At 43.5% G+C, this 569,724-nt stretch overlaps 3 protein-coding genes and 1 long non-coding RNA gene across 6 annotated transcripts; all 4 read right to left on the bottom strand.

The window, feature by feature from the left end:
• Positions 1-51,182: 51,182 nt before the first annotated feature.
• Positions 51,183-53,907, bottom strand: LOC140000557 (uncharacterized). Its single transcript, XM_072030572.1, has one exon. The coding sequence runs from the start codon at positions 53,801-53,803 to the stop codon at positions 51,824-51,826; it is 1,980 nt and encodes a 659-aa protein (XP_071886673.1). The 5' UTR covers positions 53,804-53,907; the 3' UTR covers positions 51,183-51,823.
• Positions 53,908-53,967: 60 nt separating this feature from the next.
• LOC140000558 (retrovirus-related Pol polyprotein from transposon opus) lies at positions 53,968-57,675 on the bottom strand. Of its 2 annotated transcripts, XM_072030574.1 has the most exons (3): positions 56,280-57,675; positions 55,309-55,757; positions 53,968-54,179 (listed from the first exon to the last, which is right to left on the bottom strand). In XM_072030574.1, the coding sequence occupies exons 1-3, from the start codon at positions 57,475-57,477 to the stop codon at positions 54,168-54,170; spliced, it is 1,659 nt and encodes a 552-aa protein (XP_071886675.1). In that variant the 5' UTR covers positions 57,478-57,675; the 3' UTR covers positions 53,968-54,167. The 2 variants fall into 2 exon arrangements, with proteins under 2 accessions (XP_071886675.1, XP_071886674.1); XM_072030573.1 differs by having other exon boundaries at positions 54,016-55,757; positions 56,280-57,674.
• A 254,805-nt stretch (positions 57,676-312,480) lies between these two features.
• LOC140000542 (uncharacterized) lies at positions 312,481-544,919 on the bottom strand. The gene is made up of 2 exons (XM_072030534.1): positions 543,852-544,919; positions 312,481-314,890 (listed from the first exon to the last, which is right to left on the bottom strand). Exons 1-2 carry the CDS (start codon positions 543,907-543,909, stop codon positions 312,879-312,881), a joined length of 2,070 nt encoding a protein of 689 aa, XP_071886635.1. The 5' UTR covers positions 543,910-544,919; the 3' UTR covers positions 312,481-312,878.
• A 9,070-nt stretch (positions 544,920-553,989) lies between these two features.
• LOC119714291 (uncharacterized) lies at positions 553,990-568,903 on the bottom strand. 2 transcript variants are annotated; one of them, XR_011805619.1, is made up of 3 exons: positions 568,783-568,903; positions 562,578-564,282; positions 553,990-555,815 (listed from the first exon to the last, which is right to left on the bottom strand). It is a non-coding gene; the product is annotated as an uncharacterized lncRNA (long non-coding RNA). The 2 variants fall into 2 exon arrangements; XR_011805618.1 differs by lacking the exon at positions 568,783-568,903 and adding an exon at positions 564,659-564,758.
• Between the last annotated feature and the right edge of the window lie 821 nt (positions 568,904-569,724).

Genomic DNA, 569,724 nt, shown 5'->3' with positions numbered 1-569,724 from the left:
GTAGAGAACCTGGCTGTGAAAGTACATCACGTAGATGCTCATGTGCCCAAGAATCGGGCTACTGAAGAACATCAAAACAACCAGCAGGTGGATCAGGCTGCTAAGATTGAAGTAGCTCAGGTGGACCTGGATTCCCTCCCAGCTCTTGCTGCACCCCCAGCCTGCCTGCTGGCAGGACAGAGCAAGAAGCTGAGATGTCCTTGGCTTAGTATAAGCACTGCTCTACAACAATTAAAACATCGGGGTGTTATCAGCACTCTTCTCATCCTAAGCCAAAACATAGCATTCTACCAGCTACTAGGAAGAAAATTAACTCTGTTCTAACTGAAACCAGGACAGTTATGGCAGTTAACACTGACGGCAAGTGGACTAAAAATACCCACAGTTATGGCATAAGAACTTTTCTTATGGTCTGTCTTGCAGTTAGTCACTGCAGAATCTTGCTGCAAGAAATAAATTTAGAGAAAAGTGCAAGGAGTAAGGCAAACTGCAAAAACCAAGAGAGCATATGTTATTGGTGAAAGATGCATAAATGGAACTTAATACCCATTTTATAAAATGACAGTTAATGTAATACTCAAACTGAAGTGTGAAATATGCTAAGGGGATAAAAATACATAGTATAACTCGTCAGCTGAATATAATCAGCTTATTGAAAGTTTTTGGGGTAGAAGAGGGGGCTTAAAAGACACTTCTCAGAAAAAAAAAGAAAATATTTTCACTGTGTTTAGATTGCTAGTGCAACTACTGCTCCATCAATACCTTCACATCTGTCTCCTGGTTTGAGGGATGTGAGTCTTCAGTGTTTAGAACTTCAACCTCAGGACAGACCCCCATCAAGGGAGCTGCTGAAACACCCAGTCTTCTGCACTACGTGGTAGCTAATTATGTGTAAGGCTGATATACTGAAGAAGATGCTACTGAATATACAGTAACTGTTTTGCACTGCAGTTAAGCACAGTAACTTTTGTTATTCTGCTGGCCTTAACTACAGGTATATCAAGTACTCAAGGCCAGTGGAGGACCCTACCAAGTATGTGATTTACAAATCAAGATCTTTACCTAACTCAGTATGCAACATTTCACAATTTATACAGAGATTTGTAAACTGTGTCTTTTCAAATATCTGGCCCTATGTCAACACCAAAGCAGTTTTCTTTAAATCTGCATGATTATTTAGCAGATAGGTGATTTTTATTTTATTTGGAGCACTTTTTCAGCAATATTAGCAGCTGAGGCACTCAGGATCTATTTTAATATAGTTCGCTTTCACTGTTCCATTTCACAGCACGTAGATGTAAGTAGAGGGTTCTGTAATTACATTCGGTTTTCAGCAATGATTAAAAGGAAGTTCTGTATCTGTCCCTTTTGATTGTACAAAGTTCTCTGTGTAACAATTCCAAATGTTGATGGATACTTTTAAAAAACATTTTGCCTTCTTTAAAGTAAGAACAGGCAGTTGTGGTTCACTATGCATTTTTTGCTGGCTATATAATTTCTTTTGTAATTAATGTTTTGTATTGTCATTGTATTTTTAACTTTCAGAGAAAGGTGATCTTTTAAAATAGTTTTTAGAAAAAGATGCAAGCTATGTCACTGAGCATCTTACTGACACAAAACGGATTTGCTGAAAATCTGGAATAAAATGCCACCTTCAACAAGTCAGTGTTTCAGGGTCTGATAGTATAATTTATTTAAAAATAAAAAAAGGGAAAAAAATTGTTCTGCATAAAACAACTTAGAAGCTGAATCATGCTAAAAGTTGTTGAGCCTTCCTTTCATATAGCAGTTTCTTCTGGCAAATTATGTCGAAAAATTTCATGTCAAAGTCCCCAAACTCAGTTCCCATTAAAGTATATGGGAGGCTTTGTCCCATACTTCAGTGGGAGCAGGTGCCAACTATGAGTAAATCTCATTCTTTCTGTAACAAAACTGAGGTCACATTCTCCACTGATACCAACTTTTACCTGCTGTTTTCCTTCTGTCATACATAATCTATTTACTATATCCGTTAGCAATAATTTAATTTGAAAACATTAAAAAAAATTTCCATAAGAAAGGTATTTATTTTAACAAGAAATGAACTTGGACTTGAAAAGCAAGATAAAGTAAAATGTGAAGTAAAGGTTCACCTGTAGTGCAAAACTTGTGTTTTCAACAGATGTGTTTTTAAAATAGGTTTTTAAAGTGATTTTAAAGGTATGTTTTTAGGTTCTGAAGCATGTAATTCTGAAGGAAAATGGCAGCTTTTCTTTCTCTTTTTTTTAAGAGGGTAGAGATCTTTTTAAATCAAATACTGATTGTATTTAATCCATTTGAAAAAAATACTGATTGCATTTTAACTCTTCAGAAGACAGTTGAATTGTTGGACTGAAATAGAATTAGCTATTTTCAAAGACTCAGGACAAACTAAATAAGCTATAGTAAATTTAAAAATGTACGCTACAAATTGGAAGTAAAACATCTCGATAGGTTTACAGGAATGATAGTGCTCATACCAATTAAAAAAAAAAAAAGCATTGTCATTAGTCGTGAATGTGTTTCTTTTGAAAATTGTACATGCCTTTGTTTTGGAAGATTGGCAGACTTCAAAGAGTTAAAAATATAATACCAATATGTTAAGTTTGGTAGCTCTGTTTCTCTGTTTTGTATTTGACTTTCTTTTGACCATTTCAGAATTTCTCTTTCTAATAAGATTATTTCCAAGTTTTTCTTATGTGCAAGCTTTAAAGGATGCACTCTTGCCAATTCATGTACTGGAAAATCAGTTGTCAGATTAATATCGTTTCTGGCAGAAATGTAAACTGTATAAACTGATGAACCTCAGCTAATCAGTATTACTTTGTAGATCACCATGCCTACCACATTTCAAACTCAAACTGCCTCTAGATATCCAAATGCATTTTGTTTGAATTTGCTTGTGTTTCCCTCAGCTTGCTGGTAAATGTGGTGTTTTTAAAATGCAGATGTGTTGTAATATTATTTTCTTTGGATCAAAGCTGTACTGAAAATTATATCGTGTAATTATTTTTTCGTGTTCTTAATGTTATTTGGTACTTCAGTTATAAATAACCTCTACTGTTGTTTATTCCAGTTTGTACTACCTCAGGTGCTCTATAGAGTTTCTTCTACCAAAGTTCACATTCACAATGAAATTATATTTGCTATGTGACTGATTCCTAAGACTTCCAGGGCTTAAGGGCTAACTTCCTTTAGCACCTTACTGTACAAGAAAATTTTACAGAAATCTCTGTGTTAAGAAGTTTGGCTTCATTGTATCCTTTGTTATTTTAAATATATCAAAATATTTTAATTAAAAGTTTTTACCCTATTGAACCAATTTTATATAGTATGATTTGTACCTATTTTGGTGTTTTTGTTTTTATGGTAAATAAAAGGTTTTGAACAATTTTGTCCTTTGTTTATTGTAACGTAAACACATTAAATTTACCAATGTGAATAAAATATTTCTGGTACACTTCACTGTTTATACACACATTTCAAATGCAACACTCGATATAGTAAGACTTATGTGTCATTTAATAGTAGAAATTATGAATTATTGTTGGCTGTCGTGTGTACCTTAAGTATATCAATGAAGAACACTGAGATAAAGGGCAACAACAAACTAAATATTTTTAATTAGTAGTAAAGGTAGGAACTGCTCTTATGACAATTTTGTATCTATGAACCTCACCTTGCATATGCCCTTAGATCAAACATTAAATGTCTAAATTTTGCATTACTACAGAAATGTAATTATTAATTGCCAAGTCAGGTGAGTTGATTTGGTTAGATCAGTTCTGAAGCCATTGACGTAATTTATGGTTTTCAGTGAAGTGGTTCTGCTGCTTCTGATTTAAGTAGAAAACATAAGCCTTTCCCTTTTTTAGGCAGTTTGAATATGTATTGCAAAGCTAGGGCTTGTTTCAGTTCTTTGTTTTTCTCTTGTTTTTTGGATATTTTTAAAATTGATTAATTTTTGGATAGTTGAAAAAGTATTCTGTAGTCTCTTTTGTGATTACTAAATTCCACATTTTGAAGGATCAGGCTCTTTATTTTCCCCATTATTTACGTGGTTTTCTGCAAATAGAAATGAACACATCAATTTCGATATTTCAATATTGTCACGTCAATTGTTCAATATATTCATTGATGACTTGGATGAGGGAATGGAGTGCACAGTCAGCAAGTTTGCTGATGACATTGTGAGAAACAAAGTTGTGTTTTTGCAATAGAAGGTGTTTTTGCAGTGGAAAATTCCATTAACCTTGCACATTCAAAAGTGGTTGTGCAGCATAGCAGTGGGGAGTATGTTAAGCAGATAAGGGGAAGGTCCCACTGTCCCAAAATAAGCTAAGGAAAACAGGACGAGCAGTACGAAACCAGTAAAAACAAAAATCACGAGCCCTCTAGTCACAAGAGAAGAAGGAAAAAAAAAAAAGGAAAAGGAGAAATGAACAGTTGGTCAAATAAAATTGTACATATAAGGTATAGAAGTGCGTTGAGTAGGTTGTGAACCTGTAGTACTCAGCCAATGAGGAAACGGGAGGAATCAAGAGTCGGGTAATAGGGAATATAAGGTTATGATAAACTTTTACTGTGTGCTCCTGCTTGCAGGACGCCTGCCACTGCAATCACAAATAAAATAGCTTCACAGAAGATCCTGTCTGAAAAAAATTATTGATTTTTTTCTCACAACATTGAACTGGGAGGAGTGGCTGACATGCCAGAAGGCTGTGCTTCCATCCAGCGGGACATTGACAGGTTGGAGAATTGGGTGGGGAGAAATTTAATGAAATATAATGACAGCAAGTGTAGAGTCCTGCATCTGGGCAAGAAAAAAAAAAACAGACACCAACTGTATAAGCTGGGGACTGCCCTGCTGGAAAGTAGTGAAGGGGAGAGGGACCTGGGGGTCCTGGTGGACAGCCAGATGACCATGAGCCAGCACTGTGCCCTTGTGGCCAATAAGGCCAATGGCATCCTGGGGTGTATCAGAAGGGGTATGGTTAGTAGGTCGAGAGAGGTTCTCTTCCTCCCTCTACTCTGCCCTAGTGAGACCACATCTGGAATATTGTGTCCAGTTCGGGACACCTCAGTTCAAGAAGGACAGGTAACTACTTGAGAGAGTCCAGCGCAGAGCCACAAGGATGATTAAGGGAGTGGAGCATCTCCCTTACAAGGAAAGGCTGAGGGAGCTGGGTCTGTTTAACTTGGAGAGGAGACTGAGGGGTGACCTTATTAATGTTTATAAATATGTAAAGGGCGAGTGTCAGGAGGACGGAGCCAGGCTCTTCTCGGTGACATCCAATGATAGGACAAGGGGCAATGGGTGTAAGCTGGAACATAGGAGGTTCCACTTAAATATGAGACAAAACTTTTTTACGGTGAGGGTGACAGAGCACTGGAACAGGCTGCCCAATGGGGTTGTGGAGTCTCCTTCGCTGGAGACATTCAAAACCCACCTGGACATATTTCTGTGTGACATGATTTGGGTGTTCCTGCTTTGGCAGAGGGATTGGAGTAGATGATCTTTCAAGGTCCCTTCCAATCCCTAATATTCTGTGATTCTGTAATTTACCAGTAAAACTTGGCAGCAGTGCTCTTCGATTAAATTCTAATATCTGTTTTTTAAAAACTGGAAAATACATTTACTGAAATGTCAAGAAGGAAAATACGTGACAAATAAAAGATAAATGGAGTGTAAGATATTTTCCTTCATTTGATTTACTGTAAAACTGAATTTTTTCAATACTGTGTGGTACTTTTAATGTTGTGGTCTCCTTTTTAGAAGCAAGGGTTGACGGAGATCTCCTGTCCCCAGCAGCAGGCAGTAAATGTCAAGACACCTACATAAGGAAATGTCTTCATTTGCAAAAGGCATATTCAGTTCTTCCACAGTCGAATAGTAAGTTATGCTCATCTTGATTTCTTTGGTGGGAATAATGTTAAATTTGGTGTTCTACATGATGCTCTCGTTGTTTAACGTTACTTGCTATGCTGAATAATGAATATAACAATCTTTCTTCTAAGAGCCATGATATACTGTGGCAAAGGTGTATGTTATTTTCTCATTAAGGCACACATGTTTAAACTCAAAATTTCAGTGATGAATTGAGATCTTTTTTTGCAATGTCATTACCAAGAAAGTCTAGAAGATGGCAGGAAAACACTATGACCCAGACAAAGACTGAGGCTTTATCAGGGAAATAAAGGGAAACAGCACAGTATGTCACAAAGTTATTTCAGTTGGCAGTATATCATCACTCAGTTCCTGCTCTAAGAAGAGCTGCGTAAAGCCAACAATAGAATTCACGTGAATATGGAGTAAATCAAGAGGCAATTTTATAAGCAAGGCTCCGAGTTGGGAATTCTCCTGCTTGTGTCATTGTGTTGGTGGACCTGGCTCACAAAATCCTGAAATCTTGGCAAGAGTTCAGATGCGGAATTAGGAGTATAAGCTTTGACTGAATTGGTTTGCTTTCTCTACTCTACCCAAAAGCCATTCCCAAACCCTAGCTGCTTATGATTACTTTTTGAACTAATGTTGTGGTTTAACCCAACAGGCAGCTAAACACCACACAGATATTTGCTCACTCCCCCCACAGTGGAATGGGGAGAATATTAAAAAGAAAAGTGCAAGAACTTACGGGTTGAGATAAGGACAGTTTAATAAGAAACAAAACAAAACACCAAAAAAAAAAAGTGGAAAAAAATAACAAAAAGAATAAATGAAAAAAGTGATGCACAATGGAATTGCTCATCACCAGCTGACCAAGGCCCAGCCTGTCCCTGATCAACAGCATTCCCCCCTAGCCAATTCATCCCAGTTTTATTGTTCAGGATGACATCATATGGTATGGAATATCCCTTTGGTCAGTTTGTCCTGGTTCTGTCCTCTCCCAACTTCTCATGCACCCTCAGCCTCCTTGCTGGCAGGGCAGTATGAGAAGCTGAAAAGTCCGTGACTTAGTGCAAGCACTGCTCTACAACAACTAAAACATCAGCGTGTTATCAGCATTATTCTCATCCTAAATCTAAAACAAAGCACCATACTAGCTACTAAGAAGAAAATTAACTCTACCCTACCTGAAACCAGCACATACTTGGAGGCAGGACAGGATTGGTGCAATGCAGGCTCTGAAAGCCGCTTACAGGCTAGGTATATGTGAGGAATGTTTTAACAATTCATGTCCATAAAGAACAATTCTGTTTGAATCCTGTCTGCCTCTGGGCCCTGCACTGGCAATTTAATTCTTGAACCACAGATGCAGTGTGTCCCAGTCTCCCCCTCATTCTAGTCAATTTATCAAGTCTTCAGAAAATACTCCTTAAATTTATGAACCTGTTTGCTTTTGTTATTCCGGACTTCTATTTCTAACAGTTACAGCCTTTTTTTTTTCCTGTCTTCTTCGAGATTAACTTAACACTGCTATAGATGTGACTGTGAATAGCTGGGAAAGAATGTTTTAATTACTCGTGAGGCATCAATAAGAAAGCTGTTTGTGTTTGATGTCTGGGAGTTTCAGAACAACTGATAATAACTGGTGACTGTTATGAGATACTATGTGGATCTTTGGTATCTGGCCAGGGGGCCAAGAGATTAAGAGGAAGGAAAAAGACACTGAAGGACGGCTGGGAGACAAGACCTGCAGAAAGTGTTCTATAAACTTGGAATGGTGCTGAGTGAGTACAAGGGAAGAGGAAGACTACGAGCCTTCAGCATGAAAGACCCCTAGAGACCCCCAGAGGAGACTGATGCGCATGCTCCAGTAGGAGGAACTGGACCCCGGAAGCTAATTATAATAATCTATTTTTTTTAGAAGTAGTAATGAATATGTATTAGTCTAGGAGCATAAAAATCAGCTGCTTGATGTAGCTGGTGTGCATCCTGGTGGAGCGGAGACTCCCGGTGCACCCAGCGCTGTTTGCTTACCTCTATTCCTTTATATTCTTCTAATAAATCCTAATTTTTTATTCTATCCTAATTCGAATCCTTAGCCATTTATATCAGTATAGTAGGAATTAAACTTCTGTATCTCACATGTATCTCTGCATGAGTCATTTACTCCCCCAAACCTTAAGACCAACATGTATCGTGAGGCAGAAGAAATAAATAGTTCTCCTAATGCCCCACATCTGTCATACTACCAATTCCCTAGATTTTGTGCACTTTTATTTCTTAAGTCTGTCACTGTTCAATTTGGACTATAATATTTTAGAATCTAATGGCACGTCACTTTGTTCATGGTTTTCTCAGATCTGTTGGAACCATACTGGAGATATCAATTTGCAACTCTTTTTGCCACTTCCGTCCAGAAGTCCTTTGCCAGATATTCTACATACCACCTGGGAGAAATCTGGTGGAGTCAATGAGAAAAGCACAAAGATATTTGAAGAGTTGCTGCACTGAAGGAGTCTAACACAGTTCTCACAAAACACTTCAGCAACTGTCCCATAAGTTTTTATCTTGCTTTAAACAGCAGCCATCATCATCATGTTGTCTCACACATGCACACCGCCAGTATCTGATTCTCCATGTCACCCGCAAAATAATTTATATTCTTAAAGAGACACTCAACTCTCAAAAATTTACCTGGCAATTTACCATATGAGCAGAGCAGTTGTTAATGTACTGTCACCTGGCGAGTGGGTTTTGTGGAACAGCCGTGAGCCAGCTCACATCACTCATTTGAAACAGACTAAGCTGATCCTGCTGTAAGACCAGAAATGACCCTGTAGTGTGTTTACGTGGCAAAGTTTGGGTAGAAGGGGGCCATAGGGGTGGCCTTTGTGAGAAGAATCCAGAAGCTGCCCCATGTTAGATAAGGGGCTCACCACTGTCCAGAGCCAAGCCAATAAGTGATATTGGTTGTGCCTCTATGAGAGCATATTTAAGAAAGGGAAAAACAAAACTGCTGCACACAGAAGCTGGGAGACTAAGGAGTGAGGCACAGCCTTGGACCTGTAGCCCCTGGAGAGGAGATCACAAAGGATCAGGTGACCTGGCAGGAGCTGCTGCCCGTGTATAATGGGTATGGATGGGATGGAGTTAACTTTCCCTGCAGCAGCCCATACAGTGCCGTACTCTGTACTTGTAGCTAGAACAGCAGTGGTATCACACCAGTGTTGTGTCTGCTGCTGAGCAGTGCTGGCACAGCATCAGGACTTTCTCTAACCCTCCTAGGGGGTGGGCAAAAAGTGAGAAGAGAAACATCACCAGGGCAGCTGACCTAAACCAACCAAAGGGATATTCCATACCATATGATGTCACACTCAGCAATAAAAGGTGGAAACAGGAAGAAGAGGGGAGGGGTGGGCTTTCGTTGTGAAAACGTCTGTCCTCCCGAACACTGGCTATGTGCATTGAGGCCCTGCTTCAAGGACGTGGTCAAGCATCGCTCATTTGTGGGAAGTAGAGAGTAATTTCTTTCCTCTGCACTTCCACACAGCCTTTGCTTGTTTTTTTTTTTTTTTTTTTTCTCTTTTCCCCTTTCCCATTTTCCCTTTAGTTAAATTATTTAATCAATAATCTTTTTTTCCTTAATAATTATTTTTCCTTTAATTAAATTATCTTTATCTCAACCTCTGAGTTGTAAAGGTACAGTTGCCAGTGTTTGTGTGTGAGAGTGTAACTGAGACTTCTAAAGTTCGCATGGAGGTCTTTTTGTTTTCTCACTGGTTCTAATCTCCTGTCAGGGGGGGGCTGGACTGGTAAGAAGAGGGATACGTGGGTGGTTGATAGGTCCTAAACCCCCTGCAAGACACTCTCACTGTGGCAACCAAGGGCCGTGGGAATTGCCACTAGTAAAATTCCCGGATGGGTCAGACAAAATCAAAGACCAAGGACCAGAAAGGGAGCGAAGTACCAGATATACCACCAGAAAGTCCATTAGGAATAATGATTGGAAACTGGAACAATAGGGGCCCCAGAAAAGGGAAAAATAAATTAAAATTGGTTCAGTACTGTATGATAGAATGGCCAAAAAAAACTTTAAGACCACATGTTTTCTGGCCTGTTTTTGGATCTTTTGATGATTGGATTTGTCAGGCTTTGAATATATACTTTAATTCAAAAGAACCTTTCTGTCAGGAAGAAAGTGAGTATGCAGAACTGTGGATTAGGACTTCACGTCCAGCCTCAATATTTGCACTAAAAACAAAGGAGGATTCTGGAGGAGAGGAAAAGCAAGAAAAAGAAAAGAATGATGAATGGGAGCCGTTGGATAATTTACCACCTCTGGGTCCTAATAACACACTCCCGGCTCCCCCTCCAGTAATCTCTCCGGCAGTGCAGCCATGGCCCCTGCCTCCACTACAAACAGCACCAGAATTAGACCTGCCTCCAGCTGCATGCACAAGAAGTAAGACTGCCATACCTGAAGAAACCTCTCTATATCCATTAAGAGAAGTACCCCTCGGAGGCAATCAGGGAGGCATTGGGTTCGTGGCAGTCCCTTTAAACACCACAGAGGTGAGAACTTTTAGGAAAGAAATGGGGACCCTGTTAAATGACCCCCTCGGAGTAGCCGAAAGACTGGATCAATTCCTGGGTCCTAACACTTATACCTGGGAAGAAATACAATCCATTTTAGGCATCTTATTTACTGCTGAGGAAAGGGGAATGATCAGGCAAGCTGGAATGAGAATTTGGGAAAGACAAAATCAAGCAGGACCCCCAGGAGATCAAAAATGGCCAAATGTGGATCCCCACTGGGATCACTAGCAACCCCAGGGGAGACAAAATATGAGAGATTTGAGAACAATGATTATACAAGGAATAAGAGAAGTGGTTCCACGAGGAAAAAACATTAATAAAGCATTCAATGAACACCAAGGAAAAGAGGAATCTCCAACAGAATGGTTGGAGAGATTAAAGAAAAGCCTGCAAATGTATTCGGGGATCGATCCGAATACAGCAATTGGAACCGCACTCCTTAGAACACAATTTGTAGCCAAATCCTGGGGGGACATAAGAAGGAAATTAGAAAAGCTAGAAAACTGGCAAGAGAGAGGATTAGAAGAGTTGCTTAGAGAAGCGCAAAAACTATATGTCAGGAGAGATGAGGAGAAACAAAAAAGCAAAAGCCAAGATCTTTGTAGCAGCAATAAAAGAGAGTCAGAAAAAGCCCTTGTTAGGAGAGAGGGAGAAGAGAAGAAGTATCGAAGAAGCCCCTAGAGGTCAGCCTTCTCAAGGGAATTCAGCGATCCCCGCTTGTTACTATTGTCAAAAGAAGGGACATTTGCAGAAGAATTGCCGTAAGCGGGAACAAGACGAGAAAATGTTTAAAGAAGAATAGGGGTGTCAGGGGCTATATCTTCTGGGGACTTTGACATCAACAGAGCCCTTGATAAAATTATTAATTGGTCCCCATAAAGAAGAAGTACTATTTTTAGTAGACACAGGAGCTGAAAGATCCACTATTCAAAAGCTCCCAGAGGGAATAAAAGGGAAGAATTACACGTCTGTAATAGGGGCAAAAGGAGAGCCCTTTAAGGTTCCTGTTTTAAAAGATGTGGAAATAGAAATTGATCAAAAGATTTGTCTTAATGATTTACTTTTGCTCCCTGAAGCGGAGTACAATTTACTAGGAAGGGATCTGATTTTAAAATTAAACTTAAGCATTCAAAGTCAAGGGGATAAATTGCAAATTAAATTATACACTTTAACACAAGAAGATGAAGAGGTTATTAACCCTTCAGTGTGGTATAAGGAAGGAGAAATTGGAAAAATGAAAATGGACCCCATAAATGTGCAAATAATGGATCCACATCATCCTATTCGAATTAAACAATACCCTATGCCAATGGAGGGTCGAAGGGGATTAAAACCCATAGTTGATAGACTTTTGGAAGAAGGGACTTTAGAACCATGTATGTCACCTCACAATACACCCATCCTCCCTGTAAAGAAATTGGATGGGTCATACAGAATGGTACAGGATCTGAGAGCTGTAAATCAGCGAACAATCACTAAATTCCCCATGGTAGCAAATCCTTACACTCTGCTGAGTCACGTCTCTCCCAAATATACTTGGTATAGCGTAATAGATCTAAAAGATGCCTTTTGGACCTGTCCTCTAGATGAAAATTCCAGGGATTATTTTGCTTTTGAGTGGGAAGACCCGGAAACGGGACGAAAACAACAATTAAGGTGGGCCGTGCTACCACAAGGTTTTACTGAGTCACCAAATCTATTTGGTCAAACTTTGGAAGAAGTTTTACAAGATTTTACATTACCTGGGGAGGTAAAGTTGTTGCAATATGTGGATGATCTATTAATAGCTGGAGAGACTGAAGAAGGAACCCGAAAAGCTACTATTAATTTGTTAAATTTCCTGGGGGAAAAGGGATTAAAGGTGTCTCGATCAAAGTTACAATTTGTGGAACAGGAGGTAAAATACTTAGGACACTGGTTAAGCAGGGGAGAAAAGAAATTGGATCCTGACAGGGTATCAGGGATCCTCTCCTTAAGACCCCCACGAACTAAAAAGGAAATTTGGCAAACATTGGGATTATTAGGATATTGTAGACCGTGGCTTGAAAGCTACAGTGAAAAAGTTAAATTTTTATATGAGAAATTAATTGATGATCGATTTAAGTGGTCCACAGAAGATGACCAAAAATTTGAAGAAATAAAAAAAGCATTAATACAAGCACCTTTACTAAGTCTCCCAGATCTAGAGAAACCCTTTTATCTCTTTGTGAACACATCAAACCAGACAGCATATGGAGTCCTTACTCAAGATTGGGCAGGAATTAAAAAACCCGTGGGGTATTGTTCTAAGTTACTCGATCCAGTAAGTAGAGGGTGGCCTGCTTGTCTTCAAGCTTTGGTCGCTACAGCATTATTAATAGAAGAAGTGAGAAAGATTACTTTCAGTGCTCCCTTAAAAGTGTACACTCCACACAATGTCAGAAGCATCTTACAACAGAGAGCGGAGAAATGGTTAACAGACAGCCGGATCCTAAAGTATGAAGCTATACTAATTGACTCCCCTGATTTAGAACTGAAGGTAACTTCTGCTCAGAGCCCAGCACAATTTTTATTTGGAAAACCATCAGAGGAACTACAACATAATTGTTCGGAGGTAATCGAGACCCAGACTAAAGTAAGACCTGATTTGAGAGATACTGAATTAGAGAAGGGGGAGATACTATTCATAGATGGTTCCTCTAGAGTAGTGGAGGGAAAAAGAAAATCAGGGTATGCCATAATTAATAAACACCTGGAATCTGTGGAATCAGGCCCCCTGAGTCCATCATGGTCAGCTCAGGCTTGCGAGCTGTATGCCCTACACAGGGCTCTGGAACTATTGAAGGGAAAAAGTGGAACTATATATACAGATTCTAAATATGCATATGGAGTGGTTCACACCTTTGGAAAGATTTGGGAGGAAAGAGGTTTAATTAATACTCAAGGGAAGAATCTTATACATCAAGAATTAATAAGGAAAATTTTAAAAGCATTAAGGGAACCTAAAGAAATAGCAGTAGTACATGTAAGAGGGCACCAGAAAGGATTAGAATACCACACTAGGGGAAATAATCTAGCAGATAAAGAAGCTCAGGAAGCAGCTTTAAGAATTCAGGCTGCTAAAATTAATATAGTACAGGAAGAAGAAAGACAAGAAGAAGAAAAAGAAGAAGAAGAAAAGAAGTTCACTCCTGAAGAACAAACAAAACTGGAGAAAATAGGTGCTAAATTAGAGCAAGGAAAATGGACATTGCCAGACGGGCGAGAGATGTTACCGAAGGCTTATGCAAGACAAATATTGGAACGTTTGCATACACAAACACACTGGGGTACAAGAGCATTAAGTAATCATTTACTTAAACAATTTGGTTGCATAGGGGTTTTTAAAATAGCAAAGCAAGTCACACAAGGTTGTTTAACTTGTCAGAAAATAAATAAGAAAATATTCCGACAGGCGGCAGCGGGAGGAAGAAAAACAGCATATCGGCCTTTTGAGAGAGTACAAGTTGATTTTACCGAATTGCCTAAAGTAGGGAGGATCAAGTATTTATTGGTAATTGTGGATCATTTAACACAATGGGTAGAAGCTTATCCTGTGGCACGAGCTATGGCACAAGTGGTGACAAAAATTTTATTGGAACACCTGATACCTAGATATGGGATAATCCAGTACATTGATTCTGATCTTTTTTTTTTTTTTTTCTGATCTTGACACTTTACTTCTAAAATAATAAAATTATTATGTCAATCATTAGATATTCAGTGGGAATATCATACTCCGTGGCACCCACAAAGCTCAGGGAAAGTAGAGAGAATGAATCAAACAATAAAACAGCAATTGGCTAAATTAATGGTTGAGACACAAATGCCCTGGACTCAATGTTTACCATTGGCACTTTTAAACATAAGAACTAAATCACACAGTGAGACTGGATTATCACCATATGAAATGTTATATGGTATGCCTTATTCACAGGGAATGCCTCTGGGAGACAATGTAGTTGAGGATCGTAGTATCCAGAAATATATAATTACTATTGGGAAAAGGTTGCAAGAACTAAGAGAAATTGGAATACTGGTTCGAACACCACCTTTAGGATTTGCCATCCATAAAATACAACCAGGGGATGAGGTCTTAATAAAAACTTGGAAAGAAGAATCTTTACAGCCCCAGTGGGAGGGACCGTACCTTGTTTTACTTACCACTGAAACAGCTGTGAGAACAGCAGAAAGGGGTTGGACCCATGCATCCAGAGTAAAAGGACCAATAAATACCAAAACTTGGAGGGTTGAGTCTGCTCCTGGGGAACTGAAGTTAAAACTAAAAAGAACTAATGTTCCAGAAATAGGGCACGCTCTGCATGAAATACCAGAAGAAGGGGACAAGCCTGCAATGAAGAAAGGGGAGAAGGCAAGACCGGGGCAGGACTCTCCACTGCGGTGTGTATAGTCTACCGAGGGAGGCAACCCCTACAGGTATTGACTGCCGAGTGTGAGGGCCTCTACCGGACTTCTCCCGCACTGAAATCAAGCTGTCCCAGAAAAAGAAACAAATGAGCAAACGGAAAATGTATGTATATAGTAAGAATTTTGTTTTTTTGAGCTGAACCACCCTCGAAGGCTGAACAGTGACACGAGTTTAAATAGATTCTGGAAGTGGATCTAACCCCTTGATTGAAGGCATTTCTTACACCTTTACGATACTCTCTGGACGACGCAGAAGGATGTTATACTTCCTGGTACTATTCTTACAAGGGCAATTGAGCCATGGAAATAATTTTTTCATTTTGGGGGAGGAAGTGGCTAAGGCTTTTAATCTTAGCAATTGCTGGGTTTGTGGGGGACCAGGAGGAGCTGAAAGTTGGCCTTGGGTAGCTGGCCCAGTCGAACCTAAGTGGTGGGTTAGTAATTTGAGTGAAGTTCATAATGGAACACAATTCTGGAAAGAGGAGGAGGACCCGTGGCAATTGCATTAATCAGAAAAAAGGTATATATTGTTTAAACAGAACAGGAACAGTAAAGGTAGGAGAAAGCATTTGTAAATGGACTCTGTCCCCTGGATATGAATGTACTGATCCTGAATGTAGATCTATAAACTGTACAGCAAGTAAAGGGAAATGGAATGCCACACATGTCCAGCTGAAAAATGGGACTTGGCTGAGATGCTCATCTAAGAAATTTTTTGGGCTTGGGTGTAAAGCCATGGCAAGAGCACAATCAAAAGGACAATTCAACGTTCAAATCTTGAGTTGTCAGCGTGATAACACCACTAGTGAACAGCATGTGGTAAAAGTCTACCGCTGGAGGTGGCAAAATGAGAACGGGACATTTCTGGTCAGCTCGTAATATGACAAATTGTGAAGGAGAAATTAGTTGTAATTGTGAGTGGGAATCTAGTGTGGGGGCTTGGAAGCGTATATATACAAGTATTAATGAAGCAAACACTGTAATGGGACCACTTGGTAATGAGAACACCTTGTATTTTCATGCCCCAAGGAATAAAAAGGAATGGGATGGTCCTTTTCCAAATGGGGCGTGGGCTTTAAAAGGACATTATTGGATATGTGGCAAACGGGCCTATAAAAGGCTACCAAAAGATTGGTCAGGAGTATGCTACGTGGGATACATAAGACCTTTATTCTTTTTATTATCTCAAATACAAGGGAATCACTTGGGAATAAAATTATATGATGATATTGATAGGGAGAAACGATATATTGATACCTCTTTAGCTGGAGGTAGTGCTCAAAAATGGAGAGAAAATGAATGGCCTCCTGAAAGAATCATACAGTATTATGGACCAGCTACATGGAATCTGAATGAAGTAATATCTGGAGCTCGAGAATCTATTTATAATTTGAATCGCATAATTAGGTTACAAGCAGTTCTCGAAATAATAACTAATCAAACAGCAACAGCTCTGGATCTCTTAGCTGACCAATCTACCCAGATGAGGAATGCTATTTTCCAACATAGAATGGTCTTAGACTATTTACTAGCAGAAGAAGGGGGTGTATGTGGTAAACTAAATTATTCTAATTGTTGCTTACGAATTGACGATAATGGGAAAGTAGTTAAAAAGATAACCAAGGAAATTAGAAAATTAGCCCACGTTCCAACACAAACCTGGAAGGATATGGAATGGGATTTATTTTCATGGCTGCCTGGTGGACCATGGGTTAGAAGAGTGTTATTTTTATTGTTATGTGGTGTAATGACGTTATTATTTGTACCTTGTATGATACCTTGTTTTACATTATTAATACGCCGGGTGATAAATAGTACATTGGTAATAACTTCATTAAAGAAGGAAGGGAATATGTCAATTATGATGCTTAAGAATTGGACCCTCCAAGAACAAACTGATGAAATCCAATTATTAATAACAGAAGAGACACGAATTGGGGATATTAAAAAGAAGATAAGGGATTGTGAGGAATGTTTTAACAATTCGTGTCCATAAAGAACAATTCTGTTTGAATCCTGTCTGCCTCTGGGCCCTGCACTGACGATTTAATTCTTGAACCACAGATGCAGTGTGTCCCAGTCTCCCCCTCATTCTAGTCAATTTATCAAGTTTTCAGAAAATACTCCTTAAATTTATGAACCTGTTTGCTTTTGTTATTCTGGACTTCTATTTCTAACAGTTACAGCCTTTTTTTTTTCCTGTCTTCTTCGAGATTAACTTAACACTGCTATAGATGTGACTGTGAATAGCTGGGAAAGAATGTTTTAATTACTCGTGAGGCGTCAATAAGAAAGCTGTTTGTGTTTGATGTCTGGGAGTTTCAGAACAACTGATAATAACTGGTGACTGTTATGAGATACTATGTGGATCTTTGGTATCTGGCCAGGGGGCCAAGAGATTAAGAGGAAGGAAAAAGACGCTGAAGGACGGCTGGGAGACAAGACCTGCAGAAAGTGTTCTATAAACTCAACCTCTGAGTTGTTATTTTACTTTACTTCTTCCCCTCCTCTTCTACGGAGGGGGAGTGAGAGAGCAGTTGTGGTGGAGTTCAGCTGCCTAGCAAGTTAAAACCACCAAAGTCCTTTTGGGAGCCCAACGTGGGGCCAGAAGGGTTGATATAACAATAGAATTGATTAAAACTCTTACAACTAACACACTTACTTCCTAGTCACCATGTTCAATGTCCTATTAATATTTGCCTGTTTGATCATATGTCATGCAATCCGTGTCATGTTCTCCTTTCTCCTCTATATCCGATCCGAGAATGTGCTACAATCTGTGTTTGTTTTTTTTAATTCGCTGTGCTGCCAAGCACTGGCCTTGAATTTAATCTGTCATTCAGGCTCTGCACTGTTCTCCTTTGGGTCTCATGGAAATTATCTTTTAGAGAATATTCAGAATTACACTGCCTTTTTTTCCTCATCTGGAAGTCAGTTTATGAATAATATCAGCAATGGTACCTCCTCCTTCTTTCACACTGGGCTAATTACAACAGTTTTTGAGTATTTTGAATATCCTTGTGTAACCCATATATTGCTATTTCTAATTCTGAATAACGGGTTTCCTCTTCTCTCTAAGGTTAATCAATTGTTTAGAAATCTTACCTGGGAATTTGCCCCAAAATGGTCTGGTGGTGGGTGGCAAGGTGTGTGGGAGGATACAGGCAGGCACCTATTGTGAGAAACACTCTGTAGCCAATAACTTAGTCTCAGGTGAGGATCTCAGTGAAGTAGTAATTTAATTGTGATTGCAGTGGCAGGTGTCCCACAAGCAGGAGAGAGTCCCTACTAATTCCATAACAATTTAGATACTTTTTTTTTTTTTCTCAAGGACCGGGACCCTCCCCTGTTTCCCCATTGACTGCGTAATCCAGGTTCACAATCTATCCGGTGCTTCACAGACAATACGTGGTTTTCAGTTGCTGGCCTGTTATAAGTCAAATTTATTTCAGCTTTTATACTCTTTGAGGTGGTAATGTTTCTTACACAGTGATTTCTGCCTAATTGCTCTAAGGATTCTGGTTGTCTGCATTTTACAAGGTAGTCTGCTGTTATAAATGAAGATACAACTCAATCTGAATTTAGTAATATTTATAAAAGGCAAGTAAACAGCTCTGGGTGCATGGGGAGTCTACGCTCTACCAACACCTGCACACAACCGTTAATCTTTATAAATATATAGAACATTACTTTTACATATTAAACCCAAGTACACCTATACATATGTACAATCAAAAAAGGTATCAATTGAAACATAAACATGGCAAAATTTTCCAAATTCTGGCAAGTGTTTAACAAACAATCCTTTAATTCTATTACTATTAATGTCCATAACTGGGAGAGCATAGTTGGAGTTGGTAATCCTGGTTGAAGTGCTCCCCTATCTTCCATGACTTCATTAATTTTTCTCAGATCATATAACAGTCTATATTTTCCATTCCTTTTTTTGATTACAAACACCAGAGAATTCCAGGGCTAGTCGTGGGAACAATATGCCTTGCTTTATGTTGTTAAGCAACTCGGCCTTCAGGCCTTATGTATTCTATTCTTCCCGGACCGAAGGGAAACATATCCATCTCCTTTTCAAGGCCAATAGGGCCTGGATCAAAAGGCACTTCCAGGTCACCAGGGGGCGTAACAACAAAGGCCTGTGATGGCAGTAGCAGTGGGGGGGCCGATGGTGTAACAGAAGGATGGGACGAGCCCGCAGCTCCCTCAATGTCTGGCAAACCACACGTTTCTGACTGTGGCCCCACAGGGCTCTTTAAGGCCTCAGAGACTGCTCACCAGGTGCCGAGCAATCCCACTGCAACTTTGTCATTTTTAGTTGCAGAGTCCCACACCTTGACCTCAATTTGGTTCCATATTTCAGGATCATAAGCTGTCTGACTGTTAATAAAGGGAATAAGCTGTAAGCTTACCAGGACAGTCTTTGTTCCTAAGGACGTATGATTCCCCATAATGCACAACTGCTTACCAGCGAGGGGCAGTTGTGTGCGTGGGTCTGCTTCTCTCAGCTTGAGCTTCTTACCAGCTCCGGTGCGCCTATTTCCAGTGACTTTCTGTGTTGCGAAGCACGGATGAAAGCACAACAGACACCAGCAGAGTCAGATCATGCTTCACCATTTTATTGCCCGAATAGCCCAACTTTTATAGTGAATTTTACAGGGGTGGACAGTGTTTCACACAAGATTATTGGTCAAAAGCACCCAGACAAACCGTTAAGAAAATAACACCACCTGCAAGAAAAGAACCCCCCCTTTTGATTAGAAGTTAGAAAAACAACCCCCTTTGTGCTTAACGGTCACGTAGGCCTAGTCCTTGAGGCCAGCTGCTGATAACAATATTTTCTGAGTTCCTTAATTGGGTGATGTGGGAGTCATTGCCGTGGGAGCTTCTCACAGTTACTCTGGCAGCTTGGTTTGCTCAGCTACAGCAGGCCCTGAGATTTCTAAGGCCTACCCCTGGTTGCTTATGTCCACGTCCTGTATGCCAATTCCCAACAATTCCCCCGTTTTCTTTTTGTACAAGCAGTACTTGGTTTTGCATCAGATGTCGAATACATAACATAACACAACTATACAACTTAACCCTAATAACACCACAATTACTGTAAGCACTTAATGGTAACACAATTTAATAGTAAGCAACACAACTTAATAGTAACACACTTAAACCTAATTACTTGATGGTGATCAAAAGGCTGTTCTTGACAGTCCTTGAGGTGTCACAGCCCACGTCATTGTCAGAATGATTATCAGGAACCTCTTCATGGTCGTCTTCAGCGTGTGCAGATTCTAAAACTGCTTCAGTCCACTTTACAGTGATCCACTGGGTACCTGTTCCCGGCACCACTTCAAAATCCCTATAACATTTTGCAAGTAACCCTTTAACCACATTTATCACAATACTACGTGTAATGATGATTGACACCACAATGAACAGAATCCTTAATGCCCCTTTGACTAATCCCAGTAACCATCTATGCATTGTTTCAAACAAATCAGTGAACCATTGATTGAAAGGATTGATATCATATTGAATCTTTCTAATAAATCCATTTTTCTATGATTTTTGCCGGCACCAATTACCTATGCTTTTAGCCTGCACTGTGGTTATATCCCGGGATCCTACACTATGGCAACAATAACCTGTACTGGGGCTATATTCCGGAATCCTGCACTATGGCAACAATAACCTGTACTATGGCTATATCCCGGGATCCTGCACCATGGCAACAATAACCTGGACTATGGCTATATGCGCTCTCACTCACACAGTACACAGTACAATCACACATACAGAGCACAATCGTACACCCAGAGGCCTCTGGCACATCTCACTCTCAATCATACCACAACCTCAATCATACCACAGGAATATAATTTAGAATGATAACCAACCAAACAAGTATTGTCTCTGACTGTGTTCCTCGTGAAGTGACTTGTAACACTTTGTTTTAAACCCTTACACTTACACAAATACTTTCAACACAAAATACCTGGACATTTAAGAATAACACATACAATTATTAACACTCCAGTTAGTATCCCTCCAGCAGCTGAAAACATACCGTTTGTCTGCAGTTTCAGGAGATATTTGTCTGCTCCTGCGGTGAGCAGCTGAGAGTGGAGTCCCCTCCGAGCAAAACGCTCAGGGTGCACCTAGGGGCGTCCGTGCCACAGCCGATCCCGCAGCCGAGCAGAGTGTCTCCTGCCTGGCTCACCAAAATGACTCACAGAAAGCTGACTCCACAATCAGTAAGATTGTAAAGTAGGTATGTTTACTCAGTTCCATGCAGCACGGGGCGGGTAGTCCCACCAAAGTCGTGCACGGCTAACGTGGTAACTTGCTTTAGTTGTTTAGAGTTACATATACATGAACATTCCTATACATATGCATAACCTGTCCCTTTGTGAACAGTCCTCCTTATCTCAGACCCCTTGATTAAAGTCTGAACCATAAAGTTGGTTTTGATCTGGTTCTCGGGGTCCTAGAGGCTCCAGTTATCTGGAGGTATAAGTGCAACACAGGCACAAATGTAGCCCATATTCATTCTTAATCAATTGCTCTCTAATTTCTAATTCCAATGTTTCAGCTTGCTCTTTTCCGGATCCACGGGTATTCTACTATTAATGTTCAAAGCCTGACAGACCCCGTCCTCCATGGATCAAAATACAGGGGGTCTTAAGGGTTCTTTTGGTCATTCTATCATATAATACTGGATCATTTTTAATTTACTCTTTAATTTTCTGGGGCCCCTATTGTTCCAATTTCTAATCATTATTCATAATGGACTTTTTGGTCATATATCTGGTAATTTGCTCCCTTCCTGGTCCTCGGTCTTCGATTTTATCTGACCCATCTGGGAATTTTACTTGTGGCAATTCCCACAGCCCTTGGTTGCCCCCAGTGAGAGTGTCTTGCAGGGGGTTTAGGACCTATCACCCACCCACGTATCCCTGAATTCTATAGGAACCACTTCTATAGAATCACTCCCTTCACCGGCCAAGCCCCCCCACAGGAGATTAGAACTGGTGAGAAAACAAAAAGACCTCCACGCTGACTTTAGAAGTCTCAGTTACACTCTCACACACACAAACATTGGCAACCGCACCTTTACCCAACCAAACGGTATCCACAAACACTTACGACTCTCGTCTTCGTCCGGATCTTCACGCGCAGAATTACGGGCAAAAAAAAACAACAGCCAGCAAGGGAGCTCAAAAAAATCAAATTCTTTGCTTACCTTTATTCAGGTTCAGGATGGCATTAGTCCCGACCCGACTCAAACAGGAGCCACCAAATGGTGGGGCGCCTCTCCTAGATCAAATCAGAATTCAGGAACCATAGCCATCCCAGATGAGCCCCCAAATTGTTAGATGTTGAGGGATTTCTTGAAACAGCAAAAATCCCATGGCTTGCTGTAGCTGAGCAAACCAAGCTACCAGGGCAACTATGAGAAGTTCCCATGACAGTGTTCCCACATCGCCCAATTGAGGAATTCAGAAAAATATTGTTACCAGTAGCTGGCTTCAAGGACAAGGTCTATGTGACTGCTAAACACAAGGGGTTGTTTTCTTGCAGGTGGGGTTGTTTTCTTATAGTTGTTTGTCTGAGTGCTTTTGACCAATAACCTTGTGTGAAACACTGTCCACCCCTGTTAAGTTCTCTATAAAAGTTAGGCTATTCGGGCAATAAAATGGAGGAGCATGATCTGACTCTACTGTGTGTCTGTCGTGCTTTCGGCCGTGCTTCCTGCAACATATGGCGCCCGAACAGGCTGAGACCTGAACAGGGCCTGAACAGGACATCGCAGCGGGAGACCTGAACAGGACCTGAACAGACATCGCACAGGAGCAGGACATCGCAGCACCGGAGCAGACATCGCAGCCGAGCACGGACATCGCAGCGGCGCCGGGGCAAACATCGCAGCGCAGCGGGACACCAGCGGCACCGGCACATCCGAACGCAGGTAGACCAGGAGACCAGCGGCGCCGGGACCGGCGGCGCCGGGACCAGCGGCGCCGCGATCTCGCCGCGCCGTCGGGACTTCGGAGCGCCCATCCGACCGGCGCTTGAGCAGACCGGACACCGGCCCGGAAACACGGTACACAGGCCTCACGGTGAGACGCGGTACTCCCGCTGAGAGACGCGTGAAAACGGTGGGAAACGGGGTTTTTGCGGCGGGACGTGGAATTGCGGAGGGCCGCGGGTAAACGGAGTCGCGGCGGGACGTGGAATTGCGGAGGGCCGCGGGAAATAGAGTTGCGGTGAGACGTGGAATTGCGGAGGGCCGCGGGAAAAAGAGTTGCGGCGAGACGTGGAATTGCGGAGGGCCGCGGGAAATAGAGTTGCGGCGGGACGTGGAATTGCGGAGGGCCGCGGGAAAAAGAGTTGCGGCGAGACGTGGAATTGCGGAGGGCCGCGGGAAAAAGAGTTGCGGCGAGACGTGGAATTGCGGAGGGCCGCGGGAAAAAGAGTTGCGGCGAGACGTGGAATTGCGGAGGGCCGCGGGAAACGGAGTTGCGGTGAGACGTGGAATTGCGGAGGGCCGCGGGAAAAAGAGTTGCGGCGAGACGTGGAATTGCGGAGGGCCGCGGGAAACGGAGTTGCGGTGAGACGTGGAATTGCGGAGGGCCGCGGGAAAAAGAGTTGCGGCGGGACGTGGAATTGCGGAGGGCCGCGGGAAATTGACGTGATCACGGTGCGATGCGGGACATCCGAGATCGAGTTGCTATGGGAGACCAGAGGCATCAGTGGACAACGGCAGCCGACTCTCACCGTGTGGCGAGTCGGCACAGAGCAGAGGGGCGGACATCAGGACCCTGCAGCCTGTCTGACGTAACCATGGAGGCAGCGGCGGCTGTGCTGCTTCTCTTTGGCATTCTTTTTATAAGAGGTTTATCTTGCAACGCAAAAAAGACTATTTGTCCCCAGATCGGTGTTATAACTATGTTTCTGGATAACATTCCGTGGGGTTGCCTCAGTCTACGGACTATTAATGACGATTTAGCTCTATTGCGGGGCAGGAGTGCAGAGACGCAGATTACACTGCCAAATGACCACCAGCAGGCTCGTTCACAAACAGCTTCTAGGATTGCAGCTGGCACTGCCTGCAGCCGTATAGCAGACCTTACACTCTCTTTCCTAACTAGTAATCATGTGTCTCATCCATTTGTGGTGAATGGTCAGTGGCAAAAAGAAAAGGGGGAGAGTAAGGGGCGGCAAAGACAGAAACGGTACCAGGAGGATGCCACTGACACTACTAGCACGGGTAATAGGAGTAGTATAAGTGACATAGGCGCAGGGCGGCGGCAGGCACTGCCGCGCTGTGGGGCATTCTGCCTGCTGCTCGCCCTCACCTGCCTGTGCACTGCTGCCGACAGTGCTAGAGCAAAATGTGAAGACTGCTCAGACGGCAGTGATGAGAGTGCTTGTGTGAAGAAGACGTGTGCTGAATCTGACTTTGTGTGTAACAGTGGTCAGTGTGTGCCAAACAGATGGCAGTGTGATGGGGATCCGGACTGTGAGAATGGGTCTGATGAGATTGCTGATCTGTGTTATATGAGAACATGCCAGGTAAATGAAATCAGCTGTGGTCCTCAGTCAACCCAGTGTATCCTGGTGTCATGGAAGTGTGATGGTGAAAAAGACTGTAACAGAGATCCTGATTACAAGGATGGAAGTGATGAAATTAACTGCCCTTCTCAGACCTGCAGGCCAGACCAGTTCAGATGTGAAGATGGGAACTGTGTCCATGGGAGTAGGCAGTGCAGTGGTGTGAGAGACTGTCTGGATGGCACTGATGAAGCAAACTGTAACGATGTTATTCAGTGCTCAGGACCTGGCAAATTCAAGTGCAGAAGTGGAGAATGCATAGATACCAATAAAGTGTGTAACCAGCAGAGAGACTGCAAGGACTGGGGTGATGAGCCCCTGAAGGAATGCAACATACATGAATGTGACTGTCCAGCTGGGTTTGAGTTTGTAGACAAGAGAAACTGTGGAGATATTGATGAATGTCAAAACCCTGGTATCTGTAGTCAAATCTGTATCAACCTGAAAGGTGGCTACAAATGTGAACGTAGCCGTGGGTATCAGATGAATCCTGCTACAGGAACCGGGAAAGGGCCATACTGGTACAAAAACACAAATAACACCTGTGATTACAATGACGCTGCTAAGCAGGGTTTAGGGGTTTGTAGCATGGAGACAAGGGGTAACAACTACAGTGTTTGGAACAATTGTGCAGCTTTGGCCTTACCTCCTGATGTGCTTCTGATTTGTGGGGATGGGGCCTGGCAAGGTATCCCTGCAAATGCTATCAGATGTCCATGTTACTTAGATAAACTCATTGTATTTGCTCCTAGCTTGTTACAGTTGCGTGAGATCACCAGACATAAATGGGCATTGCTTGCATCGGATTGCAATGATAATGTTGAATTGTGTGGGGTTGCAGCTAGAGCGGCATTAGCAATTTCAGTGCCTGGAGTGGCATCTGCGGCCGCACGTAACAACTTAGAAAAATTGGTATGCTGGGCCAAGAGGCAAGCCTATGCCACGACAGAGATACTTGAGGAGATGTTACCAGATCAAAATAGTCTGCGACATCTGCTTTTACAGGATCAAGCTGCTATTGACATCTTGCTTTTGGCTCAAAGGAATGGGTGTGAGGACTTTAAGGGAATGTACTGTTTAAACCTTTCTGATCATAATGAGTCAATTCACAAATCCATTACTTTCCTGAAAGAGCATATGAGAAAGATTCAGTATGGTATCAATCCTTTCAATCAATGGTTCACTGACTTGTTTGAAACAAGGTGTAGATGGTTGCTGGGTTTAGTCACAAGGGGATTAAGGATGTGGTTTAGGGTGGTGGTAATCATCGTTGTGTGTTGTAAGTATAGCAAAAGAGTCACTTGTAAAACTGCTGTGTCGGGCTTGGTTTGCTCAAAAGAAGAAGGGGGAATTGTTGAGGGATTTCTTGAAACAGCAAAAATCCCATGGCTTGCTGTAGCTGAGCAAACCAAGCTACCAGGGCAACTATGAGAAGTTCCCATGACAGTGTTCCCACATCGCCCAATTGAGGAATTCAGAAAAATATTGTTACCAGTAGCTGGCTTCAAGGACAAGGTCTATGTGACTGCTAAACACAAGGGGTTGTTTTCTTGCAGGTGGGGTTGTTTTCTTATAGTTGTTTGTCTGAGTGCTTTTGACCAATAACCTTGTGTGAAACACTGTCCACCCCTGTTAAGTTCTCTATAAAAGTTAGGCTATTCGGGCAATAAAATGGAGGAGCATGATCTGACTCTACTGTGTGTCTGTCGTGCTTTCGGCCGTGCTTCCTGCAACAGTTAGAAATGGCTCATTCTTCAAAATAGGATTAAATAAAAAAAATAGGATTTATTAAAAGAATAGAGGTAAGCAAACAGAGCTGGGTGCACCGGTGTTGCGAGGACATTTGTTGTTGACGGAAGGAAGACAAGAGCACTCAATATGAGTGATCAGCAAGCTCCATTTTATTGCCCGAATAGCCTAACTTTTATAGTGAACTTAACAGGGGCGGACAGTGTCTCACACAAGATCATTGGTCAAAAGCACTCAGACAAACAACTGCAAGAGAACAACCCCACCAGCAAGACAACAACCCCTTGTGATTAGCGGTCACGTAAACCTTGTCCTTGAAGCCAGCTGCTGGTAACAGTATTTTTCTGAGTTCCTTAATTGGGCGATGTGGGAGTCATTGCCGTGGGAGCTTCTCACAGTTACTCTGGTAGCTTGGTTTGCTCAGCTACAGCAGGCCATGAGATTTTCTAAGGCCTACCCCTGGTTGCTTAAAGCAAGATCAGATTGAACAATTGTTCTATGGGCACATGTCCACGTCCTGTATGCCAATTCCCAACACACCGGGAGTCTCCGCTCCACCAGGATGCACACCAGTTACATCAAGTAGCTGATTTTTATGCTCCTAGACTAATACATATTCATTACTACTTCTAAAAAAAATAGGTTATTATAATTAGCTTCCGGGGTCCAGTCCCTCCTACTGGAGTAGTATCCCATAACAGTTACTAGTTGTTATCAGTTGTTCTGAAACCCCCAGACATCAAAGACTTCATACAAACACAAATAGCTTTCTTATTGACACTTCATTAGTAATTAAAACATTCCTCACCAGCCATTCACAGGGACAGTCACACCTATAGCAGTATTAAGTTAATCTCGAAGAAGACAAAAAAAAGGCTGTAACTGTTAGAAATAGAAGTCCAGAATAACAAAGGCAAACAGGTTCATAAATTTGAGGAGTATTTTCTGAAGTCTTGATAAATTAACTAGAATGAGGGGGAGACTGGGACACACTGCATCTGTGGTTCAAGAATTAAATTGCCAGTGCAGGACCCAGAGGCAGACAGGACTGTTCTTTATGGACACGAATTGTTAAAACATTCCTCACAGACTCTTAACGATGAGGCCATCAGGAATATAAAAGAGTTTATAGGGAACAAAGAAGGGTGATTCAGGAGACTCCATGCAGTCTGGGGTTTCTTGTTCTCCAGCTGGTTCTCTTGTTCTCCAGCCATTAAGGCATGGATGTTTCTGGGGGTTTGCTGTTGTTGTTACATTCAAAGTTGTTTGACCAATGAAAAGTTGTTTTGAAAAGAACTGCTGTGGAGAGAAGGGTATGAGAGGGGAGCCTGCCCTCAAGACGAAAAAAAATAAAGATAAAAAAAGGCAACACGATGAAGTTACGTCATCAATAAAGAAGCAGGAAAAAGAAGTGAAGAGGAACAGGCTGGCAGAATGGAGACCAGGACGGGAACAGGCACATTGATTGCCTCATGAAGATAGGTTCAGCCAAACTCAGCAAACTGCTCAGAGAAGCTTGTACAGAAAGTCACTGGAAACAGGCGCACTGGAGCTGGAGAGAAGCTCGAGCTGAGAGAAGCAGACCCGCGCACACAACTGCCTCTCGCTGGTAAGCAGTTGCGCATTATGGGGAATCATACGTCCTTAGAAACAAAGACTGTCCTGGTAAGCTTACAGCTTATTCCCTTTATTAACAGTCAGACAGCTTATGACTGCTAAAAGATACTAACAGCATATGAGAGTGTTCGAGCTGCTTCAGAAATTGTGGGTACAGAAGCACAATTCCTCTTGGCATCATGGCTACCTGTGTTACATTGGATCTTCAAAGGGAAAATTCCCACTACACACCATGCAACCGATGCTACATGGAATAAGTGGATAGCGTTAATTACACAGCGGGATCGAATGGGGAAACTCAACTGCCCAGGAGTCCTGGAAGAGATTATGGACGGGCCGTAAGTCAAAGATTTCGGCGTACTGACAAAAGAGGTAACTCGTACTGAAGAGGTACCACCATACAATGAGTTGCCAGAAGACAGAAAGCAGTCTGTGTTGCTCACTGATGGATCCTGCCGTGTGGTAGGGAGCTATTGGAAAGGGAAAGCTTCTGTGTGAAGTCCCACACAGCAATTTGTGGAGGCCATGGAAGGGGAAGGTGAGTCGAGTCAGTATGCAGAAGTGAAAGCCGTACAACTGGCCCTAGTGATTGCTGAAATATTGTTGAAAAATAACAATTTTGGTTTAACACACTCTGGTGAGATTTCCAAATCACTGGAAGTGCCCACTGCTCTAGATGACTGCTGTGAGAAACATCTCAAATAATTTTCTTCAGACAGGATCTTCTGTGAAGCTATTTTTTTCACGATTGCAGTGGTGGGCGTCCTGTCAATCAGGAGCACATTTTAGTAAACAAATCATAACATTTTATTCCCTATTACTCGACGCCTGATCACCTCCCGTTTCCTCATGCCTGTAGGCTGAGTACTACAGGTTCACAAGCTACTCGATGCTCCTCTATACCTTATATGTACAATTTTTCTTTTTTTTAACCCTTTAATTTCTCCTTTCTTAAGTTTTCACAGAATCAGAGAATCACAGAATCACAGAACTGTAGGGGTTGGAAGGGACCTCGAAAGATCATTGCGTCCAAGCCCCCTGCCAAAGCAGGTTCCTCAGAGCAGGCTGCACAGGTAGGCATCCAGACAGGCCTTGAATATCTCCAGAGAAGGAGATTCCACAACCTCCCTAGGCAGCCTGTTCCAATGCTCCGTCACCCTCACCGTGAAGAAGTTCTTTCGCATGTTGGTGCGGAACTTCCTGTGCTCTAACTTGCAGCCATTGCCCCTTGTCCTATCCCCACAAACCACTGAGAAGAGGTTGGCTACATCCTCCTGTCCCCCATCCCTCAGATATTTATATACACTGAGGAGATCCCCTCTCAGTCTTCTCTTCTCCAGGCTGAACAGACCCAGGTCTCTCAGCTTTTCTTCATAGGGAAGATGCTCCAGGCCCTGTATCATCTTTGTGGCCCTCCGCTGGACTCTTTCCAGGAGATCCCTGTCTTTCTTGTACCGGGGAGCCCAGAACTGGACACAGTACTCCAGGTGAGGCCTGACCAGGGCAGAGTAGAGGGGGAGGATCACCTCCCTTGACCTGCTGGCCACACTCCTTTTAATGCATGCCAGGATCCCATTAGCCCTCTTGGCCACAAGGGCACAGTACTGGCTCATGGTCAACCTGTTGTCCACCAGGACCCCCAGGTCCTTCTCAGAACTCCTCTCCAGCAGGTCATTCCCCAAGCCTGTACTGATAGTTTGGGTTGTTCCTTCCCAGGTGCAGGAGAACTTGGGATCTTTGTTTGACTGTTCTCACACTGCTCACCCTGTTTTTCTCAAGTTTCTACCTTATTTTGGAACAGTGAGGCCTTCTACTGTCCACTTATCTATTTAGCATTTCTCATTGTTATGACTACCTTTGAATACAAAAAAATTAGTTCTCTACTGCAAAAACACAACTTTGTTTCTCACTGCTCTAGAAACCTGCCCATATCCTCCCACACTCCCTGCCACTCATAACCATCCTGCCTCAGGACAGATCTCTGGATGGCATTCCTAAGTAGTTGTTTAACCTTCAACAAAATTTGAAGCGCATTAAGGAGATATAACAATAATAACATGGTGGTCTGAACATCCCAAAGATATTCAAAATCTCGAAGAGCTATCGTAAGTAGCCCAGAGGATAAGAGGGTGGTGAAGGAGAAAGGGAGATTGAACAAGCAGGAAAAAATATCTTCCCCTGTCCCCTCCACAGATTGGCTCCCTGACGAAAAAAGGCAATAAGTGTAATTGTTAATAGTTTCCGAGATATGGTTTCCAAAGTATAGAATCGATGACATTGCTGAGTACAAATACCAGGTTAGTTTCACGACCAAATTATATGATTTTATCATATCATAAGCCAGTGTAACACTGTACAGTAAAATAATGTTATAAATTAGCTCAGTCCCAAAATAGGATTATCATCAAAGTTTATAATTTATTAAAAGAATAGAGGTAAGAAAACAGCGCTGGGTGCATTGGGAGTCTCTGCTCCACCTAGACGCACACCAGTTACATCAAGTAGCTGATTTTTATGCTCCTAGACTAATACATATTCATTACTACTTCTAAAAAAAACAGGTTATTATAATTAGCTTCCGGGGTCCAGTCCCTCCTACTGGAGCATGCGCATCAGTCTCCGGTGGTCCCCCTGGGGGTCTCTGGGGGTCTTTCATGCTGAAGGCTCGTAGTCTTCCTCTCAGTTTTTTTTTCTTGTCCTTCCCCTTTGTACTCCTTGGCAGCATGTCAAAAGTTTACACAGTGTCCCCTGCAAGTTTTGTCTTCTAGCTGTCCTTCAGCTTCTTTCTTTCTTCTCCTTAATCTCCTGGCCACCTGGACAGATATCAGGGGCTTGCATAGTGTCCCATTCAGAAGCCATAACAGTTACTAGTTGTTAGCAGTTGTTCTGAAACCCCCAGACATCAGAGACTTCAAAGAAAGAACATACAAATACAAATAGCTCTCTATTGACACTTCACGAGTTGTTAAAACATTCCTCACAGGCCATTCACAGGGACACTCCAGTCACATCTATAGCAGTGCTAAATCAACCACAAAGAAGGCAAAAAGGCTGTAACTGTTAGGAATAAGATTTCGGAATAACAAAAGCAAATAGGCTCATGGATTTGAGGAATATTTCTGAAGATTTGATAAATTGACTATAATGAGGGGGAGACTGGGACACTGGGAGGAAAGGGGAGAAACCACATCTGTGGAAGAATTAAATTGCCAGTGCAGGACCCAGAGACAGACAGAACTGCTCTCTAGTGACACGAATTCCTTTGCAAGGTACAAGAACTATATACATTAACCATTCTGTTTTTCTTAGACTTGTGTTTATACAAGGGTATGTAAGACAGAAGGTCACATTCATCATACCATGCGGCCCTAGCACTGTTCCATACTGACACGAATCAGATGAACATATATCACAATAATGATCTTAAACCAGTCCCCAGAAAAGATAAATAGCACGACAGAGAACACATACAGTAAGTAGCGTGCTATATATCTCAATTTCGAAAACAGGCACAGCAGACCTGATATTAAAGCAATCAACACTGTGACTAGAAACTATTAAGCAGGTCTAATACTTATACCAATTTTGGTTTAACACACTCTGGTCAGATCTGTCATTATCTCAACCATTCGTGCCCCAGGTTGGGCGCCAAAACAACTGTTATGATTTAACCCAGCTGGCAGCTAAGCACCACACAGCCGCTCGCTTCCCCTCCCTCTCTGGGATGAGGGAGAGAGTCAGGAAAATGAAGCCTGTGAGTTGAGAAAGAGACAGTTTATTAAGACAGAAAATAAAATAATAATAATAATAATAATAATATAATGCGTACAAAACAAGTGATGTACAATGCAATTGCTTGCCACCCTCTGACCGATGCCCAGCCCAACCCCAAGCAGCTGCCCCCCACCCCCACCCTGGCTAGCCACCCCTATATATTGTTTAGCATGATGTCAGATGGTATGGAATAACCCTTTGGCCAGTTTGGGTCACCTGTCCTGGGTCTGTCCCCTCCCAGCTCCTGCTGCACCCCTAGCCTGCCCGCTGGCAGGACAGAGCGAGAAGCTGAGATGTCCTTGGCTTGGTATAAGCACTGCTCTGCAACAATTAAAACACCTGTGTGTTATCAACATTATTCTCATCCTAAATCCCAAACATAGCACTCTACCAGCTACTAGGAGGAAAATTAACTCTATCCTAGCTGAAACCAGGACATCTTTCAAAGCGATTAATGTAAAAACTTTGTTCTTTTTCTCAGATTTTTTTCTTTCTAATTGGAGGGCTTAGATACCCAGAAGTTCTCTGTTCTTAGTTTTGTCATAGGAGCAATATTTTGATTTATGCATATATAAAGAAACTGCTTCTACTTTGAAATTGAGAACTTGAAGCTCTGTACTGTATGATTCTAGAATCTAGAATCCTTCTATGATGATACTGTATATAATATTATGTCAGATTTCTTTCATTCTGGATCAGTTCAAGCAGTGCCTGGCTGATGCGCTGAGAATATTTGTCAGTGCTACCTGCCGCCAAAGAGCTATAAGCATAGTTACCTTATGTAGTATGTGTGAAGGTAAATAATGTGTTATTCAGGATGAGGTGATTACACATCTATGAGTGGTTTAAAAAAAATATATATTTTTTTAAAAAGTGATCTTGAAGGGTTACTCAGAGATGAAAAAGACATCAACAAAAAACAACAGTGCCACTGTGCAATGCTTGTAAGACTAACTTTTCTGACCCTGTTTCTATTTCAGGAAAAATAAAATTTGCTGTAATGGTGTCGTGGTTCCGCTCGAGTGGGCAGCCGAGCTCCACCACAGCCGCTCTCTCACTCCCCCTCCTCAAAGAGGAATGGGGAGAAAATATGTGAAAAGGGCTCAAGGACTGACATAAGGACGAGAAAATCACGCAATAATTATTGTAACGGGCAAAACAGACTCAGCATAAGAAGATAGATAGTAAGATTTGTTGCTCATTACTAACAAGCTAGAGAAGTGAGAAACAAAGGAAAGAAACCAAAAGCACCTTCCCCCCCCATCCACCCTCTTCCACCTCCTCCCCCCGAGCAGCGTAGGGGAATGGGGGAATGGGGGTTATGGTCAGTCTACAGCACTTCTTCTCTGCTGCTCCTTCTCGGTCACTCTCGTCCCCTGTGCTGTGGAGTCCCACCCACGGGATGCAGTCCTTGATGAACTGATCCGGCGTGGGCTTCCCACAGGCAGCAGCTCTTCCGGAGCTGCTCCAGATATGGGTCCGTACCATGGGGTCCATCCCTCTGGAGAAAACTGCTCCAACCTGGGTCCCCCATGGGCAGCAGCTCCTGCCAGGTCACCTGCTCCTGCGTGGGCTCCTCTCCACGGGCTACAGGTCTGGCCCAGAATCTGCTCCGGCAGGGGTCTTCCACAGGCGGCAGCCTCCGTCGGTGCAGGGCCACCTGCTCCACCGTGGTCTCCTCCACGGGCTGCAGCGTGGAACCCTGCTCCACTGTGGTACTCCATGGGCTGCAGGGGGACATCCTGCTTCACCATGGTCCTCACCACAGGCCGCAGGGGACTTCTGCTCCGGCGCCTGGAGCACCTCTCCCCCTCCTTCTACACTGACCTTGGCACCTGCAAGGCTGTTTCTCACTCCCTTGACTCTCCCGGCTGCTGTGTGGCACAATGTTTTTTTTTTCCTGTCTTAAATATGCTCTCACAGAGGCGCAAAACAACATCGCTTATTGGCTCAGCTCTGGAAAACAATGGGGCCCTTCCCAAACATGGGGTAGCTTCTAGATCTTTCTCACAGAAACCACCCCTATGGCCCCCTGCTACCAAAACCTTGCCACGTAAACCCACTACAAATGGGACTGTACAACTTAACTGTATGTGTGTGTTGCGTTTACGTGGCAAGGACTTGATATCGTGGATCTGCAGCAGTGGCCTCTGTGAGAAGAGTCCAGAAGCTGCCCCATATTAGAGAAGAGACAGTTCCAGCCAGCTCCAAAAAGGACCAGCCGCTGGCCAGAGCCAAGCCAATAAATGATGTTGGTTGTACCTCTGTAAGAACATATTTAAGAAAAGGGAGGGGGGGAAATCCTGCTGTGCAACAGCAGCTGGGAGAGCAAGGAGTGAGAAACAGCCCTGCAAACACCAAGGTCAGTGAAGAAAGAGAGGGAGAAGGTGCTCCAGGCACTGGAGCAGAAGTTCCCCTATGGCCTGTTGTCCTGGTTTCAGTTAGAACAGTATCAACTTAGTGACAGACCCTGCGGCCACTCCAAGCCCTGTGACAGATCCAACGGCCACTGTGACCCCTACGGTGGACTCTGCAGCTGCTCCAGTCCCAGCTCCTGCAGCTGCTCCAGTTCCAGCTCCTGCAGCCACTTCTGTCCCAGCTCCTGCAGCCGCTCCAGTCCCAGCTCCTGCAGCTGCTCCAGATCCGGTTCCTGCAGCCACTCCAGTTCCAGCTCCTGCAGCTGCTCCAGTTCCAGCTCCTGCAGCCACTTCAGTCCCAGCTCCTGCAGTTGCTCCAGTTCCAGCTCCTGCAACTGCTCCAGCTCCGGTTCCTGCAGCCGCTCCAGTTCCAGCTCCTGCCGCTACTCCAGTCCCAGCTCCTGCAACTGCTCCAACTCCAGTTCCTGCAGCCGCTCCAGCTCCGGTTCCTGCAGCCACTCCAGCTCCTGCAGCCACTCCAGCTCCTGTGGCTTTGTCAGAGAAACGAGCTATAGCAGTGCAAGTTGATCCTGCAGAGGGTATTCCAACCCCTGTGGCAGACCCTGTAACGGGGTCAGAGAAACGAGCTGTAGCAGTGCAAGTTGACCCTGCAGAGGGTATTCCAACCTCTGTGGCAGACCCTGTAACAAGGTCAGAGAAACGAGCTGTAGCAGTGCAAGCTGCCCCTGTAGAGAAGGTGAAAAAATGGTATAGAGATTCAGGTCGTTTAGAACGCAGAGAGTCTTCTGCCAAATCTAGGTATAGAGATGACGGAGACGATGACGATGCTGGGCCATCAAGGATTCAGGAGGAGGAAGATGAGGATGCTGAAAAATCAACAGTAACTACCCGAAGCCTAAACGAGCGTGAGCTACGAGACGTGCGAAAAGATTTTGGTCGCTGTATAGGTGAGCAGCTTGTCACCTGGCTGCTCCGGTGCTGGGACACTGGAGCCAATTGTGTGGAATTAGACGGCAGGGAATCCAAGCGGCTGGGATCCCTTGCTAGAGACGCAGGCATTGACAAAGCAATTGGAGATGGAGCACAATCTCACAGCCTCTGGAGGCGTCTCCTCTCAGCTGTGAGGGAAAGGTATCCCTTCAAGGAAGAACTTTTATGTCTACCAGGCAAGTGGACCACTATGGAGAAGGGAATCCAGTACCTGAGGGAATTAGCCGTACGGGAAGTGATTTATGAGGATCCAGACCTCAGACAAACATCCAAAGATCCAGATGAAGTCAGGTGTACACGACCCATGTGGCGGAAGTTTGTACGGAGTGCACCATCATCATATGCCAGCTCATTGGCAATAATGGCCTGGAAAGAGGATGAGGAACCCACAGTGGATGAAGCGGCTAAACAACTCCGGCAGTACGAAGAAAGTCTCTCCTCTTCCTTACAGGCCTGCGTCTCAGCTGTGGAGAAACTTTCTGAAAAGGTTCACCAACTTGAAGAGAGATTATTCTCCTCCGCACCTGTACAAAGCAGTGTCTCAGCTATCAGGGGTAGGCGTTCATCCACGCAAGGAAGACGATATGGTGGGTACTCACCCCGTGCCACCCTGTGGTTTTACTTACGAGACCATGGAGAGGACATGAGAAAATGGGATGGAAAATCTACCGCGACCCTAGAGGCACGGGTACGTGAGTTGCAAAAGAAAACAATCAGGAAAAAGGGATTCTCTGAAAAGTTTGCTGCTCCAACTTCCAGCAGACAGTCCTTCAAACACAGAAACAAAGAAGATTCTGACCAGGATTAGGGGGGCCCTGCCTCCAGCCAGGGGGAGGAAAGGGACAATCGAGTTTATTGGACTGTGTGGATTCGATGGCCTGGCAAGTCAGATGCACAGAGGTATAAGGCTTTAGTAGACACCGGTGCACAATGTACTGTAATGCCATCGAGCTATAAAGGACCAGAGCCCATCTATATTTGTGGAGTGACAGGGGGATCTCAGCAGTTGACTGTATTGGAGGCTGAAGTGAGTCTGACTGGGAATGAGTGGGAAAAGCACCGCATTGTGACTGGCCCGGATGCTCCATGTATCCTTGGCATAGACTATCTTAGAAGACGATATTTCAAGGACCCAAAAGGGTTCCGGTGGGCTTTTGGTATAGCTGCCTTAGAGACAGAGGGCATTAAACAATTATCTACCTTGCCTGGTCTCTCAGAGGACCCCTCTGTTGTGGGGTTGCTGAGGGTCGAAGAACAGCAAGTGCCAATCGCTACCACAACTGTGCACCGGCGGCAATATCGCACTAACCGAGACTCCCTGATTCCCATCCATAAGCTAATTTGTCAAGTGGAGAGCCAAGGAGTGATCAGCAAGACTCATTCACCTTTTAACAGTCCCATATGGCCAGTGCAAAAGTCTAATGGCGAGTGGAGACTAACAGTGGACTATCGTGGCCTGAACGAAGTGACGCCACCACTGAGTGCTGCAGTGCCGGACATGCTGGAACTTCAGTACAAACTTGAATCGAAGGCAGCCAAGTGGTACGCCACAATTGATATCGCTAATGCATTTTTCTCCATCCCTCTAGCAGCAGAGTGCAGGCCACAATTTGCCTTCACTTGGAGGGGAGTCCAATATACTTGGAATCGGCTGCCCCAGGGGTGGAAACACAGCCCTACCATTTGCCATGGACTGATCCAGTCTGCGCTGGAGCAGGGGGAAGCTCCTGAACACCTGCAGTACATCGATGACATTATTGTGTGGGGTGACACAGCAGAGGAAGTTTTCGAGAAAGGGAAGAAAATAGTCCAAATCCTTCTGAAAGCCGGTTTTGCCATAAAACAAAATATAGTCAAATGACCTGCACGAGAGATCCAGTTTTTAGGAATAAAATGGCAAGATGGATGTCGTCAAATCCCAATGGATGTGATCAACAAAATAACAGCTATGTCTCCACCAACTAACAAAAAAGAAACACAGACTTTCCTAGGTGTTGTGGGGTTTTGGAGAATGCACATCCCAAATTACAGTCTGATTGTAAACCCGCTCTACCAAGTAACCCGTAAGAAGAATGAGTTTGAATGGGGCCCCGAACAACGACAAGCCTTTGAAGAAATCAAGCAGGAAATAGTCCATGCAGTAGCCCTTGGGCCAGTTCGAACAGGACCAGATGTAAAGAATGTGCTCTACACTGCAGCCGGGGAGAACGGCCCCACCTGGAGCCTCTGGCAGAAAGAACCTGGGGAAACTCGAGGTCGGCCCCTGGGGTTTTGGAGTCGGGGATACAGAGGATCTGAGGCCCGCTATGCTCCAACTGAAAAGGAGATATTGGCAGCATATGAAGGAGTTCAATCTGCTTTGGAGGTGGTCGGTACTGAAGCGCAGCTCCTCCTAGCACCCCGATTGCCAGTACTAGGCTGGATGTTCAAGGGAAGGGTCTCTTCTACGCATCATGCAACTGATGTTACATGGAGCAAGTGGGTTGCACTGATTACTTAGTGGGCTCGAATAGGAAACCCCAGTCGCCCAGGAATATTGGAAGTGATTATGGACTGGCCAGAAGGCAAATACTTTGGGATATCATCAGAGGAGGAGGTGGTCTGTGCTGAAGAAGTCCCACTGTACAACCAGTTGCCAGAGAATGAAAAGAAATATGCCCTGTTCACTGATGGGTCCTGTCGTATTGTGGGGAAGCATCGGAGATGGAAGGCTGCTGTATGGAGTCCTACGCGACGAGTTGCAGAAGCTGCTGAGGGAGAAGGTGAATCGAGTCAGTTTGCAGAAGTGAAAGCCATTCAGCTGGCTTTAGACATTGCTGAACGAGAAAAATGGCCAGTTCTCTATCTCTACACTGATTCATGGATGGTAGCAAATGCCCTGTGGGGATGGTTACAGCAATGGAAGCAAAACAACTGGCAGCGCAGGGGCAAACCCACCTGGGCTGCTGCATTGTGGCAAGATATCGCTGCTCGGTAGAGAACCTGGCTGTGAAAGTACATCACGTAGATGCTCATGTGCCCAAGAATCGGGCTACTGAAGAACATCAAAACAACCAGCAGGTGGATCAGGCTGCTAAGATTGAAGTAGCTCAGGTGGACCTGATTTGGCAGCATAAAGGTGAATTATTTATAGCCCGATGGGCCCATGACACCTCAGGCCATCAAGGTAGAGACGCAACATACAGATGGGCTCGTGATCGAGGGGTGGACCTGACCATGGATGCTATAGCACAGGTTATTCATGACTGTGAAATATGTGCTGCAATCAAGCAAGCCAAACGGTCAAAGCCTCTTTGGTATGGAGGACGATGGCTGAAATATAAATATGGAGAGGCCTGGCAGATTGATTACATCACACTCCCTCAAACTCGCAATGGCAAGCGCCACGTACTTACAATGGTGGAAGCAACCACCGGATGGCTGGAAACATATCCTGTGCCTCATGCCACCACCCGGAACACCATCCTGGGCCTTGAAAAGCAAGTCCTATGGTGACATGGCACCCCAGAAAGAATAGAGTCAGACAATGGAACTCATTTCCGAAACAACCTTATAGACACTTGGGCCAAAGAACATGGTATTGAGTGGGTGTATCACATCCCCTATCATGCACCAGCCTGCGGGAAAGTTGAACGATACAATGGACGGTTAAAGACTACCTTGAAAGCAATGGGCGCTGGGACATTCAAAAATTGGGATACGCATTTGGCAAAGGCCACCTGGTTAGTCAATACTAGGGGATCTGCCAACCGAGCTGGACCTGCCCAATCCAACCTGTTACGTACTGTAGATGGGGATAAAGTTCCTATAGTGCATGTAAGAAATATGCTGGGTAAAACAGTCTGGGCTACTCCTGCCTCAGGAAAAGGCAAACCTATTCGTGGAATTGTTTTCGCTCAGGGACCTGGATACACTTGGTGGGTGATGCAAAAGAACGGAGAGGACTGGTGTGTACCTCAAGGAGATTTAATACTGGGTGAGAATAGCCCATGAACTGAATTGTACCATGTTAATTAATATATTATACTGTATGTTATCACTACCATGATTACTATAGGTGACTAATTAGAATGTATGGAAAAGAGTGTAACCTGAGCATGACATAAATGGTATGGAATAAGGGGTGGATAGCTGTCCTGGTTTCAGTTAGAACAGAATTAATTTTCTTCCTAGTAGCTGGTGGAATGCTGTGTTTTGGCCTGGGATGAGAAGAGTGCTGATAACACCCCGATGTTTTAATTGTTGCAGAGCAGTGCTTATACCAAGCCAAGGACATCTCAGCCTTTTGCTCTGTCCTGCCAACAGGCAGGCTGGGGGTGCAGTAAGAGCTGGGAGGGGACAGACCCAGGACAGGTGACCCAAACTAGCCAAAGGGGTATTCCATACCATCTGACGTCATGCTAAGCAATATATAGGGGTGGCTAGCCGGGGGGAGGGGGCCGGACTGCTCGGGGTTAGGCTGGGCATCGGTCAGCGGGTGGTGAGCAATTGCATTGTGCATCACTTGTTTGTACATATTATTATTATTTTCCTATTATCACCATTGTATTATTATTATTATTATTATTATTATTATTATTATTATTATTATTATTATTATTATTATTATTATTATTATTATTATTTTCCTGTCTTATTAAACTGTCTTTATCTCAACTCACGGGCTTCACTTTCCATTTCTCTCCCCCGTCCCAGAGAGGGAGGGGGGAGGGTGAGCGAACGGCTGCGTGGTGTTTAGCTGCCGGCCGGGTTAAACCATGACACCTGTGGAGAGGCCCATGGTGAAGCAGGTTGTCCCCCTGCAGCCCATGGTGAATGACGACGGAGCAGATCTCCACGCTGCAGCCTGTGGAAGGAGCCCATTGTGGAGCAGGTGGACCTGACCTGAAGGAGGCCCATGGAGATCCCCTCAGGAGCAGGCTCCAGGCCAGACCTGTAGCTCTTGGAGAGGAGCCCGTGCAGGAGCGGGTGATCTGGTGGGAGCTTCCACCTGTGGAGGACCCATGTTGGAGCAGTTTGCTCCTGAAGGGTGGATCCTGTGATACAAACCCATATTGGAGCAGTTCTTGAAGAGCTGCTGCCTGCGGGAAGCCCATATAGGATCAGTTTGGGAAGGACTACATCCCATGGGAGGGACCCCATGTTGGGGCAGGGGAAGAGTGACCATGAAGGAGTGACAGAGGTGAAGCGTTATGGACTGACCACAACCTCCATTCCCCATGTTGCTGCTTGGGGGAAGGACACAGAAGAGGGTTTTAGTTTGCTTTTAGTTTCTCTCTGTTCTGGCCTGCTAGTGATAGGCGATAAATTATATCAGTCTCCCTATGCTGAGTCTGTTTTGCCTGTGATGATAATTGCTGAATGATCTCCCTGTCCTTATCTCAACCCTTGCACCCTTTTCATCATATTTTCTCCCCTTTTTCCTTTGAGGAGTGGAGCGAGAGAACAGTTGTGGTGGAGTTCAGCTGCATAGCAGAGTAAAACTTGCACAGTGAGTGAGTTAGGAAACGTCTGCATTTTTTTATTTGGTATTGTATTGCTGAATACACCCTGAGGTGGGTGTTGGGTGCAGTGTTGTTTAAGAAATGCACAAAGATTTTGATTGAAGATTAAAAAGTTCTTGGTTAACAGTGTTTTGAGCTTCAGAATTCTGAAAATATTATGTGAACATGATTGGAGTTTCTGTTCCTGAAATTGTCTTGAACTCTTAATATCTTCATGGTATTTATGTCAAATGCATTTGGTTGTCTCGCTGTACACAGCTGATTTTCAGATGCAGTGTATTTTGGAGCGAAAAAAAAGGTCATAATATCGTTGGACAGATGTATGTAACACATAACAAATACTCTAAGCTTTTAATTGCATGTATTTAGTTCCCTGCCATTGCTGTTTCACTAACTGGTATCAAAAGATGTTCAGGTGTAACAAATCATGTAACTGTAATAGTTGTCCAGCTTCCAACATTAATTTAAATGATTATCAGTAGAAGATGCACTGTGTAACTGAGTGGTTAAGTAGATAACTTCACATCAGTCTTTTATAATGTGATGATGTTGGTAATTTTTAAGGCCTGCAGTGACAGGCTTCACCTCTGAAATAATGATGCAAATTGTGATCAGCTTCTGAATCATGCTTGGAGGAAGGTTTTTTGCCCTAATACACTAAAATTCTTTAATATTTTGATGAATTTTCTTTGAGAATCTAAGATGTATTTTCCAGGTTAATAATTTAACAGCTGAACATATGTTTACTGGGATACCTCTTAAGAATTTCTTGCTAAGCATTCTAAAATTTCTGGAAGCAGATAGCACTGAATGGAAGGGGAATGATAATGATGGTCTCAATCCTGGACTCAAAAATATTTCTTACAAGTGCAGAACTGGCTGAGTGATTGCCTCCTGCTATGGGTAATGCTGTTATATGCCAAGCCTCGGGCTTTTGTTGTCAAAAGAGTGCTAGCTAGATAATCATACTCTTCTTTGTTTTTTCAGTTGCTAAGACTTCTGAGGTAGTTTGGCTAATTACTGAATAAAAATTACAAGTTGACGAATGAGTAGAATAAACATTTTATATTTGTGGGATTAAAGAACTTTTAATATTTGAGTGAGCCTGGACAGTCTGCTTTCTAAATAAGCTTTCTTCCTAGTTCTTATATCATGGCTAGTAAGTTACAATTGCTGTTACAACAGCCTGGGAATTTTGCAGCATTTGTAGAGGTTTACTTGAGTGGAATTTACTTTTAAACTCTGTAATGTATAATTGCTTTAACAGGATGACTCCTTTAACTTGCATAACAGCAACAGTCCTCGTCATGAGAGATATATAAATCAAAACTTTGAAAATGAAATTCCGCAAGAGAATGGCAATGCTTCAGTTACATCTCAACTAGTCATTAGATCTTCAACTTTTCCTCAGGCAGATGTTCTTTCAAGCTCACTTGAGGCAGAGCATAGGTATGTATTTATTATATAAAATGTTTCTTCATGGTAAGCGAGTGTCTTCAGTTCTTACAAGCTTAGAAGTCAGAATCTGGAAGCTGAGAAGACGATACTTAATAAGAGTTTAAGTTTTAGACATACTAATTTAACATCGAATATACTTTGCTTCTATTAGGCTTGTGTACTGGCATCTTTAACTTGCTTTACTAAAAATTTGATATTTCCTTAATGAAATAAAGCAAACTACATAGAGACTTTCATCCCTCTGATTTTGGGCTGTATATCTAGGAGGAACAACGTGTGTAATTGCTATCTGTATTAATAATACTTCAAATGTTGCATCTTATGTAAAACTCAGTGAACTTTTCCTTGTTAAAGAAATGGATCGTTTTTATAGCTATTTGACATGGTCAGTGATATCACAAGACAATGCAACAGAAAGGGAGAAAGCAACTTCAAAAAAGGATTGAAATATAATTCTAGTATCTCCTAGGTATAACTGCAGTAGCAGGTGATACAGATGAGAATGGTGCTGCTAGGAAATCATAACTCAGTCTGCAAGCGAGCTTGTCATGAGTGCTGTTAATTTCTTACTGTTAACTAAGGAAATAGTCTTTTTTTCAGTGATATTCTATGTATACATTGGACTAGAGAAATTTTCCTTCTGTAGTACCCGCAGAGACTTTCATGACTTCTTCTCCATTAAGAGTATAGAAGGTGAAACGTACCCTGTTCTGTTTGTGGTTTTTCCCTGTTTGTGTGTGTGGACTTCTGCATGCATGAAGACGTTATGGTAGGCCTTTTTGTGGAAAAGTGGACTCGAAGTGTCCAGCTTAACTCACAGGATGCTTGTGCATGCCTAATAACTATTGGCACATTGTACAAAATAAATCTTGGACTTTCCTTCTGCTGGGGGAGTTTCCAGCATGCAGTGATTATATATTCATCCTGTAGGTGTTGAGTTTGCTAATCTGAAATTTTTAGTGTAGTTTACATTCTTAACTGTCCTAGAAGCCTAACGCTGCTTTAAAGAGACAACGTTGCTTAAGTTATTTAGCTATTGCCCTAAATTTTACTTAAATTAACAGCTATATAACTGTTCAATTATACATAATACTATTAAAATCCTAGCTTGCCTGCAGTAAAACTTTGACTCAAATTACTGTTGCTAAAAATATAACTATCACTGAAATGCTTTTGGCATTACATAGTAGCAAGTCTTTTTTTTTTTTTTTTCTCATAAAAGAGAAGCTTTGGACGATTTGTGCATTATTTCTGCTGATTTCACTGCTCTGGCAATCACATTGTCCAGTTAAGTCTAAGCAATACAGAGGGATATAACTTTCGTTTCTGTTGCTGTCCTGTTAACTTTTTTTAAGCAGACTAAGTAGTGCAGTCCCATCCCTCTACAATTTGGGGCTTTTAGTATGGTTTTAATAACGGTTAATGCTGTCATTGGTTGCATGCAGGGTTGTCCAGTGCACATCTGTTGTATTGGGACCTAGGATTTTTTGTAGGGAGAGTTATGTTGAAGAGTGTTTCTTGCTGACATCTGGCTAAATGGAGTATCAGGTACACAACATCAACTTGAATTCATCTAACTAATTCTGTTTTAATATATTCACTGTTCTTCATCTGTGTCAGTACCCTGTGCCAGTTCTGGCATATACTTTTAGAAACATCTTTAATTTTTGTGAGATAGCGGTGTGTTTTGCTTTTGCTTTTTAACCTCTGAAGATTTAAGGTCAATAGACCTTAAGGTTTGCCTGAAGAAGGTGCTAATCCTGTTGGAAAAAACTTTGCAGCAAGAGAATGTACTATCTTTGTTAAATGCCAGTCTTCACCCTCAGATTAAACCCCTGTTTTCGGTGTCTTAATGCTTAAAACCACTTTCTTCATGCTCAGATACTGCTGTACCACTTTTGGTACTAGCTAAAATACTTTGATTATTTCATCTTTTGAGATATCTCAAGTTTAATCACCAGAGGAATGTCTCCATTTCTCTTCCTCCCTGCATCCCAAAACTCGCTCCTAGTTATAGTCTGTACATGCTGCGATATCAGCATTTGCTGTCAGGTGAGACTTGAAAAATTACAAAGAAGCCTGTCCGGGCTCTGACACTAGCATGTGCTAGAAAAATAGAAACTATATGAGGCCATTGCATCCTGAATTGTGCCTGAAGAGCAATGCAGATTTTCTCAGGATTTGATGCAGAAGGTGGTGTAGGTTGAAGTGAGTGATAGCTCCCATGGAGGAAACTCCACCAGCATTCCTTCTGGTTGCTGCTATCCAGGAAAAAATGCAGATTGCCTCAGTGTGAATATTTGCCTCTTTACACTATTTTTGAGGAGGTACACTGTTGTTCCACCAAAGCAGTTATGCAAAGGAAATGCATTCTTTTCCACCTTATATAGTCTTCTTCTAGTCTTTACTATGGCCAAGGTGGCCACCTATCGCCACCTCACTCACCAGACCCTCCCTGTTTACAAGCAACAGGTCTAGGAGGGCACCTTTCCTAGTTGGCTCTCTTTGTACCTGTACCAAAAAGTTATCATCAAGGTGCTTCAGGAATCTCCCGGACCTCTTTGTCTCAGCTATGTGATATTCCCAGTTGATATCTGGCAGGTTGAAGTCCCCCATAAGGACAAGGGCAGCTGATCTAGAGGTATCTCTCAGTTCCTTAAAGAATAGTTCATCAGTGTTGTCATCCTGGCCGGTTGGTCTATAGTAGACTCCTGTAACAACATCCCCTTTATTTGCTTGTCCCTTAATCCTTACCTAGAGGTTCTCAACCGTGTCATTGCTTACTGCAAGCTCTGTACAGTTCAGTCCCTCCATTACATACAGTGCCACCCCCCTGCCTCACCTGCCCTGCCTATCCCTTCTGAAGAGCCTGTAACCGTCCATCGTAACACAACAGTCACAGGTTTCTTCCCACCAGGTTTTGCTTATGCCAGTAATGTCATAGCTCTAGGACTGGGCCAAGGCTTCTAGCTCCTCTTGCTTGTTCCTCATGCTGCATGTGTTTCTGTAGAAACATTTCAGGTGTGCTTCACTGTACCCAATGCTTTAGAGCAGACAGAAGGATCTCACTAGCATGCAGTCCTTCCAATTTTGGCATGCCATCCTATAGCTTATTGCTGACGGGCCCGTTTTTGTCCCTTTCCCCCCTCAAATCTAGTTTAAAGCCCTATCAATCAGCCCTGCTAACTCCTGGGCAAAAATCATTTTTCACCATCTGAGAAAGGTGCTTCCCATCAGGAGTCATTAGATCCAGTGTCATGTAGACCTTCCCATGATCAAGAAACCAAAATTATGTTGGCATGTCCTGTTTTCAGCTAGGATAGTGTTCCATTAGGGCCCATGGATTTGTGGATGTCAAGTTTGCTTAAATGATCTCTGACCTGATCCTCCTTGGCCAAGGGAAAGTCCTCCTTTCTCTGGACTTCCTCTCTTGTCTCCAGGGGTCTGAGATTGCTGAGGGCTGATATCAGCAATGAAGACTGAAGCAAAAAACGGCATTCAGCAACTCTGCCTTCTCCCTATCCTTTGTCACCAGAGCACCCACCCCATTCAGCAGTGAGCCAACATTTTCTCCGGTCTTCCTTTTTCTACTGATGTATTTGAAGAAGCCCTTCTTGATGCCCTTGATATCCCTTGCCAGATCTAATTCAAAATGGGCCTTGTCACATCCCTGCATACTCTGACAGTGTCCCTATATTCCTCCCAAGTGGCCCGTCCATTTTTCCACATGCTATAAATTTCCTCCTTCTGTTTGAGTTTTGCCAGGAGCTTCCTGCTCATCCATGCAGGTCTCCTGCCCTTTTTGCTTGCCTTCTTACTCATAGGGATGCACCAACCTTGAGTTTGGAGGATGTGTGGGAATATAAATGTTGTTTTTGCAGAGTTACATTGTTTAGAAGGAAGGAATGTGGCAGACGACCTTGTAAAATGCAGACAACCAGACTCCTTAGGAAAATTAGTCTGGACAAAAGAACCAAGTAAAGGAACTGCAGTATTTTGGCCAAAATACGGGTCTGACAAAGATTGGGTATGTCAGGCCTTAAACTTGTATGTTAATAACTAATTTCCATTTTCGGAAGAAGAATCTGAGTATGCGGCTTGTTGGATACAAGGATCTAATTTGGTTTTAAGCAAAAATCAGAATAAAGAAGAAAAGAAAGGGGAAGAGACGAGTGATAAATGGGACCTTTTGGATAACTTGCCTCCTCCTTATAACCCCCAGGCTGCAGCAACAGCAGCAGTCACTGTAACACCTTCTCTGAGAGAAGAAACAGGAACTGTAAATAACATTAACTCTGGGAACAGGGGGTACCCCAGACTTGTAAAAGAATTGGAACAATGCAGAAAAGACCTTGAGAATTTTCCGCTCCCTGGTGCTAATACTACTAACACTAATGAAGCTGCTACATATCCTCTCCGTGAAGTGCCGCTGGGACCTAGGCAGATAGGATATGCAAATGCCCCCCTTTCTAGCGGAGAAGTGCAAAATTTTAAAAAGGAAATGAAATCTCTGATTGAGGATCCCATTGGATTAGCAGAACAGTTAGATCAGTTTTTGGGACCCAATCTATATTGCTGGGGAGAAATGATGGCAATTCTGAATCTGCTATTCTCAGGGGAAGAACGAGGAATGATCAGAAGGGCAGCAATGCGGGAATGGGAAAAGGATCATCCTCCAGGAGATGGAGTGATTCCAGCAGAACAAAAGTTTCCAAATGTGGACCCCAATTGGGACAACAATAATGTGCAGGATAGGGTTAATATGAGAGACTTTGAGAAATGGTAATTAGAGGAATTAGAGAAGCAGTACCTAAGTCTCAGAATTTTATTAAAGCCTTTGAGGTTCAGCAGAATAAAGATGAAACCCCAAGTGATTTCTTGGAAAGGCTCAGGGATAGGATGCGAAGGTATTCAGGAATGAATCCTGATGACCCTGTAGCGCAGGGTCTTTTGAATATTAATTTTGTAATGAAAGCGTGGCCAGACATACAAAGGAAACTTCAGAAATTGGAGGGATGGAATGAACAGCCGTTAGAAAGACTTTTGAGGGAAGACTTTTGAGCCTAAGTTATTGGCTACGGAGTGTTTCTCACATGTACCAAACACTGTGGTATATTGTGGGAATAGAAATGTTGTTTTTTCAGAGTTACATTGTTTAGAGGAAAGGAATGTGGTACTGAGATATGCTTACAGTGATAAGAAAGCTTAAGCAGGTGACCTTGTAAAATGCAGACAACCAGACTCCTTAGGACAATGAGGTGAAAATCACGGTGTCAAGTCAAGTCAGATAAGTGAAGAAACATTACCACTTCAAGCAGTAAAAAAGTCAAAAGAAATTTGAAATTTAACAGGCGGGCAACTGAAGGCCATGCATTGTCTATGAAGCATCAGCTAGATTGTGAACCTGGATTACTCACTCAGTGGGGAAACAGGGGAGGGTCCTGTCATCAAAAGGTATATAAGCTGTGTTTTGGAACTAGTAGGCACGCTCTCCTGCTTGTGTGGCGCCCGCCATTGCAATCGCGAATAAATAACTACTTCACTGAGATCCTCGCCTGAGCCTAAGTTATTGGCTACGGAGTGTTTCTCACAGAAGTGCTGCTTGAACACTGAACAGCTGTCTTGGACATCCTTCAGTTAAAATTGTTGTCTTGAAGGTATTAAGGACTTAAGAGACTCATTTTAATCTGTTAACTGTTCATCTTTTTCACCCCCCAAAATGGACATTGCTATGCAAAGTCAGCTTCTTGGAGAAAAACCTGTTACATCTGCCTATATTCTTATAAAATATACCAATTTTTGGATGCAGAAAACATTTCAAATCATCATCAGCCCACAGTTCCCGTTTAAGTTTCACTATATACGAGAATATAAAACTCCATCCTGATATAGTATGTCAGTAAACTATACTTGAGCTTGATCAAACTTACAGAAGCATCAGAGGCAAATCCAGCGTAACAGCAAAAGGTGTAACAGCAAAAGCCTTCAGTGGCTGTAACAGCAGAGGGGCCGATGGCATAGCAGTCCGATCAGTAAAGGAGCCCGTAGCTCCCTCACTGTCTGGCAAACCACACGTTTGTGATTGTGGCTCCACATGGCTCTTTAAGGCCTCAGAGATTGCTAGCCAGGTGCTGAGCAATCCCACTGCAATCTTGTCATTTTTAGTTGCAGAGTCCCACACCTTGAAATCAATTTGGTCCCAGATCATAAACTGTCCGATTGTTAATAAGGAGAATGAGCTGTAAGATTACCAGGACAGTCCTTGTTTCTAAAGATGTATGTTTCCCCATAATGCCCAATGGCTTACCAGAGAGGGGCAGCTGTGTGCACGGATATCGTACATGTTTTGGATGATAGTCGCGGTCGGGTCACTGCGCCAAACTGGCGCCAGCGCCCGATCCACCGTGATCTGGCAGATAGTAGGCGAGTTGATCATTCCTTGAGGCAGCATTTTCCACTGGAATTTGGGGCATTGGCTGTTTGGAGCTTCTCTGGCCGCATGAGTAGTTGCCATAACTTCATGGGCCCACAGGCCCTGGGCTTGCGCCTGGGGGGTGATCATTGTTGGGTCCGTACCCATTAGCCGCTGCAGGCTAGAGCCATATAGTGGGTGATCCGCCCCCGTTACTTGGGCCAGTTGTCTCATACAGTTGTCCTCCCATTCTTGTTTAAAAATGATCATCCCCCCCCCGTCAAAGATCAGTCTACAAGTTTGTTTTATATCAAACGGGAGCATGTCGTCTCCCCCGAAAACGCCATCTATGAGGGTGGAGACCACTGCAGAATTAAGCCCTTTATCCGCAATGGCTTTAACAATCGCTTGTACATCCTTAGGGTTTATTGGTGCGTGGACCCTCTGTCCCCCGTCCGTCACCCGGACCGGGAACACTAGTGTGGCCGATGGGGCCTAGTCGGCACACGCAATCTTAATTTTCCTCCAATCTGTGAGAGGAATTTCTCCCCCTCGCGGTGCTGCTTTATTTCGGATGGAGATATTTTTGCTATCTGTCCCCATTTCCTCCTCCTCCTCCGAATTTGAATCGGTATCTGATCCGGAGTCGGAGCTCGACTGACTAGTCACCTCCGAGTTCCGGTACCCTCCCATCGAGTTCCGGCCTCACCCACCACCCTTGCGGGCGGGCCACTCCCCGCTCCGGCCCCGCCCACTACCCCTGCGGGCGGGCCGTTCTGTCCCTCGTGGCTCACCCCGCCTTCTGCTCAGCGAGGTGTTTGCCCCACAAGAGCATTTCTTTGGATGGACGTTCCGATTGGCTCTCTGCCCCTCTCTTGCACTTCTACCTCCTCCCCGGTCGCCCCCACAGCCGTTCTCTTTCTCGTTCTCCTCCTCCCATTTGCACGTGTTAGTTAAACCTAGCACTTCTTCCCCGCTCCCGCCGGAGGCATCTTCGCCCCACCCTTCGTCTTCTAGTTTGGCGCCGTATTGGGGTGCAGATGGCAGTGGTCTCCCAGATTTCCTCAGACTCTGGTTCCCCACCGGCGCCCCTGGCTCCCTCAGCTGACCCACCCCATATCTTCCATAATTTTGATACGACCTTCACAAGGATTTCCGTCTTCCTTGTTGGTCCAGGAGCGTCCTCCCCGCTGGGCTGGTCCCGCCGCTCAGGCCACCATTCACCCGAATCCAGGAGTTTTCCTGGGTTTCGGCACCACTTGTTGCCTTAAGGGGGCAGTGGCGACCTGGTTCAGGAACGGCATGGCGACCAACCCCAGGCCGCTCGGTCCATCGGCTCACAGACACCAATGTGGTGGATGGAAAATGGCGTTTATTGTCGAGTCACGTGGTGTTATATAGCCAAGGCCCACAACGTCACTTCCGCTTGCTTACGTGACAGACCACGCACTACTGTCCATCAAGGGAGGGGCTCCACCTTTCCGTACAGCGCGACATCTTCTGGCCGCCAGACCCTAACTACCCACACTTTATTGATGTAACTTCATCATGCTGCCCTTTTTTTTTATCTTGAGGGCAGGCTCCCCTCTTATACCCTACTCTCCACAGCAGTTCTTTTCAAAACAACTTTTCATTGGTCAAACAACTTTGAATATAAAAACAACAGCAAACACCCAGAAACATCCATGCCTCAATGGCTGGAGAACAAGAGACCAGCTGGAGAAAAAGAAACCTGAGACTGCATGGAGTCTCCTGAATCATCCTTCTTTGTTCCCTCTAAACTCTTTTATATTCCTGGTGGCCTCATCATTAAGAGTCAAATGTTATCTCAACCATGGGGCTTTCCAACCCCCATGGCCGCATTCCCAAATCTCCCCCTTCTTTATTAATATCAACCATTTTCTCGACATGAATTACCACTCCATATATAACAGTAATAACCCTTGCTAGTTTAGACAGGAACATACCAGGCAGGGGAGAAAACGAATATATGTCCATATGCACCACCTAGTATCCGAAGTCTCAGCTAATGCTTTGCAGTACAGCGATGAGGAAGCACCTGTCGTTAAATTTCTCCGTGCACTAAATCTTGACTAGCTGATACTTTCCATATACAAGTGACGTCGGTTTATGTTGGGTCCCAGGACTCTCCCCATATTTTCTGACGTTTTACCTACTTGGATAAAAACGACTGGATTTCTTAGACAAATTCTAGTCCAAAAGTCTAGGACTTTCAGCTTCTCACTCTGTCCTGCCAGCGGGCAGGCTAGGGGTGCAGCAGGAGCTGGGAGGGGGCAAACCCAGGACAGCTGACCCAAACTAGCCAAAGGTGTATTCCATACCATCTGATGTCATGCTAAACAATATATAGGGGTGGCTAGCTGGGGTGGGGGTGGGGGCAGCTGCTTGGGGTTGGGCTGGGCATCAGTCAGCAGTTGCATTGTACATTACTTGTTTTGTACACATTATTAGTAGTAGTACTATTATCATTATTATTATTATTCTTTTCCTGTCTTAATAAACTGTCTCTATCTCAATCCACAGGCTTCATTTTCCCGTTTTTCTCCCTTTCTGGGAGGGGGGAGATTGAGCAAACAGCTGTGTAGTGCTTAGCTGCTGGCCAGGTTAAAGCACAACATGGTGGCACCAGCCACATATTGATATGCCTGTTCCTTTCAGTACTGATCCCTGCTACTGGAAGGAAGGTCAGAGCAAAACACTACCAATGCTGATTTAAAGATCAAAGCCGAAATTTCCTTAAGTGGTATATTCTTTATTGCAGCGCTGGATGCACGGGGGATCCTTCCGCCTATCGTGCATGTTTGAAGTGACAAACTATCTCATATTTATACAGCAAAACAATGAATATTCAATTAGCACCTATACATATTCATTACCTAACCCCGCCCACCCTCGCTTCGTATGCTAATTAGCTTATCAGTCCTTGCGCTTGCGCAAAGCCTTCCAAGAATTGTGGGCCGGGGTCTTCAGGATGTGAGCAGTGGTCGTTGGGAGGAAGGCCGTAGGTCTTCCTCGTAATGCACTTTTCACCTTTGCTTAATCAGTTGTTTTCCAATCTGTAAAAATGCTGAGTTGGCTTTCAATTTAACTGAGGGTCGGCCGATAACAGGAAGTCTCAGTTAACAAGACAAAACAATTGACTCAAGTTATCTCAAGTCTCAGCCTGACTAACGGTTAACAGATACTGGGATGTTTTCAAATAACAAGATGCTTAAACATAACAAAAGGTCTACAGATAACAAGATGTCGTTTACTTTGTCCTTGCTAACTTTTAACCACAAGCTTTATTCTATCCTAAAGTGAGTTTATACTATATCATTCCCCCCTTTTCTGGAAAATCTAGTAAATTCTTTTACTTAATACGGAAATTTTCTTCCCAGTCTTTATGATATGTACCCCTCAATACCTTACCATGCACATTTGTCAAGGAGGCTAACATGGACATTCGTTGTAACAATTTCCAATTCCAAACAAGTAATACAAAAGACAATATTAAACTTATACCAACTAATATCAATAAAACAATAATTGGGTGACTCAATGTGTTCAAAATCCCAGTTGCAGTTGGCGACCATCCAAAAAGTGTATCCCACCAGTTGTGACTTGTGTCTCGTTTCACTCTTTGCAAAACTCTGCTTATTTCCTTTGTATCATGATGGACAGTAATTAGAGTCTTCTCTCCATTTTCCTGAATGCCTTTTAAAATTCTAATCAGGTCTTGGTGTTTAACTAGTTGCTTTACTAGTGTGAGGTTCATCCCAATAGGTGTAGGTAGTAACTTATGATACATTGTGTTGTTAGACTTGATCAGCTGGTGGGATACCACTGGTGCCAAATATAGAAAATCACACCCGACGATTCTAACAAAGTTACAAATACAAAAATTAGAATGATTTTTGCTATGGAGAGTTATATTCTCCTTGTCTATTTCTACAAAATCACAAGCAGTTCTTAAACAAACGCACCCTTTACCAACATATACAAGCACAGTCTTTTGACTAGTATTTGGATGAATTTCAAAGTGGCAGATACCTTGCTCCGTGTCAAAACATACATCCTGAGCCTCAATTGTATTACTTTCACAAATAAATCCTTGTTGTTCCCGGGTAACACATGATTCTAGATTTACGGACTGCCATTTTCCATTCTCCATTCGTGCCCATGTTCTATGCTCTGAAGGATAAAGCACTGTCTTCTCATGGTTTAATCCTAGTGCAAGGATCGGGTGAATAACATAAACTGTAGCATTACGTATAGTAAGCACAAAGGCAGTAGCCATGTTAACAACGGGATCATAAGTAAAATTCACCAGGGTCCACCAAGACTGGAACTTCTCAAAATCATTGGCATTGTCCCAAACTGCCTTTCGGATTTCAGCTGGAAAAATGCCTTCACTTCCTTCCCTAATAATCAGGGCAGCCGTTGCCTGCAACCATAACTGTGCTTGCATACAACTAAGAGCTAAGGATACATTATCTTGAATCATACTAAGTGCATCTATTATTAGTTTGTGGTCTTGGTCTTCTGCATTTTCCCATTTCGGTAACACCTTTGAAACTTGCCATTGGCTAGTTCCCAATGCCAATAAGGATGATTGTAAGGGTTGTTTTAATTTTGTCAAATCACTTGTTGCTGTGGCTAGCTTATTCATTAATATTTCTGAATCAATTCCATTTAAAATTCCTAACCCTGTTCCTAGCATTCCAGTTAAGTCTCTTCGTGTCCTGCCCCTGAAGTGCACTTGCTTCTGTGACCATATTGTCCAGTCTTCAAATGATGTTCTTAAGAAAGGAGAACAGGCTGGTTGAACTGCCGAGATGTTGATTTGTATTAGCAACTCAACACGCTTGAGTGACCATTCTGGATTAAATAACAATTGCTGTTGGCCCGTGTTCCTTACTACATATGGGCCAGTTTCATAAATTTTGGGTTCCAGTTTGATTAGAGGTGGGGCGTGGGTTGTAGAGGGTCTCACTGTTGTAGGAAGTGCCGCATATATTGTAAAATTTAACATGAGGCCCTCACCATTATTGACTTTGGACTGTTGGCCATTATTATTATTCCAAAAACAGCTGATTTCTACATTCTCTGTTAGTATAAAATTATACCAGCAATCCAATTTACCTGGGCGAATACAACCCTCTTGTTGTCCATTTTTGGAAATTGGTTTAACCAGAATCCCCGTTGCTTTCTCGTCAGTCGTTCCATTAAACATTTGACACCCTATTTTAATTTCATCTCCTATGGTTCTTTGGTGTGTCCACCCTTCCCCTAATTTTCGCCATTCTGATGGTTTATATAAATAGTTAACATTTGTTCGCCAGATGACCATGACTGATAACCTTCCATTAAGATTCTTGTCCTCTGTTGTTACGGCTTCAGTCCAAGGCCACCCACCATTCTCTATTATCACAGAGGCACCTTCTTGAATCACAATTACAACTATAAGCCATAAAAACAAAACAATTCTATGAACAACTCTTCTGCCAACCATATTATCAAATACTCCCAACCTTAATGTCCTCATTTTGTTCGACTAAGCTTTAGTTTCAGTTCGTCGTCACCTGGTGTTACTTTCCAAGGAGCTCGTGGAGCCTTCTTCACTCGGGAATAGTGGATCCAAGCAGCTTGTTCTCTAATCTTGATAGCAGTGTGAGTTGTCAGCAACACTTGATACGGTCCATTCCATTTTTCCTCTAGGGGTTGTCCTGAAAAAGTCTTTATATATACATAGTCCCCAGGCTTAAAGGGGTGGATTGGTTGATCCAACCCTCTAGCTCTGGTCCCTAACACAAATTTATGTACTTTATTTAATTGTTTTTGAAGTTCAGTTATATAAGTATATAAATATTCTGATCCCAGCTGCGTTAGATCCTCCCCACCAAATAGAAATTGATATGGCCTTCCATATAAAATTTCAAAGGGGCTCAAATTCTCTTTTACTCTAGGTTTAACTCTAATTCTGAGTAATGCTAAAGGGAGGGATTGAGGCCATGACAAATTAGCCTCTTGTCCGATTTTAGCTATTTGTTGTTTAATTAAATGGTTCATTTTTTCTACCTGTCCACTTGCCTGTGGTCTATAAGGGGTATGTAGTTGCCAATCTATCTTTAAGATCTTACTTATCTGTTGTACCACCTGTGCACAAAAATGTGAACCTCTATCAGAAGACATTGCTGCTGGAATCCCGTAGCGTGGTATTATTTCATTTAACAAGACTTTAACCACTTCTCTTGCTTTGTTTGTTCGACAGGGAAAAGCTTCGGGCCAACCAGAAAACGTGTCAGTCAAAACCAGTAAATAACGAAACCCCCCTTTTCTAGGGAGTTCTGAAAAATCAATTTGCCACTGTTGTCCTGGATAATTTCCTTTACCAATTATTCCAAATTTTATTCTATTCTTAGTATTGGGGTTGTTACGTAAACAGATGCTACATTGTTGAGTTACTTGTTTTATTGTTGTGTATAAATTTCATCCTACTAATGTCTGACTCATGCTCTTATGCAACGTGTCAGCTCCCCAATGTGTTTTATTATGTTCTGTGAGAACTATGGGCCATGTCAAATTAGAGGGTATTATCACGTGGTTATCTTTTAAATATACCCATCCATCTGGTTTCCTTTTACCTTTCAAATCTTCTATTAATTTTAAGTCTTCTTTTGTATAATTTGTTTTTTGGTTCCTGTACATAGTTTGGATTTTACCGTCTGGTATCAAAGACAATGCCTTCACCTCAATTATTTCAGCTGCCCGTTTAGCCTCCTGATCTGCCAATCGATTTCCAATTTCAAAATCAGCATTCCCTTTTTGGTGTCCCCGACCATGCATGATAGCTACCTTTTCTGGTTGTTTTACTGCCTCTAACAACCTTAAAATTTCTTCAGCATGTTTTATCTGTTTTCCCTGGGCAGTCAACAATCCACGTTCTTTCCAAATTGCTCCATGAGCATGTACCACGCCGAATGCATATTTAGAATCTGTCCAAATGTTTATTTTCCTTCCTGCTGCTAGTTCCAGTGCTCGTGTAAGAGCAATTATCTCTGCTTTCTGGGCGGATGTCCCAGGGGGTAATGGTTTAGACTCGATCACCTGTTGAGCAGTTGTAACAGCGTATCCTGCCTTATGTTGTCCTTGTTTTACAAAGCTGCTTCCATTAGTATACCAAGATTCATCAGCATCTTCTAAAGGTTCTTCCTTAAGATCGGGTCGACTAGAATACACAGTCTCCATTGTTTCCATACAATCATGAGTTATAGGTTCATCCAGAGTTCCGCTAAGGAAAGAAGCTGGATTTACGACGTTAGTGACCACAATTTCCACATCATCTTGTTCTACTAATATTGCTTGATATTTTAAAAATCTTTGTGGTGAAAGCCAATGATTTTCTTTTTGTTCCAAAACTGTTGAGACCGTATGGGAGACTAACACTGTCATTTTCTGTCCCATTGTAAACTTCCGAGCTTCTTGTATATTGATAACAACAGCTGCAACGGCTCGAAGGCATCCGGGCCATCCTTTACTTACTTCATCTAATTGTTTAGAGAAGTAAGCTACTGCTCGTTTATAGGGACCCAATCTTTGTGCTAGTACTCCCAAAGCTATCCCTTGTCTCTCATGAGAAAACAACCAAAAGGGTTTCGAGAGATCCGGTAATCCCAAAGCTGGAGCTTGCATCAATTCTCGTTTAAGTTGTTTAAAGGCATTTCGTGCTTCTCTAGTCCAGACTAACTTTGACTGATTACTCTTTATCAATTCATATAGAGGCTTTACCATTAGTCCATAATTATAAATCCAAAGGCGACACCAACCTGTCATTCCTAGAAAGGTTCGTAGTTCCTTTACCGTTTGAGGTTCTGGAGTCCGGCAAATGACTTCCTTACGTTCAGTTCCTAGTTCTCGCTGACCTCCCGAAATTCCAAATCCCAAGTAGGTCGCGTGTTGTTGAACCAGCTGGACTTTCTGTTGAGAGACTCGATATCCATTTAAACCCAGAAAATTAAGGAGACTTATAGTCCATTGAATACAACTCTCTTTAGTCTCGGTAGCTATTAAGAGATCATCTACGTATTGTAACAAAGCCCCTTCAGTGTCCGGAGGTGTCCAAGTTTCAAGTTCCTTTGCTAATTGGTTTCCAAAAATAGTGGGGCTATTCTTGAATCCTTGTGGTAGCACTGTCCACGTTAACTGTGTCTTTCTGCCTGAGTCAGGGTTTTCCCATTCAAAGGCAAATAGGTTTTGGCTTTCAGTGGCTAAAGGTAGGCAGAAGAAGGCATCTTTTAAATCCAGTACGGTAAACCAGACTTGACTATTCCTTAATTTAGTCAGCAAAGTATAAGGGTTTGCCACTACTGGATGTATATCCTCAGTGATCTTATTTATGGCCCTCAGATCCTGAACTAGCCTATATCTTTTTCCATCTGCCTTTTTAATAGGCAATATGGGTGTATTGTATTCTGATTCACATTCAATCAATAATCCATGCTGTATAAATCTATCAATTATCTCTTTAATTCCTTTCCTATCTTCTATCCTCAAAGGATATTGCTTAACCTTAACGGGTTTCTCTCCTGGCTTTAATTTAATAATTATTGGGGTCACATTTTTAGCTCTTCCAGAGACTTCAGTGGCCCAAACTCCTGGATATACTTGATTTATGATTTCTAAGGGTATTTCACTTTTAGGGTCTGTTTGTATTAGTGCCAAGCTTAACACATTTATTAGTTGTTCTTCTCCTATCCTTAATTCAATTTTCCCCTTTTCAAAGATAATTTCTGCTTCTAATTGTTCTAACAAATCTCGACCTAATAGAGATTTTGGAGATCCAGGCAGGTATAAAAATCTATGTATCCCCATTTGTTTTCCCAATTTATATTTCAATGGTTTTAAGAAAAAGGCTTTTTCTTGTTGGCCAGTGGCTCCTATCACAGTCACAAAGTCTTTATCTTCTGGTGTTAGTTTCTGGTTCAGCACTGAATAAGAAGCTCCCGTGTCTATTAAAAATTCCATCTCCTGTTCCAATTTCCCTAGCTTAAGTTTAACCAGTGGATCTGCTAGGGTAGAGTCCCCCGGTCCCCCTCATTGGTTCGTAACCATTACTAGCTTGTTTCCCTCTTGCAGCTTCGGGCATTCATTTTTCCAATGTCCTACCCCTTTACAATAGGCACACTGCTCAGCCCGCAAAGAGGATCGCATCATCCTTCCCCCCCTTCCCCTGCCTCTAAGAGGCTCTTCCTGTTTTTGCAGGGCTGCCACAGTGGCAGTTGCAATTGTTTCACCTAACTTTCGTCTTTCATTCCCCTCGCGATTTCTGAACACCCTCCAGGCTTCTTCTATTAATCTTTCTAGATCCCTTACATCTGGTTCTTTCATTTTCTGAAGCTTTCTTCTAATATCTTCTGCCGATTGACCTAAAAATAGAGATACTAACTGAAGTCTACCCCCCTCTGAGGAAGGGTCTATAGTAGTAAACTTCCGCATTGCCGCTCTCAGCCTTTCAAGAAATTCTGACGGGGTTTCTGAGGTCCCCTGTTTTATTGTATATAGTCTTGACCAATTCACAGATTTTGGTATCGCATTTTCTAAAGCAATCCTAATCCATTCTTGATATCGTTTTAGCATCCTATAATCATTCTCATCATTATAATCCCAATTAGGATCCGCCCTAGGCACATGTACTTCCACTGTGCCAGGCAGGACTCCCGAGGCTACCTGGGTTTGTACCAGCGTTCTAGCAGCTTTAATTATTAACTGTTTTTCAGTTTCTGATAATGCAGCCAGCATTATCTCTATATCCCTCCAATCCGGGTCTAAGTTTTTCACAATCAATTCAAACCTTTTAGCCACCGCCTCTGGATCATCTCGATACCCTGTCACTACCTCTTTCCAAGAGTCTAGTTCATTAGTTGTGAAGGGTACTTTAATTCTAGCAGGTCCATTAGCTCCCATAGCCTGCCGCAGAGGGGCTTGGATTATCGGTCCTAATTTACTCCGTGTACGAGCAGTTATCGGAGTAAATCCCTTAGATTCTATGTCTTTTTCAACTTTTTCAACTTCTATTCCAGTACCTACATCACCAGTCATAGGTGGCAAAACATAATCTTCCATCCTTTCCTCTGGCTCATTTAATTTTAAACATCTCTGCCCAATGCTACATGCCGAACAACACCTCCTTATCTTCCCCGCTCCATTACTCCTCATATCCTTTTCTATTGATAAGATTAAAGGGTCTTGTGGAGCCAGATTAATGCCACACTCTTTCTGCCATTCTGTGTTTTTTCTCAGAGTAAAAAACATATCTGCATATGAGACTTCATCCCACTTTCCTTCCCTCCTTAAAAATAACATTAATTGCAATAGAGTGTTATAATTCAAAGTCCCATTTCTAGGCCATTTTTCTCCATCTTCTAATTTGTAAAGAGGCCACCACTGATTACAATATTTTATCAGAGTTTTCTTATTTTCACCTCCACCTGGGACCCCTCCTATATCCTTCCAATGACTCAAAATACAGCCCAAAGTACTTTTCTTAGGAATTTCACTGCTTTCTTGCCCCCCCATTTTCTAATTCACAATTTCAGAATATATGTATCACTTACAAAAATCTGGGCACACAGGTATCTTTCAATAGCAATGTCACAAAACTACTATTATAACCAGGAGATATTGCTAAAGTCACAATAACAATAATCAGAGTCAAATTCCACATGCGATAGGTCAGAAAACCAAAATATGTAACACTTGTAATGATATCTTTCTTATAACAACGCCATGAAACTACTATTATCACCAAGAAAATAGCCAAAATCGGAGTAACAATAACCAGAGTTAAACATCACACTCCATGAGTCAGAAAACCAAAGTAGGCAACACAATTCCAGATGGACCTTAAAGCGAGCTCTTTCCTTAAGGTCCCCAAATATACTTATGGTGCTTACCACAAAGTATATACCAAACACTGCCTTGCAGAAGATCACCTTCCGACTTACAGACAGTTCCAGATACAGATGGACCTCAAGGTCCCCAAATATACTTGTGGTACTAACCGCAAAGTATATACCAAATACTGTCCTGCAGAAGATCACCTTCCGACTTAACGGACAGTTCCAAATGACCGGTCTACCAGAAAACCAAACCAGAATAAAGAATATACTCACTTACAATGATGGGGTCCTTGTCTGCCTCCGCAGTGATCCGGTGAGTCGAGGAGTCCCTCCGGGAAATCCCGGGGGTACCCTAGGGAGTCCTGTCCCCAGCAGGTCCTGCGGACCGGCAGAGAGGTTGTCCCATCTGGGGTGCCAAATTGATTTAAAGATCAAAGCCGAAATTTCCTTAAGTGGTATATTCTTTATTGCAGCGCTGGATGCACGGGGGATCCTTCCGCCTATCGTGCATGTTTGAAGTGACAAACTATCTCATATTTATACAGCAAAACAATGAATATTCAATTAGCACCTATACATATTCATTACCTAACCCCGCCCACCCTCGCTTCGTATGCTAATTAGCTTATCAGTCCTTGCGCTTGCGCAAAGCCTTCCAAGAATTGTGGGCCGGGGTCTTCAGGATGTGAGCAGTGGTCGTTGGGAGGAAGGCCGTAGGTCTTCCTCGTAATGCACTTTTCACCTTTGCTTAATCAGTTGTTTTCCAATCTGTAAAAATGCTGAGTTGGCTTTCAATTTAACTGAGGGTCGGCCGATAACAGGAAGTCTCAGTTAACAAGACAAAACAATTGACTCAAGTTATCTCAAGTCTCAGCCTGACTAACGGTTAACAGATACTGGGATGTTTTCAAATAACAAGATGCTTAAACATAACAAAAGGTCTACAGATAACAAGATGTCGTTTACTTTGTCCTTGCTAACTTTTAACCACAAGCTTTATTCTATCCTAAAGTGAGTTTATACTATATCAATGCACCCGATCCCTCGACCAATCGCCCCAGAGACGTAAAGTTCCTCTTAATCTCTCTTGAACTTCTCTTTTCTACCTCATTACTGCCAACGTTAAAAACAATAAAAGGTAAAAATCAGAAGGCCATACTAGGCGAGTGACTTTCCAAGTGATGTCTCTTATCCGGACTCCAGGGTGTGATATATGGAGTAATAATTTGTGTCAAGAAGATGGCTGATATTAGCAAAGAAGTGGGAGATGTGGGAGTGTGGCCATGGCGGCCAGCAAGCCCCATGGTTGACAATAACATCAGGCTCTTAACGACGAGGCCATCAGGAATGTAAAAGAGTTTAGAGGGAACAAAGAAGGGTGATTCAGGAGACTCCATGCAGTCTCAGGTTTCTTTTTCTCCAGCTGGTTTCTTGTTCTCCAGTCGTTAAAGTATGGAAGTTTCTGGGTGTTTGCTGTTGCTGTTATATTCAAAGTTGTTTGACCAATGAAAAGTTGGTTTGAAAGGAACTGCTGTGGAGAGAAGGGTATAAGAGGGGAGCCTGCCCTCCTGCCCTCAAGATAAAAGAAGGCAACACGATGAAGTTATGTCATCAATAAAGAAGAAGGAAAAAGGAGTGAAAAGGAACAGGCAAGCGGAATGGAGACCAGGACGGGAACAGGCACATTGATTGCCTCATGAAGACAGGTTCGGCCAAACTCAGCAAAACGCTCAAAGAAGCTCGTACAGAAAGTCGCTGGAAATAGGCGCGCTGGAGCTGGAGAGAAGCTCAAGCTGACAGAAGCGGACCTGAGCACACAACTGCCCCACGCTGGTAAGCAGCTTTGCATTATGGGGAATCATACGTCCTTAGAAACAAAGACTGTCCTGGTAACCTTACAGCTTATTCTCCTTATTGGAGATAAGTAGGATGGACAAGTAGGTATGTTTATTCAGCACTGGGCAGCACGGGGGGGTATTCCCGCCAAAGTCGTGCACACCTTACACGGCAACTTGGGATGCAGCGGTAACCTCGGATTTGCTCAATCTACTCCCAAGATCGCTAGCGGCCACTCTATCGGTCAGCAAATCCCGCTTGATTCTATCGGTCACCAAATCTCCCTTGACCACTCTATCGGTCAGCCTGTAGGGTACCCTCCTCCCATATGGGGACTATGCTGCACACCAGATGTCTCTGCACGATTTACCAGCTGCCCTGGCCATGTGTACGATTTACAGGACCTTCCTGTTCTCTAAAACATACCATTTGTCCTCGGCTTCAGTAGGTCCTTGTATGCTCCCGCGATGAGCAGCTGAAAGTGGAGGCTCCTCCGAGGAAAATACTCGGGGTGAACCTAGGGGCGTCCGCTCCACAGTCAATCCTGCAGCCAAGCAGAGAGCCTCCTGCCTGGCTCGCCAAAACTGATGTGCGGAAAACGGACTCCACAATCAGTAAGATTGTAAAGTAGGTATGTTTATTCAGCACTGGGCGGCATGGGGGTGTAGTCCCGCCAAAGTTGTGCGCACCTGACATGGCAACTTGACATGGTTATATGCAGCAAAGAGTTACATATGCATGAAGTTTCACACTATGCCTATACATATTCATAACCTGTCCCTGTGTCATGGTTTAACCCGGCTGGCAGCTAAACACCATGCAGCCGTTCGCTCACCCTCCCCACTCCCTCTCTGGGACGGGGGAGAGAAATGGAAAGTGAAGCCCGTGAGTTGAGATAAAGACAGTTTAATAAGACAGGAAAATAATAATAACAAAATAATAATAACAATAATAATAATAATGATACAATGGTGATAATAGGAAAGTAATAATAATATGTACAAACAAGTGATGCACAATGCAATTGCTCACCACCCACTGACCGATGCCCAGCCTAACCCCGAGCAGTCCGGCCCCCTCCCCCCGGCTAGCCACCCCTATATATTGTTTAGCATGACGTCAGATGGGATGGAATACCCCTTTGGCTAGTTTGGGTCACCTGTCCTGGGTCTGTCCCCTCCCAGCTCTTACTGCACCCCCAGCCTGCCTGTTGGCAGGACAGAGCAGAAGGCTGAGATGTCCTTGGCTTGGTATAAGCACTGCTCTGCAACAATTAAAACATCGGGGTGTTATCAGCACTCTTCTCATCCTAAGCCAAAACACAGCATTCCACCAGCTTTCTTCCACTAGGAAGAAAATTAATTCTGTTCTAACTGAAACCAAGATACCCCGCTTCATATTAAAATTAGTTCCAAGGAGTCATTTCCATAAACTCCTCCCATCTGCGCTTGCTCAGTGGGGGTTGTGGGGATGAAGATTGATGACTCTTCCTCATCACCACTGGCTGACCTCTTGTCTCTGCGCAGAATCAGTTGCTTCTTGGCTCTTGTCCATCTGCAGGACCAATTTCTTAAGATAGGCTCACACTCTTATTAGGAGACTGACCTTGGTAAAGGGGCCCAAGGCTTCTTGCTTTAATTAATTTGAGCATCCTAATTTCATGCTGTCTATCACTCTATCTCTAGTTGATAAGATTCCCCTAACTTCCTCTCTCAGTTCCCCCTTTTCTAAAAGTTAGTAAATTCTTTTCTAAAAGGTTAGTGATTTATTGTATTCTCCTAACTCCCTCTCTCAGCATATACTATTCATAAATTGTTTGCTCCAGTACAATCAGCATTACTATAGTTTCTGTGCCATTTATTGTCCGATACTGCCGAAAGATTGGTTTCTTGTTTCCTACCCCAAATCCATGATGACTTACTGTTTTTTACTCACCCAACGTGGGGCTCAAGGAAACTGAGATAAGGATGATAGTTGAGAGAAGTAACGGGCAAAACATGGACTGGATTTTTTTTATGAATGTATTAGTTGTGAAGAATTTAAGAAAGCAGCAATTGTGAGGAATATGTTTCATATTAGTGTGGTGAAGGGATGAGGTGGTGTGTGTGTAAATTGTCCACCTCGTCAGTGTTGTGATGATGTTATGTTTATTTTGGTGTGGGGAATTCCTTTTCTTTTTGATGGAAGTGAAGTTTATTAACATTGTGATAATTGTAAAGAGTATATTGTCATTTTTCATAAAATATGTTTTTCAGAAAGGCGAGGCTTGGAATGTAGTAGGTTTACATGGGAAGCTTTTGGTAGCAGGGGGCCATAGGTGTGGCTCCTGTGAGAAGAACCTAGAAGCTGCCCCATGTTAGGTAAGGGCCCCGGTACTGACCAGAGCCGAGCCAACAAACGACATTGTTTGAGCCGGAGCAGAAGTCCCCTGCGGCCTGTGGTGAGGACCATGGTGAAGCAGGATTCCATGCTGCAGCCCCGCTGCCACAGTTACCACCGTGGGCACCCTCTCAGCAAGAACCAGAGGGAGTGCCAGAGTGGATGTCTCCACAGTAACAGACGCCACTTTGTGGGGCACTCACGTTCATAAAATTCCATTGAACGTCAAAGGACCAATTGGGAATGACTATAATTTATTGCTGTTAGGATGATCAATTACATCTTTGACCAGATTGTTTGTTTTGCCAAGGATAATTGATGCCGAATATAATGGACAAAAAAAAAACCAAAAACAGGACGCGGAGTAGTGTTGCGGTGAGACGCGGAATAGGGTCACTGAAAGACGCGGAATAGGGTCATGGAGAGACATGGAACAGAGCCATGGAGAGACGCGGGATGTGGCGAGATGCGGGATGCAATATTGTATCAGACTCTACCATTCCTCCACAGACAGTTGATATATCTATGGTGTTACATAATTTGACAGATGTACAAACATTCCTGGGTAATATTCAGTGGGTTCGGCACATTGTAGGGATCACTAATGACGACTTAGCTATATTATTACCTTTATTGTGAGGAAGAAGCGCAGAGCAGGAGATTAAATTAACAAATGGGCAATGGCAGGCTCTTTCAAAAATAGTTTCTAAGGTTGCAGCCAGCACTGCTTGCAGACGTATAGCAGAAGTTGCACTCTACTTAGTAGTTAGCAATCATGTGTCTCATCCATTTCCGGTGATTGGTCAGTGGCAAAAAGAAAAGGGGGAGAGTAAGGGGCGACAAAGACAGAAACGGTACCAGGAGGATGCCACTGACACTAACAGCACTGGGAATAGGGATAGCATATGTGAAACAGGAGATAGCAAGAGTGTAATGATAGGACAGAATTTTCGAGTCCTGCAGTGGATTTTTCTACTGATTCAGCCAAAAACAAGTGTTCAAACACGGGCGGAAGCTATCGCAGAGTTAGTACGTAAGGGTCATTCTCGGAGTATTGAGATCAGCGGACAGGAACCAGGAGATATTAGTCTGCCGATGGCTCGGGATCATCTGGAAAGGTGTTTACAGCAGTCTATACTGCTACAAGAAGCTGTGTTAGGTTACCCGGGATTGGTACATTCCCGAACTCCAAAGGGGCCTCTCTGGCAAGTTATAAGATCATATAAATGGCAGGTAATACCACAGCTTTCATTCCAACCAGTGGTGGGACGCACTGTATACACTGATGCAGGTGCGGCAAATGGGAAGTTGCTGATAGTGATTCTAATACTGCCAACAGTGCTTGCACTTGTGACCAAGATCAAGCCACGACAAAATCTGGGGGTGACATGGGCTAATCAGACTGGTATATCAGAATTTTGTGTGTCCATGGCATCGTCCATGGACCCGTTCAGGACTTGCCTCATAAATATGCCTGTGTATGACCCTTCTGAGTTTGGCCAGTATACTACCAACAATTGCTAGTGCCTCATCTGTAGCTGTGTGCTCAGTGAAAGTGATAAATTTGCTTACTGTCCAGCTGCCCTGGGATCCACAAGAGTTACAGTTACTTGGGTCTCAGAGTATCGGGAACACATCACAGAATTGGACTCAAACATGTTTTGTGTTCGGAAATTTACAGCAAAGATTAAATCCTTCCAAAAAACACAATCCAACAGGGTGGACAAATGTGACTTCAGAAGGGCCATATGGGTACAGAAATACAAATAACAACTGTGGTTACAATGACACTGCTAGGCAGGGTTTAGGGGCTTATGGCACGGAGACAAGGGGTAACAACTATAGCGTTTGGAACAACTGTACAGCTATGGCCTCACCTCCTGATGTTTTTCTGATTTGCAGGGATAGGGCCTGGCAAGGTATCCCTGCAAATGCTATCGGAGGTCCATGTTACTTAGGTAAACTTACTATATTTGCTCCTAGCTTGTCACAGTTGTGTAAGATCACCAGACATCAACGGGCATTGCTCACACCGGATTGCAATGATAATGTTGAGTCACTTGGTGTTGCAGGTAGAGCGGCACTGGCAATTTTCGTGCCAGGAGTGGCATCTGCGGCCGCACTTAATAATTTAGAAAAATTGGCATGCTAGGCCAAGAAACAAGCCAATGCCACGACAGAAATACTTGAGGAGATGTTACCAGATCAAGATAGTCTGCGACATGCGCTTTTACAGGATCGAGCTGCTATTGACTTCTTGCTTTTGGCTCAGGGGCATGGGTGCGAGGACGTTGAGGGAATGTGCTATTTGAACCTTTCTGATCATAGTGAGTCAATTCACAAATCCATTACTTTCCTGAAAGAGCACATGAGAAAGATTCAATATGATAGATATTAATCCCTTCTATCAGTGGCTCACTGATTTGTTTGGGACGATGCATAGATGGTTACTGGGATTAGTCAAAGAGGGATTAGTCAAAGAGGGATTAAGGATTCTGTTTGTTGTGGTGTTAATCATCATTGCGTGTTGTATTGTAATAAACATGGTTAAAAGGTTACTTGCAAAACTGTTACATCGGGCTTGGTTTGCTCAAAAAGAAAAAGGGGGAATTGTTGAGGGATTTTTGAAACAGCAAGGACTTGCTGCAACTGAGCAAACCAAGCTACCAGGACGACTATGAGAAGTTCCCATGACGATGTTCCCTTATCGCCCGATTGAGGAATTAAAAATATTGTTGCCAGCAGCTGGCTTCAAGGACAAGATCTACATGACTGCTAATCACAAGGAGGTTGTTTTCTTGCAGGTGGGGTTGTTCTCTTGCAGTTGTTTGTCTGAGTGCTTTTGACCAATAATCTTGTGTGAGACACTATCCGCCCCTGCTAAATTTGCTATAAAAGTCAGGCTATTCGGGTAATAAAGGTGAGCATGATCTGACCATACTGCTGTCTGTTGTGCTTTCGGCCGTTATTCCTGCAACACTGATTTGATCTAGGAGAGGCACCCCACCAGTTGGTGGCTCTTGTTTGAATCAGGTCGGGACTAACACCATCTTGAACCTGAATAAAGGCAAGCAAAGATCTTAATTTTTTTATGAGCTCCCTTATCGGCTGCAGCACTATATTTTGCCCATAATTCGGCATGCCAAGATCCGAACGAAGACAATGGAGTCTTTAAGTATTTAAGGCGTATACCGTTCGGTTGGGTGGGATTCGGTTGCCTGTGTGTGTAAGAGTGTGACTGAGACGGAACTCAGTTCCAAAGCAAGTGTGAAGGTCTTCTAACCGCAGTTCCAATCTCCCTCGAGGGAGTTGGCTGTGGAAGGACCGAAACGATTCCTATAGGATTCATGGGTGGGTGATAGGTCCTAAATCCCCTGAAAGACACTCTTCTAAGGTAATCAAGGGCTGTGGGAATTGTCACAGTAAAATTCCTAGATGGGTTAGACAAAATTGAAGACCAAGGACCATAAGAAAGGAAGCAAATTACCAGACATACCACCAGAAAGTCCATTAGGAATAATGATTGGAAATTGGAACGATAGGGGCCCCAGAAAAGGAAAGAGTAAATTAAAAACAGTCCAGTATTGTATGATAGAATGGCCAAAGGAGCCTTTAAGACCACATGCCATTTGGCCTGTTTTTGGATCCATTGAAGACTGGATCTGCCAGGCCTTAAATATACATGTTAATTCAAAGGAACCTTTTAGCCAGGAGGAAAGTGATTATGCAGGATTATGGATCAGGACTTCACGTCTTTTTCCAGCCTCAATATTTACACTAAAAGCAAATGAGAAATATGAAGAAGAAGAAAAACAGGAAAAAGAAAAAGATGATGAATGGGAGCCATTGGATAACCTATCACCTCCATATCCTAACAATCCACCCCTGGTAGCGGCTCCCCCTCGGGTGGCCATAATATCTCCAGCAGTTGCTTCTGCCTCCACCACCAACAGCACCAGAATCAGACCGACCTCCAGCTGAATGTACGAGAAGTAGGACTGCTGTATCTGAGGGAGCTTCTCTATATCCCCTAAGAGAGGTAAACCTCGGAGGCAATCAGGGAGGCATCGGGTTTGTAGCAGTCCCATTAAATACCATAGATGTAAGGAATGTCAAGAAAGAAATGGGGACCCTATTAGATGACCCCCTCGGAGTAGCTGAAAAACTGGACCAATTCGGAGGAACGGGCTAAAGTTGTGCCAGGGGTGTTTGAGGCTGGATATTAGGAAGAACTTCTTTACTGAGAGGGTTGTGAGGCATTGGAACGGGCTGCCCAGGGAAGTGGTGGAGTCACCATCCTCTTAACAGATAAGAAGTGGAAATAAATTCAACATGCAATTCAGATAAATGAGCATAGTTCTGGGGTACTCAGTCTGCTGGGGTACTTGCCTGCTTTAATGCTCAGCTGTAAGAGATTTAATACCTATTCTAAGTAGAACTATTCTATAGGAGAACCAAAGAAAACAGAGGTCTGATACTTGATGGGGAAGGTCTCCTCACAGACATTGACACAGGCAAAGCAGAGATGTTTAATGCCTTCTTCACCTCTGTCTTCAATGCTGGTGATGGGCTTCAGGACCCTGGGTGCCCTGAGCGGGAAGACCATGACGCTGGGAAAGACAAACTCCCAACCGACCCTGAACGTGTGCAGGATTTGCTGCTCCGCCTGGATCCATACAAGTCCATGGGTCAGATGGGATCCATCCCAGGGTGCTTAAAGGGCTGGCTGATGTCATCGCGGAACCTCTCTCAATTATTTTTCAATGATCTTGGGAAATTGGAGAGGTCCCAGTAGACTGGAAGCTGGCAAATGTTGTGCCAATTTTCAAGAACGGTAAGAAAGCTGTAGCGAGGTGGGGGTCGGTCTGTTCTCCCACATGCCTGGTGACAGGACGAGGGGGAACGGGCTAAAGTTGTGCCAGGGGTGTTTGAGGCTGGATATTAGGAAGAACTTCTTTACTGAGAGGGTTGTGAGGCATTGGAACGGGCTGCCCAGGGAAGTGGTGGAGTCACCATCCCTGGGGGTCTTTAAAAGACATTTAGATGTTGAACTTAGTGATATGGTTTAGTGGAGGACTTCTTAGTGTTAGGTCAGAGGTTTGACTCGATGATCTTGAGGTCTCTTCCAACCTAGATGATTCTGTGATTCTGTGATTCTGTGAAAGAAGACCCTAGCAATTACAGGCCTGTCAGTCTCACGTCAGTGCCTGGTAAAATTATGGAGAAGATGATTCTTGAAGTTATTGAGGCATACCTGGGGGACAATGCGGTCATTGGTCCCAGCCAACACGGGTTCACGAGGCATAGGTCCTGCCTAACAAATTTGATTTCCTTTTATGATAAGATCACCCATCTAGATGACCAAGGGAAACCAGCTGATGTGATCTTTTTGGACTTCAGCAAGGCTTTTGACACAGTTTCTTTTTTGACACAGTAGCTGAAAAACTGGACCAATTCCTAGGCCCCAATACTTATACCTGGGAAGAAATACAGTCCATTTTAAGAATCTTATTTACTGCTGAGGAAAGGGGAATGATTAGGCAAGCCGGAATGAGGATTTGGGAAAGACAGAATCAAGCAGGACCCCCGGGAGACCAAAAATGGCCAAATGGGGATCCCCACTGGGATCATCAACAACCCCAAGGAAGACAGAATATGAGGGATTTGAGAACATTAATCATACAGGGAATAAGGGAAGTGGTTCCCTGAGGGCAAAACATTAATAAAGCATTTAATGAACAGCAAGGGAAAGATGAGTCTTCAACGGAATGGTTGGAGAGATTAAGGAAAAGCCTACAAATGTATTCAGGAATTAATCCGAATACAGTGGTTGGAACCGCACTCCTTAGAAGACAATTTGTAGCTAAATCCTGGGGGGGCATAAGAAGAAAATTAGAAAAGCTGGAAGACTGGCAAGAGAGAGGAGTAGAAGAATTATTTAGGGAAGCACAGAAAGTATATGTTAGAAGAGATGAGGAAAAACAAAAAGCAGAAGCCAAGATCTTTGTAGCAGCAGTAAGAGAAAGTCAGAAAAAAGACCTATTCTGGAGAGAGGAGGGAAAAAGGAATAGAAAAAAACCCTAGGGGGCAGCCTTGTCGAGAGAGATTCACAATTCCCGTCTGTTACTATTGCAACAAGAAGAAACTGTCATAAGCAGGAACAAGATGAGAAAATATTCAAAGAATAGGGGTGTCAGGGGCTATATCTTCTGGGGACTTCAACATCAACAGAGCCCTTGATAAAACTATTAATTGGTCCCCATAAAGAGGAAGTTTTATTTTTAATGGACACAGGGGCTAAAAAATCCACTATTCAAAAACTTCCAAAAGGAATAGAAGAAGGGAAGACTTATATGTCAGTAGTAGGGGCAAAAGGAGAGCCTTTTAAGGTAAATGTCTTGAAAGATGTCCTGGTTTCAGTTAGAACAGAGTTAATTTTCTTCCTAGTAGTTGGTAGGGTGCTATGTTTTGGCTTAGGATGAGAAAAGTGCTGATAACACCCCGATGTTTTAATTGTTGCAGAGCAGTGCTTATACTAAGCCAAGGACATCTCAGCTTCTTGCTCTGTCCTGCCAGCGGGCAGGCTGGGGGTGCAGCAGGAGCTGGGAGGGGACAGACCCAGGACAGGTGACCCAAACTAGCCAAAGGGGTATTCCATACCATCTGATGTCATGCTAAACAATATATAGGGGTGGCTAGCCGGGGGAGGGGGGCTGGACTGCTCGGGGTTAGGCTGGGCATCTGTCAGCGCGTGGTGAGCAACTGCATTGTGCATCGCTTGTTTGTACACATTATTAGTAGTAGTACTATTATCATCATTGTTATTATTATTATTGTTGTTATTATTATTATTGTTATTATTATTTTCCTGTCTTAATAAACTGTCTTTATCTCAACTCACGGGCTTCACTTTCCGTTTCTCTCCCCCGTCCCAGAGAGGGAGGGGGGAGGGTGACTGAACGGCTGTGTGGTGTTTAGGTGTCGAGGTTTAACCCGGCCGGCAGCTAAACACCACGCAGCCGTTCGCTCACTCCCTCTCTGGGACGGGGGAGAGAAACGGAAAGTGAAGCCCGTGAGTTGAGATAAAGACAGTTTAATAAGACAGGAAAATAATAATAATAAAAATAATAATAACAATAATAATAATAATGATACAATGGTGATAATAGGAAAGTAATAATAATATGTACAAACAAGTGATGCACAATGCAATTGCTCACCACTCGCTGACCGATGCCCAGCCTAACCCCGAGCAGTCCGGCCCCCTCCCCCCGGCTAGCCACCCCTATATATTGTTTAGCATGACGTCAGATGGGATGGAATACCCCTTTGGCTAGTTTGGGTCACCTGTCCTGGGTCTGTCCCCTCCCAGCTCTTACCGCATCCCCAGCCTGCCCGTTGGCAGGACAGAGCAAAAGGCTGAGATGTCCTTGGCTTAGTATAAGCACTGCTCTGCAACAATTAAAGCATCGGGGTGTTATCAGCACTCTTCTCATCCTAAGCCAAAACACAGCATTCCACCAGCTACTAGGAAGAAAATTAATTCCAACTGAAACCAGGACATCTATCCACCCCTTATTCCATACCATTTATGTCATGCTCAGGTTACACTCTTTTCCATACATTCTAATTAGTCACCTATAGTAATCATGGTAGTGATAACATACAGTATAATATACTAATTAACATGGTACAATTCAGTTCATGGGCTATTCTCACCCAGTATTAAATCTCCTTGAGGTACACACCGGACCTCTCCGTTCTTTTGCATCACCCACCAAGTGTATCCAGGTCCCTGAGCGAAAACAATTCCACGAATAGGTTTGCCTTTTCCTGAGGCAGGAGTAACCCAGACTGTTTTACCCAGCATATTTTTTACATGCACTACAGGAACTTTATCCCCATCTACAGTACGTAACAGGTTTGATTGGGCAGGTCCAGCTCGGTTGGTAGATCCCCTAGTATTGACTAACCAGGTGGCCTTTGCCAAATGCGTATCCCAGTTTTTGAACGTCCCAGCGCCCATTGCTTTCAAGGTAGTCTTTAACAGGCCATTGTATCGTTCAACTTTCCCGGAGGCTGGTGCATGATAGGGGATGTGATACACCCATTCAATACCATGTTCTTTGGCCCAAGTGTCTATAAGGTTGTTTCGGAAGTGAGTCCCATTGTCTGACTCTATTCTTTCTGGGGTGCCATGTCGCCATAGGACTTGCTTTTCAAGGCCCAGGATGGTGTTCCGGGTGGTGGCATGAGGCACAGGATATGTTTCCAGCCATCCGGTGGTTGCTTCCACCATTGTAAGTACGTGGCGCTTGCCATTGCGAGTTTGAGGGAGTGTGATGTAATCAATCTGCCAGGCCTCTCCATATTTATATTTCAGCCATCGTCCTCCATACCAAAGAGGCTTTGACCGTTTGGCTTGCTTGATTGCAGCACATATTTCACAGTCATGAATAACCTGTGCTATAGCGTCCATGGTCAGGTCCACCCCTCGATCACGAGCCCATCTGTATGTTGCATCTCTGCCTTGATGGCCTGAGGTGTCATGGGCCCATCGGGCTATAAATAATTCACCTTTATGCTGCCAATCCAGGTCCACCTGAGCTACTTCAATCTTAGCAGCCTGATCCACCTGCTGGTTGTTTTGATGTTCTTCAGTAGCCCGATTCTTGGGCACATGAGCATCTACGTGGCGTACTTTTACAGCCAGGTTCTCTACCCGAGCAGCAATATCTTGCCACAATGCAGCAGCCCAGGTGGGTTTGCCCCTGTGCTGCCAGTTGTTTTGCTTCCATTGCTATAACCATACCCACAGGGCATATGCTACCATCCATGAATCGGTGTAGAGATAGAGAACTGGCCATTTTTCTCGTTCAGCAATGTCTAAAGCCAGCTGAATGGCTTTCACTTCTGCAAACTGACTCGATTCACCTTCTCCCTCAGCAGCTTCTGCAACTCGTCGCGTAGGACTCCATACAGCAGCCTTCCATCTCCGATGCTTCCCCACAATACGACAGGACCCATCAGTGAACAGGGCATATTTCTTTTCATTCTCTGGCAACTGGTTGTACAGTGGGGCTTCTTCAGCACGACCCACCTCCTCCTCTGATGATATCCCAAAGTATTTGCCTTCTGGCCAGTCCATGATCACTTCCAAGATTCCTGGGCGACTGGGGTTTCCTATTCGAGCCCGCTGAGTAATCAGTGCAACCCACTTGCTCCATGTAGCATCAGTTGCATGATGCGTAGAGGAGACCCTTCCCTTGGACATCCAGCCTAGTACCGGCAATCGGGGTGCTAGGAGGAGCTGCGCTTCAGTACCGACCACCTCCGAAGCAGATCGAACTCCTTCATATGCTGCCAATATCTCCTTTTCAGTTGGAGTATAGCGGGCCTCAGATCCTCTGTATCCCCGACTCCAAAACCCCAGGGGCCGACCTCGAGTTTCCCCAGGTTCTTTCTGCCAGAGGCTCCAGGTGGGGCCGTTCTCCCAGGCTGCAGTGTAGAGCACATTCTTTACATCTGGTCCTGTTCGAACTGGCCCAAGGGCTACTGCATGGACTATTTCCTGCTTGATTTGTTCAAAGGCTTGTCGTTGTTCGGGGCCCCATTCAAACTCATTCTTCTTATGGGTTACTTGGTAGAGCGGGTTTACAATCAGACTGTAATTTGGGATGTGCATTCTCCAAAACCCCACAAAACCTAGGAAAGTCTGTGTTTCTTTTTTGTTAGTTGGTGGAGACATAGCTGTTATTTTGTTGATCACATCCATTGGGATTTGACGACGTCCATCTTGCCATTTTATTCCTAAAAACTGGATCTCTCGTGCAGGTCCTTTGACTTTATTTTGTTTTATGGCAAAACTGGCTTTCAGAAGGATTTGGACTATTTTCTTCCCTTTCTCGAAAACTTCCTCTGCTGTGTCACCCCACACAATAATGTCATCGATGTACTGCAGGTGTTCAGGAGCTTCCCCCTGCTCTAGCGCAGACTGGATCAGTCCATGGCAAATGGTAGGGCTGTGTTTCCACCCCTGGGGCAGCCTATTCCAAGTATATTGGACTCCCCTCCAAGTGAAGGCAAATTGTGGCCTGCACTCTGCTGCTAGAGGGATGGAGAAAAATGCATTAGCGATATCAATTGTGGCGTACCACTTGGCTGCCTTCAATTCAAGTTCGTACTGAAGTTCCAGCATGTCCGGCACTGCAGCACTCAGTGGTGGCGTGACTTCGTTCAGGCCGCGATAGTCCACTGTTAGTCTCCACTCGCCATTAGACTTTCACACTGGCCATATGGGACTATTGAAAGGTGAATGGGTCTTGCTGATCACTCCTTGGTTCTCCAATTGACGAATTAGCTTATGGATGGGGATCAGGGAGTCTCGGTTAGTGCGATATTGCCGCCGGTGCACAGTTGTGGTAGCGATTGGCACTTGCTGTTCTTCGACCCTCAGCAACCCCACAACAGAGGGGTCCTCTGAGAGACCAGGCAAGGTAGATAATTGTTTAATGCCCTCTGTCTCTAAGGCAGCTATACCAAAAGCCCACCGGAACCCTTTTGGGTCCTTGCAATATCCTCTTCTAAGATAGTCTATGCCAAGGATACATGGAGCATCCGGGCCAGTCACAATGCGGTGCTTTTCCCACTCATTCCCAGTCAGACTCACTTCAGCCTCCAATACAGTCAACTGCTGAGATCCCCCTGTCACTCCACAAATATAGATGGACTCTGGTCCTTTATAGCTCGATGGCATTATAGTACATTGTGCACCGGTGTCTACTAAAGCCTTATACTTCTGTGCGCGTGATGTGCCAGGCCATCGAATCCACACAGTCCAATAAACTCGATTGTCCCTTTCCTCCCCCTGGCTGGAGGCAGGGCCCCCCTAATCCTGGTCAGAATCTTCTTCGTTTCTGTGTTTGAAGGACTGTCTGCTGGAAGTTGGAGCAGCAAACTTTTCGGAGAATCCCTTTTTCCTGATTGTTTTCTTTTGCAACTCACGTACCCGTGCCTCTAGGGTCGCGGTAGATTTTCCATCCCATTTTCTCATGTCCTCTCCATGGTCTCGTAAGTAAAACCACAGGGTGGCACGGGGTGAGTACCCACCATATCGTCTTCCTTGTGTGGGTGAACGCCTACCCCTGACAGCTGAGACACTGCTTTGTACAGGTACGGAGGAGAATAATCTCTCTTCAAGTTGGTGAACCTTTTCAGAAAGTTTCTCCCAGGTGTTCTCTTTTGGTCGTTGGACACTGGTTGGTTCAGGTTGGGGGGAAGATAGATTCTCTTTAAGTTGGTGGACCTCTTCAGAAAGTTTCTCCACAGCTGAGACGCAGGCCTGTAAGGAAGAGGAAAGACTTTCTTCGTACTGCCGGAGTTGTTTAGCCGCTTCATCCACTGTGGGTTCCTCATCCTCTTTCCAGGCCATTATTGCCAATGAGCTGGCATATGATGATGGTGCACTCCGTACAAACTTCCGCCACATGGGTCGTGTACACCTGACTTCATCTGGGTCTTTGGATGTTTGTCTGAGGTCTGGATCCTCATAAATCACTTCCCGTACGGCTAATTCCCTCAGGTACTGGATTCCCTTCTCCATAGTGGTCCACTTGCCTGGTAGACATAAAAGTTCTTCCTTGAAGGGATACCTTTCCCTCACAGCTGAGAGGAGACGCCTCCAGAGGCTGGTGGATTGTGCTCCATCTGCAATTGCTTTGTCAATGCCGGCGTCTCGAGCAAGGGATCCCAGCCGCTTGGCTTCCCTGCCATCTAATTCCACACAATTGGCTCCAGAGTCCCAGCACCGGAGCAGCCAGGTGACAAGCTGCTCACCTATACAGCGACCAAAATCTTTTCGCACATCTCGTAGCTCGCGCTCGTTTAGGCTTCGGGTAGTTACTGTTGCTTTTTCGGCATCCTCATCTTCCTCCTCCTGAATCCTTGATGGCCCAGCGTCGTCGTCATCTTCGTCATCTCTATACCTAGTTTTGGCAGAAGCCTTACCTGGATTGGCAGAAGACTCTCTGCGTTCTAAACGACCTGAATCTCTATACCATTTTTTCACCTTCTCTACAGGGGCAGCTTGCACTGCTACTGCTCGTTTCTCTGACTTTGTTACAGGGTCTGCCACAGAGGTTGGAATACCCTCTGCAGGGGCAGCTTGCACTGCCACAGCTCGTTTCTCTGACCCCGTTACAGGGGTTGAAATACCCTCTGCAGGGTCAACTTGCACTGCTACAGCTCGTTTCTCTGACCCCGTTACAGGGGTTGGAATACCCTCTGCAGGGTCAACTTGCACTGCTACAGCTCGTTTCTCTGACACGGCCACAGGATCTGGAGCGGCTGCAGGAGCTGGAGCGGCTGCTGGAGCTGGAGCTGGAGCAGGAGCTGGGACTGGAGTAGCGGCAGGAGCTGGAGCTGGAGCGGCTGCAGGAGCTGGAGCTGGAGCAGTTGCAGGAGCTGGGACTGGAGTAGCGGCAGGAGCTGGAGCAGCTTCAGGAGCTGGAACTGGAGCGACTGCAGGAACTGGGACTGGAGCGGCTGCAGGAGCTGGGACTGGAGCGGCTGCAGGAACCGGATCTGGAGTGGCTGCAGGAGCTGGGACTGGAGCAGCTGCAGGAGCTGGGACTGGAGCGGCTGCAGGAACCGGATCTGGAGTGGCTGCAGGAGCTGGGACTGGAGCAGCTGCAGGAGCTGGGACTGGAGCGGCTGCAGAGTCCACCGTAGGGGTCACAGTGGCCGTTGGATCTGTCACAGGGCTTGGAGTGGCCGCAGGGTCTGTCACTAAGTTGATAGCAGTATCCATGGCAGCTCGATAGGCATGAGCCAGGCCCCAGCACGTTACAATGATTTGTGTTACTTTGGAACTGCCAGAATCATGACACCTTTTTTTCAAGCATTCTGCCAGTTTTTGAGGATTTTGCCATTGTTCAGGGGTGAATTTCCAACACACTGGGGGTGCCAACTGCTCTAGATGCCTGCCCATATCCACCCATACTCCCTGCCACCCACAACTATACTGCCTCCGGGCAGATCTCCGGATGAGCTTCCTAAGTAGTTGTTTAACTTTAAGCAGGATCTGAAGTGCATTCATGAGGCAGAACAACAAGACTATGGTAGTCTGAGTATCCCAAGAATATTCAATATCTTGGAGAGCTATTGTGACAAGCTCAGGGGATAAGAGGGTGGTGAAGGAGGAAGGCAGAGTGATCCAGGAGGATACAGGGGTGGTGAAGGAGAAAGGGAGAGTAATCAAGTAAGAAAAAATATCTTCCCCTTTCCCCTCCACAGATTGACTCTCTAATGGAGAAAAACAATAGATATAATTGCTAATAGTTCCCAAGATACTGTTTCCAAAGTACAGAGTCCACGATGTTACTGAGTATAAATACCAAGTTAGAGTCATGACCAGATATCTTATCGTCTCATAAGCCATTGCTATAACACTCAGTACCATAATGATCTGAAACCAGGGCCCGGAGAGGATAAACAACACTACAGAGAGCAAATACGGAAAATAATGTACTATAATACTCAATTTGGAAAACAGGCGCAGCAGAGTTGAGATTAAAGCAATCAGCATCATGACAAGTGACTATTAAGCAGGTCTAATCCTTACACCAATTTTAGTTTAACACACTCTGATCAGATCTGCCGTTATCTCAACCCTTCGAGCCCCACGTTGGGCGCCAAAAAGACTGTCGTGGTTTAACCCGGCCGGCAGCTAAACACCACGCAGCCGTTCGCTCACCCTCCCCCCTCCCTCTCTGGGACGGGGGAGAGAAATGGAAAGTGAAGCCCGTGAGTTGAGATAAAGACAGTTTAATAAGACAGGAAAATAATAATAATAAAAATAATAATAACAATAATAATAATAATGATACAATGGTGATAATAGGAAAGTAATAATAATATGTACAAACAAGTGATGCACAATGCAATTGCTCACCACTCGCTGACCGATGCCCAGCCTAACCCCGAGCAGTCCGGCCCCCTCCCCCCGGCTAGCCACCCCTATATATTGTTTAGCATGACGTCAGATGGGATGGAATACCCCTTTGGCTAGTTTGGGTCACCTGTCCTGGGTCTGTCCCCTCCCAGCTCTTACTGCATCCCCAGCCTGCCCGTTGGCAGGACAGAGCAAAAGGCTGAGATGTCCTTGGCTTAGTATAAGCACTGCTCTGCAACAATTAAAGCATCGGGGTGTTATCAGCACTCTTCTCATCCTAAGCCAAAACACAGCATTCCACCAGCTACTAGGAAGAAAATTAATTCTAACTGAAACCAGGACACTGGGTTAAACCACGATAGATGTGAAAGTAGAAACAGAGAAGAAAATTTGTTTTAATTATTTACTTTTGCTCGCTGAAGCGGAGTACAATTTACTAGGAAGGGATTTGATTTTGAGATTAAACTTAAGCATTCAAAGCCAAGGGGATAAATTGCAGATCAAATTATACACTTTAACACAGAAGGATGAAGAATTCATTAACCCTTCAGTGTGGTATAAGGAAGGGGAGACTGGAAAGATAGAAATGGATCCCATAAATGATGCCATAAATGATCCCATAAATGTTCAAATCCCATAAATGATCCCATAAATGTTCAAATAGTGGATCCACATCATCCAATTAGAATCAAACAATACCCTATACCAATGGAGGTATAAAATCTGGAAGACTGGCAAGAGAGAGGAATAGAATAGTTATTTAGGGAAGCACAGAAAGTATATGTTAGAAGAGATGAGGAAAAACAAAAAGCAGAAGCCAAGATCTTTGTAGCAGCAGTAAGAGAAAGTCAGAAAAAGACCTATTCTGGAGAGAGGAGAAAAAAAAATAGAAAAAACCCCTAGGGGTCAGCCTTGTCGAGGGAAATCGACAATTCCCGTCTGTTACTATTGCAACAAGAAGGGACATGTTCAGAGGAACTGTCGTAAGCGGGAACAAGACGAGAAAATGTTCAAAGAAGAATAGGGGTGTCAGGGGCTATATCTTCTGGGGACTTCAACATCAACAGAGCCCTTGATAAAACTATTAATTGGTCCCCATAAAGAGGAAGTTTTATTTTTAATGGACACAGGGGCTGAAAAATCCACTATTCAAAAACTCCCAAATGGAATAGAAGAAGGGAAGAGTTACATGTCTGTAATAGGGGCAAAAGGAGAACCCTTTAAGGTTCCTATTTTGAAAGATGTAGAAATAGAAACAGATAAAAAAATCTGTCTTAATGATTTACTTTTTCTCCCTGAAGCGGAGAACAATTTACTAGGAAGGGATTTGATTTTAAAATTAAACTTAAGCATTCAAAGTCAAGGGGATAAATTGCAAATTAAATTATACACTTTAACACAAAAAGATGAAGAATTCATTAACCCTTCAGTGTGATATAAGGAAGGGGAAATTGGGAAAATGGAAATGGACCCCATAAATGTTCAAATAGTGGATCCACATCGTCCAATTAGAATTAAACAATACCCTATACCAATGGAGGGTCGAAAAGGATTAAAACCCATAGTTGATAGACTTCTGGAAAAAGGAACTCTAGAACCATGTATGTCACCTCATAATACACCCATCCTCCCTGTAAAGAAATCGGATGGGTCATACAGAATGGTACAGGACTTGAGAGCTGTAAATCAGCGAACAATCACTAAATTCCCTGTGGTGGCAAATCCTTATACTTTACTAAGTCATGTCTCTCCCAAATATACTTGATATAGCATAATAGATCTGAAAGATGCCTTTTGGGCCTGCCCTCTGGATGAAAAATCCAGAGATTATTTTGCTTTCGAGTGGGAGGACCCTGAAACGGGACGAAAACAACAATTAAGGTGGACTGTGCTACCACAGGGGTTTAGAGAGTCACCAAATCTATTTGGACAAACTTTGGAGAAAGTTTTATGAGATTTCACATTACCCAGGGAGGTAAAATTATTGCAATATGTGGATGATCTATTAGTAGCAGGAGAAACTGAAGAGGGAACCTGAGAAGCTACTATTAAATTGTTAAATTTCCTGGGAGAAAAGGGATTAAAAATGTCTCGATCAAAATTACATTTTGTGGAACAGGAAGTAAAATACTTAGGACATTGGCTGAGTAAGGGAAGAAAGAAGGTAGATCCTGACAGGGTATCTGGGATCCTGTCCTTAAGACACCCAAAAACTAAAGAGGAAATCTGGCAAATATTGGGATTATTAGGATATTGTAGACCATGGCTTGAAAACTACAGTGAAAAAGTTAAATTCTTATATGAGAAATTAACTAATAACCAACTGAAGTGGTTCACAGAAGATGATCAGAAATTCGAGGAAATAAAAAGGGCATTAATACAAGCACCTGTATTGAGCCTTCCGGATCTGGAAAAACCTTTCTATCTCTTTGTGAACACATCAAAACAGACGGCATATGGAGTTCTTACTCAAGACTGGGCAGGAATTCAGAAACCCGTGGGGTATTGTTCTAAGTTACTCGATCCAGTAAGTAGAGGGTGGCCTGCTTGTCTCCAAGCTTTGGTCGCTACGGCATTATTAATAGAGGAAGTTAGGAAGATTACCTTTAGTGCTCCTTTAAAGGTGTATACTCCACACAATGTCAGAAGTGTCTTACAACAGAAAGCAGAGAAATGGTTAATGGATAGCCGGATCCTAAAGTATGAAGCAATACTAATTGACTCCCCTGACTTAGAGCTGAGGGTAACTTCTGCTCAGAGTCCAGCACAATTTTTGTTCAGAAAACCATCAGAGGAATTACAACATAACTGTTTAGAGGTAATTGAGACCCAGACTAAAGTAAGGCCAGATTTAAGGGATACTGAGTTGGAGAAAGGAGAAGCACTGTTTGTAGATGGCTCCTCCCGAGTAGTGGAAGGAAAAAGAAAATCAGGATATGCAATAATTAATAAGGACCTAGAACCTGTGGAATCAGGACCTTTGAGCCCACCATGGTCAGCTCAGGCTTGTGAGCTGCATGCCCTATATAGGGCTCTGGAACTATTAAAGGGGAAAAGTGGAACTATATATACAGATTCTAAATATGCATATGGGGTGGTCCACACTTTTGGGAAAATTTGGGAAGAAAGAGGTTTAATTAATACTCAAGGGAGGAATCTTATACATCAAGAATTAATAATAAAAATTTTAAGGGCATTAAGAGAACCGAAGGAGATAGCAGTGGTACATGTAAAAGGACACCAAAAAGGGTTAGATTACTGAACCAGAGGAAATAATTTAGCAGATAAAGAAGCCCAGGAAGCAGCCTTGAGGACTCAGGTCACTAAAATTAATCTAGTACGGGAGGAAGAAAGGGGAGAGGGAGGAGAAAAGAAGTTTACCCTTGAGGAACAACCAAAACTGGAGAAAATAGGTGCTAAATTAGAACAAGGAAAATGGACACTGCCAGACAGGCGAGAGATATTGCCAAAAGCCTATGTGAGGCAAATATTGGAACATTTGCATGCACAAACACATTGGTGTACAAAGACGTTATATGATCATTTACTAAAACAATTTGGTTGCATTGTTTTTTTTGAAATAGCAAAGCAAATTACACAAGGTTGTTTAACTTGTCATAAAATAAATAAGAAAGTGTTTCAACCAAGCAGCCACGGGAGGGAGAAAAACAGCTTATAGACCTTTCGAGAAAGTACAAGTTGATTTCATTGACTTGCCCAAGGTAGGGAGGATAAAATATCTATTGGTAATAGTAGATCATTTAACACAATGGGTAGAAGCTTATCCCTTAGCATGAGCTACGGCACAAACGGTGGTAAAAATTTTATTAGAACACTTAATACCTAGATATGGGATAATCCAGTACATTGATTCTGATCAGGGCACACACTTTACTTCTAAAATAATACGATTATTATATTAATCATTAGGTATTCTGTGGGAATACCACACTCCTTGGCACCCACAAAGCTCAGGGAAAGTAGAAAGAATGAATCAAACAATAAAACAACAATTGGCTAAATTAATGAACGAGACACAAATGCCCTGGACAAAATGCTTACCATTGGCACTTCTAAACATAAGAACTAAACCCTACAGTGAGACTGGATTATCGCCATATGAAATGTTATATGGTATGCCTTATTCTCAAGGGATGCCTCTAGGGAACAATGTAGTCGAGGATCGTAATATCCAGAAATACATAATTACCACTGGAAGGAGATTCACACAGAATCACAGAATTTCTAGGTTGGAAGAGACCTCAAGATCATCGAGTCCAACCTCTGACCTAACACTAACAAGTCCTCCACTAAACCATATCACTAAGCCCTACATCTAAACGTCTTTTAAAGACCTCCAGGGATGGTGACTCAACCACTTCCCTGGGCAGCCCGTTCCAATGCCTAACAACACTTTCGGTAAAGAAGGGTAAAGAAGTTCTTCCTAAGATCCAACCTAAAACTCTCCTGGCGCAACTTTAGCCCATTCCCCCTCGTCCTGTCACCAGGCACGTGGGAGAACAGACCAACCCCCACCTCGCTACAGCCTCCTTTAAGGTACCTGTAGAGAATGATAAGGTCGCCCCTGAGCCTCCTCTTCTCCAGGCTGAACAAGCCCAGCTCCCTCAGCCGCTCCTCGTAAGACTTGTTCTCCAGACCCCTCACCAGCTTCATCGCCCTTCTCTGGACTCGCTCGAGCACCTCGATGTCCTTCTTGTAGCGGGGGGCCCAAAACTGAACACAGTACTCGAGGTGCGGCCTCACCAGAGCTGAGTACAGGGGGACAATCACCTCCCTAGACCTGCTGGCCACACTGCTTCTTATACAAGCCAGGATGCTCTTGGCCTTCTTGGCCACCTGAGCACACTGCTGGCTCATGTTCAGCCGACTATCAACCAATACTCGCAGGTCCTTCTCTGCCAGGCAGCTTTCTAACCACTCCTCTCCCAGCCTGTAGTTCTTCTTGGGGTTGTTGCGCCCCAGGTGCAGGATCCGGCACTTGGCCTTGTTGAACCTCATACAGTTGACCTCAGCCCATCGGTCCAGCCTATCCAGATCCTCCTGCAGAGCCTTCCTACCCTTGAGCAGATCAACACACGCACTTAACTTGGTGTCATCTGCGAACTTGCTGAGGGTGCACTCGATGCCCTCGTCCAGATCATCGATGAAGATATTAAAGAGGACTGGCTCCCGTACCGAGCCCTGGGGAACGCCACTAGTGACCTGCCTCCAACTGGATTTGACTCCATTCACCACGACTCTTTGGGCCCGGCTATCCAGCCAGTTTCTAACCCAACGATGCGTCATTACAAGAGCTAAGAGAAATTGGGATGCTGGCTCAAACACCACCTTCAGGATTTGCAATTCATCAGTTAAAACCGGGAGATAAGGTTCTAATAAAAACATGGAAAGAAGAAAACCTATCTCCCCTCTGGGAAGGACCCTTTCTTGTTTTATTAACTACAGAAACAGCTGTGAGAACTGCTGAGAAAGGATGGACACATGCATCGCGAGTAAAAGGTCCAGTGAAGGAATGGAAAGTAACACCTGAACCAGGAGAAACTAAACTAACCATCAGACGAACTTGAAGAGATCTTCATCAAAGAGTATAAGATAAATTGCTGTGGGAATTTTATTGTAATTACTCCTGTAAAATTAGTAAACAGAGAAACTCCTGAATAGATACCTATTAAGGGAAAAGATTTATTAATAACAGGGATTGGTTAAGTATTATCCCCCTAGAGATAACAATAGGTTATCCGCAGTATACACTGTATTTTTGGGACATAGCCTGCAAATTGGAAAGAGCAAATTTTAAACTCATTTTGGTGCTCAAAAAAGGACACTCCTTAAGATTAAGGAAGAGGACAAGACCGGATAGGGAACCAGTGATGTGGCTTGGAAGGTCTGCCAAGGGCTGCAACCCCTTCGGGCTGTGACCGCCGATCACTATGGCCCTTACCGGACCTCTTCTAGTCCTACTTGGGGTGAGTTCCTTAACCCAGGCTGTTGCAGGAAGCACAGCCGAAAGCACGACAGACACCAGTAGAGTCAGATCATGCTCCATTTCATTGCCCGAATAGCCTAACTTTTATAGTGAACTTAACAGGGGTGGATAGTGTTTCACACAAGATTATTGGTCAAAGCACTCAGAAAAACAACTAGAAGAAAACAACCCCACCTGCAAGAAAAGAACCCCCCTTGTGATTAGCAGTCACGTAGACCTTGTCCTTGAGGCCAGCTGCTGGTAACAATATTTTTCTGAGTTCCTTAATTGGGCGATGTGGGAGTCATTGCCGTGGGAGCTTCTCACAGTTACTCTGGTAGCTTGGTTTGCTCAGCTACAGCAGGCCATGGGATTTTTGCTGTTTCAAAAATCCCTCAACACCAGGCTACAGCCAACAATGGCAGTCAACGTATAGTAACTACTAGAAGGGGATGGCTAAGCTCCCAAACCTTGGTGTATCATATGGTCTATGACTGTAAAGACCAGGAAATAGGAAGCTGCATTTATAACCAAACGTATGCTATGATCCAAAAGAACTCCCTTTATCAATATTGGGTAGAAATGAAGACAAATTCAGAAGTAGGCAGATTAATTGGAACAAGTGAGGTTATAGCCAATTTGAGCACATCGGTGTCGGTAATCTTTGATGCATGTGATATTATAGATAATGATCTAATTGTGGGAGTTTAGAATGGAGACGGTATTATAGTAATCAGCCAAAATACATCTGCCCTGGTGGACGTCAATGTCAAATAAATCCTGATTATGTACCAAGTCAAAAAGCGAGATATCAATCGGCACACCTATGTGGAAGGAAGGGATGGTCCTGTGTATGTTGGGATACTGCAGGCTGGGGATATGATAATCAATGTAGGAATTTACAAGCTTCAATCGCAAGGGGGCGAACAAACAGTAGTTGTACAACCCGTACCTGCAATCTAGTAAATTTAACTCTTATAAATTTAGAGATTTGAAAACAGAAAAAAATATCCAAAATTGGACTTAAGATATATGGACCTGGAGAAGACCCGGGTGTAGTTATTAATATTGAGATCAAAGAAAGGACAGAAGAATCAGTGCAACATAGACTGTTATTCAACTCATTTTATCATGAAATAGAAACAGGAGTGAAATATGAAATCCCCACAGTTGCTAAAATCTATTTGTAAATCTGGCTGAAAATATTGCTAAGTCATTGAATATAACTAATTGTTATGTTTGTGGTGGAACAAATCAAGGTGAACGATGGCCATAGGAGGCTATGGAGAGCAGCATAAGCAATCCCCAAGTATGGAAAACCATGAAAAAGGGTAATAGGAAACAACAATGGGTACTCCAAACGAGTATAATTGGAAGGAGTTGTTGGCAAAATCTAAAAAACAAAGGAAGACAAGTAGGTAACCTGGAGTGTGAAGAGGGTTACCTATGGAATTGTGAGGAATGTTTTAGCAATTTGTGTCAATAGAGAGCTTGAAGGGAAATGTATTTGTAGGCTTTTCCTTGAAGTCTCTGATATCTGGGGGGGGTTCAGAATTACTGCTAACTATTATGACTATTGTATGGGACACTATGCAACTCTCTGATATCTGGCCAGGAGATTAAGGAGAAGGGGAAAGCTGAAGGACAGCTAAAAGACAAAGCTTGCAGGGGACGCTGCACAAGCCTCTGACATGCAGTCAAGATGGACAAAGGAGAAGGACAAGGAAAAAAAACTGGGAGGAAGACTATGAGCCTTCAGCACGAGAGACCCCCGGAGACCCCCAGAGGGACCACCTAATTATAATAACCCTGTTTTTTCTAGAAGTAGTAATGAATACGTATTAGCCTAGGAGCATAAAAAACAGCTGCCTGATGTAACTGGTGTGCATCTTGGTAGAGCAGAGACTCCCGGCGCACCCAGCGCTGTTTGCTTACCTCTATTCCTTTAATAAATTGTAAACTTTGATTATAATCCTATTTTGTGACTTAGCCATTTATAATAGAATGAAACTCAGAATATCTGGGATAAATGGGGAAACCCACTGGAAATGAATAATCAGTTTAAGAATTGGACCAATGGAACAAGCATACCAAATGGTTGGCCAACTCCTGAAGGACATTATTGGATTTGTGGCAAACTAGCCTATGAATATTTGCCAGAGAATTGGACAGGATCCTGTGTATTAGGAACTACAAGACCCAGTTTTTTCCTGTTACCCATAAGTCGGGGAGATCAATTAGGAGTCCCAGTGTATGTTGAAGCTGATGAGCTAAGAAAAAGGCGCCATAAATGAAGCTTACAAATTGGACAGTGGAAAGATGACGAATGGCCTCCTGAGAGAATCATTGCCTATTATGATCCAGCTATGTGGGCAAAAGATGGATCCTGGGGCTATAGGACCCCAATATATATACTTAATAGAATAATTAGGTTACAAGCTGTGGTAGAAATAGTTGTAAATAGAACCGGAGATGCACTTGGATCAATTGCAAAGCAAATTACCAAGAGTCGCTTCTTTGGTGGTTCGGGCTTGAGCCCTGGGAATTTGGCAAGAAGGGGGAGAGCGATTTTATTTAGGCCTCAGTACCTTTTAAACCGCCATATTGATGGATACACAGGAATGATTCCTTGTTTTGTGTGGGCTTACTAACCAAGTGCACGAGAAAAATTGGCATTCGGCTTGAAATTCGGTCCTGTTGAAATGTAAATTTTGTGGAAAAGGTGGTACTGTTTGTCTAGAAGACAGAAGGCTGAGTGTTTCAGCTGTTTTCCTGAAGTTCTGTGGATTTATGATTGGAACGGGGCTCATTGATAATACGAAATAGTAAAGTTTGTATGTGGAAAGAAGCATTTAATCCCAGCGAATTCGGAAAATTGGGAAGATTAGGAAAAGATAGTAAAAGTCTGCACTAAAAAGTTTTGCATGGAAATTGAAACAAAGGACAGTAACTAGTAAGGAATAGTAATAAATAAATAAATAAATAAATAAATAAATAAATAAATAAAAGGGAATGGGAAATCAAGGAAATGAGTAATATCCAAAACAAAGACGTTTTAAAGAAAGCCTCCTTGGGTGCATATTGGCACATTGGAAGGATATTGTTAGAAATGGGGGGCACAAAAAGCAAGAGGACTTTCACTAAGTATTGCAATCAATGGTGGCCACTATATAAACTAAATGGCCACTTTATGGATCAATCGACTGTAACACTATCTTGCAATTAATGTTGTTTTTGAGGAGAGAAGGAAAATAGGATGAAATGTAGTATACTGATATGTTGTTTCAGCATCTTAGAGGGAAAAGGCCCCTGACTGAGCCTTTGGTGTTGGCATGAGAAAAGTACAGGCTGGAGAAAGATAAAGGAAGGGTTAAAAGGGTTGTTGAAGGTGTTAAAGGTTGTGTGACATGCAGTATTTAACAGAGCTGTTTGAAGTTGAATGAGCAGGGAAAAAGGATGTAGGAATGTTAATAGTTCTGCCTCAATGGAGGCTGTGCTCAAGATCACCGGTGTGAGCCCTCTGGGGCAGAGGGACCAGGATGGGTCCAAGAGAGTTGTCATGGAAACAGAAAAGCAGCTAACTCTTAAAACAACCTGAGTTCATGTGTGAGCTCAGATTGTCAATGGAACCACTCAGGGAACTGTTGATGATTGCATTCCCCTGACCAACCCCACACTGAGACTATAGTCACCCCGGAAATAATGAATGGTAAATACCAAAATCTGGTTAAATTGGGAATTGAGAATCAGTTCCAACAAGGTCCAAAAGAAACCTCTATGGAATTTTTGGACCAACTTTGAAATGCAATGGAAAACAAAACAAAACAAAACTATTTGGACCTGGCTTCAGAAAACAAACAGAGGCAATTGGCTAGCCTTTTTCTAGGGCAATCAGCCCCTGATATTGGAAAGAAATTGTCTTAGGCTGCAGGATAAATTTACAACAGTCAGGAATGATGGGGACCTGGGGCGTCTACCCTAGCAGGTCCACTGGTTGAAATAAAGCTAGGGAACGAAGAGAGAGGCTTGATTTTTTTGTTGGTTAAGGGAGCTTCTTTCTCTGTGTTAATTAGTCTGTAAATGTAATAGCAGCAACTGGCCAACAGGAAAAGGCATTTTTTTGTTGTTTGTGTTTTTTTTTTTTTTGCAATGGTTGAAATTTAAATTGGGAAAAATGATTGGAATTACAAAATGAGAAAAACATCCCAGTTTGGTTCATGGTACTAGATTTAAAGGATGCCTTTTTCTGCCTGCCCGTGGCAACTGAAAACCAGAAACTCTTTGCCTTTGAATGGGAAAATCCTAATAGAGGATGGAAAACTCAGCTTGCGTGGACAGCGTTACCACAGGGGTTCAAGAATAGCCCCACCGTATTCAGGAACTGTGATCTTGAAGCTTGAAAGACCCCTTTGGGAAAAGGGGACATTGTTGCAATACACAAATGATAGCTACTGAAGAAGAAAAGGAATGTGTATAATGGACTATCAGTTTACTAATTATTATTTTTTCGGCACTAATACTCTGAACCCAGCCTCTTTCCTGAGTAACAGAGTTTCCAGATTACCCATTCATGATTGCCTCAAGACCACGGACACGGTATACTCCAGCTGACCAGACTTAAAGGAAACACCCTTAGAAGATGCAGAGAATTGGTATATAGATGGCAGCAGCTTCGTCCGCCAGGGATTTCGCCTCACAGGATATGCGGTAACAAACATCAGCCCAAAAGGTGGAAATCATTTCCTTGATAAGAGCTCTTGAGCTCGCAAACATTTGGACAGATTTGAAATATGCCTTTGGTGTGGTGCATGCACATGGGGCAATTTGGAAGGAGAGAGGACTTTTATCTTCCTCAATTAAACGTGCAGAAGAAGCTGATAGCAGTTATTAGGGAAGTAGGAAAAAGGAGGCCCAGACAGGAACAGCCCCAGCTAGGCAAGGAGCAATGTGCCCTATGTAAGAAATTTGGGCATTGGAAAAACAAATGCCCAGAACGCAAAATAAACGGAAAAGGGAACTGGGGAAGGGAGGTGGTAGTCGCGCATGCAAAAGAAGAATGAAGAGGACCGGGGGAATCTACTCCAGCAGATCCGCTGGTTATAAAAATGAAGCTGGGGAAGGAGGGAAAAGAGGTGGAACTTACAGTAGATGTGGGGGCAACATATTCAGTTTTAAATAAAGCATTGGTATCAGTGGGGAATGATTACATTGTAGTGAAGGGGGCAACTGGCCAATCTGAAATATCATATTTCTGCAAACCATTGAAATGTAAATATGGGAAACAGTGGGGCATTCACAAATCCCTATACATACCCAACTCCCCGGAGTCACTCCTAGGGAGAGATTTATTGGAAAGATTACAAACAACCAATTCATTTAAAAATGGGGAGATTATTCTGGAGGTAAATGATCAAAGATACGTGGAAGTGTTGAGTTTGATATTGACAGCTATTGAGACCAAAGAGGAAATTAGTGAGGAAATCCTAAGTCAAGTGTTTTCCAGAGTATGATCTTCTAATGTACCAGGGAAGGCGAAAAATGCACTTAAACAGTACCTCTTGTCGTGGTTTCGCTCGAGTGGGCAGCTGAGCTCCACCACAGCCGCTCTCTCACTCCCCCTCCTCAAAGAGGAATGGGGAGAAAATATGATGAAAAGGGCTCAAAGCTTGAGATAAGGACAAGAAGATCACGCAGTAATTATTTTAACGGGCAAAACAAACTCGGCATAAGGAGATAGTAAGATTTATTGCTTATTACTAACAAGCTAGAGACATGAGAAACAAAGGAAAGAAACCAAAAGCACCTTCCCCCTCATCCGCCCTCTTCCACCTCCTCCCCCCAAGCGGCGCAGGGGAACGGGGGAATGGGGGTTATGGTCAGTCTACAGCGCTTCTTCTCTGCCGTTCCTTCTCGGTCACTCTCGTCCCCTGTGCTGTGGGGTCCCACCCACGGGATGCAGTCCTTGATGAACTGATCCGGCGTGGGCTTCCCACAGGCAGCAGCTCTTCCGGAGCTGCTCCAGATATGGGTCCGTACCACAGGGTCCATCCCTCAGGAGAAAACTGCTCCAACCTGGGTCCCCCACGGGCAGCAGCTCCTGCCAGGTCACCTGCTCCTGCGTGGTCTCCTCTCCACGGGCTACAGGTCCGGCCCAGAATCTGCTCCGGCAGGGGTCTTCCACAGGCGGCAGCCTCCATCGGTGCAGGGCCACCTGCTCCACCATGGTCTCCTCCACGGGCTGCAGTGTGGAACCCTGCTCCACCGTGGTACTCCATGGGCTGCAGGGGGACATCCTGCTTCACCATGGTCCTCACCACAGGCCGCAGGGGTCTTCTGCTCCGGCGCCTGGAGCACCTCTCCCCCTCCTTCTTCGCTGACCTTGGCGCCTGCAAGGCTGTTCCTCACTCCTCTCACTCTCCCAGCTGCTGTGTGGCACAATGTTTTTTTTCCCTGTCTTAAATATGCTCTCACAGAGGCGCAAAACAACATCACTTATTGGCTCGGCTCAGGTCAACAGTGGGGTCCTTACCAAACATGGGGCAGCTTCTAGATCCTTCTCACAGAAACCACCCCTATGGCCCCCCTGCTACCAAAACCTTGCCACGTAAACCCACTACACCTCTTGAAAAAGGAAGATAGAGAAGGAATTAGCCCGATAATTGATTAACATGCTTAACACCAGAGCTAACTTGGTTTACCGTTTTAGACCTGAAAGATGCCTTCTTTTGCCTCCCTCTCCATGAAACCAGTCAGAAAATCTTTGCATTTGATTGGAAAAGCCCTAAGAGTGGGTGCAAAACACAGCTCACATGGACAAGGTTGCCTCAGGGCTTTAAGAATTCACCCACCTTGTTCGGAGAACAACTTGCAAAGTTGTTCTTTTGTTGTTCTTTGTTCTTGCAAAGTTGGAGACCTGGGAAGCCCCATCAGGAGAAGGAAGGCTGTTGCAGTATGTAGATGACCTCCTAATAGCCACCCAGACAGAAGAAGCCTGTGTGACCTGGACGGTAAGCCTCCTAAACTTTCTGGGACTCCAGGGGTACAGGGTATCAGCTTTCCGTGAATCATCTGAGGGTCTCTAACCAATTGTATGTCTGATTCGGGTGTGTGGACAGCGCATGGGGTTACAGGGAAAGTGTATGTAGTGGAGAAAAAAGGGTAATAAAGGCCTTCTGTTCAAGAGCCATCAGGAGTCCGTGTCTTTCATCCCTTCAACTCCCCTGAAGACAGATATTCAGGAAGGATATGAGCAGAAACATATTTGCCTTCAAGTGGGAAGACCCTGAAACAGGGCATAAGCAGCAATACAGATGGACAGTTTTACCTCAGGGGTTTACAGAGTAACTGAATTTATTTGGGCAAGTTTTACAGCAGATTTTAGAGCAATTCAAGCTTCTGGAGAGGGTGTTACTGTTACAGTATGTGGATGATCTTTTATTGTCAGGACAGGAGAAAACAGGAAGGAAGCCACTAACAAGCTATTCAACTTTCTGGGAAAACAGGGCTTGAGAGTATAGAAAAATAAATTGCATTATGTGGAAAGAGAAGTCAAGTATTTAGGGTATCTATTGTCTGGTGGAAAATGAAGAATAAACCCAGAGACGATTCAGAGAATTGTTGAGCTACCCCTACCCAAAAACTAAGAGAGAACTAAGAAAGTTTTGAGGATTAATGGGATGTTGTTGATTATGGATAGAAGCATAGGCTCAGAAGACAAAACAGCTGTATCTTAAATTATTAGAGGAGGAGCCTAATATACTTGAATGGACAGAAGAGGTAAAGGAGTTCATAGAAAAATTGAAGCAGAGCTTAATCACAGCACCAGTCTTAGTTCTTCCCGCATTAAACATGCCTTTTTATCTCTTCGCTACTGTGGATTGGTGGATCAGCATTGGGAGTATTCATCCAGGAGTGGGGGGATAAATGTCAACCAGTGGCTTATTTGTCTAAACTGCTGGACCCAGTTTCTAGAGGATGGCACCTATTTCCAGCGACTTTCTGTACAAGCTTCTCTGAGCAGTTTGCTGAGTTTGGCCGAACCTACCTTCATGAGGCAATCAAAGTACCTGTTCCCTTCCTGGTCTCCATTTTGCCAGCCTGTTCCCCCTCACTTCTTTTTCCTGCTTCTTTATTGATGACGTAACTTCATCACTTCATCGTGTTGCCTTTTTTTTTTTTTTTTTTTTATCTTTTTCTTCTTCTTTCTTGAGGGCAGGCTCCCCTCTTTTACCCTTCTCTCCACAGCAATTCTTTTCAAAACAACTTTTCATTGGTCAAACAACTTTGAATGTAACAACAACAGCAAACCCCCAGAAACATCCATGCCTTAATGGCTGGAGAACAAGAGACCAGCTGGAGAACAAGAAACCGGAGACTGCATGGAGTCTCCTGAATCACCCTTCTTTGTTCACTCTAGACTCTTATATTCCTGATGGCCTCGTCATTAAGAGTCAAATGTTATCTCAACCATGGGGCTTTCCAACCCCCATGGCCACATTCCCAAATCTCCCCCTTCTTTATTAATATCAACCATTTTCTCAACACGAATTACCACTCCATATATAACACTGAACAACTGCAAAATCCTAAAAAAAATGTTAGAATGCTTGAAAAAAAGTTGTCATGACTCTGGCAGTTCCAAAGAGACACAAATCACTGTAGCGTGCTGGGGTCTGGCTTATGCCTATTGAGCTGCAATCGATGCCACCGTAACCCTAGTGACAGACCCTGTGGCCATTCCAAGTCCTGTGACAGGCCCAACGGCCACTTCAACCCCTACGATGGACCCTGCAGCTGCTCCAGCTCCCTCAGCCGCTCCAGCTCCCTCAGCCACTCCAGCTCCCGCAGCCGTTCCAGCTCCCACAGCCGTTCCAGCTCCTGTGATGGGCCCATTGTGTATTCCAACCCCTGTGGCGGGTCAGAGAAACAAGCTGTCGCAGTGCAAGTTGCCCCTATAGAACAGGTGAAAAAATGGTATAGAGATTCAGGTTGTTTAGAATGCAGAGAGTCTTCTGCTAGGTTTAGGTATAGAGAAGACGAGGCTGGGCCATCAGGGATTCAGGAGGAGGAAGATGAGGATGTCGAAAAATCAACAGTAACTACCCGAAACCTATACCAGCATGAGCTACGAGATGTGCAAAAAGATTTTGGTCGCTGTATAGGTGAGCAGCTTGTCACCTGGCTGCTCCGGTGCTGGGACACTGGAGCCAATTGTGTGGAATTAGAGGGCAAGGAAGACAGGCAGCTGGGATCCCTTGCTAGAGATGCAGGCATTGACAAGGCAATTGGAGATGGAGCACAATCTCACAGCCTCTGGAGGCGTCTCCTCTCAGCTGTGAGGGAAAGGTATCCCTTCAAGGAAGAACTTTTATGTCTACCAGGCAAGTGGACCACTATGGAGAAGGGAATCCAGTACCTGAGGGAATTAGCCGTACGGGAAGTGATTTATGAGGATCCAGACCTCAGACAAACATCCAAAGATCCAGATGAAGTCAGGTGTACACGACCCATGTGGCGGAAGTTTGTACGGAGTGCACCATCATCATATGCCAGCTCATTGGCAATAATGGCCTGGAAAGAGGATGAGGAACCCACAGTGGATGAAGTGGCTAAACAACTTCGGCAGTACGAAGAAAGTCTCTCCTCTTCCTTACAGGCCTGGGTCTCGGCTGTAGAGAAACTCTATGACAAGGTCCACCAACTTGAAGAGAATTTACCTTCCTCCCCACCTGAACAAACCAGTGCCTTAGCTATTGGGGTATGCGTTCATCCATGCAAGGAAGACAATATGGTGGGTACACACCCCGTGCCACCCTGTGGTTTTACCTATGTGACCAATATAGAGGACATGAGAAAATGGGATGGAAAATCTACCACGACCCTAGAGGCACAGGTACGTGAGTTACAAAAGAAAACAATCAGGAAAAAGGGGTTCTCTGAAAAGCTTGCTGCTCCAACTTCCAGCAAGCAGTCCTTTAAACACAGAAACAAAGAAGATTCTGAACAGGATTAGAGAGGTCCTGCCTCCAGCCAGGGGGAGGAAAGGGACAATCAAGTTTATTGGACTGTGTGGATTCGGTGGCCTGGCATGTCAGACGCACAGAAGTATAAGGCTTTAGTAGACACCAGTGCACAATGTACTCTAATGCCATCAAGTTATAAAGGGCCAGAGCCCATCTGTATTTATGGGGTGATGGGGGGATCCCAGCAGTTAACTGTATTGGAGGCTGAAGTGAGTCTCACTATGAATGAGTGGCAAAAGCACCGTATTGTGACTGGCGCGGATGCTCCATGTATCCTTGGCATAGACTACCTTACAAGAGGATATTTCAACGACCCAAAAGGGTTCCGGTGGGATTTTGGCATAGCTGCCTTAGAGACAGATGACATTAAACATTTGTCTACCTTGCCCAGTACAGCAATGGAAGCAAAACAACTGGCAGCGCAGGTCATCTGATAGTACACCAGCTTAAGACGATCTAGACTCAGAGAGTTGGGTGCTTGGCTGACTAATTCTAGGATTTTTAAATGTGAGGCAATACTCATCAATACTGATTGAAAAGGATGATTTAGTGTTAACCACAAAATCTTGCTTGAATCCATCTGCCTTCCTATGGAGAGGAGAAAGGACTGGAAAGGATATAGAACATAACTGCCTGGATTTCATCAAGTATCAGACTCAAGTAAGATTGATTTACAAGATGTTCCCCTTGAGGAAGGAGATATTCTGTTTATCAATGGATCCTCAAGGGTAGTACAGGGAAGGAGGTATAATGGATATGCTGTAGTGGATGGATTTAGTAAAGAAGTAAAAGAGATGGGCCAATTGCCCAATAACTGGTCAGCCCAAACACATGAATTATATGCCTTGAATGAGGCACTCAAACTTCTTGAAGTAAGAGGGAACTGATATAATATAAACTCACTTTAGGATAGAATAAAACTTGTGGTTAAAAGTTAGCAAGGACAAAGTAAACGACATCTTGTTATCTGTAGACCTTTTGTTATGTTTAAGCATCTGGTTATTTGAAAACATCCCAGTATCTGTTAACCATTAGTCAGGCTGAGACTTGAGATAACTTGAGTCAATTGTCTTGTCTTGTTAACTGAGACTTCCTGTTATCTGCCAACCCTCAGTTAAACTGAAAGCCAACTCAGCATTTTTACAGCTTGGAAAACAACTGATTAAGCAAAGGTGAACAGTGCATTACGAGGAAGACCTACAGCCTTCCTCCCAAAGACCGCTGCCCACATCCTGGAGACCCCGGCCCACAATTCTTGGAAGGCTTTGCGCAAGCGCAAGGACTGATAAGCTAATTAGCATACGAAGTGAGGGTAGGCGGGGTTAGGTAATGAATATGTATAGGTGCTAATTGAATATTCATTGTTTCACTGTATAAATATGAGATAGTTTGTCACTTCGAACATGCACGATAGGCGGAAGGATCCCCCGTGCATCCAGCGCTGCAATAAAGAATATACCACTTAAGGAAATTTCGGATTTGATCTTTAAATCAATTTGGCGACCCAGATGGGACAACCTCTCTGCCGGTCCGCAGGACCCGCTGGGGACAGGACTCCCTAGGGTACCCCCGGGATTTCCCGGAGGGACTCCTCGACTCACCGGATCACTGCGGAGGCAGACAAGGACCCCATCATTGTAAGTGAGTATATTCTTTATTCTGGTTTGGTTTTCTGGTAGACCGGTCATTTGGAACTGTCCGTTAAGTCGGAAGGTGATCTTCTGCAGGACAGTATTTGGTATATACTTTGCGGTTAGTACCACAAGTATATTTGGGGACCTTGAGGTCCATCTGTATCTGGAACTGTCTGTAAGTCGGAAGGTGATCTTCTGCAAGGCAGTGTTTGGTATATACTTTGTGGTAAGCACCATAAGTATATTTGGGGACCTTAAGGAAAGAGCTCGCTTTAAGGTCCATTTGGAATTGTGTTGCCTACTTTGGTTTTCTGACTCATGGAGTGTGATATTTAACTCTGGTTATTGTTACTGCGATTTTGGCTATTTTCTTGGTGATAATAGTAGTTTCGTGGCGTTGTTATAAGAAAGATATCGTTACAAGTGTTACATATTTTGGTTTTCTGACCTATCGCATGTGGAATTTGACTCTGATTATTGTTACTGTGATTTTGGCAATATCTCCTGGTAATAATAGTAGTTTTGTGACATCGCTATTGAAAGATACCTGTGTGCCCACAGTTTTGTAAGTGATACATGTATTCTGAAAGTGTGAACTGGAAAATGGGGGGACGAGTAAGCAGTGAAATTCCTAAGAAAAGTACATGGGGCTGTATTTTGAGTTATTGGAAGGATATAGGGGGGGCTCTGGGTGGAAGTGAAAATAAGAAAACTCTGACAAAATATTGTAATCAATGGTGGCTGCTTTATAAGCTGGAATGTTGAAAAAGTGGCCTTTTAATGGAGCTTTAAACTATAATACTTTGCTACAGTCAATGTTGTTTTTGAGAAGGAAAATAGGATGGAATGTTGTATACTGATGTTGTTTCAGCATCTTGGTGGGAAAAGGTACGGAATTAAGTTGGTCCCTGACTGCGCTTTTGATGCTGGCATTAGAAAAGTACAGGCTGGAGAAAGATAAAGGAAGTGTTAAAAGGGTTATTGCAAGTGTTAAAGGTGTTTGAAGTTGAATGAGCAGGGAAAGAGGATGTAGGAATGTTAACGGTTCTGCCTCGGCCTGGGGCTGAGACCTTAAAATCTTGGGTGTTAGCCCTCTGGGGCAAAGGGATCATGATGGGTCCCAGAGAGTTGTCACAGAAACAGAAAAGCAGTTAACTCTGAAAACAACCTGAGTTCATGTGTGAGCTCAGATTGCCGATGGGATCGCTAAGGGAACTGTGGACAATTGCATTTTCCTGACCGACCCCCACTAAGACCCTAATCATCCTGAAAATTATGAACGGTTAAGTAAATACTAGAATCTGGACGAATTGGGAATTGAGAATATGCTTCCAACAAGGTCTAAAAGAAACCCCTGTGGAATTTTTGGACCAACTCTGAAATGTAATGGGGAAGAAAGAGAAAAAAAAAAACAAAAAAAAAACGGTTTGGACCTGGCTTCAGAGGACAAATCGACTAGCCTTTTTCTAGGGTAATCATCGGCCCCTGATTTCAACAGGTCTAATGGGGACCCGGGGAATCTACCCTAGCAGATCCTCCACTGATTATAATGAAGTAAGGAGAGGAACAGAAGTGAAGTTTCTTATTGATATGGGGCAACGTATTCAGTTCTAAATCAAGCATTAATGCCTTTACAGAATGATTATGTTAGGGTAAAAGGGTGCAACCAAAAAGGCTTATTTTTGTGAACCTTTGAAATACAAGTTGGGGAAATGTTATATATGGAGTGGTAATTCGTGTCGAGAAAATGGTTGATATTAACAAAGAAGGGTGATTCAGGAGACTCCATGCAGTCTGGGGTTTCTTGTTCTCCAGGTGGTTTCTTGTTCTCCAGACGTTAAGGCATGGATGTTTCTGAGTGTTTGCTGTTGTTGTTACATTCAAAGTTATTTGACCAATTAGAAAGTTGTTTTGAAAAGAACTGCTGTGGAGAGAAGGGTATTAGAGGGGAGCCTGCCCTCAAGGAAAAAAAAAAAAAAAAAACACTATGAAGTTACATCAGTACAGAAGCAGGAAAAAGAAGTGAAGAGGAACAGGCTGGCAGAATGGGGACTGTTAAGTTATGGAATTTAAAGGATTGTTACCTATCCTGATTGTATGTATGTATAGGCATACTCGGGTTATTATGTAAAGCAATGTTCTCTATACATGTATTTAGAACGTTTGATGTTTGTGTGTGCGTGTTGGTGGAGCGTAGACTCCCTGCACACCCAGCGCTGTTTACTTGCCTTTTATATACCTTTTAGAAATATTTGTTTTATAAATATTACAAAATTCAGACCTCATTTATAGCAGGAAACAAATGGGGATACATAGGTTTTTAAATCTACCTGGATCTCCAAAATCTCTATTAGGTTGAGATTTGTTAGAACAATTAGAAGCAGAAATTATCTTTGAAAAAAGGAAAATGGAATTAAGGATAGGAGAAGAACAACTAATAAATGTGTTAAGCCTGGCACTAATACAAACCGACCCTAAAAGTGAAATACCCTTAGAGATCATAAATCAAGTATATCCAGGAGTTTGGGCCACTGAAGTCTCTGGAAGAGCTAAAAATGTGACCCCAATAATTATTAAATTAAAGCCAGGAGAGAAACCCATTAAGGTTAAGCAATATCCTTTGAGGATAGAAGATAGGAAAGGAATTAAAGAGATAATTGATAGATTTATACAGTATGGATTATTGATTGAATGCGAATCAGAATACAATACAGCCATATTGCCAATTAAAAAGGCAGATGGAAAAAGATATAGGCTAGTTCAGGATCTAAGGGCCATAAATAAGATCACTGAGGATATACATCCAGTAGTGGCAAACCCTTATACTTTGCTGACTAAATTAAGGAATAGTCAAGCCTGGTTTACTGTACTGGATTTAAAAGATGCCTTCTTCTGCCCACCTTTAGCCACTGAAAGCCAAAACCTATTTGCCTTTGAATGGGAAAACCCTGACTCAGGCAGAAAGACACAGTTAACGTGGACAGTGCTACCTCAAGGATTCAAGAATAGCCCCACTATTTTTGGAAACCAATTAGCAAAGGAACTTGAAACTTGGATACCTCCGGACACTGAAGGGGCGTTGTTACAATACGTAGATGATCTCTTAATAGCTACCGAGACTAAAGAGAGTTGTATTCAATGGACTGTAAGTCTCCTTAATTTTCTGGGTTTAAATGGATATCGAGTCTCTCAACAGAAAGTCCAGCTGGTTCAACAACACGTGACCTACTTGGGATTTGGAATTTCGGGAGGTCAGCGAGAACTAGGAACTGAACGTAAAGAAGTCATTTGCCGGACTCCAGAACCTCAAACGGTAAAGGAGCTACGAATCTTTCTAGGAATGACAGCTTCTTTCCTTAGCGGAACTCTGGATGAACCTATAACTCATGATTGTATAGAAACAATGGAGACTGTGTATTCTAGTTGACCCGATCTTAAGGAAGAACCTTTAGAAGATGCTGATGAATCTTGGTATACTGATGGAAGCAGCTTTGTAAAACAAGGACAACGTAAGGCAGGATATGCTGTTACAACTGCTCAACAGGTAATCGAGTCCAAACCATTACTCCCTGGGACGTCCACCCAGAAAGCACAGGTAATTGCACTTACGTGAGCACTGGAACTGGCAGCAGGAAGGAAAATAAATATTTGGACAGACTCTAAATATGCATTTGGCGTGGTACATGCTCATGGAGCAATTTGGAAAGAACGTGGATTGTTGACTGCCCAGGGAAAACAGATAAAACATGCTGAAGAAATTTTAAGGTTGTTAGAGGCAGTAAAACAATCAGAAAAGGTAGCTATCATGCATGGTCGGGGACACCAAAAGGGGAATGCTGATTTTGAAATTGGAAATCGATTGGCAGATCAGGAGGCTAAACAGGCAGCTGAAATAACTGAGGTGAAGGCATTGTCTTTAATACCAGATGGTAAAATCCAAACTATATACATGAACCAAAAAGCCAAATTATACAAAAGAAGACTTAAAATTAATAGAAGATTTGAAAGGTAAAATGAAACCAGATAGATGAGTATATTTAAAAGATAACTGTGTAATAATACCCTCTAATTTGATATGGCCCATAGTTTTTACAGAACACAATAAAACATATCGGGGAGCTGACACATTGCATAAGAGCATGAGTCAGACATTAGTGGGATGAAATTTATACACAACAATAAAACAAGTAACTTAACAATGTAGCATCTGTTTACGTAATAACCCCAATACCAGGAATAGAATAAAATTTGGAATAATTGGTAAAGGAAATTATCTGGGACAACAGTGGTAAATTGATTTTTTCAGAACTCCCTAGAAAAGGGGGGTTTTGTTATTTACTGGTTCTGACTGACATGTTTCCAGGATGGCCCGAAGCTTTTCCTTCTCGAACAAACAAAGCAAGAGAAGTGGTTAAAGTCTTGTTAAATGAAATAATACCATGCTTTGGGATTCCAGTAGCAATGTCTTCTGAGAGAGGTTCACATTTTTGTGTGCAAGTGGTACAACAGATAAGTAAGATTCTAAAGATAGATTGGCAACTGCATACTCCTTATAGACTGCAGGCAAGTGGACAGGTAGAAAAAATGAACCATTTAATTAAACAACAAATAGCTAAAATCGGACAAGAGGCTAATTTGTCATGGCCTCAATCCCTCCCTTTAGCATTACTTAGAATTAGAGTTAAACCTAGAGTAAAGAAGAATTTGAGCCCCTTTGAAATTTTATATTGAAGGCCATATCAATTTATATTTAGTGGAGAGGATCTAATGCAGCTGGGATCAGAATATTTATATACTTATATAACTGAACTTCAAAAACAATTAAATAAAGTACATAAATTTGTGTTAGGGACCAGGGCTAGAGGGTTGGATCAACCAATCCACCCCTTTAAGCCTGCGGAATATATGTATAAAGACTTTTTCAGGACAACCCCTACAGGAAAAATGGAATGGACTGTATCAAGTGTTGCTGACAACTCACACTGCTATCAAGATTAGAGAACAAGCCACTTGGATCCACTATTCCCGAGTGAAGAAGGCTCCAGGAGCTCCCTGAAAAGTAACACTGGGTGACAATGAACTGAAACTAAAGCTTAGTCGATCAAGATGAGGACATTATGGTCGGGAGTATTTGATAATATGGTTGGTAGAAAATTTGTTCATAGAATTGTTTTGTTTTTATGGCTTGTAGTTGTAATTGTGATTCAAGAAGGTGCCTCTGTGATAATAGAGAATGGTGGGTGGCCTTGAACTAAAGCCGTAACAACAGAGGATAAGAACTTTAATGGAAAGTTATCAGTTATGGTCATCTGGCGAACAAATGGTAACTATTTATATAAACCATCAGAATGGTGAAAATTAGGAGAAGAGTGGACACAAGATAATGTATCCTGAGCTCTTAGTTGTATGCAAGCACAGTTATGGTTGCAGGCAACGGCTGCCTTGATCATTAGGGAAGGAAGTAAAGGCATTTTTCCGGCTGAAGTCCAAAAGGCAGTCTGGGACAATGCCAATGATTTTGAGAAGTTCCAGTCCTCGTGGACCCTGGTAAATTGTACTTATGCCCATTATTAACATGGCTACTGCCTTCGTGCTTACTATACGGATGGAGAATGGGAAATGGCAGTCTGTAAATCTAGAATCATGTGTTACCGGGGAACAACGAGGATTTATTTGTGAAAGCAATACAATTGAGGCTCAGGATGTATGTTTTGACACGGAGCAAGGTATCTGCCACTTTGAAATTCATCCAAATACTAGCCAAAAGAATGTGCTTGTATATGTTGGTCAAGGGTGTGTGTGTTTAAGAACTGCTTGTGATTTTGTAGAAGTAGATAAGGAGAACATAACTCTCCATAGCAAACATCATTCTAATTTCTGTATTTGTAACTTTGTTAGAATCGTCGGGTGTGATTTTCTATATTTGGCACCAGTGGTATCCCACCAGCTGATCAAGTCTAACAACACAATGTATCATAAGTTACAACCTACACCTATTGGGATGAACCTCACATTAGTGAAGCAACTAGTTAAACACCAAGACCTGATTAGAATTTTAAAAGGCATTCAGGAAAATGGAGAGAAGACTCTAATTACTGTCCATCATGATACAAAGGAAATAAGCAGAGTTTTGCAAAGAGTGAAACGAGACACAAGTCACAACTGGTGGGATACACTTTTTGGATGGTCGCCAACTGCAACTGGGATTTTGAACACATTGAGTCACCCAATTATTGTTTTATTGATATTAGTTGGTGTAAGTTTAATATTGTCTTTTATATTACTTGTTTGGAATTGGAAATTGTTACAACGAATGTCCATGTTAACCTCCTTGACAAATGTGCATGGTCAGGTATTGAGGGGTACATATCATAAAGACTGGGAAGAAAATTTCCGTATTAAGTAAAAGAATTTACTAGATTTTCCAGAAAAGGGGGGAATGATATAGTATAAACTCACTTTAGGATAGAATAAAACTTGTGGTTAAAAGTTAGCAAGGACAAAGTAAACGACATCTTGTTATCTGTAGACCTTTTGTTATGTTTAAGCATCTTGTTATTTGAAAACATCCCAGTATCTGTTAACCGTTAGTCAGGCTGAGACTTGAGATAACTTGAGTCAATTGTCTTGTCTTGTTAACTGAGACTTCCTGTTATCTGCCGACCCTCAGTTAAACTGAAAGCCAACTCAGCATTTTTACAGCTTGGAAAACAACTGATTAAGCAAAGGTGAACAGTGCATTACGAGGAAGACCTACAGCCTTCCTCCCAAAGACCGCTGCCCACATCCTGGAGACCCCGGCCCACAATTCTTGGAAGGCTTTGCGCAAGCGCAAGGACTGATAAGCTAATTAGCATACGAAGTGAGGGTAGGCGGGGTTAGGTAATGAATATGTATAGGTGCTAATTGAATATTCATTGTTTCACTGTATAAATATGAGATAGTTTGTCACTTCGAACATGCACGATAGGCGGAAGGATCCCCCGTGCATCCAGCGCTGCAATAAAGAACATACCACTTAAGAAAATTTCGGATTTGATCTTTAAATCAGAACCATCTATGTCAATTTGAGATATGCTTATGGGGTGGTTCATACATTTAGAAAAATCTGGGAGGAGCGTGGGTTGATCAATAGTAAGGGGAAGGAACTGGTCCATGAAGAGTTTATAAAGCAAGACCTAGATCATTTATTATTACCTACTGGAATTGCAATAGTGCATATAAAAGGGCACCAGAAAGGGAATTCAGTCACTGCCTGAGGGAACCGTGTGGCAGATGAAAAAGCTCGGGAGGCAGCCTTGCAGTCAGAAATCACTGTAAATTATCTAATATCTGAAGTACCATCCACACCAGAAAAACAGATATTTAACTAAAAAGAGAAAGAGGTGTTTAAGGAATTGGGAACCACAGAGTCCAAAAGAAAATGGATACTCCCAGATGGGAGAGAAATGCCGAATAAAGCACTAATGAGGCAAATATTAACTGTTTTACATCAAGAGAGTCATTAGGGAATTTAAGCAGTGTGTGATGCTGTGCTATGGAAATATGTATGTGTAGGAATTTATATACTCTAGCTGCACATGTATGCAGGAGTTGTGTAGTATGTCAAAAGATAAATAGGAAAGTTGGCAGGTGCCAACTGTTACCACAGCGGTGCAGCGGCGGCAATATCATACCAACGAAGACTCCCTGATTCCCATCCATGAGTTGGTTCATCGTCTGGAGAGCCAAGGCATGATCAGCAAGACTCGCTCACCCTTTAATAGTTCTATATGGCCAGTATGAAAGTCTAATGGAAAGGGGAGGCTAAAGGTGGACTACGGTAGCCTGAATGAAGTCACACCACCACTGAGTGCTACAATGCTGGACATGCTAGAACTCCAGTATGAGCTGGAATCAAAGGCAGCCAAGTGGTATGCCACAAGTGATATTGCTAATGCATTTTTCTCCATCCCTTTAGCAACAGAGTGCAGGCCACAGTTTCCTTTTGCTTGAAAGGGCATCCATTACACCTGGAATCAACTGCCCCAAGGGTGGAAAAACAGCCCTACCATTTAACATGGACTGATCCACTCTGCATTGGAACAGGGGGAAGCTCCTGAACACCTGCAGTGGACCTGACCATGGGCACTATAGCACAGGTTATTCATGACTTTGAAACATGTGCTGCAATCAAGCAAGCCAAACGGTCAAAGCCTCTTGGGTATGGAGGAGGATGTCTGAAATATCAATGTGGGCAGGCTTGGAAGATTGATTACATCACCTTGGCACAGGATATGTTACCAGCCATCCGGTGGTTGCTTCTACTATTTCTGAGTGCGTGGTGCTTGCCATTGCGGGCTTGAGGGAGGGTGATGTAATTAATCTGCCAGGCCTCTCCATATTTATATGTCAGCCATCGTCCTCCATACCAAAGAGGCTTTGACCGTTTGGCTTGCTTGATTGCAGCACGTGTTTCACAGTCATGAATAACCTCTGCTATAGTGTCTGTCCATGGTCAGGTCTACCCCTCGATCACGAGCCCACCTGTAGGTTGCATCTCTACCTTGATGGCCTGAGATGTCATGGGCCCATCGGGCTATAAATAATTCACCTTTATGTTGCCAGTCCAGGTCCACCTGAGCCACTTCAATCTTAGCAGTATGATCCACCTGCTGGTTGTTTTGATGTTCTTCAGTAGCCCGATTCTTGGGCACGTGAGCATCTGCGTGGTGTACCTTTACAACCAGGTTCTCCACCCGGGGAACAATATCTTGCCATACTGCAGCATCCCCTGCGCTGCCAGTTGTTTTGCTTCCATTGCTGTACTGGGCAAGGTAGACAAATGTTTAATGTCATCTGTCTCTAAGGCAGCTATGCCAAAATCCCACCGGAACCCTTTTGGGTCGTTGAAATATCCTCTTGTAAGGTAGTCTATGCCAAGGATACATGGAGCATCCGCGCCAGTCACAATACGGTGCTTTTGCCACTCATTCATAGTGAGACTCACTTCAGCCTCCAATACAGTTAACTGCTGGGATCCCCCCATCACCCCATAAATACAGATGGGCTCTGGCCCTTTATAACTTGATGGCATTAGAGTACATTGTGCACTGGTGTCTACTAAAGCCTTATACTTCTGTGCGTCTGACATGCCAGGCCACCGAATCCACACAGTCCAATAAACTTGATTGTCCCTTTCCTCCCCCTGGCTGGAGGCAGGACCTCTCTAATCCTGTTCAGAATCTTCTTTGTTTCTGTGTTTAAAGGACTGCTTGCTGGAAGTTGGAGCAGCAAGCTTTTCAGAGAACCCCTTTTTCCTGATTGTTTTCTTTTGTAACTCACGTACCTGTGCCTCTAGGGTCGTGGTAGATTTTCCATCCCATTTTCTCATGTCCTCTATATTGGTCACATAGGTAAAACCACAGGGTGGCACGGGGTGTGTACCCACCATATTGTCTTCCTTGCATGGATGAACGCATACCCCAATAGCTAAGGCACTGGTTTGTTCAGGTGGGGAGGAAGGTAAATTCTCTTCAAGTTGGTGGACCTTGTCATAGAGTTTCTCTACAGCCGAGACCCAGGCCTGTAAGGAAGAGGAGAGACTTTCTTCGTACTGCCGAAGTTGTTTAGCCACTTCATCCACTGTGGGTTCCTCATCCTCTTTCCAGGCCATTATTGCCAATGAGCTGGCATATGATGATGGTGCACTCCGTACAAACTTCCGCCACATGGGTCGTGTACACCTGACTTCATCTGGATCTTTGGATGTTTGTCTGAGGTCTGGATCCTCATAAATCACTTCCCGTACGGCTAATTCCCTCAGGTACTGGATTCCCTTCTCCATAGTGGTCCACTTGCCTGGTAGACATAAAAGTTCTTCCTTGAAGGGATACCTTTCCCTCACAGCTGAGAGGAGACGCCTCCAGAGGCTGTGAGATTGTGCTCCATCTCCAATTGCCTTGTCAATGCCTGCATCTCTAGCAAGGGATCCCAGCTGCCTGTCTTCCTTGCCCTCTAATTCCACACAATTGGCTCCAGAGTCCCAGCACCGGAGCAGCCAGGTGACAAGCTGCTCACCTATACAGCGACCAAAATCTTTTTGCACATCTCGTAGCTCATGCTGGTATAGGTTTCGGGTAGTTACTGTTGATTTTTCGACATCCTCATCTTCCTCCTCCTGAATCCCTGATGGCCCAGCCTCGTCTTCTCTATACCTAAACCTAGCAGAAGACTCTCTGCATTCTAAACAACCTGAATCTCTATACCATTTTTTCACCTGTTCTATAGGGGCAACTTGCACTGCGACAGCTTGTTTCTCTGACCCGCCACAGGGGTTGGAATACACAATGGGCCCATCACAGGAGCTGGAACGGCTGTGGGAGCTGGAACGGCTGCGGGAGCTGGAGTGGCTGAGGGAGCTGGAGCGGCTGAGGGAGCTGGAGCAGCTGCAGGGTCCATCGTAGGGGTTGAAGTGGCCGTTGGGCCTGTCACAGGACTTGGAATGGCCACAGGGTCTGTCACTAGGGTTACGGTGGCATCGATTGCAGCTCAATAGGCATAAGCCAGACCCCAGCACGCTACAGTGATTTGTGTCTCTTTGGAACTGCCAGAGTCATGACAACTTTTTTTCAAGCATTCTAACATTTTTTTTAGGATTTTGCAGTTGTTCAGTGTTATATATGGAGTGGTAATTCGTGTTGAGAAAATGGTTGATATTAATAAAGAAGGGGGAGATTTGGGAATGTGGCCATGGGGGTTGGAAAGCCCCATGGTTGAGATAACATTTGACTCTTAATGACGAGGCCATCAGGAATATAAGAGTCTAGAGTGAACAAAGAAGGGTGATTCAGGAGACTCCATGCAGTCTCCGGTTTCTTGTTCTCCAGCTGGTCTCTTGTTCTCCAGCCATTAAGGCATGGATGTTTCTGGGGGTTTGCTGTTGTTGTTACATTCAAAGTTGTTTGACCAATGAAAAGTTGTTTTGAAAAGAATTGCTGTGGAGAGAAGGGTATAAGAGGGGAGCCTGCCCTCAAGAAAGAAGAAGAAAAAGATAAAAAAAAAAAAAAAAAAAAGGCAACACGATGAAGTGATGAAGTTACGTCATCAATAAAGAAGCAGGAAAAAGAAGTGAGGGGGAACAGGCTGGCAAAATGGAGACCAGGAAGGGAACAGGTACTTTGATTGCCTCATGAAGGTAGGTTCGGCCAAACTCAGCAAACTGCTCAGAGAAGCTTGTACAGAAAGTCGCTGGAAATAGGTGCCATCCTCTAGAAACTGGGTCCAGCAGTTTAGACAAATAAGCCACTGGTTGACATTTATCCCCCCACTCCTGGATGAATACTCCCAATGCTGATCCACCAATCCACAGTAGCGAAGAGATAAAAAGGCATGTTTAATGCGGGAAGAACTAAGACTGGTGCTGTGATTAAGCTCTGCTTCAATTTTTCTATGAACTCCTTTACCTCTTCTGTCCATTCAAGTATATTAGGCTCCTCCTCTAATAATTTAAGATACAGCTGTTTTGTCTTCTGAGCCTATGCTTCTATCCATAATCAACAACATCCCATTAATCCTCAAAACTTTCTTAGTTCTCTCTTAGTTTTTGGGTAGGGGTAGCTCAACAATTCTCTGAATCGTCTCTGGGTTTATTCTTCATTTTCCACCAGACAATAGATATCCTAAATACTTGACTTCTCTTTCCACATAATGCAATTTATTTTTCTATACTCTCAAGCCCTGTTTTCCCAGAAAGTTGAATAGCTTGTTAGTGGCTTCCTTCCTGTTTTCTCCTGTCCTGACAATAAAAGATCATCCACATACTGTAACAGTAACACCCTCTCCAGAAGCTTGAATTGCTCTAAAATCTGCTGTAAAACTTGCCCAAATAAATTCAGTTACTCTGTAAACCCCTGAGGTAAAACTGTCCATCTGTATTGCTGCTTATGCCCTGTTTCAGGGTCTTCCCACTTGAAGGCAAATATGTTTCTGCTCATATCCTTCCTGAATATCTGTCTTCAGGGGAGTTGAAGGGATGAAAGACACGGACTCCTGATGGCTCTTGAACAGAAGGCCTTTATTACCCTTTTTTCTCCACTACATACACTTTCCCTGTAACCCCATGCGCTGTCCACACACCCGAATCAGACATACAATTGGTTAGAGACCCTCAGATGATTCACGGAAAGCTGATACCCTGTACCCCTGGAGTCCCAGAAAGTTTAGGAGGCTTACCGTCCAGGTCACACAGGCTTCTTCTGTCTGGGTGGCTATTAGGAGGTCATCTACATACTGCAACAGCCTTCCTTCTCCTGATGGGGCTTCCCAGGTCTCCAACTTTGCAAGAACAAAGAACAACAAAAGAACAACTTTGCAAGTTGTTCTCCGAACAAGGTGGGTGAATTCTTAAAGCCCTGAGGCAACCTTGTCCATGTGAGCTGTGTTTTGCACCCACTCTTAGGGCTTTTCCAATCAAATGCAAAGATTTTCTGACTGGTTTCATGGAGAGGGAGGCAAAAGAAGGCATCTTTCAGGTCTAAAACGGTAAACCAAGTTAGCTCTGGTGTTAAGCATGTTAATCAATTATCGGGCTAATTCCTTCTCTATCTTCCTTTTTCAAGAGGTGTAGTGGGTTTACGTGGCAAGGTTTTGGTAGCAGGGGGGCCATAGGGGTGGTTTCTGTGAGAAGGATCTAGAAGCTGCCCCATGTTTGGTAAGGACCCCACTGTTGACCTGAGCCGAGCCAATAAGTGATGTTGTTTTGCGCCTCTGTGAGAGCATATTTAAGACAGGGAAAAAAAACATTGTGCCACACAGCAGCTGGGAGAGTGAGAGGAGTGAGGAACAGCCTTGCAGGCGCCAAGGTCAGCGAAGAAGGAGGGGGAGAGGTGCTCCAGGCGCCGGAGCAGAAGACCCCTGCGGCCTGTGGTGAGGACCATGGTGAAGCAGGATGTCCCCCTGCAGCCCATGGAGTACCACGGTGGAGCAGGGTTCCACACTGCAGCCCGTGGAGGAGACCATGGTGGAGCAGGTGGCCCTGCACCGATGGAGGCTGCCGCCTGTGGAAGACCCCTGCCGGAGCAGATTCTGGGCCGGACCTGTAGCCCGTGGAGAGGAGACCACGCAGGAGCAGGTGACCTGGCAGGAGCTGCTGCCCGTGGGGGACCCAGGTTGGAGCAGTTTTCTCCTGAGGGATGGACCCTGTGGTACGGACCCATATCTGGAGCAGCTCCGGAAGAGCTGCTGCCTGTGGGAAGCCCACGCCGGATCAGTTCATCAAGGACTGCATCCCGTGGGTGGGACCCCACAGCACAGGGGACGAGAGTGACCGAGAAGGAACGGCAGAGAAGAAGCGCTGTAGACTGACCATAACCCCCATTCCCCCGTTCCCCTGCGCCGCTTGGGGGGAGGAGGTGGAAGAGGGCGGATGAGGGGGAAGGTGCTTTTGGTTTCTTTCCTTTGTTTCTCATGTCTCTAGCTTGTTAGTAATAAGCAATAAATCTTACTATCTCCTTATGCCGAGTTTGTTTTGCCCGTTAAAATAATTACTGCGTGATCTTCTTGTCCTTATCTCAAGCTTTGAGCCCTTTTCATCATATTTTCTCCCCATTCCTCTTTGAGGAGGGGGAGTGAGAGAGCGGCTGTGGTGGAGCTCAGCTGCCCACTCGAGCGAAACCACGACAAGAGGTACTGTTTAAGTGCATTTTTCGCCTTCCCTGGTACATTAGAAGATCATACTCTGGAAAACACTTGACTTAGGATTTCCTCACTAATTTCCTCTTTGGTCTCAATAGCTGTCAATATCAAACTCAACACTTCCACGTATCTTTGATCATTTACCTCCAGAATAATCTCCCCATTTTTAAATGAATTGGTTGTTTGTAATCTTTCCAATAAATCTCTCCCTAGGAGTGACTCCGGGGAGTTGGGTATGTATAGGGATTTGTGAATGCCCCACTGTTTCCCATATTTACATTTCAATGGTTTGCAGAAATATGATATTTCAGATTGGCCAGTTGCCCCCTTCACTACAATGTAATCATTCCCCACTGATACCAATGCTTTATTTAAAACTGAATATGTTGCCCCCACATCTACTGTAAGTTCCACCTCTTTTCCCTCCTTCCCCAGCTTCATTTTTATAACCAGCGGATCTGCTGGAGTAGATTCCCCCGGTCCTCTTCATTCTTCTTTTGCATGCGCGACTACCACCTCCCTTCCCCAGTTCCCTTTTCCGTTTATTTTGCGTTCTGGGCATTTGTTTTTCCAATGCCCAAATTTCTTACATAGGGCACATTGCTCCTTGCCTAGCTGGGGCTGTTCCTGTCTGGGCCTCCTTTTTCCTACTTCCCTAATAACTGCTATCAGCTTCTTCTGCACGTTTAATTGAGGAAGATAAAAGTCCTCTCTCCTTCCAAATTGCCCCATGTGCATGCACCACACCAAAGGCATATTTCAAATCTGTCCAAATGTTTGCGAGCTCAAGAGCTCTTATCAAGGAAATGATTTCCACCTTTTGGGCTGATGTTTGTTACCGCATATCCTGTGAGGCGAAATCCCTGGCGGACGAAGCTGCTGCCATCTATATACCAATTCTCTGCATCTTCTAAGGGTGTTTCCTTTAAGTCTGGTCAGCTGGAGTATACCGTGTCCGTGGTCTTGAGGCAATCATGAATGGGTAATCTGGAAACTCTGTTACTCAGGAAAGAGGCTGGGTTCAGAGTATTAGTGCCGAAAAAATAATAATTAGTAAACTGATAGTCCATTATACACATTCCTTTTCTTCTTCAGTAGCTATCATTTGTGTATTGCAACAATGTCCCCTTTTCCCAAAGGGGTCTTTCAAGCTTCAAGATCACAGTTCCTGAATACGGTGGGGCTATTCTTGAACCCCTGTGGTAACGCTGTCCACGCAAGCTGAGTTTTCCATCCTCTATTAGGATTTTCCCATTCAAAGGCAAAGAGTTTCTGGTTTTCAGTTGCCACGGGCAGGCAGAAAAAGGCATCCTTTAAATCTAGTACCATGAACCAAACTGGGATGTTTTTCTCATTTTGTAATTCCAATCATTTTTCCCAATTTAAATTTCAACCATTGCAAAAAAAAAAAAAACACAAACAACAAAAAAATGCCTTTTCCTGTTGGCCAGTTGCTGCTATTACATTTACAGACTAATTAACACAGAGAAAGAAGCTCCCTTAACCAACAAAAAAATCAAGCCTCTCTCTTCGTTCCCTAGCTTTATTTCAACCAGTGGACCTGCTAGGGTAGACGCCCCAGGTCCCCATCATTCCTGACTGTTGTAAATTTATCCTGCAGCCTAAGACAATTTCTTTCCAATATCAGGGGCTGATTGCCCTAGAAAAAGGCTAGCCAATTGCCTCTGTTTGTTTTCTGAAGCCAGGTCCAAATAGTTTTGTTTTGTTTTGTTTTCCATTGCATTTCAAAGTTGGTCCAAAAATTCCATAGAGGTTTCTTTTGGACCTTGTTGGAACTGATTCTCAATTCCCAATTTAACCAGATTTTGGTATTTACCATTCATTATTTCCGGGGTGACTATAGTCTCAGTGTGGGGTTGGTCAGGGGAATGCAATCATCAACAGTTCCCTGAGTGGTTCCATTGACAATCTGAGCTCACACATGAACTCAGGTTGTTTTAAGAGTTAGCTGCTTTTCTGTTTCCATGACAACTCTCTTGGACCCATCCTGGTCCCTCTGCCCCAGAGGGCTCACACCGGTGATCTTGAGCACAGCCTCCATTGAGGCAGAACTATTAACATTCCTACATCCTTTTTCCCTGCTCATTCAACTTCAAACAGCTCTGTTAAATACTGCATGTCACACAACCTTTAACACCTTCAACAACCCTTTTAACCCTTCCTTTATCTTTCTCCAGCCTGTACTTTTCTCATGCCAACACCAAAGGCTCAGTCAGGGGCCTTTTCCCTCTAAGATGCTGAAACAACATATCAGTATACTACATTTCATCCTATTTTCCTTCTCTCCTCAAAAACAACATTAATTGCAAGATAGTGTTACAGTCGATTGATCCATAAAGTGGCCATTTAGTTTATATAGTGGCCACCATTGATTGCAATACTTAGTGAAAGTCCTCTTGCTTTTTGTGCCCCCCATTTCTAACAATATCCTTCCAATGTGCCAATATGCACCCAAGGAGGCTTTCTTTAAAACGTCTTTGTTTTGGATATTACTCATTTCCTTGATTTCCCATTCCCTTTTATTTATTTATTTATTTATTTATTTATTTATTTATTTATTACTATTCCTTACTAGTTACTGTCCTTTGTTTCAATTTCCATGCAAAACTTTTTAGTGCAGACTTTTACTATCTTTTCCTAATCTTCCCAATTTTCCGAATTCGCTGGGATTAAATGCTTCTTTCCACATACAAACTTTACTATTTCGTATTATCAATGAGCCCCGTTCCAATCATAAATCCACAGAACTTCAGGAAAACAGCTGAAACACTCAGCCTTCTGTCTTCTAGACAAACAGTACCACCTTTTCCACAAAATTTACATTTCAACAGGACCGAATTTCAAGCCGAATGCCAATTTTTCTCGTGCACTTGGTTAGTAAGCCCACACAAAACAAGGAATCATTCCTGTGTATCCATCAATATGGCGGTTTAAAAGGTACTGAGGCCTAAATAAAATCGCTCTCCCCCTTCTTGCCAAATTCCCAGGGCTCAAGCCCGAACCACCAAAGAAGCGACTCTTGGTAATTTGCTTTGCAATTGATCCAAGTGCATCTCCGGTTCTATTTACAACTATTTCTACCACAGCTTGTAACCTAATTATTCTATTAAGTATATATATTGGGGTCCTATAGCCCCAGGATCCATCTTTTGCCCACATAGCTGGATCATAATAGGCAATGATTCTCTCAGGAGGCCATTCGTCATCTTTCCACTGTCCAATTTGTAAGCTTCATTTATGGCGCCTTTTTCTTAGCTCATCAGCTTCAACATACACTGGGACTCCTAATTGATCTCCCCGACTTATGGGTAACAGGAAAAAACTGGGTCTTGTAGTTCCTAATACACAGGATCCTGTCCAATTCTCTGGCAAATATTCATAGGCTAGTTTGCCACAAATCCAATAATGTCCTTCAGGAGTTGGCCAACCATTTGGTATGCTTGTTCCATTGGTCCAATTCTTAAACTGATTATTCATTTCCAGTGGGTTTCCCCATTTATCCCAGATATTCTGAGTTTCATTCTATTATAAATGGCTAAGTCACAAAATAGGATTATAATCAAAGTTTACAATTTATTAAAGGAATAGAGGTAAGCAAACAGCGCTGGGTGCGCCGGGAGTCTCTGCTCTACCAAGATGCACACCAGTTACATCAGGCAGCTGTTTTTTATGCTCCTAGGCTAATACGTATTCATTACTACTTCTAGAAAAAACAGGGTTATTATAATTAGGTGGTCCCTCTGGGGGTCTCCGGGGGTCTCTCGTGCTGAAGGCTCATAGTCTTCCTCCCAGTTTTTTTTCCTTGTCCTTCTCCTTTGTCCATCTTGACTGCATGTCAGAGGCTTGTGCAGCGTCCCCTGCAAGCTTTGTCTTTTAGCTGTCCTTCAGCTTTCCCCTTCTCCTTAATCTCCTGGCCAGATATCAGAGAGTTGCATAGTGTCCCATACAATAGTCATAATAGTTAGCAGTAATTCTGAACCCCCCCCAGATATCAGAGACTTCAAGGAAAAGCCTACAAATACATTTCCCTTCAAGCTCTCTATTGACACAAATTGCTAAAACATTCCTCACAATTCCATAGGTAACCCTCTTCACACTCCAGGTTACCTACTTGTCTTCCTTTGTTTTTTAGATTTTGCCAACAACTCCTTCCAATTATACTCGTTTGGAGTACCCATTGTTGTTTCCTATTACCCTTTTTCATGGTTTTCCATACTTGGGGATTGCTTATGCTGCTCTCCATAGCCTCCTATGGCCATCGTTCACCTTGATTTGTTCCACCACAAACATAACAATTAGTTATATTCAATGACTTAGCAATATTTTCAGCCAGATTTACAAATAGATTTTAGCAACTGTGGGGATTTCATATTTCACTCCTGTTTCTATTTCATGATAAAATGAGTTGAATAACAGTCTATGTTGCACTGATTCTTCTGTCCTTTCTTTGATCTCAATATTAATAACTACACCCGGGTCTTCTCCAGGTCCATATATCTTAAGTCCAATTTTGGATATTTTTTTCTGTTTTCAAATCTCTAAATTTATAAGAGTTAAATTTACTAGATTGCAGGTACGGGTTGTACAACTACTGTTTGTTCGCCCCCTTGCGATTGAAGCTTGTAAATTCCTACATTGATTATCATATCCCCAGCCTGCAGTATCCCAACATACACAGGACCATCCCTTCCTTCCACATAGGTGTGCCGATTGATATCTCGCTTTTTGACTTGGTACATAATCAGGATTTATTTGACATTGACGTCCACCAGGGCAGATGTATTTTGGCTGATTACTATAATACCGTCTCCATTCTAAACTCCCACAATTAGATCATTATCTATAATATCACATGCATCAAAGATTACCGACACCGATGTGCTCAAATTGGCTATAACCTCACTTGTTCCAATTAATCTGCCTACTTCTGAATTTGTCTTCATTTCTACCCAATATTGATAAAGGGAGTTCTTTTGGATCATAGCATACGTTTGGTTATAAATGCAGCTTCCTATTTCCTGGTCTTTACAGTCATAGACCATATGATACACCAAGGTTTGGGAGCTTAGCCATCCCCTTCTAGTAGTTACTATACGTTGACTGCCATTGTTGGCTGTAGCCTGGTGTTGAGGGATTTTTGAAACAGCAAAAATCCCATGGCCTGCTGTAGCTGAGCAAACCAAGCTACCAGAGTAACTGTGAGAAGCTCCCACGGCAATGACTCCCACATCGCCCAATTAAGGAACTCAGAAAAATATTGTTACCAGCAGCTGGCCTCAAGGACAAGGTCTACGTGACTGCTAATCACAAGGGGGGTTCTTTTCTTGCAGGTGGGGTTGTTTTCTTCTAGTTGTTTTTCTGAGTGCTTTGACCAATAATCTTGTGTGAAACACTATCCACCCCTGTTAAGTTCACTATAAAAGTTAGGCTATTCGGGCAATGAAATGGAGCATGATCTGACTCTACTGGTGTCTGTCGTGCTTTCGGCTGTGCTTCCTGCAACAGCCTGGGTTAAGGAACTCACCCCAAGTAGGACTAGAAGAGGTCCGGTAAGGGCCATAGTGATCGGCGGTCACAGCCCGAAGGGGTTGCAGCCCTTGGCAGACCTTCCAAGCCACATCACTGGTTCCCTATCCGGTCTTGTCCTCTTCCTTAATCTTAAGGAGTGTCCTTTTTTGAGCACCAAAATGAGTTTAAAATTTGCTCTTTCCAATTTGCAGGCTATGTCCCAAAAATACAGTGTATACTGCGGATAACCTATTGTTATCTCTAGGGGGATAATACTTAACCAATCCCTGTTATTAATAAATCTTTTCCCTTAATAGGTATCTATTCAGGAGTTTCTCTGTTTACTAATTTTACAGGAGTAATTACAATAAAATTCCCACAGCAATTTATCTTATACTCTTTGATGAAGATCTCTTCAAGTTCGTCTGATGGTTAGTTTAGTTTCTCCTGGTTCAGGTGTTACTTTCCATTCCTTCACTGGACCTTTTACTCGCGATGCATGTGTCCATCCTTTCTCAGCAGTTCTCACAGCTGTTTCTGTAGTTAATAAAACAAGAAAGGGTCCTTCCCAGAGGGGAGATAGGTTTTCTTCTTTCCATGTTTTTATTAGAACCTTATCTCCCGGTTTTAACTGATGAATTGCAAATCCTGAAGGTGGTGTTTGAGCCAGCATCCCAATTTCTCTTAGCTCTTGTAATGACGCATCGTTGGGTTAGAAACTGGCTGGATAGCCGGGCCCAAAGAGTCGTGGTGAATGGAGTCAAATCCAGTTGGAGGCAGGTCACTAGTGGCGTTCCCCAGGGCTCGGTACGGGAGCCAGTCCTCTTTAATATCTTCATCGATGATCTGGACGAGGGCATCGAGTGCACCCTCAGCAAGTTCGCAGATGACACCAAGTTAAGTGCGTGTGTTGATCTGCTCAAGGGTAGGAAGGCTCTGCAGGAGGATCTGGATAGGCTGGACCGATGGGCTGAGGTCAACTGTATGAGGTTCAACAAGGCCAAGTGCCGGATCCTGCACCTGGGGCGCAACAACCCCAAGAAGAACTACAGGCTGGGAGAGGAGTGGTTAGAAAGCTGCCTGGCAGAGAAGGACCTGCGAGTATTGGTTGATAGTCGGCTGAACATGAGCCAGCAGTGTGCTCAGGTGGCCAAGAAGGCCAAGAGCATCCTGGCTTGTATAAGAAGCAGTGTGGCCAGCAGGTCTAGGGAGGTGATTGTCCCCCTGTACTCAGCTCTGGTGAGGCCGCACCTCGAGTACTGTGTTCAGTTTTGGGCCCCCCGCTACAAGAAGGACATCGAGGTGCTCGAGCGAGTCCAGAGAAGGGCGATGAAGCTGGTGAGGGGTCTGGAGAACAAGTCTTACGAGGAGCGGCTGAGGGAGCTGGGCTTGTTCAGCCTGGAGAAGAGGAGGCTCAGGGGCGACCTTATCATTCTCTACAGGTACCTTAAAGGAGGCTGTAGCGAGGTGGGGGTTGGTCTGTTCTCCCACGTGCCTGGTGACAGGACGAGGGGGAATGGGCTAAAGTTGCGCCAGGAGAGTTTTAGGTTGGATCTTAGGAAGAACTTCTTTACCCTTCTTTACCGAAAGTGTTGTTAGGCATTGGAACGGGCTGCCCAGGGAAGTGGTTGAGTCACCATCCCTGGAGGTCTTTAAAAGACGTTTAGATGTAGGGCTTAGTGATATGGTTTAGTGGAGGACTTGTTAGTGTTAGGTCAGAGGTTGGACTCGATGATCTTGAGGTCTCTTCCAACCTAGAAATTCTGTGATTCTGTGTGAATCTCCTTCCAGTGGTAATTATGTATTTCTGGATATTACGATCCTCGACTACATTGTTCCCTAGAGGCATCCCTTGAGAATAAGGCATACCATATAACATTTCATATGGCGATAATCCAGTCTCACTGTAGGGTTTAGTTCTTATGTTTAGAAGTGCCAATGGTAAGCATTTTGTCCAGGGCATTTGTGTCTCGTTCATTAATTTAGCCAATTGTTGTTTTATTGTTTGATTCATTCTTTCTACTTTCCCTGAGCTTTGTGGGTGCCAAGGAGTGTGGTATTCCCACAGAATACCTAATGATTAATATAATAATCGTATTATTTTAGAAGTAAAGTGTGTGCCCTGATCAGAATCAATGTACTGGATTATCCCATATCTAGGTATTAAGTGTTCTAATAAAATTTTTACCACCGTTTGTGCCGTAGCTCATGCTAAGGGATAAGCTTCTACCCATTGTGTTAAATGATCTACTATTACCAATAGATATTTTATCCTCCCTACCTTGGGCAAGTCAATGAAATCAACTTGTACTTTCTCGAAAGGTCTATAAGCTGTTTTTCTCCCTCCCGTGGCTGCTTGGTTGAAACACTTTCTTATTTATTTTATGACAAGTTAAACAACCTTGTGTAATTTGCTTTGCTATTTCAAAAAAAACAATGCAACCAAATTGTTTTAGTAAATGATCATATAACGTCTTTGTACACCAATGTGTTTGTGCATGCAAATGTTCCAATATTTGCCTCACATAGGCTTTTGGCAATATCTCTCGCCTGTCTGGCAGTGTCCATTTTCCTTGTTCTAATTTAGCACCTATTTTCTCCAGTTTTGGTTGTTCCTCAAGGGTAAACTTCTTTTCTCCTCCCTCTCCCCTTTCTTCCTCCCGTACTAGATTAATTTTAGTGACCTGAGTCCTCAAGGCTGCTTCCTGGGCTTCTTTATCTGCTAAATTATTTCCTCTGGTTCAGTAATCTAACCCTTTTTGGTGTCCTTTTACATGTACCACTGCTATCTCCTTCGGTTCTCTTAATGCCCTTAAAATTTTTATTATTAATTCTTGATGTATAAGATTCCTCCCTTGAGTATTAATTAAACCTCTTTCTTCCCAAATTTTCCCAAAAGTGTGGACCACCCCATATGCATATTTAGAATCTGTATATATAGTTCCACTTTTCCCCTTTAATAGTTCCAGAGCCCTATATAGGGCATGCAGCTCACAAGCCTGAGCTGACCATGGTGGGCTCAAAGGTCCTGATTCCACAGGTTCTAGGTCCTTATTAATTATTGCATATCCTGATTTTCTTTTTCCTTCCACTACTCGGGAGGAGCCATCTACAAACAGTGCTTCTCCTTTCTCCAACTCAGTATCCCTTAAATCTGGCCTTACTTTAGTCTGGGTCTCAATTACCTCTAAACAGTTATGTTGTAATTCCTCTGATGGTTTTCTGAACAAAAATTGTGCTGGACTCTGAGCAGAAGTTACCCTCAGCTCTAAGTCAGGGGAGTCAATTAGTATTGCTTCATACTTTAGGATCCGGCTATCCATTAACCATTTCTCTGCTTTCTGTTGTAAGACACTTCTGACATTGTGTGGAGTATACACCTTTAAAGGAGCACTAAAGGTAATCTTCCTAACTTCCTCTATTAATAATGCCGTAGCGACCAAAGCTTGGAGACAAGCAGGCCACCCTCTACTTACTGGATCGAGTAACTTAGAACAATACCCCACGGGTTTCTGAATTCCTGCCCAGTCTTGAGTAAGAACTCCATATGCCGTCTGTTTTGATGTGTTCACAAAGAGATAGAAAGGTTTTTCCAGATCCGGAAGGCTCAATACAGGTGCTTGTATTAATGCCCTTTTTATTTCCTCGAATTTCTGATCATCTTCTGTGAACCACTTCAGTTGGTTATTAGTTAATTTCTCATATAAGAATTTAACTTTTTCACTGTAGTTTTCAAGCCATGGTCTACAATATCCTAATAATCCCAATATTTGCCAGATTTCCTCTTTAGTTTTTGGGTGTCTTAAGGACAGGATCCCAGATACCCTGTCAGGATCTACCTTCTTTCTTCCCTTACTCAGCCAATGTCCTAAGTATTTTACTTCCTGTTCCACAAAATGTAATTTTGATCGAGACATTTTTAATCCCTTTTCTCCCAGGAAATTTAACAATTTAATAGTAGCTTCTCAGGTTCCCTCTTCAGTTTCTCCTGCTACTAATAGATCATCCACATATTGCAATAATTTTACCTCCCTGGGTAATGTGAAATCTCATAAAACTTTCTCCAAAGTTTGTCCAAATAGATTTGGTGACTCTCTAAACCCCTGTGGTAGCACAGTCCACCTTAATTGTTGTTTTCGTCCCGTTTCAGGGTCCTCCCACTCGAAAGCAAAATAATCTCTGGATTTTTCATCCAGAGGGCAGGCCCAAAAGGCATCTTTCAGATCTATTATGCTATATCAAGTATATTTGGGAGAGACATGACTTAGTAAAGTATAAGGATTTGCCACCACAGGGAATTTAGTGATTGTTCGCTGATTTACAGCTCTCAAGTCCTGTACCATTCTGTATGACCCATCCGATTTCTTTACAGGGAGGATGGGTGTATTATGAGGTGACATACATGGTTCTAGAGTTCCTTTTTCCAGAAGTCTATCAACTATGGGTTTTAATCCTTTTCGACCCTCCATTGGTATAGGGTATTGTTTAATTCTAATTGGACGATGTGGATCCACTATTTGAACATTTATGGGGTCCATTTCCATTTTCCCAATTTCCCCTTCCTTATATCACACTGAAGGGTTAATGAATTCTTCATCTTTTTGTGTTAAAGTGTATAATTTAATTTGCAATTTATCCCCTTGACTTTGAATGCTTAAGTTTAATTTTAAAATCAAATCCCTTCCTAGTAAATTGTTCTCCGCTTCAGGGAGAAAAAGTAAATCATTAAGACAGATTTTTTTATCTGTTTCTATTTCTACATCTTTCAAAATAGGAACCTTAAAGGGTTCTCCTTTTGCCCCTATTACAGACATGTAACTCTTCCCTTCTTCTATTCCATTTGGGAGTTTTTGAATAGTGGATTTTTCAGCCCCTGTGTCCATTAAAAATAAAACTTCCTCTTTATGGGGACCAATTAATAGTTTTATCAAGGGCTCTGTTGATGTTGAAGTCCCCAGAAGATATAGCCCCTGACACCCCTATTCTTCTTTGAACATTTTCTCGTCTTGTTCCCGCTTACGACAGTTCCTCTGAACATGTCCCTTCTTGTTGCAATAGTAACAGACGGGAATTGTCGATTTCCCTCGACAAGGCTGACCCCTAGGGGTTTTTTCTATTTTTTTTTCTCCTCTCTCCAGAATAGGTCTTTTTCTGACTTTCTCTTACTGCTGCTACAAAGATCTTGGCTTCTGCTTTTTGTTTTTCCTCATCTCTTCTAACATATACTTTCTGTGCTTCCCTAAATAACTATTCTATTCCTCTCTCTTGCCAGTCTTCCAGATTTTATACCTCCATTGGTATAGGGTATTGTTTGATTCTAATTGGATGATGTGGATCCACTATTTGAACATTTATGGGATCATTTATGGGATTTGAACATTTATGGGATCATTTATGGCATCATTTATGGGATCCATTTCTATCTTTCCAGTCTCCCCTTCCTTATACCACACTGAAGGGTTAATGAATTCTTCATCCTTCTGTGTTAAAGTGTATAATTTGATCTGCAATTTATCCCCTTGGCTTTGAATGCTTAAGTTTAATCTCAAAATCAAATCCCTTCCTAGTAAATTGTACTCCGCTTCAGCGAGCAAAAGTAAATAATTAAAACAAATTTTCTTCTCTGTTTCTACTTTCACATCTATCGTGGTTTAACCCAGTGTCCTGGTTTCAGTTAGAATTAATTTTCTTCCTAGTAGCTGGTGGAATGCTGTGTTTTGGCTTAGGATGAGAAGAGTGCTGATAACACCCCGATGCTTTAATTGTTGCAGAGCAGTGCTTATACTAAGCCAAGGACATCTCAGCCTTTTGCTCTGTCCTGCCAACGGGCAGGCTGGGGATGCGGTAAGAGCTGGGAGGGGACAGACCCAGGACAGGTGACCCAAACTAGCCAAAGGGGTATTCCATCCCATCTGACGTCATGCTAAACAATATATAGGGGTGGCTAGCCGGGGGGAGGGGGCCGGACTGCTCGGGGTTAGGCTGGGCATCGGTCAGCGAGTGGTGAGCAATTGCATTGTGCATCACTTGTTTGTACATATTATTATTACTTTCCTATTATCACCATTGTATCATTATTATTATTATTGTTATTATTATTTTTGTTATTATTATTTTCCTGTCTTATTAAACTGTCTTTATCTCAACTCACGGGCTTCACTTTCCATTTCTCTCCCCCGTCCCAGAGAGGGAGGGGGGAGGGTGAGCGAACGGCTGCGTGGTGTTTAGCTGCCGGCCGGGTTAAACCACGACAGTCTTTTTGGCGCCCAACGTGGGGCTCGAAGGGTTGAGATAACGGCAGATCTGATCAGAGTGTGTTAAACTAAAATTGGTGTAAGGATTAGACCTGCTTAATAGTCACTTGTCATGATGCTGATTGCTTTAATCTCAACTCTGCTGCGCCTGTTTTCCAAATTGAGTATTATAGTACATTATTTTCCGTATTTGCTCTCTGTCGTGTTGTTTATCCTCTCCGGGCCCTGGTTTCAGATCATTATGGTACTGAGTGTTATAGCAATGGCTTATGAGACGATAAGATATCTGGTCATGACTCTAACTTGGTATTTATACTCAGTAACATCGTGGACTCTGTACTTTGGAAACAGTATCTTGGGAACTATTAGCAATTATATCTATTGTTTTTCTCCATTAGAGAGTCAATCTGTGGAGGGGAAAGGGGAAGATATTTTTTCTTACTTGATTACTCTCCCTTTCTCCTTCACCACCCCTGTATCCTCCTGGATCACTCTCCCTTCCTCCTTCACCACCCTCTTATCCCCTGAGCTTGTCACAATAGCTCTCCAAGATATTGAATATTCTTGGGATACTCAGACTACCATAGTCTTGTTGTTCTGCCTCATGAATGCACTTCAGATCCTGCTTAAAGTTAAACAACTACTTAGGAAGCTCATCCGGAGATCTGCCCGGAGGCAGTATAGTTGTGGGTGGCAGGGAGTATGGGTGGATATGGGCAGGCATCTAGAGCAGTTGGCACCCCCAGTGTGTTGGAAATTCACCCCTGAACAATGGCAAAATCCTCAAAAACTGGCAGAATGCTTGAAAAAAAGGTGTCATGATTCTGGCAGTTCCAAAGTAACACAAATCATTGTAACGTGCTGGGGCCTGGCTCATGCCTATCGAGCTGCCATGGATACTGCTATCAACTTAGTGACAGACCCTGCGGCCACTCCAAGCCCTGTGACAATATCCAACGGCCACTGTGACCCCTACGGTGGACTCTGCAGCCGCTCCAGTCCCAGCTCCTGCAGCTGCTCCAGTCCCAGCTCCTGCAGCCACTCCAGATCCGGTTCCTGCAGCCGCTCCAGTCCCAGCTCCTGCAGCTGCTCCAGTCCCAGCTCCTGCAGCCACTCCAGATCCGGTTCCTGCAGCCGCTCCAGTCCCAGCTCCTGCAGCCGCTCCAGTCCCAGTTCCTGCAGTCGCTCCAGTTCCAGCTCCTGAAGCTGCTCCAGCTCCTGCCGCTACTCCAGTCCCAGCTCCTGCAACTGCTCCAGCTCCAGCTCCTGCAGCCGCTCCAGCTCCAGCTCCTGCCGCTACTCCAGTCCCAGCTCCTGCAGCCGCTCCAGCTCCAGCAGCCGCTCCAGCTCCTGCAGCCGCTCCAGATCCTGTGGCCGTGTCAGAGAAACGAGCTGTAGCAGTGCAAGTTGACCCTGCAGAGGGTATTCCAACCCCTGTAACGGGGTCAGAGAAACGAGCTGTAGCAGTGCAAGTTGACCCTGCAGAGGGTATTTCAACCCCTGTAACGGGGTCAGAGAAACGAGCTGTGGCAGTGCAAGCTGCCCCTGCAGAGGGTATTCCAACCTCTGTGGCAGACCCCGTAACAAAGTCAGAGAAACGAGCAGTAGCAGTGCAAGCTGCCCCTGTAGAGAAGGTGAAAAAATGGTATAGAGATTCAGGTCGTTTAGAACGCAGAGAGTCTTCTGCCAATCCAGGTAAGGCTTCTGCCAAAACTAGGTATAGAGATGACGAAGATGACGACGACGCTGGGCCATCAAGGATTCAGGAGGAGGAAGATGAGGATGCCGAAAAAGCAACAGTAACTACCCGAAGCCTAAACGAGCGCGAGCTACGAGATGTGCGAAAAGATTTTGGTCGCTGTATAGGTGAGCAGCTTGTCACCTGGCTGCTCCGGTGCTGGGACTCTGGAGCCAATTGTGTGGAATTAGACGGCAGGGAAGCCAAGCGGCTAGGATCCCTTGCTCGAGACGCCGGCATTGACAAAGCAATTGCAGATGGAGCACAATCCACCAGCCTCTGGAGGCGTCTCCTCTCAGCTGTGAGGGAAAGGTATCCCTTCAAGGAAGAACTTTTATGTCTACCAGGCAAGTGGACCACTATGGAGAAGGGAATCCAGTACCTGAGGGAATTAGCCGTACGGGAAGTGATTTATGAGGATCCAGACCTCAGACAAACATCCAAAGACCCAGATGAAGTCAGGTGTACACGACCCATGTGGCGGAAGTTTGTACGGAGTGCACCATCATCATATGCCAGCTCATTGGCAATAATGGCCTGGAAAGAGGATGAGGAACCCACAGTGGATGAAGCGGCTAAACAACTCCGGCAGTACGAAGAAAGTCTTTCCTCTTCCTTACAGGCCTGCGTCTCAGCTGTGGAGAAACTTTCTGAAGAGGTCCACCAACTTAAAGAGAATCTATCTTCCCCCCAACCTGAACCAACCAGTGTCCAACGACCAAAAGAGAACACCTGGGAGAAACTTTCTGAAAAGGTTCACCAACTTGAAGAGAGATTATTCTCCTCCGTACCTGTACAAAGCAGTGTCTCAGCTGTCAGGGGTAGGCGTTCACCCACACAAGGAAGACGATATGGTGGGTACTCACCCCGTGCCACCCTGTGGTTTTACTTACGAGACCATGGAGAGGACATGAGAAAATGGGATGGAAAATCTACCGCGACCCTAGAGGCACGGGTACGTGAGTTGCAAAAGAAAACAATCAGGAAAAAGGGATTCTCCGAAAAGTTTGCTGCTCCAACTTCCAGCAGACAGTCCTTCAAACACAGAAACGAAGAAGATTCTGACCAGGATTAGGGGGGCCCTGCCTCCAGCCAGGGGGAGGAAAGGGACAATCGAGTTTATTGGACTGTGTGGATTCGATGGCCTGGCACATCACGCGCACAGAAGTATAAGGCTTTAGTAGACACCGGTGCACAATGTACTATAATGCCATCGAGCTATAAAGGACCAGAGTCCATCTATATTTGTGGAGTGACAGGGGGATCTCAGCAGTTGACTGTATTGGAGGCTGAAGTGAGTCTGACTGGGAATGAGTGGGAAAAGCACCGCATTGTGACTGGCCCGGATGCTCCATGTATCCTTGGCATAGACTATCTTAGAAGAGGATATTGCAAGGACCCAAAAGGGTTCCGGTGGGCTTTTGGTATAGCTGCCTTAGAGACAGAGGGCATTAAACAATTATCTACCTTGCCTGGTCTCTCAGAGGACCCCTCTGTTGTGGGGTTGCTGAGGGTCGAAGAACAGCAAGTGCCAATCACTACCACAACTGTGCACCGGCGGCAATATCGCACTAACCGAGACTCCCTGATCCCCATCCATAAGCTAATTCGTCAATTGGAGAACCAAGGAGTGATCAGCAAGACCCATTCACCTTTCAATAGTCCCATATGGCCAGTGTGAAAGTCTAATGGCGAGTGGAGACTAACAGTGGACTATCGCGGCCTGAACGAAGTCACGCCACCACTGAGTGCTGCAGTGCCGGACATGCTGGAACTTCAGTACGAACTTGAATTGAAGGCAGCCAAGTGGTACGCCACAATTGATATCGCTAATGCATTTTTCTCCATCCCTCTAGCAGCAGAGTGCAGGCCACAATTTGCCTTCACTTGGAGGGGAGTCCAATATACTTGGAATCGGCTGCCCCAGGGGTGGAAACACAGCCCTACCATTTGCCATGGACTGATCCAGTCTGAGCTAGAGCAGGGGGAAGCTCCTGAACATCTGCAGTACATCGATGACATTATTGTGTGGGGTGACACAGCAGAGGAAGTTTTCGAGAAAGGGAAGAAAATAGTCCAAATCCTTCTGAAAGCCGGTTTTGCCATAAAACAAAATAAAGTCAAAGGACCTGCACGAGAGATCCAGTTTTTAGGAATAAAATGGCAAGATGGACGTCGTCAAATCCCAATGGATGTGATCAACAAAATAACAGCTATGTCTCCACCAACTAACAAAAAAGAAACACAGACTTTCCTAGGTGTTGTGGGGTTTTGGAGAATGCACATCCCAAATTACAGTCTGATTGTAAACCCGCTCTACCAAGTAACCCATAAGAAGAATGAGTTTGAATGGGGCCCCGAACAACGACAAGCCTTTGAACAAATCAAGCAGGAAATAGTCCATGCAGTAGCCCTTGGGCCAGTTCGAACAGGACCAGATGTAAAGAATGTGCTCTACACTGCAGCCGGGGAGAACGGCCCCACCTGGAGCCTCTGGCAGAAAGAACCTGGGGAAACTCGAGGTCGGCCCCTGGGGTTTTGGAGTCGGGGATACAGAGGATCTGAGGCCCGCTATGCTCCAACTGAAAAGGAGATATTGGCAGCATATGAAGGAGTTCGATCTGCTTCGGAGGTGGTCGGTACTGAAGCGCAGCTCCTCCTAGCACCCCGATTGCCGGTACTAGGCTGGATGTCCAAGGGAAGGGTCCCCTCTACGCATCATGCAACTGATGCTACATGGAGCAAGTGGGTTGCACTGATTACTCAGCGGGCTCGAATAGGAAACCCCAGTCGCCCAGGAATATTGGAAGTGATCATGGACTGGCCAGAAGGCAAATACTTTGGGATATCATCAGAGGAGGAGGTGGGTCGTGCTGAAGAAGCCCCACTGTACAACCAGTTGCCAGAGAATGAAAAGAAATATGCCCTGTTCACTGATGGGTCCTGTCGTATTGTGGGGAAGCATCGGAGATGGAAGGCTGCTGTATGGAGTCCTACGCGACGAGTTGCAGAAGCTGCTGAGGGAGAAGGTGAATCAAGTCAGTTTGCAGAAGTGAAAGCCATTCAGCTGGCTTTAGACATTGCTGAACGAGAAAAATGGCCAGTTCTCTATCTCTACACTGATTCATGGATGGTAGCAAATGCCCTGTGGGGATGGTTATAGCAATGGAAGCAAAACAACTGGCAGCACAGGGGCAAACCCATCTGGGCTGCTGCATTGTGGCAAGATATTGCTGCTCGGGTAGAGAACCTGGCTGTGAAAGTACGCCACGTAGATGCTCATGTGCCCAAGAATCGGGCTACTGAAGAACATCAAAACAACCAGCAGGTGGATCAGGCTGCTAAGATTGAAGTAGCTCAGGTGGACCTGGATTGGCAGCATAAAGGTGAATTATTTATAGCCCGATGGGCCCATGACACCTCAGGCCATCAAGGCAGAGATGCAACATACAGATGGGCTCGTGATCGAGGGGTGGACCTGACCATGGACGCTATAGCACAGGTTATTCATGACTGTGAAATATGTGCTGCAATCAAGCAAGCCAAACGGTCAAAGCCTCTTTGGTATGGAGGACGATGGCTGAAATATAAATATGGAGAGGCCTGGCAGATTGATTACATCACACTCCCTCAAACTCGCAATGGCAAGCGCCACGTACTTACAATGGTGGAAGCAACCACCGGATGGCTGGAAACATATCCCGTGCCCCATGCCACAAGGCCCGAAACACCATCCTGGGCCTTGAAAAGCAAGTCCTATGGCGACATGGCACCCCAGAAAGAATAGAGTCAGACAATGGGACTCACTTCCGAAACAACCTTATAGACACTTGGGCCAAAGAACATGGTATTGAATGGGTGTATCACATCCCCTATCATGCACCAGCCTCCGGGAAAGTTGAACGATACAATGGCCTGTTAAAGACTACCTTGAAAGCAATGGGCGCTGGGACGTTCAAAAACTGGGATACGCATTTGGCAAAGGCCACCTGGTTAGTCAATACTAGGGGATCTACCAACCGAGCTGGACCTGCCCAATCAAACCTGTTACGTACTGTAGATGGGGATAAAGTTCCTGTAGTGCATGTAAAAAATATGCTGGGTAAAACAGTCTGGGCTACTCCTGCCTCAGGAAAAGGCAAACCTATTCGTGGAATTGTTTTCGCTCAGGGACCTGGATACACTTGGTGGGTGATGCAAAAGAACGGAGAGGTCCGGTGTGTACCTCAAGGAGATTTAATACTGGGTGAGAATAGCCCATGAACTGAATTGTACCATGTTAATTAGTATATTATACTGTATGTTATCACTACCATGATTACTATAGGTGACTAATTAGAATGTATGGAAAAGAGTGTAACCTGAGCATGACATAAATGGTATGGAATAAGGGGTGGATAGATGTCCTGGTTTCAGTTGGAATTAATTTTCTTCCTAGTAGCTGGTGGAATGCTGTGTTTTGGCTTAGGATGAGAAGAGTGCTGATAACACCCCGATGCTTTAATTGTTGCAGAGCAGTGCTTATACTAAGCCAAGGACATCTCAGCCTTTTGCTCTGTCCTGCCAACGGGCAGGCTGGGGATGCGGTAAGAGCTGGGAGGGGACAGACCCAGGACAGGTGACCCAAACTAGCCAAAGGGGTATTCCATCCCATCTGACGTCATGCTAAACAATATATAGGGGTGGCTAGCCGGGGGGAGGGGGCCGGACTGCTCGGGGTTAGGCTGGGCATCGGTCAGCGAGTGGTGAGCAATTGCATTGTGCATCACTTGTTTGTACATATTATTATTACTTTCCTATTATCACCATTGTATCATTATTATTATTATTGTTATTATTATTTTTATTATTATTATTTTCCTGTCTTATTAAACTGTCTTTATCTCAACTCACGGGCTTCACTTTCCGTTTCTCTCCCCCGTCCCAGAGAGGGAGGGGGGAGGGTGAGCGAACGGCTGCGTGGTGTTTAGCTGCCGGCCGGGTTAAACCTCGACACCTAAACACCACACAGCCGTTCAGTCACCCTCCCCCCTCCCTCTCTGGGACGGGGGAGAGAAACGGAAAGTGAAGCCCGTGAGTTGAGATAAAGACAGTTTATTAAGACAGGAAAATAATAATAACAATAATAATAATAACAACAATAATAATAATAACAATGATGATAATAGTACTACTACTAATAATGTGTACAAACAAGCGATGCACAATGCAGTTGCTCACCACGCGCTGACCGATGCCCAGCCTAACCCCGAGCAGTCCAGCCCCCCTCCCCCGGCTAGCCACCCCTATATATTGTTTAGCATGACATCAGATGGTATGGAATACCCCTTTGGCTAGTTTGGGTCACCTGTCCTGGGTCTGTCCCCTCCCAGCTCCTGCTGCACCCCCAGCCTGCCCGCTGGCAGGACAGAGCAAGAAGCTGAGATGTCCTTGGCTTAGTATAAGCACTGCTCTGCAACAATTAAAACATCGGGGTGTTATCAGCACTTTTCTCATCCTAAGCCAAAACATAGCACCCTACCAACTACTAGGAAGAAAATTAACTCTGTTCTAACTGAAACCAGGACATCTTTCAAGACATTTACCTTAAAAGGCTCTCCTTTTGCCCCTACTACTGACATATAAGTCTTCCCTTCTTCTATTCCTTTTGGAAGTTTTTGAATAGTGGATTTTTTAGCCCCTGTGTCCATTAAAAATAAAACTTCCTCTTTATGGGGACCAATTAATAGTTTTATCAAGGGCTCTGTTGATGTTGAAGTCCCCAGAAGATATAGCCCCTGACACCCCTATTCTTTGAATATTTTCTCATCTTGTTCCTGCTTATGACAGTTTCTTCTTGTTGCAATAGTAACAGACGGGAATTGTGAATCTCTCTCGACAAGGCTGCCCCCTAGGGTTTTTTTCTATTCCTTTTTCCCTCCTCTCTCCAGAATAGGTCTTTTTTCTGACTTTCTCTTACTGCTGCTACAAAGATCTTGGCTTCTGCTTTTTGTTTTTCCTCATCTCTTCTAACATATACTTTCTGTGCTTCCCTAAATAATTCTTCTACTCCTCTCTCTTGCCAGTCTTCCAGCTTTTCTAATTTTCTTCTTATGCCCCCCCAGGATTTAGCTACAAATTGTCTTCTAAGGAGTGCGGTTCCAACCACTGTATTCGGATTAATTCCTGAATACATTTGTAGGCTTTTCCTTAATCTCTCCAACCATTCCGTTGAAGACTCATCTTTCCCTTGCTGTTCATTAAATGCTTTATTAATGTTTTGCCCTCAGGGAACCACTTCCCTTATTCCCTGTATGATTAATGTTCTCAAATCCCTCATATTCTGTCTTCCTTGGGGTTGTTGATGATCCCAGTGGGGATCCCCATTTGGCCATTTTTGGTCTCCCGGGGGTCCTGCTTGATTCTGTCTTTCCCAAATCCTCATTCCGGCTTGCCTAATCATTCCCCTTTCCTCAGCAGTAAATAAGATTCTTAAAATGGACTGTATTTCTTCCCAGGTATAAGTATTGGGGCCTAGGAATTGGTCCAGTTTTTCAGCTACTGTGTCAAAAAAGAAACTGTGTCAAAAGCCTTGCTGAAGTCCAAAAAGATCACATCAGCTGGTTTCCCTTGGTCATCTAGATGGGTGATCTTATCATAAAAGGAAATCAAATTTGTTAGGCAGGACCTATGCCTCGTGAACCCGTGTTGGCTGGGACCAATGACCGCATTGTCCCCCAGGTATGCCTCAATAACTTCAAGAATCATCTTCTCCATAATTTTACCAGGCACTGACGTGAGACTGACAGGCCTGTAATTGCTAGGGTCTTCTTTCACAGAATCACAGAATCACAGAATCATCTAGGTTGGAAGAGACCTCAAGATCATCGAGTCAAACCTCTGACCTAACACTAAGAAGTCCTCCACTAAACCATATCACTAAGTTCAACATCTAAATGTCTTTTAAAGACCCCCAGGGATGGTGACTCCACCACTTCCCTGGGCAGCCCGTTCCAATGCCTCACAACCCTCTCAGTAAAGAAGTTCTTCCTAATATCCAGCCTCAAACACCCCTGGCACAACTTTAGCCCGTTCCCCCTCGTCCTGTCACCAGGCATGTGGGAGAACAGACCGACCCCCACCTCGCTACAGCTTTCTTACCGTTCTTGAAAATTGGCACAACATTTGCCAGCTTCCAGTCTACTGGGACCTCTCCAATTTCCCAAGATCATTGAAAAATAATTGAGAGAGGTTCCGCGATGACATCAGCCAGCCCTTTAAGCACCCTGGGATGGATCCCATCTGACCCATGGACTTGTATGGATCCAGGCGGAGCAGCAAATCCTGCACACGTTCAGGGTCGGTTGGGAGTTTGTCTTTCCCAGCGTCATGGTCTTCCCGCTCAGGGCACCCAGGGTCCTGAAGCCCATCACCAGCATTGAAGACAGAGGTGAAGAAGGCATTAAACATCTCTGCTTTGCCTGTGTCAATGTCTGTGAGGAGACCTTCCCCATCAAGTATCAGACCTCTGTTTTCTTTGGTTCTCCTATAGAATAGTTCTACTTAGAATAGGTATTAAATCTCTTACAGCTGAGCATTAAAGCAGGCAAGTACCCCAGCAGACTGAGTACCCCAGAACTATGCTCATTTATCTGAATTGCATGTTGAATTTATTTCCACTTCTTATCTGTTAAGAGGCATGAGATACTTCAAGACACCAGAAGGTATCAATCACTATGCCAGAGTGATTCTGTGATTCTGTGAAAGAAGACCCTAGCAATTACATGCCTGTCAGTCTCACGTCAGTGCCTGGTAAAATTATCACACACAGAATCACACACAGAATTTCTAGGTTGGAAGAGACCTCAAGATCATCGAGTCCAACCTCTGACCTAACACTAACAGTCCCCACTAAACCATATCCCTAAGCTCTACATCTAAACGTCTTTTGAAGACTTCCAGGGATGGTGACTCCACCACCTCCTTGGGTAGCCTGTTCCAGTGTCTAACAATCCTTTCAGTAAAGAAGTTCTTCCTAACATCTAACCTAAAACTCCCCTGGCGCAACTTAAGCCCATTCCCCCTCGTCCTGTCACCAGGCACGTGGGAGAACAGACCAACCCCCACCTCACTACAGCCTCCTTTAAGGTATCTGTAGAGAATGATAAGGTCGCCCCTGAGCCTCCTCTTCTCCAGGCTGAACAAGCCCAGCTTCTTCAGCCGCTCCTCGTAGGACTTGTTCTCCAGACCCCTCACCAGCTTCGTCGCCCTTCTCTGGACCCGCTCAAGCACCTCCATGTCCTTCTTGTAGCAAGGGGTCCAAAACTGAACACAGTACTCGAGGTGCGGCCTCACCAGAGCCGAGTAAATTATGGAGAAGATGATTCTTGAAGAAAACAAGGGATATGTTTACACCAGTAACTTAAAGCTTCCAGAACATCCTGTAACTCCTTTGTGCTAGAGGGACTGCCCCTGCGATATTTTATCCAGAGTGTCTGGAGGAATAGAAGCAGCTCCTTTAATCCACCAGACTCCCAGGAACTGAACCTCTTGCACGGACCCCTGATGTTTTAACAGAGGAATGTCTAATCCCAAAGCTATTGATTTCTCTCGTACAACTTCCACGGCATTCCTGACTTCCTCTGCATTTTTCCCTCATATCAATACATTGGCAATATATTGATAGATTACAGTGCCTGGTGGAATAGGATTTCTGTCAAAACCTTTGCCAAGGTGTTGTGAGCAATAGTAGGGGAGTGTTATCCATCATCTATCAGCAGTCATAGTCATCCAGAAAGGTCCCAGATGACTGGAGACTTGCCAATGTGACACCCATCTATAAGAAGGGTCGTAAGGAGGATCCGGGGAACTACAGGTCTGTCAGCCTGACCTCGGTGCCAGGAAAGGTGATGGAACAGGTCATCTTGAGTGCAATCACACAGCATGTGGAAGACAACCAGGAGATCAGGCCCAGCCAGCACGAGTTCATGAAAGGCAAGTCCTGTCTGACCAACCTCATCTCCTATGAAAAGGTGACCTGCCTGGTGAATGAGGGAAAGGCTGTTAACGTAGTCTACCTAGACTTCAGCAAGGCCTTTGACACAATCTCCCACAGTATTCTCCCGGAGAAGCTGTCAGCCTATGGCTTGGACAGGTACACTCTTTGCTGGGTTAAAAACTGGCTGTATGGCTGGGCCCCTTCTTTGTTGATGATTTGGGCAAGGGAATTGCACCTCAGTAAGTTTGCAGATGACACCAAGTTGGGGGGAAATGTTGATCTGACGGAGGGTAGGAAAACCTTGCAGAGGGACCTGTACATGTTGGATCGATGGGCAGAGGCCAATGGGATGAGGTTCAACATGGCTAAGTGCTGGGTCCTGCACTTTGGTCACAACAACCCCATGAAAAGCTACAGGCTTGGGGCAGAGTGGCTGGAAAGCTGTGCAGAGGAAAAGGATCTGGGGGTGCTGACTGATGCATGCCTGTACATGAACCGGCAGTGTGCCCAGTTGTCCCAGAAGGCCAACGGCATCCTGGAATAGTGTAGCTAGCAGGTCTAGGGAAGTGATTGTCCCCCTATACTCTGCTCTGGTGAGGCCATACCTCGAGTACTGTGTTCAGTTTTGGGCCCCTCACTACAAGAAAGACATCGAGGCCCCGGAGTGTGTCCAGAGAAGGGCTACGAAGCTGTGAAGGGTCTGGAAAACAAATCCTATGAGAGGCTGCTGAGGGAACTGGGGTTGTTTATTCTGGAGAAGAGGAGGCTCGGGGGAAACCTTACTGCTCTCAACAGCTACCTGAGAGGAGGTTGTGGGGAGCTGGGGATTGGCCTCTTCTCGCAGATAACTATTGATAGGACAAGAGGGAATTGCCTCAAGTTGTGCCAGGGGAGGTTCAGGTTGGAAATCAGGAGACATTTCTTCTCAGAAAGAGCAGTCAGGCATTGGAACAGGTTGCCCAGGGAGGTGGTGGAGTCACTGTCCCTGGGGGTGTTTAAGGAAAGGCTGGACGGGGTGCTTAGGGACATGGTTTAGTTTGTGATACTGGTGGTAAGGGGATGGTTGGACCAGATGATCTTGGAGGTCTTTTCCAACCTTAATGATTCTATGATTCTACATTAGTAATGCGCACTCTTCATCCTTATATTTCAACGTTAACTGCATAGACTGTTGCTAATTTAGTCACTTTTTTTTTTTTTTTGCATCAGTCTTTACTAATATTTTCTTTCCCTTGCCTCCTGATAATTTTGGAGCAACCAAACATACATCGGTTTGTGAACATCTTGGTTGGGTAATTCCTAAATTTACAATGGTATATTTCTTTTACTTTATGAACAAAGAGAGAATTATTACATGAGCAAATAGGTTTAAAGTGACAGTTGAAACTGCAGATTCCTTTTTAACATACTGTCACACTACCCTAATTTTGCTTAATTTTGTTCTCTGGTAGTTTGCAAAATAATTCTAGTACTCCTTATCAATGGGATATTTGAGTTCTTCTCTGCTATTTTGTGTTTTGTACAAACTTTCTTACTATGACTGGTATCCACAATCTCTGCAGTCGCTATTCCACCTCAGTTATATACCTGTTCACTAAGACCGGACTTCATAGCGTAAGAAACATCTCAAATAATTTTCTTCATACAGGATCTTCTGTGAAGCTATTTTATTCACGATTGCAATGGCAGGCGTCCTGTCAATCAGGAGCATGTTTTAGTAAACAAATCATAACCTTTTATTCCCTATTACCCGACACCTGATCACCTCCCCTGTTTCCTCAATGGCTGAGTACTACAGGTTCACAAGCTACTTGATGCTCCTCTATACCACTGTCCTGGTTTCAGTTAGAACAGAGTTAATTTCCTTCCTAGTAGCTGGTAGAATGCTATGTTTTGGCTTAGGATGAGAAGAGTACTGATAACACACTGATGTTTTAATTGTTGCAGAGCAGTGCTTACACCAAGCCAAGGACATTTCAGCTTCTCACTCTGTCCTGCCAACGGGCAGTCTGGGGGTGCAGTAAGAGCTGGGAGGGGACAGACCCAGGACATCTGACCCAAACTAGCCAAAGGGGTATTCCATCCCATCTGACGTCATGCTAAACAATATATAGGGGTGGCTAGCCGGGGGAGGGGGGGCGGGACTGCTCGGGGTTAGGCTGGGCATCGGTCAGCAGGTGATGTGCAATTGCATTGTGCATCACTTGTTTTGTACACATTATTAGTAGTAGTACTATTATCATAATTATTGTTATTATTATTTCTGTTATTATTATTTTCCTGTCTTAATAAACTGTCTTTATCTCAACTCACAGGCCTCACTTTCCCATTTCTCTCCCCCATCTCCCCCATTAGAGAGGGAGGGGGGAGGGTGAGCGAACGGCTGTGTGGTGTTTAGCTGCCAGCTGGGTTAAACCACAACAACCATATATGTACAATTTTTTTTTTTTTTCAATCCTTTAATTTCTCCTTTCTTAAGTTTTGAGAACTTGTGATCTTTGTTTGACTGTTCTCACACTGCTCATCCTGTTTTTCTCAAGCTTCTACCTTATTTTGGAACAGTGAGGCCTTCTACTGTCCACTTATCTACTTAGCATTTCTCCTTATTATTGTGAAATATGTTCATCTGATTCGTGTCAATGTGGAATAATGCTAGGGCCACTTGATGAAATGTGACCTTCTGTCTTACATACCCTTGTATAACCACAAGTCCAAGAGAAACAGAGTGGTTAGTGTATATAGTTCTTGTATCTTGCAAAAGAATGGTCTAGCAGTTCGTGTCGATAGAAGGTTTGAAGGGTAAACCTTGAGACTTGGGTCTAGGGGATAAGAGACTAGGGGGGAGTTTTTTGAGATAACTGCTGTCTATTGCACGAGACACAAATTTCTGACATCCAGCCCAGAGACTACTAAATAAGGAGAGGGGGGAAGCTGAAGAACAACCAAAGGACAAAGCCTGGGAGGAAGACTATGAGCCTTCAGTACGAGCGACCCCCAGAGGGACCACCGGAGACTGATACGCATGTGTCCGTGGGATGGTTAGGATCCCGGGAAACTAATTATAATAATCCTGCCTTTTCCAAAAGTGGTGATGAATATGTATAGCCTAGGAGCATAAAAACCAGCCACCTGATGTAACTGGTGTGTGTCTTGGTGGAGCGGATACTCACGGTGCACCCAGCGCTGTTTGCTTCCCTCTATTCATTTAATAAATTGTAAACTTTAATTGCAATCCTATTTGGGACTCAGTCATTTATTACATTATGACTACACAACTACCTTGGAATATAGAAAATTAGTTCTCTACTGCAAAAACACAACTTTGTTTCTCACAATAGCAAATAGTCTGGTTGCTTGTCCTTAGAGATTTCTTCTCATAGCTCTCAGATTCAATGGTAAATGCTAATTTTGAAAGAACTTTCATAAGAAAGAAGACATATCCTGCGGCTTAATCTCAGAGAAAACATTGCCTCAAGTAAACATTAAATATTTATTCGTTTTCCCTCAAAACACACTTGGAGGTGTGGTTTGTTGTCGTTGTTTTTGTTTTTATACTCAGAGACATGAACACAGCCCAGGAGCTGTTTACTTTTAGTTACGGTTATGATATCCAACAGTTCTGGAAGCATGGGCTGAAGCTAGGTAGAAAAAGCTCTGGAATTTGTCTGTTTTTATAACGTTACTGATAAAATAGATGAAAGAATGCAGATCTTGTTACTTTTCTCAGGGACGGATTAAATGGTATCACCTGTTTCCCTGCACACTTCACATTTGTTGTCCTTGGGCATTTCTTGGCCATTTCCTCTTCTGCTTTTTCCAACTACATATCAAATGAATGTGTTTCTCTTTATTTTAACTTAGTTGAAATTTCTTCAGACTCTCTTGCTACATAAATCCCAGTGTAATCCCATAAATCTCACTTCATGGTCGGTGAGGGAGCTTTTGCCATGAAGACTGAGGTTCTTTTACTCTTAAAAGAAAAACTTTAAATTTACTCAGCAATTTCAGATTAGGACAGCAGCAGCTTTTTCTTCCTTCATTTATTTTTTAATATATGTAATACAGTGCAAGTCTTCATTTATCCTTCATCTAGTGTACCTTGGTATTTCTCTTTACACCTGAAGTATTTCTCTAATTGTTGTTTCTTTTATTTTCCTTTACTCATTTGGGAATGGGATTTGGACATAGCATTGTACTGTTACCATAAATCATCTTTCTTATAGCATTACTTCTGTAATACTATTTGTGCACCTATCAAATATGGCTGTCCAGACTCTTGTGTACCAAATATTTTTCTAGGAGAAGAAAGAAACAAAGTGTACAGTTGCATTTAATTGGCATATAGGCAACTTTAATTTAAAAAGTCAAACGCCACGTGGTCTATATGATTCTTTTTGTTTTTTGTGATCCAGTGTGAGCTTATGGAACACAAGTAATTATTCCTGCTATGCTGAACAAAAGAAAGTGTGCTTTTCTTTTTTCTTCAGTTCTGTAACCTACCTTGTTACATACATGTATCATGGAAAAGCTTTTTCTGATTTGGTTCAGAACCTGTAAAGTGATGGCTTTTAGGAAGCCTGAAAGCTTTAGTCTATTCATTGGATCAATGGGCAGAGGCTGATTGACTGATGCTTGATTTTCTACATGCAGTGCTGACTGATGCTTGATTTTCTACATCAGCATAGCAGCAGTCTCACTTCCAGGCTAAGTGACCCTGGTCACGTATACAAAGAAAGTACTGCAGCATAGCAATAGCTGGTATTGAAAAAAAAAAATAAATATATATATATTAATACTGAATACTTCAGGTATTTTACTTCATATTAGTTCTGATCTGGTCCTGTGGACTGAAAATATATTAGTTCAGTGTATCTTCCAATCTAGTTTCATCTGAAAAATCTCAAGTTCATGTGATCAGTCTGCAACACAAACCTATATGCAGTAAGTAGGGATGACTACAGCTCATTTCAAGTTCAAATTTGATGCCAACACTAATATAGTTGCATGCACCCTGTATACCACTGTATCTTATACATGTTACTTAACTTTAAAGATGAATAAACCATTTAACTTTGATGTGGATGTTCATGCAAGAAGCGTTATCTTCAGTTCCAGGTTGGAATATACTCTTTATTATCTGCCCAAGGAATTTTTATATATGCAAGATACTACATAGCATTTTTAATATGAAAATTTATCCTTTAAATTAAAAATCTATACTAAGTGTACAAAATTAAGCAGGTAATCAAATCTATCTTAGAAATTCTCAGGGCAAGGTAAAACTTTTTTATTTTCCTTGCAGTCACACCAATTCAAGTTTCTTCACCATCCTGCAAAGTAGCTTTTAAAAGCTCTATACAGATCAGGCTGATGGCTCAGTGCAAGATCATTGTATAGTACAGAGAATGCCACTGAAGGCACATATTGCGAAAGTCTACTCAGCAGCTTAAAATTTGTATGGTAAGTATGACGTGAAAACTGAAGCACTGCCACAGTTTCCCCTCAGATTCTCCAAGCAAATACTGTAAGACTGGTCACAAGCTATGCTTTTCACAAGATGCATCATGCCATAGTTTCTTAAGGACACTAAACCATGTCCCTAAGCACCACATCTACACATCTTTTGAGGACCTCCAGGGATGGTGACTCAAGTACTTCCCTGGGCAGCCTTGTTCCAATGCCTCACAACCCTTTCAGTGAAGAAATTTTTCCTAATATCCAACCTAAACATCCACTGGTGTAATTTGAAGCCATTTCCTCTTGTCCTATTGCTTGTTGCTCTAGGTAGTCACATAGACAAGTACTAGAATACTAGTTCATAAAGACTGGGTTTCTTTACCCAATGCTGTGATTGGCTTCTGGTTAAGATGGAAAAAAAATCACTTGAATCTAGCAATGAGCTGCACTCCCAGCATAAGTGTGGAGACAGATTTCTGTTGATTGAGGTTCAAAAGCTGGGACTCTGTAAAGACATAAGATGTATGAGAGAGGAGGAGTGACTGCACAAATGTTTTCTGATATTTGCTATAGTAGATGTACTCTTCTTATGTGAAGGTAGCAGATATAGGGGGAAAGATACCAATATATGTTGGGGTGGAGGACCCATACCTTAAATAGAAACTTTCTAGTTTTCCCAGAATGTTATGATTTTAGATTTTTATGTAAAAGTTTTCCATATAAATGTATATGGAAGGGTCTTAGCCTTACTAAGGACAATAGCTTATAATAATAATAATAATAATAAAAAATAGCAAAAATTTTGGCAATAGTATTTAAGAGATGTGAGCAGAACGCTAAAGTAGACTTTGTGTAATTGATTTATATTCTTTGTTATGATTAATTCATACTTCTTCAGGGAACAGTGAGAGATCTGCACTTTTATGGCTAGAGCTATGTCCATCAAAATATATTTCTTACAAGCTGTGATTTAAAGATCAAAGCCAAAATTTCTTTAAGTGGTATATTCTTTATTGCAGCGCTGGATGCATGGGGGATCCTTCCGCCTATCGTGCATGTTCGAAGTGACAAAATATCTCATATTTATACAGCGAAACAATGAATATTCAATTAGCATGCATGCATATTCATTACCTAACCCCGCCTACCCTCGCTTCGTATGCTAATTAGCTTATCAGTCCTTGCGCTTGCGCAAAGCCTTCCAAGAATTGTGGGCCGGGGTCTCCAGGATGTGGGCAGTGGTCTTTGGGAGGAAGGCCGTAGGTCTTCCTCGTAATGCACTGTTCACCTTTGCTTAATCAGTTGTTTTCCAAGCTGTAAAAATGCTGAGTTGGCTTTCAGTTTAACTGAGGGTCGGCAGATAACAGGAAGTCTCAGTTAACAAGACAAGACAATTGACTCAAGTTATCTCAAGTCTCAGCCTGACTAACGGTTAACAGATACTGGGATGTTTTCAAATAACAAGATGCTTAAACATAACAAAAGGTCTACAGATAACAAGATGTCATTTACTTTGTCCTTGCTAACTTTTAAGCACAAGTTTTATTCTATCCTAAAGTGAGTTTATACTATATCATTCCCCCCTTTTCTGGAAAATCTAGTAAATTCTTTTACTTAATACGGAAATTTTCTTCCCAGTCTTTATGATATGTACCCCTCAATACCTGACCATGCACATTTGTCAAGGAGGTTAACATGGACATTCGTTGTAACAATTTCCAATTCCAAACAAGTAATACAAAAGACAATATTAAACTTACACCAACTAATATCAATAAAACAGTAATTGGGTGACTCAATGTGTTCAAAATCCCAGTTACAGTTGGCGACCATCCAAAAAGTGTATCCCACCAGTTGTGACTTGTGTCTCGTTTCACTCTTTGCAAAACTCTGCTTATTTCCTTTGTATCATGATGGACAGTAATTAGAGTCTTCTCTCCATTTTCCTGAATGCCTTTTAAAATTCTAATCAGGTCTTGGTGTTTAACTAGTTGCTTCACTAGTGTGAGGTTCATCCCAATAGGTGTAGGTTGTAACTTATGATACATTGTGTTGTTAGACTTGATCAGCTGGTGGGATACCACTGGTGCCAAATATAGAATATCACACCCGACGATTCTAACAAAGTTACAAATACAAAAATTAGAATGATTTTTGCTATGGAGAGTTATGTTCTCCTTATCTACTTCTACAAAATCACAAGCAGTTCTTAAACACACACACCCTTGACCAACATATACAAGCACATTCTTTTGGCTAGTATTTGGATGAATTTCAAAGTGACAGATACCTTGCTCCGTGTCAAAACATACATCCTGAGCCTCAATTGTATTGCTTTCACAAATAAATCCTCGTTGTTCCCCGGTAACACATGATTCTAGATTTACAGACTGCCATTTCCCATTCTCCATCCGTATAGTAAGCACGAAGGCAGTAGCCATGTTAATAATGGGCATAAGTACAATTTACCAGGGTCCACGAGGACTGGAACTTCTCAAAATCATTGGCATTGTCCCAGACTGCCTTTTGGACTTCAGCCGGAAAAATGCCTTTACTTCCTTCCCTAATGATCAAGGCAGCCGTTGCCTGCAACCATAACTGTGCTTGCATACAACTAAGAGCTCAGGATACATTATCTTGTGTCCACTCTTCTCCTAATTTTCACCATTCTGATGGTTTTTATAAATAGTTACCATTTGTTCGCCAGATGACCATAACTGATAACTTTCCATTAAAGTTCTTATCCTCTGTTGTTACGGCTTTAGTTCAAGGCCACCCACCATTCTCTATTATCACAGAGGCACCTTCTTGAATCACAATTACAACTATAAGCCATAAAAACAAAACAATTCTATGAACAAATTTTCTACCAACTATATTACCAAATACTCCCGACCATAATGTCCTCATCTTGATCGACTAAGCTTTAGTTTCAGTTCATTGTCACCTAGTGTTACTTTTCAGGGAGCTCCTGGAGCCTTCTTCACTCGGGAATAGTGGATCCAAGTGGCTTGTTCTCTAATCTTGATAGCAGTGTGAGTTGTCAGCAACACTTGATACAGTCCATTCCATTTTTCCTGTAGGGGTTGTCCTGAAAAAGTCTTTATACATATATTCCGCAGGCTTAAAGGGGTGGATTGGTTGATCCAACCCTCTAGCCCTGGTCCCTAACACAAATTTATGTACTTTATTTAATTGTTTTTGAAGTTCAGTTATATAAGTATATAAATATTCTGATCCCAGCTGCATTAGATCCTCTCCACTAAATATAAATTGATATGGCCTTCCATATAAAATTTCAAAGGGGCTCAAATTCTTCTTTACTCTAGGTTTAACTCTAATTCTAAGTAATGCTAAAGGGAGGGATTGAGGCCATGACAAATTAGCCTCTTGTCCGATTTTAGCTATTTGTTGTTTAATTAAATGGTTCATTTTTCTACCTGTCCACTTGCCTGCAGTCTATAAGGAGTATGCAGTTGCCAATCTATCTTTAGAATCTTACTTATCTGTTGTACCACTTGCACACAAAAATGTGAACCTCTCTCAGAAGACATTGCTACTGGAATCCCAAAGCATGGTATTATTTCATTTAACAAGACTTTAACCACTTCTCTTGCTTTGTTTGTTCGACAAGGAAAAGCTTCGGGCCATCCTGGAAACATGTCAGTCAGAACCAGTAAATAACAAAACCCCCCTTTTCTAGGGAGTTCTGAAAAAATCAATTTACCACTGTTGTCCCAGATAATTTCCTTTACCAATTATTCCAAATTTTATTCTATTCCTGGTATTGGGGTTATTACGTAAACAGATGCTACATTGTTAAGTTACTTGTTTTATTGTTGTGTATAAATTTCATCCCACTAATGTCTGACTCATGCTCTTATGCAATGTGTCAGCTCCCTGATATGTTTTATTGTGTTCTGTAAAAACTATGGGCCATATCAAATTAGAGGGTATTATTACACAGTTATCTTTTAAATATACTCATCTATCTGGTTTCATTTTACCTTTCAAATCTTCTATTAATTTTAAGTCTTCTTTTGTATAATTTGGCTTTTTGGTTCATGTATATAGTTTGGATTTTACCGTCTGGTATTAAAGACAATGCCTTCACCTTAGTTATTTCAGCTGCCTGTTTAGCCTCCTGATCTGCCAATCGATTTCCAATTTCAAAATCAGCGTTTCCCTTTTGGAGTCCTTGACAATGCATGATAGCTACCTTTTCTGATTGTTTTACAGCCTCTAACAATTTTAAAATTTCTTCAGCATGTTTTTTTTTTGTTTTCCCTGAGCAGTCAGCAATCCACGTTCTTTCCAAATCGCTACATGAGCATGTACCACGCCGAATGCATATTTAGAATCTGTCCAAATATTTATTTTCCTTCCTGCTGCCAGTTCCAGTGCTCACGTAAGTGCAATTACCTGTGCTTTCTGGGTGGACGTCCCAGGGAGTAATGGTTTGGACTCGATTACCTGTTGAGCAGTTGTAACAGCATATCCTGCCTTACGTTGTCCTTGTTTTACAAAGCTGCTCCCATCAGTATACCAAGATTCATCAGCATCTTCTAAAGGTTCTTCCTTAAGATCGGGTCGACTAGAATACACAGTCTCCATTGTTTCTATACAATCATGAGTTATAGGTTCATCCAGAGTTCCGCTAAGGAAAGAAGCTGGATTTACGACGTTAGTGACCACAATTTCCACATCATCTTGTTCTACTAATATTGCTTGATATTTTAAAATCTCTGTGGTGAAAGCCGATGGTTTCCTTTTTGTTCCAAAACTGTTGAGACCGTATGGGAGACTAACACTATCATTTTCTGTCCCATTGTAAACTTCCGAGCTTCTTGTATATTGATAACAACAGCTGCAACAGCTCGAAGGCATCCGGGCCATCCTTTACTTACTTCATCTAATTGTTTAGAGAAGTAAGCTACTGCTCATTTATAGGGACCCAATCTTTGTGCTAGTACTCCCAAAGCTATCCCTTGTCTCTCATGAGAAAACAACCAGAAGGGTTTCGAAAGATCCGGTAATCCCAAAGCTGGAGCTTGCATCAATTCTCGTTTTAGTTGTTTAAAGGCGTTTCGTGCTTCTCCAGTCCAGACTAACTTTGACTGATTACTCTTTATCAATTCATATAGAGGCTTTACCATTAGTCCATAATTATAAATCCAAAGGCGACACCAACCTGTCATTCCTAGAAAGGTTCGTAGCTCCTTTACCGTTTGGGGTTCTGGAGTCCGGCAAATGACTTCTTTACGTTCAGTTCCTAGTTCTCGCTGACCTCCCGAAATTCCAAATCCCAAGTAGGTCACGTGTTGTTGAACCAGCTGGACTTTCTGTTGAGAGACTCGTTATCCATTTAAACCCAGAAAATTAAGGAGACTTATAGTCCATTGAATACAACTCTCTTTAGTCTCGGTAGCTATTAAGAGATCATCTACGCATTGTAACAAAGCCCCTTCAGTGTCCGGAGGTATCCAAGTTTCAAGTTCCTTTGCTAATTGGTTTCCAAAAATAGTGGGGCTATTCTTGAATCCTTGAGGTAGCACTGTCCACGTAAGCTGTGTCTTTCTGCCTGAGTCAGGGTTTTCCCATTCAAAGGCAAATAGGTTTTGGCTTTCAGTGGCTAAAGGTAGGCAGAAGAAGGCATCTTTTAAATCCAGTACGGTAAATCAGACTTGACTATTCCTTAATTTAGTCAGCAAAGTATAAGGGTTTGCCACTACTGGATGTATATCCTCAGTGATCTTATTTATGGCCCTTAGATCCTGAACTAGCCTATATCTTTTTCCATCTGCCTTTTTAATTGGCAATATGGGTGTACTGTATTCTGATTCACATTCAATCAATAATCCATACTGTATAAATCTATCAATTATCTCTTTAATTCCTTTCCTATCTTCTATCCTCAAAGGATATTGCTTAACCTTAATGGGTTTCTCTCCTGGCTTTAATTTAATAATTATTGGGGTCACAGTTTTAGCTCTTCCAGAGACTTCAGTGGCCCAAACTCCTGGATATACTTGATTTATGATCTCTAAAGGTATTTCACTTTTAGGGTCGGTTTGTATTAGTGCCAGGCTTAACACATTTATTAGTTGTTCTTCTCCTATCCTTAATTCCATTTTCCTTTTTTCGAAGATAATTTCTGCTTCTAATTGTTCTAACAGATCTCAACCTAATAGAGATTTTGGAGATCCAGGTAGATATAAAAACCTATGTATCCCCATTTGTTTCCTGTTATAAATGAGGTCTGAATTTTGTAATATTTATAAAACAAGTATTTCTAAAAGGTATATAAAAGGCAAGTAAACAGCGCTGGGTGTGCAGGGAGTCTACGCTCCACCAACACGCACACACAAACATCAAACGTTCTAAATACATGTATACAGAACATTGCTTTACATAATAACCCGAGTATGCCTATACATACATACAATCAGGATAGGTAACAAACAATCCTTTGAGTTCCATAACTTAACAGTCCCCATTCTGCCAGCCTGTTCCTCTTCACTTCTTTTTCCTGCTTCTGTACCGATGTAACTTCATAGTGTTGCCTTTTAAGACCAGGCTCCCCTCTAATACCCTTCTCTCCACAGCAGTTCTTTTCAAAACAACTTTCTAATTGGTCAAACAACTTTGAATGTAACAACAACAGCAAACACCCAGCCTTAATGGCTGGAGAACAAGAAACCACCTGGAGAACAAGAAACCCCAGACTGCATGGAGTCTCCTGAATCACCCTTCTTGGTTAATATCAACCATTTTCTCGACACGAATTACCACTCCATATATAACATTTCCCCAACTTGTATTTCAAAGGTTCACAAAAATAAGCCTTTTCGGTTACACCCTTTTACCTTAACATAATCATTCCGTAAAGGCATTAATGCTTGATTTAGAACTGAATACGTTGCCCCATATCAATAAGAAATTTCACTTCTGTTCCTCTCCTAACTTCATTATAATCAGTGGAGGATCTGCTAGGGTAGATTCCCCGGGTCCCCATTAGACCTGTTGAAATCAGGGGCCGATGATTACCCTAGAAAAAGGCTAGTCGATTTGTCCTCTGAAGCCAGGTCCAAACCGTTTTTTTTGTTGTTTTTTTGTTTTGTTTTGTTTTTTTTCTTTCTTCCCCATTACATTTCAGAGTTGGTCCAAAAATTCCACAGGGGTTTCTTTTAGACCTTGTTGGAAGCATATTCTCAATTCCCAATTCGTCCAGATTCTAGTATTTACTTAACCGTTCATAATTTTCAGGATGATTAGGGTCTTAGTGGGGGTCGGTCAGGAAAATGCAATTGTCCACAGTTCCCTGAGCGATCCCATCGGCAATCTGAGCTCACACATGAACTCAGGTTGTTTTCAGAGTTAACTGCTTTTCTGTTTCTGTGACAACTCTCTGGGACCCATCATGATCCCTTTGCCCCAGAGGGCTAACACCCAAGATTTTAAGGTCTCAGCCCCAGGCCGAGGCAGAACCGTTAACATTCCTACATCCTCTTTCCCTGCTCATTCAACTTCAAACACCTTTAACACTTGCAATAACCCTTTTAACACTTCCTTTATCTTTCTCCAGCCTGTACTTTTCTAATGCCAGCATCAAAAGCGCAGTCAGGGACCAACTTAATTCCGTACCTTTTCCCTCCAAGATGCTGAAACAACATCAGTATACAACATTCCATCCTATTTTCCTTCTCAAAAACAACATTGACTGTAGCAAAGTATTATAGTTTAAAGCTCCATTAAAAGGCCACTTTTTTTCAACATTCCAGCTTATAAAGCAGCCACCATTGATTACAATATTTTGTCAGAGTTTTCTTATTTACACTTCCACCCGGAGCCCCCCCCTATATCCTTCCAATAACTCAAAATGCAGCTCAACGTACTTTTCTTAGGAATTTCACTGCTTACTCGTCCCCCCATTTTCCAGTTCACACTTTCAGAATACATGTATCACTTACAAAACTGTGGGCACACAGGTATCTTTCAATAGCGATGTCACAAAACTACTATTATTACCAGGAGATATTGCCAAAATCACAGTAACAATAATCAGAGTCAAATTCCACATGGGATAGGTCAGAAAACCAAAATATGTAACACTGTAACGATATCTTTCTTATAACAACGCCATGAAACTACTATTATCACCAAGAAAATAGCCAAAATCGCAGTAACAATAACCAGAGTTAAATATCACACTCCATGAGTCAGAAAACCAAAGTAGGCAACACAATTCCAAATGGACCTTAAAGCGAGCTCTTTCCTTAAGGTCCCCAAATATACTTATGGTGCTTACCACAAAGTATATACCAAATACTGCCTTGCAGAAGATCACCTTCCGACTTACAGACAGTTCCAGATACAGATGGACCTCAAGGTCCCCAAATATACTTGTGGTACTAACCACAAAGTATATACCAAATACTGTCCTGCAGAAGATCACCTTCCGACTTAACGGACAGTTCCAAATGACCGGTCTACCAGAAAACCAAACTAGAATAAAGAATATACTCACTTACAATGATGGGGTCCTTGTCTGCCTCCGCAGTGATCCGGTGAGTCGAGGAGTCCCTCCGGGAAATCCCGGGGGTACCCTAGGGAGTCCTGTCCCCAGCGGGTCCTGCGGACCGGCAGAGAGGTTGTCCCATCTGGGGTGCCAAATTGATTTAAAGATCAAAGCCAAAATTTCTTTAAGTGGTATATTCTTTATTGCAGTGCTGGATGCATGGGGGATCCTTCCGCCTATCGTGCATGTTCGAAGTGACAAAATATCTCATATTTATACAGCGAAACAATGAATATTCAATTAGCACGCATACATATTCATTACCTAACCCCGCCTACCCTCGCTTCGTATGCTAATTAGCTTATCAGTCCTTGCGCTTGCGCAAAGCCTTCCAAGAATTGTGGGCCGGGGTCTCCAGGATGTGGGCAGTGGTCTTTGGGAGGAAGGCCGTAGGTCTTCCTCGTAATGCACTGTTCACCTTTGCTTAATCAGTTGTTTTCCAAGCTGTAAAAATGCTGAGTTGGCTTTCAGTTTAACTGAGGGTCGGCAGATAACAGGAAGTCTCAGTTAACAAGACAAGACAATTGACTCAAGTTATCTCAAGTCTCAGCCTGACTAACGGTTAACAGATACTGGGATGTTTTCAAATAACAAGATGCTTAAACATAACAAAAGGTCTACAGATAACAAGATGTCGTTTACTTTGTCCTTGCTAACTTTTAACCACAAGTTTTATTCTATCCTAAAGTGAGTTTATACTATATCAGCTGTTGTTGTGGTTTAACCCAGCCGGCAGCTAAACACCACACAGCCGTTCGCTCACCCTCCCCCCTCCCTCTCTAATGGGGGAGATGGGGGAGAGAAATGGGAAAGTGAGGCCTGTGAGTTGAGATAAAGACAGTTTATTAAGACAGGAAAATAATAATAACAAAAATAATAACAATAATTATGATAATAGTACTACTACTAATAATGTGTACAAAACAAGTGATGCACAATGCAATTGCACATCACCTGCTGACCGATGCCCAGCCTAACCCCGAGCAGTCCCGCCCCCCCCTCCCCCGGCTAGCCACCCCTATATATTGTTTAGCATGACGTCAGATGGGATGGAATACCCCTTTGGCTAGTTTGGGTCAGCTGTCCTGGGTCTGTCCCCTCCCAGCTCCTGCTGCACCCCCAGACTGCACGCTGGCAGGACAGAGTGAGAACCTTAAAAGTCCTTGGCTTGGTGTAAGCACTGCTCTGCAACAATTAAAACATCAGTGTGTTATCAGCACTCTTCTCATCCTAATCCCAAACATAGCACCCTACCAGCTACTAGGAGGAAATTAACTCTGTCCTAACTGAAACCAGGACAGCTGTACTCTTTAATAGCTGAAATTGTAGGGTAGGATGAGTGCTCCTTCACACGACAAAGGAATCCCAGAAAGGAAATTGATGGAGCAAAGCTCTCTGAATCTTTCCTGTGACAACAGGGAAAGCCTGGCCAGCAGCTGTTCAGGAGCTGCTTTGATGTTCTCACCAAGTATTTCATTAAGTTAGCACAGAAGTTTTTTTGCCAGTTTTGCTTCTGGAGGCAAATTCATAAATATCCAACTGCAGAGTTGAGTAGAGCACATACCTATCTTACTGTATGTGCACTCTTCATGCTATTCAGGAAATATAATTCACTTTCCTCAATCCAGCTCCATGAGGCTTAGGTAAAAAGTTAAGAGGTATATTTATATTTACTCTATCCCAGCTGAAACCAGGACACATAAATATAGAACCATAAAATTCTATGATTCTATATTTGTGTGTCCTGGTTTCAGCTGGAATATATATATATATATATATATTTTACTAGTAGCTGGAATGTGCTACCCAAACTGGCCAAATGGATATTCCATACCATAGGATGTCATGCTGAACAATAAAACTAGGGGGAGTAGGCTGGGGGTGGGGTGGGGGGTGGCAATGCTTGGGGTCTTGCTGGACATCGGTCAGCAGGTGGTGAGCAATTGCATTGTGCATTACTTGCTTTGTATTTTCTTTTATTATTATTATCATTATTATTATCCCTTCTTTTTCTGTCCTATTAAACTGTCTTTATCTCAGCCCACGAGCTTCTACTTTTTTTTTTTTTTTCCCTGATTCTCTTCCCCCATCCCTCTGTGGGGGTGGGGGAGTAAGTAAACAGCTGTGTGGTGCTTAGCTGCCTGACAGGTTAAACCATAGCATTATGTTCTGTTGTAAAGCTCTTCTAGATTTTAGTTGAGCTGACTTCACTTTATTAACTGCTGATTTTGCCAAAATAGTAAATTGGAATAATATTTTGCTTCTGTCTTTTTTTTTTTTTATTCCTGGCAGTGTTTTAGAGCACTTGTTGCAAGGGGCCACCACCACCAAGACCTGAATATGACTTGGTTTGCATAGGCCTCAGTGGTGCCAGCAAGACAAGTCTTCTGTCACAGCTTTGCAGTAAAATCCCAGAAAATATAGAGTCTACCACAGGTAAGATACTGCCTTTAGAATCATAGAATCATTAAGGTTGGAAAAGACCTCCAAGATCATCTGGTCCAACCATCCCCCTAGCACCAGTATCACAAATTAAACCAAGTACCCCGTCCAGCCTTTCCTTAAACACCCCCAGGGACAGTGACTCCACCACCTCCCTGGGCAACCTGTTCCAATGCCTGACTGCTCTTTCTGAGAAGAAATGTCTCCTGATTTCCAACCTGAACCTCCCCTGGCACAACTTGAGGCAATTCCCTCTTGTCCTATCAATAGTTATCTGCGAGAAGAGGCCAATCCCCAGCTCCCCACAACCTCCTCTCAGGTAGCTGTTGAGAGCAGTAAGGTTTCCCCCGAGCCTCCTCTTCTCCAGAATAAACAACCCCAGTTCCCTCAGCCACTCCTCATAAGACTTGTGCTCCAGACCCTTCACCAGCTTCACAGCCCTTCTTCAGACACGCTTCAGACACACCATTCTATGGTGTGCTTTAATGTTGCCCAAAGATAAATTTTGAAGCACATAGCAAAGGTGGTAGAGAACTCCAGCTTAGTTATCTTGCTTTTGAAGGTCCCTAATGGATAGCTTTGAAGCTAACACAACTTACTTTTTCATTGTTTTTCCAAACACTGGGGAATATCCATGAAAACATACAATTTGGAATATGTCAAAAGTCAGACCATACATTGTGGTGTAATACAGTAGAACCTTATGAAATGGACAATAGCAGTTTACTGCAGACAGACATTAAAAGGATTCTTCTCTTTATTTCTGGCTTTTAAGCATTTTTGTTATACAATAAGAAAAGAGGAGAATGAGATATAAATTGGAATGGGATAGTGAAGCTCTGAAAATTACATCATACTTCATTTCTTTTCATCATGTTCAGTACTACCTTGTGTTATATGCTAACAACCAAAAAAATAAACATAATGGAAATGGACTATGGGGAATGGACTATGGGGAAATGGACTAGGGGAAACCTAGTTACAAAAGATGAGGAAAAGGCTGAGGTGCTTAATGCCTTCTTTGCCTCAGTCTTTAGCAGCAATACCAGTTGTTCTCTGGATACCCAGTACACTGAGCTGGTGTAAGGGGATGGGAAGCAGCATGTGGCCTTCACTATCCATGAGGAAATGGTTGGTGACCTGCTACGGCACTTAGATGTGCACAAGTCGATGGGGCCAGATGGGATCCACCCGAGGATACTGAGGGAAGTGGCGGAGGAGCTGGCCAAGCCGCTTTCCATCATTTTTCGGCAGTCCTGGCTATTGGGGGAAGTCCCAGTTGACTGGCAGCTAGCAAACGTGACGCCCATCTACAAGAAGGGCCGGAGGGCAGACCCAGGGAACTATAGGCCTGTCAGTTTGACCTCAGTGCCAGGGAAGCTCATGGAGCAGATTATCTTGAGTGTCATCATGCAGCACTTACAGGGCAAGCGAGCGATCAGGCCCAGTCAGCATGGGTTTATGAAAGGCAGGTCCTGCTTCATGAACCTGATCTCCTTCTATGACAAAGTGACGCGCTTGGTGGACGAGGGAAAGGCTGTGGATGTGGTCTACCTTGACTTCAGCAAGGCTTTTGACACCGTTTCCCACAGCATTCTCCTCAAGAAACTGGCTGCTCGTGGCATGGACTGGCATGTGCTTCGTTGGGTTAGAAACTGGCTGGATAGCCGGGCCCAAAGAGTCATGGTGAATGGAGTCAAATCCAGCTGGAGGCCGGTCACTAGTGGTGTTCCCCAGGGCTTGGTGCTTGGGCCAGTCCTCTTTAATATCTTCATCGATGATCTGGATGAGGGCATCGAGTGCACCCTCAGTAAGTTTGCAGATGATACCAAGTTAGGTGCGTGTGTCGATCTGCTTGAGGGTAGGAAGGCTCTGCAGGAGGATCTGGATAGGCTGGACCGATGGGCTGAGGTCAACTGCATGAAGTTCAACAAGGCCAAGTGCCGGGTCCTGCACCTGGGGCGCAATAACCCCAAGAAGAACTACAGGCTGGGAGATAAGTGGCTGGAAAGCTGCCAGGCAGAGAAGGACCTGGGAGCATTGGTTGATAGTCGGCTGAATATGAGCCAGCAGTGTGCTCAGGTGGCCAAGAAGGCCAACAGCATCCTGGCTTGCATAAGAAGCAGTGTGGCCAGCAGGGCTAGGGAAGTGATTGTCCCCCTGTACTCGGCTCTGGTGAGGCCACACCTTGAGTACTGTGTTCAGTTTTGGGCCCCTCGCTACAAGAAGGACATCGAGGTGCTCGAGTGAGTCCAGAGAAGGGTGACCAAGCTGGTGAGGGGTCTGGAGAACAAGTCCTCGAGGAGCATCTGAGGGAGCTGGGCTTGTTCAGCCTGGAGAAGAGGAGGCTCAGGGGCGACCTTATCATTCTCTATAGGTACCTTAAAGGAGGCTGTAGTGAGGTGGGGGTTGGTCTGTTCTCCCACGTGCCTGGTGACAGGACGAGGGGGAATAGGCTAAAGTTGTGCCAGGGGAGGTTTAGGTTGGATATTAGGAAAAACTTTACTGAAAGTGTTGTTAGGCATTGGAACTGGCTGCCCAGGGAAGTGGTTGAGTCACCATCCCTGGAGGTTTTTAAAAGACGTTTAGATGTAGGGCTTAGTGGTTTAGTGGAGGACTTGTTAGTGTTAGGTCAGAGGTTGGACTAGGTGATCTTGGAGGTCTCTTCCAACCTAGATGATTCTGTGATTTTCTGATTCTGATTCTGAGTAGCTTGTGAACCTGTAGTACTCAGCCAATGAGGAAACAAGTGAGGTGATCAGGTGTCGGGTAATAGGAATAAAAGGTTATGATATGTTTACTATAATGTGCTCCGAATTGACAGGACGCCTGGCATTGCAATCGCGAATAAAATAGCTTCACAGAAGATCCTGTCTGAAGAAAATTATTGAGATTTTTCTCACATGGTCTTGTTCTTATTCCCGCTTTTTGCCTTCAGTTATTAAAGTATTGTTATCCAAGTTCTCTTTAGTATGAAGGTCTTGTCCAGGAATTTGATCTTGGAAACCTGGAGGACAGTGGAAATGCATCTTTTTTTTAACAATCACTATCCATTGTTGCATGTTATTCAAAGGGTGAAATTTGATATAGTTTTATTTTTTTGATACTCTATTTTAAATTTATATTTTAGATTTAGGTAACTGAAAATTGAAAGCTTCATGTGTCTTCGTACAGCAAAGTAGCAACATAAAATATATAAAGACCTTACATCAAAAGTTATACTGTTTAAGGTTCTTGCATTCAGCCTGCCAAGCAGTTATATGAAACAGATTCTGACTGTAGTATCCTTTTTGTTTGGTTTAAGCGCCATTCTTCCTCGAGGTTGAAGACGGTGCTAGTTTTGAGTATGCTGGTTGTCCGCTGGAGCTGCTAATGAAGCCATGTTTTATTTCTTCATTTCTGTAGGGATTGTAAAACTTCATGCAAAGTGTATAGAAAACAGTTGTCTTCTTTTGTCTGTTCTTGTCTGATTATCTTTTCATCAGTCTTTAGGAATAGGGTCATGAAACAAAGTTTGCTGTGCTATTTTGCTTATATATATTTGAAGTACAAAATATTAGAATATTAAAGCAAAACAACACCAAATAACTATTTCTGCTTTTTTACTGTTTGTTTCTTAAGCCAGACTGCCTTCCTACCAGTAATCAATTTTTTATCCAATTTCATAAATATTAAAAGTTTCATTTTAAAACATTTTATTCCAAATAAGAATATATATATTGTTTTCAAATCAAACAGGCCTGCTTGAATTACTTGAAAAGGAGTTCTTCCTTTATTTACTGACCAAGCTGAACTTCTCATTCTCTAAGTTTCTATTTTGATATACCGATAATCCCTTCCTGCTCCCTGCAAAATTAAAAAAGAAAAAAAAAAACTTCATAAAATGTCTGTAGTTTAGATTCCTGTGAAGGTGTGGCATGCCCCAGACCACATTCTTTCAGAATGCACTCTTACCAGGGTAACTTGAAACATCTCTCTATATTACACAACTTAACTGAGTAACGATATAGAAAAAGTACAGGTTTGATGATTTCCTGTTATGGTGTGTCAATCTCTGGTGGGAACTAAGGATGAAATTGTGTGATGAACATAAAGAAGAATGGGGAAAGACTGGAAAAATAAGGCAGATGCTAATGTGCTGTTTGGAAGTTTCTAACACTGTTTTGCTGAAAGAAGTTTGGGATACTGAATGCCAAGGTTTTTTCTTGAGACAGATAATGAAAGGTGCAAAGGCAATAGGAAGCTTTTCCTTTGGATCTAAAAAGTGTCTTTCCAGCCTGGATACCCAGTACCTGAAACCACCATTTATTCAATCATTCACTTTTGAAATGCTGTCAAAACAGAATGCTAAGTCATGGTGTATGTTATGATGTGGGTACATAATTAGGCCTAAATCAAGATTACAGACCCATTCTGGAGGCCACCTAATAATTTACTTTTTTTTTTTTTCTTTTTCTTTTTGAATAAGTCTATTTTATAATTTAGCTTGCTATCTTGTAAATACAGGCTTAGAAACTACTGGTGAATGCCAACTACTGAGCCCAGTCAAATTTAAATGAATGATTTTGGATGTGAATAGCTCTTTTTCTTCTTACCAAGTTTAAAAATACTAACATGTTACAAGATTTAGTAACTTTCTCTATTTTATGTACTAAAATATATCGTTATATGGTTGTGTTAAGTTTTTGTAATCTACCCAAAGGCCTTTTTTATAAGCATAGAGAATCAATATGTTATGTAATCATCTTTTAAATTTCATTTAAGACATGATGTGTTAACCACTTTGCAAAACTGGAGTGCTTAATATCAGGGATGCTTGAATTTCCATGCAGTTCAGCAAGCCCAGGAAAGGAGAGAGAAAAGAACTCTCCTCCTCACTGCTGTTTCTCATTAAGCTTCATGACCAATGTAATAAATTCACACTCTTAAACCAGCTACTAATGTTACTGTGTTACCATTAGTATGACATACAGCAATCATACCAGTGATGACATACAGTATTATATAGCAATTAACATCATACAATTCAAATCATGGGCTATTCTCACCCAACATTAAATCTCCTTGAGGTACACACTGGACTTTAGCCACTGAGTGCAAGTTGCCATAGCCATCCCCGCAGGGTATTTGCCACCCTCCGTGAGTCAGTATAGAGACAGAGCACTGGCCACTTTTCTTGTTCAGCAATATCTAAAGCCATGGATGGCTTTCATTTCTGCAAATTGGCTTGATTCACCCTCTCCTTCAGCAGTTTCTGCAACTTGTTGTGTAGGACTCCATACAGCAGCCTTCCACCTCCAATGCTTTCAATATGACAGTACCCATCAGTGAACAGGGCATATTGCTTCTCATTTTCTGGTAGCCTGTTGTACAGTGGGGCTTCTTCAGGATGTGTAACCTCCTCGACTGAGGAACCTGCTTTGGAAGGGGGGGTTGGACCTGATGATATCTTGAGGTCCCTTCCAACCGCTACAATTCTGTGATTCTGTGATATTCCAAAATATTTGCCTTCTGGCCAGTCCGTGATCACTTCCAAGATTCCTGGGTGACTGGGATTTCCTATACAAGCCTGTTGAGTAATCAGTGCAACCCACTTGCTCCATGTAGCATCAGTTGCATGATGTGTAGAGGGGACCCTTCCTTTGAATATTCAGCCCAGCAGTGGCAACTGGGGTGCCAGGAGGAGCTGTGCTTCAGTACCGACCACCTCTGAAACAGCTCAAACTCCTTCATATGCTGCCAAGATCTCTTTTCCGGTTGGAGTATAGTGGGCCTCGGATCCTCTGTATCCCCGACTCCAAAACCCCAGGGGTCGACCTCGAGTTTCCCCAAGTTCTTTCTGCCAGAGGCTCTAGGTGGGTCCATTCTCCCCGGCTGTGGTGTAGAGCACAGTCTTTACATCTTGCCCTGTTTGGACTGGCTCTGTTTCCTTTGTTCAAAGGCTTATTGTTCCTTAGGGCCCCATTCTAAATTGTTCTAATGGGTCACTTGATAGAGAGGAATTACAATCAGACTGTAATTTGGAATGTGCATTCTCCAAAATCCCACAACACCTAAGAAAGCTTGTGTTTTCATGTTGCTAGTTGCCTCCTCACTGTCAGGGTAGTACGAGAAGCTGAAAAGTCCTTGACTTAGTGCAAGTACTGCTCTGCAACAATTAAAACGTCAGTGTGTCATCAGCATTATCCTCATCCTAAATCCAAAACCCAGCACCATGCCAGCTACTAGGAAAAAAACTCTATCCCAGACGAAACCAGGACATGTTGAAAAGGTGCCCTAGTCCCAGCTCTTTCACATATTTTCCTCATTTCACAGATAAGAGAGATCTACACCTGTTTACTGATCTCATTAACTTGAGTCCTGATGAAATTCAGACGAGGATTGAGCAGTAGTGATCTTTCTACTGTTCTAGGGAATTGTTCTTTTTCTGAAATTATCTTTTAACAGTGTGAATGGGCAACCCATTTCCTGTTTTACTCAAAGCAAATAGGAACATAGGAATCATGTAAGCATTGCCTATCAAAGCTATGTACAATAGCATGAGTACAAAAAAACCATCAAAAGTTCCTTGTTTCATTTTCTGCAGGGTGGGCGTTTTCTGCATTTTTATGAAAAGTAGAAACTTCTTAGAAACTTCTTGGTTTGCTAAAAAGGATCTGTCTCCTGATGGACTTACAACTCTGTTTTCTTCAGTCTGAATCAAAGGATGTAGTATAGCAGCCTAGTCATCATAAATCATACCTACATTTTATGAACAGCACCCACCCCCCAAATAAAGTTTTGATTTTTGATTCTATAGCCAGAAACAGCTTTGATCCTTTAAAAGGGTAAAACTTATTCAAATTTTTTGTTAGCCAGTCAGCAAAAGGGCTAGACAGACAGAAATAATACAGCTGTGGTAGACTTACTGCATTCTTCATATGCCTGCTGGTGTCAATTTCCATAGAGATAGACGCATAAAGAGCTTTCCACAGGAGATTATCTGTGCTGTAGCCGAAGCTGTGACTCCAGCTAAGATGAGGGTGCATCTGAGCCACTCTGGGTGCTGGTAGCAGACTTCAGCCTGGGGAGTTGTGTTGCTGTTTGAGATCACAGCTGTTATGGAGTCTTCAGCAGAGGATGGGTAGAGAGGAAACTGGTAGATGATTTTCTTGTTGCCGACCATTATTTCCTTGCTCTAGAGGACTTACTGTGCTTTTATGTGTTTAGAAAGAAAGGGGAAGAGGGAAAGAAAAAGGAAAGGATGACTTTGAGAACAGCTGTCATGCTTTAAAATGTGGGGTGCATCAAGCACAACATTTCTAGCCATTCAAGGGAAGTGATTGTCCCACTCTACTCTGCACTGGTGTGGCCTCACCTCAAGTACTGTGTGTAGTTTTGGCTGCCACAATATAAGAAGGCATCCAAAGGAGGGCTATGAAGATGGTGAAGGGTCTGGAGGGGAAGACTTATGAGAAGTGGCTGAGGTCACTTTGTTTGTTTATCCTAGAGAAGAGGAGACTGAGGGGACACAGAATGACAGAATAGCAGAATAGTTGAGGTTAGAAGGGACCTATGGAGGTCATCTGGTCCAACTGCTCAAGCAGGGATACCTAGAGCTGGTTGCCCAGGACCATGTCCAGATGGCTTATGAATATCTCCAAGGAAGGAAATTCCACATTTCCCAGTGCTTGGTTTCCCTCACAATAAAGAAGTGTTTCCAGATGCTCAGAGGGAACCCACTGTGTTTCAGTTTGTGCCCGTGGCTTCTGTCCTCCTTGTACCCTTCCTTCAGGTATTTATAGACATTGATGAGATCTCCACAAGCCTTCTCTTCTCCAGGTTGAACAGTCCCAGCTGTCTCAATTTCTACTCATAGCAGAGATGCTCCAGTTCCTTCATCATCTTTGTGGCCCTTCATTGGACTCTCTCCAGTATGTCCATGTCTCTCTTGTACCAGGAAGCCAAGAACTGGACCCAGTACACCAGGTGTGACCTCACCAGTGCTGCTGAGCAGAGGGGAAATATCACCTCCCTCGATCTGTTGGTGATACTTTGACTAATGCAGCCCTGGATATTGCTAGCCTTCTTTGTAGCAAGGGCACTTTGTTGGCTCATGTATATCAAACTGCACAAATTACAGGACCAGCTCTAGTTTTATCTATTGGAAAAAGACAACAGTTAACATCCCAGAAATATGAGGTGGTATTAACAAAGAGAGAGGTCATGCTAACAAATATGCCTTCTATTGAATATGTAACTTTTAATATCAAATGGAGGTATGAATTTTTGCTTCCATATTCTAATTTTGAAATTATATTGTATGCTTCCTTTCACAATCAGAGTGGAAAGACAGACACAAGAGTAATAATACTGTGAAAGCCTTTCCTCCCACAGCTAGAGAGAACTGAAGTTAATCAAACTCTGAATTCTGTGTTTAATGCCAATGAAGTATGAATCATTTTTCTATCCACTGAATGTTTGCAATTAAAAAATAAACACCTTAGAATTTATATTATTTTGTATATAATTCACCTTTCATGCAGAGCCCAAATTTTATGCTAACACTATTAGCATAGAATCACCTCCTTCCTCATGATGAGGAGTGGAAGGGCAGTTGCTGATCTCTTCTTTCTGGTGACCAGCGATAGGACCTGAGGGCATGGCATAAATCTGTGCTAGGGAGGTTAAGATTGGATATTAGGAAAAGGTTCTTTAACGAGAAGGTGATTGGGCACTGGAACAGGCTCCCTAGGGCAGTGGTCACAACATTAAGCTTGCCAGAGTTCAAAAAGTGCTTGGACAACGCTCTCAGACATATGGTATGATTTTTGGGTGACCCTGTATGGAGACAGGAGTTGGACTTGATGACCCTTGTGGGTCCTGTCCAGCTCAGGATATTCTAAGTCCAGTTTAATGTAGTGTGCCACCTACTGCAAACTATTAAAGTTTCAGAATTCAGGCTTTAATAAATGTTAGAGTAGTGATTTAAAGATCAAAGCCGAAATTCCTTTAAGTGGTATATTCTTTATTGCAGCGCTGGTTGCACACGGGATCCTTCCGCCTATCGTGCATGTCCGAAGTGACAAACTATCTCGTATTTATACAGCAAAACAATGAATATTATATTAGCGCCTATACATATTCATTACATAACCCCGCCTACTCTCGCTTCGTATGCTAATTAGCTTATCAGTCCTTGCACTTGTGCAAGGCCTTCCAAGAATTGTGGGCTGGGGTCTTCGGAATGTGGGCAGTGGTCTTTGGGAGGAAGGCCGTAGGTCTTCCTCATAATGCACTTTTCACCTTTGCTTAATCAGTTGTTTTCCAAGCTGTAAAAATGCTGAGTTGGCTTTCAGTTTAACTGAGGGTCGGCAGATAACAGGAAGTCTCAGTTAACAAGACATAACAGACAGTTGACTCAAGTTATCTCAAGTCTCAGCCTGACTAACGGTTAACAGATACCAGGATGTTTTCAAATAACAAGATGCTTAAACCTAACAGGTCTACAGATAACAAGATGTCATTTACTTTGTCCTTGCTAACTTTTAACCACAAGTTTTATTCTATCCTAAAGTGAGTTTATACAATATCAGTAGATTGCAGGGCATGTATTTTCTTATTTTCCTTTTAAAGTAATCTGTAAGAATCTCCTGACTAGAGCAGGAGATTTTTATTTTAAATTGTGTTTTATTTTAAGATGGCAGTATAATATACATACCTAAATAGATTAAACTGACTTTTCACAGACAAGTATAAATATGGTGTTTTTAAAACTTGCAACCTAAATGTTGTTCTAACAATTTAAAATATCAGAATAGCTGGAGATTCAAAGTTAGACGGCACCTGTGTTAGCTAAGAGGGAAAATACTGAAGGCTTGACTTCCAGGGAAAACTCACTGGGGAAGCATGGAAAGCAGAGAAGAGATGACAGAGATGGTGTTCATAAATTTCAGTTTAATATGAACTTTCATGCACAGGCTAAACTATATTGAGGCAAGGGTTGTGTGACATTGTGCTCTCGATGAAGACTTGCTGCACATTTGACAAATAATATTTGACACCTTCAAGTAGTTAAATTTTTCTGTGATGTTATGCTTTGTTCTCCTGAAAGTACCGAAAAGGAGGGAAATAAAGGTAGCCTCATACCACCGTGAATGAAGCAGTTTTTCTCCTTAGAAGCAGTCAGTACTCTTGCTAAGATAAGACTTGAGGTCTGGCTGTGACATGCAGTTGAAAAGTAGCTGGCTGAAGTTTAGAGTAGGTAAGAGTTGGTATATTGCTGGGAGGGATGACACACTTCAAAGAAACTGATCATGGTGTTGGCCTTTCAGTTAATTGAAAATGATTCTCTAATTTTTTTATTTTTATTTTTTAGTAATGTGATACTTTAGATGCCTGTGGCTGACACTGCTGTGTGCATGTCTATGGGCTATGTAAGTAGTGTCTCTCAGGCTGAAAACTCATGTGACAAATAGCTCTTCTTGGTTCTGATGTAGAGAGCTGTTTGGAAGGACTGGGACCTCAAATAGATGCTATGAAATTCTTTACAAGTTCATTTGATAGATATTACAGCGGTAAGGAAACATACAATTAACTTTCAATGCAGTCCCTCTCCTGTATAAGTAATGCTGATCTTCAGAAGTTGACAATAAAATAAATAAAGCACCTGTCCTGTTTGTACTTCGTTACTTTATGCATCTGGCTAAATTAATAGAGAAATTGATCAATGACATGACTAAATCCTGTGACTGTTTACCTTTAAACAATACTTTAGACCTGTCGCAGAAAAACACTGTTTGGGTCTGACTCCAATATTCTCTGTATGAAAAAGTGTTTATTCACAATGTTCATTAGCCATCTAAATTGTGCTAGATGTAAAATACAGAAACGGAGTGTTTAAAGTTCCAGTGTACAGAGAAGGGGGTGAATCCATGGAGTGAAATTTGAATACTCAGTGTTGAATACCTAAAGGATATGGTGTGAATTCCTTCTTAAATATTAATTTCTTCACCTTTGTTTATTTTATTTATTTATTTATTTATTTCAGTTGCACAGTGCACAAATTCAGTGAATATTGTAAGTATCATGGCAATCTTATAGTAATTATTTTGTATCAAATTCTCATTTTATGACTACATGTTGGTCATAACTTCTGTGGGTGGTTTTGTTTTGCTGGAAAATTGAGTTCTCTTATTATCAGTACTTGGTATCTGTGTCTACATTAAAATACACTTTTCCCTATCTTGAAGTAAGAATAGTGTATGTAAAGGATACCTTCAACACATTTCTGCAAATCATTATCTGTCTTGCAGACATTTCAAGTTTTCTAATTGGAGTATTGCTGTTGCTGTTCACTTTTTAATGTTAGTCCCCATGAGTGTAGTGCCAGATTCAGACATTTAAAGAAGACAAAAAGGAGACAAAAGCTTTCTATAGATAACCTTATTTCTTGGCTTCTGTTGAGTTGGCTGAGTACCACTGAACCGTGTCCTAAAGATTTGTTGTGGCACATAAGCCTGTACAGTCACTCGTGTGTCTCCTGTTGGGCTCTTTCAGAATCTTTTGTATGGTTGACAGAGCAAAAGTAGTTGAAATGAATACCTTTGCAAATTGTCACCGTATTTTCTCGTTCACTATTAAACTCACTATTGTATCACCATTCTCCTCATTAAATGTGCAATTACAGCTTTAATAGGCTTTCCTGACACCTTTTTCCCCAATTATGAAGTATTTGATGGTTTGGAGGTGAACTGAAAGACCTCATCATACTTAATAATGAGCAACTGACATGACAGAAACTACAGGTTACAGCTATAGGGCTAAGGAAAAAAAAAAAGAATGCGCAAAGGACATCTTGTTTATATGTTAATATCAGGATATTTCAGTGAAAGTATAGGATTAGCCTAGGTGGCACTGAAAGAGTAGTAGTTCTGCCAGTATTCATTAATGGAGCAGAAACTTTCAGGGCCTTGAGTTACATTCTTTTCTTCTTTAAATGTTAGTTTGTGTGCACACACACTGGATTTATGGTTGATTTTTCATTTTTATTCTTTCAGCGATGTATATTTACAAGATAAAATTAGTTGATTGCTTTGAGTGTTCAAATTAGAAGGATTATTTTCAGTTACAAGTGTTAAATCTATTTAATTATATTTGCTTTAATTAGTTATTGTTGTCTTGAAAGGGGCTGATAATATCAGGAAATATTGGAGTCGTTACTACCAAGGATCCCAAGGGGTAATATTTGTATTAGAGAGTGCCTTCTCTGAAGATGATCTAAAAACTGCTAGGAATGAACTGCATCCAGCTCTCCAGCACCCACAGTTATGTACTTTGCCGTTTTAAATACTGGCCAATCATCAAGACAAGCTTGCTCTGTACAAGAGGTATATTAAAGTGACAGCATCTTGCCTGTTTGTATTTGTTACTGATTCATGACACTGACCCATTATTACTTATTACCCTGACATCCTGGTTTTTACTTATTTACTTATTACTTATTACCCTGAGAAGGACCTGGGAGTATTGGTTGATAGTCGGCTGAATATGAGCCAGCAGTGTGCTCAGGTGGCCAAGAAGGCCAACAGCATCCTGGCTTGTATAAGAAGCAGTGTGGCCAGCAGGGCTAGGGAAGTGATTGTCCCCCTGTTCTCGGCTCTGGTGAGGCCACACCTTGAGTACTGTGTTCAGTTTTGGGCCCCTCGCTACAAGAAGGACATCGAGGTGCTCGAGTGAGTCCAGAGAAGGGCGACCAAGCTGGTGAGGGGTCTGGAGAACAAGTCTTACGAGGAGCGGCTGAGGGAGCTGGGCTTGTTCAGCCTGGAGAAGAGGAGGCTCAGGGGCGACCTTATCATTCTCTATAGGTATCTTAAAGGAGGCTGTAGTGAGGTGGGGGTTGGTCTGTTCTCCCACGTGCCTGGTGACAGGACGAGGGGAAATGGGTTAAAGTTGCGCTAGGGGAGTTTTAGGTTGGATTTTAGGAAGAACTTCTTTACCGAAAGGGTTGTTAGACATTGGAACTGGCTGCCCAGGGAAGTGGTTGAGTCACCATCCCTGGAGGTCTTTAAAAGACGTTTAGATGTTGATCTTAGTGATATGGTTTAGTGGAAGACTTGTTAGTGGTAGGTCAGAGGTTGGACTCGATGATCTTGAAGTCTCTTCCAACCTAGAAATTCTGTGATTCTGTGATCCTAGTTAAGAACTGGCCTCAGTTACCCTTCATTGTAACTACACAGACCAAGAGCAGTTCATGACCCTAAGAATGTAGTCCAAAGCACTTTATACAGTTGTTGGCTTAGTTGTTCTGGAAAACAGATAAATAATACTTGGATACAAACACAGTTCTCCTGCTTTTTCATCATATTTTACTTAAGGGAGAAAAGACATTTTAACTACTCTTATAAAAAGCTGCTGGGACACTGTTTTTTTTTGTTTGTTTGTTTTTGCTATTAGTTGTAGGAATAGAAATGTTGTTTTTGCAGAGTTACATTGTTTAAAAGGAAGGAATGTGGTACTGAGATATGCTTACAGTGATAAGAAAGCATAAGCAGGTGACCTTGTAAAATGCAGACAACCAGACTCCTTAGGACAATTAGGTGAAAATCATGGTGTTAAGTCAAGTCAGATAAGTGAAGAAACATTACCACTTCAAACAGTAAAAATGGCAAAAGGAAATTGAAATTTAACAGGCCGGCTACTGAAGGCCATGCACTGTTTGTGAAGCATCAGATAGATTGTGAACCTGGATTACCCACTCAGTGGGGAAACAGGGGAGGGTCCTGTTATCAAAAAGTATATAAACTGTGTTTTGGAACTAGTAGATGCGCTCTCTCCTGCTTGTGGGGCGCCCGCCATTGCAATCGCGAATAAATTACTACTTCACTGAGATCCTCGCCTGAGCCTAAGTTATTGGTTACGGAGTGTTTCTCACAATTTGGGGGCTCGTCCGGGATCCAGTCACCTACTGGGGAGCTCCATCGCCGCAGCAGCAGGAAGGCATGCCCCACTGATTTCAGCGGTCCTGTGCATCAATGGTGGCGGTTCTGCGGAAAGCTGACAGAGGGCCTGAGACTGGTTAAAGAGGCAGGATCCGTGAAGTAGTGGGGAAAGGAAGAAGGTAGGTACTCGGGGTTTTTAAGAATCGATCCGGTAACTCTGTGCACAGACCAAGGTAAGAAATATTAAGTATTGCCTTGGGGGTCGGGTGAGACTCTGTGTGAAGAGTCTCGGGAAATTTGGTGTATGGTAAGCCCTCGCACAGGGAAGTGCTGGCACTACACCAGGGAAATTTGGTGTACGATAACCCTTGCACGGGAAAGTGCTGGGTAGTACACCAGGGAAATTTGGTGTACGGTAATCCTTGCACGGGGAAGTGCTTGGAAGTACACCAGGGAATCTGGTAATCTCATAGCTGTGCAGTAACCCTTGCACAGGGAAGTGCTTGGCAGTACACCCTCATTTTCCAGAATTGGAACGTTAGTGTGTGGTACACTGCAGAAGGGAAATTTCTGTAGCAACATACTGACGAGGGCTAGGAAAAATGGGAAATATGAGTTCCAGGGGACAGGGAGATATCCCTGGGGGAGTGCCTACCAATAGTTCTTCCTGAAGAATGATAAGAAATTGGAAACATAATCCCAAAATTAGAGGGATTGTAAAATAAAAATAAAAATAAAAATAAAAAGGTTAAATATTGTGTATCAGTCTGGACAAAAGAACCAATTAAGGAAACAGCAGTATTTTGGCCAAAATACGGGTCTGATGAAAATTCAGGCTTTAAATTTATGTGTAAACAATAAGATTCTTTTATCGGAGAAGGAGCCAAATTATGCTCCCTATAATCCTAATACTGTACCCGTGGCAGCAGTAGTCACTCCAGGAAGGGATACAGGGATTGTAATTAACACTGTCCCTAAGGAAGGATCGTACTCTAGGCTCTGGCAAGAATTAGAACAAGGTAGAAGATATATCAAGAATTTTGCCTTCCCCAATACTAACAGTACTAACACTAACCGTGTATCCTCTTAGGTGAACTACTCCCTCCTTACCAGCAGAGAGGTTAGGACTTTTAAGAAGGAGAGGAAGTCTTTATTCAAGGACCCCAACAGCCTAGCTGAACAATTAGACCAGTTCCTACGACCTGACTTATACTCTTGGGGAAGGGAATTATGTCTATAAGTATGTTGTTTACAAGGAAAGAAATGGGAATGATCAGGAGGAGAGCTGCTATACAAGAATGGGAAAGAGCTCATCCTCCAGGACCAGGGGTAATACCGGCAGGGCAAAAATACCCACTTGCCAATCCTGGCTGGAATAATAATAGTGTGCAACACAGAAATCATATTAGAGACTTGGGGTCAGAATGAGAAAGTCCTCGGGGATGAGTCCTGAGGACCCGGTATCCCAAGGGCTCTTGAAAGTTCATTTTGTGATTAAAACCTGGCAAGATACACAGAAAATGCTCCAGAAGGTGGGGGGATGTCGTGAACAGTCACTGGGGGACCCTCCTGCAGGAGGCCCTGGAGGTGTATGTCTGGAGGGGAGATGAGAAGGAAAAGCAGAGAGCGAAACTAATGGCATTGACAGTGCAGTGGGTAGTGAGGCAGAGGGTTGGAGAAAGAGGAAGAAAATCTTCAGGGGGAGTCAGGGCCAGGATGGAAAGGAGAGGAAGAGAGATGAAGGAATGGCAGGCAAAGAAGTCTGTGTTGTGGCCTGAGTCCTAGCAGGGACAGGCTTTGATAAGATGTTTTAAGTGTGGCCAGGCTGGCCACTTCGAATAGGAATATCTGGAGTGGAAGAAGGAGGAAAGAAGGAAAATGGGATGAAATATGGTATATTGATATGTTGTTTCAGTATCTTGGAGGGAAAAGGTATGGAATTAAGTTGGACCCTGACTGAGCCTTTAGTGCTGGTATTAGAAAAGTACAGGCTGGAGAAAGATAAAGGAAGCATTAAAAGGGTTGCTATAAAGGAAACATTAAAAGGGTTGCTGAAGGTCTTAAGGGTGTGGCATGTAGTATTTAACAGAGCTGTTTGAAGTTGAATGAGCAGGGAAAGGGGATTTAGGCATTATCTAAGTAACAGTCTAGAAGTTTTGGTATATTTGCTGTGGTGTTTGGTCAGTTTCCCAAGTATCGGGGAGGGGGACGGGAGGGGGACAGCCTGCTCCACCAGGAGCCACAGGCCGCAGGGGGGCTTCGACTCCAGCGCCTGGAGCGCCTCCTTCCTCTCCTTCTGCACTGACTTTGGTGTCCGCGGGGAGGTTTCTCGCTCCTTGCTCTCCCAGCTGCTGTTGAGCAGAAGGTTTTTGTTTGTTTCTTTGTTTGTTTGTTTTCATGGATGTGCTCTCACAGAGGCACCGACTGTGTTGCTCATGGCTTGGCTCTGGGCAGCAATGGGCCCCTTTGGGGCCAGATGAAATTGTCCCTTATCTGCCACGGGGCAGCTGCTGGATTCTTCTCTTGAAGAGGAATCTTCCCCCCCCGCCCCCGCAAACCTTGCCATCAAACCCAATACACTGGGGCAGCTAGGTCATTACTGGCTTGTAAAGTATCAGGGATTAAATTAACTAATGAAACCCTAAATGTGATGGGGGTAGAAGGGGCTGGGATAACAGTGCCACTTTTGGGGGATACCAAGCTGAGACTAGGGGATAAAATGATCACTGGGCAATTATTGTATGTATCCAAGGCGGAAACTAACTTGTTGGGGAGGGATTTGATGATTAAAATTGGGCATTCAAATAGTAAATTGTTAGACTGGAATAACAGTGTTATTAATGGAGTGCTCTCAGGCCCTGAGAGCAAACGTATATTCACCTCTGACTGGAAAGATCCTGAAATGGGGGTGGAAGCAACAATATAGGTGGACAATTTTACCTCAGGGGTTTACAGGGCCACCTATCTATTTGGGTAAGTTCTAAAAAAGATTTTGGAGCAATTACAACCTCCCAAGGAGGTATTAATGTTACAAATATGTGGATCATTTTCTATTGCCAGGACAGGAGAAAAGAGTTGTGAAGAAAGCTACTAACAAGCTATTAAACTTTCTGGGAAAGCAGGGCTTGGGAGTATTAAAAAAATAAATTACAATATGGAGAAAGAGAAGTCAGGTATTTAAGGCATCTAATGTCTGAAGGAAAACAAAGAATAAATGCAGAGAGGATTCAGGGAATTGTTGAAAATTAAGAAAGAACTACAAAGTTTTAAAAGAAAGATTTTTTTTAAGAAATCAGGAGCCATGAAGTCTGAAGGAAAATGGATACTCCCTGATGGGAGAGAAATGCTGAATAAAGTGATAATGAGGCAAATATCAACTGTTTTACATCAGAGTCATTGGGAGGTGCAAGCAATGTGTGATGTTGTGCTAAGAAAGCATGTCTGTGTAGGAATATACACTTTAGGGAAGCACATATGCAGAGGATGTACCATATGTCAAAAGGTAAATAAAAAGGTCTTCTGTAACCCATCTAGAGGGGTACGGGAGCCAGGGCTTTGACCTGTCCAAAGTATACAGGTAGACTTTACTGGGTTACTTGTTTGTCCTAATTGACCACGTGACTGGATGGGTGTAAAGCTTTACTGCAAGGGTTAAAGCAGGCCTTAGAGATTGAGTGGGGTTTTCACAGCCCCTGGCACCCCTCCTCTTCTGGGAAGGTGGAGCAAATGAATCAGACATTAAAGAAGCAATTAACTAAATTAGTGTTAGAAACCCAACTTCCTTGGGTAAAATGCTTACTCCTACAGGTTCAAACAGCACCAAGAAAGGATATAGGAATTTCACTATATGAGATGCTGTTCAGATTGCCCTATCTGGGCAGAAGGGATGAGATACCACGATTCAAAACAAGAGAGTTTTCTTAAGAACTGTATTCTGGGGTTGTCCTCTTCTTTGTCATCTCTCAGGACCTGTGGGTTGTCAGCTCAAACCCCACCTTTGGAATTCCCCATTCACCACCATCACCCAGGAAACCGGGTCCTGATTCGGACCTGGAAAGAGTCAACTCCGGCCTGAATGGGAAGGACAATTACTAACCACTGAAACAGCCGTAAGAACTGTGGAAAAAGGTTGGACTCACTATACTCGAGTGAAGGCATCCGTCGACCCTAGTACCTGGGAAGCTGTTCCTACAGAAGACTTGTTGGAAGTTGAAATCGAAGAGAAAAATCTCATAATGGACTCTGAGTAGGATAAAAGCTTACAACTGTAATGTAACTGTTATAAATGGCTCAGTCTTCAAAATAGGATTATAATCAAAGTTTACAATTTATTAAAAGAATAGAGGTGAGCAAACAGCGCTGGGTGCACCGGGAGTCTCTGCTCCACTAGGATGCACACCAGTTACATCAAGTAGCTGATTTTTATGCTCCTAGACTAATACATATTCATTATTACTTCTAAAAAAAACAGGTTATTATAATTAGCTTCCGGGATCCAGTCCCTCCTACTGGAGCATGCGCATCAGTCTCCGGTGGTCCCCCTGGGGGTCTCTAGGGGTCTTTCATGCTGAAGGCTCGTAGTCTTCCTCTCCAAGTTTTTTTCTTGTCCTTCCCCTTTGTACTCCTTGGCAGCATGTCAAAAGCTTACACAGCGTCCCCTGCAAGTTTTGTCTCCTAGCCATCCTTCAGCTTCTTTTTTCTTCTCCTTAATCTCCTGGCCACCTGGCCAGATATCAGGGGCTTGCATAGTGTCCCATTCAGAAGCCATAACAGTCACTAGTTGTTAGCAGTTGTTCTGAAACCCCCCCAGACTTCAAAGAAAGAACATACAAACACAAATAGCTCTCTTATTGACACTTCACGAATAGTTAAAACATTCCTCACAGGCCATTCACAGGGACAGTCACATCTATAGCAGTGCTAAATCAACCACAAAGAAGACAAAAAAGGCTGTAACTGTTAGGAATAAGAGTTCGGAATAACAAAAGCAAATAGGTTCATAGATTTGAGGAATATTTTCTGACACAAATTCCTTTGCAAGGTACAAGAACTATATACATTAACCACTCTGTTTTTCTTAGACTTGTGGTTATACAAGGGTATGTAAGACAGAAGGTCACATTCATCATACCATGCGGCCCTAGCACTGTTCCATACTGACACGAATCAGATGAACATATATAACATAACCTTTTATTTTCACAGGTAACTAACGAGTGTGACTTGTAATTGAGAGAAAGGACAGACCTATAGCGAATTGCAGTTCTCCCAAGGAGGGGGTTGTTATAGTAGTAGTGTACGTCTTATTCTTTGTATTGATAATGATTTGGAAACCTAAGGTTTAAAAATAATGACAGGGAAAAATCGATTACTAATTTTGTTTTTAGTGATTCTAGGCCTCAGAGAAGGCCTCGGTCAATTGGCAACTTGGAAAAGGCATGACCAGATAATAGCAAAAACGGGATACCCCATCAAAATATGGGTGACTGTGACAGAGGGTTATGTACCACAATCCGTCACGTTTGATGCTTGTGAGGTGTTAGCTTGTGGAGATTTAAATGCTCAACGATGACTGAGCAAAGAACACAAATATCTCTGCCCTGAACCTAAGACTAGCAGTATGTTTGAAGGACCCCCTTGCCCAGAATGGTCTGATGTATGGTGGACGACCAATCATAAAGGATGGTCGTATACACCCACCTCATCTGTCCACTTTAAGAGATTAAAGAAACAAATTAACATATTTAAAGGAATGGTTCAGCCCAACTGTCAGCATCTACAATGTAATCCAATAACTATAACAGTTAATCAGGTAACTTAGCTATACCCTTCACCTTGGCATTTGAAAGAGAAATATCACAAATACCCAGAAGAAGTAAAAGAGGCTTAGGAATATCATTTGATGATAGAGTGTACATAGATTCTATTGGGGTACCTAGAGGAGTTCCGGGTGAACATAAAGCCAGAAATCAAATTGCTGCAGGGTTTGAGTCACTGTTCTGGTGGGTAACAATCAATAAGAATGTGGATTGGATTAATTATATCTATTATAATCAGCAGAGATTCATCAATTATACCAGGGATGCGATGAGAGGAATCACTGAACAACAAGATGACACCAGCAAAATGGCTTGGGAAAACAGAACATCATTAGATATGATGCTCGTGGAGGAAGGAGGTGTGTGTGTGTGTGTGATACTGAGCAACCATTGTTGCACTCTTATACCCAACAACACTGTCCCAGATGGCTCAGTAACAAGAGCATTGCAAGGGCTTACCACCCTTGCCAGTGAATTGGCAGAAAAAGTAGGCATATTTACATCCTTGATCGTAGTTGTAGGAGTTTTGACAGCCATTGGTTGCTGCATTATCCCCTGTGTAAGAGGACTAGTACAGTGGTTAACTGAAACTGCACTATTGAAACAAATGACCATGGAGCCACCACCTTACTCAGATAAGGTTTTAATGAGGAGATGGAAAGCAAAGAAAGCGAGGAAGAAGAAATCTACCAAATTACACCTTAGAGAAAGGTTTTGCAAAAATCAACAGTTTATAAAAAAGAAAATGGGGGAATTGTGGGAATAGAAATGTTGTTTTTTCAGAGTTACATTGTTTAGAAGGAAGGAATGTGGTACTGAGATATGCTTACAGTAATAAGAAAGCTTAAGCAGGTGACCTTGTAAAATGCAGACAACCAGACTCCTTAGGACAATTAGGTGAAAATCACGGTGTTAAGTCAAGTCAGATAAGTGAAGAAACATTACCACTTCAAACAGTAAAAATGGCAAAAGAAATTTGAAATTTAACAGGCCGGCTACTGAAGGCCATGCATTGTCTGTGAAGCATCAGATAGATTGTGAACCTGGATTACCCACTCAGTGGGGAAACAGGGGAGGGTCCTGTCATCAAAAAGTATATAAACTGTGTTTTGGAACTAGTAGATGCGCTCTCTCCTGCTTGTGGGGCGCCCGCCATTGCAATCGCGAATAAATTACTACTTCACTGAGATCCTCGCCTGAGCCTAAGTTATTGGCTACAGAGTGTTTCTCACATAGTTATTATCTTGCACTACCCCCTTACTATACCATGTGTTGTCATCTTGCACTATCCCATTACTCCATTCTTTACAACCTCTTAAAGCATTTTTTCAGCCATGGGTAGTCTTTTATGTAAAAGCTTTTTTTTAAAAAACAAACAAACAAACAAACAAACAACTTTTATGTACTGATGTGAGGGCAGAGTTGCAATTCCTGTTCTAAAGTTCTTAACCTGTTCTGATTTTTTCTTTTAATGAGTAGTGTCTTTGTCTAATTTGTAGTTATCACGTGGTAAATTATATAATTGTTCTATTCAGTGTACCTTTTGTTCTTAAGTTTCTGAAAAATTGTTCTTTCATACATTCCTATGAAGTCACGTATCTTTAAGGAGATACTGAAAGTTACTTTTTCTTCATGAGAAGCTCTATTTCTGAAGTTTTAGGAAGAAATTAAAAGTCTGGTTGTCATTCTTTAAATGATATTTATGAACAGGATTGTATGTGAAATATCATTTGTTCCATGAGTGATGTTTTTCATACAGCAGTCAGAACTGTTTCAGCACCTTACTGTGTTGCTGCTTTGCATTTAAATTGTTGTTTTCTTTAATGTGCTTCTTTGTCTAAAATATGATCTTTCTGAAGGATGCCAATTCAATGCAAAACTTAATCATCTGTAGGATAACTGATATTTGTACAGTATATTTGCTTGTACTTTCTCTACTACTTTATTGCTATTTTTGTCTCCTTTGCCAATAGATACAGAGAATAAAAAGTTAAGCCTATTATGTGTTAAATAGGAGAAATATAAATGGGATTGGGATATAATGATGCTTTTAATAGGAGAGGAAGACAGTAGGTGAAAATCATGCATGTTAAACTGTAAAAATTTGTATTACGTTGTTGGTCTTTTCCTCCAAGAATCTGTGTTTAAGAATATAAAAAGAATTTCATTTTAGTATATCAAGTTATATAAAAAGGTAAGCTGAAATGATGCAGGGATTAATTCTGTAAGTTCACAGAATCACAGAAAGGCTGAGGTTGGAAGTGACCTCTGAAGATCATCTAGTCCAACCCCCCTGCCAAGCAGGATCACTTAGAGCACATTGCAAAGGATAGCATCCAGGTGGGTTTTGAATACCTACAGAGAAGGAGACTCCACAGACTCTCTGAGCAACCTATTCCAATGCTATGTCACCCTCACAGTAAAGAAATGCCCTCTCCTATTCAGATGGAAATTCCTGTGCTTCAGTTTGTGCCCATTGCCTCTTGTCCTCTCTCTGGGCACAACTGAAAAGAGATGGCAGGACACGAGTGTCCCTCCACGGGCAGTGTGTGTCTGGCTTTCCGAACCCCTAGGCTCAATCCTGGGTGACGTGTGTGCTAGCCGCACCGCGGTCTGGATCCCATTTCTGGCGGACTGGGGACAACGATCCCACGACACGGTTGTCCGGCCACGAGCGGCATGGGAGACAGACTTGCAGCGAAGTGTGAGGCTGTCATCCACCAGCTCGTGGGCTGGCAGTCGTGGGGACCTGGGGGTTCTGCCCTCTCCGGAGCCGCAGCCATCCGTTCCCAACACCCATGCTCCAGTCCTGGGCGACGTATATGCTAGGCGCACTAGGTCCAGGTTGGACCTCGGTCGGCTCCGCTATTTCGATCGCAGGACACGAGTGTCCCTCCACGGGCAGCGTGGGTCCAGCTTCCCGAGCCCTTTGGCTCCATCCTGGGTGTCATGTGTGCTCGCCGCACCGGGGTCTGGATCCCATTTCGGGCGCCTCGGGGAAGGAGATCCTACGACACGGTTGTCCAGCCACAAGCGGTGTGGCTGCCAGCCGTGTCGAGAAGTGGAGGCTGTCATTCACTGGCTCGGAGTTACGCAGTCCCGGGGACCGGGGATTCAGACAGTCCAGAGTGGCAGGCGTCCGTATGTGGACCCTGGGCTCCGGTCCTGGGCGACGTGTGTGCTAGCTGCACTGGGGTCCGGGTTCGGTCTTGGGCCCTTTGGCTCCATCCTGGGTGTCGTGTGTGCTCGCCACACTGGGGTCCGGATCCCATTTCGGGCGCCTCGGGGAAGGAGATCCCACGACATTCCCACGAGGGTTAGGGTGACATGGGCGTTCTTCTACTCCTCAGGCACCTCTCCTGTTCTCCATGACCTTTCAAAGATGATGGAGAGTGGCCTAGGAATAACATCGGCCAGGTCCCTCAGTACCCGTGGGTGTATTCCATCAGGGCCCATGGATTTGTGGATGTCAAGTTTGCTTAAATGATCTCTGACCCAATCCTCTTTGAACAAGTGGAAGTCCTCCTTTCTCTGGACTTCCTCTCTTGTCTCCAGGATCTGACATTCCTGAGGGCTGATATTAGCAGTAAAGTCTGAAGCAAAAAAGGCATTCAGCAACTCTGCCTCCTCTGTATCCTTTGTCACCAGGGCACCCACCCCATTCAGCAGTAGGCTGACATTTTCTCCGGTCTTCCTTTTTCTACTGATGTATTTGAAGAAACCCTTCTTTTTGTCCTTGACATCCCTTGCCAGATTTAATTCCAAATGGGCCTTGGATTTCCTTGTCATATCCCTGCATACTCTGACAGTGTCCCTATATTCCTCCCAAGTGGCCTGTCCCTTTTTCCACATGCTGTAAACTTCCTTCTTCTGTCTGAGCTTTGCCAGGAGCTCCCTGCTCATCCATGCAGGTCTCCTGCCCCCTTTTCTTGCCTTCTTACTCATAGGGATGCACCAATCTTGAGCCTGGAGGAAGTGATGCTTGAACACTGACCAGCTGTCTTGGACCCCTCTTCCTTCTAAGGCCCTAACCCATGGGATTCTTCCAAGTAAATCCCTGAAGAAGACAATGTTTGCTCTCCTTAAGTCCTACTTTTTGCCCTGCTTCCTCCTCGCAAGATCCTGAACTCCACCATATCCCCAACCCTCACATCTTCAACTAGTCCTTTCTCGTCCATTAATACAAGGTCCAGCAGCACACTTCTCCTTGTTGGCTTCTCCACCACCTGTGTCAAAAAAGTTGTCATCAATGCACTGCAGGAACCTCCTGGACTGTTTGTGCCTGTGGTCTTCCCAGCAGATATCAGGGTGTTTGAAGTCCCCCATGAGAACTAGGGCCTGTGATTGTGGGGCTACTTCCAGCTGTCTGAAGAAGGCTTTATCTACCTCATTTTCCTGATCAGGTGGCCTGTAGCAAACACCCACAACAGTGTGAGATATGTTCATCTGATTCGTGTCAGTATGGAACAGTGCTAGGACCGCATGGTATGATGAATATGACCTTCTGTCTTACATACCCTTGTATAACCACAAGTCTAAGAAAAACAGAGTGGTTAATGTATATAGTTCTTGTATCTTGCAAAGGAATGTTTTAGCAATTTGTGTCAATAGAGAGCTTGAAGGGGAATGTATTTGTAGGCTTTTCCTTGAAGTCTCTGATATCTGGGGGCTTTCAGAATAACTAACTATTATGACTATTGCATGGGACACTGTGCAAGTCTCTGCTATCTGGGGGCTCGTCCGGGATGGCTTTGGTTCCTGAATTCTGATTTGATCTAGGAGAGGCACCCCACCATTTGGTGGCTCCTGTTCTAGTTGGGTCGGGACTAACGCCATCTTGAACCTGAATAAAGGTAAGCAAAGAATTTGATTTTTTTATGAGCTCCCTTGACAGCTGCAGCACTGTATTTTGCCTGTAATTCTGCGCGCGAAGATCCGAACACAGACGACGGAGTCGTAAGTGTTTAAGGAGTATACCATTCGGTTGGGTGGGATCCGGTTGCCTGTGTGTGTGTGTAAGAGTGTAACTGAGACTTCCAAAGTGAGTGTGGAGGTCTTCTAACCGTGGTTCCAATCTCCTGTGAGGGACTTGGCCGGTGAAGGAAGTGATTCCTATAGGATTTGTGGGTGGGTGATAGGTCCTAAACCCCCTGCAAGACACTCTTACTAAGGTAACCAAGGGCTGTGGGGAATTGCCATAATAAAATTCCTAGATGGGTCAGACAGAATTGATGACCAAGGACCAGAAGAAAGGGAGCAAATTACCAGAAAGTCCATTAGGAATAAAGATTAGAAATTGGAACAATAGGGGCCCCAGAAAATGAAAGAGTAAATTAAAAATGGTCCAGTATTATATGATAGAATGACCAAAAGAACCCTTAAGATCCCATGTATTTTGATTGACATTTGGGTCCACGGAGGACGGGGTCTGTCAGGCTTTGAACATTAATGTTAATAGTAGAATACCCGTGGATCTGGAAGAGAGTAAGTATGCTGTAGCTGAAACATTGGAATTAGAAATTAGAGAGTGATTGATTAAGAATGAATATGTGCTACATTTGTGATGTACTGTGCCTGTGCTGCGCTTAGACCTCCAGATAACAGGAGCCTCTAGGACCCAGAGAACCAGATCAAAACAACCTCATGGTTCGGACTTTAATCAAGGGGTCTGAGATAAGGAGGACTGTTCACAAAGGGACAGGTTATGCATATGTATAGGAGTGCTGGGAAACTTCATGTATATGTAACTCTTTACTAGATATAACCAAAGCAAGTTGCCACGACTTTGGTGGGACTACCCCCCCCCCCCCCCCCCCCCCCGCCCTGTTCCGCCCAGAACTGAGTAAACATACCTACTTTACAATCTTACTGATTGTGGAGTCAGCTTTCTGTGAGTCATTTTGGTGAGCCAGGCAGTAGACACTCTGCTCGGCTGCGGAATCGGCTGCGGAGCTCAGGGAGCCCCTAGGTGCACCCTGAGTGTTTTGCTCAGAGGGGACTCCACTCTCAGCCGCTCACCGCAGGAGCAGACAAAGATCTCCTGAAGCTGCAGACAAACGGTATGTTTTTGGCTGCTGGAGGGATACTAACTGGAGTGTTAATAATTGTATGTGTTATTCTTAAATGTCCAGGTATTTTGTGTTGAAAGTATTTGTGTAAGTGTAAGGGTTTGAAACCAAGTGGAGTCACACCATGAAGAACACAGTCAGAGACAATACTTGTTTGGTTGGTTATCATTCTAAATTATATTCTTGTGGTATGAATGAGATGTGCTAGAGGCCTCTCTGTGTGATTGCGTGATTGTGCTGTGTGAGTGAGACGCAGCGTCGCTGACTGCAAAGGGAGTGCAGAGTTTCGATCCACGGTTCCGTATTCTCCGCGAGGGGAGTGGGCGGAGACGAACAAAGTGCGTGACAGACCAAAAAGAAGTGCTGTTTTATCCAAGTTTTGAGTGGTGGTGCCTAATATATGGGCCTGGCGGTGTATCTTGTGATCCTATTTTTGCTCTTAAATGCTTTGAGTGTGACAAGAAAAAGGCGGGAGAATTATCTAAGTAACTAACAGTTGAGAAGTGTTGGTGTATTTGCTGTGGTGTTTGGTGAGTTTCCCAAATACTGGTGGGGGGGGAAGGGGGCTGACTGATTATCAAAGTGGTAGAACGGAGAGAGTCATTTCTTTGGTGGTTCGGGCTTGAGCCCTGGAAATTTGGTAAGAAGGGGGGGACCGAGTTTATTTAGGCATCAATACCTTTTAAACCCCCATATTGACAGATACACAGGAGTGATTCCTTGTTTTTTATGGGCTTACTAACAAAATGCATGAGAAAAATTGGCATTCGGCTTGAAATTCGGTCCTGTTGAAATGTAAATTTTTGTGGAAAAGGTGATAATGTTTGTCTAGAAGACTGAAAGCTGTGTGCTTCAGCTGTTTTTCTGAAGTTCCGTGGATTTATGATTGAAATGGGGCTCGTTAATAATTTGAAATAGTAAAGTTTGTATGTGGGAAGAAGAGTTTAATCCCAGAGAATTGGGACATTTGGGAAGAAGATTAGGAAAAGATAGTGAAAAACCCGCAGTAAAAAGGTTTGCGTGGAAATTGAAACAAAGGATAGTAACTAGTAAGGAATAGTAATAAATAAATAAATAAATAAATAAACAAATAAAAGAGAATGGGAAATAAAGGTGTTATAAATGAGGTCTCAACTCTGAATTTAGTAACATAAAAGAATATTTATAAAAGGCAAGTAAACAGCGCTGGGCACGCGGGGAGTCTATGCTCTACCAACATGCACACGCAACCATCGAACTTTCCAAATATATATAGGACATTGCTGTTACATATTTACAAGAAAACCCGAGTACCACCATTAGCAACCTTTTGTTCCAGACTGCAGGAGCGGCTTTGATTGTCTCCCTCTTTTGCTTCTGCACATGCTCTGCCCACCACAAGGTTCCCGAAAGCAACAAAACGTGATTGCTTTTCCTGCCTTTCATTAACACTTGAAACCACACTAAACAATAAATGTTAACAGTTCTAACCCCCCCCCCCCCCCGGAACTTCCGTGCCTTAACAGAGGAGAAAACAAGCAACCCCGGATGGCAGGGCATCGCCTCAATCACCCTTCTTTGTTTCCTCTAAACTCTTTACATTCCTGATGACCTCATCATTAAGAGTTTGATGTTATCACCAACCACGAGGCTTTCCGACCCCCATTGCCACATTCCCAAATCTCCCACTTCTTTATTAATATCAATCATTTTTCTGACACAAATTACCAGTCCATATATAACAATCCCTCCTCTTCTTTTGAATGTCATTAATTCGTGTCTTGGCTTCGAATTTGGCCAAGGCCAATTGAACCATAAAAGAATGCTTTCACAATATTCTCTGTAAGTTTTATAAACAAGTTTTTAGCAATGGTTGGAATCCCATATTTAGCTCCTGTTTCAATTTCATGATTCCGCAGGGTTGTGGTGGTTTTACCGTGCTGGGCAGCTAAACCCCACAACCGCTCTCTCACTCCCCCTCCTTTAGATGAGGAGAGGGAGAAGTAAAGCAAAGAACAACTCACGGGTTGAGATAAGGATAATTTAATTCAAGGGAAATAATTATAATAATTAAATAAAGACTACCATGAACTAAAAAATTTAACTAAGGGGAAATAAAAAGGGAAAGGGGAAAAGGGAGGGTGTTATAAGTTAGACCACACAATTTTCTGGTCTATTGAAATTATTTTATTAATCAAGTAAGCAGACACAAGCAAAACAGCGCTGGGCGGCTGGGGAGTCTCCGCTCCACCACAGCACGCAACTTCCCCTTTCCAGTGTCGCTGTTTTATAGCATTCAAGTTCTGGCTTGTCGAGACTTGACCTGTCGACTTGTCGAGACTTGTTCTGAGGCTGCGCAGTCTGTTGTTGGGGGTCGTTATTCTACCTCCGGTGATCATGCGTTGTGCCTGTGTTCAGGTGGGGGCAAAATAGGATGTCTTGCGGTGGGTGGGTGGTATCTTACAAAATCCTTGTTTTAACAAGGATGTTTACCCAACCCCCCTTCCCCATTTGTCCCCATGTTACAATGCCGTGAGTTGTGAAACTTTATCTCCTCAGTAGATTCTTTAAATTCTCAAGGACAATGAACAAACCCCTACTAATTTATCACAGAGGGGAAAAAGGGAAAATAAAAAGAAGGGAGGAAAACAAACAAACAAAATAAATGAAGGCTATATGGAAGTGCAGAGGAAAAAAATTACTCTCTACTTCCCACAAATGAGCGATGATTGACCACGTCCTTGAAGCAAGGCCTCAATGCACGCAGCCGGTGTTCAAGAGGAGGACCGACGTCTTCTCAACAAGAGCCCACCCCCCCTCTTCTTCCTGTTTCCACCTTTTATTGCTGAGTGTGACATCACATGGTATGGAATATCCCTTTGATTGGTTTAGGTCAGCTGCCCTAGTGATGTTTCTCTCCTCACCTTTTGCCCACCCCCTAGGAGGGTTAGAGAAAGGCCCAATGCTGTGCCACTGCTGCTCAGCAATAGACACAACACTGGTGTGATAACACTGCTGTTCCAGCTACAAGTACAGGCTACGGCACTGTATGGGCTGCTGCCGGGAAAGTTAACATTCCAGCCAGACCCAGTACAACCTCCACCCCTTATTCCATAACATTTGTGTCACACTCAGATCCCCATACTTTAGCATACAAGCATTCTCATCATTATTCCTTGTCCTTTAACAGGACAAGGATTTAACAGGACAGGATTAATAGGCAGGTGTATCTTCTCATTCCATAGGTCTTTCTTGGAAAATGTTCATAAGAACTGTTGATGATTAGGTCTTCATCTTCCAAAGTGGCCACTCAAGGCAGGTGGAGTTAGATGTCTGGACACGAGCACCAGCTTAGCTCAAGTCCTTGTTGCACTGCCCGGCTCCTTGCAACGTTGACCTGTCGTTGATCCTACAGCATCTTCCTACAACATATAACTTAGATTACAGATTAGTTTTCTCTCAGTGTCGAATCTCCTTGAGGCACACACTTGATATCCCCATTCTTTTGCATGACCCACCAGGTATACCCTGGTCCTTGGGCAAAGACAATCCCACGAGTGGGTTTGCCTTTTCCCATGACAGGAACAACCCACACCGCCTTCCCCATCCACCTTCCTACATGCACTACAGGAACTTTAGCTCCTTTCACAGTGTGTAGGGGTTTTGTTTCGGCAGGACCAGCATGGCTGTCAGACCCCCTATTGTTAACTAGCCAAGTGGCTTCTGGTAGATTTGTGTCCCATTGTTTCCACGTCCCAGCACCTAATGCTCGTAACATAGTCTTTAACAGTCCATTGTACCTCTCAACCTTCCCAGAGGCTTGTGGGTGATAAGGGATGTGGTACACCCACTCAATACCATGCCTCTTTGCCCAGGAGGTAACAAGATTGTTTCGGAAATGACTCCCATTGTCAGACTCAATTCTCTCTGGTGTACCATGACGCCACAATACTTGTCTTTCCAGGCCCAAGGTAGTGCTTCGGGCCGTGGCATGGTTTACAGGGTATGTTTCCAGCCACCCAGTAGTTGCTTCTACCATGGTGAGTATGTACCGTTTGCCTTGGCGGGTTTTTGGAAGTGGTCCGATATAGTCAATTTGCCAGGCCTCACCATATTGAAACCCTAGCCGTCTCCCCCTGTTCCAGGGAGATTTTACCTTCATGGCTTTCTTGATTGCAGCACAGGTCTCACACTCATGGGTAACCTGTGTGATGGCCTCAATGGTCAAGTCCACCCCTCGATCACGAGCCCATCTGTAAGTGGCATCCCTCCCCAGATGTCCTGATGTTTCATGGGCCCATCGAGCTACAAACAGCTCACCCTTACGTTCTCAGTCTAGGTCCACCTGAGCCACTTCAATTTTCGAAGCTCGATCCACTTCTTCGTTGTTCCGATGTTCTTCAGTAGTGCGACTCTTGGGCATGTGGGCATCTACATGACGTACTTTAACATCCAGGTTTTCTACCCAGGCAGCAATATCTTGCCACAGGGTAGCAGCCCAGATAGGTTTACCTCTGCGCTGCCAGTTGCTCTCTTTCCATTGCTGTAACCACCCCCACAGAGCATTTGCCACCATCCATGAGTCAGTATAAAGATACAATACTGGCCATTTTTCTCTTTCGGCGATCTCTAGGGCTATTACTTCTATTCTATGGCTTTTACTTCTGCATACTGACTCGACTCACCTTCCCCTTCCATGGCCTCCACAACTCGTCGTGTGGGACTCCACACAGCAGCTTTCCATTTCCGATGGCTCCCTATCACATGGCAGGATCCGTCAGTAAACAACGCATACTGCTTTCTGTCTTCTGGCAACTCATTGTATGGTGGTGCCTCTTCAGCACGGGTTACCTCTTCTGTTGGCACTCCGAAATCTCTGCCTTCCGGACAGTCCATAATCTCTTCCAGGATTCCTGGGCGATTGGGTTTTCCCATTCAAGCCCACTGTGTAATTAACGCTATCCACTTACTCCACGTAGCATCAGTCGCATGGTGTGTAGCGGGAATTTTCTCTTTGAACATCCAATGTAACACAGGTAGCCGTGGTGCCAAGAGGAGCTGTGCTTCTGCACCCACAACTTCTGAAGCAGCTCGAACACCCTCATATGCTGTGAGTATCTCTTTTTCAGTTGGGGTGTAATTGGCTTCTGATCCTCGATAGCCCCGACTCCAGAAGCCCAGAGGTCGGCCTCGAGTTTCTTCTGGGGTTTTCTACCAAAGGCTCCAGGTGAGGCCATGCTCCCCAGCTGCAGTGTACAGTATATTTTGCACAGCTGGTCCAGTACGGACAGGCCCAAGGGCTACTGCACGAGCTATTTCTTGTTTGATTTGTTCGAAGGTCTGTTGTTGCTCAGGGCCCCACTCAAAATAGTTTCTCTTTCGAGTCACTCGATATAGAGGATTCACAAGCTGACTATAGCCTGGCACATGCATTCTCCAGAATCCCACGAGGCCTAGGAAAGCTTGCGTTTCTTTTTTGCTAGTTGGCGGAGACATTGCTGTTATTTTATTGATCACATCCATTGGAATATGGCGACGTCCATCCTGCCATTTTACCCCCAAGAACTGGATTTCCTGTGCAGGCCCCTTGACCTTGCTCGGTTTAATGGCAAAACCAGCTTTCAGGAGAATTTGGATTATTTTCTTCCCTTTCTCAAAAACTTCTTCTGCTGTGTTGCCCCACACGAGGATGTCAGCGAAGTACCGCAGGTGCTCAGGGGCTCCCCCTTGCTCCAGTGCAGACTGGATCAGTCCACGGCAAATGGTAGGGCTGTGTTTCCACCCCTGGGGCAGCCGATTCCAGGTGTATTGGTCTCCCCTCCAAGTGAAAGCAAACTGCGGCCTGCATGCTGCTGCAAAGGGATGGAGAAAAATGCATTAGCAATATCAATTGTGGCGTACCACTTGGCTGCCTTTGACTCTAGTTCGTACTGGAGTTCTAGCATGTCCGGCACTGCAGCACTCAGTGGTGGCGTGACTTCATTCAGGTCCCGATAGTCCACTGTTAGCCTCCACTCGCCATTAGACTTTTGTACTGGCCATATAGGACTATTAAAGGGTGAGCGAGTCTTGCTGATTACTCCCTGACTCTCCAGTCGGTGAACCAACTCATGGATGGGAATCAGGGAGTCTCGGTTGGTGCGATATTGCCGTCGGTGCACCGTTGTAGTAGCAATTGGTACCTGTTGTTCTTCAACCTTCAGCAATCCTACAACAGAAGGGTCTTCTGAAAGGCCAGGCAGGGTAGACAGCTGCCTAATCTTCTCTGTGCTCAAAGCAGCTATGCCAAAAGCCCACCGGTATCCTTTTGGATCCTTGAAGTACCCTCTCTTGAGATAGTCTATGCCAAGGATACATGGAGCCTCTGGGCCAGTCACAATGGGATGCTTTTGCCACTCATTCCCAGTTAGGCTCACTTCAGCTTCCAGTACAGATAGTTGTTGGGGTCCCCTTGTCACTCCAGAGATACAGGTGAGTTCTGTCCCTTGCTAGCCTGATGGCATTAAGGTACATTGTGCGCCAGTGTCCACTAGAGCATTGTATTCTTGTGGTTCCGTCGTGCCAGGCCATCGGATCCACACAGTCCAATAAATCCGGTTATCCCTCTCTTCTAGCTGGCCAGAGGCAGGGCCCCTCTAGTCCTGGCTGGAGCGTCTGCCACTTAATTCTTGCAAATGAGAAGCAGAGGTCTCTTCATCAGGGTCAAGAATAACATCAGCTCTTCTACTGCCTCCGGGGTACTGCCCAATAGAAACTGGAGCAGCATTTTTCTTAGGAGTCCCTCTTCTTGCTGCTGTATTTCCTTTCAGTTCACGTACCCGAGCAGCTAGGGTTGAAGTAGGTACACCATCCCATTTCCTCATATCTTCCCCATGGTCACGCAGATAAAACCACAAGGTGCCACGTGGTGTACGTCTTGGGTACTCTCTCTCTTGAGCAGGCGAATGCTGATTCTTAGTGGCTGAAGTATCACTCCGTCTAGATGAAGGGGAATATGAGGAATATGCTCGTTCCACGAGCTGGTCAAGTCTTTCAGACAGTTTCTCCACAGCTGAGACACAGGACTGTAGCAGAGCAGAGAGATTGTCTTCATATTGTTGAAGCTGGCAGTTTCAACACTGTTGGTCCCATTCCCTCATCCAAGTGAATTGCTACCAGCGTACTGGCATGTGCTGATGGTGCAATCCGTACAAATTTACGCCACATGGATGTTGTGCACTAGACTTCACTGGGGTCTTGAGGTGTCTGGGCATTGTCCAAATCTCTATAAATTATCTCCCGCACAGCTAATTCCCGCAGATGCTGGAGACCTTTATCTATAGTGGTCCACTTGCCTATGTGATATACAGTATCTTCCTTATGGGGATATCTTTCTTTCACAGCTGCCAGGAGTCATCTCCAGAGGCTGAGAACCTGTGCTCCTCTCCCAATTCCTTTGTCAATTACCATTTCTCTAGAGAGGGATCCCAGCTGCTTGGCTTCATTGTCTTCTAATTGTTGGCCATTGGCCCCAGCATCCCAGCATCAAAGCAGCCAGGTGAAGATGTGTTCACCTGGGCGTCAACCATAATCCTTTCGTATTTCTCGCAACTCACTCAGGGATAAGGATCGAGTGGTTTATGATTCCTTTATGATTTCCATCTCTTCTTCCTGCTGTTTTTGTGATGGCTCTGCTTTAGAGGTGCCTGCCAATTCCTCTTCTCCCTCCTTCTTAGGAGAGCCTTCTTCCCTTATGAAACGAGCTGACCTCCGTTTCCATTGTTTTGACTTGACTATGGGGGCGACTGATACCATAGTTGGTTGGCCCTCTGGGTCAGCCACAGCATGTGTTACCTGGTCATCAGACTCAGAGACTTCCTCCCTCTCTTCAAGGTGCTGGATGATGTTAAACAGTGTTTGATAGGAGTAAGCCAGGACCCAGCACAATGCTGCAAGCTGTCGTTCTCTGGCATTATCAGGGTAAGGACATACAACTCTCAAGCATTCCACCAAGTTTTTAGGATTTAGCACTTGCTCAGGGGTGAAGTTCAAAACTATTGGAGGAGACACCCGTGACAGGTACCTGCCTATATCCTCCCACACACCTTGCCACAAGACTGTTTCGAGACAGATTCCCAAGTAAGCTTTCTAAACAATCGACTAATCTTAGAGAGAAGATGGAACCCGTTATTCAGAATTAGAAATAGCAATACATGGGTTACAGATGGATCTTCAAAATACTCCCAAACTGTTGTAATTAGCCCACTGTGAAAGAAGGGAAAGGTACCATTCCTGATATTATTAATAAACTGGTATCCAGATGAGGAAAGGAAGGCAGTGTAGTTCTGAATATTCTCTAAAAGATAGTTTTGATGAGATCCAAATGATAACAGCGTAGAGCCTGAATGCCAGATTAAACTCAAGGCCAGTGCTTGGCAGCACAGTGAATTCAAAAAAAAATGAACACAGATTGTAGCACTTTGTCAAATCAGATATATAGGAGAAAGGAGACCATGACACAGATTGCATGACATATGATCAAACAAGCCATTATTAACAGGAAACTGAACATGGTTACTAGCAAGTAAGTGTGTTAGTTGTACACGTTTTAATCAATTCTATTGTTATCTCAACCCTTTGAGCCCCACGTTGGGTGACTGTGGTGGTTTTACTGTGCTGGGCAGCTAAACACCACCACTGCTCTCTCACTCCCCCTCTTTAGATGAGGAGGGGGAGAAGTAAAGCAAAGAACAACTCACAGGTTGAGATAAGGATAATTTAATTAAAGGAAAATAATAATAATAATTAAAAAAAGATTATTATGAACTAAACAATTTAAAGGGAAATAAAAAGGGAAAAGGGAAAAGGGAGGGGAAAAGGGAGAAAAAAAAAGGGAGGAAAACAAACAAATAAAACAAATGAAGGCTATGTGGAAGTGCAGAGGAAAGAGATTACTCTCTACTTCCCACAAATGATCGATGATTGACCACGTCCTTGAAGCAGGGCCTCAACGCACGCAGCCGGTGTTCAGGAGGAGGACCGACATTTTCACACTGAGAGCCCACCCCTCCCCTCTTCTTCCTGTTTCCACCTTTGATTGCTGAGTGTGACATCATACGGTATGGAATATCCCTTTGATTGGTTTAGGTCAGCTGCCCTGGTGATGTTTCTCTTCTCACTTTTTGCCCACCCCCTAGGAGGGTTAGAGAAAGTGCTGATGCTGTGCCAGCACTGCTGAGCAGTAGACACAACACTGGTGTGATAACACTGTTGTTCCAGCTACAAGTACAGGCTACGGCACTGTATGGGCTGCTGCAGAGAAATTTAACATTCCATCCAGACCCAGTACAACCGGATAAGCTGTTTAACCTCTGTAACTTGATTATCTCCAACCGCCACATCCTTTTGAGCAGACAATTGTGATAACTACCTGCTGCAAGATAACAATTGCAGCAATTGAAATGCCCAAATAAGGAAAGGACGATCAACCTGCAATGCAGAAGAAGATTATGACCTTCATCCCCGTGACCACCAGAGAGCCTGTAACGACCCTCTAGCAACTGGTTGTGCAACCGCAGAAGAAACCAGGATGTGCCATGTCAACCCAGGGTCACTAGACAATAAAAGGGGACCCTGGCAGGGGTAAGGTGCGCCGTTGGTGGAGCGGAGACTCCCCAGCCACCCAGCGCTATTTTGCCTGCTTGACCGCTTGCTTAAATAAATTCTGTTCTGATAAATAATACTTTGGATTGGTAATTATAATTTGTCACTGATACTTATAACACAACCCCTATGGGTATTGACTGCCAAGTGAGAGGGCCTCGACTGGACTTCTCCTGCATTAAGGTCAGGTTGTCCCGAGAAAATAACATAAGAACCTTTTTTTTAAACCCTTGGAAAATTGTGATTCTTTATCCAGGAGCTGGATCACCCCAACAGGCTGAATGGTAACACAAGCCCAAATCAACCCTGAAAGTGGGCCCAACCCCTTGATTGAAGGTGTTTGCCTATTATGATCCAGCTACGTGATCCTGGGGCTATAGGACCCCAATATATATGCTTAATAGAATAATTAGGTTACAAGCTGTAATATAAATAGTTGTAAATAAAACCAGAGATGCACTTGGATTAATTGCAAAGCAAAATACCAAGATGAGGACTGCTTTGTATCAAAATCGCTTAACTTATTTACTAGCAGAAGAAGAAGTCTGTGGAAAATTTAACCTTAGTAATTATTCGTTTAATAAATTGTAAACTTTGATTGTAACCCTATTTGGGACTTAGTCATTTATTACCATACCAAGTTGTGCTGCTTTTGTAGGTGAAGTGTCAGAGCCCCTCTGGTCACACTGTGCGCTGGATGCCTTAACACTTTTGCATCTCTGCTTCTCCTCAACCTGGGAGAATGCCCCATCCATGTGTTTTCAGTCCCCTGTACATGGCTAGCAAGCTTGCTTGCAAGCACACTCTTTCCACATCTTGTTAGATGTATGGATTCCTGTAGTATTTTTGGGAAGAAAACCATTGGTAATTAGCAAGAGCAGAATCTTCATACAAATCACAATACTGGCCTTTTAAGCCATCATCACCATGTTAATGAGATTTGTGTGCTTTCACATACATGTTCTTACCAAGACTGCATCCATCCTGCAACTAGCCAAATGCTTTAAGTGAGGAGGAGAAAACCTACTTATGCCTGTGTCCTAGTTTCAGCTAGGACAGAGTTAATTTTCCTCCTAGTAGCTGGTAGGGTGCTATGTTTTGGCTTAGGATGAGAAGAGTGCTGATAACACCCCGATGTTTTAATTGTTGCAGAGCAGTGCTTACACCAAGCCAAGGACATCTCAGCTTCTCACTCTGTCCTGCCAGCGGGCAGGCTGGGGGTGCAGTAAGAGCTGGGAGGGGACAGACCCAGGACAGTTGACCCAAGCTGGCCAAAGGGGTATTCCATACCATCTGATGTCATGCTAAACAATATATAGGGGTGGCTAGCTGGGGGGGGGGGGGCAGACTGCTCGGGGTTAGGCTGGGCATCGGTCAGCGGGTGGTGAGCAATTGCATTGTGCATCACTTGTTTGTACACATTATTAGTAGTAGTACTATTATCATTATTATTATTGTTATTATTCTTTTTCTGTCTTAACAAATTGCATTTATCTCAACTCACAGTCCTCACTTTCCCATTTCTTTCTGCCATCCCAGAGAAGGAGGGGGGAGGGTGAGCAAACGGCTGTGTGGTATTTAGCTGCTAGCTGTGTTAAACCACAACAGTCCTTTTTTGGCACCCAACATGGGGCTTCTTCAGCACAGACCACCTCCTCCTCTGATGATATCCCAAAGTATTTGCCTTCTGGCCAGTCCATGATCACTTCCAATATTCCTGGGCGACTGGGGTTTCCTATTCGAGCCTGCTGAGTAATCAGTGCAACCCACTTGCTCCATGTAGCATCAGTTGCATGATGTGTAGAGGAGACCCTTCCTTTGAACATCCAGCCTAGTACCGGCAATCGGGGTGCTAGGAGGAGCTGCGCTTCAGTACCGACCACTTCCAAAGCAGATCGAACTCCTTCATATGCTGCCAATATCTCCTTTTCAGTTGGAGTATAGTGGGCCTCGGATCCTCTGTATCTCCGATTCCAAAACCCCAGGGGCCGACCTCGAGTTTCCCCAGGTTCTTTCTGCCAGAGGCTCCAGGTGGGGCCGTTCTCCCCGGCTGCGGTGTAGAGCACATTCTTTACATCTGGTCCTGTTCGAACTGGCCCAAGAGCTACTGCATGGACTATTTCCTGCTTGATTTGTTCAAAGGCTTGTCGTTGCTCAGGGCCCCATTCAAACTCATTCTTCTTACGGGTTACTTGGTAGAGCGGGTTTACAATCAGACTGTAATTTGGGATGTGCATTCTCCAAAACCCCACAACACCTAGGAAAGTCTGTGTTTCTTTTTTGCTAGTTGGTGAAGACATAGCTGTTATTTTGTTGATCACATCCATTGGGATTTGATGACGTCCATCTTGCCATTTTATTCCTAAAAACTGGATCTCTCGTGCAGGTCCTTTGACATTATTTTTTTTTATGGCAAAACTGGCTTTCAGAAGGATTTGGACTATTTTCTTCCCTTTCTCGAAAACTTCCTCTGCTGTGTCACCCCACACAATAATGCCATCGATGTACTGCAGGTGTTCAGGAGCTTCCCCCTGCTCTAGCGCAGACTGGATCAGTCCATGGCAAATGGTAGGGCTGTGTTTCCACCCCTGGGCAGCCGATTCCAAGTATATTGGACTCCCCTCCAAGTGAAAGCAAACTGTGGCCTGCACTCTGCTGCTAGAGGAATGAAGAAAAATGCATTAGCGATATCAATTGTGGCGTACCACTTGGCTGCCTTCAATTCCAGTTTGTACTGGAGTTCTAGCATGTCCAGCCCTGCAGCACTCAGTGGTGGCGTGACTTAATTCAGGCCTCGATAGTCCACCGTTAGTCTCCACTCGCCATTAGACTTTTGCAATGGCCATATAGGACAATTAAAGGGTGAGCGAGTCTTGCTGATCACTCCTTGACTCTCCAGCCAGTGAACCAACTCATGGATGGGAATCAGGGAGTCTCGGTTGGTGCACCATTGTAGTAGCAATTGGTACCTGTTGTTCTTCAACCCTCAGCAACCCCACAACAGAGGGGTCCTCTGAGAGACCAGGCAAGGTAGATAATTGTTTAATGCCCTCTGTCTCTAAGGCAGCTATGCCAAAAGCCCACCGGAACCCTTTTTGGGTCCTTGAAATATCCTCTTGTAAGGTAGTCTATGCCAAGGACGCACGGAGCATCTAGGCCAGTCACAATACAGTGCTTTTCCCACTCATTCCCAGTCAGACTCACTTCAGCCTCCAATACAGTTAACTGCTGGGATCCCCCCGTCACTCCATAAATACAAATGGCTCTGGCCATTTATAGCTTGATGGCATTAGAGTACATTGTGTACTGGTGTCTACTAAAGCCTTATACTTCTGTGCGTCTGACGTAACAGGCCACCTAATCCACACAGTCCAATAAACTCGATTGTCCCTTTCCTCCCCCTGGCTGGAGGCAGGGCCCCTCTAGTCCTAGTCCGAATCTTCTTTGTTTCTGTGTTTAAAGGACTGCCTGCTAGAAGTTGGAGCAACAAACTTTTCAGAGAATCCCTTTTTCCCGATTGTTTTCTTTTGCAACTCACGTACCTGTGCCTCTAGGGTCACGGTAGATTTTCCATCCCATTTTCTCATGTCCTCTCCATGGTCTCGTAAGTAAAACCACAGGGTGGCACGGGGTGTGTACCTACCATATAGTCTTCCTTGTGCGAATGAACGCTTACCCCTGATAGCTGAGACACTGCTTTGTACAGGTGGGGAAGAAAATAATCTCTCTTCAAGTTGGTGGAACTTTTCAGACCATTTCTCCAAAGTATTCTCATTTAGTTGGTGGACACTGGTTTGTTCAGGTGGGGAGCAAGATAAATTCTCTTTAAATTGGTGGAACTCTTCAGAAAGTTTCTCCACAGCTGAGACGCAGGCCTGTAAGGAAGAGGAGAGACTTTCTTCGTACTGTCAGAGTTGTTTAGCCACTTCATCCACCATGGGTTCCTCCTCCTCTTTCCAGGCCATTATTGCCATATTACTACTACTACTACGACTACTACTACTACTACTACTATTATTATTATTATTATTATTATTATTATTATTATTATTATTATTATTATTATTATTGTTATAGTTATTATTATTATTATTATTATTATTATAGTTATTATTATTATTATAGTTATTATTATTATTTTTCTCTCTTAATAAACTGTCTTTATCTCAACTCACAGGCTTCACTTTCTCGTTTCTCTCCCCCATCCCAGAGAGGGAAGGGGGAGGGTGAGCGAACGGCTGTGTGGTGTTTAGCTGCTGGCTGCGTTAAACCACAACGGCCTGAATTATTTTCAGAGCCTAAAATCCCTTTATGAATCTAATCTATGACATCCAGAGGCCTTTTATAAGCTAGTTCCCCATCTGAAAACAAGCAGCAAAAGCAACTCCATACCTCAGAGACTACTTTAGGGACATATTTTTTTTGTTATTCTGATGTGGTCACAATGTGAGAAGAGTAATGGGAAAAAAACTAACAATTTTCAATAGCTAGATTCTAATAAATAAAACACATTTATTTTCTAATAAATAAATAATCTTTAATAAAACTTTAGTGCTGCCTTTGCAGACTCCTGATTTTTCAGCTATTCTGTTTAGATACATTTTAATACATTCCTTACAGGTGATTGTCCAAGAGGCATAAAAACTCAGCTTTTGATTTGCAGATCAAAAGATTTTAGCTGAGCTGCTAGTTAAAAAAGTTACTCATTGATCAGTATTATGAGCACATTTCTTAAATGTCATTTAGAAAAGAAAAATACACGTGCGGCCTTTCTATGCCTTTCTTATAGGGAAAAGTTTCTGTCTATAACTGCACTTAAAATAAGTTGCAATTATTAACAATATTAAGGCATTTACATTGTTTCTCCTGAAGATGGGAACTTTACATCTAAAAAGCTTCAGAAGTTTTCTTAGATACTTAGAATTTTTAAATGAGACAAGTATCTTCTTCAGTTACATGTAGGTGAGAGGTTTATGTTTTAAATTAGGAGACATTTCTTCTCAGAGCAGTCAGGCATTGGAATGGGTTGCCCAGGGAGGTGGTGGCACCACTGTCCCTGGGTGTGTTTAAGGAAAGGTTGGACCTGGCGCTTACAGACATAGTTTAGTGGCTGACATTGGGAGTAGGGTAATGGTTGGACCAGACGATCTTGAAGGTCTTTTCCAACCCTCATGATTCTATGATTTTATGAATCTATGATTCATCTATGAAACTTATTTAATCACTTAACCCTTAAGTATTCCAGACCAGAAGAAGAGATAGCTTTTGCCTTATCTACTTTGAAGACTGGTAGTAACAATTCCTTTGCTAAGTTCCTACTTGTAATATTACAGTATTCAGAGCAGAGCCTGGACTATTTAATTAAACACACAAATCAAACAGCTTTTCAAAAAGCCAACTGAATGGATTACAAAGATTATGTAGTGCTCTTAATCAATACTGATTAAACTTTTCTTCCACTGAACAGCTTTTCACTAGAGGAGACGAATACCACTGGTGACTTGAGTGAAAAATAGAATGTTTCTACTCTTCAGTATTACTGCATGATATTCTCATACCTTGGCATCAGTAGCTTTTAGTATCTTCCTAATTCTCTGCCCAAGACTTCACATGGCATAAGTAGAACATTATGACGATAAAGAGGAACTGGTAGACACACACTTCAAAAAAGTTCATCATGTTATGCCTCTTCCAAAGAATTTTCTCAATTTCCAAAAGAACAATTTATGTCAGCTCTAAATCATATTCCTTAAAAGGGCATACTGTGTGACACATATATACAAAATTAATTAATGAAACAAAATTAATGCATTATTTTTCTGAGTGAAGTTTCTGAGTGATAAAGGAAATAAAACAGCATATGTATTTAAAAATCTAGCAGATTTCTACAGGATCAGTCTAAATCATAGGTATTTTGTTTGTTTTTTTTACAAGAGAAACACCTTTCTTTTATGTAAAAAAAAAAAGATGAATAATAGTGCTGTGCAAGGCATATTGCATAAAGAATGGAAATTTTTATTATGCAGACTTTAAACAACATTGTAAAGTTCACTACATCATTACAAGAAAAGGTTATATATATAACCCACTCTATTAAATTTGAAAGGAGTACTAATATCAATGCAGATATCAAAGGAATTAAAAATGTTTTGCTAAATTATTCATATAAGGGTCAACTGGAATGGAATTTGCTTTCCCTACAGCAGCCTATATAGTGTGTTCTGCACTTGAAGCTAGAATAGTGTTGCTATCATGCCAGTGTTTTGTCTACTGCTGAGAAAGAAAGAAAGAAAAAAAAAAGATGTTTTTTGTACTTATCTGGTGTTACTGTTGCTTCTGAAGATATACTGGGTTGAGCTCATCATCACGAGATGATAGAAAATATGTCTGGTGATCCAGAAAAACTTCTTCAATTAAAATTTCCCACAGGCAAAAGGGAGGATGAGAGTGGTAGAGTAAAATCTCTTCTATGCACAGATAACTGTCTCTGTAACTGTTATGTCTCTGAAGACACCCCTGGTTGTTTCTCTAAGTTATTCTCAGAGGTTTCTCACTGACATAAATCTGTGGGAGATTGAAACCTTTCATGCATAAAGTCCCAACTACATTTACTATTTGAAGAAGCACATACTACAATTCTAGAGAAAAAAAACATCAGTGCTGTCCAAGTAAAAATACATATAGGGGATTACTTTCCCACCTATTCTTGTAACTTTTAACTATGGGGACTTCTGAGAAAGATGTGCTCTTTTTGTTGTTGTTGTTTTTCATGTTCCTCTCCATTTCTCTTTTCTTTACCAAATTTCATTTTACATAAGTAAATTCATCAATGAATCCTCAGAACATAAGAACTAGAATGCAAGTTGCAGGTCCCCAAACTCCAAATTACAGAATTAAGAAAGCTTCTGAAAAACAATTAATGAAATAATCACTCTAATCTGTCAATTAAAGAATTGTTATGAAGAGGTTTAGGAAACATCTAGTGACTCGCAGCATCTGATTGTTCTCAACATATGGGTCCCTCTCTTCAGAGTTTTTCTCCCTGAGTTTATAATCCATGTACCTTTAGGGACCTTCTCTGAATCTTAGAAAAGAATGCATGGATTTGAAGATAATCTTTTTATTAATAAAACTTTTTTAATGAACATGGACCATAAGAAAAGAATGAGTACAGGAGGCAATGATATATTGGGAATCAAAGTAATTAGCATAATGAAAACATAATCCTTTAATCACCAACACTCATTTGAGTTTTATTTACTTATTAAAACATAGTCAGCTTTTAAACCTGATGTGAAATAAATAAATAAACAAATAAACAAACTAAAACAAAAATGCACAGCTTAAATTGAATCTGTCTGAAGTTGGCAGAGCTGAGTACAGATCCTGTTGAGGGATTTTTGAAACAGCAAGGAGGCCATGACTTGCTGCAGCTGAGCAAACCAAGCTACCAGGACGACTATGAGAAGTTCCCATGACAGTGTTCCCACATCACCCAATTGAGGAATTTAGAAAAATATTGTTGCCAGCAGCTGGCTTCAAGGACAAGGTCTATGTGACTGCTAATCACAAGGGGGTTGTTGTCTTGCAGTTGTTTGTCTGAGTGCTTTTGACCAATAATCTTGTGTGAGACACTGTCCGCCCCTATTAAATTTGCTATAAAAGTCAGGCTATTCAGGTAATAAAAAGAGAGCATGATCTGACCATACTGGTGTCTGTCATGTTTTTGGCCATCCTTCCTGCAACAAGATCCTCCCACAGAATGGGTCCCATAGAGAAAAGTGACCTCTCATTTTCTTCAACATTTAGATCACTCATTAATAAATGCTAGCCTTTATATTTGGAGCAAAAACATTGTATCCAAAGTTCATATCAACTACCTACTTCCTTGTTTGGCTTGAATACCAACCTTCACACCAAGATTTTAGAAAGCAGGCAGGATATAGGATGTACATCCTGAGGCATTTTAAGGAGATTTGATTTCTGAGTTGCTCTTTACAAACTATTCATAGTATTGTAAATAAAAGATAGGCATACAAAATGAGATACCCGTAAACATATGGCTGCATTAATATGGCACTGAATGCTAGGTAATACTTTTTATCAACAGGGTTTATTAGCTTGGCTAATCATCAGGCCAGCTGCTGCTACTGAACTTGGAGTACTGACAAAGTAAATAAATCATTGTTTATTTTTATGTTTATGTTTATTTATCATTGTTCATCATATCATCATATTGCATATATGTTCATCATATCATCTGATGAACATCATATCATATATGCATCATTTAGCATGTGTTTGTTTATCATTGTTTATTTATCATTGTTATCATGTTTATTTATCATTGTAAATCAAAAAAATTCGCCATGATAACCATAGCCTGTGATTGTGAGGCTGCTATCAGCTGCCTGTAGAAGGCCTTGTCAACTTCCTCATCCTGATCTGGTGGCCTGTAATAGACATCCACAACAGTATCCCCCAGGCCAGCCTGCCCTTACTTCTCACCCACGGACTCTCAGCTCATCTACTACTCATCTACTCCTGGACATTACTCAATACAATGTAGTTGCTCTCTCATGTAAAGAGCCACCTCGCCTTGCTGGCCTGTCTTTCCTGAGAAGGACATACTCATCCATGACCACATTCCAGTCATGTGAGCTGTCCTACTATGTCTCTGTAATTGCCACCAGATCATAATCTCCTGACCGAAAGTGGATTTCTAACTCCTCCTGCTTATTCCCCATGCTATGTGCATTGGTGTACAGGCACTTTAGTGAGCAAGCTGAGCATGCCGATTTCACCCTAGGGGGGTGGGAGGCCTCCTGGTCTTCCTCACTGCAAGAGTGCTGTCTCACAGGTGCAAGCCCAGCTACAACCCCACCTCCCTTTGGATCTAGTTTAAAGCTTTCCAAATGAGCCCTGCTAATTCCTGTCCCAGAACCCTTTTGCCCCTGTGAGATAAACCTTTCTTGTGTATTACTGTCAGGCCTGGTGTCTTACAAAACCAGCCATTATCAAAGAACCCTGCCTGTAGCCAATCATTTATAGACTGGATCCTTCTATTCCATGCCACATCATCACCCCAGAATGGAAGGAGGGAAGAGAAAATGACTTGTGCCCCAGACTCTTTCACCAACCGTCCCAAAGCTTTGAAATATTTCTTCATTCCCCTCAGACTACGGGATGGAGCTTCCTCCCCACCTATCTGGAAGATCAGTAGTGGGTAGTAGTCTGTTGAGCACAGCAGGCTGGGGAGTGTCCTGTTAATATCCCTGATCCGGGTTCCAGGTAGACTGCAGACTTTCCTTCGATGATGGTCAACTCTGCATATTGGGCCCTCTGTTCCTCTTAGAAGGGAATCTCCTACTACAATTAACCTTTTTTCTTTCTTTTTGGAGGCAGTCTTGAAGCATGGTGTCAACTGTCTCTTCTGATGTGACCTCATAGGTGAGCCTTCCACCACATCCTCACCTACCTCTCCTTCAAGATTCAGGGCCTCAAACCTATTACAGAGAGGCACCTGGGGAAGAAAGATAGGTAGGGAGGAGGGTTGCCCACAATGCCTAACTGGGACTCACTTCCAACCCTCCTCGTCTTTTTGGTCCCTTCCCTCTGCCTGACAGCAACAGGGCAGGGGTTCCACCACCCTCTGGAGGGCATCCCCCTGGCACCCTCCTTTCTGGAACACCAGGGAGTTACTCCACCAGTCAATCTCCTGCTCACATGCCCTGATGTCCCTTAGTATTTTCACCTCCTCCCTGAGCTCAGCCAACAAAGTGAGCAGACCTTCCACTTGAGAACAAGCGGTTTCCCCACTGCCCTCCTCCCCCCCAGAAGTGGCAGGCTCAAGCACTCCCTGCAGCCAGAGGTCTGAACAGCCATGTGTCTGGGCAGGCCCTCTGTCTGGGTCAGCACAGTCTTTTTGGAGCGAGCTCTCTGCCTAGTGGACACCATGGTAGGTGTGTGGTCTCACAGACTGCCAAGAGTTGGTGCAGAGGTCCCGCGAGACTACGAGAAGTTCCCATGACAATGTTTCCATATCGCCCGATTGAGGAATTAAAAAATATTGTTGCCAGCAGCTGGCTTCAAGGACAAGATCTATGTGACTGCTAATCACAAGAGGGTTGTTTTCTTGTAGGTGGGGTTGTCAGGCTATTCGGGTAATAAAGAGATAGCATGATCTGACCATACTGGTGTCTGTCATGTTTTTGGCCATTCTTCCTGCAACATCTCTTCTATTGATTTGATGTACAAAGAAAGGCTATCTCCAGACTATCTTAAACTTCATCCTATCTATATACTATTCTATCTATAATTTAATAGAGATAATTCCTTCATTTTTTTCCAAGAATGAGCCATTTTAAGAAGCTGAATAACTAATTTGTATATAATTCCTACAAACCTTGTTGTGGCTGGTTGTTAAGACAGCGCTTTTAGATCCACTGAAAACAGACAGCATACCGTTCTAAGATTTCCACAGTTAATCTATGAAAATAAGCTTGTTTGGCTACTCTGTGTTTGACAATATTTAAAGTCCTTCTCCAATGGATGTTCCAATAGTTTAAAGAATTGAAGCAGGTGGAGCGCTAACATACTCCTCTTTCTTCTCAAAACTTCTCCAGTCTTCCAAAATTTGCAAGTTTTCTGTTTTGTTTGTTTGTTTGATCGATTGATTTTGGTTTGGTTTGGTTTCGGTTTTGTGGAAACAGAAAAGTAAAATGGCAAAGCATATGCCACTTCATATACTGAGCCTTGGAGTATGAGTGCTTGCTGAAATCTTTCTGGAGTCAAAGAGTCTTCAGATCCACAGTCCTCCTGCCCCTCCACCCTACTATATATAATTTATATAAATATATAAATATTTATATAACATATGTATAAATATGTTGCTCACTATAATAGTAAGAATTCAGAAAATTAAATATTTATGTACTGATTGTTTCATGTTAAGAAGTTGGGATAACATAAGAAGACTTTAAAAACAAATAAACATAAAATTCTGCTAGAGACCCACAAAGTTACAATTGGATTGATTCTTGTATTTATTTCCAAAATGTATTTCATTGATTTTTTGTTTGTTTGTTTTTTGTTTGCCACTTTTCGTCTGATCATAAACAGTTAGACCAAGATTCTTCTGAGAAGAATTCTAAATTCTTTTTCTTCTAGAAAGCATTTTTTTTTTATTTTGCCAGGAGAGGGAAATTTTACTCACAAGTGACTATACTGTTAAGTACCTCATGTCAGAACAACAATTACAGAACTCAGTATAGAACTACTTGGTCAAGTAACTATCCAAATTATGCAAAATTTGAATTATTCACAGAATTTTGTAGTACAACAGAATTAATAATCATCAATAATTGTGATTAATTTTAAGCATGTATGGATGCTGTATCATGCTTATCTGATGATTCCACTGATTAAGTATTCCTATGTGGAAAAAAAAACAAGCAGCACATAGTTATATATAGAACAAGTCACTTCAGGACTGACATGAAAATTCTAAATTATGAATCTGCCTGCTTATTCTTTCTATCAGGTCTAATGGCCAGTGCAATACCTTTTAAACTGATAGCATAGAAACTTAGATACAGATGCTAAGCATGTGTAATTAAGGATAACTCACTATTACTCACTATAACTGTATTTACTCACTATTGATTCACACTTTATTAGAAAAAAATGAATCTGATCAACCAAAGTTAAAATTTCATAGTTATAGGCTGAATGTGTCATTTTGGTAGCACCAGCTTACATACATTGAAAACTCAGATTAACTGTTCTCAGAACATTTTTAAGCCTTTGTCTATCTCATTGTTTAGGTATAATCCATACCATTTTTAACAGAATAACATTAAGATAAGCAGAATAGTTCATTAAAACATGATTAATTTTAAAAGGAAATTTTGAATGTTATTTAAGGTAAGTTTGAAATAATAAAATGTTTTGTTCTTATATGAAATTTAATCTAAATATGCAAGTTTAATATTATTGCCATACTTTCCACCCTGGCTACTGCTCTTTTTATTGCAGAGGGCTGCTTTGGTTATAAATGTATGTAATCATACTTAGTGATGTGGCTAAAGTGGCATAATTAAATAGAAGTTTATGCATTTCTTACTCAAGATGTAAAATAACTCTTTTATGTATAGAACGCAGATATAATATAGATGCATAGTATGATTACCACTAAACCAACCAACCAACCAAACAAACAAAAATCCCCACAAAATTAATTCAAAGAGAATATAAAAGCAGAACTATTGTTTAGTTAATGGTTTACCATCGATATAAATTGGGCATTTTCAAAAGGTGGAAAAATGCTCCCTGAAATTGTCCATAACAACATTTATTATTATTATTATTTTATTTTATTTTATTTTATTTTATTTTATTTTATTTTATTTTATTTTATTTTATTTTATTTTTTTACAACAGATTTTTTTCACAGATTAAATTATTAAGAAACATTTATTTGACTCTTTCTCTGGAAAATCCTCTGGGACTGGAAGCAGACACAACAGCTATTGCAGCACCTGTGTCTCAGCTGTGATACAGATGAAGGCAGCTAGTGGCAACAGGGAGGCTCTTTGGATATTGGTAGCCTCCCATGTAGAAAGACATACAATCTTTTGCCCAAAGATGTGTTAAATGAATAGTCCAGGGACTCAACTTAATTGTTCATTAGTTTTAGAAAATGTGTGCGTGGTTGTTTTTTGTTGTTATAGTGGTTTTTGTTTGTTTGTTTGTTTGTTTTTCCCTCTAACCTGTTTGGGGCATTCCTTTTTCAACTTTACTTTGACATCTTATGGATTAGCAAAGATCTCCTGTTTAAACTGTTACATTTCTCCATAAATGCTAATAACAATTTCAGTCACTGTAGCAGCAGTCTAAAGGTTTTATTTATTTACATGTTTATTTTTAAGCTACTGGAATAGAAGATATGATTTGCAGCAGATAGAGTATCCTTGATAGTATGTTACACTGTGGTTATTCTGACTTTGGATTTAGCACTGCTAACTTCTTAGTGGTACCAAGGCTACATGCCAGCCCATCCTCACCTCATATTGTGCAGCAAGAATAAATAACCCTTCCAAAGAAAGGTGACAGCTCATGGCCCACACAGCTGGCTGTAGACATGAGTACACAGGAAGAGGAGACTGTATTGAAAGTGACCAGTTCATCCTGTCACAGCACCATAAACAGCATGGAACTGGGCCCTTTTGATGATTAGATCTCACATTCTGGATTGGAGATGGTCCTTCTGTGTCACTGGAGAAACAGTTTAGATGCCTAAAACCTTTCACAAATGATACCCCTGGAAAAGTAACACAGCCAGATCTTTTATCTGAAACTGACATATAAAAACAGGATGCAGAATTAATAAATATTGGATTAACCTGTAGAATCTGAATGCAGGTTTTGAATATCTGAAACAGCAGTTTGTTTGTTTGTTTGTTTTTTAATTGGGAACTTCAACTCATTCACCAAAAGACTTTTATATATTTCTTCTGGGCAATGTTAAATAACCAGGCCTCTAGGTAAAGCATAAAACAGCTTTCTTTTCTCATGTTTTTGCCTGTATGTGAAACAACACAGAGAAGAAAAAGAAGAAAAATCTTCTTTCTTCTAACAGCAGTTGCCAAAATTGAGCACCATGCCTGAACTCAAATGTACTTTGCGTAGGCTTCTATTGCTTTGAATAAAAAACAAAATGAAACAAAACAAAACAAAACAAAACAACAAAAAAAAAAAAACAACACAGTAAATCCAGGAAGAGGTCTTCAATAGCTGTGCTCTGCCTCATGAAATAAAATACAAAATAGGTGTATAGTGTAAGCATATTGAATTTTGGTCAACAGAAGTGCTCTTGTTGTCTGCATGCTCTCAAGCCTACCACTGAAAGTGGTGGGAGCATAGCAACTATAGAAATCAAACACCAATAGGACAGAAAATGAAGAGAGTCCTCCAAGGCCAGAAGGATCAATATTCTTTACAAGCAGACACACTGTATAATTCTTTCTCACAAAACTGAACTAGACTTGCAACAGAAATAGCTACATTTCTTGGCTTTGCCATGTTTTATTCTATATTAGATGACCATGCACATCTGTATTAGAATGTTCCATTAATTTTAAAGGAACTTTCCTTCAGTTTCCAGGTTGTATTATTTTCTATGCTGGTTTTGGCTGGGTTAGAGTTAATTTTATTCACAGTAGCTCTTACAGTGCTATGTTTTGGATTTGTGATATAAACCTCCGTTCCTAATATACCAAAGTTTCCATTGTTGTTGAGTGGTGCTTGCACCACATCAGGGCCTTCCTTGTGGAGCACTGCACCAGTGGAGCAGTGGCAGGGGACACAGCCAGGTACAGCTGAGACAGAATAACCAAAGGGATATCCCATACCATCTGACATTATGACTAGCAATAAAAGCTGAGGAAAAGAAGGAGGAAGGAGTAGAGGGGCATTCGAGTTATGACATTTCTCTTCCCAGGTAACCATTACACATAATGGAGCCTGCTTTCCTGGAAACAGATGAACACCTATCTGCTGATGGGAAATAGTGAATTAATTCTTTATTTTGCTTTGCTTTTGTACACAACTTTTGTTTTACCTTTTAAATTGTCTTTGTTTCAACCCATGACTTTTCCTACTTTTACATTTTCAGTTCCCATCCAACTGTGGACAGGAGCAACTGTGTGGAGTCCAGTTTGCTGTCAGTTAACCCACAACACTGTCTTGCACATCTTGACTAAAATGCTCTTACAGTCAAAACTTTGTTTCAGTGTCCAAACTGATAGGTCTTACACATGGTCATGACCAGGAATAGCTTGGTATTATAAAAATGTTACCTATGTTTTGGCAACTAAGAAGCTATATTTGAAAATTGAAAAGGTTTTAATGTGCTGTTATTGATACCATTTGGGCATCTGACTACCAATTTCTTTACATGGAGAAAATAAAAAAAGAAAATCATATTCTATTCCACTCATCTGTCCTTCAATTGCACACTGTCACTCACACATCTTGCTAGATTTCACAGAGATGTGAATCTCTGATTAAAAGATTTATCTGTTAAGTGGGGTGACTCAAGGGGTACAAGGAATTTTGAAGCATATGCAGATTAAAAATCAGGAAGGCCAAAGCCCAGTATGAGCTCAACCACGTCGCTACGGTTAAGGATAAAAAAAAAGTTTTTATAAATATATTAATGGCAAGAGGAGGGCCAAGGAGAATCTCCATCCTTTACTGGTCACGGGGGGAACATGACTACAGAGAATAAGAAAAAGGCTGAGGTTCTTAATGCAATTTTTACACGTGTCTTTACTTGCTAGACCATTTATCCTTGGAGTACTCAGCCACCCAACCTGGAAGTCTGGGACAGGGAACAGAAGAAAACCCTACAGTTCAGGTGGAAAGAGTTAGAGACCTGCTGCTTCACCTGGACTGCCACAAGTCCATGGGGCCAGATGGGATCCATCCAAGGATGCTGAGGGAGGTGGCGGATGTGATTGCTGTGCTTCTTTCAGCATCATCTATCAGCAGTCATCATCATCCGGGGAGGTTCCAGATGACTAGAGACTTGCTAATGTGACACCCATCTATAAGAAGGGTCTTAAGAAGGACGTGGGGAACTGCAGGCCTGTCAGCCTGACCTCAGTGCCAGCAAAGGTGATGAAACAGGTCATCTTGAATGCAATCACACAGCATATGTGGGACAACCAGGGGATCAGGCCCAGTCAGCATGGGTTCATGAAAGGCAAGTCCTGCCTGACCAGCCTCATCTCCTTCTACAACTGGGTGACCCACCTGGTAGGTGACAGAAAGGCTGTTGATGTAGTCTGCCTAGACTTCAGCAAGGCCTTTGACACGGTCTCCCACAGTATTCTCCTGGAGAAGCTGGCAGCCCATGGCTTGCACAGGTACCCTCTTTGAGGGGTTAAAAACTGGCTGGATAGCTGTGCCTAGACAGTGGAGGTGAACGGAGTGAAATCCAGCTGGCAACCAGTCACCAGTGGTGTTCTCCAGGGGTTGATGTTGGGACCCAGATTCTTTAAGATCTTTATTGATGATTTGGATGAGAGGCTTGAGTGCACACCCAATAAGTTTGCAGATGACAGCAATAGGACAAGGGGGAATGGATTCAAGTTGTGCCATGGAAGGTTCAAGTTGGAAAGTTGTGGAGTCACCGTCCCTGAGGGTGTTCTAGGAAAGATTGGACATGGTGCTTATGGACATAGTTTAGTGGGTGACATTGGTAGTACGGTGATGGTTAGACCAGATGATCTTGGAGGTCTTTTCAAAGCCTAATAATTCTTTGATTCTATAATTCTATATGGATTTCACTATTTCAGAAAGGTCATCTATGGTTCTATAGATTAAACTATAGATTAAACTGTCAGCTACAGATTAAACTTTCTTCATGTGGATTGAATATGATGTAGATTCTCTTTGAGGATTTCTTAAAAAAAAAAAAGGAAATACGTTTCTATGGATGATAGGGACAGAAAAAAATGTTTAAGCTGTCACAAAGGTGGTAATATATGTTAGTACTCTTGAAAACATATCATTCTAAATCAGAAAAGCATTAAAATGATGAAAATTACAGAAAAACAATGAGAGAGAAGTGCTTTCTTCGTGGTTTGTTGCAAGGTTATCCAGGTTTGTACACATAAGACATTTGTCTTTAACAACCTCACTTTCATTCTAACAAAAAGCAAAGCAAAAGTGACTACTGAAATTATTCTTCTGAAAGAAATAAAACTCTTACATCACAGTTAAGATTAGTTTTGTTTTAAAGATAAGAGACTCCTAACACGTATTTGAGTTTCACTGGGTTATACTCTGAAGAAAAGGAAGAATATACACTACATCTACCTAATAAATTTCCAATTTCATAAGTCTGAACAGGTATGTCAGGCCAAAGGATTAGAAACAACTTACTAGAAATCACAAGTGTGATGAAACTCAGTAGTGGCAAACAGCCACGACAGTCATAGTTGGTTAATACCTTAGCTAATGACAAAGAATCCTATGCTTTTAAGTGACAGATTTATGCAGACAGTGGTGATATTTCTGAGCTAGTATTGGTCTTCTCACATCTATCAGGACTTATGATTTCTCACATAACTTTTTTTTTTTTTTGAAATAGGGTGTCATTCTGAGGGCAGATTGAACCTTTTATTTTTCCACTTATATATCATTGAAGATATTCTTTAATTGCAGAAACAATTCATAAAATTTAATTGATCCTTTTTACCATATAAACAAATTCCAAGAAGGAAATTAAGCAAAAGAAAAAAAATATTTGCAATAAGAAATGAATTGATATGGTTTTCCATGAAAACGTAGGGTTACCTGTTGAATGGATTCAAGTTGTGCCATGGAAGGTTCAGGTTGGAAATCAGGAGACATTTCTTCTCAGAAAGGGTGGTTAGGAATTGGAACAGGTTTCCCAGGAAAGTTGTGGAGTCACTGTCTCTGGGGGTGTTTAAGGAAATGTTGGATGTGGAACTTATGGACATGGTTTAGTGGGTAATATGGGTGGTAGGGGGATGGTTGGACCAGACAATCTTAGAGGTCTTTTCCAACCCTAATTATTCTATAATTCTATGATATATTAAAGGAAGGATTTACAATATTGTAAAATTAATTAGATGATGTATTTATCTAGTTAACGTCAAAGAAAATGGTATATTTGTGTCACTTCAATTAATTGCAGGTAGCAAAGATAAGCAAGGAACAAAAATACAAAATCAAGGAAGACTCTTGTTACTGTGCTAATTACATATCTTCAATATATGAAGATATTTCTTTGAACTGGTAAATTATGTTTGTTAAATCACAGAAAAGAGTAGTTGAGCATTTAAATTACACCAATATATTTCAATGTGATATCTGTAAAGCATTTGAGAGATTGGAACAGGGCGTTCCTGCCTAATTTAGCCACTGGACTGGAAGTAACACACTAGAGATGTCAGACCTACTTGTCATGTGAACGCAAACATGATACTTTTGGGTTTGACCTAATTTCTCCACTTCATATGGAGTTACACTGATAACATTTGTTTGGAAGCTAACTACATCTAAATACTGTGTTTTATGACATGATATCTGTACTTGGACTTCTTCTTGGCATATGGAAGGCTACCTGCTTACAAGTGTCATTTCTGTGATACTGTCAGACAATATAAATACCATCTCTTTTTGTGTGATGGACACAAGAATCAATGTATTAGGTTAAGTAATTAAGTGATAATTAAGTGAACACAAAAATAAATACAAAAATTAAGTGAACACTAAAAACTATGGAGTATCAGATAAAAAATGTCATGCAAAGGATCTCCAGCAATGTAACCAATGAGAATAAAGGACACTGAATTAGTGACTCATAGGACTGTCAAGTGTGAACCCCACTAAGAGGAGTCATCAAATGAAACTGACCTCTCCCAGAATACCTTCTGGACTGAACAGGGTTCTTACTTAAAGAGATATAAGGCTCGTTATGAAATATGGGGAGAGATTTTGGGGATTCTGTTAAACAGCTTATGGGATATTTAAGAACTTTTGAGAAATATGTGAAACTTACTAAGTTTAGGGAAAACATCCAGAATAGGTAGAGGGAGTTGGTGTAAACAGAATGCAGGGTTTTATACATATCTGTTTGAACACTTCTCTCAGTCACTGCACAATGATCTCATTTGATCAGATGAGATCTCGTGAGACAGATCTCATCTGATATGTCTTCTGTGTCAATGCAGTCCAGTCTGAACCAGTGTGTGAACACTAGAGAACTTCAAGACAAACTAGCCTGTGATTAGGACAAAAATCTGAGTAGCAACAACTGGAATGAAACCACAAACTTCTGAGTCTCACAAATCCAAGCACCAGCACCTGGAAAGCCTTGGGTCTAGCAGCCAGCTATTGGACAATCTCTTTAAAATGAAAAAATGGAGATACTTGTATAGGTATGTATACATCCATATTCTACCAGTAAACTTAAATCCTGATCAGGTGGAAAGAGGATCATGATCAGGCTGTCTATGTAGCTCATGTTTACATGGTTGCTGGTAAATATATTATTCTCCATCTGTACTGATTCATGCATATGGTCATATATATATTTTGTGTATGGATGCATCTGCCTATTGGGAATCAACCTCACTACTGCCTCACTAGGGACAGGGAACCAGAGCAAGCCACAGGGAACCATATCAGGCCAGGCCAGGAAGAATCCACTGGGTACTGAAGCCCAACAGCCCAACAGACACAGTTACAACTAATATTGCTTATTTATTTAAAAAAAAAAAAAGGAACTGTAATGATTTTAAAAGGTTTTAGGAACCACTGTGAACCCATTCTCTAGGATACGGAGAATAAATTAACCCTGATGATATTTTAAAAAAATATATATTATCTTTTTTTATCCAGAACATTTTGCAAGGAAGAATCTGTATTGTCTGCCTTCAAAGTTCCTATACAATCACCCATAAGAGGAAATTACAGTTGGAAAAACTTTCTTTCTCAGTTTTCTGAGGCTCCTACTTCCTTTCCACCCAATTCCTCTAAAGATGTGATGCCCAGGATATATCTGCATTTTCAATGGGATCTTTGTGTTTCAATACCCCACAAAATACTATAGGTATGCAGTTCATGTTGTTCTGTCCTCTCTCAGGCTGGCTGGCTGCTCCATCCTCCTCAGTGCACCACCTCAAGTCCTATGCAGGCTCTAATTCTTTCCCTCTCAGATCAAGTGATCTCTTGAATATTTTCTCCCATCTATGTATCTATAGATTTCCTGAGGCAGGAGCTGTTGTACTGTGTTTATGTGGCAAGGTTTTGATAGCAGGGGGGCTGCAGGGGTGGCATGGATGAGCAGAGCCCAACAGCTGCCCCACGTTAGAGCAGAGCCAGCTCCAGCTGCTCCAAAAGGGACCTGCCACTGGCCAGAGCTGAGCCATGAGTGGCGCTGGGTGGGCCTCCGGGAGAGCAGAGTTAAGGAAGGGAAAGAAGTGCTGGGCAACAGCAGCTGGGAGAGAGGGGTGAGAGCCAGCCCTGCAGCCCCCAAGGGCAGTACAGCAGGAGGGCAGGAGGTGCCCCAGGCATGCAGCAGCAGTTCCCCTGTGGCCTGTGGAGAGGACCCTGTTGGAGCAGGCTGTCCCCCTGCAGCCCATGGGTCCCACATGGAGCAGATCTCCACGCTGCAGCCTGTACAGAGGAGCACATGCAGGAGCAGGTGGTCTGGCAGGAGCTATCACCTGTGGGAAACGCATTCTGGAACAGTCTTCATGGAGGACTATATGCTGTGGTACAGACCCATATTGGAGCCTGTAGGAAGGTTGTAGTCCCTGTTCCCCTGTGTCACTCAGGGAGGAGAGGTAGAAGAGGGTGGATGAGAGGAAGTTTGCTTTTAGTTTTCACTGCTGTAGTCTGTTAGTAATAGGCAATATATATTAATCTTGCTATGCTGAGTCTGTTTTGCCCATGGCTGTAACTGTAGAGTGATCTCCTTGTCCTTATCTCAACCTGTTTGGCCTTTTCATCGTTTTTTCTCCTGTTCTGCTGAGAAGGGGACTGAGAGAGGTGTATTGGAGCTTAGGTAGCTATCAGTGTGAAACCACCACAGCTGCCTTCTTTAAAGAGAATCATCTGGCATAGTCCACTTAAAACATTATACCCACTCTAAAGAGAGACCATGTTGAAGGCCTTGCTAAAGTCCAGGTGTGTGTCATTCTGTTTTTCCCCTTACCCTGAAACCAGGACACCCACACAGTCTGTCATCTCATCACAGGGAGCAATCAGGTTTGCTGGGAAATACTTGTCCTTGGAAAGAACAGGTTGCTTGTTTACAGTAACTTCTTGATGGGGTTCTAAATGGCTTTCGGGAGGATTTGTTTCATCCTCTTCCCAGGTGTTGAGTTGAGGTTGACCCACTTGTGGTTATCATGATATTCCTCCTTGTCCTTCTTGAGGATGAGTATAACAACTGCATTTTTCCAGTAAGCAGCAATCTTCCTCAATTGCCACAGCATTTCAAAGGTGATGAAAAGCACCCTTAGTGACACAGAGACCTCTCTGGGTACCCTTGGGTGCAACCTGTGTGGTCCTATTGACCTGTGTGTCCCAGTGGATAAAATGCTCTCTACTCTAGTTCTCTTCTCCTGTGGGTACTGCTTCATTCCCACAGATTCTGTTGGAGTCTGAAGGACCTGGGTGGCCTGAGGGCAGGCCTCACCAGTGAAAACAGAGGCAAAAAAATCATTAAGTAACACAGCCTCTTCCATATCCCTTGTCAGTAGGGCCCCTGTCCTGCTGAGGAGTAGACCTTCATTTTCCTCAGCCTTACTTTTGCTACTCACAGAAACTCATCTTGTTGACCGTCACCTCTCTTGCTAGTTTCATATCTGGCTGAACTTGGTCTTTTTGGCTCTGGAAATGATCAAGACATTTCTTTCTTGGTCAATGTGTCTATATCTCCTGAAGTGGTTGACTTGCCTGCATTTCCAGCATTTTTTTAATTTTTTTTTTGGTCTTAACCCATGAAACCTTTTTATTGACATTCATAACATCATAGAGGAATGAGTTCCACAAGACTTTTTTTTCACATAGGTATAAAATCCTTGTTTGTCCACCAAGATGCTAACCAGATGTCTCCATCTTCTGCTTTCCTCAACTGTCCTCGAAAAGCAGGATTTAGCCCTTTTGCTTTGTTTATTGCTGATTGTTAGCTTTCACACTGTAAGATATTTGAGGTGGCATATGGAATTTCGGTAAATAAGAAGCTAGGTCTGCGTTCATGGAATGCATGTTCTTATAGTTAAACCTCAATGGATCGATCCAATTTGTTTCTGAAGGTAGCAGTAAAATTGAATTAAGCTAGTATTTTACCAGATTCTTTCACAAGTTCTTTTTAGCATTTTTCATTGATGTTGAAAGTTTTTGAATGACAAGTTATTTAAGATTTTTTAAATCAGTAGCTGGAGGTTATTGTCTACTGACAACTTCTCATGCAATAGATAAATTTTTTTAAGGAGTAGATAAGGATTAGTAGATAAGGATTTCTAAGGTATGAAAGCTCCTGTAGATCTTTTCTCTTACCACAACTTATTCCTAGTACTTCCTCTTTTGATTAGGAGACAAGTACAGTTGATAATTGGGCCAAATTTTCTTCTGCTTATGTCCTCTGGCAGGCAGTAGCAAAAAATAGAAAGTCACTAAGGAATACAAAAAGTCAAAATATGAATAAAACCACAAGACAGATATTTGTTACCACTTAAACCTTGTTTGCCTTTTTTTTTTTTTTGGTTGGTTGGTTGGTTGGTTAGTTTGGCTTTTCAGCATACCAGTCTGTTCTTTCCAGAGCTTTCATGGATATATGCATCTCTCATATCTTATCTGAGCATTGGTGGATTTTCCATGTGCTAGAATTAAGACCACATGAGTTTAATGAAAAGCGTGTCTTGTTGTCCAAATGCAAGGGAGTTTCAGAAAGTCTATGATAAGAAAGTTGTGAGACACCTTGGACTGACCCCAGAGATAACTAGTAAGTATATTTTCTAAGGAAAAGAGTGAATGTGACTAGTCCATTTTGTATTGTTTCAAAGAATGAATTATATTCCTCTTGTGATGGGATGACCTTAGGGGTAAATAAAATGTATGTCTGCCATGGAACTGCCTGCTGTGCAATGAATGACAATTATAATTTATGTAACTAAGGATGATGTTAAACGAATTGGCTAGTGGCTAGTCAAACTTTTTTTTTCTCTTTTATGTCCAAATCAGGAAAAAAAAAAAAGACTAAATGCAGGCATTGGAATTCTTTTTTTAATGTTCTAACAACTTCCTGAAAATCATAGCTGCTTGCAAAATAAAATGAACAAATAATAATAATAATAAAATGCATAGTGCAAAAAGATAGAGCTATACATTCCTCTGTCATTAGTGAAGAGCAAAATAAAAAAGACATTATTCATGTTTTTTCTTTTTTTGGATTCTACTTAAAGGGAGAGAAAAAAATCATATGCAAGAATTAAAGGATAGAATAGACCTGTCTGTGTTTCCCTAGCGTTCTGACCTATGTGTGACTGCAGGGTATTTTTTTCAATTATATTCAAATCCACTACACAGACCTACAAATGTTTTTCAAAACAAGAAAGATGGCACTATCAACCTGAAAATCAACAACGAATGAAGCTAACAGGGAAATCCTGATTCTGCTCACGTACCAACCATTTGGTCATTTAATCAAGAGAAACTCAGGTTGGAACCCCCAAGCTCAGACAATATCCCTCCCAGTGTGTTATTGCATGCACTTAATAACAATTCCCTATTTTGCACAGCTCTGCAGAACCATGTATCACCAATTTCTCACCTACCTTTGCAGGGCTGCAAAGGTACAGAGGAAGACAGTGCTAGTTCTTGAACTGTTTGAGGATACTCACAAGTTAACGCTCATATGTAATTTCTTGAGTTTTTGTTGTTGTTACTGCTGGTTTTGTTTTATTTTGTTTGGGGTGGGGAGGATGTGTGTGGAGGGAGTACACAACACTGGCTTCACAAACTCAAGTACCAGGCAGTTGGTTTGAACTCTCAGTGTAAGTTGCATTGGAAGGAGAAATTGACATCACTGAACACCACTCTCCTTCTCTCTCATTATTACATGTTTAGTATTTCATATTTAAAAGTGTTTTACTGAATGTAAAATGTGAAGATATTCAAAATGCATATTATGTAGACATTGTCTAACATGTTGATAAGATCAGGCAAGGAATGGGATATCAGGATTAGCCTGTAGTATGACAAAATAGGGACATAAAGAACATACTCTTTTTTGTTTTTCAGAGAACAGCACCAAAGGAACTTCTTGAGCTAGGTGAAAGTAAGATAAATAAATCTGAATATCAGTTTAGGGACTGGGAATCTATTATTACTTCCAAATCATCTGTCTGTAGATTAGCAAAGAAAATCTTCTACTTTTATTTGTTGGCTACTCAGAGTTAAAATCTGGAATAAAAGTGTTCTCAGACTTTAAGCTTAACGCAAAGCAAAGCAGGGAGAGAGGCTTTGCCTGATCATCTTGCTTGCTTGCTCGCTTAATCATGTAAATTCCTGTGACTTAGGAACATGCACCTGACAGTACAGTCAGCTGCCAAGTAACAGCTGAATACAAGTGACAATCCCAAGTCTGCTGCCTTCCCAGGTCTGTTGGTTCAGCTCCATGTGCATCTCTATCCAAACTTAGGCAGCCTTTATCAGTTTGGCTGAAGTTGGTGAACAGTGAGCATTATGGTGGTTGCATTGGCAAAGTGAAGATGGGAAGACTGTGGTCAAATGACAATAGTCTCCTAATTGATTTTCACTCTACAGATAGAGCAGCACACCCCCTTGCAGTTTGTCTTATGGTTTCCCTTGGAGACATCACTCCATGCACACTGTTCCTTGTTTTCCTTTCTCTTCAGACCCAAGACTAAAATGACAAATTAGCCCAGAGGCAACAAGAGTCAACTATTTTTCTTTGCTGTGTGAAGCAGAGAAAGGGTAACTGGGTAGCAGGAGTATCTCTCTCAGCATGTTGTTGGCATGTTGCACTTTCTCATGTTCCATCTTTGCCTCAGTTTACTTTAAATACTCCTTGCACCTTGGTTTAAAAGAAGTGAATTTTGGATAAGCATTCTAAGTACCTTCCCTCATACTTTCCCTTATAATTTGACTATCTATCTCAACTTCTTGTTGAGGTTTCAGACTCCGTAATATTGGTGTACTCTAAAAGGTATAATATGGTAATATGTTTCCCCCCCCTTTTTTTTTTCTTTCTGATCACCTTAGATATCTGTTTTCATCTTAGTCTGATGGAGAAAAGTTATTTTTCCTGCAAGCTTGTCATTTGTTGTTTATCAGTTAACTTTTAATGCACAGCTTGGAAGGCTTTCAGAAAGTTAATATTACAACTCTGTAACATACCATTCACAATGTCCTTGTCTCGGTAAGTGCTCTGTTAATCAGTTATAATGGGTTGATGACTCTAAGCTGATAAAGTTTTGACCCCTGCAGCTCAACAAAGGCACACTTTAAGCCAGTCAGTTGCACCTTCCACCATTTATTCTCAGCTAGTGCAAGAAATGGCCTATGACATTACTATTTGTCCGGTTACACATATGAGGGCTCTGCAGGGCTGAGAGAGGTCTAGAGCCACAGAATTCAGATTCATAAAAGGAAATATCTGAGGAAGCTTATAAACAAGGGCAAAGAAGGAAAGAAAGAGGGAAAGAAAAAGGAAAATCTTAATATCATTCTCATAATACAGATTAGGAATTGAGGACCAGAAAGTTTAAGTGACACTTACAGTGATTCAGAGCAAATAAATTTGGATTTCTGGAATTCCAGGCAACAATTTTAATACAAAAGCACCTGAAAAAGTAGTGTTTAATTTTGATCTCTGAGGACAGCACTACTGGAAACCTACCATTGGAAAAGGTATTGCATCCCTCAAGCGTGTATTTCTGAGAACCAGAACTAACCATCATTTCTAGTGTTACCTCCAGGAAATCATGGCCTTTTTTCCTCTTTTGCAGCAGTGCTTCTGGGCAGACAAGGAAAAGAAAACCAAGCTGTTCCCTGTCTCTCTCTTTCTTCTTTGACATTCTACTAACTGTAATGTTGGTGCCAATGGAAACATTCATAAATGGAGAAATCTATGAAATCCTTTGAGGTACCGTTATAAGCCCTCTGTGGTTCAAAAGTTGCAGGTTCTCTTTGTGTGTTAAAGGGCTTTAGCTGTGTTATTGCAGAAATCTTTTATTCTTCTAGCTGATATTTTAGTGGGCCAGAAATTTTGCCTACTAGGAAGGTAATGAAGCAGAATTGTACTATGAATGTTTTATGAAAAAATAATTTCGTACACACAGAAATTTTGGCTTAACCTAGAAATGAAGTTAGTGGTTTTTTGTTTGTTTGTTTGTTTTTAAGTTATTGCTTCTTGTTGTTCTCTTTATTAACGTAGTTCCTCTGGTTTATTTCCTTAGTGTATATATATAGTGAGAGCGCGAGAATAGTTTCCTATTCTTCTTCTGCTCTTCTCACAAGCTGAAAGAAGTGATTATCTTACTATACTCAGCATTAGTGCAGCCTCACCTTGAGTATTGTATGCAGTTTGGGGCTCCACAATATAAAAATGATATAAAACTATTAGATGTGTCTAAAGGAGGGCAACAAAGATGGTGAAAGAACATGAGGACCAGTGAAGGATACTCCATTTGTTCAGCTTAGAGAAGAGACAGGTGTGACCTCACCGCCATCCACAACTTCCTTATGTGGGGGAGCAGGCAGGGAAGCACTGATCTCTTCTCTCTGGTGACAAGTGATAAGAGAAGAAGGGAATGGTTTAAAGTTGTGTCAGGGGAAATTCATATTGGATTTTAGGAAAAATTTCTTAAGGTTCTTAAAGTTCTTAAAAGTTCTTAAAGGGTGATCAGACACTGCAGCAGGTTCCCCAGGGAAGTGGTCTGGCACTGAGCCTACTGGTATTCAAGAAACATTTGGACAGTGCTCTCAGACAGAGATTCTGATTTTTGGGTGGTCCTGTTTGGAGCCAGGAATTGGGCTCAATGATCCATGTGTGTCCCTTCCAATTCAGGATGTTATATTATTCTATGATTCCATTACAGAGACAGTATTTTTTTGTGTGTTTACTGCCCAGAAATAACAGATATGTTTATCTATTCTATCTTCTTTCTCATTTTTCCTTTGCCTTACCTCTTGCTTCAATTTCTTGTTCCTTTTACACTCTTTTTGTCTTCTTAACATAAGACTATTTTTCTCCTAACTGGACAGTTGCCATATTTTCTTAAAATATACCTTCTTTTCAATTTTTCTCTCTCCTCTCAACATTCTATGCAGATTTCTTGCTCTCTGGCTACTTTTCATGCAATTTGTCACAAAATGGTGGCAATGTAAAAGACTGCTTTGAAAAAGTCAGGTGAATGCAGAGACAGATCTTTTTAATCCTTCCAGTTTCCCTGACAAGATTTGAAAACCATTTATTTTAATGACAGTTTTTTGTTTTGTTTTGTTTTGTTTTTTGGGGGGGGCGGGGGGGGGGGGGCAGAAGGAAGTTGTATGCATATAATACTTTAAGTATGTATCAACTAGTTTACAAATATGATTGTTCAGCATAAAATGCTTTTCTCCTGATTAAAATTATTAGTTTAAGGTACTATCTTAAGAGACAAACTGTAAGTTTAGATGCTCTTTCAGCATTTTGTGTTTAGTGTCCTGATACCTTTCATAAACAAATTAGAGGGACATTGCCTAGAAGGACAAGGTGGGAAGCTCACTTCCAGTTTTTGGTTCTTCTCCAGGCAAAACAGTACGTACCAGAACTGAACTGTCAGGTGACACAGAAAATGAAACACCTAGCTTGAGGAACTTTACAGGGACATATGTCAAGCTGCTGACAGTGCAAGGAAGGGGTAAATTTGTTTGGGTTTTGGTCAAGTAAATCAGTTTACAGGACTGGGATTGATACATTTTATCTCCCAGAGATATGTTGTACTTTTGATCACTCAAATCTTTTTCAGGACCTATCATACATTATTTGTCATTTATGAGGAACCATGAAAATTACCAGAAACATTTATTTTCTTGCACTGCTAAAAGTTGAAAGCAGAGAGCTCATATTTCAATATCAATTCACACATTGTGAATTTGGAGACATGCAACTGGGGAATTTGGTAAGTCTTTGAATTATACAAATATCTTAGTGAAATTAAAATACTTGTCTCAGATGGATTTGCTCATTGATGTCAGAAAAACATTAATGCTTGAAATAACTAAATTCAGGCTTAAAAAAGGGCTGATTTAACTAAGTGATGCCATTGAGCAGAGTCTGAAGGAAATTAAGTTGGTCCTCCACTGACCTCTTATTAAAATTATAGGGATGAACCTTCATCTTATTGTTCATTTGGTATCTAACTAATGAGATTGGCCTTGGAACTGGAACTGCCCTTTTGAACAGCTAATGTTTGGAAATCATGCCTATGAGATCTTTTTTATTTCTAAAATCTGAAGTAAAACATCCACACTATTTATATTTTATAAAATATTGTAGGAATATCTCCAGCAACAAGTTCTCATTTGTATCAACTGCATTGGGAGTAATTTTTACTAAACATAGGCCTTTTTATAAGTTAAATTTTCTGCAAGTACATGACTTTAATACTAAAAGAAACAATGTAGGTAATTCTAGAGTTTAGAAGGTTTATAGATTAAAGTTACAATATGATGATATTTCATTGACAGAGGTGTTATTCTTAATTTACCTCAGAGGTGACTTCTAACAGTCCTGAAGTCCCTTACCTCTGCAGTAGGTAATTCCATGAAACAAGAAGTTTGAGATGAGATGAGAGTAGCAGTATATGGGAAAGTACACAGGGCTTTGGACTGTTAGTCATTCTGCTTGGCAGGATCCCATGAAAACTGATATAGCAGTAAGGGGGGGTAGGGGGCAGAAGACCTTGTTAACCATCACAGTATACAGATAGTCCATTCCAGTGAGCAGAAAATCATGAAAAAGTGGCAGCAGGCCATGAGGCCATGGGTTAAGACCAAAAAAAAATTTAAAAAAATGCTGGAAATGCAGGCAAGTCAACCACTTCAGGAAATATAGACACATTGACCAAGAAAGAAATGTCTTGATCATTTCCAGAGCCAAAAAGACCAAGTTCAGCCAGATATGAAACTAGCAAGAGAGGTGACGGTCAACAAGATGAGTTTCTGTGAGTAGCAAAAGTAAGGCTGAGGAAAATGAAGGTCTACTCCTCAGCAGGACAGGGGCCCTACTGACAAGGGATATGGAAGAGGCTGTGTTACTTAATGATTTTTTTGCCTCTGTTTTCACTGGTGAGGCCTGCCCTCAGGCCACCCAGGTCCTTCAGACTCCAACAGAATCTGTGGGAATGAAGCAGTACCCACAGGAGAAGAGAACTAGAGTAGAGAGCATTTTATCCACTGGGACACACAGGTCAATAGGACCACACAGGTTGCACCCAAGGGTACCCAGAGAGGTCTCTGTGTCACTAAGGGTGCTTTTCATCACCTTTGAAATGCTGTGGCAATTGAGGAAGATTGCTGCTTACTGGAAAAATGCAGTTGTTATACTTATCCTCAAGAAGGACAAGGAGGAATATCATGATAACCACAAGTGGGTGTGGTGGTTTTACCGTGCTGGGCAGCTAAACCCCACAACCACTCTCTCACTCCCCCTCCTTTAGATGAGGAGGGGAAGAAGTAAAGCAAAGAACAACTCACGGGTTGAGATAAGGATAATTTAATTCAAGGAAAATAATTATAATAATTAAATAAAGACTACCATGAACTAAACAATTTAACTAAGGGGAAATAAAGAGGGAAAGGGAGGGGAAAAGGGAAAAAAAAAAGAAGGGAGGAAAACAAACAAACAAAATAAATGAAAGCTATATGGAAGTGCAGAGGAAAGAAATTACTCTCTACTTCCCACAAATGAGCGATGATTGACCACGTCCTTGAAGCAAGGCCTCAATGCACGCAGCCGGTGTTCAAGAGGAGGACCGACGTCTTCTCAACAAGAGCCCACCCCCCCTCTTCTTCCTGTTTCCACCTTTTATTGCTGAGTGTGACATCACATGGTATGGAATATCCCTTTGATTGGTTTAGGTCAGCTGCCCTAGTGATGTTTCTCTCCTCACCTTTTGCCCACCCCCTAGGAGGGTTAGAGAAAGGCCTAATACTGTGCCACTGCTGCTCAGCAGTAGACACAACACTGGTGTGATAACACTGCTGTTCCAGCTACAAGTACAGAGTACGGCACTGTATGGGCTGCTGCTGGGAAAGTTAACATTCCAGCCAGACCCAGTACAGCAGCGTGTAGGCAGCGTGACCCAACACCAACTGTACTTAGGTGAAAGTACATTATAATGGTACAATATGGACAAGATTGTTGAAGGGTAGGTAAGTAGGAATACTCATCTTTGACAGTATAGATTTTATTTCAAGAGATTTTATTTTTCATTAAGGAAATATCTTCTGCTTTCTATGAAAGAGAAGGACAAAAAAAAAGAGAAAGAAAAGAAAAAGGAAAAGATTAAATACTGAAGTTTTGATTTATGTACATGTTCCAGATAAAATATTTTTTCCTATTTATTCCAGTATGAACAGTTCTTCAACATTCTTCATATTCTTCAAAAATTTCCTCTCCAGTCCATTGCACTAATTTCTCCAGTTTCTAGTTCATGGTTTTTGTTTGTTTGTTTTCCTATCTATCACTATCTTCAAAGTAGGTCAATGACAACACTTTGTTTGTTTGTTTTCTGCTTACCTGCAATTTCTTTGCATTTAAGGTTTCTTTGAACCAATGTGCTAGAACACATTATTTGGCTTTCTGGGACCCTTTTGTATTCCACTTGTGTATTTTGAGCTTCAGAAATTATTCAACTTACTTGTCTTCTGTTCTGTTGAAAACTGAAATACATCATATCTCTCAAGGGGTTCAGAATTTGCCATTCAACATTAGCTTCTTAGCTTCTTGGAAAACAACACAAAGTAGATTAAGAATTTTCTGCATAGTTGCATGATGATAATATGTATATTTAGATATATATATTTGCATATACATTCATGTAACATTTCAGTACTTGAAACATTGACAAATTCTGTTTCTGGTGTACATGAAAAACACCTTTTCTTTTTTAATTACCGTTATTATTTTAAAGATAACGCAAGGGATAAGCACATTGGACTACACTTTGGGTCCTAAAGACGGTTTTTACTTTCACCCAGCAACCACATGTTTAAACAAAGGAGTTGTAGATATTTCATCTGGTGTGTACTTTGTATTACAATGCCATTTGTTCGCTCTACCATTATCAATTATACTACTTTCTGAATAAATAAACAATATGGTTTCCAAGTTACACCTACACTGTTTAGAACCAGATAGAGATAAATAATTGGGAATGAATAATTTAATTACAAATATCACCTCTCTTTCCACAGTTATGCTTTTCAGGTGAACTACTGCTCTCAACTGTATGTTATTCAAAAATTATCACTAAAATATTTCTGCTAACAAGTCTGAATCTGCAAATTTTCAGAGAAAAATTCACTGAAAAACTGTAAAATGTTAAACGTGATTATTTCTGATTAGAGTACATGGGATCATATCTACTTGAAATATAAGTAAGATTTGAAAATAGAATGTTTGCTCTGAAAGCTCTCAACTGCGAACTCTGCTTCTTATATGAGTTGCCAATCACCCACCCCTTTCCAGTTTTATTGCTGACTTCATAACTGATGTTGCAGGTACTCAGGTGAATTCCTCTCAAACTCTTGCTGATGAGTCAAATTTCCACACAGTAATTCAAGGATATGTGAGCTGGAAAGACAGAAAATAATGAGGGAACTTTACTGTGTAGAAGGTCCCTGTGTAGGAGGAGGATGCAGCCTCTCAGGCAGCTGTTGGACACTAGTAGTTGATATGTAAGAGGAGTAAAGCATCACAGCCCAGAGCTCATAACCTATCAATCACCACCATTGCTCTGCACCTTAGAGCAGCAGTACCATCAGCTACATTGTCTTTTGTGCTTAAGCTTATTGAAACAGGTAGGTCTGTCAACAAGTCGGGAAGGTCCAGGACCTGGGATAAGGATGTGAGCCACCATTCAGAATGAATGGAGAGCTATGTCCTCTAAAATGTACAGCTGGATTATGGCTTCTGTGGCAGCTTTTCTTTCTAGAACTGCAGCCCTAATAAAAGCCTGTAAAGACAGATGCAGTCTTTAAAAGAAACACAGTCTTCCATGAGTTTCCACCTCAAGAGAAGTTCTGTGATGTAACTCAAACCTTAGTCCATGTTTGGAAACTTTTCCTGGTGATAGGATGAAAGGAGAGCAATGGATGTCTTAGACAGTGTCTATTACTTAACATTTTCATTGTACCAGGCAAAATGTTCCTCTCTGCAGGACTGACAGACATGTCCAGCTTACCACCAGAATAATATTTCCACAGAGTGAGCATCTACTGACCCAGGCACTGAGATTTTTTTTTTCCTTTAATGAGTTGGAAAACAACATTAAAATTTTAAAATCTGTATATGTTTACCACAAGCAACTCTAGTAGACCAACTTTAAAAGGACCTTCACAGTAATAAATCCTTTTTGACATTCAGGAAGTACTTGAAATCCTTAATGAAATCTAAAGAAATATTTGCTAAAAGTAGTTTCCCATAACCTACTTCTAGGTTGGTTTTGTCTCAGGAAATGTAAGATTATTTTTTATTTTGTTTAGGCCCAAATTCACATTTTCACAATATTCCTTAGTTATCTTAATTCTGTCGTATTCAAAGTTGTTCTGGACACACTTATTGACCTAACTAATCTACCACACATTTATTTGAATAAAATTCTAACACATTTTTACTGCTGAGCTTTTTATCCATTCATTGAGAAAGCATGGAATCTTAGAGGATAAATTAGTATTAGTAGAAAAATAACCTTGATCTACCTGACTGATCTATGAAGCATCTCAGCTTGAATTTATATCTTTGGTAGAAGGCATCAACTTCTAGCTCTTCTAGAAAGCTTTGCTGAGTTCTTGGGTGTGAGGTCAAATATCTTCATATTTCCTGACCAACTCTTTCCATAATGGTTCAGGAACTCACCCACTTGCATCAGACTTGGCCCATTAAGCTGACGAGTAGTAACTGCACAATTCTCACATTCTCCATGACACAGAGAATTAATTTTCATTAGGGTTGTTTATAATGCAGTTGGGGAAATGTGGTTTGTATAACCAGACCTGAGTGAAAACAACTATTTGTCAATTGCTCTGTCTGTAAAAGCAATATAGTTTCTATCACAGCTCCAAAATTTCTTCAGGAAGAGTGCATAGTTGCTAGAAACAAACAAACAAACAAGCAGAAGTTCTATTTTTTTGTTTTGTGGAGTCATGGAGGACATGAAGAACTAGATAAGCCCAGTCTCATCAAAGGATAAACCAAAAATGGGCCACAACCTTTAAACTAGAATGCATAACTTGTCTCTGGAAATAAATAGAGTTGTCAAACCTGTTGAGTTTCAGAAGAAAAGCTCTGTACTGGGTCTGTTTGGGATGGAGTTAACTTTCCCTGCAGCTGCCCATATAGTGCTGTGCTCTGCACCCATAGCTAGAATAGCATTGGTATCACCCCCATGCTTTCCCTATAGCTGGTATAGCACTAGAACTCTCTCCAACCTCCCCCAGAGTCAAGGGGGTGGAAAGGGTAGCAAGAGGTGGGGAGGGGACATCTCCAGCGCAGCTGACCTAAACCAACCAAAGGCATATTCCACACCATATGATATCATGCTCAGCAATAAAAGGTGGGAAAGGGGAAGGAGAGGGGGGGCTCTCATAATGAAGGCATCTATCCTCCCAAATAACTGCTGCATGTATCAAGGCCCTGCTTCCTGGGATGTGGATAAACATTCCTCATTAATGATGAGAAGTAAAGAATTTTTGTTTTCTTTCTCTCTGTGTTTCTACACATCCTTTTCTTGTGTGCCTTTTTTTTCCCTTTTCCTTTTATTAAGAAATATTATTTTATTCTCCCTTTAATTGAATTATTCCTGTTTCAACCAATAAGCCTTTTTTTTTTCTTTTTTTTTTTTTTCTCCATTATGCATTCTTCTCCCCCTTTCCCTTTGAGGAGGGGGAGTGAGAGAGCAGCTGTAGTGGAGCTCAGCTGCCCATCTGAGTAAAACCTCCACAAGCTACACCCAGGATAAAAGACCAAGAGTAAAAACCAAGAAAAGAAGCACAGTTTGGCATAAAAGCTATTTTATACAGCCAATAACTACCTAAAGAACACCTGCGGGTTATGTTAGATCTGCAGCTGCTTCTGATCCCAATCATCAGTTACCACAAGAGCTAGCACGTTATGACACCTCAGGGAAAACATATGCTAAAATTAACTCCTAACAAGATTTAGCTGAAGAACAGTTAACAACAAACCCACTATTTTTGACTACTCCAAATTCAAGCCATCTTGGTGTAGTGTCATGAGTCTGAGGGAGGCAGAGCTATTTATTGGACACATAGATTTGATTCAATCACAAATAATTAGACAGTATCAGGGAAACTGTCAGGTACAAGCTGAGCTAAAATACTAAGTTAAAGTACTGAATAATGAGTAATAACCCAGTGCAGGTTTTCAGTTTTAACTTCACAGAATCACAGAATCACAGAATCACAGAATTTCTAGGTTGGAAGAGACCTCAAGATCATCAAGTCCAACCTCTAACCTAACACTAACAGTCCCCACTAAACCATATCCCTAAGCTCTACATCTAAACGTCTTTTGAAGACTTCCAGGGATGGTGACTCCACCACTTCCCTGGGCAGCCTGTTCCAATGTCTAACAACCCTTTCAGTAAAGAAGTTCTTCCTAACATCTAACCTAAAACTCCCCTGGCGCAACTTTAGCCCATTCCCCCTCGTCCTGTCACCAGGCACGTGGGAGAACAGGCCAACCCCCACCTCACTACAGCCTCCTTTAAGGTATCTGTAGAGAGCGATAAGGTCGCCCCTGAGCCTCCTCTTCTCCAGGCTGAACAAGCCCAGCTCCCTCAGCCGCTCCTCGTAGGACTTGTTCTCCAGGCCCCTCACCAGCTTCGTCGCCCTTCTCTGGACCCGCTCAAGCACCTCGATGTCCTTCTTGTAGCGAGGGGCCCAAAACTGAACACAGTACTCGAGGTGCGGCCTCACCAGAGCCGAGTACAGGGGGACGATCACCTCCCTAGCCCTGCTGGTCACACTGTTTCTGATACAAGCCAGGATGCCGTTGGCCTTCTTGGCCACCTGAGCACACTGCTGGCTCATATTCAGCCGACTGTCCACCATCACTCCCAGGTCCTTCTCTGCCTGGCAGCTTTCCAACCATTCCTCTCCCAGCCTGTAGCTCTGCTTGGGGTTATTGCGCCCCAGGTGCAGGACCCGGCACTTGGCCTTGTTGAACTTCATGCAGTTGACCTCAGCCCATCGGTGCAGCCTATCCAGATTCTCCTGCAGAGCCTTCCTACCCTCGAGCAGATCAACACATGCGCCTAGCTTGGTGTCATCTGCAAACTTACTGAGGGTGCACTCGATGCCCTCGTCCAGATCATCAATGAAGATATTAAAGAGGACCGGCCCCAGCACCGAGCCCTGGGGGACGCCACTAGTGACTGGCCTCCAACTGGACTTGACTCCATTTACCACGACTCTTTGGGCCCGGCTATCCAGCCAGTTTCTAACCCAACGAAGCGTGCGCCAGTCCAAGCCAAGAGCAGCCAGTTTCTTGAGGAGAATGCTGTGGGAGACGGTGTCAAAAGCCTTGCTGAAGTCAAGGTAGACCACATCCACAGCCTTTCCCTCGTCCACCCAGCGCGTCACTTTGTCATAGAAGGAGATCAGGTTCGTCAAGCAGGACCTGCCTTCCATAAACCCATGCTGACTAGGCCTGATCGCCTGCTTGCCCTTCAAGTGCCGCATGATGACTCCCAAGAGGATCTGCTCCATGAGCTTCCCTCGTACTGTGGTCAAACTGACAGGCCTGTAGTTCCCCGGGTCTGCCCTCCGGCTCTTCTTGTAGATGGGCGTCATATTTGCTAGCCGCCAGTCAGCTGGGACCTCCCCCGATAGCCAGGACTGCTGATAAATGATGGATAGGGGCTTGGCCAGCTCCTCTGACAGTTCTCTCAGTACCCTTGGGTGAATCCCATCTGGCCCCATTGACTTGTGCACATCCAAGTGCCGTAGCAGGTCACCAACCAGTTCTTCGTGGATGGTGAGGGCCACATGCTGCTCCCCATCCCCTTCCACCAGCTCAGGGTACTGGGCATCCAGAGAACAACCGGTATTGCCGCTAAAGACTGAGGCAAAGAAGGCATTGAGCACCTCCGCCTTTTCCTCATCTCTTGTAACTAAGTTTCCCCCTGCATCCAGTAAAGGATGGAGATTCTCCTTAGTCCTCCTTTTTGTGTTGATGTATTTATAAAAACGTTTTTTGTTATCTTTAACGGCAGTAGCCAGATTGAGCTCCAGATGAGCTTTGGCCTTCCTAATTTTGTCCCTGCACAGCCTCGCTACATCCTTATAGTCCTCCCTAGTGGCCTGCCCTCTTTTCCAAAGATTATAAGCCCTCTTTTTTCTCCTAAGCTCATAGGAGAAATAGGTGCAGTAGTCAAGAAAAAAAAAAAAAAAAATCACTGAAGACAGAAACTGTTTGTGTGAAGTGATCAACCCACCAAACCTAAATCTTAGCAGAAATTATTAAGGTATTCTAATCATTCTTGAAACTCTTCATAAGATTCAACACCTCCAAATTTCAAACACCTTCTTCCTGACAAATAGTTCTAAAAAAAATTATATTTATATTGTCCAGTCAAGACTTGATGACAGTAGCATTTGAGGAATTCATTTTAAGATGACTCATGAGGAGTTCCTGTCTGCAAATTGTCAGGCAAAAAGTCAAATGAAAAGTGTTATTAGAATACCCTGCTTGGAAGACATGTGACAACATTTTATTTTCCATTTTAAGAAAAGTTAATTGAAGATCTGGAAACATACATATTTTTTAAATGAGAACATGTCATAAATTTGGTTCTACCTTATATTCTTTTTCCCACTAATTGTCCTTTTTCCATCCCCCAAGGCAGTTCAAATAATAATTAATCTTTAGCCTTACAAGAAGCAAGAATGTTTGGAAAAAAAAGAATAAGTCTGCTTACACATTTTATAATTTCATATGTAACTACCCAGAGGGGCTCTTATTACAATGCATGCAATAGATAAAATTAATCCCTACAAGTATGCCGTGTTATTTGTTTAAATTAGGAAAACTGAGTTCATCCCTCTGGAGGCAAACTGGAATTAGTATAGTGAAAACTCATTCTGCACTAAAGATATCCTGACTATACTCTTCTCCATTTCTTTTGCTCATGTTTCTGGTTCTGGAGTTGTTGATCAACCTTTGCTGCTTTCCCACAAGCTTTTGTTATAACAGCTTGGCAAACCTCTCCTGTGCCTGCTCACCCTGCTCCTTTCTGTTCTCCAGTGGGAAGCGAAGCCATCAGTAGCTTGCAAACTCTACTTGTATGTAGCTTCCCATCTGCCGAATGATATTCATTTTTTTTCAGTGATCTTATTACCAACACTTTCACAACTATTCAGTCTCTCTCTCTCACAAAGCAGTACGGGGGCTCTCTTCTATTAATCTATATAGAAGGGGACAATGAGATGAGGGAAATAATGGTGCACTGTAATTTACTACACTTGTTCTCTAAAGTCTTTAAATCTAAGCACATGAAAAGTTCCAAAGTCCACAGAACTCGTAGTATGTTTATATGGGTATTTACCTGATCTGAGACTACATAAATGCTAGTTGGTATTTTTACATGCAAGTCTGGGCTAGCGTCTTATTCTGAAAATAAACTACTTACTGCAGTACACAACAGTAAAGATAAAATCTAGTTCTCTTGTATAATTTTACAAGACGGATTTTACTAGTATGTAGAAAACTGTTCCCAAGTATATGCTTCAAATATCTCCTTGGTGGATAGAGGTAGGCCACTCAAAACATGATTTCTTGACACACATTATGTTGAGTATACCAGACAGCAGAATCAAAGCAGGTGTCCAGATCTGTATGGTGTATTGATCTGCTAGTGTTAAAAGAACAATATTAACTTAACTCCTTTTCTTTTAGAATTAAACATTGTATGTTATAGCTTCAGAAGGTTCACATTTAGGTATGGTTACCTTCTAATGCAAGAGCAAGCTTCTTTCAACCAGTCTGGACTTCCTTTGAGCACAGCAAATCCAAACTCAACAATAGATGAGCTTTGTAAGTTTTAATTATGAATGAAACTGTGTCACAGAAGAAGTAATATGACATGTCCTCAGTTTTAACATGCATCATTTTTCAGTCACTGACATTAACTATTAAGGATCTCATGTTCCCCTCTGCATGCATGCTGATGTGTCTTTCCCTCTCAACATTATCTCTACATTTGAAGGATTTGAAGGATTCTCCCATGTACTCTACTTGTAGTTTAAAGGAGGCAGCTTGAAGATTTCCAGCAACAACTCCCCTTGTTGCTGTATAATCTTCCTACCTTGCTACATTGGAAGGAGTGCAGAAGAGCAGCTTCACACAACAATGTAATTTAAAATGATATCATAGCAAGAATCTGGTATGGCCTTAGTTTTCAAAAGATCCAAGTGCTAAAGACTAAAGTGGCTTCCTCCTTTAGCACTGCACAATTAATTTCAGTCCTATGTTATCTTCCCCCATCAAAAATCTAAAATGCAATTATAAAAACGTGAGTGAGTGAGACTTGTTTGTCCTTCTCTCCTGCAGAGAAAGTACTAATGTAAAAAAGGATAGGTCCCCAAATTACCGAAAGATACCATGGAATCATAGAATCATAGAATATCCTGAGTTGGAAGGGACCCTTAAGGATCATCAAGTCCAACTCTTGACACCGCACAGGTCTACCCAAAAGTTCAGACCATGTGACTAAGTGCACAGTCCAATCTCTTCTTAAATTCAGACAGGAAGTTACACTGAAGGACAGAGAAATTATTTTGGATCATTAACATCCTTCTCTTATCGAGTTCCATTAACTCTGAATTGTTTCATTATCTCTGTGTTGTGTTTTGAGTCTCTGAACATTAAGGTATCATTTTAGCTAGTGTTCTGCAGTCAGTCAAAATCTCAGTTTTCAATATTTATTGATTTGGTTGTGCTGTAAATTTCTACTTTAAACACTACTTGCCCTGCTGCTCTGTATTCAAGGACTCTGCAAACCAGGACAAGTACCAGGAACTCATCAGAATCTTCCGTGAACAGCCTGAAATAAAAGACTGAGGTCATCTTGGAGAGATTTAGCCAATTATGTTCTAATTAATTAAGGCCCCATAATCAGGGCCTAATCCACCTAATTAGAGCAAACAAATCAAGTATTTATCATTATAGATATCACTGCACTTTGTGGTTTAAATTTTAAAGTAAATATATCTTTTATAAAAGGCAATACTACATTTCTCTCCCTTGTCGGTGCCATTGTACAAAAAGAAACATGTAAATGTAGAAGTGAACAAGATTTTGTGTACTTTTAATACATTTCTTTGAAAATACAGGACGACCAAGGTTTTTCAAGTTTCTCAAAAGTGGTGAAGCAATTTAGAAGGTATGTCCTCCTGAATATTTCATAGAAACATACTATTAAATCAGGAAGATGCTTTTCAAAACTTTGTATCATTGCCCACCTTTAAAGGCTTATTTTTATCTAGGTCACATAACATCAGCACTCCGAGGATAAACCAAGGATAAATGACACATAGAGTTTTGTCTGTTGTCATGGATTCCTTCAGATAAATACAATTAAAGCAGATTCTTTAAATCTTCCTTTGTTTTTTTTTCCATATAGAGATACATTTTTCATAGACACATTTGACCATCAATGCACACAGAAATGTGCATATTAATTCCTGTCCTGGTTTCAGTTAGCACAGAATTAATTTTCTTCCTAGTAGCTGGTGGAATGCTGTGTTTTGGCTTAGGATGAGAAGAGTGCTGATAACACCCCGATGCTTTAATTGTTGCAGAGCAGTGCTTATACTAAGCCAAGGACATCTCAGCCTTTTGCTCTGTCCTGCCAACGGGCAGGCTGGGGGTGCAGTAAGAGCTGGGAGGGGACAGACCCAGGACAGGTGACCCAAACTAGCCAAAGGGGTATTCCATACCATCTGACGTCATGCTAAACAATATATAGGGGTGGCTAGCTGGGGGAAGGGGCCGGACTGCTCAGGGTTAGGCTGGGCATCGGTCAGCGGGTGGTGAGCAATTGCATTGTGCATCACTTGTTTGTACATACTATTACTTTCGTATTATCACCATTGTATCATTATTCTTATTATTGTTATTATTATTTTTGTTATTATTATTTTCCTGTCTTATTAAACTGTCTTTATCTCAACTCACGGGCTTCACTCTCCATTTCTCTCCCCCGTCCCAGAGAGGGAGGGGGGAGTGTGAGCGAACGGCTGCGTGGTGTTTAGCTGCCAGCCGGGTTAAACCACGACAATTCCCATATTGAAATGAAATTTTCTCTTTTAATACATTTGAAAGATCTCTCAAGGATGTTTCTTTGATTGGTGCACTAAACAAATGCATGCAATAATGAAGCAGTAAACATAAATAAACAAAACGTTTTCTATCAAGAGCACTGTTTTGTATGAATATTCTCCTCTAAAAGACATTAACAAAAGAAATCTTTACCAATACAAAGATTTGAAAAGTACTTCATACTGTTAAGTGTCTAATAACCTTAAATACAGTAGTAACCATTATATTTATACCTTAATTTTTATATAAAAGAGACAATTGTGTCAGCCCACACTTGTTTCCTGGTTAGCAACTGGTGCACACTTCAAGCTATCATAAATGACTTCAGAATGTCTTAACATGTATTTGAGCTCACATTTGCCACAAGTTTGAATCAAATACATATCCCTTTACTGTACTTCACCATTACATATTGCAGGTGATAATTCAATCACTTACAATAATGTTTAAAAAAAAAGTGGCCATTGAAATAAAACTGTATACAGCTAATATCAGTACTTTATGGTCATTTGTCATCTAAAAAGTGTTGTATTTGAAGGAAAGAAAAAATGAGGAAAGATAAAATTCCCACTTATAAGTAGATCAGACAGCAATGACTCCAAACTTTCACTAAACTGTTGTAAAAATAAACAAATAAACAAAAAACAAATCCCCAAATATACCCCCTGAAAACAAACAAACAAACAAAAAACTCCCTATTAAGAAATTCTTCACTTCAGTAATCTGTATCATATAGAGTAAAAGACAAATGACATATGCTGAAAAGGGCACAGAAGTGACCAATTTTATATTTTCAGTCAGACTTGCAGCAGACTTCAATGTAGTCTCTTTATTAAGTACCAAATTCTAAGTAATGAACCTTGAGTACTGTGTTCAGTTTTGGGCCCCTCGCTACAAGGACATGGAGGTGCTTGAGCGGGTCCAGAGAAGGGCGACGAAGCTGGTGAGGGGCCTGGAGAACAAGTCCTACGAGGAGCGGCTGAGGGAGCTGGGCTTGTTCAGCCTGGAGAAAAAGAGGCTCAGGGGTGACCTTATCGCTCTCTACAGATACCTTAAAGGAGGCTGTAGTGAGGTGGGGGTTGGCCTGTTCTCCCATGTGCCTGGTGACAGGACGAGGGGGAATGGGCTTAAGTTGCGCCAGGGGAGTTTTAGGCTGGATGTTAGGAAGAACTTCTTTACCAAAAGGGTTGTTAGACATTGGAACAGGCTGCCCAGGGAGGTGGTGGAGTCACCATCCCTGGAAGTCTTCAAAAGACGTTTAGATGTAGAGCTTAGGGATATGGTTTAGTGGGGACTGTTAGTGTTAGGTCAGTGGTTGGACTCGATGATCTTGAGGTCTCTTCCAACCTAGAAATTCTGTGATTCTGTGTAATAATGCAGCAGCTGGATTATGTCTGATACACACTGACATTTTAGTTGGTCTTTTACAGAGTATAAAATAATAAGGAAAAACACTCTAAAGAAACCAAAATCACACAAACATACAATGTTATTTTTCCCCTTAAAACTTCAAAACTTTATAGGAAAGAAGGAAAACCTAGTGACAAACTTTGCACTTTTTAATGATATTTGACATATTAGACATAAATGCTCAATAGTGAAATTGAACAATATCAAGAAGAATTACGTTACACATATATAAAAACTCTAATTTTTCAGGCACTATACATTTAAAATCAAAAATATATTCAAAGATTGTGCTTTGTGCTGTTTCTGGCTGTATTTCTCTTTCTTATATTGCTCTGTAGTTCAGAAATTTCATAAATTTAAGTTATGAATTTCATTCATATTTAAATGTTCACTTTTAACAAAAATGTATCTTTCTGAACTTTACCTATTGATAACAATTCAACTTTTTAAAGATCTTTTAAATCTCTTTAAAGTTGACTAAGGCTAGGTCACATGGTTTGATGGAATAAGCACTCATGCATAATTTGTATAATTAAATCTTCATTCATCAAAATACTTGTGAAAACAGTTGTACTTTTAAGAACTCATCTATATTTGAAATGAAACAGATTTACCTACCTGTCTATAAGAATAATGGAAAAACAATAGGAATGTACCATACTTATTGTAATCTCTTTGCTCTTTTATAAAAATATTTATAATTAAATAATTAAATCCTGTGCCCTCTGTAAAAATAAATAAAATAAATCAAACAACAACAACAAACAATAACAACAACAAATAAAACAAACATATTTTTAAACCTTTCTCAAAAAGACAGTGTCATGTCAGTGCTGCTTTAGCTCTGGCTGACATAACTGATTTTTCATTTTGCTTTGTTTTACCACAGAATCATCTGAAAATGTTGCTATAAAAGCTAAAGCAAGACAGTTATTACTGTAATTTTATGTAATCCAGTGTACTAACTATAAGATTTGGAAAATTTATTGCAATTGAATATTATTTTTAATATTATTTGTAGTTTCTATTACAAGCTGCCCTTCTGATACCAGTATATTCACCATAAGTAGTTATAAGTAAATAAGTATTTAAGTAAATAAGTAAATAAGTATTTCCTGTTAAGATAAATAAAATTTGCAAATCTCATACTACTAACATAAAATCATAGATCACCTGTTTTTCATACCATGTTCTGAGAAAAAATTAAAAACAATAAAATATATTAACTTTTTTTTATCCACAGACAAAATAAGATCTATAAATATAGTTCCTTTTTAGAAAATCTTTCCAGCTTTTATTTCAAAATCTGTTTTGCAAAAAATAATGAAGTAATCTATCTCATTTTTGATACTTTTTTCTCCTGTGTACTTATAACTGATCAAGTCTTTCATTTAAGTATTTTCTCCCAAATGGAAATTTGCTAGAAAAATGTGTTAACTTTGTTTTCAATATTTATTCTATTTATTAAATAAAAGCATTTTACTTGGCGAAGCATTTTCTAATACAAAAGGCTCTCTTTACCTTTACCCTTATATTTTTTTCCCTTTTTTCCCATTTGGATTTCTACTTGGAGACAATGATATTTTATGGTGAAATCTGCTGCTGCTCCTGGGAATACCCTTAACTACAACAAGAGTCTTGCATTTAACAAAATCACCTTTGAAGCAATATTTAAGAAGTTTTTGTCTAATTCAATGGCATTTTGGAGGAAATTAAAAAAAAAAATGTTCTTTTAAATGGTTCAGATGTTAGATTGTAAACAAATAAGGTATCTACGACTGTTATCAGAAAAGTTCTCCTAAATAGGTGGTCATTTGCAAGATGCTTTTGACTGCCAAGCGGCTCACCCCTAATAATTTTATGTATAGCTGTATTAAAATCAAATTAATTGATACACAGGATCCAGGTGGGGCATAAAGAAACATCAGAGTGATTTTTTTCTCATTTGTTCTCATTTTTCTCATAAGTTTGCTTAGTGCAAACTTACTTTGCAACACTTACCTTAGTTGCATTAAAATTGGGAAAGCCTTCATGAACCTGAAAGTGATAATCCACAGTTTTTATTAGCGAGCTTCCACAAAGACAATCTCTGGGACAAAGTATGTCCAGTACCTTCTCACCAAGATGCTCATGTATAATTTATCTCCATCATTTCCTGCTTCTACCTCAGCCTTGTCTTTGTCATTTTCTGGTAATTAGTGTCTGGAACATGAAATAAAATATGTCACTGAAGTCAATGAAATAAACCAGTTCATCCTGCACTCTATTTTTTTATGCAGCCACCTTGCTTTAAAGCACTCACAGCCCACCGAGTACTTCCAGACTGAATTTTGCTATATGCAAATATATTTTGAATTAGCAAGCACAATTTGTAGCATATTTTTGGATGCATAACTACAGCAGTGCTTATAATCTATGCAAATACTGCAAGCCAGCTATTTACTCCTTGTCTTAGGATACTGGTAGTATAGCAGCAAGGTGATCCACACAGATAACACCCACATTGAAACAGGTTTTGCAGAACATTCTAAACCCTCTATTATCACAGCTGCAGTACTATCCTATGAGCCTGTTTCTTCAAAGGTAATTTCATCACGTCTTGACAAGAAATAGTCAATGACTGAAATGTACTCTTCACCATCAATACTGAAGACACCACAACTAGGGATTTATGTTGAGATACACAGAGTTTTAGGAATTTCAGAGAGAATAACTGAAGTCAGAGAGAACAGCTGATCCTACAGACAAAGAGAACTGTAGAGATTAAAAAAAAAAAATGCAGCTAAGGAATACAGGAAAAATAACAATTAAAATGTGTCCCTTCATTACTTTACCATGTTCATAGAGCTTGAAAGAGCTTTAACAGGAAAATAATTAACCAGAATATTGAATATTTAAGTGCACTAGATGCTATTTCCTATCATTATCTGATTTGGGTAGTTGATGCTATATTCTTTTCAGTTCAACCACCTCTCTGATCATTTCAGGATTTACAATTCAGGATTTACAAGAGAGAATAGAAATATAAAGAAGAGTGTGAATAACTGGCTTTAAAATCATTTTTCTCATTGCAATGTCTTAAGGGAAAAAAAAAAAAAAAAAAAAAGGAGATGGAGAAAAGCTGAAGTCTGATGAAAACCTGAGGACTGATACAATATTATCATCAAAGAGAATGTGGAAAATATGCTTCTGACTCTTTCCATCACTGAAGACCTAAAAATAGGTTACTATCTTGGAAATTTAGTTAAATTTCGCACAAAATAATGTAACTTATGTAGTTCTTAAATATGAGCAAATACAATTAAAGTTTTATTTTGTTTTTGCATACTAAAAAGTACTGAAGTATTCGTTATAACTCTCAGAAACTATCCTCACCTATTATTTGCTACACTATCTGTTCTTTTATTGGTGCTGCATGGATCTTCAGATGCTCATAAAACCTCTAAGAGATTAGCAACAAAATATTTACCTGTTTCAAATTTCCTTCTTCCTGACACTTGTAAAATTCAGTTATCAAAAGCATAAAAAGGGATAAAGATTGGGGAAATCCCTAATGTTTGTCCCTGAAGCAGTTTTCCACTTTTCAGAAATCAAAGAAGAGTTGCTTTTTTTTTTTTTTTTCATTCTTTCTCTTCACATGGAGTTATTTGTCTGTATCACGTTTGTTGTTCTCTAAAATGAAAATGAACACAAGCCAGCTTTCAATGAAACACCCAAAGCAATTGTAGCACTTTGTTAGAAGTACCAAGGATTTCTGTGGATCCTGTGTCTTTCATTTCTGAGTCCTCCAGATCTTTACCCTCCCTGAACTGTGACAAATTTGAATATGTTTGGAATTATTTCGCTCTCCTGTTACCCAGGGTTAATCTTCAGATGAGACCATATTTCTAGTGACAGCTTGAATTCAGTAAATCTTTTATTAAATTGCAATTTCACTGAAAGTAACATAGAAAATATTTTATTGATCATAGAATCATAAAATATCCTGAAATTGAAAGGATCCACAAGGATCATTGAGTTCAACTCTTGGCTCCACACAGGGCTACTGGAAAAACAGACCCTATGTCTGAGAGCATTGTCCAAATGTTTATTGAACTCCAACAGGCTCTGTGCCATGACCACTTACCTGGGGAGCCTGTTACAGTGCCCAACCACCATCTCAGTGAAGAATCATTTCCTAATATCCAACCTGAACTTTCCTTGACACAGCTTCATGCCATTCCCTCAGGTCCTATCACTGGCCATCCAAAGTGAAGAGATCAGAGCCTGCACCTCTGCTCAGTAAGGAAGCTGTAGGATTCTGTGAGGTTGCACCTCAGTCTCCTCTTCTCCAGGCTGAACTTCAACATATTCTCATATATCTTTTCCACCAGATCTTTCACCATGTTTGTAGCCCTCCTATGGACAATCTACTAGTTTTATGTCCTTATATTGTGACACCCCAAACAGCACACAGTACTCAAGTTGAAGCTGCACCAGCACAGAACAGAGATGGACATGCACATCCCTTGATTGGCTACAATGCCATGCTTGATTCACCCTAGGATAAGTTGGCCTTTTTGGCTGCCAGGACACACTGCTGATTCATATAAAAGTTGCCATCAACTAGAATGCCCAGATCACTGTGAAGGGCTGCTCTCCAGACTCTCATTCCCTAGGCCATACATACAGCCAGGGTTGCCCCATCCTAGGTGCAGAATCTAGCACTTGCTTTTATTGAACTTCATGTGGTTGGTGAATTTCCAGCCCTCTAATGTGCCAAGATCTCTCTGCAAGGCCTCTCTGTCTCAAAGGAGTCAACAGCTCCTCTCAATTTAGTATTATATGCAAACTTACATTTTATACATTTGAGTCCTGAATCTGAGTCATTTATGAATACATTAAAGAGAACTGGCTCTAAAATGTAGCCCTGCAGAACCTCATTGGTGTCTGGCCATATTTCAGCTCAACTTGTCAACCAATTGTTAACCCACTGTATTATATATTTGTCTAGCTATATGCTGGACATTTTGTGCAGAAGTATACTGTGAGAAACAGTATCAAAAGCTTTGCTGAAATCCAAAAAGATTATATCAACTGGCTTCCCTTGGTCAGCTAGGTGGGTAATCTTGTCATAAAAGGAAATTAAGTTCATTAAACAAGACCATTAGATTATAAAATATTTATATCTTTCTCATTATTTTTTTTTTCATAAATAAGCTCTTTCTTGATGATCTTCTAGATGAACACCTCGGTAACTTTAAACTTAGGGTATTACTTTTGTTATACCAGATCTCACTCCTCAAGAAGGCTTTGATTTTCTTGAAAACTAGAGGTTCTCAATCATTCCCCCAAAAAGCTATGATTTCTCCATCCCAAGATTTCTTGATTTTTGAAATTCAGTTTAATCATTTTACCCTGAATCAAAATTAGAAGAGAGTAAAAAAGTATCTGGAGAGATAGGATCGTGTTGAGGGATTTTTGAAACAGCAAAGATCCCATGGCTTGCTGCAGCTGAGCAAACCAAGCTACCAGGACGACTATGAGAAGTTCCCATGACAGTGTTCCCACATCGCCCAATTGAGGAATTTAGAGAAATATTGTTGCCAGCAGCTGGCTTCAAGGACAAGGTCTACGTGACTGCTAATCACAAGGGGGTTGTTTTCTTGTAGTTGTTTGTCTGAGTGCTTTTGACCAATAATCTTGTGTGAGACACTATCTGCCCCTGTTGTCCCCATGTGCTGAAATATGAGTTGGCATGACCTGTCTGAACAGAGAGAGTTATGGCTAGATCTCAGGAAGAAAAACAGGTTTTATGACCTTTGGCAGAAGGGGCAGGACACTCAGGAGGACTACAAAGATATCATGAGGCTGTGCAGAAAGAAAATTAGAAGGACCAAAGCCCAGCTTGAGCTCAGTCTGGCTACTGCTGTTATGAATGGAGCTAAATTAGGTTGGAAGCCATTCAAGAGGTGTCCCCCTGGGATCAGTACTGGGGCCAGTTCACTTTAATATCTTTATCAGTTGTCTGGATGAGGGGATTTGGTGAACACTCAGTAAGTTGGGAGATGACAGAAAGTTGGGTGAGAGTGTTGATCTGCTTGGGGGTAGGAGGGCTCTACAAAGGGATCTGGATAGGCTGGACTGGTGGGCCGAGGCCAAGTGTATGAGGTTCAACAAGGTGAATTTCTGGGTTCTGCACTTGGGGCACAACAACCCCATGCAATGCTACAGTCTGGGAGAAGAGTGGCAGGAAAGCTGTGTGGTGGAAAGGAAACTGGGGGTATTGGTTGGTTGATAGCTGGCTAAATATAGGCCAACAGTGTGCTCAGGTAGCCAAGAAGGCCAACAGCATCCTAGGTTGTATCAGAAACAGTGTGGCCAGCAGGATTAGGGAAGTGATTGTCCCTCTGTACTTGACTCTGATGAGGCCAGAACTCAAATACTGCATTCACTTTTGGGACCCTCACTACAAGAAGGACATTGAGGTGCTGGGGTGTGTCCAAAGAAAGGCAACAAAGCTGGTGAAGAAGCCTTATGAGGAGCATCGGAGGGAACTGGTGTTGTTTAGCCTAGATGAAAGGAGTCTCAGGGGAGACCTTATTGCTCCCTACAACTACCTTAAAGGAGGTTGTAGCAGGGTGGGGGGTCATTCTCTTCTCCCAAGCAACAATCAATAGGACAAGAGGAAGTGGCCCCAAATTTCAACAAGGAAGGTTTAGGTTTGATATTAGGAGAAATTTCTTCACTTAAAGAGTTGTAAGGCATTGGAACAGGCTGCCCAGGCAAGTGTTTGAGTCATAATCCCTGGAGGTATTCAAAAGATGTGTAGATGTAGTTTTTAGGAATAAGGTTTATGGTAGAATTGGCAGTGCTAGGTTAACAATTGTACTAGATGATTTTAGAGGTCTTTTCCAACCTAAAAGATACTATGATTCTATGATTCATCTCAACAACTGTAGCGAGTAGGAAAACTCTGTATGACAAAGTTGAAGTCTAATAAGACATGTTAACTTCTGGCTGAGAAACTAGCTGAACTTCAGTCACTTTTCTTACACAAAAAAGGGCAACTTTTCCAACTTTACTCATTACTGCTAAAATTACATTACATTATAATTATAGATCTCTGTTTTTAAATGCAAACCAAAGCACTAAGTGGAACTTCTAAAACTAACTTTAATCAGTGTAAATTATTTTAAGCTCAGCCTCAGTAAAATGACTTCATGTATTCTTTACAATTTCACTTAGTATCTTATTGAGTCAAATAGCCTTGCAAATTTGTTTGAGATTGTTGTGGTTTAACCCGGCCGGCAGCTAAAACACCACGCAGCCGTTCGCTCACCCTCCCCCCTCCCTCTCCGGGACGGGGGAGAGAAATGGAAAGTGAAGCCCGTGAGTTGAGATAAAGACAGTTTAATAAGACAGGAAAATAATAATAACAAAATAATAATAAAAATAATAACAATAATAATACAATGATGATAATAGGAAAGTAATAATAGTATGTACAAACAAGTGATGCACAATGCAATTGCTCACCACTCGCTGACCGATGCCCAGCCTAACCCCGAGCAGTCCGGCCCCTTCCCCCCCAGCTAGCCACCCCTATATATTGTTTAGCATGACGTCAGATGGTATGGAATACCCCTTTGGCTAGTTTGGGTCACCTGTCCTGGGTCTGTCCCCTCCCAGCTCTTACTGCACCCCCAGCCTGCCCGTTGGCAGGACAGAGCAAAAGGCTGAGATGTCCTTGGCTTAGTATAAGCACTGCTCTGCAACAATTAAAGCATCGGGGTGTTATCAGCACTCTTCTCATCCTAAGCCAAAACACAGCATTCCACCAGCTACTAGGAAGAAAATTAATTCTGTGCTAACTGAAACCAGGACATCTATCCACCCCTTATTCCATACCATTTATGTCATGCTCAGGTTACACTCTTTTCCATACATTCTAATTAGTCACCTATAGTAATCATGGTAGTGATAACATACAGTATAATATACTATTTAACATGGTACAATTCAGTTCATGGGCTATTCTCACCCAGTATTAAATCTCCTTGAGGTACACACCGGACCTCTCCGTTCTTTTGCATCACCCACCAAGTGTATCCAGGTCCCTGAGCGAAAACAATTCCACGAATAGGTTTGCCTTTTCCTGAGGCAGGAGTAGCCCAGACTGTTTTACCCAGCATATTTTTTACATGCACTACAGGAACTTTATCCCCATCTACAGTACGTAACAGGTTTGATTGGGCAGGTCCAGCTCGGTTGGTAGATCCCCTAGTATTGACTAACCAAGTGGCCTTTGCTAAATGCGTATCCCAGTTTTTGAACGTCCCAGCGCCCATTGCTTTCAAGGTAGTCTTTAACAGGCCATTGTATCATTCAACTTTCCCGGAGGCTGGTGCATGATAGGGGATGTGATACACCCATTCAATACCATGTTCTTTGGCCCAAGTGTCTATAAGGTTGTTTCGGAAGTGAGTCCCATTGTCTGATTCTATTCTTTCTGGGGTGCCATGTCGCCATAGGACTTGCTTTTCAAGGCCCAGGATGGTGTTCCGGGCGGTGGCATGAGGCACAGGATATGTTTCCAGCCATCCGGTGGTTGCTTCCACCATTGTAAGTACGTGGCGCTTGCCATTGCGAGTTTGAGGGAGTGTGATGTAATCAATCTGCCAGGCCTCTCCATATTTATATTTCAGCCATCGTCCTCCATACCAAAGAGGCTTTGACCGTTTGGCTTGCTTGATTGCAGCACATGTTTCACAGTCATGAATAACCTGTGCTATAGCATCCATGGTCAAGTCCACCCCTCGATCACGAGCCCATCTGTATGTTGCATCTCTACCTTGATGGCCTGAGGTGTCATGGGCCCATCGGGCTATAAATAATTCACCTTTATGCTGCCAATCCAAGTCCACCTGAGCTACTTCAATCTTAGCAGCCTGATCCACCTGCTGGTTGTTTTGATGTTCTTCAGTAGCCCGATTTTTGGGCACATGAGCATCTACGTGGCGTACTTTCACAGCCAGGTTCTCTACCCGAGCAGCAATATCTTGCCACAATGCAGCAGCCCAGATGGGTTTGCCCCTACGCTGCCAGTTGTTTTGCTTCCATTGCTGTAACCATCCCCACAGGGCATTTGCTACCATCCATGAATCGGTGTAGAGATAGAGAACTGGCCATTTTTCTCGTTCAGCAATGTCTAAAGCCAGCTGAATGGCTTTCACTTCTGCAAACTGACTCGATTCACCTTCTCCCTCAGCAGCTTCTGCAACTCGTCGCGTAGGACTCCATACAGCAGCCTTCCATCTCCGATGCTTCCCCACAATACGACAGGACCCATCAGTGAACAGGGCATATTTCTTTTCATTCTCTGGCAACTGGTTGTACAGTGGGGCTTCTTCAGCACGACCCACCTCCTCCTCTGATGATATCCCAAAGTATTTGCCTTCTGGCCAGTCCATGATCACTTCCAATATTCCTGGGCGACTGGGGTTTCCTATTCGAGCCCGCTGAGTAATCAATGCAACCCACTTGCTCCATGTAGCATCAGTTGCATGATGCGTAGAGGGGACCCTTCCCTTGAACATCCAGCCTAGTACTGGCAATCGGGGTGCTAGGAGGAGTTGCGCTTCAGTACCGACCACCTCCGAAGCAGATCGAACTCCTTCATATGCTGCCAATATCTCCTTTTCAGTTGGAGTATAGCGGGCCTCAGATCCTCTGTATCCCCGACTCCAAAACCCCAGGGGCCGACCTCGAGTTTCCCCAGGTTCTTTCTGCCAGAGGCTCCAGGTGGGGCCGTTCTCCCCGGCTGCAGTGTAGAGCACATTCTTTACATCTGGTCCTGTTCGAACTGGCCCAAGGGCTACTGCATGGACTATTTCCTGCTTGATTTGTTCAAAGGCTTGTCGTTGTTCAGGGCCCCATTCAAACTCATTCTTCTTACGGGTTACTTGGTAGAGCGGGTTTACAATCAGACTGTAATTTGGGATGTGCATTCTCCAAAACCCCACAACACCTAGGAAAGTCTGTGTTTCTTTTTTGTTAGTTGGTGGAGACATAGCTGTTATTTTGTTGATCACATCCATTGGGATTTGACAACGTCCATCTTGCCATTTTATTCCTAAAAACTGGATCTCTCGTGCAGGTCCTTTGACTTTATTCTGTTTTATGGCAAAACCGGCTTTCAGAAGGATTTGGACTATTTTCTTCCCTTTCTCGAAAACTTCCTCTGCTGTGTCACCCCACACAATAATGTCATCGATGTACTGCAGGTGTTCAGGAGCTTCCCCCTGCTCTAGCGCAGACTGGATCAGCCCATGGCAAATGGTAGGGCTGTGTTTCCACCCCTGGGGCAGCCTATTCCAAGTATATTGAACTCCCCTCCAAGTGAAGGCAAATTGTGGCCTGCACTCTGCTGCTAGAGGGATGGAGAAAAATGCATTAGCGATATCAATTGTGGCGTACCACTTGGCTGCCCTCGATTCAAGTTCATACTGAAGTTCCAGCATGTCCGGCACTGCAGCACTCAGTGGTGGCGTGACTTCGTTCAGGCCACGATAGTCCACTGTTAGTCTCCACTCGCCATTAGACTTTCGCACTGGCCATATGGGGCTATTGAAAGGTGAATGGGTCTTGCTGATCACTCCTTGGCTCTCCAATTGACGAATTAGCTTATGGATGGGAATCAGGGAGTCTCGGTTAGTGCGATATTGCCGCCGGTGCACAGTTGTGGTAGCGATTGGCACTTGCTGTTCTTCGACCCTCAGCAACCCCACAACAGAGGGGTCCTCTGAGAGACCAGGCAAGGTAGATAATTGTTTAATGCCCTCTGTCTCTAAGGCAGCTATACCAAAAGCCCACCGGAACCCTTTTGGGTCCTTGCAATATCCTCTTCTAAGATAGTCTATGCCAAGGATACATGGAGCATCCGGGCCAGTCACAATGCGGTGCTTTTCCCACTCATTCCCAGTCAGACTTACTTCAGCCTCCAATACAGTCAACTGCTGAGATCCTCCTGTCACTCCACAAATATAGATGGGCTCTGGTCCTTTATAGCTCGATGGCATTATAGTACATTGTGCACCGGTGTCTACTAAAGCCTTATACTTCTGTGCGCGTGATGTGCCAGGCCATCGAATCCACACAGTCCAATAAACTCGATTGTCCCTTTCCTCCCCCTGGCTGGAGGCAGGGCCCCCCTAATCCTGGTCAGAATCTTCTTCGTTTCTGTGTTTGAAGGATTGTCTGCTGGAAGTTGGAGCAGCAAACTTTTCGGAGAATCCTTTTTTCCTGATTGTTTTCTTTTGCAACTCACGTACCCGTGCCTCTAGGGTCGCGGTAGATTTTCCATCCCATTTTCTCATGTCCTCTCCATGGTCTCGTAAGTAAAACCACAGGGTGGCACGGGGTGAGTACCCACTATATCGTCTTCCTTGTGTGGATGAACGCCTACCCCTGATAGCTGAGACACTGCTTTGTACAGGTGCGGAGGGGAATAATCTCTCTTCAAGTTGGTGAAACTTTTCAGAAAGTTTCTCCCAGGTGTTCTCTTTCGGTCGTTGGACACTGGTTGGTTCAGGTTGGGGGGAAGATAGATTCTCTTTAAGTTGGTGGACCTCTTCAGACAGTTTCTCCACAGCTGAGACGCAGGCCTGTAAGGAAGAGGAGAGACTTTCTTCGTACTGCCGGAGTTCTTTAGCCGCTTCATCCACTGTGGGTTCCTCATCCTCTTTCCAGGCCATTACTGCCAATGAGCTGGCATATGATGATGGTGCACTCCGTACAAACTTCCGCCACATGGGTCGTGTACACTTGACTTCATCTGGATCTTTGGATGTTTGTGTCTGGTCTGGATCCTCATAAATCACTTCCCGTACGGCTAATTCCCTCAGGTACTGGATTCCCTTCTCCATAGTGGTCCACTTGCCTGGTACACATAAAATATCTTCCTTGAAGGGATACCTTTCCCTCACAGCTGAGAGGAGACGCCTCCAGAGGCTGGTGGGTCGTGCTCCATCTGCAATTGCTTTGTCAATGCCGGCGTCTCGAGCAAGGGATCCCAACCGTCTGGCTTCCCTGCCGTCTAATTCCACACAATTGGCTCCAGAGTCCCAGCACCGGAGCAGCCAGGTGACAAGCTGCTCACCTATACAGCGACCAAAATCTTTTCGCACATCTCGTAGCTCGCGCTCGTTTAGGCTTCGCGTAGTTACTGTTGCTCTTTCGGCATCCTCATCTTCCTCCTCCTGAATCCTTGATGGCCCAGCGTCGTCATCATCTTCGTCATCTCTATACTTAGTTTTGGCAGAAGCCTTACCTGGATTGGCAGAAGACTCTCTGCGTTCTAAACGACTTGAATTTCTGTACCATATTTTCACCTTCTCTACAGGGGCAGCTTGCACTGCTACTGCTCGTTTCTCTGACTTTGTTACAGGGTCTGCCACAGGGATTGGAATACCCTCTGCAGGGTCAACTTGCACTGCTACAGCTCGTTTCTCTGACACGGCCACAGGAGCTGGAGCGGCTGCAGGAGCTGGAGCAGTTGCAGGAACCGGAGCTGTAGCGGCTACAGGAGCTGGAGCTGGAGCTGGAGCAGTTGCAGGAGCTGGGACTGGAGCAGCAGTAGGAGCTGGAGCTGGAGCGGCTGCAGGAGCTGGAGCTGGAGCTGGAGCAGTTGCAGGAGCTGGGACTGGAGCAGCAGTAGGAGCTGGAGCTGGAGCGGCTACAGGAGCTGGAGCTGGAGCTGGAGCAGTTGCAGGAACTGGGACTGGAGTAGCGGCCGGAGCTGAAACTGGAGCGACTGCAGGAACTGGGACTGGAGCGGCTGCAGGAGCTGGAGCTGGAGCGGCTGCAGGAACTGGAGCTGGAGCGGCTGCAGGAGCTGGAGCTGGAGCGGCTGCAGGAGCTGGAACTGGAGCGGCTGCAGGAGCTGGAACTGGAGCGGCTGCAGGAGCTGGAACTGGAGCGGCTGCAGGAGCTGGAACTGGAGCGGCTGCAGGAGCTGGGACTGGAGCGGCTGCAGGAGCTGGGACTGGAGCGGCTGCAGGAGCTGGAGCTGGGGCGGCTGCAGGAACCGGATCTGGAGCGGCTGCAGGAGCTGGGACTGGAGCGGCTGCAGGAGCTGGAGCTGGGGCGGCTGCAGGAGCTGGAGCTGGGGCGGCTGCAGGAGCTGGGACTGGAGCGGCTGCCGAGTCCACCGTAGGGGTCACAGTGGCCGTTGGATCTGTCACAGGGCTTGGAGTGGCCGCAGGGTCTGTCACTAAGTTGATAGCAGTATCAATGGCAGCTCGATAGGCATGAGCCAGGCCCCAGCACGTTACAATGATTTGTGTTACTTTAGAACTGCCAGAATCATGACACCTTTTTTTCAAGCATTCTGCCAGTTTTTGAGGATTTTGCCATTGTTCAGGGGTGAATTTCCAACACACTGGGGGTGCCAACTGCTCTAGATGCCTGCCCATATCCGCCCATACTCCCTGCCACCCACAACTATCCTGCCCCCGGGCAGATCTCCAGAAGAGCTTCCCAAGTAGTTGTTTAACTTTAAGCAGAACCTGAAGTGCATTCATGAGGCAGAACAACAAGACTATGGTACTCTGAGTATTCCAGAAATATTCAATATCTTGGAGAGCTATTGTGACAAGCTCAGGGGATAAGAGGGTGGTGAAGGAGGAAGGCAGAGTGACCCAGGAGGATACAGGGGTGGTGAAGGAGAAAGGGAGAGTAAGCAAGTAAGGAAAAATATCCTCCCCTTTCCCCTCCACAGATTGACTCCTTAATGGAAAAAAACAATAGGTATAATTGCTAATAGTTTCCAAGATACAGTTTCCAAAGTACAGAGTCGACGATGTTACTGAATACAAATAACAAGTTAGAGTCATGACCACATATTTCATCGTCTCATAAGCCATTGCTACAACACACAGCACCATAATGATCTGAAACCAGGGCCCGGAGAGGATAAACAACACGACAGAGAGTAAATACGGAAAATAATGTACTATAATACTCAATTTGGAAAACAGGCGCAGCAAAGTTGAGATTAAAGCAATCAGCATTATGACAAGTGACTATGAAGCAGGTCTAATCCTTACACCAATTTTAGTTTAACACACTCTGGTCAGATCTGCCGTTATCTCAACCTTTCGGGCCCCACGTTGGGCGCCAAAAAGGCTGTTGTGGTTTAACCCGGCCGGCAGCTAAAACACCACGCAGCCGTTCGCTCACCCTCCCCCCTCCCTCTCCGGGACGGGGGAGAGAAATGGAAAGTGAAGCCCGTGAGTTGAGATAAAGACAGTTTAATAAGACAGGAAAATAATAATAACAAAATAATAATAAAAATAATAACAATAATAATACAATGATGATAATAGGAAAGTAATAATAGTATGTACAAACAAGTGATGCACAATGCAATTGCTCACCACTCGCTGACCGATGCCCAGCCTAACCCCGAGCAGTCCGGCCCCTTCCCCCCCAGCTAGCCACCCCTATATATTGTTTAGCATGACGTCAGATGGTATGGAATACCCCTTTGGCTAGTTTGGGTCACCTGTCCTGGGTCTGTCCCCTCCCAGCTCTTACTGCACCCCCAGCCTGCCCGTTGGCAGGACAGAGCAAAAGGCTGAGATGTCCTTGGCTTAGTATAAGCACTGCTCTGCAACAATTAAAGCATCGGGGTGTTATCAGCACTCTTCTCATCCTAAGCCAAAACACAGCATTCCACCAGCTACTAGGAAGAAAATTAATTCTGTGCTAACTGAAACCAGGACAGAGATGCACAACAATGATGGCAATTAAATTGTGCAGTTGTATTTTTTGGAACCTGCTGCTACCTTCAGTGCACACAGAAGGGCTTTTAATGTGGTGCAGGTTTCCCTTCCTATTTAATCCTATACAGCAGAAAGTTTTACTACAGACAGTTGTACTATTGACAGAGGCTTTGATTTCTGCATGGGTTGCTGCAGACCTACTAGTTAACTTTGTTGATATTGACCTTGGCCATTTAAGAGACTAAGGAGAGGAACAATGTTTTCTAATCTTAAGAAAATTTAGTTTTCTTCTTAAGAAATAAGAAGAATGAAGGAAGACTGCTGTTGTGGTTTCACCATGGCAGGCAGCTCAGCACCACATAGCCACTCACTCACTCTCCCCATGTGGGATGGGGGAAAGAAGATGGGGGAGAACTGGAAAGGTAAAGGTGCAAGAATTCATCAGTAGAGAGAAAGACAGTTCAAGAAGTAAAGCAAAAACCCCACACAAACATTTTTTTTCATCAAAAATTCAAAACATATCATCATGTGAGCCTCCACAAAGAAAATTAACTCTATCCCAGCCAAAACCATGAAAATTGTACATCATTTCTGTCACTGTGAAGACAAGGTTACTTGGTGAGAGACTTCAAAATGCATCCATGTTATTTTTCCTCCTAGTAGCTGGTGTGGTGCTGTGGTTTGGATGGAGGATGGGAAAAATGATAATTACACATTGATATTTTAGCACTTACAGAGCAATGCCTTTTTGCTTCGCAAAGAGACAAGGCCTTTTTAGCTTCTAACACTGTCCTGCCAGTGAGAAGACTAGGGGTGCACAAGGAGCTGTGAGGGAACAGAACCAGGACACCTGACCAAAGTTGGCCAAAGGGATATTCAATACCATATGATGTCAAGCTGAACAATTAATATGGGGTGGTTGGCTAGGGTGGGGAGAACCACTGGTCAGGGATGGGATGGATATCAGTCAGAAGGTGTTGAGCAATTCCTTTGTGCATCACTTACTTTGTACTTTTTAGAATTTATTATTGTCTCTAGGCATATCAAAGATAAACGTGTCATTACGGGCAGTCAACATGGCTTCACCAAGGGGATGCCGTGCTTGACCAACTCAATAGCCTTGTATGAGAACATAACTAGGTGGATAGATAATGGTGAAGCAGTAGATGTGGTCTATCTTGATTTCAGTAAAGCATTTGACACCGTCTCCCACAGTATCCTTGTAGCTAAACTGAGGAAGTGTGGTCCGGATGATTGGGTATTGAGACGGACTGTGAACTGGCTGAAGAAAAGAAGCCAGAGTGTTGTTGTCAATGGGGTGGATTCTAGTTGGAGGCCTGTATCTAGTGGAGTCCCTCAAGGGTCAGTAGAGGTACCAGTATTATTCAGGGACCAGTATTATTCAATATATACAGGGACCAGTATTATTCAATACATCAACTTGGATGAGGGAATAGAATGCACTGTCAGCAAGTTTGCTGGTGACACTAAACTGGGAGGAGTGGCTGACACACCGTAAGTCTGTGTTGCCATCCAGTGGGACCTAGACAGGCTGGAGAGTTGGGTGGAGAGAAATTTAATGAAATATAACAAGGGCAAGTGTAGAGTCTTCCTTCTGGGCAAGAACAACTCCAGGTACCAATATAAGTTGGGGACTGACCTGTTGAAGAGTAGCGAAGGAGAAAGGGACCTGGAGATCCTGGTGGACAGTGAGATGACCATGAGCCAGCACTGTGCCCTTGTGGCCAAGAAGGCCAATGGCATCCTGGGGTGTATTAGAAGGGGTGTGGTTAGTAGGTCAAGAGAGGTTCTCCTCCTCCTCTACTAGTGAGAACACATCTGGAATATTGCATCCAGTTCCAGGCCTCTCAGTTCAAGAAGGAGAGGGAACTGCTTGAGAAAGTCCAGCGCAGAGCCACAAGGATGATTAAGTAAGTGGAGCATCTCCCTTACGAGGAAAGGCTGAGGGAGCTGGGTCTCTGGCTTAGAGAAGAGGAGACTGGGGGGTGACCTTATTATTGTTTATTAATATGCAAAGGGTGTTGGGAGGACAGAGCCAGGCTCTTCTCGGTGACATCTAATGATAGGACAAGGGGCAATGGGTGCAAGCTGGAACACAGGAGGTTCCACTTAAATAAGAGACAAAACTTTTTCATAGTGAGGGTGACAGAACACTGGAATAGGCTGCCCAGGGGGATTGTGGAGTCTTCTTTGGAGACATTCAAAACCCGCCTGGACACATTCGTGTGATGTGATCTAGGTGTTCCTGCTCCGGCAGGGGGATTGGACTAGATGATCTTTCAATGTCCCTTCCAATCCCTAACATTCTGTGCTTCTGTGTGATTCTGTGATTATTATTATCATCACTATTATCATCATCACCATCAGTATGTAGGAATAAGAAGTGACTTACAAGAAATATGCAGGTAATTTAATGAAAACATTCCCTCATATTTTGAGTTAAAATGCTAAATAATATATGCCTTCCTATGCATGTTTCTGTCCATCCAAAATATTAAAACCTTACTAATTAAAACTCTTTAGAGGAGGAATGTAATTTTGTCTGGGGTTATTTTAGATGGTGCAGAGTATTCTGGTTCACAACATGTGATCTTCAGTTACTTTTCTATCGCGTAGAGAACTCACCTCCATTTTAGAGAAAGCAAACAGCACATTTTAAAGCAAACACCTACTGTAGTAAAAATAGTAGTATAAACATCTTACAACCAATCAATACCAAAGACATCTTCTACAACACAACTGGAAGCTGTCAATGATGTGAGAAAACTGCAAATGATACAAATTTCCTTCTCAATGTTTTGCAGACCTTGGGTCATCCTTCCTCTGCTAGTGACTTCCTTCTTCTAGACACAGACTAAATGTCATGCCCAGAGGCCTGCATTCTCAGTGTATTCCCAGTTTAGAGCACCGCTAAGTCCCCTTTCAACCTTTGAGATCTTCAGTAAGAATCTAGCCTAAGGTTATCTCAATACTTAATGTTGACCACTGAACAACTGAGGCAGAAGCAAATTCTTATCATGGTTGACAAAATCAGTAATAATGAAAGGCTTTGACTGTTATTTTCTATGTCCTAAAGTTCATGGGCTACTTATTTGAACTTCCAATACTGGTTTTAAATATTACTTTCACTCTGTATGCATATTTAGACTGCTTTGACATATAGGAACTTTAGAAAAAATACTTTTCAACGCATTCTTCAAGAGCTGCTTAAGATCTGATGTACGTCAGCCAACTGTACCACTTGTGCTTTCTTAACTATTATGTGGATCAAAAGATCAAAATCAAGAGATCAAAATCAAAACAAAACAAAACAGAACAACAAAAACCAACAAAAGCAAAAACTCAGTTTCAGATTTTTTTCACTAAATTAATTTTTGTGTGTGTCTTGAGATATATTAAGAAATGTTTTCCCCAAGATAGCTCCATATTATTTTTCTGATATTTCTGTTCTAACAAGACTCATGCAAAATCTATGGGATGACATTAATCTACCTTTCCATGCGTTACTCTTCTTTTTCTTTGATGTCTTAAAATTGAAAGGCATTGAGAATGTTCCCCACTAGCACTGAATATTTCAATATAAAAGATATATGGATTTTGCAAGATATGGAACTATGGGAAAAAATAGTCTGTAGGATTCAAAGACTTCTGCAACTAGAGGGTAGGTGTAAGCCTCAGGCCATTTCTAGTCTTCATTCCCTTTTATCTTCATGGTTTCCTAAACCTTAACTCTTCTGAGAAATAAGAACTGAAGAAAATCCACAGTCTCCCTATCTTTCTGTTTTTTTTTTTTTTTTTTTTTTTTTAATTTTATTATTTATTTCTTCTTTTCTTTTTTTCCTTTTCATATAGTGTTATGTCACTTAATTTTATTTTTTTTTCAATTTTGCAGTCATGGGAGCTGTCTATGAAGAATGAAAAGAAGAATAATGTGACACTGATAAGTTTATTTGTAAAACTGTGTCTCTTCTGGAAGCAGCTCTCCAGGGCAAAGAAAATACTTCATTCTTGTCAGCAAAAAATGTCCCTTTTGCAGCAAGTATGATGCAGCTCCTTCTCAGTACTTTTCCTGTCTATATGAATTCTGCAGTGAGGCTTCCTTTTTCAGATGATCTACAACATCAGTCAACAGACAGGAGGATATGGACATAGTGTACATTTTGTGCTGGTTGTCGTGGTTTAACCCGGCCAGCAGCTAAACACCATGCAGCCGTTCGCTTACCCTCCCCCCTCCCTCTCTGGGACGGGGGAGAGAAATGGAAAGTGAAGCCCGTGAGTTGAGATAAAGACAGTTTAATAAGACAGGAAAAAAACAATAACAATAACAGTAACAATAATAATAATAATAATAATAATAATAATAATAATAATAATAATAATACAATGATGAAAATAGTACTACTACTAATAATATGTACAAACAAGTGATGCACAATGCAATTGCTCACCACCCGCTGACCGATGCCCAGCCTAACCCCAAGCAGTCCGGCCCCCTCCCCCCGGCTAGCCACCCCTATATATTGTTTAGCATGACGTCAGATGGTATGGAATACCCCTTTGGCTAGTTTGGGTCACCTGTCCTGGGTCTGTCCCCTCCCAGCTCTTACTGCACCCCCAGCCTGCCTGTTGGCAGGACAGAGCAAGAAGCTGAGATGTCCTTGGCTTGTTAACTTCTTTACCGAAAGGGTTGTTAGACATTGGAACAGGCTGCCCAGGGAAGTGGTGGAGTCACCATCCCTGGAAGTCTTTAAAAGACGCTTAGATGTAGAGCGTAGGGATATGGTTTAGTGGGGACTGTTAGCGTTAGGTCAGTGGTTGGACTCAATGATCTTGAGGTCTCTTCCAACCTAGAAATTCTGTGATTCTGTGATTCTGTAATTAAAACATCGGGGTGTTATCAGCACTCTTCTCATCCCAAGCCAAAACACAGCATTCCACCAGCTACTAGGAAGAAAATTAATTCTGTTCTAACTGAAACCAGGACATCTATCCACCCCTTATTCCATACCATTTATGTCATGCTCAGGTTACACTCTTTTCCATACATTCTAATTAGTCACCATTTTCATGTAGGGTATATAGTAGTTATGGTAGTGATAACATACAGTATTATATAGTAATTAACATGGTACAATTCAATTCATGGGCTATTCTCACCCAGTATTAAATCTCCTTGAGGTACACACCGGACCTCTCCGTTCTTTTGCATCACCCACCAAGTGTTTCCAGGTCCCTGAGCAAAAGCAATTCCACGAATGGGTTTGCCTTTTCCTGAGGCAGGAGTAGCCCAGACTGTTTTATCCAGCACGTTTCTTACATGCACTACAGGAACTTTATCCCCTTCTACAGTACGCAACAGGTTGGATTGGGCAGGTCCAGCTCCGTTGGCAGATCCCCTAGTATTGACTAACCAGGTGGCCTTTGCCAAATGCGTATCCCAATTTTTGAATGTCCCAGTGCCCATTGCTTTCAAGGTAGTCTTTAACAGTCCATTGTATCGTTCAACTTTCCCGGAGGCTGGTGCATGATAGGGGATGTGATACACCCACTCAATACCATGTTCTTTGGCCCAAGTGTCTATAAGGTTGTTTCGGAAATGAGTTCCATTGTCTGACTCTATTCTTTCTGGGGTGCCATGTCGCCATAGGACTTGCTTTTCAAGGCCCAGGATGGTGTTCCGGGCGGTGGCATGAGGCACAGGATATGTTTCCTGCCATCCGGTGGTTGCTTCCACCATTGTAAGTATGTGGCGCTTGCCATTGCGAGTTTGAGGGAGTGTGATGTAATCAATCTGCCAGGCCTCTCCATATTTATATTTCAGCCATCGTCCTCCATACCAAAGAGGCTTTGACCGTTTGGCTTGCTTGATTGCAGCACGTTTCACAGTCATGAATAACCTGTGCTATAGCGTCCATGGTCAGGTCCACCCCTCGATCACGAGCCCATCTGTATGTTGCATCTCTGCCTTGATGGCCTGAGGTGTCATGGGCCCATCGGGCTATAAATAATTCACCTTTATGCTGCCAATCCAGGTCCACCTGAGCTACTTCAATCTTAGCAGCCTGATCCACCTGCTGGTTGTTTTGATGTTCTTCAGTAGCCCGATTCTTGGGCACATGAGCATCTACGTGGCGTACCTTTACAGCCAGGTTCTCTACCCAAGCAGCGATATCTTGCCACAATGCAGCAGCCCAGATGGGTTTTCCCCTGTGCTGCCAGTTGTTTTGCTTCCATTGCTGTAACCATCCCCACAGGGCATTTGCTACCATCCATGAATCGGTGTAGAGATAGAGAACTGGCCATTTTTCTCGTTCAGCAATGTCTAAAGCCAGCTGAATGGCCTTCACTTCTGCAAACTGACTCGATTCACCTTCTCCCTCAGCAGCTTCTGCAACTCGTCGCGTAGGACTCCATACAGCAGCCTTCCATCTCCGATGCTTCCCCACAATACGACAGGACCCATCAGTGAACAGGGCATATTTCTTTTCATTCTCTGGCAACTGGTTGTACAGTGGGGCTTCTTCAGCACGACCCACCTCCTCCTCTGATGATATCCCAAAGTATTTGCCTTCTGGCCAGTCCATAATCACTTCCAATATTCCTGGGCGACTGGGGTTTCCTATTCGAGCCCGCTGAGTAATCAGTGCAACCCACTTGCTCCATGTAGCATCAGTTGCATGATGCGTAGAAGAGACCCTTCCCTTGAACATTCAGCCTAGTACCGGCAATCGGGGTGCTAGGAGGAGCTGTGCTTCAGTACCGACCACCTCCGAAGCAGATCGAACTCCTTCATATGCTGCCAATATCTCCTTTTCAGTTGGAGTATAGCGGGCCTCAGATCCTCTGTATCCCTGACTCCAAAACCCCAGGGGCCGACCTCGAGTTTCCCCAGGTTCTTTCTGCCAGAGGCTCCAGGTGGGGCCGTTCTCCCCGGCTGCGGTGTAGAGCACATTCTTTACATCTGGTCCTGTTCGGACTGGCCCAAGGGCTACTGCATGGACTATTTCCTGCTTGATTTGTTCAAAGGCTTGTCGTTGTTCAGGGCCCCATTCAAACTCATTCTTCTCACGGGTTACTTGGTAGAGCGGGTTTACAATCAGACTGTAATTTGGGATGTGCATTCTCCAAAACCCCACAACACCTAGGAAAGTCTGTGTTTCTTTTTTGTTAGTTGGTGGAGACATAGCTGTTATTTTGTTGATCACATCCATTGGGATTTGACGACGTCCATCTTGCCATTTTATTCCTAAAAACTGGATCTCTCGTGCAGGTCCTTTGACATTATTTTGTTTTATGGCAAAACCGGCTTTCAGAAGGATTTGGACTATTTTCTTCCCTTTCTCGAAAACTTCCTCTGCTGTGTCACCCCACACAATAATGTCATCGATGTACTGCAGGTGTTCAGGAGCTTCCCCCTGCTCTAGCGCAGACTGGATCAGTCCATGGCAAATGGTAGGGCTGTGTTTCCACCCCTGGGGCAGCCGATTCCAAGTATATTGGACTCCCCTCCAAGTGAAAGCAAACTGTGGCCTGCACTTTGCTGCTAGAGGGATGGAGAAAAATGCATTAGCGATATCAATTGTGGCGGTACGCCACAATTGGCTGCCTTCGATTCAAGTTCGTACTGAAGTTCCAGCATGTCCGGCACTGCAGCACTCAGTGGTGGCGTCACTTCGTTCAGGCCACGATAGTCCACTGTTAGTCTCTACTCACCATTAGATTTTCACACTGGCCATATGGGACTATTGAAAGGTGAATGAGTCTTGCTGATCACTCCTTGGTCTCCAATTGACGAATTAGCTTATGGATGGGAATCAGGGAGTCTCGGTTAGTGCGATATTGCCGCCGGTGCACAGTTGTGGTAGCGATTGGCACTTGCTGTTCTTCAACCCTCAGCAACCCCACAACAGAGGGGTCCTCTGAGAGACCAGGCAAGGTAGATAATTGTTTAATGCCCTCTGTCTCTAAGGCAGCTATACCAAAAGCCCACCGGAACCCTTTTGGGTCCTTGAAATATCCTCTTCTAAGATAGTCTATGCGAAGGATACATGGAGCATCCGGGCCAGTCACAATGCGGTGCTTTTCCCACTCATTCCCAGTCAGACTCACTTCAGCCTCCAATACAGTCAACTGCTGAGATCCCCCTGTCACTCCACAAATACAGATGGACTCTGGTCCTTTATAGCTCGATGGCATTATAGTACATTGTGCACCGGTGTCTACTAAAGCCTTATATTCTGTGCGTCTGACGTGCCAGGCCATCGAATCCACACAGTCCAATAAACTCGATTGTCCCTTTCCTCCCCCTGGCTGGAGGCAGGGCCCCCCTAATCCTGGTCAGAATCTTCTTTGCTGGAAGTTGGAGCAGCAAACTTTTCAGAGAATCCCTTTTTCCCGACTGTTTTCTTTTGCAACTCACGTACCCGTGCCTCTAGGGTCGCGGTAGATTTTCCATCCCATTTTCTCATGTCCTCTCCATGGTCTCGTAAGTAAAACCACAGGGTGGCACGGGGTGAGTACCCACCATATCGTCTTCCTTGTGTGGATGAACGCCTACCCCTGATAGCTGAGACACTGCTCTGTACAGGTACGGAGGAGAATAATCTCTCTTCAAGTTGGTGAACCTTTTCAGAAAGTTTCTCCACAGTGTTCTCTTTTGGTCGGTGGACACTGGTTGGTTCAGGTGGGGAGGAAGATAGATTCTCTTTAAGTTGGTGGAACTCTTCAGAAAGTTTCTCCACAGCTGAGACGCAGGCCTGTAAGGAAGAGGAGAGACTTTCTTCGTACTGCCGAAGTTGTTTAGCCACTTCATCCACTGTGGGCTCCTCATCATCTTTCCAGGCCATTATTGCCAATGAGCTGGCATATGATGATGGTGCACTCCGTACAAACTTCCGCCACATGGGTCGTGTACACCTGACTTCATCTGGATCTTTGGATGTTTGTCTGAGGTCTGGATCCTCATAAATCACTTCCCGTACGGCTAATTCCCTCAGGTACTGGATTCCCTTCTCCATAGTGGTCCACTTGCCTGGTAGACATAAAAGTTCTTCCTTGAAGGGATACCTTTCCCTCACAGCCGAGAGGAGACGCCTCCAGAGGCTGTGAGATTGTGCTCCATCTGCAATTGCTTTGTCAATGCCTGCGTCTCTAGCAAGGGATCCCAGCCGCCTGGCTTCCCTGATGTCTAATTCCACACAATTGGCTCCAGTGTCCCAGCACCGGAGCAGCCAGGTGACAAGCTGCTCACCTATACAACGACCAAACTCTTTTCGCACATCTCGTAGCTCACGCTCATATAGGCTTCGGGTAGTTACTGTTGATTTTTCAGCATCCTCATCTTCCTCCTCCTGAATCCCTGATGGCCCTGCGTTGTCGTCCTCTCTATACCTAGATTTGGCAGAAGACTCTCTGCGTTCTAAACGACCTGAATCTCTATACCATTTTTTCACCTTCTCTACAGGGGCAGCTTGCACTGCTACAGCTTGTTTCTCTGACCCCGTTACAGGGTCTGCCACAGGGGTTGGAATACCCTCTGCAGGGTCAACTTGCACTGCTACAGCTCGTTTCTCTGACCCCGTTACAGGGATTGGAATACCCTCTGCAGGGTCAACTTGCACTGCTACAGCTCACAGCCACAGGAGCGGGAGCAGTTGTAGGGGCTGGAGCAGCTGCAGGAACCGGAGCTGGAGCGGCTGCAGGAACTGGATCTGGAGCAGCTGCAGGAGATGGGACTGGAGCGGCTGCAGGAGCTGGAACTGGAGCGGCTGCAGGGTCCACCGTAGGGGTCACAGTGGCCATTGGATCTGTCACAGGGCTTGGAGTGGCCGCAGGGTCTGTCACTAAGTTGATAGCAGTATCCATGGCAGCTCGATAGGCATGAGCCAGGCCCCAGCACGTTACAATGATTTGTGTTACTTTGGAACTGCCAGAGTCATTACACCTTTTTTTCAAGCATTCTGCCAGTTTTTGAGGATTGTGCAGTTGTTCAGGGGTGAATTTCCAAAACACTGGGGGTGCCAACTGCTCTAGATGCCTGCCCATATCCTCCCATACTCCCTGCCACCCACAACTATACTGCCTCCGGGCAGATCTCCGAATGAGCTTCCTAAGTAGTTGTTTACCTTTAAGCAAAACCTGAAGCACATTCAGGAGGCAGAACAACAAGACCATGCTGGTCTGAGTATCCCAAGGATATTCAATATCTTGGAGAGCTATTGTAACAAGCTCGGAGGATAAGAGGGTGGTGAAGGAGGAAGGGAGAGTAATCAAGTAAGAAAAAATATCTTCCCCTTTCCCCTCCACAGATTGACTCCCTAATGAAAAAAGGCATCAGGTATAATTGCTAATAGTTTCCACGATACGGTTTCCAAAGTATAGAGTCGACGATGTTACTGAGTACAAATACTAAGTTAGAGTCATGACCAGATATTTAATCGTCTCATAAGACACTGATACAACACACAGTACCATAATGGTCTGAAACCAGGGCCCGGAGAGGATAAACAACATGACAGAGAGCACATACAGAAAATAATGTGCTATAATACTCAATTTGGAAAACAGGCGCAGCAGAGTTGAGATTAAAGCAATCAGCATTATGACAAGTGACTATTAAGCAGGTCTAATACTTATACCAATTTTAGTTTAAAACACTCTGGTCAGATCTGCCGTTATCTCAACCTTTCGTGCCCCACGTTGGGCGCCAAAAATGACTGTCGTGGTTTAACCCGGCCGGCAGCTAAACACCACGCAGCCGTTCGCTCACCCTCCCCCCGCCCTCTCTGGGACGGGGGAGAGAAACGGAAAGTGAAGCCCGTGAGTTGAGATAAAGACAGTTTAATAAGACAGGACAATAACAATAACAATAACAATAACAATAACAATAACAATAATAATACAATGATGATAATAGTACTACTACTAATAATATGTACAAACAAGTGATGCACAATGCAATTGCTCACCACCCACTGACCGATGCCCAGCCTCACCCCGAGCAGTCCGGCCCCTTCCCCCAGCTAGCCACCCCTATATATTGTTTAGCATGACGTCAGATGGGATGGAATACCCCTTTGGCTAGTTTGGGTCACCTGTCCTGGGTCTGTCCCCTCCCAACTCTTACTGCACCCCCAGCCTGCCCATTGGCAGGACAGAGCAAGAAGCTGAGATGTCCTTGGCTTGGTATAAGAACTGCTCTGCAACAATTAAAACATCGGGGTGTTATCAGCACTCTTCTCATCCCAAGCCAAAACACAGCATTCCACCAGCTACTAGGAAGAAAATCAACTCCGTTCTAACTGAAACCAGGACACTGGTAGAATATGTTACTCCTTCCTCTATTGAATGGCCCCACACAGCGTGTTCAGCTGGGATAGAGTTAATTTTCTTTGTAAGGGTTCACACAATGCTGTGGTTTGGATTTTTTATGAAAATAGTGGTGTTTACACACTGATGTTATTTCAGAGCAGTGCTTTGACAGAGACAATGACTTTTCTGTTTCTTGTGCTGCCCCAGCAGCAAAGAGGTTGGGGATGCACAAGGAGCTGGGAGGGGGCAGAGCCAGGACAGGTGGCCCAAATGGACCAAAGGGATGTCCCGTGCCATGTGGTGTCACGGTCAGCAATAAAAGCTGGAGGAAAATGTGGGAGAGATGACGACACGACATATTTGGAGTGATGGTGTTTGTCTTCCCAAGGAATTGTTACGTGTTATGGGCCCTGCTCTCCTGGGAGTGGCTGAACACCTGCCTGCCAATGAGAAGTATTGAATGAACTCCTTGGTTTGCTTTGCTTGTGTGTGGTTTTTGCTTTACCTGTTGAACTGTCTTTATCTCAGATCATGACTTCTTGAACTTTTACGTTTCCAATTCTCTCTCTATCCCACCTGGGGACAGTGAGCAAGTGGCTGTATGAGGCTAAACCATAACAGGAACTCACCCAGAATTGTGCATACTTCTCACAGGCCATGCGAAGAAAAGTAAATATATGTGCAAGGATTATATCACTACTCTCTATGTAGGAACAACTTTTTGATCTGAATGGGACCTGAGTATCTTTGCATGCTTGATCTTCACAGGTGGGGCAAAAGGAAGTTCTCTGTTTCAGCTTGTGTTTTTCTCCTGTGATGTACCTCATTACTAACAGTTCTTTGGTTGTTGGCAGTTCTTCAGAATTCTCTACTTCTTTCGAGATTCAGGGGGTAACATTGAAAGGACTTTTGTTCTCAGGAGAGAAAACAAACTATTTTGACATATGGAGGAAAGAATTGGTGTGATAAAGCTTGAAAAGTAAAGAATTCATGGTGTTAGATTTGTAGATATTTGTTTAATATGTTCAGTTCACTGACGTGTTTATGTCCAAAAGCACTTCATATTGTGTCAGCAGAAAGGTGCTATTACAGGTTTTATGAAATTTACAAAATATAAGCTACTCATTATCCTGTTGAGTATTTTGTATAGTATAAACACCATAAAGTTCTGCTGCATTTAAGGATTCTGAATAAATAATCCAGGTTAAGATGAGATATAAGCCAGCAGCCAAACAAAGGGTAGGAAGTATAACATTTAAGGATGGAAGTTCAGAACCAGCACAATGTGATTTAAAACTAGAGCCATGCATTTCTTATTCCTCTTTTCAGCTATATCTAATGGCCACAAAAATGCAATTCAGTCCTATTACTGTGGGAAGTTTGGGGAGCTCCCCCGTCTTGTTTTAAAACATATCATAAAACTGATTGTAACATAGGAAGAAGACCTACTATAAATTCTAAAATTCTAGCCATAAACTTGAATGTGTTTGGAGAATTCTAGATGAAGGAGTGCAAACAATCAGAAAAAGGTGTGTCTGCCAAGTTTTGTTGCAGTCTGTGTCTGAACAATTGACCAGGCTGCTTTGCTTTGCTTTTAAGCTCTTGTAGTGTTAGAAGCAAGAAAAGTCTGGATGACACCAATGAGTTTAGGGTTATCTATCTACATAAAGGCAGGCACCAAATCTAAATAAATTTGCAAAAGTACCTGTAGGGAACCTATCTGAGATAAATTTTGACCAATCACACTGGAATGTATCATTTACCAAACTTCAGAAATTTAGTCATGGGTTTGACACTTCAAAATGTTATGGCTTGGGAAGTCACTCCAACAAAGCGAAGTCAGAGCTTTTTCCAATGAATAGCAGATACTTCATACACACCTAATTTCCTTTCCAATCATACTCTGAGCAGGATTCACAATTTCACACATGAGCATTCTTAAAAAGGACTACTGCTGTTTTAGGGCCCATGTAGTTAATCTACTGTCATTAATTTTACTGTGATTCTATCTATGGTGTACATATATACATACACAAAGCTTCTCAATGACTTAAGTATAAAGCTTGTGCATGAATCATCATTTTGACACTAGCATCACATTAATAGCTCTGAAGTAGAATACAGTGTAATGTAGAAGTATTTGTCCCTTGGGAGTTTTATGGCATGTGCCTCTTTTAAGAGTCTGCAGAGCAGAATGAATGAGAAGAGTTAAACATTAGCTGTTAACCATAATGGACATCTGAACAATTTAGTTATGTAAGAGTTACTTGGTATGTTTTCACATTCAAAATTTGATGTCTATTGAACTCTTGAAAAAATTAAGTAAAATACAAACCAGTTATCCGTGCTGCTCTTTCAGTAAAATTTTTAGTCTGAAGGATACTGTTAAAAAACTATGTCCATGAAGATACATGTTTCAACTCGTTGCTTCAATAAATTCAGTGTAATTTCATGAAAGGAGACTTTGACCCCATGGCATTTTTCTTTTTGTTGACCAATATGCCTCTGTCTTAGAGATCCATTCCTAAAATCAGGTTTTTGTTTTCATACAAATAGTGAGTTTTTCCACATAGGATAAGCTGACATTTGGATATGTAAGGAAGAGAACAGAGTGCTTTCATTCTTTAACCAGAAATAAATATACTTGGAAGGAAAAAAACAAAACAAAATGAAACAACAAGAAAAAATACTTCAACTTTTCAAAGAAGAAAAAATATCTATTTCATTGAGGGTGATGGAGCACTGGAACAGCCTGCCCAGGGAGGTTGTGGAGACTCCTTCTCTGGAGATATTTAAGACCCATCTGGATGCCTACCTGTGCAATTTGCTCTAGGGAACCTGCTTTGGCAGGGGGGGGTTGGACCCGATGATCTTTCGAGGTCCCTTCCAGCCCCTACAATTCTGTGATCTTCAAAGTCACATTCATCTCACTTAAAAACTTACAAGAGCGAAGAAGCTTTAGTTTTCTCTTGGATTATCTCATTAAAAGTTCTCATAATTAATGCAAGTAGTTTCAAGATAGTGACAAAATATTATTTTTTCCACAGAATTCTCTACAATTGGTCCAAGTAGACCACTCTGACTGACCACAGGCAAAAAAAATATGGATATAGACATGTCAGGCACAGGTTAGGCAAAATTAAAATATTTTATAGGGAGTGTTTTGACTCATTACTAGAAAAGAAATCACAGTTATTGAAAGTCTTAATTTCACACCTACACTTGCACTATACCTACAAAATGTTGCTGAATTTGGGGAACAAGAATCTTTTATTTGTTTCCTGCATTTATCTGCAGCTCTGATTCTTTTATGTGAATTATGTGTCTTTAATTTTGGTCTTTCACAATGCCCTACAAGATTGTGATGCATCAGGCTAGTAGTCAACACATTTCTTCCAAAATTCAATCAGATTTGCACTTAACAAATCAGCCAGTGAAGCACAGAAAAAGACAGGGAGTTAGGCACCATACGTTTCCTTTACCACATTCACTACCACATCCTTAATACAGCAATAAAAAAACAGCCATTTAAAAATCATCATTCTTGTCATTTTAATATAAGATGAAGAAATGATGTATTCAGTAATTATATTTTGTTCCATCAAGAAAGGAAGGACTAGCAATTAAAGGTAAATAAAATGAAATAAAATAAAATAATAAAATAAACGCCATGAACAAAATAGGAATTCAGCAAAACTGAATTAAATCAATTAACCAGAAGAACCAGATCTGATACTTATGGAATCACTCTAGAAATATGTACTGCTAGAAAATGCGAAATGTTCTACTGTGTTAGGTCAGTGGGACCTGTAAGGCAATGTTGGTCTCCTGGGGGTGGGAGAGGCCCTTCAGAGAAACACACAGGTGGGTCAGTTCCACTCACGTGCATGAGAATAGAGAAGGAAAAGGCCATATCCTTGTCTCTTCCTCTTGTTTCTGAATTCACAGGACAAGGATTTGCTCAATTCCTTTGTGAATGTTCTTACACTTTTTGACTTAGCCTCTTCTGGCAATGTTTTTGTGAACTTTACTATTTTATTATTTTTTAATGTATATCTGCTTTTATAAATATCCTGCTAGCTTCATTGAGCACCCTCTGTCCCTGGTACTGCAGGGTCTAGTGGATGAACAGCCCTGTGCTTGCCTTAGAATCATAGAGTCATAGATCCATCAAGGTTGGAAAAGACTTCCAAGATCATCCAGTACAACCACAACACTACTACCAATATTACCCATAAAATCATGTCCCTAAGCACCAAGTCCAACCTTTCCTTAACACCCCCAGGGACAGTGACACAGGGGGAAACCCATTCCAATGCCTGACTACTAATTCTGATCACCACCAGCCTTGACCTCCTCTTCCCTTTACCAAAGAATACTGTCCTTTTTAGTGGTTCCTCTTAGCCAATAATAATTTTACATGGGCTATTTTGTAGTTTGTCAGACAGCTCTTCAAACCACTTCACATCTGCTTTAATTTCTCTTCCTATTTAGGAAGAGGACATCATCCAGCACTAAATATAAGGCTTTGTAAAAACAAAACAAAACAAAACAAACAAACAAAAAAAAAACCAAACAACTATATTAATTATATTCAGTTATAAACCACATTCATATTTACATATGTAATAACAGGAAGTTTTAATTGAATCAATCTTTGACAAGAACTCCCTTCTAAAATCTTCAGTTGGCAATACTTCTCTCAATGATCAACTTTCTTCAATGATCAACTTTTTCATTTCCTGGGATCTCAAATGTGTAAAAGCTGGGAAAACTTTTTGATAAAAAAGCTTTGATTTTTTCTTTGGGTACAATCAAAATGGCAGAATTCAGAAAGAGATATTCATGTATCTTGATGGGGACTAGGAGAGAATATTTTTTGTTTGTTTGTTTCCTCTCTTCATGTACTCATATAAACTTATCCAGAACAGGGAATTTGTAAATCTGAGAAGCCCTATAATGATGCTTAGATGCAGCTCAGAAGAAGCAAACCTTGCTTGTACCCAGAATATTGCCAGTATGCCAACCTGCCTCCAGGCACCCTGGCTATCTCTACCCTAGGGTGAGCCCCGAGGGGCCATTGGGGAAGGGAGCCCCACCATACTCAGGCAGAGCCCCACATCAGACTCACAGAGAAGAGTGTCTCCTTTCAAGCATCAACATTGCCACTAACCCAACACTGGCATAGCTCACTTTCCTTCTGCCACATTGCTAATAGGCTAGTCAATGCATCCCAAGAAGCACCTCAGGAACTGAGCATCAAAGCATTCTTTCTGCCACTGTTTCCAAACTTTCTAGTAGCCCAAATGATCCCTGAGATTGCCTACAAGGGTACTGAGTCAGTCAGTCAGGGGTAGTGAGGAGTGAGATGATATTTTTTTCCCGTTTTCTTACCTTTTTATGTGTCTGTAGCAATTAGTGCAAGTAAAATTCTTTCTCAATAGCTGTTTTCCACCTGTAGCACTTACTAGTGTTTTGCACAGTGTGTAGAGAAGTTTAACCTGTTTAATCATTGCATTCCAGAAAAATACTCATGCAGACACACAGCTGGAGAACCAACTGGCTTGAAGGAAAAACATGTTTCATTACTTGTGAACAATATTTAATCTGTCTTGGTTTAGTCTGAAAGATACACCAAGGACTGGCAAACTCCTGTAAAATTTGTGTACAACTAATGTATATGCATTTTTGAAAAAGATTATGTAATATATTTATCTGTATAAATATGTATATAAATGAACATTCATATGTATACAAACATTTATAATGTGTTTGAATACTGACTTAGTAGACCACATTATTGATTTCACTAGAATTGTATTTCATATTTATAATATGTAAATCCAAATCTAATCCCACAGATAAGGTATTACAAATTTGTTAACCTAGACCTCACTGTCCAGTACTACTATGAGGGGGTCAAATTGAAAATCATGTAAAGTGAAAAGAGTGTTATTCACTGTTTAATATTACATTTTAGAAATAGTTGACTTGGGAAGCAGATGTGCATAGGTAGAAACAATATTTCTAGACATTTTTCCCCGGTGCATCTATGAAATTCCTATTGACACTGACAAAGAGGAAAATTTAATCTACTATGTACAGAAAAATACATTAAGAAGTCATCACTGTAAATGAAATCACACATGGCTATTTAGCTGTGACAGTTTAGAGAAAGAATGCATTCTATTTCAGCATCTCTGGAGAGGGGAAGCATGTGTCCTATCTCAGCAAGCTGATCTGAATACAGTGTGACAACATTGGCAGCAGAATTCTTTGTATTCCCTTCCAAACTGTGATCTCCAGAATAAATTATTAAAAGGCTTATCTGCTCTGGGAATGCTGCAGAAAAAGATGGGAAGTTTCTTTCTTTGATTTTGTCTGACTTGGGATTTTTTAGTATTTTTAAACATGTTTAAAAACTGCAGCATTTTTATAGTTATTATTACTACATCATTAATAACTAGCAGAGCTCTATCCTGCTCCTCAAGAGCAGCACTCGAGATAAAATTGGGCTCTTCCACTTGATTTCTGGAAGTTTTGCTAAGCTCAAAGGAAAAAAAATATATACATATATATATAAATTAAATTTAAATTACTTAGTATTGATACATTTTTCCTACAGTATTTGTTTACTGAAGTATAACCCACCTCTACAAACTCAGACATGGGACAAACATAACAGTTGCTTAACTCTTCAGTGAGCTGGAAGATGTAACCAAAACTACCACCCAGTGAAAGTCAGTGAAATAAAATACAGGTAAAGTAAAATTTGGAATTTGCCTTGAATTAGGAACCTAAGCTTTCTGCAAGCATGTACGTGATCTTCACTAGACTATGAATATTCAGATTTATTTTTTTATTTAACTTGAAAGATAACATCATCCAGAGCACGGTACTTCACAGTTCAGTGCAGGAATATGGATTTAGGATTGATTTAAAAGTAAGAATGTAAGTTAGCAAACAAGAACACCACCTTTTTTTTTCTTTTTTTTTTTTTTTTTCCCCAAAAGTTATCTCTGTTTTGTAATTGCAACTACAAGAGGATAAGAGAGGAAGAACATTATTATGCAATCATATCTTCCTACCCTAATAATCTTATTTCCAGATCTGCCATTAGTAATTGTTTAAATATTTTGAAAGAAAGAAGTTAGAAATCTGGAAAGGTATTTTTTGCAGATTTTGTCAACATATCTTCAAAAAGATGCATCATAAAACAACTACAAAATCAAACTGTGTAAGGCCAGCTATGTGCAAACTCAATCAGAAGAAATAATCTGAAAGACTTAAAGAAAGTCTTTGCTATTCAGAAAGGAAGGTCTTGCCATCCAGAATGACTTTGACAGACTTGAGAGGTGCACCTGTACAAACCTCATGAGGATTAGTCATCCCAAGTGCAATGTCCTGCATCTGGGCCGAGAAAATCCTAAACACAAATACGGGCTAGGCAGAGAATGGATTGAAAGCAGCCCTGAGGAGAAGGACCCGGGGGAGCTGGTTGATGAGAAGCTCAACATGATCCGGTAATGTGCACTTGCAGCCCAGGATACTTGTATCCTAGGATGCATCAAACGAAGTGTGACCCTCAGGTTGAAGGAGGTGATTCTCCCCCTCTGCTCTGTTCTCATGAGAACCCACTTGGGACCCCAGCACAAGAAGGCCATGGAAGTATTAGGATGAGTTCAGAGGAGGGCCATAAAGATGATCAAAGGGCTGGAGCACCTCTCCTATGAAGACAGGCTGAGGGAGTTGGGGTTGTTCAGCCTGGAGAAGAGAAGGCTCTAGGGAGACCTTACAGAGGCCTTCCAATACTTAAAGTGGGCCTACAGGAAAGCTGGGGAGGGACTCTTGGTCAGTGAGTGTAGTTATAGGACAAGGGGTAATGGCTTAAAACAAAAATAGGGTAGGTTTAGATGAGACATAAGGAAGAAATTCTTTACTGTAAGTATGGTAAGGAACTGAAACAGGTTGCTCAAAGAAGCTATGGATACCACTTCCGTGGAAGAATTTAAGGCTAGGTTGGATGGGACCTTGAGCAAACTGGTCTTGTGGGAGGTGTCAGGGAGGTTGGACTTAGATGATCTTTGAGGTCCCTTCCAACCCAAACCATTGTACGATTCTACAATTCTATGAAAGAGAAGGAAAGAAGAAAATTATGTAAATTTGCTGCAGAATTGAAAGTTGTCCAATGGGTAGACAAAAGCAGGGCTCTCTGGCTAGGTCAAAGGCTATTTGGATTTTTTCTATTCACCCTCCTCTAGATGGGAAGATGGAAAAAGAGTAATGGGAAGAGAACAAAGGGGGTAGTACTTTAGATAAAATATAAAGCCTGTCATAGGCAAAACAATGGAATGTGTAGAGAGCTGGAAACAAGACTCAGTAAGCAAGAGGGCATTCCAGAGAACAACAACCAGGAGAGATCTCTGACAGACCACCAGCAGTGAGGAACCTGATGAAATCCAAGTTTTCTATGAGTATGTTCCCCAAGTGCCTGTGAACTAGGACCTCAGAGTGAACAGTGCCTCTGAATGCATATTTTGTATAACGTTAAAAATAATAGGATATGTGTCAATCTCACACATGAATCTCAATGATTAATAATTTCACATGTTCACATGCAAAAGGGCTTCTGGAGGAATTACTAGTATCAGTAATTATTATTCATTTTATGTAGTGCAAATATGCACTACACGTTGAAAAAAAGTAAACAGCCTTCTAACTCCTTTACTACTGAGTAAAACAGACATCCTGTAGGACTGACTTCAATGCAAATTTACTTAAAAAGTTTACAGAAGATAATTAATACTTAGAGCATTTATGCTTGCACTAAGTTAGTATAGACCATATGGAATACATAGAGCATTATATAGAGTGTATATAACATTGATACTTTAAGTCTGTTGTTCTGTTCAGTAGCTGTACCCATGCATAATTTTGGGTGAATTCCATACTCTGGAGTTAAGAACAAAGACACAAGAGAGTAAAAACTGTACCTAAGTAAATTATCAACTTGATTGTTTTTCAGCTGTCACCTCTCAGTACATCTCACCCTGTGCCTTTCCTATTAATTTAGTAAATCACATTGGAAGCCCCTCTGGATTATTTTAGATGTCTACTCATTCCCCAGGTATGACTTCCTTTGACAACTGCCTCCTTTTGTGTATGCAGTGTGTATTGCATATGATTGCATATGTGTGCTGAGCATGCACCAGAGCCCTGCTGTTGGTTGTGCCTCAGAGATGGAGCTGCACCTTCCTCTGAGCTGCACAATTCTGTAATTCTGTAACTCCCTAAATACATCCTTCTGCAATTCAACGTGATTAGCTTATTTACTTAATGAATGACTAATATCAGTGGTTCTAAAGCTAAAACTTGAAAGGAGTTGGAGGTTTTGCTCACTAATCAATGCAAAATTCTGGTGTGACTATTCTTGAACAGTGAATAAAGTTGTTCCTTTCCTGTTCTTTTCCTTTGCTCCTTAGGAAATCTTGTGAAAGCATACAAGACATTTAGAGGTGAAAACTAAAATATTATACAAGTGTTAGGTTTTTATCTTCTCTCATCTGAAGTTTCCTCTCAAGTTTTTTTCGTAATTTAGGTAAGCATAAGAACTAGAAGAAAATTACTGCTGATGTCATCTAAGCTTATTAAAGTATTTACAAATGTTAACCAGTATAATGTGGGAAAAACAAACACACCTTTTTTTTCACTGTGAAGCTGAGCCATGACTTCCAAATTCATAGTACACATAATATAAATCACTTTGAAAATGAAGCGGTCATTATCCAAGAACACAGAAGTTAAAGGGAACTGGAACATTCACAGTGTTTGCCCATACTCTCAAAATATTGCTTGAAAGATTGAGTGCCTACACATATGGTGAAGGCATCCTTAAATGCCTTTATTCATTAAAAAAAAAAAAAAAAGAACTGGTACACGGGACAGACTCTTTGTCTGTCCTGTCCTGTGGAGTTCACTCAACTTTCTCTTTAGTTTCAGTTACTGATCACCATCTCACCATCACAAAGGATGCTTCAGTAGATGAAATGCTAACCTAATCAATCATGGCAATTTTTGCCCTCCCCAGTCATTTACAGACATACACTTTGCCGCAGGTGACACATGACATACATCCAAACATATGATTAAATATTATTAAATAACTACTATAAATTTGTATTGGAAAATCAGAAAGATTTTGTAAGGAAAAATTGTAGCTAGAATTTTGATTTTAGAGGATACAGAAAATGAAATTATACCTCCCACCTACCTGGAAGCAAACCAGACTCCATCAATATTACGTGCAAGTTTTTGTGTATGAAAGATAACGCAATGAGTTTTATGGCACTTTGATGACAGGTGATGCTCTTCACTTTGGTACAGAATTAGAATATGGTTATATCTTTGTTTCTTTGAAACAACTCCTAGGTTTGGCAATGTAGAGTTGTACTGGGTCTGGCTGGAATGTTAACTTTCCCGGCAGCAGCCCATACAGTACCGTACTCTGTACTTGTAGCTGGAACAGCAGTGTTATCACACCAGTGTTGTGTCTACTGCTGAGCAGCAGTGGCACAGTATTGGGCCTTTCTCTAACCCTCCTAGGGGATGGGCAAAAAGTGAGGAGAGAAACATCACTAGGGCAGCTGACCTAAACCAATCAAAGGGATATTCCATACCATGTGATGTCACACTCAGCAATAAAAGGTGGAAACAGGAAGAAGAGGGGAGCGGTGGGCTCTCGTTGAGAAGACGTCGGTCCTCCTCTCGAACACCGGCTGCGTGTGTTGAGGCCTTGCTTCAAGGACGTGGTCAATCATCGCTCATTTGTGGGAAGTAGAGAGTAATTTCTTTCCTCTGCACTTCCATATAGCTTTCATTTATTTTGTTTGTTTGTTTTCCTCCCTTCTTTTTATTTTCCCTTTTCCCCTCCCTTTTCCCCTTTCCCTCTTTATTTCCCCTTAGTTAAATTGTTTAGTTCATGGTAGTCTTTATTTAATTATTATAATTATTTTCCTTGTATTAAATTATCCTTATCTCAACCCGTGAGTTGTTCTTTGCTTTACTTCTCCCCCTCCTCATCTAAAGGAGGGGGAGTGAGAGAGCGGTTGTGGGGTTTAGCTGCCCAGCATGGTAAAACCACCACAGTCCTTTTTGGCGCCCAACGTGGGGCTCAAAGGGTTGAGATAACAATAGAATTGATTAAACGCATACAACTAACACACTTGCTTGCTAGTAACCATGCTAGTAACCATGTACATTGTCCTGTTAATAATAGCTTTGTTCATATGTCATGCAATCCGTGTAATATTCTCCTTTCTCCTATATATCCGATCTGACAAAGTGCTACAATCTGTGTTCACTTTTTTTAATTCGCTGTGCTGCCAAGCACTGACCTTGGGTTTAATCTGGAATTCAGGCTCTGCGCTGTTATCATTTGGGTCCCATGGAAACTATCTTTCAGAGAATATTCAGAACTACACTGCCTTCCTTTTCTCATCTGGACACCAGTTTATTAATAATATTAGGAATGGTACCTTTCCCTTCTTTCACAGTGGGCTAATTACAACAGTTTGGGAGTATTTTGAAGATCCATCTGTAACCCATGTATTGCTATTTCTAATTCTGAATAACAGGTTTCATTTTCTCTCTAAGATTAGTTGATTGTTTAGAAAACTTACTTGGGAATCTGTCCCAAAACAGTCTTGTGGTGAGTGGCAAGGTGTGTGGGATGATGTTAGCAGATACCTGTCACGAGTGTCTCCTCCAATAGTTTTGAACTTCACCCCTGAGCAAGTGCTAAATCCTAAAAACTTGGTAGAATGAGAGTTGTATGTCCTGACCCTGATAATGCCGGAGAACGACAGCTTGCAGCATTGTGCTGGGTCCTGGCTTATTCCTATCAAACACTGTTTAATATCATCCAGCAACTTGAAGAGAGGGAGGAAGTCTCTGAATCTGATGACCAAGTAACACACGCTGTGGCTGACCCAGAGGACCAACCAACTATGGTATCAGTCGCCCCCATAGTCAAGTCAAAACAATGGAAACGGAGGTCAGCTTGTTTCATAAGGGAAGAAGGCTCTCCTAAGAAGGAGGGAGAAGGGGAAATGGCAGGCACCTCTAAAGCAGAGCCATCACAAAAACAGCAGGAAGACGAGACGGAAATCATAAAGGAATCAGAAATCACTCGATCCTTATCCCTGAGTGAGTTGCGAGAAATACGAAAGGATTATGGTCGACGCCCAGGTGAACACATCCTCACCTGGCTGCTCCGATGCTGGGATGCTGGGGCCAATAGCCTACAATTAGAAGGCAATGAAGCCAAGCAGCTGGGATCCCTCTCTAGAGAAAGGGTAATCGACAAAGGAATTGGGAGAGGAGCACAGGCCCTCAGCCTCTGGAGACGACTCCTGGCAGCTATGAGAGAAAGATATCCCCATAAGGAAGATATTGTATATCACATAGGCAAGTGGACCACTATAGATAAAGGTCTCCAGCATCTGCGGGAATTAGCTGTGCGGGAGATGATTTATAGTGATTTGGACAATGCCCAGACACCTCAAGACCCCGATGAAGTCCAGTGCACAACATCCATGTGGCATAAATTTGTGCGGAGTGCACCATCAGCACATGCCAGTACCCTGGCAGCAATTCGCTGGGACGAGGGGATGGGACCAACAATGTATGATGTGTCCTGCCAGCTTCAACAATATGAAGACAATCTCTCTGCTCCGCTACAGTCCTGTGTCTCAGCTGTGGAAAAACTGTCTAAAGGACTTGACAAGCTCGTGGAACGAGTATATTCCCCCTCATTTAGACAGAGTGATACTTCAGCCACTAAGAATCAGCATTCGCCTGCTCAAGAGAGAGAGTACCCAAGACGTACACCACGTGGCACCTTGTGGTTTTTTCTGCGTGACCATGGGGAAGATATGAGCAAATGGGATGGTGTACCTACTTCAACCCTAGCTGCTCGGGTACGTGAACTGAAAGGAAATACAGCAGCAAGAAGAGGGGCTCCTAAGAAAAATGCTGCTCCAGTTTCTGTTGGGCAGTACCCCGGAGGCAGTAGAAGAGCTGATGTTATTCTTGACCCTGATGAAGAGACCTCTACCTCTCATTTGCAAGAATTAAGTGGCAGACGCTCCAGCCAGGACTAGAGGGGCCCTGCCTCTGGCCAGGTAGAGAAGAGGCATAACCGGATTTATTGGACTGTGTGGATCCGATGGCCTGGCACATCAGAACCACAAGAATACAAAGCTTTAGTAGACACTGGCGCACAATGTACCTTAATGTCATCAGGCTACCAAGGGACAGAACTCACCTGTATCTCTGGAGTGACAGGGGGATCCCAACAACTATCTGTACTGGAAGCTGAAGTGAGCCTAACTGGGAATGAGTGGCAAAAGCATCCCATTGTGACTGGCCCAGAGGCTCCATGTATCCTTGGCATAGACTATCTCAAGAGAGGGTACTTCAAGGATCCAAAAGGATACCGGTGGGCTTTTGGCATAGCTGCTTTGAGCACAGAGAAGATTAGGCAGCTGTCTACCCTGCCTGGCCTTTCAGAAGACCCTTCTGTTGTAGGATTGCTGAAGGTTGAAGAACAACATGTACCAATTGCTACTACAACGGTGCACCGACGGCAATATCGCACCAACCGAGACTCCCTGATTCCCATCCATGAGTTGGTTCACCGACTGGAGAGTCAGGGAGTAATCAGCAAGACTCGCTCACCCTTTAATAGTCCTATATGGCCAGTACAAAAGTCTAATGGCGAGTGGAGGCTAACAGTGGACTATCGGGACCTGAATGAAGTCACGCCACCACTGAGTGCTGCAGTGCCGGACATGCTAGAACTTCAGTACGAACTAGAGTCAAAGGCAGCCAAGTGGTACGCCACAATTGATATTGCTAATGCATTTTTCTCCATCCCTTTGCAGCAGCATGCAGGCCGCAGTTTGCTTTCACTTGGAGGGGAGACCAATACACCTGGAATCGGCTGCCCCAGGGGTGGAAACACAGCCCTTCCATTTGCCCTGGACTGATCCAGTCTGCACTGGAGCAAGGGGGAGCTCCTGAGTACCTTCAGTACATCAATGACATCCTCGTGTGGGGCAACACAGCAGAAGAAGTTTTTGAGAAAGGGAAGAAAATAATCCAAATTCTCCTGAAAGCTGGTTTTGCCATTAAACAGAGCAAGGTCAAGGGGCCTGCACAGGAAATCCAGTTCTTGGGGGTAAAATGGCAGGATGGACGTCGCCATATTCCAATGGATGTGATCAATAAAATAACAGCAATGTCTCCGCCAACTAGCAAAAAAAACCGCAAGCTTTCCTAGGCCTCGTGGGATTCTGGAGAATGCATGTGCCAGGCCATAGTCAGCTTGTGAATCCTCTATATCGAGTGACTCGAAAGAGAAACTATTTTGAGTGGGGCCCTGAGCAACAACAGACCTTAGAACAAATCAAACAAGAAATAGCTCGTGCAGTAGCCCTTGGGCCTGTCCGTACTGGACCAGCTGTGCAAAATATACTGTACACTGCAGCTGGGGAGCATGGCCTCACCTGGAGCCTCTGGCAGAAAACCCCAGAAGAAACTCGAGGCCGACCTCTGGGCTTCTGGAGTCGGGGCTATCGAGGATCAGAAGCAAATTACACCCCAACTGAAAAAGAGATACTTACAGCATATGAGGGTGTTCGAGCTGCATCAGAAGTTGTGGGTACAGAGGCGCAGCTCCTCTTGGCACCACGGCTACCTGTGTTACATTGGATGTTCAAAGAGAAAATTCCCACTACACACCATGCAACTGATGCTACATGGAGTAAGTGGATAGCATTAATTACACAGCGGGCTCAAATGGGAAAACCCAATCGCCCAGGAATCCTGGAAGAGATTATGGACTGTCCGGAAGGCAGAGATTTCGGAGTGCCAACAGAAGAGGTAACCCGTGCTGAAGAGGCACCACCATACAATGAGTTGCCAGAAGACAGAAAGCAGTATGTGTTGTTTACTGACGGATCCTGCCGTGTGATAGGGAGCCATCGGAAATGGAAAGCTGCTGTGTGGAATCCCATACGACGAGTTGTGGAGGCCATGGAAGGGGAAGGTGAGTCGAGTCAGTATGCAGAAGTAAAAGCCATACAACTAGCCCTAGATATCGCCGAAAGAGAAAATTGGCCAGTATTGTATCTTTATACTGACTCATGGATGGTGGCAAATGCTCTGTGGGGGTGGTTACAGCAATGGAAAGAGAGCAACTGGCAGCGCAGAGGTAAACCTATCTGGGCTGCTACCCTGTGGGAAGATATTGCTACCCGGGTAGAAAACCTGGATGTTAAAGTACGTCATGTAGATGCCCACATGCCCAAGAGTCGCGCTACTGTAGAACATCGGAACAACGAAGAAGTGGATCGAGCTTCGAAAATTGAAGTGGCTCAGGTGGACCTAGACTGGGAACGTAAGGGTGAGCTCTTTGTAGCTCGATGGGCCCATGAAACATCAGGACATCTGGGGAGGGATGCCACTTACAGATGGGCTCGTGATCGAGGGGTGGACCTGACCATTGAGGCCATCACACAGGTTACCCATGAGTGTGAGACCTGTGCTGCAATCAAGAAAGCCATGAAGGTAAAATCTCCCTGGAACAGGGGGAGACGGCTAGGGTTTCAATATGGTGAGGCCTGGCAAATTGACTATATCGGACCACTTCCAAAAACCCGCCAAGGCAAACGGTACATACTCACCATGGTAGAAGCAACTACTGGGTGGCTGGAAACATACCCTGTAAACCATGCCACGGCCCGAAGCACTACCTTGGGCCTGGAAAGACAAGTATTGTGGCGTCATGGTACACCAGAGAGAATTGAGTCTGACAATGGGAGTCATTTCCGAAACAATCTTGTTACCTCCTGGGCAAAGAGGCATGGTATTGAGTGGGTGTACCACATCCCTTATCACCCACAAGCCTCTGGGAAGGTTGAGAGGTACAATGGACTGTTAAAGACTATGTTACGAGCATTAGGTGCTGGGACGTGGAAACAATGGGACACAAATCTACCAGAAGCCACTTGGCTAGTTAACAATAGGGGGTCTGACAGCCGTGCTGGTCCTGCCGAAACAAAACCCCTACACACTGTGAAAGGAGCTAAAGTTCCCATAGTGCATGTAGGAAGGTGGATGGGGAAGGCAGTGTGGGTTGTTCCTGCCTCGGGAAAAGGCAAACCCACTCGTGGATTTGTCTTTGCCCAAGGACCAGGGTATACCTGGTGGGTCATGCAAAAGAATGGGGATATCAAGTGTGTCCCTCAAGGAGATTTGACATTGAGAGAAAACTAATCTGTAATCTAAGTTATATGTTGTAGGAAGATGCTGTAGGATCAACAACAGGTCAACGTTGCAAGGAGCTGGGCAGTGCAACAAGGACTTGAGCTAAGCTGGTGCTCGTGTCCAGACATCTAACTCCGCCTGCCTTGAGTGGCCACTTTGGCAGATGAAGACCTGATCATCAACAGTTCTTATGAACATTTTCCAAGAAAGACCTATGGAATAAGAAGATACACCTGCCTATTAATCCTGTCCTGTTAAATCCTTGTCCTGTTAAAGGACAAGGAATAATGATGAGAATGCTTGTATGCTAAAGTATGGGGATCTGAGTGTGACACAAATGTTATGGAATAAGGGATGGAGGTTGTACTGGGTCTGGCTGGAATGTTAACTTTCCCAGCAGCAGCCCATACAGTACCGTACTCTGTACTTGTAGCTGGAACAGCAGTGTTATCACACCAGTGTTGTGTCTACTGCTCAGCAGCAGTGGCACAGCATTGGGCCTTTCTCTAACCCTCCTAGGGGATGGGCAAAAAGTGAGGAGAGAAACATCACTAGGGCAGCTGACCTAAACCAATCAAAGGGATATTCCATACCATGTGATGTCACACTCAACAATAAAAGGTGGAAACATGAAGAAGAGGGGGGGGTGGGCTCTCGTTGAGAAGACGTCGGTCCTCCTCTCGAACACCGGCTGCGTGCGTTGAGGCCTTGCTTCAAGGACGTGGTCAATCATCGCTCATTTGTGGGAAGTAGAGAGTAATTTCTTTCCTCTGCACTTCCATATAGCTTTCATTTATTTTGTTTGTTTGTTTTCCTCCCTTCTTTTTATTTTTCCCTTTTCCCCTCCCTTTTCCCCTTTCCCTTTTTATTTCCCCTTAGTTAAATTTTTTAGTTCATGGTAGTCTTTATTTAATTATTATAATTATTTTCCTTGAATTAAATTATCCTTATCTCAACCCGTGAGTTGTTCCTTGCTTTACTTCTCCCCCTCCTCATCTAAAGGAGGGGGAGTGAGAGAGCGGTTGTGGGGTTTAGCTGCCCAGCACGGTAAAACCACCACAAGAGTTTATGATAGAATAAGCTAGTGAGCAAGGTCATTCAAACTAAAAGCAACAACTGCCTTCCAGACAGAGAAATTAAAACACAGTGGAAAATAGCTACTCCTATATAAATTCTGTCTCCATATTTCACCTTCTCTAGGCAGAGTATAAAGCTATACAGACTAAGAAGGATGTAAAAATACAGTAATTTGAAAACATCAATCAGACCTTTTGATACTCATTTTTACAATTATGTTTGAAGTAGATGGCTTGAGAAAAATGTTCTCTTTTGATGAGACCCCTACATAGCCAATAGAAAAAAAAATATATATATAAATAGAATAAACTCCACAAGGAAAGAAATATAATCAACAAGAAACTAAACAGAACAATTTAGGATTTTCTTTTAATTTTATTTTTTTTTCTCCCGGTGAATCTGTTCTGAAGAAACAGATCTCCCACCAGTCCTTATCTGTAAACAGAAGGTCTAGTGGGGCACCTTCCCTGGTAGGCTCACTAACCAGCTGTGTCAGGAAGCTATCTTCCACACTCTTCAAAAACCTCCTAGACTGCTTTCTCTGGGCTGTGTTGTGCTTCCAGGATATGTCTGGGAAGTTGAAGTCCCCCATGAGAACAAGCGCTGATGATTTCGTAACTTCTGCTCAGCTGCCTGTAGAATTCCTCATCAGTCTCCTCATCCTGGTTTAGCGGTCTATAACAGACCCCCACCAGGATGCTTCCCTTGTTGGCCTTCCCGCTGATCCCAACCCATAGGGACTCAACCTTATCATTCCCAGCCTCAAGTTCCACAACATCAAAACTCTCTCTGATATAGAGAGCCACACCAACACCCCTTCTGTGCTGCCTGTCCCTTCTGAAGAGACTATAGCCAGACATTGCAGCACTCCAGTCGTGTGAGTGGTCCCACCACGTTTCCGTGATGGCAACCAAGTTGTAGTCTGCCTGCTGCACGATGGCTTCCAGCTCCTCTTGTTTGTTACCCATGCTGCGTGCATCAGTGTAGATGCACTTCAGCTGGGCCATTGACTTCTCTCCCAGCCTTGCCATTATTCCCCCTGGCACACCTCCAACAAGCCTTGTTTCAGCCCCGTTCCCCCTTCTTACCTAGTTTAAAGCCCTCTCAATGAGCTCCGCCAGCTCCTGGCCTAGGATCCGTTTTCCCCTTAGAGATAGGGACCCATCTGTGACCATCAGGCTGGGTGCCAAGTAAACTGCCCCATGGTAAAAAAAAAATAAATTTCTGTGCTGGCACCAGCCTCTGAGCCACGTGTTTATCAGGTGGGCTTTCCGTGTCCTCTCTGTACGCCTCCCTGCCACCATAGGGATAGATGGAAACACCACCTGTACTCCCGCTCCATCCACTAACCGTCCCAGTCCCCTAAAGTCCCGTTTGATAGTCTTCAGGCTTCTCTCTTCAATGTCATCACTGACAGCCTGGACTATCAAAAGAGGATAATAGTCAGAGGGGCGAACCAGGTTGGGAATCTTTCTGGCAATGTCCCTGACCCTGGCCCCAGGGAGGCAGCAGAATTCCCTACAGGTAGGGTTGACTCACAGAAAGCTGACTCCACAATCCGTAAGATTGTAAAGTAGGTATGTTTATGGGCGGCACGGGGGGTAGTCCCACCAAAGTCGTGTGCCCCTAACATGGCAGCTTGTTTTGGTTATATGCAGTAAAGATTTACATATGCATGAGGTTTTCCAGTATGCCTATACATATTCATAACCTGTCCCCGCTTAGTATTAAAATTAGCTACAAGAAGTCATTTCCATAAACTCCTCCCCTCTGCACTTGCACGGTGCCTTCTGGTGGTGGGCGCTGAGGGTCATGAGGATGAAGTAAGATATCTTCATCAGGGTTGAACTTTTCACCTCGTCTCCTTGCGCATGCTCTCTGAGACCTTGGTCACAATCTGGGCCATAAGGTTGGTTTGGTCCGGTTGTCCGGGACTGAGGGGCTCCTGTTATCTCGAGGCCTTGCATGTTTGACATTCTTTATCTTGTCCTTTTAAGAACAGTCCTCCTTATCTCTGAGCCCTTAGTCTCATTCCGAACCATGAGGTTGTTTTGATCTGGTTCTCGGGGTCCGAGGGGCTCCTGTTATCTGGAAGTCTAAGCGCAGCACAGGCACAGTGCATCGCAAATGTAGCACGTATTCATTCTTAATCAATCGCTCTCTAATTTCTAATTCCATGTTTCAGGGTCAGGCCGACAAATAGGGCCCTCTGTTCCCCTGAGAAGGGAGTCACCTACAACAATCACCCTTCTTTCTGTCTTGGTGGAGGCAGTCCTGAGGCGTGGAGTCGACTTCCTCGCCCTAGGCATCAGTTGCATTGGTGAAGCTGATATAATCATCTACACCAGAAAACAAACAAACAAAAAATTAGTTTAAACATTTTCACTTCTGGGTGACCCAGTTCCTGGTGTCCCAATGTGTGTTCATACTTCATGTTATAGTGATAAGATAATCAGAAAGATGGAAAAGCTTCTAAATGAAAAAAAAAATTCCTAATTGAAGCTGGATCTTTCAGCTTAGAAAATGAGTTCAGGTAAAAACAAAAAAAAGGAAGACTGAGTGTGAGTGGAAAGGATGTGTAAGTAAAGAGTATCTATTATTACTTACAGTGGAAGAAGGAAGAGCCACAAAACATTAAAATACAACAAACATTGACCAAGAAACATGGAAATATTTCACTCATTCTATTCCCTGAATCTACTGAGAAATTTTTAGCTATTATTTGTTTAATTTATAAAATGAGTAAGGATTATTCATTATATCACTACTGGCAGAAAGAAAGTAATCACAACAGATTTTTCTGATCGTTTCTTAAGATATTTTTAAATGATTAATGGTTTCCAGCATGTATACTTGAGAAGAGGTTTATAGATATTCAGTTAAAAGAACCAGGCATGTTGAGAATTTTGAAACCTTGAGGGGGAAATTTTTAAAAACAAATAAAAACTATTTCAGAAGAGAGTAAATTACTGAAATCGAACTTCAGTGAACCAGAAAACTGTATTCACAGTTTAACAGATAACAGATAACAGGAGCCCCTCGGACCCCGAGAACCAGAAAACTGTATTCACCAACCATGTTAATGAAGAAGAAATATTCCTAACTGGTGGGTAGTTGTGTTGGGTCTGTCTGAGCTAGAGTCACCTTTTCCCTGCAGCAGCCCGCACAGTGCTGTTGGGCGCCAAAAAGGACTGTGGTGGTTTTACTCAGGTGGGCAGCCGAGCTCCACCACAACCGCTCTCTCACTCCCTCTCTCCTCAGAAGGAAGGGGGAGAAAATACAACACAGAGAACTCGAGGTTTGAGATGAGAAAGGTTTAATTAAAGGGAAAGGGAATGGGGAGGAAAAAGAAACAAAAGAAACAATCAGTCCGCGCGGAAGCACAGAGAGAGAGAAAAATTATTCTCTACTTCCCATTAGCGAGCGGTGTTCGGCCACGTCCTGGGAAGCAGGGCCTCAAACGCGTAGTGGTTGTTCAGGAGGAACAGCCCCCTCCCCCACGAGAGCCCCCCCTTTTATTGCTGAGTGTGACATCAGGTGTTATGGAATATCCCTTTGGTTGGTTTAGGTCAGCTGCCCCGGCAATGTCCCCCTCCCCATCACTTGCCCACCCCCAGCCTGCTGGCTCTTGGGGGCTTAGGAGTCCTGATGCTGTGCCAGCACTATGCAGCAATAGACACAACACTGGAGTGATATCAGTGCTGTTCCAGCTACGAGTGCAGAGCACAGCACTGTGTGGGCTGCTGCAGGGAAAAGGTGACTCCAGCTCAGACAGACCCAACACAGTAGTACAACATAAGAATTTAACAACACTGAAGTGAGTTTAGGTTGCTGAAATTCACCAGTTCCTTTGGTTACCACACATTATATTTAATCTTTCATTTTTAACTTCCACTAGGGGAAAACAACACTCATGCACAATAACAACTGGACATGTTTACAGGAAAAAAATAATAAAAACATCTCTTTCTCCTTTGTGTAAGGAATGTTCCAGCAATTCCTGTCAATAGAGGGCTTGAAGGGTATCAGAGGTATCTGAGTCTCAGATACCTCTATCAGAGACCTTGAGTCTCTGATATCTAGGGGGGGTTTCAGAATAACTGCTAACTATTGTGACTATTGCATGGGATGCTGCGCAACTCTCTGACATCTGGCCAAGATGGACAAAGGAGAAGGACAAGGACAAAGCCTGGGAGGAAGAGTATGAGCCTTGAGCACGAGAGACCCCCGGAGGGACCACCGGAGACTGATATGCATGCGCCAGTGGGAGGGTTCGGATTCCAGGAACTAAATATAATAACCCTGCCTTTTCTAGAAGTAGTAATGAATATGTATTAGCCTAGGAGCATAAAAACCAGATGCCTGATGTAACGTGTGTGTGTTGGAGGAGCCCAGACTCCCTGCGCACCCAGTGCTGTTTACTTGCCTTTTATTGACCCCATAAATAAATCTTATAAAGCTAAATTGACTCGGTATTTATAACAATTTGGTGACCCCGACATGATCCTCTTGAGTCCCGAGGCTGTGAACGGCTAAGGGAGGCGCCCCCACCCTTATTTTGTTGTGGCCCTTTTCCGGGAGCAGTATGGAGCCCAGCAGGATTACGAACATAAGAGGCAAGTAAAGAACAAGGAGCTCTCCCCTCCTCTGGTTTAAATTGGTAATTCTGCGCACGAAGATCCGAATGAAGATTTATCATTTCGTGACTATGCTGTTCGGTTGGGTGTGTTCGGTTGTGTGCCTGTGTGTAAGGGTGTGATTGAGATGGAACTCAGTTCCAAAGTGAGTGCGGAGGTCTTCTAACCGCGGTTCCAATATTCTGCGAGGGACTCGGCTGGTGAAGGACCGAAGTGATCGTTCTAAGTATTTGTGGGTGGGATAACAGTCACAAGACACCTTTAGATACAGGCACAGACAGGAGTTTTGGAACTTTTTTTGTATAAAAAGAAGTTCCAGGAATGGGTCAGAGACAAAGCAGATCCTTAGACTCGGGAGGTTTGAGGAGGGACCTCTGGTTTAAAAAGGGGAAAAATTACCAGATATTCCATCGGCTAAAAAAAAAAAAAAAAAGCTAAATTGAAAATTGAAATTGAAAAGCTAAATTGAAAAGCTAAATTGACTCGGTATTTATAACATTAGGAAGATGTTGTTACTTTGATGTACTTACATCCAAGCTGAGGTAGGTGCTGTGCTTTCTTTTATACGTCTGAATAGGGCAATTCAGTTCTGTTATATATACATATCATACATATTGCTTATTTACAGTAGTTGTGTTTCCTTAACACAAATACTGCGTCTGAGCATCTCTTTATCTTGAAGGACAACTACAATAAAATATTTCAATGTCTCAAATGCATTATTGATGAGAAAAAAGGTTTAACAAATACAAGTGCATTCTGAGAGATAACTATTTATGTGAATATTGGACAAAATGCTCTATTCAGTTTTTACCCAGGATTACAGAAAACATTGCATGTTTGCTGCAGGACCTTGTCAAGTATCAACAAGAATGAGGCTGTTCCAGGAGTGAGGACAAGGCAGAAACAGTGGGGTCCCACAGCACAGGCGGGGCTGCAGCATGGGGCTGCAGGCATGGCTGGCATGGGGATGGTGACAGGTCCTATCGACAGCTCCATGATCATGAGGTAATGAGTCAGGCTGAATCTTCAAGAGGACCAGGGAAGATTGCTGGGGCTTTCCTGACCACAGGCAGAGTGTGTCACCGTGTTCTCAGTTTTTATAACTGATATGAACAAACAGCTATAACTGCAACAACTCACACTGGAGACAGTCTGAGGATGCTGCCATCTCATCTTGGCTCTAGAAGAACGAATATAGAGAAATTATATGAGTTATGAGATGTAATAATAGCGTAACATGGGTGTACGTGCCACTGACTCAAGTGGGAATTTTTGATAGAGAATGACAGAGAGCACACAATCACAGGACATGCAAACCTGAAATACAGTTTCATGTGTTCTTTCTTATTATTTTTTCTGCGTGAGAATGCAGACAGACTAAAACATTAGCTTTGGCGATGTTAACCAAAAAATGGCCAAATGATTGTTTAGCCATACTTAAAAAATAAAACGCTATTATTTTCTTTTTGGAAAAAAAAAAGAAAAAGTAAACCATAATATACTGTTATGATAACTATGGGAAAGAGCAAAAAGTAAGAGCAATTACTATTTTTAAAAAAGGTTGGTCAGCTTTGGGATGGAGGTCCTGTTTTCCAAGTCTATTTTCAAAATACCATTTTCCATTAGATGGTCCAAAAATTAAACAAGTGTGGGAGGGCCTTTGGATGTCAGTTAATATTTTCACATAGATAGAGGAGTTAAATTCATTATTATTTGTGCTTAAGGACCCTAAAAGAGAAATGTAATTCCTCCACCATATAGTTCACAAATAAAGTTCAGTCACAACTCCTTTGATTAAAACTGTCCTGGTACGCCCTACTAGAGGTGAGTGGTAGCACTGTGGTTTGTATCCTGTTGGGCCAGTCAACATGGTTTTGGAGTTCACGATGAGGACTTAACTCTGCTGTCATGGTTTAACCCGGCCGGCAGCTAAACACCACACAGCCGTTCGCTCACCCTCCCCCCTCCCTCTCTGGGATGGGGGAGAGAAATGAGAAAGTGAAGCCCGTGAGTTGAGATAAAGACAGTTTAATAAGACAGGAAAATAATAATAACAATAACAATAACAATAACAATAATACAATTATGATAATAGTACTACTACTACTAATATGTACAAACAAGTGATGCACAATGCAATTGCTCACCACCCGCTGACCGATGCCCAGCCTAACCCCAAGCAGTCCGGCCCCCCCCTCCCTCGGCTAGCCACCCCTATATATTGTTTAGCATGACGTCAGATGGTATGGAATACCCCTTCGGCTAGTTTGGGTCACCTGTCCTGGGTCTGTTCCCTCCCAGCTCTTGCTGCACCCCCAGCCTGCCCGTTGGCAGGACAGAGCAAGAAGCTGAGATGTCCTTGGCTTGGTGTAAGCACTGCTCTGCAACAATTAAAACATCGGGGTGTTATCAGCACTCTTCTCATCCTAAGCCAAAACATAGCATTCTACCAGCTACTAGGAAGAAAATTAACTCTGTTCTAACTGAAACCAGGACAATAACTCAGGAACAAGTAGCAAAACTGTCCCAATGAAAATGCTATGATTCCTTGTGGTGGTTTTACCCAGCTGGGCAGTTAAACTCCACCTCAGCTGCTGTCTCATTCCTCAGGCCAAACAGACTCAGCCCAGGGAGATTAATATAATTTATTACCTATAACTAAAAAAATGTAACACTGAGAAACTGCTCCACCCCCCTCCCCCCCCAGCCCTTTCCATCCTTATCTATGTACTCACACCAAGTGGCATAGGAAAACACCACTGACCTTGGGGTCTACAGGGCTGGTGCTCTCTATATTTTCTTACTCCTCTCTCATAGCTGTTTCATGGCATTTCTTATTCTTTCTTAAATCTGCTCTCCCAGAGGCACAACCAGCATTGCTCATGGCTTGGCTCTGGACAGCGGCAGGTCCCTTTTGGAGCAGCTGGAACTGGCTCTGCTCTGACATGGGGCAGCTGCTGAACTCTTCTCACAGAGGCTACCCCTGTAGCCTAGACCCCCTGCTGCCAAAACCTTGCCATGTAAACCTAATACAGTTTTCAGGAGCACCAAAGAGTTTCTGTCTCCAAAAAGCCTCATTCTATATAGGTCCATGCAGCCCAGGTGTGCAAGCTTGCCAGAACTTGCTAACGTATTACTTGTCGGCCAAATAACTATTTTGAGCATAGGGAAAGCAAAACGGGAGAAAATTTGTGTCTATTTTTAAATTAATTTTAATTTATAAAATTACCACTGAATCATCTCAAGTTTCTGCTCCAGGGAAATCTGAAATTTTTCACAGTAATAGCTTCTTTTATTGTTTCTAACAGTGCTGATGTCCTATGCATACAAGTATTTCCATCAAGTTGTTTTAATTTCTTCTGTGACCAACAAATCTAGAAACATCAAGGTTTCCTTGGAGAACAAATGGCCACACTATTGTGTGGGACCCAGGAAAGGTAGGTAGAGAAAACACAGAAAGGAAAGGCTGTAAGCAGAGATATGGAAAAAAGGGAAAAGTTTCATCTTCCCTGCAATAAGCATGCAGCAAAAATAAAAAATAAAATAAAATAAAATAAAATAAAATAAAATAAAATAAAATAAAATAAAATAAAATAAAATAAAATAAAATAAAATAAAACTACGATCAGGTTTCTACCTGAATTGAGTTATTAACCTTAGCAACCAGAAGTACCAGAATCAGACTTCAGATAAATAGAGAAATGTATCTGTAAACATGCAACCAGAGCCTCAGCTTTAAATTAATAGAAAAAGTCTTTACTATATAAATTCTTTTACTGTAAACTCATTGCTAAGCCTTTATCATTTAATCCCATGTTTTACATTAGGAATGGAAGTTAACATTATTTTTAGGATTATTTGGCCTTTTATTCTACTTTATCACCATAGTCCCCTTCATTCCTCCTCCATTTCCCACTTAATGAACTCCATTATTCAATTCTGAGTTTTCTACTTCATTGCTGCTTTTCTCTTGCCAGTGATGCAATCAGAAAGTATACTAATGTGCACATGAATCTTTCACAGTTGCTCTGAAAGCAAACTGTTCATCTCAAAAATACAGGCAGAGATACTGCCAGAATTATGGTCTGTTATAGACAGAAAAGAAAGGAAGAAGGGAAGGAAAGGGGGATGGGGGGGGGGAGAGAGAGAAGGGAGAGGGAGAGAGACAGAGAAAAAGAGAGAAAGAGGAAAAGAAAGAGGGAAAGAAAGTCCTCCACTCTGTGACTAATCTATTTTTCAGGAAGGGGTCTGGAAGTATCTTTTCTATATGCAAAATTTTAAAATGCTGCCACCACTAATGTTGTTTTACAGTGGATTTGGCTTTCACCTCATCTTGCATCAGTCCACTATCTCCTTCCCTTAATTCTAATCCTAGAATTTTAGTATTCTTTCAAAATCTTTTAGATTCTTTCAAAATCTATTGGAATGCATGTTCAGTGAGGGAAGCTCAATTTCAGAGCTGGTTGCTGACAACCTTGTGTTTGACTTGCAGCTAAAAGCCCAATTTGCTGTTCATTGAAGAGCCACATCACTCCATCAGAAGCTGATGGTTTCTCTACTCTCCTATCTTGGTTTTAGTGACCCTATCTGTGTTCTGTGGGCTAATGCAAGCTCTGACAGATGTGACACCAGCTGACTGGTGCAAAGTTTTACAGGTCACCTAAAAGCCCATCCTGCTTTAGTCAGTTTTCCTCTAGGTTTGTATCTTCTCCCTAAACCTATGTATGACAGCAAGTAATATTTATGGACAATGGCATCTGAGTTGACAAAAAAAATAATAAATAATTTCTTCATACTGTCATTAATATTCCTCCTCAGTACCACCTACCATTTCCTGTTGTCCCTTTTCAGGTAGGTTAAGCTGGTTCTGTCCTACAGTTAGCAGCAGCTGTGAGCAATAGAGGCTTCTGAAGGTCACATTTAATATACACAAAATTAATTCTGTGGTGTGGTACACTTGCATTGAGTTTATTGGTGAGGTTTTTTGCTGGAGGGCTGCAGGGGTGGCCTCTGTGAGGAGTCCAGAAGTGGCCCCATATCAGAAAAAAGCCACCTCCTGATGGCTCCAAAAGGAACCTGCTGCTAGCCAGAGCTGGGCCACTGAGTGATATTGGATGCACCTCTGTGATAGCATATTTAAGAAAGGAAAAAAAAAAATGCTGTGTAACAGCAGCTGGGAGAGTGAGGAACAGCCCTTTAGCCCCCAAGGGCAGTGCAGCAGGAGGGCAGGAGGTGCTCCAGGCACACATCAGCAGTTCCCCTGTGGCCTGTGGAGAGGCCCCTGGAGGAGCAGGCTGTCCCCCTGCAGCCCATGTGTCCCACATGGAGCAGATTTCCGCGCTGCAGTCCATGGAGGAGTCCCCGGTGGAGCAGGTGGATGTGGCCTGGAGGAGGCTGTGGCCCATGGAGAGCCCCCCACAGGAGCAGGCCCCGGGCCAGAGCTGCAGCCCATGGAGAGGAGCCCACGCAAGAGCAGGGGGTCTGGGGGGAGCTGCCGCCCACCCGTGCTGGAGCAGTGTGCTCCTGGGGAATGGATGGACCCTGTGGTATGGAGCCATGTGGGAGCAGTTCTTGAAGAGCTGCTGCTTGTCGGCAGGAGCAGTTCAGGAGGGACGGCATCCTGTGGGAGGGACACCACATGGAGCAGGGGCAGAGAGTGACCATGAAGGAGGGGCAGAGATGAAGCATCATGGGCTGACCACAGCCCCCATTCCCCGTTCATCTACACTGCTTGAGGGGAGGACAATGAAGAAGGTGGTTGGGGGACAGGTGTTTTCAGTCTGCTTTCAGTTCTCACTGTTCTAGTGTTATCAGTAGGCAATAAATTATATTAATCTCCTTTATGCTGAGTCTGGATTTCTCCTGATGGCAATTGGTGTGTGACCTCCCTGTCCTTATGTCTTCCCATGAGCTTTTTTCATTTTATTCTCTCCCCCTGTCCTTCTGAGAAGGGACAGAGAAAGTAGCATAGTGATGTTGAGCTACCTCCAGGTGTTTAACCACCACAACTTGCATGGACAATGAAGGAGAGACAGGAGGAAGAGATAGGAGGAAGAGATGCGTGTAAGTCACGCTCTGTTTTCCAAATGCTAAAAACATTAACCTTCACTTTTTGCTCTTCCTGGTCATCGGTGACCAAGTAGATCACCTAAGTAATCATGACAGCCTCTTATGAAGTCCTCAACTGGCTTCTGTTCTTCAAGGAGAGACTACACTTCCTGAAATTTTTGTGTAAAAGAAAAAAAAAAAATGCAACCACCTTACCTTACCTGCAATAATACCTGCCCCAGGGAATAAAAAAAATGCATAAGTGGTACTTCAGTTTTCTTGAACTGTGAAGATTGCGAAGTCTCATTCAATTGCTTCATCTGCCTTCTAACTTTGCAAAAGGCCAAGCCTTCTTAATGGAAAAGACCAGATCTTGATTCTACTGATAAAAGTTCTGTCCTGTTGCCTCTCCTCAGTCTCTTTTTTAGCTACACTCTTTTGTGCATTAAGTCTTTCCACTCAGAAGCTTTCAGCCTTTTTTTCTCTAAACTAGATCTTAATGTTACTTTTGAGTTCAAGATTCTTTCAAGCAAGTGTTGCTTTTTATCCATAGTCAGGACATTACCTTTTCTTTCAAAATTTCCTTTTTATGGACCGAGGCAGCGAATATATCATGAGTTTTCCTAAAATAGATTCCAATGTCAAAGATTACAAAGAACGTAAAATTATCTCCTTAAATAGCTGCAACATCACCAACCCAATGATTTCAGTTCCGGTTCTGCAGAATATAGCTTCTAAATACCTAGAAAGAATGAGCCTTTTTTGTTGTTGTTGTTTGTTTAAAATTAAGTATTAAAATAATTGCTTTTATATATGTATATGCATATCTTTGTATATATACATATATTCATGCCAGAAAATTCCAGCTGTGAATTTCTTCACATTTATAGACAAGTTTCCCTACCTCCTATGCTAAAGCAATAGGAGAATTGGCCATCACATATTGCAATTTCCTCTGAACAGGTACAAACTTTTCATAGAGACTAGAATATCACACCCAGTAAGTAGTGAATTGCTGATAAAACCCAGACAACAAATAGCTGTGGGAATATAAATAAAGAACATACTGGAGTCAGAGTACAAAGAGTTTTCAAGAAATGGAGTGTCTACCTCCATTGTTAGATATTATACCCAAGTCTCTTCTTTAAAAAGTTTACATTTTAGTATCACTCTTATGTTTTTGTTTGACTAAAGTTCAAATGGATGTGCTATACAATGGGAAGGAAAAAAAAAAAAGAAAAAAAAAAAGAAAAAAAAAGAAAAAAAAGGATTAGGAAGGGGAAAGGGAAGAGGAAAGTGAAGCCTGAAAAATAGTTCTTAAACATTGCTTTCTTTCTGTAGATTAGCTTTGTGCTGAAGCTGACAGTTTAAGTGAAAGAAGTCAAGTCTTTAATATGCTTCTGCTCCCAGCAGGCTTTTGACACTTCTTTTAACCTAAAAGTTTATGTACATACTGTGTCACTCATATGACGTGTAAGAGCCATGTTTGTGGCTATGGCTCTTACAATTATATTTTTTACTGGTGAGAAGTCAGCAGCAGTTTTCAGCTGGTATAGCATTCTTTATATTAGCTGTGCCTACAGGCTCTATTCAACTGTAGCTTCCCTGTTTTATTAAATGCATCCTTATTTACATGTACAAAACTATATGCAAATTCTTACAAAAGAATAAAATAAAATCAAAGCTCCATGAAACTGAAAAAGTTTAAAACTTAATAACTTATCAAGTAGAACAACAACGCATTAGCTGTTGTTAAGAAGCCAGAGGCTCTGTGCAAAGCAATAGTAAATAATGAAGTCCTAAATTAACCTTTAACTGTACACTTCCTTTTTTCCTGCTCTAATAAGCAACGGAGAACTGGCTTTCTACAGCTTCACCTCTCAATTTTCTTTTATCCTTCCATTGATAATTAAAAGAAAGAAAGAAAGAAAGAAAGAAAGAAAGAAAGAAAGAAAGAAAGAATAGATAAAAGAAAAAATAGATAAAATAATAATAAAAATCAAGAACTTTTGGAAGTCATCGTGTCCAACCCACCTGCTCAAACAGGTAGACGTGGAACAGGTTGCCCAGATGTGTTTTGAATATTTGCAAGGAGGGAGATTCCACAGCTTTTCTGGGAAAACTGTTCTGGTGTTCAGTCACCCACACAGTGAAGTGTCTCCTGATGTTCAGACATAATCTCCCGTGTTTCCGTTTTTTCCCTTTGCCTCTTGGTCTGTGACTGAACACCACTGCAAAGAGCTTGGCACTATATATAGACTTGGTGTCTACCAGGACCTTCAGGTCCTTCTCTGCCAAGCTGCTTTCTAGCTGGTGCCCCTGCTGGACTGTATTGGTACCTAGGTTTCTTCCTCCCCAGATGCAGGATTTAGGATTTCTCCTTGTTGAACTTCATGAGGTTCTTGCCAGCCCATTTCTCCAGCCTGCCCAGGTTCCTCTGAATGACAGCGTGATTGTCTGGAGTATCTGTTACGCTTCTCAGTTTTGTGTCATCTGAAGACTTGCTGTGGGTACACTCTGCCCCATAATCCAGATCATGTACCTGTGAAGCAGGGCCAGACTCAGTACAGTGTCAGGAGTACACTGCCATTTACTGGCCTACAACTAGATGTCATGCCACTGATCACCACGTTCTGGACTCTGCCATTCACCTAATTTTCAATCCACCTCACTGTCTAAATATCCAGCCCATACTTCAAGAGTTTAAATCCTCCAAGATGATAGACTTCTCAGTGCTACAATGAATTAGTCGCTCTTCTCCAAGTCTGCTTACTCTTGTTATAAGACAAATAAAACCAAAACAAACCAAAACAAAAACAAAACCAGCCCTGCCACCAACCTGCTAATATTAAGGCAAAAGATGGAAACGCAGTGAGTCAAAACATACAATCACCAAGGTTATTTTGAAGTGCATTTTATATCAGACTGCTTTTCGGCCTGTCAGGAGAGGGAATACCATAAAGCTGTGTGTGTTCCAAAAAATACTGAAAAAAAAAAAGGATCATTGTTCAGTGGCCATAACCATTAGCAACGCCACCATAAGCCTGTCAAGTGATTTCCACTAAATAACCTGTGCTCTTAGTGCTTCTTCATCAACTGTTTTTAACCCTACAATTTATTGTTATTCCTTTGAAAACAAACTTAACTCTCCATGGTCTGGTTTACATATTGGTAATCTGTACATAGTAAACTCAGATAAGAAAAGCTGTCTTGTGTCCTAAATTTGACATAGTGAGTATGAACAAAACCATGCTAATGAAACAGAATTCTAATATCATCTAAGGAATTAGGAACACCTTAAATGGGTCATTAAATCACACAGAAGGAGAAAAATTGAAAGGTATAAATATTAAACAATAATTTATTAAGCAGAGTTGTCAAGTGAGTATCCTCTTTAAGCAGATTTCTATCAATAATGCAGAGGAGATGCTGTATCTCCTGAAATGTTATATAACCACCCAGCATTTACTTTCCCACAATGGTCTATTTTATAGGCATAATTATTCTCTTGACTGTAGCTGATGGAAACTACAGGCAAAACTTATTGTATTTTAAAGTTAATATTATGTAACAAATTAACTAAAACAAAGGGATTTAAAAAAAAAAAAATGTTATACTGAAGTCCATGTGGCAGGGCAAGAATTTTGATCCCTGGCATTTCATGAATCAAGGATAGTTAAATGAACTATGCAAGATATTTTACTGCTTTAGAAAAGAGACCGAGGAAAATAAACTTTTTTTTTTCTTAATTTTATTTTTTTTCTCAATATTTTTAAAATACTTACTTTTGTCCTCACTGTACAGTGAGTGGCTACCCTTATCTTCATACCTTCCAAATATGGAAAGGAGGATAGAAATTGCTGTTCACCTTAAATGCTTCCTAAAAGTCTGTTTTAACGCACTCAAATATTTAATTTATATGTTCTGCCCATAGTCCAAATGAGTAGGAGGCCAAATGTGTAATTAGGCACAAATGTTGGCTATGTGCCTGTTTGGTCTTTCCTAGGATACATCACATTCTTCTGCTGTTGAGTCCAGCACAACATTTACATCTCTGCAGACATTTTTGATGTTTCTTTTTTATGAAAGATATCTTGGATTTTGTCTATATTGTCTTTTACCACTTCACCCATACAATGCATGAGAAATGCTATAGAAATGCTTTGGACATTTGTCTCCAAACCATTCTTTTAAGCCTTTTTTCTTTTTTTCCTGTCACTTCTTCATCCTCAAAGGAACAAATATTCCACTTAATATAAATGCAAAGCTACTTTATCTATTTCTTACTTATTTGTTATTAGTCATGACTTTTCCAGTTGTCTTTTTAGACTTAGATGCTTTACTGCCACATTTCCTTTTCCAGCTCTGTGGGCCTTTGTTACATTGGCTTTTGAGTCATTTTAGCAGTTTCCACGAAAATTTGAGGCTCCACACATTACCATTTCATCATTAATAACAAGAACACCTTAATGCATATTGTCTTTTGCTGTCCATACAGGTTTCTACGTGTTTAGTTTCACATGCACGTATATTCATAGTTCATTGTCTGCTGTGCTGAACCTAAGAAAGAAAAGTTCTCTTATTCTTTGCTTGGGCACTGAAGCAGTTTTTCCTGTCTTGTGTGACACAATATCTTCTGATTTTGTGTTGTGGAGGCAACTGTGTACTTTAAGTTGCATTCATCTTTATATCCCTGATGTTCTCTTCTTTTCAGATAGGTTATTCTCAAGGAAATAAAATGCTCTGAGGAAGTAAACCATAGCATTCACAAAGGTTCAGGGTTAATTATTTCTAACAGTTATAATTTTTGAAGATGATTCCTAGTTTCCCTTGTCCACTAACATCCAGTAATATTATTATGCTGTAAGATACAACTCTAAGGTAGAATACAAGAAAAAAAAATGCAGTCAGAGCCAGTAGAAGTGTTAGCTGCAGGCAAAGCTAGACTCAATTCTCTGCTGTCTTTCTGAAAGTCTGACTATATTTTTTGTTCTTCAACCCTGCTTTTCCTGGTTTGAGTTGATCTGGTACTACTACTAAAACAGGCTTTCTGCATTAAGCCAAAGATGAGAATAGTGATACTTTTATTATTCCCTTCACCCTGAGGCAAAGACGATATCTGTATCTGAACTATGACTTAAGGGGGCATTTTAAAACAACTTTCTAATCAGATCAACCGGCAGCTGCTATGCAAAATTTGATGAGGTTGCCACCCTGTACAGAAAATGTCAGAGAACAATATCAAGTAGTTGTTAAGCTACTGGAATACCATACTCTCATGGCTACTTATATTACATTCTTAGGACAAATAATGTTTATTAATATTGTCTCAACATTAAGAAAATACTAAACATTTGTCAAGCTGAATGATAAACAATTGCTTTGTTATCATGCTGTGGTCTTTAAGAGCTTCTGTTTCTCAGTTAAATATTTCTACGAGGTTGAAAACAAAAAACAAACAATAATAATAAGAAGAAGAATTATAAAAGAGATTCCAGTTACTGGAATTTTTTGTTGTTTCATAGAATCATAGAATATCCCGAGTTGGAAGGGACCCATAAGGATCATTGAGTCCAACTCCTGGCACCACACAGGTCTTCCCAAAATTTTAGACCATTGTTTGTTTGCTTGTTTATTTTTGGAGGGTAACTTTTATGCAGATAGACTGCATCTCCATGTCACTATTCTCAAGACAATGGAGTCATATAACCATAGAATATTCTGAGCTGGAAGGGACCTATGAGGATCCTCAAGTCTAACTGGCTCCACACAGGACCACTCAGAAATCAGACCATATTTCTGAGTGCATTGTACAAATGTTTCTTGAACTCCAACAGGCATGGAACTGTGATCATTTCCCTGGGAAGCCTATTCCAGTGCTCATAAAGCTTCTCAATGATGATGTCACTCCTCAGCTTTCTCTTCTCCAGGCTGAACAAACCAAGCAACTTCAGCTGCTCCTCATACTTCTTCCCCTCTAACCCCTTCAACATTTTTGTTGCTTTCCTTTGGACATTCTAGCAATTTTATGTCCTTCTTATAATGTGCTCAAAACTGCACACAATACTCAAGGTGAGGTTGCACCAGTGCAGAGTAGAGTGGCAAAATCATTTTCCTGGACTGGCTAACAACGCCATGCTTGATGCACCCCAGGATATGCCTGGCCCCTTTGACTGCCAGGGCACACTGGTGACTCATATTCAACTTGCCATTGACTGAAACACCCAGATTCCTTTCTATGGGTCTGTTTTCCAGCCTCTCATCCCCCGGTCTGTATATTAGAAAATGATGATTGAAATGAGCAATCAAATAAAGTGTGGTATAGTGAACAGAATATTTCATGTTAGAAATATCTGAAGCTAAGAATGAACACAACTGCAGCAAGATGAACACACCTCTGCAAACAGTATTAATGTTCCTACTCTGTCTAATATGATTGTCAACAATGTGGTAACACTCCAGAGGGGAAAAATAAAATTAAAATAAATAAAATAAAATAATATCCAATATATATATATATATATATATATATATATATATATATATATATATATAGACCCCCCCATATATCCATATATACATGGGATTTTCTAAAATAGAATCTTGGTGAAAGCCAGAAGACATTAGATTGTGTTTTGAAATCTAACAAATAATTAAAATTGCTATTCTTTAGACTTAAAATTGCAACATTTTCAAAATATATTTTCCCTTCTTCTTACTTTTGGTTTATTTTTAACATTGAAAATCAATCAATCAATCAATCAATAAATGGAGTGTTTTGCTTTCTAGGCAACTTTCCATATGCAATTATATATTTTTTGTTGTTGAGATTAGCTTTTTATTAGTGGAGTGTACAGATTTTATTCTCATGAAGGAGAAAAGGTTAATAGGTTCCTATAAATACACTAATGTTTTGTTTGTTTTCTACACCCCATTTTCATCATGCGTATGATGGAGCAGGATAGGAAACCATGGGCTTCCTTCATTCAAGACATACAAAAATGTTCTTTGAATCCAAACGATGTATTTCTAATTTTCAGTGAATATATATATATATTTTCATTTTAAAACAGTAATGGAAAAAAAGTACTAAATTTTAGAGGAAATATTTCTAAGGTGCACATACCGTGCTGTACAAAATGTTTCAGATGACAATATAAGACCACTGGCAAAAGGATTATTTTAATTCTGACTGGCCTACAGAATAATGATTAGGTTTTATAAAGATATCTCTTATCAATTGTAGATTCTAGCATGAAAAACAAACCTTAAGGCAAAATCTTGGAATTTTAACTGCAGATTTGATTCTGAAGGAAAACTCCCATTACCTCATGCTCTGGCAATATGTTTGCTTACAAAAGGGCAAGTAGTTCTCATTCTTGATGATTAATTCAGCTTTTTGATATATATAAATTAAACAAACCAGCTAAATTTCTGAAGGTGAATATCACTAAGATATTCACTTTGTTCATGAGTATCTAGAACTGATCCACTAGTGAACGGTACTCGTTGGGAAAAATTGGGGAAAAAATGTTAATGAAAGGATTCTGTGCAGAAATCATAAGCTAGAAGTCAAACTTAAGAAGGGTGGGAAGGAAGGAAGAGCATTGTTTGTAAGTCTATACGCCAGATACACCAGTCAGATACAGCACAGAAAGACAGTCCTGTATTCTCCTGTAGTATTGTTAGATTGGTAGCTATGCTTATGCTGTGTATGAATCCTTTAATGCAAACTAACATATCACAATTGCTTTGTTAGTGCTGGTGATTTTTCTTTTTTTTTCTCGTTTGTTTGTTTGTTTGTTTGTTTTGTTTATTGTTTTTGATGTGTTTTGTTTGTTTGTTTACTCCATCTTGCAAGAAAAACAAGCAAACATGAAATCATAAAAATAACATATACTTGTGTAGGATACTGAGAAGGTAAATATTTCTGTGTTTATTATATAATAAAAGCACATCAGTAAGGTCTGAACTACATGACTTGTGATGCATTTACAAATTATTTAGAACTATAGGCATCTTTTTAGTATAAATCACCTTTCTGTGTCCTTTCCGTGCTTCTTGCAGTTATAGGTCTGTAACTTTTAACATGAAAGTTTAGTGTGTTTAATGATTTTTACCAGTGCACAGATTAGCAGTAGATTGCTATGTCCAGTAGTCACTCATTATCAGAAGAATTCTTTATGGATAAATATTTGAAAATACATGGACTAGTTAATGTGGATACCGTTTGGTCTCCCTAATATAGGATTTTAATATTATTTAAACATCCCAAAAAATCCAGCTGTTGCATTTTGTCTACCATTTATCTCTAGTTATCTCTAGTGCCCTAAGATGTATAAAAATGGTACCAAGTAGTTACATTTAGGTGAACAATACCACATCTTAAATGATGCCATAAAAAAACATGCCTGAAGTGATAAATAAATAGAGAGATAATTAAGTAAAAACTATTACAGTTCAAGTGTATCTAAATTATTACTTCTTTCAGAAAGGATTATCATAAAAGGAATTACATTTTGCTACCAAAATTTGTTATGCTATAATAAAGTTTTCCTTTGTCATCATGATGTCAAAATTAAGCGCATGTTTGTTTAGAATGAAGGTACATAATAGAATGGAATTATTGGCTAATAAATACAATCTTGTAGCGTTAATAGTGTTATAGGCCCAACAGAGAGGAAAAAGTCAAAAGGTAAAACTATAACTAAAATGCTTATAAATCATGAAATAGGTCATTTCTGACTTGGCTAATACTCAAGATGTCTTTTCTGGGTTTATTCATATGCCAAAGTGTGTTATATTTGGCATTCAAACTTGCTTTTGCTTAGTTTTCACATACATATCGGTAGACAATATAGAGCAGTCAATTATTTTACGTGTCATCTTGAAGTTTCAAAGATTATGTATTTTGTACATACCTTTCAAAGGTAAATCTGAATGAAATGAAAGCCAATGAAATTTCCATATTCTATTTTAGCTCTTTACATTCATGTCAGGAAATGCAGATTACTCTAATTACTCAGTTTAACACATTCATATATTACTGTCTAACAGCACTAATGGCAGAATGAATGTCAAGAAAGTTCTTTAAGATTTTAAGGCAAATAAGCATTTTTTTCATAGCAGGATCCTTTCTTTCAAAAATTATTCCTTAGAGTACACAAGTTTTCTGATATATTACTGTTTAGATGAACAACAAATTTGGATTTTGGCCTCAGATTTATTGGTTAGAAATGTCAAGAGAGGACACAAGAATGTCCTGGTTTCAGTTATCTTGGAGGTCTTTTCCAACCTAGATGATTCTGTGATTCTGCGACTCTGTAAATTGTTTCCTCTGCCAGTAAGCAGAATCTGATTGAAATTAATCGTACTTTCTTACTTTGAAAATAACATGACTCAAAATCATGTTTATGGTAAACTGTTTATTCTGAAATGCAAACTGTTAATTGCCACAATTAGCAGTGTTTATTCAAGAGGTAGGTGAGAAGTCTCAAAAAAATTTTATTCTGGGAACAAGATCATTTGCAACAAGGTGTACACCACAACAAGCCACAGTTTGCCCAAGGGGAAAAAAAAAAAAAAAAACATAAATAAAATAAAAAAATATTTTTTAAAAAATATGAAATAATAGTGTTCAGTGCACTTACACAAATATTACAAGGAATTTAGGTAGTTATTAAGTGTGAAACACATTGCAACGCTTTCACTGTATTTACACCAGAAGTAGTGACATAAAAGCTATCCTGATTGGGTCTCCTATCTTATACATATTTCCCTCTTAGTTTAATAACTAGCTCTAAATATTACACAAATGCGCTATCTACAATACACTAAACTATCTCACTACAAATAAAAGCATCAAAATTTTTACCATTTTGCCATTTGTCTAATTAACCTACCATAATTGCTATGACAGTATTGTTTGGTATTTCCTGTATAATTGAGTGTAAATAACTGGTTGAAGGATTTTTCTTGTGGTCATTACTCCTTGGAAATGCATGCAAAACTGCAGTTATTGAATACTGTTAGCTGAAAATGATTTTTTAAATATATTTCTGAAGTGAGTTAATTAAGAAGCCTTTGCAGTTTGATTTTTCCATCCATATTATTTCCATCTCAAACATTATGGTAAGCTGATGATGGTGAGCAAGACAGCTGGAATAGAGGGAAGATGTTTTGGAGGAGAAACATCCACCATGGGATTAACTTCTTTATTGGTCCAAAACTGTTATTGCCAGGAGAATACAAATCATTCTTAAAATTCATATTCTCTAGATACAAAAATATCATAGAATCACAGAATCATAGAATCATAGAATGTCTTGGGTTGGGAGGGACCTTAAAAATCATTTAATTCCAGCCTCCCTGCCATGGGCAGGGACACCTTGCTCTAGACCAGGTTGCTCAAAGCCCCATCCAACCTGGCCTTAAATATTTCCAGGGATAGGGCATTGACAGCTTCTCTGGGCAACCTGTTCCAGTGCCTCATCATCCTCAGAGTAAAGAACTTCTTCCAAATAGCTAATCTAAATCTACCCTCTTTTAATTTAAAGCCATTACTCCTTGCCCCGTCACTACACTCTCAGATAAAGAATCCCTCTCCCGTTTTCTTGTTTTCCCCCTTCACTTACTGGAAGGTTGATATAAGGTCTCCCTGGTGTTTTCTCTTCTCCGGGCTGAACAGGAGATAGTCCAAGAGATAGTCCTGTAACTGAGAGCTTCATTTCACAGAATAATCTTGTCTCCCATATATGAAAAGATTAAAAAACAAATAAACAAAACAACAACAACAAAACTGTTGTTTTTTGACATATTGCACAGCTATTGTTCCACTCTACTCTGTGCTGGTGTGGCCTCACACTGAGTATTTTTTGCAGTTTTGGGTGCCACAATATAAGGACATAAAATTGTTAGAGACTGTTGCAGGAAGAATGGCCGAAAACACGACAGACACCAGTATGGTCAGATCTTTATTACCCGAATAGCCTGACTTTTATAGCAAACTTAACAGGGGTGGATAGTGTCTCACACAAGATTATTGGTCAAAAGCACTCAGACAAACAACTGCAAGAGAACAACCCCACCTGCAAGACAACCCCCTTGTGATTAGCAGTCACGTAGATCCCGTCCTTGAAGTCCGCTGTTGGCAACAATATTTTTAATTCCTCAATCGGGCGATATGGGAACATTGTCATGGGAACTCCTCATAGTCGTCCTGGTAGCTTGGTTTGCTCAGCTGAAGCAAGTCATGGCCTCCTTGCTGTTTCAAAAATTCCTCAGCAATTCCCCCCATTTCTTTTTGAGCAAACCAAGCCCAATGTAACAGTTTTGCAAGTAACCTTTTAACCACATTTATTACAGTACAACACGCAATGATGATTAACACCACAACAAACAGAATCCTTAATCCCTCTTTGATTAATCCCAGTAACCATCTAGGCATCGTCCCAAACAAATCAGTGAGACATTGATCGAAAGGATTAATATCATATTGAATCTTTCCCATGTGTGTGACCTCACACTGAGTATTTTTTGGGAGCCACAATATAAGGACATAAAATTGTTAGAGACTGTCCAAAGGAGGGTGTCCTGTATTCAGTTAGGACAGAGTTCATTTTTTTCCTCGTAGCTGGTAGGGTGCTATGTTTTGGCTTAGGATGAGAAGAGTGCTGATAACACCCCGATGTTTTAATTGTTGCAGAGCAGTGCTTACACCAGACCAAGGATGTTTCAGCTTCTCGCTCTGTCCTGGGGGTGCAGCAAAAGCTGGGAGGGGACAGACCCAGGACAGGTGACCCAAACTAGCCGAAGGGGTATTCCATACCATCTGATGTCATGCTAAACAATATATAGGTTTGGCTAGCCGAGGTGGGGTGGCCAGACTGCTCGGGGTTAGGCTGGGCATCGGTCATTGGGTGGTAAGCAATTGCATTGTGCATCACTTGTTTCGTACACATTATTAGTAGTAGTACTATTATTATTATTATTATTATTATTATTATTATTATTATTATTATTATTATTCTGTCTTAATAAACTGTCTTTATCTCAACTCACGGGCTTCGCTTTCCCGTTTCTCTCCCTCATCCCAGAGAAGGAGGGGGGAGGGTGAGCGAACAGCTGTGTGGTGTTTAGCTGCCAGCCGGGTTAAACTACAACAGAGGGCAACACAGATAGTGAAAGGTCTAGAAGGAAAGATGTATTGATGACTGAGGTCACTTGGTTTGGTCCTAGAGAAGAGGAGACTGAGGGGAGGTCTCATGGTGGCCTACAGTTTCCTCACAAGGGGAGTGGAGGGGCAAGTGCTGATGTCTGCTCTCTGGTAACCAGTAATAGACCCCAAGGAAATGGCATGAAGCTATGTCAGGGGGGTACTAGGAAAATGTTCTTCAATAAAAGCACAGTCAGGCACTGGAACAGGCTCCCCAGGGCAGTGGTGACAGCATCAATGCTCTCAGATGTATGTAGGTAGTTCTGTGTGGATCCATGAATTGGACTTGATGATCATAGATCATCACATAGATCTTGTCCTTTGAAGAAATGCTGGCTGCTTGCAACAATAGTTTTAATTCCTCAATCGGGTGATAAGGGAACATTATCATGGGAACTCCTCGTAGTCCTCCTGGTAGCTTGGTTTGCTCAGCTGCAGCAAGTGATGGCCTCCTTGCTGTTTCAAAAATCCCTCAACATGCTTGAAAATACTCTTCCCTTGCTGGGTGAACAAAAGCTATGCAGAAACCAAATAAACGAACTTTTTCCAAGTGGGACTTTGAGCTCCAGTATCATTTTCTGCAATGTATGATTCTTACTTCCCCTGTTTTGTAGTTTACTAAGTCATTGGTGGGAAGTATTTTATCTAACAGTTTCTTATGAGCTGTTCATCTGTTTGTTTCATGTTCTATCAGCATTGTTGACATGTTTGATAAGCACTGAAGTAACAAACATTATAAATGAATGCATTTCAGATATCATGTTTTGGGATATAGTGAGACCCGGGGGTCTCTCAAAATTTAGGATAAAGTAATTTTTAATGTAGAAATCACTGGGAATAAGGGGCAGTTGAGAAAAAGAAAATATTATCAAGGAACTAAACTATTTAGAAAATGACAAAAAGAGGCATACACCGATCTTAGGTTTTTGACTTGTTCTTCTGGCCTTCTCTGTGAAATCAGTATGGAGCACTTACTCTAGCTAAAAATGAAGACATCTTTACCTTACTTAACCTCTGCAGGAAACTTTTTGATTGTTTTCCCTGATGATCCTGCTTTCTCCACTCTTGGACATGTTAGGAATGTGTTAACAATTCGTGTCCATAAAGAACAGTCCTGTCTGCCTCTGGGCCCTGCACTGGCAATTTAATTCTTGAACCACAGATGCAGTGTGTCCCAGTCTCCCCCTCATTCTAGTCAATTTATCAAGTCTTCAGAAAATACTCCTCAAATTTATGAACCTGTTTGCTTTTGTTATTACGGACTTCTATTTCTAACAGTTACAGCCTTTTTTTTCTGTCTTCTTGGAGATTAACTTAACACTGCTATAGGTGTGACTGTCCCTGTGAATGGCTGGTGAAGAATGTTTTAATTACTGGTGAAGTGTCAATAAGAAAGCTATTTGTGTTTGTATGAAGTCTTTGATGTCTGGGGGTTTCAGAACAACTGATAACAACTAGTGACTGTTATGGGATACTATGCAAACCTCTGGTATCTGGCCAGGTGGCCAAGAGATTAAGAAGAAGAAAAAAAGAAGCTGAAGGACGGCTGGGAGACAAGACCTGCAGAAAATGTTCTATAAACTTGGTACGGTGCCAAAGGAGTACAAAGGGGAAGGACTTGGAGAGGAAGACTACGAGCCTTCAGCATGAAAGACCCCTAGAGACCCCCAGAGGAGACTGATGCGCATGCTCCAGTGGGAGGGACTGGACCCCGGAAGCTAATTATAATAACCTGTTTTTTTTAGAAGTAGTAATGAATATGTATTAGTCTAGGAGCATAAAAATCAGCTACTTGATGTAACTGGTGTGCGTCCTGGTGGAGTGGAGACTCCCGGTGAACCTGATAAGGCAGCTATATGTATTCCTATTGACACACATATGGTCCTTAAATAAAGTGGTGTTGGCTCCCTGGTGTCTTATTGTTGCAGGAAGAATGGCTGAAAACATGACAGACACCAGTATGGTCAGATCATGCTCCATTTTATTACCCGAATAGCCTAACTTAACAGGGGTGGATAGTGTCTCACACAAGATTATTGGTCAAAAGCACTCAGACAAACAACTGCAAGAAAACAACCCCACCTGCAAGAAAACAACCCCCTTGTGATTAGCAGTCACGTAGACCTTGTCCTTGAAGCCAGCTGCTGGCAACAATATTTTTCTAAATTCCTCAATTGGGTGATGTGGGAACAGTGTCATGGGAATTTCTCATAGTTGTCCTGGTAGCTTGGTTTGCTCAGCTGCAGCAAGCCATGGGATCTTTGCTGTTTCAAAAATCCCTCAACATCTTATGACTAAAAGTAAAATGAATAATGAAGTGAATGCTCTAATTCAGGTTCAGGAATATTTAATTTTATGTCCTGAGTCTCTTTCTCCATCCAAAAGGTGCATAACAAAGAAGAAATTTAGTTAACACAGTAGGTTAATATCTATTTTTGCTTAGAAGTTCCCTCTAGGCAAAATGCGATCTTTATATATTTGGCGGGGATTTTGCTATTGACTTCAATGAATTTTAGGTTTACGTACAATCTAGCCAAACAGAAATTTATTATATGCATTTCCCTGGAGGCAAAAGTGACATTTTCAAGCCTCAGTGTACTAATTTAATTTATAAACCAGTAGCAATTGTTTACAGAAGAAAACAAAACAAAACAAACAAAATAGAATAAAACACTACTTTGTCCTCGTAAATACAGTCTTCTGATACACTAAAATTTGAATTAAGCTACTAATGCATTGCATCGCACTTGACAGCAGTGGGACCTTCCTAGCTCCCAAAACAGTGACTGTTTAGTGAACTGTTTTACTTAGAAGCAAACTTTATTGATAGATGTTAATTTGTCTATAGACAAATATATAATAAGTATATTTAAAGACTATAATAATAACAAAGAAAATATTTTTAATTTCTTTTACTATTTTTGTTCTGATGGAAGTTTTCTAACTAGACTGTTTATCCATCTCTGGCTTTCATTCACATATGTAGAGAGAGAAAGTATATCCTTGCACTTCATTGATGAACACTAAGCAAATACTCTTGGTAAGACTATATTCTGAAAACTTTCCACAGGAGGTTATGGAAGCAGGTGAGCTACACCGCAGCCAAATTGAAAGGCTACCCTCTAAAACTTTGCAGTTGGTGCCCATAGGCCAAAGTCTAGTGATCTTTAGCTGTGAATGACCAGTTTCCAAATTAATGTTAGAACTACAGAACAACACCACAGTACTGATGTCTACCTGACCAGGCAGACAGCTTTCAGTAATCCCCTCTTCACCTCAATAAAATATTAATTCATATCTTCAGTCACAATTTCACTATTTCCTTCATGATTTCTGGGACACAGGGGCTGGGTAACCATATAAAAGAGGTTCCAAAGAAATGGAGCATGTTATTTTATTTGGGTGCTGTAATAAATGGCTCAGTCTTCAAAATAGGATTATAATCAAAGTTTACAATTTATTAAAAGAATAGAGGTAATCAAACAGCTCTGGGTGCGTCGGGAGTCTCCGCTCCACCTAGACGCACACCAGTTACATCAAGTAGCTGATTTTTATGCTCCTAGGCTAATACATATTCATTACTACTTCAAAAAAAACAGGTTATTATAATTAGCTTCCGGGATCCAGTCCCTCCCACTGGAGCATGCGCATCAGTCTCCGGGGTGGTCCCCCTGGGGGTCTCTGGGGATCTTTCATGCTGAAGGCTCGTAGTCTTCCTCTCCAAGTTTTTTTCTTGTCCTTCCCCTTTGTACTCCTTGGCAGCATGTCAAAAGTTTACACAGCGTCCCCTGCAAGTTTTGTCTTCTAGCCGTCCTTCAGCTTCTTTCTTCTCCTTAATCTCCTGGCCACCTGGACAGATATCAGGGGCTTGCATAGTGTCCCATTCAGAAGCCATAACAGTCACTAGTTGTTAGCAGTTGTTCTGAAACCCCCAGACATCAGAGACTTCAAAGAAAGAACACACAAATACAAATAGCTCTCTTATTGACACTTCACAAGTAGTTAAAACATTCCTCACAGGCCATTCACAGGGACACTCCAGTCACATCTATAGCAGTGCTAAATCAACCACAAAGAAGGCAAAAAGGCTGTTAGGAATAAAAGTTCAGAATAACAAAAGCAAATAGGCTCATGGATTTGAGGAAGATTTGATAATTTGACTATAATGAGGGGGAGACTGGGACACTGGGAAGAAAGGCGCCACTCCGGTTTCTCGGCCTGTTCAGGTCTCAGCGAGTCTGGGTCTCAGTGAGTCCAGGTCTCGGCCTGTGTGGGCCTCAGCCTGTTGCAGGAAGCACGGCCGAAAGCATGACAGACACCAGTAGAGTCAGATCATGCTCCCGCCTTTTTCTTGTCACAGTCAAAACATTTAAGAGCAAAAATAGGATCACAAAATACACCGCCAGGCCCATATATTAGGCACCATCACTCAAAACTTGGATAAAACAGCACTTCTTTTCAGTCTGTCACGCACTTCGTTCATCTCTGCCCACTCCCCTTGTGGAGAGTACAGAACCACGGATCGGAACTCTGCTCTCGCTTTGCAGCGACGCTGCGTCTCACTCACACAGCACAATCGCACATGGAGGCCTCCAGCACATCTCATTCATACCACAGGAATATAATTTAGAATGATAACCAACCAAACAAGTATTGTCTCTGACTGTATTCTTCGTGAAGTGACTTGTAACACTTTGTTTCAAACCCTTACATTTACACAAACACTTTCAACACATACATAAAAACACATACAATTATTAACATTCCAGTTAGTATCCCTCCAGCAGCTGAAAACATACCGTTTGTCTGCAGTTTCAGGAGATCTCTGCTCCTGCGGTGAGCAGCTGAGAGTGGAGTCCCCTCCGAGCAAAACACTCAGGGTGCACCTAGGGGCGTCCACGCTGCAGCTGATCCCGCAGCCGAGCAGAGTGTCTCCTGCCTGGCTCACCAAAATGACTCACAGAAAGCTGACTCCACAATCAGTAAGATTGTAAAGTAGGTATGTTTACTCAGTTCTGGGCGACACGGGGCGGGTAGTCCCACCAAAGTCGTGCACGCCTAACGTGGCAAATTGCTTTAGTAAAGAGTTACATATACATGAACATTACTATACACATGCATAACCTGTCCCTTTGTGAACAGTCCTCCTTATCTTAGACCCCTTGGTTAAAGTCTGAACCATGAGGTTGTTTTTGATCTGGTTCTCGGGGTCCGAGAGGCTCCTGTTATCTGGAGGTATAAGCGCAGCACAGCACAGTAGCACATATTCATTCTTAATCAATTGCTCTCTCATTTCTAATTCCAATGTTTCAGCTTGCTCTTTTCCAGATCCACGGGTATTCTACTATTAATGTTCAAAGCCTGACAGACCCCGTCCTCCGTGGATCAAAATACAGGGGGTCTTAAGGGTTCTTTTGTTCATTCTATCATATAATACTGGATCATTTTCAATTTACTCTTTAATTTTCTGGGGCCCCTATTGTTCCAATTTCTAATCATTATTCATAATGGACTTTTTGCTCCCTTCTTCCTGGTCCTTGGTCTTCGATTTTATCTGACCCATCCGGGAATTTTACTTGTGGCAATTCCCACAGCCCTTGGTTGTCCCCAGTGAGAGTGTCTTGCAGGGGATTTAGGACCTATCACCCACCCACGTATCACTCCCTTCACCGGCCCAGCCCCCCCGCAGGAGATTAGAACCGGTGAGAAAACAAAAAGACCTCCACGCTGACTTTAGAAGTCTCAGTTACACTCTCACACACAAAAACTGGCAACCGTACCTTTACCCAACCGGACGGTATCTTACGAATCAGTCGTCTTCATCCAGAATCCAATCGGACGGTATCCACAAGCGTCTCTGCTGTCTTTGTCTGGGATCAAACAAGACGGTATCCACAAATGACTGTCGTCTTCGTCCGGTTCGATCCCGGACACCGGAATCCAACCAAACGGTATCCAAACGACTCTGTCGTCTTCGTCCGGATCTTCGCGCGCAGAATTACGGGCAAAAAACAGCCGGCAAGGGAGCTCAAAAAAAATCAAATTCTTTGCTTACTTTTATTCAGGTTCAGGATGGCATTAGTCCCGATCCGATTCAAACAGGAGCCACCAAATGGTGGGGCGCCTCTCCTAGATTAAATCAGAATTCAGGAACTATAGCCATCCTGGACGAGCCCCCAAATTGTTAGAAATGGCTCAGGATTCAAATTAGGATTAAATAAAAAAAAAAGGATTTATTAAAAGAATATAAAAGAATAGAGGTAAGCAAACAGCGCAGGGTGCACCGGGAGCCTCCGCTCCACCAGGACGCACACCAGTTACATCAAGTAGCTGATTTTTATGCTCCTAGACTAATACATATTCATTACTACTTCTAAAAAAAACAGGTTATTATAATTAGCTTCCGGGATCCAGTCCCTCCCACTGGAGCATGCGCATCAGTCTCCTCTGGGGGTCTCTAGGGGTCTTTCATGCTGAAGGCTCGTAGTCTTCCTCTCCAAGTCCTTCCCCTTTGTACTCCTTTGGCACCGTACCAAGTTTATAGAACATTTTCTGCAGGTCTTGTCTCCCAGCCGTCCTTCAGCTTCTTTTTTTCTTCTTCTTAATCTCTTGGCCACCTGGCCAGATACCAGAGGTTTGCATAGTATCCCATAACAGTCACTAGTTGTTATCAGTTGTTCTGAAACCCCCAGACATCAAAGACTTCATACAAACACAAATAGCTTTCTTATTGACACTTCACCAGTAATTAAAACATTCTTCACCAGCCATTCACAGGGACAGTCACACCTATAGCAGTGTTAAGTTAATCTCCAAGAAGACAGAAAAAAAAGGCTGTAACTGTTAGAAATAGAAGTCCGGAATAACAAAAGCAAACAGGTTCATAAATTTGAGGAGTATTTTCTGAAGACTTGATAAATTGACTAGAATGAGGGGGAGACTGGGACACACTGCATCTGTGGTTCAAGAATTAAATTGCCAGTGCAGGGCCCAGAGGCAGACAGGACTGTTCTTTATGGACATGAATTGTTAACACATTCCTCACACTAATAACTACTTGCATACAGTTTGTAGGTTGAGAAGCATATAGTCTATTCAAAATACATCTTTAAAAATATCTGCAGAATAAATAGGCAAGAGTTCTCTCCCCTAATAGTCAAGGGGAATGTAATATAGTCTTCTAAAAATAATTTATGGACCAGAGCCTCAGCTAACACTAATTGTTATAATGTCACTGATATAGACAAAGACATTTTAACTGACACAGGTTAACTATTCTCACACAGCTTCTAGTCTAAAGGTTTAGGAGTTTATTTAGACTGAAGATACTTTTCCTTCCTTCCTTCCTTCCTTCCTTCCTTCCTTCCTTCCTTCCTTCCTTCCTTCCTTCCTTCCTTCCTTCCTTCCTTCCTTCCTTCCTTCCTTCCTTCCTTTCTTTCTTTCTTTCTTTCTTTCTTTCTTTCTTTCTTTCTTTCTTTCTTTCTTTCTTTCTTTATTCTCTCTCTCTCTCTCTCTCTCTCTACTCTCCTCCACCTTTCAATTGTTTGCAAATACTTGTATGTATTTGGAAGACATGTAGGGTAAGATTTATTTTTAACGTGAAAAAATTAAGAAGTAGAGAGCCTGATAATGAGGTTTACCTATGCTGATTTGAGACGACTGTAGCCTATGGCAGGTGCCATCAAGTACAAATAGAAACGTACATGTGAACTGAGACTTATAACTGGGTATATTTTGCATGTGTTTGCTCCTCCAAGGGTTTTCCTAAAATGTAAGCCTACCCTATTTTCTTCTATACGTTAATTTTCACCGCTTTCTGTGGGATTATGTTCATTCACTCATTATGTAAATAAATTCTGAAAAAGGAAAAAGATCATTTTTGAATATAGCTTGAAAGATACTGGGATACTTGTGAACAACATTCCTAACTCATTTAGAAAACCCTGGAAACTCACTTTTTTCTGCTAAAATACAAGAGGGATTGTTTCCAGTGTTGATTCATTTTATTTGTTTAATCTGAAAATGAACACAACCACAAAAATAAATAAATAAATTAATTAATTAAAAGAAAAAGAAAGACAATAAAAACATTTGTTAGACAAGACATAATAGAATATCTTGGCTCATTTTCATAGGATCATATAATCATTAAGGTTGGAAAAGACCTTCAAGATCATTTGGTCCAACCATCTCCCTACCACCAGTATCACCTACTAAACCCTGTTCCCAAGGACCATGTCCAACTTTTCTTTAAACACCCCCCAGGATGGGGACTCCACCACCTCTCTGGGTAACCGGTTCCAATGTCTGACTACTCTTTCTGAAAATAAATGTCTCCTAATTTCCAACCTAAAACTCCCCCTGGCGCAACATGAGCCCATTTCCTCTTGTCCTATTGCTAGTTATCTGCATGAAGAGGATGATCCCCAGCTCCCCACAACTTCTTTTCAGGTAGTTGTGGAGAGCAATAAGGTCTCCCCTGAGCCTCCTCTTCTCCAGACTAAACAACCCCAGTTCCCTCACTAAACAACCCCAGTTCCCTCAGCTGCTCCTCATAGGATTTGTTTTCCAGGCCCTTCACCAGCTTCATGGCCCCTCTCTGGGCAAATTCCTTTCTTGTAATGAGGGGAGAAAAACTGAACACAGTATTCAAGTTGCAGCTTCACCAGAGCAGAGTACACGGGGACAATCACCTCCCTGGTCCTGCTGGCTATGCTATTCTTGATACAAGCAAGGATGCTGTTGGCCTTCTTGGCCACCTGAGCACACCGCCGGCTTATGTTCAGAAGGATGATTAAAAATAATCTATAATATGATAAGTTGAAGTAACTTTCAATATTATTTTCACAGCTATATATTTATAAATTAATCACTTACAGAGGAACTAACCAGATAATAAATATACACTGCAGAATCAGATGTAGTGAGAGTTAATTTTTCTCTCTAAGAAATTTCTAAGACTACTAGTGCAAAATACCATCTTACTGTCTTTCACTGTGTGTTGTACAGTAAATGCTCTTGTTCCTGTGTGCTTTATGATTTGGAGTCCAGACAGTAGTGTAAGGCTATGCATTACCTTATTTAATTCCAGAATAATCTCTTTCCAGTAGAAAATCCTTGTCTTTATAATGTAATATGCATCAGTAAGCATAAAAAGAGTACAGATAACAAAGATATGTTTTCATGTATCCATCAAATATTAATAAAGCAGAAAAGAAAATTAAACTTGATAGGATACAATTTTCTGTATCGTAGGATACAGTTTTCTGTATTGAAAGACACCTGTAAACACACATTTTTTCACTGTATTCACCTGTTGAAGTTGAAACTTAAGCTCTCAAATAAGCTTCTGAAAATGTAAGCTAAATCCAGAACTAGCTTCAACCTACCTTGACAGTCATTTTTCTTCATTTCTTATGATCAGTCTTTCCTTTTGTCATCGTAAGACCTGAATATAGAGCACAAGAAAGTCAATACCCTAAAAGTCTATAGGTCTTTGTATTCTTCAGCAAAGAGTTGCAATACAACTGTTATGTTTTTCTGGTACAGGATTTTGTTCTTTAGCACAAAGTAAAACAAGTTATTCATTTTAGCACAGAAGATCCTATTAATCAAAGCTGACCTGCCAATACAGTCAATTAAATTTTTATGACTCCTTCATGCTCCAGGTATTCCTTCTCTGTTGTTTTCTTGCTATTTGTCATCAGGATAAAAAACAAAGACAGAGTCCTCATTTTAATGCCTCACTTTGAAAACTACAAGGTTGTTTAGCTCATGAGCTCCATAGTATTAGTTCTATTGCCAGGAAGGTCCACACTTTACATTGACAGTTTCATATATCCCCAAAGCACAGCCTGGTCCCACAAACTGATGTATCAGAACAATGAGGTGAATATTGACAAAGAGACAGGAAGGCAGCCAAGGGCAAACACATACCAGAAAGGCTTCAGCACTGCTGAAAACACAGTCATGAACTGGAACTGCAAAAATTGTTTTGAAAATCTACAAATTAGGTGGATCTGTAAAGAAATAGATAAGCCAAAAAACACTAGAGAAAAAATGATTTTAGAGACACTTCTTTTCTTGGCCAAATCTTCCCCACCAGTTTAACAACTGAAAGGCACCAACTACACACAGTACTTCAGGGAAGCCATGTCTTAGCTCAAATATATATAGAATCATAGAATAAGAGAATCATAGAATCATTAAGGTTGGAAAAGAACTCCAAGATCATCTGGTCTAACCATCTCTCTACTACCAACATCACCATGTTCCTAAGCACCAAGTCCAACCTTTCCTTAAACACCCCCAGGGGCGGTGACTCCACTACCTTCCTGGGCAACCTGTTCCAGTGCCTGACTACTCTTTCTGAGAAATTTCTCCTAATTTCCAACTTAAACGTCCCCTGCCACAACTTGAGGACATTTCTTCTTGTCCTATCACTAGTTACCTGACAGAAGAGGCTGTTCCCTTGCTCCACGCAACTTCCTTTCAGGTAGCTGTAGAGAGCAATAAAGTCTCCCCCGAGCCTCCTCTTCTCCAGACTAAACAACCCCAGTTCCCTCAGCCATTCTTCATAAGACTTGTATTCCAGGCCCTTCACCAGCTTCATAGCCCTTCTCTGGATTTTCTGGATTCTCTGATTTTCTTGCAGTGAGGGGCCCAAAACTGAACACAGTACTCAAGGTGTGGCCTCACCAGAGCAGAACACAAGGGGGAAATCACCTCCCTCATCCTGCTGGCTATGCTATTCCTGATAACAAGCCAGGATGGCCTTGGCCTTCTGGGCCACCTGGGCCATTGCCAGCTTATGTTCAGGTGAGCATCAACCAACACCCCCAGATCGTTCTCTCTGCACAGCTTTCCAGCTACTCTCCCCCAAGCCTGTAGCATTGCATGGGGTTGTTGTGACCAAAGTGCAGGACCCAGCACTCAGCCATGTTGACCCTCATCCCACTGGCCTCTGTCCATCTACCCATCCTGTCCAGGTCCCTCTGCAGGACCTTCCTACCCTCTGGCAGATGGACACTTCCCCCCATCTTGGTGTCGTCTGCAAACTTACTGAGGATGCACTTAATTCCCTCGTCCAAATCATCAGTAAAGACCTTAAAGAATCTGGGCCCCAACATCAAGCCCTGGGGAACACCACTGGTCACCAGCTGGATTTCATTCCATTTACCAGCATTCTCTGGTCCCGACCATCCAGCCAGTTGTTAACCCATCAAAGAGGGTAACTATTCAAGCCATGGGCTGCCAGCTTCTCCAGGTGAATACTGTGGGAGACCGTGTCAAAGGCTTCGCTGATGTCTAGGTAAACTACTTCAACAGCGTTTCTGTCATCTACCAGGCAGGTCACCCAGTCATCAAAGGAGATGAGGTTGGTCAGAATCTGTCAATCTTTAATACTTCACAGGTGGATTTATTCTTGTTGCTGCTATTCTTAAGCATCCAGATGACAAAGAATCAATAAAATGTGAGTATCTTATAAGGAAATCAATTTGAAATTCTAATATGCCATATAGTTTCAGGACAGTCATGTAGATAAAATATTATCTGCTTTGTTTAGTTGATTGTTTTAATTTTGGTTTTATATAGGAAATTGCTATTACATTTAGAGTTTTTGTTTTGCATTTATTTATTTTTATACAAAGTATAAATCAGAAGTAATTGAGAACTCTAAGCTACAAAGCTATTTTTTTTGGTGCCATAACAGAATCAGAGCCAACACATACAATTCTACATTCTGAACGTAACTGTTGTTGCTTGCACAGTGTGTTTTATGGAGATACAAATTTATTTAATGTAATAATACTTCTCCGGTATCTGTTCTATCCACTCATTTTCTGGGAGATTAGTAGCTAGAGAGAAGCTCAGGAGAAAGGGATCTGGGGTGCTGGTCGATAGCAGGCTCAATATCAGTCAGCAGTGTGCCCTGGCAGAAAAGAGAGACAAACACAATTTGGGATGCATTAAACACAGCATAGCCAGCTGGTCAAAAGAAGTGATTCTCCCACTGTATTTGGTGTTGGTATGGCCTCACCTTGAATATTGCATGCAGTTCTGGTCTCCACAACATAGAAAGGATATTAAGATACTTGAAAGTGTCCAGAGGACAGAAACAAAGCTGGTAAAAGGGGTGAAGGGCATGCCCTATGAGGAGAGGCTGAGGACACTTGGGCTGTTTAGTTTGAAGAAAAGAAGGCCAAGAGGTGACCTCATTGCTCTCTGCAACTTCCTGAGGAGGGGAAGCAGAGAGGTGTCAGTCCCTGTTAAGCAATGACAGGACTTGTGGAAACAGCACATCCTTTTTCCTTCCCTTTCCTTTCCCTTCCCTTCCTGCCCCTGCCCCTTTCCCTTTCCCTTTCCCTTTCCTTTTCTCCTTCCCTTTTCCTTTTCCTTTTCCTTTTCCTTTTCCTTTTCCTTTTCCATTCCATCCCTTTCCTTTTCTTTTTCCCTTTCTCTTTCCCTATCCCTATTCCCTATTCGCTATTCCCATTCCCCATTCCCTATTCCCATTCTATAGAAATTCACAGGCAACTAAGTCTGAGTTTGTAGTGCAGTTTCTTCTATGTGTTAAAGAGAGTAAGGATACCTCCTGGAATATTCTTAAGACAAATTCATAATGGAATAGTCAAGAGAGTCAGGACTCATTTGATTCCGGTGTTAGCACTAAGCCAGAAGTTTCACTGTTTAATATCAAAAGGGAAAAAAAATAACCATACTTCCTCACACCAGTGATTTTGTATGGTGTACTGGGTCTGGCTGGAATGTTAACTTTCCCGGCAGCAGCCCATACAGTGCCGTACTCTGTACTTGTAGCTGGAACAGCAGTGTTATCACACCAGTGTTGTGTCTATTGCTGAGCAGCAGTGGCACAGCATTGGGCCTTTCTCTAACCCTCCTAGGGGATGGGCAAAAAGTGAGGAGAGAAACATCACTAGGGCAGCTGACCTAAACCAATCAAAGGGATATTCCATACCATGTGATGTCACACTCAGCAATAAAAGGTGGAAACAGGAAGAAGAGGGGGGGGTGGGCTCTCGTTGAGAAGACGTCGGTCCTCCTCTCGAACACCGGCTGCGTGCGTTGAGGCCTTGCTTCAAGGACGTGGTCAATCATCGCTCATTTGTGGGAAGTAGAGAGTAATTTCTTTCCTCTGCACTTCCATATAGCTTTCATTTATTTTGTTTGTTTGTTTTCCTCCCTTCTTTTTATTTTCCCCTCCCTTTTCCCCTTTCCCTTTTTATTTCCCCTTAGTTAAATTTTTTAGTTCATGGTAGTCTTTATTTAATTATTATAATTATTTTCCTTGTATTAAATTATCCTTATCTCAACCCGTGAGTTGTTCTTTGCTTTACTTCTCCCCCTCCTCATCTAAAGGAGGGGGAGTGAGAGAGCGGTTGTGGGGTTTAGCTGCCCAGCACGGTAAAACCACCACAGTCCTTTTTGGCGCCCAACGTGGGGCTCAAAGGGTTGAGATAACAATAGAATTGATTAAACGCATACAACTAACACACTTGCTTGCTAGTAACCATGCTAGTAACCATGTACATTGTCCTGTTAATAATAGCTTTGTTCATATGTCATGCAATCCGTGTAATATTCTCCTTTCTCCTATATATCCGATCTGACAAAGTGCTACAATCTGTGTTCACTTTTTTTAATTCGCTGTGCTGCCAAGCACTGACCTTGGGTTTAATCTGGAATTCAGGCTCTGCGCTGTTATCATTTGGGTCCCATGGAAACTATCTTTCAGAGAATATTCAGAACTACACTGCCTTCCTTTTCTCATCTGGACACCAGTTTATTAATAATATTAGGAATGGTACCTTTCCCTTCTTTCACAGTGGGCTAATTACAACAGTTTGGGAGTATTTTGAAGATCCATCTGTAACCCATGTATTGCTATTTCTAATTCTGAATAACAGGTTTCATTTTCTCTCTAAGATTAGTTGATTGTTTAGAAAACTTACTTGGGAATCTGTCCCAAAACAGTCTTGTGGTGAGTGGCAAGGTGTGTGGGATGATGTTAGCAGATACCTGTCACGAGTGTCTCCTCCAATAGTTTTGAACTTCACCCCTGAGCAAGTGCTAAATCCTAAAAACTTGGTAGAATGAGAGTTGTATGTCCTGACCCTGATAATGCCGGAGAACGACAGCTTGCAGCATTGTGCTGGGTCCTGGCTTATTCCTATCAAACACTGTTTAATATCATCCAGCAACTTGAAGAGAGGGAGGAAGTCTCTGAATCTGATGACCAAGTAACACACGCTGTGGCTGACCCAGAGGACCAACCAACTATGGTATCAGTCGCCCCCATAGTCAAGTCAAAACAATGGAAACGGAGGTCAGCTCATTTCATAAGGGAAGAAGGCTCTCCTAAGAAGGAGGGAGAAGGGGAAATGGCAGGCACCTCTAAAGCAGAGCCATAACAAAAACAGCAGGAAGACGAGACGGAAATCATAAAGGAATCAGAAATCACTCGATCCTTATCCCTGAGTGAGTTGCGAGAAATACGAAAGGATTATGGTCGACGCCCAGGTGAACACATCCTCACCTGGCTGCTCCGATGCTGGGATGCTGGGGCCAATAGCCTACAATTAGAAGGCAATGAAGCCAAGCAGCTGGGATCCCTCTCTAGAGAAAGGGTAATCGACAAAGTAATCGGGAGAGGAGCACAGGCCCTCAGCCTCTGGAGACGACTCCTGGCAGCTATGAGAGAAAGATATCCCCATAAGGAAGATATTGTATATCACATAGGCAAGTGGACCACTATAGATAAAGGTCTCCAGCATCTGCGGGAATTAGCTGTGCGGGAGATGATTTATAGTGATTTGGACAATGCCCAGACACCTCAAGACCCCGATGAAGTCCAGTGCACAACATCCATGTGGCATAAATTTGTGCGGAGTGCACCATCAGCACATGCCAGTACCCTGGCAGCAATTCGCTGGGACGAGGGGATGTGACCAACAATGTATGATGTGTCCTGCCAGCTTCAACAATATGAAGACAAAAAATAAAACCACTGTATTGGACTTTCGGAGGGCTGACTTTGGGCTGCTCAGGACACTAGTTGGTGGAATCCCTTGGGAGGCGGTTCTGAAGGGCAGAGGGGTCCAGGAAGGCTGGGCGCTCTTCAAGAGGGAAATCTTAATGGCGCAGGAGCGGTCTGTTCCCATGTGCCCAAAGATGAGCCAGCGGGGAAGAAGACCAGCCTGGCTCAACAGGGAACTCTGGCTTGAGCTTAGGAGAAAAAAGAGGGTTTATAATCTTTGGAAAAGTGGGCAGGCCACTAGGGAGGACTATAAGGATGTAGCGAGGCTGTGCAGGGACAAAATTAGGAAGGCCAAAGCTCGTCTGGAACTCAATCTGGCTACTGCCGTTAAAGATAACAAAAAACGTTTTTATAAATACATCAACACAAAAAGGAGGACTAAGGAGAATCTCCATCCTTTACTGGATGCAGGGGGAAACTTAGTTACAAGAGATGAGGAAAAGGCGGAGGTGCTCAATGCCTTCTTTGCCTCAGTCTTTAGCGGCAATACCGGTTGTTCTCTGGATACCCAGTACCCTGAGCTGGTGGAAGGGGATGGGGAGCAGGATGTGGCCCTCACCATCCACGAAGAACTGGTTGGTGACCTGCTATGGCACTTGGATGTGCACAAGTCGATGGGGCCGGATGGGATCCACCCAAGGGTACTGAGAGAACTGGCAGAGGAGCTGGCCAAGCCCCTATCCATCATTTATCAGCAGTCCTGGCTATCGGGGGAGGTCCCAGCTGACTGACGGCTAGCAAATGTGACGCCCATCTACAAGAAGGGCCGGAGGGCTGACCCAGGGAACTACAGGCCTGTCAGTTTGACCTCAGTACCAGGGAAGCTCATGGAGCAGATCCTCTTGAGAGTCATCATGCGGCACTTGAAGGGCAAGCAGGCAATCAGGCCCAGTCAGCATGGGTTTATGGAAGGCAGGTCCTGCTTCATGAACCTGATCTCCTTCTATGACAAAGTGACGCGCTGGGTGGACGAGGGAAAGGCTGTGGATGTGGTCTACCTTGACTTCAGCAAGGCTTTTGACACCGTCTCCCACAGCATTCTCCTCAAGAAACTGGCTGCTCTTGGCTTGGACTGGCGCACGCTTCGTTGGGTTAGAAACTGGCTGGATAGCCGGGCCCAAAGAGTCGTGGTAAATGGAGTCAAGTCCAGTTGGAGGCCAGTCACTAGTGGCGTCCCCCAGGGCTCGGTGCTGGGGCCGGTCCTCTGTAATATATTCACCAATGATCTGGACGAGGGCATCGAGTGCACCCTCAGTAAGTTTGCAGATGACACCAAGCTAGGCGCATGTGTCGATCTGCTCGAGGGTAGGAAGGCTCTGCAGGAGGATCTGGATAGGCTGCACCGATGGGCTGAGGTCAACTGCATGAGGTTCAACAAGGCCAAGTGCCGGGTCCTGCACCTGGGGCGCAATAACCCCAAGCAGAGCTACAGGCTGGGAGATGAGTGGTTGGAGAGCTGCCAGGCAGAGAAGGACCTGGGAGTGATGGTGGACAGTCGGCTGAATATGAGCCAGCAGTGTGCTCAGGTGGCCAAGAAGGCCAACAGCATCCTGGCTTGTATCAGAAACAGTGTGACCAGCAGGGCTAGGGAGGTGATCGTCCCCCTGTACTCGGCTCTGGTGAGGCCGCACCTCGAGTACTGTGTTTAGTTTTGGGCCCCTCGCTACAAGAAGGACATCGAGGTGCTTGAGCGGGTCCAGAGAAGGGCGACGAAGCTGGTGAGGGGCCTGGAGAACAAGTCCTACGAGGAGCGGATGAAGGAGCTGGGCTTGTTCAGCCTGGAGAAGAGGAGGCTCAGGGGCGACCTTATTGCTCTCTACAGATACCTTAAAGGAGGCTGTAGTGAGGTGGGGGTTGGCCTGTTCTCCCACGTGCCTGGTAACAGGACGAGGGGGAATGGGCTAAAGTTGCGCCAGGGGAGTTTTAGGTTAGATGTTAGGAAGAACTTCTTTACTGAAAGGGTTGTTAGGCACTGGAACAGGCTGCCCAGGGAGGTGGTGGAGTCACCATCCCTGGAAGTCTTCAAAAGACATTTAGATGTAGAGCTTAGGGATATGGTTTAGTGGGGACTGTTAGTGTTAGGTTAGAGGTTGGACTCGATGATCTTGAGGTCTCTTCCAACCTAGAAATTCTGTGATTCTGTGACAATCTCTCTGCTCCGCTACAGTCCTGTGTCTCAGCTGTGGAAAAACTGTCTAAAGGACTTGACAAGCTCGTGGAACGAGTATATTCCCCCTCATTTAGACAGAGTGATACTTCAGCCATTAAGAATCAGCATTCGCCTGCTCAAGAGAGAGAGTACCCAAGACGTACACCACGTGGCACCTTGTGGTTTTTTCTACGTGACCATGGGGAAGATATGAGCAAATGGGATGGTGTACCTACTTCAACCCTAGCTGCTCGGGTACGTGAACTGAAAGGAAATACAGCAGCAAGAAGAGGGGCTCCTAAGAGAAATGCTGCTCCAGTTTCTATTGGGCAGTTCCCCAGAGGCAGTAGAAGAGCTGATGTTATTCTTGACCCTGATGAAGAGACCTCTACCTCTCATTTGCAAGAATTAAGTGGCAGACGCTCCAGCCAGGACTAGAGGGGCCCTGCCTCTGGCCAGGTAGAGAAGAGGGATAACCGGATTTATTGGACTGTGTGGATCCAATGGCCTGGCACATCAGAACCACAAGAATACAAAGCTTTAGTGGACACTGGCGCACAATGTACCTTAATGCCATCAGGCTACCAAGGGACAGAACTCACCTGTATCTCTGGAGTGACAGGGGGATCCCAACAACTATCTGTACTGGAAGCTGAAGTGAGTCTAACTGGGAATGAGTGGCAAAAGCATCCCATTGTGACTGGCCCAGAGGCTCCATGCATCCTTGGCATAGACTTGGCATAAAACCACCACATATGGATCTAATGCTTAAAAGATTTACACATTTTAGACGAAGTCAAGTGAAAACTTTTCTGTTTCTGGTTCCTTGATGGTGACAATACATTAGAAATATACTATTGCCATTACAGTGTCATTTGCTTGAGTAGGCAAATGTAAGAAAAGTGTGACTGATGATTTTCCCTCCTCATAGCTGCAGAATACGTAAGTTGCACTTCTGTATGAAATGGAGAAGTGCAACTGCATAAGATTTTTAGGAAAGGTGACTTTAGCTTCTATTCTACATTCATTTCAGCCATAACAGCATAATAGCAAGTGAAAGATTTTCCAGCTCAGTCAAGTGCTGCTCCATCACTGTTCTGTAATAAACCGTGTCAGATTCATTTTCACATGGCTGTAGACATCAAGAGCCTAATGACATTCAGAACTGCTTGTCCTATTGCAGATTTCCTCTCCCATTTATGTTTCCTTGTAGATATATTGAAAAGACTGACTAGTAATGATTCCTTGCATGTCACATGCTAAAGAAAGCAACAATAAAAATATAAATAAATAAATAAATATTGCTTAAATCAATATATATGTCATTTCATAACCTGCATTAGTAAAATACTTCTTTTGCAAATTCACTTTGCTTCACTTTGCTCTTGCCAGCTTATGTGTGAAAGGAGGTCAGAATGCCCTGATGAATCTGAGCTTCTTCCTAGGAAGCATAAGTTTTGGGTTTGTTTCCACTTCTACCAGTTATATCTGTGGACTTGGACTATTTTCAGTTGTAAGATGACTACCATCTATAAACATAGTAAGTTATATATAATGTAGTATATACTACAGACATCTGTCTGTCCTTTATCCTCCCTTCTCCCTGTTGTCAACATCAGGATTTTGAAGTAATCAGCAAAGGAGGCAGACAAGGAGACATAAAGACTACATGATTCAAGGCTGACTATGCTATAGGGATGGTAATGAAGTACTTGCACAAATTAATCTGGCTTCCAGCTACATCCTCTTCTTTTACTCCAATAACAGGACTTTATTTCAAATAGATGTATGAACAATTTGTGAACTTTCTTTAAAAACATGACCAAAACCCATCAACAATGCACAGATAACACATACCATTAAGACTTATGCTTCACTACTATTACAAGCTATTATAATAACATACCTCTCTCCATACTTTACAGAATGAATCTCAACTACTGTTAATACAGTTTCTTCCTTGCTCCACATATTTATGGCTCCACGTTTCATGCTAAGAGCATTATCTTGTGCTTTTCATGCCATTTATACCTTTTGTTGGGCTGCTGTCATTAAGACTGTCTCATTAAAGCATGTCTGTTGTAAACACCTCTTAGAAAGAAAACTGTTGCTATTCATGGTTTTAAAGAAAAGGAAAAAAAAAAAAGGATTAACAGTTTTTAATATTACAAAAAAGTATTTTAAAAGAAGCCACAGAAGAGGCTTTTATTTCACTTATGTTAGTCAAAATTGGTTTAAATTTGGAAAAGATGTCATTTTGACAAGGCATTAGTCATGAAAGAAAGTGATGAGAGAGAGTGAATACTCCTTAGGTACTCAAAGTGATGGATGACCACTTCCTATATGTATAGGAAAGCATCTTATACCTCTGTGACTTGTTCTCTTGGTACCTCGAGATTAGATCAAAGTCAGTCAGTCCCTGGTCAAAAGCTTAGACAATGAAATTTTTCTAACAAATATTTCCTGAAGAAATCCAAAAGAGTGAAGGACAGAAATTAGATATAGTGCATTAAAAAAAAAAAAAATAAAGCCACTGACAAGTTAAAAGATACACAGTTCTGAATGTCTTTAACACATCAGTAAATGAAAACAATAAATACGACAGTTAGTACAACAGATCAGACTTTGACAGCTAGAAAACTTTCATTACAAATAGTGATGAATATTAATAAAGTAGCATGAAAATAACATGCATTTCTGTGGTGGTTTTACCCAGCTGGGCAGATGAACTCCACCACTGAAACATGGAATTAGAAATTAGAGAGCAATTGATTAAGAATGAGTATGTGCTGTATTTGCGATGCACTGTGCCTGTGCTGCACTTAGACCTCCAGATAACAGGAGCCCCTCGGACCCTGAGAACCAGATCAAAACAACCTCATGGTTCAGACTTCAACCAAGGGGTCTGAGATAAGGAGGACTGCTCACAAAGGGACAAGATAAAGAATGTCAAACATGAAAGGCCTTGAGATAACAGGAGCCCCTTGGACCCCAAGAACCAGATCAAAACAACCTTATGGCCCAGATTGTGACCAAGGCCTCAGAGAGCATGCACAAAGAGATGAGGTGAAAAGTTCAACCCTGATGAAGACATCTTACTTCATCCCCACGACCTTCAGAGCCCACCACCACAAAGCACTGTGCAAGCGCAGACAAGAGGAATTTATGGAAATGACTTCTTGTAGCTAATTTTAATACTAAGCGGGGAACTTCTGCTCTGTGCCTGGAGCACCTCCTACCCTCCTGCACTGACCTTGGTGGTTGCAAGGCTGGTTCTCACTCCTCTCTCCAAGCTGCTACTGCACATTGTTTCTTCCCCTTTCTTAAATCTGCTATCCCAGAGGCACAACCAGCATCGCTCATGGCTCGGCTCTGGCCAGCAGCGCATCCCTTTTTGGAGCTGGCTCTGCTCTGACATGGGCCAGGTTCTGGGCTCTTCTCACAGAGGTCAACCCTGCAGCCCCTCACTACTAAACCCTTGCAATGTAAACACGATACACTGAGCTACTTGTGTTTATAAAAGAGAGAAAATATAAAGGCATTATGAACAAGAACAAGAAGGGCAATTGCATTTTGGTATGTGACTTGTTCAATAACAAAAACTCTTTAAATCAGCATAAATTTGTGTAAAATATGATGCTATTGTGTTACTGTAATTTACTGACATGTACAAAGTGCTTTGAGACAAATTAGGACTAAAACCAACCAAACAAACAAAAAGCTATGAACTATTTTCAAATATTTTATATCCACTCTGTACATGAATGTCTCCTTGAAATAGCTGAAGTTCTGATAAGGCATAACAAAAATAAAAATCTGTATAACATGTATGAAGAAAATATATGAGATTATGTCTTTAACGGAATAAAGGAGAATGAAAAAAAAATCTCTTCTGTTGTAACTCTCAACTTTGTTGTATCTCTCAGCAACTACAATCATGGGCAAAGCAGTCTCAGCTCAGGGAAGATTAATTTATTTCCAATTAATAAAAGAGTAGGACTGTTGCAGGAAGCACGGCTGAAAGCACAACAGACACCAGTAGAGTCAGATCATGCTCCTCCATTTTATTGCCCGAATAGCCTAACTTTTATAGAGAACTTAACAGGGGTGGACAGTGTTTCACACAAGATTATTGGTCAAAAGCACTCAGACAAACAACTGCAAGAAAACAACCCCACCTGCAAGAAAACAACCCCTTTGTGATTAGCAGTCACATAGACCTTGTCCTTGAAGCCAGCTACTGGTAACAATATTTTTCTGAGTTCCTCAATTGGGCGATGTGGGAACACTGTCATGGGAACTTCTCATAGTTGCCCTGGTAGCTTGGTTTGCTCAGCTACAGCAAGCCATGGGATTTTTGCTGTTTCAAGAAATCCCTCAACAATTCCCCCTTCTTCTTTTGAGCAAACCAAGCCCGACACAGCAGTTTTACAAGTGACTCTTTAGCTATACTTACAACACACAACGATGATTACCACCACCATAAACCAAATCCTTAATCCCCTTGTGACTAAACCCAGCAACCATCTACACCTTGTTTCAAACAAGTCAGTGAACCATTGATTGAAAGGATTGATACCATACTGAATCTTTCTCATATGCTCTTTCAGGAAAGTAATGGATTTGTGAATTGACTCATTATGATCAGAAAGGTTTAAACAGTACATTCCCTTAAAGTCCTCACACCCATTCCTTTGAGCCAAAAGCAAGATGTCAATAGCAGCTTGATCCTGTAAAAGCAGATGTCGCAGACTATTTTGATCTGGTAACATCTCCTCAAGTATCTCTGTCGTGGCATAGGCTTGCCTCTTGGCCCAGCATTCCAATTTTTCTAAGTTGTTACGTGCGGCCGCAGATGCCACTCCAGGCACTGGAATTGCTAATGCCGCTCTAGCTGCAACCCCACACAATTCAACATTATCATTGCAATCCGATGCAAGCAATGCCCATTTTTGTCTGGTGATCTCACGCAACTGTAGCAAGCTAGGAGCAAATACAATGAGTTTATCTAAGTAACATGGACATCTGACAGCATTTGCAGGGATACCATGCCAGGCCCCATCCCCACAAATCAGAAGCACATCAGGAGGCAAGGCCAAAGCTGCACAATTGTTCCAAACACTGTAGTTGTTACCCCTTGTCTCCATGCTACAAACCCCTAAACCATGCTTAGCAGCGTCATTGTAATCACAGGTGTTACTTGTGTTTTTGTACCAGTATGGCCCTTTCCCGGTTCCTGTAGCAGGATTCACCTGATAGCCACGGCTACGTTCACATTTGTAGCCACCTTTCAGGTTGATACAGATTTGACTACAGATACCAGGGTTTTGACATTCATCAATATCTCCACAGTTTCTCTTGTCTACAAACTCAAACCCAGCTGGACAGTCACATTCATGTATGTTGCATTCCTTCAGGGGCTCATCACCCCAGTCCTTGCAGTCTCTCTGCTGGTTACACACTTTATTGGTATCTATGCATTCTCCACTTCTGCACTTGAATTTGCCAGGTCCTGAGCACTGAATAACATCGTTACAGTTTGCTTCATCAGTGCCATCCAGACAGTCTCTCACACCACTGCACTGCCTTCTTCCGTGGACACAGTTCCCATCTACACATCTGAACTGGTCTGGCCTGCAGGCCTGAGAAGGGCAGTTAATTTCATCACTTCCATCCTTGCAATCAGGATCTCTGTTACAGTCTTTTTCACCATCACATTTCCAGGACACCAGGATACACTGGGTTGACTGAGGACCACAGCTGATTTCATTTACCTGGCATGTTCTCATATAACACAGATCAGCACTCTCATCAGACCCATTTTCACAGTCCGGATCCCCATCACACTGCCATCTGTTTGGCACACACTGACCACTGTTGCACACAAAGTCAGATTCAGCACACGTCTTCTTCACACAAGCACTCTCATCACTGCTGTCTGAGCAGTCTTCACATTTTGCTCTAGCACTGTCGGCAGCAGTGCACAGGCAGGTGAGGGCGAGCAGCAGGCAGAATGCCCCACAGCGCGGCAGTGCCTGCCGCCGCCCTGCACCTATGTCACTTATACTACTCCTATTACCCGTGCTAGTAGTGTCAGTGGCATCCTCCTGGTACCGTTTCTGTCTTTGCCGCCCCTTAGTCTCCCCCTTTTCTTTTTGCCACTGACCATTCACCACAAATGGATAAGACACATGAGTACTAGTTAGGAAAGAGAGTGTAACGTCTGCTATACGGCTGCAGGCAGTGCCAGCTGCAATCCTAGAAGCTGTTTGTGAACGAGCCTGCCGGTGGTCATTTGGCAGTGTAATCTGCGTCTCTGCACTCCTGCCCTGCAATAGAGCTAAATCGTCATTAATAGTCCGTAGAATGAGGCAACCCCACGGAATGTTATCCAGAAACATAGTTATAACACCGATCTGGGGACGAATAGTCTTTTTTGCATTGCAAGATAAACCTCTTATAAAAAGAATGCCAAAGAGAAGCAGCACAGCCGCCGCTGCCTCCATGGTTACGTCAGACAGGCTGCAGGGTCCTGATGTCCGCCCCTCTGCTCTGTGCCGACTCGCCACACGGTGAGGGTCGGCTGCCGTTGTCCACTGATGCCTCTGGTCTCCCGTAGCAGCTCGATCTCGGATGTCCCGCATCACACCGTGATCACGTCAATTTCCCGCGGCCCTCCGCAATTCCACGTCCCGCCGCAACTCCGTTTCCCGCGGCCCTCCGCAATTCCACGTCCCGCCGCAACTCTGTTTCCCGCGGCCCTCCGCAATTCCACGTCTCGCCGCAACTCCGTTTCCCGCGGCCCTCCGCAATTCCACGTCTCGCCGCAACTCTGTTTCCCGCGGCCCTCCGCAATTCCACGTCTCGCCGCAACTCTGTTTCCCGCGGCCCTCCGCAATTCCACGTCTCGCCGCAACTCCGTTTACCCGCAGCCCTCCGCAATTCCACGTCTCGCCGCAACTCTGTTTCCCGCGGCCCTCCGCAATTCCACGTCTCGCCGCAACTCCGTTTACCCGCGGCCCTCCGCAATTCCACGTCTCGCCGCAACTCTGTTTCCCGCGGCCCTCCGCAATTCCACGTCTCGCCGCAACTCCGTTTACCCGCAGCCCTCCGCAATTCCACGTCTCGCCGCAACTCTGTTTCCCGCGGCCCTCCGCAATTCCACGTCCCGCCGCAACTCTATTTCCCGCGGCCCTCCGCAATTCCACGTCTCGCCGCAACTCTGTTTCCCGCGGCCCTCCGCAATTCCACGTCCCGCCGCAACTCCGTTTACCCGCGGCCCTCCGCAATTCCACGTCCCGCCGCAACTCTGTTTCCCGCGGCCCTCCGCAATTCCACGTCCCGCCGCAAAAACCCCGTTTCCCACCGTTTTCACGCGTCTCTCAGCGGGAGTACCGCGTCTCACCGTGAGGCCTGTGTACCGTGTTTCCGGGCCGGTGTCCGGTCTGCTCAAGCGCCGGTCGGATGGGCGCTCCGAAGTCCCGACGGCGCGGCGAGATCGCGGCGCCGCTGGTCCCGGCGCCGCCGGTCCCGGCGCCGCTGGTCTCCTGGTCTACCTGCGTTCGGATGTGCCGGTGCCGCTGGTGTCCCGCTGCGCTGCGATGTTTGCCCCGGCGCCGCTGCGATGTCCGTGCTCGGCTGCGATGTCTGCTCCGGTGCTGCGATGTCCTGCTCCTGTGCGATGTCTGTTCAGGTCCTGTTCAGGTCTCCCGCTGCGATGTCCTGTTCAGGCCCTGTTCAGGTCTCAGCCTGTTCGGGCGCCATATGTTGCAGGAAGCACGGCCGAAAGCACAACAGACACCAGTAGAGTCAGATCATGCTCCTCCATTTTATTGCCCGAATAGCCTAACTTTTATAGAGAACTTAACAGGGGTGGACAGTGTTTCACACAAGATTATTGGTCAAAAGCACTCAGACAAACAACTGCAAGAAAACAACCCCACCTGCAAGAAAACAACCCCTTTGTGATTAGCAGTCACATAGACCTTGTCCTTGAAGCCAGCTACTGGTAACAATATTTTTCTGAGTTCCTCAATTGGGCGATGTGGGAACACTGTCATGGGAACTTCTCATAGTTGCCCTGGTAGCTTGGTTTGCTCAGCTACAGCAAGCCATGGGATTTTTGCTGTTTCAAGAAATCCCTCAACATAGGACAGTGAGAACTAAAAACATACTAAAAACACCTTCCCTCCACTTTTCTTTCCAGGTACAACTTCACTCCTGATCCTTCAACCTCCTCCCCACCCTGCATTGTTCAGGGTGATGGTGAATGAGGACTGTGGTCGGTCCATAATGTTTTGCCATTGTTGCTCTGTCATTGTCACACTCCTACTCTGTCAGGGAGTCCCTCTCACAGAGCGCCATCCTTCATGAACTGATCCCATGTCGGTCCTTCCCACAGGCTGCAGTTCTTCAAGAATTGATCTTACATGGATCCATACCACAGGGTGCAGTCCTTCAGAAACAGATTGCTCCAGCATGCGTCCACCATGAACTCACCATGGGCTGCAGCTCCTGTCACACCATCTGCTCCTGCATGGGTTCTCTGCAGGCTGCAGCTTCCTTCAGGCCATATCCAACTGCTCTAGCATGGGGTCCTCCATGGGCTGTAGCGTGGATATCTGCTCTGACATGGTACACTATACAGCCCTTTCTGACTATAGTTTAACTAAACCATCCATTTAAATTCACTTGAATAGAATATCCTTAAATCATATAAGAGCAAACCTGCATGAACAAAAAATGAAGAGATTGTACTTCCCTTACCAATGACAAATTTGCCAGTCTCTCTATCATAAATGAAGCAATTTTAATGAGATGTGAATGCCATTCCAGCAGATTATCACAGAATCACAGAATTTCTAGGTTGGAAGAGACCTCAAGATCATCGAGTACAACCTCTGACCTAACACTAACAAGTCCTCCACTAAACCATATCCCTAAGCTCAACATCTAAACGTCTTTTAAAGACCTCTAGGGATGGTGACTCCACCACCTCCCTGGGCAGCCCATTCCAATGCCTAACAACCCTTTTGGTAAAGAAGTTCTTCCTAAGATCCAACCTAAAACTCCCCTGGTGCAACTTAAGCCCATTCCCCCTCGTCCTGTCACCAGGCACGTGGGAGAACAGACCAACCCCCACCTCTCTACAGCCTCCTTTAAGGTACCTGTAGAGAGCAATAAGGTCGCCCCTGAGCCTCCTTTTCTCCAGGCTGAACAAGCCCAGCTCCCTCAGCTGCTCCTCGTAGGACTTGTTCTCCAGACCCCTCACCAGCTTTGTCACCCTTCTCTGGACTATAACATCAGCAGATCTGAAAATGCTATAGCTGAAACATTCCTAAAATTACTCATACAATTTCTTTGTGCTTTGTAAAAGACAAATATTGACTGCAAGTTGGCAAAAGACTTGCATATTTTTCTGATAATGAAAAAATAAACTTTATCCAAAGAACTTAGAGTTAAACTGCCATTGACTTTGCTTTCAGTTCAGCTACCGTCAGTGTGGCTGAAGCAATAGTGACATTTTTACTGTTTTATGCAACAGAAGTAATACTGTAGGGCATCTACTCCATAGTACAGATGCGTGGGTGGGGATGACAATAGTCCCTGGGTGAATGAAGGTAAGTTTTAATTTCTTGTCTCTTTGTTGTTTATTTCCCCTACCATACTGTAGAGGTGATGATACCAGTTTCCTTTAGAATGCAAAGAGCTCTGTTCATGTAAAAGTTGAATGCGTACAACGCATCTGCACAAAAGCCACCACATTAAGTGTGAAACCTTGTCTGATAATACCCTTACAAATGATTCCCATAATTCCCTTGTTTTATTATTTTCAAAACTTCCTTTTTTACTGTTGGAAAAGGTCACGTGCACTCTCTGGTAAATGTGATGTAAATTCTCTAGGACAGCATGCATCCTACCTCCTCTCTGTAAAACATCTTCAGTAATTCATTCAAAATACTAACATCACCATATCCATTTTTCCTATATTCAAATTGTAAGAGTTGAGTTTCCGATTTGTTCGGTATGGGATTGCTGACTGAAGGCTGTTACTAAATGAGGCAATCCTGAGCCCTTGAATGACAACATACTTCTTCCAAATAAATAAATAAAAGTAAATGTGATTTGAGGAAGTAATTTCATAGATTCTTTATGCATTATTCTTAATTTAAGATGGAGATTTAATATACCAAAACATTTGGAAACCCCCTAAACGTTGTTCTAAATAGTTTTAGGATGGGTATGGGTTATCTGTTGAGCTGTACAGGACTCCTTTCATTATCTCAGGAAAATAATATATATACTTGTTCATTGTCACCTGTTGAAGAATAAGGCAATGAAGACAAAATATATTGCCAGTTCTATTGTGGTCCATGTGTAAGTATACAATGATTTATGAATGGAAGAGGAGAGGAAAATGCAAGTGGATTGGGAATTCAAACTGTGTTTATTGTTACCTTGATGATAAACTTAAATTTTCCTGATTTCTGTTAGCACAATAGGGTGCAGGGAAGGTGAGAAAAGAAAAAGTAAGGAAGAAGACTTTTGAAAGAGGAAGAATAAAACTTCATTTATAATATTTCTAATTCCCCAAAAGTGCTGCCTTTCAATGGTAGCTTTCTTATGCAAGTTTTTTTTCTCACATTTTAAATACAAAATTTCAGTGATATAACTTTTAAGTGGTAATGGCTCAATTTTTCCTTCACCAAAATATTAAATGGGATAGTATTATTAGTGACTTACATTGGTTCCCAAAATTTTAGCTTGAAACGAAGGAAGAGAAGCTCTAAACAAGTGAATATATTTCTTTGCCTAAAGATAGAGAGAGGCACATTGGGTGGGGTTTCAAGTCAGGTAATGATGGTGTTTCTCAGCTGTGTAATGGAGCATGATAAAGTCTCTCACAGTAATCATCAACCCTAGCTGTCTTGCTAGACATGCTGAAAGTGATTCCAAAGTTTAGAAATGAATTGCTTAGCATACGTGGAAGAAAAATAATGCAACCAACTGTGAGTTATTTTGAAACTGAATATTGTGCAAGGCTGAAACAAAAACCCAAAAAGACATTTTGTGCGATGTGAACATCAGCTCTGTTGTTGGACTGCTGCATTGCAACCACTACTGCAGCTCTGTTGGGCAGGTGTAGAAGACAGTCAGCGAGAGTCACAGTTATTTTATGGATGTAATTAAAATACAAAGAAGCAGAAGAAACTCCCCACAGTTCAGGTGGAAAAAGTTAGAGACCTGCTGCTCCACCTGGACTATCACAAGATGAGGGGGCCAGATGGAATCCACCTGCTGGTGCTGAGGGAGTTGGCAGATATGATTGTTGGGCCACTTTCCATCATCTATCAACGGTCATAGTCATCTGGGAAGGTCCCAGATGACTGGAGACTTGCTAATGTGACACCCATCTATAAGAAGGGTTGTAAGGAGGACCCAGGGAACTATAGGCCTGTCAGCCAGACCTCAGTGCCAGCAAAAGTGGTGAAACAGGTCATCTTGAATGCAATCACACGGCATATGCAGGACAACTGGGGTCCAATCATCATGGGTTCATGAAAGGCAAGTCCTGCCCGACCAGCCTCATCTCCTTCTACAACTGGGTGACCCACCTGGTAGGTGACAGAAAGGCTGTTGATGTAGTCTGCCTAGACTTCAGCAAGGCCTTTGACACGGTCTCCCACAGTATTCTCCTGGAGAAGCTGGCAGCCCATGGCTTGCACAGGTACCCTCTTTGAGGGGTTAAAAACTGGCTGGGCAGCTGTGCCTAGACAGTGGAGGTGAACGGAGTGAAATCCAGTTGGCAACCAGTCACCAGTGGTGTTCTCCAGGGCTTGATGTTGGGGCCCAGATTCTTTAAGGTCTTTACTGATGATTTGGACGAGGGAATTAAGTGCATCCTCAGTAAGTTTGCAGACGACACCAAGTTGGGGGGAAGTGTCCATCTGCCAGAGGGTAGGAAGGTCCTGCAGAGGGACCTGGACAGGATGGGTAGATGGACAGAGGCCAGTGGGATGAGGGTCAACATGGCTGAGTGCTGGGTCCTGCACTTTGGTCACAACAACCCCATGCAATGCTACAGGCTTGGGGGAGAGTAGCTGGAAAGCTGTGCAGAGAAAATGATCTGGGGGTGCTGATTGATGCTTGCCAGAACAGGAACCAGCAGTATGTCTAGGTGGCCAAGAAGGCCAACGGCATCCTGGCTTGTGTCAGGAATAGTATAGCCAGCAGCACCAGGGAGGTGATTGTCCCCCTTGTGTTCTGCTCTGGTGAGGCCACACCTTGAGTACTGTGTTCAGTTTTGGGCCCCTCACTGCAAAAAAATCATCAAGGTCCTGGAACATGTCTAGAGAAAGGCTATGAAGCTGATGAAGGGCCTGGAACACAAGTCCTATGAGTAGCAGCTGAGGGAACTGGGGTTGTTTAGTCTGGAGAAGAGGAGGCTTAGGGGAGACCTTATTGCTCTCTGCAACTACCTAAAAGGGATTTGGGGGGAGCTGCCTCTTCTTGCAGATAACCAGAAATAGGACAAGAGGGAATTGCCTCAGGTTGTGTCAGGGAAGGTTTAGGTTGGAGATTAGGAGACATTAATTTTCAAAAAGAGTAGACAGGCATTGGAACAGATTGCCCAGGGAGGTGGTGGTGTCACCGCCCCTGGGGGTGTTTAAGGAATTGTTGGGCTTAGTGCTTGGGAACATGGTTTTAGTGAGTGACATTGACAGTAAGGGGATGGTTGGACCACATGATCTTGGAGGTCTTTTCCAACTGTAATGATTCTATTATTCTATGATTCTGAGGTTTAGATCATTATTCTAAGGCAGTCATGACTCATCTATTTGCAGGTCACAAACGTCTGCTTCACTGGACACAGACTGAGAGACATCTCTGCCTTAAGTCCTTGCAAGGGGAAAGTAAACTGATGACCAGCCCTGAGTTGATGGACTTGACTGATTCAGAAGAGAACAGAGAAAGAGAGAGAGAGAGAAAGAAAGAAAGGAAAAAAGGAAGAAGGAAGAAAGCAAGAAAGGGAAAGAAAGGTAGAAAGAAAGAGGGAAGGAAAAACTAACACCAAAAATAAACAAACAAAAAAATGCAGATATTGATCATAGCGTGCAAAAGCCACACAAGTATTCATTTTAGTATTCCAGCCCGTAATCATGTAAATTGTAGCTGAATTAATTAAAACACAACTAAAGTACAGAATAAAAGCACTATTGGAAATTAAAAAAATAATAATAGTAAAAAAAAAAAACATCATAATAATAAAAGATAAAATCTACAGCTACTTGTATATCAGCTATTCAATTGAATGCCCATCTATCAAGTTAGCACCAAAAAAAAAAAAAAAAAAATCTGAGAGTAAAAAGAGTTCGGATTGAATTAAAGAAATTATAAAAGAGAAAGATGAGAGTGACTCCAGCATCTAGTGTTACAGTGTACAATAAACTGATTTGGGTCTCTGTTGATAGTAACAGAAGTATTGGGAAAATAAAAAAAGTGATGGGAAAATGGTTCAGTAGCTGCAAAAGAAGGCTTGCAGCAAAATTCTGTCAATTGAAAAGGCAATAATGGGAAAGCAAGTCTCTAACAGAAAAGAAAAGGTGTCAGCTTAAAATAACTTTCTTTTAACGCTTGGAAATCATTGTTTTGTATACATAGGCTCTGATAATGCATTAGGGCATACTGCCATTGGTATTGTGAAATATGTTCATTTGATTCGTGTCAATATGGAACAATGCTAAGGCCTCATAATGAAATGTGACCTTGTGTCTTATGTACCCTTGTATAAATAACCACAAGTCCAAGAGAAACAGAGTGGTTAGTGTATATAGTTCTTGTATCTTGCAAAAGAAGGGTCTAGCAGTTCGTGTCGATAGAGGGTTTGAAGGGTAAACCTTGAGACTCGGGTCTGGGAGATAAGAGAATAGGGGGGAGTTTTTTAAGATAACTGCTGACTATTGCACGAGACACAACTTTCTGACATCTGGCCCAGAGACTACTAAATAAGGAGAGGGGGGGAAGCTGAAGAACGACCAAAGGACAAAGCCTAGGAGGAAGACTACAAGCCTTCCCAAATCTCCCCTTTCTTTATTAATATCAACCATTTTCTCGACACAAATTACCACTCCATATATAACATTTATAACAGATGAGAAAGGTTTAATTAAAGGGAAAGGGAATGGGGAGAAAAAAAAGAAACAAAAGAAACAATAAGTCCTCGCGGAAGCACAGAGAGAGGGAAAAAAAACATATTCTCTACTTCCCATCAACGAGCGATGTTCGGCCACGTCCTGGGAAGCAGGGCCTTAAAATGCGTAGTGGTTGTTCAGGAGGAACAGCCCCCTCCCCCACGAGAGCCCCCCTTTTTATTGCTGAGTGTGACATCAGGTGTTATGGAATATCCCTTTGGTTGGTTTAGGTCAGCTGCCCAGGCAATGTCCCCTCCCCATCACTTGCCCACCCCCAGCCTGCTGGCTCTTGGGGTCTTGGAAGGAGTCCTGATGCTGTGCCAGCACTATGCAGCAATAGACACAACACTGGAGTGATATCAGTGCTGTTCCAGCTACGAGTGCAGAGCACAGCACTGTGTGGGCTGCTGCAGGGAAAAGGTGACTCCAGCTCAGACAGACCCAACACAATGAGTAATATCCAAAACAAAGACCTTTTAAAGAAAGCCTCCTTGGGTGCATATTGGCACATTGGAAGGATATTGTTAGAACTGGGGGAACAGAAAGCAAGAGGACTTTCACTAAGTATTGCAATCAGTGGTGGCCACTATATAAGCTAAATGGCCACTTTATGGATCAATCCACTGTAACACTATCTTGCAATTAATGTTTTTGAGGAGAGAAGGAAAATAGGATGAAATGTAGTATACTGATATGTTGTTTCAGCATCATAGAGGGAAAAGGTGTGGACTTAAGTTGGCTCCTGACTGAGCCTTTGGTGTTGGCATGAGAAAAGTACAGGCTGGAGAAAGATAAAGGAAGTGTTAAAAGGGTTGTTGGTGGTGTTAAAGGTGTGGCATGTAATATTTAACAGCTGTTTGAAGTTGAATGAGCAGGGAAAGAGGATGTAGGAATGTTAATAGTTCTGCCTCAACAGGAGGCTGAGATCTCAAAATCACCAGTGTGAGCCCTCTGGGGCAGAGGGACCTTGATGGGTCCGGGAGAGAGTTGTCATGGAAACAGAAGATCAGCTAACTCTTAAAACAACTTGAGTTTATGAATGAGCTCAGATTGCCAATGGGACCACTCAGGGAACTGTTGATGATTGCATTCCCCTGACCGACCCCACACTGAGACCACAGTCACCCTGGAAATAATGAAAGATAAATGCCAAAATCTGGTTAAATTGGGAATTGAGAATCTGTTCCAACAAGGTCCAAAAGAAACCCCTATGGAATTTTTGGACCAACTTTGAAATGCATTGGGTTTTTTGAAATAGCAAAGCAAATTACACAACGTTGCTTAACTTGTCAGAAGATAAATAAGAAAGTGTTTGGACAAGCAGCCACGGGAGGGAGAAAAAACAGCTTCTTAGGTCTTTTGAGAAAGTACAAGTTGATTTCACTGAATTTCCCAAAGTAGAGCGGATAAAATATCTATTGATAATAGTAGATCATTTAACACAATGGGTAGAAGCTTATCCCGTAACACGAACTACGGCACAAATGGTGGTAAAAATTCTATTGGAACACCTGATACCTAGATATGGGATAATCCAGTACATTGATTCTGATCAGGGCACATACTTTACTTCTAAAATAATAAAATTATTATGTCAATCATTAGGTATTCAGTGGGAATAGCACACTCTGTGGCACCGACAAAACTCAGGGAAAGTAGAAAGACTGAATCAAACAATAAAACAACAATTGGCTAAGTTAATGATCAAGACACAAATGCCCTGGACGAAATGCTTACCATTGGCACTTTTAAACATAAGAACTAAACCACACAGTGAGACCGGATTATCACCATATGAAACGTTATATGGTGTTATATATGGAGTGGTAATTCATGTTGAGAAAATGGTTGATATTAATAAAGAAGGGGGAGATTTGGGAATGTGGCCATGGGGGTTGGAAAGCCCTGTGGTTGAGATAACATTAGACTCTTAACGATGAGGCCATCAGGAATATAAAAGAGTTTAGAGGGAACAAAGAAGGGTGATTCAGGAGACTCCATGCAGTCTCCAATTTCCTGTTCTCCAGCTGGTCTCTTGTTCTCCAGCCATTAAGGCATGGATGTTTCTGGGTGTTTGCTGTTGTTGTTACATTCAAAGTTGTTTGACCAATGAAAAGTTGTTTTTGAAAAGAACTGCTGTGGAGAGAAGGGTATAAGAGGGGAGCCTGCCCTCAAGACGGAAAAAAAATAAAGATAAAAAAAGGCAATACGATGAAGTTACGTCATCAATAAAGAAGCAGGAAAAAGAAGTGAGGTGGAACAGGCTGGCAGAATGGAGACCAGGATGGGAACAGGCACTTTGATTTGCCTCATGAAGATAGGTTCGGCCAAACTCAGCAAACCGCTCAAAGAAGCTCATACTGAAAGTTGCTGGAAATGGGTGCACCAGAGCTGGAACGAAGCTCAAGCTGAGAGAAGCGGACCCGCGCACACAACTGCCTCTCGCTGGTAAGCAGTTGCACATTATGGGGAATCATACGTCCTTAGAAACAAAGACTGTTCTGGTAACCTTACAGCTTATTCTCCTTATTAACAATCGGACAGTTTATGATCCTGAAACATGGGACCAAATTGAGGTCAAGGTGTGGGACTCTGCAACTAAAAATGACAAGGTTGCAGTGGGATTGCTCGGCACCTGGCAAGCAGTCTCTGAGGCCTTAAAGAGCCCTGTGGGACCACAGTCAGAAACATGTGGTTTGCCAGACAGTGAGGGAGCTGTGGGCTCCTTTACTGATCCGACTGCTACGCCATGGGCCCCTCTGCTGCTACAGCCATTGAAGGCTTTTGCTGTTACACCCCCTGGTGACCTGAATGTGCCTTTTGACCCAGGCCTCATTGGCCTTGAAAAGGAGATGGATATGCTTTCCTTCAATATGGGAAGAACGGGATACATAAGGCCTGAAGACCAAGTTGCTTGACAACTTGGAGCGAGACATATTGTTCAAAAGGAATGGAAAATGGAGACTTGTTTGTAGTCAAGAAAAGGAATGGAAAATGGAGACTGTTAAGTCATGAAACTTAAAGGATTGTTTGTTACCTTTTCTGACTGTATAGGCATAGTTGGGTTTAGTATGTAAAAGCAATGTTCTGTATATTTAGAATGTTTGATGTTCGTGTGTGCATTTTGGTGGAGCGTGGACTCCCCGCACACCCAGCGCTGTTTACTTGCTTTTTATACCTTTTATAAATATTCCTTTTATAAATATTACTAAATTCAGATTTAGTTGAGACTTAATTTATAACAATGGTATGCCTTATTCTCAAGGGATGCCTCTAGGGAACAATGTAGTTGAGGATCGTAGTATCCAGAAATATATAATTATTATTGGAAGGAGATTAACACCAAACAACATCAAACACCACCTTTAGGATTTGCTATTCATAAGATACAACCAGGAGACAAGGTCTTAATAAACACCTGGAGGGAAGAATCACTGAACCCCCGATGGGAGGGACTGTACCTTGTTTTACTGACTACTGAAACAGCTGTGAGAACAGCAGAAAGGGGTTGGACCCACGCATCCAGAATAAAAGGACCAGTAACTACCGAAACTTGGAGGGTTGAGTCTGCTCCTGGGGAACTGAAACTCAAGCTAAAGAAGAACTAATATTCTGGCAACGAGGCTCTGCATGAATTAAGGATGCCAAATAAAGGGGACAAGCCTGAAGGGCGGAAAGAGAGAAGGCAAGACCCTCCGCTGTGGTGTGTATGGTCTACCGAGGGAGGCAACCCCTATGGGTATTGACTGCCAAGTGAGAAGGGCCTCGACCGGACTTCTCCCGCACTAAGGTCGGGTTGTCCCGAGAAAATAACATAAGAACCTTTTTTTTAAACCCATATAAAATTGTGATTAGTTTTCCAGGAGCTGGATCACCCTGACAGACTGAACAGTAACACAAGCCTGAATCGACCCTGAAAGCGGGCCCAACCCCTTGATTGAAGGCGTTTGCCTATTATGATCCAGCTATGTGGGCAGAAGACGGATCCTGGGGCTATAGGACCCCAATATATATACTTAATAGAATAATGAGGTTACAAGCTGTAATAGAAATAGTTGTAAATAAAACCGGAGATGCACTTGGATTAATTGCAAAGCAAAATACCAAGATGAGAACTGCTTTGGATTATTTACTAGCACAAGAAAGAGACGTCTGTGGAAAATTTAACCTTAGTAATTGTTGTTTAGAGATTGATGATGAAGGTGTTTCTTCCTAGTATCTGGTAGAATGCTATGTTTTGGCTTAGGATGAGAAGAGTGCTGATAACATGCTGATGTTTTAATTGTTGCAGAGCAGTGCTTACACCAAGCCAAGGACGTTTCAGCTTCTCGCTCTGTCCTGCCAGCGGGCAGGCTGGGGGTGCAAGAGCTGGGAGGAGGGACGGACTGCTTGGGGTTAGGGTGAGCATCGGACAGCAGATGGTGAGCAATTGCATTGTGCATCGCTTGTTTCATACACATTATTACTAGTAGTACTATTATTATCATTATTGTCATTATTATTATTGTTATTGTTATTTTCCTGTCTTTATCTCAACTCACAGGCTTCACTTTCCCGTTTCTCTCTCCCATCCCAGAGAGGGAGGGGGGGAGGTGAGTGAATGGCCGTGTGGTGTTTAGCTGCCCGCTGGGTTAAACCACAACAGAAAGAAAAGCTGTAAATGAACTTGTAAAAGAAATTAAGAAAATTGCACGTGTCCCAGTTCAAACTTGGAATGGAATCAATCTAAGAGGATTATGGGAGGGGGCTTTATGGGCAGTGATTGGTTTGCTAAAATAAGGATGGTTGTATTGGGGATATGTGGAGGATTGTTAATAATTCCATGTTTAATACCTTGTATTAGCAGACTAATACACTCGGTTATACAAGGAATGCAAATATCTGCGGTACCTGTTGTGGGAATAGAAATGTTGTTTTTGCAGAGTTACATTGTTTAGAGGGAAGGAATGTGGTACTGAGATATGCTTACAGTGATAAGAAAGCTTAGCAGGTGACCTTGTAAAATGCAGACAAACAGACTCCTTAGGACAATTAGGTGAAAATCATGGTGTCAAGTCAGATAAGTGAAGAAACATTACCACTTCAAAGAGTAAAAATGTCAAAAGAAATTTGAAATTTAACAGGCCGGCAACTGAAGGCCATGCATTGTTTGTGAAGCATCAGATAGATTGTGAACCTGGATTACCCACTCAGTGGGGAAACAAGGGAGGGTCCTGTCATTGAAAAGTATATAAACTGTGTTTTGGAACTAGTAGGCGCGCTCTCCTGCTTGTGGGGCGCCCGCCATTGCAATTGCGAACAAATCACTACTTTACTGAGATCCTCGCCTGAGCCTAAGTTATTGGTTACGGAGTGTTTCTCACACTGTTGACCCAGAACCAGGGAAAAGAGAAAACCCATTCCCTGATGATAATAAAAACAAAAGAATATCCAAAATTGATACAAATTCGGCAAGTATTGTCTCGATTGGAAAGGAAAACACGAATCAATACCATGAAAAAGGAGATGGGGGATTGTGAAATACGTTCATTTGATTCGTGTCAATATGGAACAATGCTAGGGCCTCATAATGAAATGTGACCTTGTGTCTTATGTACCCTTGTATAAATAACCACAAGTCCAAGAGAAACAGAGTGGTTAGTGTATATAGTTCTTGTATCTTGCAAAAGAAGGGTCTAGCAGTTCGTGTCGATAGAGGGTTTGAAGGGTAAACCTTGAGACTCGGGTCTGGGAGATAAGAGAATAGGGGGGAGTTTTTTGAGATAACTGCTGACTATTGCACGAGACACAACTTTCTGACATCTGGCCCAGAGACTACTAAATAAGGAGAGGGGGGGAAGCTGAAGAACGACCAAAGGACAAAGTCTGAGAGGAAGACTACGAGCCGTTAGTACGAGCGACCCCCAGAGGGACCACCGGAGACTGATACGCATGTGTCCATGGGATGGTTCGGGTCCTGGGAAACTAATTATAATAACCCTGCCTTTTCCAAAAGTGGTGATGAATATGTATTAGCCTAGGAGCATAAAAAACAGCCGCCTGACGTAACTGGTGTGTGTCTTGGTGGAGCAGAGACTCCCAGCGCACCCAGCGCTGTTTGCTTACCTCTATTCATTTAATAAATTGTAAACTTTGATTGTAACCCTATTTGGGACTCAGTCATTTATTTCTGTATCAATACCACCTGTCGTGGTTTAACCCGGCCGGCAGCTAAACACCACGCAGCCATTCACTCACCCTCCCCCCTCCCCTCTGTGGGACGGGGGAGAGAAAAGCACTGCTCTGCAACAATTAAAACATCGGGGTGTTATCAGCACTCTTCTCATCCTAAGCCAAAACACAGCATTCCACCAGCTACTAGGAAGAAAATTAATTCTGTTCTAACTGAAACCAGGACATCTATCCACCCCTTATTCCATACCATTTATGTCATGCTCAGGTTACACTCTTTTCCATACATTCTAATCAGTCACCTATAGTAGGCATGGTAGTGATAACATACAGTATTATATAGTAATTAACATGGTACAATTCAGTTCATGGGCTATTCTCACCCAGTATTAAATCTCCTTGAGGTACACACCGGACCTCTCCGTTCTTTTGCATCACCCACCAAGTGTATCCAGGTCCCTGAGCAAAAGCAATTCCACGAATGGGTTTGCCTTTTCCTGAGGCAGGAGTAGCCCAGACTGTTTTACCCAGCACGTTTCTTACATGCACTACAGGAACTTTATCCCCATCTACAGTACGCAACAGGTTGGATTGGGCAGGTCCAGCTCGGTTGGCAGATCCCCTAGTATTGACTAACCAGGTGGCCTTTGCCAAATGCGTATCCCAATTTTTGAATGTCCCAGCGCCCATTGCTTTCAAGGTAGTCTTTAACAGTCCATTGTATCGTTCAACTTTCCCGGAGGCTGGTGCATGATAGGGGATGTGATACACCCACTCAATACCATGTTCTTTGGCCCAAGTGTCTATAAGGTTGTTTCGGAAATGAGTTCCATTGTCTGACTCTATTCTTTCTGGGGTGCCATGTCGCCATAGGACTTGCTTTTCAAGGCCCAGGATGGTGTTCCGGGCGGTGGCATGAGGCACAGGATATGTTTCCTGCCATCCGGTGGTTGCTTCCACCATTGTAAGTATGTGGCGCTTGCCATTGCGAGTTTGAGGGAGTGTGATGTAATCAATCTGCCAGGCCTCTCCATATTTATATTTCAGCCATCGTCCTCCATACCAAAGAGGCTTTGACCGTTTGGCTTGCTTGATTGCAGCACGTTTCACAGTCATGAATAACCTGTGCTATAGCGTCCATGGTCAGGTCCACCCCTCGATCACGAGCCCATCTGTATGTTGCATCTCTGCCTTGATGGCCTGAGGTGTCATGGGCCCATCGGGCTATAAATAATTCACCTTTATGCTGCCAATCCAGGTCCACCTGAGCTACTTCAATCTTAGCAGCCTGATCCACCTGCTGGTTGTTTTGATGTTCTTCAATAGCCCGATTTTTGGGCACATGAGCATCTACGTGGCGTACCTTCACAGCCAGGTTCTCTACCTGAGCAGCGATATCTTGCTACAATGCAGCAGCCCAGATGGGTTTTCCCCTGTGCTGCCAGTTGTTTTGCTTCCATTGCTGTAACCATCCCCACAGGGCATTTGCTACCATCCATGAATCGGTGTAGAGATAGAGAACTGGCCATTTTTCTCGTTCAGCAATGTCTAAAGCCAGCTGAATGGCCTTCACTTCTGCAAACTGACTCGATTCACCTTCTCCCTCAGCAGCTTCTGCAACTCGTCGCGTAGGACTCCATACAGCAGCCTTCCATCTCCGATGCTTCCCCACAATACGACAGGACCCATCAGTGAACAGGGCATATTTCTTTTCATTCTCTGGTAACTGGTTGTACAGTGGGGCTTCTTCAGCACGACCCACCTCCTCCTCTGATGATATCCCAAAGTATTTGCCTTCTGGCCAGTCCATAATCACTTCCAATATTCCTGGGCGACTGGGGTTTCCTATTCGAGCCCGCTGAGTAATCAGTGCAACCCACTTGCTCCATGTAGCATCAGTTGCATGATGCGTAGAAGAGACCCTTCCCTTGAACATTCAGCCTAGTACCGGCAATCGGGGTGCTAGGAGGAGCTGTGCTTCAGTACCGACCACCTCCGAAGCAGATCGAACTCCTTCATATGCTGCCAATATCTCCTTTTCAGTTGGAGTATAGCGGGCCTCAGATCCTCTGTATCCCTGACTCCAAAACCCCAGGGGCCGACCTCGAGTTTCCCCAGGTTCTTTCTGCCAGAGGCTCCAGGTGGGGCCGTTCTCCCCGGCTGCGGTGTAGAGCACATTCTTTACATCTGGTCCTGTTCGGACTGGCCCAAGGGCTACTGCATGGACTATTTCCTGCTTGATTTGTTCAAAGGCTTGTCGTTGTTCAGGGCCCCATTCAAACTCATTCTTCTTACGGGTTACTTGGTAGAGCGGGTTTACAATCAGACTGTAATTTGGGATGTGCATTCTCCAAAACCCCACAACACCTAGGAAAGTCTGTGTTTCTTTTTTGTTAGTTGGTGGAGACATAGCTGTTATTTTGTTGATCACATCCATTGGGATTTGACGACGTCCATCTTGCCATTTTATTCCTAAAAACTGGATCTCTCGTGCAGGTCCTTTGACATTATTTTGTTTTATGGCAAAACCGGCTTTCAGAAGGATTTGGACTATTTTCTTCCCTTTCTCGAAAACTTCCTCTGCTGTGTCACCCCACACAATAATGTCATCGATGTACTGCAGGTGTTCAGGAGCTTCCCCCTGCTCTAGCGCAGACTGGATCAGTCCATGGCAAATGGTAGGGCTGTGTTTCCACCCCTGGGGCAGCCGATTCCAAGTATATTGGACTCCCCTCCAAGTGAAAGCAAATTGTGGCCTGCACTCTGCTGCTAGAGGGATGGAGAAAAATGCATTAGCGATATCAATTGTGGCGGTACGCCACAATTGGCTGCCTTCGATTCAAGTTCGTACTGAAGTTCCAGCATGTCCGGCACTGCAGCACTCAGTGGTGGTGTCACTTCGTTCAGGCCACGATAGTCCACTGTTAGTCTCTACTCACCATTAGACTTTCACACTGGCCATATGGGACTATTGAAAGGTGAATGAGTCTTGCTGATCACTCCTTGGCTCTCCAATTGACGAATTAGCTTATGGATGGGAATCAGGGAGTCTCGGTTAGTGCGATATTGCCGCCGGTGCACAGTTGTGGTAGCAATTGGCACTTGCTGTTCTTCGACCCTCAGCAACCCCACAACAGAGGGGTCCTCTGAGAGACCAGGCAAGGTAGATAATTGTTTAATGCCCTCTGTCTCTAAGGCAGCTATACCAAAAGCCCACCGGAACCCTTTTGGGTCCTTGAAATATCCTCTTCTAAGATAGTCTATGCCAAGGATACATGGAGCATCCGGGCCAGTCACAATGCGGTGCTTTTCCCACTCATTCCCAGTCAGACTCACTTCAGCCTCCAATACAGTCAACTGCTGAGATCCCCCTGTCACTCCACAAATACAGATGGACTCTGGTCCTTTATAGCTCGATGGCATTATAGTACATTGTGCACCGGTGTCTACTAAAGCCTTATACTTCTGTGCGTCTGACGTGCCAGGCCATCGAATCCACACAGTCCAATAAACTCGATTGTCCCTTTCCTCCCCCTGGCTGGAGGCAGGGCCCCCCTAATCCTGGTCAGAATCTTCTTTGTTTCTGTGTTTGAAGGACTGTCTGCTGGAAGTTGGAGCAGCAAACTTTTCAGAGAATCCCTTTTTCCCGACTGTTTTCTTTTGCAACTCACGTACCCGTGCCTCTAGGGTCGCGGTAGATTTTCCATCCCATTTTCTCATGTCCTCTCCATGGTCTCGTAAGTAAAACCACAGGGTGGCATGGGGTGAGTACCCACCATATCGTCTTCCTTGTGTGGATGAACGCCTACCCCTGATAGCTGAGACACTGCTCTGTACAGGTACGGAGGAGAATAATCTCTCTTCAAGTTGGTGAACCTTTTCAGAAAGTTTCTCCACAGTGTTCTCTTTTGGTCGGTGGACACTGGTTGGTTCAGGTGGGGAGGAAGATAGATTCTCTTTAAGTTGGTGGAACTCTTCAGAAAGTTTCTCCACAGCTGAGACGCAGGCCTGTAAGGAAGAGGAGAGACTTTCTTCGTACTGCCGAAGTTGTTTAGCCACTTCATCCACTGTGGGCTCCTCATCATCTTTCCAGGCCATTATTGCCAATGAGCTGGCATATGATGATGGTGCACTCCGTACAAACTTCCGCCACATGGGTCGTGTACACCTGACTTCATCTGGATCTTTGGATGTTTGTCTGAGGTCTGGATCCTCATAAATCACTTCCCGTACGGCTAATTCCCTCAGGTACTGGATTCCCTTCTCCATAGTGGTCCACTTGCCTGGTAGACATAAAAGTTCTTCCTTGAAGGGATACCTTTCCCTCACAGCCGAGAGGAGACGCCTCCAGAGGCTGTGAGATTGTGCTCCATCTGCAATTGCTTTGTCAATGCCTGCGTCTCTAGCAAGGGATCCCAGCCGCCTGGCTTCCCTGATGTCTAATTCCACACAATTGGCTCCAGTGTCCCAGCACCGGAGCAGCCAGGTGACAAGCTGCTCACCTATACAACGACCAAAATCTTTTTGCACATCTCGTAGCTCACGCTCATATAGGTTTCGGGTAGTTACTGTTGATTTTTCGGCATCCTCATCTTCCTCCTCCTGAATCCCTGATGGCCCAGCGTCGTCGTCGTCTCCGTCGTCTCTATACCTAGATTTGGCAGAAGACTTTCTGTGTTCTAAACGACATGAATCTCTATACCATTTTTTCACCTTCTCTACAGGGTCAACTTGCACTGCTACAGCTTGTTTCTCTGACCCCGTTACAGGGTCTGCCACAGGGGTTGGAATACCCTCTGCAGGGTCAACTTGCACTGCTACAGCTCATTTCTCTGACCCAGCCACAGGAGCTGGAGCGGCTGCAGGAACTGGAGCTGGAGCAGCTGCAGGAACTTGAACTGGAGCAGCTGCAGAGTCCACTGTAGGGGTCACAGTGGCCGTTGGATCTGTCACAGGACTTGGAGTGGCCGCAGGGTCTGTCACTAAGTTGATAGCAGTATCCATGGCAGCTCGATAGGCATGAGCCAGGCCCCAAACATTTGTGTTACTTTGGAACTGCCAGAATCGTGACACCTTTTTTTCAAGCATTCTGCCAGTTTTTGAGGATTTTGCAGTTGTTCAGGGGTGAATTTCCAAAACACTGGGGGTGCCAACTGCTCTAGATGCCTGCCCATATCCTCCCATACTCCCTGCCACCCACAACTATACTGCCTCCGGGCAGATCTCCGGATGAGACTCCTAAGTAGTTGTTTAACTTTAAGCAGAATCTGAAGTGCATTCAGGAGGCAGAACAACAAGACCATGCAGGTCTGAGTATCCCAAGGATATTCAATATCTTGGAGAGCTATTGTAACAAGCTCGGAGGATAAGAGGGTGGTGAAGGAGGAAGGGAGAGTGATCCAGGAGGATACAGGGGTGGTGAAGGAGAAAGGGAAAGTGATCGAGTAAGAAAAAATATCTTCCCCTTTCCCCTCCACAGATTGACTCCCTAATGAAAAAAGGCAACAGGTATAATTGCTAATAGTTTCCAAAATACAGTTTCCAAAGTATAGAGTCGAAGATGTTACTGAGTACAAATACCAGGTTAGAGTCATGGCCAGATATTTCATCATCTCATAAGCCACTGATACAACACACAGTACCATAATGGTCTGAAACCAGGGCCCGGAGAGGATAAACAACATGACAGAGAGCACATAAGGAAAATAATGTGCTATAATACTCAGTTTGGAAAACAGGCGCAGCAGAGTTGAGATTAAAGCAATCAGCATTATGACAAGAGACTATTAAGCAGGTCTAATACTTATACCAATTTTAGTTTAACACACTCTGGTCAGATCTGCCGTTATCTCAACCTTTCGGGCCCCACGTTGGGAGCCAAAAAAACTGTTGTGGTTTAACCCGGCCGGCAGCTAAACACCACGCAGCCGTTCGCTCACCCTCCCCCCTCCCCTCTCTGGGACGGGGGAGAGAAATGGAAAGTGAAGCCCGTGAGTTGAGATAAAGACAGTTTAATAAGACAGGAAAATAATAATAACAATAATAATAATAATAATAATAATACAATGATGATAATAGTACTACTAATAATAATATGTACAAACAAGTGATACACAATGCAATTGCTCACCACCCGCTGACCGATGCCCAGCCTAACCCCGAGCAGTCCGGCCCCCTCCCCCCGGCTAGCCACCCCTATATATTGTTTAGCATGACGTCAGATTGTATGGAATACCCCTTTGGCTAGTTTGGGTCACCTGTCCTGGGTCTGTCCCCTCCCAGCTCTTACTGCACCCCTAGCCTGCCCGTTGGCAGGACAGAGCAAAAGGCTGAGATGTCCTTGGCTTAGTATAAGCACTGCTCTGCAGCAATTAAAGCATCGGGGTGTTATCAGCACTCTTCTCATCCTAAGCCAAAACACAGCATTCCACCAGCTACTAGGAAGAAAATTAATTCTGTTCTAACTGAAACCAGGACACCACCGCATCAGTCCTGTTGAGGAAATCTTCATTAGACAGCTTAGAAATTCTCCAGGGTTATGGTACTGGAGAATCTGACACAAGACTGGGGGATAAGGAGAGACGTTGCAAATTTGGCCCTTCAAAAGTCCATATCCAGTTCCACCAGATTATTTAAAGAAAGAGGAAAATGAGAATGATTGAGGAATATTTACTAAATTTGCCAGGAAAGTTTGAAAAAATATATAACATTAAGAATATTCATCAAAAGAATGTGTTTTACAGTGGAAACTGCAATTAAGATAATGTGGGAAGAGGAAAGGAGCACTTGACTTCCAATATGCCCTTGCACACTCTACATTTGACTGCAAATATGCTCATACTGCAAAATACAAGTAGCATCAACTTCAGACTAGATTTGGAATATCCCTGAAAGAGATAAATGGAAAAGTGAAATTCACAAAATGTTTCCCAGCTATAATGAGTACACTGTGAAGAAACATCCATAGAAAATATGTGAAATTTCTCTATTGTTTGTTTAGTCTGTTTTTTGTTGTTTCTTGGTTTTTGTTTGTTTGTTTTTGTTTTCCCATTCTATTGAAATATTTTTACTTTTCTTGCTTTTAGGACTTTATTTTTCACAATGCTGTTACAAACACCTTTTTAGGTATTTCTTGAAGCTTTTTCCTACATCAAGCTCCTTGTCAGATATATGGATAAAAATACTATAATCTTCACAGACGTGAAGATAATTTCCCAGTGCAGTAACAAACAGTAAAGCAAGCGTTTTACACTTTACAAAGGGCAGTTGGTTATCATAGGGGAAATCAGTAATGACTGCTAGTGATCAGATCTGTATTTCCACAGAAGTTGATACCATACCTGAACTGTTTTCATTAATGATTTAGAAGATGGTACAAAACTGCCAAAGAAAAATACAGTATGGCACAAAGATTTTTCAAAATTATAAATGAGAAAGATCTGACATTCGTAAAGATTTGTATAGTGATGATATATAGAAAAAAGTGACTGAAAACAGTCCAAATGTCTACTTAAGATGCAGTTCAACAGGTTATCTCAATGTACTGCTGTGATAAAAAGGACCACAAAGCAAAGGAATGCTGACTAGAGTTAGGGAATAGACCTTGCCTCTAAATATTAATATATACTCTCTAATGAGATATTATTCAGGTACTCAGGTACTTGGATGTTACTGGAAACTTATGAATCGGAGGGATGCCAAATTCCACAGCAGTAATTCAAGGACTGAAGATATTAAGATACATTTATATGTTAAGAATATTAAAATGAAACTTCTAAGCAATGCAATAATAAGGAATAGCTATTCTCATAAGAAGAAAATTTAGGGCTCAAATTAGAACCAAAGAAGAGCTTTTTAAGAAAAGGTGATTAACCCTAGAAACAAGCTATCAAAGGACAGGTTAAATTTTCTGTTCCTAGTAACTTCAGATGAATCTGGCACCCTCACAGAAAGTACAGTTTGGTCAAAAACATGATGGAATCAAATGCAGGGGTAACTGGTGGAAACTGAAAGTGTGTGAAATGCAGGGTGATTGGATGAGCTATTGTACTGGGTCTGGCTGGAATGTTAACTTTCCCTGCAGCAGCCCATACAGTGCTGTACCCTGCACTTGTAGTTGGAACAGCAGTGGTATCACACCAGTGTTGTGTCTGCTGCTGAGCAGTGCTGGCACAGCATCGGGCCACTCTCTAACCCTCCTAGGGGATGGGTGAAAAGTGAGGAGAGAAACATCACTAGGGCAGCTGACCTAAACCAATCAAAGGGATATTCCATACCATGTGGTGTCACACTCAGCAATAAAAGGTGGAAACAGGAAGAAGAGGGGAGGGGTGGGCTCTCGTCATGAAAACGTCGGTCCTCCTCCCGAACACCGGCTACATGCGTTGAGGCCCTGCTTCAAGGACGTGGTCAATCATCGCTCATTTGTGGGAAGTAGAGAGTAATTTCTTTCCTCTGCACTTCCACATAGCCTTCATTTGTTTTATTTGTTTGTTTTCCTCCCTTTTTTTTTATTTTCCCCTTTCCCCCCTCCCTTTCCCCTTTCCCTTTTTATTTCCCTTTAGTTAAATTGTTTAGTTCATAATAATCTTTCTTTAATTATTATTATTATTTCCCTTTAATTAAATTATCCTTATCTCAACCCGTGAGTTGTTCCTTGCTTTACTTCTCCCTCTCCTCATCTAAAAAGAGGTGGAGTGAGAGAGTGGCTGTGGGGTTTAGCTGCCCAGCACGGTAAAACCACCACAGCTATAGCTTCTTCTTGATCTTCAGCTCAGTAAAACTCTGGTAACACACATCTTGTTTGGGAGTGCCCAAAGGACACTGCTTTATATTTCTAGCATATTGTCACAGAAAAATATAGAGATAGTATATTAGGCTTTAGAAGTTCAGTACTTCAAAGTCTCATTTTCTCCCAGTTCGGCAGTATCTTTCCTTGTTTCATTGCTTTTTAACAAGTTGAAAATGTCACAGCCATTGCCTGCAAATATCACCAAATGGTTTTTTTTTTTTGTGTGTGGCACTGTTTCCATAATAATTTAGTTTGGATTAAATCCATCTCCACCCTTCTGGGTTAGAGAGGGAGAGAAGGAGAAAAGCAGAATATCTATATTTAATTTTTTATAGTTTGTAGTGTGTTTCTTGCAGAGAATATTCCTTTCCTGGCTAATGTATGGCTATCTGAGCAGACAGCTGACATAGAGAATAATTGTGGCATGCTCATAATTCTTGTTTTTGTGCAAAAGGTTTTGTGTCACTATAAAATGTTGTTTATTGATTATGCTGACACTGTCAGTGAAGCCAGAGCCACTTCAGATTTCAGAACAAGAATGAACTTCATGCCAAATCATATTCTTCACGATTGTCTTTGAATCCCTGAATAGGGAGTTGTTTTCTACTGTATTTCCCAATTTACTGATATTGTATTATTTATTGACAGAAAGAAAGAATAGGAGCTGCAGGAAAGGAGAATCACAGAATCACAGAATCACAGAATTTCTAGGTTGGAAGAGACCTCAAGATCATCGAGTCCAACCTCTAACCTAACACTAACAGTCCCCACTAAACCATATCCCTAAGCTCTACATCTAAACGTCTTTTGAAGACTTCCAGGGATGGTGACTCCACCACCTCCCTGGGCAGCCCGTTCCAGTGCCTAACAACCCTTTCAGTAAAGAAATTCTTCCTAACATCTAACCTAAAACTCCCCTGGCGAGCAAACAATAAAATAGACTGAGGTCATATAACTGCTGTTGCTTAATCTCCATGTTTGAAGCCATGCTGTATCCTTGAGAATGCTTAAACTTCAACTTAAGTCTGTAACCAGCCTTGTTATAGGAGCACTTTCTGTACAGGTTCATCTGGACACTAATCTGGTTATTTCTTTCTGCATGAGTGCACAGATATTGCTCCTGTACTTCTCTGCATCTGAACGTAAAAAGCAATATTTTATTTGGTTTACTTTGCAGCAATCCATTATTTCCTTTACATTTTGTCATCTCCTCCCCTATGAAATAACAAGCTCAATTCTCTTTTCTCTCCTTTCTGTATTTGGACTTTAACTGTGCTTTTTCAAGACTACAGAAAATTTATTTTAACTACCTTAATGGACTCCTCTATCCTCTACCAACAAATTCTGGTTCACCTAATGTTGCAAAGGTAAATTAAAGCAAGAAGAGAGACTTGAACTCCTAACTCTTTTCATAATTCTAACATATTAAGTCCCACATAGAACCTTCTTAATACATTTTACTTTATCTTCCTCATAGTTATGATTTATATCTCATTGTCAGCATAAGCTTTATGGGTCAAGTCATTGTATGGGTCCTACAGAACAAAGTGGCAAAAGACTTGTGTGACTGTCAATAGAAATGAAGTGATGTTTGACATTAAGAATGACAGTCAGCCACAGCAGATGACGCAACAAGAGACTTACATAATTTATCCAAATGAAAGTAACAGGTGTCAGCTCTGGTTTCACTGGCATAGCTTTCTTTGAGATACTTGCTACACTGCATTCACTCAAAACAATAGGAGGAACAGACCTCTTATAGTGATGGACTACACTGAATTTACCAGATATATGCACTGTGACTGCCAGTACAGTCTGTTGTTTGTAACCATATGAAGCATAGCAATTCCATTTTTCAAAATGCAGCACCACACACTGCAAGAGTTAGTCCTAAGATGAATATGAAGTTCAGTTTTATATAGTAGCTTCCATTAAAAACATCAAAAACTAGTTGGCAAAGACACATGGAGCTGAGAGGGAACACTTTGCAGTGCCTGTCTCATCAGTCACAAATGCAGAGAAAAAATGAATAAAAGAATGACGCAAGAAGACAAAAGAAAGCAGTGGTCTAGGGGGATATGTTTCTCCAGTGGTAGGTAAGAGATGATTGCTTGGGAATCAAATGCTCACTGCAATAAAAACTCTCATTGCTGATGCTGACCATGAGAATTCAGGCTTAGCTGAATGGAATTCATTAAGAACCTATTTTCATTCCAAATTCTTTTCCACAGCCAACAGTAGCAACCTTTTAAGGTACTCTGGAGGAATAACTGAATGCTTTTAAAATCTCTGTAACAGTGCCAAGTGGTTCTTCAGAGACAAAACGGGTCAACAAGTGGGATTATCTGAGCAAAAGGGAATTGAGGGGGTGGGGGAGGAAATCACACCTGCCAGACTGTCTTTCAGCATGTCTGCTATGGTCCAGAGAAACATAGGGAGATAAGAAAAAAATTGCAAGAGAAAGATAGTAAAAATGATCTGGACTGTGGATTCTGTAGCTGGACAATCTTTACCAATACAGTACATGTATTGTTCAACAACAGAGAGAAATTTAGGTCTAATGAAATGGAGAAATAGAGGTGGCACTCATAAACATAATTTCTTTTGTCAACCATAAACAAAATTTTGTTCCATTACACGTTGCCATCAAAACAATGGCCCATAAAACTTATAAACTGTAAGTACATTTATCAATATTGTCAATATAATCAATAGTAAATTGCTTTAAACCCAAGTGTAAGTGTGCTAAAGTAATGCAACCAATAGTTTGTAGTTATTTTTTAACACTCTGGTAATATTGCTAGGCAGCATGTATAAACCTTTTATTTATGAGAGCGATGTGTACCACCAAAGTGATAAGCACAGTCTTGTATACTTGCACTTAAGCAGTGTTAAGAAGCAGCCCAAGTAACAAACTTTATAAGAAGAAAAAGCAAAGCAAGATAAATACAAGGAGCTACAAATACACAGGACATCATGCTGAACAAACAAGAAGGGTTATTGCTAAATGCAAAAGCAAGGAAAGTAGGTCAGAAGCAAATCAGATCCCTCATTCTGGAGGGGGAGCAAGTAGTATAGGAATATCAACTAAGACAAGCGAAAACAGAAGGAAAAGGACGAGACTATGACTTCTCAGACTTTTCTTGTTGAAAAGCTCTCATGCTTGATCATCCCAGCCTCAGTAACTGAGGTCAGCAAAGACACAGCCATCAGCCCTGACTACACAGCATCAGGTCCGCAGTACTGCATACACATGGCTGGTTTAGGATGACAGTATAAAGGACAGTTTTATATATGTGATGATAATGATTAATAATGCATAGCCATGATCACCCTTAATAATTTTGAATCCCTGTAGTGGGTTTACGTGGTAAGGTTTTGGTAGCAGGGGGCCATAGGGGTGGTTTCTGTGAGAAGGATCTAGAAGCTGCCCCACATTTGGTAAGGGCCCCACTGCTGACCAGAGCCGAGCCAATAAGCGATGTTGTTTTGCGCCTCTGTGAGAGCATATTTAAGACGGGGAAAAAAAATATAGCCACCCCTATATATTGTTTAGCATGACGTCAGATGGGATGGAATACCCCTTTGGCTAGTTTGGGTCAGCTGTCCCGGGTCTGTTCCCTCCCAGCTCTTGCTGCACCCCTAGCCTGCCCATTGGCAGGACAGAGCAAGAAGTTAAGATGTCCTTGGCTTGGTATAAGCACTGCTCTGCAGCAATTAAAACATCGGGGTGTTATCAGCACTCTTCTCATCCTAAGCCAAAACATAGCATTCTACCAGCTACTAGGAAGAAAATTAACTCTGTTCTAACTGAAACCAGGGCACAGAGTGTGGCTGGAGGCCTGTGAGTAGTGTTGTTCCCCAGGGTTCGGTGCTGGGTCCGGTCTTGTTCAACATCTTCATCGATGACCTTGATGAGGGAATAGTGTCCACCCTCAGCAAGTATGCTGATGATACAAAGCTGGGAGGAGTGGCTGACACGCCAGAAGGCTGTGCTGCCATTCAGCGAAACCTGGACTGTCTGGAAAGATGGGCAGGAAGAAACCAAATGAGGTTTAATAAGAGCAAGTGTAGAGTCCTGCACCTGGAAAGGAACAACCATATGTTTCAGTACAGGCTGGAGGACAACCTGCTGGAGAGGATCTCTGCGGATAAAGACCTGGGGGTCCTGGTGGACGACAGGTTGACCATGAGCCAGATGTGTGCCCTGGTGGCCAAGAGGGCTAATGGGATACTGGCGTTCATTAAAAGGAGCGTGGCCAGCAGGTCAAGGGAGATGATCCTCCCCCTCTACTCTGCCCTGGTCAGGAATCACCTGGCGTAGTGTCCAGTTCTGGGCTCCCCGGTACAAAAAAGACAGGGATCTTCTGGAGAGAGTCCAGCGGAGGGCCACAAAGATGATACGGGGCCTGGAGCATTTTCCCTGTGAGGAAAGACTGAGAGACCTGGGTCTGTTCATCCTGGAGAAAAGAAGACTGAGAGGGGATCTCATCAATGTGTATAAATACCTGAGGTGTGGGAGACAGAGGGATTTGTCTAACCTCTTTTCAGTGTTTTGTGGGGACAGGACAAGGGGTAATGGTCACTAGACAGAGCGCAGGAAGTTCCGCACCAACATGTGAATTTCTTCACGGTGAGGGTGATGGAGCACTGGAACAGGCTGCCCAGGAAGGTTGTGGAGTCTCCTTCTCTGGAGATATTTAAGGCCCGTCTGGGCAGCCTGCTTTAAGGAACCTGCTTTGGCAGGGGGGTTGGACCCGATGATCTTTCAAGGTCTCTTCCAACCCCTTCAGTTCTGTGATTTTGTATTACATAAGTGGAATATCTTCATTCTTCAGTCAACGAATTTATCTTATTTATCTTGCTTATCTCATTTCTCTTTTGCACACTGTTACATTTGTATTGACCTGTGCTCGGAAGACTGCTCAGCTTACAGCTATAGTCACAGTGTCACAAACACATGTATTTAATTCATCTAGAAGTTGTTTGTGTCAACAGAGTGGGACCTTGGGTTACAGTATAATTAAAATTGAAAAAAAATAAAAGAACACTTTTTTTTTTTTCCACTCTGAAAAGAAAGAAAAAATAAGAGAGGCTAAGGATGACCTTTCTAATAAAACAGGAATCTGCACTGATCCCTTTTGGTTCTCACTCCTGCAGGTAAGTAAAAAAGAACATGCATTAGCGTATAACCCACATAAAGGGCACTACTTTTGACAACCTTCTGTTTGGCCTCCCTGCTTTACAGTAATAAAAGTTTTATATTTTTATATTTTAAATTCAGAGGTGGAGGATGGGAGAATTCAATTATCTTATGACTATTTAATTAACTTCTAATCTTGCAAATGAGTACAGAGACACCATAGACAAATCACAGAAAATCTTCAAAACAGATATATTATTTATTCTTAGTCTTTTTTTTTTTTCTTTCTATCCAAGATTTTAAGTCAACTATAGTGTCAGTGCTAATTTCCAGCTTCATATGTGTAGGAAGTTTAGATGGAATTAGATTATCTTCTTCACATGGGCTGTTGGTTTAACTTAGTTGACTTTAATTTACAACTAAAAACTATCAAAATTTCTGAAAACATGTAGTAAGAAAATTTGAAAGATTGTTTAGGAGTATATCTCCTAATCAATAGCTGGGCACTTTCCTATTTACCCTTTCTTTTTTCTTAATTGGGCAATTTGAGGTACGAACAGATGTATCTAATAGTTGTTTCTGTCAACAAGGCTTTTCAGGACTTTTACTTGGAAACAGAATATAGGAAGTTAAACAATTTCTTTTGAAGTACATCATTCACACAGAATCTACAACTTTTTTTTTTTTAATAGTTTCAATGGGAAGACTCAACACTGACCTGGAAGTTACAGTGATGCATTGTCCAGCTGAAGTCTAGGAAGTGTGGTGCAGTGGACTGATATCACAGGGGTGAACTCGTGATGTGTTACAGCACTCAGAAGAATTATGATCTTTTCATCTACATTTAGTACTAGATGAAAAAGTCATAATGCCTGACAAGTGTCCATAATGTCCATAAGTTATTGTCCAAAGTTTACCTGTTCTTCCTTTCCAGCATTTGCAGGACGGTTGTTCTCCCTACAGCTGCAAGCAGTTTTATGTATATCTTTGCCATAAAATGTCAGGAGATACATGAACTGTTCAACTGAAGGCCAACAGCATCCTGGCTTGTATAAGAAGCAGTGTGGCCAGCAGGTCTAGGGAAGTGATTGTCCCCCTGTTCTCGGCTCTGGTGAGGCCACACCTTGAGTACCGTGTTCAGTTTTGGGCCCCTCGCTACAAGAAGGACATGGAGGTGCTCAAGCGAGTCCAGAGAAGGGCAACGAAGCTGGTGAGGGGTCTGGAGAACAAGTCCTACGAGGAGCGGCTGAGGGAGCTGGGTTTGTTCAGCCTGGAGAAAAGGAGCCTCAGGGGTGACCTTATCGGTCTTTATAAGTACATTAAAGGAGTAGTGAGGTGGGGGTTGGTCTATTCTCCCACATGCCTGGTGACAGGACGAGGGGGAACAGGCTTAAGTTGCACCAGGGGTGTTTTAGGTTGGATTTTAGGAAGAACTTCTTTACTGAGAGGGTTGTGAGGCATTGGAATGGGCTGCCCAGGGAAGTGGTGGAGTCACCATCCCTGGGGGTCTTTAAAAGACATTTAGATGTTGAACTTAGCGATATGGTTTAGTGGAGGACTTGTTAGTGTTAGGTCAGAGGTTGTACTCGATGATCTTGAGGTCTCTTCCAACCTAGACGATTCTGTGATTCTGTGATCCTGTGATTCTGTATAGCACCCTTTGTTCAGTAATGAGCAAGTGGTGGCTTTCTTTTGTCAAGTACACTGAGATCATCTGATAAATATCTCTACATAAGAACAATTCTCACCTGATTTATGAAGAAAATTAATTACCTACTTGGAAATATTAATGAGCTTTCAAGAAAGCAGAAATATGAATCTGAACTCAGAATATTTTTATTCGCGTATGATGTCACCAGTTTTACACTCAGTTTCTGGAAAAGTTAGTTGCAATACTATTCCATAACATTTCATATCCTCAAGTCCCGCATAATTTTATGAAGCTGGGTGAGCATTATGATCCATGATTTTTAGAAAGCTAAATTTAATTATTCAAAGCCTATACATTTCATTTATTTGTTTTGAAAAAAAAAAAAAGTTACCAAAATATTCAAAACTAATGAGAGCCAGTATAGAATATTTTTTTTCTTTTTTTGAGCCACTTTACTCAAATACAGTAGATGGAAAGTGATTCTGATATAGAAGACAAGATGTAAAAAGGCAACATTATGCACAAGGCAAAGCAAAAATAAATCTGACCAATAGTCTGAAAGAAGTCTCTACTATTAATTTAAATGAAATTCTCCAGCAAACAGTACTCTTGGACTTTTATTTGCCTTTTTTTTTTTTTTTAATGATCACTCTAGACTATGACCAATGTCACAGGGTTTTCCAGGGGTTTCCTTTTAAATGTGAATGATTCTATCCCTCATTTGTTCTCCTGCCACCTTAAGTGCACTGCTTTAGTATAAAGGACATTTTAAAGAAAGTGGATTATTCTATGCCAACCAGAAACCCTGTAAAGTGGCTGAATCATAACTCCGTTAAGGACCCCTCATCACATTCTCTGTTCTGCACTTCGAAGACATGTTGTTATTTTCAGGCAGTACATATAGACGTTCAAATTTGCATTTCTTTGTCTGACACAGACATCAAAAGCTGTGAATTTGTAGCAACATGCTCCCTCTAAGAATCATGCAAATTCACTTGAAACCCTGGCTATCTGCTCTGTGGCAGAACCTACTACTATTCAGCCTCAACTCTACAGGTACCTGAACTACCTACCACTCTCTCAGGTCTGTCAATTTTATGCTGCATAGTTCTGATTTCAAAGTAAGCATTGTAGCAACTAAATGTATATGTATTTACTAATGAGGGATTGTCGTGGTTCCACTTGAGTGGGCAGCCGAGCTCCACCACAGCCGCTCTCTCACTCCCCCTCCTCAAAGAGGAACCGGGAGAAAATATGTGAAAAGGGCTCAAAGGCTGAGATAAGGACAAGAAGATCACGCAGTAATTATTGTAACGGGCAAAACAGACTCAGCATAGGGAGATAGTAAGATTTATTGCTTATTACTAACAAGCTAGAGAAGTGAGAAACAAAGGAAAGAAACCAAAAGCACCTTCCCCCCCATCCACCCTCTTCTACCTCCTCCCCCTGAGCGGCGCAGGGGAACGGGGGAATGGGGGTTATGGTCAGTCTACAGCGCTTCTTCTCTGCCGCTCCTTCTCTGTCACTCTCGTCCCCTGTGCTATGGGGTCCCACCCATGGGATGCAGTCCTTGATGAACTGATCCAGCGTGGGCTTCCCACAGGCAGCAGCTCTTCCGGAGCTGCTCCAGATATGGGTCCATACCACGGGGTCCATCCCTCAGGAGAAAACTGCTCCAACCTGGGTCCCCCACGGGCAGCAGCTCCTGCCAGGTCACCTGCTCCTGCGTGGTCTCCTCTCCACGGGCTACAGGTCCGGCCCGGAATCTGCTCCGGCAGGGGTCTTCCACAGGCGGCAGCCTCCATTGGTGCAGGGCCACCTGCTCCACCGTGGTCTCCTCCACGGGCTGCAGCGTGGAACCCTGCTCCACTGTGGTACTCCATGGGCTGCAGGGGGACATCCTGCTTCACCATGGTCCTCGCCACAGGCTGCAGTGGACTTCTGCTCCGGCACCTGGAGCACCTCTCCCCCTCCTTCTTCACTGACCTTGGCGCCTGCAAGGCTGTTCCTCACTCCTTTCACTCTCCCAGCTGCTGTGTGGCGCAGTGTTTTTTTTCCCCGTCTTAAATATGCTCTCACAGAGGCGCAAAACAACATCGCTTATTGGCTCGGCTCTGGTCAGCAGTGGGGCCCTTACCAAATGTGGGGCAGCTTCTAGATCCTTCTCACAGAAACCACCCCTATGGCCCCCTGCTACCAAAACCTTACCACGTAAACCCACTACAGGGATTCAAAATTATTAAGGGTGATCATGGCTATGCATTATTAATCATTATCATCACATATATAAAACTGTCCTTTATACTGTCATCCTAAACCAGCCATGTGTATGCAGTACTGCGGACCTGATGCTGTGTAGTCAGGGCTGATGGCTGTGTCTTTGCTGACCTCAGTTACTGAGGCTGGGATGATCAAGCATGAGAGCTTTTCAACAAGAAAAGTCTGAGAAGTCATAGTCTCGTCCTTTTCCTTCTGTTTTCGCTTGTCTTAGTTGATATTCCTATACTACTTGCTCCCCCTCCAGAATGAGGGATCTGATTTGCTTCTGACCTACTTTCCTTGCTTTTGCATTTAGCAATAACCCTTCTTGTTTGTTCAGCATGATGTCCTGTGTATTTGTAGCTCCTTGTATTTATCTTGCTTTGCTTTTTCTTCTTATAAAGTTTGTTACTTGGGCTGCTTCTTAACACTGCTTAAGTGCAAGTATACAAGACTGTGCTTATCACTTTGGTGGTACACATCGCTCTCATAAATAAAAGGTTTATACATGCTGCCTAGCAATATTACCAGAGTGTTAAAAAATAACTACAAACTATTGGTTGCATTACTTTAGCACACTTACACTTGGGTTTAAAGCAATTTACTATTGATTATATTGACAATATTGATAAATGTACTTACAGTTTATAAGTTTTATGGGCCATTGTTTTGATGGCAACGTGTAATGGAACAAAATTTTGTTTATGGTTGACAAAAGAAATTATGTTTATGAGTGCCACCTCTATTTCTCCATTTCATTAGACCTAAATTTCTCTCTGTTGTTGAACAATACATGTACTGTATTGGTAAAGATTGTCCAGCTACAGAATCCACAGTCCAGATCATTTTTACTATCTTTCTCTTGCAATTTTTTTCTTATCTCCCTATGTTTCTCTGGACCATAGCAGACATGCTGAAAGACAGTCTGGCAGGTGTGATTTCCTCCCCCACCCCCTCAATTCCCTTTTGCTCAGATAATCCCACTTGTTGACCCGTTTTGTCTCTGAAGAACCACTTGGCACTGTTACAGAGATTTTAAAAGCATTCAGTTATTCCTCCAGAGTACCTTAAAAGGTTGCTACTGTTGGCTGTGGAAAAGAATTTGGAATGAAAATAGGTTCTTAATGAATTCCATTCAGCTAAGCCTGAATTCTCATGGTCAGCATCAGCAATGAGAGTTTTTATTGCAGTGAGCATTTGATTCCCAAGCAATCATCTCTTACCTACCACTGGAGAAACATATCCCCCTAGACCACTGCTTTCTTTTGTCTTCTTGCGTCATTCTTTTATTCATTTTTTCTCTGCATTTGTGACTGATGAGACAGGCACTGCAAAGTGTTCCCTCTCAGCTCCATGTGTCTTTGCCAACTAGTTTTTGATGTTTTTAATGGAAGCTACTATATAAAACTGAACTTCATATTCATCTTAGGACTAACTCTTGCAGTGTGTGGTGCTGCATTTTGAAAAATGGAATTGCTATGCTTCATATGGTTACAAACAACAGACTGTACTGGCAGTCACAGTGCATATATCTGGTAAATTCAGTGTAGTCCATCACTATAAGAGGTCTGTTCCTCCTATTGTTTTGAGTGAATGCAGTGTAGCAAGTATCTCAAAGAAAGCTATGCCAGTGAAACCAGAGCTGACACCTGTTACTTTCATTTGGATAAATTATGTAAGTCTCTTGTTGCGTCATCTGCTGTGGCTGACTGTCATTCTTAATGTCAAACATCACTTCATTTCTATTGACAGTCACACAAGTCTTTTGCCACTTTGTTCTGTAGGACCCATACAATGACTTGACCCATAAAGCTTATGCTGACAATGAGATATAAATCATAACTATGAGGAAGATAAAGTAAAATGTATTAAGAAGGTTCTATGTGGGACTTAATATGTTAGAATTATGAAAAGAGTTAGGAGTTCAAGTCTCTCTTCTTGCTTTAATTTACCTTTGCAACATTAGGTGAACCAGAATTTGTTGGTAGAGGATAGAGGAGTCCATTAAGGTAGTTAAAATAAATTTTCTGTAGTCTTGAAAAAGCACAGTTAAAGTCCAAATACAGAAAGGAGAGAAAAGAGAATTGAGCTTGTTATTTCATAGGGGAGGAGATGACAAAATGTAAAGGAAATAATGGATTGCTGCAAAGTAAACCAAATAAAATATTGCTTTTTACGTTCAGATGCAGAGAAGTACAGGAGCAATATCTGTGCACTCATGCAGAAAGAAATAACCAGATTAGTGTCCAGATGAACCTGTACAGAAAGTGCTCCTATAACAAGGCTGGTTACAGACTTAAGTTGAAGTTTAAGCATTCTCAAGGATACAGCATGGCTTCAAACATGGAGATTAAGCAACAGCAGTTATATGACCTCAGTCTATTTTATTGTTTGCTCGCCAGGGGAGTTTTAGGTTAGATGTTAGGAAGAATTTCTTTACTGAAAGGGTTGTTAGGCACTGGAACGGGCTGCCCAGGGAGGTGGTGGAGTCACCATCCCTGGAAGTCTTCAAAAGACGTTTAGATGTAGAGCTTAGGGATATGGTTTAGTGGGGACTGTTAGTGTTAGGTTAGAGGTTGGACTCGATGATCTTGAGGTCTCTTCCAACCTAGAAATTCTGTGATTCTGTGATTCTGTGATTCTCCTTTCCTGCAGCTCCTATTCTTTCTTTCTGTCAATAAATAATACAATATCAGTAAATTGGGAAATACAGTAGAAAACAACTCCCTATTCAGGGATTCAAAGACAATCGTGAAGAATATGATTTGGCATGAAGTTCATTCTTGTTCTGAAATCTGAAGTGGCTCTGGCTTCACTGACAGTGTCAGCATAATCAATAAACAACATTTTATAGTGACACAAAACCTTTTGCACAAAAACAAGAATTATGAGCATGCCACAATTATTCTCTATGTCAGCTGTCTGCTCAGATAGCCATACATTAGCCAGGAAAGGAATATTCTCTGCAAGAAACACACTACAAACTATAAAAAATTAAATATAGATATTCTGCTTTTCTCCTTCTCTCCCTCTCTAACCCAGAAGGGTGGAGATGGATTTAATCCAAACTAAATTATTATGGAAACAGTGCCACACACAAAAAAAAAAAACCATTTGGTGATATTTGCAGGCAATGGCTGTGACATTTTCAACTTGTTAAAAAGCAATGAAACAAGGAAAGATACTGCCGAACTGGGAGAAAATGAGACTTTGAAGTACTGAACTTCTAAAGCCTAATATACTATCTCTATATTTTTCTGTGACAATATGCTAGAAATATAAAGCAGTGTCCTTTGGGCACTCCCAAACAAGATGTGTGTTACCAGAGTTTTACTGAGCTGAAGATCAAGAAGAAGCTATAGCTGTGGTGGTTTTACCGTGCTGGGCAGCTAAACCCCACAGCCACTCTCTCACTCCACCTCTTTTTAGATGAGGAGAGGGAGAAGTAAAGCAAGGAACAACTCACGGGTTGAGATAAGGATAATTTAATTAAAGGGAAATAATAATAATAATTAAAGAAAGATTATTATGAACTAAACAATTTAACTAAAGGGAAATAAAAAGGGAAAGGGGAAAGGGAGGGGGGAAAGGGGAAAATAAAAAAAAAGGGAGGAAAACAAACAAATAAAACAAATGAAGGCTATGTGGAAGTGCAGAGGAAAGAAATTACTCTCTACTTCCCACAAATGAGCGATGATTGACCACGTCCTTGAAGCAGGGCCTCAACGCATGTAGCCGGTGTTCGGGAGGAGGACCGACGTTTTCATGACGAGAGCCCACCCCTCCCCTCTTCTTCCTGTTTCCACCTTTTATTGCTGAGTGTGACACCACATGGTATGGAATATCCCTTTGATTGGTTTAGGTCAGCTGCCCTAGTGATGTTTCTCTCCTCACTTTTCACCCATCCCCTAGGAGGGTTAGAGAGTGGCCCGATGCTGTGCCAGCACTGCTCAGCAGCAGACACAACACTGGTGTGATACCACTGCTGTTCCAACTACAAGTGCAGGGTACAGCACTGTATGGGCTGCTGCAGGGAAAGTTAACATTCCAGCCAGACCCAGTACAATAGCTCATCCAATCACCCTGCATTTCACACACTTTCAGTTTCCACCAGTTACCCCTGCATTTGATTCCATCATGTTTTTGACCAAACTGTACTTTCTGTGAGGGTGCCAGATTCATCTGAAGTTACTAGGAACAGAAAATTTAACCTGTCCTTTGATAGCTTGTTTCTAGGGTTAATCACCTTTTCTTAAAAAGCTCTTCTTTGGTTCTAATTTGAGCCCTAAATTTTCTTCTTATGAGAATAGCTATTCCTTATTATTGCATTGCTTAGAAGTTTCATTTTAATATTCTTAACATATAAATGTATCTTAATATCTTCAGTCCTTGAATTACTGCTGTGGAATTTGGCATCCCTCCGATTCATAAGTTTCCAGTAACATCCAAGTACCTGAGTACCTGAATAATATCTCATTAGAGAGTATATATTAATATTTAGAGGCAAGGTCTATTCCCTAACTCTAGTCAGCATTCCTTTGCTTTGTGGTCCTTTTTATCACAGCAGTACATTGAGATAACCTGTTGAACTGCATCTTAAGTAGACATTTGGACTGTTTTCAGTCACTTTTTTCTATATATCATCACTATACAAATCTTTACGAATGTCAGATCTTTCTCATTTATAATTTTGAAAAATCTTTGTGCCATACTGTATTTTTCTTTGGCAGTTTTGTACCATCTTCTAAATCATTAATGAAAACAGTTCAGGTATGGTATCAACTTCTGTGGAAATACAGATCTGATCACTAGCAGTCATTACTGATTTCCCCTATGATAACCAACTGCCCTTTGTAAAGTGTAAAACGCTTGCTTTACTGTTTGTTACTGCACTGGGAAATTATCTTCACGTCTGTGAAGATTATAGTATTTTTATCCATATATCTGACAAGGAGCTTGATGTAGGAAAAAGCTTCAAGAAATACCTAAAAAGGTGTTTGTAACAGCATTGTGAAAAATAAAGTCCTAAAAGCAAGAAAAGTAAAAATATTTCAATAGAATGGGAAAACAAAAACAAACAAACAAAAACCAAGAAACAACAAAAAACAGACTAAACAAACAATAGAGAAATTTCACATATTTTCTATGGATGTTTCTTCACAGTGTACTCATTATAGCTGGGAAACATTTTGTGAATTTCACTTTTCCATTTATCTCTTTCAGGGATATTCCAAATCTAGTCTGAAGTTGATGCTACTTGTATTTTGCAGTATGAGCATATTTGCAGTCAAATGTAGAGTGTGCAAGGGCATATTGGAAGTCAAGTGCTCCTTTCCTCTTCCCACATTATCTTAATTGCAGTTTCCACTGTAAAACACATTCTTTTGATGAATATTCTTAATGTTATATATTTTTTCAAACTTTCCTGGCAAATTTAGTAAATATTCCTCAATCATTCTCATTTTCCTCTTTCTTTAAATAATCTGGTGGAACTGGATATGGACTTTTGAAGGGCCAAATTTGCAACGTCTCTCCTTATCCCCCAGTCTTGTGTCAGATTCTCCAGTACCATAACCCTGGAGAATTTCTAAGCTGTCTAATGAAGATTTCCTCAACAGGACTGATGCGGTGGTGTCCTGGTTTCAGTTAGAACAGAATTAATTTTCTTCCTAGTAGCTGGTGGAATGCTGTGTTTTGGCTTAGGATGAGAAGAGTGCTGATAACACCCCGATGCTTTAATTGCTGCAGAGCAGTGCTTATACTAAGCCAAGGACATCTCAGCCTTTTGCTCTGTCCTGCCAACGGGCAGGCTAGGGGTGCAGTAAGAGCTGGGAGGGGACAGACCCAGGACAGGTGACCCAAACTAGCCAAAGGGGTATTCCATACAATCTGACGTCATGCTAAACAATATATAGGGGTGGCTAGCCGGGGGGAGGGGGCCGGACTGCTCGGGGTTAGGCTGGGCATCGGTCAGCGGGTGGTGAGCAATTGCATTGGGCATCACTTGTTTGTACATATTATTATTAGTAGTACTATTATCATCATTGTATTATTATTATTATTATTATTATTGTTATTATTATTTTCCTGTCTTATTAAACTGTCTTTATCTCAACTCACGGGCTTCACTTTCCATTTCTCTCCCCCGTCCCAGAGAGGGGAGGGGGGAGGGTGAGCGAACGGCTGCGTGGTGTTTAGCTGCCGGCCGGGTTAAACCACAACAGTTTTTTTGGCTCCCAACGTGGGGCCCGAAAGGTTGAGATAACGGCAGATCTGACCAGAGTGTGTTAAACTAAAATTGGTATAAGTATTAGACCTGCTTAATAGTCTCTTGTCATAATGCTGATTGCTTTAATCTCAACTCTGCTGCGCCTGTTTTCCAAACTGAGTATTATAGCACATTATTTTCCTTATGTGCTCTCTGTCATGTTGTTTATCCTCTCCGGGCCCTGGTTTCAGACCATTATGGTACTGTGTGTTGTATCAGTGGCTTATGAGATGATGAAATATCTGGCCATGACTCTAACTTGGTATTTGTACTCAGTAACATCTTCGACTCTATACTTTGGAAACTGTATTTTGGAAACTATTAGCAATTATACCTGTTGCCTTTTTTCATTAGGGAGTCAATCTGTGGAGGGGAAAGGGGAAGATATTTTTTCTTACTCGATCACTTTCCCTTTCTCCTTCACCACCCCTGTATCCTCCTGGATCACTCTCCCTTCCTCCTTCACCACCCTCTTATCCTCCGAGCTTGTTACAATAGCTCTCCAAGATATTGAATATCCTTGGGATACTCAGACCTGCATGGTCTTGTTGTTCTGCCTCCTGAATGCACTTCAGATTCTGCTTAAAGTTAAACAACTACTTAGGAGTCTCATCCGGAGATCTGCCCGGAGGCAGTATAGTTGTGGGTGGCAGGGAGTATGGGAGGATATGGGCAGGCATCTAGAGCAGTTGGCACCCCCAGTGTTTTGGAAATTCACCCCTGAACAACTGCAAAATCCTCAAAAACTGGCAGAATGCTTGAAAAAAAGGTGTCACGATTCTGGCAGTTCCAAAGTAACACAAATGTTTGGGGCCTGGCTCATGCCTATCGAGCTGCCATGGATACTGCTATCAACTTAGTGACAGACCCTGCGGCCACTCCAAGTCCTGTGACAGATCCAACGGCCACTGTGACCCCTACAGTGGACTCTGCAGCTGCTCCAGTTCAAGTTCCTGCAGCTGCTCCAGCTCCAGTTCCTGCAGCCGCTCCAGCTCCTGTGGCTGGGTCAGAGAAATGAGCTGTAGCAGTGCAAGTTGACCCTGCAGAGGGTATTCCAACCCCTGTGGCAGACCCTGTAACGGGGTCAGAGAAACAAGCTGTAGCAGTGCAAGTTGACCCTGTAGAGAAGGTGAAAAAATGGTATAGAGATTCATGTCGTTTAGAACACAGAAAGTCTTCTGCCAAATCTAGGTATAGAGACGACGGAGACGACGACGACGCTGGGCCATCAGGGATTCAGGAGGAGGAAGATGAGGATGCCGAAAAATCAACAGTAACTACCCGAAACCTATACCAGCATGAGCTACGAGATGTGCAAAAAGATTTTGGTCGTTGTATAGGTGAGCAGCTTGTCACCTGGCTGCTCCGGTGCTGGGACACTGGAGCCAATTGTGTGGAATTAGACATCAGGGAAGCCAGGCGGCTGGGATCCCTTGCTAGAGACGCAGGCATTGACAAAGCAATTGCAGATGGAGCACAATCTCACAGCCTCTGGAGGCGTCTCCTCTCGGCTGTGAGGGAAAGGTATCCCTTCAAGGAAGAACTTTTATGTCTACCAGGCAAGTGGACCACTATGGAGAAGGGAATCCAGTACCTGAGGGAATTAGCCGTACGGGAAGTGATTTATGAGGATCCAGACCTCAGACAAACATCCAAAGATCCAGATGAAGTCAGGTGTACACGACCCATGTGGCGGAAGTTTGTACGGAGTGCACCATCATCATATGCCAGCTCATTGGCAATAATGGCCTGGAAAGATGATGAGGAGCCCACAGTGGATGAAGTGGCTAAACAACTTCGGCAGTACGAAGAAAGTCTCTCCTCTTCCTTACAGGCCTGCGTCTCAGCTGTGGAGAAACTTTCTGAAGAGTTCCACCAACTTAAAGAGAATCTATCTTCCTCCCCACCTGAACCAACCAGTGTCCACCGACCAAAAGAGAACACTGTGGAGAAACTTTCTGAAAAGGTTCACCAACTTGAAGAGAGATTATTCTCCTCCGTACCTGTACAGAGCAGTGTCTCAGCTATCAGGGGTAGGCGTTCATCCACACAAGGAAGACGATATGGTGGGTACTCACCCCATGCCACCCTGTGGTTTTACTTACGAGACCATGGAGAGGACATGAGAAAATGGGATGGAAAATCTACCGCGACCCTAGAGGCACGGGTACGTGAGTTGCAAAAGAAAACAGTCGGGAAAAAGGGATTCTCTGAAAAGTTTGCTGCTCCAACTTCCAGCAGACAGTCCTTCAAACACAGAAACAAAGAAGATTCTGACCAGGATTAGGGGGGCCCTGCCTCCAGCCAGGGGGAGGAAAGGGACAATCGAGTTTATTGGACTGTGTGGATTCGATGGCCTGGCACGTCAGACGCACAGAAGTATAAGGCTTTAGTAGACACCGGTGCACAATGTACTATAATGCCATCGAGCTATAAAGGACCAGAGTCCATCTGTATTTGTGGAGTGACAGGGGGATCTCAGCAGTTGACTGTATTGGAGGCTGAAGTGAGTCTGACTGGGAATGAGTGGGAAAAGCACCGCATTGTGACTGGCCCGGATGCTCCATGTATCCTTGGCATAGACTATCTTAGAAGAGGATATTTCAAGGACCCAAAAGGGTTCCGGTGGGCTTTTGGTATAGCTGCCTTAGAGACAGAGGGCATTAAACAATTATCTACCTTGCCTGGTCTCTCAGAGGACCCCTCTGTTGTGGGGTTGCTGAGGGTCGAAGAACAGCAAGTGCCAATTGCTACCACAACTGTGCACCGGCGGCAATATCGCACTAACCGAGACTCCCTGATTCCCATCCATAAGCTAATTCGTCAATTGGAGAGCCAAGGAGTGATCAGCAAGACTCATTCACCTTTCAATAGTCCCATATGGCCAGTGTGAAAGTCTAATGGTGAGTAGAGACTAACAGTGGACTATCGTGGCCTGAACGAAGTGACACCACCACTGAGTGCTGCAGTGCCGGACATGCTGGAACTTCAGTACGAACTTGAATCGAAGGCAGCCAATTGTGGCGTACCGCCACAATTGATATCGCTAATGCATTTTTCTCCATCCCTCTAGCAGCAGAGTGCAGGCCACAATTTGCTTTCACTTGGAGGGGAGTCCAATATACTTGGAATCGGCTGCCCCAGGGGTGGAAACACAGCCCTACCATTTGCCATGGACTGATCCAGTCTGCGCTAGAGCAGGGGGAAGCTCCTGAACACCTGCAGTACATCGATGACATTATTGTGTGGGGTGACACAGCAGAGGAAGTTTTCGAGAAAGGGAAGAAAATAGTCCAAATCCTTCTGAAAGCCGGTTTTGCCATAAAACAAAATAATGTCAAAGGACCTGCACGAGAGATCCAGTTTTTAGGAATAAAATGGCAAGATGGACGTCGTCAAATCCCAATGGATGTGATCAACAAAATAACAGCTATGTCTCCACCAACTAACAAAAAAGAAACACAGACTTTCCTAGGTGTTGTGGGGTTTTGGAGAATGCACATCCCAAATTACAGTCTGATTGTAAACCCGCTCTACCAAGTAACCCGTAAGAAGAATGAGTTTGAATGGGGCCCTGAACAACGACAAGCCTTTGAACAAATCAAGCAGGAAATAGTCCATGCAGTAGCCCTTGGGCCAGTCCGAACAGGACCAGATGTAAAGAATGTGCTCTACACCGCAGCCGGGGAGAACGGCCCCACCTGGAGCCTCTGGCAGAAAGAACCTGGGGAAACTCGAGGTCGGCCCCTGGGGTTTTGGAGTCAGGGATACAGAGGATCTGAGGCCCGCTATACTCCAACTGAAAAGGAGATATTGGCAGCATATGAAGGAGTTCGATCTGCTTCGGAGGTGGTCGGTACTGAAGCACAGCTCCTCCTAGCACCCCGATTGCCGGTACTAGGCTGAATGTTCAAGGGAAGGGTCTCTTCTACGCATCATGCAACTGATGCTACATGGAGCAAGTGGGTTGCACTGATTACTCAGCGGGCTCGAATAGGAAACCCCAGTCGCCCAGGAATATTGGAAGTGATTATGGACTGGCCAGAAGGCAAATACTTTGGGATATCATCAGAGGAGGAGGTGGGTCGTGCTGAAGAAGCCCCACTGTACAACCAGTTACCAGAGAATGAAAAGAAATATGCCCTGTTCACTGATGGGTCCTGTCGTATTGTGGGGAAGCATCGGAGATGGAAGGCTGCTGTATGGAGTCCTACGCGACGAGTTGCAGAAGCTGCTGAGGGAGAAGGTGAATCGAGTCAGTTTGCAGAAGTGAAGGCCATTCAGCTGGCTTTAGACATTGCTGAACGAGAAAAATGGCCAGTTCTCTATCTCTACACCGATTCATGGATGGTAGCAAATGCCCTGTGGGGATGGTTACAGCAATGGAAGCAAAACAACTGGCAGCACAGGGGAAAACCCATCTGGGCTGCTGCATTGTAGCAAGATATCGCTGCTCAGGTAGAGAACCTGGCTGTGAAGGTACGCCACGTAGATGCTCATGTGCCCAAGAATCGGGCTATTGAAGAACATCAAAACAACCAGCAGGTGGATCAGGCTGCTAAGATTGAAGTAGCTCAGGTGGACCTGGATTGGCAGCATAAAGGTGAATTATTTATAGCCCGATGGGCCCATGACACCTCAGGCCATCAAGGCAGAGATGCAACATACAGATGGGCTCGTGATCGAGGGGTGGACCTGACCATGGACGCTATAGCACAGGTTATTCATGACTGTGAAACGTGCTGCAATCAAGCAAGCCAAACGGTCAAAGCCTCTTTGGTATGGAGGACGATGGCTGAAATATAAATATGGAGAGGCCTGGCAGATTGATTACATCACACTCCCTCAAACTCGCAATGGCAAGCGCCACATACTTACAATGGTGGAAGCAACCACCGGATGGCAGGAAACATATCCTGTGCCTCATGCCACCGCCCGGAACACCATCCTGGGCCTTGAAAAGCAAGTCCTATGGCGACATGGCACCCCAGAAAGAATAGAGTCAGACAATGGAACTCATTTCCGAAACAACCTTATAGACACTTGGGCCAAAGAACATGGTATTGAGTGGGTGTATCACATCCCCTATCATGCACCAGCCTCCGGGAAAGTTGAACGATACAATGGACTGTTAAAGACTACCTTGAAAGCAATGGGCGCTGGGACATTCAAAAATTGGGATACGCATTTGGCAAAGGCCACCTGGTTAGTCAATACTAGGGGATCTGCCAACCGAGCTGGACCTGCCCAATCCAACCTGTTGCGTACTGTAGATGGGGATAAAGTTCCTGTAGTGCATGTAAGAAACGTGCTGGGTAAAACAGTCTGGGCTACTCCTGCCTCAGGAAAAGGCAAACCCATTCGTGGAATTGCTTTTGCTCAGGGACCTGGATACACTTGGTGGGTGATGCAAAAGAACGGAGAGGTCCGGTGTGTACCTCAAGGAGATTTAATACTGGGTGAGAATAGCCCATGAACTGAATTGTACCATGTTAATTACTATATAATACTGTATGTTATCACTACCATGCCTACTATAGGTGACTGATTAGAATGTATGGAAAAGAGTGTAACCTGAGCATGACATAAATGGTATGGAATAAGGGGTGGATAGATGTCCTGGTTTCAGTTAGAACAGAATTAATTTTCTTCCTAGTAGCTGGTGGAATGCTGTGTTTTGGCTTAGGATGAGAAGAGTGCTGATAACACCCCGATGTTTTAATTGTTGCAGAGCAGTGCTTTTCTCTCCCCCGTCCCACAGAGGGGAGGGGGGAGGGTGAGTGAATGGCTGCGTGGTGTTTAGCTGCCGGCCGGGTTAAACCACGACAGGTGGTATTGATACAGAAATAAATGACTGAGTCCCAAATAGGGTTACAATCAAAGTTTACAATTTATTAAATGAATAGAGGTAAGCAAACAGCGCTGGGTGCGCTGGGAGTCTCTGCTCCACCAAGACACACACCAGTTACGTCAGGCGGCTGTTTTTTATGCTCCTAGGCTAATACATATTCATCACCACTTTTGGAAAAGGCAGGGTTATTATAATTAGTTTCCCAGGACCCGAACCATCCCATGGACACATGCGTATCAGTCTCCGGTGGTCCCTCTGGGGGTCGCTCGTACTAACGGCTCGTAGTCTTCCTCTCAGACTTTGTCCTTTGGTCGTTCTTCAGCTTCCCCCCCTCTCCTTATTTAGTAGTCTCTGGGCCAGATGTCAGAAAGTTGTGTCTCGTGCAATAGTCAGCAGTTATCTCAAAAAACTCCCCCCTATTCTCTTATCTCCCAGACCCGAGTCTCAAGGTTTACCCTTCAAACCCTCTATCGACACGAACTGCTAGACCCTTCTTTTGCAAGATACAAGAACTATATACACTAACCACTCTGTTTCTCTTGGACTTGTGGTTATTTATACAAGGGTACATAAGACACAAGGTCACATTTCATTATGAGGCCCTAGCATTGTTCCATATTGACACGAATCAAATGAACGTATTTCACAATCCCCCATCTCCTTTTTCATGGTATTGATTCGTGTTTTCCTTTCCAATCGAGACAATACTTGCCGAATTTGTATCAATTTTGGATATTCTTTTGTTTTTATTATCATCAGGGAATGGGTTTTCTCTTTTCCCTGGTTCTGGGTCAACAGTGTGAGAAACACTCCGTAACCAATAACTTAGGCTCAGGCGAGGATCTCAGTAAAGTAGTGATTTGTTCGCAATTGCAATGGCGGGCGCCCCACAAGCAGGAGAGCGCGCCTACTAGTTCCAAAACACAGTTTATATACTTTTCAATGACAGGACCCTCCCTTGTTTCCCCACTGAGTGGGTAATCCAGGTTCACAATCTATCTGATGCTTCACAAACAATGCATGGCCTTCAGTTGCCGGCCTGTTAAATTTCAAATTTCTTTTGACATTTTTACTCTTTGAAGTGGTAATGTTTCTTCACTTATCTGACTTGACACCATGATTTTCACCTAATTGTCCTAAGGAGTCTGTTTGTCTGCATTTTACAAGGTCACCTGCTAAGCTTTCTTATCACTGTAAGCATATCTCAGTACCACATTCCTTCCCTCTAAACAATGTAACTCTGCAAAAACAACATTTCTATTCCCACAACAGGTACCGCAGATATTTGCATTCCTTGTATAACCGAGTGTATTAGTCTGCTAATACAAGGTATTAAACATGGAATTATTAACAATCCTCCACATATCCCCAATACAACCATCCTTATTTTAGCAAACCAATCACTGCCCATAAAGCCCCCTCCCATAATCCTCTTAGATTGATTCCATTCCAAGTTTGAACTGGGACACGTGCAATTTTCTTAATTTCTTTTACAAGTTCATTTACAGCTTTTCTTTCTGTTGTGGTTTAACCCAGCGGGCAGCTAAACACCACACGGCCATTCACTCACCTCCCCCCCTCCCTCTCTGGGATGGGAGAGAGAAACGGGAAAGTGAAGCCTGTGAGTTGAGATAAAGACAGGAAAATAACAATAACAATAATAATAATGACAATAATGATAATAATAGTACTACTAGTAATAATGTGTATGAAACAAGCGATGCACAATGCAATTGCTCACCATCTGCTGTCCGATGCTCACCCTAACCCCAAGCAGTCCGTCCCTCCTCCCAGCTCTTGCACCCCCAGCCTGCCCGCTGGCAGGACAGAGCGAGAAGCTGAAACGTCCTTGGCTTGGTGTAAGCACTGCTCTGCAACAATTAAAACATCAGCATGTTATCAGCACTCTTCTCATCCTAAGCCAAAACATAGCATTCTACCAGATACTAGGAAGAAACACCTTCATCATCAATCTCTAAACAACAATTACTAAGGTTAAATTTTCCACAGACGTCTCTTTCTTGTGCTAGTAAATAATCCAAAGCAGTTCTCATCTTGGTATTTTGCTTTGCAATTAATCCAAGTGCATCTCCGGTTTTATTTACAACTATTTCTATTACAGCTTGTAACCTCATTATTCTATTAAGTATATATATTGGGGTCCTATAGCCCCAGGATCCGTCTTCTGCCCACATAGCTGGATCATAATAGGCAAACGCCTTCAATCAAGGGGTTGGGCCCGCTTTCAGGGTCGATTCAGGCTTGTGTTACTGTTCAGTCTGTCAGGGTGATCCAGCTCCTGGAAAACTAATCACAATTTTATATGGGTTTAAAAAAAAGGTTCTTATGTTATTTTCTCGGGACAACCCGACCTTAGTGCGGGAGAAGTCCGGTCGAGGCCCTTCTCACTTGGCAGTCAATACCCATAGGGGTTGCCTCCCTCGGTAGACCATACACACCACAGCGGAGGGTCTTGCCTTCTCTCTTTCCGCCCTTCAGGCTTGTCCCCTTTATTTGGCATCCTTAATTCATGCAGAGCCTCGTTGCCAGAATATTAGTTCTTCTTTAGCTTGAGTTTCAGTTCCCCAGGAGCAGACTCAACCCTCCAAGTTTCGGTAGTTACTGGTCCTTTTATTCTGGATGCGTGGGTCCAACCCCTTTCTGCTGTTCTCACAGCTGTTTCAGTAGTCAGTAAAACAAGGTACAGTCCCTCCCATCGGGGGTTCAGTGATTCTTCCCTCCAGGTGTTTATTAAGACCTTGTCTCCTGGTTGTATCTTATGAATAGCAAATCCTAAAGGTGGTGTTTGATGTTGTTTGGTGTTAATCTCCTTCCAATAATAATTATATATTTCTGGATACTACGATCCTCAACTACATTGTTCCCTAGAGGCATCCCTTGAGAATAAGGCATACCATTGTTATAAATTAAGTCTCAACTAAATCTGAATTTAGTAATATTTATAAAAGGAATATTTATAAAAGGTATAAAAAGCAAGTAAACAGCGCTGGGTGTGCGGGGAGTCCACGCTCCACCAAAATGCACACACGAACATCAAACATTCTAAATATACAGAACATTGCTTTTACATACTAAACCCAACTATGCCTATACAGTCAGAAAAGGTAACAAACAATCCTTTAAGTTTCATGACTTAACAGTCTCCATTTTCCATTCCTTTTCTTGACTACAAACAAGTCTCCATTTTCCATTCCTTTTGAACAATATGTCTCGCTCCAAGTTGTCAAGCAACTTGGTCTTCAGGCCTTATGTATCCCGTTCTTCCCATATTGAAGGAAAGCATATCCATCTCCTTTTCAAGGCCAATGAGGCCTGGGTCAAAAGGCACATTCAGGTCACCAGGGGGTGTAACAGCAAAAGCCTTCAATGGCTGTAGCAGCAGAGGGGCCCATGGCGTAGCAGTCGGATCAGTAAAGGAGCCCACAGCTCCCTCACTGTCTGGCAAACCACATGTTTCTGACTGTGGTCCCACAGGGCTCTTTAAGGCCTCAGAGACTGCTTGCCAGGTGCCGAGCAATCCCACTGCAACCTTGTCATTTTTAGTTGCAGAGTCCCACACCTTGACCTCAATTTGGTCCCATGTTTCAGGATCATAAACTGTCCGATTGTTAATAAGGAGAATAAGCTGTAAGGTTACCAGAACAGTCTTTGTTTCTAAGGACGTATGATTCCCCATAATGTGCAACTGCTTACCAGCGAGAGGCAGTTGTGTGCGCGGGTCCGCTTCTCTCAGCTTGAGCTTCGTTCCAGCTCTGGTGCACCCATTTCCAGCAACTTTCAGTATGAGCTTCTTTGAGCGGTTTGCTGAGTTTGGCCGAACCTATCTTCATGAGGCAAATCAAAGTGCCTGTTCCCATCCTGGTCTCCATTCTGCCAGCCTGTTCCACCTCACTTCTTTTTCCTGCTTCTTTATTGATGACGTAACTTCATCGTATTGCCTTTTTTTATCTTTATTTTTTTTCCGTCTTGAGGGCAGGCTCCCCTCTTATACCCTTCTCTCCACAGCAGTTCTTTTCAAAAACAACTTTTCATTGGTCAAACAACTTTGAATGTAACAACAACAGCAAACACCCAGAAACATCCATGCCTTAATGGCTGGAGAACAAGAGACCAGCTGGAGAACAGGAAATTGGAGACTGCATGGAGTCTCCTGAATCACCCTTCTTTGTTCCCTCTAAACTCTTTTATATTCCTGATGGCCTCATCGTTAAGAGTCTAATGTTATCTCAACCACAGGGCTTTCCAACCCCCATGGCCACATTCCCAAATCTCCCCCTTCTTTATTAATATCAACCATTTTCTCAACATGAATTACCACTCCATATATAACACCATATAACGTTTCATATGGTGATAATCCGGTCTCACTGTGTGGTTTAGTTCTTATGTTTAAAAGTGCCAATGGTAAGCATTTCGTCCAGGGCATTTGTGTCTTGATCATTAACTTAGCCAATTGTTGTTTTATTGTTTGATTCAGTCTTTCTACTTTCCCTGAGTTTTGTCGGTGCCACAGAGTGTGCTATTCCCACTGAATACCTAATGATTGACATAATAATTTTATTATTTTAGAAGTAAAGTATGTGCCCTGATCAGAATCAATGTACTGGATTATCCCATATCTAGGTATCAGGTGTTCCAATAGAATTTTTACCACCATTTGTGCCGTAGTTCGTGTTACGGGATAAGCTTCTACCCATTGTGTTAAATGATCTACTATTATCAATAGATATTTTATCCGCTCTACTTTGGGAAATTCAGTGAAATCAACTTGTACTTTCTCAAAAGACCTAAGAAGCTGTTTTTTCTCCCTCCCGTGGCTGCTTGTCCAAACACTTTCTTATTTATCTTCTGACAAGTTAAGCAACGTTGTGTAATTTGCTTTGCTATTTCAAAAAACCCAATGCATTTCAAAGTTGGTCCAAAAATTCCATAGGGGTTTCTTTTGGACCTTGTTGGAACAGATTCTCAATTCCCAATTTAACCAGATTTTGGCATTTATCTTTCATTATTTCCAGGGTGACTGTGGTCTCAGTGTGGGGTCGGTCAGGGGAATGCAATCATCAACAGTTCCCTGAGTGGTCCCATTGGCAATCTGAGCTCATTCATAAACTCAAGTTGTTTTAAGAGTTAGCTGATCTTCTGTTTCCATGACAACTCTCTCCCGGACCCATCAAGGTCCCTCTGCCCCAGAGGGCTCACACTGGTGATTTTGAGATCTCAGCCTCCTGTTGAGGCAGAACTATTAACATTCCTACATCCTCTTTCCCTGCTCATTCAACTTCAAACAGCTGTTAAATATTACATGCCACACCTTTAACACCACCAACAACCCTTTTAACACTTCCTTTATCTTTCTCCAGCCTGTACTTTTCTCATGCCAACACCAAAGGCTCAGTCAGGAGCCAACTTAAGTCCACACCTTTTCCCTCTATGATGCTGAAACAACATATCAGTATACTACATTTCATCCTATTTTCCTTCTCTCCTCAAAAACATTAATTGCAAGATAGTGTTACAGTGGATTGATCCATAAAGTGGCCATTTAGCTTATATAGTGGCCACCACTGATTGCAATACTTAGTGAAAGTCCTCTTGCTTTCTGTTCCCCCAGTTCTAACAATATCCTTCCAATGTGCCAATATGCACCCAAGGAGGCTTTCTTTAAAAGGTCTTTGTTTTGGATATTACTCATTGTGTTGGGTCTGTCTGAGCTGGAGTCACCTTTTCCCTGCAGCAGCCCACACAGTGCTGTGCTCTGCACTCGTAGCTGGAACAGCACTGATATCACTCCAGTGTTGTGTCTATTGCTGCATAGTGCTGGCACAGCATCAGGACTCCTTCCAAGACCCCAAGAGCCAGCAGGCTGGGGGTGGGCAAGTGATGGGGAGGGGACATTGCCTGGGCAGCTGACCTAAACCAACCAAAGGGATATTCCATAACACCTGATGTCACACTCAGCAATAAAAAGGGGGGCTCTCGTGGGGGAGGGGGCTGTTCCTCCTGAACAACCACTACGCATTTTAAGGCCCTGCTTCCCAGGACGTGGCCGAACATCGCTCGTTGATGGGAAGTAGAGAATATGTTTTTTTTCCCTCTCTCTGTGCTTCCGCGAGGACTTATTGTTTCTTTTGTTTCTTTTTTTTCTCCCCATTCCCTTTCCCTTTAATTAAACCTTTCTCATCTGTTATAAATGTTATATATGGAGTGGTAATTTGTGTCGAGAAAATGGTTGATATTAATAAAGAAAGGGGAGATTTGGGAAGGCTTGTAGTCTTCCTCCTAGGCTTTGTCCTTTGGTCGTTCTTCAGCTTCCCCCCCTCTCCTTATTTAGTAGTCTCTGGGCCAGATGTCAGAAAGTTGTGTCTCGTGCAATAGTCAGCAGTTATCTCAAAAAACTCCCCCCTATTCTCTTATCTCCCAGACCCGAGTCTCAAGGTTTACCCTTCAAACCCTCTATCGACACGAACTGCTAGACCCTTCTTTTGCAAGATACAAGAACTATATACACTAACCACTCTGTTTCTCTTGGACTTGTGGTTATTTATACAAGGGTACATAAGACACAAGGTCACATTTCATTATGAGGCCTTAGCATTGTTCCATATTGACACGAATCAAATGAACATATTTCACAATACCAATGGCAGTATGCCCTAATGCATTATCAGAGCCTATGTATACAAAACAATGATTTCCAAGCGTTAAAAGAAAGTTATTTTAAGCTGACACCTTTTCTTTTCTGTTAGAGACTTGCTTTCCCATTATTGCCTTTTCAATTGACAGAATTTTGCTGCAAGCCTTCTTTTGCAGCTACTGAACCATTTTCCCATCACTTTTTTTATTTTCCCAATACTTCTGTTACTATCAACAGAGACCCAAATCAGTTTATTGTACACTGTAACACTAGATGCTGGAGTCACTCTCATCTTTCTCTTTTATAATTTCTTTAATTCAATCCGAACTCTTTTTACTCTCAGATTTTATTTTTTTTTTTTTTGGTGCTAACTTGATAGATGGGCATTCAATTGAATAGCTGATATACAAGTAGCTGTAGATTTTATCTTTTATTATTATGATGTTTTTTTTTTTTACTATTATTATTTTTTTAATTTCCAATAGTGCTTTTATTCTGTACTTTAGTTGTGTTTTAATTAATTCAGCTACAATTTACATGATTACGGGCTGGAATACTAAAATGAATACTTGTGTGGCTTTTGCACGCTATGATCAATATCTGCATTTTTTTGTTTGTTTATTTTTGGTGTTAGTTTTTCCTTCCCTCTTTCTTTCTACCTTTCTTTCCCTTTCTTGCTTTCTTCCTTCTTCCTTTTTTCCTTTCTTTCTTTCTCTCTCTCTCTCTTTCTCTGTTCTCTTCTGAATCAGTCAAGTCCATCAACTCAGGGCTGGTCATCAGTTTACTTTCCCCTTGCAAGGACTTAAGGCAGAGATGTCTCTCAGTCTGTGTCCAGTGAAGCAGACGTTTGTGACCTGCAAATAGATGAGTCATGACTGCCTTAGAATAATGATCTAAACCTCAGAATCATAGAATAATAGAATCATTACAGTTGGAAAAGACCTCCAAGATCATGTGGTCCAACCATCCCCTTACTGTCAATGTCACTCACTAAAACCATGTTCCCAAGCACTAAGCCCAACAATTCCTTAAACACCCCCAGGGGCGGTGACACCACCACCTCCCTGGGCAATCTGTTCCAATGCCTGTCTACTCTTTTTGAAAATTAATGTCTCCTAATCTCCAACCTAAACCTTCCCTGACACAACCTGAGGCAATTCCCTCTTGTCCTATTTCTGGTTATCTGCAAGAAGAGGCAGCTCCCCCCAAATCCCTTTTAGGTAGTTGCAGAGAGCAATAAGGTCTCCCCTAAGCCTCCTCTTCTCCAGACTAAACAACCCCAGTTCCCTCAGCTGCTACTCATAGGACTTGTGTTCCAGGCCCTTCATCAGCTTCGTAGCCTTTCTCTAGACATGTTCCAGGACCTTGATGATTTTTTTGCAGTGAGGGGCCCAAAACTGAACACAGTACTCAAGGTGTGGCCTCACCAGAGCAGAACACAAGGGGGACAATCACCTCCCTGGTCCTGCTGGCTATACTATTCCTGACACAAGCCAGGATGCCGTTGGCCTTCTTGGCCACCTAGACATACTGCTGGTTCCTGTTCTGGCAAGCATCAATCAGCACCCCCAGATCATTTTCTCTGCACAGCTTTCCAGCTACTCTCCCCCAAGCCTGTAGCATTGCATGGGGTTGTTGTGACCAAAGTGCAGGACCCAGCACTCAGCCATGTTGACCCTCATCCCACTGGCCTCTGTCCATCTACCCATCCTGTCCAGGTCCCTCTGCAGGACCTTCCTACCCTCTGGCAGATGGACACTTCCCCCCAACTTGGTGTCGTCTGCAAACTTACTGAGGATGCACTTAATTCCCTCGTCCAAATCATCAGTAAAGACCTTAAAGAATCTGGGCCCCAACATCAAGCCCTGGAGAACACCACTGGTGACTGGTTGCCAACTGGATTTCACTCCGTTCACCTCCACTGTCTAGGCACAGCTGCCCAGCCAGTTTTTAACCCCTCAAAGAGGGTACCTGTGCAAGCCATGGGCTGCCAGCTTCTCCAGGAGAATACTGTGGGAGACCGTGTCAAAGGCCTTGCTGAAGTCTAGGCAGACTACATCAACAGCCTTTCTGTCACCTACCAGGTGGGTCACCCAGTTGTAGAAGGAGATGAGGCTGGTCGGGCAGGACTTGCCTTTCATGAACCCATGATGATTGGACCCCAGTTGTCCTGCATATGCCGTGTGATTGCATTCAAGATGACCTGTTTCACCACTTTTGCTGGCACTGAGGTCTGGCTGACAGGCCTATAGTTCCCTGGGTCCTCCTTACAACCCTTCTTATAGATGGGTGTCACATTAGCAAGTCTCCAGTCATCTGGGACCTTCCCAGATGACTATGACCGTTGATAGATGATGGAAAGTGGCCCAACAATCATATCTGCCAACTCCCTCAGCACCAGCAGGTGGATTCCATCTGGCCCCCTCATCTTGTGATAGTCCAGGTGGAGCAGCAGGTCTCTAACTTTTTCCACCTGAACTGTGGGGAGTTTCTTCTGCTTCTTTGTATTTTAATTACATCCATAAAATAACTGTGACTCTCGCTGACTGTCTTCTACACCTGCCCAACAGAGCTGCAGTAGTGGTTGCAATGCAGCAGTCCAACAACAGAGCTGATGTTCACATCGCACAAAATGTCTTTTTGGGTTTTTGTTTCAGCCTTGCACAATATTCAGTTTCAAAATAACTCACAGTTGGTTGCATTATTTTTCTTCCACGTATGCTAAGCAATTCATTTCTAAACTTTGGAATCACTTTCAGCATGTCTAGCAAGACAGCTAGGGTTGATGATTACTGTGAGAGACTTTATCATGCTCCATTACACAGCTGAGAAACACCATCATTACCTGACTTGAAACCCCACCCAATGTGCCTCTCTCTATCTTTAGGCAAAGAAATATATTCACTTGTTTAGAGCTTCTCTTCCTTCGTTTCAAGCTAAAATTTTGGGAACCAATGTAAGTCACTAATAATACTATCCCATTTAATATTTTGGTGAAGGAAAAATTGAGCCATTACCACTTAAAAGTTATATCACTGAAATTTTGTATTTAAAATGTGAGAAAAAAAACTTGCATAAGAAAGCTACCATTGAAAGGCAGCACTTTTGGGGAATTAGAAATATTATAAATGAAGTTTTATTCTTCCTCTTTCAAAAGTCTTCTTCCTTACTTTTTCTTTTCTCACCTTCCCTGCACCCTATTGTGCTAACAGAAATCAGGAAAATTTAAGTTTATCATCAAGGTAACAATAAACACAGTTTGAATTCCCAATCCACTTGCATTTTCCTCTCCTCTTCCATTCATAAATCATTGTATACTTACACATGGACCACAATAGAACTGGCAATATATTTTGTCTTCATTGCCTTATTCTTCAACAGGTGACAATGAACAAGTATATATATTATTTTCCTGAGATAATGAAAGGAGTCCTGTACAGCTCAACAGATAACCCATACCCATCCTAAAACTATTTAGAACAACGTTTAGGGGGTTTCCAAATGTTTTGGTATATTAAATCTCCATCTTAAATTAAGAATAATGCATAAAGAATCTATGAAATTACTTCCTCAAATCACATTTACTTTTATTTATTTATTTGGAAGAAGTATGTTGTCATTCAAGGGCTCAGGATTGCCTCATTTAGTAACAGCCTTCAGTCAGCAATCCCATACCGAACAAATCGGAAACTCAACTCTTACAATTTGAATATAGGAAAAATGGATATGGTGATGTTAGTATTTTGAATGAATTACTGAAGATGTTTTACAGAGAGGAGGTAGGATGCATGCTGTCCTAGAGAATTTACATCACATTTACCAGAGAGTGCACGTGACCTTTTCCAACAGTAAAAAAGGAAGTTTTGAAAATAATAAAACAAGGGAATTATGGGAATCATTTGTAAGGGTATTATCAGACAAGGTTTCACACTTAATGTGGTGGCTTTTGTGCAGATGCGTTGTACGCATTCAACTTTTACATGAACAGAGCTCTTTGCATTCTAAAGGAAACTGGTATCATCACCTCTACAGTATGGTAGGGGAAATAAACAACAAAGAGACAAGAAATTAAAACTTACCTTCATTCACCCAGGGACTATTGTCATCCCCACCCACGCATCTGTACTATGGAGTAGATGCCCTACAGTATTACTTCTGTTGCATAAAACAGTAAAAATGTCACTATTGCTTCAGCCACACTGACGGTAGCTGAACTGAAAGCAAAGTCAATGGCAGTTTAACTCTAAGTTCTTTGGATAAAGTTTATTTTTTCATTATCAGAAAAATATGCAAGTCTTTTGCCAACTTGCAGTCAATATTTGTCTTTTACAAAGCACAAAGAAATTGTATGAGTAATTTTAGGAATGTTTCAGCTATAGCATTTTCAGATCTGCTGATGTTATAGTCCAGAGAAGGGTGACAAAGCTGGTGAGGGGTCTGGAGAACAAGTCCTACGAGGAACAGCTGAGGGAGCTGGGCTTGTTCAGCCTGGAGAAAAGGAGGCTCAGGGGCGACCTTATTGCTCTCTACAGGTACCTTAAAGGAGGCTGTAGAGAGGTGGGGGTTGGTCTGTTCTCCCACGTGCCTGGTGACAGGACGAGGGGGAATGGGCTTAAGTTGCACCAGGGGAGTTTTAGGTTGGATCTTAGGAAGAACTTCTTTACCAAAAGGGTTGTTAGGCATTGGAATGGGCTGCCCAGGGAGGTGGTGGAGTCACCATCCCTAGAGGTCTTTAAAAGACGTTTAGATGTTGAGCTTAGGGATATGGTTTAGTGGAGGACTTGTTAGTGTTAGGTCAGAGGTTGTACTCGATGATCTTGAGGTCTCTTCCAACCTAGAAATTCTGTGATTCTGTGATAATCTGCTGGAATGGCATTCACATCTCATTAAAATTGCTTCATTTATGATAGAGAGACTGGCAAATTTGTCATTGGTAAGGGAAGTACAATCTCTTCATTTTTTGTTCATGCAGGTTTGCTCTTATATGATTTAAGGATATTCTATTCAAGTGAATTTAAATGGATGGTTTAGTTAAACTATAGTCAGAAAGGGCTGTATAGTGTACCATGTCAGAGCAGATATCCACGCTACAGCCCATGGAGGACCCCATGCTAGAGCAGTTGGATATGGCCTGAAGGAAGCTGCAGCCTGCAGAGAACCCATGCAGGAGCAGATGGTGTGACAGGAGCTGCAGCCCATGGTGAGTTCATGGTGGACGCATGCTGGAGCAATCTGTTTCTGAAGGACTGCACCCTGTGGTATGGATCCATGTAAGATCAATTCTTGAAGAACTGCAGCCTGTGGGAAGGACCGACATGGGATCAGTTCATGAAGGATGGCGCTCTGTGAGAGGGACTCCCTGACAGAGTAGGAGTGTGACAATGACAGAGCAACAATGGCAAAACATTATGGACCGACCACAGTCCTCATTCACCATCACCCTGAACAATGCAGGGTGGGGAGGAGGTTGAAGGATCAGGAGTGAAGTTGTACCTGGAAAGAAAAGTGGAGGGAAGGTGTTTTTAGTATGTTTTTAGTTCTCACTGTCCTACTCTTTTATTAATTGGAAATAAATTAATCTTCCCTGAGCTGAGACTGCTTTGCCCATGATTGTAGTTGCTGAGAGATACAACAAAGTTGAGAGTTACAACAGAAGAGATTTTTTTTTCATTCTCCTTTATTCCGTTAAAGACATAATCTCATATATTTTCTTCATACATGTTATACAGATTTTTATTTTTGTTATGCCTTATCAGAACTTCAGCTATTTCAAGGAGACATTCATGTACAGAGTGGATATAAAATATTTGAAAATAGTTCATAGCTTTTTGTTTGTTTGGTTGGTTTTAGTCCTAATTTGTCTCAAAGCACTTTGTACATGTCAGTAAATTACAGTAACACAATAGCATCATATTTTACACAAATTTATGCTGATTTAAAGAGTTTTTGTTATTGAACAAGTCACATACCAAAATGCAATTGCCCTTCTTGTTCTTGTTCATAATGCCTTTATATTTTCTCTCTTTTATAAACACAAGTAGCTCAGTGTATCGTGTTTACATTGCAAGGGTTTAGTAGTGAGGGGCTGCAGGGTTGACCTCTGTGAGAAGAGCCCAGAACCTGGCCCATGTCAGAGCAGAGCCAGCTCCAAAAAGGGATGCGCTGCTGGCCAGAGCCGAGCCATGAGCGATGCTGGTTGTGCCTCTGGGATAGCAGATTTAAGAAAGGGGAAGAAACAATGTGCAGTAGCAGCTTGGAGAGAGGAGTGAGAACCAGCCTTGCAACCACCAAGGTCAGTGCAGGAGGGTAGGAGGTGCTCCAGGCACAGAGCAGAAGTTCCCCGCTTAGTATTAAAATTAGCTACAAGAAGTCATTTCCATAAATTCCTCTTGTCTGCGCTTGCACAGTGCTTTGTGGTGGTGGGCTCTGAAGGTCGTGGGGATGAAGTAAGATGTCTTCATCAGGGTTGAACTTTTCACCTCATCTCTTTGTGCATGCTCTCTGAGGCCTTGGTCACAATCTGGGCCATAAGGTTGTTTTGATCTGGTTCTTGGGGTCCAAGGGGCTCCTGTTATCTCAAGGCCTTTCATGTTTGACATTCTTTATCTTGTCCCTTTGTGAGCAGTCCTCCTTATCTCAGACCCCTTGGTTGAAGTCTGAACCATGAGGTTGTTTTGATCTGGTTCTCAGGGTCCGAGGGGCTCCTGTTATCTGGAGGTCTAAGTGCAGCACAGGCACAGTGCATCGCAAATACAGCACATACTCATTCTTAATCAATTGCTCTCTAATTTCTAATTCCATGTTTCAGTGGTGGAGTTCATCTGCCCAGCTGGGTAAAACCACCACAGAAATGCATGTTATTTTCATGCTACTTTATTAATATTCATCACTATTTGTAATGAAAGTTTTCTAGCTGTCAAAGTCTGATCTGTTGTACTAACTGTTGTATTTATTGTTTTCATTTACTGATGTGTTAAAGACATTCAGAACTGTGTATCTTTTAACTTGTCAGTGGCTTTATTTTTTTTTTTTTAATGCACTATATCTAATTTCTGTCCTTCACTCTTTTGGATTTCTTCAGGAAATATTTGTTAGAAAAATTTCATTGTCTAAGCTTTTGACCAGGGACTGACTGACTTTGATCTAATCTCGAGGTACCAAGAGAACAAGTCACAGAGGTATAAGATGCTTTCCTATACATATAGGAAGTGGTCATCCATCACTTTGAGTACCTAAGGAGTATTCACTCTCTCTCATCACTTTCTTTCATGACTAATGCCTTGTCAAAATGACATCTTTTCCAAATTTAAACCAATTTTGACTAACATAAGTGAAATAAAAGCCTCTTCTGTGGCTTCTTTTAAAATACTTTTTTGTAATATTAAAAACTGTTAATCCTTTTTTTTTTTTCCTTTTCTTTAAAACCATGAATAGCAACAGTTTTCTTTCTAAGAGGTGTTTACAACAGACATGCTTTAATGAGACAGTCTTAATGACAGCAGCCCAACAAAAGGTATAAATGGCATGAAAAGCACAAGATAATGCTCTTAGCATGAAACGTGGAGCCATAAATATGTGGAGCAAGGAAGAAACTGTATTAACAGTAGTTGAGATTCATTCTGTAAAGTATGGAGAGAGGTATGTTATTATAATAGCTTGTAATAGTAGTGAAGCATAAGTCTTAATGGTATGTGTTATCTGTGCATTGTTGATGGGTTTTGGTCATGTTTTTAAAGAAAGTTCACAAATTGTTCATACATCTATTTGAAATAAAGTCCTGTTATTGGAGTAAAAGAAGAGGATGTAGCTGGAAGCCAGATTAATTTGTGCAAGTACTTCATTACCATCCCTATAGCATAGTCAGCCTTGAATCATGTAGTCTTTATGTCTCCTTGTCTGCCTCCTTTGCTGATTACTTCAAAATCCTGATGTTGACAACAGGGAGAAGGGAGGATAAAGGACAGACAGATGTCTGTAGTATATACTACATTATATATAACTTACTATGTTTATAGATGGTAGTCATCTTACAACTGAAAATAGTCCAAGTCCACAGATATAACTGGTAGAAGTGGAAACAAACCCAAAACTTATGCTTCCTAGGAAGAAGCTCAGATTCATCAGGGCATTCTGACCTCCTTTCACACATAAGCTGGCAAGAGCAAAGTGAAGCAAAGTGAATTTGCAAAAGAAGTATTTTACTAATGCAGGTTATGAAATGACATATATATTGATTTAAGCAATATTTATTTATTTATTTATATTTTTATTGTTGCTTTCTTTAGCATGTGACATGCAAGGAATCATTACTAGTCAGTCTTTTCAATATATCTACAAGGAAACATAAATGGGAGAGGAAATCTGCAATAGGACAAGCAGTTCTGAATGTCATTAGGCTCTTGATGTCTACAGCCATGTGAAAATGAATCTGACACGGTTTATTACAGAACAGTGATGGAGCAGCACTTGACTGAGCTGGAAAATCTTTCACTTGCTATTATGCTGTTATGGCTGAAATGAATGTAGAATAGAAGCTAAAGTCACCTTTCCTAAAAATCTTATGCAGTTGCACTTCTCCATTTCATACAGAAGTGCAACTTACGTATTCTGCAGCTATGAGGAGGGAAAATCATCAGTCACACTTTTCTTACATTTGCCTACTCAAGCAAATGACACTGTAATGGCAATAGTATATTTCTAATGTATTGTCACCATCAAGGAACCAGAAACAGAAAAGTTTTCACTTGACTTCGTCTAAAATGTGTAAATCTTTTAAGCATTAGATCCATATGTGGTGGTTTTATGCCAAGTCTATGCCAAGGATGCATGGAGCCTCTGGGCCAGTCACAATGGGATGCTTTTGCCACTCATTCCCAGTTAGACTCACTTCAGCTTCCAGTACAGATAGTTGTTGGGATCCCCCTGTCACTCCAGAGATACAGGTGAGTTCTGTCCCTTGGTAGCCTGATGGCATTAAGGTACATTGTGCGCCAGTGTCCACTAAAGCTTTGTATTCTTGTGGTTCTGATGTGCCAGGCCATTGGATCCACACAGTCCAATAAATCCGGTTATCCCTCTTCTCTACCTGGCCAGAGGCAGGGCCCCTCTAGTCCTGGCTGGAGCGTCTGCCACTTAATTCTTGCAAATGAGAGGTAGAGGTCTCTTCATCAGGGTCAAGAATAACATCAGCTCTTCTACTGCCTCTGGGGAACTGCCCAATAGAAACTGGAGCAGCATTTCTCTTAGGAGCCCCTCTTCTTGCTGCTGTATTTCCTTTCAGTTCACGTACCCGAGCAGCTAGGGTTGAAGTAGGTACACCATCCCATTTGCTCATATCTTCCCCATGGTCACGCAGAAAAAACCACAAGGTGCCACGTGGTGTACGTCTTGGGTACTCTCTCTCTTGAGCAGGCGAATGCTGATTCTTAATGGCTGAAGTATCACTCTGTCTAAATGAGGGGGAATATACTCGTTCCACGAGCTTGTCAAGTCCTTTAGACAGTTTTTCCACAGCTGAGACACAGGACTGTAGCGGAGCAGAGAGATTGTCACAGAATCACAGAATTTCTAGGTTGGAAGAGACCTCAAGATCATCGAGTCCAACCTCTAACCTAACACTAACAGTCCCCACTAAACCATATCCCTAAGCTCTACATCTAAACGTCTTTTGAAGACTTCCAGGGATGGTGACTCCACCACCTCCCTGGGCAGCCTGTTCCAGTGCCTAACAACCCTTTCAGTAAAGAAGTTCTTCCTAACATCTAACCTAAAACTCCCCTGGCGCAACTTTAGCCCATTCCCCCTCGTCCTGTTACCAGGCACGTGGGAGAACAGGCCAACCCCCACCTCACTACAGCCTCCTTTAAGGTATCTGTAGAGAGCAATAAGGTCGCCCCTGAGCCTCCTCTTCTCCAGGCTGAACAAGCCCAGCTCCTTCATCCGCTCCTCGTAGGACTTGTTCTCCAGGCCCCTCACCAGCTTCGTCGCCCTTCTCTGGACCCGCTCAAGCACCTCGATGTCCTTCTTGTAGCGAGGGGCCCAAAACTGAACACAGTACTCGAGGTGCGGCCTCACCAGAGCCGAGTACAGGGGGACGATCACCTCCCTAGCCCTGCTGGTCACACTGTTTCTGATACAAGCCAGGATGCTGTTGGCCTTCTTGGCCACCTGAGCACACTGCTGGCTCATATTCAGCCGACTGTCCACCATCACTCCCAGGTCCTTCTCTGCCTGGCAGCTCTCCAACCACTCATCTCCCAGCCTGTAGCTCTGCTTGGGGTTATTGCGCCCCAGGTGCAGGACCCGGCACTTGGCCTTGTTGAACCTCATGCAGTTGACCTCAGCCCATCGGTGCAGCCTATCCAGATCCTCCTGCAGAGCCTTCCTACCCTCGAGCAGATCGACACATGCGCCTAGCTTGGTGTCATCTGCAAACTTACTGAGGGTGCACTCGATGCCCTCGTCCAGATCATTGGTGAATATATTACAGAGGACCGGCCCCAGCACCGAGCCCTGGGGGACGCCACTAGTGACTGGCCTCCAACTGGACTTGACTCCATTTACCACGACTCTTTGGGCCCGGCTATCCAGCCAGTTTCTAACCCAACGAAGCGTGCGCCAGTCCAAGCCAAGAGCAGCCAGTTTCTTGAGGAGAATGCTGTGGGAGACGGTGTCAAAAGCCTTGCTGAAGTCAAGGTAGACCACATCCACAGCCTTTCCCTCGTCCACCCAGCGCGTCACTTTGTCATAGAAGGAGATCAGGTTCATGAAGCAGGACCTGCCTTCCATAAACCCATGCTGACTGGGCCTGATTGCCTGCTTGCCCTTCAAGTGCCGCATGATGACTCTCAAGAGGATCTGCTCCATGAGCTTCCCTGGTACTGAGGTCAAACTGACAGGCCTGTAGTTCCCTGGGTCAGCCCTCCGGCCCTTCTTGTAGATGGGCGTCACATTTGCTAGCCGTCAGTCAGCTGGGACCTCCCCCGATAGCCAGGACTGCTGATAAATGATGGATAGGGGCTTGGCCAGCTCCTCTGCCAGTTCTCTCAGTACCCTTGGGTGGATCCCATCCGGCCCCATCGACTTGTGCACATCCAAGTGCCATAGCAGGTCACCAACCAGTTCTTCGTGGATGGTGAGGGCCACATCCTGCTCCCCATCCCCTTCCACCAGCTCAGGGTACTGGGTATCCAGAGAACAACCGGTATTGCCGCTAAAGACTGAGGCAAAGAAGGCATTGAGCACCTCCGCCTTTTCCTCATCTCTTGTAACTAAGTTTCCCCCTGCATCCAGTAAAGGATGGAGATTCTCCTTAGTCCTCCTTTTTGTGTTGATGTATTTATAAAAACGTTTTTTGTTATCTTTAACGGCAGTAGCCAGATTGAGTTCCAGACGAGCTTTGGCCTTCCTAATTTTGTCCCTGCACAGCCTCGCTACATCCTTATAGTCCTCCCTAGTGGCCTGCCCACTTTTCCAAAGATTATAAACCCTCTTTTTTCTCCTAAGCTCAAGCCAGAGTTCCCTGTTGAGCCAGGCTGGTCTTCTTCCCCGCTGGCTCATCTTTGGGCACATGGGAACAGACCGCTCCTGCGCCATTAAGATTTCCCTCTTGAAGAGCGCCCAGCCTTCCTGGACCCCTCTGCCCTTCAGAACCGCCTCCCAAGGGATTCCACCAACTAGTGTCCTGAGCAGCCCAAAGTCAGCCCTCCGAAAGTCCAATACAGTGGTTTTATTTTTTGTCTTCATATTGTTGAAGCTGGCAGGACACATCATACATTGTTGGTCACATCCCCTCGTCCCAGCGAATTGCTGCCAGGGTACTGGCATGTGCTGATGGTGCACTCCGCACAAATTTACGCCACATGGATGTTGTGCACTGGACTTCATCGGGGTCTTGAGGTGTCTGGGCATTGTCCAAATCACTATAAATCATCTCCCGCACAGCTAATTCCCGCAGATGCTGGAGACCTTTATCTATAGTGGTCCACTTGCCTATGTGATATACAATATCTTCCTTATGGGGATATCTTTCTCTCATAGCTGCCAGGAGTCGTCTCCAGAGGCTGAGGGCCTGTGCTCCTCTCCCGATTACTTTGTCGATTACCCTTTCTCTAGAGAGGGATCCCAGCTGCTTGGCTTCATTGCCTTCTAATTGTAGGCTATTGGCCCCAGCATCCCAGCATCGGAGCAGCCAGGTGAGGATGTGTTCACCTGGGCGTCGACCATAATCCTTTCGTATTTCTCGCAACTCACTCAGGGATAAGGATCGAGTGATTTCTGATTCCTTTATGATTTCCGTCTCGTCTTCCTGCTGTTTTTGTTATGGCTCTGCTTTAGAGGTGCCTGCCATTTCCCCTTCTCCCTCCTTCTTAGGAGAGCCTTCTTCCCTTATGAAACGAGCTGACCTCCGTTTCCATTGTTTTGACTTGACTATGGGGGCGACTGATACCATAGTTGGTTGGTCCTCTGGGTCAGCCACAGCGTGTGTTACTTGGTCATCAGATTCAGAGACTTCCTCCCTCTCTTCAAGTTGCTGGATGATATTAAACAGTGTTTGATAGGAATAAGCCAGGACCCAGCACAATGCTGCAAGCTGTCGTTCTCCGGCATTATCAGGGTCAGGACATACAACTCTCATTCTACCAAGGTTTTAGGATTTAGCACTTGCTCAGGGGTGAAGTTCAAAACTATTGGAGGAGACACTCGTGACAGGTATCTGCTAACATCATCCCACACACCTTGCCACTCACCACAAGACTGTTTTGGGACAGATTCCCAAGTAAGTTTTCTAAACAATCAACTAATCTTAGAGAGAAAATGAAACCTGTTATTCAGAATTAGAAATAGCAATACATGGGTTACAGATGGATCTTCAAAATACTCCCAAACTGTTGTAATTAGCCCACTGTGAAAGAAGGGAAAGGTACCATTCCTAATATTATTAATAAACTGGTGTCCAGATGAGAAAAGGAAGGCAGTGTAGTTCTGAATATTCTCTGAAAGATAGTTTCCATGGGACCCAAATGATAACAGCGCAGAGCCTGAATTCCAGATTAAACCCAAGGTCAGTGCTTGGCAGCACAGCGAATTAAAAAAAGTGAACACAGATTGTAGCACTTTGTCAGATCGGATATATAGGAGAAAGGAGAATATTACACGGATTGCATGACATATGAACAAAGCTATTATTAACAGGACAATGTACATGGTTACTAGCATGGTTACTAGCAAGCAAGTGTGTTAGTTGTATGCGTTTAATCAATTCTATTGTTATCTCAACCCTTCGAGCCCCACGTTGGGCGCCAAAAAGGACTGTGGTGGTTTTACCGTGCTGGGCAGCTAAACCCCACAACCGCTCTCTCACTCCCCCTCCTTTAGATGAGGAGGGGGAGAAGTAAAGCAAAGAACAACTCACGGGTTGAGATAAGGATAATTTAATACAAGGAAAATAATTATAATAATTAAATAAAGACTACCATGAACTAAAAAATTTAACTAAGGGGAAATAAAAAGGGAAAGGGGAAAAGGGAGGGGAAAAGGAAAAATAAAAAGAAGGGAGGAAAACAAACAAACAAAATAAATGAAAGCTATATGGAAGTGCAGAGGAAAGAAATTACTCTCTACTTCCCACAAATGAGCGATGATTGACCACGTCCTTGAAGCAAGGCCTCAACGCACGCAGCCGGTGTTCGAGAGGAGGACCGACGTCTTCTCAACGAGAGCCCACCCCCCCCTCTTCTTCCTGTTTCCACCTTTTATTGCTGAGCGTGACATCACATGGTATGGAATATCCCTTTGATTGGTTTAGGTCAGCTGCCCTAGTGATGTTTCTCTCCTCACTTTTCGCCCATCCCCTAGGAGGGTTAGAGAAAGGCCCAATGCTGTGCCACTGCTGCTCAGCAATAGACACAACACTGGTGTGATAACACTGCTGTTCCAGCTACAAGTACAGAGTACGGCACTGTATGGGCTGCTGCCGGGAAAGTTAACATTCCAGCCAGACCCAGTACACCATACAAAATCACTGGTGTGAGGAAGTATGGTTATTTTTTTTCCCTTTTGATATTAAACAGTGAAACTTCTGGCTTAGTGCTAACACCGGAATCAAATGAGTCCTGACTCTCTTGACTATTCCATTATGAATTTGTCTTAAGAATATTCCAGGAGGTATCCTTACTCTCTTTAACACATAGAAGAAACTGCACTACAAACTCAGACTTAGTTGCCTGTGAATTTCTATAGAATGGGAATAGGGAATGGGGAATGGGAATAGCGAATAGGGAATAGGGATAGGGAAAGAGAAAGGGAAAAAGAAAAGGAAAGGGATGGAATGGAAAAGGAAAAGGAAAAGGAAAAGGAAAAGGAAAAGGAAAAGGAAAAGGAAAAGGAAAAGGGAAGGAGAAAAGGAAAGGGAAAGGGAAAGGGAAAGGGGCAGGGGCAGGAAGGGAAGGGAAAGGAAAGGGAAGGAAAAAGGATGTGCTGTTTCCACAAGTCCTGTCATTGCTTAACAGGGACTGACACCTCTCTGCTTCCCCTCCTCAGGAAGTTGCAGAGAGCAATGAGGTCACCTCTTGGCCTTCTTTTCTTCAAACTAAACAGCCCAAGTGTCCTCAGCCTCTCCTCATAGGGCATGCCCTTCACCCCTTTTACCAGCTTTGTTTCTGTCCTCTGGACGCTTTCAAGTATCTTAATATCCTTTCTATGTTGTGGAGACCAGAACTGCATGCAATATTCAAGGTGAGGCCATACCAACACCAAATACAGTGGGAGAATCACTTCTTTTGACCAGCTGGCTATGCTGTGTTTAATGCATCCCAAATTGTGTTTGTCTCTCTTTTCTGCCAGGGCACACTGCTGACTGATATTGAGCCTGCTATCGACCAGCACCCCAGATCCCTTTCTCCTGAGCTTCTCTCTAGCTACTAATCTCCCAGAAAATGAGTGGATAGAACAGATACCGGAGAAGTATTATTACATTAAATAAATTTGTATCTCCATAAAACACACTGTGCAAGCAACAACAGTTACGTTCAGAATGTAGAATTGTATGTGTTGGCTCTGATTCTGTTATGGCACCAAAAAAAATAGCTTTGTAGCTTAGAGTTCTCAATTACTTCTGATTTATACTTTGTATAAAAATAAATAAATGCAAAACAAAAACTCTAAATGTAATAACAATTTCCTATATAAAACCAAAATTAAAACAATCAACTAAACAAAGCAGATAATATTTTATCTACATGACTGTCCTGAAACTATATGGCATATTAGAATTTCAAATTGATTTCCTTATAAGATACTCACATTTTATTGATTCTTTGTCATCTGGATGCTTAAGAATAGCAGCAACAAGAATAAATCCACCTGTGAAGTATTAAAGATTGACAGATTCTGACCAACCTCATCTCCTTTGATGACTGGGTGACCTGCCTGGTAGATGACAGAAACGCTGTTGAAGTAGTTTACCTAGACATCAGCGAAGCCTTTGACACGGTCTCCCACAGTATTCACCTGGAGAAGCTGGCGGCCCATGGCTTGAATAGTTACCCTCTTTGATGGGTTAACAACTGGCTGGATGGTCGGGACCAGAGAATGCTGGTAAATGGAATGAAATCCAGCTGGTGACCAGTGGTGTTCCCCAGGGCTTGATGTTGGGGCCCAGATTCTTTAAGGTCTTTACTGATGATTTGGACGAGGGAATTAAGTGCATCCTCAGTAAGTTTGCAGACGACACCAAGATGGGGGGAAGTGTCCATCTGCCAGAGGGTAGGAAGGTCCTGCAGAGGGACCTGGACAGGATGGGTAGATGGACAGAGGCCAGTGGGATGAGGGTCAACATGGCTGAGTGCTGGGTCCTGCACTTTGGTCACAACAACCCCATGCAATGCTACAGGCTTGGGAGAGAGTGGCTGGAAAGCTGTGCAGAGAGAACGATCTGGGGGTGTTGGTTGATGCTCACCTGAACATAAGCTGGCAATGGCCCAGGTGGCCCAGAAGGCCAAGGCCATCCTGGCTTGTTATCAGGAATAGCATAGCCAGCAGGATGAGGGAGGTGATTTCCCCCTTGTGTTCTGCTCTGGTGAGGCCACACCTTGAGTACTGTGTTCAGTTTTGGGCCCCTCACTGCAAGAAAATCAGAGAATCCAGAAAATCCAGAGAAGGGCTATGAAGCTGGTGAAGGGCCTGGAATACAAGTCTTATGAAGAATGGCTGAGGGAACTGGGGTTGTTTAGTCTGGAGAAGAGGAGGCTCGGGGGAGACTTTATTGCTCTCTACAGCTACCTGAAAGGAAGTTGCGTGGAGCAAGGGAACAGCCTCTTCTGTCAGGTAACTAGTGATAGGACAAGAAGAAATGTCCTCAAGTTGTGGCAGGGGACGTTTAAGTTGGAAATTAGGAGAAATTTCTCAGAAAGAGTAGTCAGGCACTGGAACAGGTTGCCCAGGAAGGTAGTGGAGTCACCGCCCCTGGGGGTGTTTAAGGAAAGGTTGGACTTGGTGCTTAGGAACATGGTGATGTTGGTAGTAGAGAGATGGTTAGACCAGATGATCTTGGAGTTCTTTTCCAACCTTAATGATTCTATGATTCTCTTATTCTATGATTCTATATATATTTGAGCTAAGACATGGCTTCCCTGAAGTACTGTGTGTAGTTGGTGCCTTTCAGTTGTTAAACTGGTGGGGAAGATTTGGCCAAGAAAAGAAGTGTCTCTAAAATCATTTTTTCTCTAGTGTTTTTTGGCTTATCTATTTCTTTACAGATCCACCTAATTTGTAGATTTTCAAAACAATTTTTGCAGTTCCAGTTCATGACTGTGTTTTCAGCAGTGCTGAAGCCTTTCTGGTATGTGTTTGCCCTTGGCTGCCTTCCTGTCTCTTTGTCAATATTCACCTCATTGTTCTGATACATCAGTTTGTGGGACCAGGCTGTGCTTTGGGGATATATGAAACTGTCAATGTAAAGTGTGGACCTTCCTGGCAATAGAACTAATACTATGGAGCTCATGAGCTAAACAACCTTGTAGTTTTCAAAGTGAGGCATTAAAATGAGGACTCTGTCTTTGTTTTTTATCCTGATGACAAATAGCAAGAAAACAACAGAGAAGGAATACCTGGAGCATGAAGGAGTCATAAAAATTTAATTGACTGTATTGGCAGGTCAGCTTTGATTAATAGGATCTTCTGTGCTAAAATGAATAACTCGTTTTACTTTGTGCTAAAGAACAAAATCCTGTACCAGAAAAACATAACAGTTGTATTGCAACTCTTTGCTGAAGAATACAAAGACCTATAGACTTTTAGGGTATTGACTTTCTTGTGCTCTATATTCAGGTCTTACGATGACAAAAGGAAAGACTGATCATAAGAAATGAAGAAAAATGACTGTCAAGGTAGGTTGAAGCTAGTTCTGGATTTAGCTTACATTTTCAGAAGCTTATTTGAGAGCTTAAGTTTCAACTTCAACAGGTGAATACAGTGAAAAAATGTGTGTTTACAGGTGTCTTTCAATACAGAAAACTGTATCCTACGATACAGAAAATTGTATCCTATCAAGTTTAATTTTCTTTTCTGCTTTATTAATATTTGATGGATACATGAAAACATATCTTTGTTATCTGTACTCTTTTTATGCTTACTGATGCATATTACATTATAAAGACAAGGATTTTCTACTGGAAAGAGATTATTCTGGAATTAAATAAGGTAATGCATAGCCTTACACTACTGTCTGGACTCCAAATCATAAAGCACACAGGAACAAGAGCATTTACTGTACAACACACAGTGAAAGACAGTAAGATGGTATTTTGCACTAGTAGTCTTAGAAATTTCTTAGAGAGAAAAATTAACTCTCACTACATCTGATTCTGCAGTGTATATTTATTATCTGGTTAGTTCCTCTGTAAGTGATTAATTTATAAATATATAGCTGTGAAAATAATATTGAAAGTTACTTCAACTTATCATATTATAGATTATTTTTAATCATCCTTCTGAACATAAGCCGGCGGTGTGCTCAGGTGGCCAAGAAGGCCAACAGCATCCTTGCTTGTATCAAGAATAGCATAGCCAGCAGGACCAGGGAGGTGATTGTCCCCGTGTACTCTGCTCTGGTGAAGCTGCAACTTGAATACTGTGTTCAGTTTTTCTCCCCTCATTACAAGAAAGGAGTTTGCCCAGAGAGGGGCCATGAAGCTGGTGAAGGGCCTGGAAAACAAATCCTATGAGGAGCAGCTGAGGGAACTGGGGTTGTTTAGTGAGGGAACTGGGGTTGTTTAGTCTGGAGAAGAGGAGGCTCAGGGGAGACCTTATTGCTCTCCACAACTACCTGAAAAGAAGTTGTGGGGAGCTGGGGATCATCCTCTTCATGCAGATAACTAGCAATAGGACAAGAGGAAATGGGCTCATGTTGCGCCAGGGGGAGTTTTAGGTTGGAAATTAGGAGACATTTATTTTCAGAAAGAGTAGTCAGACATTGGAACCGGTTACCCAGAGAGGTGGTGGAGTCCCCATCCTGGGGGGTGTTTAAAGAAAAGTTGGACATGGTCCTTGGGAACAGGGTTTAGTAGGTGATACTGGTGGTAGGGAGATGGTTGGACCAAATGATCTTGAAGGTCTTTTCCAACCTTAATGATTATATGATCCTATGAAAATGAGCCAAGATATTCTATTATGTCTTGTCTAACAAATGTTTTTATTGTCTTTCTTTTTCTTTTAATTAATTAATTTATTTATTTATTTTTGTGGTTGTGTTCATTTTCAGATTAAACAAATAAAATGAATCAACACTGGAAACAATCCCTCTTGTATTTTAGCAGAAAAAAGTGAGTTTCCAGGGTTTTCTAAATGAGTTAGGAATGTTGTTCACAAGTATCCCAGTATCTTTCAAGCTATATTCAAAAATGATCTTTTTCCTTTTTCAGAATTTATTTACATAATGAGTGAATGAACATAATCCCACAGAAAGCGGTGAAAATTAACGTATAGAAGAAAATAGGGTAGGCTTACATTTTAGGAAAACCCTTGGAGGAGCAAACACATGCAAAATATACCCAGTTATAAGTCTCAGTTCACATGTACGTTTCTATTTGTACTTGATGGCAACTGCCATAGGCTACAGTCGTCTCAAATCAGCATAGGTAAACCTCATTATCAGGCTCTCTACTTCTTAATTTTTTCACGTTAAAAATAAATCTTACCCTACATGTCTTCCAAATACATACAAGTATTTGCAAACAATTGAAAGGTGGAGGAGAGTAGAGAGAGAGAGAGAGAGAGAGAATAAAGAAAGAAAGAAAGAAAGAAAGAAAGGAAGGAAGGAAGGAAGGAAGGAAGGAAGGAAGGAAGGAAGGAAGGAAGGAAGGAAGGAAGGAAGGAAGGAAAAGTATCTTCAGTCTAAATAAACTCCTAAACCTTTAGACTAGAAGCTGTGTGAGAATAGTTAACCTGTGTCAGTTAAAATGTCTTTGTCTATATCAGTGACATTATAACAATTAGTGTTAGCTGAGGCTCTGGTCCATAAATTATTTTTAGAAGACTATATTACATTCCCCTTGACTATTAGGGGAGAGAGCTCTTGCCTATTTATTCTGCAGATATTTTTAAAGATGTATTTTGAATAGACTATATGCTTCTCAACCTACAAACTGTATGCAAGTAGTTATTAGTGTGAGGAATGTGTTAACAATTCGTGTCCATAAAGAACAGTCCTGTCTGCCTCTGGGCCCTGCACTGGCAATTTAATTCTTGAACCACAGATGCAGTGTGTCCCAGTCTCCCCCTCATTCTAGTCAATTTATCAAGTCTTCAGAAAATACTCCTCAAATTTATGAACCTGTTTGCTTTTGTTATTACGGACTTCTATTTCTAACAGTTACAGCCTTTTTTTTCTGTCTTCTTGGAGATTAACTTAACACTGCTATAGGTGTGACTGTCCCTGTGAATGGCTGGTGAAGAATGTTTTAATTACTGGTGAAGTGTCAATAAGAAAGCTATTTGTGTTTGTATGAAGTCTTTGATGTCTGGGGGTTTCAGAACAACTGATAACAACTAGTGACTGTTATGGGATACTATGCAAACCTCTGGTATCTGGCCAGGTGGCCAAGAGATTAAGAAGAAGAAAAAAAGAAGCTGAAGGACGGCTGGGAGACAAGACCTGCAGAAAATGTTCTATAAACTTGGTACGGTGCCAAAGGAGTACAAAGGGGAAGGACTTGGAGAGGAAGACTACGAGCCTTCAGCATGAAAGACCCCTAGAGACCCCCAGAGGAGACTGATGCGCATGCTCCAGTAGGAGGGACTGGATCCCGGAAGCTAATTATAATAACCTGGTTTTTTTAGAAGTAGTAATGAATATGTATTAGTCTAGGAGCATAAAAATCAGCTACTTGATGTAACTGGTGTGCGTCCTGGTGGAGCGGAGGCTCCCGGTGCACCCTGCGCTGTTTGCTTACCTCTATTCTTTTATATTCTTTTAATAAATCCTATTTTTTTTATTTAATCCTAATTTGAATCCTGAGCCATTTCTAACAATTTGGGGGCTCGTCCAGGATGGCTATAGTTCCTGAATTCTGATTTAATCTAGGAGAGGCGCCCCACCATTTGGTGGCTCCTGTTTGAATCGGATCGGGACTAATGCCATCCTGAACCTGAATAAAGGTAAGCAAAGAATTTGATTTTTTTTGAGCTCCCTTGCCGGCTATTTTTTGCCCGTAATTCTGCGCGCGAAGATCCGGACGAAGACGACAGAGTCGTTTGGATACCGTTTGGTTGGATTCCGGTGTCCGGGATCGAACCGGACGAAGACGACAGTCATTTGTGGATACCGTCTTGTTTGATCCCAGACAAAGACAGCAGAGACGCTTGTGGATACCGTCCGATTGGATTCTGGATGAAGACGACTGATTCGTAAGATACCGTCCGGTTGGGTAAAGGTGCGGTTGCCAGTTTTTGTGTGTGAGAGTGTAACTGAGACTTCTAAAGTCAGCGTGGAGGTCTTTTTGTTTTCTCACCGGTTCTAATCTCCTGCGGGGGGGCTGGGCCGGTGAAGGGAGTGATACGTGGGTGGGTGATAGGTCCTAAATCCCCTGCAAGACACTCTCACTGGGGGCAACCAAGGGCTGTGGGAATTGCCACAAGTAAAATTCCTGGATGGGTCAGATAAAATCGAAGACCAAGGACCAGGAAGAAGGGAGCAAAAAGTCCATTATGAATAATGATTAGAAATTGGAACAATAGGGGCCCCAGAAAATTAAAGAGTAAATTGAAAATGATCCAGTATTATATGATAGAATGAACAAAAGAACCCTTAAGACCCCCTGTATTTTGATCCACGGAGGACGGGGTCTGTCAGGCTTTGAACATTAATAGTAGAATACCCGTGGATCTGGAAAAGAGCAAGCTGAAACATTGGAATTAGAAATGAGAGAGCAATTGATTAAGAATGAATATGTGCTACTGTGCTGTGCTGCGCTTATACCTCCAGATAACAGGAGCCTCTCGGACCCCGAGAACCAGATCAAAAACAACCTCATGGTTCAGACTTTAACCAAGGGGTCTAAGATAAGAAGGACTGTTCACAAAGGGACAGGTTATGCATGTGTATAGTAATGTTCATGTATATGTAACTCTTTACTAAAGCAAGTTGCCACGTTAGGCGTGCACGACTTTGGTGGGACTACCCGCCCCGTGTCGCCCAGAACTGAGTAAACATACCTACTTTACAATCTTACTGATTGTGGAGTCAGCTTTCTGTGAGTCATTTTGGTGAGCCAGGCAGGAGACACTCTGCTCGGCTGCGGGATCAGCTGCAGCACGGACGCCCCCAGGTGCACCCTGAGTGTTTTGCTCGGAGGGGACTCCACTCTCAGCTGCTCACCGCAGGAGCAGAGATCTCCTGAAACTGCAGACAAACGGTATGTTTTCAGCTGCTGGAGGGATACTAACTGGAATGTTAATAATTGTATGTGTTTTTATGTATGTGTTGAAAGTGTTTGTGTAAATGTAAGGGTTTGAAACAAAGTGTTACAAGTCACTTCACGAAGAATACAGTCAGAGACAATACTTGTTTGGTTGGTTATCATTGTAAATTATATTCCTGTGGTATGAATGAGATGTGCTGGAGGCCTCCGTGTGCGATTGTGCTGTGTGAGTGAGACGCAGCGTCGCTGCAAAGCGAGAGCAGAGTTCCGATCCGTGGTTCTGTACTCTCCACAAGGGGAGTGGGCAGAGATGAACGAAGTGCTTGACAGACTGAAAAGAAGTGCTGTTTTATCCAAGTTTTGAGTGATGGTGCCTAATATATGGGCCTGGCGGTGTATTTTGTGATCCTATTTTTGCTCTTAAATGTTTTGACTGTGACAAGAAAAAGGCGGGAGCATGATCTGACTCTACTGGTGTCTGTCATGCTTTCGGCCGTGCTTCCTGCAACAGGCTGAGGCCCACACAGGCCGAGACCTGGACTCACTGAGACCCAGACTCGCTGAGACCTGAACAGGCCGAGAAACCGGAGTGGCGCCTTTCCTCCCAGTGTCCCAGTCTCCCCCTCATTATAGTCAAATTATCAAATCTTCCTCAAATCCATGAGCCTATTTGCTTTTGTTATTCTGAACTTTTATTCCTAACAGCCTTTTTGCCTTCTTTGTGGTTGATTTAGCACTGCTATAGATGTGACTGGAGTGTCCCTGTGAATGGCCTGTGAGGAATGTTTTAACTACTTGTGAAGTGTCAATAAGAGAGCTATTTGTATTTGTGTGTTCTTTCTTTGAAGTCTCTGATGTCTGGGGGTTTCAGAACAACTGCTAACAACTAGTGACTGTTATGGCTTCTGAATGGGACACTATGCAAGCCCCTGATATCTGTCCAGGTGGCCAGGAGATTAAGGAGAAGAAAGAAGCTGAAGGACGGCTAGAAGACAAAACTTGCAGGGGACGCTGTGTAAACTTTTGACATGCTGCCAAGGAGTACAAAGGGGAAGGACAAGAAAAAAACTTGGAGAGGAAGACTACGAGCCTTCAGCATGAAAGATCCCCAGAGACCCCCAGGGGGACCACCCCGGAGACTGATGCGCATGCTCCAGTGGGAGGGACTGGATCCCGGAAGCTAATTATAATAACCTGTTTTTTTTAGAAGTAGTAATGAATATGTATTAGCCTAGGAGCATAAAAATCAGCTACTTGATGTAACTGGTGTGCGTCTAGGTGGAGCGGAGACTCCCGACGCACCCAGAGCTGTTTGATTACCTCTATTCTTTTAATAAATTGTAAACTTTGATTATAATCCTATTTTGAAGACTGAGCCATTTATTACAGCACCCAAATAAAATAACATGCTCCATTTCTTTGGAACCTCTTTTATATGGTTACCCAGCCCCTGTGTCCCAGAAATCATGAAGGAAATAGTGAAATTGTGACTGAAGATATGAATTAATATTTTATTGAGGTGAAGAGGGGATTACTGAAAGCTGTCTGCCTGGTCAGGTAGACATCAGTACTGTGGTGTTGTTCTGTAGTTCTAACATTAATTTGGAAACTGGTCATTCACAGCTAAAGATCACTAGACTTTGGCCTATGGGCACCAACTGCAGAGTAAAGTTTTAGAGGGTAGCCTTTCAATTTGGCTGCGGTGTAGCTCACCTGCTTCCATAACCTCCTGTGGAAAGTTTTCAGAATATAGTCTTACCAAGAGTATTTGCTTAGTGTTCATCAATGAAGTGCAAGGATATACTTTCTCTCTCTACATATGTGAATGAAAGCCAGAGATGGATAAACAGTCTAGTTAGAAAACTTCCATCAGAACAAAAATAGTAAAAGAAATTAAAAATATTTTCTTTGTTATTATTATAGTCTTTAAATATACTTATTATATATTTGTCTATAGACAAATTAACATCTATCAATAAAGTTTGCTTCTAAGTAAAACAGTTCACTAAACAGTCACTGTTTTGGGAGCTAGGAAGGTCCCACTGCTGTCAAGTGCGATGCAATGCATTAGTAGCTTAATTCAAATTTTAGTGTATCAGAAGACTGTATTTACGAGGACAAAGTAGTGTTTTATTCTATTTTGTTTGTTTTGTTTTGTTTTCTTCTGTAAACAATGGCTACTGGTTTATAAATTAAATTAGTACACTGAGGCTTGAAAATGTCACTTTTGCCTCCAGGGAAATGCATATAATAAATTTCTGTTTGGCTAGATTGTACGTAAACCTAAAATTCATTTATAATTCATTTATAATGTTTGTTACTTCAGTGCTTATCAAACATGTCAACAATGCTGATAGAACATGAAACAAACAGATGAACAGCTCATAAGAAACTGTTAGATAAAATACTTCCCACCAATGACTTAGTAAACTACAAAACAGGGGAAGTAAGAATCATACATTGCAGAAAATGATACTGGAGCTCAAAGTCCCACTTGGAAAAAGTTCGTTTATTTGGTTTCTGCATAGCTTTTGTTCACCCAGCAAGGGAAGAGTATTTTCAAGCATGTTGAGGGATTTTTGAAACAGCAAGGAGGCCATCACTTGCTGCAGCTGAGCAAACCAAGCTACCAGGAGGACTACGAGGAGTTCCCATGATAATGTTCCCTTATCACCCGATTGAGGAATTAAAACTATTGTTGCAAGCAGCCAGCATTTCTTCAAAGGACAAGATCTATGTGATGATCTATGATCATCAAGTCCAATTCATGGATCCACACAGAACTACCTACATACATCTGAGAGCATTGATGCTGTCACCACTGCCCTGGGGAGCCTGTTCCAGTGCCTGACCGTGCTTTTATTGAAGAACATTTTCCTAGTACCCCCCTGACATAGCTTCATGCCATTTCCTTGGGGTCTATTACTGGTTACCAGAGAGCAGACATCAGCACTTGCCCCTCCACTCCCCTTGTGAGGAAACTGTAGGCCACCATGAGACCTCCCCTCAGTCTCCTCTTCTCTAGGACCAAACCAAGTGACCTCAGTCATCAATACATCTTTCCTTCTAGACCTTTCACTATCTGTGTTGCCCTCTGTTGTAGTTTAACCCGGCTGGCAGCTAAACACCACACAACTGTTCACTCACCCTCCCCCCTCCTTCTCTGGGATGAGGGAGAGAAACGGGAAAGCGAAGCCCGTGAGTTGAGATAAAGACAGTTTATTAAGACAGAATAATAATAATAATAATAATAATAATAATAGTACTACTACTAATAATGTGTACGAAACAAGTGATGCACAATGCAATTGCTTACCACCCAATGACCGATGCCCAGCCTAACCCCGAGCAGTCTGGCCACCCCACCTCGGCTAGCCAAACCTATATATTGTTTAGCATGACATCAGATGGTATGGAATACCCCTTCGGCTAGTTTGGGTCACCTGTCCTGGGTCTGTCCCCTCCCAGCTTTTGCTGCACCCCCAGGACAGAGCGAGAAGCTGAAACATCCTTGGTCTGGTGTAAGCACTGCTCTGCAACAATTAAAACATCGGGGTGTTATCAGCACTCTTCTCATCCTAAGCCAAAACATAGCACCCTACCAGCTACGAGGAAAAAAATGAACTCTGTCCTAACTGAATACAGGACACCCTCCTTTGGACAGTCTCTAACAATTTTATGTCCTTATATTGTGGCTCCCAAAAAATACTCAGTGTGAGGTCACACACATGGGAAAGATTCAATATGATATTAATCCTTTCGATCAATGTCTCACTGATTTGTTTGGGACGATGCCTAGATGGTTACTGGGATTAATCAAAGAGGGATTAAGGATTCTGTTTGTTGTGGTGTTAATCATCATTGCGTGTTGTACTGTAATAAATGTGGTTAAAAGGTTACTTGCAAAACTGTTACATTGGGCTTGGTTTGCTCAAAAAGAAATGGGGGGAATTGCTGAGGAATTTTTGAAACAGCAAGGAGGCCATGACTTGCTTCAGCTGAGCAAACCAAGCTACCAGGACGACTATGAGGAGTTCCCATGACAATGTTCCCATATCGCCCGATTGAGGAATTAAAAATATTGTTGCCAACAGCGGACTTCAAGGACGGGATCTACGTGACTGCTAATCACAAGGGGGTTGTCTTGCAGGTGGGGTTGTTCTCTTGCAGTTGTTTGTCTGAGTGCTTTTGACCAATAATCTTGTGTGAGACACTATCCACCCCTGTTAAGTTTGCTATAAAAGTCAGGCTATTCGGGTAATAAAGATCTGACCATACTGGTGTCTGTCGTGTTTTCGGCCATTCTTCCTGCAACAGTCTCTAACAATTTTATGTCCTTATATTGTGGCACCCAAAACTGCAAAAAATACTCAGTGTGAGGCCACACCAGCACAGAGTAGAGTGGAACAATAGCTGTGCAATATGTCAAAAAACAACAGTTTTGTTGTTGTTGTTTTGTTTATTTGTTTTTTAATCTTTTCATATATGGGAGACAAGATTATTCTGTGAAATGAAGCTCTCAGTTACAGGACTATCTCTTGGACTATCTCCTGTTCAGCCCGGAGAAGAGAAAACACCAGGGAGACCTTATATCAACCTTCCAGTAAGTGAAGGGGGAAAACAAGAAAACGGGAGAGGGATTCTTTATCTGAGAGTGTAGTGACGGGGCAAGGAGTAATGGCTTTAAATTAAAAGAGGGTAGATTTAGATTAGCTATTTGGAAGAAGTTCTTTACTCTGAGGATGATGAGGCACTGGAACAGGTTGCCCAGAGAAGCTGTCAATGCCCTATCCCTGGAAATATTTAAGGCCAGGTTGGATGGGGCTTTGAGCAACCTGGTCTAGAGCAAGGTGTCCCTGCCCATGGCAGGGAGGCTGGAATTAAATGATTTTTAAGGTCCCTCCCAACCCAAGACATTCTATGATTCTATGATTCTGTGATTCTATGATATTTTTGTATCTAGAGAATATGAATTTTAAGAATGATTTGTATTCTCCTGGCAATAACAGTTTTGGACCAATAAAGAAGTTAATCCCATGGTGGATGTTTCTCCTCCAAAACATCTTCCCTCTATTCCAGCTGTCTTGCTCACCATCATCAGCTTACCATAATGTTTGAGATGGAAATAATATGGATGGAAAAATCAAACTGCAAAGGCTTCTTAATTAACTCACTTCAGAAATATATTTAAAAAATCATTTTCAGCTAACAGTATTCAATAACTGCAGTTTTGCATGCATTTCCAAGGAGTAATGACCACAAGAAAAATCCTTCAACCAGTTATTTACACTCAATTATACAGGAAATACCAAACAATACTGTCATAGCAATTATGGTAGGTTAATTAGACAAATGGCAAAATGGTAAAAATTTTGATGCTTTTATTTGTAGTGAGATAGTTTAGTGTATTGTAGATAGCGCATTTGTGTAATATTTAGAGCTAGTTATTAAACTAAGAGGGAAATATGTATAAGATAGGAGACCCAATCAGGATAGCTTTTATGTCACTACTTCTGGTGTAAATACAGTGAAAGCGTTGCAATGTGTTTCACACTTAATAACTACCTAAATTCCTTGTAATATTTGTGTAAGTGCACTGAACACTATTATTTCATATTTTTTAAAAAATATTTTTTTATTTTATTTATGTTTTTTTTTTTTTTTTTCCCCTTGGGCAAACTGTGGCTTGTTGTGGTGTACACCTTGTTGCAAATGATCTTGTTCCCAGAATAAAATTTTTTTGAGACTTCTCACCTACCTCTTGAATAAACACTGCTAATTGTGGCAATTAACAGTTTGCATTTCAGAATAAACAGTTTACCATAAACATGATTTTGAGTCATGTTATTTTCAAAGTAAGAAAGTACGATTAATTTCAATCAGATTCTGCTTACTGGCAGAGGAAACAATTTACAGAGTCGCAGAATCACAGAATCATCTAGGTTGGAAAAGACCTCCAAGATAACTGAAACCAGGACATTCTTGTGTCCTCTCTTGACATTTCTAACCAATAAATCTGAGGCCAAAATCCAAATTTGTTGTTCATCTAAACAGTAATATATCAGAAAACTTGTGTACTCTAAGGAATAATTTTTGAAAGAAAGGATCCTGCTATGAAAAAAATGCTTATTTGCCTTAAAATCTTAAAGAACTTTCTTGACATTCATTCTGCCATTAGTGCTGTTAGACAGTAATATATGAATGTGTTAAACTGAGTAATTAGAGTAATCTGCATTTCCTGACATGAATGTAAAGAGCTAAAATAGAATATGGAAATTTCATTGGCTTTCATTTCATTCAGATTTACCTTTGAAAGGTATGTACAAAATACATAATCTTTGAAACTTCAAGATGACACGTAAAATAATTGACTGCTCTATATTGTCTACCGATATGTATGTGAAAACTAAGCAAAAGCAAGTTTGAATGCCAAATATAACACACTTTGGCATATGAATAAACCCAGAAAAGACATCTTGAGTATTAGCCAAGTCAGAAATGACCTATTTCATGATTTATAAGCATTTTAGTTATAGTTTTACCTTTTGACTTTTTCCTCTCTGTTGGGCCTATAACACTATTAACGCTACAAGATTGTATTTATTAGCCAATAATTCCATTCTATTATGTACCTTCATTCTAAACAAACATGCGCTTAATTTTGACATCATGATGACAAAGGAAAACTTTATTATAGCATAACAAATTTTGGTAGCAAAATGTAATTCCTTTTATGATAATCCTTTCTGAAAGAAGTAATAATTTAGATACACTTGAACTGTAATAGTTTTTACTTAATTATCTCTCTATTTATTTATCACTTCAGGCATGTTTTTTTATGGCATCATTTAAGATGTGGTATTGTTCACCTAAATGTAACTACTTGGTACCATTTTTATACATCTTAGGGCACTAGAGATAACTAGAGATAAATGGTAGACAAAATGCAACAGCTGGATTTTTTGGGATGTTTAAATAATATTAAAATCCTATATTAGGGAGACCAAACGGTATCCACATTAACTAGTCCATGTATTTTCAAATATTTATCCATAAAGAATTCTTCTGATAATGAGTGACTACTGGACATAGCAATCTACTGCTAATCTGTGCACTGGTAAAAATCATTAAACACACTAAACTTTCATGTTAAAAGTTACAGACCTATAACTGCAAGAAGCACGGAAAGGACACAGAAAGGTGATTTATACTAAAAAGATGCCTATAGTTCTAAATAATTTGTAAATGCATCACAAGTCATGTAGTTCAGACCTTACTGATGTGCTTTTATTATATAATAAACACAGAAATATTTACCTTCTCAGTATCCTACACAAGTATATGTTATTTTTATGATTTCATGTTTGCTTGTTTTTCTTGCAAGATGGAGTAAACAAACAAACAAAACACATCAAAAACAATAAACAAAACAAACAAACAAACAAACAAACGAGAAAAAAAAAGAAAAATCACCAGCACTAACAAAGCAATTGTGATATGTTAGTTTGCATTAAAGGATTCATACACAGCATAAGCATAGCTACCAATCTAACAATACTACAGGAGAATACAGGACTGTCTTTCTGTGCTGTATCTGACTGGTGTATCTGGCGTATAGACTTACAAACAATGCTCTTCCTTCCTTCCCACCCTTCTTAAGTTTGACTTCTAGCTTATGATTTCTGCACAGAATCCTTTCATTAACATTTTTTCCCCAATTTTTCCCAACGAGTACCGTTCACTAGTGGATCAGTTCTAGATACTCATGAACAAAGTGAATATCTTAGTGATATTCACCTTCAGAAATTTAGCTGGTTTGTTTAATTTATATATATCAAAAAGCTGAATTAATCATCAAGAATGAGAACTACTTGCCCTTTTGTAAGCAAACATATTGCCAGAGCATGAGGTAATGGGAGTTTTCCTTCAGAATCAAATCTGCAGTTAAAATTCCAAGATTTTGCCTTAAGGTTTGTTTTTCATGCTAGAATCTACAATTGATAAGAGATATCTTTATAAAACCTAATCATTATTCTGTAGGCCAGTCAGAATTAAAATAATCCTTTTGCCAGTGGTCTTATATTGTCATCTGAAACATTTTGTACAGCACGGTATGTGCACCTTAGAAATATTTCCTCTAAAATTTAGTACTTTTTTTCCATTACTGTTTTAAAATGAAAATATATATATATATTCACTGAAAATTAGAAATACATCGTTTGGATTCAAAGAACATTTTTGTATGTCTTGAATGAAGGAAGCCCATGGTTTCCTATCCTGCTCCATCATACGCATGATGAAAATGGGGTGTAGAAAACAAACAAAACATTAGTGTATTTATAGGAACCTATTAACCTTTTCTCCTTCATGAGAATAAAATCTGTACACTCCACTAATAAAAAGCTAATCTCAACAACAAAAAATATATAATTGCATATGGAAAGTTGCCTAGAAAGCAAAACACTCCATTTATTGATTGATTGATTGATTGATTTTCAATGTTAAAAATAAACCAAAAGTAAGAAGAAGGGAAAATATATTTTGAAAATGTTGCAATTTTAAGTCTAAAGAATAGCAATTTTAATTATTTGTTAGATTTCAAAACACAATCTAATGTCTTCTGGCTTTCACCAAGATTATATTTTAGAAAATCCCATGTATATATGGATATATGGGGGGGTCTATATATATATATATATATATATATATATATATATATATATATATATATATATATATATAGGATATTATTTTATTTTATTTATTTTAATTTTATTTTTCCCCTCTGGAGTGTTACCACATTGTTGACAATCATATTAGACAGAGTAGGAACATTAATACTGTTTGCAGAGGTGTGTTCATCTTGCTGCAGTTGTGTTCATTCTTAGCTTCAGATATTTCTAACATGAAATATTCTGTTCACTATACCACACTTTATTTGATTGCTCATTTCAATCATCATTTTCTAATATACAGACCGGGGGATGAGAGGCTGGAAAACAGACCCATAGAAAGGAATCTGGGTGTTTCAGTCAATGGCAAGTTGAATATGAGTCACCAGTGTGCCCTGGCAGTCAAAGGGGCCAGGCATATCCTGGGGTGCATCAAGCATGGCGTTGTTAGCCAGTCCAGGAAAATGATTTTGCCACTCTACTCTGCACTGGTGCAACCTCACCTTGAGTATTGTGTGCAGTTTTGAGCACATTATAAGAAGGACATAAAATTGCTAGAATGTCCAAAGGAAAGCAACAAAAATGTTGAAGGGGTTAGAGGGGAAGAAGTATGAGGAGCAGCTGAAGTTGCTTGGTTTGTTCAGCCTGGAGAAGAGAAAGCTGAGGAGTGACATCATCATTGAGAAGCTTTATGAGCACTGGAATAGGCTTCCCAGGGAAATGATCACAGTTCCATGCCTGTTGGAGTTCAAGAAACATTTGTACAATGCACTCAGAAATATGGTCTGATTTCTGAGTGGTCCTGTGTGGAGCCAGTTAGACTTGAGGATCCTCATAGGTCCCTTCCAGCTCAGAATATTCTATGGTTATATGACTCCATTGTCTTGAGAATAGTGACATGGAGATGCAGTCTATCTGCATAAAAGTTACCCTCCAAAAATAAACAAGCAAACAAACAATGGTCTAAAATTTTGGGAAGACCTGTGTGGTGCCAGGAGTTGGACTCAATGATCCTTATGGGTCCCTTCCAACTCGGGATATTCTATGATTCTATGAAACAACAAAAAATTCCAGTAACTGGAATCTCTTTTATAATTCTTCTTCTTATTATTATTGTTTGTTTTTTGTTTTCAACCTCGTAGAAATATTTAACTGAGAAACAGAAGCTCTTAAAGACCACAGCATGATAACAAAGCAATTGTTTATCATTCAGCTTGACAAATGTTTAGTATTTTCTTAATGTTGAGACAATATTAATAAACATTATTTGTCCTAAGAATGTAATATAAGTAGCCATGAGAGTATGGTATTCCAGTAGCTTAACAACTACTTGATATTGTTCTCTGACATTTTCTGTACAGGGTGGCAACCTCATCAAATTTTGCATAGCAGCTGCCGGTTGATCTGATTAGAAAGTTGTTTTAAAATGCCCCCTTAAGTCATAGTTCAGATACAGATATCGTCTTTGCCTCAGGGTGAAGGGAATAATAAAAGTATCACTATTCTCATCTTTGGCTTAATGCAGAAAGCCTGTTTTAGTAGTAGTACCAGATCAACTCAAACCAGGAAAAGCAGGGTTGAAGAACAAAAAATATAGTCAGACTTTCAGAAAGACAGCAGAGAATTGAGTCTAGCTTTGCCTGCAGCTAACACTTCTACTGGCTCTGACTGCATTTTTTTTTCTTGTATTCTACCTTAGAGTTGTATCTTACAGCATAATAATATTACTGGATGTTAGTGGACAAGGGAAACTAGGAATCATCTTCAAAAATTATAACTGTTAGAAATAATTAACCCTGAACCTTTGTGAATGCTATGGTTTACTTCCTCAGAGCATTTTATTTCCTTGAGAATAACCTATCTGAAAAGAAGAGAACATCAGGGATATAAAGATGAATGCAACTTAAAGTACACAGTTGCCTCCACAACACAAAATCAGAAGATATTGTGTCACACAAGACAGGAAAAACTGCTTCAGTGCCCAAGCAAAGAATAAGAGAACTTTTCTTTCTTAGGTTCAGCACAGCAGACAATGAACTATGAATATACGTGCATGTGAAACTAAACACGTAGAAACCTGTATGGACAGCAAAAGACAATATGCATTAAGGTGTTCTTGTTATTAATGATGAAATGGTAATGTGTGGAGCCTCAAATTTTCGTGGAAACTGCTAAAATGACTCAAAAGCCAATGTAACAAAGGCCCACAGAGCTGGAAAAGGAAATGTGGCAGTAAAGCATCTAAGTCTAAAAAGACAACTGGAAAAGTCATGACTAATAACAAATAAGTAAGAAATAGATAAAGTAGCTTTGCATTTATATTAAGTGGAATATTTGTTCCTTTGAGGATGAAGAAGTGACAGGAAAAAAAGAAAAAAGGCTTAAAAGAATGGTTTGGAGACAAATGTCCAAAGCATTTCTATAGCATTTCTCATGCATTGTATGGGTGAAGTGGTAAAAGACAATATAGACAAAATCCAAGATATCTTTCATAAAAAAGAAACATCAAAAATGTCTGCAGAGATGTAAATGTTGTGCTGGACTCAACAGCAGAAGAATGTGATGTATCCTAGGAAAGACCAAACAGGCACATAGCCAACATTTGTGCCTAATTACACATTTGGCCTCCTACTCATTTGGACTATGGGCAGAACATATAAATTAAATATTTGAGTGCGTTAAAACAGACTTTTAGGAAGCATTTAAGGTGAACAGCAATTTCTATCCTCCTTTCCATATTTGGAAGGTATGAAGATAAGGGTAGCCACTCACTGTACAGTGAGGACAAAAGTAAGTATTTTAAAAATATTGAGAAAAAAAATAAAATTAAGAAAAAAAAAAGTTTATTTTCCTCGGTCTCTTTTCTAAAGCAGTAAAATATCTTGCATAGTTCATTTAACTATCCTTGATTCATGAAATGCCAGGGATCAAAATTCTTGCCCTGCCACATGGACTTCAGTATAACATTTTTTTTTTTTTAAATCCCTTTGTTTTAGTTAATTTGTTACATAATATTAACTTTAAAATACAATAAGTTTTGCCTGTAGTTTCCATCAGCTACAGTCAAGAGAATAATTATGCCTATAAAATAGACCATTGTGGGAAAGTAAATGCTGGGTGGTTATATAACATTTCAGGAGATACAGCATCTCCTCTGCATTATTGATAGAAATCTGCTTAAAGAGGATACTCACTTGACAACTCTGCTTAATAAATTATTGTTTAATATTTATACCTTTCAATTTTTCTCCTTCTGTGTGATTTAATGACCCATTTAAGGTGTTCCTAATTCCTTAGATGATATTAGAATTCTGTTTCATTAGCATGGTTTTGTTCATACTCACTATGTCAAATTTAGGACACAAGACAGCTTTTCTTATCTGAGTTTACTATGTACAGATTACCAATATGTAAACCAGACCATGGAGAGTTAAGTTTGTTTTCAAAGGAATAACAATAAATTGTAGGGTTAAAAACAGTTGATGAAGAAGCACTAAGAGCACAGGTTATTTAGTGGAAATCACTTGACAGGCTTATGGTGGCGTTGCTAATGGTTATGGCCACTGAACAATGATCCTTTTTTTTTTTCAGTATTTTTTGGAACACACACAGCTTTATGGTATTCCCTCTCCTGACAGGCCGAAAAGCAGTCTGATATAAAATGCACTTCAAAATAACCTTGGTGATTGTATGTTTTGACTCACTGCGTTTCCATCTTTTGCCTTAATATTAGCAGGTTGGTGGCAGGGCTGGTTTTGTTTTTGTTTTGGTTTGTTTTGGTTTTATTTGTCTTATAACAAGAGTAAGCAGACTTGGAGAAGAGCGACTAATTCATTGTAGCACTGAGAAGTCTATCATCTTGGAGGATTTAAACTCTTGAAGTATGGGCTGGATATTTAGACAGTGAGGTGGATTGAAAATTAGGTGAATGGCAGAGTCCAGAACGTGGTGATCAGTGGCATGACATCTAGTTGTAGGCCAGTAAATGGCAGTGTACTCCTGACACTGTACTGAGTCTGGCCCTGCTTCACAGGTACATGATCTGGATTATGGGGCAGAGTGTACCCACAGCAAGTCTTCAGATGACACAAAACTGAGAAGCGTAACAGATACTCCAGACAATCACGCTGTCATTCAGAGGAACCTGGGCAGGCTGGAGAAATGGGCTGGCAAGAACCTCATGAAGTTCAACAAGGAGAAATCCTAAATCCTGCATCTGGGGAGGAAGAAACCTAGGTACCAATACAGTCCAGCAGGGGCACCAGCTAGAAAGCAGCTTGGCAGAGAAGGACCTGAAGGTCCTGGTAGACACCAAGTCTATATATAGTGCCAAGCTCTTTGCAGTGGTGTTCAGTCACAGACCAAGAGGCAAAGGGAAAAAACGGAAACACGGGAGATTATGTCTGAACATCAGGAGACACTTCACTGTGTGGGTGACTGAACACCAGAACAGTTTTCCCAGAAAAGCTGTGGAATCTCCCTCCTTGCAAATATTCAAAACACATCTGGGCAACCTGTTCCACGTCTACCTGTTTGAGCAGGTGGGTTGGACACGATGACTTCCAAAAGTTCTTGATTTTTATTATTATTTTATCTATTTTTTCTTTTATCTATTCTTTCTTTCTTTCTTTCTTTCTTTCTTTCTTTCTTTCTTTCTTTTAATTATCAATGGAAGGATAAAAGAAAATTGAGAGGTGAAGCTGTAGAAAGCCAGTTCTCCGTTGCTTATTAGAGCAGGAAAAAAGGAAGTGTACAGTTAAAGGTTAATTTAGGACTTCATTATTTACTATTGCTTTGCACAGAGCCTCTGGCTTCTTAACAACAGCTAATGCGTTGTTGTTCTACTTGATAAGTTATTAAGTTTTAAACTTTTTCAGTTTCATGGAGCTTTGATTTTATTTTATTCTTTTGTAAGAATTTGCATATAGTTTTGTACATGTAAATAAGGATGCATTTAATAAAACAGGGAAGCTACAGTTGAATAGAGCCTGTAGGCACAGCTAATATAAAGAATGCTATACCAGCTGAAAACTGCTGCTGACTTCTCACCAGTAAAAAATATAATTGTAAGAGCCATAGCCACAAACATGGCTCTTACACGTCATATGAGTGACACAGTATGTACATAAACTTTTAGGTTAAAAGAAGTGTCAAAAGCCTGCTGGGAGCAGAAGCATATTAAAGACTTGACTTCTTTCACTTAAACTGTCAGCTTCAGCACAAAGCTAATCTACAGAAAGAAAGCAATGTTTAAGAACTATTTTTCAGGCTTCACTTTCCTCTTCCCTTTCCCCTTCCTAATCCTTTTTTTTCTTTTTTTTTCTTTTTTTTTTTCTTTTTTTTTTTTCCTTCCCATTGTATAGCACATCCATTTGAACTTTAGTCAAACAAAAACATAAGAGTGATACTAAAATGTAAACTTTTTAAAGAAGAGACTTGGGTATAATATCTAACAATGGAGGTAGACACTCCATTTCTTGAAAACTCTTTGTACTCTGACTCCAGTATGTTCTTTATTTATATTCCCACAGCTATTTGTTGTCTGGGTTTTATCAGCAATTCACTACTTACTGGGTGTGATATTCTAGTCTCTATGAAAAGTTTGTACCTGTTCAGAGGAAATTGCAATATGTGATGGCCAATTCTCCTATTGCTTTAGCATAGGAGGTAGGGAAACTTGTCTATAAATGTGAAGAAATTCACAGCTGGAATTTTCTGGCATGAATATATGTATATATACAAAGATATGCATATACATATATAAAAGCAATTATTTTAATACTTAATTTTAAACAAACAACAACAACAAAAAAGGCTCATTCTTTCTAGGTATTTAGAAGCTATATTCTGCAGAACCGGAACTGAAATCATTGGGTTGGTGATGTTGCAGCTATTTAAGGAGATAATTTTACGTTCTTTGTAATCTTTGACATTGGAATCTATTTTAGGAAAACTCATGATATATTCGCTGCCTCGGTCCATAAAAAGGAAATTTTGAAAGAAAAGGTAATGTCCTGACTATGGATAAAAAGCAACACTTGCTTGAAAGAATCTTGAACTCAAAAGTAACATTAAGATCTAGTTTAGAGAAAAAAAGGCTGAAAGCTTCTGAGTGGAAAGACTTAATGCACAAAAGAGTGTAGCTAAAAAAGAGACTGAGGAGAGGCAACAGGACAGAACTTTTATCAGTAGAATCAAGATCTGGTCTTTTCCATTAAGAAGGCTTGGCCTTTTGCAAAGTTAGAAGGCAGATGAAGCAATTGAATGAGACTTCGCAATCTTCACAGTTCAAGAAAACTGAAGTACCACTTATGCATTTTTTTTATTCCCTGGGGCAGGTATTATTGCAGGTAAGGTAAGGTGGTTGCATTTTTTTTTTTTCTTTTACACAAAAATTTCAGGAAGTGTAGTCTCTCCTTGAAGAACAGAAGCCAGTTGAGGACTTCATAAGAGGCTGTCATGATTACTTAGGTGATCTACTTGGTCACCGATGACCAGGAAGAGCAAAAAGTGAAGGTTAATGTTTTTAGCATTTGGAAAACAGAGCGTGACTTACACGCATCTCTTCCTCCTATCTCTTCCTCCTGTCTCTCCTTCATTGTCCATGCAAGTTGTGGTGGTTAAACACCTGGAGGTAGCTCAACATCACTATGCTACTTTCTCTGTCCCTTCTCAGAAGGACAGGGGGAGAGAATAAAATGAAAAAAGCTCATGGGAAGACATAAGGACAGGGAGGTCACACACCAATTGCCATCAGGAGAAATCCAGACTCAGCATAAAGGAGATTAATATAATTTATTGCCTACTGATAACACTAGAACAGTGAGAACTGAAAGCAGACTGAAAACACCTGTCCCCCAACCACCTTCTTCATTGTCCTCCCCTCAAGCAGTGTAGATGAACGGGGAATGGGGGCTGTGGTCAGCCCATGATGCTTCATCTCTGCCCCTCCTTCATGGTCACTCTCTGCCCCTGCTCCACGTGGTGTCCCTCCCACAGGATGCCGTCCCTCCTGAACTGCTCCTGCCGACAAGCAGCAGCTCTTCAAGAACTGCTCCCACATGGCTCCATACCACAGGGTCCATCCATTCCCCAGGAGCACACTGCTCCAGCACGGGTGGGCGGCAGCTCCCCCCAGACCCCCTGCTCTTGCGTGGGCTCCTCTCCATGGGCTGCAGCTCTGGCCCGGGGCCTGCTCCTGTGGGGGGCTCTCCATGGGCCACAGCCTCCTCCAGGCCACATCCACCTGCTCCACCGGGGACTCCTCCATGGACTGCAGCGCGGAAATCTGCTCCATGTGGGACACATGGGCTGCAGGGGGACAGCCTGCTCCTCCAGGGGCCTCTCCACAGGCCACAGGGGAACTGCTGATGTGTGCCTGGAGCACCTCCTGCCCTCCTGCTGCACTGCCCTTGGGGGCTAAAGGGCTGTTCCTCACTCTCCCAGCTGCTGTTACACAGCATTTTTTTTTTTCCTTTCTTAAATATGCTATCACAGAGGTGCATCCAATATCACTCAGTGGCCCAGCTCTGGCTAGCAGCAGGTTCCTTTTGGAGCCATCAGGAGGTGGCTTTTTTCTGATATGGGGCCACTTCTGGACTCCTCACAGAGGCCACCCCTGCAGCCCTCCAGCAAAAAACCTCACCAATAAACTCAATGCAAGTGTACCACACCACAGAATTAATTTTGTGTATATTAAATGTGACCTTCAGAAGCCTCTATTGCTCACAGCTGCTGCTAACTGTAGGACAGAACCAGCTTAACCTACCTGAAAAGGGACAACAGGAAATGGTAGGTGGTACTGAGGAGGAATATTAATGACAGTATGAAGAAATTATTTATTATTTTTTTTGTCAACTCAGATGCCATTGTCCATAAATATTACTTGCTGTCATACATAGGTTTAGGGAGAAGATACAAACCTAGAGGAAAACTGACTAAAGCAGGATGGGCTTTTAGGTGACCTGTAAAACTTTGCACCAGTCAGCTGGTGTCACATCTGTCAGAGCTTGCATTAGCCCACAGAACACAGATAGGGTCACTAAAACCAAGATAGGAGAGTAGAGAAACCATCAGCTTCTGATGGAGTGATGTGGCTCTTCAATGAACAGCAAATTGGGCTTTTAGCTGCAAGTCAAACACAAGGTTGTCAGCAACCAGCTCTGAAATTGAGCTTCCCTCACTGAACATGCATTCCAATAGATTTTGAAAGAATCTAAAAGATTTTGAAAGAATACTAAAATTCTAGGATTAGAATTAAGGGAAGGAGATAGTGGACTGATGCAAGATGAGGTGAAAGCCAAATCCACTGTAAAACAACATTAGTGGTGGCAGCATTTTAAAATTTTGCATATAGAAAAGATACTTCCAGACCCCTTCCTGAAAAATAGATTAGTCACAGAGTGGAGGACTTTCTTTCCCTCTTTCTTTTCCTCTTTCTCTCTTTTTCTCTGTCTCTCTCCCTCTCCCTTCTCTCTCTCCCCCCCCCCATCCCCCTTTCCTTCCCTTCTTCCTTTCTTTTCTGTCTATAACAGACCATAATTCTGGCAGTATCTCTGCCTGTATTTTTGAGATGAACAGTTTGCTTTCAGAGCAACTGTGAAAGATTCATGTGCACATTAGTATACTTTCTGATTGCATCACTGGCAAGAGAAAAGCAGCAATGAAGTAGAAAACTCAGAATTGAATAATGGAGTTCATTAAGTGGGAAATGGAGGAGGAATGAAGGGGACTATGGTGATAAAGTAGAATAAAAGGCCAAATAATCCTAAAAATAATGTTAACTTCCATTCCTAATGTAAAACATGGGATTAAATGATAAAGGCTTAGCAATGAGTTTACAGTAAAAGAATTTATATAGTAAAGACTTTTTCTATTAATTTAAAGCTGAGGCTCTGGTTGCATGTTTACAGATACATTTCTCTATTTATCTGAAGTCTGATTCTGGTACTTCTGGTTGCTAAGGTTAATAACTCAATTCAGGTAGAAACCTGATCGTAGTTTTATTTTATTTTATTTTATTTTATTTTATTTTATTTTATTTTATTTTATTTTATTTTATTTTATTTTTTATTTTTGCTGCATGCTTATTGCAGGGAAGATGAAACTTTTCCCTTTTTTCCATATCTCTGCTTACAGCCTTTCCTTTCTGTGTTTTCTCTACCTACCTTTCCTGGGTCCCACACAATAGTGTGGCCATTTGTTCTCCAAGGAAACCTTGATGTTTCTAGATTTGTTGGTCACAGAAGAAATTAAAACAACTTGATGGAAATACTTGTATGCATAGGACATCAGCACTGTTAGAAACAATAAAAGAAGCTATTACTGTGAAAAATTTCAGATTTCCCTGGAGCAGAAACTTGAGATGATTCAGTGGTAATTTTATAAATTAAAATTAATTTAAAAATAGACACAAATTTTCTCCCGTTTTGCTTTCCCTATGCTCAAAATAGTTATTTGGCCGACAAGTAATACGTTAGCAAGTTCTGGCAAGCTTGCACACCTGGGCTGCATGGACCTATATAGAATGAGGCTTTTTGGAGACAGAAACTCTTTGGTGCTCCTGAAAACTGTATTAGGTTTACATGGCAAGGTTTTGGCAGCAGGGGGTCTAGGCTACAGGGGTAGCCTCTGTGAGAAGAGTTCAGCAGCTGCCCCATGTCAGAGCAGAGCCAGTTCCAGCTGCTCCAAAAGGGACCTGCCGCTGTCCAGAGCCAAGCCATGAGCAATGCTGGTTGTGCCTCTGGGAGAGCAGATTTAAGAAAGAATAAGAAATGCCATGAAACAGCTATGAGAGAGGAGTAAGAAAATATAGAGAGCACCAGCCCTGTAGACCCCAAGGTCAGTGGTGTTTTCCTATGCCACTTGGTGTGAGTACATAGATAAGGATGGAAAGGGCTGGGGGGGGAGGGGGGTGGAGCAGTTTCTCAGTGTTACATTTTTTTAGTTATAGGTAATAAATTATATTAATCTCCCTGGGCTGAGTCTGTTTGGCCTGAGGAATGAGACAGCAGCTGAGGTGGAGTTTAACTGCCCAGCTGGGTAAAACCACCACAAGGAATCATAGCATTTTCATTGGGACAGTTTTGCTACTTGTTCCTGAGTTATTGTCCTGGTTTCAGTTAGAACAGAGTTAATTTTCTTCCTAGTAGCTGGTAGAATGCTATGTTTTGGCTTAGGATGAGAAGAGTGCTGATAACACCCCGATGTTTTAATTGTTGCAGAGCAGTGCTTACACCAAGCCAAGGACATCTCAGCTTCTTGCTCTGTCCTGCCAACGGGCAGGCTGGGGGTGCAGCAAGAGCTGGGAGGGAACAGACCCAGGACAGGTGACCCAAACTAGCCGAAGGGGTATTCCATACCATCTGACGTCATGCTAAACAATATATAGGGGTGGCTAGCCGAGGGAGGGGGGGGCCGGACTGCTTGGGGTTAGGCTGGGCATCGGTCAGCGGGTGGTGAGCAATTGCATTGTGCATCACTTGTTTGTACATATTAGTAGTAGTAGTACTATTATCATAATTGTATTATTGTTATTGTTATTGTTATTGTTATTATTATTTTCCTGTCTTATTAAACTGTCTTTATCTCAACTCACGGGCTTCACTTTCTCATTTCTCTCCCCCATCCCAGAGAGGGAGGGGGGAGGGTGAGCGAACGGCTGTGTGGTGTTTAGCTGCCGGCCGGGTTAAACCATGACAGCAGAGTTAAGTCCTCATCGTGAACTCCAAAACCATGTTGACTGGCCCAACAGGATACAAACCACAGTGCTACCACTCACCTCTAGTAGGGCGTACCAGGACAGTTTTAATCAAAGGAGTTGTGACTGAACTTTATTTGTGAACTATATGGTGGAGGAATTACATTTCTCTTTTAGGGTCCTTAAGCACAAATAATAATGAATTTAACTCCTCTATCTATGTGAAAATATTAACTGACATCCAAAGGCCCTCCCACACTTGTTTAATTTTTGGACCATCTAATGGAAAATGGTATTTTGAAAATAGACTTGGAAAACAGGACCTCCATCCCAAAGCTGACCAACCTTTTTTAAAAATAGTAATTGCTCTTACTTTTTGCTCTTTCCCATAGTTATCATAACAGTATATTATGGTTTACTTTTTCTTTTTTTTTTCCAAAAAGAAAATAATAGCGTTTTATTTTTTAAGTATGGCTAAACAATCATTTGGCCATTTTTTGGTTAACATCGCCAAAGAGAATGTTTTAGTCTGTCTGCATTCTCACGCAGAAAAAATAATAAGAAAGAACACATGAAACTGTATTTCAGGTTTGCATGTCCTGTGATTGTGTGCTCTCTGTCATTCTCTATCAAAAATTCCCACTTGAGTCAGTGGCACGTACACCCATGTTACGCTATTATTACATCTCATAACTCATATAATTTCTCTATATTCGTTCTTCTAGAGCCAAGATGAGATGGCAGCATCCTCAGACTGTCTCCAGTGTGAGTTGTTGCAGTTATAGCTGTTTGTTCATATCAGTTATAAAAACTGAGAACACGGTGACACACTCTGCCTGTGGTCAGGAAAGCCCCAGCAATCTTCCCTGGTCCTCTTGAAGATTCAGCCTGACTCATTACCTCATGATCATGGAGCTGTCGATAGGACCTGTCACCATCCCCATGCCAGCCATGCCTGCAGCCCCATGCTGCAGCCCCGCCTGTGCTGTGGGACCCCACTGTTTCTGCCTTGTCCTCACTCCTGGAACAGCCTCATTCTTGTTGATACTTGACAAGGTCCTGCAGCAAACATGCAATGTTTTCTGTAATCCTGGGTAAAAACTGAATAGAGCATTTTGTCCAATATTCACATAAATAGTTATCTCTCAGAATGCACTTGTATTTGTTAAACCTTTTTTCTCATCAATAATGCATTTGAGACATTGAAATATTTTATTGTAGTTGTCCTTCAAGATAAAGAGATGCTCAGACGCAGTATTTGTGTTAAGGAAACACAACTACTGTAAATAAGCAATATGTATGATATGTATATATAACAGAACTGAATTGCCCTATTCAGACGTATAAAAGAAAGCACAGCACCTACCTCAGCTTGGATGTAAGTACATCAAAGTAACAACATCTTCCTAATGTTATAAATACCGAGTCAATTTAGCTTTTCAATTTAGCTTTTCAATTTCAATTTTCAATTTAGCTTTTTTTTTTTTTTTTTAGCCGATGGAATATCTGGTAATTTTTCCCCTTTTTAAACCAGAGGTCCCTCCTCAAACCTCCCGAGTCTAAGGATCTGCTTTGTCTCTGACCCATTCCTGGAACTTCTTTTTATACAAAAAAAGTTCCAAAACTCCTGTCTGTGCCTGTATCTAAAGGTGTCTTGTGACTGTTATCCCACCCACAAATACTTAGAACGATCACTTCGGTCCTTCACCAGCCGAGTCCCTCGCAGAATATTGGAACCGCGGTTAGAAGACCTCCGCACTCACTTTGGAACTGAGTTCCATCTCAATCACACCCTTACACACAGGCACACAACCGAACACACCCAACCGAACAGCATAGTCACGAAATGATAAATCTTCATTCGGATCTTCGTGCGCAGAATTACCAATTTAAACCAGAGGAGGGGAGAGCTCCTTGTTCTTTACTTGCCTCTTATGTTCGTAATCCTGCTGGGCTCCATACTGCTCCCGGAAAAGGGCCACAACAAAATAAGGGTGGGGGCGCCTCCCTTAGCCGTTCACAGCCTTGGGACTCAAGAGGATCATGTCGGGGTCACCAAATTGTTATAAATACCGAGTCAATTTAGCTTTATAAGATTTATTTATGGGGTCAATAAAAGGCAAGTAAACAGCACTGGGTGCGCAGGGAGTCTGGGCTCCTCCAACACACACACGTTACATCAGGCATCTGGTTTTTATGCTCCTAGGCTAATACATATTCATTACTACTTCTAGAAAAGGCAGGGTTATTATATTTAGTTCCTGGAATCCGAACCCTCCCACTGGCGCATGCATATCAGTCTCCGGTGGTCCCTCCGGGGGTCTCTCGTGCTGAAGGCTCATACTCTTCCTCTCAGGCTTTGTCCTTGTCCTTCTCCTTTGTCCATCTTGGCCAGATGTCAGAGAGTTGCGCAGCATCCCATGCAATAGTCACAATAGTTAGCAGTTATTCTGAAACCCCCCTAGATATCAGAGACTCAAGGTCTCTGATAGAGGTATCTGAGACTCAGATACCTCTGATACCCTTCAAGCCCTCTATTGACAGGAATTGCTGGAACATTCCTTACACAAAGGAGAAAGAGATGTTTTTATTTTTTTTTTCCTGTAAACATGTCCAGTTGTTATTGTGCATGAGTGTTGTTTTCCCCTAGTGGAAGTTAAAAATGAAAGATTAAATATAATGTGTGGTAACCAAAGGAACTGGTGAATTTCAGCAACCTAAACTCACTTCAGTGTTGTTAAATTCTTATGTTGTACTACCCACCAGTTAGGAATATTTCTTCTTCATTAACATGGTTGGTGAATACAGTTTTCTGGTTCACTGAAGCTCGATTTCAGTAATTTACTCTCTTCTGAAATAGTTTTTATTTGTTTTTAAAAATTTCCCCTTCAAGGTTTCAAAATTCTCAACATGCCTGGTTCTTTTAACTGAATATCTATAAACCTCTTCTCAAGTATACATGCTGGAAACCATTAATCATTTAAAAATATCTTAAGAAACGATCAGAAAAATCTGTTGTGATTACTTTCTTTCTGCCAGTAGTGATATAATGAATAATCCTTGCTCATTTTATAAATTAAACAAATAATAGCTAAAAATTTCTCAGTAGATTCTGGGAATAGAATGAGTGAAATATTTCCATGTTTCTTGGTCAATGTTTGTTGTATTTTAATGTTTTGTGGCTCTTCCTTCTTCCACTGTAAGTAATAATAGATACTCTTTACTTACACATCCTTTCACACTCACACTCAGTCTTCCTTTTTTTTTGTTTTTACCTGAACTCATTTTCTAAGCTGAAAGATCCAGCTTCAATTAGGATTTTTTTTTTCATTTAGAAGCTTTTCCATCTTTCTGATTATCTTATCACTATAACATGAAGTATGAACACACATTGGGACACCAGGAACTGGGTCACCCAGAAGTGAAAATGTTTAAACTAATTTTTTGTTTGTTTGTTTTCTGGTGTAGATGATTATATCAGCTTCACCAATGCAACTGATGCCTAGGGCGAGGAAGTCGACTCCACGCCTCAGGACTGCCTCCACCAAGACAGAAAGAAGGGTGATTGTTGTAGGTGACTCCCTTCTCAGGGGAACAGAGGGCCCTATTTGTCGGCCTGACCCTGAAACATGGAATTAGAAATTAGAGAGCGATTGATTAAGAATGAATACGTGCTACATTTGCGATGCACTGTGCCTGTGCTGCGCTTAGACTTCCAGATAACAGGAGCCCCTCGGACCCCGAGAACCAGATCAAAACAACCTCATGGTTCGGAATGAGACCAAGGGCTCAGAGATAAGGAGGACTGTTCTTAAAAGGACAAGATAAAGAATGTCAAACATGCAAGGCCTCGAGATAACAGGAGCCCCTCAGTCCCGGACAACCGGACCAAACCAACCTTATGGCCCAGATTGTGACCAAGGTCTCAGAGAGCATGCGCAAGGAGACGAGGTGAAAAGTTCAACCCTGATGAAGATATCTTACTTCATCCTCATGACCCTCAGCGCCCACCACCAGAAGGCACCGTGCAAGTGCAGAGGGGAGGAGTTTATGGAAATGACTTCTTGTAGCTAATTTTAATACTAAGCGGGGACAGGTTATGAATATGTATAGGCATACTGGAAAACCTCATGCATATGTAAATCTTTACTGCATATAACCAAAACAAGCTGCCATGTTAGGGGCACACGACTTTGGTGGGACTACCCCCCGTGCCGCCCAGCGCTGCATAAACATACCTACTTTACAATCTTACGGATTGTGGAGTCAGCTTTCTGTGAGTCAACCCTACCTGTAGGGAATTCTGCTGCCTCCCTGGGGCCAGGGTCAGGGACATTGCCAGAAAGATTCCCAACCTGGTTCGCCCCTCTGACTATTATCCTCTTTTGATAGTCCAGGCTGGCAGTGATGACATTGAAGAGAGAAGCCTGAAGACTATCAAACGGGACTTTAGGGGACTGGGACGGTTAGTGGATGGAGCGGGAGTACAGGTGGTGTTTCCATCTATCCCTATGGTGGCAGGGAGGGGTACAGAGAGGACACGGAAAGCCCACCTGATAAACACGTGGCTCAGAGGCTGGTGCCAACACAGAAATTTATTTTTTTTTTTACCATGGGGCAGTTTACTTGGCACCCAGCCTGATGGTCACAGACGGGTCCCTATCTCTAAGGGGAAAACGGATCCTAGGCCAGGAGCTGGCGGAGCTCATTGAGAGGGCTTTAAACTAGGTAAGAAGGGGGACGGGGCTGAAACAAGGCTTGTTGGAGGTGTGCCAGGGGGAATAATGGCAAGGCTGGGAGAGAAGTCAATGGCCCAGCTGAAGTGCATCTACACTGATGCACGCAGCATGGGTAACAAACAAGAGGAGCTGGAAGCCATCGTGCAGCAGGCAGACTACAACTTGGTTGCCATCACGGAAACGTGGTGGGACCACTCACACGACTGGAGTGCTGCAATGTCTGGCTATAGTCTCTTCAGAAGGGACAGGCAGCACAGAAGGGGTGTTGGTGTGGCTCTCTATATCAGAGAGAGTTTTGATGTTGTGGAACTTGAGGCTGGGAATGATAAGGTTGAGTCCCTATGGGTTGGGATCAGCGGGAAGGCCAACAAGGGAAGCATCCTGGTGGGGGTCTGTTATAGACCGCTGAACCAGGATGAGGAGACTGATGAGGAATTCTACAGGAAGCTGAGCAGAAGTTGCGAAATCATCAGCGCTTGTTCTCATGGGGGACTTCAACTTCCCAGACATATCCTGGAAGCACAACACAGCCCAGAGAAAGCAGTCTAGGAGGTTTCTGAAGAGCGTGGAAGATAGCTTCCTGACACAGCTGGTTAGTGAGCCTACCAGGGGAGGTGCCCCGCTAGACCTTCTGTTCACAAACAGAGAAGGACTGGTGGGAGATGTGGTGGTTGGAAACTGTTTTTTGCAGAGTGACCATGAAATGGTAGAGTTCTCCATTCTTGGAGAAGGCAGGATGGAGACCAGTAAAACCGCTGTATTGGACTTCTGGAGGGCTGACTAGGAACTGTTCAGGACACCGGTTAGCAGAGTCCCTTGGGAGGCGGTTCTGAAGGACAGAGGAGTCCTTGAAGGCTGGGCGCTCTTCAAGAAGGAAATCTTAATGGCTCAGGAGCAGTTTGTCCCCACATGCCCAAAGACGAGCCGGCATGGAAGAAGACCGGCCTGGCTGAACAGAGAATTGTGGCTTGAGATTAGGAGAAAAAAGAGGATTTACAATCTTTGGAAAAGAGGGTGGGCCACTAGGGAGGACTATAAGGATGTTGCGAGGCTGTGCAAGGACAAAATTAGAAAGGCCAAATCTCATCTGGAGCTCAATCTGGCTACCGCCGTTAAAGACAACAAAAATATTTCTACAAATACATCAGTGCAAAACGGAGGACTAAGGAGAATCTCCATCCTTTACTGGATGCGGGGGGAAACCCTGTTACAAAAGATGAGGAAAAGGCGGAGGTGCTCAATGCCTTCTTTGCCTCAGTCTTTAGCGGCAAGAGCAGTTGCTCTCTGGATACCCAGTACCCTGAGCTGGTGGAAGGGGATGGGGAGCAGAATGCGGCCCTCATAATCCACGAGGAAATATTTGGCGACCTGCTACAGCACTTGGATGTATGCAAGTCGATGGGGCCAGATGGGATCCACCCGAGGATACTGAGAGAACTGGCAGAGGAGCTGGCCAAGCCCCTATCCATCATTTATCAGCAGTCCTGGCTATCAGGGGAGATCCCAGTTGACTAGAGGGTAGCAAACGTGACGCCCGTCTACAAGAAGGGCTGGAGGGTAGACCTGGGGAACTATAGGCCTGTCAGTTTGACCTCAGTACCAGGGAAGCTCATGGAGCAGATTATCTTGAGTGTCATCATGCGGCACTTGCAGGGCAAGCAGGCGATCAGGCCCAGTCAGCATGGGTTTATGAAAGGCAGGTCCTGCTTGACGAACCTGATCTCCTTCTATGACAAAGTGACACACTGGGTGGATGAGGGAAAGGCTGTGGATGTGGTCTACCTTGATTTCAGCAAGGCTTTTGACAACATTCTTCTCAAGAAACTGGCTGCTCTTGGCTTGGACTGGCATACGCTTCGTTGGGTTAGAAACTGGCTGGATAGACGGGCCCAAAGAGTCATGGTGAATGGAGTCAAATCCAGCTGGAGGCCGGTCACTAGTGGTCTTCCCCAGGGCTCAGTACTGGGGCCGGTCCTCTTTAATATCTTCATCAATGATCTGGATGAGGGCATCGAGTGCACCCTCAGTAAGGTCACAGATGACACCAAGCTATGCGCATGTGTCGATCTGCTCGAGGGTAGGAAGGCTCTGCAGGAGGATCTGGATTGGCTGGACTGATGGGCTGAGGTCAACTGCATGAAGTTCAACAAGGCCAAGTGCCGGGTCCTGCACCTGGGGCGCAATAACCCCAAGCAGAGCTACAGGCTGGGAGATGAGTGGCTGGAAAGCTGCCTGGCAGAGAAGGACCTGGGAGTATTGGTTGAGAGTCGGCTGAATATGAGCCAGCAATATGCTCAGGTGGCCAAGAAGGCCAACGGCATCCTGGTTTGTATAAGAAGCAGTGTGGCCAGCAGGGATAGGGAAGTGATCGTCCCCTTGTACTTGGCTCTGGTGAGGCCGCACCTTGATTACTGTGTTCAGTTTTGGGCCCCTCACTACAAGAAGGACATCGAGGTGCTCGAGAGAGTCCAGAGAAGGGTGACCAAGCTGGTGAGGGGTCTGGAAAACAAGTCCTATGAGGAGTGTCTGAGGGATCTGGGCTTGTTCTGTAGAAGAGGAGGCTCAGGGGCGACCTTATCGCTCTTTATAAGTACCTTAAAGGAGGCTGTAGCGAGGTGGGGGTTGGTCTATTCTCCCATGTGCCTGGTGACAGGCACATGAAGGGCAACATGCCCTTTGAGAAGGGCAACAAAACTGGTGAGGGGTCTAGAGCACAAGTCTTATGAGGAGCGGCTGAGGGAGCTGGGATTGTTTAGTCTGGAGTAGAGGAGGCTCAGGGGAGACCTCTTTGTGCTCTACTACTTCCTGAAGGAAAGTTGTGATGAGAAGAGGTTGGCCTCTTCTCTCAGATAACTAATGATAGTACTCAAGGCAATGGCCAGAAGTTGCACCTGGGGATATTTAGATTAGATATCAAGAAAAACTTTTTATCTCAATGAGTGGTCAGGCACTGGATGGCCTGCCCAGGGAGATGGTGGAATCATGGTCCCTCGTGGTGTTCAAGAAGCGCCTGGATGAGGTGCTACAAGATATGATTTAGTATCTTAGTGGGTAGTATTGGTGATAGGAGGACGGTTGGACTAGATGATCATGTAGGTCCTTTCCAAGTTTGTGTTTCTATAATTTCTATGATTCTATGTTTGTTTGTTTTGTTTTGTTTGTTTGTTTTGTTTTGTTTTTGTTTTTTTTTCCTTTTAAAAACAGGGGTTATATTTCCTCCCTTGCAGTTAGTGGGAACTTCATCAGACTGCCAAGATTTCTCAAATATGATGGGTGGCTTATCAACGTCATTCACCAGTTCCTTCAAGAGCCTCATCAGGTCTCTTGGATTTGTGCCCTTTCATGTTCCTTAGTTGGTCTCAGATCTAGTATTCTGTTACAGTCGGTGGTTCTTCATTCTCCCAGTCTCCACCTCCCTATGCATCCATGCAGGCCTCCTGGTGGTTTTGCCTGACTCTTTTTTCAGGATCTATTTCTATATATATACACTGTCTCTTTACTGTAAACCCTCTTACTATATTCATCATTATTCCTAAATTTTTATCTAGCTGTTTTAGTTTTAAACACATGTGGCAGCACATTGAAATTTTGAGGTACATAATATGAGGAATTATTTTCCCTCACTCTGCCTCTGTCACTCTCAGTAGTCGTACACTCTCATGGCTTATTGACTTCTGCACAATTTGTTTTAGTATGTAGTCGTGAGCAGGTAACACAGGTTTTTGATGGCTGTAGGAGCATTGATGGCTCTCTGAAAGACCAGCCACAGTTTTCATCTGTACCACTGGAGATAAATCTCTCTCTTTTTTTTTTTTTTTTGTTTTTGTTTTTTTTTTTCCCCAGAGTGTTCCCACATCATTTCTGGATACCTAAGTAATGTGATCCACATTTTGTTTTCCAGCGTGGCCTAGTAAGGAGATGTGGGGTTTATTTCCTCTTGTATTCAACGTTAGTGATTATGATTTTTGCCAACTTCAGGACAGGTTTTGGCAGACTGACAAAGAGAGGAGGAGACACGAGTGTTGAAATAATTCTTCTGTCTCTTTGTGCTGCTGTGAGTCTGCCTTCTGTCTATCACTTCACATTGTCAGGAACCTATTGAAGAGTTATCTCAGAGCCTGCTACATTTTTGAGACAAAACAAAATGTGACATTTCACTGCCCTTTTAATTAAAACAAAGGCATTAGTAGCAGGTGCTAAATTGTGATATTGTTAGTCTGGTGTTTATTAATTTCTTTAAAAGTCTTTGTGGATTTTTGATCTCTGCTCTTTGGCAGTGGATATTGACTATGTTCAAAGGATATGATGGTTCATCTGGGACAATAGTAAGAATCTATGACCTCCATGGCATGTTTGCCACTAATATCATTATTGAGAAATAACTTAGCCAGGTTTGAAACAATTTTCTTGTGTTTTCCTTTTACTTTTTGCAGAAAAGGAAAAACTTTCCTTTCCCCCTTTTTACTGGTGACCTCATTTCTTTTTTCCTTTTGATATATACTTTTTGCAATACTCCTACGGAATTTAATAAGATTATAGATGAATAAAATAAAAATGTTTTATTTTATTTTATTTTATTTTATTTTATTTAGAATTAAGTAGACTTTGATTTATTTTTTTTTTCTTTCTCATTTTAAGACTTAATATTAAGTTTGTTTTGTTCACGGTCTTCATAATGCAGAGTTGACTTTTCCAACATGATCTGGATTCAGCTTCCAACTGCATTCAGATGCAAGATGTTAAGAGATTACTGTGATTGTAATTTTATTGGAACATCATTTTAATAGAAGTGGTTCACACTTTCATTTTTCCATACGGGGGAAAATTTGGAAAATGTTTATATTCATATTTCATAGTAAAGAAAAATATTAACAAACACACTCAAGCTCATTAGTTGTCTAGAAAAAATAAAGAAATGCGTATTCACAAGAAAGTTAAGTATTGACTTCTTCAGCTTTATTTTTCTGTTGGTGCTATATTCCAGTTTAGAGGTTTCCATTTAGAAGATTTAGTGGTTCATTTATTTTTTATTCTTTCTAGATAATAAAAAAAAATTTAAAAAATGTAGGATTCACTTGTGAAGCAGAGATGAACAAGGAAAAAAAACTTTGAGTGCTGCAAAGGGGAGTTTGCGCTAGGGGGGTTTTAGGTTGGATGTTAGGAAGAACTTCACCAAAAGGGTTGTTAGACATTGGAACGGGCTGCCCAGGGAAGTGGTGGAGTCACCATCCCTGGAGGTCTTTAAAAGACGTTTAGATGTAGAGTTTAGGGATATGGTTTAGTGGGGACTGTTAGTGTTAGGTCAGAGGTTGGACTCGATGATCTTGAGGTCTCTTCCAACCTAGAAATTCTGTGATTCTGTGATTCTGTGAAAGTGTGCAAGTGAGAGTAGTCCACCCCATTCATACACAGGAACAAATGTATTAGAAATCTGAAAATATTTGTATGAAGAATTATCTGATTCCTTTCCTTTCATCTTTGCTTTACAAAACAAATACTAACCATGTGTGTTCAGGACAACTACAAACTCTCAAGCAAGTTTACACGTTTTTGATCTTTTCCAATAAGAGGAAAAATGCAAAGCAATGGATGATGTATATTTTACAGGGTAAAGCAGATATTCTGCAGAACTATCAAGAAGAAGCTACAGACATTACTCTGGCATAACACTTTGAGGAAAGATAATTTTTCTTTAATTTTCAACTGCTAGAAAATATTTGTTTAGTACAAAGATTCTCAACACTATATTATCACAGTCTAATATTTGAAAACATGTTAATTGCAATGAAAATACAAAATTTTGAAGCAGAGAGCAATAACAAATTTTGTAAGGAGATATTGCTTCAAAATGTTTATGTTTTTTTTTACATGGAATAATGCCAACAAAATAAAAAAATATACTTAGAAATTTTATATATATATATATATTTAAAATATTGTCAATAATTTCCACTTGGTCTATTTTCATTTTGAAAATACTGATGGCTCTTGTCCATTATTGTCCTTTATTTTATAATAATAGAGTAATAAAAGAGTTATCATGATTTATGAAACTCCTTATATCAGGTGGAAACATAATGTAAATTAAGAGAGGGAAAACTAAAAGAAAAAACACAAACTTATCTGAAAACTAATAGGGAAGCCAGAGAATTCTCCACCTCTCCACCCATACTTTCATATGATTGTTACCTTTAAAGCTGTAGGTATTGCTGCTAATTGCAGGTAAATAATAACATGGATGCTGGAAGTGTATTTTTCTCAAATTAGTGCCACTAACAATATTGGCTAGAATATTCTATTCATTGAAAACTGAGAGAAAGTATCTCCAATATATATACCTGAAAATAAAGCTGGGACATCCAGCCAGAATTTAAAGCCAACATGAGATAAAATTTAGTCCACACTAACTGCCCTCCACCATGGCTTGTTGAGAGAGGCAAGCTAAATTTTCATAGAAGCAATTTTTCAAAGTCCATAGTTTTTACATCTTATTTTTCAGTGCCTTGTTTCATCCATTTTTATACACTCTACTGAATCTTGTTTAAAAACAAAACTTCTTTCCCCTTATCCCTTTCATTTAAGCCATCTTTTCTCTTTCAGTAAGGCTTTTGGCTTCTTTGCAATTTTAAATTTTTTATTTGCATAACTTTTGCATAACTTTTTGCATAAACTTTTTATTTGCATTTTACATATATTCTTATATTTTATATGAATATGATTGGAGTCTACTGTGATTTTCCTTGCTGCTATCTGCCCCTTCTTGATCACTGTGCTCACCCACCCCTTTTGTATTTCTTTTTCGTTTTTGAGAAATTCTGAATTTTAAACTCCTCTTTCACCATATCTTTTATTTGAAGTAGCACTGATTAACACTGTCAGACACTACCTTTCAGATCTGAGCCATCAATTATCACTCTTTAATAACTGGCTTTCTTCATTCCCTGTATTTTATCACCTTTCTTGAAATGTCCAATATTCATTCATTCATTCATCATTTCTTTTGCTGCTTTGTGAGAACCAGTTTTCTCTTTAACTTTATTAAACTTCTTCATCAGAATTATACTACTTTTTTTTTTTTTTTTCTTCTCAGTGTTCTCTCTTCCTGAAATTTTGTCCTCCTTCAGACAAAAGAGCTCTGACTTACTTGTTGTTATATGTTTTGCTTTGGGTCTCAAGCTCTCATTTCATTTATCTTAACAAAGCCTTCCTCCAGGCTTTGTTTCGATGAAATCTTACTTCTCATGGTCTTCAATACATTTATCAAGTGTTGAGGGATTTTTGAAACAGCAAAGATCCCATGGCTTGCTGCAACTGAGCAAAGCAAGCTACCAGGACGACTATGAGAATTTGAACAGGCTGAGACCCGGACACGCTGAGAGACCTGAGAGACCTGAGAGACTCTGAGCACAGACCTGAATATAGAGATCGCGGTGAGACGCGAAGATTGATTGATTGATACAGATTGCGGTGAGATGCGGAGATTGATATGGAGATCACGGTGAGACGTAGAGATTGATTGACTGATACAGATTGCGGTGAGACGCGGGAACAGAGGAATCGTGGTGAGACGCGTAAAAGTGCGGTGAGACGCAGGACATCTGGACTCCAGTTACTAGGGGGGGATTGGAGGTGTTGGAGGAAACGGTAGCTGGCTATGACGGCAGCGCAAGCTTTCTCAGTACCCTCTGGGACTGACAGACGGCTGAGTATGAAACCTGAGAGCTCAGGAATGCAGCTGACATGATCTTTAGTGTCGGTTCCTGCACCCACCCTGGTTTGGGTTATGACCTCTCCAATAAAGCAATCAGCGGCAGAAATAACTGAGTGCTGATGGGGAGTGGGGACTGCCCTCCCCAACCCCGCGGTGGAAAATCTTGATAAAGCTGTGCTGCCAGCATCTGTGCCGCTGCCAGGCAGCAATAAATCCACTCGCGATGCTTCGCCAATGACAGGTGCAGCAGCAGATTACAAAAATCAACGTTCAGTGGAGGAGCTGTTCCAAGAACTGCTAGAGAAATTGGGGAACTTAAAAATTACGGATTCAGAGGAGCTTCCTCTCTCATCTGCCCCACCGGAGCCGAATCCCTCATTATCCATTGCTACAACACCATTGGCACCAAGGAGGGGCAGGTGCTCCAACGTCATACGTGATGCCATCATAGAAGGGCATTGGCATGCTACATCCTTGGCCTGCCCTATTATTATCGACCCTGTGCAAGGTACTGGGTTGCGGTGCCACATGACTGCAAGCTTTTACAACAAGCTTGAAAAATTGTTTTTGACTATGGATTACAATCCCAGGTGGCTTAACAGATAATGCAATGGATTTTCCAGGCAGAACTGATGTGTCCACTTGACTGTCAAAACTTGGCGTGCTTATTGTTAACTCCTTCCCAATTGTTATTGATTGAAAGGGAATAGTTGCAGTTACCACAGGGGGAAGCAGGTCAACTGCGTCAACTGGGGGACCCCCTGTATGGGATTACTGCAGCACTGTGGCTTGGAAGGAGTCCTGATGCTGTGCCAGCACTATGCAGCAATAGACACAACACTTGAGTGATATCAGTGCAGATCCCATGGCTTGCTGCAACTGAGCAAACCAAGCTACCAGGACGACTATGAGAAGTTCCCATGACAGTGTTCCCACATCGCCCAATTGAGGAATTTAGAAAAATATTGTTGCCAGCAGCTGGCCTCAAGGACAAGGTCTACGTGACTGCTAATCACAAGGGGGTTGTTTTCTTGCAGGTGGGGTTGTTTTCTTATAGTTGTTTGTCTGAGTGCTTTTGACCAATAATCTTGTGTGAGACGCTATCCACCCCTGTTAAGTTTGCTATAAAAGTCAGGCTATTCAGGTAAGAAAGGAGAGAGCATGATCTGACCATACTAGTGTCTGTCATGTTTTCGGTGTTCTTCCTGCAACAAACAAGTTATCCCCTGTTTGAATTAACAGGTATATTGAGCGTAAGTGGAATAAAAAATGTTTCACTCATTTCTTACTCTCCTCTGGCCAGATCTTGTTACCTTGCTATCAGAGATACAGATGGCTGCTGACCATGTCTCAGGCAGCACTGGACAAGAAATGCAGATACACCTTATCCTTTTCACATAGTGCCATATATTCCTTTACCCATAGATTAAATAATCTTTATTTCTGAAAAAGTGTGTCTACTGGAAACACAAGACCAAATAAGGAGGTCAGAATCTTTCAGTTTTTGTTTTTGTTGTTTTCTGTTGTTCTGTTTTGTTTTGTTATGTTTAGATTTGATTTTGATCTCCTCTAAATCCACATAACAGTTAAGAAAGCACAAGTGCTACAGTTGGCTAAAGTATGTCAGATCTTAAGCAGCACCTGAAAAATGTGTTGAAAATTATTTTTTCTGAAGTTCCTATATGTCAAAGCAGTCTAAATATGCATAGAGTGAAAGCAATATTTAAAACCAGTACTGGAAGTTCAAATAAGTAGCCTATGAACTTTAGGACATAGAAAATGTAAGGAATGTTTCAGCAATTCATGTCAGTAGAGGGCTTGAATGGTAAACCTTGAGTCTCTGATATCTAGGGGAGTTTCAGAATAACTGCTAACTATTATGACTATTTCATGGGACACTACGCAAGTCTCTGATATCCGGCCAAGAGATTAAGGAGAAGGGGAAAGCCAAAGGACAACTAAAAGACAAAGCTTGCATGGGACACTACGCAAGTCTCTGATATCTGGCCAAGATGGACAAAGGAGAAGGACATCTAAAATAACCCCAGACAAAATTACATTCCTCCTCTAAAGAGTTTTAATCAGTAAGGTTTTAATATTTTGGATGGACAGAAACATGCATAGGAAGGCATATATTATTTAGCTTTTTAAATCAAAATATGAGGGAATGTTTTCATTAAATTACCTGCATATTTCTTGTAAGTCACTTCTTATTCCTACATACTGATGGTGATGATGATAATAGTGATGATAATAATAATCACAGAATCACACAGAAGCACAGAATGTTAGGGATTGGAAGGGACATTGAAAAATCATCTAGTCCAATCCCCCTGCCGGAGCAGGAAAACCTAGATCACATCACACAGGAATGTGTCCAGGTAGGTTTTGAATGTCTCCAAAGAAGACTCCACAATCCCCCTGGGCAGCCTATTCCAGTGTTCTGTCACCCTCACTATGAAAAAGTTTTGTCTCTTATTTAAGTGGAACCTCCTGTGTTCCAGCTTGCACCCATTGCCCCTTGTCCTATCATTAGATGTCACCGAGAAGAGCCTGGCTCTGTCCTCCCAACACCCTTTGCATATTAATAAACAATAATAAGGTCACCCCCCAGTCTCCTCTTCTCTAAGCCAGAGACCCAGCTCCCTCAGCCTTTCCTCGTAAGGGAGATGCTCCACTTAATCATCCTTGTGGCTCTGCGCTGGACTTTCTCAAGCAGTTCCCTCTCCTTCTTGAACTGAGAGGCCCAGAACCGGAAGCAATATTCCAGATGTGTTCTCACTAGGGCAAAGTAGAGGAGGAGGAGAACCTCTCTTGACCTACTAACCACACCCCTTCTAGTACACCCCAGGATGCCATTGGCCTTCTTGGCCACAAGGGCACAGTGCTGGACCATGGTCATCCCACTGTCCACCAGGATCTCTGATGAGGGACTTTTGAAACAGCAAAGATCCCATGGCTTGCTGCAACTGAGCAAACCAAGCTACCAGGACGACTATGAGAAGTTCCCATGACAGTGTTCCCACATCGCCCAATTGAGGAATTCAGAAAAATATTGTTACCAGCAGCTGGCTTCAAGGACGGGATCTACGTGACTGCTAATCACAAGGGGGTTGTTTTCTTGCAGGTGGGGCTGTTTTCTTGCAGTTGTTTGTCTGAGTTCTTTTGACCAATAATCTTGTGTGAGACACTATCCGCCCCTGTTAAGTTCATAGAATCATAGAATATCCTGAGTTGGAAGGGACCCTTAAGGATCATCAAGTCCAACTCTTGACACCGCACAGGTCTACCCAAAAGTTCAGACCATGTGACTAAGTGCACAGTCCAATCTCTTCTTAAATTCAGACAGGCTCGGTGCAGTGACCACTTCCCTGGGGAGCCTGTTCCAGTGTGCAACCACCCTCTCTGTGAAGAACCCCCTCCTGATGTCAAGCCTAAATTTCCCCTGCCTCAGCTTAACCCCGTTCCTGCGGGTCCTGTCACTGGTGTTAATGGAGAAAAGGTCTCCTGCCTCTCGACACCCCCTTACGAGGAAGTTGTAGACTGCGATGAGGTCTCCCCTCAGTCTCCTCTTCTCCAGGCTGAACAGGCCCAGTGCCCTCAGCCATTCCTCGTACGTCTTCCCCTCCAGGCCCTTCACCATCTTCGTAGCCCTCCTCTGGACACTCTCCAACAGTTTCATGTCCTTTTTATACTATGGTGCCCAGAACTGCACACAGTACTCGAGGTGGGGCCACACCAGCGCAGAGTAGAGCGGGACAACCACCTCCCTTGACCTACTAGCGATGCCGTGCTTGATGCACCCCAGGACACGGTTGGCCCTCCTGGCTGCCAGGGCACACTGCTGGCTCATATTCAGCTTGCTGTCTACCACGACCCCCAGATCCCTCTCTTCTAGGCTGCTCTCCAGCATCTCATCGCCCAGTCTGTACGTGCAGCCAGGGTTTCCCCGTCCCAGGTGCAGGACCCAGCACTTGCTCTTATTGAACTTCATGTGGTTGGTGATCGCCCAGCTCTCCAACCTATCCAGATACCTCTGCAAGGCCTTTCCACCCTCATTCGAGTCCACAACTCCTCCAAGTTTGGTGTCATCAGCAAACTTGCTCAAAATACCTTCTATTCCTACATCCAGATCGTTTATAAAAATATTGAAAAGTACCGGCCCTAAAATGGAGCCTTGAGGGACCCCACTGGTGACCGCCCGACAGCCTGACGCAGCCCCATTTACCATAACCCTTTGGGCCCTGCCCGTTAGCCAATTGCTCACCCATCGTATGATGTTTTTATTTAGCTGTATGCTGGACATTTTGTCCAGTAGGATCCTATGGGAAACCGTGTCAAAAGCCTTGCTGAAGTCCAAAAAAATCACATCAGCTGGTTTCCCTTGGTCCACCATACGGGTGATCTTATCATAAAAGGAAATCAGGTTAGTTAGGCAGGACCTACCCTTCACAAACCCATGCTGGCTGGGACCAATGACTGCTTTGTCCCCCAGGTGCGCCTCAATAAGTTTGAGAACCATCTTCTCCATGATTTTACCAGGCACTGACGTGAGACTGACAGGCCTGTAATTGCTAGGGTCTTCTTTCTGACCCTTCTTGAAAATCGGCACAACATTTGCCAGCTTCCAGTCTACCGGGACCTCTCCAGACTCCCAGGATCCTTGAAAAATAATTGAGAGAGGTTCCGCGATGACGTCCGCCAGCTCTTTCAGCACCCGGGGATGAATCCCATCCAGACCCATGGACTTGTAGGGATCCAGGTGGAGTAGCAAATCCCGCACACGTTCAGGGTCGGTTGGGAGTTTGTCATCCCCACCGTCCCGGTCCTCCAGCTCAGGGCACCCTGGGTCCCGAAGCCCATCATCGGCATTGAAGACAGAGGCAAAGAAGGCGTTAAGCGTCTCTGCTTTGCCTATGTCATTGTCTGTGAGGAGACCTTCCCTATCAAGGAGCGGCCCTATGTATTCTTTAGTTCTCCTTTTTCCATTCACATACCTAAAAAAAACCTTTTTATTTTCTCTCACAGACACAGCCAGCTTCAACTCTTGGTGTGCTTTACCCACACGAATATTCTCCCTACAAACACAAACAGCATCCCTGTATTCTTTCCATGATACCTGGCCCTCCTTCCAGTAGCGAAACACTCTCTGTTTCTGCCTAATCTCCATTAGAATGTTCCTGATCAGCCACGCCGGCCTCCTGCCCCGCCTGCCTGACTTGCGATATTTAGGAATTGCCTGATCTTGTGCTTCTAGGAGGCATCGCTTAAAGAATGACCAGCACTGGTGGACATCGAGGCCTTCAAGAGCAGTTTCCCAGGGGACCTTGCTGACTAGTTCCCTGAGCAGCCTGAAGTCCGCTTTCCACATATCTAGGGATGAGGTTTTGGTGGCACTTTTCCTTCTGTCACCGTAAATTTTGAACTCAACCACTTCATGGTCGCTATGACCGAGGCGGCCACCAATCACCACATCTCCCACCAGACCCTCTCTGTTTTCTAGCAACAGGTCTAGGAGGGCACCTTTCCTAGTTGGCTCCCTTAGCACCTGCACCAATAAGTTATCATCTAGGTGCTTCATGAACCTCCTGGACTTGCTCGTGTCAGCCGTGTGGCACTCCCAGTTAACGTCTGGCAAGTTGAGGTCCCCCATAAGGACAAGGGGAGTTAATCTCGAGGCCTCTCTTAGTTCTGTAAAGAATAATTCTTTACAGAACTAAGAATAATAAAAAGAATAAGTCTTTACAGAACTAAGAATAATAAAAAGAATAAGTTCACTATAAAAGTCAGGCTATTCGTGTAATAAGTGGTCGGAACTAAAACCACTCTCAGAATAATCTTTATCAGAGCCAAATTTATTAAGCAAACATTCAAACAGGCAAAACATCACTGGGCGGCCAGGGAGTCTCCGCTCCACCAACGGCGCGCACCTCACCCCTGTCAGAGTCCCCCTTTTATAGCTTGGTTGTTCCGGGTGTACATGGCTGTGGTATAATTGCCTGAAGTAACTAGGAAAATAAAACTAACATTCACATTTTTAAGGAAAAGGTACAGCATTGAAGAGGCTTTCAGGGTAGGGCATAACTGCATTACCTGAGCGTTCCCTAGGCTCCCAACCTTAGATGCTATCGCGCTGGGGAAACTTGGTGTGCTAGCCCTAAGGAACAGCACGGAGCGTAGAGTGGAGTGGAGACACCACGGCTAGGCTCTGTAATCAGGTTCTTGTGCACAAAGCTGCACTTTTTGCCACCCTGAGCCAAAGACCTGTCATGTTTTGACAAATGCTGTACCCTAGTGTACTTTTTGCTCATTATAATATCATTATAATACCAAAACACACCTACATCCCAAAAGCTACCCGCCTCCAAGGTGCGACCACCCCTCACTGAGCATGCGCCCTGAATTTCTCGGAGCCTATTACTTTAAATGGAGACAGGAAAACTTTACACCAATCATAACTAAGATATGCTTGACTAGAGCCACTCAAGCTCCACCTAAAAGATAGAAAATAATATAAATTGGCCCAAGATAGAGGGGATGTCAGGGAAGATACCACCGTCAGGGGAGATACCATCCCGAGGACATACAACATCCTTAGGACCTCCTGACTCCTGGGATCAGTCAACGGGCTGAGCCTCTCTTCCCCCACCATTGGGACACCTTTGGGTGAGATCTGAATACTTGCTTATAAATCTCTATAGAGTCTTTGATCCTTTTAACACCTTTATTTCTAGGCTGCGCACCTATAACACCTGTAACACCTGTAACATCTATAACATCTGTGACACCTGTAACACATCTGTAACTTCTGTAACATCTGTAACATCTGTAACACCTATAACACCTGTGTATTTCATGCATACTAGCTTGCTTTTGCAGACAGTCACTATCGCTGGCAATCCAAAAGAACCTGATTATCTGTTGCTGTAATAAACCATATTTGATTGCATTGTGATATCTCTCATTAAGTGCAACGAGGGTGAGGGTGGTTATCCGTGATAGTTCAGTGTTCTGAATCTAACCAGACCCCCAGACGGTTAATGCGTTTTTGGTGAATGTCTGAATGGAACCCCAGATGGTTAATGCATTTTTGGTGATTGTCTGAACGGACCCCCAGATCGTTAATGCGTTGATGGTGAATGTCTGACGGGACCCCCAGACGGTTAACGTGTTTTTGATGAATGTCCGACTGGTTCAGTACTCTGAATCCGACCGGGCCCGTAATGGTTATTCAGCTACACCCCTTAACGCGACAATGGCATATCCTGGTATGTCCTGCGGTTGTGCATACTGTTGCTAGGGGGTCGTCTCGGACCTCCCGGTGGTCGTGAGGCTGAAGGCCATAGTCTTCCTCTGCGTTGCGGGTTGCGATCTTGCTGAGCAAGCACTATACGTGTTCTTATCAGGATGGTCAGCTGGAAACTTTCCAGCTATACAGAGTTGTCACAGTCCCCACAAGCTTCCCCAAAATTTATTACATGTTCTTATCAGGATAGGCAGCTAGAAACTTTCAAGCTATACAGGGTTGTCACAGCCCCCACAAGCTTTCCAACTGGTTTGATTAACAAACTTATTATACAATATTTATTACATTCAGGTAATAACTAATAACTTGATCTCCCTCTAAGTGTTCATATTGTTTTCTTATTAACATTAGGTGTGCTGCTTCCAATCTGCTCTTTACTATCCCAATCACTTTATTCAGTATACAGGGTCTAAAGGTTAAAAGGAGTGTTAGAAGTACCAAAGGCCCAGCTATTGTCGACAGCAAGGTAGTTAACCAGGGAGAATGACTAAACCAAGATTCATACCATCCTTGTTGAGCTTCTCTCTCCTTTTTACGCTTCTCGAGCCCTTCCCGTAGTTTAGCCATGGTGTCCCATACTACCCCTGTATGGTCAGCATAGAAACAACATTCTTCTCCCAATGCCGCACAGAGCCCACCTTGCTGTAGGAAAAGGATATCCATCCCCCTTCTGTTTTGTAATTCTACCTCCGATAATGAAGTTAGGGAATTTTCAAATGCTGTGATCGACTTTTCTATTCGATCTAAATCCTCATCTACTGCTGCTCTTAGAGCATTAAACCCTTGTTGTTGTTGTATGAGAGAAGTTATTCCAGTTCCTGCTCCCACCGCTCCAATACCAAGTAATGTGGCTATGGTAATCGCAGTTATAGGTTCCCTCTTTATCCTGTGATGTGCTCCAGTATCCCAATAATTATAAACCTCTCCTTCTGTATGGTTGTCCTGGTTTCAGTTAGAACAGAGTTAATTTTCTTCCTAGTAGCTGGTAGAATGCTGTGTTTTGGCTTAGGATGAGAAGAGTGCTGATAACACCCCGATGTTTTAATTGTTGCAGAGAAGTGCTTATACTAAGCCAAGGACGTCTCAGCTTCTTGCTCTGTCCTGCCAATGGGCAGGCTGGGGGTGCAGCAGGAGCTGGGAGGGGACACACCCAGGACAGGTGACCCAAACTAGCCAAAGGGGTATTCCATACCATCTGACGTCATGCTAAACAATATATAGGGTTGGCAAGGCGGGGGAGGGGGCCAGACTGCTCGGGGTTTGGCTGGGCATCAGTCAGCGGGTGGTGAGCAATTGCATTGTGTATCACTTGTTTGTACATACTATTATTACTTACCTATTATCACCATTGTATTATTATTATTATTATTGTTATTATTATTGTTGTTATTGTTATTATTGTTATTATTATTTTCCTGTCTTATTAAACTGTCTTTATCTCAACTCACGGGCTTCACTTTCCATTTCTCTCCCCCGTCCCAGAGAGGGAGGGGGGAGGGTGAGCGAACGGCTGTGTGGTGTTTAGCTGCCGGCCAGGTTAAACCACGACAGTCTTTTTGGCTCCCAACGTGGGGCCCGAAAGGTTGAGATAACGGCAGATCTGACCAGAGTGTGTTAAACTAAAATTGGTATAAGTATTAGACCTGCTTAATAGTTACTTGTCATAATGCTGATTGCTTTAATCTCAACTCTGCTGCGCCTGTTTTCCAAATTGAGTATTATAGCACATTATTTTCCGTATGTGCTCTCGGTCATGTTGTTTATCCTCTCTGGGCCCTGGTTTAAGATCGTTATGGTACTTGTCGTGGTTTAACCCGGCTGGCAGCTAAACACCACGCAGCCGTTTGCTCACCCTCCCCCCTCCCTCTCTGGGACGGGGGAGAGAAATGGAGAGTGAAGCCCGTGAGTTGAGATAAAGACAGTTTAATAAGACAGGAAAATAATAATAACAAAATAATAATAACAATAATAATAATAATGATACAATGGTGATAATACGAAAGTAATAGTATGTACAAACAAGTGATGCACAATGCAATTGCTCACCACCCGCTGACCGATGCCCAGCCTAACCCCGAGCAGTCCGGCCCCCTCCCCCCAGCTAGCCACCCCTATATATTGTTTAGCATGACGTCAGATGGTATGGAATACCCCTTTGGCTAGTTTGGGTCACCTGTCCTGGGTCTGTCCCCTCCCAGCTCTTACTGCACCCCCAGCCTGCCCGTTGGCAGGACAGAGCAAAAGGCTGAGATGTCCTTGGCTTAGTATAAGCACTGCTCTGCAACAATTAAAGCATCGGGGTGTTATCAGCACTCTTCTCATCCTAAGCCAAAACACAGCATTCCACCAGCTACTAGGAAGAAAATTAATTCTGTGCTAACTGAAACCAGGACATCTATCCACCCCTTATTCCATACCATTTATGTCATGCTCAGGTTACACTCTTTTCCATACATTCTAATTAGTCACCTATAGTAATCATGGTAGTGATAACATACAGTATAATATACTATTTAACATGGTACAATTCAGTTCATGGGCTATTCTCACCCAGTATTAAATCTCCTTGAGGTACACACCGGACCTCTCCGTTCTTTTGCATCACCCACCAAGTGTATCCAGGTCCCTGAGCGAAAACAATTCCACGAATAGGTTTGCCTTTTCCTGAGGCAGGAGTAGCCCAGACTGTTTTACCCAGCATATTTTTTACATGCACTACAGGAACTTTATCCCCATCTACAGTACGTAACAGGTTTGATTGGGCAGGTCCAGCTCGGTTGGTAGATCCCCTAGTATTGACTAACCAGGTGGCCTTTGCCAAATGCGTATCCCAGTTTTTGAACGTCCCAGCGCCCATTGCTTTCAAGGTAGTCTTTAACAGGCCATTGTATCGTTCAACTTTCCCGGAGGCTGGTGCATGATAGGGGATGTGATACACCCATTCAATACCATGTTCTTTGGCCCAAGTGTCTATAAGGTTGTTTCGGAAGTGAGTCCCATTGTCTGATTCTATTCTTTCTGGGGTGCCATGTCGCCATAGGACTTGCTTTTCAAGGCCCAGGATGGTGTTCCGGGCGGTGGCATGAGGCACAGGATATGTTTCCAGCCATCCGGTGGTTGCTTCCACCATTGTAAGTACGTGGCGCTTGCCATTGCGAGTTTGAGGGAGTGTGATGTAATCAATCTGCCAGGCCTCTCCATATTTATATTTTAGCCATCGTCCTCCATACCAAAGAGGCTTTGACCGTTTGGCTTGCTTGATTGCAGCACATGTTTCACAGTCATGAATCACCTGTGCTATAGCGTCCATGGTCAAGTCCACCCCTCGATCACGAGCCCATCTGTATGTTGCGTCTCTACCTTGATGGCCTGAGGTGTCATGGGCCCATCGGGCTATAAATAATTCACCTTTATGCTGCCAATCCAAGTCCACCTGAGCTACTTCAATCTTAGCAGCCTGATCCACCTGCTGGTTGTTTTGATGTTCTTCAGTAGCCCGATTCTTGGGCACATGAGCATCTACGTGGCGTACTTTCACAGCCAGGTTCTCTACCCGAGCAGCAATATCTTGCCACAATGCAGCAGCCCAGATGGGTTTTCCCCTACGCTGCCAGTTGTTTTGCTTCCATTGCTGTAACCATCCCCACAGGGCATTTGCTACCATCCATGAATCGGTGTAGAGATAGAGAACTGGCCATTTTTCTCGTTCAGCAATGTCTAAAGCCAGCTGAATGGCTTTCACTTCTGCAAACTGACTCGATTCACCTTCTCTACAGGGGCAGCTTGCACTGCTACTGCTCGTTTCTCTGACTTTGTTACAGGGTCTGGCATAGGGGTTGGAATGCCCTCTGCAGGGTCAACTTGCACTGCTACAGCTCGTTTCTCTGACCCCGTTACAGGGGTTGGAATACCCTCTGCAGGGTCAACCTGCACTGCTACAGCTCGTTTCCCTGACCCCGTTACAGGGGTTGGAATACCCTCTGCAGGGTCAACCTGCACTGCTACAGCTTGTTTCCCTGACCCCGTTACAGGGGTTGGAATACCCTCTGCAGGGTCAACTTGCACTGCTACAGCTCGTTTCTCTGACCCCGTTACAGGGATTGGAATACCCTCTGCAGGGTCAACCTGCACTGCTACAGCTCGTTTCCCTGACATGGCCACAGGAGCTGGAGCAGTTGCAGGAACCGGAGCTGTAGCGGCTACAGGAGCTGGAGCTGGAGCGGCTTCAGGAGCTGGAGCTGGAGCAGCTTCAGGAGCTGGGACTGGAGCAGTTGCAGGAACTGGGACTGGAGTAGCGGCAGGAGCTGGAGCTGGAGCAGTTGCAGGAGCTGGAGCTGGAGCGGCTGCAGGAGCTGGGATTGGAGTAGCGGCAGGAGCTGGAGCTGGAGCGGCTTCAGGAGCTGTAATTGGGGCGGCTGCAGGAACTGGAGCTGGAGTGACTGCAGGAGCTGGAACTGGAGCGGCTGCAGGAACCGGAGCTGGAGCGGCTGCAGGAACCGGATCTGGAGCGGCTGCCGAGTCCACCGTAGGGGTCACAGTGGCCGTTGGATCTGTCACAGGGCTTGGAGTGGCCGCAGGGTCTGTCACTAAGTTGATAGCAGTATCAATGGCAGCTCGATAGGCATGAGCCAGGCCCCAGCACGTTACAATGATTTGTGTTACTTTAGAACTGCCAGCATCATGACACCTTTTTTTCAAGCATTCTGCCAGTTTTTGAGGATTTTGCCATTGCTCAGGGGTGAATTTCCAACACACTGGGGGTGCCAACTGCTCTAGATGCCTGCCCATATCCACCCATACTCCCTGCCACCCACAACTATCCTGCCTCCGGGCAGATCTCCGGATGAGCTCCCCAAGTAGTTGTTTAACTTTAAGCAGAATCTGAAGTGCATTCATGAGGCAGAACAACAAGACTATGGTATTCCGAGTATCCCAATAATATTCAATATCGTGGAGAGCTATTTTGACAAGCTCAGGGGATAAGAGGGTGGTGAAGGAGGAAGGCAGATATTTTGAGGGAGAAGGCAGAGTGATCCAGGAGGATACAGGGGTGGTGAAGGAGAAAGGGAGAGTAATCAAGTAAGAAAAATTATCTTCCCCTTTTCCCTCCACAGACTGACTCTCTAATGGAGAAAAACAATAGGTATAATTGCTAATAGTTCCCAAGATACTGTTTCCAAAGTACAGAGTCCACGATGTTACTGAGTATGAATACCAAGTTAGAGTCATGACCAGATATCTTATCGTCTCATAAGCCATTGCTATAATACTCAGTACCATAATGATCTGAAACCAGGGCCCAGAGAGGATAAACAACACTACAGAGAGAAAATACGGAAAATAATGTACTATAATACTCAATTTGGAAAACAGGCGCAGCAGAGTTGAAATTAAAGCAATCAGCATCATGACAAGTGACTATTAAGCAGGTCTAATCCTTACACCAATTTTAGTTTAACACACTCTGATCAGATCTGCCGTTATCTCAACCTTTCGAGCCCCACGTTGGGCGCCAAAAAAGGCTGTCGTGGTTTAACCCGGCTGGCAGCTAAACACCACGCAGCCGTTCGCTCACCCTCCCCCCTCCCTCTCTGGGACGGGGGAGAGAAATGGAGAGTGAAGCCCGTGAGTTGAGATAAAGACAGTTTAATAAGACAGGAAAATAATAATAACAAAATAATAATAACAATAATAATAATAATGATACAATGGTGATAATACGAAAGTAATAGTATGTACAAACAAGTGAAGCACAATGCAATTGCTCACCACCCGCTGACCGATGCCCAGCCTAACCCCGAGCAGTCCGGCCCCCTCCCCCCAGCTAGCCACCCCTATATATTGTTTAGCATGACGTCAGATGGTATGGAATACCCCTTTGGCTAGTTTGGGTCACCTGTCCTGGGTCTGTCCCCTCCCAGCTCTTACTGCACCCCCAGCCTGCCCGTTGGCAGGACAGAGCAAAAGGCTGAGATGTCCTTGGCTTAGTATAAGCACTGCTCTGCAACAATTAAAGCATCGGGGTGTTATCAGCACTCTTCTCATCCTAAGCCAAAACACAGCATTCCACCAGTGTTGTGGTTTAACCCGGCCGGCAGCTAAACACCACGCAGCCGTTCGCTCACCCTCCCCCCTCCCTCTCCGGGACGGGGGAGAGAAATGGAAAGTGAAGCCCGTGAGTTGAGATAAAGACAGTTTAATAAGACAGGAAAATAATAATAACAAAATAATAATAAAAATAATAACAATAATAATACAATGATGATAATAGGAAAGTAATAATAGTATGTACAAACAAGTGATGCACAATGCAATTGCTCACCACTCGCTGACCGATGCCCAGCCTAACCCCGAGCAGTCCGGCCCCTTCCCCCCCAGCTAGCCACCCCTATATATTGTTTAGCATGACGTCAGATGGTATGGAATACCCCTTTGGCTAGTTTGGGTCACCTGTCCTGGGTCTGTCCCCTCCCAGCTCTTACTGCACCCCCAGCCTGCCCGTTGGCAGGACAGAGCAAAAGGCTGAGATGTCCTTGGCTTAGTATAAGCACTGCTCTGCAACAATTAAAGCATCGGGGTGTTATCAGCACTCTTCTCATCCTAAGCCAAAACACAGCATTCCACCAGCTACTAGGAAGAAAATTAATTCTGTGCTAACTGAAACCAGGACATCTATCCACCCCTTATTCCATACCATTTATGTCATGCTCAGGTTACACTCTTTTCCATACATTCTAATTAGTCACCTATAGTAATCATGGTAGTGATAACATACAGTATAATATACTATTTAACATGGTACAATTCAGTTCATGGGCTATTCTCACCCAGTATTAAATCTCCTTGAGGTACACACCGGACCTCTCCGTTCTTTTGCATCACCCACCAAGTGTATCCAGGTCCCTGAGCGAAAACAATTCCACGAATAGGTTTGCCTTTTCCTGAGGCAGGAGTAGCCCAGACTGTTTTACCCAGCATATTTTTTACATGCACTACAGGAACTTTATCCCCATCTACAGTACGTAACAGGTTTGATTGGGCAGGTCCAGCTCGGTTGGTAGATCCCCTAGTATTGACTAACCAGGTGGCCTTTGCCAAATGCGTATCCCAGTTTTTGAACGTCCCAGCGCCCATTGCTTTCAAGGTAGTCTTTAACAGGCCATTGTATCGTTCAACTTTCCCGGAGGCTGGTGCATGATAGGGGATGTGATACACCCATTCAATACCATGTTCTTTGGCCCAAGTGTCTATAAGGTTGTTTCGGAAGTGAGTCCCATTGTCTGATTCTATTCTTTCTGGGGTGCCATGTCGCCATAGGACTTGCTTTTCAAGGCCCAGGATGGTGTTCCGGGCGGTGGCATGAGGCACAGGATATGTTTCCAGCCATCCGGTGGTTGCTTCCACCATTGTAAGTACGTGGCGCTTGCCATTGCGAGTTTGAGGGAGAGTGATGTAATCAATCTGCCAGGCCTCTCCATATTTATATTTCAGCCATCGTCCTCCATACCAAAGAGGCTTTGACCGTTTGGCTTGCTTGATTGCAGCACATGTTTCACAGTCATGAATAACCTGTGCTATAGCATCCATGGTCAAGTCCACCCCTCGATCACGAGCCCATCTGTATGTTGCATCTCTACCTTGATGGCCTGAGGTGTCATGGGCCCATCGGGCTATAAATAATTCACCTTTATGCTGCCAATCCAAGTCCACCTGAGCTACTTCAATCTTAGCAGCCTGATCCACCTGCTGGTTGTTTTGATGTTCTTCAGTAGCCCGATTTTTGGGCACATGAGCATCTACGTGGCGTACTTTCACAGCCAGGTTCTCTACCCGAGCAGCAATATCTTGCCACAATGCAGCAGCCCAGATGGGTTTTCCCCTACGCTGCCAGTTGTTTTGCTTCCATTGCTGTAACCATCCCCACAGGGCATTTGCTACCATCCATGAATCGGTGTAGAGATAGAGAACTGGCCATTTTTCTCGTTCAGCAATGTCTAAAGCCAGCTGAATGGCTTTCACTTCTGCAAACTGACTCGATTCACCTTCTCCCTCAGCAGCTTCTGCAACTCGTCGCGTAGGACTCCATACAGCAGCCTTCCATCTCCGATGCTTCCCCACAATACGACAGGACCCATCAGTGAACAGGGCATATTTCTTTTCATTCTCTGGCAACTGGTTGTACAGTGGGGCTTCTTCAGCACGACCCACCTCCTCCTCTGATGATATCCCAAAGTATTTGCCTTCTGGCCAGTCCATGATCACTTCCAATATTCCTGGGCGACTGGGGTTTCCTATTCGAGCCCGCTGAGTAATCAATGCAACCCACTTGCTCCATGTAGCATCAGTTGCATGATGCGTAGAGGGGACCCTTCCCTTGAACATCCAGCCTAGTACTGGCAATCGGGGTGCTAGGAGGAGTTGCGCTTCAGTACCGACCACCTCCGAAGCAGATCGAACTCCTTCATATGCTGCCAATATCTCCTTTTCAGTTGGAGTATAGCGGGCCTCAGATCCTCTGTATCCCCGACTCCAAAACCCCAGGGGCCGACCTCGAGTTTCCCCAGGTTCTTTCTGCCAGAGGCTCCAGGTGGGGCCGTTCTCCCCGGCTGCAGTGTAGAGCACATTCTTTACATCTGGTCCTGTTCGAACTGGCCCAAGGGCTACTGCATGGACTATTTCCTGCTTGATTTGTTCAAAGGCTTGTCGTTGTTCGGGGCCCCATTCAAACTCATTCTTCTTACGGGTTACTTGGTAGAGCGGGTTTACAATCAGACTGTAATTTGGGATGTGCATTCTCCAAAACCCCACAACACCTAGGAAAGTCTGTGTTTCTTTTTTGTTAGTTGGTGGAGACATAGCTGTTATTTTGTTGATCACATCCATTGGGATTTGACGACGTCCATCTTGCCATTTTATTCCTAAAAACTGGATCTCTCGTGCAGGTCCTTTGACTTTATTCTGTTTTATGGCAAAACCGGCTTTCAGAAGGATTTGGACTATTTTCTTCCCTTTCTCGAAAACTTCCTCTGCTGTGTCACCCCACACAATAATGTCATCGATGTACTGCAGGTGTTCAGGAGCTTCCCCCTGCTCTAGCGCAGACTGGATCAGCCCATGGCAAATGGTAGGGCTGTGTTTCCACCCCTGGGGCAGCCTATTCCAAGTATATTGAACTCCCCTCCAAGTGAAGGCAAATTGTGGCCTGCACTCTGCTGCTAGAGGGATGGAGAAAAATGCATTAGCGATATCAATTGTGGCGTACCACTTGGCTGCCCTCGATTCAAGTTCATACTGAAGTTCCAGCATGTCCGGCACTGCAGCACTCAGTGGTGGCGTGACTTCGTTCAGGCCACGATAGTCCACTGTTAGTCTCCACTCGCCATTAGACTTTCGCACTGGCCATATGGGGCTATTGAAAGGTGAATGGGTCTTGCTGATCACTCCTTGGCTCTCCAATTGACGAATTAGCTTATGGATGGGAATCAGGGAGTCTCGGTTAGTGCGATATTGCCGCCGGTGCACAGTTGTGGTAGCGATTGGCACTTGCTGTTCTTCGACCCTCAGCAACCCCACAACAGAGGGGTCCTCTGAGAGACCAGGCAAGGTAGATAATTGTTTAATGCCCTCTGTCTCTAAGGCAGCTATACCAAAAGCCCACCGGAACCCTTTTGGGTCCTTGCAATATCCTCTTCTAAGATAGTCTATGCCAAGGATACATGGAGCATCCGGGCCAGTCACAATGCGGTGCTTTTCCCACTCATTCCCAGTCAGACTTACTTCAGCCTCCAATACAGTCAACTGCTGAGATCCTCCTGTCACTCCACAAATATAGATGGGCTCTGGTCCTTTATAGCTCGATGGCATTATAGTACATTGTGCACCGGTGTCTACTAAAGCCTTATACTTCTGTGCGCGTGATGTGCCAGGCCATCGAATCCACACAGTCCAATAAACTCGATTGTCCCTTTCCTCCCCCTGGCTGGAGGCAGGGCCCCCCTAATCCTGGTCAGAATCTTCTTCGTTTCTGTGTTTGAAGGATTGTCTGCTGGAAGTTGGAGCAGCAAACTTTTCGGAGAATCCTTTTTTCCTGATTGTTTTCTTTTGCAACTCACGTACCCGTGCCTCTAGGGTCGCGGTAGATTTTCCATCCCATTTTCTCATGTCCTCTCCATGGTCTCGTAAGTAAAACCACAGGGTGGCACGGGGTGAGTACCCACTATATCGTCTTCCTTGTGTGGATGAACGCCTACCCCTGATAGCTGAGACACTGCTTTGTACAGGTGCGGAGGAGAATAATCTCTCTTCAAGTTGGTGAAACTTTTCAGAAAGTTTCTCCCAGGTGTTCTCTTTCGGTCGTTGGACACTGGTTGGTTCAGGTTGGGGGGAAGATAGATTCTCTTTAAGTTGGTGGACCTCTTCAGACAGTTTCTCCACAGCTGAGACGCAGGCCTGTAAGGAAGAGGAGAGACTTTCTTCGTACTGCCGGAGTTGTTTAGCCGCTTCATCCACTGTGGGTTCCTCATCCTCTTTCCAGGCCATTACTGCCAATGAGCTGGCATATGATGATGGTGCACTCCGTACAAACTTCCGCCACATGGGTCGTGTACACTTGACTCCATCTGGATCTTTGGATGTTTGTGTCTGGTCTGGATCCTCATAAATCACTTCCCGTACGGCTAATTCCCTCAGGTACTGGATTCCCTTCTCCATAGTGGTCCACTTGCCTGGTACACATAAAATATCTTCCTTGAAGGGATACCTTTCCCTCACAGCTGAGAGGAGACGCCTCCAGAGGCTGGTGGGTCGTGCTCCATCTGCAATTGCTTTGTCAATGCCGGCGTCTCGAGCAAGGGATCCCAACCGTCTGGCTTCCCTGCCGTCTAATTCCACACAATTGGCTCCAGAGTCCCAGCACCGGAGCAGCCAGGTGACAAGCTGCTCACCTATACAGCGACCAAAATCTTTTCGCACATCTCGTAGCTCGCGCTCGTTTAGGCTTCGCGTAGTTACTGTTGCTCTTTCGGCATCCTCATCTTCCTCCTCCTGAATCCTTGATGGCCCAGCGTCGTCATCATCTTCGTCATCTCTATACTTAGTTTTGGCAGAAGCCTTACCTGGATTGGCAGAAGACTCTCTGCGTTCTAAACGACTTGAATTTCTGTACCATATTTTCACCTTCTCTACAGGGGCAGCTTGCACTGCTACTGCTCGTTTCTCTGACTTTGTTACAGGGTCTGCCACAGGGATTGGAATACCCTCTGCAGGGTCAACTTGCACTGCTACAGCTCGTTTCTCTGACACGGCCACAGGAGCTGGAGCGGCTGCAGGAGCTGGAGCAGTTGCAGGAACCGGAGCTGTAGCGGCTACAGGAGCTGGAGCTGGAGCTGGAGCAGTTGCAGGAGCTGGGACTGGAGCAGCAGTAGGAGCTGGAGCTGGAGCGGCTGCAGGAGCTGGAGCTGGAGCTGGAGCAGTTGCAGGAGCTGGGACTGGAGCAGCAGTAGGAGCTGGAGCTGGAGCGGCTACAGGAGCTGGAGCTGGAGCTGGAGCAGTTGCAGGAACTGGGACTGGAGTAGCGGCCGGAGCTGAAACTGGAGCGACTGCAGGAGCTGGAGCTGGAGCGGCTGCAGGAACTGGAGCTGGAGCGGCTGCAGGAGCTGGAGCTGGAGCGGCTGCAGGAGCTGGAACTGGAGCGGCTGCAGGAGCTGGGACTGGAGCGGCTGCAGGAGCTGGGACTGGAGCGGCTGCAGGAGCTGGAGCTGGGGCGGCTGCAGGAACCGGATCTGGAGCGGCTGCAGGAGCTGGGACTGGAGCGGCTGCAGGAGCTGGGACTGGAGCGGCTGCAGGAGCTGGAACTGGAGCGGCTGCAGGAGCTGGAGCTGGGGCGGCTGCAGGAGCTGGAGCTGGGGCGGCTGCAGGAACCGGATCTGGAGCGGCTGCAGGAACCGGATCTGGAGCGGCTGCCGAGTCCACCGTAGGGGTCACAGTGGCCGTTGGATCTGTCACAGGGCTTGGAGTGGCCGCAGGGTCTGTCACTAAGTTGATAGCAGTATCAATGGCAGCTCGATAGGCATGAGCCAGGCCCCAGCACGTTACAATGATTTGTGTTACTTTAGAACTGCCAGAATCATGACACCTTTTTTTCAAGCATTCTGCCAGTTTTTGAGGATTTTGCCATTGTTCAGGGGTGAATTTCCAACACACTGGGGGTGCCAACTGCTCTAGATGCCTGCCCATATCCGCCCATACTCCCTGCCACCCACAACTATCCTGCCCCCGGGCAGATCTCCAGAAGAGCTTCCCAAGTAGTTGTTTAACTTTAAGCAGAACCTGAAGTGCATTCATGAGGCAGAACAACAAGACTATGGTACTCTGAGTATTCCAGAAATATTCAATATCTTGGAGAGCTATTGTGACAAGCTCAGGGGATAAGAGGGTGGTGAAGGAGGAAGGCAGAGTGACCCCGGAGGATACAGGGGTGGTGAAGGAGAAAGGGAGAGTAAGCAAGTAAGGAAAAATATCCTCCCCTTTCCCCTCCACAGATTGACTCCTTAATGGAAAAAAACAATAGGTATAATTGCTAATAGTTTCCAAGATACAGTTTCCAAAGTACAGAGTCGACGATGTTACTGAATACAAATAACAAGTTAGAGTCATGACCACATATTTCATCGTCTCATAAGCCATTGCTACAACACACAGCACCATAATGATCTGAAACCAGGGCCCGGAGAGGATAAACAACACGACAGAGAGTAAATACGGAAAATAATGTACTATAATACTCAATTTGGAAAACAGGCGCAGCAAAGTTGAGATTAAAGCAATCAGCATTATGACAAGTGACTATTAAGCAGGTCTAATCCTTACACCAATTTTAGTTTAACACACTCTGGTCAGATCTGCCGTTATCTCAACCTTTCGAGCCCCACGTTGGGCGCCAAAAAGGCTGTTGTGGTTTAACCCGGCCGGCAGCTAAACACCACGCAGCCGTTCGCTCACCCTCCCCCCTCCCTCTCCGGGACGGGGGAGAGAAATGGAAAGTGAAGCCCGTGAGTTGAGATAAAGACAGTTTAATAAGACAGGAAAATAATAATAACAAAATAATAATAAAAATAATAACAATAATAATACAATGATGATAATAGGAAAGTAATAATAGTATGTACAAACAAGTGATGCACAATGCAATTGCTCACCACTCGCTGACCGATGCCCAGCCTAACCCCGAGCAGTCCGGCCCCTTCCCCCCCAGCTAGCCACCCCTATATATTGTTTAGCATGACGTCAGATGGTATGGAATACCCCTTTGGCTAGTTTGGGTCACCTGTCCTGGGTCTGTCCCCTCCCAGCTCTTACTGCACCCCCAGCCTGCCCGTTGGCAGGACAGAGCAAAAGGCTGAGATGTCCTTGGCTTAGTATAAGCACTGCTCTGCAACAATTAAAGCATCGGGGTGTTATCAGCACTCTTCTCATCCTAAGCCAAAACACAGCATTCCACCAGCTACTAGGAAGAAAATTAATTCTGTGCTAACTGAAACCAGGACAACCAGCTACTAGGAAGAAAATTAATTCTGTGCTAACTGAAACCAGGACAGGTGTGTTGTAACAGTGGCTTATGAGACGATGAAATATCTGGTCATGACTCTAACTTGGTATTTGTAATCAGTAACATCGTCGACTCTATACTTTGGAAACTGTATCTTGGAAACTATTAGCAATTATACCTGTTGCCTTTTTTCATCAGAGAGTCAATCTGTGGAGGGGAAAGCGGAAGATATTTTTTCTTACTCGATCACTCTCCCTTTCTCCTTCACCACCCTCTTATCCTCCAAGCTTGTTACAATAGCTCTCCAAGATACTGAATATCCTTGGGATACTCAGACCAGCATGGTCTTGTTGTTCTGCCTCCTGAATGTGCTTCAGGTTTTGCTTAAAGTTAAACAACTACTTAGGAGTCTCATCCGGAGATCTGCCCGGAGGCAGTATAGTTGTGGGTGGCAGGAATTATGGGAGGATATGGGCAGGCATCTAGAGCAGTTGGCACCCCCAGTGTTTTGGAAATTCACCCCTGAACAACTGCAAAATCCTCAAAAACTGGCAGAATGCTTGAAAAAAAGGTGTCACGATTCTGGCAGTTCCAAAGTAACACAAAGCATTGTAAAGTGCTGGGGCCTGGCTCATGCCTATCGAGCTGCCATGGATACTGCTATCAACTTAGTAACAGACTCTGCGGCCACTCCGAGTCCTGTGACAGATCCAATGGCCACTGTGACCCCTACAGTGGACTCTGCAGCCGCTCCAGCTCCTGCAGCTGCTCCAGTTCCAGCTCCTGCAGCTGCTCCAGCTCCAGCTCCTGCAGCCGCTCCAGTTCCTGTTCCTGCAGCTGCATCAGCTCCAGTTCCTGCAGCCGCTCCGGTTCCAGCTCCTGCAGCCACTCCAGCTCCTGTGGCTGGGTCAGAGAAATGAGTTGTAGCAGTGCAAGTTGACCCTGGAGAGGGTATTCCAACCTCTGTGGCAGACCCTGCAACGGGGTCAGAGAAACGAGCTGTAGCAGTGCAAGTAGCCCCTGCAGAGAAGGTGAAAAAATGGTATAGAGATTCAGGTCGTTTAGAACGCAGAGAGTCTTCTGCCAAATCTAGGTATAGAGACTACGACGCTGGGCCATCAGGGATTCAGGAGGAGGAAGATGAGGATGCCGAAAAATCAACAGTAACTACCCGAAACCTATACGAGTGTGAGCTACGAGATGTGCAAAAAGATTTTGGTCGTTGTATAGGTGAGCAGCTTGTCACCTGGCTGCTCCGGTGCTGGGACACTGGAGCCAATTGTGTGGAATTAGACATCAGGGAAGCCAGACGGCTGGGATCCCTTGCTAGAGACGCAGGCATTGACAAAGCAATTGCAGATGGAGCACAATCTCACAGCCTCTGGAGGCGTCTTCTCTTGGCTGTGAGGGAAAGGTATCCCTTCAAGGAAGAACTTTTATGTCTACCAGGCAAGTGGACCACTATGGAGAAGGGAATCCAGTACCTGAGGGAATTAGCCGTACGGGAAGTGATTTATGAGGATCCAGACCTCAGACAAACATCCAAAGATCCAGATGAAGTCAGGTGTACACGACCCATGTGGCGGAAGTTTGTACGGAGTGCACCATCATCATATGCCAGTTCATTGGCAATAATGGCCTGGAAAGAGGATGAGGAACCCACAGTGGATGAAGTGGCTAAACAACTTCGGCAGTATGAAGAAAGTCTCTCCTCTTCCTTACAGGCCTGCGTCTCAGCTGTGGAGAAACTTTCTGAAGACTTCCACCAACTCAAAGAGAATCTATCTTCCTCTCCACATGAACAAACCAGTGTCCACCAACCGAAGGAGAACACTTGGGAGAAACTTTCTGAAGTCTGAGTCTGACTGGGAATGAATGGGAAAAGCACCGCATTGTGACTGGCCCGGATGCTCCGTGTATCCTTGGCATAGACTATCTTAGAAGAGGATATTTCAAAGACCCAAAAGGGTTCCAGTGGGCTTTTGGTATAACTGCCTTAGAGACAGAGGGCATTAAACAATTATCTACCTTGCCTGGTCTCTCAGAAGACCCCTCTGTTGTGGGGTTGCTGAGGGTCGAAGAACAGCAAGTGCCAATCGCTACCACAACTGTGCACCGGCGGCAATATTGCACTAACCGAGACTCCCTGATTCCCATCCATAAGCTAATTTGTCAATTGGAGAGCCAAGGAGTGATCAGCAAGACTCATTCACCTTTCAGTAGTCCCATATGGCCAGTGCGAATGTCTAATGGTGAGTGGAGACTAACAGTGGACTATCGTGGCCTGAACGAAGTCACGCCACCACTGAGTGCTGCAGTTCCGGACAATGCCGGAACTCCAGTACAAACTTGAATCAAAGGCAGCCAAGTGGTGCGCCACAATTGATATCGCTAATGCATTTTTCTCCATCCCTCTAGCAGCAGAGTGCAGGCCACAATTGCTTTCACTTGGAGGGGAGTCGAATATACTTGGAATCGGCTGCCCCAGGGGTGGAAACACAGCCCTACCATTTGCCATGGACTGATCTGGAGCATCTGATCATGGACTGCGCTGGAGCAGGGGGAAGCTCCTGAACACCTGCAGTACATCGATGACATTATTGTGTGGGGTGACACAGCAGAGGAAGTTTTCGAGAAAGGGAAGAAAATAGTCCAAATCCTTCTGAAAGCCGGTTTTGCCATAAAACAAAAAAAGGTCAAAGGACCTGCACGAGAGATCCAGTTTTTAGGAATAAAATGGCAAGATGGACGTCGTCAAATCCCAACGGATGTGATCAACAAAATAACAGCTATGTCTCCACCAACTAACAAAAAAGAAACACAGACTTTCCTAGGTGTTGTGGGGTTTTGGAGAATGCACATCCCAAATTACAGTCTGATTGTAAACCCGCTCTACCAAGTAACTCGTAAGAAGAATGAGTTTGAATGGGGCCCTGAGCAACGACAAGCCTTTGAACAAATCAAGCAGGAAATAGTTCATGCAGTAGCCCTTGGGCCAGTTCGAACAGGACCAGATGTAAAGAATGTGCTCTACACCACAGCCGGGGAGAACAGCCCCACCTGGAGCCTCTGGCAGAAAGAACCTGGGGAAACTCGAGGTCGGCCCCTGGGGTTTTGGAGTCGGGGATACAGAGGATCCGAGGCCCACTATACTCCAACTGAAAAAGAGATATTGGCAGCATATGAAGGAGTTCGATCTGCTTCGGAGGTCGTCGGTACTGAAGAGCAGCTCCTCCTAGCACCCCGATTGCCGGTACTAGGCTGGATGTTCAAAGGAAGGGTCTCCTCTACGCATCATGCAACTGATGCTACATGGAGCAAGTGGGTTGCACTGATTACTCAGCGGGCTCGAATAGGAAACCCCAGTCGCCCAGGAATATTGGAAGTGATCATGGACTGGCCAGAAGGCAAATACTTTGGGATATCATCAGAGGAGGAGGTGGGTCATGCTGAAGAAGCCCCACTGTACAACCAGTTACCAGAGAATGAGAAGAAATATGCCCTGTTCACTGATGGGTCCTGTCGTATTGTGGGGAAGCATCGGAGATGGAAGGCTGCTGTATGGAGTCCTACGCGACGAGTTGCAGAAGCTGCTGAGGGAGAAGGTGAATCGAGTCAGTTTGCAGAAGTGAAGGCCATTCAGCTGGCTTTAGACATTGCTGAACAAGAAAAATGGCCAGTTCTCTATCTCTACACTGATTCATGGATGGTAGCAAATGCCCTGTGGGGATGGTTACAGCAATGGAAGCAAAACAACTGGCAGCGCAGGGGAAAACCCATCTGGGCTGCTGCATTGTGGCAAGATATCGCTGCTCGGGTAGAGAACCTCTTTGTGAAGTTACGCCACGTAGATGCTCATGTGCCCAAGAATCGGGCTACTGAAGAACATCAAAACAACCAGCAGGTGGATCAGGCTGCTAAGATTGAAGTAGCTCAGGTGGACCTGGATTGGCAGCATAAAGGTGAATTATTTATAGCCCAATGGGCCCATGACACCTCAGGCCATCAAGGCAGAGATGCAAAATACAGATGGGCTCGTGATTGAGGGGTGGACCTGACCATGGGCACTATAGCACAGGTTATTCATGACTGTGAAACATGTGCTGCAATCAAGCAAGCCAAACGGTCAAAGCCTCTTTGGTATGGAGGACGATGGCTGAAATATAAATATGGAGAGGCCTGGCAGATTGATTACATCACACTCCCTCAAACTCGCAATGGCAAGCGCCACGTACTTACAATGGTGGAAGCAACCACTGGATGGCTGGAAACATATACTGTGCCTCATGCCTTGATGCCAGTCCAGGTCCACCTGAGCTACTTCAATCTTAGCAGCCTGATACTCGAGGGAGATGGCCTCTTGTTCTTACGTGGTTTTGTATTCTTTGGTCCCGTGACAACTCTATTAGGGCCCACGGCATGGGTATATCTTACTTCTTCCTTTTTTATCAATATGAGTATTCCCCTATCTGTTCCAGGTTCCCAGAACTTTACACCCCAAGTTCTTCCTGTCATCCGCCCTGGATCTTGAGGCTGTAATATTGTGACTTCTAAAGATTTACAGGTTCCAGTATTGTTTAAGCCACCATCAGTACTATAAGTACGCCTGCGGCAACCTCCCGGTATCCAGGTAACTCTGAGATATCTATCCTTGGTATGGGTGTCCCATCCTGTGGCTATGGTCTCACAGCCCCAGTATGTACAATAATAGTGTCCTGGAGAGTTACAGTACCCCTTTCCTGCGTTTGAGCTAGGACACCAGTGTCGCGTTAAGGGGTGTAGCTGAATAACCGTTACGAGCCCGGTCGGATTCAGGGTACTGAACCAGTCGGACATTCACCAAAAACACATTAACCGTCTGGGGGTCCAGTCAGATATTCACCAAAAACGCATTAACCGTCTGGGGGTCTGGTTGGATTCAGAACACTGAACTATCACGGATAACCACCCTCACCCTCGTTGCACTTAATGAGAGATATCACAATGCAATCAAATATGGTTTATTACAGCAACAGATAATCAGGTTCTTTTGGATTGCCAGCGATAGTGACTGTCTGCAAAAGCAAGCTAGTATGCATGAAATACACAGGTGTTACAGGTGTTACAGGTGCGCAGCCTAGAAATAAACGTGTTAAAAGGATCAAAGACTCTATAGAGATTTATAAGCAAGTATTCAGATCTCACCCAAAGGTGTCCCAATGGTGGGGGAAGAGAGGCTCAGCCCGTCGACTGATCCCAGGAGTCAGGAGGTCCTAAGGATGTTGTATGTCCTCGGGATGGTATCTCCCCTGACGATGGTATCTTCCCTAACATCCCCTCTCTCTTGGGCCAATTTATATTATTTTTTGTCCTTTAGGTGGAGCTTGAGTGGCTCTAGTCAAGCATATCTTAGTTATGATTGGTGTAAAGTTTTCCCGTCTCCGTTTAAAGGAATAGGCTCCGAGAAATTCAGGGCGCATGCTCAGTGAGGGGTGGTCGCACCTTGGAGGCGGGTAGCTTTTGGGATGTAGGTGTGTTTTGGTATTATAATGATATTATAATGAGCAAAAAGTACACTAAGGTACAGCATTTGTCAAAACATGACAGGTCTTTGGCTCAGGGTGGCAAAAAGTGCAGCTTTGTGCACAAGAACCTGATTACAGAGCCTAGCCGTGGTGTCTCCACTCCACTCTACGCTCCGTGCTGTTCCTTAGGGCTAGCACACCAAGTTTCCCCAGCGCGATAGCATCTAAGGTTGGGAGCCTAGGGAACGCTCAGGTAATGCAGTTATGCCCTACCCTGAAAGCCTCTTCAATGCTGTACCTTTTCCTTAAAAATGTGAATGTTAGTTTTATTTTCCTAGTTACTTCAGGCAATTGCACCACACACCAGTAGGTAGCTTTTACATTTGTAGCCCCCCAGGAATATTGTCTCTGGGGACTACACCTGTGGTGTAGTGTGTTTCCTCCGTATCCTATTATTGTTTCAAATAATTCACAATTCTTTATATTAAAGGAGGGTGAGCCTGCTGTAGTATTGACCTTGAGGGTCCGAGAGTCATCCCACCTACTTAAACTCCACCGATAGGGTTGGTGTGGGCTTCCTTCTCCCTTAGTTACATTTATGCAGATTATCAGGAATCCTGTTACACATACAGACCATGTTAAACCCAAGAAAAACGGAGGGGTCCTACCTTTACTACGGGCATCCCAGGGCTTTTGTGCACTTGGTCTCTTATCCCTGTTGCTTCCTGCTGCAGGTGGGAGGTGTTTGGGAGGTACTGGTGTAACTGGGCTTGGAACCATCATTCCAAGAGGCCTCGTGAGCTGGTTCAGGAGGTGGTTTACCAACCTTGATCCCCACCGCATTACGTCTCTGCCTCCTTCGTCTACTCTTTTGCTTAGAGCAACGAGGTGTACCATCTTCTCGACAGCAGCCGTATCCTTCAGGGGAACCTCTTTCATCTTTAGCCCACCTTAATTTGTATGCTCCACTTCCCCAGTATGGTGGTTTTACCGTGCTGGGCAGCTAAACCCTACAACCGCTCTCTCACTCCCCCTCCTTTAGATGAGGAGGGGGAGAAGTAAAGCAAAGAACAACTCACGGGTTGAGATAAGGATAATTTAATTCAAGGGAAATAATTATAATAATTAAATAAAGACTACCATGAACTAAACAATTTAACTAAGGGGAAATAAAGAGGGAAAGGGGAAAAGGGAGGGGAAAAGGAAAAATAAAAAGAAGGGAGGAAAACAAACAAACAAAATAAATGAAAGCTATATGGAAGTGCAGAGGAAAGAAATTACTCTCTACTTCCCACAAATGAGCGATGATTGACCACGTCCTTGAAGCAAGGCCTCAACGCACGCAGCCGGTGTTCGAGAGGAGGACCGACGTCTTCTCAATGAGAGCCCACCCCCCCCTCTTCTTCCTGTTTCCACCTTTTATTGCTGAGTGTGACATCACATGGTATGGAATATCCCTTTGATTGGTTTAGGTCAGCTGCCCTAGTGATGTTTCTCTCCTCACTTTTTGCCCATCCCCTAGGAGGGTTAGAGAAAGGCCCAATGCTGTGCCAGTGCTGCTCAGCAATAGACACAACACTGGTGTGATAACACTGCTGTTCCAGCTACAAGTACAGAGTACGGCACTGTATGGGCTGCTGCCGGGAAAGTTAACATTCCAGCCAGACCCAGTACACCCAGTTCCACACCTTATCCTGGCCACTGTCCTTCCACAGACCACTGAAATATTTGCTGCTGGGCGTGGCTCACTTATGTGGAAGAAATACAAACAAACAAAAATATTTTCCCGGTTGCCACCACCACACGCAAAGGCTGTCACAAATACCTCGGGAGGGATACCCGTAGGAGCAATGAGCCCTCCACTTTTCTTTACAAATGAAAGGATATCAGATACATGAAGTGGTATCACTCATTAATCTTTTTCCAGAAAGTGACCTTCAGATTGTCGGGGTTTCCAACCACCTCCCAATGAGAATCCTGGACGGGTCCCTTTATTCTGCTAGTATGCATCCATCCTCGTTCTGCCGTCCGGACCGCGGTGTCTGTAGTAAGTAAAACGAGAAAGGGTCCTTCCCAACGAGGGGTCAGGGAGGACACTTTCCAAGCCTTGATCATCATCCTATCCCCTGGCTTAACCTTGTGGATTGCCATGTCTAAAGGTGGCCTCTGTACTACTAATCCTTTCTTTATTAGCTCCTTATTAGCTCAATGATGTATTCTTGTAGCACCTTTTCTTCTACCTTTTGGTGCTCAACTGGTGTTTCCAAATCATAAGGCATCCCGTACAACATTTCAAAAGGGGAGATGCCAGTATCGGTCCGAGGTTGTGTTCTCAGATTTAATAGGGCCATCGGTAGGCGCTTTATCCAGTTCATTTTGGTTTCAATCATCAATTTGGTCAAGTGTTTCTTAATCTCTCCATTTACTCTTTCCACTTTTCCCGAACTTTGTGGATGCCAAGGGGTATGATATTCCCATTTAATTCCTAAAGGACCTAGGGCCTCTTTGATGGTTTTAGAAGTAAAATGTGGCCCTCTGTCTGAATCAATTACTGCTATGTTCCCATATCTCGGCACAATGTTTTCTAACAAAATTTTTACTACCATCCGTGCAGTGGCTCGCACCACCGGGAAGGCTTCTACAAAGTGGGTTAAATGATCTATCAACACTAAAAGGTACTTATACCTCCTAACCTTGGGAAGTTCTGTGAAATCGACCTGTATCTTTTCAAACGGTCTCTTAGCTAGCCCCTGCCCTCCTGACACTTTTTCTCTAAGCTGTTTTTTATTAACCTTCTGGCACGTTAAACATTCCCCTACAATTCTCTTAGCAATTTCGTAAATCCCAATACACATATACTTAGTCCCAAAGTGGTCCACAAGCATCTGTACACCCCAGTGGGTCTGCCTGTGGAATTCTTTCATTATTCTCCATGCCATGCTTTTAGGAATAACCTCCCTCCCATTGGGGAGTGCCCACCTCCCTTCCTTCTCAACGATTCCCATTTGTTGTAGTTTTTCTGCCTCTCGGGCAGTAAAGTTCTTGCTACCTCCTTCTGTTTCTATGACCTGTTCTGCTTCTTTCATTACTAATAGTGCAGCCTGTTTTGCTTCCTCATCAGCTAAGTTGTTTCCTCTTATCTGGATAGAGGTACCCCTCTGGTGGCCTTTTACATGTAAAACAGCAATCTACTTAGGTCCTCTCAAGGCCTTCAGAGTTTGCCTTATCAGAGCCTTGTGTACCAGACCCTTCCCTTGAGAATTTATTAACCCCCGCTCTTCCCAGATCTTCCCAAAGGTATGAACCACTCCATATGCATATCTGGAGTCAGTAAATACAGATCCCATCTTTCCTTTCAGCAGCTGTAAAGCCCTTAATACTGCAAATAACTCACATGCCTGGGCCGACCAGGTTGTATCCAAGGGACCAGATTCTTTTACCTCTGAGGTGTTCACGTCTGTTTTGGCATAACCTGATTTTCATTTCCCATTTATTACCCTTGATGATCCATCTACAAATAATTTCTCCCCATCTGGTAATTCCTCTTCCTCCAAGTCTTCCCTTATTTTGGTCTGGGATTCGATTAATCGGACACAGTCGTGTGTCAACTCTTCACTTGGTTCCCCATATAAAAATTGAGCTGGATTCTGTAAACTAGTTGTTTCAAGTTCTAATTTGGGGGAGTGTATTAATATACCTTCATACTTCAATAGTCTGGCATCAGTAATCCACTTATCTGTTTTCTGTTGTAACACCCCTCTTATGTTATGAGGAGACCTTTAACTCTCCCCCCAGGGTGACTTTTCTGGCTTTCTCTACTAAGAGGGCTGTAGCCACTATAGCCTGTAAGCAGGTGGGCCAACCTCTACTAACTGGGTCCAACAATTTTGAAAAGTAACCTATGGGCTTCTTTCTTTCTTCCCACTTCTGGGTTAAAACTCCAAACGCAGTTCCCTTTTCTGTGTTTACGAACAGATAGAAGGGTCTCCTAGTATCGGGTAGGCTTAGCACCGGGGCATTTACTAAGTCTGTTTTTAAATCCTCAAAGCACTGTTTGTCTGTCCAGCTCCATTTTATTAGCCCTTCCCCAATCAATTTCTGATATAGGAATTTTACTTTACTGCTGTAATTTTCTATCCATTGCCTACAATAACTGAGTAATCCCAGCAACTGCCTTACTTGTCTCTTACTCTTTGGTGCCCGTAGTGACAGGATGCCATTCACCCGTTCAGGATCTAATTTCTTAGTCCCCTTACTTAGCCAATGTCCCAAGTATTTCACCTCTTCTTCAGTGAAGTGTTGTTGCAGGAAGCACGGCCGAAAGCACGACAGATACCAGTATGGTCAGATCATGCTACATTTTATTGCCCGAATAGCCTAACATTTATAGTGAACTTAACAGGGGAGGATAGTGTCTCACACAAGATTATTGGTCAAAAGCACTCAGACAAACAACTGCAAGAAAACAGCCCCACCTGCAAGAAAACAACACCCTTGTGATTAGCAGTCATGTAGATCCCGTCCTTGAAGCCAGATGCTGGTAACAATATTTTTCTGAATTCCTCAATTGGGTGATGTGGGAACACTGTCATGGGAACTTCTCATAGTCGTCCTGGTAGCTTGGTTTGCTCAGCTGCAGCAAGCCACGGGATCTTTGCTGTTTCAAAAAATCCCTCAACAAACTGTAACTTGGATTTGGATACTTTTAGTCCCTTTAAGCTTAAAAAGTTCAGTAACCTAATACTTTCTTTCCTCACAGCTTCCTGACTCTCCCCTGCTAACAGGTCATCTACATACTGCACCAGTGTTACTTCTGGGTTTAGTTCATAGGTGCTTAATACGTGCTCCAGGGCCTGCCCGAACAAGTTCGGTGACTCCGTAAATCCCTGCGGAAGCAGGGTCCACCTTAACTGCTGTTTCCCATGGGTCTCAGGATCCTCCCATTCAAAGACAAAGTAATCTCTGCATTCTTCCTTTAAGGGACAAGCCCAAAAGGCATCCTTCAAGTCTATAACACTGTACCATTTCAGTTCTGGGGAAAGCTGGCTCAACAAGGTATACGGATTGGCTACCACTGGGAATCTGGTGACTGTTCTCTTATTTACCTCTCTTAGATCTTGGACTAAACGGTAAGAGCCATCTAACTTCTTAATTGGTAGTATAGGAGTGTTGTGGGGAGACATGCAGGGTTCCAATAACCCTTGCTTCAATAGTCTTTCAATTTCCAGCTGCAACCCCTTTCTACCCTCTTGCTTTACTCGAATGGGGATTTCAGGATTTCTAATGGTAATTTCAAAAGGAGTGATGTCCAATTTCCCCACTGACTCAGGAGTGTACCACACCTCAGGATTGATTTTTGCCTCGTCTTCCACAGTGAGGCAGCTTAACTGCGATTTCTTACTTCTAAAGTGATTCCCAGTTCTACCATTAGATCCCTTCCTAATAGGTTATATTCTGCTTTGGGTACCAGTAAAAAGAATCCTACTATACACCGAGATAGGGTTTCTATTTTTACTCCCTTTATTATCGGGAACTTAAAAGGCTCTCCTTTTGCTCCTATTGCAATTTCTCCAGGGAAAGCAAACACCCCCGGGGCACAGCCTGGACAGTAGATCTTTCTGCCCCTGAGTCCACAAGGAACTCCATTTCTTGGTTCTGAGGACCTAATTTTAGTTTTATCAAGGGCTCCGTTTTCTTATGGGTCCCCAGCAAATAGAGCCCCTGACCCCCCTAATCTTCCTTAAACATCTGCTCATCCTGCATGCGCTTCCTGCAATTCCTCTTCATGTGCCCTTTCTTCTGACAATAGAAACACTCAACCTGCCTCATGTCCCTCAAATCACTCTGACTCCTGTGGGGCTTTTCCCTGGGTTTTGAAATACCCGTTCCCCCTGTACAGGTTGGAGCTGCCTTTTGTCCTTCTCGGACTGCCGCCACCAAAATCTTTGCCTGCCTCTTCTGAATCTCCTCCTCTCTCCGCACGTACACCTTCTGCGCTTCCCTCAGTAATTCATCTAATCCCTTCTCCTGCCAATACTCCAATTTTTCCAATTTCCTTCTAATATCCACCCACGATTTTGCCTCAAACTGAGTTTTCAATAGAGCCTGCCCTACGGGAGTGGCAGGGTCTAATCCCGAATAGAGCTGCAGATTCTTCCGCAGTCTCTCTAGCCACTCAGTGGGGGTTTCATCCTTCCTTTGGTGTTCGCTAAATGCTTTATTAATGTTCTGCCCTCTGGGAACAGATTCCTTAATCCCTTGAACAATTATAGTGCGCAGATCTACCATATGGGTTCTATGTTCATAGTTCTGGTTGTCCCAGTTCGGCCGTTGTAATGGCCATTTGGTGTCTGCGCCAGGACCATGTTGGTGTTGCTGTTCCCAAACTCTCATACCTGCCCTCTGAATCATTTCTCTCTCTTCCATTGTGAATAGTATACCTAGGATTGACTGCAACTCTTCCCAGGTGTATACATTAGGACCCAGGAACTGGTCCAGCCTCTCAGACACTCCCAGGGGATCCTCCAAAAGATTCCCCATATCCTTCTTAAATTCTTTCACATCTGAACTCAGGGAAACCCCATTCCTGGCTGCAGCCCTCCCATAGCTATTTCTCTTAGGGGGTAAAGCCCTCCTTCTGACTGCCCCTTTTTTCTACTTTAACTCCTCGTTACTCTTTGATTTTCCCCAAGGGAACTGAGAGAGTCCGGGTCAGGGTCCAGAGGGTTTGGAAGGTGCGGGGGGGGGAAGGAGGAGGGATAGGGTCCGGTGCAGGAGCGGGAGGGACATAGGGAAGAGGGGACAAGGGGGGGTCCTCAGGACTCTTAGTCTTCCTTCTGGGATTCTCTTGACCCTTTTCCTTTAGGGTAAATATGTAAGTCCAGGTATCTGATCTTATCCATAAGTCCAGGTATCTGATCTTATCCATATTCGCTTTCCTCTGAACTGAAAGGTTCCTTGGAATTCACATATATATTTAGAGCTTGGCAAACCCAATCCTCAAAGGACCCCAAAACGGGCCAGTATAGGTGATCTCCTCTTATTTGTTTCCCTCCCCACACCTGCATACAGTAATATACCATCTTTTCTCTCATCTTGCCTTGTCTCAAAGGCCAGTCATCGCAGCGGGCAATCATCAACCCTAAGGGACTTTCTGTCGGTATATTGGGCAACCCTACCTTAGGGCCACCCATGGGGTCAGAAGGCTTGCTTTTCTTCTGCCCCATCTTCCAAAGTGCTTCCGTACACTCACACACACGCTCCCCTCGTTCGTGGCCCACGCCCTCGCAGGCAATGGGAACCACACTACAGGAGGGTCTGCACTCACTTCGCTCCCCAGGAGTGTCTCATTTAATTGCACTTTGGGATACCCACCCCGACTGAATGGCACCGCTTATCAATACTCACTCAATCCTGAGTCTTCGTTCGGATCTTCGTGCACAAAAATTATGGGGTACCGTGGGATTCTTTTGCCTGCTTGCCCGAATTTAGGGTTGGGATGTACAGGATTTGGACAAGGGGTCAGTCACCCGAGGGCCATCCAAAGATGGGGTGCCACCCCGAGCTCAGATCCCAGACCAAAATGACCTGCATCCGAGTCACGGCACCAATTGTAATAAGTGGTCGGAACCAAAACCACTCTCAGAATAATCTTTATCAAAGCCAAATTTATTAAGCAAACATTCAAGCAGGCAAAACAGCGCTGGGCGGCCGGGGAGTCTCCGCTCCACCAACCCCCTCTCCGTGCGCACCTCACCCCTGTCAGAGTCCCCCTTTTATAGCTTGGTTGTTCTGGGTGTACATGGCATATCCTGGTATGTCCTACGGTTGTGCATACTGTTGCTAGGGGGTCGTCTCGGACCTCCCGGTGGTCGTGAGGCTGAAGGCCATAGTCTTCCTCTGCGTTGCGGGTTGCGATCTTGCTGAGCAAGCACTATACGTGTTCTTATCAGAATGGTCAGCTGGAAACTTTCCAGCTATACAGAGTTGTCACAGTCCCCACAAGCTTCCCCAAAATTTATTACATGTTCTTATCAGGATAGGCCGCTGGAAACTTTCAAGCTATACAGGGTTGTCACAGCCCCCACAAGCTTTCCAACTGGTTTGATTAACAAACTTATTATAAAATATTTATTACATTCAGGTAATAAAGGAGAGCATGATCTGACCATACTAGTGTCTGTCGTGTTTTCTGCCGTTCTTCCTGCAACATATGGTGCCCAAACTGGCTGAGACCCGGACATGCTGAGAGACCTGAGAGACGCTGAGAGACTCTGAGCACAGACCCGAATATACAGATCGCGGTGAGACATGGAGATTGACTGATTGATACAGAGATCGCGGTGAGACGCGGGAAAGTGACGTATCGCAGTGAGACGCGGGACATCCGGGATCGAGTTGCTACGGGAGATCGGAGGTGTCAATGGAAAACGGCAGACGACCCCCACCGTGTGGCGAGTTGGCACATAGCAGAAGGGTGGGGATCACGACATTGCAGCTCGTCTGACGTAACCATGGAGGAGGAAGCGGCTGTGCAGCTTCTCTCTAGCTTTCTCTCTATGAGAGGCTGTAGTGGGTTTACGTGGCAAGGTTTTGGTAGCAGGGTCCATAGGGGTGGTTTCTGTGAGAAAGATCTAGAAGCCGCCCCATGTTTGGGAAGGGCCCTGTTGTTTTCCAGAGCTGAGCCAATAAGCGATGTTGTTTTGCGCCTCTGTGAGAGCATATTTAAGACAGGGAAAAAAACGCTGCGCCACACAGCAGCCGGGAGAGTCAAGGGAGTGAGAAACAGCCTTGCAGGTGCCAAGGTCAGTGTAGAAGGAGGGGGAGAGGTGCTCCAGGCGCCGGAGCAGAAGTCCCCTGCGGCCTGTGGTGAGGACCATGGTGAAGCAGGATGTCCCCCTGCAGCCCATGGAGTACCACGGTGGAGCAGGGTTTCATGCTGCAGCCCGTGGAGGAGACCACGGTGGAGCAGGTGGCCCTGCACCGACGGAGGCTGCCGCCTGTGGAAGACCCCTGCCGGAGCAGATTCCGGGCCGGACCTGTAGCCCGTGGAGAGGAGACCACGCAGGAGCAGGTGATCTGGCAGGAGCTGCTGCCCGTGGGGGAGCCAGGTTGGAGCAGTTTGCTCCTGAGGGATGGAGCCCGTGGTACGGACCCATATCTGGAGCAGCTCTGGAAGAGCTGCTGCCTGTGGGAAGCCCACGCCGGATCAGTTCGTCAAGGACTGCATCCCATGGGTGGGACCCCACAGCACAGGGGACAAGAGTGACCGAGAAGGAGCGGCAGAGAAGAAGTGCTGTAGACTGACCATAACCCCCATTCCCCCGTTCCCCTGCGCCGCTCGGGGGGAGGAGGTAGAAGAGGGTGGATGGGGGGGGAGGTGCTTTTGGTTTCTTTCCTTTGTTTCTCACTTCTCTAGCTTGTTAGTAATGAGCAATAAATCTTACTATCTGTCTTCTTATGCTGAGTCTGGTTTGCCCGTTACACTAATTATTGCGTGATTTTCTCGTCCTTATCTCAATCCTTGAGCCCCTTTCACATATTTTCTCCCCATTCCTCTTTGAGGAGGGGGAGTGAGAGAGCGGCTGTGGTGGAGCTCGGCTGCCCACTCGAGCGGAACCACGACAGAGGCGTATCTTGCAATGTAAAAAAGATCAAATCCTTGATACACTGGGCCCAGAAGGAGGGTTTTCAAAATGAAATCCCTGTAATTTTTAGCCCAGATGAGTGGCGGCTCGTAGGAGATCGTTTATGGGATACAACCATCACAAGTGGAAAGTTGGATAAAGATCTATGTACGACCTGGCGTGCAGTGCTTAACGCGCTGTGTGGTATGAAGGCCGAACAGCAGGTGGCGATGGCGGCGGCGCAAGCTTTGTCAGCACGGTCCGGGTCTGACAAAACATCAACTACAAAATCCGACAACTCAGGATCACTTCTGCCACAATTGTTTTCATTGGTTCCTGCACCCTCCCCGGGTCGTGGTATGACCTTTTCAATAAAGGAATCAGCGGCAGCCATAACTAAGGGACTATCGGAGCATACTTCCTCAGTTTAGCTACAAGGATACTGTGGGAGACGGTGTCAAATGCTTTACTGAAATCAAGATAGACCACATCTACTGCTTCACCATTATCTATCCACCTAGTTATGTTCTCATACAAGGCTATTGAGTTGGTCAAGCACGGCATCCCCTTGGTGAAGCCATGTTGACTGCCCGTAATGACACGTTTATCTTTGATATGCCTAGAGACAATAATAAATTCTAAAAAGTACAAAGTAAGTGATGCACAAAGGAATTGCTCAACACCTTCTGACTGATATCCATCCCATCCCTGACCAGTGGTTCTCCCCACCCTAGCCAACCACCCCATATTAATTGTTCAGCTTGACATCATATGGTATTGAATATCCCTTTGGCCAACTTTGGTCAGGTGTCCTGGTTCTGTTCCCTCACAGCTCCTTGTGCACCCCTAGTCTTCTCACTGGCAGGACAGTGTTAGAAGCTAAAAAGGCCTTGTCTCTTTGCGAAGCAAAAAGGCATTGCTCTGTAAGTGCTAAAATATCAATGTGTAATTATCATTTTTCCCATCCTCCATCCAAACCACAGCACCACACCAGCTACTAGGAGGAAAAATAACATGGATGCATTTTGAAGTCTCTCACCAAGTAACCTTGTCTTCACAGTGACAGAAATGATGTACAATTTTCATGGTTTTGGCTGGGATAGAGTTAATTTTCTTTGTGGAGGCTCACATGATGATATGTTTTGAATTTTTGATGAAAAAAAATGTTTGTGTGGGGTTTTTGCTTTACTTCTTGAACTGTCTTTCTCTCTACTGATGAATTCTTGCACCTTTACCTTTCCAGTTCTCCCCCATCTTCTTTCCCCCATCCCACATGGGGAGAGTGAGTGAGTGGCTATGTGGTGCTGAGCTGCCTGCCATGGTGAAACCACAACAGCAGTCTTCCTTCATTCTTCTTATTTCTTAAGAAGAAAACTAAATTTTCTTAAGATTAGAAAACATTGTTCCTCTCCTTAGTCTCTTAAATGGCCAAGGTCAATATCAACAAAGTTAACTAGTAGGTCTGCAGCAACCCATGCAGAAATCAAAGCCTCTGTCAATAGTACAACTGTCTGTAGTAAAACTTTCTGCTGTATAGGATTAAATAGGAAGGGAAACCTGCACCACATTAAAAGCCCTTCTGTGTGCACTGAAGGTAGCAGCAGGTTCCAAAAAATACAACTGCACAATTTAATTGCCATCATTGTTGTGCATCTCTGTCCTGGTTTCAGTTAGCACAGAATTAATTTTCTTCCTAGTAGCTGGTGGAATGCTGTGTTTTGGCTTAGGATGAGAAGAGTGCTGATAACACCCCGATGCTTTAATTGTTGCAGAGCAGTGCTTATACTAAGCCAAGGACATCTCAGCCTTTTGCTCTGTCCTGCCAACGGGCAGGCTGGGGGTGCAGTAAGAGCTGGGAGGGGACAGACCCAGGACAGGTGACCCAAACTAGCCAAAGGGGTATTCCATACCATCTGACGTCATGCTAAACAATATATAGGGGTGGCTAGCTGGGGGGGAAGGGGCCGGACTGCTCGGGGTTAGGCTGGGCATCGGTCAGCGAGTGGTGAGCAATTGCATTGTGCATCACTTGTTTGTACATACTATTATTACTTTCCTATTATCATCATTGTATTATTATTGTTATTATTTTTATTATTATTTTGTTATTATTATTTTCCTGTCTTATTAAACTGTCTTTATCTCAACTCACGGGCTTCACTTTCCATTTCTCTCCCCCGTCCCGGAGAGGGAGGGGGGAGGGTGAGCGAACGGCTGCGTGGTGTTTTAGCTGCCGGCCGGGTTAAACCACAACAGCCTTTTTGGCGCCCAACGTGGGGCCCGAAAGGTTGAGATAACGGCAGATCTGACCAGAGTGTGTTAAACTAAAATTGGTGTAAGGATTAGACCTGCTTCATAGTCACTTGTCATAATGCTGATTGCTTTAATCTCAACTTTGCTGCGCCTGTTTTCCAAATTGAGTATTATAGTACATTATTTTCCGTATTTACTCTCTGTCGTGTTGTTTATCCTCTCCGGGCCCTGGTTTCAGATCATTATGGTGCTGTGTGTTGTAGCAATGGCTTATGAGACGATGAAATATGTGGTCATGACTCTAACTTGTTATTTGTATTCAGTAACATCGTCGACTCTGTACTTTGGAAACTGTATCTTGGAAACTATTAGCAATTATACCTATTGTTTTTTTCCATTAAGGAGTCAATCTGTGGAGGGGAAAGGGGAGGATATTTTTCCTTACTTGCTTACTCTCCCTTTCTCCTTCACCACCCCTGTATCCTCCTGGGTCACTCTGCCTTCCTCCTTCACCACCCTCTTATCCCCTGAGCTTGTCACAATAGCTCTCCAAGATATTGAATATTTCTGGAATACTCAGAGTACCATAGTCTTGTTGTTCTGCCTCATGAATGCACTTCAGGTTCTGCTTAAAGTTAAACAACTACTTGGGAAGCTCTTCTGGAGATCTGCCCGGGGGCAGGATAGTTGTGGGTGGCAGGGAGTATGGGCGGATATGGGCAGGCATCTAGAGCAGTTGGCACCCCCAGTGTGTTGGAAATTCACCCCTGAACAATGGCAAAATCCTCAAAAACTGGCAGAATGCTTGAAAAAAAGGTGTCATGATTCTGGCAGTTCTAAAGTAACACAAATCATTGTAACGTGCTGGGGCCTGGCTCATGCCTATCGAGCTGCCATTGATACTGCTATCAACTTAGTGACAGACCCTGCGGCCACTCCAAGCCCTGTGACAGATCCAACGGCCACTGTGACCCCTACGGTGGACTCGGCAGCCGCTCCAGTCCCAGCTCCTGCAGCCGCCCCAGCTCCAGCTCCTGCAGCCGCCCCAGCTCCAGCTCCTGCAGCCGCTCCAGTCCCAGCTCCTGCAGCCGCTCCAGATCCGGTTCCTGCAGCCGCCCCAGCTCCAGCTCCTGCAGCCGCTCCAGTCCCAGCTCCTGCAGCCGCTCCAGTCCCAGCTCCTGCAGCCGCTCCAGTTCCAGCTCCTGCAGCCGCTCCAGTTCCAGCTCCTGCAGCCGCTCCAGTTCCAGCTCCTGCAGCCGCTCCAGCTCCAGCTCCTGCAGCCGCTCCAGCTCCAGTTCCTGCAGCCGCTCCAGCTCCAGCTCCTGCAGCCGCTCCAGTCCCAGTTCCTGCAGTCGCTCCAGTTTCAGCTCCGGCCGCTACTCCAGTCCCAGTTCCTGCAACTGCTCCAGCTCCAGCTCCAGCTCCTGTAGCCGCTCCAGCTCCAGCTCCTACTGCTGCTCCAGTCCCAGCTCCTGCAACTGCTCCAGCTCCAGCTCCAGCTCCTGCAGCCGCTCCAGCTCCAGCTCCTACTGCTGCTCCAGTCCCAGCTCCTGCAACTGCTCCAGCTCCAGCTCCAGCTCCTGTAGCCGCTACAGCTCCGGTTCCTGCAACTGCTCCAGCTCCTGCAGCCGCTCCAGCTCCTGTGGCCGTGTCAGAGAAACGAGCTGTAGCAGTGCAAGCTGCCCCTGTAGAGAAGGTGAAAATATGGTACAGAAATTCAAGTCGTTTAGAACGCAGAGAGTCTTCTGCCAATCCAGGTAAGGCTTCTGCCAAAACTAAGTATAGAGATGACGAAGATGATGACGACGCTGGGCCATCAAGGATTCAGGAGGAGGAAGATGAGGATGCCGAAAGAGCAACAGTAACTACGCGAAGCCTAAACGAGCGCGAGCTACGAGATGTGCGAAAAGATTTTGGTCGCTGTATAGGTGAGCAGCTTGTCACCTGGCTGCTCCGGTGCTGGGACTCTGGAGCCAATTGTGTGGAATTAGACGGCAGGGAAGCCAGACGGTTGGGATCCCTTGCTCGAGACGCCGGCATTGACAAAGCAATTGCAGATGGAGCACGACCCACCAGCCTCTGGAGGCGTCTCCTCTCAGCTGTGAGGGAAAGGTATCCCTTCAAGGAAGATATTTTATGTGTACCAGGCAAGTGGACCACTATGGAGAAGGGAATCCAGTACCTGAGGGAATTAGCCGTACGGGAAGTGATTTATGAGGATCCAGACCAGACACAAACATCCAAAGATCCAGATGAAGTCAAGTGTACACGACCCATGTGGCGGAAGTTTGTACGGAGTGCACCATCATCATATGCCAGCTCATTGGCAGTAATGGCCTGGAAAGAGGATGAGGAACCCACAGTGGATGAAGCGGCTAAACAACTCCGGCAGTACGAAGAAAGTCTCTCCTCTTCCTTACAGGCCTGCGTCTCAGCTGTGGAGAAACTGTCTGAAGAGGTCCACCAACTTAAAGAGAATCTATCTTCCCCCCAACCTGAACCAACCAGTGTCCAACGACCGAAAGAGAACACCTGGGAGAAACTTTCTGAAAAGTTTCACCAACTTGAAGAGAGATTATTCCCCTCCGCACCTGTACAAAGCAGTGTCTCAGCTATCAGGGGTAGGCGTTCATCCACACAAGGAAGACGATATAGTGGGTACTCACCCCGTGCCACCCTGTGGTTTTACTTACGAGACCATGGAGAGGACATGAGAAAATGGGATGGAAAATCTACCGCGACCCTAGAGGCACGGGTACGTGAGTTGCAAAAGAAAACAATCAGGAAAAAAGGATTCTCCGAAAAGTTTGCTGCTCCAACTTCCAGCAGACAATCCTTCAAACACAGAAACGAAGAAGATTCTGACCAGGATTAGGGGGGCCCTGCCTCCAGCCAGGGGGAGGAAAGGGACAATCGAGTTTATTGGACTGTGTGGATTCGATGGCCTGGCACATCACGCGCACAGAAGTATAAGGCTTTAGTAGACACCGGTGCACAATGTACTATAATGCCATCGAGCTATAAAGGACCAGAGCCCATCTATATTTGTGGAGTGACAGGAGGATCTCAGCAGTTGACTGTATTGGAGGCTGAAGTAAGTCTGACTGGGAATGAGTGGGAAAAGCACCGCATTGTGACTGGCCCGGATGCTCCATGTATCCTTGGCATAGACTATCTTAGAAGAGGATATTGCAAGGACCCAAAAGGGTTCCGGTGGGCTTTTGGTATAGCTGCCTTAGAGACAGAGGGCATTAAACAATTATCTACCTTGCCTGGTCTCTCAGAGGACCCCTCTGTTGTGGGGTTGCTGAGGGTCGAAGAACAGCAAGTGCCAATCGCTACCACAACTGTGCACCGGCGGCAATATCGCACTAACCGAGACTCCCTGATTCCCATCCATAAGCTAATTCGTCAATTGGAGAGCCAAGGAGTGATCAGCAAGACCCATTCACCTTTCAATAGCCCCATATGGCCAGTGCGAAAGTCTAATGGCGAGTGGAGACTAACAGTGGACTATCGTGGCCTGAACGAAGTCACGCCACCACTGAGTGCTGCAGTGCCGGACATGCTGGAACTTCAGTATGAACTTGAATCGAGGGCAGCCAAGTGGTACGCCACAATTGATATCGCTAATGCATTTTTCTCCATCCCTCTAGCAGCAGAGTGCAGGCCACAATTTGCCTTCACTTGGAGGGGAGTTCAATATACTTGGAATAGGCTGCCCCAGGGGTGGAAACACAGCCCTACCATTTGCCATGGGCTGATCCAGTCTGCGCTAGAGCAGGGGGAAGCTCCTGAACACCTGCAGTACATTGATGACATTATTGTGTGGGGTGACACAGCAGAGGAAGTTTTCGAGAAAGGGAAGAAAATAGTCCAAATCCTTCTGAAAGCCGGTTTTGCCATAAAACAGAATAAAGTCAAAGGACCTGCACGAGAGATCCAGTTTTTAGGAATAAAATGGCAAGATGGACGTCGTCAAATCCCAATGGATGTGATCAACAAAATAACAGCTATGTCTCCACCAACTAACAAAAAAGAAACACAGACTTTCCTAGGTGTTGTGGGGTTTTGGAGAATGCACATCCCAAATTACAGTCTGATTGTAAACCCGCTCTACCAAGTAACCCGTAAGAAGAATGAGTTTGAATGGGGCCCTGAACAACGACAAGCCTTTGAACAAATCAAGCAGGAAATAGTCCATGCAGTAGCCCTTGGGCCAGTTCGAACAGGACCAGATGTAAAGAATGTGCTCTACACTGCAGCCGGGGAGAACGGCCCCACCTGGAGCCTCTGGCAGAAAGAACCTGGGGAAACTCGAGGTCGGCCCCTGGGGTTTTGGAGTCGGGGATACAGAGGATCTGAGGCCCGCTATACTCCAACTGAAAAGGAGATATTGGCAGCATATGAAGGAGTTCGATCTGCTTCGGAGGTGGTCGGTACTGAAGCGCAACTCCTCCTAGCACCCCGATTGCCAGTACTAGGCTGGATGTTCAAGGGAAGGGTCCCCTCTACGCATCATGCAACTGATGCTACATGGAGCAAGTGGGTTGCATTGATTACTCAGCGGGCTCGAATAGGAAACCCCAGTCGCCCAGGAATATTGGAAGTGATCATGGACTGGCCAGAAGGCAAATACTTTGGGATATCATCAGAGGAGGAGGTGGGTCGTGCTGAAGAAGCCCCACTGTACAACCAGTTGCCAGAGAATGAAAAGAAATATGCCCTGTTCACTGATGGGTCCTGTCGTATTGTGGGGAAGCATCGGAGATGGAAGGCTGCTGTATGGAGTCCTACGCGACGAGTTGCAGAAGCTGCTGAGGGAGAAGGTGAATCGAGTCAGTTTGCAGAAGTGAAAGCCATTCAGCTGGCTTTAGACATTGCTGAACGAGAAAAATGGCCAGTTCTCTATCTCTACACCGATTCATGGATGGTAGCAAATGCCCTGTGGGGATGGTTACAGCAATGGAAGCAAAACAACTGGCAGCGTAGGGGCAAACCCATCTGGGCTGCTGCATTGTGGCAAGATATTGCTGCTCGGGTAGAGAACCTGGCTGTGAAAGTACGCCACGTAGATGCTCATGTGCCCAAAAATCGGGCTACTGAAGAACATCAAAACAACCAGCAGGTGGATCAGGCTGCTAAGATTGAAGTAGCTCAGGTGGACTTGGATTGGCAGCATAAAGGTGAATTATTTATAGCCCGATGGGCCCATGACACCTCAGGCCATCAAGGTAGAGATGCAACATACAGATGGGCTCGTGATCGAGGGGTGGACTTGACCATGGATGCTATAGCACAGGTTATTCATGACTGTGAAACATGTGCTGCAATCAAGCAAGCCAAACGGTCAAAGCCTCTTTGGTATGGAGGACGATGGCTGAAATATAAATATGGAGAGGCCTGGCAGATTGATTACATCACACTCCCTCAAACTCGCAATGGCAAGCGCCACGTACTTACAATGGTGGAAGCAACCACCGGATGGCTGGAAACATATCCTGTGCCTCATGCCACCGCCCGGAACACCATCCTGGGCCTTGAAAAGCAAGTCCTATGGCGACATGGCACCCCAGAAAGAATAGAATCAGACAATGGGACTCACTTCCGAAACAACCTTATAGACACTTGGGCCAAAGAACATGGTATTGAATGGGTGTATCACATCCCCTATCATGCACCAGCCTCCGGGAAAGTTGAACGATACAATGGCCTGTTAAAGACTACCTTGAAAGCAATGGGCGCTGGGACGTTCAAAAACTGGGATACGCATTTAGCAAAGGCCACTTGGTTAGTCAATACTAGGGGATCTACCAACCGAGCTGGACCTGCCCAATCAAACCTGTTACGTACTGTAGATGGGGATAAAGTTCCTGTAGTGCATGTAAAAAATATGCTGGGTAAAACAGTCTGGGCTACTCCTGCCTCAGGAAAAGGCAAACCTATTCGTGGAATTGTTTTCGCTCAGGGACCTGGATACACTTGGTGGGTGATGCAAAAGAACGGAGAGGTCCGGTGTGTACCTCAAGGAGATTTAATACTGGGTGAGAATAGCCCATGAACTGAATTGTACCATGTTAAATAGTATATTATACTGTATGTTATCACTACCATGATTACTATAGGTGACTAATTAGAATGTATGGAAAAGAGTGTAACCTGAGCATGACATAAATGGTATGGAATAAGGGGTGGATAGATGTCCTGGTTTCAGTTAGCACAGAATTAATTTTCTTCCTAGTAGCTGGTGGAATGCTGTGTTTTGGCTTAGGATGAGAAGAGTGCTGATAACACCCCGATGCTTTAATTGTTGCAGAGCAGTGCTTATACTAAGCCAAGGACATCTCAGCCTTTTGCTCTGTCCTGCCAACGGGCAGGCTGGGGGTGCAGTAAGAGCTGGGAGGGGACAGACCCAGGACAGGTGACCCAAACTAGCCAAAGGGGTATTCCATACCATCTGACGTCATGCTAAACAATATATAGGGGTGGCTAGCTGGGGGGGAAGGGGCCGGACTGCTCGGGGTTAGGCTGGGCATCGGTCAGCGAGTGGTGAGCAATTGCATTGTGCATCACTTGTTTGTACATACTATTATTACTTTCCTATTATCATCATTGTATTATTATTGTTATTATTTTTATTATTATTTTGTTATTATTATTTTCCTGTCTTATTAAACTGTCTTTATCTCAACTCACGGGCTTCACTTTCCATTTCTCTCCCCCGTCCCGGAGAGGGAGGGGGGAGGGTGAGCGAACGGCTGCGTGGTGTTTTAGCTGCCGGCCGGGTTAAAACACAACAGCCTTTTTGGCGCCCAACGTGGGGCCCGAAAGGTTGAGATAACGGCAGATCTGACCAGAGTGTGTTAAACTAAAATTGGTGTAAGGATTAGACCTGCTTCATAGTCACTTGTCATAATGCTGATTGCTTTAATCTCAACTTTGCTGCGCCTGTTTTCCAAATTGAGTATTATAGTACATTATTTTCCGTATTTACTCTCTGTCGTGTTGTTTATCCTCTCCGGGCCCTGGTTTCAGATCATTATGGTGCTGTGTGTTGTAGCAATGGCTTATGAGACGATGAAATATGTGGTCATGACTCTAACTTGTTATTTGTATTCAGTAACATCGTCGACTCTGTACTTTGGAAACTGTATCTTGGAAACTATTAGCAATTATACCTATTGTTTTTTTCCATTAAGGAGTCAATCTGTGGAGGGGAAAGGGGAGGATATTTTTCCTTACTTGCTTACTCTCCCTTTCTCCTTCACCACCCCTGTATCCTCCTGGGTCACTCTGCCTTCCTCCTTCACCACCCTCTTATCCCCTGAGCTTGTCACAATAGCTCTCCAAGATATTGAATATTTCTGGAATACTCAGAGTACCATAGTCTTGTTGTTCTGCCTCATGAATGCACTTCAGGTTCTGCTTAAAGTTAAACAACTACTTGGGAAGCTCTTCTGGAGATCTGCCCGGGGGCAGGATAGTTGTGGGTGGCAGGGAGTATGGGCGGATATGGGCAGGCATCTAGAGCAGTTGGCACCCCCAGTGTGTTGGAAATTCACCCCTGAACAATGGCAAAATCCTCAAAAACTGGCAGAATGCTTGAAAAAAAGGTGTCATGATTCTGGCAGTTCTAAAGTAACACAAATCATTGTAACGTGCTGGGGCCTGGCTCATGCCTATCGAGCTGCCATTGATACTGCTATCAACTTAGTGACAGACCCTGCGGCCACTCCAAGCCCTGTGACAGATCCAACGGCCACTGTGACCCCTACGGTGGACTCGGCAGCCGCTCCAGTCCCAGCTCCTGCAGCCGCCCCAGCTCCAGCTCCTGCAGCCGCCCCAGCTCCAGCTCCTGCAGCCGCTCCAGTCCCAGCTCCTGCAGCCGCTCCAGATCCGGTTCCTGCAGCCGCCCCAGCTCCAGCTCCTGCAGCCGCTCCAGTCCCAGCTCCTGCAGCCGCTCCAGTCCCAGCTCCTGCAGCCGCTCCAGTTCCAGCTCCTGCAGCCGCTCCAGTTCCAGCTCCTGCAGCCGCTCCAGTTCCAGCTCCTGCAGCCGCTCCAGTTCCAGCTCCTGCAGCCGCTCCAGCTCCAGCTCCTGCAGCCGCTCCAGCTCCAGTTCCTGCAGCCGCTCCAGCTCCAGCTCCTGCAGCCGCTCCAGTCCCAGTTCCTGCAGTCGCTCCAGTTTCAGCTCCGGCCGCTACTCCAGTCCCAGTTCCTGCAACTGCTCCAGCTCCAGCTCCAGCTCCTGTAGCCGCTCCAGCTCCAGCTCCTACTGCTGCTCCAGTCCCAGCTCCTGCAACTGCTCCAGCTCCAGCTCCAGCTCCTGCAGCCGCTCCAGCTCCAGCTCCTACTGCTGCTCCAGTCCCAGCTCCTGCAACTGCTCCAGCTCCAGCTCCAGCTCCTGTAGCCGCTACAGCTCCGGTTCCTGCAACTGCTCCAGCTCCTGCAGCCGCTCCAGCTCCTGTGGCCGTGTCAGAGAAACGAGCTGTAGCAGTGCAAGTTGACCCTGCAGAGGGTATTCCAATCCCTGTGGCAGACCCTGTAACAAAGTCAGAGAAACGAGCAGTAGCAGTGCAAGCTGCCCCTGTAGAGAAGGTGAAAATATGGTACAGAAATTCAAGTCGTTTAGAACGCAGAGAGTCTTCTGCCAATCCAGGTAAGGCTTCTGCCAAAACTAAGTATAGAGATGACGAAGATGATGACGACGCTGGGCCATCAAGGATTCAGGAGGAGGAAGATGAGGATGCCGAAAGAGCAACAGTAACTACGCGAAGCCTAAACGAGCGCGAGCTACGAGATGTGCGAAAAGATTTTGGTCGCTGTATAGGTGAGCAGCTTGTCACCTGGCTGCTCCGGTGCTGGGACTCTGGAGCCAATTGTGTGGAATTAGACGGCAGGGAAGCCAGACGGTTGGGATCCCTTGCTCGAGACGCCGGCATTGACAAAGCAATTGCAGATGGAGCACGACCCACCAGCCTCTGGAGGCGTCTCCTCTCAGCTGTGAGGGAAAGGTATCCCTTCAAGGAAGATATTTTATGTGTACCAGGCAAGTGGACCACTATGGAGAAGGGAATCCAGTACCTGAGGGAATTAGCCGTACGGGAAGTGATTTATGAGGATCCAGACCAGACACAAACATCCAAAGATCCAGATGAAGTCAAGTGTACACGACCCATGTGGCGGAAGTTTGTACGGAGTGCACCATCATCATATGCCAGCTCATTGGCAGTAATGGCCTGGAAAGAGGATGAGGAACCCACAGTGGATGAAGCGGCTAAACAACTCCGGCAGTACGAAGAAAGTCTCTCCTCTTCCTTACAGGCCTGCGTCTCAGCTGTGGAGAAACTGTCTGAAGAGGTCCACCAACTTAAAGAGAATCTATCTTCCCCCCAACCTGAACCAACCAGTGTCCAACGACCGAAAGAGAACACCTGGGAGAAACTTTCTGAAAAGTTTCACCAACTTGAAGAGAGATTATTCCCCTCCGCACCTGTACAAAGCAGTGTCTCAGCTATCAGGGGTAGGCGTTCATCCACACAAGGAAGACGATATAGTGGGTACTCACCCCGTGCCACCCTGTGGTTTTACTTACGAGACCATGGAGAGGACATGAGAAAATGGGATGGAAAATCTACCGCGACCCTAGAGGCACGGGTACGTGAGTTGCAAAAGAAAACAATCAGGAAAAAAGGATTCTCCGAAAAGTTTGCTGCTCCAACTTCCAGCAGACAATCCTTCAAACACAGAAACGAAGAAGATTCTGACCAGGATTAGGGGGGCCCTGCCTCCAGCCAGGGGGAGGAAAGGGACAATCGAGTTTATTGGACTGTGTGGATTCGATGGCCTGGCACATCACGCGCACAGAAGTATAAGGCTTTAGTAGACACCGGTGCACAATGTACTATAATGCCATCGAGCTATAAAGGACCAGAGCCCATCTATATTTGTGGAGTGACAGGAGGATCTCAGCAGTTGACTGTATTGGAGGCTGAAGTAAGTCTGACTGGGAATGAGTGGGAAAAGCACCGCATTGTGACTGGCCCGGATGCTCCATGTATCCTTGGCATAGACTATCTTAGAAGAGGATATTGCAAGGACCCAAAAGGGTTCCGGTGGGCTTTTGGTATAGCTGCCTTAGAGACAGAGGGCATTAAACAATTATCTACCTTGCCTGGTCTCTCAGAGGACCCCTCTGTTGTGGGGTTGCTGAGGGTCGAAGAACAGCAAGTGCCAATCGCTACCACAACTGTGCACCGGCGGCAATATCGCACTAACCGAGACTCCCTGATTCCCATCCATAAGCTAATTCGTCAATTGGAGAGCCAAGGAGTGATCAGCAAGACCCATTCACCTTTCAATAGCCCCATATGGCCAGTGCGAAAGTCTAATGGCGAGTGGAGACTAACAGTGGACTATCGTGGCCTGAACGAAGTCACGCCACCACTGAGTGCTGCAGTGCCGGACATGCTGGAACTTCAGTATGAACTTGAATCGAGGGCAGCCAAGTGGTACGCCACAATTGATATCGCTAATGCATTTTTCTCCATCCCTCTAGCAGCAGAGTGCAGGCCACAATTTGCCTTCACTTGGAGGGGAGTTCAATATACTTGGAATAGGCTGCCCCAGGGGTGGAAACACAGCCCTACCATTTGCCATGGGCTGATCCAGTCTGCGCTAGAGCAGGGGGAAGCTCCTGAACACCTGCAGTACATCGATGACATTATTGTGTGGGGTGACACAGCAGAGGAAGTTTTCGAGAAAGGGAAGAAAATAGTCCAAATCCTTCTGAAAGCCGGTTTTGCCATAAAACAGAATAAAGTCAAAGGACCTGCACGAGAGATCCAGTTTTTAGGAATAAAATGGCAAGATGGACGTCGTCAAATCCCAATGGATGTGATCAACAAAATAACAGCTATGTCTCCACCAACTAACAAAAAAGAAACACAGACTTTCCTAGGTGTTGTGGGGTTTTGGAGAATGCACATCCCAAATTACAGTCTGATTGTAAACCCGCTCTACCAAGTAACCCGTAAGAAGAATGAGTTTGAATGGGGCCCTGAACAACGACAAGCCTTTGAACAAATCAAGCAGGAAATAGTCCATGCAGTAGCCCTTGGGCCAGTTCGAACAGGACCAGATGTAAAGAATGTGCTCTACACTGCAGCCGGGGAGAACGGCCCCACCTGGAGCCTCTGGCAGAAAGAACCTGGGGAAACTCGAGGTCGGCCCCTGGGGTTTTGGAGTCGGGGATACAGAGGATCTGAGGCCCGCTATACTCCAACTGAAAAGGAGATATTGGCAGCATATGAAGGAGTTCGATCTGCTTCGGAGGTGGTCGGTACTGAAGCGCAACTCCTCCTAGCACCCCGATTGCCAGTACTAGGCTGGATGTTCAAGGGAAGGGTCCCCTCTACGCATCATGCAACTGATGCTACATGGAGCAAGTGGGTTGCATTGATTACTCAGCGGGCTCGAATAGGAAACCCCAGTCGCCCAGGAATATTGGAAGTGATCATGGACTGGCCAGAAGGCAAATACTTTGGGATATCATCAGAGGAGGAGGTGGGTCGTGCTGAAGAAGCCCCACTGTACAACCAGTTGCCAGAGAATGAAAAGAAATATGCCCTGTTCACTGATGGGTCCTGTCGTATTGTGGGGAAGCATCGGAGATGGAAGGCTGCTGTATGGAGTCCTACGCGACGAGTTGCAGAAGCTGCTGAGGGAGAAGGTGAATCGAGTCAGTTTGCAGAAGTGAAAGCCATTCAGCTGGCTTTAGACATTGCTGAACGAGAAAAATGGCCAGTTCTCTATCTCTACACCGATTCATGGATGGTAGCAAATGCCCTGTGGGGATGGTTACAGCAATGGAAGCAAAACAACTGGCAGCGTAGGGGCAAACCCATCTGGGCTGCTGCATTGTGGCAAGATATTGCTGCTCGGGTAGAGAACCTGGCTGTGAAAGTACGCCACGTAGATGCTCATGTGCCCAAAAATCGGGCTACTGAAGAACATCAAAACAACCAGCAGGTGGATCAGGCTGCTAAGATTGAAGTAGCTCAGGTGGACTTGGATTGGCAGCATAAAGGTGAATTATTTATAGCCCGATGGGCCCATGACACCTCAGGCCATCAAGGTAGAGATGCAACATACAGATGGGCTCGTGATCGAGGGGTGGACTTGACCATGGATGCTATAGCACAGGTTATTCATGACTGTGAAACATGTGCTGCAATCAAGCAAGCCAAACGGTCAAAGCCTCTTTGGTATGGAGGACGATGGCTGAAATATAAATATGGAGAGGCCTGGCAGATTGATTACATCACACTCCCTCAAACTCGCAATGGCAAGCGCCACGTACTTACAATGGTGGAAGCAACCACCGGATGGCTGGAAACATATCCTGTGCCTCATGCCACCGCCCGGAACACCATCCTGGGCCTTGAAAAGCAAGTCCTATGGCGACATGGCACCCCAGAAAGAATAGAATCAGACAATGGGACTCACTTCCGAAACAACCTTATAGACACTTGGGCCAAAGAACATGGTATTGAATGGGTGTATCACATCCCCTATCATGCACCAGCCTCCGGGAAAGTTGAACGATACAATGGCCTGTTAAAGACTACCTTGAAAGCAATGGGCGCTGGGACGTTCAAAAACTGGGATACGCATTTAGCAAAGGCCACTTGGTTAGTCAATACTAGGGGATCTACCAACCGAGCTGGACCTGCCCAATCAAACCTGTTACGTACTGTAGATGGGGATAAAGTTCCTGTAGTGCATGTAAAAAATATGCTGGGTAAAACAGTCTGGGCTACTCCTGCCTCAGGAAAAGGCAAACCTATTCGTGGAATTGTTTTCGCTCAGGGACCTGGATACACTTGGTGGGTGATGCAAAAGAACGGAGAGGTCCGGTGTGTACCTCAAGGAGATTTAATACTGGGTGAGAATAGCCCATGAACTGAATTGTACCATGTTAAATAGTATATTATACTGTATGTTATCACTACCATGATTACTATAGGTGACTAATTAGAATGTATGGAAAAGAGTGTAACCTGAGCATGACATAAATGGTATGGAATAAGGGGTGGATAGATGTCCTGGTTTCAGTTAGCACAGAATTAATTTTCTTCCTAGTAGCTGGTGGAATGCTGTGTTTTGGCTTAGGATGAGAAGAGTGCTGATAACACCCCGATGCTTTAATTGTTGCAGAGCAGTGCTTATACTAAGCCAAGGACATCTCAGCCTTTTGCTCTGTCCTGCCAACGGGCAGGCTGGGGGTGCAGTAAGAGCTGGGAGGGGACAGACCCAGGACAGGTGACCCAAACTAGCCAAAGGGGTATTCCATACCATCTGACGTCATGCTAAACAATATATAGGGGTGGCTAGCTGGGGGGGAAGGGGCCGGACTGCTCGGGGTTAGGCTGGGCATCGGTCAGCGAGTGGTGAGCAATTGCATTGTGCATCACTTGTTTGTACATACTATTATTACTTTCCTATTATCATCATTGTATTATTATTGTTATTATTTTTATTATTATTTTGTTATTATTATTTTCCTGTCTTATTAAACTGTCTTTATCTCAACTCACGGGCTTCACTTTCCATTTCTCTCCCCCGTCCCGGAGAGGGAGGGGGGAGGGTGAGCGAACGGCTGCGTGGTGTTTTAGCTGCCGGCCGGGTTAAACCACAACAATCTCAAACAAATTTGCAAGGCTATTTGACTCAATAAGATACTAAGTGAAATTGTAAAGAATACATGAAGTCATTTTACTGAGGCTGAGCTTAAAATAATTTACACTGATTAAAGTTAGTTTTAGAAGTTCCACTTAGTGCTTTGGTTTGCATTTAAAAACAGAGATCTATAATTATAATGTAATGTAATTTTAGCAGTAATGAGTAAAGTTGGAAAAGTTGCCCTTTTTTGTGTAAGAAAAGTGACTGAAGTTCAGCTAGTTTCTCAGCCAGAAGTTAACATGTCTTATTAGACTTCAACTTTGTCATACAGAGTTTTCCTACTCGCTACAGTTGTTGAGATGAATCATAGAATCATAGTATCTTTTAGGTTGGAAAAGACCTCTAAAATCATCTAGTACAATTGTTAACCTAGCACTGCCAATTCTACCATAAACCTTATTCCTAAAAACTACATCTACACATCTTTTGAATACCTCCAGGGATTATGACTCAAACACTTGCCTGGGCAGCCTGTTCCAATGCCTTACAACTCTTTAAGTGAAGAAATTTCTCCTAATATCAAACCTAAACCTTCCTTGTTGAAATTTGGGGCCACTTCCTCTTGTCCTATTGATTGTTGCTTGGGAGAAGAGAATGACCCCCCACCCTGCTACAACCTCCTTTAAGGTAGTTGTAGGGAGCAATAAGGTCTCCCCTGAGACTCCTTTCATCTAGGCTAAACAACACCAGTTCCCTCCGATGCTCCTCATAAGGCTTCTTCACCAGCTTTGTTGCCTTTCTTTGGACACACCCCAGCACCTCAATGTCCTTCTTGTAGTGAGGGTCCCAAAAGTGAATGCAGTATTTGAGTTCTGGCCTCATCAGAGTCAAGTACAGAGGGACAATCACTTCCCTAATCCTGCTGGCCACACTGTTTCTGATACAACCTAGGATGCTGTTGGCCTTCTTGGCTACCTGAGCACACTGTTGGCCTATATTTAGCCAGCTATCAACCAATACCCCCAGTTTCCTTTCCACCACACAGCTTTCCTGCCACTCTTCTCCCAGACTGTAGCATTGCATGGGGTTGTTGTGCCCCAAGTGCAGAACCCAGAAATTCACCTTGTTGAACCTCATACACTTGGCCTCGGCCCACCAGTCCAGCCTATCCAGATCCCTTTGTAGAGCCCTCCTACCCCCAAGCAGATCAACACTCTCACCCAACTTTCTGTCATCTCCCAACTTACTGAGTGTTCACCAAATCCCCTCATCCAGACAACTGATAAAGATATTAAAGTGAACTGGCCCCAGTACTGATCCCAGGGGGACACCTCTTGAATGGCTTCCAACCTAATTTAGCTCCATTCATAACAGCAGTAGCCAGACTGAGCTCAAGCTGGGCTTTGGTCCTTCTAATTTTCTTTCTGCACAGCCTCATGATATCTTTGTAGTCCTCCTGAGTGTCCTGCCCCTTCTGCCAAAGGTCATAAAACCTGTTTTTCTTCCTGAGATCTAGCCATAACTCTCTCTGTTCAGACAGGTCATGCCAACAGGTCATTTCAGCACATGGGGACTGCCTGTTCCTTTGTCTTCAGGATTTCTTTCTCAAAGAGTGTCAAGCCTTCCTGGACTCCTCTTCCCTTCAGGACTTCCTCCCAAGGGACTCCACCAACCAGTCTCCTAATAAGGCCAAAATCTGCCCTCCAGAAGTCCAAGGTGGCAGTTCTGCTAACTCTTCTCCTTACTTTTCCAAGAATCAAAAAGTCTTTTAATTGATGATAGGTATGCCCAAGTTAGCCTCCAGCTTTCACATCACCAACAAGTCCTTATCTAATCACATGCAAAAGGTAGAGTGAGGCACCTTCCCTAGTTGGCTTACTCACCATCTGTTTCAGGAAGTTATCTTCCACACACTCCAGAAACTTCCTAGATTGTTTCCTCTCTGGTGTGTTGTATTTCCAGCAGACATCTGGTGTGTTGATGTCCCCCACAAGAACAAGGGCTAGCAAATGTGAGATTTCTCCCAGCTGCTTAGAGACTCTTTCGTTTTCCTCTTCAAATGATGAAGCCGAACGTCTCCCTATAAATATTCTTTTTTTTTTCATGAAGATTTTCTCAGTTGGAGTATTATAGAGTTTTACGAATTCAAATGTAATTAAATATGTAGTTCTATTTAAATGAGTGTTGTTGTTTAAGCTGGCAGACATCTAAGCACCATACAGCTGTTCATAAGTTCCCCCCTGTTCAGTGGAATGGGGGCGAAAACTTAATAGAAAAGAGCAAGAACTCATGGTCTGAAATAAGCACAATTTAATAAGAAGAAAGAAAGGAAAAATGAGAATGAGAAGGGGAAGGAGAAGGGGAAGAGGAAGGAGAAGGAGAAGGAGAAGGAGAAGGAGAAGGAGAAGGAGAAGGAGAAGGAGAAGGAGAAGGAGAAGGAGAAGGAGAAGAAAGAAAGTGATGTAATAAATGGCTAAGTCCCAAATAGGGTTACAATCAAAGTTTACAATTTATTAAACAAATAGAGGTAAGCAAACAGCGCTGGGTGTGCCGGGAGTCTCTGCTCCACCAAGACGCACACCAGTGTAGTGGGTTTACGTGGCAAGGTTTTGGTAGCAGGGGGCCATAGGGGTGGTTTCTGTGAGAAAGATCTAGAAGCTGCCCCATGTTTGGGAAGGGCCCCATTGTTTTCCAGAGCTGAGCCAATAAGCGATGTTGTTTTGCGCCTCTGTGAGAGCATATTTAAGACGGGGAAAAAAAACACTGCGCCACACAGCAGCTGGGAGAGTGAGAAAGGGCCTTGCAGGCACCAAGGTCAGTGTAGAAGGAGGGGGAGAGGTGCTCCAGGCACCGGAGCAGAAGTCCCCTGCGGCCTGTGGTGAGGACCATGGTGAAGCAGGATGTCCCCCTGCAGCCCATGGAGTACCACGGTGGAGCAGGGTTTCACGCTGCAGCCCGTGGAGGAGACCACGGTGGAGCAGGTGGCCCTGCACCGATGGAGGCTGCCGCCTGTGGAAGACCCCTGCCAGAGCAGATTCTGGGCCGGACCTGTAGCCCATGGAGAGGAGACCACGCAGGAGCAGGTGACCTGGCATGAACTGCTGCCCGTGGGGGACCCAGGTTGGAGCAGTTTTCTCCTGAGGGATGGACCCCGTGGTACGGACCCATATCTGGAGACATTCTGGAAGAGCTGCTGCTTGTGGGAAGCCCACGCCAGATCAGTTCATCAAGGACTGTATCCTGTGGGAGAGACCCCACAGCACAGGGGACGAGAGTGACTGAGAAGGAGTGGCAGAGAAGAAGTGCTGTAGATTGACCATAACCCCCATTCCCCCGTTCCCCTGTGCCACTCGGGGGGAGGAGGTGGAAGAGGGTGGATGGGGGGGAAGGTGCTTTTGGTTTCTTTCCTTTGTTTCTCACTTCTCTCGCTTGTTAGTAATGAGCAATAAATCTTACTATCTTCTTATGCTGAGTCTGCTTTGCCCGTTACAATAATTATTGCGTGATTTTCTCGTCCTTATCTCAACCCTTGAGCCCTTTTCACATATTTTCTCCCCATTCCTCTTTGAGGAGAGGGAGTGAGAGAGCGGCTGTGGTGGAGCTCGGCTGCCCGCTCGAGCAGAACCACGACAACCAGTTAGATCAAGCAGCTGGTTTTTATGCTCCTAGGCTCCTACATATTCATTATTACTTCTAGAAAAGGCAGGGTTATTATAATTAGATCCCGGAATCCGAACCCTCCTACTGGTGCATGCGTATCAGTCTCCGGTGCTCCCTTTGGGGGTCTCTCGTGCTGAAGGCTCATAGCCATCCTCCCAGGCTTTTTTTCTTGTCCATCTTGGCCAGTTGTCAGTGACTTGTGCTGCGTCCCCTGCAAGCTTTGTCTTTTAGTCGTCCTTCGGCTTTCCCCTTCTCCTTAAGCTCCTGGCCAGATATCAGAGACTTGCATAGTGTCCCATGCAATAGTCATAATAGTTAGCAGTTATTCTGAAACCCCTTTGTTCTCTTATCACCTATTGACACGAAATGCTAAAACATTCCTTTGCAAGATACAATAATTATATACATTAACCACTCTGTTTTTCATAGACTTGTGGTTATACAAGGATATGTATGACAGAAGGTCACATTCATCATACCATGCGGCCCTAGCATTGTTCCATATTGACACGAATCAGATGAACACATTTCATAATGAGAAGGAAAAAAATCAAAACAAACCAATAACAACAAAAAGAACAAACAAAGCAAATGATGCACAATGCAGTTGCTCAACACCAGCTCACCAATGTCCATTCCATCCTCGAGCAAGGGAAGCTTCTCCTGGCCAACTCCCCCATTTTCATTGTACAACATGACACATTGTAAGGGACATCCCTTTGGCCATTTTCGGTCAACTTTCCTGTTTCTGTACCCTCCCAGCTCCTCGTGCACCCCCATCCTCCATACAGACAGGGCAGCATGAGAAGCTGAGAAGGCCTTGGCTCTGTATAAGCACAGCTCAGAAACAAGTAAATATCAGCATGTTATCACTATTATTCTCATTCTAAATCCAAAAAACAGCACTATACTAGCTACTAGGAGGAAAATGAACTCTATCCCAGGCAAAGTCAGGACACCCAGTTTAACTGTTCTCCTTATGTAGTGGAATAAGAGATATGATGATCAAAGGGGTCTTAATGGACTGTTCTGGGGAAAGAAAGAGGAATGGCTACAGTAGCTCTTAGGTTGGATACGTTTGGAAGTGAACATTCCTATGACCTTCAGCCAGAAAGGTTTGATTTCTGTAACAGAGGTCTTGGAGCACTCAAACTGTATCTACTCTTGATGAAACTGAAGCACGGAGTGTAAGCGCACCCTGTTCACCAGATGAGGTACTCAGCCATGAGACCAAAATAAAACTGTTCTGAAATCACATCATCATAAACTCAGGAAGTAGACAGTAGCACCATCTGATTTTCCTGCACAAGCTTGATGCTATTGTACCTTGCTGTCAAATGTACTTGGTGCCACTGTGAGGGCGGTTCAGGCTCGGTCACCTTCAGGCTGCTTGAGGCTGGGTCACCAGGCTAATAGAAGGAGCAGGGGGTATTTTGTAGTGTGAGTGCGTGCACCAGGCAGGACAGTTCCCTTCTGTTCATCTGTCTTGTAGTGTTGCTTCTGCAGTGTGTGTTCTGAGTTATGCTCTCCTCAGGTCTTAATATCCTTAATTTTTGCACTGGACTGACTAGACAGGCAACTTGGTAGCCACACCAAAGGTCCTAAATGCTTGTTTTGTCATCGTGGGTCTGATCCGAGCACTTCTTGTCTTGCAGTCGCTGCTTAGAGTGCAGATCTGTTTCCCATCTTGTGCATCATATTCGGTTTCAGATCGCATCTGTTTCCATCCTCACTCTTGCAGAAGTCATCTGGGTCACATCAGGAGCTCTTGCTTGGGAATTCATTTCCTAAGTGTTTTCTTAAGGGGTCTGCACTCCGCATCCTTCTGGTCTCTTGTCTTAAAGGCAGGCTTTTTATGCCTCCATCATCCCAGTTCTGGCAGTTGCTTCCAGTCGCATGTCGTGACATTTGAGTCTCTCCTTGGGTCTGCTGCAGAGCACCTGTTCTGACTCGCTGTTGCCATAGGGCTTCCCTCTGGGAGTCACTTCTTCTTGTGCCTTGTGTTCTGTGTCTTGTTGGTAATGTTTGTAGCATCCCTGTGTGTTTGGTCTGGAGCTGTCCTGCCTGGCAGTTAGTGACGATAGCTAACGTGGCAGTCCATACTAATACATTGTCTGGACTGCTTTGGCAAAGACATCCAGTCTGCCTCTGGGCACGTACTGAAGGGCAGCTGGCACAGAGTCATCTCTGTGGTGTTTGCAGATGTGGAGGGGGATACTCGAGCTGCTTGCAAGCAGCTGTTTGCATAGTGCTTGAACAGTGTGCTGGAGGAGGTCTGTTGAATCTTGAAAGCTTACAGACATGGGGTTCTGAAACTTTTATTTCTTTCCCCTCCCCAGTGGAGTGTAAACCTTAGGAGGAACTGGTCACAGGAAAGAGCTCCTTCTGTAAATGTCCAGCAACTCGATAGGCAACTCGGTGACTGGCTTGATCTACTTTTCAGGTGCTGAGGCAAGGGGGCTGCTGTTTTGAAATGATAAAATTAGAAATGGGGCCCCTCGTGTTGTTGAGGGGTGGGTGCTAATGCTGGCAGCTGAATGATTATCTTCTGACTGTTTTCATTTGTTAAAGCTGAAATGCAGTGTACACCACAGGACTTCACGACCAGAGCTGCTTTTGGCAAGGTGAGCGATAAACAGATGTAGCAGTTAATTTAGGGGTGTGGTTGTCACTGCAGTTACTTAACTACACAAAATGCAGTAAAAATCCTGTTTATATTTCAGAGGCGTTGTAGCTGGCCTAAGAGAGCAGATGGACACATCTGCCTTGAGGGCAGATGAGGGGGCAGAGGTGAGGGAGCAGATGAGAGTAACTGTCCTAGCTGTGCTGTGGCTTTGGATGCTGCCTCGGCCTATGCTTTTCTTTTTCTTTTGCAGGTGTCTCGCACAGGCTCAGAGGGGCCAAGCTGCACTCTGAAGAGCAGCACAAGAAGGGAGGGCTGGTCGCGAGCTGGGTTGGAGCAGAATGGCCAAGTAGCACAAGGTGACTGCGAAGGGTAGCCATCTTGCTTTGCAGGTGCCATGGCAGGCTCTCCACAGAAGTGGCTGAGGATTTGAGAAGCGGTTACATGTTGCAGGAAGACCGGCTGAAGTCATGACACACCCCAATATGGTGTGGTGGTTTTACTGTGCTGGGCAGCTTAACACCACAAGCGCTCTCTCACTCCCCCTCTTTAGATGAGGAGGGGGAGAAGTAAAGCAAAGAACAACTCACGGGTTGAGATAAGGATAATTTAATTAAAGGGAAATAATAATAATAATTAAAGAAAGATTATTATGAACTAAACAATTTAACTAAAGGGAAATAAAAAGGGAAAGGGGAAAAGGGAGGGGGAAAGGGAAAATAAAAAAAATGGAGGAAAAGAAGCAAATAAAACAACTAAAGGCTATGTGGAAGTGCAGAGGAAAGAAATTACTCTCTACTTCCCACAAATGAGCGATGATTGACCACGTCCTTGAAGCAAGGCCTCAACGCACGCAGCCAGTGTTCGAGAGGAGGACCGACGTTTTCCCAACAAGAGCCCACCCCTCCCCTCTTCTTCCTGTTTCCACCTTTTATTGCTGAGTGTGACATCATATGATAGGGAATATCCCTTTGGTTGGTTTAGGTCAGCTGCCCTAGTGATGTTTCTCTTCTCACTTTTTGCCCACCTCCTAGGAGGGTTAGAGAAAGGCCCAATGCTGTGCCAGTGCTGCTCAGCAGTAGACACAACACTGGTGTGATACCACTGCTGTTCCAACTACAAGTGCAGGGTACAGCACTGTATGGGCTGCTGCAGGGAAAGTTAACATTCCAGCCACATCCAGTACAACGTCCACCCCTTATTCCATAACATTTGTGTCATCTCCTTGAGGCACACACTTGATATCCCCATTCTTTTGCATGACCCACCAGGTATACCCTGATCCTTGGGCAAAGACAATCCCACGAGTGGGTTTGCCTTTTCCCGAGGCAGGAACAACCCACACTGCCTTCCCCATCCACCTTCCTACATGCACTACGGGGACTTTAGCTCCTTTCACAGTGTGTAGGGGTTTTGTTTCGGCAGGACCAGAACAGCTGTCAGACCCCTATTGTTAACTAGCCAAGTGGCTTCTGGTAGATTTATGTCCCATTGTTTCCATGTCCCAGCACCTAATGCTCGTAACATAGTCTTTACAGTCCATTGTACCTCTCAACCTTCCCAGAGGCTTGTGGATGATAAGGGATGTGGTACACCCACTCAATACCATGCCTCTTGGCTCAGGAGGTGACAAGATTGTTTCGGAAATGACTCCCATTGTCAGACTCAATTCTCTCTGGTGTACCATGACGCCACAATACTTGTCTTTCCAGGCCCAAGGTAGTGTTTCAGGCTGTGGCGTGGTTTACGGGGTATGTTTCCAGCCACCCAGTAGTTGCTTCTACCATGGTGAGTATGTACCGTTTACCTAGGCGGGGTTTTGGAAGTGGTCCGATATAGTCAATTTGCCAGGCCTCACCATATTGAAACCCTCGCCATCTCCCCCTGTTCCAGGGAGATTTTACCTTCATGGCTTTCTTGATTGCAGCACAGGTCTCACACTCATGGGTAACCTGTGTGATGGCTTCAATGGTCAAGTCCACCCCTCGATCACGAGCCCATCTGTAAGTGGCATCCCTCCCCAGATGTCCTGATGTTTCATGGGCCCATCGAGCTACAAAGAGCTCACCCTTACGTTCCCAGTCTAGGTCCACCTGAGCCACTTCAATTTTCGAAGCTCGATCCACTTCTTCGTTGTTCCGATGTTCTACAGTAGCGCGACTCTTGGGCATGTGGGCATCTACATGACGTACTTTAACATCCAGGTTTTCTACCCGGGCAGCAATATCTTCCCACAGGGTAGCAGCCCAGATAGGTTTACCTCTGCACTGCCAGTTGCTCTCTTTCCATTGCTGTAACCACCCCCACAGAGCATTTGCCACCATCCATGAGTCAGTGTAAAGATACAATGCTGGCCATTTTTGTTTTTCGGTGATATCTAGGGCTAGTTGTATGGCTTTTACTTCTGCATACTGACTCGACTCGCTTTCCCCTTCCATGGCCTCCACAACTCGTCGTGTGTGACTCCACACAGCAGCTTTCCTTTTCCGATGGCTCCCTACCACACGGCAGGATCTGTCAGTAAACAACGCATACTGCTTTCTGTCTTCTGGCAACTCATTGTATGGTGGTGCCTCTTCAGCACGGGTTACCTCTTCTGTTGGCACTCCGAAATCTCTGCCTTCTGGCCAGTCCATAATCTCTTCCAGGATTCCTGGGCAATTAGGTTTTCCCATTCGAGCCCGCTGTGTAATTAACGCTATCCACTTACTCCACGTAGCATCAGTCGCATGGTGTGCAGTGGGAATTTTCTCTTTGAACATCCAATGTAACACAGGTAGCCGCGGTGCCAAGAGGAGCTGTGCTTTTGCGCCCACAACTTCTGAAGCAGCTCGAACGCCCTCATATGCTTTGAGTATCTCTTTTTCAGTTGGGGTGTAATTGGCTTCTGATCCTCGATAGCCCCGACTCCAGAAGCCCAGAGGTCGACCTCGAGTTTCTTCTGGGGTTTTCTGCCAGAGGCTCCAGGTGAGGCCATGCACCCCAGCTGCAGTGTACAGTATGTTTTGTACAGCTGGTCCGGTACGGACAGGCCCAAGGGCTACTGCACGAGCTGTGTCTTGTTTGATTCGTTCAAAGGCCTTTTGTTGCTTGGGGCCCCACTCAAAATAGTTTCTCTTTCGAGTCACTTGAAGGACTCACAAGCTGACTATAGCCTGGCACATGCATTCTCCAGAATCCCACGAGGCCTAGGAAAGCTTGCATTTCTTTTTTGCTAGTTGGCGGAGACATTGCTGTTATTTTATTGATCACATCCATTGGAATATGGCGACGTCCATCCTGCCATTTTACCCCCAAGAACTGGATTTCCTGTGCAGGCCCCTTGACCTTGCTCTGTTTAATGGCAAAACCAGCTTTCAGGAGAATTTGGATTATTTTTTTCCCTTTCTCAAAAACTTCTTCTGCTGTGTTGCCCCACACGAGGATGTCATCGATGTACTGAAGGTGCTCAGGAGCTCCCCTGTCGTGGTTTAACCCGGCCGGCAGCTAAACACCACGCAGCCGTTCGCTCACCCTCCCCCCTCCCTCTCCGGGACGGGGGAGAGAAATGGAAAGTGAAGCCCGTGAGTTGAGATAAAGACAGTTTAATAAGACAGGAAAATAATAATAACAAAATAATAATAAAAATAATAACAATAATAATACAATGATGATAATAGGAAAGTAATAATAGTATGTACAAACAAGTGATGCACAATGCAATTGCTCACCACTCGCTGACCGATGCCCAGCCTAACCCCGAGCAGTCCGGCCCCTTCCCCCCCAGCTAGCCACCCCTATATATTGTTTAGCATGACGTCAGATGGTATGGAATACCCCTTTGGCTAGTTTGGGTCACCTGTCCTGGGTCTGTCCCCTCCCAGCTCTTACTGCACCCCCAGCCTGCCCGTTGGCAGGACAGAGCAAAAGGCTGAGATGTCCTTGGCTTAGTATAAGCACTGCTCTGCAACAATTAAAGCATCGGGGTGTTATCAGCACTCTTCTCATCCTAAGCCAAAACACAGCATTCCACCAGCTACTAGGAAGAAAGTTAATTCTGTGCTAACTGAAACCAGGACATCTATCCACCCCTTATTCCATACCATTTATGTCATGCTCAGGTTACACTCTTTTCCATACATTCTAATTAGTCACCTATAGTAATCATGGTAGTGATAACATACAGTGTAATATACTAATTAACATGGTACAATTCAGTTTATGGGCTATTCTCACCCAGTATTAAATCTCCTTGAGGTACACACCGGACCTCTCCGTTCTTTTGCATCACCCACCAAGTGTATCCAGGTCCCTGAGCGAAAACAATTCCACGAATAGGTTTGCCTTTTCCTGAGGCAGGAGTAGCCCAGACTGTTTTACCCAGCATATTTTTTACATGCACTACAGGAACTTTATCCCCATCTACAGTACGTAACAGGTTTGATTGGGCAGGTCCAGCTCGGTTGGTAAATCCCCTAGTATTGACTAACCAAGTGGCCTTTGCTAAATGCGTATCCCAGTTTTTGAACGTCCCAGCGCCCATTGCTTTCAAGGTAGTCTTTAACAGGCCATTGTATCGTTCAACTTTCCCGGAGGCTGGTGCATGATAGGGGATGTGATACACCCATTCAATACCATGTTCTTTGGCCCAAGTGTCTATAAGGTTGTTTCGGAAGTGAGTCCCATTGTCTGATTCTATTCTTTCTGGGGTGCCATGTCGCCATAAGACTTGCTTTTCAAGGCCCAGGATGGTGTTCCGGGCGGTGGCATGAGGCACAGGATATGTTTCCAGCCATCCGGTGGTTGCTTCCACCATTGTAAGTACGTGGCGCTTGCCATTGCGAGTTTGAGGGAGTGTGATGTAATCAATCTGCCAGGCCTCTCCATATTTATATTTCAGCCATCGTCCTCCATACCAAAGAGGCTTTGACCGTTTGGCTTGCTTGATTGCAGCACATGTTTCACAGTCATGAATAACCTGTGCTATAGCATCCATGGTCAAGTCCACCCCTCGATCACGAGCCCATCTGTATGTTGCATCTCTACCTTGATGGCCTGAGGTGTCATGGGCCCATCGGGCTATAAATAATTCACCTTTATGCTGCCAATCCAAGTCCACCTGAGCTACTTCAATCTTAGCAGCCTGATCCACCTGCTGGTTGTTTTGATGTTCTTCAGTAGCCCGATTTTTGGGCACATGAGCATCTACGTGGCGTACTTTCACAGCCAGGTTCTCTACCCGAGCAGCAATATCTTGCCACAATGCAGCAGCCCAGATGGGTTTGCCCCTACGCTGCCAGTTGTTTTGCTTCCATTGCTGTAACCATCCCCACAGGGCATTTGCTACCATCCATGAATCGGTGTAGAGATAGAGAACTGGCCATTTTTCTCGTTCAGCAATGTCTAAAGCCAGCTGAATGGCTTTCACTTCTGCAAACTGACTCGATTCACCTTCTCCCTCAGCAGCTTCTGCAACTCGTCGCGTAGGACTCCATACAGCAGCCTTCCATCTCCGATGCTTCCCCACAATACGACAGGACCCATCAGTGAACAGGGCATATTTCTTTTCATTCTCTGGCAACTGGTTGTACAGTGGGGCTTCTTCAGCACGACCCACCTCCTCCTCTGATGATATCCCAAAGTATTTGCCTTCTGGCCAGTCCATGATCACTTCCAATATTCCTGGGCGACTGGGGTTTCCTATTCTAGCCCGCTGAGTAATCAATGCAACCCACTTGCTCCATGTAGCATCAGTTGCATGATGCGTAGAGGGGACCCTTCCCTTGAACATCCAGCCTAGTACTGGCAATCGGGGTGCTAGGAGGAGTTGCGCTTCAGTACCGACCACCTCCGAAGCAGATCGAACTCCTTCATATGCTGCCAATATCTCCTTTTCAGTTGGAGTATAGCGGGCCTCAGATCCTCTGTATCCCCGACTCCAAAACCCCAGGGGCCGACCTCGAGTTTCCCCAGGTTCTTTCTGCCAGAGGCTCCAGGTGGGGCCGTTCTCCCCGGCTGCAGTGTAGAGCACATTCTTTACATCTGGTCCTGTTCGAACTGGCCCAAGGGCTACTGCATGGACTATTTCCTGCTTGATTTGTTCAAAGGCTTGTCGTTGTTCAGGGCCCCATTCAAACTCATTCTTCTTACGGGTTACTTGGTAGAGCGGGTTTACAATCAGACTGTAATTTGGGATGTGCATTCTCCAAAACCCCACAACACCTAGGAAAGTCTGTGTTTCTTTTTTGTTAGTTGGTGGAGACATAGCTGTTATTTTGTTGATCACATCCATTGGGATTTGACGACGTCCATCTTGCCATTTTATTCCTAAAAACTGGATCTCTCGTGCAGGTCCTTTGACTTTATTCTGTTTTATGGCAAAACCGGCTTTCAGAAGGATTTGGACTATTTTCTTCCCTTTCTCGAAAACTTCCTCTGCTGTGTCACCCCACACAATAATGTCATCGATGTACTGCAGGTGTTCAGGAGCTTCCCCCTGCTCTAGCGCAGACTGGATCAGCCCATGGCAAATGGTAGGGCTGTGTTTCCACCCCTGGGGCAGCCTATTCCAAGTATATTGAACTCCCCTCCAAGTGAAGGCAAATTGTGGCCTGCACTCTGCTGCTAGAGGGATGGAGAAAAATGCATTAGCGATATCAATTGTGGCGTACCACTTGGCTGCCCTCGATTCAAGTTCATACTGAAGTTCCAGCATGTCCGGCACTGCAGCACTCAGTGGTGGCGTGACTTCGTTCAGGCCACGATAGTCCACTGTTAGTCTCCACTCGCCATTAGACTTTCGCACTGGCCATATGGGGCTATTGAAAGGTGAATGGGTCTTGCTGATCACTCCTTGGCTCTCCAATTGACGAATTAGCTTATGGATGGGAATCAGGGAGTCTCGGTTAGTGCGATATTGCCGCCGGTGCACAGTTGTGGTAGCGATTGGCACTTGCTGTTCTTCGACCCTCAGCAACCCCACAACAGAGGGGTCCTCTGAGAGACCAGGCAAGGTAGATAATTGTTTAATGCCCTCTGTCTCTAAGGCAGCTATACCAAAAGCCCACCGGAACCCTTTTGGGTCCTTGCAATATCCTCTTCTAAGATAGTCTATGCCAAGGATACATGGAGCATCCGGGCCAGTCACAATGCGGTGCTTTTCCCACTCATTCCCAGTCAGACTTACTTCAGCCTCCAATACAGTCAACTGCTGAGATCCTCCTGTCACTCCACAAATATAGATGGGCTCTGGTCCTTTATAGCTCGATGGCATTATAGTACATTGTGCACCGGTGTCTACTAAAGCCTTATACTTCTGTGCGCGTGATGTGCCAGGCCATCGAATCCACACAGTCCAATAAACTCGATTGTCCCTTTCCTCCCCCTGGCTGGAGGCAGGGCCCCCCTAATCCTGGTCAGAATCTTCTTCGTTTCTGTGTTTGAAGGATTGTCTGCTGGAAGTTGGAGCAGCAAACTTTTCGGAGAATCCTTTTTTCCTGATTGTTTTCTTTTGCAACTCACGTACCCGTGCCTCTAGGGTCGCGGTAGATTTTCCATCCCATTTTCTCATGTCCTCTCCATGGTCTCGTAAGTAAAACCACAGGGTGGCACGGGGTGAGTACCCACTATATCGTCTTCCTTGTGTGGATGAACGCCTACCCCTGATAGCTGAGACACTGCTTTGTACAGGTGCGGAGGAGAATAATCTCTCTTCAAGTTGGTGAAACTTTTCAGAAAGTTTCTCCCAGGTGTTCTCTTTCGGTCGTTGGACACTGGTTGGTTCAGGTTGGGGGGAAGATAGATTCTCTTTAAGTTGGTGGACCTCTTCAGACAGTTTCTCCACAGCTGAGACGCAGGCCTGTAAGGAAGAGGAGAGACTTTCTTCGTACTGCCGGAGTTGTTTAGCCGCTTCATCCACTGTGGGTTCCTCATCCTCTTTCCAGGCCATTACTGCCAATGAGCTGGCATATGATGATGGTGCACTCCGTACAAACTTCCGCCACATGGGTCGTGTACACTTGACTTCATCTGGATCTTTGGATGTTTGTGTCTGGTCTGGATCCTCATAAATCACTTCCCGTACGGCTAATTCCCTCAGGTACTGGATTCCCTTCTCCATAGTGGTCCACTTGCCTGGTACACATAAAATATCTTCCTTGAAGGGATACCTTTCCCTCACAGCTGAGAGGAGACGCCTCCAGAGGCTGGTGGGTCGTGCTCCATCTGCAATTGCTTTGTCAATGCCGGCGTCTCGAGCAAGGGATCCCAACCGTCTGGCTTCCCTGCCGTCTAATTCCACACAATTGGCTCCAGAGTCCCAGCACCGGAGCAGCCAGGTGACAAGCTGCTCACCTATACAGCGACCAAAATCTTTTCGCACATCTCGTAGCTCGCGCTCGTTTAGGCTTCGCGTAGTTACTGTTGCTCTTTCGGCATCCTCATCTTCCTCCTCCTGAATCCTTGATGGCCCAGCGTCGTCATCATCTTCGTCATCTCTATACTTAGTTTTGGCAGAAGCCTTACCTGGATTGGCAGAAGACTCTCTGCGTTCTAAACGACTTGAATTTCTGTACCATATTTTCACCTTCTCTACAGGGGCAGCTTGCACTGCTACTGCTCGTTTCTCTGACTTTGTTACAGGGTCTGCCACAGGGATTGGAATACCCTCTGCAGGGTCAACTTGCACTGCTACAGCTCGTTTCTCTGACACGGCCACAGGAGCTGGAGCGGCTGCAGGAGCTGGAGCAGTTGCAGGAACCGGAGCTGTAGCGGCTACAGGAGCTGGAGCTGGAGCTGGAGCTGGAGCAGTTGCAGGAGCTGGGACTGGAGCAGCAGTAGGAGCTGGAGCTGGAGCGGCTGCAGGAGCTGGAGCTGGAGCTGGAGCAGTTGCAGGAACTGGGACTGGAGTAGCGGCCGGAGCTGAAACTGGAGCGACTGCAGGAACTGGGACTGGAGCGGCTGCAGGAGCTGGAGCTGGAGCGGCTGCAGGAACTGGAGCTGGAGCGGCTGCAGGAGCTGGAACTGGAGCGGCTGCAGGAACTGGAACTGGAGCGGCTGCAGGAGCTGGGACTGGAGCGGCTGCAGGAGCTGGGACTGGAGCGGCTGCAGGAGCTGGAGCTGGGGCGGCTGCAGGAACCGGATCTGGAGCGGCTGCAGGAGCTGGGACTGGAGCGGCTGCAGGAGCTGGGACTGGAGCGGCTGCAGGAGCTGGAACTGGAGCGGCTGCAGGAGCTGGAGCTGGGGCGGCTGCAGGAGCTGGAGCTGGGGCGGCTGCAGGAACCGGATCTGGAGCGGCTGCAGGAACCGGATCTGGAGCGGCTGCCGAGTCCACCGTAGGGGTCACAGTGGCCGTTGGATCTGTCACAGGGCTTGGAGTGGCCGCAGGGTCTGTCACTAAGTTGATAGCAGTATCAATGGCAGCTCGATAGGCATGAGCCAGGCCCCAGCACGTTACAATGATTTGTGTTACTTTGGAACTGCCAGAATCATGACACCTTTTTTTCAAGCATTCTGCCAGTTTTTGAGGATTTTGCCATTGTTCAGGGGTGAATTTCCAACACACTGGGGGTGCCAACTGCTCTAGATGCCTGCCCATATCCGCCCATACTCCCTGCCACCCACAACTATCCTGCCCCCGGGCAGATCTCCAGAAGAGCTTCCCAAGTAGTTGTTTAACTTTAAGCAGAACCTGAAGTGCATTCATGAGGCAGAACAACAAGACTATGGTACTCTGAGTATTCCAGAAATATTCAATATCTTGGAGAGCTATTGTGACAAGCTCAGGGGATAAGAGGGTGGTGAAGGAGGAAGGCAGAGTGACCCAGGAGGATACAGGGGTGGTGAAGGAGAAAGGGAGAGTAAGCAAGTAAGGAAAAATATCCTCCCCTTTCCCCTCCACAGATTGACTCCTTAATGGAAAAAAACAATAGGTATAATTGCTAATAGTTTCCAAGATACAGTTTCCAAAGTACAGAGTCGACGATGTTACTGAATACAAATAACAAGTTAGAGTCATGACCACATATTTCATCGTCTCATAAGCCATTGCTACAACACACAGCACCATAATGATCTGAAACCAGGGCCCGGAGAGGATAAACAACACGACAGAGAGTAAATACGGAAAATAATGTACTATAATACTCAATTTGGAAAACAGGCGCAGCAAAGTTGAGATTAAAGCAATCAGCATTATGACAAGTGACTATTAAGCAGGTCTAATCCTTACACCAATTTTAGTTTAACACACTCTGGTCAGATCTGCCGTTATCTCAACCTTTCGGGCCCCACGTTGGGCGCCAAAAAGGCTGTCGTGGTTTAACCCGGCCGGCAGCTAAACACCACGCAGCCGTTCGCTCACCCTCCCCCCTCCCTCTCCGGGACGGGGGAGAGAAATGGAAAGTGAAGCCCGTGAGTTGAGATAAAGACAGTTTAATAAGACAGGAAAATAATAATAACAAAATAATAATAAAAATAATAACAATAATAATACAATGATGATAATAGGAAAGTAATAATAGTATGTACAAACAAGTGATGCACAATGCAATTGCTCACCACTCGCTGACCGATGCCCAGCCTAACCCCGAGCAGTCCGGCCCCTTCCCCCCCAGCTAGCCACCCCTATATATTGTTTAGCATGACGTCAGATGGTATGGAATACCCCTTTGGCTAGTTTGGGTCACCTGTCCTGGGTCTGTCCCCTCCCAGCTCTTACTGCACCCCCAGCCTGCCCGTTGGCAGGACAGAGCAAAAGGCTGAGATGTCCTTGGCTTAGTATAAGCACTGCTCTGCAACAATTAAAGCATCGGGGTGTTATCAGCACTCTTCTCATCCTAAGCCAAAACACAGCATTCCACCAGCTACTAGGAAGAAAGTTAATTCTGTGCTAACTGAAACCAGGACATCCCCCTTGCTCCAGTGCAGACTGGATCAGTCCACGGCAAATGGTAGGGCTGTGTTTCCACCCCTGGGGCAGCCGATTCCAGGTGTATTGGATGCCCCTCCAAGTGAAAGCAAACTGTGGCCTGCATGCTGCTGCAAAGGGATGAAGAAAAATGCATTAGCAATATCAATTGTGGCGTACCACTTAGCTGCCTTTGACTCTAGTTCGTACTGAAGTTCTAGCATGTCCGGCACTGCAGCACTCAATGGTGGCGTGACTTCATTCAGGCCTCGATAGTCCACTGTTAGTCTCCAATCGCCATTAGACTTTCACACTGTCCATATAGGACTATTAAAGGGTGAGCGAGTCTTGCTGATTACTCCTTGACTCTCCAGTCAGTGAACTAACTCATGGATGGGAATCAGGGAGTCTCGGTTGGTGCGATATTGCCGTCGGTGCACCGTTGTAGTAGCAATTGGTACCTGTTGTTCTTCAACCTTCAGCAATCCTACAACGGAAGGGACTTCTGAAAGGCCAGGCAGGGTAGACATCTGCCTAATCTTCTCTGTGCTCAAAGCAGCTATGCCAAAAGCCCACCGGTACCCTTTTGGATCCTTGAAGTACCCTCTCTTGAGGTAGTCTATGCCAAGGATACACGGAGCCTCTGGGCCAGTCACAATGGGATGCTTTTGCCACTCATTTCCAGTTAGGCTCACTTCAGCTTCCAGTACAGTTAGTTGTTGGGATCCCCCTGTCGCCCCAGAGATACAGATGAGTTCTGTCCCTTGGTAGCCTGATGGCATTAAGGTACATTGTGCGCCAGTGTCCACTAAAGCTTTGTATTCTTTTGGTTCCGATGTGCCAGGCCATCGGATCCACACAGTCCAATAAATCCGGTTATCCCTCTCCTCTACCTGGCCAGAGGCAGGGCCCCTCTAGTCCTGGTTGGAGCGTCTGCCACTTAATTCTTGCAAATAAGAAGCAGAGGTCTCTTCATCAGGGTCAAGAATAACATCAGCCCTTCTATTGTCTCTGGGGAACTGCCCAACAGAAAATGAAGCAGCATTTCTCTTAGGAGCCCCTCTTCTTGCTGCTGTATTTCCTTTCAGTTCACGTACCCAAGCAACTAGGGTTGAAGTAGGTACACCATCCCATTTCCTCATATCTTCCCCATGGTCACGCAGATAAAACCACAAGGTGCCGTGTGGTGTGTGTCTTGGGTACTCTCGAGCAGGAAAGTACTAATTTTTAGTGTCTGAAATATCACTCCGTCTGGATGAGGATGGATATGCTTGTTCCACGAGCTGGTCAAGTCTTTCAGACAGTTTTTCCACAGCTGAGACACAGGACTGTAGTGGAGCAGAGAGATTGTCTTCATATTTTTGAAGCTGGCAGGACAGATTATACACTGTTGGTCCCATCCCCTCATCCCACTGAATTACTGCCAGCGTACTGGCATGTGCTGATGGTACACTCCGCGCAAACGTACGCCCCATGGATGTTGTGCACTGGACTTCATCGGGATCTTGAGGTGTCTGGGCATTATCCAAATCACTATAAATCACCTCCAGCACAGATAATTCCCGAAGATGCTAGAGACCTTTCTCCATAGTGGCCCACTTGCCTACTCGATATACAATATCTTCCTTATGGGCATACCTTTCTTTCACAGCTGCCAGGAGTTGCCTCCAGAGGCTGTTGAGGGAGCTTTGAAACAGCAAGGAGGCCATGACTTGCTGCAGCTGTCCCTGCAGGCTATTCAGGTAATAAAGGGAGAGCATGACTTGACCATACTGGTGTCTGTCATGTTTTCAGCTGTCCTTCCTGCAACAAATGGTGCCCGAACATGGTGAGACCCGGTGAGACGCGGAGAGGCACAGAGAGACACTAGACACGGAGAGACACAGAGAGACCTGAGACGCAGAGAGACCCATAGAGACGCAGGACACAGAGAGATGCGGAGAGACACGGAACGTGGAGAGACTTGGAGAGACACAGATAGCCTCCGAGAGATGCAGAGAGACTAGGAACAGAGATGCGGTAACACGCGGGACGCAGAGAGACTCAAAGCACAGACCCGGATAGATGGAGACAGACGCAGTGAGATGTGGAGTAGTGTCACGGTGAGACGTGGAGTAGTGTCACGGTGAGACGCAGAATAGTGTCGCAGTGAGACGCGGAATACTGTCACGGTGAGATGCGGAGTAGTGACGTGGAGAGACGCGGGACATTCAGGGCTGAGTTCTATGGGAGATCGGAGGTGTCAGTGAAGTCGGCAGATGAGTGTTGCTGTGAGGCAATTTGGCACACAGCAGTGGGGTGGAGATCACGACCCTGCAGCTCATCCGACGTAAGCATGGAGGAGGAAGCAGCTATCCAGCTTCTCTCTAGTATTCTCTCTAAGACAGGTGTATCTTGCAATGTAAAAAAGATCAAATCCTTGGAGCACTGGGCTCAGAAGGAGGGTTGTCTGAAGGAAATCCCTCTAATGTTTAGCCCAGATGAGTGGCGGCACGTAGCAGATCGTTTATGGGATAAAGCCATCTCAAGTGGAAAGCTGGATAAAGATGTAAGTGGGACATGGCGCACAGTGATTAATGCACTGTGCGGTATGAAAACCAAACAGCAGCTGCCGATGGTGCCGGCGCAAGCTTTGTCAGTACCATCTGCGACTGACAGAATGCCGAGTACAAAACCTGAGACCTCAGGAATGCGGCTGGCACGATTCTTTTTGTCGTTTCCTACACCCATCCCGGTTTGGGGTATGACCTCTCCAATAAAGGAAACAGCAGGAGAAATAACTAAGGGACTATCAGAGCAGAGTGCTGATGGGGAGTGGGGGTTGCCCTCCCCACCCCCCGCACCAGAAAATCTTGATGCAGCTGTGCTGTCAGCATCTGTGCCGCTGCCAGGCAGCAATAAATCCACTCGCGATGCTTCGCCAATGACAGGTGCAGCAGCAGATTACAAAAATCAACGTTCAGTGGAGGATCTGTTCCAAGAACTGCTAGAGAAATTGGGAAACTTAAAAATTACGGATTCAGAGGAGCTTCCTCTCTCATCTGCCCCACCGGAGCCAACTCCCTCATTATCTGTCGCTACAACAGCATCGGCACCAAGGAGGGACAGGTGCTCCGATGTCACAGAATCACAGAATCACAGAATCTCTAGGTTGGAAGAGACCTCAAGATCATCGAGTCCAACCTCTGACCTAACACTAACAGTCCCCACTAAACCATATCCCTAAGTTCTACATCTAAACGTCTTTTGAAGACTTCCAGGGATGGTGACTCAACCACCTCCCTGGGCAGCCTGTTCCAATGTCTAACAACCCTTTCAGTAAAGAAATTCTTCCTAACATCTAACCTAAAACTCCCCTGGCGCAACTTTAGCCCATTCCCCCTCGTCCTGTCACCAGGCACATGGGAGAACAGGCCAACCCCCATCTCGCTAGAGCCTCCTTTAATATACTTATACAGAGTGATAAGGTCACCCCTGAGCCTCCTTTTCTCTAGGCTGAACAAGCCCAGCTCCTTCAGCCGCTCCTCATAGGACTTGCTCTCCAGGCCCCTCACCAGCTTTGTCGCCCTTCTCTGGACCCGCTCAAGCACCTCGATGTCCTTCTTGTAGCGAGGGGCCCAGAACTGAACACAGTACTCGAGGTGCGGCCTCACCAGAGCCGAGTACAGGGGGACGATCACCTCCCTAGCCCTGCTGGTCACAGTGTTTCTGATACAAGCCAGGATGCCGTTGGCCTTCTTGGCCACCTGAGCACACTGCTGGCTCATATTCAGCCGACTGTCCACCATCACTCCCAGGTCCTTCTCTGCCTGGCAGCTCTCCAGCCATTCCTCTCCCAGCCTGTAGCTCTTCTTGGGGTTATTGCGCCCCAGGTGCAGGACCCGGCACTTGGCCTTGTTAAACTTCATACAGTTGACCTCAGCCCATCGGTGCAGCCTATCCAGATCTCGGTGCAGCCTATCCAGATCAAACGTGTCATACGTGATGCCATCATAGAAGGACATTGGCATGCTACATCCTTGGCCTGCCCTATCTCTGCTTTCTCAGAACACACTGAAGCTCATGTCTGACCCATCAAGCTGGAATCTCTCTGCAGAGAAAGGCATATTTTCAACCATAAGCTCTGAACACAGGTTAGGGTGCTCTGATCCTGTGTCTCTGGACCCTCCAGCTGAGCATTTGACTTTCCAGTCTTCACTAGAGGGAAACCATTGCACTGTGAGCACCTTGCAACAAGTGTCTTTGGACGGAGCCGGCTCCTCTGATGATCTGAGTGCCAGGTTCCGTTCCCACCACCTGGATTCCAATTCCTCAGGAGAAATAATGACCATGCTTGAGGGCACGCTCCAGACTGCTGGGCCACCCCTGGCCATGTCAACGTCGGCTGTTACAGCAGGTTCCATCTCTCCAACGAGGGACAGGTGCTCCGACGTGATATGTGATGCTTTCATAGAGGGGCATAGGCATGCTACATCCTTGGCCTGCCCTATTATTATCGACCCGGTGCAAGGCACCGGGTCATGGCAGCCACATGGCTGCAAGCTTCTACAACAAGCTCGAAAAATGGTTTTGGACTATGGATTACAATCCCAGGCAGCTCAAAAGATAATTCAATGGATTTTTCAGGCAAAACCAATGTGTCCACTTGACTGTCGAAACTTGGCGTGCTTATTGTTAACTCCTTCCCCACTGTTATTGTTTGAAAGGGAATGGCTGCAGTTACCACAGGGGGAAGCAGGTCAACTGCGTCAACCTTCTGTATGGGATTACTGCAGAGATGTTAAAGGGAACGAGTCCTTATCTCAATACCCAGATTCAGTTGCAGTTCCCTGCGATTATTCAACAAACAGCTGCTCAGCTTGCACTGAGGGTTCTTCTTAGTCTCCCAGGGGAAAAGAAAGCACGTCCCTTCGCATCAGTAGAACAGGCCCCTGGGGAAACATATGCCAAATTTATCGATCGGTTGTGGGCAGCAATTCCTGATCATCTTGATCTAACATCTGAGTCTAAAAGCAGTGTGTTTAAAATGCTTCCATTTGAAGATGCAAACCCAAAAACTCAAAACATCTTAGTTACACTGCCGAGAACCACACCGGTAGAGGACACGTTGGAAAGGGTACAGAGAGCTGATCAGTCCAGGCAACCAGCTGTGGTGGCACAGGCTGTAAAGGACTGTCAGAGATTTGCTTTTACGGTACCCTTCATTAACAAACAGGCCCCGGCAAAGCACTATGAATGGCTAGTGCTTCCGAAGTGTATGAAGAATTCCCCTACATTGTGTCAGTTATATGTGGCCTGAGCATTACAACCACTTCGGACAGCGTGGTGTGACGTAATTATTTACCATTATATGGATGACATTCGGTTTGGTAGGCCAGAATGCTTCCAGGATTCAGATTTAAAGTTTATTCAGGATACATTGGAAGCAAAAGGGTTGAAGATACCCCAGAGAAGGTTCAAAAGAAACAGCCTTGGCTATACCTGGGATGGGAAATATAAGACTACTATTCATCCACAGAAAGTTGATATAACTACAGTGTTACATAATTTGACAGATGTACAAATGTTCCTGGATAATATTCAGTGTGGTTGCCACATTGTACGGATTACTAATGACAGTTTAGCTCTATTACTACCTTTATTGTGGGGCAGGAGCGCAGAGCAGCAGATTACACTAACAAATGACCACCGGCAGCTGCTTTCACAAATAGCTTCTAAGGTTGCAGCTGGCGCTGCTTGCAGACGTATAGCAGAAGTTGCACTCTCCTTCCTAATTAGCAGTCGTGTCTCATCCATTTGCAGTGATTGGTCAGTGGCAAAAAGAAAAGGGGGAGAGTAAGGGGCGACAAAGACAGAAACGGTACCAGGAGGATGCCACTGACACTAACAGCACTGGGAATAGGAATAGCATAAATGAAACAGGAGATAGCAAGAGTGGAATGATAGGATAGGATTTTCGAGTCCTGGAGTGGATTTTTCTACTGATTCAGCCAAAAGCGAGTGTTCAAACAGGAGCGGAAGCTATCGCAGAGTTAGTACGTAAGCGTCGCTCTTGGAGTATTGAGATCAGCGGACAGGAACCAGGAAACATTAGTCTGCCGATGGCTCGGGATCATCTGGAAAGGTGTTTACAGCAGTCTATACTGCTACAAGAAGCTGTGTTAGGTTACCCGGGATTGGTACATTCCCGAACTCCAAAGGGGCCTCTCTGGCAAGTTATAAGATCATATAAATGGCAGATAATACCACAGCTTTCATCCCAACCAGTGGTGGGTCGCACTGTATACACTGATGCAGGTGCGGCAAGTAGGGAGTCTGTGTGTGTGTGGTAAGAGAATGGAAGTTGGGAGAAATACATAATTCTGGGGGAGACAGGGGATTCATTACTGTCGTGGTTTAACCCGGTCGGCAGCTAAACACCACGCAGCCGTTCGCTCACCCTCCCCCCTCCCTCTCTGGGACGGGGGAGAGAAATGGAGAGTGAAGCCCGTGAGTTGAGATAAAGACAGTTTAATAAGACAGGAAAATAATAATAACAAAAATAATAATAATAATAACAATAATAATAATAATGATACAATGGTGATAATACGAAAGTAATAGTATGTACAAACAAGTGATGCACAATGCAATTGCTCACCACCCGCTGACCGATGCCCAGCCTAACCCCGAGCAGTCCGGCCCCCTCCCCCCAGCTAGCCACCCCTATATATTGTTTAGCATGACGTCAGATGGTATGGAATACCCCTTTGGCTAGTTTGGGTCACCTGTCCTGGGTCTGTCCCCTCCCAGCTCTTACTGCACCCCCAGCCTGCCCGTTGGCAGGACAGAGCAAAAGGCTGAGATGTCGTTGGCTTAGTATAAGCACTGCTCTGCAACAATTAAAGCATCGGGGTGTTATCAGCACTCTTCTCATCCTAAGCCAAAACACAGCATTCCACCAGCTACTAGGAAGAAAATTAATTCTGTGCTAACTGAAACCAGGACATCTATCCACCCCTTATTCCATACCATTTATGTCATGCTCAGGTTACACTCTTTTCCATATATTCTAATTAGTCACCTATAGTAATCATGGTAGTGATAACATACAGTATAATATACTATTTAACATGGTACAATTCAGTTCATGGGCTATTCTCACCCAGTATTAAATCTCCTTGAGGTACACACCGGACCTCTCCGTTCTTTTGCATCACCCACCAAGTGTATCCAGGTCCCTGAGCGAAAACAATTCCACGAATAGGTTTGCCTTTTCCTGAGGCAGGAGTAGCCCAGACTGTTTTACCCAGCATATTTTTTACATGCACTACAGGAACTTTATCCCCATCTACAGTACGTAACAGGTTTGATTGGGCAGGTCCAGCTCGGTTGGTAGATCCCCTAGTATTGACTAACCAGGTGGCCTTTGCCAAATGCGTATCCCAGTTTTTGAACGTCCCAGCGCCCATTGCTTTCAAGGTAGTCTTTAACAGGCCATTGTATCGTTCAACTTTCCCGGAGGCTGGTGCATGATAGGGGATGTGATATACCCATTCAATACCATGTTCTTTGGCCCAAGCGTCTATAAGGTTGTTTCGGAAATGAGTCCCATTGTCTGACTCTATTCTTTCTGGGGTGCCATGTCGCCATAGGACTTGCTTTTCAAGGCCCAGGATGGTGTTCCGGGCGGTGGCATGAGGCACAGGATATGTTTCCAGCCATCCGGTGGTTGCTTCCACCATTGTAAGTACGTGGCGCTTGCCATTGCGAGTTTGAGGGAGTGTGATGTAATCAATCTGCCAGGCCTCTCCATATTTATATTTCAGCCATCGTCCTCCATACCAAAGAGGCTTTGACCGTTTGGCTCGCTTGATTGCAGCACATGTTTCACAGTCATGAATAACCTGTGCTATAGCATCCATGGTCAAGTCCACCCCTCGATCACGAGCCCATCTGTATGTTGCGTCTCTACCTTTATGGCCTGAGGTGTCATGGGCCCATCGGGCTATAAATAATTCACCTTTATGCTGCCAATCCAGGTCCACCTGAGCTACTTCAGTCTTAGCAGCCTGATCCACCTGCTGGTTGTTTTGATGTTCTTCAGTAGCCCGATTCTTGGGCACATGAGCATCTACGTGGCGTACTTTCACAGCCAGGTTCTCTACCCGAGCAGCAATATCTTGCCACAATGCAGCAGCCCAGATGGGTTTGCCCCTATGCTGCCAGTTGTTTTGCTTCCATTGCTGTAACCATCCCCAAAGGGCATTTGCTACCATCCATGAATCGGTGTAGAGATAGAGAACTGGCCATTTTTCTCGTTCAGCAATGTCTAAAGCCAGCTGAATGGCTTTCACTTCTGCAAACTGACTCGATTCACCTTCTCCCTCAGCAGCTTCTGCAACTCGTCGCGTAGGACTCCATACAGCAGCCTTCCATCTCCGATGCTTCCCCACAATACGACAGGACCCATCAGTGAACAGGGCATATTTCTTTTCATTCTCTGGCAACTGGTTGTACAGTGGGGCTTCTTCAGCACGACCCACCTCCTCCTCTGATGATATCCCAAAGTATTTGCCTTCTGGCCAGTCCATGATCACTTCCAATATTCCTGGGCGACTGGGGTTTCCTATTCGAGCCCGCTGAGTAATCAGTGCAACCCACTTGCTCCATGTAGCATCAGTTGCATGATGCGTAGAGGGGACCCTTCCCTTGAACATCCAGCCTAGTACCGGCAATCGGGGTGCTAGGAGGAGCTGCACTTCAGTACCGACCACCTCCGAAGCAGATCGAACTCCTTCATATGCTGCCAATATCTCCTTTTCAGTTGGAGTATAGTGGGCCTCAGATCCTCTGTATCCCCGACTCCAAAACCCCAGAGGCCGACCTCGAGTTTCCCCAGGTTCTTTCTGCCAGAGGCTCCAGGTGGGGCCGTTCTCCCCGGCTGCAGTGTAGAGCACATTCTTTACATCTGGTCCTGTTCGAACTGGCCCAAGGGCTACTGCATGGACTATTTCCTGCTTGATTTGTTCAAAGGCTTGTCGTTGTTCAGGGCCCCATTCAAACTCATTCTTCTTACGGGTTACTTGGTAGAGTGGGTTTACAATCAGACTGTAATTTGGGATGTGCATTCTCCAAAACCCCACAACACCTAGGAAAGTCTGTGTTTCTTTTTTGTTAGTTGGTGGAGACATGGCTGTTATTTTGTTGATCACATCCATTGGGATTTGACGACGTCCATCTTGCCATTTTATTCCTAAAAACTGGATCTCTCGTGCAGGTCCTTTGACTTTATTTTGTTTTATGGCAAAACCGGCTTTCAGAAGGATTTGGACTATTTTCTTCCCTTTCTCGAAAACTTCCTCTGCTGTGTCACCCCACACAATAATGTCATCGATGTACTGCAGGTGTTCAGGAGCTTCCCCCTGCTCTAGCGCAGACTGGATCAGCCCATGACAAATGGTAGGGCTGTGTTTCCACCCCTGGGGCAGCCGATTCCAAGTATATTGGACTCCCCTCCAAGTGAAGGCAAATTGTGGCCTGCACTCTGCTGCTAGAGGGATGGAGAAAAATGCATTAGCGATATCAATTGTGGCGTACCACTTGGCTGCCTTCGATTCAAGTTCATACTGAAGTTCCAGCATGTCCGGCACTGCAGCACTCAGTGGTGGCGTGACTTCGTTCAGGCCGCGATAGTCCACTGTTAGTCTCCACTCGCCATTAGACTTTCGCACTGGCCATATGGGACTATTGAAAGGTGAATGAGTCTTGCTGATCACTCCTTGGCTCTCCAATTGACGAATTAGCTTATGGATGGGGATCAGGGAGTCTCGGTTAGTGCGATATTGCCGCCGGTGCACAGTTGTGGTAGCGATTGGCACTTGCTGTTTTTCGACCCTCAGCAACCCCACAACAGAGGGGTCCTCTGAGAGACCAGGCAAGGTAGATAATTGTTTAATGCCCTCTGTCTCTAAGGCAGCTATACCAAAAGCCCACCGGAACCCTTTTGGGTCCTTGCAATATCCTCTTCTAAGATAGTCTATGCCAAGGATACATGGAGCATCCGGGCCAGTCACAATGCGGTGCTTTTCCCACTCATTCCCAGTCAGACTCACTTCAGCCTCCAATACAGTCAACTGCTGAGATCCCCCTGTCACTCCACAAATATAGATGGGCTCTGGTCCTTTATAGCTCGATGGCATTATAGTACATTGTGCACCGGTGTCTACTAAAGCCTTATACCTCTGTGCGCGTGATGTGCCAGGCCATCGAATCCACACAGTCCAATAAACTCGATTGTCCCTTTCCTCCCCCTGGCTGGAGGCAGGGCCCCCCTAATCCTGGTCAGAATCTTCCTCGGTTCTGTGTTTGAAGGACTGTCTGCTGGAAGTTGGAGCAGCAAACTTTTCAGAGAATCCCTTTTTCCTGATTGTTTTCTTTTGCAACTAACGTACCCGTGCCTCTAGGGTCGCGGTAGATTTTCCATCCCATTTTCTCATGTCCTCTCCATGGTCTCGTAAGTAAAACCACAGGGTGGCACGGGGTGAGTACCCACCATATCGTCTTCCTTGTGTGGGTGAACGCCTGCCCCTGACAGCTGAGACACTGCTTTGTACAGGTACGGAGGAGAATAATTTCTCTTCAAGTTGGTGAACCTTTTCAGAAAGTGTTTTCTCCCAGGTGTTCTCTTTCGGTCGTTGGACACTGGTTGGTTCAGGTTGGGGGGAAGATAGATTCTCTTTAAGTTGGTGGACCTCTTCAGAAAGTTTCTCCACAGCTGAGACGCAGGCCTGTAAGGAAGAGGAGAGACTTTCTTCGTACTGCCGGAGTTGTTTAGCCGCTTCATCCACTGTGGGTTCCTCATCCTCTTTCCAGGCCATTATTGCCAATGAGCTGGCATATGATGATGGTGCACTCCGTACAAACTTCCGCCACATGGGTCGTGTACACTTGACTTCATCTGGGTCTTTGGATGTTTGTCTGAGGTCTGGATCCTCATAAATCACTTCCTGTACGGCTAATTCCCTCAGGTACTGGATTCCCTTCTCCATAGTGGTCCACTTGCCCGGTAGACATAAAAGTTCTTCCTTGAAGGGATACCTTTCCCTCACAGCTGAGAGGAGACGCCTCCAGAGGCTGGTGGATTGTGCTCCATCTGCAATTGCTTTGTCAATGCCGGCGTCTCGAGCAAGGGATCCCAACCGTCTGGCTTCCCTGCCGTCTAATTCCACACAATTGGCTCCAGAGTCCCAGCACCGGAGCAGCCAGGTGACAAGCTGCTCACCTATACAGCGACCAAAATCTTTTCGCACATCTCGTAGCTCGCGCTCGTTTAGGCTTCGGGTAGTTACTGTTGCTTTTTCGGCATCCTCATCTTCCTCCTCCTGAATCCTTGATGGCCCAGCGTCGTCGTCATCTTCATCATCTTTATACCTAGTTTTGGCAGAAGCCTTACCTGGATTGGCAGAAGACTCTCTGCGTTCTAAACGACCTGAATTTCTATACCATATTTTCACCTTCTCTACAGGGGCAGCTTGCACTGCTACTGCTCGTTTCTCTGACTTTGTTACAGGGTCTGCCACAGGGGTTGGAATGCCCTCTGCAGGGGCAGCTTGCACTGCTACTGCTCGTTTCTCTGACTTTGTTACAGGGTCTGCCACAGGGGTTGGAATGCCCTCTGCAGGGTCAACTTGCACTGCTACTGCTCGTTTCTCTGACCCCGTTACAGGGGTTGGAATACCCTCTGCAGGGTCAACTTGCACTGCTACAGCTCGTTTCTTTGACCCCGTTACAGGGGTTGGAATACCCTCTGCAGGGTCAGCTTGCACTGCTACAGATTGTTTCTCCGACACGGCCACAGGAGCTGGAGCGGCTGCAGGAGCTGGAGCTGGAGCAGTTGCAGGAGCTGGGACTGGAGTAGCGGCAGGAGCTGGAGCTGGAGCGGTTGCAGGAGCTGGAGCTGGAGCGGCTGCAGGAGCTGTAACTGGAGCGGCTGCAGGAACCGGAGCTGGAGCGGCTTCAGGAGCTGTAACTGGAGCGGCTGCAGGAACCGGAGCTGGAGCGGCTGCAGGAACCGGAGCTGGAGCGGCTGCAGGAGCTGGGACTGGAGCGGCTGCAGGAACCGGATCTGGAGCGGCTGCAGGAACCGGATCTGGAGTGGCTGCAGGAGCTGGGACTGGAGCGGCTGCAGGAACTGGATCTGGAGCGGCTGCCGAGTCCACCGTAGGGGTCACAGTGGCCGTTGGATCTGTCACAGGGCTTGGAGTGGCCGCAGGGTCTGTCACTAAGTTGATAGCAGTATCAATGGCAGCTCGATAGGCATGAGCCAGGCCCCAGCACGTTACAATGATTTGTGTTACTTTGGAACTGCCAGAATCATGACACCTTTTTTTCAAGCATTCTGCCAGTTTTTGAGGATTTTGCCATTGCTCAGGGGTGAATTTCCAACACACTGGGGGTGCCAACTGCTCTAGATGCCTGCCCATATCCACCCACACTCCCTGCCACCCACAACTATCCTGCAAAACACAGCATTCCACCAGCTACTAGGAAGAAAATTAATTCTGTGCTAACTGAAACCAGGACAATTACAAACATTGGAATTGTCAGCAGTTGTTTGGGCTTGTTAATGCTGGATGCATAAGCCGATCAATATCGTCTCAGACTCTGTATGTAGTCAACGTGGTAAACCGGATAGCGGATGCCTTGATACGGCAAACTAAGAGGAACAGATTGTTGTCATTATTTCTGCAGCTGCGAGATGCCATTCAGGGGAGAACTGCACCTTACTGTGTTATCCATATACATGTACGTAGTCATCAGTTCTCGATTGGGTTAGCAGAAGGTAATTCACAAGCAGATAAGTTGGTGAGTATGGTCACAGCGGGGCCTGAGAGTGATTTTTGCACGTGCGCGAATGTCGCACGAAATGTTCCATCAGAATGCAAAGGGTCTTTGGAGAATGTTTGGAATTACTTGGGCAGAGGCAAAAGGAATAGTAAGAGCGTGCCCTTCCTGTAGTCATCATGGACCAGGGTTAGGTTTGGTTATTAATCCACGGGGTGTTAAGGCACTTGAGGTATGGCAAATGGATGTAACACATGTAACGGAATTTGGTACTAAAAGATATGTGCATGTGAGTATTGATACTTTTTCAAGATTCATATGGGCAACGGCGCAGGGAGGAGAAAAAGGACATCATGTGTGTAGACATCTGGCAGTGTGTTTTGCTGTTATGGGAGTGCCACAGCAGATCAAGACGGACAATGGTCCAATGTATGTTAGCAAAAAGGTTAGAAAATTTATGAAAATGTGGGGAGTAAAGCATATCACAGGCGTTCTATGTTCTCCCACGGGCCAAGCGATGGTCGAACGATCACACCAAGTTTTAAAGGAACAATTAGTGAGATTAAAAGAAATCAAGGACATCGATGAGCGATTGTCCGAGACATTGGTTGTCTTGAATCACTTATGTTTGACTAAGGGCCGAGAAGACCCTCCTGTGAGTATTCATTTTCAAACAATAAATATAGCAGCACCAAATGTGTTACCACAAATAAGAATGAATTACCGAGATCCTTCTACAGGAACTTGGAAAGGGCCATACGGGTACAGAAATACAATTAACACCTGTGATTACAATAACACTGCTAGGCAGGGTTTAGGGGCTTATGGCGCGGAGACAAGGGGTAACAACTATAGCATTTGCAACAATCGTACAGCTATGGCCTTACCTCCTGATGGTTTCCTGATTTGCGGGAATAGGGCCTGGCACGGTATCCCTGCAAATGCTATTGGAGGTCCATGTTACTTAGATAAACTCACTATAATTGTTCCTAGCTTGTCACAGTTGTGTAAGATCACTAGACATAAATGGGCATTGCTCGCACCAGATTGCAATGATAATGTTGAGTTGCTTGGTGTTGCAGCTAGGGTGGCATTGGCAAGTTTAGTGCCAGGAGTGCCATCTGCGGCCGCACTTAATAATTTAGAAAAATTGGTATGCTGGGATGAAAAGCAAGCCAATGCCATGACGGAAGTACTTGAGGAGATATTACCAGATCAAAATAGTCTGCGACATGCGCTCTTACAGGATCGAGCTGCTATTGACTTATTGCTCTTGGCTCAAGGGCATGGGTGCGAGGACTTTGAGGGAATGTGCTGTTTGAACCTTTCTGATCATAATGAGTCAATTCACAAATCCATTACTTTCCTGAAAGAGCACATGAGAAAGATTCAATACGATATCAATCCTTTCAATCAATGGCTCACTGATTTGTTTGGAACGATGCATAGATGATTACTGGGATTAGTCAAAGAGGGATTAAGGATTCTGTTTATTATGGTGTTAATCATCATTGCGTGTTGTATTGTAATAAATGTGGTTAAAGGGTTACTTGAAAAACTGTTACATCGAGCTTGGTTTGCTCAAAAAGGAAAAGGGGGAATTGCTGAGGGATTTTTGAAACAGCAAGGATGCCATGACTTGCTTCAGCTGAGTGAACCAAGCTACCAGGACGACTATGAGAACTTCCCATGAGAATGTTCCCACTACACCCAATTGAGGAATTTAAAAAATATTGTTGCCAGCAGCTGGCTTCAAGGATGAGATCTACATGACTGCTAATCACAAGGGGGTTGTTTTCTTGCAGTTGTTTGTCTGAGTGCTTTTGACCAATAATCTTGTGTGAGACACTATCCACCCCTATTAAATTTGCTATAAATATCAGGCTATTTGGGTAATAAAGAGAGAGCATGATCTGACCATACTGGTGTCTGTCGAGTTTTCAGCCATTCTTCCTGCAACAGTTCTGCACCCAGAGGGTGGTCGGGCACTGGGACAGGCTCCCCAGGGCAGTTGGCACAGCACTGAGCTGCCAGAGTTCAAAAAGCATTTGGACAACACTCTCACATATAGGGTCTGATTTTTGGGTGGCCCTGTGTGGAGACAGGAGGTGGAATTGTTGATCATTGTGGCTCCCTTCCAACTCAGGATATTCTATATAAATGGCTCAGGATTCAAATTAGGATTAAATAAAAAAATAGGATTTATTAAAAGAATATAAAGGAATAGAGGTAAGCAAACAGCGCTGGGTGCACCGGGAGTCTCTGCTCCACCAGGACGCACACCAGTTACATCAAGCAGCTGATTTTTATGCACCTAGACTAATACATATTCATTACTACTTCTAAAAAAAGAGATTATTAAAATTAGCTTCCGGGGTCCAGTTCCTCCTACTGGAGCATGCGCATCAGTCTCCTCTGGGGGTCTCTAGGGGTCTTTCATGCTGAAGGCTCGTAGTCTTCCTCTCACCCTTTGTACTTACTTGGCACTATTCCAAGTTTATGGAACACTCTCTGTACACTCTCCACAGGTCTTGTCTCCCAACCGTCCTTCAGCTTCTTTTTTCTTCCTCTTAATCTCTTGGCCCCCCTGGCCAGATACCAAGGATCCTCATAGTATCCCATAACAGTCACTAGTTGTTATCAGTTGTTCTGAAACTCCCAGACATCAAACACAAACAGCTTTCTTATTTGACGCTTCACGAGTAATTAAAACATTCTTCCCCAGCCATTCACAGACACATCTATAGCAGTGTTAAGTTAATCTCGAAGAAGACAGGAAAAAAGGCCGTAACTGTTAGAAATAGAAGTCCGGAATAACAAAAGCAAACAGGTTCATAAATTTAAGGAGTGTTTTCTGAAGACGTGATAAATTGGCTAGAATGAGGGGGAGACTGGGGCACACTGCATCTGTGGTTCAAGAATTAAACTGCCAGTGCAGGGCCCAGAGGCAGACAGGATTCAAACAGAATTATTCTTTATGGACACAAATTTATGGACACGAATTTATGGACACGAATTGGAATTGTTAAAACATTCCTCACAGATTCTATGATTTTCCTCTGCTTTCAGTATGATTCCTGTTTCTCTGCCATAGGAACACTAAATACACAAAGGCAGTACAAAGAAAAGCGGAATACTTTTACCTTGCCATGTACATTGAATTATTTCATTTAGGAGTTTTCTGCATTTTTTCCAAGTAATTCCTTTGTAGTACAGGGCTTTAAAAATAAATAAATAAATAATTTCAGTTTAATGAAACCAAACAAAACATCTAGCTTGAAAAAGAAAAATGGCTTTTAAACATTATTTTTAATTTTAGAATTTCTTCTGTATAGAACTGGATGCTATAAGATAGAAAGGAGTAGGGTAACCTATTCCTGGTTAAACCCTTGAAGGTCTGAATTAATTTGTGTGATTCTGTGATTTCAGCCATCGTATGGCACATGCTGCCAGTGGGATAGTGCACACTGCACAACAAAGCACTGTGTAGAGATCTTGAGGCCAGCTCAACATGAGCTTGTTTAAATATGAGATGCTTCAGTTCTACTGGCATCATGTTCCTCCTGTATGTGAATTTGCTGAAAAATGAGCAGATTGAGAAACCATGTAGGTCACCCAAGCAGAGACAAGTTTTTACACAGCTTCCTATTTCCATTCCTTGTGACAACTCACCAAGGTCACCCTCAGGTATCTGCATTACACACATTTCCCTCAGAGATACAGATGCCCCAGAGATACAGATGAGTTCTGTCCCTTGGTAGCCTGATGGCATTAAGGTACATTGTGCGCCAGTGTCCACTAAAGCTTTGTATTCTTGTGGTTCTGATGTGCCAGGACATCGGATCCACACAGTCCAATAAATCCGGTTATCCCTCTCCTCTACCTGGCCAGAGGCAGGGCCCCTCTAGTCCTGACTGGAGTGTCTGCCACTTAATTCTTGCAAATGAGAGGTAGAGGTCCCTTCATCAGGGTCGAGAACAACATCAGCTCTTCTACTGCCTCTGTGGTACTGCCCAATAGAAACTGGAGCAGCATTTCTCTTAGGAGCCCCTCTTCTTGCTGCTGTATTTCCTTTCAGTTCACGTACCCAAGCAGCTAGGGTTGAAGTAGGTACACCATCCCATTTCCTCATATTTTCCCATGGTCACGCAGATAAAACCACAAGGTGCCACGTGGTGTACGTCTTGGGTACTCTCTCTCTTGAGCAGGCGAATGCTGATTCTTAGTGGCTGAAGTATCACTCTGTCTAAATGAGGGGGAATATACTCGTTCCACGAGCTTGTCAAGTCCTTTAGACAGTTTCTCCACAGCTGAGACTCAGGACAGTAGCGGAGCGGAGAGATTGTCTTCATATTGTTGAAGCTGGCAGGACACATCATACATTGTCGGTCCCATCCCCTCCTCCCAGCGAATTGCTGCCAAGGTACTGGCATGTGCTGATGGTGCACTCCGCACAAATTTACGCCACATGGATGTTGTGCACTGGACTTCATCGGGGTCTTGAGGTGTCTGGGCATTGTTCAAATCACTATAAATCATCTCCCGCACAGCTAATTCCCGCAGATGCTGGAGACCTTTATCTATAGTGGTCCACTAGCCTATGTGATATACAATATCTTCCTTATGGGGATATCTTTCTCTCATAGCTGCCAGGAGTCGTCTCCATAGGCTTAGGGCCTGTGCTCCTCTCCCGATTACTTTGTCGATTACCCTTTCTCTAGAGAGGGATCCCAGCTGCTTGGCTTCATTGCCTTCTAATTGTAGGCTATTGGCCCCAGCATCCCAGCATCGGAGCAGCCAGGTGAGGATGTGTTCACCTGGGCGTCGACCATAATCCTTTCGTATTTCTCGCATCTCACTCAGGGATAAGGATCGAGTGATTTCTGATTCCTTTATGATTTCCGTCTCGTCTTCCTGCTGTTTTTGTTATGGCTCTGCTTTAGAGGTGCCTGCCATTTCCCCTTCTCCCTCCTTCTTAGGAGAGCCTTCTTCCCTTATGAAACGAGCTGACCTCCGTTTCCATTGTTTTGACTTGACTATGGGGGCGACTGATACCATAGTTGGTTGGTCCTCTGGGTCAGCCACAGCGTGTGTTACTTGGTCATCAGATTCAGAGACTTCCTCCCTCTCTTCAAGTTGCTGGATGATGTTAAACAGTGTTTGATAGGAATAAGCCAGGACCCAGCACAATGCTGCAAGCTGTCGTTCTCCGGCATTATCAGGGTCAGGACATACAACTCTCAAACATTCTACCAAGGTTTTAGGATTTAGCACTTGCTCAGGGGTGAAGTTCAAAACTATTGGAGGAGACACTCGTGACAGGTATCTGCTAACATCATCCCACACACCTTGCCACTCACCACAAGACTGTTTCGGGACAGATTCCCAAGTAAGTTTTCTAAACAATCGACTAATCTTAGAGAGAAAATGAAACCTGTTGTTCAGAATTAGAAATAGCAATACATGGGTTACAGATGGATCTTCAAAATACTCCCAAACTGTTGTAATTAGCCCACTGTGAAAGAAGGGAAAGGTACCATTCCTAATATTATTAATAAACTGGTGTCCAGATGAGAAAAGGAAGGCAGTGTAGTTCTGAATATTCTCTGAAAGATAGTTTCCATGGGACCCAAATGATAACAGTGCAGAGCCTGAATTCCAGATTAAACCCAAGGTCAGTGCTTGGCAGCACAGCGAATTAAAAAAAGTGAACACAGATTGTAGCACTTTGTCGGATCGGATATATAGGAGAAAGGAGAATATTACACGGATTGCATGACATATGAACAAAGCTATTATTAACAGGACAATGTACATGGTTACTAGCAAGCAAGTGTGTTAGTTGTATGCGTTTAATCAATTCTATTGTTATCTCAACCCTTTGAGCCCCACGTTGGGCGCCAAAAAGGACTGTGGTGGTTTTACCGTGCTGGGCAGCTAAACCCCACAACCGCTCTCTCACTCCCCCTCCTTTAGATGAGGAGGGGGAGAAGTAAAGCAAAGAACAACTCACGGGTTGAGATAAGGATAATTTAATTCAAGGGAAATAATTATAATAATTAAATAAAGACTACCATGAACTAAACAATTTAACTAAGGGGAAATAAAAAGGGAAAGAGGAAAAGGGAGGGGAAAAGGAAAAATAAAAAGAAGGGAGGAAAACAAACAAACAAAATAAATGAAAGCTATATGGAAGTGCAGAGGAAAGAAATTACTCTCTACTTCCCACAAATGAGCGATGATTGACCACGTCCTTGAAGCAGGGCCTCAACACACGCAGCCGGTGTTCGAGAGGAGGACCGACGTCTTCTCAACGAGAGCCCACCCCTCCCTCTTCTTCCTGTTTCCACCTTTTATTGCTGAGTGTGACATCACATGGTATGGAATATCCCTTTGATTGGTTTAGGTCAGCTGCCCTAGTGATGTTTCTCTCCTCACTTTTTGCCCATCCCCTAGGAGGGTTAGAGAAAGGCCCAATGCTGTGCCAGTGCTGCTCAGCAATAGACACAACACTGGTGTGATAACACTGCTGTTCCAGCTACAAGTACAGAGTACGGCACTGTATGGGCTGCTGCCGGGAAAGTTAACATTCCAGCCAGACCCAGTACACTGATACTTACCTGACCTCATTTCCTACCTAACCTAGTGGACCGGGATTTGCACAACACTTTATTTTAGTAATTTTGTTGTTGTTGTTTTGAAAGTCTTTTTCTTTAGATAAATAAAGGAACGGTCATGTCTCAAACCTGACTTTGATTATGTGTACTCAGCCTGTTTAAGTGTGCTTTGGAGAACTGGGGAAGAAGAATGAGGAGCTTGAAGGGGGGATTGCATAAACCAATATGATGTTGAAAGAATAATAATGGGTAACCAATGCCTCCACTGTAACAAAAAAAAGTATTCTTCTCTAAGGCTGTATGAATAATTTGCTGTGGAACCTGAATTTCAGTGATTGTCACAGAAATAGAATATCAAAATACATGACATTGTTTGACATGGATTGATTCATTCACAACCCATTGCTCAGTGATGTGACTCTTTCATGGAAGATGATCCCATTGTAGTCTCACCAAAGCCTTTGACTGAGACCCTATTACATCTTAGCCAGCTTCCCTGATGAATCTCAGAGGAAGCTACTAGTTTTATACCACAAGCACACTATGGGAACATGTATATACCACTGTGCCATGACAAATGAGAGTCATAACCTCTCTCTCATCATCTATTATCCTGGCAATTTCATTACAATAACTTTAAACCTCTGGAATTACATTTGCATGCTTCTCCCTACACAATAATGACATTCTTTTCCATTAGCACTTGCAAATGGTCTTTTGCCAAGAGCTGTCAATAACCCTAACATTAGACTGTTATACATTGCTGTTTTGTTTGTTTTTTAATCTGCTAGTAAAGTTTTTACTGAGATTAGAATGTTTCTGAAAAAAAAAAAATCCTTTATTCTTTCTGTAGCAATAGACCCTCAGATGGCAGATGAACTACCAGGGATCTGGTTCATCACTTAAGTGATTTTCTTGGAGACTTAATCACTAAATAGAGAGGAGGAAAAGTTAAGACTCATTTCTTATAATTATTATGTAACTTCTATAGCAAGAGCAAGAAAATAGTTCTTAATCACAGCACTAACCTGTCAAACTGCAATTCTTACTACCTTCTGATCAATGTGGATGGAGACCTAAAACCCTTTGATATCATAGCTTTACATCCACAAATGCTAGCAGCTACAAATCCAATCAATATCTTAAATTAACTTACTCTAATAAAATACCAAATTTTGTCATTTGATTTACTCTTCAACCCCTTCCAGCTCCAAAAAAAAGAAAAGTAGAAGACAATGTGTGAGAATTATTCACTAGCTTTAATTCTGGTAGAACTTAAAAATCAGTATTTGATCAAGACAGTTTTCAGTCCACAACAAACAAAAGATCCAATTAACCTATAGCCCATCTGTGTCATACACAGTTTTGGTTTTAGTGATGTTTTATTAGACATCAACGTGTTTCTTGAAGGTGAACTAAAAGTAGATAGATAGATATTAATTTTTGCTTTGAATATAATACAAATCTCATGTGAACACATAGGCTAAGAAAGGTGATACATATTCAAACGTGTAAGGAGAAGCATCCCAGGAATAATCAATCCAAAACTACAGAGGTAATTTAACTGCAGACATTGTGGCTTACAGGTGAATTAACTGGTTATGTTGGTTGTGCCTACATGGCCAAGACATCATTAATTTAGTTTACTTTACAGTAAATTTGTGCTTTTATTACCTTCTATTGCTCCCTACTCACTTTCAAAAATCGATTTCACTCTGTACAAAGGAAAGAGAGGTAAAGTAATGTGGTACAGAACACTGACATCTCATTTGCAGATTCCCAGAAATTCTATAAGGTCAAAGTGAGGAAGGTATCCCTTCTGCATCCTAGGAGGTCACGCAGGGATGGGAACTTAAAAACAAGTTCCACAAGGAAAATGGCAGCCGTCACTTCCCTATAAGAATCCAAATTTGACTTTCAGATAATACCAACAAAAAAAAAACAAAACAAAACAAAAATAAAAGAGCTAGAAATGTGATAGTGAAAAAAGTTAGACTTTCCTCATGTTTCTTAGGAGAGATGACCAGGAACAAAGACTCAAAACGACCTAATTGTTTTAATATCTTGCCCATATGCTCACGGGCAAACAAACCTTTATCATCTGGACTATTAGACATATTAAGTATACATTCTTAAAAACATATAAATGTTCTCTTATTGTACTGTATTGTATCGTATTTAGTATTTGGCACAGAGGCTTTTTTTCTTTAAAGAAAAAAGGAAAAAATATTGTTATAGTTACTTTGATGAAATTAAATGTTGTCAGCTTGAAATAACTTTTTTTTTATTATTTATCTTAGTGTAGTAATGCCCCACAGATGTAACTGTAATAGTGATATTTACTATGTAATTTAAAAATGTTAAGTGGGGTATGCAGATTGTGCACTAAGGCAGGCTGTGTCCCTGCATATAAAATGAATAATTTATCATCACTTAGCACAAAAGTGCTTTGTCCACCTCTGAATGCACTGCAGGTTGTTCAAAACTCACAACTATGAGTAAAGAATGCCATGTTGTGGACAATGGCATCAATCGTTTCCCCTAGTAAATAGCACTGTCCAAGCACCAGCACAAAGAGCACAGCATTTACTGAGGAACGATCTACCATACAAGGAGCAGATGGACTTATTTTATACATATCCATACTACCTGGGAGTCCCTCCAGCACATTTGCACAACAAATGTATGATCTCTATCCATGTACCTGCACCAAGGTGGTTCCTAGAGAGTGATGCACAGACTCTATGAGACCATAGATGAGAAATTAGAGCTGATGGCTTTTTGGTTGCCTTTCCACACCTGTTGTTAATTCATTCTCTTATATGGTTCCTTGTTGCAGCTGTGAAATGGGTATCAGCAATCAGAACTAGGAAAAATACTGAGTTTACAAATATAAATAAGCATAACTAGGCAGCACAGTTGGCCAGGTGTGACCTTGCAGACGTCAGGGAAGATGATATTTGAGAATCAGATGCATTCATTCTGATAATCCACTGGATGGAGTTGGCTTGAAAATGGAAAAATAGTGCAGCTGTTTAATTTAGGAGAAGCCCCATGACTGGTCACTTCTGTTCCACAGAAATAAAAATATCATCAATTGTACTCATTAGACTACATTGGCTAAACAGAAAGGGAGGGGAGGAAAAGTGAGAAACATTACGAGTAAAGTTGGATAAAGTTTTAATTTATTACATTAACATAAAATGCATTTGCATATGATTCTCTGATTTTATTTTCTTGACATCTTTTCAAAGGTGAAGTGTCAAATGACTACATGTAGCATTTTCTTTTGGTTTTAAAAACTGCTTACTTTTCCTGAAAGAGAAGTTTATCAAATATTTTCCTTCTTGTGGGGGGCAGGGGAGTGCTGAACCACATTTTAAATAAAAAATATTAAAAAAGTTATTTTTCATGTGTTTAGAACAGTGGACAGATTTATTAAATGATGCCCAGGAACAATGGAAACTGAAAAAAAGGTAAATGAAAGCTAAGGCAGGTGAAGCCAACACATGTACAAAGTTTATTGTACCTTTAATCTCCATTGATTGTTTTTTAATCCAACTCACATCCCAACAGCACTACAATATGTACATTTGTATTCATCTTTCCATAACTTAAGTCATAAGGAATTAATGCTTTATTGTTGAAAACTTGTTCTTGAGACTGTAAAACAAGTATGTGTATGCAAGCTGGTTGCTGGTGAGACGTGTATGTCCTTTCAAAAAGCTTGTGCTCCCTACAAAACTGTGGAAACTCTCTTAGACCATGTGTTTCTCCTCTCTATGTTTGTGCTCTTTCACATTTCTAATAATCTCTTCACATTTTTAACCATAGATAGCTGACAACCCAGGTCCTAATAGTTATTTCTGCATAGTTTTTTAAAACACCTCACTTGTCTTTCTGCAGACAAGCTTCCCCTATATGGAAAATGTTCTCTCATCAACATGTCAGTCCACTATAAAAAGAGAAAGGATGTAATCTGTCAGTAAAACTGAAGGATGTTGTCCTGATTATTCTCATATGGCACTTCAGATGAGAAAATGCTTGCTAGTAGACTATGGAGTCTTAAAAAGATAAGGTAGAAGATTTTCCTCTCATGCATTTTGAGTAAACATGCTGCTACACAGTACAGAAAGAATAAGTACCAGCAAGACAGCATCACTGAATACTTTTTTTTTTCTGTTAAATGCAATATACAAAATTAGAAGTTATTTTCAGCCACAGCACATGAGGGTAAAATTTGTCACTTGTGAGAAACATCTCAAATAATTTTCTTCAGATAGGATCTTCTGTGAAGCTATTTTATTTGCTATTGCAATGGCGGGCATCCTGTCGATTAGGGGCGCATTTTAGTAAACAAATCATAACCTTTTATTCCCTATTCCCCGATGCCTGATCACCTCCCCTGTTTCCTCATTGTCTGAGTACTACAGGTTCACAAGCTACTTGACGCTCCTCTATACCATATATGTACAATTTTTCTTTTTTTTCAACCCTTTAATTTCTCCTTTCTTATGTTTTGAGAACTTGTGATCTTTGTTTTACTGTTCTCACACTGCTCACCCTGTTTTTCTCAAGCTTCTACCTTAGTTTGGAACAGTGAGGCCTTCTACTGTCCACTTACCTACTTAGCATTTCTCCTTATTATGACTACACAACTACCTTGGAAGACAGAAAATTATTTCTCTACTGCAAAAACACAACTTAGTTTCTCACAATTGATCCTCCAACTGGTCCTTGCACTTACCATAAGACAGGATTGATAGTAAGGGGAAACAAAGTGGGAAGCCTTGGCAACATAGGCAACAACACAGCATTTGTTAGGAAAAAAAAATCCCTTTACAGTAAACAAACCAATATGTGTTGTTCCATGAGAAAGCTGTTAACATTCTAAAGAAAGGAGTTGCTTTATCTTCTGCATATTTTAAATTACAGTTACAGTCAATGTCCATTAAGTGTGGTAGCAAAAATTTACCACTTTGAAATGAGCCATCTCTTGCATTTGTTTCAGAGAGCCTTCTGCAACTAATGCACTTTCTCTGAGTTAGGAAAAAAAAAAAAGGAATACTGAAGTTAATTCTTTTGAAATGTATCACAGGAGGCCTGGAGGAATGAAATATTCACCTTTATGTAGCTTAACAGCAAGAATGGCATTTAGAGTCTTTCAATAAAGCTTCCCTTCTTCAAGAAAGATATTTTTAACAAATAAAAATATTTGTCATTGCTCCTTCTCACACCTTTCACATGCAATGACTCCCATCTTAGGACCCATAAGCCTAATTTCAAGTGTATACCACAACGAGGGACAGATACGCAGTGTTCATTCAAGAGCAGACCCGGATTGCTATACTCCTACAAATAACAGCATTTTCATAATAAGAAATTCATATTACAGGCATACAGATGTGTACTGGGTCTGGCTGGGATGTTAACTTTCCCTGCAGCAGCCCATACAATGCTGTGCTCTGCACTTGTAGCTAGAACAGCAGTGGTATCACACCAGTGTTGTATCTGCTTCTGAGCAGTGCTGGCACAGCATCAGGACTTTCTCTAACCCTCCTAGGGGGTGGGCAAAAAAGTGAGAAAAGAAACATCACCAGGGCAGCTGACCTAAACCAAAGGGATATTCCATACCCTTGGTGGAATACGCTTGGTGGAAAAAGGAAGAAGAGGGGAGGGGTGGGCTCTCATTGTGAAAACGTTGGTCTTCCTCCCGAACACCGGCTACATGCGTTGAGGCCCTGCTTCAAGGACATGGTCAAGCATCGCTCATTTGTGGGAAGTAGAGAGTAATTTCTTTCTTCTGCACTTCCACATAGCCTTTAGTTGTTGTGTTTTTTTCCTTTTTTTCGCTTTCCCCTTCCCTTTTCCCCTTTCCTTTTTTTTCCCCCTTTAGTTAAATTGTTTAGTTAATAATAATATTTCATTAATAATAATAATTATTATTATTATTTTTCCCTTTAATTAAATTATCCTTATCTCAACCCGTGAGTTGTTCTTTACTTTACTTCTTCCCCTCCTCATCTAAGGAGGGGGAGTGAGAGAGCGGTTGTGGTGTTTAGCTGCCCAGCACGGTAAAACCAAATACAATCCAAATACATTATGAAACTATAACTGTGTTCTTCATTGATTTTTTTTTTCCCTCAGTAAGGCTAAGAGAAAATTCAGTCTCTATCTAAAATCAGAGGTGTTTTTTTTTTCATGTCATAATTAGCACAACAATTCACACAGTCTCTAGTTATGGTCTTGGTTTTACAAATCTACATTTAACTAATGAGCTTTGCAGTACCAAAACCATTAATGAAGGGTTCTGAGCTCTTCTTTAACAGCAATGGGTTAAAGCAGAAAGTTAAGGTCACTGTTTTTTACTTTTGGTTAGCACACTAAGGCATCTGACATCAGTCATTTGAACAGGGGAGCTACTGAAGAAAAAAGGTGAGATAACAGAAGGGCCCATTAGACTGTAGATCACTGGAACTCTCTTTCTGAGATCAAGACATAGTGTCCTGGTTTCAGTTAGAACAGAATTAATTTTCTTCCTAGTAGCGGGTGGAATGCTGTGTTTTGGCTTAGGATGAGAAGAGTGCTGATAACACCCCGATGTTTTAATTGTTGCAGAGCAGTGCTTATACTAAGCCAAGGACATCTCAGTTTCTTGCTCTGTCCTGCCAACGAGCAGGCTGGGGGTGCAGTAAGAGCTGGGAGGGGACAGACCCAGGACAGGTGACCCAAACTAGCCAAAGGGGTATTCCATACCATCTCACGTCATGCTAAACAATATATAGGGGTGGCTAGCCGGGGGAGGGGGCCGGACTGCTCAGGGTTAGGCTGAGCATCGGTCAGCAGGTGGTGAGCAATTGCATTGTGCATCACTTGTTTGTACACATTATTAGTGGTAGTACGATTGTCATCATTGTATTATTATTATTATTATTGTTGTTGTTATTATTATTTTCCTGTCTTATTAAACTGTCTTTATCTCAACTCATGGGCTTCGCTTTCCATTTCTCTCCCCCGTCCCAGAGAGGGAGGGGGGAGGGTGAGCGAACGGCTGCGTGGTGTTTAGCTGCCAGCCGGGTTAAACCACGACACATAGTTACCTGATAAATGACGTATGAAGTTTATTAGGCATTTCAGCTTAACTAAGGCTCAGCTGTAGTCACAGAAATACTGAGAAATGCGAATCAAATGCTGTCCATAAACTTCTGCCTTTTTCTTGCAAAAAAAAGTCACAGGTGCTCTACCATACATTTGGAAGTTTACAGATAATAACATGATAAGATCAACATTGACTTGTTCAGAAATCATGCAAAAATTAATAGCACTGTTATATTTGTTTTCTTACATAGGGACAAGTTGTAGTATTTCAGTTTCTACATAAGTCTATATGCAAATGTATATCAGAAAAAATAATACCTAATGTAGCTAAAATATTTCACACAGTGGTACTGTGAGTCCACTATAAATCCCTTCTAGCCTTTTTTTTTTTTAAAAAAAAGGCACTTGCTCTCCAACTACCAATGACATTAAAAATTTAAAATAGAATTCAATATTGCTCCCAATAACAGCTGTGTTTTGGAAAAGAAAGGCTCAAAAGCAGAGATGTCAGGGATTTAGTTTCATAAAGATTTGGTTTAATGTCCCACTTCTCTCAGATGTCCACAGTGACAAGGAGATAGGCAACAGGAATGAAGTTACAGAATTTCTAGGTTGGAAGAGACCTCAAGATCATCGAGTCCAACCTCTGACCTAACGCTAACAGTCCCCACTAAACCATATCCCTAAGCTTTACATCTAAACGTCTTTTAAAGACCTCCAGGGATGGTGACTCCACCACTTCCCTGGGCAGCCTGTTCCAATGTCTAACAACCCTTTCGGTAAAGAAGTTCTTCCTAACATCTAACCTAAAACTCCCCTCGCGCAACTTTAGCCCATTCCCCCTCGTCCTGTCACCAGGCATGTGGGAGAACAGGCCAACTCCCACCTCGCTACAGCCTCCTTTAAGGTACCTGTAGAGAGCAATAAGGTCACCCCTGAGCCTCCTTTTCTCTAGGCTGAACAAGCCCAGCTCCCTCAGCCGTTCCTTGTAGGACTTGTTCTCCAGGCCCCTCACCAGCTTTGTTGCCCTTCTCTGGACCCGCTCAAGCACCTCGATGTCCTTCTTGTAGTGCGGGGCCCAAAACTGAACACAGTACTCGAGGTGTGGCCTCACCAGAGCTGAGTACAGGGGGACGATCACCTCCCTAGCCCTGCTGGTCACACTGTTTCTGATACAAGCCAGGATGCCGTTGGCCTTCTCGGCCACCTGAGCACACTGCTGGCTCATATTCAGCTGACTGTCAACCATCACTCCCAGTTGGAACATAAGAAATTCTAGGAATATAAGGAAAACATTTTTCACCATGAAGGTGGTCATTTATGGGGCAAGCTGACCAGAGAGTTTGTGGGACTGCATCCTTGGAGATGTTCAAAGACATGACTGGATAAAGCCCTGAGTAATGTTCTGTAATTAGACATGTTCTGAGCACGGGATTGACCTTACGGTCATATCCAGAGGTCCAGTTTCAATTAATCAGTAGTTCTTTGATTCTGTAAAAACCTATTCTGTCTTCATTGTCTATAGAATTCTTCTGGAAAGTAAAGTACTGGAGATATTTTCAACATAAAATAAATTAATTCCAGTTTTCTTGGTTAAAATTTATTAACAAAGATTTTATTTCCATTCTTCCTGTAATTCAGAGACTTGCAGTTTTGCATAATCCTCTACAGTACATTAGTAATAATATGCACTTGTTATTTTGGTTGCTGATTTTTTTCTAAAAAGTACTCTTGCTGTAGGATCTAATTCAATCTTTTTGGCATAACATTATGAGATTTAGGATTATACAAGCTGAAGCATGTTTTTACATTTATGATTATGCTTTCCTGCTTGTTCTACTCTTTGGGAAAAAATAAAGAAAAAAAAAAGAGTTTCTCTTAAATGGAAGCTTAAACAAACTGCTTAGAATGTGAGTAGTTCTATTGATTTCAGCAGGATTACTCAAATGTTTCAGACTAAGCATGTGCCTGCGTGTCTTCTGGAAGAAAAAAAAAAAGCACAAGATCTAGGCAGTTGTTTTGTATTAAAACAATAACCTTCATGCACTCACTCATTCAGGCAGGTTCAGATTACATCCAATCTCAAAGCAATTTGTCCAAATTTCCACTTTTGTTAAGCTACAGGTGTATGTTCTCCTTTGTTTACAGGTGTGTTGGTTTAAACAAGTCATTGCTGGTAGCTGTGAAGCAAACAACCTAAGACATACCTGTTTCTGTGTGGTGGTTTTACTCAGGTGGGCAGCTGAGCTCCACCACAACTGCTCTCTCACTCCCCCTCTCCTCAAAAAGGAAGGGGGAGAAAATACAACTCAAGGTTTGAGATGAGAATGGTTTAATTAAAGGGAAAGGGAATGGGGAGAAAAAGAAACAACAGAAACAATAAGTCCGTGCAGAAGCACAAAGAGAAGGGAAAAAATTATTCTCTACTTCCCATCAACGAGCGATGTTCGGCCAGCTGCCCCGGTGTGTTGGGTCTGTCTGAGCTGGAGTCACCTTTTCCCACACAGTGCTCTCTCTGCACTCATAGCTGGAACAGCACTGATATCACTCCAGTGTTGTGTCTATTGCTGCGTAGTGCTGGCACAGCATCAGGACTCCTTCCAAGACCCCAAGAGCCAGCAGGCTGGGGGTGGGCAAGTGATGGGGAGGGGACATTGCCGGGGCAGCTGACCTAAACCAACCAAAGGGATATTCCATAACACCTGATGTCACACTCAGCAATAAAAGGGGGGGCTCTCGTGGGGGAGGGGGCTGTTCCTCCTGAACAACCACTACGCGTTTGAGGCCCTGCTTCCCAGGACGTGGCCGAACACCGCTCGCTGATGGGAAGTAGAGAATAATTTTTTCTCTCTCTGTGCTTCCGCGCGGACTGATTGTTTCTTTTGTTTCTCTTTTTCCTCCCCATTCCCTTTCCCTTTAATTAAACCTTTCTCATCTCAAACCTCGAGTTCTCTGTGTTGTATTTTCTTCCCCTTCCTTTTGAGGAGAGGGGGAGTGAGAGAGCGGTTGTGGTGGAGCTCAGCTGCCCACCTGAGTAAAACCACCACAGTCCTTTTTGGCGCCCAACGTGGGGCTCAAGGGTTGAGATAACAATAGCATTGATTGAAGTATTTACAACTAACATATTGGTAGTCATAATGCTCGGTTTTCTGGTAATACAGAGCTCTATAATCCCTTTTCATACTCCTCAGACTGCTCCTGGCTGAATCACTGACGCCCACACGGAACAACACAGTGGATAATACTCCTTAGGCTGTATGAGTCTTGGCAGCCTCTTGGTGACATCCCTGATATGAACCCCCTGGTAAGCAACAGACTTCTCTCAAGAGGGGATCCAGTCATCAGATGGGCGCCTCCATACCTCTCAGAAGACAGTCTCCTACTGCTATCACCTGTTGCATTTTCTTAGTTGCACTGCTTGTTCCACAGGGAGCAGATCGGGCTGTCTTACTCAGCACCACCCCCCTGCAATGGGTCTTTCCTTTCCAGACAGCAGAGGAGTGAAGCGTTTCTGTAAGGGTACCTCAGGCTCTGAGGGTAGACTTCTTCCTGCTGACCTTCCTCCTGTTGGTCCTTGTTGTTGCCAGCTTCCACTCTCCTGTATCACTGGCCCCCCTCCCTTCTGACAGTGACAGAGTTTCAGGCTGTTTGGTCATGGGCTGTGGGGCCCCTCAAGACTATGCTGTGAGCTGCAGCCTTTGCCTTGAGACAAGTGCCCACCATTCTGCCTTGAGGATCAGTTATGGCAAGCACCCATGGCCTGCACAGATCTGGGTGTAGGGTCAAGGTGTACTTGGTGCCTCCTACTTGGCCGGTGGAACGGCCCTCCCTCATGGGGTGCCCTCCCTCACAAGTCCCCTTCTGTGCCAACTGCTGTGCCAGGCCATTTGTCCGCCCTGTTCATGGCACTCCCCAGGGGCTCCTTATGGGACAGTGGGCAGTGACTGCTGTTACTGCTGGCCCTGCCCACACTCTTCATCTGCTCTTGCACCAGATACAGACCCCTGGCAGTCTCTATGCTCTCCTGGGGCTTCCCCAATTCAGGAAGGCCCTGGTAGTAGGCCGCAGTACCCAGCTCTGCCGTGATCCACACCTGCCCAGAGATGATCACCTTGACAAAAATCAAAATATATGGTCTTATTACTTATTTTCCAGTACATACAAAGTACTTTGATATACAGTGATTTCCAGTGCATTATTTTATCATCAAAGTAGAAGGGACCTGAGTGTATGGTACACAGTAATTAAAAGGATTCTTCTCTCTTTCCAGTTCTGAACTTGAAAATTGCATATGTGATAATTCAGGAGGCCAGGCAAAATGAAATTTATATATAAAAAAAAAAAAAAGAAGAAGAAGGATAAGAAGACTACCTTAATAGGTATAAGTTGGAAATTTTTGGTTTTGTTTTCCCAGAACTAATTTGTAAAATAAACATAGGAGTTAAGTCGGTCTAAGAGAAATAATGAAGGATTTTTCATTTTTTGATTGACAGTATCATATTCTTTAAATATTTTATTTCTATATTTTTCTAGGATTTCCTTCAGAGGAAGGAAATAATAATGAAATTATTGCCTTGAGATTGCCAAGAGATGTTCTTATGTTATTATTATTTTTTTTTTGAACAAAGCAAAGGCTGATTTCCTTGTGAAAAATAAGTCTTAAAGTGGATACAAGAATATGGGTTGATTTGCAAATGAAAGACTGTGACTTGAAATTAATCATGCTTAACCCAATTATTTATTTATTTGTTTAAGGTCAGGAATACAAGAGTTAAAAGTGAATCACTCTATAGAAAACCTTAGACCCTAGCACCCACTTAAAAAGGGGAGGGGGGGGGGAAAGGAAATTAAATTTAGCAGTAATGGCTCAATTCAGAAAAATAATGAAGAGATTCTACAACTTTAAAAAGGAACAGCTAACTGCTGAGATGTAAGGACACAAGTGCTATAATAAAATAGGAATATTCTGATGATGAAGGGTATATTTATGAGCATAACTCTTTCTAAATGTCATATCTGGTCTTGAAACAAGAGTTAATACTTCCTTTTAACCTCTGATGCAGTAAGGTAATTATCTGGTGCTTAATGTCAAGAGAAAGATAAGAACATTGCTAACCTGTGGCCATCAAAAAGAGAGTAGGGTACAAAAATTAAAGGGATTGTTTTATCATCAACATCTTGATATTGCAGTATTCATCACCAAAATCTAAAGGGACAAATCAAACAGGTATGTGTGTGATATCTGTGTAGTTAAAAATATTCAAATGGAAAGTTGTTTTTATGAGCATGGTTCACTGAGTGAAGAACTGTCCAGTTGGCTGGGCTCAAAGAGTCATAGTGAATGTACCTCGATCTAGTTGGCTGGTCACCAGTGGCATTCTTCAGGACTCAATACTGGGGCAGATTTAAAAAAAAAAAATATCAACCATCATGATAAGTGTGCTGAGTGCACCCTCAGTAAGCTTGCAGACGACACCAAGTTATGTGGGACTGTCAATCCACTTGACTATAGGTAGGCTTTGTAGATGGACCTTGGTAGGCTAGATAGCATTTAACAAAGCTCAGTGCTGGATCCTGCACTTTTTTCATAACAACTCCATGCATTGACACAGGCTTGGTGAAGAGTAGCTGGAAAGTTGCCCAGCAGAAAAGAACCTGGGGGTGCTGGTTGTGGTACCTGAATGTGAGCCAGCTGTGTGCCCAGGTGGCCAAGAAGGCCAGCAGCATCATGGCCTACATCAGAAAGTGTGTGGCCAGCAGGACTAGGGAAGTGATTGTCCCCTTATATGCAACACTGAAGAGCTGGGAGGAGGGCCAGACTGCTCGGGGTTAGGCTGGGCATCAGACAGCAGGTAGTGAGCAATTGCATTGTGCATCATTTGTTTCGTACACATTATTACTAGTAGTGCTATTATCATCATTATTGTCATTATTATTATTGTTATTATTTTCTTGTCTGTCGTGGTTTAACCCGGCTGGCAGCTAAACACCACGCAGCCGTTCGCTCACCCTCCCCCCTCCCTCTCTGGGACGGGGGAGAGAAATAGAAAGTGAAGCCCGTGAGTTGAGATAAAGACAGTTTAATAAGACAGGAAAATAACAATAACAATAACAACAACAATAATAATAATAATAATACAATGATGACAATCGTACTACCACTAATAATGTGTACAAACAAGTGATGCACAATGCAATTGCTCACCACCTGCTGACCGATGCTCAGCCTAACCCTGAGCAGTCCGGCCCCCTCCCCCGGCTAGCCACCCCTATATATTGTTTAGCATGACGTGAGATGGTATGGAATACCCCTTTGGCTAGTTTGGGTCACCTGTCCTGGGTCTGTCCCCTCCCAGCTCTTACTGCACCCCCAGCCTGCTCGTTGGCAGGACAGAGCAAGAAACTGAGATGTCCTTGGCTTAGTATAAGCACTGCTCTGCAACAATTAAAACATTGGGGTGTTATCAGCACTCTTCTCATCCTAAGCCAAAACATAATTTTCTTCCTAGTAGCTGGTAGAATGCTAACTCTGTTCTAACTGAAACCAGGACATTGTCTTTATCTCAACTCACAGGCTTCACTTTCCCATTTCTCTCTCCCATCCCAGAGAAGGAGGGGGAGAGGTGAGCGAGCGACCGTGTGTTGTTTAGCTGCCAGCTGGGTTAAACCACAACAGAAAGAAAAGCTGTAAATGAACTTGTAAAAGAAATGAAGAAAATTGCAAATGTCCCAGTTCAAGCTTGGAATGGAATCGATCTAAGAGGATTATGGAAGGGGGCTTTATGGGCGGTGATTGGTTTGGTAAAATAAGGATGGTTGTATTGGGGATATGTGGAGGATTGTTAATAATTCCATGTTTAATACTTTGTATTAGCAGACTAATACACTCGGTTATACAAGGAATGCAAATATCTGCGGTACCTGTTGACCCAGAACCAGGGAAAGAGAAAAACCATTCCCTGATCATAATAAAAACAAAAGGAAGAACCAAAATTGGTATCAATTCGGCAAGTATTGACTCAATTGGAAAGGAAAACACGAAACAATACCATAAAAAAGGAGATGGGGGATTGTGAAATATGTTCATCTGATTCGTGTCAATATGGAACAATGCTAGGGCCGCAAGGTATGATGAATGTGACCTTCTCTCTTACATACCCTTGTATAACCACAAGTCTAAGAAAAACAGAGTGGTTAATGTACATAATTCTTGTATTCTGCAAAGGAATGTTTTAGCAATTCATGTCAATAGAGAGCTTGAAGGGAAATGTATTTGTAGGCTTTTCCTTGAAGTCTCTGATATCTGGGGGGTTTCAGAATAACTGCTAACTATTATGACTATTGGATGGGGCACTATGCAAGTCTCTGACATCTGGCCTGAAAGCCTCTTCAATGCTGTACATTTTCTTTAAACTGTGAATGCTAGTTTTATTTTCCTAGTTACTTCAGGCAATTACAGCACAGTATATACCTTCCAATAATAATAATACAAAAACCTCGGAGCTATTACAAGATCTTTATACAAGAAGGTGTCATTTTAATGTATGAAACATTAACTGGGAAACAGTTTATGTACTGTACATGTATAAGTTTTGGTTTGGAGAGTTATCTTACTATTTGTGTTCAGTGAAGTTCAGTAAATGACCAAACAATTTCCATGGCCAAATAACATAGTAAAGGCTATGTGAATTTGGAATTTAATTTCATATAAAAGCCAGTCATCATTTCATTAATGCAAGATATGGAAACATAGCAGAGATTGAAAAACTTAATATAAAGTTATTGATTAAACAGTATAGGAATCACAGGGTTGAAGAATACAGTCATACCACCAACACCAGTTCCAACACGTCAGTACTGTGATACTCAGGAAAAGGATATAAATTCCTCTAGAGACTGATGCTTTTTATCTCAGTACCACTGAGAAGGAAGAGTGTTTAACACAACTATTATAAGTATATTTCCAAAGTACAAAAATAGAGCTGTACAACTATTACAGTACAGTGAAAATTTCCTCATCTACAACAATCTGGAAATAGTAACATTTTCACAAGGGGAAGGTTCCTTTTTTTTTTTTTTTAAATAACATTGCATTCAAATGCTACATTAAAATGCTATGGCCTTTAAATCCCCATAGATTTTATGATTATTAAAGACTCAAAAATCTGTTACAGATATTAATACAAAGTGTTTCTCAACATTGTCTTTTAGGAGACTGATATTTGCCATATATTCCCACATTACTATGCAGAAGTAGTTTGGCAAGGAGTCCCTTGCCAAATCTAAAGGAGTTATCCCGGTCACGTCAAAGAACATATTGGCTAATAGAATCAAAGTTTCATAGAATGGTTTGGGTTGAATGGGACCTTAAAGGTCATCTAATTCCACTCTCCCTGCCATAGAGAACACCTTCCACTAGACTAGGTTGCTCAAAGCCCCATCCAACCTTGCCTTAAACACTTCCAGGTTATCCACAAATCTTCAGGGTAACCTGTTCCAGTGCCTCACCACCTTCATTAAAAAAAATTTCTTCCTTATGTTTAATAGAAATTTACTCCCTTTTAGTTTAAAAGCATTGAACCATTGACTGCAACTCTTTGAGTGCAATCATCCAGCCAATTCCTTATCCATCTACCAAACACCATGTATCCAATTTAGAGACAAGGATATTGTGCAGGAAAATGTCAAATATTTTCCACAAGTCCAGTTAGATGATGTCTGTTTCTCTTCCCCTGTCCACCAATGCTGTCACCCCATTGTAGAAGGCCATCAGATTTCTCAGGCACAATCTGCCCTTAGTGAAGCCATGCTGAATGTCTTAGATCACCTCCTTAAAAAAGCATTTGCACAAATACTCTATTGTGATGGCACCCTGTCCTGGTTTCAGTTCGGAGAGAGTTAATTTTCCTCCCAGTAGCTGGTAGGGTGCTATGTTTTCGATTAGGATGAGAAGAGTGCTGATAACATGCTAATGTTTTAATTGTTGCAGAGCAGTGCTTACACCAAGCCAAGGACATATCAGCTTCTCACTCTATCCTACCAGCGGGCAAGAGCTGGGTATGCAGCAAGAGCTGGGAGGGGACAGGCCCAGGACAGCTGACCCAAACTGGCCAAGGGGGTATTCCATACCATCTCACATAAATCTCACATAATGCTGAGATAGGGGTGGATAGCCGGGGGGGGGGGGGGGGGGGAAGTGTTGGGGGCGGGCTGCTCAGGGTTAGGCTGGTCAGCAGTCAGCGGGTGGTGAGCAATTGCATTGTGCATCACTTGTTTTGTACACATTGTTAGTAGCAGTACTATTATCATCATTATTGTTATTATTATTGTTATTATTATTATTGTTATTATTATTTTTGTTATTATTACTTTCCTGTCTTAATAAACTGTCTTTATGTCAACTCATGGGCTTCACTTTCCATTTCTCTCCCCCATCCCAGAGAGGGAGGGGGGAGGGTGAGTGAACGGCTGTGTGGTGTTTAACTGCTGGCCGGGTTAAACAACAACAGTCTTTTTGGCGCCCAACATGGGGCACGAAGGGTTGAGATAACGACAGATTGGACCAGAGTGTGTTAAACAAAAATTGGAGTAAGTATTAGACCTGCTTAGTAGTTGCTAGTCACAATATTGATTCCTTTAATCTCAGGACTGCTGTGCCTCTTTTCCAAATTGAGTTTTATATCATGTTACTTTCTGCATGTGCTCCCTGTAGTTCTGTTTATCCTTTCCGGGCCCTTGTGGTGCAATTGCATGAAGTAACTAGGAAAATAAAACTAACATTCACATTTTAAAGAAAATGTACAGCATTGAAGAGGCTTTCAGGGTAGGGCATAGCTGCATTACCTGAGCGTTCCCTAGGCTCCCAACCTTAGATGCTATCGTACTGGGGGAACCTGGTGTGCTAGCTCTAAGGAACAGTATGGAGTGTACAGTGGAGTGGAGACACCACGGCTAGGCTCTGTGACCAGGTGGAGACTCGATTGTTCTTATGCACACTGAGACCGATAAGCTGCACTTTTTGCCACCCTGAGCCAAGGACCTATCATGTTTTGACAAATGCTGTACCCTAGTGCTCATTATAATATCATTATCATACCAAAACACACCTACATCCCAAAAGCTACCCGCCTCCAAGGTGCAACCACCCCTCACTGAGCATACGCCCTGAATTTCTCGGAGCCTATTACTTTAAATGGAGACAGGAAAACTTTACACCAATCATAACTAAGATATGCTTGACTAGAGCCACTCAAGCTCCACCTAAAAGATAGAAAATAATATAAATTGGCCCAAGAGAGAGGGGATGTCAGGGAAGATACCACCGTCAGGGGAGATACCATCCCGAGGACATACAACATACTTAGGACCTCCTGACACCTGGGATCAGTCGACGGGCTGAGCCTCTCTCCCCCCCCCATTGGGACACCTTTGGGTGAGATCTGAATACTTGCTTATAAATCTCTATAGAGTCTTTAATCCTTTTAACACGTTTATTTCTAGGCTGCGCACCTGTAACACCTGTAACACCTGTAACATCTATAACATCTGTGACACCTGTAACACATCTGTAACTTCTGTAACATCTGTAACACCTATAACACCTGTGTATTTCATGCATACTAGCTTGCTTTTGCAGACAGTCACTATCGCTGGCAATCCAAAAGAACCTGATTATCTGTTGCTGTAATAAACCATACTTGATTGCATTGTGATATCTCTCATTAAGTGCAACGAGGGTGAGGGTGGTTATCCGTGATAGTTCAGTGTTCTGAATCTAACCAGACCCCCAGACGGTTAATGCGTTTTTGGTGAATGTCTGAATGGAACCCCAGATGGTTAATGCGTTTTTGGTGAATGTCTGAACGGACCCCCAGATGGTTAATGCGTTGATGGTGAATGTCTGACGGGACCCCCAGACGGTTAACGTGTTTTTGATGAATGTCCGACTGGTTCAGTACTCTGAATCCAACCGGGCCCGTAACAGTTATTCAGCTACACCCCTTAACGCGACAATGGCATATCCTGGTATGTCCTGCGGTTGTGCATACTGTTGCTAGGGGGTCGTCTCAGACCTCCCGGTGGTCGTGAGGCTTAAGGCCATAGTCTTCCTCTGCGTTGCGGGTTGCGATCTTGCTGAGCAAGCACTATACGTGTTCTTATCAGGATGGTCAGCTGGAAACTTTCCAGCTATACAGAGTTGTCACAGTCCCCACAAGCTTCCCCAAAATTTATTACATGTTCTTATCAGGATAGGCAGCTAGAAACTTTCAAGCTATACAGGGTTGTCACAGCCCCCACAAGCTTTCCAACTGGTTTGATTAACAAACTTATTATACAATATTTATTACATTCAGGTAATAACTAATAACTTGATCTCCCTCTAAGTGTTCATATTGTTTTCTTATTAACATTAGGTGTGCTGCTTCCAATCTGCTCTTTACTATCCCAATCACTTTATTCAGTATACAGGGTCTAAAGGTTAAAAGGAGTGTTAGAAGTACCAAAGGCCCAGCTATTGTCGACAGCAAGGTAGTTAACCGGGGAGAATGACTAAACCAAGATTCATACCATCCTTGTTGAGCTTCTCTCTCCTTTTTACGCTTCTCGAGCCCTTCCCGTAGTTTAGCCATGGTGTCCCATACTACCCCTGTATGGTCAGCATAGAAACAACATTCTTCTCCCAATGCCGCACAGAGCCCACCTTGCTGTAGGAAAAGGATATCCATCCCCCTTCTGTTTTGTAATTCTACCTCCGATAATGAAGTTAGGGAATTTTCAAATGCTGTGATCGACTTTTCTATTCGATCTAAATCCTCATCTACTGCTGCTCTTAGAGCATTAAACCCTTGTTGTTGTTGTATGAGAGAAGTTATTCCAGTTCCTGCTCCCACCGCTCCAATACCAAGTAATGTGGCTATGGTAATCGCAGTTATAGGTTCCCTCTTTATCCTGTGATGTGCTCCAGTATCCCAATAATTATAAACCTCTCCTTCTGTATGGTTGTCCTGGTTTCAGTTAGAACAGAGTTAATTTTCTTCCTAGTAGCTGGTAGAATGCTGTGTTTTGGCTTAGGATGAGAAGAGTGCTGATAACACCCCGATGCTTTAATTGTTGCAGAGCAGTGCTTATACTAAGCCAAGGACGTCTCAGCTTCTTGCTCTGTCCTGCCAATGGGCAGGCTGGGGGTGCAGCAGGAGCTGGGAGGGGACAGACCCAGGACAGGTGACCCAAACTAGCCAAAGGGGTATTCCATACCATCTGACGTCATGCTAAACAATATATAGGGGTGGCAAGGCGGGGGAGGGGGCCGGACTGCTCGGGGTTTGGCTGGGCATCAGTCAGCGGGTGGTGAGCAATTGCATTGTGTATCACTTGTTTGTACATACTATTATTACTTACCTATTATCACCATTGTATTATTATTATTATTATTATTATTGTTATTATTATTGTTGTTATTGTTATTGTTATTATTATTTTCCTGTCTTATTAAACTGTCTTTATCTCAACTCACAGGCTTCACTTTCCATTTCTCTCCCCCGTCCCAGAGAGGGAGGGGGGAGGGTGAGCGAACGGCTGTGTAGTGTTTAGCTGCCGGCCGGGTTAAACCACGACAGTCTTTTTGGCTCCCAACGTGGGGCCCGAAAGGTTGAGATAACGGCAGATCTGACCAGAGTGTGTTAAACTAAAATTGGTATAAGTATTAGACCTGCTTAATAGTTACTTGTCATAATGCTGATTGCTTTAATCTCAACTCTGCTGCGCCTGTTTTCCAAATTGAGTATTATAGCACATTATTTTCCGTATGTGCTCTCGGTCATGTTGTTTATCCTCTCTGGGCCCTGGTTTAAGATCGTTATGGTACTGTGTGTTGTAACAGTGGCTTATGAGACGATGAAATATCTGGTCATGACTCTAACTTGGTATTTGTAATCAGTAACATCGTCGACTCTATACTTTGGAAACTGTATCTTGGAAACTATTAGCAATTATACCTGTTGCCTTTTTTCATCAGAGAGTCAATCTGTGGAGGGGAAAGTGGAAGATATTTTTTCTTACTCGATCACTCTCCCTTTCTCCTTCACCACCCTCTTATCCTCCAAGCTTGTTACAATAGCTCTCCAAGATACTGAATATCCTTGGGATACTCAGACCAGCATGGTCTTGTTGTTCTGCCTCCTGAATGTGCTTCAGGTTTTGCTTAAAGTTAAACAACTACTTAGGAGTCTCATCCGGAGATCTGCCCAGAGGCAGTATAGTTGTGGGTGGCAGGGATTATGGGAGGATATGGGCAGGCATCTAGAGCAGTTGGCACCCCCAGTGTTTTGGAAATTCACCCCTGAACAACTGCAAAATCCTCAAAAACTGGCAGAATGCTTGAAAAAAAGGTGTCATGATTCTGGCAGTTCCAAAGTAACACAAATCATTGTAACGTGCTGGGGCCTGGCTCATGCCTATCGAGCTGCCATGGATACTGCTATCAACTTAGTAACAGACTCTGCGGCCACTCCGAGTCCTGTGACAGATCCAATGGCCACTGTGACCCCTACAGTGGACTCTGCAGCCGCTCCAGCTCCTGCAGCCGCTCCAGTTCCAGTTCCTGCAGCTGCATCAGCTCCAGTTCCTGCAGCCGCTCCGTTTCCAGCTCCTGCAGACACTCCACCTCCTGTGGCTGGGTCAGAGAAATGAGTTGTAGCAGTGCAAGTTGACCCTGCAGAGGGTATTCCAACCTCTGTGGCAGACCCTGCAACGGGGTCAGAGAAACGAGCTGTAGCAGTGCAAGTAGCCCCTGCAGAGAAGGTGAAAAAATGGTATAGAGATTCAGGTCGTTTAGAACGCAGAGAGTCTTCTGCCAAATCTAGGTATAGAGACGACGACGCTGGGCCATCAGGGATTCAGGAGGAGGAAGATGAGGATGCCGAAAAATCAACAGTAACTACCCGAAACCTATACGAGTGTGAGCTACGAGATGTGCAAAAAGATTTTGGTCGTTGTATAGGTGAGCAGCTTGTCACCTGGCTGCTCCGGTGCTGGGACACTGGAGCCAATTGTGTGGAATTAGACATCAGGGAAGCCAGACGGCTGGGATCCCTTGCTAGAGACGCAGGCATTGACAAAGCAATTGCAGATGGAGCACAATCTCACAGCCTCTGGAGGCGTCTCCTCTCGGCTGTGAGGGAACGGTATCCCTTCAAGGAAGAACTTTTATGTCTACCAGGCAAGTGGACCACTATGGAGAAGGGAATCCAGTACCTGAGGGAATTAGCCGTACGGGAAGTGATTTATGAGGATCCAGACCTCAGACAAACATCCAAAGATCCAGATGAAGTCAGGTGTACACGACCCATGTGGCGGAAGTTTGTACGGAGTGCACCATCATCATATGCCAGTTCATTGGCAATAATGGCCTGGAAAGAGGATGAGGAGTCCACAGTGGATGAAGTGGCTAAACAACTCCGGCAGTACGAAGAAAGTCTCTCCTCTTCCTTACAGGCCTGCGTCTCAGCTGTGGAGAAACTTTCTGAAGACTTCCACCAACTCAAAGAGAATCTATCTTCCTCTCCACATGAACAAACCAGTGTCCACCGACCGAAGGAGAACACTTGGGAGAAACTTTCTGAAGTCTGAGTCTGACTGGGAATGAATGGGAAAAGCACCGCATTGTGACTGGCCCGGATGCTCTGTGTATCCTTGGCATAGACTATCTTAGAAGAGGATATTTCAAAGACCCAAAAGGGTTCCAGTGGGCTTTTGGTATAGCTGCCTTAGAGACAGAGGGCATTAAACAATTGTCTACCTTGCCTGGTCTCTCAGAAGACCCCTCTGTTGTGGGGTTGCTGAGGGTCGAAGAACAGCAAGTGCCAATCGCTACCACAACTGTGCACCGGCGGCAATATTGCACTAACCGAGACTCCCTGATTCCCATCCATAAGCTAATTTGTCAATTGGAGAGCCAAGGAGTAATCAGCAAGACTCATTCACCTTTCAGTAGTCCCATATGGCCAGTGCGAATGTCTAATGGTGAGTGGAGACTAACAGTGGACTATCGTGGCCTGAACGAAGTCACGCCACCACTGAGTGCTGCAGTTCCGGACAATGCCGGAACTCCAGTACAAACTTGAATCAAAGGCAGCCAAGTGGTACGCCACAATTGATATCGTTAATGCATTTTTCTCCATCCCTCTAGCAGCAGAGTGCAGGCCACAATTGCTTTCACTTGGAGGGGAGTCGAATATACTTGGAATCGGCTGCCCCAGGGGTGGAAACACAGCCCTACCATTTGCCATGGACTGATCTGGAGCATCTAATCATGGACTGCGCTGGAGCAGGGGGAAGCTCCTGAACACCTGCAGTACATCGATGACATTATTGTGTGGGGTGACACAGCAGAGGAAGTTTTCGAGAAAGGGAAGAAAATAGTCCAAATCCTTCTGAAAGCCGGTTTTGCCATAAAACAAAAAAAGGTCAAAGGACCTGCATGAGAGATCCAGGTTTTAGGAATAAAATGGCAAGATATACGTCGTCTAATCCCAATGGATGTAATCAACAAAATAACAGCTATGTCTCCACCAACTAGCAAAAAAGAAACACAGACTTTCCTAGGTGTTGTGGGGTTTTGGAGAATGCACATTCCAAATTACAGTCTGATTGTAAACCCGCTCTACCAAGTAACCCGTAAGAAGAATGAGTTTGAATGGGGCCCTGAGCAACGACAAGCCTTTGAACAAATCAAGCAGGAAATAGTCCATGCAGTAGCCCTTGGGCCAGTTCGAACAGGACCAGATGTAAAGAATGTGCTCTACACCACAGCCGGGGAGAACGGCCCCACCTGGAGCCTCTGGCAGAAAGAACCTGGGGAAACTCGAGGTCGGCCTCTGGGGTTTTGGAGTCAGGGATACAGAGGATCTGAGGCCCACTATACTCCAACTGAAAAGGAGATATTGGCAGCATACGAAGGAGTTCGATCTGCTTCGGAGGTGGTCGGTACTGAAGCGCAGCTCCTCCTAGCACCCCGATTGCCGGTACTAGGCTGGATGTTCAAAGGAAGGGTCTCCTCTACACATCATGCAACTGATGCTACATGGAGCAAGTGGGTTGCACTGATTACTCAGCGGGCTCGAATAGGAAACCCCAGTCGCCCAGGAATATTGGAAGTGATCATGGACTGGCCAGAAGGCAAATACTTTGGGATATCATCAGAGGAGGAGGTGGGTCATGCTGAAGAAGCCCCACTGTACAACCAGTTACCAGAGAATGAGAAGAAATATGCCCTGTTCACTGATGGGTCGTGTTGTATTGTGGGGAAGCATCGGAGATGGAAGGCTGGTGTATGGAGTCCTACGCGACGAGTTGCAGAAGCTGCTGAGGGAGAAGGTGAATCGAGTCAGTTTGCAGAAGTGAAGGCCATTCAGCTGGCTTTAGACATTGCTGAACAAGAAAAATGGCCAGTTCTCTATCTCTACACCGATTCATGGATGGTAGCAAATGCCCTGTGGGGATGGTTACAGCAATGGAAGCAAAACAACTGGCAGCACAGGGGAAAACCCATCTGGGCTGCTGCATTGTAGCAAGATATCGCTGCTCAGGTAGAGAACCTGGCTGTGAAGGTACGCCACGTAGATGCTCATGTGCCCAAGAATCAGGCTGCTGAAGAGCATCAAAACAACCAGCAGGTGGATCAGGCTGCTAAGACAGAAGTGGTTCAGGTAGACCTGGACTGGCAACATAAAGATGAATTATTTATAGCCCGATGGGCCTATGACACCTCAGGCCATCAAGGTAGAGATGCAACATACAGATGGGCTCGTGATCGAGGGGTGGACCTGACCATGGGCACTATAGCACAGGTTATTCATGACTGTGAAACATGTGCTGCAATCAAGCAAGCCAAACGGTCAAAGCCTCTTTGGTATGGAGGACGATGGCTGAAATATAAATATGGAGAGGCCTGGCAGATTGATTACATCACGCTCCCTCAAACTCGCAATGGCAAGCGCCATGTACTTACCATGGTGGAAGCAACCACTGGATGGCTGGAAACACATCCTGTGCCCCATGCCACCGCCTGAAACAATATCCTGGGCCTTGAAAAGCAAGTCCTATGGCGACATGGCACCCCAGAAAGAATAGAGTCAGACAATGGGACTCACTTCCGAAACAACCTTATAGACACTTGGGCCAAAGAACATGGTATTGAGTGGGTATATCACATCCCCTATCATGCACCAGCCTCTGGGAAAGTTGAACGATACAATGGACTGTTAAAGACTACCTTGAAAGCAATGGACGCTGGGACATTCAAAAATTGGGTTACGTATTTGGCAAAGGCCACCTGGTTAGTCAATACTAGGGGATCTGCCAACCGATCTGGACCTGCCCAATCCAACCTGTTACGTACTGTAGATGGGGATAAAGTTCCTGTAGTGCATGTAAGAAATATGCTGGGTAAAACAGTCTGGGCTACTCCTGCCTCAGTAAAAGGCAAGCCCATTCATAGGATTGCTTTTGCTCAGGGACCTGGATGCACTTGGTGGGTGATGCAAAAGAACGGAGAGGTCCGGTGTGTACCTCAAGGGGATTTAATACTGGGTGAGAATAGCCCATGAGTTGAATTGTATCATTTTAATTGTTATATAATACTGTATGTCATCACTACCATGATTACTATATACCCTAGATGAAAATGGTGATTAATTAGAATGTATGGGAAAGAGTACCAGGGAAGATCATGGAGCAGATCCTCTTGAGAGTCATCATGCGGCACTTGAAGTGTAAGCAGGCGATCAGGCCCAGTCAGCATGGGTTTATGGAAGGCAGATCCTGCTTGACGAACCTGATCTCCTTCTATGACAAAGTGACACGCTGGGTGGACGAGGGAAAGGCTGTGGATGTGGTCTACCTTGACTTCAGCAAGGCTTTTGACACCGTCTCCCACAGCATTCTCCTCAAGAAACTGGCTGCTCTTGGCTTGGACTGGCGCACGCTTCGTTGGGTTAGAAACTGGCTGGATAGCCGGGCCCAAAGAGTCGTGGTAAATGGAGTCAAGTCCAGTTGGAGGCCAGTCACTAGTGGCGTCCCCCAGGGCTCGGTGCTGGGGCCGGTCCTCTTTAACATCTTCATCAATGATCTGGACGAGGGCATTGAGTGCACCCTCAGTAAGTTTGCAGATGACACCAAGTTAGGTGCGTGTGTCGATCTGCTCGAGGGTAGGAAGGCTCTGCAGGAGGATCTGGATAGGCTGCACCGATGGGCTGAGGTCAACTGCATGAGGTTCAACAAGGCCAAGTGCCGGGTCTTGCACCTGGGGCGCAATAACCCCAAGCAGAGCTACAGGCTGGGAGATGAGTGGTTGGAAAGCTGCCAGGCAGAGAAGGACCTGGGAGTGATGGTTGATAGTCGGCTGAATATGAGCCAGCAGTGTGCTCAGGTGGCCAAGAAGGCCAACAGCATCCTGGCTTGCATAAGAAACAGTGTGACCAGCAGGGCTAGGGAGATGATCGTCCCCCTGTATTTGGCTCTGGTGAGGCCACACCTTGAGTACTGTGTTCAGTTTTGGGCCCCTTGCTACAAGAAGGACATCGAGGTGCTTGAGCGGGTCCAGAGAAGGGCGACGAAGCTGGTGAGGGGCCTGGAGAACAAGTCCTACGAGGAGCGGATGAAGGAGCTGGGCTTGTTCAGCCTGGAGAAGAGGAGGCTCAGGGGCGACCTTATCGCTCTCTACAGATACCTTAAAGGAGGCTGTAGTGAGGTGGGGGTTGGCCTGTTCTCCCACGTGCCTGGTGACAGGACGAGGGGGAATGGGCTTAAGTTGCGCCAGGGGAGTTTTAGGTTAGATGTTAGGAAGAACTTCTTTACTGAAAGGGTTGTTAGGCACTGGAACAGGCTGCCCAGGGAGGTGGTGGAGTCACCATCCCTGGAAGTCTTCAAAAGACGTTTAGATGTGGAGCTTAGGGATATGGTTTAGTGGGGACTGTTAGTGTTAGGTTAGAGGTTGGACTCGATGATCTTGAGGTCTCTTCCAACCTAGAAATTCTGTGATTCTGTGATTCTGTGATTCTGTGATCAGGCACGATTTGCCCTTGGTAAAGCCATGCTGGTGGTTCTGGATAACCTCTTTGTCTTGTATGTGCCTTGCCACTGCTTCCAGGAGGATCTTTTCCATGATCTTGTCAGACACAGGAATGAGGCTCACTGCTCTGGAGTTCCCCAGATCCTTCTTCCTACCCTTTTTAAAAATGGGTGTGATGTTTCCCTTTTTCCAGTCACCAAGGTCTTCACCTGATTGCCAGGACTTTTCAAATCTGATGGAGAGAGGCTTGGAAACTACATCAGACAATTTCTCTGGGGCCCTGGGATGCATTTCATCAGGTCCCATAGACTTGTTCATTTCCATCAGGTGGTCTCGAGTCTGCTCTTCACTTGGGAGGAACTTTGCACCTCCAGCCCTCATCTTCAGGTTCAGGGAAACAAGAGACATGGGAAACCTGACTGTGAGTGAAGGCTGAGGCAAAGAAGTTGTTGAGTACCCCTCCATGAGCCCTCTCCATGTCTGTTGTTACCCGTTTTTCCTTCTCATTTAACTTACGGGTTACACTCTCCTTGGCCTTTCTTTTCTGGCCAATGCATCTATAGAATCCCTTCTTGTTATTTTTGGCATCCAAGCTCAGTTCCATCTGTGCCTTGGCATTTCTGATCCCATCTCTGCACATCTGGACAGCACCCCTGTACCGTTCCCAGGCCACATGTCCCTGTTCCCACTGCCTGTGCATTTCCTTCTTACACCTCAGTTTGACTAGCAGGTCGTTGCTCAGCCACCCCGGTCTTCTGCCCTCTGTGTCCACTTTCTTACACAGGGGGATGGAGAGTTCTTGTGCTCAAAGAAAAACAAAAGGGTACCCGTGGGCTTTTGGCATAGCTGCTTTGAGCACAGAGAAGATTAGGCAGCTGTCTACCCTGCCTGTCCTTTCAGTAGACCGTTCCATTGTAGGATTGCTGAAGGCTGAAGAACAACAAGTACCAAATGCTACCACAACAGTGCACCGACGACAATATCACACCAACCGAGACTCCCTGATTCCCATTCATAAGCATAAATTATAATGAATTATAAGAATTCATAATGAATTCTCATTCACCTTTTAATAGTCCCATATGGCCAGTGCAAAAGTCTGATGGTGAGTGGAGACTAACAGTGGACTCTCGTGGCCTGAACGAAGTCATGCCACCACTGAGTGCTGCAGTGCCGAACATGCTAGAACTTCAGTACGAACTGGAATTGAAGGCAGCCAAGTAGTATGGCACAATTGATATCGCTAATGCATTTTTCTCCATCCCTTTGGCAGCAGCATGCAGGCCACAGTTTGCTTTCACTTGGAGGAAAATCCAATATACCTGGAATCGGCTGCCCCAGGGGTGGATTCCGTGCCGGACCTGTGTAGAGGAGACCATGAAGGAGCAGGTGACCTGGCAGGAGCTGCTGCCCGTGGGGGAGCCAGGTTGGAGCAGTTTTCTCCTGAGGGATGGACCCCGTGGTATGGACCCATATCTGGAGGGATAGTTCATCAAGGACTGTATCCCGTGGGTGGGACCCCACAGCACAGGGGACGAGAGTGACTGAGAAGGAGCGGCAGTGAAGACGCGCTGTAGACTGACCATAACCCCCATTCCCCCGTTCCCCTGCGCCGCTCGGGGGGAGGAGGTGGAAGAGGGTGGATGGGGGGGAACGTGCTTTTGGTTTCTTTCCTTTGTTTCTCACTTCTCTAGCTTGTTAGTAATAAGCAATCAATCTTACTGTCTCCCTATGCTGAGGCTGTTTTGCCCGTCACAATAATTACTGCGTGATCTCCTTGTCCTTATCTCAGCCTTTGAGCCCTTTTCATCGTATTTTCTCCCGGTTTGTCTTTGAGGAGGGGGAGTGAGAGAGTGGCTGTGGTGGAACTCGGCTGCTCACTCGAGCGGAACCACCACAACGTGCCGCCACTCATCTGGGCTACACATTAGAGGGATTTCCTTCAGAAAACCCTTCTTTTGAGCCCAGCGCACCAAGGATTTGATCTTTTTTTACATTGCAAGATACGCCTCTCTTAGAGAGAAAGCTAGAGAGAAGCTGCACAGCCGCTTCCTCCTCCATGGTTAAGTCAGACGAGCTGCAGGGTTGATCGCGGCCTTGAAGCAGCGCCTCAGCGAGTTCGAGGAGGAGGCAGAAAAAGAATTGCGGGGAAAAGCCAGGCTCCAGCACTTCATTGAGAACCTGCTGCAGCACGTGGACCTGGCGGAGAGGCAGCTAGAGTATTACCAAAACCAGCAGATCGCCTGCAGCCGTATAGCAGATGTTACGCTCTCTTTCCTAACTAGTAATCATGTGTCTCATCCATTTGTGGTGAATGGTCAGTGGCAAAAAGAAAAGGGGGAGAGTAAGGGGTGGCAAAGACAGAAACGGTACCAGGAGGATGCCACTGACACTGATGGCACGGGTAACAGCAGTAGTATAAGTGACACAGGTGCGGGGCGGCGGCAGGCGCCAGTGTCCTGGAAATGTGATGGTGAAAAGGACTGTGACAGTGCAGAAGATGAAGAGAATTGTGGCATTGTGACTTGTAGTGCAGCAGAAGTTACATGCAATAGTGGGCAATGTATTTCCAAAAGCTTTGTCTGCAATGGTCAAGGTGACTGCTCCGACCACTCGGATGAATCTTTGGAGCAGTGTGGCCGCCAGCCTGCACCTCTGGTGAAGTGTTATGTGAGTGAGGTGCAGTGCGGCTCAGGTGAAAAAGACTGTGACAGAGATCCTGATTGCAAGGATGGAAGTGATGAAATTAACTACCTTTCTCAGACTTGCAGGCCAGACCAGTTCAGATGTGAAGATGGGAACTGTGTCCATAGGAGTAGGCAGTGCAGTGGTGCGAGAGACTGTCTGGATGGCACTGATGAAGCAAACTGTAACAATGTTATTCAGTGCTCTGGACCTGGCAAATTCAAGTGCAGAAGTGGAGAATGCATAGATATCAACAAAGTGTGTAACCAGCAGAGAGACTGCAAGGACTGGGGTGATGAGCCCCTGAAGGAATGCAACATAAATGAATGTGACTGTCCGGCTGGGTTTGAGTTTGTAGACAAGAGAAACTGTGGAGATTTTGATGAATGTCAAAACCCTGGTATCTGTAGTCAAATATGTATCAACCTGAAAGGTGGCTACAAATGTGAACGTAGCCGTGGATATCAGATGATTCCTGCTACAGGAACCTGGAAAAGGCCATACCGGTACAAAAATACAAATAACACCTGTGATTACAATGACACTGCTAAGCAGGGTTTAGGGGTTTATGGCACGGAGACAAGGGGTAACAACTACAGTGTTTGGAACAATTGTACAGCTTTGGCCTTACCTCCTGATGTTTTTCTGATTTGTGGGGATAGGGCCTGGCAAGGTATCCCTGCAAATGCTATCAGATGTCCATGTTACTTAGATAAACTCATTGTATTCGCTCCTAGCTTGTTACAGTTGCGTGAGATCACCAGACATAAATGGGCATTGCTTGCACCGGATTGCAATGATAATGTTGAATTGTGTGGGGTTGCAGCTAGAGCGGCATTGGCAATTTTAGTGCTTGGAGTGGCATCTGCGGCCGCACGTAACAACTGCTCGGCTGCGGGGACCGGCTGCGGTGTGGACGCCCCTAGGTGCACCCTGAGCGTTTTGTTCGGAGGGGACTCCACTCTCAGCTGCTCAACGCAGGAGCAGACAAAGATCTCCTGTAGCTGCAGACAAACAGTATGTTATCAGCTGCTGGAGGGATACTAACTGGAGTGTTAATAATTGTATGTGTTATTCTTAAATGTCCAGGTATTTTGTGTTGAAAGTATTTGTGTAAGGGTAAGGTTTTAAAACAAAACTGTAGTGTTAATAATTGTATGTGTTATTCTTAAATGTCCAGGTATTTTGTGTTGAAAGTATTTGTGTAAGGGTAAAGTTTAAAAACAAAGTGTTGCAAGTCACTTCACGAGGAACACAATAAGAGACAATACTTGTTTGTTTGCTTATCATTCTAAATTATATTCTTGTGGTATGATTGAGGTTGTGGTATGATTGAGAGTGAGATGTGCCAGAGGCCTCTGGGTGTGTGATTGTGCTCTGGGTGTACGATTGTGCTCTGTATGTGTGATTGTACTGTGTACTGTGTGAGCGCATTTTAGCCATAGCACAGGTTATTGTTGCCCTAGTGCAGGATCCCGGGATATAACCACAGTGCAGGCTAAAAGCATAGGAAATTGGTGCCGGAAAAAATCATAGGAAAATGGATTTATTACAGCGCTTTTTAGAAAAACGGGGAGTCGATTGTAAGCAACTAGCAGGGCTAGTTGCGATCGGTAGAGCAAAATCAAGTTTCACAAGTACGGAGTCATTGTTTGAAGTAGCCACTTGGAGAAATTTAAGGGAATGTACTGTTTAGACCTTTTTGATCATAATGAGTCAACTCACAAATTCATTACTTTCCTGAAAGAGCACATGAGAAAGAGTCAATATGGTATCAATCCTTTCAATCAATGGTTCACGGATTTTTTTGAAACAATGCATAGATGGTTACTGGGATTAATCAAAGGGGGATTAAGGATTCTGTTCATTGTGGTGTCAATCATCATTACACGTAGTATTGTGATAAATGTGGTTAAAGGGTTACTTGCAAAATGTTATAGGGATTTTGAAGTGGTGCCAGGAACAGGTACCCAGTGGATCACTGCAAAGTGGACTGAAGCAGTTTTAGAATCTGCACACGCTGAAGACGACCATGAAGAGGTTCCTGATAGTCATTCTGACAATGACGTGCCTGTGACACCTCAAGGACTGTCAAGAACAGCCTTTGATCACCATCAAGTGATTAGGTTTAAGTGTGTTACTATTAAGTTGTGTTACTTACTATTAAATTGTGTTACCATTAAGTGCTTACAGTAATTGTAGTGTTATTAGGGTTAAGTTGTATAGTTGTGTTATGTTATGTATTCGACATCTGATGTAAAACCAAGTACTGCTTGTACAAAAAGAAAACGGGGGAATTGTTGGGAATTGGCATACAGGACGTGGACATAAGCAACCAGGGGTAGGCCTTAGAAATCTCAGGGCCTGCTGTAGCTGAGCAAACCAAGCTGCCAGAGTAACTGTGAGAAGCTCCCACGGCAATGACTCCCACATCGCCCAATTAAGGAACTCAGAAAATACTGTTACCAGCAGTTGGCCTCAAGGACTAGGTCTACGTGACCACTAATCACAAAGGGGGTTGTTTTCCTGACTGCTAATCAAAAGGGGGGTTCTTTTCTTGCAGGTGGGGTTGTTTTCTTATAGTTGTTTGTCTGTGTGCTTTTGACCAATAATCTTGTGTGAAACACTGTCCGCCCCTGTAAAGTTCACTATAAAAGTTAGGCTATTCGGGCAATAAAATGGAGCAGCATGATCTGACTCTGCTGGTGTTTGTCGTGCTTTCGGCCGTGATTCGCAACAGGTGAGTACCCACCATATCGTCTTCCTTGTGTGGATGAACGCCTACCCCTGATAGCTGAGACACTGCTTTGTGCAGGTGGGGAGGAGAATAATCTCCTTTAAAGTTGGTGGACCTTTTCAGAAAGTTTCTCTACAGTGTTCTCTTTTGGTCAGTGGACACTGGTTGGTTCAGGTGGGGAGGAAGATAGATTCTCTTTAAGTTGGTGGAACTCTTCAGAAAGTTTCTCCACAGCTGAGACGCAGGCCTGTAAGGAAGAGGAGAGACTTTCTTCGTACTGCCGGAGTTGTTTAGCCACTTCATCCACTGTGGGTTCCTCATCCTCTTTCCAGGTCATTATTTCCAATGAGCTGGCATATGATGATGGTGCACTCCGTACAAACTTCCGCCACATGGGTCGCGTACAGCTGACTTCATCTGGATCTTTGGATGTGCTTCCTAAGTAGTTGTTTAACTTTAAGCAAAACCTGAAGCACATTCAGGAGGCATAACAACAAGACCATGCTGGTCTGAGTATCCCAAGGATATTCAGTATCTTGGAGAGCTATTGTAACAAGCTCGGAGGATAAGAGGGTGGTGAAGGAGGAAGGGAGAATGATCAAGGAGGATAAGGGGGTGATGAAGGAGAAAGGGAGAGTGATCCAGTAAGAAAAAATATCTTCCCCTTTCCCCTCCACAGATTGACTCCCTAATGAAAAAAGGCAACAGGTATAATTGCTAATAGCTTCCAAGATACAGTTTCCAAAGTATAGTCAACGATGTTACTGAGTACAAATAACAAGTTAGAGTCATGACCAGATATCTCATCGTCTCATAAGCCATTGCTACAACACACAGTACCATAATGATCTGAAACCAGGGCCCGGAGAGGATAAACAACATGACAGAGAGCACATACGGAAAATAATGTGCTATAGTACTCAATTTGGAAAACAGTCGCAGCAGAGTTGAGATTAAAGCAATCAGCATTGTTATAAATGGCTCAGGATTCAAATTAGGATTAAATAAAAAAATAGGATTTATTAAAAGAATATAAAGGAATAGAGGTAAGCAAACAGCGCTGGGTGCACCGGGAGTCTCTGCTCCACCAGGACGCACACCAGTTACATCAAGCAGCTGATTTTTATGCACCTAGACTAATACATATTCATTACTACTTCTAAAAAAATAGATTATTATAATTAGCTTCCGGGGTCCAGTTCCTCCTACTGGAGCATGCGCATCAGTCTCCTCTGGGGGTCTCTAGGGGTCTTTCATGCTGAAGACTCGTAGTCTTCCTCTCACCCTTTGTACTTACTCGGCACTATTCCAAGTTTATGGAACACTCTCTGTACACTCTCCACAGGTCTTGTCTCCCAACCGTCCTTCAGCTTCTTTTTTCTTCCTCTTAATCTCTTGGCCCCCCTGGCCAGATACCAAGGATCTCATAACAGTCACTAGTTGTTATCAGTTGTTCTGAAACTCCCAGACATCAAACACAAACAGCTTTCTTATTTGACGCTTCACGAGTAATTAAAACATTCTTCCCCAGCCATTCACAGACACATCTATAGCAGTGTTAAGTTAATCTCGAAGAAGACAGGAAAAAAGGCTGTAACTGTTAGAAATAGAAGTCCGGAATAACAAAAGCAAACAGGTTCATAAATTTAAGGAGTGTTTTCTGAAGACGTGATAAATTGACTAGAATGAGGGGGAGACTGGGACACACTGCATCTGTGGTTCAAGAACTAAATTGCCAGTGCAGGGCCCAGAGGCAGACAGGATTCAAACAGAATTATTCTTTATGGACACGAATTTATGGACACGAATTTATGGACACGAATTGGAATTGTTAAAACATTCCTCACAATCCCTTATCTTCTTTTTAATATCCCCAATTCGTGTCTCTTCTGTTATTAATAATTGGATTTCATCAGTTTGTTCTCGGAGGGTCCAGTTCTTAAGCATCATAATTGACATATTCCCTTCCTTTTTTAACAAAGTTATTACCAATGTACTATTTATCGCCCGGTGTATTAATAATGTAAGACAAGGTATCATACAAGGTATAGACAATAACATCTTTACACCACATAACAATAAAAATAACACTCTTTTAACCCATGGTCCACCAGGCAGCCATGAAAATAAAAATAAATGAAAATAAATGAAAATAAATCCCATTCCATATCCTTCCAGGTTTGTGTTTGCTCGCTCACCTCCCCCCTCTCCTTCTCTGGGATGGGAGAGAGAAATGGGAAAGTGAAGCCTGTGAGTTGAGATAAAAACAAGAAAATAATAATAATAATAACAATAATAATGATAATATTACTACTAGTAATAATGTGTACGAAACAAGTGATGCACAATGCAATTGCTCACCACCTGCTGTCTGATGCCCAACCTAACCCCGAGCAGTCCGGCCCTCCTCCCAGCCTGCCTGCTGACAGGACAGTGAGAAGCTGAATTTGGCTTGGTCCTTGGCTTGGTGTAAGCACTGCTCTGTAACAATTAAAAACAATTAAAACATCAGCATATTATTAACATTCTTCTCATCCTAAACCAGAACATAACATTCTATCAGCTACTAGGAAGAAACACCCTTTTTATCAATCTTTAAACAGCAATTACTAAAGCTAAATTTTCCACAGACTTCTCCTTCTTGTGCTAGTAAATAATCCAAAGTTAGGCTATTTTGATACAAAGCAGTTCTCATCATTTATAACTATTTCTATTACAGCTAATAACCTAATTATTCTATAAAGTATATATACTGGGGTCCTATAGTCCCACGATCTGTCTTCTGCCCACGTATCTGGATCATAATAGGCAAACACCTTCAGGGTTGATTCAGGCTTGTGTTACCGTTCGGCCTGTCAGGGTGATCCAGCTCCTGGAAAACGAATCACAATTTTATATAGGTTAAAAAAAAGGGTCTTATGTTATTTTCTCAGGACAACCTGACCTTAGTGTGGGAGAAGTCCAGTCGAGGCCCTCTCACTCGGCAGTCAATACCCATAGGGGTTGCTTCCCTCGGTAGACCATACACACCGCAGTGGAGGGTCCTGCCCCGGTCTTGCCTTCTCCCTTTCCTCCCTTCAGGCTTGTCCCCTTTATTTGGCATCCTTAATTCATGCAGAGCCTCATTGCCAGAATATTAGTTCTTCCTTGGCCTGAGTTTCAGTTTCCCAGGAGCGGACTCAACCCTCCAAGTTTCAGTAGTTACTGGTCCTTTTATTCTGGATGCATGGGTCCCTTTCTGCGGTTCTCACAGCTGTTTCAGTAGTCAGTAAAACAAGGTACAGTCCCTCACATCCATGCCCTTGAGCCAAAAGCAAAAAGTCAATAGCAGCTTGATCCTGTAAGAGCGCATGTCGCAGACTATTTTGATCTGGTAACATCTCCTCAAGTATCTCTGTCATGGCATAGGCTTGCTTCTTGGCCCAGCATACCAATTTTTCTAAGTTGTTACGTGCAGCCGCAGATGCCACTCCAAGCACTAAAATTGCCAATGCTGCTCTAGCTGCAACCCCACACAATTCAACATTATCATTGCTATCCGGTGCAAGCAATGCCCATTTATGTCTGGTGATCTCACGCAACTGTAACAAGCTAGGAGCAAATACAATGAGTTTATCTAAGTAACATGGACATCTGATAGCATTTGCAGCGATACCTTGCCAGGCCCTATCCCCACAAATCAGAAAAACATCAGGAGGTAAGGCCAAAGCTGTACAATTGTTCCAAACACTGTAGTTGTTACCCCTTGTCTCCATGCCATAAGCCCCTAAACCCTGCTTAGCAGTGTCATTATAATCACGGATGTTATTTGTATTTCTGTACCCGTATGGCCCTTTCCAGGTTCCTGTAGCAGGATTCATCTGATAGCCACGGCTACATTCACATTTGTAGCCACCTTTCAGGTTGATACAGATTTGACTACAGATACCAGGGTTTTGACATTCATCAATATCTCCACAGTTTCTCTTGTCTACAAACTCAAACCCAGCCGGACAGTCACATTCATTTTTGTTGCATTCCTTCAGGGGCTCATCACCCCAGTCCTTGCAGTCTCTCTGCTGGTTACACACTTTATTGATATCTATGCACACAAAGTCAGATTCAGTACACATCTTCTTCACACAAGCACTGTCATCACTGCCATCTGAGCAGTCTTCACATTTTACTCTAGCACCGTTGGCAGCAGTGCACAGTCAGGCGAAGGTGAGCAGCAGGCAGAGCGCCCCGCACCGTCACCTGTGTCACTTATACTACTCCTATTACCCATGCTGTTAGTGTCAGTGGCATCCTCCTTGTACCGTTTCTGTCTTTGTCTCCCCCCTTTTCTTTTTGTCACTGGCCATTCACCACAAATGGATAAGACACATGATTACTAATTAGGAAAGAGAGTGTAACGTCTGCTATACGGCTGCAGGCAGTGCCAGCTGCAACCTTAGGTTTGTGAAAGAGCCTGCCGGTGGTCGTTTGGCAGTGTAATCTGCGTCTCTGCACTCCTGCCCTGCAATAGAGCTAAGTCGTCATTAGCAATAGTTATAACACCGATCTGGGGACTAATAGTCTTTTTTTGCATTGCAAGATAAACCTTTTATAAAAAGAATGCCAGAGTGAAGCAGCACAGCCGCTGCTGCCGCTGCCTCCATGGTTATGTCAGACAGGCTGCAGGGTCCTGATGTCCGCCCCTCTGCTATGTGCGGACTCGCCACACGCTGAGGGTCAGCTACCAGTGTCCACTGACGCCTCTGGTCTCCCGTAGCAACTCGATCTCGGATGTTCTGCAATTACTTCAATTTCCCCGCGTTTTGCAGCTTCTGTCAGGTCTATTCTGTGTCTCTCAGAGCCGTCCGTGGCAGCGTCTCTCAGGGCTCTCTCCGTCCAGCGGTAGTCCCTCCGTAGTGTCTCGGGCCTCCCAGCGCCGCTTCAGTCTCTTGGCGCCGCTCCGGTCTCTCGGCCTGTTCAGGTCTCAGCGAGTCTGGGTCTCAGTGAGTCCAGGTCTCGGCCTGTGCGGGCCTCATATGTTGCAGGAAGCATGCTCCTGCCTTTTTCTTGTCACAGTCAAAACATTTAAGAGCAAAAATAGGATACACAAGATACACAAGATACACCGGGCCCATATATTAGGCACCACCACTCAAAACTTGGATAAAACAGCACTTCTTTTTCAGTCTGTCAAGCACTTCGTTCGTCTCTGCCCACTCCCTTGCGGAGAGTAAGGAACAACAGATCGGAACTCTGCACTCGCTTTGCAGCAACGCTGCGTCTCACTCACACAGCACAATCACACACGGAGGCCTCCAGCACATCTCATTCATACCACAGGAATATAATTTAGAATGATAACCAACCAAATAAGTATTGTCTCTGACTGTGTTCTTCATGAAGTGACTTGTAACACTTTGTTTCAAACCCTTACATTTACACAAATACTTTCAACACAAAATACATACATAAAAACACATACAATTATTAACACTCCAGTTAGTATCCCTCCAGCAGCTGAAAACATACCGTTTGTCTGCAGTTTCAGGAGATCTTTGCCCCTGCGGTGAGCAGCTGAGAGTGGAGTCCCCTCCGAGCAAAACGCTCAGGGTGCACCTAGGGGCGTCCACGCTGCAGCCGATCCCACAGCCGAGCAGAGTGTCTCCTGCCTGGCTCACCAAAATGACTCACAGAAAGCTGACTCCACAATCAGTAGGATTGTAAAGTAGGTATGTTTACTCAGTTCCGTGCAGCACGGGGTGGGTAGTCCCCCCAAAGTCGTGCAGGCCTAACGTGACAACTTGCTTTAGTAAAGAGTTACATATACATAAACATTCCTATACATATGCATAACCCGTCCCTTTGTGAACACTCCTCCTTATTTCAGACACCTTGGTTAAACTCTGAACCATGAGGTTTTTAATCTGGTTCTCGGGGCCCGAGAGGCTCCTGTTATCTGGTGGTATAAGTGCAGCACAGGCACAAATGTAGCACATATTCATTCTTAATCAATTGCTCTCTAATTTCTAATTCCAATGTTTCAGCTTGCTCTTTTCCGGATCCACGGGTATTCTACTATTAATGTTCAAAGCCTGACAGACCCCGTCCTCCGTGGATCAAAATACAGGGGGTCTTAAGGGTTCTTTTGGTCATTCTATCATAAAATACTGGATCATTTTTAATTTACTCTTTAATTTTCTGGGGCCCCTATTGTTCCAATTTCTAATCATTATTCATAATGGACTTTTTGGTCATATATCTAGTAATTTGCTCCCTTTCTGGTCCTTGGTCTTCGATTTTATCTGACCCATCCAGGAATTTTACTAGTGGCAATTCCCACAGCCCTTGGCTGCCCGGTGAGAGTGTCTTGCAGGGGGTTTAGGACCTATCACCCACCCACGTATCCCTCTTCTCACCAGTCCAGCCCCCCCCGACAGGAGATTAGAATCAGTGAGAAAACAAAAAGACCTCCACGCTGACTTTAGAAGTCTCAGTTACACTCTCACACAAAAACTGGCAACCGTACCCTTACCCAACCGGACGGTATCTTACGAATCAGTCGTCTTTGTCCAGAATCCAATTGGACGGTATCCACCAGCGTCTCTGCTGTCTTCGTCTGGGATCGAACCAGACGGTATCCAAACGACTGTCGTCTTCATCCGGTTCGATTCCGGGCACCGGAATCCAACCGAACGGTATCCAAACGACTCTGTCGTCTTCGTCCGGATCTTCGCGCGCAGAATTACGGGCAAAAAACAGCCGGCAACAAGGGAGCTCAAAAAAAAATCAAATTCTTTGCTTACCTTTATTCAGGTTCAGGATGGCATTAGTCCCGATCTGACTCAAACAGGAGCCAACAAATGGTGGGGCGCCTCTCCTAGATTAAATCAGAATTCAGGAACTATAGCCATCCCGGACGAGCCCCCAAATTGTTATAAATGGCTCAGGATTCAAATTAGGATTAAATAAAAAAATAGGATTTATTAAAAGAATATAAAGGAATAGAGGTAAGCAAACAGCGCTGGGTGCACCGGGAGTCTCTGCTCCACCAGGACGCACACCAGTTACATCAAGCAGCTGATTTTTATGCACCTAGACTAATACATATTCATTACTACTTCTAAAAAAATAGATTATTATAATTAGCTTCCGGGGTCCAGTTCCTCCTACTGGAGCATGCGCATCAGTCTCCTCTGGGGGTCTCTAGGGGTCTTTCATGCTGAAGACTCGTAGTCTTCCTCTCACCCTTTGTACTTACTCGGCACTATTCCAAGTTTATGGAACACTCTCTGTACACTCTCCACAGGTCTTGTCTCCCAACCGTCCTTCAGCTTCTTTTTTCTTCCTCTTAATCTCTTGGCCCCCCTGGCCAGATACCAAGGATCTCATAACAGTCACTAGTTGTTATCAGTTGTTCTGAAACTCCCAGACATCAAACACAAACAGCTTTCTTATTTGACGCTTCACGAGTAATTAAAACATTCTTCCCCAGCCATTCACAGACACATCTATAGCAGTGTTAAGTTAATCTCGAAGAAGACAGGAAAAAAGGCTGTAACTGTTAGAAATAGAAGTCCGGAATAACAAAAGCAAACAGGTTCATAAATTTAAGGAGTGTTTTCTGAAGACGTGATAAATTGACTAGAATGAGGGGGAGACTGGGACACACTGCATCTGTGGTTCAAGAACTAAATTGCCAGTGCAGGGCCCAGAGGCAGACAGGATTCAAACAGAATTATTCTTTATGCACACAAATTTATGGACACGAATTTATGGACACGAATTGGAATTGTTAAAACATTCCTCACAGCATCATGACAAGTGACTATTAAGCAGGTCTAATACTTACACCAATTTTAGTTTAACACACTCTGGTCAGATCTGTTGTTAGCTCAACCTTTCGTGCCCCATGTTGGGCACCAAAAAGGCTGTCGTGTTTTAACCCGGCCGGCAGCTAAACAACACACAGCCATTCACTCACCCTCCCCCCTCCCTCTCTGGGATGGGGGAGAGGAATGGAAAGTGAAGCCTGTGAGTTGAGATAAAGACAGTTTAATAAGACGGGAAAATAATAATAACAATAATAATAATTCAATGATGATAATAGTACTACTACTAATAATGTGTACAAACAAGTGATGCAAGATGCAACTGCTCACCACCCGCTGACGGATGCCCAGCCTAACCCCGAGCAGTCCGGCCCCCCTCCCCCGGCTAGCCACCCCTAGACATTGTTTAGCATGACGTGAGATGGTATGGAATACCCCTTTGGCTAGTTTGGGTCACCTATCCTGGGTCTGTCCCCTCCCAGCTCTTACTGCACCCCCAGCCTGCCTGTTGGCAGGACAGAGCAAGAAGCTGAGATGTCCTTGGCTTGGTATAAGCACTGCTCTGCAACAATTAAAACATCGGGGTTTTATCAGCACCCTTCTCATCCTAAGCCAAAACATAGCACCCTACCAGCTACTAGGAAGAAAATTAACTCTGTTCTAACTGAAACCAGGACATTGAGCCAGCTGGGCTTTCTGTTGAGAGACTCGATATCCATTTAAACCCAGAAAATTTAGAAGACTTATAGTCCATTGAATATAACTCTCTTTAGTCTCGGTAGCTATTAAGAAATCATCTACATATTGTAACAAAGCCCCTTCAGTGTCCGGAGGTATCCAAGTTTCAAGTTCCTTTGCTAATTGGTTTCCAAAAATAGTGTGGCTATTCTTGAATCCTTGAGGTAGTACTGTCCACGTAAGCTGCATCTTTCTGCCTGAATCAGGGTTTTCCCATTCAAAGTCAAATAGGTTTTGGCTTTCTGCGGCTAAGGATAGGCAGACGAAGGCGTCTTTTAAGTCCAGTACGGTAAACCAGGCTTGACTATTCTTTAATTTAGTCAGCAAAGTATAAGGGTTTGCCACTACTGGATGTATATCCTCGGAAATTTTATTTATGGCCCTCAGATCCTGAACTAGCCTATAGCTTTTTCCATCTGCCTTTTTAATTGGCAATATGGGTGTATTGTATTCTGATTCGCATTCAATCAATAATCCATACTGTAGAAATTTATCAATTCTCTCTTTAATTCCTTTCCTGTCTTCTATCCTCAAAGGATATTGCTTAACCTTAACGGTTTTCTCTCCTGCCTTTAACTTAATAATTATTAGGGTCACATTTTTAGCTCTTCCAGGGACCTAAGTGGCCCAAACTCCTGGATATACTTGATCTGTGATCTCTAAGGGTATTTCACTTTTAGGGTCAGTTTGTATTAGTGCCAGGCTCAACACATTTATTAGTTGTTCTTCTCCTATCCTTAATTCCATTTTCCCTTTTTCAAAGAAAATTTCTGCTTCTAATTGTTCTAACAAATCTCAACCTAATAGAGATTTTGGAGATCCAGGTATGGTGGCTTGGCAGACACATAACCACAATGTGATTATATGAAGGTGCTTTATTCAGCGCTGGAAACCAGGGGCAGGTGCCCAAATCTGGCTTCAAATCCCATTACATCCCGACCGCAGATTTATATTCTTGGAGATACATTAATTCATACATATTCATTCTTTACCGAAAGGGTTGTTAGGCATTGGAACATGCTGCCCAGGGAAGTGGTGGAGTCACCATCCCTGGAAGTCTTTAAAAGACGTTTAGATGTAGAGCTTAGGGATATGGTTTAGTGGGGACTGTTAGTGTTAGGTCAGAGGTTGGACTCGATGATCTTGAGGTCTCTTCCAACCTAGAAATTCTGTGATTCTGTGATTTCGAGTTGCAACATCAGCCTCAATAACTCCTCCCTTGACTCCTTCCTACTTGCACATGCGCAGCACCATCTGGTGGTCTCTGGTGGTCTTTCTGGTGGTCTTCATGGTGAAGTAAAGAGTCTTCCTCTCGGTTGAACTATTCACCTTTCTTTTCTGTGCATGCTCTTTCCAACCCTCCATGTGTTTTGCCATCTTCCAAGTTCTTATCAAAGGTCGAGATGTACCTGTTCATCCTCAGGATCTTTCTGTGAAGAATCTCACGTCTCTTTATCAGATTAAGAGCTTATCGATAGTATTTGGCTATACCTGGGAAACACTACAACTCCTTAGGAAGAGATAGTGCAGGATACTAAAATGTGTGCTAATGCTAATATTTCTAACATTCCCCTAAAATATGTGCTAACACCAGGAGATAGTGCAGAATACTAAGCACAGCATCGCTAGTAGGTCAAGGGAGGTCATTGTCCCGCTCTACTCTGCGCTGGTGCGGCCTCACCTCGAGTACTGTGTGCAGTTCTGGGCACCACAGTATAAAAAGGACATGAAACTGTTGGAGAGTGTCCAGAGGAGGGCTACGAAGATGGTGAAAGGCCTGGAGGGGAAGACGTACGAGGAACGGCTGAGGGCACTGGGCCTGTTCAGCCTGGAGAAGAGGAGGCTGAGGGGAGACCTCATCGCAGTCTACAACTTCCTCGTAAGGGGGTGTCGAGAGGCAGGAGACCTTTTCTCCATTAACACCAGTGACAGGACCCGCAGGAACGGGGTTAAGCTGAGGCAGGGGAAATTTAGGCTTGACATCAGGAGGGGGTTCTTCACAGAGAGGGTGGTTGCACACTGGAACAGGCTCCCCAGGGAAGTGGTCACTGCACCGAGCCTGTCTGAATTTAAGAAGAGATTGGACTGTGCACTTAGTCACATGGTCTGAACTTTTGGGTAGACCTGTGCGGTGTCAAGAGTTGGACTTGATGATCCTTAAGGGTCCCTTCCAACTCAGGATATTCTATGATTCTATGATCAGGTTTTAAAGGAACAATTAGCGAGATTAAAAGAGATCAAGAACATCGGTGAGCGATTGTCCAAGGCACTGGTTGTCTTGAATCACTTATGTTTGACTAGTGACCGAGAAGACCTTCCTGCAAGTATTCATTTTCAAAAAATAAATAGGGCAGCACCAAATGTGTTACCACAAATAAGAATGAATTACTGAGATTCTGCTACAGGAACTTGGAAAGGGCCATACGGGTACAGAAATACAATTAACACCTGTGATTACAATAACACTGCTAGGCAGGGTTTAGGGGCTTATGGCATGGAGACAAGGGGTAACAACTATAGCATTTGGAACAATCGTACAGCTATGGCCTTACCTCCTGATGGTTTCCTGATTTGCAGGGATAGGGCTTGGCAAGGTATCCCTGCAAATGCTATTGGAGGTCCATGTTACTTAGATAAACTTACTATATTCGCTCCTAGCTTGTCGCAGTTGGGTGAGATCACTAGACATAAATGGGCATTGCTCGCACCGGATTGCAATGATAATGTTGAATTGCTGGGTGTTGCAGCTAGGGTGGCATTGGCAATTTTCGTGCCAGGAGTGCCATCTGCGGCCGCACTTAACAACTTAGAAAAATTGGTATGCTGGACTGAGAAGCAAGCCCATGCCACAACATAAATACTTGAGGAGATGTTACCAGATCAAAAGTCTGCAACATGCACTCTTACAGGATCAAGCTGCTATTGACTTCTTGCTTTTGGCTCAAGGGCATGGGTGTGAGGACTTTGAGGGAATGTGCTGTTTGAACCTTTCTGATCATAATGAGTCAATTCACAAATCCATTACTTTCCTGAAAGAGCACATGAGAAAGATTCAATATGATATCAATCCTTTCAATCAATGGCTCACTGATTTGTTTGAAACGATGCCTAGATGGTTACTGGGATTAATCAAAGAGGGATTAAGGATTCTGTTTGTTGTGGTGTTAATCATCATTGCGTGTTGTATTGTAATAAATGTGGTTAAAACGTTACTTGCAAAGCTGTTACATTGGGCTTGGTTTGCTCAAAAAGAAAAAGGGGGATTTGTTGAGGGATTTTTGAAACAGCAAAGATCCCATGACTTGCTGCAGCTGAGCAAACCAAGCTACCAGGACGACTATGAGAAGCTCCCATGACAGTGTTCCCACATCGCCCAATTGAGGAATTTAGAGAAATATTGTTGCCAGCAGCTGGCTTCAAGGACGGCATCTAAGTGACTGCTAATCACAAGGGGGTTGTTTTCTGGCAGGTGGGGTTGTTTTCTTGCAGTTGTTTGTCTGAGTGCTTTTGACCAATAATCTTGTGTGAGACACTATCCACTCCTGTTAAGTTCACTATAAAAGGCTATTCGGGTAATAAAATGGAGCATGATCTGACCATACTGGTGTCTGTCGTGTTTGCGGCTCTTCTTCCTGCCACAATCAGATATCTTGGGTCTACTACTTTTGCTCCTTTACAGTCATCACTGAACTTTGGGAGACATTCTGAAAACATTCTGTGGACAGAGAATCGTTATGAAGTAAATCGCAGAAGACACAGCTCCTCAGATGGGCTTGATTCTAACGTTGGACAACATTATGGAGGTATAATTTAGCTTTCATGGAAAGTTTTTACATCACTGATGTGTAGCACTGGCTTGAAAAAAAAAAAAAAAAGATGATAATAGTTGTCCTATGCTAAATGTTGTGTTCTGTAGTAACATTAGAGGTGTTGAAAAGATGGATCATCTGGGAGAAAATGTGATGTGATAAGTAAGGGTTAGTCAGAGTAATGAGATTCCAGGTGTATTTCTATCTTGACTCATTCTTATTCTTAATTTTCTAGCTAATGACATATAAATGAGTAGCCAGGCAAAGGGGTTGAGTAGTCTTAATGTTGGACTACACTCCTCTTTCTCTAGAACTGTTTTATGAGATTCTTCCCTATTGCTTATATGCTATCACATCCCAGCGTATGGGGCTGCTTGCTTGACTCCTCTAACAATTTTGTAAAAGTAAAATGTTCTTCCAAAACTTATTGTTATTACATTTCTTTAAAACTTAAAAATCTAAGGGCATTTTGGAAGAAAAGAGAAGAATGGTTGGCGTTCACAAGGCAGAAATGGTACAGAAAATATAAACTATCGTGGGGGATACCATGGCGGAGGTTCCCGTGCTCATACCAGCACTTCCCACTGTGGAAAAATCCAAGGACTGCATGAAAACAATGTACCTGATAATGACACTGGGAAAAAGGAAGACAAGGAAGTACCTAAACAGGTTGAGGCTAAGGATTTTGTAAGTTAATTGTAATAAATGAGATTCTATTGTTTCTGCAAGTTCTATTTTGTCCATTACAAGTTACTTCATGAGATTTCACCAGTTACAGGTTATCATGTAAGGGATCACCCTTAAGGGGGTGTTAGTCATTTGTCCACTAACTTGTTTCTCTTTTCATCTCCATTTTTATCATTGTATGTTTATTATTGTCACTTGAATGTTTAAGTGAAACTACAGTTGGGTTCTAAGTTGATTTTTTTATAGCATTTTGCCACAGTAAACTGTGTCACGTGTAATTGTGTAGAATTTAATACATACCTTACTGGAAAGTTGAAGTACTAACAAAGTACTTGAGGTTTCATGTTTCAACCTACAATTTTAGGATATAAGACCTCAACCCCAACCCCCAACTCTACCCTCTAAACCTATATCCAACCCCCAACCCTACCCTCTAAATCTATATCCAAACCCCAACCGCCAACCCCCAACCCTAACCCCCAAACCTAAAGTCTAAAGCCATCCCCTACCCAACGCCAACCACCAACAGCCAAACCTAAACCCCAACCCTAACGTCTAAACCAAACCCTTACAAAACGCCAACCCCCAACCGCCAAACCTAACCCAGAACCCTAACGTCTAAAGACATCCCCTACCCAAAGCCAATCCCCAACTGCCAACCCTAACCCCCAACACTAACATCTAAACCTAACCCCTAACCAAAAGACAACCCCGAACCGCCAACCCAAGAACCCTAAACGCCACCCCCAAAAATCTAAAGCTATCCCCTAACCCAACGCCAACACCCAACTCGATATCCAACCCCCAATCCCCAAACCGATATCCAACTGCCAACTCCAACCCCCAACCCTAACCTCTAAACCTATATCCAACCCTGAACCCCAAACCCCAACCCCAACCTCTAAACCTATATCCAACCCCCAACACCAACCCTAACCTCTAAACATATATCCAACCCCAAACCCCAACACTAACCTCTAAACCTATATAAAACCCACAACCCTAACCTCTAAACCTATATCCAACCCCCAACTCCAACCGCCAACCCCAACCTCTAAATCTATATCCAATCCGCAATTCGAACCCCAACCCCAACCTCTAAACCTATATCCAACACCCTTCCCTAACCTCTAAACCTATATCCAACCCAAAATCCCAACTCCCAACCCTATATCCAAACCCCAACCCCAACACAAATCCCCACCCCCAAACTCTAAAACAATCCCCTAACCAAATGTCAACCCCAACCCCCAACACTATATCCAACACCCAAACCCAACCCAAACCAGATATCCAACCCCCAACCCGATATCCAACCCCCAACCTGATACCCAACCCTAACCCGATAAACAACTACCAGCCTTATATTCATCCCCCAACCCCAACCCTATAACCAACTCCGAACCCAATAACCAACTCCCAACCCCACCTCCCAACCCTATATCCATCCCGCAACCCCCAAAACCCAACCCCCAACCCTATAACCAACCCCCAAACCTAACACCCAGCCATATATCCAAGCCCCAACCCCAACACCCAAGCCTATATCCAACCCCGAACCCTAACCCCAACCCTACCCTCTAAACCTATATCCAACCCCCAACCTTAACCTCTAAACCTATATTCAACCCACAACCCTTATCTGTAAACCTACATCCAACCCCCAACCCCAACCCTAACCTCTAAACCCATATCCAACCACTAACCCCAACCCCCAAACCCAAACTCTAAACATAATTTCAACCCCCAACCCCAACACTAACATCTAAACCTATTTCCAACACCAACCCCTAACCCTAACCTCCAAAACTATATCCAACCCAAAACCCCAACCCTAAACCCTAACCTCTAAACATATATCCAACCCACAACTCCAACCCCCAACCCCAACGTCTAAACCTAAATCCAGCCCCAAAACCCTACCACGAACCCCAACCTCTAAACCTATATCCAACCCCCAACCCAAAACCCCAACCTCTAAACCTATATCCAACCCACAACCCCAACCTCTAAGCCTATATCCAATCTTCGACACCAACCCCCAACACTAACCTCTAAACCTATATCCAACCCCCAACACCAACCCTAAATCCAACCCTCAACCCTAACCCCCAACCCTTTATCCAACACTCAACCCGAACCCCCAACCCTATATCCAACACCCAACCCTAACATCTAAAACTATATTCAATCCCCAACCCTAAACTTTTAACATAAATCCAACCCCCAACCCTAAACCCATACCCTAACCTATAAACACACTGCATCTGTGGTTCAAGAATTAAATTGCCAGTGCAGGGCCCAGAGGCAGACAGGACTGTTCTTTATTGACACTAATTGTTAACACATTCCTCACAATCCCTTATCTTCTTTTTAATATCAACAATTCGTGTCTCTTCTATTGTTAATAACTGGATTTAATCAGTCCGTTCTTGGAGGGTCCAATTCTTAAGCATCATAATTGACATATCCCCTTCCTTTTATAATGAAGTTATTACAAATGTACTATTTATCACCCGGTGTATTAATAATGTAAGGCAAGGTATCATACAAGGTATAAACAATAACATCATTACACCACATAACAATAAAAATAACATTCTTTTAACCCATGGTCCACCAGGCAGCCATGAAAATAAATCCCATTCCATATCCTTCCAGGTTTTTGCTGGGACGTGGGCCAATTTTCTAATTTCCTTTACAAGTTCATTTACAGCTTTTCTTTCTGTTGTGGTTTAACCCAGCGGGCAGCTAAACAACACACAGCCACTCGCTCACCTCCCCCCCTCCTTTTCTGGGATGGGAGAGAGAAATGGGAAAGTGAAGCCTGTGAGTTGAGATAAAAACAAGAAAATAATAACAGTAATAATAATAACAATAATGATGATAATAGTACTACTAGTAATAATGTGTACGAAACAAGTGATGCACAATGCAATTGCTCACCACCTGCTGTCCGATGCCCAGCCTAACCCCGAGCAGTCCGGCCCTCCTCCCAGCCTGCCTGCTGGCAGGACAGTGAGAAGCTGAAACATCCTTGGCTTGGTGTAAGCACTGCTCTGCAACAATTAAAACATCAGCATTTATTAGCATTCTTCTCATCCTAAACCAGAACATAACATTCTATCAGCTACTAGGAAGAAACACTCTCATCATCAATCTTTAAACGGCAATTATTAAAGCTAAATTTTCCACAGACTTCTTCTTCTTGTGCTAGTAAATAATCCAAAGCTAGGCGATTTTGATACAAAGCAGTTCTCATCTTGGTATTTTGCTTTGCAATTAATCCAAGTGCATCTCCGGCTTTATTTATAACTATTTCTATTACAGCTAATAACCTAATTATTCTATTAAGTATATATACTGGGTTCCTATAGCCCCAGGATCTGTCTTCTGTGCACGTAGCTGGATCATAATAGGCAAACGCCTTCAATCAAGGGGTTGGGCCTGCTTTCAGGGTCGATTCAGGCTTGTGTTACTGTTTGGCCTGTCAGGGTGATCCAGCTCCTGGAAAACGAATCACAATTTTATATAGGTATATATAAAGTATATCCCAAGTATAGCCATGGCTGTTTCTGTTGAACCTTCTCTGGGGCTATCTTCAACCCTTTTGCTTCCAAAGTATCCCAAATAAACTTTAAATCTGAATCCTGGAAGCATTCTGGCCTACCAAACCGAATGTTATCCATATAATGGTAAATAATTACGTCACACCACGCTGTCTGAATTGGTTGTAATGCCCAGGCCACATATAATTGACATAATATAGGGGAATTCCTCATCTCCTGTAGAAGAACTAGCCATTCATAGTGCTTTGCTGGGGCCTGTTTGTTAATGAAGGGTACCATAAAAACAAATCTCTGACAGTCCTGTGCTACCACATCTGGTTGCCTGGACTGATCGATAAATTTATCATATGGTTCCCCAGGGGCCTGTTCTACAGATGTGAATGGAGGTGCTTTCTTTTCCCCTGGGAGACTAAGAAGAGCCCTCAGTGCGAGCTGTGCAGCTGTTTGGTGAATAATCGCAGGGAACTGCAACTGAATCTGGGTATTGAGATAAGGACTCGTTCCCTTTAACATCTCTGCAGTAATCCCATACAGAGGGCCCCCCGTTTGACGCAGTTGACCCGCTTCCCCCTGTGGTAACTGCAACCGTTCCCTTTCAAACAATAACAATGGGGAAGGAGTTAACAATAAGCCCGCCAAGTTTCGACAGTCAAGTGGACACATTGGTTTTGCCCGAAAAATCCATTGAATTATCTGTTGAGCTGCCTGGGATTGTAATCCATAGTCCAAAACCATTTTTTGAGCTTGTTGTAGAAGCTTGCAGCCATGTGGCTGCCACGACCCGGTGCCTTGCACAGGGTTGATAATAATAGGGCAGGCCAAGGACGTAGCATGCCTATGCCCCTCTATGAAAGCATCACATATGACGTTGGAGCACCTGTCCCTCCTTGGAGAGATGGAACCTGCTGTAACAGCCAATGTTGACATGGCCAGGGGTGGCCCAGTAGTCTGGAGGGTGCCCTCAAGCATGCTCATTATTTCTCCTGAGGAAGTAGAATCCAGGTGGTGGGAACGGAACCTGGCACTCAGATCATCAGAGGAGCCGGCTCCATCCAAAGACACTTGTTGCAAGGTGCTCACAGTGCAGTGGTTTCCCTCTAGTGAAGACCGGAAAGTCAAAGCCTCAAGGATTTTTTGTGGGCTTAGCTGGAGGGTCCGGAGACACAGGATCAGAGCACCCTAACCTGTGTTCAGAGCTTATGGTTGAAAATATGCCTTTCTCTGCAGAGAGATTCCAGCTTGATGGGTCAGACATGAGCTTCAGTGTGTTCTGAGAAAGCAGTGATTTGTCCTCTCTAGCCTCAGTGAAGGTGTCATTGGCAAGGACGATGCTTATAGAATCATAGAATCATAGAATCATAGAATATCCTGAGTTGGAAGGGACCCTTAAGGATCATCAAGTCCAACTCTTGACACCGCACAGGTCTACCCAAGTTCAGACCATGTGACTAAGTGCACAGTCCAATCTCTTCTTAAATTCAGTCAGGCTCGGTGCAGTGACCACTTCCCTGGGGAGCCTGTTCCAGTGTGCAACCACTCTCTCTGTGAAGAACCCCTTCCTGATATCCAGCCTAAACTTCCCCTGCCTCAGCTTAACTCCATTCCCGCGGGTCCTGTCACTGGTGTTAATGGAGAAAAGGTCTCCTGCCTCTCGACACCCCCTTACGAGGAAGTTGTAGACTGCGATGAGGTCTCCCCTCAGCCTCCTCTTCTCCAGGCTGAACAGGCCCAGTGCCCTCAGCCGTTCCTCGTACGTCTTCCCCTCCAGGCCTTTCACCATCTTCGTAGCCCTCCTCTGGACACTCTCCAACAGTTTCATGTCCTTTTTATACTGTGGTGCCCAGAACTGCACACAGTACTCGAGGTGAGGCCGCACCAGCGCAGAGTAGAGCGGGACAATCACCTCCCTCGACCTACTAGCGATGCCGTGCTTGATGCACCCCAGGACACGGTTGGCCCTCCTGGCTGCCAGGGCACACTGCCGGCTCATATTCAACTTGCTGTCTACCACGACCCCCAGATCCCTCTCTTCTAGGCTGCTCTCCAGCGTCTCATCGCCCAGTCTGTACGTGCAGCCAGGGTTTCCCCGTCCCAGGTGTAGGACCCGGCACTTGCTCTTATTGAACTTCATGCGGTTGGCGATCGCCCAGCTCTCCAACCTATCCAGATCCCTCTGCAAGGCCTTTCCACCCTCATTCGAGTCCACAACTCCTCCAAGTTTGGTGTCATCAGCAAACTTGCTCAAAATGCCTTCTATTCCTACATCCAGATCGTTTATAAAAATATTGAAAAGTACCGGCCCTAAAATGGAGCCTTGAGGGACCCCACTGGTGACCGCCCGCCAGCCTGACGCAGCCCCATTCACCATAACCCTTTGGGCCCTGCCCGTTAGCCAATTGCTCACCCATCGTATGATGTTTTTATTTAGCTGTATGCTGGACATTTTGTCCAGTAGGATCCTATGGGAAACCGTGTCAAAAGCCTTGCTGAAGTCCAAAAAAATCACATCAGCTGGTTTCCCTTGGTCTACCATACGGGTGATCTTATCATAAAAGGAAATCAGGTTAGTTAGGCAGGACCTACCCTTCACAAACCCATGCTGGCTGGGACCAATGACTGCTTTGTCCCCCAGGTGCGCCTCAATACGTTCGAGAACCATCTTTTCCATGATTTTACCAGGCACTGATGTGAGACTGACAGGCCTGTAATTGCTAGGGTCTTCTTTCTGACCCTTCTTGAAAATCGGCACAACATTTGCCAGCTTCCAGTCTACCGGGACCTCTCCAGACTCCCAGGATCCTTGAAAAATAATTGAGAGAGGTTCCGCGATGACGTCCGCCAGCTCCTTCAGCACCCGGGGATGAATCCCATCCGGACCCATGGACTTGTAGGGATCCAGGTGGAGTAGCAGATCCCGCACACGTTCAGGGTCAGTTGGGAGTTTGTCATCCCCACCGTCCCGGTCCTCCAGCTCGGGGCACTCTGGGTCCCGAAGCCCATCATCGGCATTGAAGACAGAGGCAAAGAAGGCGTTAAGCGTCTCTGCTTTGCCTATGTCATCGTCTGTGAGAAGACCTTCCCTGTCAAGGAGCGGCCCTATATATTCTTTAGTTCTCCTTTTTCCATTCACATATCTAAAAAAACCCTTTTTATTTTCTCTCACAGACACAGCCAGCTTCAACTCTAGGTGTGCTTTAGCCACACGAATTTTCTTCCTACAGACACGAGCAGCATCCCTGTATTCTTTCCATGTCACCCGGCCCTCCTTCCAGTAGCGAAACACTCTCTGTTTCCGCCTAATCTCCGTAAGAATGTTCCTGTTCAGCCACGCCGGCCTCCTGCCGCGCCTGCCTGACTTGCGGTATTTAGGAATTGCCTGTTCTTGTGCTTCTAGGAGGCATCGCTTAAAGAGTGACCAGCACTGGTGGACATCAAGGCCTTCAAGAGCAGCTTCCCAGGGGACCTTGCTGACTAGTTCCCCGAGCAGCCTGAAGTCCGCCTTCCCCATATCTAGGGATGAGGTCTTGGTGGCACTTTTCCTTCTGTCACCGTAAATTTTGAACTCAACCACTTCATGGTCGCTATGACCGAGGCGGCCACCAATCACCACATCTCCCACCAGACCCTCTCTGTTTTCTAGCAACAGGTCTAGGAGGGCACCTTTCCTAGTTGGCTCCGTCAGCACCTGCACCAAGAAGTTATCATCTAGGTGCTTCATGAACCTCCTGGACTTGCTCGTGTCAGCCGTGTGGCACTCCCAGTTAACGTCTGGCAAGTTGAAGTCCCCCATAAGGACAAGGGGAGTTAATCTCGAGGCCTCTCTTAGTTCTGTAAAGAATAAGTTATCGGCGCTATCGTCCTGGCCAGGCGGTCTGTAATAGACTCCCACAACGACATCCCCTTTATTCGTTCGTCCCTTGATCCTTACCCAGAGGCTCTCAACTTTGCCATCGCCGACCTGAAGTTCCACACAGTCCAGCCCCTGCTTCACATACATCGCCACCCCACCACCTCGCCTACCCTGCCTGTCCCTCCTGAAGAGCCTGTAACCGTCTATCGCAACACCCCAGTCACAGGACTCATCCCACCAGGTTTCGCTTATGCCGATGATGTCGTAGTTGCGGGACTGGGCCAGGACTTCTAGCTCATCCATTTTATTCCTCATACTGCGTGCGTTCGTGTAGAAGCATTTCAGGTGCGTCTCCTTACACTCAGCACCTTGTGGATCGAACCGAAGGACCTCACTGGCACACAGCCCCTCTGATTCTAGCGTACCATCCCTTAGGTCTTCACCGGCGTGCCTGGTTTTAGCCCCTTCCCCCTTCGACTCTAGTTTAAAGCCCTATCTATCAGCCCTGCCAACTCCTGACCCAAGATCCTTACCCCTCTCCGAGAGAGGCCCATCCCATCCGGTGCCATCAGGCCCGGTGTAGCATAGACCTTCCCGTGATCAAAGAACCCAAAGTTGTGCCGGTCACACCAGTCACGAAGCCACGAGTTTATGCGAACAGCGCACCTTTCAGCTTCCATCCCCCCTATCGGAAGGACAGAGGCAAACACAACCTGCGCGCCTGAACCTCTAAGTTGTCGCCCCAAATCCCTAAAGTCTCTTTTGATCGCCTTCGGACTTCTCTTTGCTACTTCATCGCTACCAGCCTGAAAGACCAATAGCGGGTAGTAGTCAGTGGGCCGTACCAGGCGCTTGACCTTCTTGGCAATGTCCCTGACCCTGGCCCCAGGGAGGCAGCAGACCTCCCTACGGGTAGGGTCAGGCCGACAAATAGGGCCCTCTGTTCCCCTAAGGACAGAGTCACCCACAACAATCACCCTTCTTTCGTTCTTGGCGGAGGCAGTCCTGATGCGTGGAGTTGACCTCCTCACCTTAGGAATCCTCCTGGGAACACTTTCTACCTCTTCCTCAGTTGCTGTCGATCTCTCATTCTCCAGGGCCTCAAACCTGTTTTGTAAGGGCACCTGGGAAGGTGGGGTCGGAAGAGGAGGGCATCACCTGCGATGTCGAGCAGATGCTTGTTGTAGAGAAGACACATTTGGTAGTTCTTGTTTGACATAGCTGACTGAAACCAGGTGCAAGAAGCATAGATTTCTGGTCTATCTTCTCAGGTAAAGAAGCCCGTGGCGCTCTGGACTTCAGAGAATTACAGCTCCTGTTATATATGGAGTGGTAATTCGTGTCGAGAAAATGGTTGATATTAATAAAGAAGGGGGAGATTTGGGAATGTGGCCATGGGGGTTGGAAAGCCCCATGTTTGAGATAACATTAGACTCTTAAAGATGAGGCCATCAGGAATATAAAAGAGTTTAGAGGGAACAAAGAAGGGTGATTCAGAAGACTCCATGCAGTCTCCAGTTTCCTGTTCTCCAGCTGGTCTCTTGTTCTCCAGCCTTTAAGGCATGGATGTTTCTGGGTGTTTGCTGTTGTTGTTACATTCAAAGTTGTTTGACCAATGAAAAGTTGTTTTGAAAAGAACTGCTGTGGAGAGAAGGGTATAAGAGGGGAGCCTGCCCTCAAGATAAAAACAAAAAAAAAGGCAACATGATGAAGTTACATCAATAAAGAAGCAGGAAAAAGAAGTGAAGAGGAACAGGCTGGGAGAATGGAAACCAGGACGGGAACAGGCACTTCGATTGCCTCATGAAGATAGGTTCGGCCAAACTCAGTAAACTGCTCAGAGAAGCTCGTACAGAAAGTCACTGGAAATAGGCGCACTGGAGCTGGAGAGAAGCTCAAGCTGAGAGAAGTGGACCTGTGCACACAACTGCCTCTCGCTGGTAAGCAGTTGCGCATTATGGGGAATCATACGTCCTTAGGAACAAAGACTGTCCTGGTAACCTTACAGCTCATTCTCCTTATTAACAATTGGACAGTTTATGAGCCTGAAATATGGGACCAAACTGAGGTCAAGGTGTGGGACTCTGCAACTGAAAACGACAAGGTTGAAGTGGGATTGCTCGGCACCTGGCGAGCAATCTCTGAGGCCTTAAAGAGCCATGTGGAGCCACAGTCACAAATATGTGGCTTGCCAGATAGTGAGGGAGCTGCGGGCTCCTTTACTGATCCGACTGATACACCATGGGCCCCTTTGCTGCTACAGCCATCGAAGGCCTTTGCTGTTACGCCCCCTGCTGACCTGGACGTGCCTTTTGACCCAGGCCTATTGGCCTTGAGAAGGAGATGGATATGCTTTTCTTCGATCCGGGAAGAACGGGATACATAAGGCCTGAAGACCGAGTTGCTTGACAACTTAAAGCGAGACATATTGTTCAAAAGGAATGGAAAATGGAGACTTGTTTGTAATCAAGAAAAGGAATGGGAAATGGAGACTGGTAAGTCATGGAACTTAAAGGATTGTTACCTTTTCTGATTTTACATAGGTTTAGGTGTACTCGAATTTAGTAACTTAAAGAATTGTTTGTTACCTTTCCTGATTGTATGTATGTATAGGCATACTCGAGTTTAATATGTAAAAGCGATGTTCTATATATTTAGAATGTTTGATGTTCGTGTGTGCATGTTGGTGGAGCATAGACTCCCCGCACACCCAGCGCTGTTTACTTGCCTTTTATACCTTTTATGCCTTTTATACCTTTTATAAGTATAAATATTACTAAATTAAGATTGAGTTGAGACTTCATTTATAACAGCTCCAAAGAGATTTAAAGGGAGAAATGTTGGTCATACCTTGCAGTGTATCCTGAAGGGCTTCAATTTGCTCCATCAGCCTCTGATTACAGTTTTTCAGGTGGTAGTTTTCTAGCTCAAGCTCTCTCAGCTTAAATGTTACCCACTCTTTGATCTTGGCAGCTTTCTCTTGAACAATTTTGAGTTCCTCAATCCTCAGCTGTTTCTGTTTCGCTAGCTGAGTCTCCAGTCTGTTAATCAGGTCTTGTTTTCTTTGCATGTACCCATCAGCTCCTGAAGGTCGATTTTTGCAAGCTGCTGCTGCACCTCTCATTGGCGAAGCATCCCGAGTGGATTTATTGCTGCCTGGCAGCGGCACAGATCCTGGCAGCACAGCTTTATCAAGATTTTCTGGCACGGGGGATGGGGAGGGCAGCCCCCACTCCCCATCAGCACTCTGCTCCGATAGTCCCTCGGTTATTTCTGCCGCTGATTGATTTATTGGAGAAGTCATACCCCGAACTGGGGTGGGTGCAGGAACCGACGATAAAAATTGTGTCAGTTGCATTCCTGAGGTCTCAGGTTTCGTACTTGGCGGTCTGTCAGTCCCAGACGGTACTGAGAAAGCTTGCGCTGCCACCATAGCCAGCAGCCGTTCGGTTTTCATACCGCACAGCGCATTAAGCACTGCACGCCAGGTCATACATAGATCTTTATCGAACTTTCTGCTTGTGATGGTTGTATCCCTTAAATGATCTCCTACGAGCCGTCACTCATCTGGGCCCAATTAGAGGGATTTCTTTTAGAAAACCCTCCTTCTGGGCCCAATGTACCAAGGATTTGATCTTTTTTACATTGCAAGATACGCCTCTCTTAGAGAGAAAGCTAGAGAGAAGCTGCACAGCCGCTTCCTCCTCCATGGTTACATCAGACAGGCTGCAGGGTCATGATCTCCACCCCTCTACTATATGCCAACTCGCCACACAGTGGCGGTCGTCTGCTGTAATTCACTGACACCTCTGGTCTCCCATAGCGACTCGATCCCGGATGTCCCGCGTCTCACCGCGATATCTCCCGGCGTCTCAGTGCGAGTTCTCCCCGCGTCTCACCACTATTTCTCCCCGCATCTCACTGTGATTTCTCTCCGCGTCTCACTGCGATTTCTCTCCACGTCTCACCACGATTGTCTGTGTCCGGATCGGTGCTTGGAGTTTCTCAGTGTCTCTCGGGTGTTTCGGCTTCTGTCAGGTCTCTCCATGTCTCTCAGGGCTGTCCGTGTCTCTGAAGCGTCTCTCAGGGCTCTCAGTGTCTCTCAGGTCTCTCAGTGTCTCTCAGCTTCTCTCAGCGTCTGTCAGGTCTCTTAGCGTCTTTCAGTGTCTGCGGGTCTCAGCCTGTTCGGACGCTATTTGTTGCAGGAAGAACGGCCAAAAACACGACAGACACCAGTATGGTCAGATCATGCTCCATTTTATTACCCGAATAGCCTGACTTTTATAGTGAACTTAACAGGAACGGATAGTGTCTCACACAAGATTATTGGTCAAAAGCACTCAGACAAACAACTGCAAGAAAACAACCCCACCTGCCAGAAAACAACCCCCCTTGTGATTAGCAGTCACTTAGATGCCGTCCTTGAAGCCAGCTGCTGGCAACAATATTTCTCTAAATTCCTCAATTGGGCGATGTGGGAACACTGTCATGGGAGCTTCTCATAGTCGTCCTGGTAGCTTGGTTTGCTCAGCTGCAGCAAGCCATGGGATCTTTGCTGTTTCAAAAATCACAAACACAAGTAGTTATGAAATCCAAATAAAACAGTCAAAAGTACAGATTCACAAATATACTTCCAATTATCAACTCATTAGTAGGGATTATAGAAATTTTAAAGTAAATCTTTAATATACCAGTAGGAAATACTGCATAAGTTAAAACCTTATGCTGAGAATACCACTCAAATCAAAATACATCCTCACTAGAACTCATACCTAAAGGGATTAAATCAAAAAATATCACCTCTTACAGAAGCTGTCTTCCCTATTATGTCTATCTGCCTTTACTATTTTAACACTATAGGATTTCTTTCGCTACTACACCTTAAAAATTCAAGAATAACTTTTCTTTCTGCAAAAGTAATGCTGTCTTACTGTTCTATGTGCCACACATCTCCCAATAACAGCAAAAAGTTTCCCCTTCCCTCCAGCACCAGACTTAATGTTCACTGAGCTCACTGTATTGCGCATGTGCAAGAAATCAAACATTCCCTAGTGCCATACTATCTGGGCATTTTTGCTTTTGTAGCTATGTGAAAAATGTACTACGTGAGCAAAATAAGTTTAGGAGTTCTTGGGAGTATTAGGTTCACTACACAAAAGTATTGATTTTGCTGCCTGAAGCTTATTCCTGAGAAAAACCCTCCCCCTCCCACTCCTCTGTCTACCCCCTAAAAGACAGCAGTAATGGCTTATTCACATAATATTTGTAAACACATAACAAATCATGATCCATAATATACCAGTTGCTATTCTGACACATTCTGAGTTGAGACAGAAAAGGCAAAACACTATTCTGATAGCAGCAAGACTTGGATAAAATAATATATATATAAATAAAAAATAAAAAACATTTGCATTCTGCCTTAATCTAGACCTCAATAATGAACTGCTATCCCCAAAGAATTCTTAGAAAACTTTTGTAAGTTCTGGCTGCCCTTCTGTTGCAATTTAAACCAGCCATTCGCTTACATGCCCCACGGGCTCACAGTGGGATTGATTTTAGGCTCCCTCCATCATAATGGTCATTCTGGACAGTAGAGATGGTATGTAGTGTTGGATTGTTGCATGCTAAAGCCAATTCTGGTAACATCACCACTGCACTTCTCTGGTTCCATTAAGATTCATTCTTCATTAATCTGGGCTACTTCCTGTAATACCACTGTATTGTGGTTTAACCTGGCAGGCAGCTAAGCACTAAGCTCTACATCTAAATGTCTTTTAAAGCCCTCCAGGGATGGTGACTCAACCCCTTCCCTGGGCAGCCCATTCCAGTGCCTAATAACCCTTTCAGTAAAGAAGTTTCTCCTAACATCCAAACTAAACCTCCCTTGGTGCAACTTTAGCCCATTTCCCCTTGTCCTATCACCAGGCACGTGGGAGAACAGACCAATCCCCACCTCTCTACAGCCTCCTTTGAGGTACCTATAGAAAGCAATAAAATCACCCCTGAGCCTCCCCTTCTCCAAGCTAAACAACCCCAGTTCCCTCAGCCACTCCTCGTAAGACTTGTTCTCCAGACCCCTAACCAGCTTCGTCGCCCTTCTCTGGACTCGCTCGAGCACCTCGATGTCCTTCCTGTAGTGAGGGGCCCAAAACTGAACACAGTACTCGAGGTGCGGCCTCACCAGAGCCAAATACAGGGGGACAATCACTTCCCTAGCCCTGCTGGCCACACCGTTTCTGATACAAGCCAGGATGCTGTTTGGCCTTCTTGGCCACCTGAGCATACTGCTGGCTCATATTCAGCCGACTATCAACCAATACTCCCAGGTCCTTCTCTGCCAGGCAGCTTTCAAACCACTCAGCTCCCAGGCTGTAGCGCTTCTTGGGGTTCTGGTGCCCCAAGTGGCACAACAGGACCCAGCACTTGGCCTTGTTGAACTTCAGTTTTCTCTTCCTTTCCTGTCCTATTAAACTGTATCTCAACCCATGAGCTTTTACTTTTTCTTCCTGATTGTCTCCCCCATCCCACTGGGGGGGAAACAGCTGTGTGTGGTACTTCACTGCCTGCTGGGTTAAACCACAACATAGGTCCAGACCTGAACTAAAGCTGCTCAGCAGTGGCTACCCAGTTTTATATCACCTCCCTATCACTTATTTATCAAAAGCTTCACCTTAAAAGGAAACCAGGAGCAATAGGTGAATTGAATTTTAATCTAGATGTAATTCATTTCAGTCCCATTATGAGAGTTCATTCACATTCTCAGATTCCTTTTGTCAGGTTTTTCTAATACTGACCTTTACCTACATGAGGGAAAGCCTCAGCTACGCGGCACTGAGAGGGAACCAAACTCCTGAAGATACGGTTGTGTTGGGTCTGTCTGAGCTGGAGTCACCTTTTCCCTGCAGCAGCCCACACAGTGCTGTGCTCTGCACTCGTAGCTGGAACAGCACTGATATCACTCCAGTGTTGTGTCTATTGCTGCGTAGTGCTGGCACAGCATCAGGACTCCTAAGCCCCCAAGAGCCAGCAGGCTGGGGGTGGGCAAGTGATGGGGAGGGGACATTGCCGGGGCAGCTGACCTAAACCAACCAAAGGGATATTCCATAACACCTGATGTCACACTCAGCAATAAAAGGGGGGGCTCTCGTGGGGGAGGGGGCTGTTCCTCCTGAACAACCACTACGCGTTTTGAGGCCCTGCTTCCCAGGATGTGGCCGAACACCGCTCGCTGATGGGAAGTAGAGAATAATTTTTCTCTCTCTCTGTGCTTCCGTGCAGACCGATTGTTTCTTTTGTATCTGTTTTTCCTTCCCATTCCCTTTCCCTTTAATTAAACCTTTCTCATCTCAAACCTCGAGTTCTCTGTGTTGTATTTTCTCCCCCTTCCTTCTGAGGAGAGGGGGAGTGAGAGAGCGGTTGTGGTGGAGCTTGGCTGCCCACCTGAGTAAAACCACCACAACGGTTCATAAAGGGGCCTCTTCAGGGAAACGGGTCAGAGTTCAGTTTCTCCTTTTCCAATCTAGATGTTGTTGATACCACAGCTTCATCCCAGGCCCATCCTGCATGAAACATGAGATGCCTTCCCTTCTTTCTTCATCTCCAGCCCTCTTATCTGGCTCTTTTCTTCAGCTGCCTTGTTCAGATATGGGAAGCAGAAACAAACACCTATTCTAGGAAGTGTTGGGGGGGGGGGTCGGGCAGCACGCAGGGGGCCACAACATTTGAGATCTTTCTTGTGAAGGAAGGACAGAACAAGCCTTATGATGTAAATTAGGAATTACTACACATGGGTAGGACCAAAAAGACTAAGTGCTTAATATCCAAACGGGCTGTGTATCACAAAATGCTCATCGCTAAAGGAAGAGGTAACACAAGGAAATAAGCTGCAATACAGACAATGAAGCACAAGGACTATAACAGACAAAGCATACAACTACATAGCTTTTGGAAGAAATGAAAGTTTATCTAAACTCCTTCAGGTAAAGATTCATGGAAGACAGATGTTTCCAATGAAGCTTTGCACAATTCAGGAAGGAGGCAACAAAGAAACCTCACACCTCAGATATATTTGAATAGTACTTGGGCAATGCTGGAACTTGCCTTTATCATGCTGTACTGGCATTTTAAGTATGCAGGTAAGTCCCTTCCAGCAGATTCATGAAACACACAGATAAAATCGTTTTATAATTGGGACGCTATATTAAATTAAGCTCTAATTACTTTTCCTACTGAAAGTGTATTACATTAGAAAAAGCAGATCAAAGAGTTGAATATCTCAGAAATCAAGCAGATTAAAAACATACAGATCTCAGGAACAGATGAGCCTAACATTCCCGTAATAGCAATTGACAGTTGCTGATGGACTACAATAAACAAGCTAGCTAGTTCAGCATAGAAGATAAATAGAGCAGTAAAAATATTCAGTGACCTGAATAAAAGTTCATGCATGCATGTGTGTGCAGATACATAAGTAAAGCAATGGAGTCAACTAATACTGACTGCTGACTATGCACTGAACAATAGCACAAGCTCATTTCCAAAGTTTATAAAGGCTAAATATTTTCCATTGACATGAAGACAGCAAGAAACTTAAATACATTAAAGCAAGGCAATACCACTCTCATAGCTGTAGATACAGATACTGCATTTAAAAAGATTAGAACAAAGAAGGAAAGAAGGCAGGTCTACAAATAGAAAAATAAAACAGATACTAGGAGTCTGAAATATCCAGTGCTGCCTTTGCTTCTGCATTCACACAAATTAGGACATAGCTAATTCACACAAATTAGGAAAGAGCTAACAACAGCTCTGGCAGTGTGTCTGCATTCTTCTTTCCTTGAACTCAGGTGCTCAAGCAGAAACACCCTACTAGAGATATGAGCTTGAGAACCAAGGTTCAGCTATTTAAATCATGACAGCAAGACTTGATATATATCATCTGTTATCACCCTTCCCATATTTATTATGTTTTATTATTGTTTTTATTATGATTGACGTTATGACATTTAGACTTTAATATTGAAACCGCCTGACAAGAACAGCAAAAACATACCTTTGTTGATGATGGTGGAGTAGGAAAATTAAGCCAGGCTGGAGCAAAGTCATGCTGCGCCATTTAGGTCCAGTCTCTCTGAATCAATGAGACAAGGCTTCAGCACCTCATGGCAAGTCCCTGTAATTGGAAAAACAAGATGAGCATCTAAAAAGTACCCATTTCAAGAACATTATGCTTGTGGTATGATCACTACCTCCCTTCTGTTGTCTGGTATTGTTGTCTCAAACAGAAATGATTTGTAATCTAGCTAGCCTTATCTCATTACAGCATCACATTTGTCCTTTTATTACCAAAGTGTCACATTAATCAAATATTTCAAAAAGATCATAAAATTAGAACTAATATTCATTCCTTTATTTCCTCTTCCAAATTGGATGAAGCATCTTGCGTGACATCTGATCAGAAAGCTGTGGCAAAATGATCTCATTGAAACCTTTTCTGATACTGTCTGGAATGGATTATAGAAGCTATTTCACTAGCTTCTTAGAAGAAGCTGATTTCCCAAATTAGCCCCTGAAAGTTAATCTCAGAGGCCACATTAAGATTCCTCATGAGAAAACTAGATGCCAAGAACACCGTACTTTCCTCTAGATTGAATGGAAACAGAGCCTGAATATCCAGAAATACTGCCGAAATCCAGTAAAATTCACTAGTTCGAACATGGGCAAGAGAAGGTAATGACTTAAGGCAAAACCCGAGAGTACTTTTTCTACCCCTTATTCTCCCCACAGGCAGAGAAACATTTCTCAGTAAACAAGAGAATGCAAGGTAATATAAACTATTGCTTAAAGCTGAACTATAGCACTGAAAGGAAAGAAATAGATGAAACACTACCTGAATTATAAGGGTATCTGAATCATGCTCTACAGCTGGATACCACAAAATTATCAATGACTCAAAAATATTTAAGTATGATATGAACGTTATTAGAAATTCATG

Source organism: Anas platyrhynchos, chromosome W, assembly GCF_047663525.1.
Source record: "Anas platyrhynchos isolate ZD024472 breed Pekin duck chromosome W, IASCAAS_PekinDuck_T2T, whole genome shotgun sequence".
Taxonomy (NCBI): Eukaryota; Metazoa; Chordata; class Aves; order Anseriformes; family Anatidae; genus Anas; species Anas platyrhynchos.
Note: the sequence above shows the minus strand (reverse complement) of the source record. Positions and strands in the feature narration are given on the sequence as shown.

Excerpts from the sequence above, each read along its gene's own strand:
- LOC140000557 (XM_072030572.1), bottom strand. The coding sequence starts at position 53,803 with ATGGTCATCTGGCGAACAAATGTTAACTATTTATATAAACCATCAGAA.
- LOC140000558 (XM_072030573.1), bottom strand. The coding sequence starts at position 57,477 with ATGGAATTTTTAATAGACACGGGAGCTTCTTATTCAGTGCTGAACCAG. Across the intron at positions 55,758-56,279 it reads AACCTTTCTAGGAATGACAG|CTTCTTTCCTTAGCGGAACT; the intron begins GTTGGTGTCGCC and ends TCGTAAATCCAG.
- LOC140000542 (XM_072030534.1), bottom strand. The coding sequence starts at position 543,909 with ATGGAGGCAGCGGCAGCAGCGGCTGTGCTGCTTCACTCTGGCATTCTT. Across the intron at positions 314,891-543,851 it reads TGGCATTCTTTTTATAAAAG|GTTTATCTTGCAATGCAAAA; the intron begins GTTTATCTTGCA and ends TTTTTATAAGAG.